The 576447-nt window shown below is 42.6% G+C and overlaps 2 protein-coding genes and 8 long non-coding RNA genes across 11 annotated transcripts; all 10 read left to right on the forward strand.

Annotated features, from left to right (window-relative positions):
- The first annotated feature begins 84478 nt into the window (after positions 1-84478).
- On the forward strand, positions 84479-475834 carry KCNB2 (potassium voltage-gated channel subfamily B member 2). The gene is made up of 3 exons (XM_040354409.1): positions 84479-85021; positions 119332-120025; positions 472333-475834. The coding sequence occupies exons 2-3, from the start codon at positions 119447-119449 to the stop codon at positions 474442-474444; spliced, it is 2691 nt and encodes an 896-aa protein (XP_040210343.1). The 5' UTR covers positions 84479-85021; positions 119332-119446; the 3' UTR covers positions 474445-475834.
- LOC120941136 lies at positions 200017-201080 on the forward strand. The gene is made up of 3 exons (XR_005749520.1): positions 200017-200180; positions 200264-200326; positions 200944-201080. It is a non-coding gene; the product is annotated as an uncharacterized LOC120941136 (long non-coding RNA).
- On the forward strand, positions 202356-203489 carry LOC120941129. Its single transcript, XR_005749513.1, has 3 exons — positions 202356-202588; positions 202672-202734; positions 203353-203489. It is a non-coding gene; the product is annotated as an uncharacterized LOC120941129 (long non-coding RNA).
- LOC120941130 lies at positions 204780-205916 on the forward strand. The gene is made up of 3 exons (XR_005749514.1): positions 204780-205012; positions 205096-205158; positions 205780-205916. It is a non-coding gene; the product is annotated as an uncharacterized LOC120941130 (long non-coding RNA).
- On the forward strand, positions 207192-208326 carry LOC120941131. The gene is made up of 3 exons (XR_005749515.1): positions 207192-207424; positions 207508-207570; positions 208190-208326. It is a non-coding gene; the product is annotated as an uncharacterized LOC120941131 (long non-coding RNA).
- LOC120941132 lies at positions 209603-210737 on the forward strand. Its single transcript, XR_005749516.1, has 3 exons — positions 209603-209835; positions 209919-209981; positions 210601-210737. It is a non-coding gene; the product is annotated as an uncharacterized LOC120941132 (long non-coding RNA).
- Positions 212022-213157, forward strand: LOC120941133. Its single transcript, XR_005749517.1, has 3 exons — positions 212022-212254; positions 212338-212400; positions 213021-213157. It is a non-coding gene; the product is annotated as an uncharacterized LOC120941133 (long non-coding RNA).
- Positions 214423-215556, forward strand: LOC120941134. The gene is made up of 3 exons (XR_005749518.1): positions 214423-214655; positions 214739-214801; positions 215420-215556. It is a non-coding gene; the product is annotated as an uncharacterized LOC120941134 (long non-coding RNA).
- Positions 216832-217965, forward strand: LOC120941135. The gene is made up of 3 exons (XR_005749519.1): positions 216832-217064; positions 217148-217210; positions 217829-217965. It is a non-coding gene; the product is annotated as an uncharacterized LOC120941135 (long non-coding RNA).
- Positions 475835-501147: 25313 nt separating the features above from the next.
- On the forward strand, positions 501148-573851 carry TERF1 (telomeric repeat binding factor 1). 2 transcript variants are annotated; one of them, XM_040354411.1, is made up of 11 exons: positions 501148-501446; positions 512332-512427; positions 516581-516711; positions 520905-520991; positions 524027-524176; positions 525826-525908; positions 530782-530859; positions 536216-536281; positions 536383-536477; positions 549297-549382; positions 572199-573851. In XM_040354411.1, the coding sequence occupies exons 1-11, from the start codon at positions 501269-501271 to the stop codon at positions 572364-572366; spliced, it is 1218 nt and encodes a 405-aa protein (XP_040210345.1). In that variant the 5' UTR covers positions 501148-501268; the 3' UTR covers positions 572367-573851. The 2 variants fall into 2 exon arrangements, with proteins under 2 accessions (XP_040210345.1, XP_040210346.1); XM_040354412.1 differs by lacking the exon at positions 572199-573851 and adding an exon at positions 556694-556971 and having other exon boundaries at positions 501149-501446.
- Positions 573852-576447: the final 2596 nt, after the last annotated feature.

Below are 576447 nucleotides of genomic sequence, written 5' to 3' on the forward strand. Positions count from 1 at the left end.
ACTTGTCATGCAATTTGGAACCATCAAATTGCACGATAACTCACACCAGTGATCGCCGGTGAGAACGATAGGCGAAATGTGGGTCCAGTCGTTTTTTGTTTTGTTTTTGCATTTCTACTCAAATTATTGTGGCATGCGTGGAAATGAGAGTAATATTTATAGAGCAAGATTTGGTGTAGGAGGTAAGCACGACTCGGAAAGTTTATCATATGTTCTCAAGGAACTGTACCATCTTGTCGCCTATCCAGAACATATGCAATCATTTGCATTTTAAGTCAGGCTGCAAAATTCACTTTGAGGCTCATTTGTCATTTCTGCTCTAACATAAATGAAAGATTGATTAGGATTTCATTTCATGCTCATTAAGCAATTAACTTATTCATTCATTAACAAACTGCTTATTTTCATGATGTAAAATATTAATTTTATGCAAAATATTTAGCGCTCTGGTATTACTGACAAAAACTATAACAAGAGAGTGTGATGACTAGAAAGAAGACTGAAGATGTTATCAGAAAACTTAACATGCATTGTTTTTTATATGAATAAAGAATGATGAGCGCAAACTGAAAATCTAAAAGTGAATATAAAGACAGTCCATAGGGGACTGATAACAATCAATAAAGATATGCAGTGAATTCAAAATTAGTGAAATAACCTTAATAAATTTGAAACTTTTATAGGCATACAAAAATATATCAGGAAAATGAACATTAAAAAATATTTTTTAGGTAATCCAATCAAATATGGATCTTCCACATTGACATCCACAAATCCCATTCAACATAGTACACTCCGCAATAATTCTGTGTTTAATCCACAGGTCAGCAATAATCCAAATATTGAAGTTTTCAAAAAATTAGTCCTTCAGGACCTTGATGGACTAAAACTGAAAAAAGCGAGTGATCCCATACATCTCAAAAAGGGAATGCAGTCCCTGAAAAAACGCAAAGACATTGTAATTAGACCTGCCGATAAGGGAGGAGGAGTTGTGGTTCTATCCAAAGAACAATACAATACAGAACTCCTGAGACAACTGGAAGATACTGAGACCTACACCAAATTATTAGGAAATCCCACCTCCAAATACAAGGAGCAATTGAAACAACTTATTCATTTGGGAGTGAAAGGTGATATCCTGAATAAAAAAGAATCCGTATTTTTATTACCGGAAGTTTGTAGAATACCGATAATATACATCATTCCGAAAATACATAAAGATAAGGTCAACCCACCAGGCAGACCCATCGTCAATGGTGTTGACTCACTCACAGCCAGGATGGGTCAATACCTTGACCAATTTTTGCAACCAGCTATTCAGCAAACCAAAGCATATCTAAGAGATACTAAACATGTTTTGCAGCTATTAGAAGAGGTACCTGTTGTGGAGGGACAAACCTGGATCGCCACGGCAGATGTATCCTCTTTATATACAATAGTAAAACATCACCAAGCTTGTAGTGCTACGAAGTGGCTTTTGAGAAATTATACTATGCTCATTTGCAAGCAACGGAAATTTCTCATTAAATGCTTGGAATTCTGTCTGAAATCTAATTATTTCTGGTACAATCAATCGTACTATAACCAAAGAACCGGCATCGCCATGGGCGCAAAATTTGCACCCTCGGTGGCTAATGCCTTCATGGCACAGTGGGAGGAGAGTGCCATTTATTCCAATACCCCCACTCAATTAGTATTCTACAAAAGATACATCGATGATGTGCTCATGGTGTGGAAAGGTACCAAGGAAACATTTGAGAATTTCTGTGCAGAATTAAATATTAATGATCAAAACATTAATTTGGTGTTCAATATTAGTGACAAATCAGTAAATTTTTTGGATCTAGATATTACTATATCAACCAACAAATTGATTACCAAAACACACTTTAAAAGTGTTGATTCTAATAGTTATTTGTCACTGAATAGCTGTCATCATAAATCATGGTTGCTAAATATTCCTAAGGGACAGCTGGTTCGTATTAAACGGAATTGCACAAACAATACGGATTTTTTGACTCAGGCAGAGTTCATAGGTGCAAGATTTAAAAACAAAGGATACTCAGATAACTTTATTGATGAACAAATTCAATCAGTTGCGGGTCTAGATCGAAATACGATGCTACAGGGAAATATTAAGAAACAGCGGGATATGATGGCCCCTGCCATTATTTTGGATTACAATATTCAGCATAAAGATGTGGAAAAATTGATCAAAAGACATTGGCATATTTTGAAAGAAGACAGGCATTTAAAATCCATATTGCCAGAAAAACCTAATATTGTGTATAAAAGAGCCCCAACCATAAAAGACATTTTGGTGAAAAATGTGGTTGACCCTCCACCTAAGAGTGGTTATACGTTCTTTAATATGAAGGGCTTTGTTCCCTGTAAATATTGTTATGCCTGTAAACATTCTAAAGGTCCTCAAAAGAAAAGGACTGAGTTCATCTCCACCCATACAAATGAATGTCATATCATTAATGACTTCATTAGTTGCCATACTGAAGGGGTGGTATATGTTCTCCAGTGCTCCTGCAACTTGCAATATGTAGGAAGAACGAAGAGAGCATTAATGGTTCGAATAAAGGAGCATGTTGTTAATATAGAAAATGGCTTCCCGAAGCACAACGTTAGTAGGCATTTTGCGGAGAAACATAATAAAGATCCTAAACAACTAATGTTTTGGGGGATAGATAAATTCAACAAGCCATGGAGAGGAGCCCATTTGGTTAGGACAATAAGTCAGAAAGAATCTCAGTGGATTCACTCTTTAAATACTTTAGTGCCTAATGGGTTAAATGTTGAGTTCGACGTCAACTGTTTTTTAAGCAATTTTTAGTTTTTTTAAATTTCTGGTTTAGAATGCAATGATGTGATCTATTCATTGGAGGGGGATTCACTTGTAAACGCAAGGGGTATCACTCACTCCAGTCTAGTCCAGTACCTCATTCACAATTCAAGATTTTATGTATTTTACATTTTAATATTTTAAATTTTATCTTGAAAGGTTATTAAAATTTACAGACTACCATCAATTAATAATTGGATAATGTTTAGGACCCCATTGGTTAATTGTTATGAAACGTTTATCTATTCAATATTGGTGTCCTTAGTCTGTTATCTTGTCATTTATATACATATTTTATTTTGACAAGTTTTAATGTGGGTTTTACATTTAATTGAATATAATTAATTTTTGGCATTTTGAGTTGTGCATATTCAATATGTCCGTTGTTTTTAGCGTGACATGGTCTGGTCCGTAATTCCGTTACGTCACCAGTTCAAATAAATAAATATTTTTTCCCTTATCTTTGCCCTTCTCTAAAATGGCCGCAGCCTAGCTCTGTTCAAATGCCATTTTGTAATCTAAAATGGCTGCTGGACCATTTCCTGTTTGTATCAATATAAGGCAGTATCCATTAGTCACTCAGTAACCTCCGATGAAGTCACGTGTCGTGACGTAATGCATAAGGTTAGATGTGACCGGAAGTGACGTGACACCCTGACCGTCCACCGGAAGTGCCGCTGTTTGGCGTTTTATTCGTTTTTTCAATGTAAGCACATTTTTACCTTTATTAAATTTTAAAGTGCTTGCATACTTCACCATGAGAGCTTTTTATTTCTACATTTGCTCCTGATACACCTTGTGGCTATCCTGTGGAGTCGACTTCGCTGCGCCTGGACCTATACTGGTATTGGATACAGAGAACGCCCCTCGATTCTATCTCAGCACTGGGAAGATTCCGTGCAACACGTGTTACCCACTGTTTGGATTCTGTTCCAGTTTTGGGAGGATTTCGTTGACACGCATGACCTAGTGTCTGGAGGTAAGCGCACTGCGAGCCCAGGCTAAGCAAAGAGTTATCAAGATTGTCCACATTGATGCCCGAAGTGCAGAAGTTTTGTTTATCACTGGCACACTAGATTGATTTATCCAAACTTTGATTTATATATTTGGACTTTTATTTTTGGATTTATTATCAGTTTTGGGTTATTTCACTAATTTTGAATTCACTGCATATCTTTATTGATTGTTATCAGTCCCCTATGGACTGTCTTTATATTCACTTTTAGATTTTCAGTTTGCGCTCATCATTCTTTATTCAGACCTTTATTTGTTGTTAGCACATTTTAGATTTGAGCAGCATTTTGTTTTTCACTGGTCACTTTTAATTTTCACTGTTGGCTAGCGCTTTAGTCACCCACTTGTCTATTGTTTTTTATATATCTACAATTAAAAAGAAATCAGTACATCTCTGCATGATATGCACACTTCCTTATGTTTTGTCAAGTACAGAATAACGCCCCGTACACAGATCGGAAATTTACATAGCAAAAGTCCGATGTGAGCTTTTGAACGGGAATTCCGACCGTGTGTATGCTCCATCAGACTTTTTCCGTCGCAATTTCCACCAATAAAAGATTGAGAGCTGGTTCTTAAATTTTCCGATAGAAAAAATTCCTATCCAATCGTCTGTAGCAATTCCGATGCGAAAAATTCTGACGCATGCTCGGAAACAATTCGACACATGCTTGGAAGCATTGAACTTCATTTTCTTGGCTCGACATAGTGTTGTACATGACTGCGTTCTTGACGTTGAAAGTTCAGAGAACTTTTGTGTGACCGTGTGTATGCAAGCCAAGCTCGAGTGGAATTCCGTCGGAAAAACCAACCAAGGTCTTTCCGGCGGAAAATCCGATCGTGTGTACGCGGCATTATTAGGCTTCATGCACACTGGCTTAAAAATCACTGCTTCTACTGGAGTTTTGTGTTCTGCCTGTAGAAGAAACTCAATGGTATCCTATGTGTCAATGCACATTAGGACAATTACAGGCATATTTTGAGATCAAGGTTTAGAGGCAGGAGAAAAAACCTTCTGGTATGCGTTTCTGATTTGAGCTTTCTGGCAGAAAAAGTGATAAACTCCTCTAAACTCATCTAAACTTTGTACAAAAAATGTTTTTTTTAAGCCCTATTAATTATTATACCTATTAATCTTAGGATTGCCGAAAAGCTTCTGACTCTGTTTGAGCTGATAACACAGTGCCTTTTTTTCCCATGTGTAGCAGTGTTGTCAGCCCTGATCAGTTCTTTATGCCCCATTCACACCTGAGCGTTTTCTAGCTTGAGCCTAGGTTCACACTGCTGCGAATTCAAAATCGCGGTAAAATGCGCGATTTGCCGCGATTTCGGCCGCAATTTAATGTAAATCGCGGCCCGAAATCGCAAAAAGTAGTACAGGAACTACTTTTTGAAATCGCAGATGCGGCGTCGCACTGATTAGGACAGTGCCATTGCCGACAATTGCCGCCGATTTGAAATGCGATTTGACATGTCAAATCGCATCTCAAATCGTTCCAAATCGTACCCAGTGTGAACCAGGGCTGAATGTCCAAAACGTCGGAGGGGGGAAATCAATAATTCATCTTTTTTGAAAAAAAAAAACATTATTATAATGTTTTCTTCTCCAACCCATACAGGGAGTGCAGAATTATTAGGCAAATGAGTATTTTGACCACATCATCCTCTTTATGCATGTTGTCTTACTCCAAGCTGTATAGGCTCGAAAGCCTACTACCAATTAAGCATATTAGGTGATGTGCATCTCTGTAATGAGAAGGGGTGTGGTCTAATGACATCAACACCCTATATCAGGTGTGCATAATTATTAGGCAACTTCCTTTCCTTTGGCAAAATGGGTCAAAAGAAGGACTTGACAGGCTCAGAAAAGTCAAAAATAGTGAGATATCTTGCAGAGGGATGCAGCACACTTAAAATGGCAAAGCTTCTGAAGCATGATCATCGAACAATCAAGCGTTTCATTCAAAATAGTCAACAGGGTCGCAAGAAGCGTGTGGAAAAACCAAGGCGCAAAATAACTGCCCATGAACTGAGAAAAGTCAAGCGTGCAGCTGCCCAGATGCCACTTGCCACCAGTTTGGCCATATTTCAGAGCTGCAACATCACTGGAGTGCCCAAAAGCACAAGGTGTGCAATACTCAAAGACATGGCCAAGGTAAGAAAGGCTGAAAGACGACCACCACTGAACAAGACACACAAGCTGAAACGTCAAGACTGGGCCAAGAAATATCTCAAGACTGATTTTTCTAAGGTTTTATGGACTGATGAAATGAGAGTGAGTCTTGATGGGCCAGATGGATGGGCCTGTGGCTGGATTGGTAAAGGGCAGAGAGCTCCAGTCCGACTCAGACGCCAGCAAGGTGGAGGTGGAGTACTGGTTTGGGCTGGTATCATCAAAGATGAGCTTGTGGGGCCTTTTCGGGTTGAGGATGGAGTCAAGCTCAACTCCCAGTCCTACTGCCAGTTTCTGGAAGACACCTTCTTCAAGCAGTGGTACACGAAGAAGTCTGCATCCTTCAAGAAAAACATGATTTTCATGCAGGACAATGCTCCATCACACACATCCAAGTACTCCACAGCGTGGCTGGCAAGAAAGGGTATAAAAAAAGAAAAACTAATGACATGGCCTCCTTGTTCACCTGATCTGAACCCCATTGAGAACCTGTGGTCCATCATCAAATGTGAGATTTACAAGGAGGGAAAACAGTACACCTCTCTGAACAGTGTCTGGGAGGCTGCGGTTGCTGCTGCACGCAATGTTGATGGTGAACAGATCAAAACACTGACAGAATCCATGGATGGCAGGCTTTTGAGTGTCCTTGCAAAGAAAGGTGGCTGTATTGGTCACTGATTTGTTTTTGTTTTGTTTTTGAATGTCAGAAATGTATATTTGTGAATGTTGAGATGTTATATTGGTTTCACTGGTAAAAATAAATAATTGAAATGGGTATATATTTGTTTTTTGTTAAGTTGCCTAATAATTATGCACAGTAATAGTCACCTGCACACACAGATATCCCACTAAAATAGCTAAAACTAAAAACAAACTAAAAACTACTTCCAAAAATATTCAGCTTTGATATTAATTAGTTTTTTGGGTTCATTGAGAACATGGTTGTTGTTCAATAATAAAATTAATCCTCAAAAATACAACTTGCCTAATAATTCTGCACTCCCTGTATATTCTAGGATGTGGCACTTATTTCTTAGAGGGTGTGTGATTACAAGCCTAAGGCAAATGTAATCACGTAAAATCGAAAATAAAATAGTAACAATATATAAAAAAATAAATGTAAAATAAATACACAATTAACTAAAAATCATCATAAATAAGAAAAATAAATTAATAATATGTAATAACACATTAAGAAATAATAGGTAAAAATATTAAATAAATTAATAATAATAATAATAATAATAATAATAATAATAATAATAATAATAATAATAATTATTATAATAATAATAATAACAACATAATAACAATAAACACACAAACTCAAACTAATAATAATATTTTTTTCTGTGTTAGGGTGTTTAGTTATTTATTATTATTTACTTTTTTTTAAGGGGTTAGAGTTAAAGTTAAGGGTTAATTATTTATTTATTGTTACATAGTATTAATTTATTGAATTTGTTTAATTTTTGTTTGTGATTTTTAATTATTTGTGTATTTATTTTACATGTATTTATTCATCTATTATAATTTTTATAATAATAAATAAAATTGAATAAAAAATAAATAAAATAATAATAATTAAAAAATTCCTAATCCTAACCCTAACCTAAACTGAACTCAAACTCCTTACCCTCCTAACGAAAAAACATTATAATAATTGAATAATAATAATAAAAGAAGAAATAAAAGCTAATGGAAAAGCAAAAAAATCTGAAATACCTAGTAACAAATGATGTAACAGATATTAGTTTTTTCTATTGGCTAATAAAAAAAATGGCAAAGCCCAAAAATGCTGCATACAAAAGTGCAAGTCACGCATTAAACTCCGAAATCACGCATAACAATGTGCGGAAAAACGCCAGAAAAAATGCTCAAGGACGCTACGCTCAGGTGTGAATGCAGCCTAAGGCCCCATACACACGATAGAATCCATCCGCTGAAAAATCCCAGCGAATGGGTTTCAGCGGATAGATCCTATGGTGTGTACACTCCAGCGGATCTGTTTCCGCGGATATTTATCCCCTGGGATGGATTTCCAGCGGATAAATATTTGATGACATGCTATCAAATCTATCCGCTGGAATCCATCCCAACGGATGGATCCGTTGGTCTGTACAGACTCACCGGATCCATCCGTCCGAAGGGATCCCCCGCATGCGTCGTAATGATTCGACGCATGCATGGAATTCCTTATATGACAGCGTCGCGCACGTCGCCGCGTCATAATCGCGGCGACGGCGCGACACGTCATCGCCAGAGGATTTCAGCGCGGATTTCGATTCGATGGTGAGTACACTCCATCGCATGGAAATCCGCGCAAATCCTCGAGAGGATTTATCCGCGGATACGGTCCGCTGGACCGTATCCGCGGATAAATCCTCTCGTGTGTATGGGGCCTTAGAGCTAGACTACAGGACATCGCTTTATACAGTTTTGTCCAAAATTATTCAACCCCCCAATGCTGTAAAGAGTTTTAGGGAATTTAGTGTACATTTGTAATTGTATTCAGAATGAAATCCTACAAGGACTTCTTAAAGAACCATATGCAACTAAAATGACATCAATTGGTTTTGTAATACAGTAGTAAATGTTTATTTTGTGAATTCTTCATTTACACAATTATTCAACCCCTTAAAGACTACCACTCTGAAGAACAGAGGTTAATTGAAGTGTTTTCAATCATGTATTGAAAACACCTGTGGATGTCAGGGAGCAGCAATAAAGCCTAATAAGCACCAATTAGACAGCTTTAAAATGACTGTGGTTACAAACATGGTGAAGTCAAAAGAACGGTCCAGGAAGACAAGAGAAGAGGTGATTACTATTCACAGGAAGGGCAATGGCTATAAGAAGATTGCAAAGATGTTAAACATACCAAGAGACACCATAGGAAGCATCATTTGCAAATTCAAGGCAAAGGGCACTGTTCACACCCCGTGAACAAGTCTGATTGGACGAAACGTTGGGAGGAGGCGTACTGACGTCACCGCTAGTGAGGAAATTTGTTCTGTTACCGGCCGGAACTTTTATGCTGTCTTTTATCTTATATGCTGTAAGTGCATTACCTTTTTACTTATTAAACATTTAAACGATGCTATAGGAGAGGTAACTGTCAGCGCAGATACAAAGTACATATATGGGTAGGAGTATGGTGATTAGTCCATTGGAAATAGTAGTAACAGGCAGTTCAATGGTTAAAAATGCAGGTGATGTGGCTGTTCAATGGCGGCTGCTGTCCTCAGAGAGCTGACTCTGTGGTACCCCTTTTTTATTTAAACGATGCTACACTATTGTGTGTTCTCTTCTACATGCTCGTTTATCGCCTGATTGCTTGTCTGAGGATCGCTCTGTGGAAAGCTTTCATCTGCTGCACACACTTCATATGCTGTTTGCGATTGTTATTTCCAGGGCTCTGGTAAGGACCAGTGTGTACTGTGGTGGTGGTCTTCATATGTCACACTGTTCGTTTGCCAGTCACTGGGGGATGATATATGCAAGTGCTCTATACAGTATCACACTATTTTAGTCCATTTGTTTTTTCCTGGATACTCGGCTGGAGGATTATTGGGAAGATCGTTTCAAGATTCAGATTCCCTGTGCAGCCCAGGTGTATGGCTACTCGCTTGGCTTGATCCATTTGGATCGTTCAATCTGGTAAGGGTCAGTAATACCAGGGAGTTGTGATCCAGGTCCGTGGTTTATCCTCTGATCCAGATTTCCTTTCACCTTTGGGATAGCTGTTTGCGAATTTGATTATTCACAGAACTGATCACATAATTTGATATACCACATTTTTTTAGATGAACTTTTTTCTTTATTGTTTTCATCATTGGACTTTTATATATTTATTCCTGTCCCTTATGATTGGATAAGACACATTTATCACACATTAGTTAGCGCAACTCCACCTTTTTCTATGTTAATTTTGTTTGTATAAACATTTTGAGTTTGCAGCTGTATATTGCACTAGATAAGCGCACTTTTTTCCTTTTTGATATTTACTGTTGAACCGCTACCTGGTCGTGGCAGAAAGAAGATGCTGACTTTGACTGCTGTGCGCTACCTGAAGCGTAGAGTGGAGAAAAGTCCTTGTGTGACTGCTGAGGAACTGAGAAAAGATTTGTCAGATATGGGTACTGAAGTTTCTGCTCAGACAATACGGCGCACACTGCGTAATGAAGGCCTCCATGCCAGAACTCCCAGGCGCACCCCCTTGCTGTCTCCAAAGAATAAGAAGAGTCGACTGCAGTATGCCAAAAGTCATGTGGACAAACCACAGAAGTTTTGGGATTGCGTTCTGTGGACTGATGAAACAAAATTAGAACTGTTTGGGCCCATGGATCAACGCTATGTTTGGAGGAGGAAGAACAAGGCCTATGATGAAAAGAACACCTTGCCTACTGTGAAGCATGGCGGGGGTCAATCATGCTTTGGGGCTGTTTTGCTTCTGCAGGTACAGGGAAGCTTCAGTGTGTGCAAGGTACCATGAATTCTCTTCAGTACCTTTCAACAGGACAATGATCCCAAGCATACCTCCAAGTCCACTAGAGCATGGTTGCAGATTAAAGGCTGGAACATTTTGGAGTGGCCATCGCAGTCACCCGACTTAAATCCGATTGAGAACCTCTGGTGGGAAAGCAGTCAAACTGGCCAAAACAATAAATTTCAGTGGGGGTTGAATAATTTTGAATACAACTGTATTATGAAGATGAGTAGAGTGAATGTTCTGTAGCCCAGCAAGGTAGAACTGGGCACTTGGTATTTCAGTGCAGAGGCAGCACTGGCAAAATCATTGTCAGATTCAAAAGATATTTTTCAGTAATTAGAAAACCCCCAAAGGAACTCTGCACTTGTGTAATGTAAATAATATCAACAAAATATATGTGCCATAAAAAAGTGACAGCAGCCCCCACAGAAATCCACAAACAGATCAATTAATATTATTATATTATATTATATCCAAAAACGTGTAGCACTATCCCTGTAATCACTTCCATACCGCTTAACAGCCATATGATGTTCTGGGCTTTCAGTGGTGATATCTGGATGATGGGTGCAGCTACAAACATCATTCAGATGTCTTTTTTCTGACAGCGATTCTCTGCATTGTAAAAACAATCATAACTCGAAAGACATGCTGGTAGGTTAATTGGCTTCTGTCTAAATTGGCCCTAGTATATGTATGTGTGTTGGGGACATTAGGTTGTAAGCTCCTTGAGGGTAGGGACTGATGTGAATGTATAATATATATGTAAAGCGCTGTGTAAATTGACGGCTCTATATAAGTACCTGAAATAATGATAATAGCGTCTGTTGATTGTTTTTACAGGCAGTGGAAGGGGAGAATCCCCCCTCCCACCACTCTCTGGTGCTTTTAATGGCTCGCCTGTGCGATCGGCGATCCGGAGAAGGAAACTGCCGGTGGCGGAAGTTTACCATAGAGCTGACAGAGGACCAGATGGTCCCCGGCCGCCCCTATAACTCTCGGAGGTCGGGTGCGACGTCATGATATCACTTCTGGCCCCCGGCAGTTGTAAACACTGCCATGTATTCGGCTGAAAAGCCTGAGATTTTTTATTTATTTTTTGATCTCAGGCTCCAGCTTGAAGGAGAGATATGGGGACTTATAGACTCCAGATCTCACTGTAAAGAGGACCTGTCATTCCCTATTCCTATTACAAGGGATGATTACATTCTTTGTAATAGGAATAAAAGTGATAACAGTTTTTTTAAAGGGAAAGTGTAAAAAAAAATGTAATAAAATAAACAATAAAAAAATAAACTAAAAATTAAAGTGCCCCGTCTCCTCGTGCTCGCACGCAGAAGCAAACGCATACGTAGGTCGCGTCCGCATATGTAAACGACATTCAAACCACACAAGTCACGTATCACCATGAATGTTAGAGCAAAAGCAAAAATTCTAGCATAAGACCTCCTCTGTAACTGTAAACAAACAACAACCTTTAAAAAAAATGTAAGCATAGCCTATGGAGATTTTTAAGTACAGAAGCTTGGTACTATTCCACGAGTGCATGCAATTTTAAAGCGTGACATGTTTGGTATCTATTTACTCATCGTAATGTCATCTTTTACATTATACAAAACAATTGGGCTAACTTTAATAAAAAAAAAAAAACATCCCCAAATACTTATCCTAGCTTTAGAAACCACTGCTTGTTGGTACCATGGCCATTCATTTGTGACAGCATAATGTTTGCCAAAGGGGAAAACAGGAAACTAGACTGGCTGTTCAGTTGTGGACCTAGTCCACTTTGATCTTTGGATCAGAAGGGTCATCTTCTATGGTGTCCACCCAATCCTCCTTTTAGACTCCAAGCCCCAAGGTGAATCTCATGCCCCGTACACACCATCACTTTATGTGATGAAAAAAAATGACGTTTTTAAAAACGTCACTTTAATTGACCGTGTGTGGGGGAAAACGTCGTTTTATGTCTTCTAAAAACGACCAAAAAAATTGAAGCATGCTTCAATTTTATGTGTCGTTTTTCAAAACGTCAACTTTTACTTCACAGAAATTGACCGTGTGTAGCAAAAACTTCGTTTAAAACAACGTTTTTTCACCCGCACATGCCCAGAAGCTACTTATGAAGCAAGCTTCAATGGAAAAAGTGGTGAGAACGTAACCTCGCTTTGCTAGAACATTGTGAAAAAACGATGGTGTGTAGGCAACTTCGTCTTTGAAAATTGAAGTTTCAAAAACGTCATTTTTTACTTCACAGAAAATGTCGTTTTTTTTTCATCACATAAAGTGATGGTGTGTATGCGGCATTAGGCCTCGTAAACACGAGTTTCTCGGCAAAAACCAGCAATAAACTTGCTGGGAGATATTTTTTTGCCGAGGAAACCGGCCGTGTGTACATTTTCGTCGAGGAAACTGCCGAGAAACTCGACGAGCCAAAAAGAGAGCAAGTTCTCTATTTCCTTGACGGGAATGGAGAAAATTGACTTGTCGAGTTTCTCGACGGCTTCACAAGGAACTCGACGAGCAAAACGATGTGTTTCGCCCGTCGAGTTTCTCGGTCGTGTGTATGAGGCCTTACACTTTAGAAAATACTGTTTAATACTACTAGTCATAAACTCCATATGACATTGGAAAACATCTGCTCTTGTTGATATTATAGTTGATTAACTTGAGGCTTTCTAATTAGATATTAGAGTTGATGAGGAAAACAGATGTGGTGGCAGCACTTCCCCCAATGAAGGGTCTCTAGTTGTCAATATTACCTTATGAACCATGGCATCTGCACTACCCAACCTACATCCTCTGCTTATCAATGTGTTGCAGAGGTCTTATTAATCCAGTTCACGTTCTAATCCTTCTTTTCCTTAATATGTAAATGCAATCTCTTGAAACATAATTAGCTTGATTTTAAGTAATGTTGTTCCTCAATCACATTGATCAAAGGCTTCTCAGTTGCAAACTTATTCTTGGCATCAGCCAGAACTCTGTGCCGTTTAACATTATGACCTTATGACTTTCCATTCTGCTCCCTTCACTTTGTGAGTGGCTTTTAATTGGTTTCATGCTGTGAAGAGCTGAACAACAAACCTGTGTCTGTGTTTTCTAAACAGAACAACGGTTTTGATTTCACAAGCTTCCCTGGGTTGTGTGAGAAATGAAATATGCCATTCTTGATAGTCGTGTGATTGCAGCATAATGCGCAAACATGACTCTTGTCGGAAATCAAAATAACACTTCGACAAATCAATACCACCAAGTACACATGATGAAATAAATATATGCCTACAAACAACCTTATTCTACAACGTGAGAGGCCAATGCCATCTAACAATGTTATTTACAATGTAAAGGAATTGCATTTCTTACTTTCTCACTTTTTAGTGCCAACTTACTTAACCACTTCCATACTGGGCACTTAAACACTCTCCTGACCAGACCAATTTTCAGCTTTCAGGGCTCTCACACTTTGAATGACAATTACTCAGTCATGCAACACTGTACCCAAATGATTTTTTTGTCCTTTTTTTCCCACAAATAGAGCTTTCTTTTGGTGGTATTTGATCACCTCTGGGTTTTTTATTTTTTGCGCTATTAATGAAAAAAGACCGAAAATTTTGAAAAAAAAATGTTTTTTTCTTAGTTTCTGTGATAAAATTTTGCAAAATATTAATTTTTCTTCATAAAGTTTGGCCCCAATTTATACTGCTACATGTCTTTGATAAAAATAACCCAAATTTTTTGGAAATTATTTGGTCTGTGTGAAAGTTTTAGAGTCTACAATCTATAGTGCAAATCATAATAAATTATCACATATGATCACACCTGATGTATTGAAGGCCTATCTCATTTCTTGAGACCCTAACAAGCCAGGAAAGTACAAATGCCCCCCAAATAACCCCTTTTTGGAAAGTAGACATCCCAAGGTATTTAGTAAGAGGCATGGTGAGTTATTTGAAGTTGTAATTTTTTCCCAAAACACTTTGCAAAATTAAGATTTTTATTTTTTATTTAAAAAATTTCTCAAAAGTGTCATTGTAATAGCTTATTTCTCTCACATGGCATGTGCATACCACAAATGACACCCCAAAATACATTCTGCTACTCCTCCTGAGTAAAACGATACCCCATGTGTGAGACTTTTCCACTGCCTGGCCACATACCGATGCCCAACCTGCAGGGAGCGCCATCAGGGGTTTTAGGAGCATAAATTGCACATCTAACTAGTTGACAACCTATTACAATTTAGAAGGCCCTGGAACACCAGGACAATGGAATTACCCACAAAATGACCCTATTTTGGAAAGCTAATACCCTAACGTATAATCTATGAGGCATAATGAGTCTTTTGAACGGTTCATTTTTTTCCAGAAGTTTTTGGAATATGTGGAAAAAAAATGAAATCGCATTTTTTTTTACACAAAGTTGTCCATTGATAAGATATTTCCAACACATAGCATGTACTTAGCAAAAATGACACCCCAAAATACATTCTGCTACTCCTCCTGAGTAAAACGATACCCCATGTGTGAGACTTTTTCACTGCCTGGCCACATACCGATGCCCAACATGCAGGGAGCGCCATCAGGGGTTTTAAGAGCATAAATTGCACATCTAACTAGTTGACAACCTATTACACTTTTGAAGGCCCTGGAAAACCAGGACAATGGAATTACCCACAAAATGACCCCATTTTGGAAAGCTAACACCCCAACGTATAATCTATGAGGCATAATGAGTCTTTTGAACGGTTCATTTTTTTTCCAGAATTTTTTGGAATATGTGGAAAAAAAATGAAATCGCATATTTTTTACACAAAGTTGTCCATTGATAAGATATTTCCAACACATAGCATGTACATAGCAAAAATGACACCCCAAAATACATTCTGCTACTCCTCCTGAGTAAAACGATACCCCATGTGTGAGACTTTTTCACTGCCTGGCCACATACAGATGCCCAACATGCAGGGAGCGCCATCAGGGGTTTTAGGAGCATAAATTGCACATCTAACTAGTTGACAACCTATTACACTTTTGAAGGCCCTGGAACACCAGGACAATGGAATTACCCACAAAATGACCCCATTTTGGAAAGCTAACACCCCAACGTATAATCTATGAGGCATAATGAGTCTTTTGAACGGTTCATTTTTTTCCAGAATTTTTTGGAATATGTGGAAAAAAAATGAAATCGCATATTTTTTACACAAAGTTGTCCATTGATAAGATATTTCCAACACATGGCATGTACATAGCAAAAATGACACCCCAAAATACATTCTGCTACTCCTCCTGAGTAAAACGATACCCCATGTGTGAGACTTTTTCACTGCCTGGCCACATACAGATGCCCAACATGCAGGGAGCGCCATCAGGGGTTTTAGGAGCATAAATTGCACATCTAACTAGTTGACAACCTATTACACTTTTGAAGGCCCTGGAACACCAGGACAATGGAATTACCCACAAAATGACCCCATTTTGGAAAGCTAACACCCCAACGTATAATCTATGAGGCATAATGAATCTTTTGAACGGTTCATTTTTTTCCAGAATTTTTTGGAATATGTGGAAAAAAAATGAAATCGCATATTTTTTACACAAAGTTGTCCATTGATAAGATATTTCCAACACATAGCATGTACATAGCAAAAATGACACCCCAAAATACATTCTGCTACTACTCCTGAGTAAAACGATACCCCATGTGTGAGACTTCTACACAGCCTGACCACATATAGAGATCCAACATGCAAGGAACACCGTCAGGTGTTCCAGAGACACATAGCATGCACATACCAAGAATTACACCCCAAAATACATTATGCTGAGCAAAGCGTAAACAAAAGATTACCTGTGGTAATAGTAGCGCAGTTCTACACAGCAGGATAGCACTGGTCCAGGCAGCAGGCAGGGACTTGGTCAGCAACGGCATACACAATTGTCCAGGCAGGGATACTGCAGGTGGTCAGTTCATGCAACAGGCAGAGGCATGATGGCATAGGTCCTACAGGCAGCAGGCAGAAGGAGGGCCTCGTTCAGGACAGAATGGGGACAGGGGTAGAGGCTTCTCCCATCCAAATCTCTTTGAAGCCTCCGGGCAACCCTATAGTAATCTATACTGTGAATTATCATTGAAGTGGAGGAACCTCATGATCGTGAAATATCGGTTTCTGGGCATTGATGCAGAAAAGATGGGCATATGATAAATGGGGCGTTTGGACCAAAATTAATGTTTTTAGTTTTTTGGGTTGAGTCCCATACAAAAGGTGAGGCCTAAAAAAATCCTGAACTCCTCCACTGTTAGATCTCTCTAATTGTAGGGACGGGCATAAGACGATGTGGGGTTGTTGGTGATAAACTGTTGGGCATATAGGTTGCACTGGGCCACAATGCTAGAAAGCAGTTCCTCAGTAAAAAATAAATTGAAAAAATGTATTGGTGAAAAATTGTCCGTGTCCACCTGGACTCCTGGCTGGGCAGTAAAAGGGGGAATGTTGGCTTCTCCGGAATTTGGAGGAAGCCACAAGGGGTACTGAAGGGCATAGGGAAGGCTTGCATGGGTCCTTGGCCTTTGCTGCCGAGGTACTGCAGTGCTGGTGGATGGCACTTCGGTGCTGGTGGATGGCACGACGGGGCTGGTGGATGGCGCGATGGGGCTGGTGGATGGCATGAAGGGGCTGGTGGATGGCATGACGGGGCTGGTGGATGGCATGACGAGGCTGGTGGATGGCATGACGGGGCTGGTGGATGGCATGACGGTGCTGGTGGATGGCACTGCCTCACCAGAGCGCCTTCTTTTGGCGGGCTGATTATCTTCCCCCTCTGAGCCTGTATCGGTTCCACTGCTGTAGACTGGCTCGTAGTCTACATCCGAATCGGAATCCAGCTGGGAATCGGAAGACGAGAGCTCCCCGTTGCTCTCGTCACTTGCGGCAATAATTGCAAATGCCTGCTCGGTGGAATAGAGACGCTTAGACATTGTTGCTGGCGACTTCACACAGATGTGTGGCACAGATGTGCACTGAGGCGGCACAGATGGGCAGAGATGGGTACTGAGGTGGCAGAGATGGGTACTGAGGTGGCAGAGATGGGGTGGAATAGATGTGCACTGATGATGCAGCACAGATGTGCACTGATTGATTGCACAGGTGTGCACTGATGAGGCGGCACAGATGTGCACTGATTGATTGCACAGATGTGCACTGATGAGGCGGCACAGATGGCACTGATGAGGCGGCACAGATGGCACTAATGTGGCGAAACAGGTGGGCACTGAGATGGGTACTGATGTGCACCGATGAGGCGGCACAGATGTGCACTGATTGATTGCACAGATGTGCACTGATGAGGCGGCACAGATGTGCACTGATTGATTGCACAGATGTGCACTGATGAGGCGGCACAGATGGCACTGATGAGGCGGCACAGATGGCACTAATGTGGCGAAACAGGTGGGCACTGAGATGGGTACTGATGTGCACCGATGAGGCGGCACAGATGTGCACTGATGAGGTGGCACAGGTAGGCACTGATGAGGTGGCACAGGTAGGCACTGATGAGGTGGCACAGGTAGGCACTGATGAGGTGGCACAGGTAGGCACTGATGAGGTGGCACAGGTGGGCACTGATGAGGTGGCACAGGTGGGCACTGAAAAGTACTGAGGTGGCAGGTGGGCACTTGGCACAGGTGGGCACTTGGCACAGGTGGGCACTGGGCACAGGTGGGCACTGGTGGCACAGGCTGACACTGGTGGCACAGATGGACACTGGTGGCACAGGTATCACTGGGCACTGATTGGGTACTGAGGTGGCAGGTGGGCACTTGGCACAGGTGGGCACTTGGCACAGGTGGGCACTGGGCACAGGTGGGAACTGGGCACTGGTGGCACAGGTGGACACTGGTGGCACAGATGGACACTGGTATCACTGGGCACTGATTGGGTACTGTTTTTTTTATACATTCGATACTTTTTTACTCACAGATTGCTCTCTCTCCTCACACGCGCTGTCTGTGTGAGGAGGGAGAGCCGGCAATGAGAGATGATCTCATATGTTTACATTTGAGATCATCTCTCATTGGCCACAGAATCGCGCTGTAAATAGCCGCTGTGATTGGCTATTTACCGCGATCTGTAATTGGCTGTGTCCAAGGGACACGGCCAGTACAGGAGTTCCCCGATGCGCGCTCGGGAGCGCGCGCGGGGAACGAGGAAAGGGGCGGCCGTATAAACACGGCCTCCCAGAGATTCAGAGCCACCCGGCGGCCGTACAAAGTCGTACAGCCGTCGGGAACTGGTTAAAGTGCATTTTTAACATTGACCTCTCGAGATTTATTTATTTATTTATAAAAATGCTTATTGAGAGCGCAGTCATTACCCAAGGGCCTCGATGTGCTCAATATTTAAGGGGCCAGTATTACAATGTACACTCCAGGCTCTCAAGGTCCACACCACCCTACTCAACTCAGGAGCAGGCACTACCTGCCAGGAGTTTTCATGTTCTCCTGTGCTTGTGAGACTTTCCTCCCACACTCCAAAGACATGCTGGTAGGTTATTCGGCTCCTGAGTTTATTGGCATGCTGAGCTTTGTCCCCATCCACATGTAAAGCGTATTTTACTACCTCTCCCGAAAACAGAACAGGCTCCGCCATGCACACAGTGCAGACTCTGTGTGTGCACTTATTTTAACGCTTGAGCTTCCGTACCTCTGTACAGGGTGGAACACAAAGGATTTCTAGAGCATGCCAACAGGAGAGATGGTCTCTCTACAACCACAATATATGTGTATACCCTACATTGCAAGTATAGACAAGAGGAACTAGTAATTGTATAATGATTGAATACATAAATACGGGTACTCTTGTCCTATAGACGGTCTTTTGGACAAGAGTACCCGTATTTATGTATTCAATCATTATACATTACTAGTTCCTCAGTCAATGTTTGCAATGTAGGGTACACACATATATTTTGGTTGTAGGGAGGTCATCCCTCCTTTTTTCCAGTCGACCTTATCTTTTGGGCCTAGTTTTTAATACTACTAGTTTAAATAAGCTTACATTTTATTGAAGCTTTTTTTTCTGAATGTGTCTCATGTTGTGCCCTTAATGTTCATCATATTATAGGGGTTCCTATATGGGATCACCCTTCTTCTTTGTTCTCTGTACAGAGTGGGAACCTTGTGGTGCAGATCCGTTGCTATTGGTGACAGACCACTGGTGGCAGGAGTGCTGACTACATCTGCCTCGCTGCTAGAGGCCATTCCACTCGTAACTACACACTACCTGCAGGCTTCTTGATAACCTTCCATTACCCTAGGTACACACCATATTATTCTTGCACTGGTGTCTTCATACCCCAGAGTACCTTAGTGACCTGAACCATGGGACCATGGCGCCAGTTACTTGCATTACACCCCTTTAGTAACATTAGACCAGGCGGAAACAAGGTTTCACAATTTTACTTGAAAAAGTGCAAAAGGCGTTACAAAGTCGAACACCTGGATATGCTATTCTTTCCTGCGCCCCTAACTCAGGGTATGTGGTGCCCCGGCATACCTGCAAAGTAGAGTCCATGTAAAATACAGAGTCTATCAGAGGCATTCTCCAGCAGCTGGTGTCTTTCAGGTAAATCCCAAATTCTCATGGCCTTTACATCATGGCAGTGGTAAGCGTCATTCTTCTGCTCCTCGTGGGTGCTGTTCTCTGTCTCTCTCCCTTACCGTCCCTGGACTTCTTCGCTCAGGAGCTCTTTGTATTGGACCGCTGCCCTTTTTTTACAACACAGGATCAGTGGGTTGGACCCAGATAAATAACCTATCAAAAACCAAAGAACTGGGAAAGTGTTGTTTCTTACAGCAACTAAACTGCCTATTTCCAACCCGCTTACAAGTTTACAAGCTTAGTCATAGGCTTGTGATCTATGGGGTAGCAAAGTGCACCTGATTATGCAAAATAACACACATTTTTAGTGAGGATCTTAGCAGAAAAATAAGTACTAAACATCTTTCCCTAAACTTTTTTAAGACAACATGTGCATGCAGTCATTGCATGAGATATTGATCAGCAAAGCATGCACCAAAAATTGGCTGTATTGCATAAGATACCTCTACAAGGACATATTCTGTATAAAATTTATTACACACCACTTAAATAAGAGCAAAGTAAATATAGTTTAGCTTGCAAAAATCAATCCTACATTTGGATTTCCCATCCAACATACAGTATATATCTCTGTGCCCATAAAAACAGCTTGACACAGACAATTAAATGTAAAATATTTAAATCACTCAGGATGATTCTTTCTTCATTGTGTCTTTTTATCTCTGTCCTCTCATTATTGTGTATCTATAAAACCACATTTACTTTCTGCAATTGTCCTGCAATTGTTTTAGTTTTAGTTGTATTTAGTTGACTAAATCTCCAGTACATTTTAGTCGACTAAAACTAATTTTAGTAGTTTAAAAATGAATGGGTGTAATTAAATTGTAATGCATTAGTTAACATTTCTCTACAATGTCCAAACTCATTATATACTGCTGGAGTGAAAAATCAAATATGCTATTATCTATGGTATTGAGGTATGAACATGCACTACAGACCAGTGTTAATTTTGAAGTCAAATTTCAATTTCGTTTTAGTCTTATTCTTTTGCCTAAAATAGCATTTTAGTTTTAGTCCCATTTTAGTCATTTGACTAAAATGCCATTTTAGTTTTAGTCGTATATTAGTCATCTCAATTGTTTTAGTTTTAGTCATATTTTAGTGAACTAAAATAGTTTTCATTTAGTCTACTAAAATGTTTTAGTAGTTTTAGTCAACTAAATTAACACTGGATGCATGCTTTCTATTTGTACTAATTACCGTTATCAATGAAAATCAAAGTAAAGAAAATCCCACATTTTGGGTTGTCTCCAGAAAAGTAATAGAGGGGAAATCTTCCCATGAGGACACTAGTTCTGGTGACCTGTGGATTACCTCCTGTTTAGCTGTGGGTTAGAAAGTGAAGGGAAAATCTCCAAAATGGGACACAGATGTTAAAAAAAAAAATGAGATAAAAAAAAGTTTTTCCCATAGTTCTACTTTGAACTCTTCTGTTGCTTCTCATTTTACCTTTTCTTGAAATTCCCTTCTTTTGCCCATTGTTTTTTTTTTATCGTCATCTCATGCTGTGGAACTAAAGTGCTTGTTTCTACTATCTCATCATTTTTTTATTTCAATATCGTATTAAAAATAGCTGAGAGATCATTCAATGGGTCTGTAGTGTAGTGTATGTTCAGGCAAGTCGTACAAGCAGAAGATCATCCAGCACATGTGTAAGCTTGCATTTTAACCACTTTTCAAATGCTCAGCTAGTAATAATAGGTTTACGGATAGCCTTTGTTCATCATGTAGCATGCGCTGTCAAGGGTATTAAATGCTATGTATTTTTGAACTTCTTTACACTATTCAAATATTGTTATGTTGTCCATATATAAGAGAAAGTGTCTTCATTTTTTATATTAACGTGCAGATAGAAACAACACAATTGTGGTTATTTACAAATCCACTTAGCACTACAACTGAAAGTGCACTTGGAAGTGCAGTCACTGTAGATCCGAGGGGGACACGCAAGGAAAATAAAAAACAGCATTTTAGCTTCCACATGATTGGATTATAAAATCAGCAGAGCTTCCCCTCATTTCAGATCTTCCCCTCAGATTTATGGCAACTGCACTTTCAGTTTCACTTTGCCCAGTCTCACTAGCTAATGGCTGGCATTTGGCATACTTACTGCCAACACAAGTACAATATATATATGAATATAAAGGGGGGAGAGAGACAGTGGACATGTGTGTTTATATACTGTAAGGCCCCATACACACGACCGAGTTTCTCGGCAGAATTCAGCCAGAAACTCGATCGGAGCCGTATTCTGCCGAGAAACCCGGTCGTGTGTACACTTTTGGCCGAGGAACCCGACGAGAAACTCGTCGAGCCAAATAGATAACATGTTCTCTATTTCCTCGTTAGTCAATGGGGAAACTTGGCTCGCCGAGACCCTCGGCGGCTTCACAAGGAACTCGACGAGCAAAACGATGTGTTTTGCTCATCGAGTTTCTCGGACGTGTGTACGGGGCCTGACACTTAGCACACAAGTAGTATAAGAAAAGATCATATCTCGCAAACCTTCACCCTCCGTGACACATATACCCATTTTCTGAACGTGCACCAAAACTGCTTGATCTAACAAAGGTCTTTAGGAAAGCACAGGTAACCTGAATTAAAACCGTGGGTACACTGCGCTGCAACCATGCTACAGGGCAGCTGCACCCAAGCAGTGCGAGAGGGACCTTATTTATATACTGTATATTTAAATGGTAGTAAGGCACCAGTAATCTGTTTTTTTTTTTATGTATACTAATTCAGTCTGACATAAAGGCCATCGCAGTGCTCAGAGAGATGAGGACCTGGGAGATAGATTCCATTAATATCACCTTATGTTTACTGGTGTACCAAATATTAGCATACTGAACGCATAAACAAAAAGAAAGAAATAGTAACAAAATAAGGAATTAATAGAGTGCCAAATGTAGTATTTAGCCTTAGGCTTAAATATAAAACAGCAAACCTTCATCATCATAATGTGTTTTTTTTTCCTAGAGGAAATCACCCATAATCAAGTAAATTACTTTACTGTTCAGTCAGCTTTCTTAGCTCAATACTTCCATGTTAACCTCTTTTACCAGCATATTGGACATACCAAATAGGTTATATTAAATAGGTTTATTTTATAGTTCAGTAGTACAAACAAAATATATTTCCCCTTTAGAGCAGCAAAGATTTAATGGAAATGATCAACATTTTGTACAATTTAACCTGAATGGGCATCAAATGGAGTTACATGTTAAGACTACAAATAACGTTGATTTTACATTTAATTGATTTTGCTTTCCAGTTTCAAAGTGTAATTGCAGTTCCACATCTCCATTCTCTACACTTTTCTAATCACATAGAGATATGGAGATCACTAGTTAGATGCATATACAATAACTGATGAGCCCTGGGCTGGACAGTGTTAGCATTCCTCTGCAGTGCTGTATCTCATATCTAGGACCATTTCCCCATGTATGTATGTATGCTAACCACAGAATTAGCTCTCGTCACCTCCTAAAAGGACCTGCAGCTGAGGGTCAGAGGGATCAAGGCACCTTCTATAGAATACCAGTATCTTCCCAATATTCCCTCTATAGCTGTACTTAGTCAAGCATGCTGCCAGATGGCATATATCTCCCAAGCTTTCACAAACTACTCACAAATGCTGTTTCACCTTACCTGGGATTTTAGCCCAGGAGAGATTACATCTTGGCAGCTGAAAGACATTTGACTCTTATGCCGCGTACACACCATCGCTTTCTGCGATGGAAAAAAACGTCATTTTCAAAAACGTCAATTTAATTGACTGTGTGTGGGCAAAAACATCGTTTTATGTCTTCTAAAAAACGACAGAAAAAAATTGAAGCATGCTTCAATTTTATGTGTCGTTTTTGGCCGACGTCGTTTTCTGTGTTCTAAACATTGACCGTGTGTACGTAAAAACGTCGATTTAAGCCCGCGCATGCTCAGAAGCAAGTTAGGAGACGGCAGCGCTCATTCATGTAAAACGACTGTTCAGAATGGAATCAGCACATTCGTTAAGGTGTTTTTCAGCTTATAGACAAGAAAAGAAAGCGCTTCTTTAACCCCTGCTTTTAACTGCTACCCAGAAATGGACGTTTGTTGCGGCTGATCTTGTTACATAGTTATGACAAGCTTTTAATTTGTTTCTTTCTTGTTTGATAATGTTTATGTTTGTGTTCTGTTATTTAGTTGTATCTTCCATCTTAAACATTTTAAATATATATATTGGTCCACCTTTGTTATTTTTTTTTATATTTTTGTCACCAATTTGATTTGTAATCTCTATTTTGTGTTTATTTAGGAGTGTGTGAAGTGTCTGCAACAACCTAATTTTTTAGTTAACTCACCCACAAGCATGTTTTTTTACCTTGTTAATGTTTGCAATATTTATTTTGTAATGGGTCTGCCCACTCAATAATGATCTCTCAAATCTACAATAAAGAAACATGGTGAAATTTGGCTGAAAAATTAACATTTATTTTAGTCTTCATAAAAATGTAAAAAAAAAAAGGTGGCAACCCAAAAACACAACATAATAAAAACAAAGATGCCAAGGTAGGCAGCACTTTAGAGCATGCTTGATTTTTTCTGAAAACAAGGGTCCCCAAAGCCACAAATACAGCCTGTGAGTCCACATTAAAATTCCATCAGGGGCACCGTATTATTTCTTGGGCTTTTTCTTCCCAGCAGCCTTCCCTGCAGTCTTCCCTGCAGCCTTCCCTGTAGCCCGAGTCCTTGGGGGCTGGGTTCCTGGAGGAGATGAGGTGGCAGGAGCCAGAGCAGCCTCATGAAGTGGAGGAGCAGGAGCAGGTGCAGGAGCAGGAGCAGGAGCAGGAGCAGGAGGAGCAGCAAGGACAGGAGGAGCAATCCGCACAATGTGGGTGTCGTCATCGAGCTGCCCCAGGGATGCCATGGTTATGGCTTGGAAGATGAGGAGTTCGCAGCGCACACGCTGGCTCTGCTCCAGATTGTAGAGCTTGGCTGCAATGAGCGCTGCGAACCCCTCAACTTCACTGGGTGGCTCTCGGATGGCTGCAGTAGCTTGGCGAAGCAGGCCCTGGGTCTCCTCCTCCATTTGTCGCATACTCCTGAGCCGTTTATTGGGATTGCGGAATGGAGGGATCCGGGAGATGGTATCCCGCCGGCGTGCCTCCTGGGTCCCACTGGGGCCTGCCACCTCCTGGCTCCCAGTGGGCTCTGCCACCTCCTGCCTTGCAGTTGGCCCTGGCTCCTCCTGGCTCCCTGTGGGCCCTGTCTCTTCCTGGCTCCCTGTGGGCCCTGGCTCTTCCTGGCTCCCTGTGGGCCCTGGCTCTTCCTGGCTTGGGTCTGCCTGTGTATCCAAAAAAGGAACATATGTTATTTGTGTTTGTCATTAATCACACACATTTTTACAATCATGAGTGATGCAAATTGAATGTCAATATATATTACACACAGGGTCGCCATCCCTAATTATGTGGCCCTTTAAACACCTTCAGACATGGTCCCCCTGGAATTATGTGGGTTGTTGCATGCCTAATTTAGCAAATAAGTGGCCTTTTCCCCAAAAAAATGTATATTCAATTTAGTGTCAACTAGATAGTACTCAACAAGGGTGTCTTCCATCTGGGACCCCTTGCAGGTGTATTGCGTTACTCCCCCCTACTGGCCTATCTGAAAATGCCACCCACTCCTTCATAAACATTATTAATTTGCCCATTTTGACCCCATCATGTTTTCCCACTACTGACTATTGATCCTATCCCTAAACTTACGAGATTCACATAGAATTTAGAACAATAGTAACATACATTTAACATTATTACTATACTTGTCATATACTAACTAAATTCATACAAAAAACACATACCATTCTCCATGGCTCACAATTGGGGTCCTCCAGGAACTCTTCCTCTTCCTCCGAGCTTGCCTGCTCTTGTCTGCAGGGAACACTGGAGGATTGGCTGCTGGGAAGCTGGGAGCTACCTCTTGGGGGAAGGGTAGACATGGATGCCCTGGTCTCAATGTGGTCATCCAGGAACTGCAGCTGACTATAGTACCACAGGGTTGGTTTGTATATGGAGTCAGCTGCAGCCCCAGACCTCATTGAGGCCAGGACTTGGACCCGTTGGGCCCTGTAGGTGCCCCTGATGGAATTTAGTTTGCTTTTCACTGTGTCTGTTGTGGCGTTGGGGACCCTTGTTTTCAGAAAAACAAGCATGCTCTGTCTAGCTTTTTCCCTGGCATCTTTGTTTTTATTTATTGTGCTTTTGGTTTGCCACAGAACAGGATGTTCCTTCCATTTTTGTATGAATTCTGTGAGGAAATCAGCATCCTTGAAGGGATCCATTCTTTCTGCACATGAAACAGAAGCCAAAACATAATGTAATTAAAGCCACTAGCTTACTTCCCCTAACTAGCCCACAAACTCATTCCCTATTCACTATAATAAAGTCGGAATAAAAAACTTACGTCTCGTCGTTAGGAAAGATCGTGATTTACGCCTTCTTCCACAGACTATGCACGCCGTTTACAAACACGTCCCATCCCTTTTACACTACGCACGCGTGACGCTCCGCACGACACCACGCCCCTGACGTTCGGTATCGTCCTTTCCACGCCCCTTCTCTGGCGTTTGGTGAGTGAGAAAAGATGGACAACATGGAGGTGTATTCTAGCTCAAGCCAGGAGGCAGGCCAGGCCCAACCACGCCGCAGATTCCGCTGCAGAGCCTCCAACATGAGTTTTAATGAAATGGTGGAGATGGTCACCATATTGAGGAGGGAGGACTATGATGCCAAGCATGGCCCCTACATGCATCCCAATAAAGTAAAAGCACAAATTATGGAGAAGGTCATCCGTAGGCTCCAGCGGAAGTTTGGGAAAACCAGGAGCAGAGAGCACCTGCGCAAAAGGTGGTCGGATTTAAAAAAAAGGGAACCCCACCAACTTTCCAAAATTAATAGGGTGATTCGAAGAAGAAGTAAGTTTTTTACATGTGTATTAATTATTTTGGTGTGTTCTTTGTGCCATCTTTTTTTTTTTTGCAGGTTGACCATAAAATGAATATTATGAATGTGGACGCATGATGCAGTCGTCGTAGTCGTCGTTCATTCGCTGACTTTCAATAATCCAATACCATATTAATGAGAAATGGCATCATGCCTAGTTTGCATGTGCAAAGAGGAGTTGAAGCACTGTATCTGAACTAAAATCGTAAATTTAGGAATTGTGGGCGAATGAACGACGACTCCTATGACCAATTAGTCGACACAAATATGAAAGTTGTGACATTTTTGGGGCTTAAAAAAAAGGTGTATTCAATTCTGGTATTGATGTAAATGTGTTTCAGCTTATTTTAGAAGAAACGTAAATACCTTGAGATTCCCAAAAAGGAGCGTTTGCTACTCCTTTTTTTATTGAACATGTGTACTCAGTAGCACAATTGTTTGTCACAATCACAACCTATGTTGGGTCACACACAGGGGTGAGCAGATCCAGGGGAGACTTGGTTAGCTTACATATATAAAAAACAAAATTTGGTCAACAGATTTGACATTACTTTGTGAATGGATTAAATACTGGTCTATTTTCTTGATAATTGTTTAAAAATCAACAATATTGCCCTTTTGTTTATAATTTAGGAATATTTTTGGGTCATTTCAGGCCGCTCGTAATGTTTGAACCTCATGTTTTCCCTTTCTTCAATCTTGTAGGGCACAATGAAGCAGAAAGGCAGGAGGCACAAGCCAATCAAGCCACACCCCCGAGGGATGTAGATGAAGAGGAACCTGCCTCAACATCCGGTAAAGTAACATCTACCACATTTTCAGTGAATATAGATATAGGCATACAATCTTTTAACACATGTTTTGGTTCCACATTTCAGGAGGAAATCGGGCTGGTCAGGGACTGGACACGTATAGTGCCCAGCTCCTCATCGGCGAGGTTCTCACCTGCAGGGCCCAAGTCGAGGACATACGTCTGGCCTGCCGTGATATACGCCACAAAGCGAAGACGCTGGAACGGCAGCTTAAAAATTTTATTAATGTTTTGGGGAGGGTTTAATTGTTTGTGTCATTTTTATTTCCCTTGAATTTTAAAAACACCAAAAAAAAAAAAAAAAAAAAATATAAAATGATTCTATTTTGTACTAATCAAAAAAAAGACAAAAAAAATATAAAATGATTCTATTTTGTACTAATCAAAAAAAGACAAAAAAAATAAAAAATGATTCTATTTTGTAATAATCAAAAAAAAGACAAAAAAAAGAAAAAATGATTCTATTTTGTCATAATCAAAAAAAAGACAAAAAAAAATAAAAAATTATTCTATTTTGTCATAATCAAAAAAAAGACAAAAAAAATAAAAAAAGATTTTGTACTAATCAAAAAAAAAAAAAAAAATTTAAAAAATGATTCTATTTTGTACTAATCAAAAATAAAAAAGTAAAAAATAAATAACATTTTGGACTCCAAACAATTTGTGTGTAGTTATTGGTATCAATGCAGACTCATTCAATTACTCAGGCATATTTGTAGAGTTATTAAGATTTAACACTCATGTGAATTTATGACATCCCAAACACATGGCTGGATGAGAACCTAGGAAAAAGAAACATTACCCCCCAAAACTTACAAATAAAGAAAATCCAAAAAATAAACACTGTTTAATCAAACAAAAAGTAAATTTTATTCTTTAGTCAAGATCAGGCATTTCAATGGCCCCCCTCCCCATAAAATAGTCCACATATGATTGACGCACTGCACGTGCGGTTTGGGGGGCCAAGCCTCTATGGCTAGCCTGATGTCCCGGCTCCGGAGCCACAACATCAGCCTCATCAGGCAATACCGTCAGATAAGTTTGTGAATTTCGCTTTAAAAAATTGTGTAAAATGCAACAACATAGGATGATGTAATTCCATTTGTATTCCGCAAGGTTTATTGCTGTTAAAAACAATCGGAATCGGCTGGCCATGATTCCAAAGGCATTCTCTACCACACGTCTTGCTCTGGCCAGCCGATAATTAAAAACCCTCCTCTCATGGGTGAGGGTGCGTACGGGAAATGGCCTCATGAGGTGGGGACCCAAACCAAAAGCCTCATCTGCAACAAGCACGAAGGGCAGACCCTCTTCGTTCTCCTCCGCAGGTGGCAATCCTAGGTCCTCCGACCGAAGCCGTTGGGCGAACTCCGTCTCCGCAAAGACACCGCCGTCCGACATCCGGCCATTTTTCCCAACATCCACGTACAAGAACTCGTAATTGGCAGAGACCACCGCCATCAAAACAACGCTGTGGAACCCCTTGTAATTGAAGAAATGGGATCCACTATGGGGTGGGGGCACAATGCGGATGTGCTTGCCATCAATGGCTCCTCCGCAGTTCGGAAAGTTCCAACGCTGGGAGAAGTCCGCTGCCACAGTCTGCCATTCCTGGGGAACTGGATAGAAAGAAAATAAAAAATACATTCAAACAAACATTTTGAACAGAATATAGCTAAAATTACAAGGGATCCCACCAACAATTCCACAAAAAAGGTTAGTATTAAAAAATAACATGTGAACACTAAGCATATTAATCACCCCCTCTGATGTTCAAAAAATATATTTAGGGGGAGTGGGGCCCAAGATGAGTTTCTCACATGAGAAACAACCCCACAAAAAAGAAAAAAAATAAGAAAAATAATTATTATTATGTAGTTCAAAAATCTAGGGGGGGGGGGTTTGGACAATGGAGGCCACAAATAAACGGGGATATAGGGACACACAAAATGCAGCACTACAATGGAGGCCACAAATAAACGGGGATATAGGGACACACAAAATGCAGCACTACAATGGAGGCCACAAATAAACGGGGATATAGGGACTATGCTAGGTGGGTTTGGCCACAACATAGAATGATGGACAGGTTGGCTAAATTAAATAAACATGTAGGGCTTTACAAATTGTGTAGAACAGCATACATAGAGACAAAGTGAGCATTCTGAGCATATTAGAAACATTTATTTTTTTATTTTTTTGGGACATAGTTTGACCATTGAAAGAACACCACTTACCTTAACATAGTCCTCCTGAAGAACCTGAATGATGGCCGAACAGGTCTCCGGGATTATGAGGCCCAGAGCCTGGGGGGAGATGCCCGTCGAGAACTTCAAGTCCTGCAGACTTCTCCCTGTTGCAAGGTAGTGCAACGTAGCAACTAGCCTCTGCTCAGCAGTGATGGCTTCCCGCATAACGGTGTCCTGCCTGGTGATATATGGCGACACCAAAGCCAAAAGCTGCTGAAATACGGGGTCAGACATCCTAAGAAAATTCCTGAAATCATCAGGGTTATTTTCTCGGATCTCCCGCAGCAGAGGCATATGAGAGAACTGGTCCCTGCGTAGCAACCAGTTCTTGGTCCACAACCTCCTCCTCACCCTGTTCATGGACCGTCGCTGGGATGCAGCACACATCCTAACAACAAGCACAGCACGATCTCGGCGACGAGTTCGTACCCGCAACATGGCTAGAAAACGGTCGTCAAATCAGATCAGACTAAAAATTACGCCCTGAAGTAAAGAATGGCCTTTGAAGAACGACCTGCTAAACAGCACCGTGCACACAAAACGTAATGCCAAAACAAATACGTCCTTAGTACAAGCACTGTATCACAGATCCGACAACAAATAGACAAACTGTACGACAGAAAACGAAATTTAAAGCACAGTCACTGAAAATCACGAATCATATCTCACCAAACTTTTACTAACACGCAGCAACACGATATCAGCAAAAGAGGCCGTCTTCCGCATGGAAACGACCCTTTATAGTGACGTCGTGCGTGATTGACGGAACTGCGCTGTGCTAGAGCGTTGTGAAAAAGCGATGGTGTGTATGCTACGTCGTTGTTCAAATTGAAGTTTGAAAAATGACGTTTTTTTAAAGCACATAAAGCGTCGCATTTTTCCATCGCAGAAAGCGATGGTGTGTACGCGGCATTAGGCCTCGTACACACGACAGAGTTTCTCAGCAAAAACCAGCAAGAAACTTGCTGGGAGATATTTTTTGCCGAGGAAAACGGTCGTGTGTACATTTTCGTCGAGGAAACTGTCGAGAAACTCGACGAGCCAAAAAGAAAGCAAGTTCTCTATTTCCTTGACGGGAATGGAGAAAATTGGCTTGTCGAGTTTCTCGACGGCTTCACAAGGAACTCGACGAGCAAAACGATGTGTTTCGCCCGTCGAGTTTCTTGGTCATGTGTACGAGGCCTGAAGCCCCATCTCCCTATAGACTCCTCCCTTACTGTTATTTATATAGGCACTAACTACACCCATGACATCACAAAGGAGGGACTTTTCTAGAAGGAGACCTAGCACCCTATTGCAACTTTCCTTTACCATACTATACAGGAAACAGAGCCATCTAGTGGCAGGCAAGCTAACTGCACATGCAACTGCTTATTTGTTCACAGGTGCAGTATCAATATTGCCCTAAATGACAATCATGTATATCCTGCCCTAGCATTTTAATTTTATACTGTACAATTGTTTTTTTTTTACTCTTTAACCTATTTGCTTCCTGCTTTTCAAGCATTACACACATTATATTGACAAAGATTACTTAACGCATTTTGTTGGTTTCCTTTAGCTTTTTAGAAAACACATTTTTTTCTGAACTCTCATTATACCCACTGGCATTCCAAGAGTAGTTTAAAAGTGTTCAAGAAGACTTTCATCTAAACAAATCTGAAACGTTGTCAACTCAGCTTAATAAAGCAGAAAAACATGTTATCACTGCATAAGTTAAAATGTATGTGCTCAAACAGCAAGGAACAATAAATCTTTTCATATATTCCTGATTCGCATCAGCACATTTCAGACCCCAAAAATTATCAGACGAGTCTTACCCGAAACAATACAATGCCTATAAATAGACATAGAACATTTAAAAAAAATCAGCTTAAAAAGTAAAAATATGGAGTAAAACTGAAAGTTTGGTTCAGTTTCCATTTACTATTCAATAATCCTATTTCCTTAGTAAATATATAATAAAAGTGAACTAAAACTGGAAACAGCCATATGTAAGTTATTTTCCGGTTCAGTACTGTATGTCACTATCTCGTTTTGTCTCCTCCCACACACATTCCACCCTAATACATGTCCAAACCACACCACTCCCCCCGCTACCTCACTCAAGCCGCCACAGCCCCCTGCACATACCCCCACTTAAAGCTATCCCCCCCCTCCAAGATTTTATGTGAGAGACCAACACAAAGTGGCACATAATTGTGAAGTGGAAGGAAAATGATAAATAGTTTTCAATTTTTTTTTTTTTACAAATAAATATCTGAAAAGTGTGGTGTGCATATGTATTCAATAATATTTATCCTCAATTATGTGCCACTTTGTTTTGGTCTATCACATAAAATTCCAATATAATAAATTTACGTTTTTGGTTGCAACATGGGTATGAATACTTTCTTGCTTGCCTTAAAACTCTTCAGAACTGCTCTTGTGCAACGACTGCCTACAATAATACATTCTGCATGCCTCTGCTGCAAATAATTCCTGTGGTCATATCCTTGACACTCATGTGCTGTACAAACTGCCCAATGTCATACTTTTTGAAAACCCCCTCTATACATACTGCCCAATTTCATGCTCTCTGCACCTGAACCTATTACCTGCTGTCATACTCTCTGCACATCAGTCATGCACATATACTACCATCACTCATACCTTTCCCAATCTTCTTCCTCACAAAATCACGCCACTGTTAAGCCTCGTACACACGACTGAGTTTCTTGGCAAAAAAAAGCAAGAAACTTGCTGGGAGATATTTTTTTGCCGAGGAAACCAGTCGTGTATACATTTTCGTTGAGGAAACTGTCGAGAAACTCGACGAACCAAAAAGAGAGCAAGTTCTCTATTTCCTCAACGGGAATGGAGAAACTTGCCTTGTCGAGTTCCTCGACAGCCTGACAAGGAACTCGACGAGGAAAACAATGTGTTTCGCCCGTCGAGTTCCTCGGTCGTGTGTACGAGGCTTCATACCCTCTGCATTTCTCTTCGGTATATGCTGCCTGTTATCGTGCACACACTTCTTTGCAACTATCACAAACCTGTTGAACCTGTTGAGGAGAGAGTTTTTTTACACCTCATGTCCAATACACCCTGAAGATGGTAACATGGCGTTGCAAGATGCAGAGTGGCAGGGGTGCCAGTGGTGGGTCCGGATGCAACAGATGATCTAAAAATAGTCTGAATACTGCTGATGTGCTGCAGAGGTTCTGATCAGATATATGCAAAATACTAATAAAGAAAACAGGACTTTAAAATTAAAAAGATGTGGATGCAAGCTGAGCTAAAGGCAATTTGCACAATACCTATACCCAGCCAATAAGCAAGGAAGAAAAGTGCAGCACAAACTAATAATGGATAAAAAAAGTCAATAAAAGATGTATAAAATACAAAGTTGTCACAAACATTGTTGATATGTCAGTAAGTACGTATAAATAATGGGTGGAGATAGAATGTTACATGAACAAGATCGATATGGCAAACGTGTTATGCCCTGTACACACGATCGGTCAATCCGATGAGAACGGTCTGATGGATTTTTCCATCAGTTATCCGATGAAGCTGACTGATGGTTCGTCGCGCCTACACACCATCAGTTAAAAAACTGATCGTGTCAGAACGCGGTGACGTAAAACACGACGACGTGCTGAAAAAAACAAAGTTCAATGCTTCCAAGCATGCGTCGACTTGATTCTAAGCATGCGTGGATTTTGCGTGGATTTTTAAAACAAGTTTCACATTTTTTAACCGATGGATAAATAACCGATGGGGCCCACACACGATCGGTTTGGTCTGATGAAAATGGTCCATCAGACTGTTCTCATCGGATTGACCGATCGTGTGCACGCGGCATTAGATCCCACCACCAAGGAACAAATCAGCCAGCTCATCTTATCAACATGACTCCTGAACCAACAGGAAAGTCATGACAGACATTCCCCTACTCCAGGCCATGAAAATGTCATCAATATATATATAAAAATATTTGTTGGTTGTTCTGTTACTTCTTCTGTACCAAAAAATATATACATATTTTATTCGAATTACCTACTTTAGCTGTCCATTTCATTGATTACAAAGCTAGTGGGTTACCTTGATGTCACAATAACTGCTGATGTTTATAAATTATTTATGGTTATCAACACTAATAACACCAATCAATATAGTGGTTTTGTTATGAGGACAATTCAAATGTATATACTGTGCATAACTACTAAACAAATCGTTGGTTATTTAAAGTTATTAATAATTACATTCCTTTTTTTAATGGAGAGGAAGCAATTTTCTTTAACTACCAAAAGTCCGCACAGAGCTTGAGGTCAAATAACAGGCAAACTGTCCCAGGTAATTTTAAATCCCCATTGCTCTTAGGTATAGATGTTGCTATGTTTCTAACAGATATAGAACTGATAGTGTAGTAATGATAAATCCAATCCTCCCTTCCCCATTGTATAGCTATTAAAAATATTTCAGCAAGTGTACTGGAAAAGTCCATCGCTATATTTACAGAACACAAATAGGCAAGGAAACACAACAAAATTTGCTAAAACAAAATCCTTGCAATGTGTATTGCTGAGCTGAAGAGCACTGATTTATTTCCCTTGCCAAGACTGGAAATTCACTTTAAAATGGCCTTCTTCCGCAAGTGGATGAAGAGGTAATTGTTTTTACGACTGATGCAAACAGGGTGACTGTCCTCAGTAGCAAAACTTGTATCTCCTATACCCATGGGCGTCCGCTCCATAGGGCAAGGGGGGTCGTTTGCCCCCCCCATGAAATTGCCAGGGAGAGCCAGGAGCAGGGCCGAACTGGCCCTGGGGATGATTTAAGTGGTGACTGCAGCATTCCCCTCTAATTAAGAGTGCCTGTTCCTCTTCTGGAATCAAATCCATTTGTCCCTCATTCCGAAAGGTTCCTTTTTTAGACCTGAAATAAATATACTGTCAATATAGTGTAGTGTTTCAGTCAAGGGAAAGAGGTGCTGTGTAATGTGAAGGGGTCCAGTGATGCCGGGTGCTGTGTAATGTGAAGGGGTCCAGTGATGCAGGGTGCTGTGTAATGTGAAGGGGTCCAGTGATGCAGGGTGCTGTGTAATGTAAAGGGGTCCAGTGATGCAGGGTGCTGTGTAATGTAAAGGGGCCAGAGCTGTGGGGTGCTGTGTAATGTAAAGGGGTCCAGAGCTGTGGGGTGCTGTGTAATGTAAAGAGGTCCAGAGCTGTGGGGTGCTGTGTAATGTAAAGGGGGCCAGAGCTGTGGGGTGCTGTGTAATGTAAAGGGGTCCAGAGGTGCAGTTGTGGAGGGGGTACACAGTAGTGACGAAGAGATATTGAAAGATGCAGGGGGCACAGTGGGGTGTTTTTACATTTTAACGTTGGGGGGGGGGGCGCTTTTAACCCCGGCTAGAGGTCGAAGAAAGGGTAAAATGCGACTGTGTATTGTCGCTGCTGAAGCGCCCCCCTCTGAAAAAATTTCAGCGGATGCCCATGCCTATACCCATAATGGTTATAAATCCTGGTAGAAGTATAATCTAGGGAATGGCTTAAATATTTGTACATTTTGAGAGGACAAATTTAATAGACTATATTATTGCTTGGCTTTTATGGAAAATGGAAAAAAAATAGATGTGACCATACAAGGACAATTTTCTTCAACTTGTATATTACGTGAATTTTTGCTGAAATCTATGTCTGTATTTGTCCGCATGCTATTAATACATTGATTTTCTTGGTTTGACTAATGTACACACATTGTTTCTCTATTTTAGGATCCTTAAAAGGTTTTTGTCTCTACCGCAAGAGTGTTTATCTTGCATAAAATGCTACTATACACATCTCCAGAAATGTTTATTGTCCAGATACAGCATTTTGCATGTCAACTGAATATTTTAAATATCAGAGGCCGCCCAAAAAAATTTCATTGGTGGAAAATATATCTGCTAGAAGTTAGATAATATTTAAAGATGTGTATCAACAGAAATTCAATCAAGCCATCTGTTATATTCAAGGACTTTGGATTATAAGTACATATAGCTCTTTTCTCTAGGCCCTCTGCCCAGACTGCAATTCTTGTCTTACTAGCTATCTCCCAGGGGCAATAGCCCCAAGAGAGCTGGAACCGTCCCTGGAGATGAAAGAACCCTCTGGAAAGACTTCCCAAATATTTACCACCTCCCTGCTAGGGATGAGCTTCATATTCGAGTCAAACCCATGTTCAACTCGAACATTGTATGTTCAATCGTTCGTCGAAATATAAACAAAACGGGTCGTTCGCGCCAAATTCGAGTTACGTTTCACAGACCATAATTCACTGCGGCATCGCTGGCTGATGATTGGCCAAGCATGCACTATGACCCGCATGCATGGCCAATCACAACTTGCAAAAAACGGAGAGCCATAATTGGCCAAAGCCAGGGTGACTTTGGGCAATTATGGCTCAGGGGGTTTAGTACACGCCCCACACTATAAAAGGCCGCCTGCAGGTCGGGCCTTGTGTAGTGTGTTGCGGTAGTTAAGAGAGAACAGAGAGAGACAGAGAGAGTGTCATTTTTTGCAGGTAGATAGAGCAGGCAGGCAGGCAGGCTAGTCAGTTAATGTTACAGTGTGTAGAGGATATATATACATTCCAGGTGTTGTACATATATTTATACACTGTATAGTTTAGCTAGATCAGTTCTTCCTAATCTACTGGCAGGCAGGTTATTGTGCTATTTAAAGATGTTTTCACAGGCATACTATAGACACCCAGCAGGTACAATATTCAAAGGAATTTTTATTTTTTTTATTTTTTATATAAGCATCATTAAGCAGGTACAATATTTAAAGAAATTTTACTTTTTTTTTTTATTTAAGCATCATTAACATCACTGCTCAGAAGCAGTGATTTTAATGATGCTTAAATAAAAAAAAAAAGTAAAATTTCTTTAAATATTGTACCTGCTGGGTGTCTATAGTATGCCTGTGAGAACGTCTTTGAAAAAAACGTCCTGAAAAAAACGACCGTTTTTTAAACTTTTTTCCCATTGATACATGTTCCCTGGGGCAAGACCCGGGTTCTTAAAGACGTTTTACGACAATAACTTGCATCTTAGGCTTTAAAATGAGCACTTTTGAATTCGAACGTTCGAGTCCCATAGACGTCAATGGGGTTCTAAATGTTCGCGCGAATGTTTCGGTCCGTTCGAAGGTTCTGGTGCGAACCGAACGGGGGGGCGTTCGGCTCATCCATACTCCCTGCTACATTCAATATGTCACCTCCAAGGGATTGGATGGGGCATGATAAATATTCATATAGGACATTTGACCCCCCCCCCTATTTTCTGGAAGCTTCTCCAAGAAGCAGGAGGGAGAAATTAAACACCCAGCTAGGAAATCCTAACTAGAGAAGGGTGCTACACTGATAACCAGTTCTCATTAACTTGCTCACTGGTTCTTGATAGCTCTTGCTAGTTTTGCACACTAGCTCTGGTTCATTTACTAGCTCTGTCTCATTCCCTAGCCCTGTTTTCACACTAGCTCTGGAACCCTTAATAGCACTCTCTTACTCACTTGTTTCACTTACTGGCTCTGTCTCACTCACTAGCATTGTCTAACATACTAGTTCTCTCTCACATGCTAGCCCTGTCTCGCACACTAGCTCTCACCATGTGTTTTAAACAGAAACCCGCACCAGTCACAGCTTCCGCTGTTACGAATCTGTAATGTCTGGAACACTCGCTGACATGTCCAGATAGGCATATAACAGAATTTTACACTATTTAAGTTCTTCTCAGAGGTATATTTCTATTTTAAGTGGTTGTAAAGGCAGAAGATTTTTTATCTTAATGCATTTTCTGCATTGAGGTAAAAAATCTTCTGTGTTCACTCCCCCACCCCAAGTCCCTCTAAATTGTTACCTGAGCCCAATCTTGATCCAGCAGCTCTCTCCACTCTCTCTATCATCACTGGACATGGCGGAAGCAGTGAGAGCCATTGGTTCCTGCTGCTGTCAATTACAGCCTGTGAGGAGGAAGTGGGAGGTGGGACCAAGCAGCACTGTGTGTGTTGATGCACAGACAGAGTGTAGCTTGGGATTGAACCCACACAAGTGCCCCCACAGCAATCGGCTTGCTCTGGGGGCACTCAGCAGGAGAGAGGAACCAGGTGGACCCCAGAAGAGGATGATCAGGGCTGCTCTGTTCAAACTATTGCATAGAGCAGGTTAGTATGACTTGTAAAAAATGTTTAAAATTACTTAAAAGCATTCACAGATTCAGCTTAATTTGGATTGTTTTAATAAAATGAACTGAAGTGACACAGGCAAATTACAAAGCATTCAAAATTACAGAACAAGTGAATGTGACTAACTACACCTAGATATACCATGTCCTGGATAAATGAAAACCTTTGCAGTCAATGAAAAGAAATGGAAAAGGCACAAGAAATATTTACAGAAAACATATTGTGAAATAAAGTGAATTAAACGTGAAAAAATACTGAAGAAAAGTTCACCTGGTCATTGGTTCTGTGAAGAGTAAGTCAAATCTGATGTTGGCAAGAATCACTGGCCCTCTGAAAGGGTGACTTAGTAGTTTGGCTTTCAAATAGGAGCTGCCACTGCCAAAAGCTTATTATTGTCCAAAGTGAGGGTGTTTCAGATCTAATTGCACTCAATTTAAAGGGACTCTAAGGGATGTATCGTGTACTGGAGTATATTATTATTGCATGTCCTTAATGTCTACTACATACATCTATAGTTCTACCTGACAAGGTTTCACAATCTTGACAATTAGCCATTTATTTATTGGAATAAAAACACTATTTATTGAATATCAAATTTAAAATGTTTGATAATGACTAGCAAATGTTATAGAATAACATGGTGTTTATTACTACTTCCCCATTATCTTCCTATAGTTTTGGGTTTGTCATATCTCACTATCATCACAGGCTGGCCATTGCATATTAGCACAGGTAGGATTTTGGTGACCAAAATCTTCAAACACTCATAACTATGTAGATTTATGAGTTATGAATCCAAAATCTGTAAAAGTAAAGGCCTTGACTACTGTTCTATGTTTTATGCTTGGTGTTACCAGTACCAACATAAAAAATATTAATAACTTGCCCATATTCTATAAAAGAGCTGGCATGTTTGGAGTTTAACACTTCTCTTTGCCCAACCAGGTGTTTGGTTTGTAATGGATAGCATAAGAATTATGAGGTATTCATTTTTTTCCAGAAATATCTCGCCATGTGTTTCAGTGGAAACCCACACCAGTTACAGCATCCACTGTTCCACTTCTGTAATGTCTGCAACACTTATTGCCACACCCAGACTGTGAGATTTGGATGCAGATGCATAGACTGGTATCCAGTAACATACAGGATCTAATTGACCCCACTTTGAAGCTATATGTATTTAACATTTGGCCCTCCTTTGATACTGTAGTATTAAAATGTCATCTATGCTCCAAATTAATTATGCCTTAACAGGACCATGACATATATGTTGTCAAATACCTGATAGGAGACAGAAGAAGACCCAAGTGCCTCTGAAAATGAGAAAGATGATGCTAAGGGACAGGAGAAGTCATGAGAATGGGACATTTTTGCTTGCAGAACCTAGGACTGGAGATGCCAACCAGGAAGATCCAGCAGCATGTGCAAACAGGAGTACCAGGAAGCAGGAATATGCATATACATCTGCAGCTGATTCTCAGAGTAGTTCAGGGCAGGCACTAGATGATATTGTAGAGCAGGAGCAGAGGCAGTAGTGGAGTCACAGAGCAGTCCAGGTCAATAATCAGCAGGCAGCATAATACCAAATCATAAGCCAGATCAAGGTTGAGGGTGAAGCCAAAGTCAGAAACTGGTTGAATACCAGTACAAAACAGGATCCAAAATCCGGTCAGGAGAAAACCATTAAGCAGAGCACAGGTCAGGAACCCAAGGAACAAGTTGAAAATTAGTCAGCACTGACAATGAGTCAGGCTATCCCACACTGTACAGTGCAGACATGAACATGTGCACTCCTGTGCACAGGTGTGTGCTAATTAGAGAAGGGTGAATGGTTTCGGCCCGAGCATCAGTTTGGGCCAAACATTGGCTGTTTGCCGGGTTTGCAGGATGTTCGGCGGGTGTCCGTTCGACAGAACGCCCTGCAATGCACTGTGCGCTGCACAGTGTATTTTGCGTCCTGATTGGGCAAAGCTTTGCCCAATTAGGGTGCAGCATAAGGTGGTTGTTAAGGAGCGGGGCCAGAAAGCTAGCCGCTTTTTTAACAACTGATGAGTCATCAGTTGTCAATGGGCTTCCCCGCTGACAGAAAAAAAAAATACCAGAAAAAAAAGTAAAAAACGGGTCTGGTATGGATTTTAAGGAAACCCCATGAGTGCCCCCCCAAATATGTACCAGACCCTTTTCTGGGCATTCAGCCTGACAGGTCAGGAAAGGGGGGCCTAAAACATACCAGGCCACATGCCCTCAACATGAGGGATGGGTGCTTTGGGACAGGGTGACTCTGCCTCCACCCGCCCCAAAGCACCTTATCCCCATGTTGGTAGGGACAAGGGCCTCATTCCCACCACTGTGGCCGGTGGTTACAGGGTCTGCGGGCAGGGGCAATCTGGAAGCCCCCCTTATGTGAATGAGTATGGAGTGTCAAAAAGTAATAAAAACACAGAGATCATTTTTGACAAATTCTTTTATAAAAAAAAAAAAACAGTCTCCCCATGTAAATTTATTGTCAATCACACTGCCCACTGCACCCGAAAAACAAAGAAAAATCCCCAACCTCTATAAAGGCGGGCCGCCAACTGTAGGCTAAGCCGGTTGAAAGTTCCTATATAGGTAAAGGGTGGGGCCACCTGGCTACTTCACCTGGTGGAGCTGCCCCCTTCTGATGTCACTGATTCAGTATGCACTTGTCCATGATTCAGAAGGGGGCGGTGCCACCAGATGACATAGCCAGGTGGCCCCGCCCCTTACCTTGGCATGGGTTCTAATCCATCATTGCTTTATCCAAGATTTAAAAAACACACACACATTTTAATTCAGCATTTCAGCTTTGTACTGCGCCCCAACTGGCCATTTCAATTGCAAACATCTGCCACAGCTATTGTGTCAGGGGGGTCTGTAATGATGGGTAGGGATGGGATCTGTACTGGAGGAGGAGTTTGTCCTGCTGGAGAGCGATGGAGGGCCAGACTGGTGGGAAGGGAGGTGGCCTGTACTAAGGGAGGCTTTTTTTGCTGATGAAGAGGGAGTGGGGTCTGCACTGGTGGGGAGGGAGAGTTTCTGTACTGAAGCAGGGGAGACTGTACTGGTGTGGGAAGGTAGGTTTCTGTACTAGAGGGGTGTATTTACTGGTGGGGAGGGAAGGGGTCTATACTGGAGGGAGGAGGACTATAGTGGAGGGGGATATGTACTGGGGAAAAAGGAGGAAGACTGTATTGGAGGGGAGAATAGCGATCTGTAATGGACATTGCAGTAAACATTAAGTTCCAGGTTATAAGTGATTATCCTTCAGAAACCATCTTCCATTGGTTACATTATTACATACAAGTCATCACTTTCCCCTGGCTTGTCATCTGCCACAATGCTTTTCTCTGTGATGCTTCTCAACACATCAGCTTATGGTTTTTCCATATGTCTAAAAACCAATACGAAATTCTATTCAGCAGTGACATTTTGTTCTCTCTTCAGCCAATTTGGTCGCTTCTCCTGTGCAGATCAGCAATAAGAAGGGAAGGCAACCAAGAATGACACCTGAAGTGAATGAACAGCATGCCTTTTTTAGGTGTTGAATATAATAGTATATTTTTATCCATTACTGATTAGCACTGTGATATATGCTGGATAATGCTACAGAACTACCGTACATAAGGAGGAACGTTTCTTGTGGCAGTTAATCTCGATCAAGTAACATTTCTGCTTGCATGCCAGCACAATAAAATAAAAAAATGTACTTTTTACCTGTCAATAATACATGTGAAAATGACACAAAATGACATAATAACTAAGAATAAAATAGTAAATATGAAACTAATAAATATGTTCGATAACAAGAAATGTTATAATGAAGGTGAATTTCCGTACTTTATGTGCGAGTTACATGCTTTCATTTTCTTTTGACATTCCATTTTTAGACATTTAAAAATGCCTCCTTCAAAACTAAGATGTCAGTTTATGTTGTACGCTGGAAGGTTGAGTTCCTGTTCAGTGCCATTTACTTCTCAGGGAATCCAGAGATTCATCTACTTTCTTACCTGCTACATCCATTATAAAGAATTTCACTCTCCCTGCTGGATTTTTTTTTCTTTTTTATGCAAGTACAGTAAAACCTTGGATTGCAAGCATAATTCGTTTCGGAAGCATGCTTGTAATCCAAAGCACTCGTATATCAATGCAAATTTTCCCATAAGAAATTATTGATTATTGATTAATTCCACAACCATTTATTCATAAGTCCTTCAGTTTATAGTCCATATAAAAAGATAAAGGAGCAGATCCACATAGCGCGGCGCATTCCTCCGTCCGGCGTAGCGTATCTCTAATACGCTACGCCGCCGTAACTTACAGGTTTTCTTTTGTATCCTGAAAGAAAGTTACGGCGGCGTAGCGTAACTTAGGTGGCGTAAGGGCGCGCAATTCAAATGGATGTGATGGTGGCGTGTTTTATGTAAATACGTCTTGACCTGACGTAAATGACCAATGCTTACGACGATGATGTCATTCTACGCAAAGCCCTATTCGCGAACGACTTACGCAAACGACGTAACATTTTCAAAATTCGACGCGGGAACGACGGCCATACTTAATATAGGATACGCCTCATATAGCAGGGGTAACTATACGCCGAAAAAAGCCTTACGGAAACAACGTAAAAAAATGCGCCGGCCGGACGTACGTTCGTGGATCGCGGTATCTAGCTAATTTGCATACTCAACGCGGAATTCGACGGAAACCCCACCTAGTGGCCAGCGTAAATATGCACCTACGATCCAGCGGCGTACCAAGATGTACGCCTGTCGGATCGAGCCAAGATTCAGTCGTATCTTGTTTTGTGGATAGAAAACACAGATACGACGGGGCATTTTAAAAATTACGCGGCGTATCCATAGATACGCCGGCGTAATTCGTTTGTGGATCTGGCTCTAAAGCAATAGGTTGTTTAACCATAAAATGTCCATCCACAAATGGAAGCCTCCACAATCCAGCATGAGCTACAGAGTATAAAAGAGAAAAGAGGCACCTCTAAGTGTAGCAATATGGTTACATTAAATGAAGGTACAACATTTAGCAACTCACATGGTTGATGATTAGAAGAGGCCCATCTAAGTTTGCAGGACTCCGGGGTAAAGCTGTCCACATAGACCATCCCCCACACCGCCAGCTCTCACCGCTGTCAGTCTGCAATTGTGACCGGGAAGACTACCCTGCAGTAGAGTGATCTGAAAGCAAGGCTTGATGGGCTCGTGTAGCGCAGCATGGACGGGATGACGTTGATGGCGGTGCGGAGAACAGTCTATGTGGACAGCTTTACCCTGGATGCCTGCATACTTAGATTTGCCTCTTTTAATCATCAACCATGTGAGTTTTTGAATGTTGTACCTTCATTAAATGTAACCATATTGCTACACTTGGAGGCACCTATCTTATTTTTTATCCTTAGTTGTGACTTGATGCTACTCTTATATCAAGACATCGCTTGTATATCAAGTCAAAATGTATTAACAATTTTTGCTTGTCTTGCAAAACGCTCTCAAACCGAGTTACTCTCAAACCAAGGTTTTACTGTCATTACAAATAAAGTGAATTTCTCTCTCTCAAAACAGTTTGAAAATGAGGAACCTGCTATAAATATAAAAAAAGAGATTTCCTATAAATAAATGGCCTTGGCACTTTTTTTCTGCAATGGCGTGGTGTGGATGTTGATTCTGAGGTTGCATTTCCCCTGCTTTACATTGTTTTATGTTTGGTTTCCATTGTAGGTTAAATGCATTCCTTTGCTGTCTTCTGCGTTTGTTCAGGACTAAATGCACCCAGTGGAGTTTGACAACAGCATGAGCTCTTAATAAGTGATGGCAGGGAAAATGTACTTAGAATTTTTTTTTTTTAAATAAGACTCTAGAATTGAAATGTCCTCGTCAAAATGGACTTAAGTAACATTTCTTGAATTTTCTCTAATAGTAGCATCAAATCCCACCATCCCCCTGACCTTCACCTCTACCGCACAATGACAAGTTCCCATTATTGTTGCAAACAGCACACTTGCCACACATTCTTCATTTTCACTATTATCCAACTCATTCTCTTATGATTTTATGCATAAGATGTGGAAACAAGTCTAAGCGACCCAACTATGCATCAAAACATAGGAACTGGGGTGCAGAAAATGGCAGCAGAAGCTCTGGACTGACGAGTCAAAATTTGAAATATTTTACTATAGCGGGAGGCAGTTTGTTGCTATTGCAGTTGCAGTTAATATGCCATACTGCTCTTATTGTCCTTCTGGAAATGTTAGTTGTTCAGCTATGATGCTAATAATTAGACATGTGCATACGTTATTGCCCGATGCATTTTCATACAAATTTTGTGGATTTTCGTGTTCATTTTAACAAAACGATAACGAATGCGCAGAATCCGAAATCCGAAAGATCCAAAATAAAAAATGCTTTATTTTCGTATACATTATATTTTCAAATTGTTGGGACAACAGTTCGATATAGATAGAAGATTTGACATGACGGTGACAATAGCGATTCGTGTCTAGCGAATAGCAAATCGAACCTGTGGTCGAATGTGCCTAACTTAACTCTATTAGTAAAATAGCTGTTAGTGATCACTGCTGGAATGGGTAGGGGAAGTAAAATGATGATCAAACAACATTAGAATTGTACTGTAGCTTGTGGGCAGAGCATTCGACCAGAAATGTAAGATCGTGGCGTCGTACAGTTTAGCTTCTTTGTCAAATCTTCTTAGAACATCCTACAGACAATAAGCCTTCTATTGACAGACTCAACCTTAATTATTTCGTATTTTCGTACGAATGCATTTTTTTAACGAAACAAAATAAATAAAAACTAATTTTAGGAGTAACTAAATACATTTATTTTTAAGACGAAACCGAAATTCCGAAACAAAATATTTTAGTGTGCACATGTCTACTAATCATACAACATTGCTACTTAATGAATCACTGACCCAAAATATATTGTACATGCACAGAGGAATGTCAGAAACCCTGACTTGCTTTATTGTTCGCGGCCAGTGGCTCACTAAGATATGAAGCTCTAGGATCAGCATAGCAGCTGGACAGCCTCCCTGCCTATTTTTGTCAGATTCCCTTTACCCCTTTCCTCATTCACACAACACATTGTACATTCCTTCATTCACACACTGCCTGAGGTTGAGTCACTTCCCATAGTAGGGTGCATAGAGGAGAGGAAGTTGTTCTGAGGTTTTTTTTTTTTTTTTTTAGGGATGCACTGATACCATTTTTTTACAACGAGTACCGATACCTTTTGTTTAGTACTAATCAATATCAATTACTGATACCTACCGCAGCTGTTTTATTTGCACTTCATCTGTCAGCAATGGCACAAAGTATTGAAATGTTATTTACAAATGAAATATATATTTTTTTACATTTTGTGCGTGAAACATGTAAATATATGTTAAAGGTCTAAAAGTATTTATGAAAAGAGCAAACAAAAGAAAAGTTGTAATTATTAATTGTTTATAGAATAGAATAAAAAAAAAATCAGCAGGAAAATAATTAAATGGAGGAGAATAACGAGTTCATTAAGGCTGATTAGAGTACATTAAGGGTTAATAAGGGTCTAAACAGAGGAACATTTATAAAAAAAACACGAAAACCATTGTTTTACTTGACAGGTTGCTTTAAACTGACTTCATCTGCAGATTGAAGTTCATCCCTTTGATCGGTAGATGAAGAAACAGAAAGATACAAAATAAAAAATGTTTCCTTTTATCGCGGTGTTTCAGCGGTTGAGCAATATTGTTGATAAGCGTTGCCTGGCTGCTTTACTGACAGCTGAATGAGTCATGAGTTGTTAAGGATGCGGTGGCCCGGCTCTTTAACAACTGATAATTATTGGATTTTTTTTTTTTTTTTACATCTCAGCTGTCCGTGGGAAAGTCCCATGGACAGCTAAAAGAACCAAGCCTGAAAGTATTGGTGAATTTGCATGAGTACCAATACTTGTGCAAATGCCTAGTATCGGTGCAACCCTAGTTCTTTCCATAGGAAGTGGCCACCCATTGAACAATTTAGTCACTGATGAGTGGAGAGTGATAGCGAGAGAGATAGAGAGAGATGCTAATAGCCATTCATGTGGGATATGGCAAAGTTACAGATATATGTACCACTGCCACAGCCGAAGAAGTCACAGTCTATGAAACTTTTGTAAAGTGCTACTGTTAATTGTAGGGAAGCCATGTTAACAACCACTTTACATCTGAAGTTTGCTGTACTGGTGATCTGTAAGAAGTCAACTAGTCAAACTAGACATTCAAGAATGTCTAGTTTGATAACTTTAGAGAAGACATTAGTGTATCTTCCTACAGTGAATATTAATGGGCAATGAAGTGTACCATTATGATGATAGTGAGGTAAGTGCAAGTGCAAGAGGTAAGTGCAAGAGAGAACATATATAAGGAAGAAAGAGCAGCCAGTTTGGGAGAGGGAACAGTGGTGGCTGATGTCAGAAGCCCCCATCAGAAAACTGGATTGATGGATGTTTGATCTTCCTTTCTCTGCAGCAGGAACCCTATCTTAGTGTAAGGTACCTGTGGTAGGTAGTGTCCGAAGTGGAGCTTGTGTGCTAAGGATTCAGGTGAAAACGTAGTCAGGCAGGTCAGGTCGACAACAGATCAGGCAAAGCAGTATACGATCAAAATTCAGAGAGTGGTCAGGCAGGCAGAAGTCATACTCGGGCTGGCGGTGAAGTACAAAATCAGCAGGCTAGAGAGTAGTCAGGCAGAAGTTCATACACAGTAATCAGCGTTACAAAGCTTTCACAACACCCAGGGAGCTAGTCCACACAAACGGGCACTGAGAGATAGGAAGTGCTGCTTTTTATAGGCTGCTTTGATTGAACATTGTCCACAGCTGGCAACAGGTGGGGCCAGTGAGTCCAAGGCAATGCATCAAACTGAGAGAACCTTGTCATAACTCTAGAGCTCCTCTGTGGCACAACTGGAAAAACTGCAGCTGTGGGACCAGGAACATCCCGGTTTGAGGACACCCAGGTACATGACACTTAGGGCCCACTAACTGACTTTGACAGCCTCAAGAGCCAAGAGCCCCGCTGCTGTGTCTCAGTAAATCAAGAGGAAGAGTCCCGGATGGCTGAGGGATTCGTGGACATTGTTGGACAGAGAGGGGGCTCAGGTAAGTATTAGGGAGTGCTGGGGAATCTGCTACACACAGAAGACTTGTTATCTTAATGCATAGAATGCATTAAGATAAAAAAATTCTGCCTTTACAACTCCTTTAAATCTTCACTGGTGATGTCCATCGGTAGACTTATAAAAAGCAAATTTGACAAATGAATTACCTAAGACTATATCTGCACATGTAAACAGACTTTGCTATGCCATATGAAATAATAACATTTATGAAAAGCACTACTGATGACTCTTTACTGGATTATGAATGCAGAATGTGTTAAAACGTTGGCTATTTGTGTCATTTAGAGCTAATTAAAGGAGTTCTCCAAGCTAAAACTTTTAACCCCCGCTGTGCCCGGGCTGTAAAACTATACAAAATAAACTTTCACTTACCTGCCTACGATCCCCCGTTGTTCCGATATCGCCGTCCCGTTCTCCGGTCCCGGTCTCTTCCACTTCCTGCGGGTCGGTGACTCACAGTGCGCTCAGCCTATCAGCGGCCGCGATAGGCTAAGTTGCTAAAGTATATTCCTATCCTAGCTACTACAATCCTGCTGGCATTAGCCAGAGTGGCCAGATGCCGCTTTTGGTCTACTGTCACCATAGAAGCCTACATGTGCCTCTGATTACAATGTAAAAAGGTCCTGGCACTCACCTAAAAGTGTACATGAATTGTACTCAATAAATATTGTTTTAAAACAACCCAAAGAAATCAATACTCCAGTTTAGGAGTTTAAAATTAATACCATTGACAGTTACTGTAATGCTGTTTTTTATGATTTATCATCACATTAAATGTATTTTGAATTTGTCGTAAGAAGACACAGTCATATGAAGACAAAAATAAATAAAAAAGATTTTTAGGATGTAAACAACTAAGAAATATGCTCTTCCCAAATGGAAGAGAGCAATAAAATCTGATATATTTACTGTATATGACACTATGCAAAGCAATAAAAAAAAAATAGATTAGTAAATGTACTCATGAAAATACAGTGAATAATCTAATTTTCAAGTGAGGTTTTGTTAATAATTCATAGAAGTTTAGAAAGTGTCCTAATAAATCACTATTTTTATAGCAGCATTCAATGGTTTAAGAAGCAACAATTTCTATCAAAAGTGAATGCAAATGTACTCACCCTTATAGGTAAAGATTAATATGTATCACTGTGTACCATGATGAATCTGGAATATTGGAGCACCAGTAGTGATAAATTAGAGTGTACACTAATAAATATGTTTGCTTGCACATTAGCCAATTATTCTAGCCAACTTTATGAATTGCAGTGCGATTTTATTCTATATTTATTTTTACTTCATAATAATTCTGTGGGCAATATTTTGCACATTATTGATACACTAATTTAGTAGTGCACACACTAATTTATCATTACTAGCACCCCCTATATTTTATACTCATCATTGTTATAAGTGTTGTTCACACTTTATGAGTGGCAGCACTTTCTTTTGATAAATTTTTTCTTGATTTTTCTATGGCACACAGGTTCAGTTAATAATCACAGTGTACCAAACAGTCATAAATTACCTTTTACTAAGGGCTTTAATAACCCTAAATAAAATTTGTTTATGTGGTTTAGTGCACTTTGTACAAGATTATTGCACCTTGTACAGGTTAGAACTGATCTCTGGCATAGTACCTATCCAAACACTTACTAGGTAATCCCTTAACCACTTCCATACCAGACACTTACGCACCTTCCCGCCCAAGCCAATTTTCAGCTTTCAGCACTGTCGCACTTTGAATGGCAATTGCGCGGTCATGCTACACTGTACCCAAACAAAATTTTGCGCAACAACTAAAAAAAGACTGAAAATTTTGAAAAAAAAATAAGTTTTTATTTTTTTCTGTTAATTGTTTTGTAAATAAGTTTTTCTCTTTCAATTACAGGCACTGATATGGCGGCACTGATGGACACCGATGAGATGGCACTGATGGACATAGATGAGGTAGTACTGACGGGCACAGATGAGGTGGCACTGATTGGCGGCGCTGGTATGCGGCACTGATGAGCACACATAGGCGGCACTGATGAGCACACATAGGCGGCACTGATGGGCACATAGGCGGCACTGATGGGCACACATAGGCGGCACTGATGGGCACTCATGGGTGGCACTGGGCACTCATAGGCGGCACAGATGGGCACTCATGGGCGGCACTTATGGGTGGCACTGATGGATACTTATGGGTGACACAGATGGGCACTGATAGGTGGGCACTGGGCATGGATGGACACTGTGGGGTGGCACTGATGGACACTGAGGTGGCACTGATGGACACTGTGGGGCAGCACTGATTTAACCAGGTTGCCAGTCAGTGCCCATTTGTGGGCACTGATTGGCATCTTTTTTTTTTTTTATGTTTTTTTTTCAGGCTTTTTTTGTTTGCCCTTCCCTGGTGGTCCAGGGTGGGCTTCCCTGGTGGTCCAGTGTGGCGATCCGAGGGGGGTCAGACGCGAGTGAGGAAGAGCCATCAACGGCTCTTCCTGTTTACATTGTGATCAGCCGTGATTGGACACGGCTGATCACGTGGTAAAGAGTCTCCGCCGGAGGCTCTTTACCGAGATCGGAGATGCAGGGTGTCAGACTGACACCCCGCATCACCGATCGCCGCTCTGCACGCCCCCACGGGCGCGCGCGGCATGAAATCCGGCAGGACGACCATGGACGTCCAGTCAGGATTTCAAAACCACTTCCCGGACGTAAATCGGCCATAGGCCGGGCGGGAAGTGGTTAAAGGGTAAGTTCACCAGCTCCCCTATGCACCCATATAGCATTCATGTACTTTTTTTGGGCAAAAATATCAAAGCTTTCCATAAAATCTACAGTCACAAATTTTTCTTGTCCTAATCCTCGTTTTCAGACGTTTCCATTAGTAATGTCTTCTTTCATGATCAGACATGACACAGGAAGGAGTTGACCAGTAGATCTCATTAGCACAAAACCTGCATCATCCACCCTCCCATTCCCAGGTGCACATTTTTTAAATGAAATGCATTTAATCAGTGATCACCCTTATCACTGTGTGAGGAGAGCGGATCACTGCAGGCATCTGGTGATCAGTGTGTATGAGCTGTTTTTTACAGCTTTTTACACACTGATCACCAGCCTAATAACACACAATGCAAAACATACATGTCCCCACAGAATGTCTCCAAAACACATGTCACCACACACATGTCCCCACATATATATCATATATAACAGTAAAATCATATGTTCCAATGATCATCTGCACACATATGTCCGTGATCACCTGCGCACATCTGTACATGACAATTTTTGTACATATGTCCGTGATCAAACAAACTAATTATTATACACTTAACAGGATTTTTTTTACCAAAGACATTTGGCTTAAATTTATGACAAAATTAGATTTATTGGATGTCTTTTAAAATAGAAAGAATAAAATATCTTTTTTTTTTCCAAATTTCCGCTATTTTTCCGCTTATATCGGAAAAAAAATTAACGGAGTAGTGAAAAAATACCACCAAAAAAAAGCTCTATTTGAGTCAACAAAATGATAAAAATGTCATTTGGGTACAGCATAGCATGACCGCGCAATTATCATTGGAAATGCGAGAGCACTGGAAGCTGAAAATTGGCCTGGGAAGGGGGTGAAAGTGTCTAGTATTGATGTAGTTAAAGTGGAGTTCCACCCATAAATATAACATTACATCAGTAGTTTTAAAAAAATGTCATTAGTCCTTTACGATTTTTTTTTTTTTTTTTTAGATGCCTTCAAAGTGTTGTTGCTAGGTAGAATAGTTAATCTTTCCACTTCCTGCACCTAGATGCTTAATGCTTCCTAACCTACACCGCACAGACTCCTGGGAATGTAGTGGGTGTAACTTTCCGGGAGTCTGTGCATTCCCCAGTCTCAAAGAATCATGTGACTTGGACAGCACAGGTGCTGAAACCTGATCTGACACTGCTTGTGCAGCACTGAGCATTTGCGAGATTTGCAAGGCTGATATCCAGGAACTCATACAGTCTGGCTTCATGATGCCCACACTTAAGATGGCCACAGTCAATTTCTATTTTATAAAGTGTCTAAATGCTGTAACAACCTAACAAAATGGACCTTAGTTTACAGACTAACTTTACTAGAATACATTAAGCTTGTGTATTACAGGGGTATTTATATTTAAAAAGTGAAATTGTGGCCGGAACTCCGCTTTAAGTTACACAAAAGCTGAACATTGTATATTGTTAAAAGTTTTATGATTTTATTTTAGAATAAATATTTTAAATGTTTCTAAAAAACAAGGATGATTTCATTTTAACTGATTTAGGATTTCCATCAGCAGATCCCTCCATATCTGTCCATCTCCATTTACATCACACATGTATCTAATATTTTAAAATGACATGTTTCATTTATGATATTTCAAGCTTTCCTCAATGAAGAGAGGATCACTTCTCAATGTATTTTGTGAACCAAGGTCCACGTCTTCAGGAGTATAAAGGAAAAATAACACATCTATACAGTAATTATACAGACATTAATATGTGCACTTTAAAGCCTGTACTTATATATATGTGACCTGGACAGTAGTTGATAACTTCTGTGGAAATTCTTTCTTTGTTGCTATATTATCCTTCTGCAGTGTGGACAGGGTTAAACTTAATATTCATGAATGCAGAAGTGCAGTGGCTATCTTTAAAGGAGACCAAATTGCAATGCTCGTCTATGGAGTGTCTCCAGTGCAGGAGCAGCCATCTTGGCTGGGTCAATATCAACTGGAGGATGGTGATTGGCTGATGCAACAAGCAAGAAGAAGTGTGTCTGCTGGCTGGTGAGGAAAGATGAAAAGATAGACTTGAAGCAAGCGGTTGTGTGGAAAAGAGACTGAGCTGCTTCTGCTGCCAAATGATTGGATCCCTGCCATAGCTGATCACAATTGAGTGAGAATCAAATAGACTAAGGACCTTCTCCCTTGAAGTGCATGATTTGGATGCCTGGTGAGATCAGACTGTACTAGAAAGCACTCCCACCGCTTGAATGCAACTAGGTTCCTAGACCCGGAGAAGATTAGAGGGGGGGTATCAATCCCTGTAATACGATGCAAAAAAAACACAATGGGGTATGAAAGGGAATACCCACCACTTGTAAGGCAGGAACAGAGGGATTGTCTCAGCAGGACTGAAAGAGAGACATCATATCATCTTCTTTTCCTGTCTGACGTGAACTTGACTTTTAATGTATAAGAGCATACAGGCAGAACAGTGGTGTAGTGGTTAGCACTGTCACCTAGCAGCAGAAAAAGGGGTTGCTGGTTCGAATCCGACTACGACACCATCTGCCTGGAGTTTTCATGTTCTCCCTGTGCCTGCGTGGGTTTCCTTCAGGTACTCTGGTTTCCTCCCACACTCCAAAGACATGCTGATAGGTTATCAGATTCTGTCTAAATTGGCCCTACTATATGTATGAATGTGCATTAGGGACCTCAGGTTGTAGGGACTGATGTGAATGTACAATGTATATGTAAAGCGCTGCGTAAATTGACAGCACTAGACCTGTGCATTTGTTTTTGAATTTTGGGTATTTTCGTTATCGTTTTAACAAACAAAAACGAATGCGCAGAATCCGAAATCCAAAAAAATCCGACATAAAAAATGCTTTATTTTCGTTTTTGTTGCTACAACAGTTTAATATAGATAGGAGATTTGACATGACGCTGACGATAGCAATCTTTGTCTATCAAACCTGTGGTCTAATGTGCCTAACCTTAACTCTATTAGTCCAAGATTATTCTACATAGAGAGGAAAGATTTGACATTATAGAGACAGTGTTGGGGTAGACCATTCGACATGAACGATGAAGATTTGACGAAAAACGTACAAACGTCGAATCTGTCATTGACGGCTTATGGTGTCTGTCGAAAGTTCTAAGAAGATTCGACAAGCAGCTAAACTGTACGACGCCGCAATCGTACATTTCCGGTCAAATGCTCAGCCCATAGACCATGGGTGCTCAACCTGTGGCTCTCCAGCTGTTGCGGAACTACAATTCCCATGAGGCATTGCAAGCCGCTGACAGGTACAAGCATGTCTCCCAAAGGCTGAGGCATTATGGGAATTGTAGTTTTGCAACAGCTGGAGAGCCACAGGTTGAGCACCCATGCCATAGACTATAGAAGAATTTGAATAATGGTTGACTAGTAATAATAATTTATAAATACAATTAATTCTAGTGTCATACAACATTAGAATTCTACTATAGCTTGTAGGCGGAACATTCGACCGGAAATGTACGATTCAACGTAGTTTAGCTGCTCCGTCAAATCTTCTTAGAACATTCGACAGACACCAAAAACCTTCAATGACAGATTTGACCTTAATTAATTCAGATTTTCGGACAAATGCATTTTTTAACGAAACAAAATAAATAAAAACGAATTTCGGGAGTAACTAAATAAAAAAAAAATTTGGACGAAAACAAAATTCCGAAACAAAATTTTTCAGTGTGCACATGTCCAATAAGTACCTTAAATAATAATATGTTCGGAGACCCAGAAGAGGGTGCCATGGATCTAGTTAAAGACTAATGTCATACAATTTATTGTTGTTTATTTGTTGTCTTTTGGGCACTGTTGTAATTTATTCAAGGGCCCTAACTTTGCCAGCCAATGTTTTCACTGGCTAGTTACTGTCTTTATTAAAGCGGGGGTTCACCCAAAAATAAACTTTCTGACATTAGCTACATCCCTCCAGCATACTGCTAACATCTGCAGTATGCTGTTTTTTTTTTGTACTTATCGTTATACGAGCCCTTGTTATCCAGCTCCGAGCGGGGGATTACTTCCGGGTATAGGCGTTCCTAAGCGAAGAGGAGTTGATTAACGGGCTGCTAAAGCGCGTCACGCCTTCCGAAAATACCCGAAGTGACACTCGGGTGTTTACGGCCCCTGCGCAGTCAGCTCTACACGGCAGGCGCAGGTGCTGTAAACGCCTGAGTGTCACTTGGGTATTTTCGGAAGGCGTGACGCGCCTTAGCAGCCGTCAATCAACTCCTCTTCGCTTAGAAACGCCCATTCCCCGCAGGATTCCCCGCTCAGAGCCGGATAACAAGAGCTCATATAACGATAAGTACAAAAAAAAAACAGCATACTGCAGATGTTAGCAGTATGGTGGAGCTAATGTCAAAAAGTGGATTTTTGGGTGAACCTCCGCTTTTACTGTTGTTAGGTAAATGCAGTCAATTTCTGACCATCTCTGTTAGTCAGAATACTGCAAGTGTTTGACCATATTTCTCAGGCCGCGTACACACGGTCGGTGTGTACGGCCCATCGGTCTGTTGTCTTTCGGACAAAAATTATAGAACTTGCTTTAAAATCGAACCGATGGACGGCTGACCATCGGTCAAAACCGATGGTTAGTACACAAAAGCATCGGTTCAAAACCTGCGCATGCTCAGAATCAAGTCGACGCATGCTTGGAAGTATTGAACTTTGTTTTTTTCAGCACGTCGTGTGTTTTACGTCACCGCGTTCTGACCCGATCGGGTTTTGAACTGATGGTGTGTACGCACATCAGACCATCGGTCTGCTTCAGCGGTGAAACGATGAAAACGATCCGTCGGACCATTCTCATCAGATGGACCGACCGTGTGTACGTGGCCTCAGAGTAACGTTATTGTCTTATTGATCGTTTGTATAAGTGCACTTGCTAATAATTTCTTCTTTTTAGGCTATGCTTGGCCTAATAAATTATTTCAAATACCTCTGGGGTGTCAGTAAGTTCTGGGTGAGCAAGGTGTGTCATTTTCAGGTATGCAGAGAAATCAAAAAACAATTTAGCGGCTCTTCTGGGGGTAGTACTAGATATAATTATCAGCAATTCATCTATACCAGCCAAGAATGAATAAATTGTACAGTATATCCTTTCATTTGAATTACCCAGTGTTTGGCCAGGGGATTGTGAGAGATCCAAGAGGAAGCCACTTTATATGAACTATAAAAGATTCCAAATGGAACTATCATTGTTGAATATTACCAACTGATCAGAGACATATCTCTACCACCTTATTATAGCCCTCCGTTAGGTCCGATCTTTCAGCAACACTATTTCACCCATGATTCTAAGTGAATGGAAAGAGTCCCCTTTGTATAAACACATTCCAATTAGTATAGCAGGAGTTTTCAGAAAGTAATTTTTTTACTTTGAATGGCTCATGTAATACATTAAGCCACTTAAAGGGGTTGTAAAGGCTTGTGTTTTTTCACCAAGGTGAAAAAACACCTTGCAGTCACCGGCCCCCCAGCCCCCCATTTTACTTACCTGAGCCCCTTCATCTCCTCAGCATGTCCCGCCATCCTTCTCGTCCCGGCTTTGATTGGATAGATTGATAGCAGCGCAGCCATTGGCCCCCGCTGCTGTCAAACACTTGGCATACACTTGGCATCTATGGACACCGAATGAATGAGTCAGGAGCGCGCCTGCAAGGTAACCCCCTCGGGAGAGCGCTTCTTCTATGGGGTTATCTAATGCAGGGAGGAGCCACGAGAGCTGCCAAGGGACCCCCGAAGAGAATGCCTTTCCGATGTGTTTCCACTTATTTGCAAAAATGTAACACGCAAGACTTTAAAAAATGCAGTGTGAAAACTTCCATAGGATTTTATTGTTACGTATATGTTTTGTAAGACAAAAACGGAAGAAGAACTGACCAGTGTGAAAAGGCTGTTAGTACAAATATCCTGGATACTCTTCTGGTCCCCGCTGCACATAGTCGCAGTCATGTCCTGTGCTGGTGAGATAATGGTCCATACACTACAATACTCAGCTCCAGGTGTCCCAAAAAAAAAGCTCTTCCCATCAATCAGAGCGGTCATGCGGTCATGCTGACCAATAAGTGCTTGCATTGCAAATATTATTATGGATGGTGAACCTTGCCCTTACCCTTGCTTTTAAGCAAATTAAAGGACACCTATTTTAACCACTTCCATACAGGGCATTTTCACCCCCTTCCTGCCCAGATCAATTTTTAGTTTTCAGCGCTATTGCACTTTAAATGACAATTGCGCGGTCATGCAACACTGTACCAAAATTAAATCTTTATGTTTTTCCCCCCACAAATAGAGCTTTCGTTTGTTGGTATTTGATCATCTCTGCGGTTTTTATTTTTTGCGCTTTAAACAAAAGAAGAGCAACTATTTTGAAAAAACACCATATTTTTTACTTTTTGATTTAATAAATATCAACATTTAAAAAAAAAAAATTTCCTTAGTTTAGACCGATACGTATTCTTCTACATATTTTTGGTAAAAAAAAAAAAACGCAATAAGCCTATATTGTTTGGTTTGCACAAAAGTTATAGCGTCTACAAAATAGGGGATAGATTTATGGCATTTTTATTTATTCTTTTTTTTTTACTAGTAATGGCAGTGATCTGCGATTTTTATTGTGACCGTGACATTGCGGCGGACATATCGGACACTTTTGACACGTTTTTGGGACCATTTACATTTATACAGAGATAAGTGCTATAAAACTGCACTGATTACTGTGTAAATGTGACTGGCAGGGAAGGGGTTAACACTAGGGGCTAAAAGGGGTTATTATGTTCCCTGGGAGTGAATTCTAACTGTAGGGGCATGGAGACTCACAAGGGGAGGAGACCGATCTGTGTTCCTCTGTTCTGGGAACACACATAGGTCTCCTCACCTCTGACAGGAGGTGGATCTGTGTGTTTACACACACAGATCCACACTCCTGCCGTGTTTGCCGGCAATCGCGGGTGCCCGGCTGACATCGTGACTGTCGGGCACGCGCACCGGGTCACAAGCTTTGCCGCCCCCTAGCGCCCGCGATGCACAGGACGTCATATGACGTCTACTCTGAAGGACGAACAGTTCCTGCCGGCGTCATATTATGGCTCGGCAGGGAACTGGTTAAGCAGATTATACAATATACTTTACAAGCCACCACTTTATTTTGTAATTTTCTTTGTTAATGATTCTTTCTTTCAACCAGGCATATCAGCTCACATTATTTCTTGCCACATCAATGTTGGTGACAGTCCTAGTGGATTTTGTCATCAGGAAAGGGGTGCTCATTCTTACAAATTCCACTTAATAGCTTTCTGGATTAGATCACTAACACTTTATACTGTGCCAGCATCCTTGAATGGTGAGACCATGGTCAATTCAGCTGGATTATCTACAACCCTCACCAAACCCCTCCCTCATAGTCTAACCTGTCATTGCTTCTGCCAGATCTTCATTGTAGGAGCCACACAGCTACCATTCCAATGTCTCCTAACTGGGCACCATCTTCTGTGCAAGTGTAAGCAGGTGTCTGCTTTGAGGTTATTGAGTTACAGTTCTAACTCATCTTTGCTAAATGTCATAATTCTGTTTTAAATATATAATGTAAGCTGTTGTAAGACTGCCCTTGGGTTAGGTAGGGGTTAAAGTGTTGTCGCCTTCCGGCTGTTCATGGCACTGTCCCAGTGGCCAGCTATAAATACAAGAGGAGGCAACCCAGTAAGGCGTTCCATCCATGGGAGTAGCACCTCCTTTCCCCTGGAGTGTGCCCAGTCAGGGTGCAGAAGATGAATACAAGTACTACAGACTCTTGCTCTAAAGGACTTTAAGCTATAGGGTATGATGTCTAGGGGCAACCTAATGCTATCTTGCATTAAGAAAGAGAGGAATACATGGAGATATCTGTATGGAAGATAATCTTTCTGCTGTGATCTATTTTTGAGAAACCTTCTAGTAAAGTTATTCAATTTGGATATTCTGCCAGTTCTGAAACTATTTAAAAGGGCGAATCACAAGAACTGGGCTTAATAGGGGACACAATGAAATGTAGAAGAGACAGTATAAATGTCCAGGGTTCAGTGAAACTAGTGAGAGGAGGCTATATTGCGGTTGCCATTGGCTACAGTAGTGTCAAGTGCACAAGTTGCCAGGCGGTCGGAAAGCGGTGACTTGTCATAGGTGGCGGAATGCCCTGGTAGTGAAGGTACCTGTGAGCTTGGGTTCCTTTGCTAGCTATCGGAACCCCAATACATGGTCTGACTCATGGCACGGTTCCTCCCGGTAATAGATAACCTTCTCTGGGAAGCTCTCTCCCGAGGGGGCTGCCTTGCGGGCGTGCTCCCGTGTCAAACACTCGGCGTCCATAGCCACCAAATGTATGACTCGGCCCGCCCCCTGGCGCCCTTGTCATTGTATTTGATTGACAGCAGTGGACGCCAATGGTTGCACTGCTATCAATCTATCCAATGAAGAACCGAGAAGCAGTGGGGAGAGCGACGCGGTATCGCGCCCCCAAAAATTCGGGGCTCGGGTAAGTAAAGCAAGAGGGCTGCGGGGCTGGACACAGCAAGGTGTTTTTTCACCATAATGCATAGGATGCATTAAGGTGAAAAAACACAATGCCACAATTGCCTTAGGTCACAGCCCCAGCCTGTCTTTGGGGCACTAACAAACATTATCTCTGGGTCCCCACTTTGGTGCAGTAAGCCCTGCCCTCCTTGTATGGTATGTAAAACCTAATTTTTATGGAGAGAACTTATATTGTGCATCCCATTGCCAATGTAAAGAAGTCCTAAGGCTCCAGTAATGGTGTTAAAAGCAAGTAAAAATAAATACTTCTGAGACTATACTGTATGACTAGCATGTATATTAATAAGCTAAAGGTGAAAATCCCAAGGAAACCATACAGATATGTAAACAAATCTAGACAAGGTTAAGGCTCTTCTGGGACATTTGCTTACTAATCAGCAAGAAATTGATGCCAAGGACACTTCCCCCCGAGAGATTATATACTGCTCACTAGCCTTGCAAGCCTCTTTATCTATTAGTTGACATTGGAAATGATTGTGTATTACAGGGGACTTTGAATGTTAACACATTGGGGTTCTTTGATAAAGAAGTCATTTTCACTTTAAATATCTATTCAGTCTTAGAGGAATTAAAAATAAAAGTCTGACAGGGTATTTGACATTTGAAAGAAAATTACTAATTTAATAAATCAACCCCATTATGTAAGGATTACCCTGAAAGATCATGTCATGGCCTGCATTTATTAATGCACAAAATTATTCAAAGTAATCCCTGCATTTGTTTTTTGTGCTATAAGCCCTCGGCACAGGGATTTTTTAGAAATGAAAGCAAGTGAAAAGTTAACATTGAGTAAAAATGTCTCTGACCTCTATTCCAACTCTTAGTTACCTTAAAGTAGCCCATACATGTATCGAAAATCCGCTGTTTCAGCAGGAACCAGCCCAATTTCAATCCATCTATGGGAACTGTGGTTGTAGAGAAGTTTATCTACCGATTGATTTCTGTACAACCGCCCTTTTGTCTCCCCGCCATCAGAATACAATAGCTCAGTGAGAGGATTCCCCCATCCACCTCGAATGTGTAGATGGGTAATCGGGTCAGTTTTTTTGTTTCATTCTACCCGCTGGTTGAACAAAAGAAAACTAAATCAGGTATGGGCTGCCTAACACATACAGTATTCCTGCCCCTCATCCTAATACATAAATGTAGCCATGTGCTGGGCTACAGCAATATGAAGAAGAAGACATTGCCTTTTATTCTTCTCTCTCTACTGAGATACTGATGTTATAATAAACCATTCTCCTCTGGCCAGCAGGGGGAGAGCTAAAGCCAAGCAAGCATATAGACTTCTATGCAGAACACTGAGAGTGGTAGTTTGAGATGGCGGCTTTTACTGGTTACACTATAATGGTTACACTACAGATCCCAATAGACACTGTGCAGTAGGAGGAGAGGAGAGATAATTTCTATAAAACTGCCCAAGAAAGCTCTTCCTCTTGGCACCGAGGGAATTAGAAAGAGAGCACCTCTGTCTGGATATTTGCCTGCCAGCAGGAGACCATACCAATGGAGATGCGACCCTGAGACTGGGAGTGAGGACACCTGGGGGGAAGCGCAGCACCACCCACATCCAAGCACCAGCAGGGAGACTGGAGCGCCCACTTGCCCCCTGCTTCCCACCACTGATTCCAGAGGCTTTCAGGGAGAGACCGAGTGCCCCCCCTCCCCCTCTACAGAGAGAGGTCACCAAAGCATGCCGGAGACTGGTAAGAGGGCAATTAGGCCATTGCTCATACTGCTAACAGGGATTGAGCCACTGAGAACAGTGCCTAGTTATCAAACATATTGGCTGACAATATATTAGGCTTGCCTTTACTATCTGGTTTGGTGCCTGTTTTCTTTAATACATCATTACTTTTAGGCACTAACTATTATGCCGCATACACACCATCACTTTATGTGATGAAAAAAAACGACACTTTCTGTGAAGTAAAAAATGACGTTTTTGAAACTTCAATTTTCAAAGACGAAGTTGCCTACACACCATCGTTTTTCTCACAATGATCTTGCAAAGTGAGGTTACGTTCCACCACGTTTTACCATTGAAGCTTGCTTAATAAGTAGCTTCTGGGCATGCGTGGATGAAAAAACGTCTTAGAAAACGACGTTTTTTGCTACACACGGTCAATTTCTGTGAAGTAAAAAGTGCACTTTTGAAAAACGACACATAAAATTGAAGCATGCTTCAATTTTTTTTGGTCGTTTTTTACAAGACATAAAACGACGTTTTCCCCCACACACAGTCAATTAAAGTGACGTTTTTAAAAACGTCATTTTTTTTCATCACATAAAGTGATGGTGTGTACGCGGCATTACTTTCAGTGATTTACTGTGATATAGTATATTTGTACACTCAACCTTGTGTGTGGGAAGGTTGAGGCAAAGAATAGAGGACCCATCTTTTCTAATTTTGTTGATTGTAGAGTATTTTTTTCTTTTTGCTCTGGCCGAGTGAGGTTGATTGTTTTTTTCTGCTGAATTATTTCACGAATGTTTGTGATTTTGTCAATAAATAAAGTCAGATAGTTCATTGCAGAATTCTTGTGTTTCGTTTGCTGGAGGCTCTAGGCAGTTGGGGTTCATAGACTAAGCGACTGGTTTGAAAAGTTTGTGGGGACGGTTTATGGCTTTTGAGATGGTGTTAGAGAAGTGTTCTTTTTTTTATTTGAAGATTGCTTTGCGGTATTTCTTGGTGAATAATTTGTAGTTTGTGTGGTTTTCCTTTGTTGAATTCCTTCTCCAGGCTCCTTCAGCTTTTCTGCGTTCTTGTTTCAGTAATGTAAGAGCGGCTTCCCTGACAGCTTCCCTGTCCCTGCTTAAGAAAGGCATCCCCACAACATGATGCTGCCACCACCATGTTTCACGGTGTGGATGGTGAGCTTAGTTTTCCGCCACAGAAGAAGTTAAATTTTTGTCTTATCTGGCACTTCTTCCACATGTTTGCTGTGTCCCCCACATGACTTCTCGCAAACTGCAAACAATACTTCTTATGGCTTTTATTCAACAATTCATTTCTTCTTGCCACTCTTCCATAAAGGCCATATTTGTGGGGAGCACAACTAATAGTTGTCCTGTGGATAGATCCTCCCACCTGAGCTGTGGATCTCTGCAGCTCTTCCAGAGTTACCATGGGCCTCTTGGCTGATTCTCTGATTAATGCTCTCCTTGCCCGGCCTGTCAGTTTAGGTGGACGGCCATGTCTTGGTAGATTTTCAGTTGTGACATTCTCTTTCCATTTTTGGATGATGGATTGAACAGTGCTCCCTGAGATGTTCAAATCTTGGGGTATTTTTTAGAACCTAACCCTGCTTTAAACTCCTCCACTTTATCCCTGATCTGTCTGGAGTGTTCCTTTGCCTTAATGATGCTGTTTGTTCACTAAGGTTCTCTAACAAACGTCTGAGGGTTTCACAGAACAGCTGTATCTATACTGAGAATAAAATATACACAGATGGGCTCTAATTACTAAATAGGTGACTTCTGAATACAATTGGTTCCACTAGATTTTAGTTAGGGGTATCAGAGTAAAGGGGGCTGAATACAAATGCACGCCACACTTTTCACATACAGTAAAACCTTGGACTGCGAGCATAATTCATTCTGGAAGCATGCTTGTAATCCAAAGCACTTGTATGTCAAAGCAAATTTCCCCATAAGAAATGGAAAATCAAATGATTCGTTCCACAACCATTTATTCATAGGTCCTTTATTTTGTAGTCCATATAAAAAGATTATAGCAATGTGATAGGTTGTGTAACCATAAAATGTCCATCCACAAATGGAAGCCTCCACAAGGAGATTAGAGGCAAAATCCAGCAGGAGCTACAGAGTATAAAAAAGAAGAGAGGCGCCTCTAAGTGTAGCAGTATGTTGCAAAATGTTGTACCTTCATTAAATGGAACCATATTGCTACACTTATGCCGCATACACACGATCGGAGTATCCGATGGATTTTTTCATCGGAATTCCATTCAAGCTGTCTTGCATATACACTGTCAGACAAAATTTCGACCGTCCAAAACGCAGTGATGTAAAACACTACGACGAGCCGAGAAAAAATGAAGTTCAATGCTTCCAAGCATGCGTAGACTTGATTCTGAGCATGCATGGATTTTTCTCTGACGAAATTCCACACAGATGATCGGAATTTCCCATCAGATTTTTTTCCATCAGAGGAATTTAAAACATGTTCTATTTTTTTACTCCGATGGGGCCCACACACGATCGGACTTTCCGATGAAACAAATCCATTGTGTGTAAGCGGCATTAGAGGCGCCTCTCTTCTCTTTTATACTCAGTTGTGACACAACATTACTTGTATATCAAGACATCGCTTGTATATCAAGTCAAATTGTATTAAAAAAAATAGCTTGTCTTGCAAAACGATCTCTAAAATCAAGTTACTCTCAAACCAAGGTTTGACTGTTGTTATTTGTAAAAAAAAATTAAAACCATTTATCATTTTGTGTTGGTCTAGCACATAAAATCCCAATAAAATACACTGTATACTCTGTATGATTCAACCTTAGTAATGACCTTGTATTATAGGATCGATCTATATTTTTTTACAGGGGAATCCCTGCTACAAACATACAGTACTTGGTTGCTTTATGAGAAAAAAAAACTGTGAAAATCATCCAAAAGTAAACTGTGATTAAAACAAGTTTAAAGCAAAAAATAGACTTCATTCTTCATTGTCGTGATCAAATCTCCAGTTTAAATCTTGGTATATGAACAAAGAACAAAAATCACTAATTGGAGGCATCAAACACAAGTTGAAGAGCACAATGAGGCCTGTAGTTCCACAAAGGCTGGCAAGCCGCAGGAAGCCTAGAAGCTGTCACCATCTTCACAGATCATAAAGGAATCAGAGAGATGACAGCCTGTCACATCCTTAACTATGCTGGAGGGAGACTGGAAGCAGAGATTGTCAGGAAGGAAGCTACCGCTATAAAATGATGGGTTGCAGAGGATCGAATTAGCCTTGAAGCCGACTACTCCAGACGCCCGCTGTGCCTTTAAGAAAGAATTGCAGGTAGACAAAATTGACTTCCAAGTCATTTTAACACTTTTATTTCATGCACCAAGTGAGACATATTTGTACACATGAAATGATTGCATTAAATATTTACATCTAAAAATGATTTCCTTTGCAGTGGGAATTATCACCCAGGATTTCCCCGGCATTGCTGCCACTATGACCAGCGCATCCATTAAGTATGCAGTCACCTACGGCGGAAAGCATTTAAGTGCAGCCGCCAGTAGAAGCTGAATATTTAAAATGACAGAGACAAAAAGTAAAGAATAGTAATGGAAGAATAACTAACTTTCTAAACAAAGTTTTGTGCACCGGAAGAAATAGGTTTCTGTTGTGAAGTCTAAAATCTATTAGGTAGATTCACGTAGGGGCGCCTAACTTTAGGGCGGCCTAGGCTAGTCTTTTTAGGCTACACCGCCGTAAATTAGTTAGGCTAGTAGTGATTCTCAAACCACTTACCTGCTAATTTTCGGCGGCGTAGCCTAAAACGAGCGGGCGTAAGCGCGCCTAATTCAAATGACTTGGAGGGGGGCGTGTTGTATGGAAATGAGGCTTGACCTCACGTTTTTTTACGTTTTTTGACACTGCGCATGCGCCGGGCAACTACATTTCCCAGTGCGCATTGCGGCAAAGTAGGCCGTACGGGCCTATTGATTTTGACGCGTACGTAAACGACGTAAATCCCGATTCGCGGACGACTTGCACAAACGACGTAAAAAATTCGAACCTCGCGGTGGGAACGGCGGCCATACTTAAAATTGTTATTCAACCTCATAGGTGGAATAACTTTAGGCGGCCTATCGCTTACGGAAACAACGTTAATCGACGGCGGGCTCGCGTTCGTTCGGGAATCGTCGTAAATGCTCATTTACATAATCTACGCCAGCTGCAATGGAAGCGCCACCTAGCGGTAAGCCAAAACATTGCAATCTAAGATAGGATGGCGCAAGCCGTCCTATCTTAGATATGTTTAAGTGTATCTCTGTTAGAGAAAACACTTAAACATAGGGCGGCGTAGATTCAGAGTTAGGTCGGCTTATCTGTAGATAAGCCGGGCCTAACTCTTTGTGAATCTACCTATATGTATATATGGAAATAAAGATAAATAAAGTTCTCGGGCCTGATTCTCAAAAGAGATACGCAGACTTAACTGCTGTTCAGCCTGCGTATCCCTGTGCCTAACTTTGGAAACGATTCTCAAAAGGCTTTTTCCAAAGTTAGGCAGAAAATCTGACATGTGTAAGACACTTACACGGTCAGATTTTAGGATGCAGTACCGCATCCGCCACTGGGGGCATTTCTCATTGAAATGCAGCTTTGCGTATGCAAATGAGGACTTAAGCAGATTTTCAAAGCATTTCAGCACTTTGATTTCTGCGTAAGTTCCGAATTTGCCTGCGCAAAACTAGGGCTGGTTTTATAATGTGGAAAGTTAGTCACACATTGTAAAGGCCCATTCCAGCGACGGCATTTGGTATGCATTCCTGAGGGAGAACTCCACGGCAATTTTTAAATTCAAAACCGCCATGGGTTCCCCCCCAGGAGCATACCAGGCCCTTAGGTCTGGTATGGGTTGTAAGGAGACCCCCCCTACGCCGAAAAATTGACGTAGGGGGTCCCCCTACAATCCATACCAGACCCGTATCCAAAGCACGCTACCCGGCCGGCCAGGAATGGGAGTGGGGATGAGCGAGCGTCCCCCCCCCTCCTGAGCCGTGCCAGGCCGCATGCCCTCAACATGGGGGGGTTGGGTGCTCTGGGGCAGGGGGGCGCACTGCTGGCCCCCCCACCCCAGAGCACCCTGTCCCCATGTTGATGAGGACAGGACCTCTTCCCGACAACCCTTGCCATTGGTTGTCGGGGTCTGCGGGCGGGGGCTTATCGGAATCTGGGAGTCCCCTCAAATAAGGGGGCCCCCAGATACCGGCCCCCCACCCTAAGTGAATGGATATGGGGTACATCGTACCCCTATCCATTCACCTGTAGGCAAAAAGTAAAAGTTATTAAACACACAACACAAGGGTTTTTAAAATAATTTATTATTCTGCTCCGGATGCCCCCCCTGTCTTCGTTATTAGCTCAATTACCAGGGGGGGCTTCTTCTTCCACTCTCCGGGGGTCTTCTTCCACTCTCCGGGGGTCTTCTCCGCTCTCCAGGGGGGGGGTTTCTTCTTCCGCTCTCCGGGGGGGGCTTCTCCGGACTCCGGGGGGCTTCTTCCATCTTCTCCCCTCTTCCGCTGTTGACTCGGCGAACCCCGGTTCTTCTGCAGCTCTCCGGTGCCTTCTTCTTCAGAGCTGACTGCCTGCTATGTTTGTGTGTTAGCTCAATTTCAAACAGGCAGCCGGCGCGGTCTTCTGTGACGTCAGGGTCTCCTCTTCTGTTCTTCCGATGTTGACTCGTCGCCTGTTGTCGCTGTAATGATGGAAGCGCGCCTTGCATCCCATTTATATAGGCATCACCGTCCCATCATGCTCCGGTAGGTACCCACGTGGTGGGTGCCTACCCACGTGCACCCACCACGTGGGTACCTACCGGAGCATGATGGGACGGTGATGCCTATATAAATGTGATGCAAGGCGCGCTTCCATCATTACAGCGACAACAGGCGACGAGTCAACATCGGAAGAACAGAAGAGGAGACCCTGACGTCACAGAAGACCGCGCCGGCTGCCTGTTTGAAATTGAGCTAACACACAAACATAGCAGGCAGCCAGCGCTGAAGAAGAAGGCACCGGAGAGCTGCAGAAGAACCGGGGTTCGCCGAGTCAACAGCGGAAGAGGGGAGAAGATAGAAGAAGACCCCCGGAGTCCGGAGAAGCCCCCCCCGGAGAGCGGAAGAAGAAACCCCCCCCCCGGAGAGCGGAGAAGACCCCCGGAGATTGGAAGAAGACCCCCGGAGAGTGGAAGAAGAAGCCCCCCCTGGTAATTGAGCTAATAACGAAGACAGGGGGGGCATCCGGAGCAGAATAATAAATTATTTTAAAAACCCTTGTGTTGTGTGTTTAATAACTTTTACTTTTTGCCTACAGGTGAATGGATAGGGGTACGATGTACCCCATATCCATTCACTTAGGGTGGGGGGCCGGTATCTGGGGGCCCCCTTATTTGAGGGGACTCCCAGATTCCGATAAGCCCCCGCCCGCAGACCCCGACAACCAATGGCAAGGGTTGTCGGGAAGAGGTCCTGTCCTCATCAACATGGGGACAGGGTGCTCTTTGAAAATTGGCATGGAGTTCTCCCTCTCAGGAATGCATGCTGAGCGACGCTGTCATTTTTTTTTATAATTATTTGTTTTCCCGGCGCGTCTTTTTTTTTCACCCGTCGCAACTTTAGTGTCCCGTCGAAATTCTCAAAGCCGCCCGGCGTTAATTACGTTCGCGCGCTGCACGTCGGGAAAATTACGTCACACGCATGCGCAGTACGGCCGGCGCGGGAGCGCGCCTCATTTAAATTTTAAACGCCCCCAGGAGAGGAGGACCGCCTTACGACGGCGGCACTTAAGTTACACGGCCTGAAATTTCTACCTAAGTGCTTTGACGATCGGGCACTTAGGTAGAAATTTTAAGTCAGTGTAACTTAACTGCTGAAATTTAAGTTACGCAGACTTTTTGAGAATTTGGCCCCTCTTTCTTAAAAAGAGAATTAAAAGTTTTATAACAATTAAAAAAGTGCGACATGTACAAAATCCTAACATATCTGTTGTTAACGTGTCAAAAAATAAATAAAAAAGAAGTTTCCTGCAAAAGAAGATGATTAATATTTACCAGTCCAGTGAGGGTTGGCTTCATTCTTTGCTCTCCTCAAGGGTTATGGTATGGCCATTTAGGAATCTTTAGCATCCAACACATTTCTAGGTATATAAAATGCCTGGTACCCAGCTGCATGATGTGCCTGCATCAGACATAAGGGCTTTAAAGAGACCCTGCCCCCAGCTATTTCATTAATAAAAAACATTGGTGTTGCTTCCCGTATAAATTCCTTGCTTTGTTGGACGGGTTACTCTGAAAAGCCTTCCTTCTCCTTTTTTTATACCTGCAAGAAAAAGGCATAATGAGCTAGTATGACTAGCATACTAGCTCATTATGCATTACTTACCTTAGGTCAAAGCCCCTAAAGCAATCCTCGTCTCCCCCTCCGGCCACAGACATCTCTCCGGAAGGGGCCCTGGGGACCCGTTTTTTTTTTGTTATTTTATTTATTTATTTATTGCATTACACCTGGTGGTCCCCAGGGCCAATTTGTGACGGCTGCCCTGTAGGTACATGAAAACTGCATAATGTCATAGAAATCCTGTGCTGTACTCCTCCAATAACATAAGGAGTAAATGGTGTGTGTTTGACCTTAGTGCTAATTAACCAGTTTGAATGGGAATTGTTGAAATGCAAATAAATTTGAGAAATAAATAAAATATGATTATACTGGATATTATGGGCCAGATTCACGTACAATTGCGCCGGGGAAACGTAAGCCATTTAAGTTACACCGCCGTAAGTTTTCAGGTTTAGTGCTCGATCCACAAAGCACTTACCTGGAAACTTGCGGCGGTGTATCGTAAATGCGTCCGGCACAAGGCGGGCCAAATAGAATGGGGCGAGTACCATTTAAATTAGGCGCGCTCCCGCACCGGACGTACTGCGCATGCTCCCGTCGCAAATTTCCCGACGTGCTTTGTGCGAAATTACGACGCGCCGACGTTTTGTGAATCGCGACGTGAAAAAAGATTTACGCCGGGAAAAATAAAAGATTTAAAAAAAATTCAAAAGCGACGCGGGAAAGACAGGCATACTTTAACATGGTGGAGTACTTTTACACCATGTTAAAGGTGCCCTATCTTTGCGACGGAAATCTAACCCTCGCGACGACGTAACGACGGGAAAAAGCTTTGTGGATCGCCGTAACTCTTAATTTGCATACCCGACACTGGTTAACGACGCAAACTCCCCCCAGCGGCGGCCGCGGTACTGCATCCTAAGATCTGACAGTGTAAAACTATTACACCTGTCGGATCTTAGGGATATCTATGTGTAACTGATTCTATGAATCAGTCGCATAGATAGAAACAGGGATACGACGGCGTATCAGGAGAAACGCCGTCGTATCCCTTTTGTGAATCTGGCCCCATGTTTTCAGTGTATAATAGCGTCACATATGTATTAACATATGTTTTTAAAGTATCCAATTACTATTCAACCCATTCTTGTGTGGTATGCTCAGCAATAAATTCCCAAGCTGAAATATTCTGGCTATTTCAGAACCATGGACAGAGAATGGTAAATCTATATACATTATTAGTAATAGTAATTGTCAGAAGACAATGTGGTGGATACCTTTGTGGCCTTGCAGCACTTGGGACCTAGGTTGCCTTCCTACCCATGTTTGGATGCTGACCATCTAAAAAAATTAAGAAGTTTAAATGGCTCCTGAGCAAATTGAATTAGCAACTTTAATTGAACTTACAGTAGGTGACAGCGATATTGTGTCAATCTCGTTCCCTTTCTTGGTGAGATTGACCACCTACGAGCCCCGTTGTGGGAGCCAGCGCCGAGCCGGCTCGCCGCGATGGGAAAAAGCCGTCATAGAAGCGACGGGGATCCGACTTGGTATGAATCATGAGGGGGAACTCCACGCCAAATTTTAAATTAAAAAAAAGCATGGGTTCCCCCCCAGGGGCATACCAGGACCTTAGGTCTTGTATGGATTGTAAGGAGAACCCCCTACGCCGAAAAAACAGCGTGGGGGTTCCCTCACAATCCATACCAGACCTGTATCCGTTTTTTCGGCGTAGGGAGTTCTCCTTACAATCCATACCAGACCTAAGGGCCTGGTATGCCCCTACCAGGCATTAAATTATTGAATAAAATTATATTATTGATTAGATTATAATTCATGAGTTTGTGTTTCAAATTTATCACATCTGGAATGTCTACTAGAGTCTTGTGTTGGTCAGGTTTAACTACTAGCCGACCAGCCACCGCCATTATACGGCGGCAGGTCGGCTCTCCTAGGCGAGAGCCCGTAGCTATACGTCCTCTCTTTTAGCCGCCACTAGGGGGCGCGCGCCCCCCGCTCGCCCCCGACTCCCGTGCGTGTGCCCGGCGGGCGCGATCGCCGCCGGGCACATGCGATCGCTCGGTACAGAGCAGGGAACGGGAGCTGTGTGTGTAAACACACAGCTCCCGGTCCTGTCAGCGGGGGAAATGCTGATCTTCCGTTCATACAATGTATGAACCGAGGATCAGTAATTTCCCCTAGTGAGGCCACCCCCCCCCCACAGTAAGAACACACAGAGGGAACATACTTAACCCCTTCCCCGCCCCCTAGTGTTAACCCTTTCCCTGCCAGTGGCATTTTTATAGTAATCCAATGCATTTTTATAGCACTGATCGCTATAAAAATGCCAATGGCCCCAAAAATGTGTCAAAAGTGTCCGAAGTGTCCGCCATAATGTCGCAGTACCGAAAAAAAATCGCTGATCGCCGCCATTACTAGTAAAAAAAATATATTAAGAAAAATTACATAAAAATACCCCCTATTTTGTAAACGCTATAACTTTTGCGCAAACCAATCAATAAACGCTTATTGCGATTTTTTTTTCGAAAAATAGGTAGAAGAATACGTATCGGCCTAAACTGAGGAAAAAAAAATGTTTTTATATATTTTTGGGGGATATTTATTACAGCAAAAAGTAAAAAATATTTTTTTTTTTCAAAATTGTCGCTCTATTTTTGTTTATAGCGCAAAAAATAAAAACCGCAGAGGTGATCAAATACCACCAAAAGAAAGCTCTATTTGTGGGAAAAAAAGGACGCCAATTTTGTTTGGGAGCCACGTCGCACGACCGCGCAATTGTCAGTTAAAGCGACGCAGTCCAGAATCACAAAAAGTACTCTGGTCTTTGGGCAGCAATATGGTCCGGGGGGTAAGTGGTTAAGTAAGCAATTACTAAGAATTGCAGGCCTATAATACATATCACCAAATTTCCATGCAAACAAAAAGTACCGCTTTTGGTACAAAATTCCAGACAGAATCATACCGCCAGGGAGGTTAAAGGATCACTAAAGGAAAAACATTTTTTTGCTGAAATGACTGTTTACAGGGTATAGAGACATAATAGTTAACTGATTCCTTTTAAAAACGATTAAAAATAGATTAAAATCAATCATATAATGTGCCTCTTAGATGCAAAAACGAAACTGAAACTAGTTTAGTCTTTGCATGTTATTTTATGCCTCTGTGCTGGACAGTGCCATAGAGAGTCATGGCTAGGAAAACGAAACTAAACTCTCCCATGACTTTTTTCATAAGGAGCCAGACAACCAGGAAGTGTCCAGAACAGAGTACAATTACAGCAACATCAGAGCAAAAACGAGCAATGAGGACATGAAACCAGGACTGCAGTAAGGTAAAGGAAGCTATTTAGCTAAAACAAAAAAAATCCTTTAGTGACCCTTTAAGCTTGTCATATCTGTTAACTATGGAGATTCAGTATAGATGCAGCAGCAACGGATGAGCATGTTCGAAGTCCAATAATCTAGAGCAGTGATGGTGAACCTTGGCACCCCAGATGTTTTGGAACTACATTTCCCATGATGCTCATGCACTCTGCAGTGTATTTGTGCATTATGGAAAATGTAGTTCCAAAACATATGGGGGTGCCAAGCTTTGCCATCACGACCTAGAGCAACTAATAAAATTTCACTTTACTGTACAGTGAAAGATGGTTTCTGATTGTTTGTTGGAATTATAATGAATTATATTCAGTTCCTTTTGAATTGCTCTATTCAATAAATCTGTATATCTTAAGAGTATTCAGTTCCCTTTGAAACACCCTTTTAAATAAGCCTGTATATCTAGAGAGTAATTTTGTGTCGGCTTGTGTTTTAGAATAATATCATTCCTCATAACACAGTTGTCCTTGACAGAACTCAGAGGGGCTCCGGGATTAGCATGGATTAGTATGAATGTAAATATTACATACTTAAAGTGACACTAAATTGTGGTTTAAAAAAAAAAATTCTACTGCTCTAAGCCTCCTACAAATCTCTAAATTTCCTTTTTTCCCCAACTTCTTGTTAGAGTGTTCTGCTCATTCTTCATAGCCTTACTACATGTAGGAACATTGCCACTCTCTCTTACTTCCAAAATGGACTAGGGACTATGGCAGAGCTCTCAAACTGGCGGCCCTCCAGCTGTTGCAAAACTACAAGTCCCATGAGGCATTGCAAGACTGACTCACACAGGCAGAGGCATGATGGGACTTGCAGTTTTTCAACAGCTGGAGGGCCGCCAGTTTGAGAACCCTGGACTATGGGATTGATAGTTTGCAGAGAGCAGTGACCATGACTGCAACAAAAATGCATTTCTCATTCCAAACAAATGGATATAGACGGAAAAGAGGGTCAGAAGTACAAGAGGACATTACTAGGAGGTAGAAAAATTGAGTAAGTAACACTTTCACGAAAAAAAATATTACAAAGCCATTAAAGAGGAAGTAAACTTCCAATTTTCCTCACTGCAAACCCTGCAAATTAAATACATAATGGGCTAGTATGCATCGCTGTCAAAGACTGAAGGGAAGGCTGGAGTTCATCTTGTCATATATGTTAACTATGGAGATGCAGTACAGATGCAGCAGCAATGGATGAGCATGTTCGAAGTCCAATAATCTAGAGCAGTGATGGTGAACCTTGGCACCCCAGGTAAGCTGTATTACTTTAAGTAGTGGGTATGTATAGATTATTTTTGTAGAATAAGAATTTTGTTAAGTGTCACTTTAGGCCCACATTCACAGTTGAGCATTTGTCAGCTCATTTCTCTAATCTTGACTATGCTCAACTTGTATAATCCTACTCTTTTGTAAATGTCCCTTTCAGGGGCGGACTGACCATTCGGGCACTCTGGCACTGCCGAGGGCCCCATGCCACTAGGGGGCGCCATCAGGGTTGCCAGCCTAAGTAAAACCAGGGACAGTGTGTAAAAATCTGTGCTTTTTGAAAAATCCCAAGATTTTAGCTGCCCTGCCTCTCCAGTACCCTTTCAGTGAGTGTATGTGTATACTGTGTGTGTATATTGTGTGTATGTGTGTGTATACTGTGTATGTATACTGTACGTGTGTGTGTGTGTATACAGTGTAGCCCCATAATCTATTGCCTGGGGGCTCCATAATCTCCTATTGCCCGGGGGCCAATAATCTCCTATTGCCCGGGGGCCCCATAATCTCCTATTGCCCGGGGGCCCCATGAGTTGTCAGTCCACCCCTCGTCCCTGTTCATACTTGTACACTTGTACTTGAAAATTTTAGGTGTTTGTTTCCTGGACTGGGCAACGAGAGAACAGCAGTTCTATAGGAGAAGAGGCGTTCTTCACGTGTAAAAAATGTACAAAACTACATATATTATGTGTTTTTAGGCACTCTCATTGAAGTCTATAGAGGACACAAATGTCTGTGTGTAAGCGGGGTGAGGGGTGCGGCGATTCACTGAGGGAGACACACGTAAAGTTCTTTGAACAAGGTAACGTTTATTACCGAGAGGCGGTAGTAGTAACAGTCTTTACAATCAAACGGCAAATGGTTCCTCTCCAGGCATGGAGGCACAGATATGCAGTACAGATACTGTTGTTCTAAGCGATGTGGATTTCTGAGTATCACAGGCACTTCCCACTTAATGGTACATTATATACCCCAGCACACAATGCGTATTGGAAGAGGCTGGAAACACGTTACCCGTAGCAGCTGGGAGTCTTTCATTCTACCAAGGTTACCACTGCAGGACTCCGTAGGACCCCTGAACTATCCCTCACAGGCCGGAACACTCTCCCTGACTTCTCCTCTCTGTCCCTCACAAGCAGGGTCTCTGTCCCTATCTACATCCACACGTGTTCTCCCTAAAAACTTGTCTGACCTTTACTATAAAAGGAAACTACCCAAAGATGGTCGCCCAAATCTCTCGAGATCTTGAGCGGCCTATCAGAACACAGGGCTCCTCCAAAATGGTGTTGGAGACACTCTAGAGGCAGAAGTGTTAAACATAAATACTTACAAAAACATAACAATTTGACTGCAGTATGAACACATATGATTACTTTACCACTTGCTCTTGCAGCACTAGACTGCCCTATCACTGACAGCTGCTTACATTTGTACAGTAAAAAAAAAAAAAAAAATGAGGTACTTTTTGAATGTAGGGTGACTGAGTGTACAAGTGTGAACAGTGGCAATTAGAAAGAATGGGATTCTGCATGTTGAAATTTGTTGGGCGTGGGGAAAAGCAGAAAAGCACTTGTTAGCATGGGGAACTACATGCTGTTTTTATTGTACTATTGATAAATTATACAAAATTATACATAACACATTAAAGAGAATAAGTGAATGGAACAGCCACCCAGTGATGATGTCCATGAACCACCACCCAGTGATGAAACGTGTAGGGAGGCGTTATAGCGGTGACATCATCAAGCCCGCCAGGACGCTCAATCCTGTGTATGTTATGATGTGATTCTTTTTTTCTTATGTTAGTAGATGCCTAGTTTTTAATAAACTTGATTTCAGGAGCGATTTCCTTCCTCTTGCATTACTTTTGGGAATATGCTGGTCTGATTTGGCCTTTGATGGTGGCCTAAGGATCAAGGAGTGGCTTCCCACACTTCAATCTATAATCTAGCTGGCTGATTGAGACCGGAGGTGATTGCTGATCCATCCATCCGGAGTGGGATTTCTCCCTAAAGTGCTGTTAGACATTCTGTGTACAGAGGCCTAAGCTTCTGATAAGAGACTTTGATATCCCTCTGGGTGGTGTGCACAGTGGTGAAGATTGGAGGCATGGGATCATTGAGACTGTATTTGATGTATGAGATAGCACTTTATTTTTACACAGAACTTTTTTAAGTTTTTTTTATGATCTTTTTTTACAAACATTTGTACTATTTATTACCTTATTAGGTTGCACCTTTATGACCTGTCTTTTTTATTTATTTAATTATTGGTGGCTGTTCCATTCATTTATGCCCTTTAACCACTTCCGGACTGCCCACCATCGTTATACGTCGGTATGTTGATGTTGAATAACATTGTTATGGCAGCAGATAGCTGTCATAACCCCCGCTATTTTTAAAAACGGCGTGCCGTCCGTTTTCAGATAAAAGTGGTCTCTAAGGCAGATTTGCCGCAAGAGAACACTTTTATCGGCGGCGGGAGAGGTGCCCACCCCCTCCCGCCAGGTTACGGTCACCTCTGTCGCTTACCGGATCAGGTCCTTTCCCCTGTGAGGCATGGAGTCGAGTGAGGGAATGAGGGCCCCCACTCGACGCCATATTATTGGATGACAGAAGGGCCATCAAACGTAACTTCCTCCCAATGGTCTTAACCACTTAAGACCCGGACGTTTATGCAGGTAAAGGACCTGGCCAGTTTTTGCGATTCGGCACTGCGTCGCTTTAACTGATAATTGCGCGGTCGTGCAACATGGCTCCCAAACAAAATTGGAGTCCTTTTTCTCCCACAAATAGAGCTTTCTTTTGGTGGTATTTGATCACCTCTGCGGTTTCTTACTTTTTGCGTTATAAACAAAAATAGAGCGACAATTTTGAAAAAAAAACAATATTTTTAACTTTTTGCTATAATACATATCCCCCAAAAATATATAAAAAAACGTTTTTCCCTCAGTTTAGGCCGATACGTATTCTTCTACATATTTTTGGTAACAAAAATCGCAGTAAGCGTTTATCGATAGGAGGAATACACTCTGCTCAAGTATGAATGCAGACTTTATATCAGTGGCGGTGCATCCATAAAGGGCGCACGGGCTCTGCCCCCTCTCTCCTGTCACCTCTCTCTCACTATAGATAGATTCATGCATTGCATGAATCTATCTATGGTCGTCGCTGGCACCCCCTAATCAGGTGTCTGGCCGATTGTCGGGCGCCAGGCACCTGAATTACAACAGCTGAATAGGCGTCCAAAACGGTGAACAGCGGGAGCCATGCTGAGCGGGAGCTGTTCACAGCGTTGCGTTAGGAAAGCGAATAAGCTAACACTGACCCGCCTCTCAGCCAATCAGGTGCTCGGATCTGTTACCTGTCACCTGATTGGCTGAAACAACAGGCGCTGTGATTGGATGCATGATAGAGAGAACGGGAGAAGACATCGAGAAGTGTGATCGTGGAGGACGCCACTGCGACCCGCTGCGAGACAGGTAAGTCCCGGGCGATGCACACTGGCAGCATTTGATGGGGCACAGTAGCGGCACTTGATGGGACACAGTAGCTGCAATTGATGGGGCACATTAGCGGCAGTTGATGGGCACAGTGGCAACAATTGATGGGCACAGTGGCAACAATTGATGGGCACAGTAGCTGCGTTTGATGGCACAGTGGTGGCAATTTATGGGTACAGTGGCTGCGTTTGATGGGCACAGTGGCTGCTTTTGATGGCACAGTGGCTGCATTTGATGGCACAGTGGCTGCGTTTGATGGGCACAGTGGCTACATTTGATGGCACAGTGTCTGCGTTTGATGGGCACAGTGTCTGTGTTTGATGGCGTAGTGGCTGCGTTTGATGGCGTAGTGGCTGCGTTTTGGCACAGTGGCTGCGTTTGATGGGCACAGTGGCTGCGTTTGATGGCACAGCGGCGCCAATTGATGGGCACGGTAGCTGCGTTTGATGGCACAGTGGCAACAATTGATGGGCATGGTGGCAGCGTTTGATGGCACAGTGACGGCAATTGATGGGCACGGTGGCTGCGTTTGATGGCACAGTGGTGGCAATTGATGGGCACGGTAGCTGCGTTTGATGGGCACAGTGGCTGCCATGGATTTTTTTTTTTTAGTTTGTTTGCGCCCCCCAAAAAATTTGAGCACCAGCCGCCACTGCTTCATATACAACTATAGGTCATCTCATATATAGGTGGCTACTGCATAATCCAGTGTTATCCATCTGTTTGTTTGTAGGTCCTCCTTAGGGCCCTTTCACATGGGGCGGATCAGTAATGATCCGCCTCCGTGTGTCCGTAAGCTCAGTGGGGATCGCTCTGTATATGCCCACTGATCCGTCGGATGACAGGGCGGTCTCCGCACACTGTGCAGGGACCGCCCTGTCTTTTCTCCGCTCTCCCCTATGGGGGATCGGATGAACACGGACCGTGTATTCGTGTTCATCCGATCCGCAGACGGAAGAAAAAATAGGGTTTTCTTCCGTCCGCAAAATCGGATCTTTGCGGAGGCGGGCGATTACGGGTGTCAGCGGATGTTTATCCGCTGACACCCGCAATCACATAGGAACCGATGTATGTCCCTTTTTCATCCGCAAACGGATGGATGAAAGAGCGGACATACGGTCCGCACGTGTGAAAGGGGCCTTATGGAACCTCTGAGCAATAATATGATAATTATGGAGGTTCTTCTATCTCTTCTGTTACTATTTACTATGGATCGACCAGATCCTGGTTTCATTAGCATGGGTTAATAAGTACAATATCTCAAGGCGCTGGCGTTTGCTACATAAAACATTTCATGCACCAATAATGTTCTTCTATAAACACAGTCATGCAATATTAATGTGCACAGCAGCTAAAATAACAAATTTGATATAAAGAGACCCCGAGCAGGGTTGATATATTGTGATGTGGGGAAGGCCATAATACATTGGCTGCAATTGAATTTCGAGCATGGTGAGATGCTAGTCCCTGATAAATGGCCGCTATATACACTCTCTCTCATCCAGTACAGTAAGATAAAGCCAATGGGGTTTTCCTAGCAACCATAACACAGGGATTCCTCCCTCCTCCTCCTCCTCCCTGGGCTCACACTGATTAGCAGCGAAGCGGCAGAGCCTCATCCACCGTCTCATCATTCATGACACACATGTTGTCCTTTTCCCCCTCTTCTTCTGCAAGTGAATCATTAACACCGAAAAGACCTTATGTGCAGGACACTCATGGAAATGGCCAAGGTATGTGACATTTAGACGACTAATAACCAGAGCTTTTTTCCTCAGAAAATAGGTGCAGGAACTCAACCACGACCCCGTTCAGATTTCACAAACAGTAGAAGGGTCTTAAAGGGGCATTATATACCAGGATTGCATTACACACAGAGTGCAGAGTTCAGGGGGGTTACACACAGAGTGCAGAGCTGTCACTTGTAAACACAGAAACCAGACTTCAGTGTTTACAAGTGATTGTGGTGAGCAGGCACCAACGGGTCTGAGCCAGAGGTGGTGGAACTGAGTACCCCCAAGTTCCCCCTGAAAAAAAGCCCTGCTAATAACTACACATAATATTCAGAAGAATATTAACATTTGCCATTGGTCTGTTAATCCAGCCTAATTCATGCGTAAAGAAATCAAACCTTCCCGTATATACTGTATATATATTATAAATATCTTCTAGCTTAAAAAAAAAATAACAATTTAAAGCGGATGTGCCATGGGAACAAAATATTAAAAGCCAGCAGCTACAAATACTGCAGCTGCTGACTTTTAATATTAGGACACTTACCTGTCCTGGAGTCCAGCGCCGATCGCAGCAGAGCACGAGCGATCGCTCGTCTCTCTGCTGCTCCCCCCGCCATCCACGCTGAGGGAACCAGGAAGTGAAGCGCTGCGGCTTCACTGCCCGGTTCCCTACGGCGCATGCGCGAGTCGCGCTGCGCCCGCCGATTGGCTTACACGCTGTGTGCTGGGAGCCGAGTGTTCCCAGCACACAACGGGCGACAGACGGGATGTGACGGAATGCCCGTCTTTTGCCCGTAGCGTGTGGCCGGAAGTGGGTGCAAATACCTGTCTTTAGACAGGTATCTGCACCCCCCTCCCCCCTGAAAGGTGTCAAATGTGACACCGGAGGGGGGGAGGGTTCCGATCAGCGGGACTCCACTTTAGGGTGGAGAACCGCTTTAATGAATGAGTCCCCCTTTACATCAGACTCCCTATTAGATCCTCCCTTACATCAATGTCCCCTTCAGAGTCCCCTTATTTTAGAGCCCCTCCTTACACCAGGGCCCGCATTAGAGTGTCCTCGTACTTTAAAGTCCTCGCGTACACCAGGGTCCCCATCATAGCCCTCCTTAGATATGGGGTCTCCATCAAAGTACCCCTTACATCAGGGTTGCCATCGGAGTCCCCCTTATTTTTAACCACTTCAGCCCCGGCGGATTTGGCTGCCAAATGACGGGGCCACTTTTTGCGATTCGGCACTGCGTCGTTTTAACTGACAATTGCACGGTCATGCGGCGTGGCTCCCAAACAAAATTGACATTCTTTTTTCCCCACAAATAGAGCTTTCTTTTGGTGGCATTTTATCAAAATGACAATTTTGAAAAAAAAGCAATATTTTTTACTTTTTGCTATAATAAATATCCCCAAAAAATATATATATATAAAAAAAAATGTTTTCCTCCGTTTAGGCCGATTCATATTCTTCTACATATTTTTAGTTAAAAAATCGTATTAAGCGTATATTGATTGGTTTGCACAAAAGTTATAGCGTCTACAAAATAGGGGATAGTTTTATGGCATCTTTATTAACCTCCCTGGCGGTATGATTCTGTCAGAAAAAACATGCTAAAAGCGGTACCATTATTTGCAAGGAAATTTGGCGTTTTATATTGTAGGTCTGTAATTTTTAGAAATAACTCACTTAAATCTGACCAAACAAGATTCTAATAGGCATCCCAGGTATGACATTTTTTTAAAAACAAAATTATAAATTATAATATAATAAATAATTATAAATAATTATAACAAATAATAATATAATTATAATAAAAATTATTCAATAATGTAATCAAATCAAAATCACTGAAATTTGCTCAGTTGCAGAATTGTTGCTGTCATTATTTTTTTTTTTTTATGACGAATTTCCCCACAAATCGCTATCGCACAATTCTGCAAGTGATTATAATTTATTATCGCTGTTTTTTAGCTGATCTAAAACTATTTTTGACATAAAGGGACACTTTTGGTTGCTATGGACAATCTACAGTTTGCAGGGAGAAAGAAACGTTTTTATTATATAAAATGACATGCATGACACAGGACAGACCACTAGGGACAGGGGGTGTGTGTTTTTTTTACATACAGTACTGTAATCTATAAGATTACAGTATACTGTATGTAAGGTGTTTGTTTACTTTTTTGAATTTGGCGCCGTTCTCCGTCCCCGTGCGTCGTAACGTCGCAGGGAACGGAGATCGGCGTCACACGGAGGCACTGTGTGAATCGAGCGAGGTCCCACTCGCTCACACAGCGCGGTGGCATCGCTGGATCCAGGGACAAGGTAAGTAACTTGTGCCTGTGGATCTAGCGAGGCGATCCCGAGTCTGACTCGGGGTGTCCGCTCGCAGCAGGAAAATCTAACCCCGAGTCAGACTCGTGAAGACCGCCAGGCAGGTTAATAATTAATTTTTTTACTAGTAATGGCGGCGATCTGTGATTTTTATTGTGACTGCGATATTGCGGCGGACACATCGGACACTTTTGATGCTATTTTGCAACCATTGTCATTTATACAGCGATCAGAGCTATAAAAATGCACTGATTACTGTATAAATGACACTGGCAGGGAAGGGGTTAACCACTAGGGGCGAGGAATGGGTTAAGTGTGTCCTAGGGAGTGATTCTAATGGTGTGGGGGCTGGGCTACGAGTGACATGACACTGATCACTGCTTCTGATGACAGGGAGCAGAACTCTAGGCAGAACAGGGAAATGCCTTGTTTACAATGGTATCCCCCCGTTCTGCCGCTCCGTGACACGATCGCGGGACACTTCCCACTTCCCCTGCTGAAATCCCCCCGGCAAAAATGCCCCCATCAAAAAATCTCCTCTTCTAGCACAAAACCTCTACTCTTCAGATCCCTCAAGCTTCAACCTCCCCCCCCCCACTCCACCCCCTCCCTCACAGCACAAACCCTCTGTTTCCCTACTAGCACAAATCCCCCCCCCCCATACTATATCATCTCTTCTAGCACAAATCCCCCCCCCCCCCATACTATATCATCTCTTCTAGAACAAATCCCCCCCCCCCCCACTACATCATCTCTTCTAGTACAAATTCCCCCACCTAGCACACATCCTCTTCCCCCACTCCCTACACTCAACTCAAATCCCCCCCAAATCACCACTCCTAGCACACACCCCCAAATGCCCCCCTCCTAGAACAATTCTTACCCCCTGATGCCCCCAAAATTCCCCTTCCCAACACATATCCCCTCCCCTAATCCCCTTCTGGTGCACCTCCATATCACATGATACCACAGTGCCCGGAGCCGCCCACCCTCCTGCCCACCCCTTGTCCAGGCCATGGGTGCATGCACTTTTTTTTTTGTGGAAACGCAGGCACGGCAGACTATTCATTTGAATGGGCTGCCGCGGCTGCGCAAACGTGGCACGCAAAAATCGTGTATATGTGAACCTAGGGTTTAATAGAGAACATTCTTTTTTTTTCAAAGGCAACACTTTAAAAAAGACACACCAACACATTATAAGGCTTTGCCTTAGATTGTAAGCTCCTTGAGGGCAGGGACTGATATGAATGTGCATGTGCGTAAATTTACTGCGCTATACAAGTACAGTAAAACCTTGGATTGCGAGCATAATTCGTTCCAGAAACATGCTTGTAATCCAAAGCATTTGTATATCAAAGCAAATTTCTTCATAAGAAATAATGGAAACTCAAATGATTTGTTCCACGTCCAATTTATTCATAAATCCTTCAGTTTATAGTCCATATAAAAAGATTATAGCAATGTGATAGTTGTGTAACCATAAAATATCCATCCACAAATGGAAGCCTCCACAAGGGGATTAGAAGCAAAATCCAGCAGGAGCTACAGAGTATAAACTAGAAGAGAGGAGCCTCTAAGTGTAGAAATATTTTGCTAAATGTTGTACCTTCAGTAAGAGGCGGTTCACACAGGGGCAACACCACTCTAGGCGCGACTTTGCTAGGCGACTTCAGCGCGACTTGGGGCAACTTACAAGGCGACTTTGCCAGTGGCCAATCAAACAGTAATCAGCTCTGTGGGAGGGAGGGGTTTGCCTGAGAAAACTAGTTTCTCTTCCTGTAAAGTTGCTCCAGTTAAGACAGGGGCTCCGACTTGGAGGCAACATCAATGGGTACAAGTCGCCTAGAAGTCGCCTTGAACTTGAAGTAGTACAGGAACCTTTTCTGAAGTCGGAGCGACTTCAGTAGTGTACAATAAGACGGCTCTCATTCACTTGCATGTAATTTGTCATGTTGTGCGACTTGGAGTGACACACATCGCTAGCCCAGGTCACGGTAGTGTGAACCGGCTCTTAAGCAGAGATCCACCTAAAACAATATTTTTAAAAGCCAGCAGCTACAAATACTGCAGCTCCTGACTTTTAATAAATGGACACTTACCTGCCCAAGGTGCCCGCGATGTCGGCAGCCGAAGCTGAGCAATCGATCGTCTCTCGGCTGCCCCCGCCGCCATCCTCAGTGAGGGAATCAGGAAGTGAAGAGTTGTGGCTTTACTGCCCAGTTCCCTACTGCGCATGCGCGTGTAGCGCGGCGCGTCCATACTGGTCCCTGCCGTGTTCTGGGACCTGTGTGTTTCCCAGAACACAGGGGGTGGGGGGGCGTGTATTTTACATTTATCTGCACCCCCTCCCCCCTGAATGGTGCCAAATGTGACACCGGAGGAGGGAGGGTCCCGAAAAGCAGAGGTTTACTTTTTGTGTGGACCTCTTTAAATGTAAACATATTGCTACACTTAGAAGCGCCTCTCTTCTCTTTTATACTCAGTTGTCACATGACGCTACTTATATGAAGATATCGCTTGTATACAAAGTCAAAATGTATTAAACATTTTTGCTTGTCTTGCAATACGCTCTTAAACCAAGTTACTCTCAAACCAAGGTTTTTCTGTACCTGTAATAAATAATAATAAATACATTTACAAAAAAAATGCAATGCAATCCAGGTGCATTAACGCATGTGTTGCAGTGTGAATATAACCTAAATGAGCCCTGACGGGGGATTGAACAATCCCATTGGAGACAATGGGGGTTATTTACTAAAGGCAAATCCACTTTGCACTACAAGTGCAAACTACAAGTGCAAAGTGTACTTGAAATTACACTGCAATTACACTTCCCTCGGGGAGCGATCCGGGACGACGGAGCGGCTATTCGTTTATAGCCGCTCCGTCGCGATCCCTCCCCGGAGCTGAAGAACGGGGAGAGCCGTATGTAAACACGGCTTCCCCGTGCTTCACTGTGGCGGCGCATCGATCGTGTCACCTCCTTTATAGGGGAGACACAATCGATGACGTCAGACCTACAGCCACACCCCCCTACTGTTGTAAACACACACTAGGTGAAGCCTAACACGTTTAGCGCCCCCTGTGGTTAACTCCCAAACTGCAACTGTCATTTTCACAATAAAGAATGCAATTTAAATGCAAATTGTCTGAAGTGTCCGCCATAATGTCGCAGTCACGAAAAAAATAGCTGATCGCCGCCATTAGTAGTAAAAAAAAAAAAAAAAATAATAAAAATGCAATAAAAATATCCCCTATTTTGTAAACGCTATAAATTTTGCGCAAACCAATCGATAAACGCTTATTGCGATTTTTTTTACCAAAAATAGGTAGAAGAATACGTATCGGCCTAAACTGAGGGAAAAATTTTTTTTATATATATATTTTTGGGGGATATTTATTACAGCAAAAAGTAAAAAATATTGAATTTTTTTCAAAATTGTCGCTCTATTTTTGTTTATAGCGCAAAAAATAAAAACCGCAGAGGTGATCAAATACCACCAAAAGAAAGCTCTATTTGTGGGGAAAAAAAGGACGTCAATTTTGTTTGGGAGCCACGTCGCACGACCACGCAATTGTCTGTTAAAGCGACACAGTGCCGAATCGCAAAACCTGGCCTGGGCATTTATCTGCCTGAAGGTCCGGGGCTTAACCGGTTAATCTATCTTCGGATGACAGATAAAGAGATCAAATTGTACTGCAAAGTGGATTTCTCTTTTGTAAATAACCCCTTGTGTGTTGGAAGGAGAGATCCGATCAGATTGTATGGTCGGTAATATTTGATATGGGAGGACTGTGTGCCAGAAGAGGATTCTATTACCGGAGTGTCTTATTTCTAGAAGAACTGATCACTCACAGGGATCGGACAAGGCAGGACCCCTCTAGAGCTCCGGAGCACTCCTCCTCCTCGTGACCATCCTCATCAGACAGGTGTGCCACCACCGGCCAGGGTTAACCCATCATTAGCCGTACACCTGGCTGGCTGGAGGGAGGGGAATGGCAGGCTTGAAGCGTGCTGTGGGATTGACAGCTGAGCCGGGGATGAGAGGGTTAAAGCTGTTCTGAGAATAGGATTCCCCCGGCCCCCTCTCCTCTCCTCTGCTCTCCTCTCGTCTCCTCTGCTCTCCTCTGCTCTCCTCTCCTCTCCTCTCCTCTGCTCTCCTCCCTCCTCTTCTTCTTCTCCTCCTCGGGATTTCTTGGCTTTGGTGAGGAGCACACTTGCCGATCTGTTGCTGCTGTCCTTGGTGATGCAGAGCTCAATCCAATTAGCTTTCACCTCTAGATCCTCTGAGCCAGATTGTGGAAGCTCCAGCCCCGGTGTGTGTGTCAGTGTTGTGTGTGTGTGTGTGTGTGTGTGTCAGTGTTGTGTGTGTGTGTGAATGTGTGATGACCATGTCTTCTCTGCAGTTCAGTCTCTCCAAGCTGGGCTGCTGAGCTGCTGTCTTGTGCTCTCTCTCCCCATCCCACCAGCCGCAGCACACAGCAAGCCCCCATCCTCATCCTCCCTCCTCCCATGGAGAAGAAGAAGAAGACCAAGTAAGAAGGTCCTCCATGGCACCCCTCTGCCCTCCTCCAGACTTGGGACAAGAAGATCTGCTCCAGCTGTGTGGGAAGTGTCTTCTGCACAACATCTAGCCACCTCTGGATTGGAGATGTACCTAGGGCTCCTGGGGGGTTCCCAGCTTCTCTTTCATCAAGGTAAGTAGATAAGGGGGTTCCCCCTGTACTGCTCAATGCTCTTAGATCTGGCCAAGCAAAAAAAAAAGGGGGGGCAAGTTAAAAGACTTAAAGGGCAGCCAAAGCTCATCATGTTCATGACGACCATGTTGTGTTCAAGTGTTTTTTCCGAAAGTGTGCTGAAAGGATGGAGAGCATTTGTCACTGTCATAAGTGCCAGCTATTGGAAATAAGCATGCCAGCACCCAATCTATTATCCATGAAGGGAGATGTGTTTATTTCTTTCTTTTTTTCTATTATTATGCATGCACTGTGACTTCTGTACACAAACAGCCCTCCATGAAATGTACAAATGTGTTTTGGTTTGCAAGTCAAGGACTATAGAATTAGATGTCTTTATCTGTCACCCCGAAGATAGATTAAAGCCGTCTCCAAGTAGGTGACACGCCAAAGTGTTTGTTTTACTTAATGACACCATGATGAAACAATGTTCCGTAGCATGGCATCATCTATAAATACTTGTATGAAGAAATCCACATACAGGCTTTGATGTACCTACTGTACTGCTGCTGTAATCCAGGCAAATCAAGTTATGTAACGTTTTAATCTTGAAGAATGTGTCTTTTTTTTTTTTTTTTTGAGGTTACACAATGAAAGGTTCTTTGGCTGCTTCCTTCTCTTTTATGAAGACTTAAGTGACTGGGTGGATTCTTAGCAGATAACCCATTTAATGAAAGTTCAATACTAAAATGTAAGACGAAAAAGGAAAGCTAAAGGAGAGATGATTTCCGATCGATAATAATCCTATCCTGTGCTGCTAAGGAGCTGGCAGAGCTCGGGCAAAAAAATAACTAAAAGACAGCACAAAATGTGTACCGGTCTACAAAAAGTTTAACAAGTGTGTGGCTTTGTCTAAGTTAGTGGTGGGCACCGCCATTTCTCACAGGGAACAATGGGCCTACCGTGCCTGGCAAACTTTTGAAGGCCTTTTAAGTCTTTTACCTGTGCCACATGAAGGTCTAGTGCAGTGATGGTGAACCTTGGCACCCCAGATGTTTTGGAACTACATTTCCCATGATGTTTAACTACACTACAGAGTGCATGAGTATCGTGGGAAATATAGGGCCAGATTCACAGAAGAGATACGACGGCGTATCTCCTGATACGCCGTCGTATCTCTGTGTTGCGGCCGTCCTAACTATGCGACTGATTCATAGAATCAGTTACGCATAGATAGCCAGAAGATCCGACAGGTGTAATTGAATTACACTGTCGGATCTTAAAGGAGTTCTCTGACCTAAAACTTTTAACCCCCGCTGTGCCCGGGCTGTAAAACTATACAAAATAAACTGTCACTTACCTGCCTACGATCCCCCGTTGTTCCGATATCGCCGTCCCGTTCTCCGGTCCCGGGCCCCTTCCGCTTCCTGTGTGTCGGTGACTCATAGTGCGCTCAGCCTATCAGCGGCCGCAGCAATGTCCCGTCGCGGCCGCTGATAGGCTGAGCGCACTATGAGTCACCGACACACAGGAAGCGGAAGAGACCGGGACCGGAGAACGGGACGGCGATATCGGAACAACGGGGGATCGTAGGCAGGTAAGTGACAGTTTATTTTGTATAGTTTTACAGCCCGGGCACAGCGGGGGTTAAAAGTTTTAGGTCAGAGAACTCCTTTAAGGATGCAATTCTAGGCCAGCCGCTAGGTGGCGAGGCCATTGCGGTCGGCGTAGAATATGCAAATGACTAGTTACGGCGATTCCCGAACGTCCGCGCTGCCCATCGATCTAACTTTACGTTGTTTCCGTCGAGTTACGCCGCGTAAAAATTAGGGCTGAACCCTAGTTGTTCTAAGCCATGTTAAGTATGGCCGTCGTTCCCGCGTCGAATTTTAAAAAACAACGTCATTTGCGTAAGTCGTCCGTGAATGGCGCTGGACGCCATTTACGGTAATGTCTAAACAAATGACGTCCGTGCGACGTCATTTAGCGCAATGCACATCGGGTAATTTACCCGACGGAGCATGCGCAGTACGTTCGGCGCGGGAACGCGCCTAATTTAAATGGTGCCCGCCCCATTTGAAATAGGCGGGCTTGCGCCGATCGGATTTACGTTACACCGCCGCAAGTTTACAGGTAAGATTTTTGAGAATCAGGCACTTACGCTGTAAACCTGCGGCAGTGTAACGTAAATGGGATACGTTACGCTGCCGTGGAGCAACGTAATTGTATCAGAATCTGGCCCCTAGTTCCAAAACATCTGGGTTGCCAAGGTTCGCCATCACTGGTCTAGTGAATGAGCTACTATGGTCATGGTTGGGATATGACCTTCAACGGGAGGTGCTCTTTACATATCGCTGATGATTGCATTTGAGCCACACCAAACATTTACTAGGAGCAGGGCCGTCTTTAAAGAGGAAGTAAAAAACAGGGAAAAAACAAATCCTGCAAGAGAAAAGCATAATGAGCTAGTATGCATAGCAAATTTGGTGCTATGCATAGCATACTAGCTCATTATGTGTCACTTACCTGAAATCGAAGCCCCCGAAGTGCTCCTCGTTCCCCGCTGCTGCCTTGTCCCCTCACAGATTCTTCCTGGTATCGCCGCTCCGGCGCTGTGTATGGCTGGAGCGATGATGACGTCCCTGCGCGGGAATCTGGCTTTAACCCACATAATGCCATTCAGAAAAACGGCACGCTCAGTGCGCCTGCGCCGTTGTCTACAGCGCGCATGCGCCGTAGACATCGGCACCTCTCATTATTGTAAATATCTCCTAAACCGTACAGGTTTAGGAGATATTTCTTGCACCTACAGGTAAGCCTTAATCTAGGCTTACCTGTAGGTACAAGTTGTGTGGTTGGGTTTACAACCACTTTAAGGCAGGGCAAAAAGGGGCAGCTGCTCCAGACTGAGTCATTGTTGTGGGGCCTGAAGCAGTTGCCCCTTGAGCCTACACTGCCTGAAAATAGTTGACAAGGGGAATTAGTAGGACCCAAGAAAATGATTGCCCAGGGTCCTATCACAATTAAAGACGACCCTGACCAGGAGAGCCATTTATTCTTCATAAACCATGCTACTAACAACACATTTACTGTTAGAGTAGAAATTCCTCACCCACCTTGGCACCAGTACAGTATACAAGATGTGAGCACTAACATGTCTAGTGGTGGATAGATTGAAACTGTTATAAAACAAACTGGAGAAAGGTGTGCAGACATTGCTTTTTTAATTGTGTGTGTGTACATATTATATATCTATCTATATATCTATAGATAGATATATACAGTGTATATATATATATATATATATATATATAATGTATATGTGTGCACACACAAACATTGATCTCATTAAGTTATGCAGTAAATTTTAGTGGGCCCTGTTGTGGCAATGTAAGAATAGCGGGTGAGATTTACTAAAACTGGTGTACTCACTACCTGGTACAGCTAGCTGTGCATGGCAGCCAATGAGCTTCTAACTTCAGCCTATTCAGTTAAGCTTTGGCAATAAAACCTGGAAGCTGATTGGTTTATATGAAGAGTTGCACCAAATGTTGCATTTTTCAGTTTTAGTAACCCCCCCCCCCCCCCCCCCACGGGGAGAATTACGATAACTTGTGCATTTTGAAACTGGTGCAGCCAATTAGCTTCTAACTTCAACTTGCTCAGTTAAAAAAAAAACTGGAAGCTAATTGGTTTCTATAAAGACTTGCACCAAATGTACCTCTCTCCAGTTTAAGTAAATAACTCCCAGTGGGGGAGATCTACTAAAACAGGTGCAGTCAGAATCTGGTGCAGTTGTGCATAGCAGCCAATCAGCTTCTAACTTTAACTTGCTCAATTAAACTTTGGCAAATAAAACCTGGAAGCTGATTGGTTTCTATGCACAACAGCACCAGATTTTGCACTCTCCAGTTTTAGTAAATCAATCCCATAGACATAGGTGTGCGCAGCCTACTGCATTAGGGTGTTCTCCCCAAAACGCAAACACACATGCATGTGTATATATATATATATATATATATATATATATATATATATATACACACACTCTAAATAAATGTAATAATTTTAAAATGTAGTAGGGCAGATGTCGGTGTCAGTAGGGCAGAGGTTGGCGTCAGTAGGGCAGAGATTGGTGTCAGTAGGACAGAGGTTGGTGTCAGTAGGACAGAGATTGGTGTCAGTAGAGCAGAGGTTGGTGTCAGTAGGACAGAGGCTGGTGTCAGTAGGACAGAGGTTGGCGTCAGTAGGGCAGAGATTGGTGTCAGTAGGACAGAGGTTGGTGTCAGTAGGACAGAGATTGGTGTCAGTAGAGCAGAGGTTGGTGTCAGTAGGACAGAGGTTGGTGTCAGTAGGACAGAGGTTGGTGTCAGTAGGGCAGAGGTTGGTGTCAGTAGGGCAGAGATTGGTGTCAGTAGGACAGAGGTTGGTGTCAGTAGGACAGAGATTGGTGTCAGTAGAGCAGAGGTTGGTGTCAGTAGGACAGAGGCTGGTGTCAGTAGGACAGAGGTTGGCGTCAGTAGGGCAGAGATTGGTGTCAGTAGGACAGAGGTTGGTGTCAGTAGGACAGAGATTGGTGTCAGTAGAGCAGAGGTTGGTGTCAGTAGGACAGAGGTTGGTGTCAGTAGGACAGAGGTTGGTGTCAGTAGGACAGAGGTTGGTGTCAGTAGGACAGAGGTTGGTGTCAGTAGGGCAGAGGTTGGTGTCAGTAGGACAGAGGTTGGTGTCAGTAGGGCAGAGGTTGGTGTCAGTAGGGCAGAGGTTGGTGTCAGTAGGGAAGAGGTCGGTGTCAGTAGGGCAGAGTTTGGTGTAAGTAGGGCAGTGGACAGTGTCAGTAGTTTTTTATTTATATTAATTCATTTTTGTATTATTTTTTACAACTTTATTTATATTTTTTATTTATTTTTTTACAATTTTTTAGAAGCTTTGGTGAAAGAACAGCAGGGGGGATCTGCACTGCACAGGGTCATTATGGTGTGCCCAAGCACACCCAGCACACCCCCTATGCATGCCTATGTCCATAGAGTTGCTTGCTTTTCAACTTTGCCATTCAGAGAACATTTTGCACTTTTTCACTGAATACAAGGTGTTCTCTGATTGGATAATGTGGAGAGTTTCTATGAAGAGTTGCACCAAAGTTTGCGCTCCCCAGTTTTAGTAAATAACCCCCCAGTATCTTTTTTAAAGGCGTCGGAAAGTTTTTGAAGTTCTCATTTTCAAGCAAGTTGCTTCAAGTGGTGTTGTAATGAAATGGAACCCAACCTCTATTATCTAAAGATATCTATTGATTCTTGTTTACGTTAGTAAATTTGCATTAAAATAAATAAATAGCGCCTATTTATAAAATAAATGTTGCTTTACATTGAGAACAGGCAAGCCTTTAGAAGCTGGAAAGCTTGCTCATGACTTGAGTGCTATGCAGAAAAGGTGCAATGACAGGGGCAATGGCGTGTCACCGCGGTGGCTGGTGCAATGACAGGTGCAATGGCGTGTCACCGCGGTGGCTGGTGCAATGACATTGAAGGGCAAAGTGGAAAATTGAATTTATAGAGCATATTAGGTTAGTTTTTAGAAATTAGGAAATATCATCACCCCTTGATCTAGGATTAATATTAGTTGCCAGTTTCCTATTAGGGAAAACAGTCTTCTGCTACTAGCTACTAGAATGCAGTGTTATTGGGTGACACTCATGCTCGGCTTTATTGTCACAAAACACTTGTATTTCACTCGTCCTTAGTCAGGTCTTCTGCCGGTCACCATGTGGTTGGTCGGGTCAGATATGGTGTCTAAATGCCTTTCTGTCATCTATGTTTACTGCGGGTAATGATTTTTTTTCTAGGTCATTTACAAGACCAGCAATAGAAAGCCTGTAGGGTGATGCATTGAGTCTTACAGGGAAAGGATGAAGAGCCTGAAGCCAATACATAATAGGAACTGTCATGTAATACGGGCTGGACTAGGTTAAGTTCCGTGATTTATCTTCTATTAGGCTCATTTAGCAGGATGGTAGGGTCAGGTGTATCGTATAGTTTTAATACATCGGAAATCTGTGCCTATGTTTATGAAAGTAGCTGCTTCTCTAAAAGGCCCGAGAAGCCAATACTTGTTCAGATGGACCTTTTTATATAACCATGGAATTTACACTATATTGCCAAAAGTATTGGGACACCTGCCTTTACACGCACATGAACTTTAATGGCATTCCAGTCTTATAGCTAGATTCACGTAGGTTTGGACCGGCGTAGCGTATCGTATTTACGCTACGCCGCCGTAAGTTAGAGAGGCAAGTGCTGTATTCACAAAGCACTTGCGTCCTGAGTTACGGCGGCGTAGCGTAAATGTGCCGGTCTAAGCGCGCCTAATTCAAATTGTGAAGAGGTGGGCGTGTTTTATGCAAATGAATCGTGATCGGCGGCCTCGTCGGGTCCGGCGTCCGTCTGCGGCTTCGGGTGTCCTCTTCGTCGGGTCCGGCGTCCTTCTGCGGCGTCCTCGCGTCCTCCCCGCTAGTTTCCCGCACCGAGTTTGAATACTGCGCCGACATATACCGAGCGCAGTACACTCGTGTATCGTCAGGCAGGCTCGGCAACTCTCGCGCTGACGTCCTGTGTATTGTCGGGCAGGCTCGGCAACTCTCGCGCTGAGAGGCGCCGAGACTGCCTGAAGATACACGAGTGTACTGCGCTCGGTATATGTCAGCGCAGTATTCAAACTCGTGGCGGGAAAGCGGGTATCGCGTATACCGCGCACCCACGATTTTGCCCTGATTTTCAGGGCAAAATAGTGCGCCGTATACGCCGATAAATACGGTAAATCTCTAATGGCCCCGACAAATAGCAGTAAAAACCTGACAGGAGTTGACATACTCTTCAACAATTATTTGTTGGAAACTTGAAATGTATCCCTTATGCCCTGTACACACGATAAGTTAGTCTGATGAAAACGGTCTGATGGATTTTTCCATCAGTTATTCGATGAAGCTGACTGATGATCAGTCGCGCCTATACACCATCAGTTAAAAAAACGATCGTGTCAGAACGCGGTGACGTAAAACACAACGACGTGCTGGAAAAAACGAAGTTCAATGCTTCCAAGCATGCGTCGACTTGATTCTGAGCATGCGTGAATTTTTAACCGATGGACGTACCCACAGACGATCGTTTTTTTCTATAGGTTTTTTTATCCATCAGATAATTTTAAAACAAGTTCCTATTTTTTTAACCTATGGATAAATAACCGATGGGGCCCACACACGATCGGTTTGGTCTGATTAAAACGGTCCGTCAGACCGTTTTTATCAGACTAACCTATCGTGTGTACGCAGCATTACAGTGGGGCTGTGCCTGCACTGCAAATGTTTACTGTCTGTGTTGTCTAGAGAAGAGGAGAAGCGCTTTTACTTACCCGAACCTCTGCTCCCCCAGCAGAGGGCACTCCCCTGTGCTCCAGCGGTGGACTGTCCCTTGGCATCATTATGTCCAAAGCAGAGCTATCGACTGTGCACTGATCTTGATAATGCCAGGACCTTAGACCACTGAAGCATGGGGGAGACATTGAAGAAATTGTGCGGACCTCTTTTTTGTGTCCCCCAGATCTTGGGATTTACCGTAATCAGAGGTTGGAAAGACATTAAACTCAATATCCACCGATTGTATTTATTGTCTGCAACCAATTCTGTATATAGAGTGCTCAGCTCATCATTTTGTTTGTCAAGTTTTAGTCATAGTGTTACTAAACCCAGGAGCCTGCATTCAGTATATCTGGTCTCCCACAGTACACAGAATATGGAAATGCAATTATTTTAGTCAGGGTTTTTTTTCTCATAGAATAGGTGCAGGAACTCCCCCCTTCTGAGTCACTTCTTGTCTCCACCCCTACCTACCTGAGCACCATTTCTTGGTTATATCCCCTACCTACCTCCCAGTAGCACAACAATAGACCGCCACACAAAAATAGATCACCTCCAGCAACAATAGATCCCAGAGCAGCCAGCATTAAAAGGCCCTCCAGCACCCCTTGCCATTACATACATTCAGCTCTGGAGGTTCAGGAACTGTGTTCCCCCGCATTCCAGCTAAAAAAAAAAACTAATTTTAGTAAATATAAACGGCTAAACAGAGGCGGCTCTCTAATTAGGTAAATTAGGCCTCGCCCCCACAGGGGCCTCGCGGCCACCTAATTTGCCTAAAGAATTGGTTAGAGAAAGTTCTATAAACGGTGAATTCATAGTTCATATAATTTAAAACTCTTAATACATGCAATTTATACAGTTAATTTTTATCGTTTGAATTATTTTTCTCATTATGGATGTGAGTGGGGCCTCATGTCTCAGATTTGCCTAAGGCCTCACAAAGCCTAGAGCCACCTCTGCGGCTAAATACCTTTTCTCGTCAGCAGTATATAGCAGTCTTGTGACTTCTATCAGTGTCTGGTTAAAACTTGTAGGAGGATTGTTTATTCTCCTCTTACTGTCCCATGAGGCTGCAGGACTCCTGACCCTCTGTCTGGACAATGATGATTGGCCCTGTGATGATCACATGCACTCTCCCAAGAAAAAAAAAAACTCTTTAGCAATACACACCAAACTGAGCATGTGCAGAGTGCCCCCGAGGCTTTGTTCTAGCAGGAGATGGTTGGGGGACTGTGGAAGAAGGGGAAGATCAGAGAAGACAGGATCAAACAGCCTTATTACACAATGCACAGGATTAACCCCTTAACCTCCCTGGCGGTATGATTATTTCAGAAAAAAGGTGCTGAAAGCGGTACCATTATTTGCAAGGAAATTTGGCGTTTTAAACTGTAAGCCTGTAATTCTTAGGAATAACTCACTTAAATCTGACCAAACAAGAGTCTAGTAGGAATCCCGGGTATGACATTCTTTTAAAAACAAAATTATAATATAATAAATAATTATAAATAATTATAACAAATAATAATATAATTATAATAAAAATTATTCAATGATGTAATCAACTCAAAATCACAGAAATTTGCAGTTTCAGAATTGTCGCTGTCATTACTTTTATTTTTTTATGACGAATTTCCCCACAAATCGCTATCGCACAATTCTGCAAGTGATTATAATTTATTATCGCTGTTTTCTAGCTGCTCTAAAACCATTTTTGACATAAAGGGACACTTTTGGTTGCTATGGACAATCTACAGTTTGCAGGGAGAAAGAAAGGTTTTTTATTATATAAAAGAACATGTAGGGCACTGGGCAGGCCACTAGGGACAAGGGGTTGTGTATTTTTTACATACAGTACTGTAATCTATAAGATTACAGTATACTGTATGTAATGTGTTTGTTTACTTTTTTTAATTTTGCGCCGATCTCCGCCCCCGTGCGTCGTAACGTCGCAGGGAACGGAGATCGACGGCACACGGGGACACTGTGTGAATCGAGCGAGGTCCCGCTCGCTCACACAGCGCGGTGACATCGCTGGATCCAGGAGAAGGTAAGCCAGCGCGCGCTGCAGGCTCTGCACAGCTACCCCGAGCGTGACTCGGGGATACCGATCGTAACATGAAAAATCAACCCCGAGTCACGCTCGGGAATACCGCCAGGAGGGTTAATCAGTGAGTATAACAAGTATGCTTTACTACATATACAGACTGATTTTACTGTTGTGAGTTTAGTAACACTTTAACACGTTTGTATTCAAGGCTTTTGTAACAGCAATAAATGTATGGCCTGCTTTCTGTGTCCAGCATTCCTTTTATTAGTGATTGCCAACAAGAGTTTTACATTACTCTTGGACCTCCTGGAACATTGGGCAAAGACTTCATAAACCTGGCTAGTATCCAGTAGTTTTAATAATGGAAGTAATCTTGCCAGGACTGTATCTGAAGATCATGCTATTCTAGGCAAACATGAAGGATGATGCTTTTTCATCTTTTGTCACTATTTATGTCACCGGTCAGATTACAGGATTAGTACTGAGCACATAGAAAGACTGAACGCACTTTTAGAAGCATCATGTTATTTATTCATTTTGTAGCCAGCATTGGACAGCACTATAGACTTATGAAGGGGCTTACAAGTCTTTGGGATTGATTTACTAAAGGCAATAGGCTGTTCACTTTGCAAGGGAATTTTCTTAGCTTAATGAATGCAGTGAACATTCACATTGCAAATAATACCCAATCATGTGCAAGGAAAGTAGTTCTTCTTGCACGTGATTGGATGATGGCAGTCATCAGAACTTTACCTTATTCACTAAACTAAGTAAAAATTATATTTCAAAGTGAAGATCAACTTGTCTTCAGTTAAGCCCCTTTCACACTCAGATGCTTTTCAGGCGCTTTCACGCTAAACAAAGCATCTAAAAAGCTCACAAAAAAAAACTTTTTTCCATTCAAATCAATGAATGCTTTTACACTGGGGCAGTGCGCTGGCAGGGAGGTGAAAGAACGCCCCTCTCCATTGAAATTAATGAAAAGCACTTCAAAAGCGCCTGAAAAGCTCTTTAAAAGAGCTCAGTGTTTAGAAGCACCTCAGTGTGAAAGGGGCCTGTGACCATTGACAGCAACCTTTGCATCCTTCTTTTTAGAACCCTTTCACACTGAGGCGCTTTTCATGCGCTTTCACGCTAAAAAAAGCGCCCAAAAAGCTCGCGAAAACCAATTTCAATTAAAATCAATGAATGCTTTCTCAATGGGGCAGGGTGGTGAAAAACCGACCCCCTCCATTGAAATTAATGGTAAGCTCTTCAAAAGCACCTGAAAAGCCTGAATTGACACTTCTGGGAGTGTCAATGTTCTGGTCCCTTGTTGGGTTTAATGGTTCCTCCTGCTAACCCCACATCACTACAAGATATACTAGTAATGTAGGGGTCAACAGGACGAACCATTGAGCATAGCAGGGTACCAACAATCTGACTGGTTTCTCGTGAGACTTTAGGTGACAATTTCCTTTATTTCCTTTCCTTCCTTCAGGTACAGCTTTTTTTCAGTATTTTATTTTTAGTAACAGAATAGGTTTAATTAAAGCTGAAAGTTCAATTTAAATCATTTAAATACATTCCACGTGCATCAAAACAAAAGGTGTGCAAAGTCGTATGCCCTGTACACACAATCGGTTTGTCTGATGAAAACGAACTGATGGATTTTTTCATCAGATATCCGATGAAGCTGATTTTCATCAGTTTTGCCTACACACCATCAGTTAAAAATCTGATCGTGTCCAATGCAGTGACGTAAAACACAACGACATGCAGAGAAAAATGAAGTTCAATGCTTCCGAGCATGCGTCGACTTGATTCTGAGCATGCTTGGATTTTTGACCGATGGATTTCCCCACAGACAATTGTTTTTTTCTATCGTTTTTTTAACCATACGGAAATTTTAAAACAGGTTCTATTTTTTTTCACCGATGGGAAAAAAACTGATGGGGCCCTCACACGATCGGTTCGTCCGATGAAAACGGTCCATCGGTCCGTTTTCATCAGACGAACCGATCGTGTGTACAGGGCATCAGGCTTTATGTACACTAGCCTACACTGGCAGCTCCTAAACTTGAGTTTAGGAGATTTGGGAATTTTTTTGCCAAAGCTCTTAAACTCACCCCATAAAAGCCTGTGTGTCCATGTACAGAAAGGCTATTAGCAGCATTTAGGAGCTGCCACATTTAGGTAAGCTTCAACCTCCCTCTCTTGAATGCAGAAGAATCGCGTACAGCATAGGACCGATTTGACTGCCGGCCACAGGAAAACACAAAACTGCAAAAACGCACTGAAATCGTGGCACGTTTTGCCCCATTTTGCCCCAGTAAATGTAGGCTAGTGAACATGAAGCCTTATGCCGCGTGCACACGATCGGAATTTCCATTGGAATAAACTCCGACAGATTTTTCTGATGGGATTCCGTTCAAGCAGTCTTGTATACACACTGTCACACCAAATTCCGACCGTCAAGAATACGGTGATGTACAACACTACGACGAGCCAAGAAAAATTAAGTTCAATGCTTCTGAGCACGCGTCGACTTGATCCTGTGCATGCGTGTTTTTTTCTCCGTCGGAGTTCCATACAGACGAACGGAATTTCCGATAGAATTTTTTTCCGTCTGAAAAAAAAGAGAACATGTTCTCTTTCTAAGTCCGTCGGAATGTCCGAAGGAAAAACTCAGATGGGGCACAAACACGGTCGGAATATCCGATGAAAAAATTTAGTCTTTTTTCATCGAAAATTCTGATCGTGTGTACAAGGCATAACAGTTTATTTTCTTTACAAAGCCAAACAGTAGAAAAGCCTGTCTCCTGCTAGCATGCTGCAGAAAAGGACCATCTGTGTGAAAATAGGTTATCCAAGCTGTGGCTTTTTTGTAATGGAGACAAAATGTAAGGCTTTGCAAACATTTTATTTTGATGCTCCCGGAATTCATTTAGCTGATTTAAAGTAAAAGTTAAATTGGACTATAATATTTGTTTCATAATATAGTACACAAAGGCATCATGTCCACTGGCGTTTTTCTCAGGCATGTAAAGCATTTGGGTGTGCATTCAATCCATTGGCCAGAATTTTAATTAAAGTGGATGTTAACCTGATTCATGAAATTTGACCTTAGCACATATATTTGCAGTGTTTTCTTATCTCTCACCAAAGCCCTAAGTCCCGTGTCTTTCTGCTGCTCCTGAAAAAAATATTGTTTCTTTATTTTTTTATCTGCACTTTTTTTTTTATTCAGCTGTCAGTGGGGAACCCTGTTGACAGCTGATGAATCATCGTTTGTTATGGACACCACGGCCAGCCTCCTGGCCCTGTTCCTTAACAACCAGTTTACACTGCGCCCTGATTGGGCAAAGCTTTGCCCAATTAGGGCACATAATGCACTGTGCAGTGCATTGCAGGGTGTTCCTTGGGACGATCACCCTGAAAACACCCCCAAACTCATGCTCAGGTCAAACCGTTTGCCCATCCCTAGTAGGCACTTTGGGCGTTTTTTCTGCTGAAAAACTTCTTTCCTGCCCAAGTGATGTTTTTTTTCCTACCTCTAATCACCTGTAAACACCTGCGCAGGGACATAAAGGCTAACATAGAGGCGCGTATAGAGGCAGAAAAAAAGTCAAATGTTCTTAAAAACTCCTAATCTACTCTATTTGCCTGTAAACCCCTATGGGTTCCTTCACACTGGGCGGATCCGTATGACGGACTTGGCTTGCTCAGCGGGGATCGATCCATTGATCCCCACTGAGCAGGCAGATGACAGGTCTGTGTCCGCTCACTATGCTGAGGCGGATCTGTCAGAGTCCCGTCTGTCCATTTTCATCCAATCCCGTCTGATCCGCCAGACGGATGGAAAATAGGACCACCATGTGTCTGGATTTGGCCGACAGGTTTAGATTGGATATTAGCAGACATGTCACCGCTGACATCCGCTGCCCCATAGGGGTGAATGGAGTGTCGGATTGGGTCTGACTGAAAAACTGGTGGACATGATCGAAAAGCACATGTGAAAGGTTCTATGTGCGCATAGACACATAGATAACATAGAGGGGCGTATAGAGGCAGAGAAAAATCAAACCCCTTACAAAGCACAGTTTTTTATGCCTAGTGTGCATGAGGTCTTATTGTTTTCATTTCCAGGTCACAGTGTTTTTCAATTTAATTACTCAGATGTATTAAAACTCTTCTACATTACCTTAATTTTTGCTTAGTTATTAAAATGTTATGAGTAAATTATGAAAGTGTATTTCCAACCCTTTTTATAGATGCCAGATTTTTTTTTTTTTTTTGCGTTGGCTGTTCTAATCATTCTAAAAACTTTCCTCTTTTTTACTTCTTCCAAGAAAGTGCAAACTTTTTGTCTCCAAAAACTGATCCGTATCTCTAGAAAAACTTTAGAAATGTCAAAGGTAGACCCTTGGCCTACATCCAGTTTCACCACACACCTTTTCGGTAATCTTTATATATTCGGAGCTATCACTTTGTGGATATTCAGTATTTAAAAAAATCTTTTCCATGACAGTGACTCATGGGATAAAGACAGCCCAACTGTGCCTTTACTCTCATGATTAATTAAGACAGAAATGAGGTTGGACTGAGCAGCAGTTCAGAGACAAATGAAAAGGTCAAAATTAATGAGGGGAGGGATCTTGTAAAAGAAATTACAGAAAAGAAAGTATTTAATCAGTTGCTTGGTGGAAGCAGGCTATACCAGTGTCTCAGTTGTTATTTTACTCTAAAGCCTCGTACACACACATGGTTTTCTCAACAAGAAAGCTGCTGGGAGAGCCTTTTGCCGAGATAACCGTGCGTGTGTATGCTTTCTCAGCGAGAAAACTGCCGGGAATCCCGACGAGAAAAATAGAGAACCTGCTCTCTATTTTCTTGTCGAAATCTCGGCAGTGTTTCCTGCCGAGAAAGCTGTTTGTGTGTATACTTACCTGTCCCCAGGTAAACTCGCGCATGCTCGAAGAGACTTTGACGCATGCGCGGCAGCATACAAGGGTAGGGTGTAGCAAGATGTCGGCGATGGCATCGAATATGACGAGTTTTGGCTCGTCGTAGTCGATGGCGTCACCGCGTTTTTGCCATTCAAAAGAATGGCTGTTCTTTTGAATGCCCGTGTGTACTCAGGGTTTGGCAAGGCAAACTTGCCGGGAATCCCGTCAGGGAAAAAAAACGTGTGTACAGGGCTTGAGGATTGTATTTCCTTTTTCTTCATGGTCTGCAACTGACTCATCATTAAACTCTGTGGGCTATCCAAACACCTTTTTCTGGTCATTGTCAGTGATATGTAAAAATTCTCTTCATAAAAGGATTATTAGGAAAGCAAATCTGAATTTGTATTTCTCTTTGGCTTTTGTTATTAAAGGTGCAAGATTACTTAAAATAAATATGCCCCACCCTGGTCCTCTCTAGCATTTTAGAATAAGGAATACTCACCTTCCAATGTAGAAGGTGCTGTTCCACCTGGCATACAGGAGTATGTAGAATGCAGTGGCGGTTCGGCCATAGAGGGCGCTGGAGCGCCGCCCCCTCTGGCTCTTGCCCGCCACTGAGTCTAATAACATACATTCATGCATTGCATGAATGTATGTTATTGTTGCCAGCTGCCGCTGGTCTATTCAGAGATGGCCGGAAATTGAGCGCCGGCCACCTGAATAACGGCAGCTGGTTGGCTGTGCGGAAGTGCCTATCAGAGCCACGGGACGTACAGGGGGTGCGTTCCTTGGATAAGACTCATGGCCGTCTCAGCCAATCATGTTCCCCGATTCTGGTTATCGGTAACCTGATTGGCTGAAGCGTCACCAAGGTGGGAGAAGACATCGAGGGACGTGGAAGGAGTAAGGTAAGTGCATTTTACAGGGCACAGCGGCAACAATGGGCACAAAGGCGACAAAGGGCACAGTGGCATCAATGGGCACAGTGGTGACAAAGGGCACAGTGGCATCAAAGGACACAGTGGCATCAATGGGCACAGTGGTGACAAAGGGCACAGTGGTGACAAAGGCCACAGTGGTGACAATGGGCACAGTGGCAGCAATTAAACGGCACTGTGACATGCACAGTGGCAACAATGAGCACAGTGGCTACAATTGGCACAGTGGCGACAATTGAGGGGCACAGTGGCTGCGTTTGATGGCATGGCACAGTGGTGAAAATTGATGGCACAGCACAGTGGCTGCGTTTGATGGAATGGCACAGTGTCTGCGTTTGATGGCATGGCACAGTGACTGCGTTTGATGGCATGGCACAGTGACTGCGTTTGATGGTATGGCACAGTGACTGCGTTTGATGGTATGGCACAGTGGTGCAAATTGATGGCATAGTGACTGCATTTAATGGCATGGCACAGTGGTGATAATTGATGGCACAGTGGCTGCGTTTAATGGCATGGCACAGTGGTGACAATTGATGGCACAGTGGCTGCATTTGATGGCATGGCACAGTGGTGACAATTGATGACACAGTGATTGCGTTTGATGGCATGGCACAGTGGCTGTGTTTGATGGCATGGCACAGTGAGGCTGCAATTTTTTTTTTTTCGTTTGCGCCCCCCAAAAAATTTGGAGCACCAGCCGCCACTGGTAGAATGCAGAATGCAGAATTCACATCCCCATGCAATGGGTTTACTTTGCACATGCACCTGCGCCCCTATAGGCTGTAATTGGGGGCTATAGAGTGAATGTGCAAAATTGTAAAGGATGTCTTGACACTTTTGTTGCTATGGAAACCTGATCGCTGATTTTCCATGTTGTGTATTACAGCTTCAGTGTTGTGAAATGAGTATTGATGCCTCTAAATTAATAGAGAGGGCCAGGATGGATTTTTTTTTAATTATGATTATAGGTACACTTCCACATATGCTTTAACCGCTTGCCGATCAGCCGCTGTCATTATACTGTGGCAGGTCAGCTCGATCCAGCGAATCGCCGTACCGGTACGCGGCCCGTATGCCGGTCCCTTTAACAGCTACAGCAGGCGCACACGGTGGGGAAACTGTCATATCAGGGATCTGTCAATGTAAACAAGCCGAACCCAAGTTCTTTCAGGGGAGTACTGAGTGATTAGGAACAGTGATCTCTCTGTACTCCCAGTCAGTCCCCTCCCCCACAGTTAGAAACACCTCCCAGGGAACACGTTAAACCCCTTGATCACCCCCTAATGTGAACCCCTTCCCTGCCAGTGTCATTTATACAGCATTTTTATTGCACTGATCGCTGTATAAATGTCACCGGTCCCAATAAAAGTGTCAACGTGTCTGATCTGCCTGCCGCAATGTTGCAGTCCCGCTAAAAATCTGATCACTGCCATTACTAGTAAAAAAAATAATAATAATAAAAATACAATGAATATATTCCCTATTTTGTAGACACTATGGGGTTTATTTACTAAAGGCAAATCTACTTTGCACTACAAGTTCACTGCAAGTGCAGTCGCTGTAGATCTGTGGGGGACATGCAAGGAAAATAAAAAACAGCATTTTTGTTTGTACACGATTGGATGATATAAATCAGCAGAGCTTCCCCTCATTTCAGATTTTCCCCTCATATCTACAGCGACTGCACTTCCAAGTGCACTTGTAGTGCAAAATAGATTTGTCTTTAGTAAATCAACCCCTATAACCTTTGCGCAAACCAATCAATATACGCTTAGTGCAATTTTTTTTTACCAAACATATGTAAAAGAATACATATTGGCCTAAACTGATGAAGAAATTATAAATTATATATTTTTTTTGGAGGGGGGGGGGGGATATTTATTATAGCAAAAAAAGTAAAAAATATATATATATATTTTTAAATTGTCGGTCTTTTCGTTTATAGTGCAAAAAATGTAAACTGCAGAGGTGATCAAATACCACCAAATGAAAGCTCTATTTGTGGGATAAAAAGAACATCAATTTTGTTTGGGTACAGTGTTGCACGTCCGTGCAATTATCAGTTAAAGCGACGCAGTGCCGTATCGCAAAAAATTGGATAATCATTAAGGGGGCAAATCTTCCGGGGGGCTGAAGTGGTTAATATTGCAAAAATAGAATTTCCCAATGTCCACCTGAATTATGATCTAAAAGACGATCAATAGAGGGATCCAGGAAGTGGGAGGGAGCGTGCCAAGCTCCACTTTTACAGGAAAAAATAGGTACAGTAGATGTACTTAATATTTCTGCTTGTAGTTTTTAAAATATATAAATACACAGTCGAAATACATATATGTTTATTTTATTTTTTACTTTTTGCCTGTGTTTGTATGTATGTATGTGTATATATATATATATATATATATATATATATATATATATAATGCAGATATTAAGGCCCCTTTCACATGTGTGGACCGTATGTCCGCATTTTCATCCATCCGTTTGCGGATGAAAACGGGACATACATTGGTCCCTATGTGATTACGGGTGTCAGCGGATGAACATCCGCTGACACCTTTAATCACCCGCCTCCGCAAAGATCCGATTTTGCGGACGGAAGAAAATCCTGTTTTTTCTTCCGTCTGCGGATCGGATGAACACGGACACAAGGTCCATGTTCATCCGTTCCCCCCATAGGGGAGAGCGGAGAAAAGACAGGGCGGTCCCTGCACAGTGTGTGGGGACCGCCCTGTCAGCCGACGGCTCAGCGGGGATTTTACGGAGCGATCCCCGCTGCGCTGACGGACACACGGAGGCGGATCATTACAGATCCCCCCGTGTGAAAGGGCCCTTATGCAAAGAACATGTAATAACCAGTTCTACAGTTTACACACATTTTCTATACGGCGATCGAAGTTGTTGAGAGATGTTGCACAGAATGTTTCCTCCCTCAGCAGTCATCGACGCGCCGCAGTACATTCAGCTACGGCCGCCTCCTCCAATAGTACGGCTGCTGTTCAGCTCCGCCCGCCTCCTCCAATAGTACGGCTGCTGTTCATCTCCGCCCGCCTCCTCCGATATGACAGCTGCCATTCAGCTCCGCCCGCCTCCTCCTATAGGCTGCCATTCAGCTACACCCGCCTCCTCCAGCAGTACTGCCCATTCAGCTCCGCCCGCCTCCTCCTACAGTACTGAGCAGGGGGGGGGGCTCGGATCCTCTCAGTGCGGGAAATTTAACCCTATTGCGGGACTGCGGGAATGTGCAGTCAGTGCGGGATAATCCCGCAGAATCCGTGCTTGTTGGGAGGTATGATAGCCAGTCATGTGACACCCAAAATCTAAAATCCCTTATTAAAGCGGAGTTCCGGCCACAATTTCACTTTTTAAATATAAATACCCCTGTAATACACAAGCTTAATGTATTCTAGTAAAGTTAGTCTGTAAACTAAGGTCCGTTTTGTTAGGTTGTTACAGCATTTAGACACTTTATAAAATAGAAATTGACTGGGGCCATCTTAAGTGTGGGCATCATGAAGCCAGACTGTATGACTTCCTAGATTTCAGCCTTGCAGATCTCGCACATGCTCAGTGCTGCACAAGCAGTGTAATAGTTTTCAGATCAGGTTTCAGCACCTGTACTGTCCAAGTCACATGATTCTTCGAGACTGGGGAGTGCACAGACTCCTGGAAAGTTACACCCACTACATTCCCAGGAGTCTGTGCGGTGAAGCTTAAGCACCTAGGTGCAGGAAGAGGGAAGATTAACTATTCTGCCTAGCAACAACACTTTGAAGGCATCTAAAACATTTTTTTTTTCTTAAAGGACTAAAGAATTTTTTTTAAAACTACTGATGTAATGTTATATTTATGGGTGGAACTCCACTTTAAGAAATTCACCTTCTTAGTTCAGCAGTGCAGCTTCCTGTGTCACCTCTGTCTCCAGCCTACTCATTGGGGTTCATTTACTAAAGGCAAATAGACTTTGCACTTTCCAAGTGCAGTTAAAGTTGCACTCATTTTCCTTAGTAAATGTAATGTGGTGAAGCTTCACGTTGTAAAGAATACCCAATCAATGCAAGGAAAAAAAAAAAAAATGTTTTGCTTGCACATGATAGGATGATGGAAACTTTACCGCATTTACTAAGCTCTGGAAAAAATGAGTGCAACTGCACTTGTCTATTTCCCTTTAGTAAACCACCCCAATGGATACTTAAAGGAAAAGTTTGTGGCTATTAACAAACAAACATTCAGGCCTCGTACACACGACCGAGTTTCTCGGCAAAAACCAGCAAGAAACTTGCTGGGAGATATTTTTTTGCCGAGGAAACCGGTCATGTGTACATTTTCGTCGAGGAAACTGTCGAGAAACTCGACGAGCCAAAAAGAAAGCATGTTCTCTATTTCCTCAACGGGAATGGAGAAACTTGCCTTGTCGAGTTCCTATACAGCCTAACAAGGAACTCGAGGAAAGGAAAACGATGTGTTTCACCCGTCGAGTTCCTCGGTCGTGTGTACGAGGCTTCATACTCACCTGCATGCTACAGCATAAGTCTGATGCTGCAGTTGTCCCCCGCTTGCGCTAAGCCTGATAACTGAGCAATCATATGACCACTGATCACTGTTTTCGGTCTGCTCTGAGAGGAGAGTAGTGACTATTAGTTACTGCTCTCAAATTCTGCTTGCCAATGATCACTGGTAAGGAGGTGGGCACAGCTTGCATCAGCACTCGGCCATGCACTGAGAGCCAGCTGTTAGTCAGACAGTTGGGTGGATCCCAACAATATGGTAGGGATTCTTCTAGAGCCTGGAGTGATTCTGTGACATCAGCTGATAGCAGGCAATAGCCCACAATTACCTGACTTTGGGTCAAAGGAGAGCAAAAATAAGTGCACTCCAGTGATCAACAAGAGAAGTATGGCCAAAAAGTAGGGTTGTCCCAATACCACTTTTTTAGGACCGAGTACAAGTACCGATACTTTTTTTCATGAACTCGCCGATACCGAATACCGATACTTTTTTTTAAATGCAGCCACGTGTCCCCAAATGCAGCCTTGTGTCCCCAAATGCAGCCTTGTCCCTAAATTCAGCCATGTCCCTAAATTCAGCCATGTCCCTTAATTCAGCCATGTCCCTAAATTCAGCCATGTCCCTAAATTCAACCATGTCCCTTAATTCAGCCATGTCCCTTAATTCAGCCATGTCCCTAAATTCAGCCATGTCCCTTAATTCAGCCATGTCCCTTAATCCAGCCATGTCCCTAAATTCAGCCATGTCCCTTAATTCAGCCATGTCCCTTAATTCAGCCATGTCCCTAAATTCAGCCATGTCCCTAATGCAGCCTTGTGTCCCCTAAGACAAAGCCAAGTCAACCCCCCCTCCCCCCACCGCTGCTGACATCTAGTTACTATGCGCTGGGGGAACACAACAGCTGTCATTTGCATTTGAATAGCTGTGTGTTCCCCCGCCGCACCGTCATGTATAGCCACTCCCCCTTGCCCAGAAACTTTGATAGACAGGTCACTCGTCGGATGGGTGACCTGACTATCAAAGTGCACGGGCAAGGGGGAGGGGCTATACCTGACGGCGCGGCGGGGGAACACCCAGCTATTCTAATGCAAATGACATCTGTTGTGTTCCCCCAGCGCATAGTAACTAGATGTCGGCAGCGGCGGGGGGGATTGACTTGGCTTTGTCTAAGGCGGCAGCGGCAGCAGCTCTCCTCTCCCCCATACGAGGACTGCTCTGCTCCGCTCTCCGCCCCCTCTCCACCCCCTCTCTACCCCCTCTCCACCCGCACTCCACCCCCTCTCCACCCGCACTCGGGGGAAAAAAAAGTATTCTACCAGGCATCTGGAGTATTTGCACGAGTACAAGTACTAGCGCAAATACTCGGTATCGGTCCCGATACCGATACTAGTATCGGTATCGGGACAACCCTACCAAAAAGCTTTTCTGTTTCAATAGCTTCCTAACTTCTTTCCAATGAGAAGAGGGTTGACCTCGGAAACAGTAAAGCTAAGCCCAGAAGTAGCAAGTGTCTACAGCAGTCTTTCTCAAATGTTTTACCCCAGAGGAACCTAAAAAAAAACAGTTAATCAGGGGTAATGGGAAAAATACCTCTTAGGAAGAATGCGACCCTTATGCCGCGTATACACAACCGTTATTCATGTCATGGAAAAAAAAAAAATTTCTCGACATGATTCCTCTCAAGCCTGCCTTGCATGCACACGATCGTGAAAAAAAATGCTCGAGCAAAGCACGGTGACTTACAACACATACGACGGCACTGTAAAGGGGAAGTTACATTCGAATGGCGCCGCCCTTTGTCTGCCGACGACGTGAAAAACGAGGTTCTACATTTTTAACGCCCATTTTTCTTGTCGAGAAAAATGCTCTGGAGCCTACACACGACCGTTTTTCACGACCAATTAAAAAAATTGCATTTTTCTCTGTACACAGCATTAGGCTCACCATACATGATTCCCTTTCTTTTGTTTAACCAGCGGGTTGAGCCAAAGGAAGCGGTTTCATTTGGGTACAGTGTGACTGAATAATTGGTATTGTAAGTGTGACAGTGCTGAAAGCTAAAAATTGGCCTGGGCAGGAAGGGTATCAAAGTGTCCGGTATTGAGGTGGTTAATGGCTAAGTTCAGCTTTAGTAACAAGTGTTACACCCGTGTTTATGAACCGGTCCTCTGGCAAACGTGATGTAAAAAGCATCAACCACACATGCCTAGATGTGAACTTAGCCTATGGGCTCATTCATATCAGCAGCGATGGGTAGCGCTGTCCAGCACAATCTCAACCCAAGAAAATAGCAATTTTCCATTTTAATCTAATAGCTTTAGTTCACACTAAGGGTGTTGAAAAGAAAATAGGACATGTGCATTTTACATTACACATTGATGTCAATCTAACTTGCTTTCAGACACTTAACATTGGAGAGGAACGTTTACTAATGGATTTCAGCTTTGTATTCAAGTGTTTGGCTGAAGCTTCACTTTAATTAACCATTTACCGACCAGCCGCCATCATTATACTGCGGCAGGTCGGCTCGTTCCTGCAAATCGCCATAGGTGTACATCGGCTCCTTTAAGAGCCACAACAGGCGTGTACGCCGGCTGCACAATGGGGGACCCGATGTGCATGGCCGGCGGCCGCGATGTCTTCCGGCCACCTGCGATCGTGGGGGAAAGAGAGCCAGAACGGAGATCTGTCAATGTAAACAGACAGACCCCCGTTCTGACAGGGAAGGAGAGAGATCTGCTGTTCCTAGTGATTAGGAAAAAGCGATCTCTCGCCTCCTCCAGTCAGTCCCATCCCCCCACAGTTAGAAACACCTCCCCGGGAACACATTTAACCCCTTGATTGCCCCCTAGTGTTAACCCCTTCCCTACCAGTGACATTTACACAGTAATCAGTGCATTTTTATAGCACTGAACACTGTCAATGGTCCCAAAAATGTGTCAAAAGTGTTCGATCTGTCCGCCACAAAAAATCGCAGATTGCTGCCATTACTAGTAAAAAAAATGATAATAATAAAAATGCCATAAATCTATCCCCTATTTTGTAGACTACATAACTCAATATAAGCTTATTGCAATTTTTTTTATTACCAAAAATTTAGAAGAAAACATATCAGCCTAAACTGAGGAAGAAGTATTATTATTTATTTGTTGGGGATATTTATTATAGCAAAAAGTAAAAAATATATATATTTTTTTTAAATTGCTGCACTTTTTTGTTTATAGTGTAAAAAATAAAAACCGCAGAGGTGATCAAATACCACCAAAAGAAAGCTATATTTGTGGGGAAAAAAGGACGTCAATTTTGTTTGAGTACAGATTCACATGATCGCGCAATTTTTCAGTTAAAGCGATGCAGTGCCATGTCGCAAGAAATGGCCTGTCATTAAGGGGGAAAATCTTCCGGTCTGTAAGTGGTTAAAGGGGATATAAAGCCAAAATGTTTTTTTTTTTTTTTTTTTTCATTTTGGATAAAGTAGGAAATGTTTAAGACCCCTGTCAGTTTTTTTTTTTTTTTCTGTCTAAATCTTATCTGGGAGATTTTCTTTCAGCTTTGTCAGTGTGCTGTCTCCTCCTGACAGCATGTTGCTTATTAGCACATGAGCACTGCAGCACAAATGACTGGCTCCTTGTGCTAATTCTTCAACCCCAGCCTGCTGTACAGGAACTTCAAGAGGCTGATGACAGGTTAAACTGAGGTACCTGCACAGCTTGCATTTAATGACTACATTTAATGATGTATTAATGAATAAAACGTTGCATTAAATTGTGTACTTTATATCTGCATGGAGCTCAGCTTTAAAAAGGACTAGCAAAATGGATATTCTGTGAAATCCTGTCCTAGCCTACCCTTTGCTGGGCTATATAGTATAGTGTTTTTTTCTACTTTCTCATGCAAGGTTCTTTCTCCATTGCTGATGTAGCACACCCCACATAGGAGCTGCTGAGTTAGGACTCCCCACTGCTATACAGCCAGACGCACAGCATTTCCTTCATGCATTCCAACACAGAAACTCTCCTTGCCTTGTTTTTGTTGCTTCATTAGAGGTGGATAACTTGGATGGGGTGGGGAATTTATGGGATGCCCACCTTAAAAATGTCCATGAACAACTCCCTCCTTATTTACACAAAGTCCTCTTTTCCCCTCCCCTGCAGGGGTTCCTCAAGGGCCACTGACAGCCACGCCATCTCCCACCATTCTCCCACCCAGCTCTCCTGCTGGCATGGCCCATGTCTATTTATGGATTTCTCTCAGTCCCCCTTCCAGCCCATTTTTGGGGATTGGCTGAGGTTCCATAAATATTAATGATAGCTCCTCCTTACCTCTGCCCATTAGTTCTAGAGCATTCTACAATATTCCAGATAACAGGGGAGGCACCAGAGAGCTGTCAGGATGAGTCACCCAGCCCTGGCCTTTAATATACCTGACCCAGATTCAGTGACCCAGGTTTTAATACTAGAGCCGGGCACATGCTTTTACCTACACTACTCTTTTAGTATCACACACTAGAGCAGTGGTTCTCGACCTTTCTAGTGCCCTGACCCCTTGATAAGATTTCCCAAGTTGTGGGGACCCCTAACAGTAAAATTATTTTTGTAGCGTGGGTTGTCAGCATCCAAGGCAAGGCAAGTCATTTTCACCCCTAACCCACGGACATTTAGCGCTCCTTGAGTCCCTTCCACTCGTACATTATTAAAACCCCTTGTACCACTCTTTCTCTTTGTTCTCCTTTCTTTATCTTTTATCTCTCTCTATCCTAATTTATTTTCCCCCCCATCTCTCTCTCTGGCTGTGTTTCTTGTTCTATCTCTCCCTTTTTCTTTGTTCCTCCCCCTCCTTTTCCTCTCCCTTCCACGTATTCTCTATTTTTATTCCTTCTTTTACTCCTTGGTGGGGAAAGGGATGAGTGGCAGTGCAGGGGGGAGTTCTGATCAGCCAACTTAGGTGCTTTTGATCAAGGTCATCTGCTGATCTGAGAACTGTAGTGGGGACTTTTAATCACAGGTAGTGTTACTCACTGTGTCTCCGGCTTCACTGTGTCTCCAGCTCTGTGGTGTCTCGTAGCAGTGACACCTATGCCGAAATAAGGAGATAGGGTCTCCTCCAGCCCCTCCCACTTCACATTCCTCTCAAGTCAGCTGACCTCTAGTCTCTGTCCCCCAGCCATGCCGTTGAACTGAATGGGCGGCTGAGAAGAGGCTGAGTGGGCGGCCGCGGGCTCCAGGAACAGCCCATTTGGGCAGCCGCGAAAAGGCTGGGAGAGAGGTGCGGGCTTCAGGAACAGCCTAGGATTCGGTGACCCCTGGCAACTCGTCATTTGACCCCCGAGGGGGTCCCGACCCCCAGGTTGAGAACCACTGCACTAGAGGGTGCTACACTGAATTTAGCTGAACAGATCTTGATCCACCAGTGAGATCTCAACCCCAGCACTCATATTAGTCTCTCCTGTGTCCAGCCCCCAGCACAATCACTCTGATCTCTCCCATCTAGCTTTCAAATGTGTCTTTACCAGCACACCCACATAGGTCTCTCCTCTCTCGTATCCCCCCTTTATCCTGTCCACAGCGACCATTGATCTCTCAACTGTATCCTGTCCCCAGCAAACAGTCCCCAGTACACACATCAATCTTGCACGTGTTTCCCACCTCCAGTACACACATTGTTTTTTCCCTGTTTCCTAACACCAGCACACACACCTCACATCCCAGTATCCAAGCAGTGAGTGCCTAGAGCTAAGTGGACAGTTTTTAGACCAGCTGTTAAGTTATTAGGCCCAAGAGTTGCATTAACCACTCAAGGACCAGTCTCATGTGTGACAGCTGAACTCTAGAAAAAAAAGAGTGACCAAAAAAAAAGTAATAGTAAAGGACTAGTCCTTAGTGTTGTTTGTGGTCTCCCTGCAGCTTTTCAACCGTGGGGCTGTTTGCACAAGAGTGCCTAGGTGCACTCACATACCATTACCACGAAGTGCTGTGTTGTTTTTCAGGAAGAAAGACAAAGGGTTCATATTTCAGGGTGTTGCTTGGGTACATCTCTACATGTTTCTATAACATATGAAATCGTCAACTTTTGAATTTTGGGTCCTCTTTAATCCCCCAGCACCCATGCTCCAGGGCATGTACCTTAACCCAGTGGTTCTCAACCTCAGTCCTCAAGTACCCCCAACAGGCAATGTTTGCAGGTTTTTCTTTATCTTGCACAGGTGCTTTAAATCAGAGTCAATGGCTTGGTATTTTGGACAGCTATTTTATCTAAGAGAAATTCCCAAAACATGGCCCGTTGGGGGTACTTGAGGACTGAGGTTGAGAACCACTGCCTTAACCCATAGGGCCCAGTCCACAGAATGTTTGCCTTAACCGCTCAGGGTCAATGCTCAAGTGTATATGCATTAACCTCTCAACCCATTCTCAAGCACGTGCATGTTAACACCTGAGCACCCAATTCCCTGCACATGTGCGTTGATTCCTCAATGCTTAGTTCCCAACACATACCAGGTGATGTAACATTCTTGGCACTTCTTCCCTGCCCATTTTACCAGCTCTAATTCCCTCTTCACTCCTCTCCTGTGCGTGCTGACCACCATTATGCCCTCAACCAACGCTGTATCCTGGCCTAGGCCAACAAGGCCCAGGCCTGGGCAGCACTTTGCAGGGGGGCCGCACAGAAAGAGTCTCTGCCAGCTTGCGCTACACTGTTAGTGTAGCGCCAGTCTTATGGGGCGGACTGGGCAGAGAGGCAAATTAGTCTAGTGCCCCCATAAAGCGGCCACTGCTTCCGGTATGCAGCTGGCCAGCATTCCGCAACTGTGGGTGGGGGGGGGGGGGGGTGCTTCTAATTTTGACTGTCCTATCATCCCGTCCAAAAACCTTCCTCACTGTGCGATGTATTTTCTGCTGCACCATTGGCATGGTTATATCTGCTTAGTCCTCTCAATAAAATTATCAGAAATTTGTGCCTAAAGTAGAACTATAGGCAACACTTAAACAGCAAGGGGTGTTGCCTTGACAGGAAGGGGTGGGTCATATTTAAATTAGGGGGCGCACAAGTTTAGTCAGGCCTAGGGTAGCACAAAACCTAAATACACTACTGCCCTCAACACTGAACATTCTGTCAGTCGTTATACCCTTATCTCTTGTACATGATGCCAGTCATCATACCCCTCCACGCTACTTTTCTGCACACATACCAACCTTCATACCTTTCACACTCCTCTCTTGCACATACTGTACTGCCTGCTGTTAAACCCTTCACACTCCACACTGTGTACTATCATATGCCCCATACTTCTCTCCTACGCATACTGCCTGCCGCCATACCTTTCACATTATTCTGCACACATTTCCTGCTGTCATAATCTTTACATTTTTCTCTTGTATACACTTTCCACTAAGACACTTCTTTAGCATTGTTTGTAACATTTCCAAACTTGCCTATTTTGGAATGGGCACACTTTTGCTTTTATTTAATAGAAAGTGAATCCAAGAGCCTCAAGTTACAGAGCCATCCAAAACAAGTGTAGCAAGGCAAGACAAGGGGGTTGCATCATTATTAGTCCCAGTTTAGCTCGAAATCTACTTGTGTACATTAATTTACTAAAAGTCATGCCTGCCAAGAATTGATCAACTGTCAGAAGAAATGCACGATGATACACTAACGAGTTTATAATCTGTTCAGCCTTCAGTCTCAAGGCCTTCTCTTGGCATTTCTAAAAAGACAATTTGAATTTATTTACATAATTTGAGCTTTTCAGTTTGTACTGAAACCATCTTGTATCTGCCCACAAATGTCTTTTGGATACTATGTAGATGTTAGCCACTTGTACTGGGAACACATGATGATTAAAAAGTATGCAATGAAAATTAACACTTGACTCTTGCCATCCAAGGATGCAATTGCTTTTAGCCAAAGGTTTAGTCATTAGCGGTAAGTGCGCCATTCTAGGATGCTGCAGTACAAATGCAATTCAGTCAGAAATATATACAAACAGATAATTAGCGCTGCTGATGTTCTTAAGTACAGAATGGTGAAGAGTATTAAATATTATGATGCAAATGCCTGTGAAATATAAAACTGCTCAAAGCAAAAAAAAGAAAAAAAATGGATGCCTGAGTAATTAAAATCCCTCTGTAAACATAACATGTTGAAGTTTGTTTTACTGTACTCCTAATGTGTTCATTGCTAGTACCATTCGTTTTCAGTGTGTTTGTATGTGTAATACAACTAAGATCTGCTTAATTCAGTTTGGGTTTCTCTAGCAGACATCTGGTACATGCTGCGATTACTCTGTTTATTTGCTATTGTATCATCAGTAAAGCTATATAGTTAAAATTGGAAGTACAAATGTGTCTATAACTACTGTATCTGAACTTGTTTTAATCAGTTTTAAAGCAAAGCATCAAAATAATCAACTTTTTAACCACTTGAGACCCGCACTATTGACAAAAGACGTCAACAGCGCGGTTCTCAGGTACCAAGTGGACGTCTTTGGACGTCATTTGAAATGCATTACCCGCGCGCGCCACTGGGGGGCGCGCGGCGGGTAACCACTGTGCCGCCACATCGCTGGGGACCCGATGCGTGTACCTGGCGGCCGCGATGTCCGCCTGGGAACACGCGATCGTCGGGAACACAGCCGGTAACAGCAGGGACGTGGAGCTCTGTGTGTAAACACAGAGCTCCACGTGCTGTTAGAGGAGAGGAGACCGATCTGTGTCTCTTGTACATAGAGACACAGCATCGGTCACCTCCCCCAGTCACCCCCCTCCCCCCACACAGTTAGAACACACCCAGGCTACACAGTTAACCCCTTCCTCACCCCCTAGTGTTAACCCCTTCACTGCCAGTCACATTTATACAGTAATTAGTGCATTTTTATAGCACTGATCGCTGTATAAATGTGAATGGTCCCAAATTTGTGTCGAAAGTGTCCGATACGTCCGTCGCAATATTGCAGTCCCAATAAAAATCGCAGATCGCCGCCATTACTAGTAAAAAAAAAAAAATGAAAAAAAATCATAATTCTGTTCCCCATTTTGTAGGCGCTATAACTTTTGCGCAAACCAGTCGCTTATTGCGATTTTTTTTTTTTTTTTTTACAAAAATACGTCGAAAAATACGTATCGGCCTTAACTGAGAAAAAAAATAGTTTTTTAAAAAAAAAAATTGGATATTTATTATAGCAACAAGTAAAAAAAAAAATATATATTTTTTAAATTGTCGCTCTTTTTTTGTTTATAGCGCAAAAAATAAAAACCGCAGAGGTGATCAAATACCACCAAAATGTTTGCTGAAATGACTGTTTACAGGGTATAGAGACATAAAAGTTAACTGATTCCTTTTAAAAATGATTACAAATAGATAAAAATCAATCATATAATGTGCCTGCAGTTTAGTTTCACTTTTAAACTGTTTTCATGTTCCTGTGAACTAGAGAGACACACAGAACAAAAACAAACAAATCAAGGGCAGTGTTTTGTTTTTAAAATGAATCTGATTGGTTCTGTTAAGTTTTAGACACACAGTAATGACAGCTTAGACCTACAGTGAAAAGCTCCCAGTACGATGGTTATAAGGAAAAAGACAACCAGGAAGTGTGGAGATCACAGCAGAATTACAGCCACTTCAAAGCAAAGATGAACAATAAGGACATGAAACCAGTACTGCAGTAAGGTAAAGGAAGCTATTTAGCTAAAAAAAAAAAATTCCTTTAGTGATCCTTTAAAGCTTCTCCATGTAAAAAAATGTGAAGCTTTATTAATTTGTGTCTTTTATATCTTTCTGAAGTTCGAAATATCAGTTGTAACTAGTAGGAAATGACAAAAACATTACTTGTTGCCATATGAGGACTAGACACAAGAAATTAGGTGCGTATTACAGGCATTCTTTAGTTAACGGATACATCATGGTTTTTAATAATATTGGCACTCTGTATATTTAATTTAAGACAGGTGTGCAAAATGAGCTCAAGATGGGCCTGGGCAGCAGGGTCGATGATAAGGGGGTACCACCGGTCCACCTTATGGGCTCCTGGCCAGCAGGGGGGCCCGGTCAGCATGGTGAATCAGATGTGGGCAGGGAGGGTGATCAGTGCGGCTAACAAGCAGTTACAGGAATCAATCCCTTTTATGGTTCTCTCTGCAGGAGCTGAAAGCCGGCTTCCCCTCCCCCTGACAGCTTTTAGGTGCTATAGAAAGAGCCATACAGGGTTTTGGTTCCTGTAATTGCTCTTCTGCCATACCAATCACTTTCCCTGACCATATCTGATTCCCCTTGCTGCCTGTGCCCCTACCGTGAGCCCCCCCCCCCCCCCCACACACACACACAATGCTGCCAGCTTCCTCTCTGCTCCTGCCAGCCGGCTGCTGTGGCACACAGGGGGATCTTTTTAGGATGGAGAGCAAGGGGTGGTGGTAAATATGTAATATTTACTGGCCAGTTCCTGTGCTGAATGAACACACCTAGTGATTGGTACCAATCACTCAATTTGTCGATTCATAACTGTAGTTTAGCAAACTGTGCTTTAGTTTGTGAATGAACAGGAGCCTCTCATTTAGTTCTCTGTCCCATACAGTGTGTCTGGAGCTGCCTCTTACTGTATGAGGACGCATCGGCTGTATGAACACAGCTGTAGGTCCTAATTTCACAGCTGTGCAGGGGAAAGTGAGTGGTCGAAATGCACACTGTCTGTGTTTGGTGCAATAGACCTGCATCCACATGCCTGTCAAATAAGGACATGCAGCTGTATTCGTATAGCTGCGGTGTCCCCATAGCATACTCTAAAAAAATATATATTTAAACTGTACAGGCCACAGCACCCATGTGAATGATCCCAAAGACCCCATTCACACACAGAGATATTGGCCCGGATTCACAAAGCACTTGCGCCGACGCATCTCCAGAAACGCAGCGTAAGTGCAAATATGCGCCGTCGTATCTGTGCGCCGTACCCACAAACTAAGATACGCCTAAAAGCAGGCTAATCCCGCCGACGTAACTTGCCTACGCCGGCGTAGGGTGGGCGCACATTTACGCTGGCCGCATGGTGGCGCTGCCATTGATTAGCCATTCAAATATGCAAATGAGGAAAATACGGCGATTCACGAACCTGCGCCCGCCCGACGCAGGCTACAGAGGTGCGCATAAGATGCCCCATAAAGGAGGTGTAACTCAGCAGCAGACATGTAAAGGTCTGCATCAGGGAACAGAAGCCGGCGGTTTTTACGTAGTTTACATTGGACGTGTGTCTGGATGGGCGTAAATTACGTTCATGGTGTAGGCAGTAATCCGGCATATCTTAGGTACTGTAGTTGTTCCGGCGTGGTTATGAGCATGTGCACGGGGATGCGTCCACGACACAACCCATCATTTGCATGGGGTCACGCTTCATTTGCATGGCTTTGCATGGGGCAAGCCCACTTCCACCTACGCCGGGCTGCGCCTTCGAAATCTACGCCACGCCGACGCAGCTTTGGGAGCACTGGCTTCCTGAATTCCATGCTTGCCTCTCTGCGCTGCGTCGGCATAGTGTACATTGAGATGCGCTACGGCGGCGTAATGTGCGCCCGTTCTCTCTGAATCCAGGCCATTTATTAACTCAATACAGTTTTATCTTTAAGATTTAGCAAGAATTTTGCAAAGTTATGTTGTGTTTTTGTCCACTAATAATGATTTTAGTGTATTTTTTGGGGATGTGGGGGGGCGTCAGGTATGCTGTACAGGGCCCCATGTTTTTTAAACAGCAGCCCTGCTGGACAGAAACGCTATTTATCCTCAGTGATACAGACCTGACTATCTGTTAGCATAGGCTCCCAACTCTAATTAGACCTGCAAAGCACCGGAGCTGGAGAACATTGAGCAAGGCAGGGCAGTGCAATAACGGTGTTCTTCAGAATATAGGTACTGTTCCCTATTTAGTTCTTGCTGTAGAGGCTGTGTGGGATAGGTCAATATTGATTTATTTTTTAACTAAACAAGCACTTATCCTTTAAGTATAGATAACTCTTGCCAGATGGAGATATAGCCCCATGGCAGATGTCAGATTTTGTTTAAATTTGGTATTGGACATAGGGATACTTCAAAAGTCTTAAGGGCTGAACTGAACTGTTGATTTTAATCTCATGCTGTTCAGTGTTTTAACCCCTGGTTGACAATTAGCTCAATTGTTAATTGGGGGGGGGGGGGTAACATGCTCTAAATGGGGCAGTTGCCAAGAGTGGTGAGTTCTCTCAGTAGCATACAATTAAAATTGTCTTTCGTTTAGACCTTGAAAACATGGTCACAAATGCTACAAATGTATATTAAGAGCCTTGTCTGATGATACCATTACAAATGCCATGTGGAGTTAAGCATGACCTGCGTAGTGTTTGGGTTGTTCATCATACTTCCATCTTTCTGTCCTGCTCTGATACATCCCAAGAAGTTTTGCCACCATTCTTTGGATGTGACACAAGCTGTTTGAGTTTTTCTTACATCAGGCAACTGTTTCCCAGTTTTGCAAGGTTGCCACCCAGACTTTTGGTCACACATTCATTTACGGGTGGGGGTTCAGGCTTCATCTTCGAGCCTAAGATCCTTCAGGCAACTTTTTGCTCTCTGTTTTTCAACCTGTTGTTTTTTGTGGGCTTGTTGGCATCGTCTTAGCTTTCTTGTCCACCTCTCAGTTGGACTGCTCTTGGCTGTCTCTGAATTTCTTCACTTTACAAACATTTACCGAAAATAGGAATTTCTACTTACCATAAAACCCCCCCTTTTTTTTAGTTCATTTAGCTGAACTTTAGGAATAATCTATTTTTAAAACCTTCATTGCCCCATCTTGGTTACATGTAAATATGGATATTTCAAATCCAGAGGGCTGCTGGGAATTCCCAAATTCAGCATAGTAGTCTTTGCTACATACAGTAAGCACAGTCCTGTTCCAGATGCTGCTGCTGCAGTGATTTTTTGTTAGGTACACTGAAGACATGGAGAGTCTCATTCGGCACCTCTGCCATTAATAAAATGTCTTGTATTTTTGTTCAATAAATGAGGGTAGAACATGATGTCATCAATCCATTTCTCTCTACCTTATCCAATCAGAGAAAATGTATTTATTAAGTAAAAAAAAAACATTCACTGAATTGCAGAGGTGCCAATAAGCATGTCTTCAGTCTACCAGATGCGAAGTAACTGCAACATACTAGTTATGCCGCGTAAACACGATCGGTCAAACCGGTGAGAACGGTCTGATGGACCGTTTTCATCGGACCAAACCGATCGTGTGTGGGCCCCATCAGTTATTTATCCATAGGTTAAAAAAAGCAATCTTGTTTTAAATTTTGTTCTGACACGATCGTTTTTTTAACCGATGGTGTGTAGGCACGACTGACCATCAGTCGGCTTCATCGGTTAACCAATGAAAACGGTCAATCAGACCGCTCTCATCGGTTTGACCGATCGAGTGTACGCGGCATAACTTTTTTTGTGTTGCCTCTCTTTGTCTAGCATGGCAGTTAAAACTAAATAATAGAATAACAAAATGTCTAAATTTTTGTACTGGTGGGGGTACATTTATGTACATCAAAATATTCAATAGAATATTGCTATTTTTCGCTGTAGTTCGGTTTGAAGAAGTTTATTGATTATCTAAATATACTTCCCTAAGGATCAATATAAAATGCTGAAATATTTATGCATTAGCAAATATGTTGCTTCTAAGCTGGTGATGAAAACATACATGAGCTACAAAATCTTATAAAATGTAGCTGATATACAGTCAACTTTATTTACCTTCTAGTAATTAAAATGACCGATAAACCCAAAAACCTTATCTAATCTTCCACGTATACAGTAGTATATTTCTTTTTTTGAAGTACATCTAGGCCCATGTATGTTGGACATAATCAGGAAAAGTCCCTCGAAATCAGGGACAGTTGGAAGCTATGCTAAAACGAACCCCTAAAATATTATATACATTTTACATATAGATGTAATTTCAAAAATACATTCAATCTTTTCAAATATTCTGATTTTATTAAGAAAAACCTGGTAATCATATCATGAGGGTCCTTGTTTAGGCCATCCATGTAAAGGGGGTGACAACAGTCTCCCAAATGTGCTCCCATGTTGTCACCACGCCTCTGGTTGAGACCACGAGTGGCTGTGCCAACACACATTAAGCAGGCATTGTCCTCCGTGTTATACTAGGAAATTTGGTCCAAACCAAGGCAACCAACACTGGAGAGAGTGCATGTATACAGAATTTGGCAGAAAAAAAAAGTCTGCAGGCGTTTGGCAGCCCTGAGATTCAATAAATAAGTAAAGTGAAAACAGTATTTATTTTTTATTTTTAAAAAAAAAAGTGTGTTTAAGAATATTGGTTTTGTTAAACTTGCAACACCTATAACTGTTTTTCTCATTTAAAAAAATATACAATATAAAATATACAATGCCCAATAGTTATTCATATTTGGTTTATTCACATGATGTATTATCAGATTAATCTGAATTTCTGTATATTACAGATTGAAGTGGGTCACGATCTTGCCGAAAACCTTCCTGTAGTTTATGAAAATTCATCAATATCTCCCATGATTATTTATTTCAAGAAGTTTGACTAAGTTCTGTGTTTTACACAACATGGCAGAAAAAGCTCCGCCTGGGCTGAACCGAAAGTCTTCAAGATCGACACTTTCTCTTCCACCAGAACCTGTGGAGATAATCAGAAGCAAAGCATGTTCCCGTAGAGTAAAAATCAACGTAGGAGGCCTAAATCATGAGGTGTTATGGAGGACTTTAGACCGTCTGCCAAGGACTAGACTAGGAAAACTAAGAGACTGCAACACTCATGAAGCTCTCTTAGAAGTCTGTGATGACTACAACCTCAATGAGAATGAATATTTTTTTGACCGCCATCCAGGAGCTTTTACTTCCATTTTAAATTTCTATAGGACGGGGAAATTGCACATGATGGAGGAGATGTGTGCATTGTCATTTGGCCAGGAGCTTGATTTCTGGGGGATTGATGAAATCTATTTGGAATCATGCTGTCAGGCCAGATATCACCAAAAGAAAGAGCAGATGAACGAGGAGCTAAGAAGAGAAGCTGAGACCCTTAGAGAGAGGGAAGGGGAAGAGTTTGATAATACATGCTGCCCAGACAAACGGAAAAAGCTCTGGGACTTACTGGAAAAGCCAAATTCATCAGTAGCTGCAAAGGTAATGTGCATTATTGAAATGAATAGTATTTTGTGGTGTTCCATCCTCAGGTCAAAACTCAAAAGCAACCCGTGTAGCCTGCAACATGGCTAAACCTGTGTTTGCATGGACTATAAATTCTTAAAGGTTAGCAACTTCCGGACATTCTACTAGACAGTATTTATTGACACATGTTGGCATTGCAGGCCTAAGCCAGCAAAGGTCTTTGGCGTACCAGAGCAAATAACTGAAAATTTACAGTATATGGCAATACTTTTCAGGACTGCTTTCAGAGTCACATTCAGGCTTCACACAGCTACTGAGGGAGGTAACTTAGTTCTAAGACCCTTTCACACTGGGGCGCTTTCCAGGCATTTTAAAAACAGCTGTAAAGTGCTGCTAAAACTAGCTACACTGTTCTGTTGAACTGACCGGTACCGGACTGTATTCAAATCCGTGTGTACCAGGCGTTAGTGGGGGTCAAAGTGACGTCCCTTTTAGACAGCAGTGATGAGAAAATTAGAAGGAGCAGAATGAAAAAGACTATTCTGAAATGATCGAATTTCTAACCGTGAATGTTTTTTTTGTTTGAGAACGTACATTCATTCAAAAATCAAAGGTTAAAAACAAAGTACTTTCAAATGACATTCGTCAAGTTATCAAATGTACTGATGAGAATTTCCATACAAATATTTCTACAAACATTGGTTCGAACATCTACTATTGTCAACTTTAGACCATTTTGTTTATAGGTTATAGTTGTATTAATCTGCTACCATAGCATTAGAAACAATAGAAAATATGTTTTCTTCTTTATAACACCCATCTTAATCCACCAATCCACGGGGCTAATCTAACCTTGTTATAGAAGAGTCTTAAAATGGGCAGTGCTACTATAATAATCCTTTGGACTGATGACTTTAAATCTCACTTGCTGTCTTTCTGATAATGGGAGCACTTTGAAGTGAATGGATCAGTCTTGATATCTGCACGTTGCTTTTTGGTGTGTATGATGTTGATATACCACTGCAAGGGGCATTCTTGTTTGGCTTGCAAGATTTGTGTGGAATATTGCACCAATGTATTTCAATTACATATACTGGATTTTCCCTCCCTTTGTCCCATCTACCCAGCTCTAGCTATATAAGAACAACAAGTTAGAAGGATAAGTGTACTTTTTATGTTAAAAATAGAACAAAATGTTTTGTTTCTATTTATATCTGGTTCATTCTGTCTTTAATGCCAGGAGCCATAAGACGATGATTTCCATGCAGCAAATGCCTTTAGTTCAGTCTAAGGAAATGTCCATAAACACAGCGAACAGCTGCAGAAAACAGGGATCTTTGCAGTACTTTGCTGATAACATCTCATATGAACGCTGCCAACCACACATTATCACGTTTTAGAAGCATGAACATGTAAAGGGATCACAAGATGCCCTAATTGATGTAACTCCTATCAAACAGAACATAGACCAGCCTCATATTCAGATGATGGAATAATATAAAAAGGAATTGCAATTCCTCTAGTGTTTGAGGTCAATTCTTAAAGAATAGGACTAATGCCTTGTACACACAATCGGTTTTCCCGATGGGTAAAAAGTCCACCAGGAAAATCGGTAACCTGCTTGGTAGCTTTTTCCCCCTACACACGGACGGTTTTCCCGACAGGAAAACTGCCATGAGAGCTTTGGTGAGGAAACCCGGCCGTGTGTATGCTCCAATGCAGTCTTTCCCATAGGGAAACTGCCTGGTTAAAAACCGCCGGGAATCCCGGCAGGAAAAAAGAGACATGTTCTCATTTTTCCCGCCAGGATTCCCGGCGGTTTTCCTGTTGGGAAAACTGTGATGGAGCATACACATGGCCGGTTTTCCCAGCCAAAAGCTGTCATGGCAGTTTTCCTGACAGGAAAACCGGTCGTGTGTACGAGGCAATAGAGGGCAAAAGATTTAAGTTCATATCTGCCTTGGTTTATTAGAATCAGTGACACAGTAATAGAGTCCTCTGACACTGCTGATCTTAAAACCTTTTCAGTTCAGTGAAGCCCTAGAAAATATTGAAAGCATCACAACCAGGCAACTTTAGTTGGAGTAAACCATTCCTATAAATGCTCCTAGAGGAACCCCTACAATTTCAGATATCAGGGAACCCTTAATAAAACCAATTTATTGGGGGTGAATGACAAACAAGCCCCTTAAAGAGGTGGTGAAAATGTCATAATTGGTGTCATGACATTACATCTGTGAAGGCATCATCAAATGGGAGGTCAATCATCCACAGCTCAAAGAACCCCTAGGAACCTCTGGAGGAGATCCATGGTACCCTGGTTGAGAATGGCTGCTATAGAGAGTACTGAAATACATACCTGTCTCCTCGAGATAGCAGAATAATTTTTGGCTTGAATGATAGTCATGTGACCAGTGCAGAGGTATTGATTATGTGATATTTATCTTATGTTCAGGAAGAATGTTGCAGGCAGTAGCTCTGCCTGAACACGTATCCTTTACTTTGATAGGGCCCATGTGAATAATGCATTAGTCACATGACTTGCACCAAAGGGAAGGTCACATTTTGGGGATTCAAGGAGAAACACAGGTATTTCAGTATGTTCTATAGTCAGAATTTAGAAATGAAGAAAGCATGCCCACTTTATTAAAGAGCAGCATGTGAAGTGCCCTAATGCATTGCAAGGGATTATCTTTCATTTTTATTACTGCGTTCTGCTGCTGTAAAATTAAATCTGATTGGGTACTCTGTTACTGCACATTTCAATATTCTTTGTTTTATTTTAGTAATGAAAAAAAAAACCAAAAAAAAAACATTGGAATCTCAACTGACCACATAACATCATAATACACTCTCAAAAACGCTACCTCTACAAACAAACCTACTCAATATATATATATATATATATATATATATATATATATATATATATATATATATATATATATATATATATATATACGGTATATATATAACGTGTTTAATAAAGGAGACCTGCAAGGCATTACAGAGATCTTTATAAATGGGTGATGCTATTTAAAGGAAAAATTCCCTGCTGTTTCCTGTTTTCCTAGTCAGCAAGAGCACTGAGCAAAAGCAATACCTGCTTGTCTAAATACCTTAGCTAATCATGTGGGGAACATTATAGGACCATGTACATTGTATGGTCCTGCATGCCCGGGTGAATATAGACTTAAGCAATGAATGTGACTTTCACCAAACATTCACTCAGCGGATTGAACAAACAAAACTGACTAATCAGGTCGGAGCCACTGTACTAACAATCTGATGTAGGTACAGTGATCCCCCCTGCTGTGCTATTGTGTTCTGACAGGGGGATGCCCCCCCCACCAGAAGACTCCGGTCAGTGCTCTCAGCAATTGATCTGGAGCCGGTCAGTAGATTTTTTTTGGTCATGACCCTTTAACGGCCCATGTGTACTAGATTTAAGTGACTACTCCTGCTAACACTAGCCATAATTGATAATTATTTTGGCATTCAGTAATGACTCGCATAGCGATTAATAAATACCAGTAGCTAAAGACTACAGTTTTTCAACAATTCCAACACTGTTGCACATATAAAGTTCAGGAACATAGAGCTTTCATATACCTGTAACAGCCTCTTAACACAGCTGAATCCCAGCTAGTTATGGATCCAAAATGTTATACCTGAAGCAATTTTTTAATGCCAAAAGATTTTTTACATTATTACTAATATTACTATTTTGTTTACAATATTGAGTTCTTGATGGGACAAGGTACTAGAAGTACTTTGTCCCATCTTTCTGTGGGGCCCTTTCACATGGATGTGCAGTCTGGGTCTGTCTGTTAGGTCTCTTTCACATGGGCTGGTTCAGATTTTTCTCAGCAGGGGATCTGTCCACTGATCCCCATCTGAGCTGAGCAAAGCAGCCAGATGACAGGTCCGTGTCCACTCTGCCCTATGAGCAATCACATGTAAATGGACTGGCTATCAGCCCTTCATTCCGATCCGGCCAGACAGGGGGGAACGGTTCCCCTTCCATTTGTTTTTGCCAGATCGGAGGTAGCCAGGTGTAAATGGACAAAAGTCCTTTTACATCCAACTTCCCGAAGAGGAGATGAAGGGTCCGATTGGGTCCGCCTGCAAAACGGACAGGTGGACTCCATCTGACATTTTGTGTGAAAGGAGCCTTAGTTTTTCAAATGGATACAGACTGAACTACAATGTATGCCTACAGGCGGCCTGGTGCAAATGGATCATCATCTGTTTACGTCCACCTACATCTGTGTCTGCTCAGGTCCGTTTTTTAAACAGACAAAGGCTGTATCCTTTTTTTTGTTTAGACGGATCAGAACAGATATAAACGGATGTCATCCATTTATGTTAGTTCCAACTACGTCCATTTTTAGGCAAGGAACATATTTTTTGATTATACTTTTGTCACCTATGATTGTTTTTTTCAACAACTTAATACAAAAAAATGGATGCAAAAACAGATGTAGACTGATGTAAACTGAAGTGCAAACTGATATAAACTGTACTGAAAACAGATGTGCAAACTGTTTTTTCTTAGTGACTGAACTGACGATGTCCATGTTAAAGGACCCTTATACACAGGCCTTGATTTTATACAGTCCAGAGAATCCCCCTTGGCGCACAGTTGCCTGACAGTGCAGCAGCTGCTTTGATAGCGGGCACCTGTCTCCAGCTCCTAGCAGTTTCCAGAGAAAACACAATTCACCTGCCTCCGCCTCCCTCTAGTCTGTGCTTGCCTCGGGCAAGTGCTGGGAGCCAGAGACAGGGGCTTGCTATCAAAGCACCCGTCTCCTTTCTAGCTGTGGTGTTGGGCGACTGTGCTCTAAGGCTGGGTGCCCTGTCCGACATCATGTTACAGGGCACCTAGGAAGATGGGACCAATTACATGTAGTACTAATCAGTGATAATGTTTATTTACCATAACGATAAACTGACAGTGGTATCAAACATAACACTGTTCATGGTATTGGTCGTTGAAGTTTCTATTTGCAGCCTCTCCATGGGAAGAGAAGTAATCCTGATAATCTAAATGATATATGTAGGGGAAAAAAACATTTTGAAAGGTTTATATCTATATTAAATGCCAATCCTAAATCCAGGCTCATCCTCTGGGCTCCCAGTTGCCTCCCCCACCATGCATTTTCTTTAGTAACCTATTTTCAGAGGTACAGTCATGTGATACTGTCAGTCTCCCACTCTGCATCAATGTATGTGAAGGCTAGGTGCTGATGTGACGCCCTCTCAGAAGGTAGGTCTATGACACCTTGTCCTCATGCTGAGAGTTATTCAATCAGGAGGACAGGGGCATCTTATAGCAGGAGTGGTGATGGACAGCAGAGAGGAAGCTGCTTTTTTATTCTTACAAAACCATAGATTTTTCTTGGAAGCTCTAAAATCTAGAGTGCTCTTATATGCAATTAGAGACTTCTGTTTCCGACACCTCCAGTTCCTCATAAGTGTTCCATTAATATGTCAGGTCAGGTGGCTTCATTGATCAATAGTGAGGTGCAAAGGTGGGAAAGAGTAGAGCCAAGTTCAGTTTCAGGATCTAATTTGCTATATGTATACTGGATCACCCCTTGGCTTCAGGGCTTCCAACTGCTCCAGAATATGAACACACATTCAGACATATTTATGTGCCTTGCATTCAAGTCCTCTGGCAGTTTCCTACCTTTCAAATTCACTTTATGGTCTGACTTTAAAATTAGGAAAGATGAATTGAGCTTAGTTCAAGTATTCACTGTACAACCAATACATAACTAACTGTAGTAATTTGCATGATTTTACTCTCTAAGCATAGCTTGTTAGTCATTTCACAAATATACGGCTTTGACGTACTAGTCTACTATGTTGTAAATAACCAGGTCCATACCGAGTCTGTCTTTTATCAGCTTGTTGGATCACTGATGGGTTTGTGTCAGCTGAGTGCCAAATAAAGCTTATTTTCTTGATGAATTTCCCTCCATATCTGATTTTCAGCACCTACTTTATTTGTCTAATGGGAATATTCTTTTGCAAGCTTTTCAGAAATGTACTTTGCCCAGAGCCATGTAAATAAATATTTATATTATTCTCAGCTGCGCTAAGAGAGTCTGGCTGTTCTGGAGACATTGAGCTCTTACTTGTAACGGAACAATCCGTAAGTTGTTTTTAGGAAAAGTACAACCTACGGGTGTATTCTTTATTTTTAAAATGGTTAGAAATCCATTAGAAGTGCATTTCAATAAACAATATCTGTAATAATATCTAAGAATTTTAGCTTAATGATGAAGTAAAGTGCATTTTCAGTAAGCACACATTTTAAATTATTATTGCAGTGTTTTTCTTATTTTTTTTATGTAGCATTCACATTTTGTACATGCTAGCTCTTCCATATTTTCCTTATTGTAGTAAATGTAGATATTTGAAGATTTGCCAATAGAGGGAGCTCTCAGTGTTATCAGTCTACTTCCTACTCAACAATGGTTGAGTAAAATATCAGCCAAAAAATAAATGCATTGCTTTCAGTGGCTCGACTGACTCATAGGGTTCTATTCATCAATGTTTTCACCTTGGATTCACACATTTTTCACATAAAATCTAATTAGAAAACAGTAAATCTTGTGTGAAAGTTGTGTGAATCTGGTGAGAAAATAGTACAACCACTGTGTAATATTATGAAGCCGAAAGTAGAGTCTATGGGCTAGATTCACGCAGATGGCGCATCTTTATACCAGCGTAGCGCATCTCATATGCGCTACGCCGACGTAACATAGAGAGGCAAGAACAGTATTCACAAAGCACTCGCTCCCAACATTGCGCCGGCGTAACGTAAATTGGGCGGCGTAAGCCTACCTAATTCAAAGTAGGAAGGAAGTGGGCGTGATACATTTAAATGAACCGTGACCCCATGCAAATGAAGGGCCGAAGGAACGGCGCATGCGCCATCCCGTGGACGCTTTCCAGTGCGCATGCTCAGAATCACGTCGGAACGAACGCCTAAGATACGTCGAATCACTGAACGTAACCTACGCCCAGCCGTATTCACCTAGTACTACGTAAACAACGTAAAATACGACGGCTGTTCCATCGTCCATACCTTTGCATTGGTTGCGCCTCCTATATGGTGGACTGACTTTACGCCGGACGTACGTCTTACGTAAATGGCGTATATTACTGCGATGGGCGCAATTACGTTCGTTAATCGCCGTATCTAGGTCATTTACATATTCGACGCGTAAATCAATGGAAGCACCCCTTGCGGCCAGCGTAAATATGCACCTGAGATACGACGGCGTAGGGAACTTACGTCGGTCGGATGAAGCCACATTTCAGGCGTATCTTAGAGTTAGGCGCATAGATACGACGGCGCATCTGTACACTTACGCGGCGTATCTCAAGATACGTCAGCATAAGTGTTTCATGAATCCAGCCCTATGTATGCAGTGAGCAAATATAGCTGGACGCTTGTCTTTTATAATTACAAACTATACACAGAAACAACTAATTCAAAACATTAACACACTATGATAATTCTACATCAAGCTGATTTTTTTGACATTAATACTTAATTAAAAAATAATGATTAAGAAATTTTAAGATTTTTTGTATAATTTTTTTTTATATAATTAGCACTAGTCAATAGTGTCAATAGTGTCCCTGTTTGTTTAATAGATATCTTGCATTCTTTGTGGAGAAGTGTATTCTAGGGCTGCTAATTTTTTTTCTTTCTGTCACAATCTTGTAAGATTCAAGCCTAGTACACACGGGCTTAATCACAGGTGGCATTGGCCGGTTCAATAGAAAATGGCTGGCATTCAGCCCATGTGTACTGGAGTTGGTCGGACAGAAGCAGACTAAGCTGTCAATTTGTTTGCATGCAATATTTATTGCGGCCAGGGCTTGGGAAGAGGGAAATGGCTGAAATCACAAATAACGTAACCATTAGACTAGTAACTCTGGGCACTGAAATGCTATACTTCGATCCAAAGCATAGGTACCTTTTTTTTACATATTCATTTCAACAAGTTAAAGTGATCATAAAGGATCACCTGGTAAAACAACCCATTCAGTTTAAAAAAAAAATGAAAGGCAAAACCTTTTTTTATAAAAAAATTATAAATACTTATTTTTCCTTTTTTACAGTATAAGTGATCATGTTTCCTCTGTTCTCAGCTGCATAAGAGCTGGGGGGAGGAGAAGCAGCAGCACACCAAGCATCCCAGTGAATGGCTGTGCAGCTGGGGCGAGTCAGGACAAGTCTGATCATTGGAGGAGAGTACACTGAGTTCCCAGCACAGTTAGAGAACTGACCACACTGTGCTCTCCTGCTTAGTGCGGTCAGTTTTAAATAGGAAAGCAAGGGGACTGGCATATGAACACCAGGGATTTCACATAAATGAAGCAATACAAAGAGATCAGAATACGTTCTTATACAATTCATTGTGCAGCAGGCACATATCAGGAATATGAAGTGTTGGAGTAACAAACGCTTTAACTAAGCTGGGAGAGCAATGTAGATGATACTGCCTGAATGTCATCATGTAAGAACGGCTGAATACTAGTTGCCATTTTCTTATTTACTTTCATTACTTTTAAAAAAGTCCCAACATAAGACAAATCAGTAAAATGTTAATTAAAGCAGATCTAACCCCTAATGATCCCTAATTTTCTATAGCACTGTGCACCATAAGCAATTTACATATTTCTCTTTTTTTCATAAAATATTCTTTTCACCTTTTTTTCATCTTTTCTTGTATCTCAGTGCTGCTGATTTCCTCCTGCATGTTTCAACACTTCTTGTCTGAGCTCGATTGAGGGTCAGCAGACAGCTCCAGAGACAGTTGTCACTACATAACAGGAAGTTCCTGAATAAAGACCTTCATGGCAGAATCACAAGGAATTCTCCTAAGCTGCATATTAAAACAACTGAAATAATTATTGAAATGATATTCACATAATAGGGCTTCTATACGATTTTAGTGTTCAGTTCAGATCTACTCTGAGTGTTAAAGTGTTGTTAATAGGTCATTATCACTTGGCAAGTGTGAGCATTATCACTTGGCCAAGGTGGGTTTTCTCACACATGGTGTCTACTGTGGTTAACGTGTTTTACTGGGTAATAGCGTAACATGCTAACTGGCACCGCCACACAGTAAGAGGTTGTTTTGTAACAAAATGGGTTTTTCCTTTTTCTGGTTATGTTATGGTATTGGTATACATATAATAGCTCTTGGCAGAGTTCTTATTTAACTGTTATGGGGAGGATGGTAAATGAAGTGTACTGCAAGTACACTATGAACTTTCAACTCACAGCATTATTTAGAACTTACTCCCAATAATAAGCTATAAACTACAGGTCAAAACTGGTTTTCCCAAGGCACTAAATGGCAATCATGGTCAAAAGCATTTTGTAGAGCTCCGTGGTAGAGATTAATATTTTGTTTATTGCACTACTGGATTGTTTTTCATTTTGTTGTTGTTTCTTAGCCTCTACTCAAAGCAAGTGGAAATTGTAAACTCCTCAGGGGAGGGTGCTTGTTGTAAGATGGGCGTGGCTTTACATGATAGGTGGTCAGTTGTGAGAAAGGGTTGTGTAGATCAGAGTAGAATAGAGTGTGTTTCTATTTAGTATGTTAAACTATAAGGAGGTGTGTATATAGTGGTTTCTAGGTGTTCAAGGAAAAATGTAACAGTTTATTTGTACTTTGAATTTCTGTTCTCTTGTTGCTTAAATAGCTGTCAAGAAACACAATGATTTAATTAAGCGAATGTAGACCTTTATGATGCCGGGCTGTTTACTAATTTAGAGCATTCCCACTCGAAGTATATTTTGTTAGGCCAAGTCTTTTATTTTTTGTACAAAGTTTAGACGAGTTTAAGAGAGTTTTCATTTTTTTCTGCCAGTGAGCTCCAATCAGAAACATGAATGAGAAAGTTTTTTTTTTTTCCTGCCACTAAATGTTGATCTCTTAATGTCTAATGTCTTATGCAGCGTACACACGATCGGTCCATCCGATGAGAACGGTCTGATTGACCGTTTTCATTGGTTAACCAATGAAAGTGACTGATGGTCAGTCGTGCCTACACACCATCGGTTAAAAAATTGATCGTGTCAGAACGCGGTGACGTAAAACACAACGACGTGCTGAAAAAAACAAAGTTCAATGCTTCTAAGCATGCGTCGACTTGATTCTGAGCATGCATGGATTTTTAACTGATGGTCGTGCCTACTAACGATCGTTTTTTTTTCTATCGGTTAGGTATCCATCGGTTAAATTTAAAACAAGATTGTTTTTTTTTTAACCTATGGTTAAATAACCGATGGGGCCCACACACGATCGGTTTGGTCCGATGAAAACGGTTCATCAGACCGTTCTCATCGGTTTGACCGTTCGTGTGTACGCGGCATTAATGTGGATAGACACCTAGGATAACATTGAGTTGCTTCTACAGGCAGAACCGAAAAGTCCTGTAGAAGCAACGTTTTTTACGCCAGTGTGCATGGAGCCTTACTGTGTTAAATTTGCTATACTGAATTATATTGAAACTGGAACAAAAATATAATAGATTTCAGCATAGCAGATCTTGGATGTGGTGGCTTTATTAGTTTATATTAGTTTCTAAGAAAGTCCAATCTGCTGCATTTTATCCTTTTATTTTCATTTAATTTAATTTTATATTAGTTTACATGTTGATCCTGTTTGAAATCCAATATCTCAACAGTGTTAAGAGTTTTCCAAGTCTTCTTCTATGAACTTTAAAAACCCTCCTCCCTATGTCATGGGACGAGGAGAGGGGAGGTGTTTGTAGTTCAAGGCCTAGGATTCAGTACAGCGAGTGTTGTCATCCTAGGACAGAAAGTGTGTTACTGGCAGAATCACAAGATGAAAATAAAAGAAAAAATACTTAAAATGGAAACTGATGCAGCTGCCACATCTAAGGACTGAAAAGCTATAATATATTAAATCAGAACTAAACACTCCTATTTTCTACAGCCAAGGAAGCTGCCATCTTAGCCTCAGATTGATCTGTTGTTGCCATGGCGCTACACATGTGAATAGTTATGACACCAACAGTTTGATAGTATGTTTGAGAGCACAAGCAACTGTAGCAGTTGTCATTCACAGTATGTCCTAAATGTTTTTGAAAACAGTTGAATCAATAAGTTTAGTTCCAATTCAAATTTTATTTTGGTGTTTAAGCTTTTTTTTTTTTTACAGTATGCATTACATCTGTGTACTTCTTTTGATGCTCCCAGTTTACACATTGTCATATAGTATTACGTAGAGCTGAAGAGGCACTAATAAGTAGATCCTCCATGGCGCAGCTGTACAGGTACATTTCTCATGCATCCCCTGAGATCCATGTCTGAACTGAGCACACTGCAGTGAAGCTTTCTTATGCCAAGTGCAGGGGATGCATATAGTGTGTCTCATTACGGCAATGAGCTCTGATCTGGAAAATTCTGCTTGGTCTGCTCTGCTTAGTGACATTTCAGATTGATAAACAAGGGCCAGAACAGACACCAAAGGTGGCATCATTGATTGAGACTTCCCAAAATTATTTTTGTGGCCTTCTACAAACCCTTCATATAGCATTTCCTATTACTTCTTCCATTATAAGGTAGCCAATCAGTAAAGTTATTGCCTTAAACCAGTTCTTATGGTGTGGGGCCTAGTCACAGTTGTGGCTGGTATTAGTTCAGTCCCTCCACCATTGACAATATGTACAGAAGCTAAATTAAAGCTGTCCTGAATAATTCAACCCATCCATAGGAGTGAATGAGACTATGGTGGAACGTTTTTGAGAAAAATTATTTGTGGTACTAGCAACGCTGTATCCTGGCTTAGGCCGACAAGGCCCAGGCCTAGGGCAGCATTTTGCAGGGGGGGAGCACGGAAAGAGTCCCCACCGGCTTGCGCTACACTGTTAGTGTAATGCAAGCTGCTTCTAATTTTGACTGTCGTATCATCCTGGACCACAAACCTTCCTCACTGTGCTATATGTTTTCTGCTGCACCATTGGCATGGTTATATCTTCTTAGTCCTCTCCATAAAATGATCAGAAATTTGTGCTTAAAGTAGAACTATAGGCAACATGTTTTTTTTTTCACTTTGGATTGCGTAAGTGAGGGTTATAGCCCCTGTCAGTATATTTTGAACCATCCCTGTCCCATTGCAGAGATTTCCCTTCACTTCCTGACCAATAGCCAAACAGGAAGTGAGAGGAAATCTATGCAAATTAAGGGAATCTAATGCCCACTCAACTTTAACAGAAAGGGGTGTGGCCTTGACAGGAAGGGGTGAGTCATATTTAAATTAGGGGGTGAACAAGTTTAGTCAGGTCTAGGGCAGCACAAACCCTAAATACACTACTGGGTACCAGGCAAGGCCACACAAGGAAGATACTTGGTACTTTTTCGTTTGGGATAGTATAGGAAAGGATTAAAATCTTTGGTATTATATTTTTATGCTCAAGGGATGTTCCCTTTTCTGTTAGGAAAGTGAAGCAGAATCCTTCTTTAGGCCTCATTCACACATTCAGTGGTTGTAAGCGCTGGGGATCTTGCATTGCGACACCATGCCGCAATCATGCTCCAAGCAGTTGGCACACAATTACAGCTTCATCCTGTTGACTTCAGTGGTTGTTTTTGACAAAAGGCACTTCCTGTCATGTCAGACGTGATATGTTGAGTTCAATTTGCTGCACCATGAAGCATCATGGCTGTGGCAATGTGGACCGAACTGAGTGATGTCATGTCGATTTGTAAGTGGGTAGGAAAAACCCAGAGGCCACCCACATGACCTTAGCTAGCACACCTTTCACCTTTGGTACCAATCATAAAGACTTGTAAAGCTCTGAAGGCTACCTTTTGCATTGTATGTTACGCGTTAAGCAAGGCACTGACTGAGAAATGCTTTGTTCGGTTAAAGGTCCAAGCCACTCTATCCAAAAATATGGCCTAAAAATGCTGGCAGTAGATATGTGCATTTGACAGGTGCACTTTTATGGTTAGCCCCTGTCTTGATTTTATGATTTCTCAAAAGCCGATGTTTTCTACAGAGCAGCACATTGTGTGCTTAATGTAATACACAAGAAAACACAATCCAGATTGCAGATGTTATCACCAGGAAGCAAGGGAGACACCACGAGCCTGATGACAGGAACAATTTATCAGAGCTGCTAAGTGGCTGCTGACTTTTTGAAGTAATGAATTTGTACTCATGCAAGAGCATTTTGGTATTATCGAGATTATGCACCATTAGGGGATAGGTTCATATAGGTTGCTCTGTCAGAACACTTTAATTGTAATGTCAGACTGTTCCTATTAATTTATCATAGTCATGTATCATCCTAGAAAAGCAGATGAGGCCACTGTCTGTTTCCTTCTGTTATCCCAGAAGCCTTTTTACAAATAGAAAAGAGAGCACCAGAGGCAAACGCAGGATTTTAGCAAGGGGATTCTAACGCTAATCTTTATTGCAATGTTCCTATACTTTCAGATGTATTAAACATTTAAAATCGAATACAGCAGTAATAAATTAGATGTAGTACTCAAATAGTCAGAAATATACTTAGTTATTACTCATGTTAAATCTTTGAACTTTACAAAGGTGGGAGATATGGATTGGACTGCAATAAATGGCGATATAAACGATTATATTAGTATAAAATCTAATTGTAGTTTAACGCTAAATAAAAGGACATACAGCAAAATGTCTATACACTACAGAAAGAGCAATTCAAGGCAACATATGAAACCAAGTCACAAGCTACTGGTGCTATTCAGCAAATCCTGCAGTTTACTCAGCTTTCCTTCATATTAGTTCTCTATGATCCACTGCATGCAAAATATAGGAAGCTTTTCACAGAGTCATTGGGAGTGTACTTCTGGAAGCTTGGTCAGTATAAGGCCTCGTACACACGACTGAGTTTCTCAGTAAAAACCAGCAAGAAACTTGCTGGGAGATATTTTTGTTGCCGAGGAAACCGGTCGTGTGTACATTTTCGTCGAGGAAACTGTCGAGAAACTCGGCAAGCCAAAAAGAGAGCATGTTCTCTATTTCCTCGACGGGAATGGAGAAACTTGCCTTGTCGAGTTCCTCGACAGCCTAACAAGGAACTCGACGAGGAAAACGATGTGTTTCGTTCGTCGAGTTCCTCGGTAGTGTGTACGAGGCTTAACTGTAATTCACTCTCTCAGTCCTTGATCATTTATCAATCATTCAAAAAGCTTGATCTCTGGTGATTAAAAGGAGTTGTAAAGGAATTTTTTTTTTTTTGCTGAAATGACTGTTTACAGGGTATAGAGACATAATAGTTAACTGATTCCTTTTAAAAATGATTAAAAATAGATAACAAATCAATCATATAATGTACCTACAGTTTTAGTTTCGTTTTTGCATGCTGTTTCCTGCTTCTCTGCTGTACAGAGCCACAGAGCCAATACAGGGCAGTGATGGTTTGTAAAACAAAACTGATTGGTGTTGAGGGGTTTTAGACACACAGTAATCACACCTCATTGATTAGTGACCACAGAGAGAAAGCTCCCAGTACTGTGGTTATCAGGAAACAGACAACCAGGAAGTGTGGAGATCAGAGAAGAATTACAGCAACTTGAGAGCAAAAACGAACAATGAGGACATGAAAACAGCACTGCATTAAGGTAAATGAAGCTATTAAGATAAAAAAAAAAATCCTTTACAAACCCTTTAAGAAATGTCTTGGTATTCACATTTTTTTTTTACATCAAGTTGAGAGACAGTAAGAAGCCTGTTGTGTTTGGAAATTTCCTCCCCCCCCCCACTTCAAATGCAGGTGTTCACAGATCGCCAGATTACTAACAAAGGAAATTAGGTGAATCGGTGCACTACAGCAATGTTTGGATGAAATGTTGAGGTGCTTGGCAGGTAGGTATTTTTAGATTTGCATGGAGTGTACCTTTAAATAAGTATGGCCAAAGCTCTTTTGACCCTACTTTTCCTGTGAGTCACAGGAGCGCACTTTGTTCTGTACTCCTGTGACCCCTTTTTAGCCAACAGTGAGCTAAAAATCCACTGTAGGCTGACATCATTCAGCCAGGCCAGGCTCTGGATTGATCCCGACTTCGGGATTTACTCACATGCCTGGACCAGCAGTAGGAGACTGAGCAATCTCCTGTCGCTCCTTTCACACCACAGCACTCTGAGCAGTGAAGGAGTAGAGCAGAGAGCTGGTGACTGTCAGTTCACTGTAGACCAAGTACTGAGCAATCAGCAGTTTTTGATTGCTCAGTTCTCAGCCTTAGGCCCCGTACACACGTCCGAGGAATTCGACGGGCAACGTTTTGCTCGTTGAGTTCTGTGTGAAGCTGCCGAGGATCTCGGCGAGCCAACTTTCCTCATTGAACAACGAGGAAATAGAGAACATGTTCTCTATTTGGCTCGACGAGGAACTCGTCGGCTTCCTCGGCCCGGAAGTGTACACACGCCTGGTTTCTCGGCAGAATTCAGCTCCGATCGAGTTTCTGGCTGAATTCTGCCAAGAAACTCAGTCGTGTGTACAGGGCCTCAGAGGTGGCACGGAACAGATGCAGCATTGGACTAATACTGCATTCACCTAGGTGAGGATGTGTGTCTTTCAATTCCCGAACTTCTCTTTTAAAGCTATATTCTTAGCTAAACAAATACTGTCTAAATGCAAGAGGCATGCGTATTCTTACTTAAATCTTGGTTTGCTTCTGTAATTCTTCCATATCCATGCCATAAAATGTTTCCTGTGTGCAAGAGTGTCCTGTAGTAAAGACCAGTCACTGTTACTCTTTCTCCTTGTCTAAGATGACTGATCTGTATTTGCCCCCCCCCCCCCACCTGTAGTTTTCTACAAGCAGTCCTTGGTTGGTGAACCTGCTGAGCCCCACCCACAGCTCTGCTCTCTTCAAACACTATGTACAATATAGTAATGGTGTCACTTCTATCTATACAATAAATCTCTGGGCATTAGGTGTACACTAACTGCATTTACATTCTTTCTGGACATCGAGGAATATATTTAAATGTATGTTTTTCTGTGCACCAGTCTCCATTTTAATAAGCCTATTCCAGATAGTAGAGTTTGGCAGCACTTACAACATACTGAATGCCCCCTCTTACTTCATAATGAAAATCACAGTTTACAGTGGGGGAGATGAGTTGGAGATAGACGCAAAACCTTTGGCGCGATGGGCTAAACACAACCAAGTGGCCCTTTTATGGTAGAGATTCACATCTGTTAGCATCTTCTTTCTTTGCAGCTCTTAGCATTTGGTCATATGACACCCAAGAGCTGTAAAAGAGGTCGATTCTAGAAGATGACCCTCTGCCAAGCACTGTGATGACAGGTCTGAATGGGAAGCAGGTAACTATATAATGTTCAGCACATGTCACTATTAATTGCAGGTCCCAGTCTGATCAAGGTTTGATCCATGAAGTATTTCCACTGATGCCCTTCAATCCAACATATCGTATTAGGAGTGGCACAGGGGGGCAAATGATCCCCTAACCCAGTGCTACCCTAGGTAAATTAAACATTTTCAAAGCAGAAGCCACTGAGAAGAGTGGAGCCAGTACAGTACTATCAGGTTTATAACTGAGCTACACCAAATTCTTCCTAAATGAAGGATGCGTTCTGTCTGCCAGATCCCAGCTCCATTCCTAGCTTGCTTCTCTGCAGTGGTCTTTGTGTGTATGAATGCATTTCCCCTCCACATTCTCGATTTCATGTCTGTCCTCAGGTTTAAATGTCTGTGAATTCTCTGATCACACAGATTGTGTATAAGCAGTGCTGCCCACAAACTTACAGTCACCATCCCAACCAGCTGCGTGAGAACCCTTCTATAGTGTAGATGTAGAATTAGACGATAAAGTGATGGAAGGTGAAAGAGAAAATGCTGCTGACCTCTTATTACAAGTTAATTGCATTGCTTAGTGAAAGAATTCTTCTGCAGCTGACTGGGGTAGGGACTGAAGTCTGTGGAGGTGGAGCTGTCATAGCACATGTAATTATATTGTTTCAGTGATATATTCCTTTCAACAATAAGCTAGAGAGGAGTAGGATGAAATAGGGCTGCATTTCAAGGGTAGGGAAGTTTTTGGCTATCAGTATTCCTCTACCCAAGGAAGGAAATTTCCATGTCTCACCCTACACTTCATGTTTTGACCCCTCTGTATAGGTCCCTTGTCAACAGAATGCTACTTTCTAGTTTGCTTATTTCCTCCTTGGGACCTGTAAAGTAAAGCTGTTGACTTTTAATTATTCAGACCCTCATCTGTCCCACAGTCCAGTGATGCGGGTGCAGGAAGCCTTGCTCCTCTCCCCTTCCTCTCTGAGGCACCTGTATTCTAACTGTGGTTTCACAGCCGGGCACTCACTGCACATGCGCGAGCCATGCTGCGCACTGTGAATGGCTGGGCAATCTTCTGGGACCTGTGACGAATCCCAGAAGATTGCAGGGAAGGAGGGGGAAGAGGTGATCTTCCTTCCGGCACCGTGGAGCCAGGGGAGGAAGTGGGAGCTAGGTGCCCATAAAAACAGGGTACCCGCTCCTTCCCCCAAAAAAATGTCATGCCAAATGTGGCATGTCAGGGGGCCATCTGCACTTAAAGCGGAAGTTCCATTTTTGGGTGGAATTCCTCTTTAAGATAAAAGTTATGGTAACTGTTGAAACCTAAGCTTTTTTCAAAACGGCAAAAGGCTTAAAATGTAGTTAATGTAATAATCAAAAAAATCCAGAGTGTGGCTATCAAGAATGAATTAGTACATTTAATTTGTAAAATATGTACCTTTAGAACATAATCCAAAATTTGATTCATCAGAGCACTCCCTCACATGTGGCAGTGCCTAGGTACACTCTCTTTTAGTAATCTCATAGGTGCCTATTGAGAATTTGATAAACCTATCATGCCAATTTCTGATTACGAATTTACATTGATGGTGTCATCAGGGGGTGGGGTTTAGGAATAGGAAGAACTGTTCTACAGTAAAAAAATACCAACTGCAAGTTCTTTATCATTCACCACTGACATGTCTGAAGGATAAGGCTGTCCTTATAAGACTGCCCTAAGTTTAGGTCAGCTCCAGTCTTCTGGATACTAGCATTGTTTTCCTCGTTATCTGGGTTACACACAAACTGTCTTTCCTCCCTCTTGAGGGCAAGAATAATGAGTATGTAGGGTATTGTACACATATGTAGGTGAGATGCCATAAGGATAGAGTTAGAAGTCATATCATAATGAAATATTTTTTATTGTTAGCAATAGCCATAATAAACAGAGCCGATACAAAAACAATTGTCCCCTTGCCATCCCCTTTTTGATCTAGGAATATCTACAGTTGAATTTTCAAGTCCAATTTCAACAGCGTTCTTATATACGCACAAAACATTACAGATACAAAACCCTTTTATTAATTAATTATTTTTGTCATAAGTAATTTGCTTTAAGTACATTTCATCTGATTTATCTTTTAAGTTTTTAACAAAAACATATACAGGTGCATTTCATAAAATTATAATATCATCAAAAAGTTCACTTATTTCAGTAATTCAATTCAAAAAATGAAACATGTGCATACTTCTCAGTAAGCCAACATTTCTGTATTAAAAAATCATTTTTTTTTATTATTCTTAAGTAATATAAAAAATTTCGGAGATACTGAATTTTGTGCTTTCACTAGCTGTAAGCCATAATCATAAAAAAAAAAAAGAAATGCTTAAAAATATTCACTCTGTGTGTAATGTACCTACGGTATATAAAATTAATGAGTTTCACTATTTGAATTGAATTACTGAAATAAATTAACTTTTTGATGATATTCTAATTTTATGAGATGCGCCTGTACATGCTGATATAATGGTTATAGTTTTGTTTCTTCAAATATGTCAACCATATGTTGTTGTTTTTTTACATTATATTCAAACTATATTTAAGACTTTGCAGCCCTAGAGAATGTGGTGCTTCTAACCTCCCCCCCCAAAAAAAAAAAAAACATGGCCTTGCTTAGTATTGTTTTTAACTAAACGTATTGCTTGAAGATATGCCTTCTTAGGCCGCGTACACACGGTCGAACCGAGGTTCAGTTTCAAAGGTCTAAACCGACCATGTGTATAGCCTATGGGTCTGTTGTCCTTTGGTCCAAAATTTTAAAACATGCTTCAAAATCGAACCGATGGCCCACTGCCCGATCGGTCCAAACCGATGGTTAGTACAGAAAGCATCGGTTCAAAGCCTGCGCATGCTCAGAATCAAGTCGACGCATGTTTGGAAGCATTGAACTTTGTTTTATTCAGCACGTCGTGTGTTTGACGTCACCGCGTTCTGACCCGATCGGTTTTTGGAACGATGGTGTGTACGCACTTCAGACCATCAGGCCACTTCAGCGGTGAACCGATGGAAATGGCCCGTCGGACCATTCTCATCGGTTTGGAACGACCGTGTGTACGCGGCCTTACACTATCCTTGATGGGTATGGCACATTATTGAATGGCTTTACTACATAGACTGTTCCTTCCACAAGTCTAGCAGCCTTAAAATACTTCAACAACCTACTAAAAAATTATTATTATTTATTACACAGGATTTATATAGTGCCAATTGTTTGTGCAGCGCTTTACATTATAAAAAAATACACAGTGAAACAACCTCAATAAGCTATCCTGTTATATATCCAGAACCACCTGAGGCACCCACTAATATGTTTATGAAGTGGCAATTCAATTTTCTGCATCAGTGGACATGTGTAAACCTCAAATGATTGCCTACAGCATTTCAAAGCCAATTGAAAAGTCCAGTTCGAAATGGCTGATGTCCAGTTCAAAAATGTTGTGAAATACCTAGATACGATATTATAAGGCCTTATAATTTATCTTTTTTTTTTAATTGGTTCTCTAAACTCAGAGCAAGTGTTTAGATAATGATCCCCTATCTATATACATAGGAGACTTATGGAATGCAACTAAAATGTAAGATTGAAGGATCTGTTGGATGATGTTATGACAACAGAGTGCAATCTATGGGATGGTCCCACAACTGGGATAACCTATTCTTTTTTATGGTTAGATTAGATGTGTAATATAATCCATTGGAATATAACTGTTGTCCATACCAGACAAAATAATAGCAGACAATGTTAAACTGACTGTAATTTTCTCCATAAATATATACATATTCATCAGCGCAGAAGTCATGCTCCTTTCTTCCAAACACTCCCAGATGTATGTTTTCCTGTGTTTTTCTTTCCGTGGAAAAATGATTTTGCCTATATTTGCATTGTAAATAATCCTGAAAAACGTTTTCTGGTAATGGAGAGACTGCAGTAGGTCATGTACACGCTACATTTGGTCGCTTCAGTAATTTTACAAGTCATAATGGATATATTTCTGATAAATCACAATACAGAGCAACAGTATAATTTTCCCAAAAATATCTACTTTTTATTCATAAGGGCTCGCTCACACTACCTGCATGCTAAAACACTCTGTTTTTAGAGAGTGGGCAACTGTCCGTTTTGCCCTGCAGTGTGCTGCAGAGAGTTTACTTTTTGTTAACTTTTATTTGAAGTGTCACATATTGGCATTTCATTTATGTCTACACACAACAGACTGGTGCAGTGTGGTGACATGCTGTGCTATTTAGTGTGTTGGGGTAAAATGCAGCATATGTTCATGGCACTGCACATTACATCAGCATTATCATGTGAATGCGGCACATAGAAAACAATATGTGCCCTTGCAGTTATCCAGTGTTAAAAATGACGGTCGCTACACATACCCTGGAATTCATAAAGACTGGCACAGACAGATTTTTGCAAACGTGTCTCTCATGCATTCTTAAAGTGGCGAAGAATGAGCCAAATTCATGTACCTGTCTAGAACCTGTACTTGAATTTTTAGAACTTTTAGAATGCATGAGAGACACTTTTGCAAAATCTATCTGAGCCACGTTTTCTCTCTTTATGCCAAGGAGAGTTGATCTTAATTATATTTGTAGCATTCAATGCGACACAGTGTAAAAGTGGCACATTTTAGAAACTATCTGAATTTGGTGCAGGAGTTGTTGTCAGAATCAAAGGTGTCGCAAATGCTTCATTAAAATGTGGTTGATGCAATGCAAGAGGGATTAAAGTGGTAATTAAAACAAAACCATCCAGAGGCATGCTGTCACCACTGACAGGGCTTCCATCTCTTCCTTACGTGTTGGCAGGCTCTGTCCATTTAAATGGCTGAGCCGCAATGATTTCACTCCCACACATGTGCACAGGAGCCATGGCCGTGGTACACATCTCTGAAAGGAGAGCATGCCATCCCTTCAGAGTGCAGTACGCATGCCACAGGCTGCAGAAGTAGTGAATATAGTGCACATTTAGGAGATATTCCTTGTACCTAAAGGTAAGCTATATTTTAGGCCACTTTCACACTAAACACCGCCCCACGCTAGCAGTTAAGCCCAGCTGGTTTTAGCAGTGCTTTACCGGCGTTGTGCGGGTGGTAGCAGGGCGCTATTAACCCAATTAAGGAGTTAACAAGGGGTTAAAAGCACCCGCAAAGCTTTTATTTCAATGGGCAGGGTGTTTTGGGAGAGGTGTGTACACCACTCCCGCACCACCCCAAAGATACTGCTTGCAGGCCTTTTTTTCCGTCCTGCAAGCACACCGCCCCAATGTAAAAGCACTCAGGCTTTCACACTGGGGTGGCTTGAGAGGCACTTTACAGACGTTATTTTTAGCGCTAAAACGCCTGAAAATCGCCTCAGTGTGAAAGTCGCCATACGCTTAGCTGTAGGTACAGGGGAGCAATCGGTGTTTACTACCAATTTAACACCAGAAAAGTGACACAGCAGCTTTATTGAATTCCCCCTATAGTGTAAACAAGCTCTAAAGATCAGTCTGTTGGCTCCAGTCAGGTAACTTGGCTTGGATGTCATCAATCTGTTACAGGGGGAAGCATTTCCCCTTTACCACAGTGATTGGACTGCATCATTGTAACTTTGTTGTTACTGTAGCTAGCAAGCTAGGGGAGAGGCTGCAGAAGCAGCTGATCTCTGTCAGACATTGCTGAACATGTCATCTTTGAGCCAGCATCTCAGTTCAGGAAAGAGATTCTGGCCTTGGATGAAGCCTTGACAAAGCTGGTGCTGTCCTTTTGAAGAGAAAAGAAGAGGAAGGCTATTTAAGAGGGAGTACTGAGATCTGTGTGAGATGCAATAAGTATAAGTACCTGTACACAGGGCCGCCATCAGGAATTATGGGGCCCCTTACACAGCTTCAGGCATGGGCCCCCTGGAGCAGAGTAGGGGGGTAGCCATCCGGGGCCCTGGGGACCTCTGGGTCTTTAATAAAAAGAAAAAAAGAAATAAAAAATATATATAAAAAAAATATATATATTTTTTTTTAAAGGGGGTTGCCATCTGGGGCCCTGGGGACCTCTGGGCCCTTTAATAATAATAATATATATATATATATATATATATATATATATATATATATATATATATATATATATATATATATATAAAATAAAAGTAATAAAAAAATATATAAAAAAAATATATTTTTTTTTATAAAAAAAGGGGGATTGTCATCCGGGGCCCTGGGGATCTCCGGGCCCCTGGGACCTCCGGACACCTAAAAAAAAAAATTGACCCTTTCAAAAAAAACTAAAACAAAAAAACAAAAAAAATATATATATTTTTTTTTTTAAAGGGGGTTGCCATCCAGGCCCCTTACAGGTGTACTGCCTGTACCCCCCTGATGGCGGACCTGTCTGTACATGTTACCGATACACATTATATAGAATGTATAGGTAGAACATGAAGTTACATACACTAAAAAGAGTTTAGCAAATGTCCTTGCAGTTCTACCTGCTGTCATTTGTATTAAAACTCTCATGCTGGTTCTGTCTCTTCCCACTTGCAACTGTTTCTTATTTCTGAGTAGGAGTGTCGTCTATAGTGTTATGACAAGCTCCAATATTGTAATAAGAGAAATGTTGCTGGAGTAAAGAGTAAACCAGAGTAAACCAATGGGAAAAAAAAAAAAAAAAAAAAATAGATAGCTACTGTAAATATTATATATGTGTGTGCGTGTTTTAGGTGTTACCCTATTAATAATATTGGTAAGGTTTCATTTCCATGGACGTTTTTACAGCCACTTTTTTTAGCCTTTTTACAGCTTAAAAACGCCTGTCCATGTTTTTTTTATTTTTTTATTATTTTATTTTTTTTGTTTTGTTTTTTGAGCTGGAGCTCAAAAATGCTGCGGTAGCGTTTTTTAGCGTTTTTTAACGTCTGGCGTTTTTACAGCTCTAACGCTGGAGCTTCAGAACGCACTGGTCCTGGGTTTTTTTTTTGCAGCTTAAAAATGGCTCAGCCATCTACAGCTCAAAAACGTCATGGTAGGCATGAGGCCATAGACTAACATGGAGAGCCGTTTTTAAGCTGCAAAAAACGCTCAGAAAAGTGGCTGTAAAAATGTCCATGGAAATGAAGCCTAATAGGGGAGCACAAAAAACACATTCACGCATACTTGATAAATCATTTGTCAATATCAATGAATAATAATGATGTCACTATTTGTGTTGGAAGATTAATTAGTTCACTCTTACTATGATTCATGCTCTTGGAGACAATGGGGGTTATTTACAAAAGGCAAATCCACTTTTCACTACAAGTGCAAACTACAAGTGCAAAGTGCACTTGAAATTGCGATGAAAGTACACTTGGAAGGGCAGTCATTGTAAATATGAGGGGTAGATCTGATATGAGGGGAAGCTCTGCTGATTTTATTATCCAATCATGTGCAAGCTAAAATGCTGTTTTTTATTTTCCTTGCATGTCCCCTTTGGATCTACAGCGACTGCACTTCCAAGTGCACTTTCAGTGCAATTTCAAGAGCACGTTGCACTTGTAGTTTTCACTTGTAAAGTGGATTTGCCTTTAGTAAATAACCCCCAATGTGTATTTTGGCATCTTCACTTTTGCACTATAAGCAGTGATGCACAAATGTATTTAAGCTAAAATATCAACTGTTAGCATGGCATTTACCGGTATATTTAATTCCAAGAGTCGGTGCCTTGTTTAATAAGGCAATTCAAACATGCAGTGATGCTTTGCAAAGAGCAATAAACCATGATGACTATTGGATTATAGTTTACTCTAGTCAGGCCTGTAAATGATGACGTTTAATTGGTTGCTATGGGTTAATGCACTTTGTGCACTTCTCTTTACTTAAAGAGTTTGGCACGGCTGCACTCATTTTCAAACTAGTGCTAAAGACATTCCAGAGGACTAATAAGGAAGTAAATTAAAAGAATAGACATTGCTTAAAGTAAACCTAAATCTTGTTGATGCTGTGTGAGATTAGTAAATACATGCAGGTTAAATTCTACCATGAAATAGCCTTTACGTAAATTATGCATTATGCAAATTTTGGAGGACATTAGAGTAGGTAAATAGCCATTACATTTAAAATAGAAAATGTAAGTGAATAAACTTTTTGCAAAAAAAAACAAGTAGTTAAAGTTAAATGGAACGCACCCAGAAATTATTTAGGAAACAATCAAAAGCATTAAAGTGGCTGTAAACACGATTCATGAAATTTGAGCTGGGCACATATATCTGCAGTATTATGTTATCTCTCTTCAATGAGCTAAGTCCCGTAGCCCTCTCCTGAACCATTCCTCCGTTATCAGTCTGATAACTCCTGACAAATTCTCAGACTTTTTAAACAAAAGCACCCTGAATCTTCTGTCAGGGGAAGTTGCTAAAATAGATTAGCAGAGAGCAGGTCCTGTTACAAAACAGCTCTGAGAGTCTCTGCCTATGATGAGAGGGGGTGTGTGCTTTTCCTCCAATCAGCAATGTTAGCCATCTTGGTTGTATGTCCAGACATCACACTCTGTGTTAACCAGGAAGAGAAAATTTCCTAACACGATCTCAACTTTCTAAACAGTATATACATGTGAAGACAGCAGATATACATGTAAAACCTATGTAGGGAGATTGGTTTCACCCCTGTGTATCATCTGAGGCTGTTCACTTCACTGGGTGTATGGAGGGTTTACATCCACTTTAACATTATTCAATTTATAATCAGTGTTTCCCAAAAATCCTCTCCCCTCTGCTTCTATCATTGGTTTCCAGCCTAGTGACTCCATCTTTTGTGGTAAACATGCATACCTGGAATAACAGTAGTACAATCAGGTCAGTTTACTGAATCGTAATGTATGTGACATTTGCCGTAAAAAAAATATATATATAAAGAAAAGTAGCTTGAACTGGCCAATATCTACATCCCCAGATCTATGGTACATGTCAAAAACTCATAACTCCAAATTGGGATTTTATTATTACTACATTAAAACATATTTGCACAACTATATAAAAAATATAAATACATTTTTTTTATAGCTTACTATTCCAGGAGCTAAAGTTTCAGCCCTGGTTCACACTGATGCTACTTTGAAATCGTGCTACTTTACTTGAAGTAGCGTGATTTCAAAGTAGGAAGGTCGGCGCGATTTCAGGTGCTACTTGATAGACATTTGTGTGGCTTCATACACAGATGTCTATAGAAATCGCACCTGAAATCGGCAAAAGTAGTGCAGGAACTACTTTTGCAAATCGGTGCGGCGCCGCAAAGTCGGTGTCGCACCGATTGGAACAGTGCCATTGCCGCCAATAGGCTGCGACTTGTCATGCGATTTGATCTCTCAAATCGCATGACAAATCGCTCCAATGTGAACCTAGGCTAAAGATCAGTAACTTGTAGCACTGGATATGGAACATTTAAGAGTTTTTTCATACATACATAAAAAGTTCATAAAAAATCTAAATGCACTGTAAAAATACATCATTGCATGCACTTTAACCACAAAGAATATTTCAGAAAAATCCAGAGCAAGAGAGGGAAGAGGGAAATGGTTAATGGGACATACAATTTCAGTAAATGTATTGGAGTGGCCTATCCAATGGAAAATAATGGCACCCCAATATTAATTCCACTGGGTGAATATACACTCCACCTGGTGTAATAGTAAAAAAAAGTGGTCCAAAAGATCAGAAAATAAAAATCTTATATCTAATAATCTCTTAGTTTATTCTAATAAATCTGCCAAAAACTGTACAGTATACACAGTTGGTCTAGAGGGGACTGCCCTTTCCTCTACAAAACTGGTTTCATGTTAAGTGCATTTAGCTTCGCTGCGCCTGTTCTCTCCACTAATAAAGCAGTAAGAGAATACATTTTTCAGGGGTGTTAATTTTACTGTTTACAGCCTTTTGTCATGACTGCAGTGCACAGTTATTCAGCTTGTGTCAATTTCTAGCTTGTGTGTTCTTGGTGTACTAAATTTACATTAGTCAATGAAAATCACAGCTATTATTTCTGTACTGACATTCTGGGAGCCCAGCCAAATTTAATTTGTTGATACCTTTTGTATTATATATATATTATTGGTGCATTATGCTAAAAATAGGATTCATGATGTATCATGACTCCAATCGATGGTGGTACATATATTACTCAGATGTATTTGTTTTGGGTAGACTTCAAGTTCATAAGATAAATTTAGATATTCAGCTTGTTTTACCATCCAGATTTCTTGTAACTTGGCATTTTGAGCATGTTCTATATTAAAGCACCATAGTGAAGGGAAAAAACGACTACTAGGATTAGATATACAAGTAAGCATGCATAACTTTAAGTAATGTACACATTCTTTGGTGGTGGAAAACAACAGCTGTGTCTAAGACAAGGGTGATTCACAAATGAGTACTTGTTCTTAATTATAACAGGAGATTGGAAGAGATATGTAGCTTTCATTTGCTCCTCCACTGCTCTATTCCAACCCAAATGTGGAATGGAAAAGCCAGTTCTAGTATGAAGGAGCATGTGAGTCAACCCCTGTGACAGCAGTGGGCCAAGCAGCACTGTCACATAGGTAGTCTATAGCCCTGAGGAAGATTAGACTTCAGTGGTTTTGTCATTTTCATAGGACTTTCCTTCATACCTAGCAGCTGAATAGGGTGGCAGGCAGTGAAAGAATGGTACATAAATGCTGCAGGGATATAATTAACTTGTTGCTTTGCAAAGTACTGGTCCACCTTAAGACTAAAGAGTCTATCACAAACTAAAAATAAAGATATGTTTATTGAGCAGAGGTTTAGAATTTCTTTAGGTATTTAGATCTGCTCTCATTCTAGTTAAGAGGTTGATAAGGAGGGGAAGGGGGAAAGAAGAGGGATCTTTATCAATTAATAGGGATGGAGATCTGTGTACTATATAGTCATGGCCTCATACAAAGTCCCAACCATTTTTTCTTTATGACTAGTTAAGAGGTTGCTCCCTAAGATTTGATGGATCCATAGAGCAGGTCCCTGGATGGTCAGTAAGCTGTGCAGAGTGAAGAAAGCACAAGATATATGGCCAAGCATCCAGTTCAAGTGAAAGCTCCTCAGTCCAGATTTCTTCCAACCCATCTACATAAGCCATGATAAATGGGGATCAGTTAACCCTCTAAAACATGTTGGCTACTGCTTTTATGCCCCGTACGGGTTTCCCGGTGGACTTTTTACTGCCGGGAAACCCGAGAACCGGCTTGGCAGCTATTCCCCCCTACACACGACCGTTTTCCTGGCAGGAAAACTGCCTTGAGAGCCTTGGCCGAAAAAACCTGACTATGTTTATGCTCCATCACAGTGTTTCCCATAGGAAAACTGCCGGGAAAAAGACCGCCAGGAATCTCGGCAGGAAAAAAGAGAACATGTTCACATTTTTCCCGCCGGGATTCACATCGGTTTTCCTGTCCGGAAAACTGCCATGGAGCATACACACGGCCAGTTTTCCCGGCCAAAAGCTGTCATGGCAGTTTTTCCGACTGGAAAACTGGTCGTGTGTACGATGATTCACTGTCATGAAAAATAAAACTTGAACTGGACTGTCAACCATGCATCTGGCATTCACTTCATTCTACACAATTTAAGCTGGCCGTAGATGGGTTGAAATTATGAAATCTGTCCGGCACAGCAGGTAATGGCCGGATTTCAAGCCATCTATGGCCATTCTCATTCTAGAGCATTTGATCTAAGGACCGACTTTATTTGAACAGAATTGTTGGAAAATGTAGCTTTGATCAGCACTGCAGTGTTATGATCTGATGTGGGGGAGTCCCCACTTTCAGAATACAATAAAACAGTGGGGAGGATTCCCTCACCCACTTCAAATGTGTATTGGATAGAAGAAGATCCTGGACTGCCGCACTCCAGCACCCTTTTGGTTTAGTGGGACGGAAGCAAAGCCAAGGGATCAGCAGTTTCTAGAGCGGTATCCTCTCTCACTTCACTGTGTAGATAGGGGAACCAGGTAATTATTATGAACCATCTATGACCAGCTTTACTTAAAAAAAATAAAAAAATAGACACATTGGGGTTAATTTAAAACTAAAGAGTGCCACATCTGGTGCAGCTCTGCATAGAAACCAATACACGTCCAGGTATTTTTGTCAAAGCTTAATTTAACAAGCTGAAGTAAGAAGCTGACTGGTTACCATGGACAGCTGCACCAGATTTGGCACTCTTCAGTTTTAGTAAATCAACCCCAATTCTGTATCATTAGTTAATGAGTACATGTCTTATTCTGTTGTCATAAAATGCCTTATGATTGAAAACCCCTTTTTACTTTAATAAAAGGCCTATGGTACCCTATCACAACAGTTATCTATGAATCAGGCTCTGATTCTATCACTTTATTTCGGATTGATTGTCATACAGTAAGACATTTTTTAGATTTTCTTTATATTGTACGTTTTTTTTTTTTTTTTTTCCCAGCAGGATCCTCCTCTTGTTAAATTATTTTAATCTTTGAGATGAAGAATTTTATTGCCATATTGATAGATAAGAGGGAAACTCCATCAATCCAAGTGTTTATTCTGCACAAGGACATCATTAACCCTGTACTTTAGTTGTATATTTAGAAGGCAAATGTCTCTTAAAGGTCATGCTGACAATAACAACAAAATGTCTTTTATCAGCATGATTTATATGAACCCCAACTATGACATCCAGTATCGTGTAACCATCGATTTGGTTATTTTAAAGATTTCGAAATATCCTGAAACAATATACTGCAACAATCGCTGATCTTTACGGCTTCTGGAATTCGTCCAGGCTTGCCTCTCTAATGGTGAATCATTGTTTGATCTTGTGCACATGACGAGAGGCACATAGATCACTGAGGAGCATCTGCAAGCCTCTAGACATACAATATCCTCTGCAGCAGAACGCTTCTGCATGTTCTTATGCTATTAACTTTGCATTTGCTTTACAATTAGTTCAGCAGTGCAAGCCAGGGATTCTCTATACTGTACTTATTTCTTTGACATGCATTCTCAATGCAGATGGTTATTTTGATGTACTTTAAAAAAAAATAAAAAAATCTTATGAAGGATTTTTATGGTTTAATAATATCACAGTTTGGCAGGTACCTCTATTTTATTTGTTAGTTTATTAACATTTCCATTGTTCCTAATATCAGCACAGTATTAAATATATTTAATTTGAAAGGATAACTGTAATTGTAAAAATAGTTAATTAAACATGTTGTGTATGTATAGCAAAAGGTTAATTCCTCATACAACATAAATGCCAGTATTGCAGCTGCAGAGTCAGCAACTGTGTGCTACTCACTGCCATCCATCCAAGGCATGTACTTAGTATATGGAAAGTGGGGTCTGTGACCTGCTATACATCCTCCATCATGAGCCATCATCCTACATAATCTTTATTCGAATATATAAAGTTTCCACCAGGGGTGTGGGTGACAGGAATAGAACCGCTGTCACATTGCTAAGGGTTTGGGCAGCCATCTAAACCAGTTCTACTTGAGATATATGTATATCATGACAATATATCATGACTATCATTATTCTACGTACGTGACATACGTAGCAATGCTAAATAGAGACTTTTTTTATCACTCCAGTTCATTTTAAAAGATTACAATTCTTTAATAACATATGTCTTTCAGTTATGGATAGGTGACAACTGGTTCAAACACTCAATGGCTTATTTCTAAGAGATTTCCCTAGCCCTTCTGCTCCCTACCACGGAGGAAGACGGTTATTTATCTGTAATGTAAATATGAGAAATATGCCACAATTAAAATTAAAAATGGCGTGGGGCTCCCCTGAAAAATCCATACCAGACCCTTATCTGAGCACGCAACCTGGCAGGCCGCAGGAAAAGAGGGGGGATGGGAGAGCGCCCCCCCTCCTGAACCGTACCAGGCCACATGCCCTCCACATGGGGAGGATGCCACATTCCCTCGACAAGGGCCCCATCCCCTTGCCCAGTGGTTGTGGGGGTCTGCGGGCGGGCGGCTTATCGGAATCTGTAAGCCCCCTTTAACAAAGGGGACCCCCAGATCCCGCCCCCCCCCTGTGTGAATTGGTAATGGGGTACATTGTACCCCTACCATTTCACAAAAAAAGTGTCAAAATGTTAAAAAACACAGAAGACAGTTTGGGACAAGTCCTTTATTAAAAAGAAAAAAGAAAAAAAAAGGTTCCAATGATGTAATTCACGCTCGAGCGATACGGAAGAAAAAAAACAGACACTACGAACGATACCGCCTCATAGGATGGGCGAATGGCGCTCTGCCGGGTTGACAGCTAATTTATAAATGAGATTGGGGCCACACGTCACGTGCACGGATGACCCTGCCCCCTCTCTGATGCAAGGAGAAAGCCTGAGGTTACCCAATGACGTGTATGGGTGATCCCACCCCCTCTGACACATTACAGGAAACCCGCATTGCGCAAGAGGGAGTGGGTCATCCGTACACGTCATTGGGTAACTCCGGGCTTTCTCCTTACTTCATACCATCACCCATCATTTTTACGAATGATAGAACTTCACATGCATGGATGTCAGTGTACAGTTTGGTAAAAAAAAATGCTAGAAGGTATGAAACAAGCTTTTATGGTATGACATACAGAGTCTCTTCTGCCATAAAAAAACTACCTGCTAGCAATCTTAAAGTGGTTGTATAGTTCCATAAAAAAAAAATTGTCACCTGTAAGGCAAAAGGCATAATGAGCTAGTATGCACCACATACTAGCTCATTATGAAATACTTACCTTAAAACGAGGCGTCGGTAACTTACCTGGTCCACGCCGAGGTAACTGACATGATGCCTTGGCGTGTCTTCTGGGTATCGCGGCTCCAGCGATGTGAGTGGCTGGAGCCGCGATGTCGTCACTCCTGTGCATGTGTGCAGCAGACTTCTTTCTGGCAAGGTCTGGCGTCTGCCGGGCCTTAAAGCGGGGGTTCATCCGTACATAACACTTTTTCCCCTTAGATGGATGCTCGTTTTGTCTAGGGGAATCGGCTAGTTGTTTTAAAATATGAGCTGTACTTACCGTTTACGAGATGCATCTTCTTCTCCGCTTCCGGGTATGGGCTGCGGGACTGGGCGTTCCTATTTTGATTGACAGTCTTCCGAGATGCGAACGTCGGTGCGCAGGCGCAGTATAGAGCCGCACCGACGTTCGGCTTCTTTCGGCTACTAGTGACGCGATGGATGCGACCGTCGGAAGCCTCTCGGAAGACTGTCAATCAAGAAGGAACGCCCGCTCCTGAAGACCCATACCCGGAAGCGACGGAGAAGATGCATCTCGAAAACGGTAAGTACAGCTCATATTTTAAAACAACTAGCCGATTCCCCTAGACAAAACGAGCATCCATCTAGCATCCATCTAAGGGGAAAAAAAATTTATGGGTGAACTCCCGCTTTAAGCCGATAATCCCCTGTGCGCATGCGCCGCTGCAGTCAGCGGCTCATTGCAAGGGGAAAATCATCTAAACCGTAAATGACTATACAACAGCTTTAATGTAACTTTAGTTCTACTTTAAATCACAGATGGCCCATTTAGAAGTTCTGCTAAGACTCTGTTGAGTACTGTCTGTGATACTTTTTTTTTAATTGCGCTAAAAATCAGATTTTCTTGAGCTCTTGGGGTTCTACTTCTAATGTCCAAGAAATACTGATACACAGACGTTAAACAAAATGTTGAGAAGCATTCTTAACCTTTTTGTGTATCAGTACTTCTTGGACTTTAGAATAAGGAGGTAGTTCCCTGAAAGCTTGTCGCGAAAATGTTACTGTTGGCGCAAATCAAAAAAGTATCATGGCCAGTACTCAACTGTGTTGTTTTAATAGTACTAATATGGCTACAATCATCTTGTTTAAGCTAGCCATACATGATTTTGTTTTTTGTTCAGCCATCAGGCAGAGCGTAAATAAACTGAACCTATTTCTCTACCCATACATTCAAGGTGGATGAAGGAATTCTTTTTCCCGTGTCATTGTTTTCTGAGAGTGGGATTACTTGGTCATCAGAATTTACTGAACAGCGATGCAGCTGATTGGCTGCATGCACTGATCAAAGCAAAAATTTCCAACAAGCCGATTCACAAGAGGTTAATGATAGATTGATTTCTCAAGAGCAGGAGCGTCCATGGATCTAAATTCAGCCGGTTCAGCTTATATGGCCAGCTTAAGGCCTCGTACACACGACCAGTTTCCTCGGCAGAATTCAGATTCCGACCGAGTTTCTGGCTGAATTCTGCCGAGGAAACTGGTCGTGTGTACACTTTCGGCCGAGGAAGCCGACGAGGAGCTCGGCGAGGAAATAGAGAACATGTTCTCTATTTCCTCGTTGTTCTATGGGAGCTCTCGTCCCGCCGAGCTCCTCGGCGGCTTCAGTGCTGAACTGGCCGAGGAACTCGATGTGTTTGGCACGTCGAGTTCCTCGGCCGTGTGTACGAGGCTTCAGACTCTGCTAATGCATTTGATTTCAATGTTGGAAGACGTGGAAGATGATAAAGGGAACATGTTCAAAATAAATTGTTAACACATTAAAAGTTCATGAAAGGTAAATAAAGGATGGATAGCCGCACTCCAAAAACCGTGCAGGTTGTCTTTTATTTAAATAAACAGCAAATACATCACCAAATCATAAAACAGGAACAGGGGAACAGCCGACGTTTCGCACAAGATTAGTGCTTATTCATGCTTGCCCAGTGCACTGCCAGCACCCTTGGAATCCTGTTTTAACGTTTGACCATATAGTAGACCCACCTGGAGCGGAGACTCTCTTTCTTGTATTCGTTTTACATTAAAAGTTCACTCTACCTATAACTGATATTTTAGTTACACTCCCTGACAATGGCCTATATATCCTTGGCCTCTCCTGGTGATATCTGTGAGATTGATGTTATATTATGGAGAACAGAGCAAGTGGAGGAATATGTGAAAGTTAGTGGGACAAAAACAGATTTGTACACTGCGTTTGGAAAATCTTGCCACACGTATCTATAACTTTGGGTAAACTGAACTTCAAACTCATGTCTACCTGTATATTTTATTGTGCAGGAATGTAACCCAACGTGTGCAAATCCACCCAGAAATTTTTAATTTTACTGCTTATGATTGAAAAAATGCCACTGCTATATTCAACCAATCCAAACTGGAGAAAAATTGGTAAATATATTGACACAGGAAGTGTAACAGAATATTAGAATGCTATAACTTCAGGCGCTATTATATTCCCGAATGTTAGTAGCGGGTTAGAGCTATTTTTAACCAAGTAAAACAAGAGCTCTATAACCTTTTCTCTGGATTCCATCCCTCTGGCAGCCAAAGGTTTAACTACTTTCTGTTAGTGATACAAGCATACCTCTGGGACATGGCGAAACAAGGGAAATCTATAGAACCTGCGCTGGTAAAATTACTTTACAGCAAGGTCATTTGAAACCAGCAAATGATAAAACACAGAAATATAAAATGTAGGGAGGAAAGCTGCTTTCAGTGGACAAGAATGATGATCTGCGTAGGCCATTGTGAACTTTTACTGTGTGGTTGTAATCTGTGTGCTTTATACAGCTACTCATCCTCACCTATAAACAAGTGATTTATTTTCAGAACATTATGTATTCCTTCACATCTTCCACATACATATTGATTACACAACGTCTATTGAGTTCTTATGTAATCATAAGTCATTGCTCTAAGAATAGATCTGGTAGAACACATAGCAGTGACAGCAGAGGAAGGATGCAAATATACTTGTGAATGTCACATGGTATTCATAAGATGTCCTCCAGCGTAAGGAAAGGACAAGTCTTATGCCGCGTACACACCATCGTTTTCTGCGATGGAAAAAAACGTCATTTTCAAAAACGTCAATTTAATTGACCGTGTGTGGGCAAAAACGTCGTTTTATGTCTTCTAAAAAACGACAGAAAAAAATTGAAGCATGCTTCAATTTTATGTGTCGTTTTTGGCCGACGTCGTTTTCTGTGTTCTAAACATTGACCGTGTGTACGTAAAAACGTCGATTTAAGCCCGCGCATGCTCAGAAGCAAGTTAGGAGACTGCAGCGCTCATTCATGTAAAACGACTGTTCAGAATGGAATCAGCACATTCGTTAAGGTGTTTTTCAGCTTATAGACAAGAAAACGAAATTTAAAGCACAGTCACTGAAAATCACGAATCGTATCTCACCAAACTTTTACTAACACGCAGCAACACGATATCAGCAAAAGAGGCCGTCTTCCGCATGGAAACGACCCTTTATAGTGACGTCGTGCGTGATTGACGGAACTGCGCTGTGCTAGAGCGTTGTGAAAAAGCGATGGTGTGTATGCTACGTCGTTGTTCAAATTGAAGTTTGAAAAATGACGTTTTTTTAAAGCACATAAAGCGTCGCATTTTTCCATCGCAGAAAACGATGGTGTGTACGCGGCATTACTCTCAAAGGATATTTACTGGCACTATTTAAATCTTGTATTATATTGTTATGGTTGTTCCTACAGACCGTGCTTATTACATAAATGGTAATAGATTGTCCAAAGACAGGTTTAGGATATTTATACAAAAATATATCAAAATAGCACACTGCTATATACGGTAGTGCAAATGTTACTTAAATATACCGTATTTGTCAGTTTGGTCTATTTATATGTATGACTGTATTTCATGGATATTTACTCTTTAGATGTTTAACTCGATACAATTCCATAAACAGGTAAAAAAAAAAAAAGTGAATAATATGTCATTGATATATTGAGCCAGACAGCTTCTCAAAATTAACATTTGATGAGTGTCTAGATCTAAATCAAGCATTGTAACCCCCCACATACAGTATAATAAAATTGCATTTACCTGGACTCTGCTTATGTAATTACACAAATGTTCCCCTGTACTGCAGTGGAATAATTTACCTAATGAGTGTTACCAATAGCAGACAGTCAGATATTCAGCCAACAGACTTGTGCAGAAATGATAATCGCACTTAGATTCATGCATAGATAATCTGGCATGCATGGTAATGTTTAAGCAGGTGAGGAAAGGACACCCATCGTGGCAGCCCTACGTCTGAGAAAATGATGATGACTGCTTTAAAAAAATTTAGCCTGACTGTTTAAATATTACTAGCCAAAAATCAGAGTGCCGATAGACAGCTGCCCTTTACCAGATTGGGCAATCTGGTAAAGGGCAGCTCATGTCTTTGAATACCTTTACTTGTTGATCAAGCTTCGAAAGGACCCTTGAGAAGCCTTCCTCCACAAACCTATTGACAAATTCCTCATCGTAGCAGCACACTGATAACACACATAGTCACATAGCGAAACCAAATATCGCCCATGCATTGCAATCTCCAGCTCTCAATTTCTAGAAGTCAAAAACTTCATACAGGGCCTTTTATTAATAAATATTGACCGGTTTCTCTCAATTTGGCAGCTGTAGCTCAATTATTCCTATAGCTCACAGCAGACCTCACACCTTCTCTGAAACCCCAACTCACCTCTCTACCTTGAACAAGTCTTCAATCTTTTCTGTCTTTAAACAGACCCCCCCCCCCACCTCCCATTCAATCCCCTTTCTCATTCCTCTATCATTCCTCCTTAGCTGTCTCTTCTTTTCTCCCTTTTTGGTCTTCCCCTCTACTTTCTCCATTTTCTCCAACCTCACACTTACAACTCCCACCATTTGGAGCCAGGTAGGTTGCGCTCTCTATCTCTGCTCCTCTTCAGTTGTAAATAAACCCTCAGGCAACTATTTGTGATTTGTATCGCTGAAATGAATGACAAGCTTATTAGTGGGCTTATGTCCCTACACCTATGATGGTGTCTAACCCCTTCTATCTCATGATTTTGTGTTTGATTATTACATATTTCTATGTATGGCTTTTCAATGCTTCAAAAAAATATTTTGGCAACGGTATAACAACTGAAAAAAAGTCTGTTTTTTGGCATATAGAAAACATATCCAAAAAAAAAACTACTACTTTTGAATTTAAACTCCCTGACTAGTCCTTGGTTTTTCTCCTTTCCGCAAGGAGTAAAAAAAGCAGTTCTGGTCTGCAAAGCGCAACAGGCTAATTTTGTGCCATATAACCTATTAACGAAGAGAGACATTTTTGCATTTTCTGCACACATCTTACAAGACATCTAAACAAAGGGGTTGATTTACTAAAGGCAAATCCACTTTGCACTGCAAGTGCACTTGGAAGTGCAGTCGCTGTAGATCTGAGGGGAAGATCTGAACTGGGGGGGAAGCTCTGTTGATTTTATCATCCAATCATGTGCAAGCTAAAAGGCTGTTTTTTTATTTTCCTGCATGTACAGCGAATGCACTTCCACGTGCACTTGTAGTACAAAGTGGATTTGCCTTTAGTAAATAAACCCTTAAAGTATCCTTCCTGTACAGTCTCAATCAATCTCTGACTAGTTGCAATGTGGTTGATTTACTAAAGGCAAATAGGTTGTTCATTTTGCAAAAGAAGTTTCACTTTGCTAGAGATTTTTTCCCATAGCATAGTAGTAAAATTTCACTTTGCATAAATAGCTCAAGAAAGGAAAATATAATTGGATGATGAAAGCAAGTAGATCTTCATCTCATTCACTTTAAGAACGCCCTGGAGGAGGGGTGAAACGCATCAGTGACAGCTGTTGGTGACTTCATTCCCGGCCGGTGAGACTCACGCCAATGTGCTACTTCCAGTTCAACATGATGCTTGCAATTGTTTTATGTACATGTGAGTGTAACTCATTTTAGCTGATTTTTCTTTAATAATAAATGGAATTACGATATGTAGAGTTCCTCTATTATCTCTTATATACATGCATTATGAGATAAGTCAACATTGGTATGGTACACTGTTGTGGGACTTATGGCATATGACTCTTAAGCCCCATACACACTATCAGTTTTCCTGCTGGTTTTCTCTTCAGGTTTACCAAAACCATGTAGTACAAGGACCTGCCTGATTGCATTCAAATTGAAACGCTTAAGGTTTGACCTCATATTAGATGGTTTTGGTAAACCTGAAGAGAAAACCATCAGGAAAACTGATAGTGTGTATGGGGCTTTATACTTTCTGGTGAGTAAGTGAGTGAGTAGGAGCACTGGAGGGGAGCACAGTATGGACTAATTTAAAGAATGCTATATTTATACATTTTATGTTTTTACTTTTCATTTGTTTTGTTTCTAATGTAATTTATTGATTTTCACTTTTCATATTTGCACATTGGTATTGATAGGTATAATAATCAAAGTGCAACTCTCCTGGCAAATTTGACCATGTATTAGCAATGTCACAGGGGGTACAGGGTCAGCGTCATTCTCTGCAATCTTTAATACTTCAGTGATATATATGAGCAAGTGAGCAATACCACATACAATGAAGCATTAGTCACAGTATTTTTCCAGTATGATAAAATATTCTGACAAGCTCATTAAATGATTTTTAGATGGAGAATAATTTGAAAAACATAAGGACCAAGGCCGAATTTATCATGAGCCACTTGTGAACAAGAGTTTAGGGCAGCATGGCAAGATAAAGCACTGCCAAAGTATCATTCTTTTTTTATTTTTCCTTGTTTGGGCACATGTGGGTACATCTGCAGAAAAACACTGAGGAGGCACAGGGTGCAGCTGCTGCAGAGTGGAGTTACAGACTGTTGATGCCTACTGTTCTGCAGGTTTTTTCATAGTCTCGTTTGAAAAACAAACAGCTGTATTCTGTGGATCATCAGAACTTAATTTTAGTAGATTAGTAATGGCAAATTAAGAAGGGCTTGTGTTAAAGGGGTTGTAAAGGTAAAAAAAAATCCCTAAATAGCTTCCTTTACCTTAGTGCAGTCCTCCTTCACTTACCTCATCCTTCCATTTTACTTTTATGTCCTTATTTCTTCTGAGAAATCACAGCTCCTTTCTCTATCTACAACGTAGAGAGCGTCCTAACTCTCCTGGTCACCCCCTCCCCCCCTCAAGGGAGGGGGCGAGCACGACACTCCACACCAGGGAGAAAGCCTTGTATTACTGTGTGGAGTTACAGATAGAAGAACAGGAAATAAGGATTTCTCGGAAGAAATAAAGACATTTAAAAGCAAAATGGAAGGATGAGGTAAGTGAAGGAGGACTGCACTAAGGTAAAGGAAGATATTTAGGGGAAATTTTTTTTACCTTTACAACCCCTTTAAGTAGTGACCTCACTGATACAAAAAACAAGGAAATTTACACTCTCAACTTACCGACAAGCCTGCAAGAAACTGAATCAACCTGTCTAAAGCCTCGTGGCCGGGTTTCCCGACGGGAAAACTGCAAGAAGAGCTTTTGCACAGGAATCCAGGCCATGTGTATGCTCCGCACAGTTTTTCCAATGGGAAAACTGCCCAAAAACCGCCGGACAAAAAAAAAAATGTTTTTGCCAGTTTTCCATACACACGGTTGGGATTCCCGACTAAAGCTCTCATCTGATTTTTCCTGACGGGAAAACCTCTTGTGTGTAGGGGGAAAAGTTACTGAGCAGGTTCTCGGTTTTCTCTTCCCGTCAGGAAACCCAGCCGTGTGTACGAGGCATAACAGTATATGTTAAAATGGGTTTAGTCTGCACACATTTGCAAATAAGCTACAGGCCTCTTCAAGGCACCCCCATTTTCTGTAATTCCTAACTCTTACTTCTAAGAGTCTCCACAGTGGAAACACATGCATTTTAATGCATAGGCAGAGGGCAGGTGAGCCGGAGGGATATAGTCCCAAATGGCATTTAAATACATTCTTGCTTAAACTGGACAGACTCAATTTATATTACTGTATATGACTGAAGACCTACTTATATTAATGGCCTAAATTTACAAAGACAGAAGAGCAGAAGACAATATGGCCCATGTGCTGTGCTGATTCAGTTAACTAAAAGAATCCTTCAGTTCTTTCATTTATATTTCTTAGTAATATTACAGTTTTGATCTAAGTGATGAAGTGTGCCCAATCATGGCTCACTTTTTTTAATGTGACTTGATAGGATAAGTCAGTGATTAGTGTCAGACTATGTTCATTATAATGCCATCATCATGCCACAAGAGTCATCTTGGCTGTCAAACTTGGCAGCAGAGCACAAGCACATGTCTCACAATTTTGGATTTTCTTTTATCAGGATATGTGTTAAAAATACTCATCAGTGCCAGAATATTCATCTGCTCAGGTCTGAGTGGGGTTTAGACACAACATAGTAGCTTCCTAATAGAAAGAATATAACTACATAACACAATAATATACTAACATAAGTAACATTTCAACAGAGGTGCTGTATGAATGAGCACAACATGTGTTAAACAAAGGATATTTCTCACATAGCTGCATAATTCACTTGCTTCCTAGCAAAGTTGTTTCCAGAACACATGCACCCCAAACTTCTTGTGCTTCTTATGGGGTATAGTAAACCAACTGTGTCCACTAGTATTTGGGATATGTGGAACTCAATGATACATAGTCAAAGTCTTTTCTTGCAACCCCTACAAGGAGGTATAGCAATGGTAGGCAACTTTATTGATGTAGAGGCCCAGAAGTGAGCCAAACAGTTTAAAGAATATCTAAAACCCAAAACAACGTTTTATTATATTGCTACTTATCAAGGTGGCATGGGTTTGTGTGCCTGGTTCATCTGTGCCAAAAAAAGACAACCAACCATGAGATTTGTAAACTTTAGATAAGAGAATTTCTAGGAAGCCAGATCAAACATAAGGGTTGGTGTACTAATACCGGAGAGTGCAAAATCTAGTGCAGCTCTGCATAGTGACCAATCAGCTTCCGGTTTTTTTTGTTAAAGCTTAATTGAATAAGCAGTTAGAAGCTGATTGGCTACCATGCACACCTGCACCAGGTTTCTCACTCTCCAGTTTTAGTTAATCAACCTCATAGAGTTGAAAAGGTACTTTTTTTTGCATATCTGCAGAGTCTAATTAATGTGTGTGCTTAAAGGAAGTGGTGGGCAAAGTTATTTAAGAGCACTTGCGCAAGAAAAGTTTTTAGGCCTCCAATTCAACTAGTGCTCAGGTAGTAACAGTATTCAATGTGTAGAGATAGATAGTTAGATAGATAGATAGATAGACACTATTGGTAATATATATATATATATATATATATATATATATATATATATATATATACATAATTAATGCAGAATATAACTGCATCTACTATACCCCTTTTTAAATTGAATAACCCTCAAAAAAAAAAAATGAGCTCTGCAAAGTACAGTCACTTCAGGAACTTTTGGAGCTGTTTCTATGGCCTGGTCTTGGGATTGAGAAATATCAGTGGAAGCTTATGTTGCTTGGGGTTGAGGAATGAGTGGGGTATAAATATTAATTTACCAGTGCTTATACACATATTTACAATGTCCAATGAACTCACTGATAATATGGTAAAGTTATTAACCACTTGCCGCCCGCCAAAATGACATATTGACGTCGGCAAAGTGGTTGTAGAATCCTGACTGGACGTCATATGACGTCCTCAGGATTCTGAGCCGCTGCACGCCCCCGGGGGCGCGCATCGCGGCGATAGTTGTTGCAGCGTGTCAGTCTGACACCCCGCAACACTGATCAAGGTAAAGAGTCTCTCACGGAGACTCTTTACCACGTGATCAGCCATGTCCAATCACGGCTGATCACGATGTAAATAGGAAAAGCCGGTAATCGGCTTTTCTTCACTCGCGTCTGTCAGACGCGAGTAAAGGAGAGCCATGCGGCTGCTCCTGTGACAGGGGGGTGTTTGGGCGTATCCGTGCCCATTCGTGCCACCCATCCGTGCCCATCCGTGCAGCCTATCCGTGCCCAGCTGTGCCACCTATCCGTGCCCAGCTGTGCCACCTATCTGTGCCCATCTGTGCCACCTATCCGTGCCCATCTGTGCCGCCTATCCAAGCCCATCCATGCCGCCTATCCGTGCAGCCCATCAGTGCCGCATATTAGTGCCCATCAATGCCACCACATCAGTGCCACCTCATCTGTGCCCATCAGTGCCGCCTTATCAGTGCCCGTCAGTGCAGTACCATCAGTGCCCATCAGTGAAGGAGAAAACATACTTATTTACAATGTTTTATAACAGAAACAAAAACAAACTTTTTTTTTCAAAATTTTCGGTTATTTTTTTATTTTTTTTTGCAGAAAATAAATATCCAAGAGGTGATCAAATACCACCAAAAGAAAGCTCTATTTGTGGATACAAAATGATAAAAATTTAGTTTGGGTACAGTGTAGCATGACCGCGCAATTGTCATTCAAATTGCAACAGCGCTGAAAGCTAAAAATTGGTCTGGGCGGGAAGGTGTATAAGTGCCCTGTATGGAAGTGGTTAAAATACTGTTCTATAAAAAAAATTTCATAGCTGGGAGAAAATCTTTTGTTATGAGTTTCTAGGACTTGGAGGGCTAGAATATAATAACAGGATATATGTGTGTTACGGTGGGGGGGCGTAGCGCCTATATTTTTTTCCCATGTGTCCTGCTGTAGAACTAGCATAAATTAGTAGATTTTTCAGTTGTGTAATTTATTTGGTGTTTTATGTATTTGCCTTGCTGTTCATACATGCCGTGAATGGGATTTCATTTACAATCAGAATGTGATTAATGCACTGCGAGAAGCTTTAGTTTGAAAAACAATTTGCATGTACTTTGCAATAAATTTTTCTTTATAAGTGCCGTATAAGAGAATTAAAGATATATTTTGAGCTAGAAAATGTGTATGTACTTTACAAGATAAGTGGATTGTCAACCCACTGCAATTCTGACAAGTTTTTTTTTCCAACAACTCCACCAAAATTTTGCATGAAATCCTTAGTAAAGTATGTGAACACTGTCAAATAACTAAGGGAATTGCCCCAGCAAAAATCATGTCTTTCTCTCTGAAACTAGAGATTTGTGAATGTTCAAAATGTGGTACCATATTCTGAACATTCACCTTTACCAAACCAAGTATGGGAACAATGGCTGAAGTAGTATATCGTGTAGTATTCTGCACTGTTGTATCCCCTACTTTGGATAATCCCCCACCATCCCCTTTAAATTGCCATCTTTTGGTAGTGTAGTTGTTAATTAATTTTTGGATATTAGGTTATTTGAAATTAAATAGATTCCAAATGGATCCCAGTTTGTTTAGAACATTTCCTTGACAGTGGAATTACAGTCAAAATTTAAATACATTTCCACTTGCTTCTAGTTAACTGCCAGTGTGACCCTAAGGAGCCTATAGCCAGCTGAACTAAATGTACTGTAATTGTAAAATGAAGCTAGTGTCAGTACCTGAATGTTACTAGGAATTGGGCTCTTGGGCAACATGACTCAAATTGGGTAAAGGGAGGGGTCAGTAGTCTGGGCCAATCAAAACTGATATTGTTCACATGTGATAACAATGAACATCCTGACAGGAGTAAAAGTAGAGTGGACAGAGGAATGAGCTCAGTGGCCCGCTGCTTCTTCTTCAAGGGAAATTTGGTTAGCTGGTGGTATTTAACTGCAGTAGAAAACATTTGGTTAACCTTCCTGGCTCTGCTTTCTGGTAGGTCTGGGTAAATACTGTAGATGGATTCTGCCAGTTAAATCATACCCTACATACATGATTGGGTTGTATATTTAGCTGCTTGGCTGGAGTTCAGCTCTAAGGCTCTCTACACACAACCATCCAAGAGAAATGTGCTCCTAGCTCCTTGAATGAGGCAGTATGAGTAAATTGAGCTATATGCTAAGACCACTTGCCCCCAGCCCCCCCCCCCCCTCTCACACACACACACACACACTTTTGGGTGGGCACAGGGCCAAAGGTTGATGCTCAGGCTTTAATTTGAATTGGCAAGCATGCTGAAGCTCCAATTACTAAAATAAATAATTAACCACTTGCAGACCGCCCACCGTACATTTACTGCGGCAGGGCACCTACCTAGTACGTGATCTGACACTTCCAGGTCTGGGATGCGCCACCGGCGACCCTCTCCCACTGTGATTTTACACAGAGGGAGCCCAGCAGCAGGTTCCATTGACTCGATCTCTGCTGGCACCCCCCGATTGCACACGGCACAGGTAGAATGACAATCTGCCCATGTAAACAAGGCAGAATGTCGTTCTATCAGAAGGGAAGGCACAGGAACACAGATCTTTGCCTTCTCCTAGTCAAAGCACCTCCCCCACAGTGAGTAAGCACAACCTAAGAACACAGTTAACCCAGTGTCATTAGTACAACGACCGTGCATATTTTTTAGCACTGATCACAGTTTTCGTGTCATTGCTCCCTAAAAAGTGTTAAAAGTGTCAGTTAGGTTTTCGATTTGTCTGCCGTAATATCGCAGTCCCGCTATAAGTCCCTGATCACCATCATTACTAGTAAAAAAAATATTCCATAGTTTGTAGATGCCATAACTTTTGCGCAAACTAATAAATATACACGTATTGCGATTTTTTTTACCAAAAAAAATGTAGCAGAATACATATTGGCCTAAATTGATGAAGAAATTCGATTTTTTTCATTTTTTTAGGGTAAGTTTTATAGCAGAAAAAATATGTTTTTTTTTTCAAAATTGTCTTGTCTTTTTGTTTTATAGCGCAATTTTTTTTTATCACAGCGGTGATCAGATACCACCAAAAGAAAGCTCTATTTGTGGGAAAAAAGGACAGAAATTTTATTTGGGTACAGTGTTGTACAATTACGCAATTGTCAGTTAATGTTAGGAAGATGGGTAAACCTGGGCAAAGCCATTCATGTTCTTGATTTTCTTCCCTCCAGAATTTTGAAGGTGCTATTTTAATTTTATTTCGTTTGGTCCTAAATTCATGAACACATTACTGAGTAAGCTAGTCTGATGATGAAACAGTTACGTTGTGTAATACTTATTCAGCTAACACTGATTCCCATGTAATAATTGCTTTACCCAGGATTAATTTGGTGTGCATCACCGTATTTCATTTCATACTATCATTTCTGGTTTATGAACTATGAAATTAAGAATAAAACTGTTATTACAAATGTTCCGCCGAAGATAGGCAGTGTGCTGGATCTGGAGTTCGGGATTTCCATTTTGCACCTCCCAGGAATGTAATCTCATCACATTTGCACACACTGTCATGCTGAGTGTTATTGGCTTCCGCTGTTTGAAGAGAGAGTGAATAGACAATGTGGTATTTAGATTTTAAAGCTTTTGAAAAGTTTAAATGCAGTAGCCAAACACTTATGCTGCACTACAGTTTTTTTATGCCTTCATATTTCTCATGTTTATGTAGGACTAACTGCTATTGCACAGTGGCTGCTAAGAGATCTATAGTCTGGGCTCCACAAGTAGATGTTTCAGTTTATTACTAAATGTACAATTCTAGCTGATATACATTTTATTTGGTGCATGTAGCAATTGCACACAGAAGAATACAGATATATTTCCCACAGCAGTCAGGACTATCTTTTCATGGAAACAATATAAATAAAAATACCCATGAGCTTCTACCCCCTGCATGCATATCTAATCCACAAACTTGGGTAACACCCCGTTATCCATCTATAAGGAAATAAGAAGCAGCAGAACACCTCAAGATATGCAGTTATGGAATCAGCAATAATTTAGATTACTGGAGCTCTCTTCTCTATTACACTTAACGTGACACTAAAGGTTACCGTATTTGTTTTTAAATAACAAACATGTCATACTTACCTCAACTGTGCAGTTAGTTTTGCACAGAGTGGCCCCCTGTTCTGGGGTCCCACGGTGGCTCTCGCGGCTCCTCCCCGCATTAGATAACCCCCTCTGGGAAGCTTTCTCCCAAGGGGGTTACCTTTCGGGTCAGCGCTCCTGTGTCATATACTCAGCGTCCATAGCCGCCAAGTGTATGACTCGGCCCTGCCCCCGGGGCCCGCGTCATTGGATTTGATTGACAACAGCGGGATCCAATGGCTGCGCTGCTATCAATCTATCCAATGAATAGCGGAGGAGCCGTGGAGAGAGCGACACAGGATCGTGCCCACTGAAATTCAGGGCTCAGGTAAGTAAAACAGGACTGGGGGGCCGGACACTGCAAGGTGTTTTTTCACTTTAATGCATTAAACCCTTTAAGGGTTTGATATTTTTTTCCTACATATTATGGTTACATACACTACAGTATATGGCTAAAGGTTAGTGGAAACCCAACCATCATACACATAAATGAGATTGGTGGACTTCCTATTCTGTAACCATAAGTATCAGTAAACCATCATGCCTTGTACACACGACCGGTTTTCATGACGAGAAAACTGCCATTTTTGAAAAACGGTCGTGTGTATGCTCCTAGCAGTTTTCTCAACGAAAAACGGTCATGTGTATGCTTTTCCGAGGGGAAAAAAAATGTGCATGCTCAGAATCAAGTATGTAGCCCAAAAGTAGCAAAAGGGTGGCGCCATTTGAAAGGAACTTCCCCTTTATAGTCCCGTCGTACGTGTTGTACGTCAACCCGTTTTGGTCGGACGTTTTTTTGCATGAACGTGTGTATGCAAGTCAGGCTGGAGAGGAATCACGTCGGGAAAAACTTTGTTTTTTTTTCTGCAGAGAAAAATTGCCGTGTGTACGAGGCATCAGTCTTCTTGGAAAGCTTTCAACATGATTTTGGAGTGTGTCTGATGGAATTTGTGCCAATTCAACCAAAAGAAAATGTATGAGGTCAGGTACTGATGTCGGACAAGAAGATCTGGCTCACAGTCAACATTCCAATTCATGCCAAAGGGCTTGATTACTGTTGAACTCATGGTTTTGTGCAGTAGAGTTTCTCCATGCTAAACATGGTTTTATGGACCTGGTTGGGTGCACAGGGGTGCAACCATACTGGAACAAAAAAGGGCCTTTCCTAAATTGATGCGACAAGGTTGGAAGTGTACAGTTGTCTAAAATGTTGTTGTATGCTGTTGCATTAACAGTACTGTTCATTGAAAACTTTTTGGACATACAGTGCACTCTCTCAAACTCACCTTAGTTTCTCACGTTAATAGGATGTTTACCCCTCATCCCTTGAATACAAGAGCCTTTGATTTAAATTATATTAAAATCATTTCCTGCTCTATTTAAACCTTTGATTTGTGCGTAAATATGTGCATGATGAAGGAGAATATAGTAATGAAAACTTTTAGCTAGATTCAAAGAGATTTAGGCGGGTGTAGCGTATCTCAGATACATTACGCCGCTGTAAGTTAGAGCAGCAGGTCCTGTATGCACAAAGAAGTTGCGCTCTAACTTACGGCGGCGTAGTGTAACTGGGCCGGCATAAGCCCGCCTAATTCAAATGTGGAAGATGTGGGCGTGTTGTATGTAAATTCATTGTGACCCCACGTAAATGACATTTATGGACGTATCCCAGTGCGCATGCTCCAAATTACGGCGCAAAGACTCATTGGTTTCGACGTGAACTTAACTTACGCCCAGCCCCATTCACGGACGACTTACGCAAACAACGTTAAAGGTGAAAAATTTTACGCGGTCCGGACATCCATACTTAACATTGGCTGCGCCATCTTTTTGGTGGTTTATCTTTACGCCTGAAAACGCCTTGCGTAAACGGCGTATCTTTACTGCGACGGATGGGCGTACGTTCGTGAATAGGCGTTGCATGATTTACATATTCTAGGTGTAAAATTAGCGTACACGCCCCTAGCGGCCAGCGTAAATGGGCAGCTAAGATACGACGGCGTAGGAGACTTACGCCGGTCGTATCTTAGCAATATTTAAGCGTATCTCAGTTTGAGAATACGCTTAAATATACGACGGCGGGGATTCGGACTTACGACGGCGTATCTACTGATACGCCCGTCGTAAGTCTACCTGAATCTAGCCCTTTGTATTTACTGTATATTGTCTATACTCAAAAACTGAAGGGAAGTATTACTGAGTTTGAATCACATATGGACATTTCTTGCTGTAGTCTGTTCAAATTTCTTCCAGTTGGAAAGCTTCAGAGTTGAATACCAAGCATCTGTAGGACCTGTTATCATTGACCTATAAAAAAAACACATAGCATACTGAAAGCATTCTGCTATGACGGGCATTGCTTCATATTAAATGATAGAATCATAGTTAAAGCGGGATTCCACCCGCAATTATTATTTTTTTTAAAGTCAGCAGCTACTAACAGTGTAGCTGCTGACATTTACTAAGGACACTTACCTTGTCCTACGTGCCCGCGCTGATGGCCCCCCCGATGCCGATCCCACGATCGATGCAGGTCCCGCGCCACCATTCACACTAGGGGAAACAGGCAGTGAAGCCTTACGGCTTCACTGCCCATTTCCTACTACGCCTGTGTGAGTCTCATGCCGGCTTGTGAATGGGCGGCTGCTCTCTGAGAACACACACAGTTCCCAGAAAGCAGCGCGCCCCATTCACTAGAAGAAGAAGAAGAAGAAAACATTCCGCGGTGCCGAAGAGGCAGATTACGGACTTCCGCATAGCAACAGGTATTTCGGGTGAGTATAAATTTTTTTTTTTTTTCACTTTTATTTTATTTTATTTTTTTAGTACTTTTGGCCAAATGTTGTTTTCCTGGGTGGAACTCCGCTTTAATGTATTTACAACTACAAAGTGGGTTGTTGTTGCTTTGCAATGAATATAACACTAGATCATGATTAAAGTATATTCACTTTGATTAATTCATTTAAAAATGCTCAAGAACATGCAAAGCAATCAAAGAAAAAACTAATGAAGAATATTAGAAGTTTGTGCTCTATATCTTTTATCATGATAGTTCTATATAAAGACATCATTATTTGTATGGAAAGAATTACATGCACTTATTATTCACATTGAGAGTAAAACTCCAGATCCCATTTTTCTCTGAACAGCAATTGCTTTTTCATTTCTACTGTTCTTCCCCTTGGTAAATCACAGTCCCATGGTTTAAATAGGTCCCACAGTCATATTGGAGGCTCCCACTGGTGGGTACAGTGTAAGACAACCCTCCAAAGAAGTCTAGACACATTACTACATCGTTTCTGGGCTGCAATTAGGGTGGCAGAGAGCAGGACCTCTCTTAGGCCGACCATAGACAGTGCAAATTTCTTTCCTGCATTCACAGGTATTGACAGGGGAATCCCTCCTGCCAAGCAATTCTCTTCTTCGGGCAGGGGGAAGCCTTCCGGGCCGGCAAAAGACAGTAATTATTGCTAGTGGCTATAGCAGCCACTTGCGATAATCGCAAGTGAATCCAGCAGGCTGGTTGTACCCAAGTTGATCGGTTGATCAACTTGATACATTCAGCCTGCCCATTATTGGTTTAAATCTCAGCTGAGATTTTTTTTTTTTTAAATCAGAAAGGTTTTTATTGATACATAAACAAATGCAAACAAACAGTACATCTCTCCATTGCACAGACACAGGTTGGTTCCTTAAAAGCGTGCATCATACATGAAAAATAGACATGTCCCCCTCTTCACCCACCAGCACCAGTCTTCCCCTTAAAACAAACATACATGCCCCCCCGTCCCGACACCAATAATACAATAGACATGCCCTCATGATCCCATGATAGCAGTTGTCTACAAGCACCTCAGAAGTCTGGTCATGACTAGCTCCCTGGGACTCAAACCCGGCGTATCCAGCCACATCCCCCATATTCTCTCAAATCTTCCATGACACACTCTATGCTGATAGATATGTTTTTCCATCACCAATGCCTTTCCCACATGGGAGATCCATGAGGAATGAGTTGGTGGGGAGGCAGACTTCCACCCCATTAGTATTAATTTTCTAGCCTGGAACAGTGTCCTAGATACAGCCACCCTGGTCGTTTCCTCGGGAACTACGAACCTGCCGAGATTTGAACCGCGTATGACCGGCCTTCGTGACTCCTGCCACCTTGCATCATCTTTACGCCTATTATAAGATTTTCATTGATATTTCAGTAGAAATCAAATCACACATAATTGAAAAGAACTCATATTCTTTTGTACCAACTCCTTTTAACAAGTGAAATCACCATTCAACAAATCAGGAATGCTAATTTCCAAATGTTTTATTACCATGAACATGTTAAAAGCAATCAGCAGTTTGTGGCTGGATTACTATCTGTGAAACATACATAATTATGAGGACATCCTGTAAAAGTCATTATTGGTTTTCTGAAGTAGTGTTACATTCAGCAAATCCATTTGAAACGTTGGGTTAAAGTGCTACGCTTTTGGGAGTGTACAAAGGAAGCATTTCCTGTAACAAAAAAAAACTCCTCCAACACGTTAATTAGGTGATCTTAGTTGAATGGAATGTCCAGTAAAAAATATATTTTTAATATAAAGGCCTCCTTGGAGACATTGACATTTAATCTCAAGGATGGTTCTTTGTTTTTAGAATTATCAAATGTTGCTGGAATAAACATAATTTAACCATTAAGTTAAAGGAGAACCTTTGGCTGTTAGAAAAATGGAAGACAAAATAATCAAAAAGTGGATGTTGCTGTATTTTTCTCTAATTTTGGTGGATGGTGTTTTGTTGAATTTGACTTCAGTCTGCCACATTTCATAAGAAGTACGTTTTAGCCTTGAATTTGCCAATGCGTGCCTTTGGATAATAATAGGACCTAATAATGACTAGTATAGTATTGTCATAACTTTGAAATGCAAAAAAATATGTGTGCTTATTTCCTGCTAGCTTTACTAACAAAGGTGGTTGGGTAGAAGCATCATTGGGGGTCACATATATGCAAAGAAATGTGATTTTGTAGTGAGGACATAACCTTTTATATTCAAATAGCATATTTTTTAAAGCGTCTGTTACCCTGTTCCTTTAAAGCATGTTATACAGCACAGTGCTTGTACTGTGTCATTTGGCCCCTCCTATCACCTGATATACCTGCCTGGTTCTGCCCTCCCCCTGTAAACTGACCAAGATTTATCATGGCATCTGAACACAGACACCGTGGTCAGTTTATGTGCCTTCATCATCCCCAGCTCTCCTCCTGTGCTCTTCTCCCCCTCCCTCCCTGCATGTCAGCTTATGACAGTGACAACCCCACTCCTGCTGAAATAACATTTAATGTTTCATATAATTCTGTGATTCGTTATGCTATGTGTCCCAGTCTCTGTGTTTTTAAAAACAAATGCCGCCTGTACCTGACTTCAGAGCACCTCTCGGCGCTCACGTGACCGACCGCCTCTCTCCTCCTCTTGTCCCAACTGACATCGGCAAGGTATTCTCAACCCCTCCTGCTCAGATCGAGAGGGAAGAGATGCGGCCAGTCACGTGAGTACAGAGCGGCGCTCTAAAATCAGGTAAAGACGCCATTTTTTTTATAAAACACAGAGACTGGGGCACATAGCATACCGAAAAACACACAGGATTAAAGAAAGATGTCACAGTGACTTAACAACTACTTGAAGTATTCGTTTCATTGGGACAGATCAGAAAATAGGAGGAACTGAACACATTGTGTTGTGCATTCCATCTGATGTTTCATTAGTTCTGCTCATGATGAATCTGATCATTGTATTATTGGCACCCCCATGTTCTGTTCCTTCAGGTTTTCAGTTATAGTATTTGCTGTATGTTTTTCTTTCACTATGACTGCATTGTCATAATCATATTAAATAGAAGGGATGAGCAAGAGTGGGAGTTTTTGTTTCCCCTGAAATCTCTGTGATAATTGGGAGATTTTGGAAGCCTGGAATATTCTCTCTCCAAGAGCCCAAAATTGCAGATTTTCTTTTAATTTCACTTTCAATGGTAAACAAGACATATGGAAAGGGTAAATCTCGCTTCTCAACTCTGTCCAAAACTAAAAAAAAGTTTTGTCTTTAGTAATTCAATGTACATTAAGATTGTTTTTAACAGTACAATGGACTTTAAATGGCTCCTGAAGGAAGATCATTTTAATTATCCCGAACCGGTTCAGACATTGGGAAAAAAGGACAATAAAACATTCAAAGTAACTGTTACATACACTTCATGAAATAAACTAAACTACCCAAAATACACTCCCAAAGAAAAATCTAGTAAATAAAGAACGGAAAGAAATAAAGAATTGTTTAAGGTGGATGTAAACCCTCACATCTACCCAGTGAAGTGAACAGCCTCAGATGATACACAAGGATGAAACAAATCCTCCTACATAAGTTTTTTACATACTGTATATATCTGCTGTCTTCAAGTTTATATACTGTTTAGAAAGCGCACATTGTGTTAGAATTTTCACTTCCTCATTCAACAGTAGCAGTGCAATGTTAGATTACACTGGGAGACAGCTGATTGGAGGAGAGGCACACATCCCCCTCCACATAGGCAGAGACTTCAGACTGCAGATATATGTGCCCAGCTCAAATTTAATGAATCAGGTTTACATCCACTTTAAGCAGGGCTGGCGCAAGGATTTTTGACACCCTAGGTATAACCTAATTATGCCACCCCCTTGGCTCCACCCCTGAACACACCCCCTTTCGCATGTATGACCCACCTTTTTAATGAAGCGCCCAGCAATTACCGCCTTACTGGTGCCCATCAATGCAGCCTCACCAGCGCCCATCAAATACAGCCTACCAGCTCCCATCAAATACAGCCTACCAGCGCCCATCAATCAATGCAGCCTACCAGTGCCCATCAATTAATGTTTGCTTGCTTCCATTCATTTGGGAGACATGACACAGTCCTCCGCTGCCGCTGTGCCTCTGACACTATGTGCGAACAGAGCAGTGGCTGCCTGCTGATGCTGAAACTTAGCTGCTTGCTGCAGAGAGACAAGAGTAGGAACACCAGTGGCTGGGCACCCTATGCAGCATTGCACCCTAGGCGGCCACCTAGTTTGCCTAGTGGTAGCACCAGCCCTGACTTTAAGCAAATGCCACCTAAGCAGCCCAATTGGGGAAATACAGTTTTTGCTTTGGCAAATTTTTACTAATGGTGAAATTAGTAATGTTCCCAATCATCTCTATTAGATAATAATATAGGAAGGCATTTAAACAATCTTATATTCTGGATCCAGAGAAATAATTTTTTTGGCCTTGGGACGCCCTATTGATTTGTTAGGTTGAGTCCTGAAATATTGGCTGGCTGTGAACCATTTGTGAAATATCCTGTATAATGCAGGTAAAAAACAGCCTTTCCGGAGAGAAGCTGCATTCGAGCAGACCTGTAAGACTAATTATGCTTTTTATATTTTTGGTTGTTAATCTCCAAAGACTATTATGCTTAGATTGCAGTAAAAAAATCATTACAAGTAAATTCTAAGGTCAAGAAGTTTACCTTAAAATGTGTTGTTTTAATTACCTACTGTTGCTTTGTCTCTTTGGATTCACAGCACTGTTTTACATTGTATTTGTCCTATGATGTTTGTAGTTTAACTTAGATGTAAACTTTAACTAAATGACATGTAGTTTGCTAACACAACTTGTATTATAAATCATTTAAATTTTTTTAAATAAACCATTTTTCACCTTTTTGTTGTTCTTTGTGCATCTAAGTGCTGATGACTTACTACGGCCTGTTTACAAGCACTTTCTTTCTACATACATGCAATCCAGCAATGACTACATGGAATTTCTCAGTAACAACTGTGAATCATGCCTATATAATGTATAAAAATGCCACTTGTAGTCTCCATCAGGATAATGTTAAGAGAAATTAGGCTTCATGCCATACGGTATGCAGAACCTGTGCAATCACTTTCCAGGGGCCTGTTGCAGTCACAGACAGCCTTTAATTGGGATGAATTAGAAGCTGCGGCTGTGTGCTGGTCGTTGAGTACGGCACCCACATGCTTCAAACCACCATTGTCTGCGTTCAGTGCTCAACCCACAGCACATAACCATATACAGTGACACCTTCTAATTAATCTCAATGGGTGGCACATACAGCCTGCAGTTCCTAAGAAAATGATTACTCAGGCTATGTAGGCTGTATGGTCCCTATATGTCTGTAGACGTCACGTGAAGCATTAGAGCAGAATTGTCCACCTATAACAGGATGTGACTAAAGCGCAACAGCTACTGTAACAGTATAGTCTTCTTTTCTTCGTCTTCTATCTGTATTTAAACTAAATGGGTAAAGTCACCATTCCGAAAAGGAAGAGGGAAGGTCATTTAATTGAGATCCCGGTGACTTTTTGTTCCAATTTTCTGTCCTAAAAGGGAAAGTTACAAATGTTACCTTCTTATAAAGTATGTTCATAGGTCCAAGGAAATATCAGCCAATGTGACAACTAATTATTACATTTGTGACCTGCAATGCAACCGAATAAATTCTAAAGAAGGGGTGGGGGCAGGACACAAACAATAAAGGATTTAATCACACTCATCTGAAACTAAATCACTGCATCATACCCCTCTATGTATTACTCAGCATGGCTTTTTTTCCTTGTACCAGGTTCTTGTAACTAATTGGCAGACCATTGGCCTTTTCTTGTTTTGCCGTGTTTTAGTAGACACGTGTAATAGTTTATTTCTTAGTAAAAAAGCTGCTAATTATAAAATTTCTGCAATGCAAACAGTGGCCAAAGTGGAGGGGAAGGGTGGGGCGGGGAGGAGATGGTTTACACACTAGGACCTGACAGCAGAGAGGGGAGAGGCTCTGAACACAGCAAGATGATGGGGGCACGTTAACTGACTATGGTATCATGGATCAGCAGCCATGATTACCAAGGTCAGTACACACAGGGGAACACATGGGCTAGCACAAAGGTATTTACAAAATAAAAACTCCACACTCAAATATAATCCAACATATTTATTAATGGAAAATATAAGGCCACGGTGTTACCCATAGGGGAAGGATTAAATTAATTTAATTAAATAAATAAATAGTCATATATCTTTCAAAGGGAATAACCTGTTGTCCATCCAGCAAAAGCTGGACGACTAATCCCCCTTTTCGGACAACATCGTGACAGGGAATAGGGAGGGAGGGTGGGCGACGCTGGCTGACAGGGCTGCTGAGGAGACCGCCGCGCTGGAGACTCTTTATAGCCTCCTACAGCGCGGGCTTCCTCCCGCTCGAACCGGCCAATCAGCTGCTCCGCCTGGTCCACCAATCACGGCCACCGCTGCCCAGCATCGCACGGTACCTGGAAGGAGAGAAAGACACCGCAGGAGAACTGTACAGTGTGTTTTCCCCTTTGGACTATCCCATGTTGGTCCCGCATATTGCTGGGACCTTTCATGGGCTAGCACAAAGGTATTTACAAAATAAAAACTCCACACTCAAATATAATCCAACATATTTATTAATGGAAAATATAAGGCCACGGTGTTACCCATAGGGGAAGGATTAAATTAATTTAATTAAATAAATAAATAGTCATATATCTTTCAAAGGGAATAACCTGTTGTCCATCCAGCAAAAGCTGGACGACTAATCCCCACCGGCCGATGGCGGCAGAGCAACTGCCGGCTGAGGCCCCCCCACCACCGTGGCTGCTTCGATCAAGTTTTGTAAACCCATGTTGAAAATGTCAATGCCAATGGGTGACAAGTGAACATTATCCTTACGGAAAAGACCAGGGATAAATCCTTCTAATTCCGAATGGCGGAACGACACTCCACCAGAGGAAACCAGAAAGCTATGAATGGTTCTGTTAAGCCTTCTGCAAATTCTGTCCAGGTAGAACAGACCGCTCTGTGGAGACCATAGCCTTCTTGGGACCATTTCGGAAAAGGCCAAAACAGAACCTGGAAACATGAGGCTTATAGTGTGTAAATCCCTCTTTATTTCACATATCAGTTCCCAAGTACCCAATTTACCTAAATCATTGGCACCTGCATGAAGCACTAAAATCTGAGGTGATGGCCACATGCCCGACAAATACACTAGATGTTCCTTCACATTACGCCATCTCAAACCCCTAACACCCGACCATAACAACGAAAATGAGGAGTCTAGACCTAGGTTTGTGGAGTAGGGCCTTGATTCAGCATGCTTGGCGGCCCAGAAAACATAAGAATGGCCAACTATCCACACCACCTTCTTGACTTGATCTGAAAAAGAAAATTATAACATTAATAGTTCAGGACGAACATATAACTTATACCTAGAACTATTCCAACGCCCTACATACTTTAACCTACTTTCCGAAAAACCCAGCGAATTTGCTGCGGTGGAAGGGTATGGAAGGCAATGACACCACCACTGAGCTATAAGCTCTATTGACCTGAGATCTGGAGGACAAGGCATTAATAGCAAACAGGACCCCCTTATTGTCCGTGTGGACCAGAATTCTCCTGTTTTCAAAGAACTCCTTCCATATTACCACTGAGACTACTACTGGGAATAATTCCAGGAGGACCAGGTTTTGCAAAATGTCCTCCTGCAACCACTCCCTGTGCCAGACGCCTGCGGACCAGTGACCGTTAAGGAAGGCACCAAAGCCCACCGATCCGGCCGCATCCGTAAAGAAATTCATCTGACTACTTACTATAAACTCTTGTTGCCATACTGCGGAACCGTTAAAGTTTGATAAAAAGGCATCCCAAACCTTAAGATCTTCTCTGATCCCTTTTGACAAACGGACATGAGCCCGCGGATTGGTAAGGCCTTTAATGGCCAAGGAAAAACCTCTAGAGAAAACCCTGGCCATAGGGATGACCCTGGCGGCAAAGGCAAACAGCCCCAGTAGTGACTGGGCTTCCTTCAATAGCACTTTCTTCCTAGACAAAAATGAGGAGATCAGAGATTTGAGCTTCTGTAATTTTTGTTCGGGTAATCTGAACTCCATTCGTATCGAATCGATGGTGATACCGAGGAATTCGATAGTCGTGGAGGGAAAAGAGGTCTTTTCGTGCGCCAGGGGCACTCCAAATTCCTCACAAATACCGAAGAAAACCTGCAATGTCTCTGCACATTCGAAGGATCCTTCTCTTCCAAAAATTAAAAAATCATCTAGGTAGTGAAGGGCGGCCCCGTGGGGGAACTTCTGTGTTAGCACCCAGTGCAAAAAGGTGGAAAAGGCTTCAAAGTAAAAGCATGATAACGAAAACCCCATGGGCATAGCCTTATCAAAGAAAAATTGACCCGAGAATTGGAAACCCAAGGAATTGAAACCCTGCGGGTGGACCGGTAATAACCGAAAAGCTGCCTTGATGTCGGCTTTCGCCAGCAGTGAACCTCTACCCATCCGCCTCAAGATGACCAAAGCTTCATCGAATGAGGAGTAACAAACTGGAGCCAAAATGTTAGCAACTTCATCATTCAGGGAGAATTTAGGAGGGTAGGAGAGATGATGTATCAGTCTATATGCCCCCGCCTCTTTTTTTGGGACTATACCCAGGGGAGATAAGCGAAAATTCTCGAAAGGGGGGGCCTGAAAAGGGCCCGCGATCCTACCCTCAGCCAGCTCCTTAAATATTTTTTCATGAACTACTTCCAAGTGGCAATCAACCGATTGTAAATTTCTTACCATCGTACAACCCGGACCTTTAAAGGTCGGAACTAAAAAACCCTCCTCGAATCCTTCAATTATTAGAGACGCCATCCTGCGATCTGGGTAGCGCTCTAACCATGGTCGCATTGCGACTAGCCTCACCGGCGTCGGCGCTTTTCCCATGATTATCTTTGGAGACCGGCTGAAAAGAGGATGCGGCGGATTTGCGAAAACATCTGTTGGCTGGATGAGAACCGCTGCAGTAGGAACAGTCGTGTCTATAACGGCAGTTTGTCAGGAACTTGCACTGGCCCTCATTGAAGGCAAAGCAAAAACCTTTGCGAAAACTACCCTGACTACCTGTCGGGGGCTTAGGGGTAAACTGCGGTTTAGGTGGCAACATTAGGTTTAACCACAAACCTACATCCTTTGTCCCCCAGTGTAGCGAAGGGTGGACTGCTAATTTCTGCCTAAAATTCTCATCGTATGAGAACCAAGCCGAGCCTCCGAAATGACGGAAAGCTTCGGCTATGATGTCCAAGTGCTGGAATAGCCCGGAGCACTTGCCGGGGAAACGTTCCCCCATCACTGCAGCATAAATGCAGAAAGCCTGCAGCCAATTCTGAAATGTTTTAGGCACGGCCCGCCTCCTGTCCTCCTCGGACCTATCGCCGGCCTGCTTGTCAGTCTTAACTAGAAATTCCTTGGATGAGGGCAATAGTGACAATAGGTCAACGAATTCTCCTCTCCAAATCTTCTCTTTAACTGTCCTGGGCAAATGAAAGCCCAGTGGGGACAGCACACATGGGAGGGGCTCTTTAAAGGAAAACTCCCCTACTGTCCCAGCAGACGGCCTGATAGGCAACGCAGGGTTAATAATGTTAACCGCACTCCTGACAGGAACCGGCTTCCTGCTATCCTGTAAAGCATGAGCACTTGCTTCCTGCCAAACAGAGTTCACATCATCCATATATGTCATGTCATATGTCACAAAATCATTGCTGACATCCTGAACATAATTGGCACCAGACGCCTGTGCTCTCTGGCATTCTGACTCATGAAAACTTTGCTCTGCACCAATAGCTTGTGCGCCTGTACTAACATGTACATTCCTCTCAGCATATGCACCAGAACCCTGTGCCCCTTGAACTCTATCAGCACCACTAACATGTGCCCCTTGGAACTGTTGTAACACATTAGACAAAGAATTAACCAGTACAGATAATTGAGACAACTCAGATAATGAATTCTCACCAACATGGGACACTGGCTGCTCGCTCTCCTCCACAGCTGTAAGGTGAGTAGCGCTGCACTCCTGCTGACGAGATGCTCCTCTTGTTACAGCTCCAACTTCTTCCTTCAGGACTGTTACCTGGGGAGAAGGAGCTGCACACTGACCCCCCTTCTTTTTCCTACCAGACTGCTGCTTTACCGCGCTTCCCCCTGCAGCTGAGCCTTTCTTTTTCTGCACAGGGGGAGGGGGGGTAGCCTGTACCGCAGCACTATCCTCCCCAAGGCAGCGGCGCAGCCACTCCTCACCCCCCTTGCTTTCAGCCCTCTCCAGCAGCTGGCACAGGAGGGTCTCCCTGCTATTAGCAGCGCGGCGCTTCATATTCTTTTTTTTTTTTTTTTTTTATGAGGCAGAGACGCGCCCGCACTGACCTGCTGCGACGCTGGCTGACAGGGCTGCTGAGGAGACCGCCGCGCTGGAGACTCTTTATAGCCTCCTACAGCGCGGGCATCCTCCCGCTCGAACCGGCCAATCAGCTGCTCCGCCTGGTCCACCAATCACGGCCACCGCTGCCCAGCATCGCACGGTACCTGGAAGGAGAGAAAGACACCGCAGGAGAACTGTACAGTGTGTTTTCCCCTTTGGACTATCCCATGTTGGTCCCGCATATTGCTGGGACCTTTCAGGAACAGGCAGGATCAACCAGGTATTTTACAGTATAGAGAGGGACATATAAGACTGGACAAGCACTATGCTGTTTAACATGCTTTAAAAGAACAGGATTACATTTTTTTTAGGGTTTCAACCGATTTAAGTGCTGCAACAATTTTTTTTAATGGGAAGTCCTAGTTTTACTTTGATTTTAATCATTACCATTATAAATAAAAAAAAGAAAACACACAAAAGACCACTATACATTGCCTTTAGTAGAATAATGTATAGACTATTTTTTAGCCGTATCCCATTGCTTTTCTCCTCTGTGATAAGCAACATTGGAAATGTCCTACCAATCCTTAAAGTGGATGTAAACCCGATTCATGACGTTTGAGCTGGGCACATACATCTGTAGTGTTTTGTTATCTCTCTTCAAAACACTAAGTCCCATAGCTTTGTCCTTCTCTGTTCCTCTGTCATCAGCCTCATTACTTTTGACAAGCTCTACATGATGGGAGATGGAAGTGTGTGTCAGGGGAGGTTGCTATAAATACATTAGTAGTCAACTTAACTATACACAGGCAACCTCTACATATGTGGACAGGGGAGGTGTGCCTTTCCTCCAATCAGCTGTCTCACAGTCTCTCACAGTGTCTAGCATTAACCCCCTCCTACAGGGGAACCAGGAAGAGAAAAATCTAATAGGATGTGAACTTTCTAAACAGTATATAAAGATGAAGACAGAAGATATACATGTAAAACTTATATAGGGAGATTTGTTTTATCTCGATGTATCATCTGAGGCTGTTCACTTCACTGAGTATATGTGAGGGTTTACATCCACTTTAAGCCCCATCTTCATAGAGAATGCTCAGCTAGACCAAGCATGCATGTTTACAAAGCACACAGCCAGAAACACCTGTAGTATAAAATGTTAAAATGGAAACACCCTTTTATGTTCAAGATAAGGCCAGCTGTGTTGTCATGTGTAAAACATGGCATGTGCTTTGTTCTGTTTGCTAACAAATTCTATTTCTGCTAAGGTAAGACACACAGGACTCATTTACATTAAGGTGCATCGTCACATTAACTATGATATGGATCTGTCTGCCAAACACATAAATCATAAAGGAACAGATGGCTTGTAAAATAAAGAGAGAGGGTGGATAGTAAAGTACTTACTTGTTTGTTGTCTTTTTCATTTTATTCATTTATTTTAATACGATGCTGTAAAATAAAAACATTTTATTCTTGCACAGAGAAATTATGGAAATCATCAGACATCCCTCTGAAGGGCATACGCTGGAGGGAAAGTACCTTTATTTGCATTTTGTCATTAAAACAGAGAGTGACTAAACAAGCAAACAGGTGGTAAACAGAGGACCTATATTTATTACAAGGGTTTTGTAACATTTAGCTGGCTGAAAGCATTGTATTAGCAGAGGTATAAACAGGGCCAGATATACAGAAAGGCAACATACGTCAGAGCCTAAAACGGCAAGATTTTAGGGAGATACCACCGTTAAATATTGTCTGGGATACAGTTTTTATTTGTACCAACAGTTAAATTACTTAAAACTGAACTTTTTGTATCTCTAAAATTGTATCCTTACCTCCCTGATGCACGGGTTAAAACATATGCATGATCAAAACTGTATTTTTAGTTTTGAATAATGTGAGGAAGAATTATAACTTCTGTCTGATTTTATTGCTGCCCTGGGCTCCATTAGAGCAATTTCCCTTCACTTCCTGTCCCAGGGACAACCTTTTCACTAGGCAGTAAGTGAATAAAACTCTTCAATAGCAATATAGACAGAAAAACACTTTTCTTACATTGGGTAGGGTAAGGGTAAAACCTTTTTTTCCTCAATTTTTTGTTAAGGGACCATGAATAGCAATAAAACCTGAGAGGGACTCTAACCCTCCCCCATTCTGTCCAAAACTAAGAAAAATGTTTTTGCTTTAGATACATTTTAAATTACCATTTCCTCTAGGTAGATAGGAATAAGAACAACACTTACCTTGCTACAACACTTACCTTTCTCTTCCAGCTGGTACTCTTCTTGGCATGCTCATTTACAATGCATGACCAGCGTACCTGATGAGGTTGGAGAGCTATGGCTGTTTGGATAGGGAAGAGAAGTGGCTTTGAGGGACTGGTGATATGTCAGGAAATAAGCTGAAGGAGTGAGAACGAGGTAAATATTTCTGGTAGGTGGAGTGCGGTTATGGGATTCAGCATTAACTCCCCACCAAAAAAAAATTCATGCGGTGAAGGGTTAAACGTCTGTTAAGTTTTTATTGGTGTTTTTTGCCCTCTGAGAAATTTCCCATACTTTTTTTTCTTGATGAGCACATTGGAAGTGGGGGGGATCATCTCCAACAGGAACATAGAAAGAAATCTGATAAAGGTTCTTAAAAAAGGAACACAAGGTGGTACCAGTTAAGTGCGTCAGCTAAACTACCTATAAGCGTATCTTCACATTTATCTAGGGAGATAGAGGCTAACTCTTGCGGGTGGTGCATTACCATTTGTATGCGCCACAATTCCAATTGTTGTTTGATAAAAGTTCTAAGCCTTTCTCATCCTAACCAAGATTAAAAAAATTAAATAAGGCAGCAGACTTGCCCAACGGCATGTGAAAACCACTGATGTGTAGCAAACACAGCAAAAAAGTAAATGGCACACAACATTATTTTATTATTACGTTATAATAGCTGGGACGGTATTTACCGTATGTATTTCAGTCAAGTATTCAAAAGTCATTATGAATACTTGACTTATTACCAACAGATACTAATGTAATTAATAAATATGACTTTTGTTATTCCTGCCTAAGACTCATCTTGTGTAACCAGCCTAAAGCTATCTATCCTTCTACATGCCTATTATTGCCCTTGTGTAGTCTATTCTGTTTCTTTATAGTATTTCTTACTCTTATTAGAACTACGTAATTAATGCCCGGTACACACAACAAGATTATCAGACGAATGATCATCTGTTTTTTTTCTTTTGCATGCTTTTTTTAGATCGAACCTGAAGAGTTCACGAAAATTATAATAATAATGATAATTTTATGAAGCAGGCTTAGTTAGTTATTTAGTTCAGAATTCAATTACTACTGCCTAAGCACGGATTTCAATTTACAGTCAAATGCGGATTGTGATTGGTTACATGGGTTACTACTAGGGTTGCCACTTCAGCCCTTTAAACCCGAACACATATTAATTACACAGGTTCCATGGCTAATTAACCACTTCCGGACCGCCTCCTGCACATATACGTCGGCAGAATGGCACGGCTGGGCACAAGCACGTTTATATACGTCCTGTACTTGTACCCAGCCGTGGGTCACGGGCGCGCGCCCGCGGCGCGCTCCCGCGACCAGGTCCGAAGCTCCGGGACCAGGACTGCGGGTCCCGCGGACCCGATCGCTGCTCGAGTGCGGCGATCGGCCCCCGGAGCTTCCCCGTGCTTCACTGTGGCGGCGTATCGATCGCGTCATCCCCTTTATAGGGGATAAACGATTATTGCGATTTTTTTTACCAAAAATAGGTAGAAGAATACGTATCGGCCTAAACTGAGGAAAAAAAATTATATATGTTTTTGGGGGATATTTATTATAGCAAAAAGTAAAAAATATTGAATTTTTTTCAAAATTGTCGCTCTATTTTTGTTTATAGCGCAAAAACTAAAAACCGCAGATGTGATCAAATACCACCAAAAGAAAGCTCTATTTGTGGGGAAAAAAGGACGCCAATTTTGTTTGGGAGCCACGTCGCACGACCGCGCAATTGTCTGTTAAAGCGACGGAGTCCCGAACTGTAAAAACACCTTGGGTCTTTAGCCAGCATATTGGTCCGGGGCTTAAGTGGTTAAGGTGATAATTAAACCCACTTGGTGACTTATCTGCATTAAATTATCCTCAGAACCTACGTAATTCATGTGTTTTCGGATTTGAAGGAATGAGGTGGCAACCCTAGTTACTACACTTTGGACATTTCCCCTAGCTTATTAAAAAAGTTTGTAAAATTAGTTCACTAGTTATGGTATGTTTTGTAATGTTATGAAGTGTACCCCAATATTTCGCCTGTATGTGAACTGCAAAAGTGCACGCTCAGCCCTGCTTTAGATGAATGGCGGGGCGCACCATTTTCTATCTCTACTAGGTTGAAGCAAAAATTATTTTATTTTTATTTGGTTGCTCACATCCATATGTCTGACCTGGTAACCTTGCACATTGCTTGCCCTACACCTTCTCGGTAGTACCTGTCTAGCAATGACATATTAGCCTCTGTTACAGCTAAATGACAAGCAGTGCTACCTTTGGAGCCTGAGCTTTATAGCCATTGTGGGAAATAAAGCTTATCAATTAAAAGTTAGTGGGCATCAATCACTCCCTAGTGAGGAGACTTTAGCAATATCTACGCTAGTACAGTCCACCCAACAGCACACAAATCAGCTTTTCATACAGGAGTTAGACACTTAGTGCTACCAGTGTATTTAATTACTGTGAAGGACAGATGCTCACTCAAAGGCTCCAGATTCAAATAATCCTCCAGCTGCAATAGCATTTAAGTCTACAAGCATCCCACCTGCTGTAATCATGTCGTTACTTGAGATCAAGCTATTGCATAGAAGGGTCTTTTGCTTCAGGCTGACCAAAATGGGGGGAAGTAACTCATAAGAACATATTAGTTGAGCCGGAAAAACAAGAGTGTTAAAAAAGGGTGTATCACAACCCCTTAAGGACCAAAGAATAAAAGGAAAGCGGGCGTTACGTATCCTATTTATGTTGCGCCTCCGCAACTTTGACAGGCAAGTGCCGTATTCTCAAACCAAAGTTGCGGCAGCGTAGCGTAAATAGTCTGGCATAAGCCCACCTAATTCAAATGTGGAAGATGTTGGCGTGTGTTATGTAAATTTAATGTGACCCCACGTAAATGACGCTTTTTACGAACGGCGCATGCGCCGTCCGTGAAAGTATCCCAGTGCGCATGCTCCAAATTAACTCGCAAGAAGCCAATGTTTTCGACGTGAACGTAAATGACGCCCAGCCCTATTCGCAAAACGACTTACGCAAACGACGTAAAACGTGAAAAATTCGACACTGGCCCGACGTCCATACTTAACATTGGTACGCCTCATCTACACCTCATATAGCAGGGGTAACTTTACGCCGGGAAAAGCCTAACGTAAACAGCGTATCTGTAATGCGACGGCCGGGCGTACGTTCGTGAATTGGCGTATCTAGCTGATTTACATATTTCTAGGCGTAAATCAGCGTACACGCCCCTAGCGGCCAGCGTAAATATGCAGTTAAGATACGACGGCGTAGGAGACTTACGCTGGTCGTATCTTATACAAATTCTGGCGTATCTGATTCTTTGAATCAGGCGCCAAGATACGACAGGTCAGACTCAGAGTTATGACGGCGTCAGTTTACCATACTTGCACTTCTATTGTATGTAAACCAGGCAGCTGTAAAATAAAGGTTATAGTATGACTAAAATGTAATTCTAATACCATGAACAGAACCGCTGTTTTTTAGTGTACTTGAGTAGATCAGTCACTTAGGCACGAAAGGAGACAGCTGAAGCATAAGACAAACAGAGGATAGACTGTTTGCTTATGTAAGGAAAGAGCATTAGCTCAGGTTTTATAACTTCTACCCCACACCAGGCACCTTGGGACTCAAGCACACAAACCTATAATACTGCACTGTACACTGTGTTCAGGTCCATAGTGCATATACTTTTATACAAATCTGAATGCGGTATTATAATATGCTATGGGTCCTGTTACACAGTTGCATTTTGGTCCTTGGTGTTGAGTTGCCTAAACTGCTTTTTGGCCTTACTTTGACTGTATTTAATATAGTATGCATGTAAATATTTGTGTGAACATTTACATTTGTAATGAGTAAATGAACATGGCCATATGTGCCACTGCCACTGTCTAGTAATTTATGCTCAGTGGAGAGATGTCAATTTATGAAATGTGTAGGCTGAATGACTGAATGACTGAATGACTGAATGACTGAATGTCAAAGTTATTCTGGGCCTGCACCACCACTGCTTTTTACACATAGCTGATGTTTACATCTCACCCCTGACCTTGATTGAGCCATTCACTAGGCAGTGGTGCAGGTGCTCAATGACCTTGGCCTTCAGTCGTTTAGAATGAAGGAAGGACAAGGTCATTCTGTGCTTGCCCCACCAACAATGTGTAGGTGACACAGGCACAGAATTACCTTGGCAATCAGTAATCCAGAATGAATGGCTCACCTTATACAGAGGTATATGCATGGGTTTGATAAAGCGTGTGTATGCGAAACATGTCAGTCACGGCTATCATCCATCTCTATTGTTTGCCACTGTAGTTTGAACCTTGTCCGTGCCCTGCACCAGTCCCAACTTCGCCTTATCCACAGGGTCACATTAGCGTTGCTACCAATGCCACGCCTGTGCCTTCCATTGGTCCAATCGTAGTCTCGGTTGACGTCATCGGAGCGCGCCCCGCTCCCCATTGGACGGCTTCCCAGCGACGCTGCACGTGCATCACGGAGTGCTGCTTCATTCATCAAGAATTGATGCAGGTTTTGCCCACTAGTACCTGCATCTGTACGTGTGTGGGCTTTCATCATCTTCGGGATCACCCCGCCATCTTCGGGTCCCTCAGGCTACGCCCCCCTAACATCTTGCCGCAGTAGGAAGGTTTCCCATCCCAACATGTACTTTTGAGCTGTTACACAACACTTGCTTCTCCATTTTGGTTCTTGATGGTTACTGTGATGCAAGTGTGACAGGACAACTCAGGTGACTCAGGATTGATGTTAACCCTTCCATCACAGACTCCTCAGTGGCATCCTATTGGATTATTAATTGCATTTTATTACAATTTCAATATTGACTTTTTACCATTATATTATATATATTATTGTGTGCCCAACATTATTGTGTGCCTAATTTTATGTAATATTCATGTCAATCGATTAGACTATAAAGTTTTATGCCATCTTTCCATTGAGCGCTGCTTTTTTGTTGTGTATATGCATGGGTGTCCATATGAGTTGAGATGCACTTTCTCTTCGTGTACATGAGTGTAGAACTTTACACAGGATCTTGCTGCCAGCATTTTACACTTGTGTACATGACTGAGGCCTTACTAGGATACTTTCTATGCGTTCAAATGTATTTAGGTGCCCTCAGGAACAGCAGTGGTTATACACGGTAGTCAAATAGATTTTGATTTTCACACCTCCAGTGCCAGGTGGGAAAGAAAAATAAAATGATTATATTTTTGGTTTCTAGAAGCAATGCCCCTGCTTTTTCTGATTTTCAATATAGAGCAAAAGAACTTTTCCACTTGGAATACTTCTATGTAAAGTTTTTGAAAATCTGGATGTTCAGGAGTGTTCAGGTGTTACCCCAAACAAAAAGAAATATGGATTTATTTATCAATGCTTTCACATAAAGTAACTTACACAGTTTTCACATAAGATTCAATTAGAAAAATGTGAGTCGTGTTTGAAAGTGAATTCTAATTGTTCCATACAATATTCACAACTAAACAAAGTGTTTGGCCAGAAATACGCTTAAACTGGAACTAAACCCTTGTATTGTTTTCAGCCAAGGAAACTGCTATCCTTGCCTCTGTTCTATCTTCAATTGCCATGGTGCTGCACATGTGATCAGTTACGACAGCCATTTATTGTTTGACAGTTTGGTTGAGAGCACAAGCAATGTGACAGTTACATTCCCGGCACATGCTGGGAATGTAACTTGTTTGAACTGTTAAATCCATGGGTTTAGTTTCGCTTTAAGAATAAGCAGTTTAAAAAAAAATATTTTTATTTATACATTATTTATATATAGTAGTATCCAGATACAAAAATAATAGGATGATGGTACCCCTTTCTCAAATTATTTGATTATCTCCATTTGAGGGCTCACTATATATATATATATGGATAATTCTCCATTTTGGGATGGCAGGCGGAGCCATGAAAATCATATTTTTTATTTTTTTTGCCCCTGGGCGAACTGTGCATCCAGGAATACACTGTTATACAAGCTGTACACTCACTACTTTACATTGTAGCAAAGTGTAATTTCTTCAGTGTTGTCACATGAAAAGATATAATAAAATATTTACAAAAATGTGAGGGGTGTACTCACTTTTGTGAGATACTGTGTGTGTGTATATATATATATATATATATATATATATATATATATATATATATTTGTTGTGAGTTTGTGATGAAAACAAGACAAATACGGTATGTTCCGTTTTAAGAACGTTCCTCTGTGCTTTGGTTTAGAGAGGAGAGCTTTTTTGGTTGGTTAGCCCACCATGTCCTGTCTGTTTGGACTTTTAAAAATACATTTAGGCCTCATGCACACTGGACGTTAAAATAACGGTATAAAAAACGCCAGTAGCTTTGCAGTGAGTTTTTCAGCTTTTTTCAATGGTTTTGCAATATTGTTTTTAGCGTTTATTAGCGTTTTTAGCATTTTTTCACATTAGCGTTTTTTCAATGGATCAAAACCATTAAACACTGGTGAGCGACGTTTTTGAGCGTTTATCAACGTTTATCAGCGTTTATCAACGTTAGAGCGTTTTTACAGCTGAAAAACGTCTCTAAGAACCTACTAGTTTTTGTTTTTTATTTCTGCTCAAAAACGCCACTGCCCAAAACTGCTGATTACAGCCTATGTGTGCATGGACACATAGGATAATATGATGGAGAGTTTAATGAGAGCTTATGTGAAGATGTTTGTAAATATATTACAGATACAGTATTAAAATCTATTTATTAAAACAGAGGTAGGCAGGTCTCCGATCAGCCAATATTCGCAATGTGCTGCTGAAGAGCTGCCCACTCACAACCATGTACAGAAACACAAAGATGTGGCTGGGTCTCCATTAGGGTCATATCAGGAAAAACTCATTCTTTGACATGGCACATTTTTGTATCAAAAGGGCAACAGAAAATTACATAAATCTGTACATGAAATAGAAAATTCCTTTATTGGTAAATTGTTCAGTTTCCCGTATGTGTACGTTAACATAAAACATATGGAGTCAATATAAGATACATATGTGGCATGATTTTTTGATACACAGCAGAAGGAATTTTATTGGATTTTACAAGTAACTAATTTTCTGGGCATTGCCCTGCATTAGTTTAATCTGGAACATGTTCGTTCCCTATGGAAAATGCTACTGAACACCCTGCCGATGCTTCACATTTAATTTAAATATTGGCATTAAGCATAGCAGTAAACTGAAGCTGCAATTACCATCTGGGCTTTGCTACTTCAAAATGTCCTTTGAGGTCAAGTGCAGAAATTGTGATTAGAAAAATAAAATGTACAAGCAGTAACGGAAGCATCAGTGATCCAAATAAAATGTACAATCACTTTTAAAATACGAAAGCCCTAATTTCTTCTCAACTCAGTTAGATGTAAATGTAATAAACGTTATCAGTAAATGCTGCTATAAATATGAATAATGTTTTTAGATTTGCTAAAACCTAGCTTTGTAATAAGTGTCATTTTATGTACTGCTCCTAAATTACTTGAAATTCCTATTTAATAAGTAAATGTGCTCAGACCATAAAACACTTGCCTTAGCTTGTAAAAAGCATAATGCAGTATTAGTTTTTGCATTAGTTAGGATAAGAATGTAATAGGAACAAAAGATTTTGAGATACACAGAGGTTGTACATTATATTGTAGACTCAATAAAATGAAGGGGATCATTGGAATAAACATTGGGGGATTGTAGTTACTAGTAGCTGACATGTCCGTTGTTCTTGGGTTGAAAAGTATTATCACAAGCCATTTCTCAGGTTTTCAAATCAGTAGGATTGAATCTTTTCTTAATTTGGCTGCAGTTACTTTATTTAGGTTTTTATTGTTTCTTAGTAAATAGTCAAAAACTAATATAAAAGGATCAAGTTACAGTAAAAAAGCAGCTTATTTAAATTTGCATCAGCAAATTAACATTGCCGTTTCCAAATACTAACATTATCATGGGCAGATCATGTGTTTTTTGTTACCATGATACATTGGTTTCCTTAAATCTAATCATTAACCACTTGCCTACTTGCCACTTTCACCCCTTTCCTGCATGCCCAGTCCAATTTTCAGTGCTGTCGCATTTTGAATGACTATCGTGCAGTCATGCTGTAATTGTTTTGAGACAGATAGAGCTTCCAATTGGTGGTATTTAATCACCACTGGGTTTTTTATTTTTTGCTAAACAAACAAAAAAAAAGAAAAGCCCAAACATTTTGGGGAAAACATTTTTTTTTCTTTGTTTCTGTTATAACATTTTGTAAATAAGTAATTTTCCTGCTTCATTGATGTGCACTGAGTGAGTGAGTGAGTGAGTGAGTGAGAAACTTATATAGCGCAACACATGCAAACTGAATCGCCTCTGGGCGCTTGGTATTTATTCCCTGGGCCCTCAGAAGAGATGGGTCTTGATCTTTCTCCTGAAGGCCAGGTGGTTTACCTCCAATCGGATGCTGGTTGGTAGAGCGTTCCATAGTCTGGGTCCTTGGACCGCAAATCTTCGTTCTCCTTTGGACTTGTATCTGGCTTTGGGTATCTGGAGTAGATTTTGGTTGGTGGATCGCAGAATGCGATTGGTGTTGTGAGCTTTGAGGCTGCACCGATAGGCTGCAAGGATGGGCACTGATAGACTGCACTGATGGGCACTGATGAGGCAACATTGATGGGCACTGATAAGAGGTAATGATAAGTGGCACTGATAGGCATCATTGATAGGCGGCACTGATAGGCGGTACTGATGGGCACTGATTGGCATCACTGGTGGGCACTCTGTAGAGAACCAAGCAATCAAACTGCGCTGATCATTCAGTTCTCCCCCTCTGCTCTGAGTAGAGAGCTGTAACTGTCAGTCAGCGTCTCCCTGCATTCCCCCCCAGCTCTCACTGGAGCACTGGACTGTGGAGGGGGCGGAAGGGGCTGGCTCATCCTCTCAGTGGATCGATGAGAGGCTGAGCCAGGTGGCAGTCCAGGCTTCTGGGCAGATAATGACCATATGGTTGGGATCTTTACCGAGCCTGGACCAGCTGAGTGCTGTCAGAGTGCAGAACGAACTGCACTCTTATCATATACAGTATAGACGAAGTATGGTGATATAAAAAAATCTTCTGCGCTAGCCCCATAAATTAAAGGAAACTACAATAAGGGAAGAAGTGGTATAAAAAGAGTGTGAAATTGCTGCTCAAATCTAAAAGTGAACAAATCACTAAATTTTGAAATAATATGAAAAAATTCTGAGCGCAGTCTCAAAACCACCTACTGCGCATAAGTGAGATACGCTAAACAAGCAATATATAGAGGATCCTCTGATGAAGTCACGTGACGTGACGACACGCGTTAGAAAGTACACACGAAAGTACACACGTGTTTGGCGTTTTTATGCAGTGTAAGAATATATATATTTTTTAAATTACTCAGCACTTGCTTACTTCACCATGAGAGCTTTTTTCTTTCTTGTCATATCTGCTTAATGAATATCTGTCCCCACTGTGAGCCTCCATCTTCCTGAAGACCTCCTAATCATCTGACAGTATCTGGAGACACGGATGTCACTGTCTGCTCAGGAAGCTGCTGTGTCATCTTTTAAAGCTACAATACTTATGTATTGAGGTAAGCGCTCTGTGAGCCCATATAGCAGGAATATCTACAGTTGAAGCATTGATATTCATGGATAGAAGCATTTGAAGAGTTTTATTGATTGTATTCACCAGATTGGACTTAGAGCCGGTTCACACAGGGGCGACTCGTCATGGGACTCAGCCGCCTGACAAGTCGCGTCCTGTTCTGTACAATGGAACCGTTCTAATAGGAGCGACTCAAGTCGCTCCGACTTGGAAAAAGGTTCCTGTACTACTTTGGGGGCGACTTCAGGGCGACTTACATTGACTTCAATACAGAAGTCATTTTGCAAGTTGCCTCTGAAGTCTGAAGATCGTCTTGCCGAGTCGTGCGGCAAGTCGTGCCGCCCCTGTGTGAACACCGGCACTTACCACTGTTTTGTTTTGGCTATTTTTCACTGTTTACACATAGCAATACCTGTTGTTTCTAGCAGTTTTGTTTGGCAGCAGTTTTGTTTGGCACTATCTTTGCATTTGCACTTTATTATTGTGGATAACACATCACTAGGTACATATATTGTTTGTTTAGCGTATCACTTATGTGAAGTAGGTGGTTTTGAGACTGCGCTCATCATTTTTTTATATTATAGAAGAAGTATGGCTAAAAAAGCTTTGGCTATACTTCTTTAAGCTTTCTGAGATTTGCCAGCTTAAAATATATCTAGCGCTAAAAGGATAGAGTGGTGAGGGAAAATCCAAAAATTTGAGTTGTCACCAAAACAGCAATAGAGGTGAAATGTTCCCATAAGGACATTTTTTCATTGACGGCTGTTAAAATGGACTGTCCTTCACTGTGGAGAGATTTTCTATCACTCCTTGGTTTGCTTATTCTGTCAGATATGAAGAACGTTTTGGATTTAGTTTTTGGATTTAGATATACTTTAAGGTTAGGTTCACACTTCTGCAATCTGACTTTGATTACATTTTCAGTGTGATTATGTAGTGCAACTTTTAAGACATGTTGACAAGGTCTTCATATTCTATGGGGCCCAAATCACACTGGAATGACACCAAAGTAGTACAGGAATATTTTCCAAAATCGCAGATTGCTGAGACGCATTGATGTGAATGGGCACTATTGTGTGTGTGATTTCCAGTGTCATATGATGGAAACAATCATCTGAAATCTCACTAGTGTGAACAGAGCCTATCATCAGGCTCAGGCTGGAAATCTGAATGTACTGGAGATTTTCGGAAAGGCTGATGTGCATCCTGTGGACAGTTATATTTCAATAAAAACATAACATAACAGTTTTCTTTCATTTAAATATGGCAATCAGATCCAGGCATTTGGTGAGCTCCGAAAACAGTGCTGATAGAAAATGCTGTGTAGAGAATGAGTTAAACCAAAGAGGCAGCTTGCTGTGTGATTTCTTACATATATGCCTTTGCAACACATTTTATTGCTGTTTTTTTTGTGACTAAATTACTGTTCTTTTTTGCATCGATAGCAATCATTTTCCACTAGGTAAAATTGTGACAAGCAATTACTTTACTAAAAATCTTTTCTATTTGTTTTAATAATTATATGCCTGTGAGGCTGTTTTTGTTTATCAAGCTCATGTGTATGGAGGCAGGAAACAGAGAAAAGAGTTTATTAAGAAAAAATCCACATTAAAAATTATTTAGTTTTAAAATATTGTGTCCTAAAATATGAATGATGCAGAATACAGTAAACCCACCTGTTTTAGGAAGAGGAACTTGTGCGTTGATTCGTAGAGCACTGGCTAACCACATAGGTTTGCCACCTGTCCAGGATTACCCCCGGACACTCCGGGTGTTGAATCAGGTGGACTGTGGCTATGGCTGTGGCTCCTTTAAGTAACCAAGATAGTCACACACAAATCTGTTGCTGTCCAGGAGCTGTGGGGGGCTGCCTGGGGACAGGTTTGCATTACTGCTGTGGGGGGGGGGGGGGGGGGGGGGCAGGGTGCTGTTGTGAGCAAGAGCAATTTGGCCAAACCCACTGTTTGCTGCGGCACATTATGCGCACCACATTACCACTCTCCTTGGGGCACCCAAAGGTGTCTCAGGCTGCTAAAGTTTTTGGGTTTGGCTTTAAGAAAAGGTGCAACCCTTTATCCATACCCCCTGATAAAAATTAACAGTATAAAGTTGCAGATGTTTATTATTATTGAAGTGATACCCCGGCAGGAGCCGTTTGATATTTGTGCCCAGGTCTCCCACTGATTAATCCGCAGCTAGTCACAGTGTTTTTTTTGTACACAACCACAGGTATTTTAACACTGTTCCGCTTGTTTTCTGCAATAACCAGTCTAGGGGGTGTGTTTTTTTTGTTTTATTTGGATAGGAGAAGGGATTTAAAAGGATAACCCAAACAAACTATTCACATGGGAAGACAGCTCTCTCGTAGAACTATTTAGCAGGCTGTACAGAATAAAGAAAAGTCCATTTGTAACAGAAGGAATTTAGTAGACCTTGCTTCTTCAAGACACTAGCATTAAAAGGGGGATTCAGCAACACCAGTTTCTAGAATCACTTTAGGGGGTATGTACTCACAAGGCCCTGGTTGCAGGTCACCTTCCTCTGTGATACCAGACAGGATCCATGGACATCCTCCCTAAATCAGCTTTTAGGAGAATCATGGGTTTCAGCTTCAATGTTTAAGGCCCTCTGGTTGCCTACCTGAGGCTGCATGTCTGTGCTGAGGAGGGGCAGCAGGTCCCCTCCCCACCTGGACCTCTCTCCGTAGAGTAAGAACCAGAGCCCATGTGCTCATCAAATATAAATACAGGCACCCAGCATGCCTAGGGGCACCTCCCTTTTCAATTGGCTAGGGCTGGAAGGATATTCATGCTCTCATATGCATGGTTTCCACCCACTGTCTAGCACCTCCCCTAGCTGTGTGAAACTTCAGCATAAGTAGCACAAGAGAAGACTCTGCTAAATAATCACAGCCTCTGTTAAGCAAACAGTACATACATTTACTTACTGTCCAACCCCCCCCCCCCAAAAAAAAAAACAACAACAGTACATTCATTCTAGCACCTACCTAGGAGGGTGCTACAGCATATTGTTTTTTTGCAATAGCATGGAACAGGTGGAGTTTAAGTTGGCTGACAACAGCTTTCACTTTTTTCACACTGTAAAAGTATCTGGAGGAGGTTCTGCCAATCACAGGATGTGCCATGCCCCTCCAGCCTGTGTCTATGGTGTGTATGTGTTAGAACTAACATGGGAGAATCATCCTTATATCCAGGGGAGTGCTGGCAGGGTGGAAATCTCCCCCCGGGCTGGTGACACTATGCACAGCCACCGGTCGCCACTACCAAATACTGTTTTTGCAGAGCAGGAATATGCCTGCTGGAGCTCTGTTAAAACAGGTCACGGCCGCTGCTCACCTCCCACTGTGCAGGCATGCATGTGTCAGAGACCCTCTTTACACAATAGTCCACAGCATGCACCCTTAAATCAAGTTTCCCAGAACACCCCTTACATCAGATCTGATGTATATGGGGTCTGTGAGGACTCTGATGTATATGGTGTCTGTGCGGACTCTGATGTATATGGGGTCTGTGCGGACTCTGATGTATATGGTGTCTGTGCAGACTCTGATGTAAGGGGAGGCTCTGTGCGTACTCTGATGTAAGGGGGGCCTCCGTGTGGACTCTGATGTAAGGGGAGGCTCTGTGCGGACTCTGATGTAAGGAGAGGCTCTGTGCGTACTCTGATGTAAGGGGGGCCTCTGTGTGGACTCTGATGTAAGGGGAGGCTCTGTGCGGACTCTGATGTGAGTGAGTGAGAAACTTATATAGCGCAACACATGCAAACTGAATCGCCTCTGGGCGCTTTGGTATTTATTCCCTGGGCCCTCAGAAGAGATGGGTCTTGATCTTTCTCCTGAAGGCCAGGTGGTTTACCTCCAATCGGATGGCGGTTGGAAGGGCGTTCCATAGTCGAGGTCCTTGGACCGCAAATCTTCGTTTTCCTTTGGACTTGTATCTGGCTTTGGGTATCTGGAGTAGATTTTGGTTGGTGGATCGCAGAATGTGATTGGTGTTGTGTGCTTTTAATTTCTCGCATAGATATTGGGGGGCAGTTCCCAGAATACACTTATGCGTTAGACAGAGTGCTTTGAAAGTGATTATGTCTTTTATTGGGAGCCAAAGGGGGGCCTCTGTGCGGACTCTGATGTAAGGGGAGGCTCTGTGTGGGCTCTGATGTAAAGGGAGGCTCTGTGCGGACTCTGATGTAAAGGGAGGCTCTGTGCGAACTCTTATGTAAAGGGAGGCTCTGTGCAGACTCTGATGTAAGGGGGGCCTCTGTGCGGACTCTGATGTAAGGGGGGCCTCTGTGCGGACTCTGATGTAAGGGGGGCCTCTGTGTGGACTCTGATGTAAGGGGGGCCTCTGTGCGGACTTTAATGTAAGGGGGGCCTTTGTGCGGACTCTGATGTAAGGGGGGGCCTCTGTGCGGACTTTCATGTAAGGGGGGTCTCATTGCAGACTCTGATGTAAGGGGGGCCTCTGTGCGGACTCTGATGTAAGGGGGGCCTCTGTGCGGACTTTGATGTAAGGGGAGGCTCTGTGCGGACTCTAATGTAAGGGGAGGCTCTGTGTGTACTCTGATGTAAGGGGGGCTCTGTGCGGACTCTTGTGATCATGAAAAATCTTCGACCGTTTTCCTCGATCTATCACTTTTCCACGCTCTATGGGCCACTTGACTGGACTTGCCCCCCCAGGCCTAAGGCTGCCAGCCCACCCCTGCTTATATCCCACCCCCATAGTGTTTAGCAATAGGAGGACATGGAGGATGAAGGAGAGAGGGAAGTGTCATTTAACACTGTTCATCATCACGGACTGTGGAAAATTTAGCATTCATTTGGAAATCAAGGTCCCAGAGTCTGGAGGACGAGTGGAGAGGCATGAGGTCCAGTGTGAAGTTTCCACAGTCAGTAATGGTTTGGGGAGCCATGTCATCTGCTGATGTTGGTCCACTGTGTTTTATCAAGTCCAAAGTCAGTACAGCCGTCTACCAGGAAATTCTAGAGCACTCCATGCTTCCCTCTGCTGACTAGCTTTATGGAGATGCTGATTTCATTTTCCAGCAGGACTTGGCACCTGCCCACACTGCCAAAAATACCAATACCTGGTTTAATGATCACACATCGTGAGACCCGATCTGCAATGCGCCACTTCTGGCGCCTAGAGAGAGACTGCCACAAAGACGCAAAGGGTGTCCAAACTTTTGCAGACACCATTTTTTTGTTTTCTGTAATTTTGAAAGTGTTAATGATGGAAATAAAACCTAACTTTTTTTTGACATATTATAAGAATGTCTAATCTGTAATTTGATGCCTTTTGGAGATTTTTCGTTATGCACATTAATACAAATTTTTACCTGGGGTGCCCAAACTTCCGATCCCCACTGTATAATGTTTGTAGGTTCTAAGTAATTTTCTAGCAAAAAATACAGATTTTAACTTGTAAGTAACAAATGTCAGAAATAGGCTTAGTCATGAAAGGAATATTAGCCATGTGTTGGTTTTAACCCTCCTAGCGGTATTCCCGAGTCTGACTCGGGGTGAGATTTTTATACCAAAAGCGGTAACCCTGAGCCAGACTCGGGCTTGCCTCGCTGCAGCCACAGACAAAGTTACTTACCTTGTCCCTGGATCCAGCGATGCCACCGCGCTGTGTGAGCGAGCGGGACCTCGCTCGATTCACACAGTGTCCTCCTGTGCCGCCGATCTCCGTTCCCTGCGACGTTACGACGCACGGGGGTGGAGAACGGCGCCAAATTCAAAAATGTAAACAAACACCTTACATACAATATACTGTAATCTTATAGATTACAGTACTGTATGTAAAAAATACACACCCCCCTTGTCCCTAGTGGTCTGCCCAGTGTCCTACATGTTGTTTTATATAATAAAAACTGTTCTTTCTGCCTGCAAACTGTAGATTGTCCATAGCAACCAAAAGTGTCCCTTTATGTCAAAAATGGTTTTAGAGCAGCTAGAAAACAGCGATAATAAATTATAATCACTTGCAGAATTGTGCGATAGCGATTTGTGGGGAAATTCGTCATAAAAAAATAAAAGTAATGACAGCGACAATTCTGCAACTGAGCAAATTTCAGTGATTTTGAGTTGATTACTTTATTGAATAATTTTTATTATAATTATATTATTACTGGTTATAATTATTTATTATATTATAATTTATAATTTTGTTTTTAAAAAAAATTCATACCCGGGATGCCTACTAGACTCTTGTTTGGTCAGATTTAAGTGAGTTATTCCTAAGAATTACAGGCCTACAGTATAAAACGCCAAATTTCCTTGCAAATAATGGTACCGCTTTCAGCACCATTTTTCTGAAATAATCATACCGCTAGGGAGGTTAAAGCCCACCCTTTTGTCGCTGCACATACCGTATGTGTTATGTGAGTGTCAATCTATTACATTTTGCATTATGCATGCGTTGTGAAATCAGTGAAAGACAATAATTCCTAATAGTGGTGCCTGATGTCACTCAAGACAGAAAGTGAGGAGTAATGTCCCCAATAAAGCCCATATTGGAGGAATGGGAATTGGTTGTTGCCTCTGTCAATTTGTATTGCTTTATGTGTCACTGTAGGGAGAATTACTAGTGACTGATGTTAAGCATCTGTTATCTGGTAGATGTGCTTGGCTTACGAGACTGGATAGACAGAATTACTAATCCTTTGTCAAGAAAAACCATTCTGTGTACGTATTTCAAATGTGTATTTTGCAGCTTGACTGGAGTTCAGCTCTAATGTGATGCAGTGGTGCAGGATTTTCTTTTTCTCTTGTGTAACAAACTCATTCCCCTGTCTCTGCCTTTGGAAGAAACAGAATTTAAGTGAAAAGACCTTTTGGTAAGGTATTCAGAACCTGCATAAGTAATAGGATTTAAGCTGCTATATTAAAGTGCTAAATCAAAACACGCAGTTCCCTATTTCAGCAAAAGGCTGAGTCATATGCCATTATTAATGACGTGGTCAAAGCGTTAGTGGCAAATTAGAACTGCTCCCTGAACAGGTGGCAAAGGATTACTACCGGAAGCCTAAACTGTTCAGGCTTATTTAATAAAATATACAGTCACAGCCGAACAATTCTCCTTATATATCAAATGCTGTAAGAAACTTCTACCTTTGCAGTAATAAGGCCTTTTTTTATTGTGAGCCACGCTAATAAATCTTCTCTTGAGTAGTGTCCTGGCAGGATGTGGCAAGTTTAAAGCCTGCCATAGATGGTTTGAATCTTGGCAGGGACCAATCGAGATTCAAACCATCTATGGGCAGGCTGAATGAACACAAGTTGATCCATTGATCGACTTGGGTACAACCAGCATGTCGGATTTTCACCATGAGAGTGCCTGCAGCTATAGCTGCTAAGAAACGGTCACTGTGTTCTCCCTGCAGAGACGGCTCCCTGCGTCCGCCCCCCCACAGCGGGAAGAACACAATAGCTCTGCAGAAGGGACTTCCTCATCAACACTGACTTTGTTGATGGGGAAATCGAACGATTATCCTTCAAGAAAGAAATCACACCATCTGTGGCCTGCCGTAGACTTTTGCCTTACTGGAGACGGGGTGACAGAGGTGATTTTAAAGGCACTGCACATTTTCAAATGTTTTTTTTTTTCTAGCTAGGTATTAGTGTAGTTATAATTCCTGTGTTGTTTGCTTTATTTTATAATGATGGGTGCACATGTTGTGGCAGCAGTTTGTAGTGTCATGGCTGATTAATTCCCCTATGGAGTAATCCACATACCTTGTCTCGACTCACCAGAGGAACAAGCAAGTCCTTGTTCTGGGCAGTGGCAGCTAGTGTTTTTATTGGGGGGCGGCAATGGGCGGTGGGCAGTGGCCGGGTTGCGAGCTCCTACGGGCGGGTTGCCAGCTCCTGTTGGCAGCAGGCAGCGGGCGGGTTGCGTTCTCCTACGGGCGGCGGACAGCGGCTCCTGTGTCCTCTCCTCCTTTTTTGCAACACGATGGCTTCCGCCGTCTGGCTCCTCCCTCCTCCTCCTCCTAGGCGTGCAATAGAATCACCTGTCCTTTCAGCCATTCTTCTAGAAGCACATTTGTGAGGTCAAGCACTGATGTGGAGGAGAAGGCCTAGCTCCCAGTCTTCGCTCTTATTTATCCCAAAGGTGTTCTGTCGGGTTAAGGTCAGGACTCTGTGCAAGTCAGTCAAGTTTCTCCACCCCAAACTCGCTCATCCATGTCTTTATGGACCTTGTTTGTGCACTGGTGTGCATTCATGTTGGAACAGGAAGGGGCCATCCCCAAACTGTTCTCACAAAGTTGGGAGCATGAAATTGTCCAAAATGTCTCGGTATGCTGACGCCTTAAGAGTTCCCTTCACTGTAACTAAGGGGCCAAGCCCAACCCCTGAAAAACAACACCACACCATAATCCCCCCTCCACCAAATGATTTGGACCAGTGCACAAAGCAAGGTCCATAAAGACCATCCTGACTTCAACTTGATAGAACATCTTTGGGATGAATTAGAGACTGCAAGCCAGGCCTTCTCGTCTACATCAGTGCCTGACCTCACAAATGTGCTTCTGAAAGAATGGTCAAACATTCCCATAGACACACTACTAAACCTTGTGAACATCCTTCCGGGAAGAGTTGAAGCTGTTATAGCTGCAAAGGGTGGGCCAACTGAACATTAAACCCTACGGACTAAAGCCCCATACACACTATCAGTTTCCCTGCAGGTTTTTCTCTTCAGGTTTACCAAAACCATGTAGTGCAAGGGCCTGCCTGATTGCATACAAATTGAAACTCTTAAGGTTTGACCTCATATTAGATGGTTTTGGTAAACCTGAAGAGAAAAACCTGCAGGAAAACTGATAGTGTGTGTATGGGGCTTAAGACTTGGATGTCTTTAAAGTTCATATGCGTGTAAAGGCAAGCATCCCAATACTTTTGGTTATATAGTATATGTAAATCAACTTTGTATTAAGCTTTCTACCCAGAATTCCACTTTAAAGCCCAATGCCACATTGGGTACCTCCCTGTTTGTTAATGAAGGACGGACACAAAGGGGGTAGGGAAAGTGCTGCTCACCCCTGTAAAGGTAATGAAAAAAAGGAAGGGTTCCCCAGTGGGGTTTTTAGGCAGCAAAAATTATATAAACAATTATAAAGACGTACCAATTTGTTGTAAAAAGTAAAAAAATGTATTTAATAAGTACAAAGTCGTAAAATAATGAACTCTGGTACAGTTTATGCTGAGGACACATACATATGAGAATATAGCACCAAAATTACATGACACTGATCAACATGAATGGCTGATCTTCAGGTCAAGTTGTTCCTGACGCGTTTCGACCCCCACATATGGGTCTTCTTCGGAGGAAAGGGTATATGATGCAAACTATAACAGAGAGTAAATATATGGTAATAAAATACATAGATACATAATACAATTTAAGTAAAAAATTAATTTAAAGTATATAGTTATCAACTCACAGATTGTGTTTCTCAGTTCTATTTGGACCAGAGTAAGGTTATAATCCTGAGGATCCCTAGTTACTTTTCTCCATACGGGTGGTTAGCATGCGCATTGCGCGCGCTTGTGACGCTGCTGCGGCACTCGCGACCGCAGCAGAGAGCTGGGGTTTTTTTTTTTTTTTTTTTTTTTTTTCCCCTCACTGACGCTGAGGAACCCACAGCTGGGAGGGTCATCTGACCTTAATTCTTTGCTCCAGCTGGGATAGGGGGGGGCGGACTTCTAGATGTGGGAGGGGATGTCCCAAGCAAAGCATTCATTTGCCAATTAGTGATTGCCAAATCCTTGACACCTGACATGCACATATTTAAATAGACTGGGTGTATATCTGACACCTGCCTGTGATCCTATCTTCATACTATGCTGGACACACCACACATAGGGTAAGGCTGCACTTTCAAATCCTGCACAAAGTTATCCTTCCTATGCCTACTAAATCTAATCAATAATAATATTTCCCCTCCAGATACGCTTTTTCTTGCTCTCTCTGGAGATCGCTTCCATACTCATATTCTAAACATTTAATAAGGTATTTTTTACTATCCTTTACATTGTCTTTTTCTAACATTATTCACCCCATTGGCACTAATCCCAATATCCTTACTATTTTATCACATTATATACAATTATTCTCACATGAATTTAATTATTTTAGCACATGCTTACTCACACCCATCCATTACACACCATTATTATTATTAATTTTTTTTTTTTTTTCTTTTTCTTTTTATTCAACGAATTAACTATTTATATTCACTATATTATACTAATTATATATATCTTTCACTATTCAATTATAATTATCATATATTTTTTGGCACCTCAACCCACTATTAGTCCTATATTGTAATCTTTATCGCCCTGTTACACATATAATTCTCTTTGAATTCACCATTCTATATAATTTTGATATTGTTATTAATCTTAATTCATGATTTCATATAACATTTAAAATATCCTGTGCATATTTATATTAATTTAAAATTCCTATGACATATCACAGTCCCATTTTATATATGCATCATTATAATGAGCATAATGTGCATGTCTAGCGCCATCTACTTGTACAACAAGTCAATCAATCTTTATACTTTAAACATATAGTTTTTGGTATTAAAACTACTTTATATTTGAATTTCTTAATAGGCATCACTCTGGCAATTGCTTTGCTGGGCTCCCCCTCCACCTGTCCGGCCCGCACTCTCTGACTGGACTTTTGGATTTTTTCCCAGTTATACTGTGGGTCCCTGCAGGCCACTCTTGTGGGGCATCGTTGAGGCCTTTTTGGGGGTGCTAACCACCCGTATGGAGAAAAGTAACTAGGGATCCTCAGGATTATAACCTTACTCTGGTCCAAATAGAACTGAGAAACACAATCTGTGAGTTGATAACTATATACTTTAAATTAATTTTTTACTTAAATTGTATTATGTATCTATGTATTTTATTACCATATATTTACTCTCTGTTATAGTTTGCATCATATACCCTTTCCTCCGAAGAAGACCCATATGTGGGGGTCGAAACGCGTCAGGAACAACTTGACCTGAAGATCAGCCATTCATGTTGATCAGTGTCATGTAATTTTGGTGCTATATTCTCATATGTATGTGTCCTCAGCATAAACTGTACCAGAGTTCATTATTTTACGACTTTGTACTTATTAAATACATTTTTTTACTTTTTACAACAAATTGGTACGTCTTTATAATTGTTTATATAATTTTTGCTGCCTAAAAACCCCACTGGGGAACCCTTCCTTTTTTTCATTACCTTTACAGGGGTGAGCAGCACTTTCCCTACCCCCTTTGTGTCCGTCCTTCATTTACATAATTTTCCGGTGGTTAAACACCTATTCTATCCCCCCTATGGACATAGGAAAGTATAATATATGAGCATTGGCACTGTGCGGCTGTACTTAGCATTTGCTTGTTTTTGTTCATGCGGGTTTGACAAATGCCCGTAACAAAATATTTAAGCATATTGCGTATCTACCCACTGCTGCACTGCCAAATACTCATGAAATCTCTATAACCATATATCCAACATGGGTTCCATATATACCTTTTGGTATTTATTGTTATCAATTGTTTGCTTGGTTATAAACAATTATATATACACTTTTTGCTTTAATGGGCACATATATGTCCATTTCTAGCATTACTTATATTCCACCTTTATATATATACCAATTTTTATTATTTATCCTTTGTTTAATCCTTTTATCCTGTAGGACCTTGTTACAGCTCCGCTGGGTGGCGCTTCCCCGCTAGGTACCTCTTTATCATGCTCCCTCTATGGCCTCTCAGTGGGGAGGGGGAGACTCAGGGCTCTGTGTTCTCTTTACTCTCCACAAGATGGCGACACTCTCGCCACTGTGGAGATGTTTCCTCCCCACTGACGGCGTCAGTGACGTTCCCTGGTGCCGTGGGCGTCCCGCGCGTGCATGCGCATTGCGCGCGCTTGTGACGCTGCTGCGGCACTCGCGACCGCAGCAGAGAGCTGGGGTTTTTTTTTTTTTTTTTTTTTTTTTTTTTTTTTTTTCCCCTCACTGACGCTGAGGAACCCACAGCTGGGAGGGTCATCTGACCTTAATTCTTTGCTCCAGCTGGGATAGGGGGGGCGGACTTCTAGATGTGGGAGGGGATGTCCCAAGCAAAGCATTCATTTGCCAATTAGTGATTGCCAAATCCTTGACACCTGACATGCACATATTTAAATAGACTGGGTGTATATCTGACACCTGCCTGTGATCCTATCTTCATACTATGCTGGACACACCACACATAGGGTAAGGCTGCACTTTCAAATCCTGCACAAAGTTATCCTTCCTATGCCTACTAAATCTAATCAATAATAATATTTCCCCTCCAGATACGCTTTTTCTTGCTCTCTCTGGAGATCGCTTCCATACTCATATTCTAAACATTTAATAAGGTATTTTTTACTATCCTTTACATTGTCTTTTTCTAACATTATTCACCCCATTGGCACTAATCCCAATATCCTTACTATTTTATCACATTATATACAATTATTCTCACATGAATTTAATTATTTTAGCACATGCTTACTCACACCCATCCATTACACACCATTATTATTATTAATTTTTTTTTTTTTTTTCTTTTTCTTTTTATTCAACGAATTAACTATTTATATTCACTATATTATACTAATTATATATATCTTTCACTATTCAATTATAATTATCATATATTTTTTGGCACCTCAACCCACTATTAGTCCTATATTGTAATCTTTATCGCCCTGTTACACATATAATTCTCTTTGAATTCACCATTCTATATAATTTTGATATTGTTATTAATCTTAATTCATGATTTCATATAACATTTAAAATATCCTGTGCATATTTATATTAATTTAAAATTCCTATGACATATCACAGTCCCATTTTATATATGCATCATTATAATGAGCATAATGTGCATGTCTAGCGCCATCTACTTGTACAACAAGTCAATCAATCTTTATACTTTAAACATATAGTTTTTGGTATTAAAACTACTTTATATTTGAATTTCTTAATAGGCATCACTCTGGCAATTGCTTTGCTGGGCTCCCCCTCCACCTGTCCGGCCCGCACTCTCTGACTGGACTTTTGGATTTTTTCCCAGTTATACTGTGGGTCCCTGCAGGCCACTCTTGTGGGGCATCGTTGAGGCCTTTTTGGGGGTGCTAACCACCCGTATGGAGAAAAGTAACTAGGGATCCTCAGGATTATAACCTTACTCTGGTCCAAATAGAACTGAGAAACACAATCTGTGAGTTGATAACTATATACTTTAAATTAATTTTTTACTTAAATTGTATTATGTATCTATGTATTTTATTACCATATATTTACTCTCTGTTATAGTTTGCATCATATACCCTTTCCTCCGAAGAAGACCCATATGTGGGGGTCGAAACGCGTCAGGAACAACTTGACCTGAAGATCAGCCATTCATGTTGATCAGTGTCATGTAATTTTGGTGCTATATTCTCATATGTATGTGTCCTCAGCATAAACTGTACCAGAGTTCATTATTTTACGACTTTGTACTTATTAAATACATTTTTTTACTTTTTACAACAAATTGGTACGTCTTTATAATTGTTTATATAATTTTTGCTGCCTAAAAACCCCACTGGGGAACCCTTCCTTTTTTTCATTACCTTTACAGGGGTGAGCAGCACTTTCCCTACCCCCTTTGTGTCCGTCCTTCATTTACATAATTTTCCGGTGGTTAAACACCTATTCTATCCCCCCTATGGACATAGGAAAGTATAATATATGAGCATTGGCACTGTGCGGCTGTACTTAGCATTTGCTTGTTTTTGTTCATGCGGGTTTGACAAATGCCCGTAACAAAATATTTAAGCATATTGCGTATCTACCCACTGCTGCACTGCCAAATACTCATGAAATCTCTATAACCATATATCCAACATGGGTTCCATATATACCTTTTGGTATTTATTGTTATCAATTGTTTGCTTGGTTATAAACAATTATATATACACTTTTTGCTTTAATGGGCACATATATGTCCATTTCTAGCATTACTTATATTCCACCTTTATATATATACCAATTTTTATTATTTATCCTTTGTTTAATCCTTTTATCCTGTAGGACCTTGTTACAGCTCCGCTGGGTGGCGCTTCCCCGCTAGGTACCTCTTTATCATGCTCCCTCTATGGCCTCTCAGTGGGGAGGGGGAGACTCAGGGCTCTGTGTTCTCTTTACTCTCCACAAGATGGCGACACTCTCGCCACTGTGGAGATGTTTCCTCCCCACTGACGGCGTCAGTGACGTTCCCTGGTGCCGTGGGCGTCCCGCGCGTGCATGCGCATTGCGCGCGCTTGTGACGCTGCTGCGGCACTCGCGACCGCAGCAGAGAGCTGGGGTTTTTTTTTTTTTTTTTTTTTTTTTTTTTTTTTTTTTTTTTTTTTTTTTTTCCCCTCACTGACGCTGAGGAACCCACAGCTGGGAGGGTCATCTGACCTTAATTCTTTGCTCCAGCTGGGATAGGGGGGGCGGACTTCTAGATGTGGGAGGGGATGTCCCAAGCAAAGCATTCATTTGCCAATTAGTGATTGCCAAATCCTTGACACCTGACATGCACATATTTAAATAGACTGGGTGTATATCTGACACCTGCCTGTGATCCTATCTTCATACTATGCTGGACACACCACACATAGGGTAAGGCTGCACTTTCAAATCCTGCACAAAGTTATCCTTCCTATGCCTACTAAATCTAATCAATAATAATATTTCCCCTCCAGATACGCTTTTTCTTGCTCTCTCTGGAGATCGCTTCCATACTCATATTCTAAACATTTAATAAGGTATTTTTTACTATCCTTTACATTGTCTTTTTCTAACATTATTCACCCCATTGGCACTAATCCCAATATCCTTACTATTTTATCACATTATATACAATTATTCTCACATGAATTTAATTATTTTAGCACATGCTTACTCACACCCATCCATTACACACCATTATTATTATTAATTTTTTTTTTTTTTTTTTTCTTTTTCTTTTTATTCAACGAATTAACTATTTATATTCACTATATTATACTAATTATATATATCTTTCACTATTCAATTATAATTATCATATATTTTTTGGCACCTCAACCCACTATTAGTCCTATATTGTAATCTTTATCGCCCTGTTACACATATAATTCTCTTTGAATTCACCATTCTATATAATTTTGATATTGTTATTAATCTTAATTCATGATTTCATATAACATTTAAAATATCCTGTGCATATTTATATTAATTTAAAATTCCTATGACATATCACAGTCCCATTTTATATATGCATCATTATAATGAGCATAATGTGCATGTCTAGCGCCATCTACTTGTACAACAAGTCAATCAATCTTTATACTTTAAACATATAGTTTTTGGTATTAAAACTACTTTATATTTGAATTTCTTAATAGGCATCACTCTGGCAATTGCTTTGCTGGGCTCCCCCTCCACCTGTCCGGCCCGCACTCTCTGACTGGACTTTTGGATTTTTTCCCAGTTATACTGTGGGTCCCTGCAGGCCACTCTTGTGGGGCATCGTTGAGGCCTTTTTGGGGGTGCTAACCACCCGTATGGAGAAAAGTAACTAGGGATCCTCAGGATTATAACCTTACTCTGGTCCAAATAGAACTGAGAAACACAATCTGTGAGTTGATAACTATATACTTTAAATTAATTTTTTACTTAAATTGTATTATGTATCTATGTATTTTATTACCATATATTTACTCTCTGTTATAGTTTGCATCATATACCCTTTCCTCCGAAGAAGACCCATATGTGGGGGTCGAAACGCGTCAGGAACAACTTGACCTGAAGATCAGCCATTCATGTTGATCAGTGTCATGTAATTTTGGTGCTATATTCTCATATGTATGTGTCCTCAGCATAAACTGTACCAGAGTTCATTATTTTACGACTTTGTACTTATTAAATACATTTTTTTACTTTTTACAACAAATTGGTACGTCTTTATAATTGTTTATATAATTTTTGCTGCCTAAAAACCCCACTGGGGAACCCTTCCTTTTTTTCATTACCTTTACAGGGGTGAGCAGCACTTTCCCTACCCCCTTTGTGTCCGTCCTTCATTTACATAATTTTCCGGTGGTTAAACACCTATTCTATCCCCCCTATGGACATAGGAAAGTATAATATATGAGCATTGGCACTGTGCGGCTGTACTTAGCATTTGCTTGTTTTTGTTCATGCGGGTTTGACAAATGCCCGTAACAAAATATTTAAGCATATTGCGTATCTACCCACTGCTGCACTGCCAAATACTCATGAAATCTCTATAACCATATATCCAACATGGGTTCCATATATACCTTTTGGTATTTATTGTTATCAATTGTTTGCTTGGTTATAAACAATTATATATACACTTTTTGCTTTAATGGGCACATATATGTCCATTTCTAGCATTACTTATATTCCACCTTTATATATATACCAATTTTTATTATTTATCCTTTGTTTAATCCTTTTATCCTGTAGGACCTTGTTACAGCTCCGCTGGGTGGCGCTTCCCCGCTAGGTACCTCTTTATCATGCTCCCTCTATGGCCTCTCAGTGGGGAGGGGGAGACTCAGGGCTCTGTGTTCTCTTTACTCTCCACAAGATGGCGACACTCTCGCCACTGTGGAGATGTTTCCTCCCCACTGACGGCGTCAGTGACGTTCCCTGGTGCCGTGGGCGTCCCGCGCGTGCATGCGCATTGCGCGCGCTTGTGACGCTGCTGCGGCACTCGCGACCGCAGCAGAGAGCTGGGGTTTTTTTTTTTTTTTTTTTTTTTTTTTTTTTTTTTTCCCCTCACTGACGCTGAGGAACCCACAGCTGGGAGGGTCATCTGACCTTAATTCTTTGCTCCAGCTGGGATAGGGGGGGCGGACTTCTAGATGTGGGAGGGGATGTCCCAAGCAAAGCATTCATTTGCCAATTAGTGATTGCCAAATCCTTGACACCTGACATGCACATATTTAAATAGACTGGGTGTATATCTGACACCTGCCTGTGATCCTATCTTCATACTATGCTGGACACACCACACATAGGGTAAGGCTGCACTTTCAAATCCTGCACAAAGTTATCCTTCCTATGCCTACTAAATCTAATCAATAATAATATTTCCCCTCCAGATACGCTTTTTCTTGCTCTCTCTGGAGATCGCTTCCATACTCATATTCTAAACATTTAATAAGGTATTTTTTACTATCCTTTACATTGTCTTTTTCTAACATTATTCACCCCATTGGCACTAATCCCAATATCCTTACTATTTTATCACATTATATACAATTATTCTCACATGAATTTAATTATTTTAGCACATGCTTACTCACACCCATCCATTACACACCATTATTATTATTAATTTTTTTTTTTTTTTTTTTTTTTTTTTTTATTTAACGAATTAACTATTTATATTCACTATATTATACTAATTATATATATCTTTCACTATTCAATTATAATTATCATATATTTTTTGGCACCTCAACCCACTATTAGTCCTATATTGTAATCTTTATCGCCCTGTTACACATATAATTCTCTTTGAATTCACCATTCTATATAATTTTGATATTGTTATTAATCTTAATTCATGATTTCATATAACATTTAAAATATCCTGTGCATATTTATATTAATTTAAAATTCCTATGACATATCACAGTCCCATTTTATATATGCATCATTATAATGAGCATAATGTGCATGTCTAGCGCCATCTACTTGTACAACAAGTCAATCAATCTTTATACTTTAAACATATAGTTTTTGGTATTAAAACTACTTTATATTTGAATTTCTTAATAGGCATCACTCTGGCAATTGCTTTGCTGGGCTCCCCCTCCACCTGTCCGGCCCGCACTCTCTGACTGGACTTTTGGATTTTTTCCCAGTTATACTGTGGGTCCCTGCAGGCCACTCTTGTGGGGCATCGTTGAGGCCTTTTTGGGGGTGCTAACCACCCGTATGGAGAAAAGTAACTAGGGATCCTCAGGATTATAACCTTACTCTGGTCCAAATAGAACTGAGAAACACAATCTGTGAGTTGATAACTATATACTTTAAATTAATTTTTTACTTAAATTGTATTATGTATCTATGTATTTTATTACCATATATTTACTCTCTGTTATAGTTTGCATCATATACCCTTTCCTCCGAAGAAGACCCATATGTGGGGGTCGAAACGCGTCAGGAACAACTTGACCTGAAGATCAGCCATTCATGTTGATCAGTGTCATGTAATTTTGGTGCTATATTCTCATATGTATGTGTCCTCAGCATAAACTGTACCAGAGTTCATTATTTTACGACTTTGTACTTATTAAATACATTTTTTTACTTTTTACAACAAATTGGTACGTCTTTATAATTGTTTATATAATTTTTGCTGCCTAAAAACCCCACTGGGGAACCCTTCCTTTTTTTCATTACCTTTACAGGGGTGAGCAGCACTTTCCCTACCCCCTTTGTGTCCGTCCTTCATTTACATAATTTTCCGGTGGTTAAACACCTATTCTATCCCCCCTATGGACATAGGAAAGTATAATATATGAGCATTGGCACTGTGCGGCTGTACTTAGCATTTGCTTGTTTTTGTTCATGCGGGTTTGACAAATGCCCGTAACAAAATATTTAAGCATATTGCGTATCTACCCACTGCTGCACTGCCAAATACTCATGAAATCTCTATAACCATATATCCAACATGGGTTCCATATATACCTTTTGGTATTTATTGTTATCAATTGTTTGCTTGGTTATAAACAATTATATATACACTTTTTGCTTTAATGGGCACATATATGTCCATTTCTAGCATTACTTATATTCCACCTTTATATATATACCAATTTTTATTATTTATCCTTTGTTTAATCCTTTTATCCTGTAGGACCTTGTTACAGCTCCGCTGGGTGGCGCTTCCCCGCTAGGTACCTCTTTATCATGCTCCCTCTATGGCCTCTCAGTGGGGAGGGGGAGACTCAGGGCTCTGTGTTCTCTTTACTCTCCACAAGATGGCGACACTCTCGCCACTGTGGAGATGTTTCCTCCCCACTGACGGCGTCAGTGACGTTCCCTGGTGCCGTGGGCGTCCCGCGCGTGCATGCGCATTGCGCGCGCTTGTGACGCTGCTGCGGCACTCGCGACCGCAGCAGAGAGCTGGGGTTTTTTTTTTTTTTTTTTTTTTTTTTTTTTTTTTTTTCCCCTCACTGACGCTGAGGAACCCACAGCTGGGAGGGTCATCTGACCTTAATTCTTTGCTCCAGCTGGGATAGGGGGGGCGGACTTCTAGATGTGGGAGGGGATGTCCCAAGCAAAGCATTCATTTGCCAATTAGTGATTGCCAAATCCTTGACACCTGACATGCACATATTTAAATAGACTGGGTGTATATCTGACACCTGCCTGTGATCCTATCTTCATACTATGCTGGACACACCACACATAGGGTAAGGCTGCACTTTCAAATCCTGCACAAAGTTATCCTTCCTATGCCTACTAAATCTAATCAATAATAATATTTCCCCTCCAGATACGCTTTTTCTTGCTCTCTCTGGAGATCGCTTCCATACTCATATTCTAAACATTTAATAAGGTATTTTTTACTATCCTTTACATTGTCTTTTTCTAACATTATTCACCCCATTGGCACTAATCCCAATATCCTTACTATTTTATCACATTATATACAATTATTCTCACATGAATTTAATTATTTTAGCACATGCTTACTCACACCCATCCATTACACACCATTATTATTATTAATTTTTTTTTTTTTTTTTCTTTTTCTTTTTATTCAACGAATTAACTATTTATATTCACTATATTATACTAATTATATATATCTTTCACTATTCAATTATAATTATCATATATTTTTTGGCACCTCAACCCACTATTAGTCCTATATTGTAATCTTTATCGCCCTGTTACACATATAATTCTCTTTGAATTCACCATTCTATATAATTTTGATATTGTTATTAATCTTAATTCATGATTTCATATAACATTTAAAATATCCTGTGCATATTTATATTAATTTAAAATTCCTATGACATATCACAGTCCCATTTTATATATGCATCATTATAATGAGCATAATGTGCATGTCTAGCGCCATCTACTTGTACAACAAGTCAATCAATCTTTATACTTTAAACATATAGTTTTTGGTATTAAAACTACTTTATATTTGAATTTCTTAATAGGCATCACTCTGGCAATTGCTTTGCTGGGCTCCCCCTCCACCTGTCCGGCCCGCACTCTCTGACTGGACTTTTGGATTTTTTCCCAGTTATACTGTGGGTCCCTGCAGGCCACTCTTGTGGGGCATCGTTGAGGCCTTTTTGGGGGTGCTAACCACCCGTATGGAGAAAAGTAACTAGGGATCCTCAGGATTATAACCTTACTCTGGTCCAAATAGAACTGAGAAACACAATCTGTGAGTTGATAACTATATACTTTAAATTAATTTTTTACTTAAATTGTATTATGTATCTATGTATTTTATTACCATATATTTACTCTCTGTTATAGTTTGCATCATATACCCTTTCCTCCGAAGAAGACCCATATGTGGGGGTCGAAACGCGTCAGGAACAACTTGACCTGAAGATCAGCCATTCATGTTGATCAGTGTCATGTAATTTTGGTGCTATATTCTCATATGTATGTGTCCTCAGCATAAACTGTACCAGAGTTCATTATTTTACGACTTTGTACTTATTAAATACATTTTTTTACTTTTTACAACAAATTGGTACGTCTTTATAATTGTTTATATAATTTTTGCTGCCTAAAAACCCCACTGGGGAACCCTTCCTTTTTTTCATTACCTTTACAGGGGTGAGCAGCACTTTCCCTACCCCCTTTGTGTCCGTCCTTCATTTACATAATTTTCCGGTGGTTAAACACCTATTCTATCCCCCCTATGGACATAGGAAAGTATAATATATGAGCATTGGCACTGTGCGGCTGTACTTAGCATTTGCTTGTTTTTGTTCATGCGGGTTTGACAAATGCCCGTAACAAAATATTTAAGCATATTGCGTATCTACCCACTGCTGCACTGCCAAATACTCATGAAATCTCTATAACCATATATCCAACATGGGTTCCATATATACCTTTTGGTATTTATTGTTATCAATTGTTTGCTTGGTTATAAACAATTATATATACACTTTTTGCTTTAATGGGCACATATATGTCCATTTCTAGCATTACTTATATTCCACCTTTATATATATACCAATTTTTATTATTTATCCTTTGTTTAATCCTTTTATCCTGTAGGACCTTGTTACAGCTCCGCTGGGTGGCGCTTCCCCGCTAGGTACCTCTTTATCATGCTCCCTCTATGGCCTCTCAGTGGGGAGGGGGAGACTCAGGGCTCTGTGTTCTCTTTACTCTCCACAAGATGGCGACACTCTCGCCACTGTGGAGATGTTTCCTCCCCACTGACGGCGTCAGTGACGTTCCCTGGTGCCGTGGGCGTCCCGCGCGTGCATGCGCATTGCGCGCGCTTGTGACGCTGCTGCGGCACTCGCGACCGCAGCAGAGGGCTGGGGTTTTTTTTTTTTTTTTTTTTTTTTTTTTTTTTTTTTTTTTTTTTTCCCCTCACTGACGCTGAGGAACCCACAGCTGGGAGGGTCATCTGACCTTAATTCTTTGCTCCAGCTGGGATAGGGGGGGCGGACTTCTAGATGTGGGAGGGGATGTCCCAAGCAAAGCATTCATTTGCCAATTAGTGATTGCCAAATCCTTGACACCTGACATGCACATATTTAAATAGACTGGGTGTATATCTGACACCTGCCTGTGATCCTATCTTCATACTATGCTGGACACACCACACATAGGGTAAGGCTGCACTTTCAAATCCTGCACAAAGTTATCCTTCCTATGCCTACTAAATCTAATCAATAATAATATTTCCCCTCCAGATACGCTTTTTCTTGCTCTCTCTGGAGATCGCTTCCATACTCATATTCTAAACATTTAATAAGGTATTTTTTACTATCCTTTACATTGTCTTTTTCTAACATTATTCACCCCATTGGCACTAATCCCAATATCCTTACTATTTTATCACATTATATACAATTATTCTCACATGAATTTAATTATTTTAGCACATGCTTACTCACACCCATCCATTACACACCATTATTATTATTAATTTTTTTTTTTTTTTTTTCTTTTTCTTTTTATTCAACGAATTAACTATTTATATTCACTATATTATACTAATTATATATATCTTTCACTATTCAATTATAATTATCATATATTTTTTGGCACCTCAACCCACTATTAGTCCTATATTGTAATCTTTATCGCCCTGTTACACATATAATTCTCTTTGAATTCACCATTCTATATAATTTTGATATTGTTATTAATCTTAATTCATGATTTCATATAACATTTAAAATATCCTGTGCATATTTATATTAATTTAAAATTCCTATGACATATCACAGTCCCATTTTATATATGCATCATTATAATGAGCATAATGTGCATGTCTAGCGCCATCTACTTGTACAACAAGTCAATCAATCTTTATACTTTAAACATATAGTTTTTGGTATTAAAACTACTTTATATTTGAATTTCTTAATAGGCATCACTCTGGCAATTGCTTTGCTGGGCTCCCCCTCCACCTGTCCGGCCCGCACTCTCTGACTGGACTTTTGGATTTTTTCCCAGTTATACTGTGGGTCCCTGCAGGCCACTCTTGTGGGGCATCGTTGAGGCCTTTTTGGGGGTGCTAACCACCCGTATGGAGAAAAGTAACTAGGGATCCTCAGGATTATAACCTTACTCTGGTCCAAATAGAACTGAGAAACACAATCTGTGAGTTGATAACTATATACTTTAAATTAATTTTTTACTTAAATTGTATTATGTATCTATGTATTTTATTACCATATATTTACTCTCTGTTATAGTTTGCATCATATACCCTTTCCTCCGAAGAAGACCCATATGTGGGGGTCGAAACGCGTCAGGAACAACTTGACCTGAAGATCAGCCATTCATGTTGATCAGTGTCATGTAATTTTGGTGCTATATTCTCATATGTATGTGTCCTCAGCATAAACTGTACCAGAGTTCATTATTTTACGACTTTGTACTTATTAAATACATTTTTTTACTTTTTACAACAAATTGGTACGTCTTTATAATTGTTTATATAATTTTTGCTGCCTAAAAACCCCACTGGGGAACCCTTCCTTTTTTTCATTACCTTTACAGGGGTGAGCAGCACTTTCCCTACCCCCTTTGTGTCCGTCCTTCATTTACATAATTTTCCGGTGGTTAAACACCTATTCTATCCCCCCTATGGACATAGGAAAGTATAATATATGAGCATTGGCACTGTGCGGCTGTACTTAGCATTTGCTTGTTTTTGTTCATGCGGGTTTGACAAATGCCCGTAACAAAATATTTAAGCATATTGCGTATCTACCCACTGCTGCACTGCCAAATACTCATGAAATCTCTATAACCATATATCCAACATGGGTTCCATATATACCTTTTGGTATTTATTGTTATCAATTGTTTGCTTGGTTATAAACAATTATATATACACTTTTTGCTTTAATGGGCACATATATGTCCATTTCTAGCATTACTTATATTCCACCTTTATATATATACCAATTTTTATTATTTATCCTTTGTTTAATCCTTTTATCCTGTAGGACCTTGTTACAGCTCCGCTGGGTGGCGCTTCCCCGCTAGGTACCTCTTTATCATGCTCCCTCTATGGCCTCTCAGTGGGGAGGGGGAGACTCAGGGCTCTGTGTTCTCTTTACTCTCCACAAGATGGCGACACTCTCGCCACTGTGGAGATGTTTCCTCCCCACTGACGGCGTCAGTGACATTCCCTGGTGCCGTGGGCGTCCCGCGCGTGCATGCGCATTGCGCGCGCTTGTGACGCTGCTGCGGCACTCGCGACCGCAGCAGAGAGCTGGGGTTTTTTTTTTTTTTTTTTTTTTTTTTCCCCTCACTGACGCTGAGGAACCCACAGCTGGGAGGGTCATCTGACCTTAATTCTTTGCTCCAGCTGGGATAGGGGGGGCGGACTTCTAGATGTGGGAGGGGATGTCCCAAGCAAAGCATTCATTTGCCAATTAGTGATTGCCAAATCCTTGACACCTGACATGCACATATTTAAATAGACTGGGTGTATATCTGACACCTGCCTGTGATCCTATCTTCATACTATGCTGGACACACCACACATAGGGTAAGGCTGCACTTTCAAATCCTGCACAAAGTTATCCTTCCTATGCCTACTAAATCTAATCAATAATAATATTTCCCCTCCAGATACGCTTTTTCTTGCTCTCTCTGGAGATCGCTTCCATACTCATATTCTAAACATTTAATAAGGTATTTTTTACTATCCTTTACATTGTCTTTTTCTAACATTATTCACCCCATTGGCACTAATCCCAATATCCTTACTATTTTATCACATTATATACAATTATTCTCACATGAATTTAATTATTTTAGCACATGCTTACTCACACCCATCCATTACACACCATTATTATTATTAATTTTTTTTTTTTTTTTCTTTTTCTTTTTATTCAACGAATTAACTATTTATATTCACTATATTATACTAATTATATATATCTTTCACTATTCAATTATAATTATCATATATTTTTTGGCACCTCAACCCACTATTAGTCCTATATTGTAATCTTTATCGCCCTGTTACACATATAATTCTCTTTGAATTCACCATTCTATATAATTTTGATATTGTTATTAATCTTAATTCATGATTTCATATAACATTTAAAATATCCTGTGCATATTTATATTAATTTAAAATTCCTATGACATATCACAGTCCCATTTTATATATGCATCATTATAATGAGCATAATGTGCATGTCTAGCGCCATCTACTTGTACAACAAGTCAATCAATCTTTATACTTTAAACATATAGTTTTTGGTATTAAAACTACTTTATATTTGAATTTCTTAATAGGCATCACTCTGGCAATTGCTTTGCTGGGCTCCCCCTCCACCTGTCCGGCCCGCACTCTCTGACTGGACTTTTGGATTTTTTCCCAGTTATACTGTGGGTCCCTGCAGGCCACTCTTGTGGGGCATCGTTGAGGCCTTTTTGGGGGTGCTAACCACCCGTATGGAGAAAAGTAACTAGGGATCCTCAGGATTATAACCTTACTCTGGTCCAAATAGAACTGAGAAACACAATCTGTGAGTTGATAACTATATACTTTAAATTAATTTTTTACTTAAATTGTATTATGTATCTATGTATTTTATTACCATATATTTACTCTCTGTTATAGTTTGCATCATATACCCTTTCCTCCGAAGAAGACCCATATGTGGGGGTCGAAACGCGTCAGGAACAACTTGACCTGAAGATCAGCCATTCATGTTGATCAGTGTCATGTAATTTTGGTGCTATATTCTCATATGTATGTGTCCTCAGCATAAACTGTACCAGAGTTCATTATTTTACGACTTTGTACTTATTAAATACATTTTTTTACTTTTTACAACAAATTGGTACGTCTTTATAATTGTTTATATAATTTTTGCTGCCTAAAAACCCCACTGGGGAACCCTTCCTTTTTTTCATTACCTTTACAGGGGTGAGCAGCACTTTCCCTACCCCCTTTGTGTCCGTCCTTCATTTACATAATTTTCCGGTGGTTAAACACCTATTCTATCCCCCCTATGGACATAGGAAAGTATAATATATGAGCATTGGCACTGTGCGGCTGTACTTAGCATTTGCTTGTTTTTGTTCATGCGGGTTTGACAAATGCCCGTAACAAAATATTTAAGCATATTGCGTATCTACCCACTGCTGCACTGCCAAATACTCATGAAATCTCTATAACCATATATCCAACATGGGTTCCATATATACCTTTTGGTATTTATTGTTATCAATTGTTTGCTTGGTTATAAACAATTATATATACACTTTTTGCTTTAATGGGCACATATATGTCCATTTCTAGCATTACTTATATTCCACCTTTATATATATACCAATTTTTATTATTTATCCTTTGTTTAATCCTTTTATCCTGTAGGACCTTGTTACAGCTCCGCTGGGTGGCGCTTCCCCGCTAGGTACCTCTTTATCATGCTCCCTCTATGGCCTCTCAGTGGGGAGGGGGAGACTCAGGGCTCTGTGTTCTCTTTACTCTCCACAAGATGGCGACACTCTCGCCACTGTGGAGATGTTTCCTCCCCACTGACGGCGTCAGTGACGTTCCCTGGTGCCGTGGGCGTCCCGCGCGTGCATGCGCATTGCGCGCGCTTGTGACGCTGCTGCGGCACTCGCGACCGCAGCAGAGAGCTGGGGTTTTTTTTTTTTTTTTTTTTTTTTTTTTTTTTTTTTCCCCTCACTGACGCTGAGGAACCCACAGCTGGGAGGGTCATCTGACCTTAATTCTTTGCTCCAGCTGGGATAGGGGGGGCGGACTTCTAGATGTGGGAGGGGATGTCCCAAGCAAAGCATTCATTTGCCAATTAGTGATTGCCAAATCCTTGACACCTGACATGCACATATTTAAATAGACTGGGTGTATATCTGACACCTGCCTGTGATCCTATCTTCATACTATGCTGGACACACCACACATAGGGTAAGGCTGCACTTTCAAATCCTGCACAAAGTTATCCTTCCTATGCCTACTAAATCTAATCAATAATAATATTTCCCCTCCAGATACGCTTTTTCTTGCTCTCTCTGGAGATCGCTTCCATACTCATATTCTAAACATTTAATAAGGTATTTTTTACTATCCTTTACATTGTCTTTTTCTAACATTATTCACCCCATTGGCACTAATCCCAATATCCTTACTATTTTATCACATTATATACAATTATTCTCACATGAATTTAATTATTTTAGCACATGCTTACTCACACCCATCCATTACACACCATTATTATTATTAATTTTTTTTTTTTTTTTCTTTTTCTTTTTATTCAACGAATTAACTATTTATATTCACTATATTATACTAATTATATATATCTTTCACTATTCAATTATAATTATCATATATTTTTTGGCACCTCAACCCACTATTAGTCCTATATTGTAATCTTTATCGCCCTGTTACACATATAATTCTCTTTGAATTCACCATTCTATATAATTTTGATATTGTTATTAATCTTAATTCATGATTTCATATAACATTTAAAATATCCTGTGCATATTTATATTAATTTAAAATTCCTATGACATATCACAGTCCCATTTTATATATGCATCATTATAATGAGCATAATGTGCATGTCTAGCGCCATCTACTTGTACAACAAGTCAATCAATCTTTATACTTTAAACATATAGTTTTTGGTATTAAAACTACTTTATATTTGAATTTCTTAATAGGCATCACTCTGGCAATTGCTTTGCTGGGCTCCCCCTCCACCTGTCCGGCCCGCACTCTCTGACTGGACTTTTGGATTTTTTCCCAGTTATACTGTGGGTCCCTGCAGGCCACTCTTGTGGGGCATCGTTGAGGCCTTTTTGGGGGTGCTAACCACCCGTATGGAGAAAAGTAACTAGGGATCCTCAGGATTATAACCTTACTCTGGTCCAAATAGAACTGAGAAACACAATCTGTGAGTTGATAACTATATACTTTAAATTAATTTTTTACTTAAATTGTATTATGTATCTATGTATTTTATTACCATATATTTACTCTCTGTTATAGTTTGCATCATATACCCTTTCCTCCGAAGAAGACCCATATGTGGGGGTCGAAACGCGTCAGGAACAACTTGACCTGAAGATCAGCCATTCATGTTGATCAGTGTCATGTAATTTTGGTGCTATATTCTCATATGTATGTGTCCTCAGCATAAACTGTACCAGAGTTCATTATTTTACGACTTTGTACTTATTAAATACATTTTTTTACTTTTTACAACAAATTGGTACGTCTTTATAATTGTTTATATAATTTTTGCTGCCTAAAAACCCCACTGGGGAACCCTTCCTTTTTTTCATTACCTCCCTGTTTGTTTACCCCTTCCACCTTTGTGTTTGCCTACCTTTTTCCTGAGGTCTTCTGTCTGGTCATGGGTCCTTTTCTTCTTCTTGCTCTAGAGAGAAAACCTGAATGCTACAGAGAACAGCACTACATAATGATGTCAGTGCCATTCCCTGCAGCATTCTGCTTTGAGCCCAGGCTGGCCTAAAGTCATTTCGCCAGGGGGTGTGTCCATGACGTCCTGGGCTAACAGGAAGTTATAATGGTCCTGGAAGAGGACCAGTGCTGGATTGCAGAGCAGTGAGACTGTGGAGGATGCAGGAGATAAGGTAAATATTGGATTATTATTGTTTTTTAACTTCAATTTTGCAGGGCATTGGATTTATTATTTTTAAAAATGTTTAATTAAGCCAGAGTTGGGCTTTACTTATTGTATTGTGATTTTTATTTATCTATAACTAAAATCTGACAATTCTTTCTTGAATTGTTGGGAAATAACAGGCTTACCATTAGCTGTATTATAATCCTGGTACTCTCAAGAGTTTTAAAATTGTTCTTTGCTTGTGTTTACCACCTCTGTTAAGAGACGGCTTTATGATTCCTGACACATCCCATCTCCAAGACATAAGCTTGAGTCAGCACTATTCCATCCTAATGTACTAAAGTGAAGCTAATCCAGTTGTATGCCAGATATTGTAAATGTCTTGCAAATGAGCTAAAGAGGTGCCAGGTTATATTAATACTAATTTCCCATGTGTACATCAACGGTGTACAGAGGGAAGTGCCAACGTGTCTGTCAAAATTTTGCAAGATTAGTATTTATTTCTTCATTAAAGTAGGAGTAAATAGATATAAATGTTAAATATCTGTCATATACACCCAGGGTAGACAGCCGTTGTGTAGGCTTAATCAGTAATCCTAAAACAGCAGCCAGTTACATAAACAGGAAACCGCACAACAAAAGAAAGGGGTTACTAATAGTCAATGTGGAATTGTGGATAAGCTTTAATGCTAACCGTCTTTACATAAAAAAAAAACATTGGGGCAGATCCACAAAGGAAGTACGCCGGCCTATCTACTGATACGCCGACGTACTTTCAAATTTCCTGCGTCATATCTTTGGTTTGAATCCTCAAACCAAGATACGACGGCATCTGGGTTAGATCCGACAGGCGTACGGCTTTGTACGCCTTCGGATCTTAGATGCAATACTTCGGCGTTCGGTGGGTGGCGTTCACGTCATTTTCCGCGTCAGGTATGCAAATTAGCTATTTCCGACGATCCACGAACGTACGTGCGGCCGTCGCATTCTCTTACGTCGTCTCTAGTCGGCTTTTTCCGGCGTATAGTTAAAGCTGGTATTCCATCGCGTATAGTTAGACTTGCCATGTTAAGTATGGTCGTCGTTCCCGCGTTTATTTTGATTTTTTTTTTTTTTTCGTAAGTCGTCCGTGAATCGGGATGGACGTAATTCACGTCTATGTTAAAAAAAATGACGTCCTTGCGACGTCATTTAGCCCAATGCACGGCGGGAAATTTAGGGACGGCGCATGCGCAGTTCATTCGGCGCGGGGACGCGCTTCATTTAAATGAAACACGCCCCCTAATCGCCGATTTGAATTACGCGCCGTTACGCCGCCAGAGATAGACTGCGCCGCCGTGACTTACGGCGCAAATTCTTTGAGGATTCGAACCGAGGACAAGTAAGTCACGGCGGCGTAGCGTATCTCAGATACGCTGCGCCGGGGCAGATCTTTGTGGATCTGCCCCCCCAATTTATAGCATACATTTTTTATATATATATATATATATATATATATATATATATATATATATATGTATATATATTTTGCATGGAAGATCATCTAGTTAAAGGGAGAACTTTATGGGAGGTAAAGCCGCAGACTGTATCACTCGTTATTGGATGTGATTGACAGCAGTGCGAGCCAATGGCTGCGCTGCTATCAATCCATCCAATCTAGCCAATCAACGGCCAGACTGAGTGGAGAAGAGGATTTCGGGGGTAAGGGCAGCAGGTGAACGGGCTCAAGTAGGGAAAACGGGGGGGGGGGGGGCTGGGGGGGCCATTATTGACAGTTTTTTTTCCACCTTAATGCATAGGATGCATTAAGGTGAAAAAAACGAACCTTTACAACCCCTTTAATTTTTTTGCTCAATATTAACCAAAAGGCCTCATTCATGTGAGCGTATACATGTGTGCCCTGTGCAGGGCCGTGTTTTGCTGGCATGGGGATGCACAAGTGTTTCAAGCATCCCCGAGCTGGTAGTCCCATAGACTATGGTCCCAATAGACTATTTTTTTTACCTTACCTTACTATACTGCAACAACAATGAAAATGTTTCCTCTAATTCAATGACAGTTTTACAGAATGCAGCGACGACATAAAAAATGCACATAAAGATTTTTTTATTTTATGTGGTTGAGAGCAGACGTGGGTCAAGGTGCTGATTATGACTCCAGCAACACACCAACATTTTACTATCTGTGTTCTGAAAAACCAGCGCTAAGGCTTGATTCACACCTATGCCGTTTTAGTGCTTTTTGCATTTTGCCGATTTGCACTACAGAACACGTTCCATAGAAAACAATGGTAAATGGACTGTAGTGCAAATCTGCAAAATGCAAACAGCACAAAAACTTCATAGGTGTGAATCCAGCCTTATGCCGCGTACACATGATCGGGCATTCCGACAACAAAACCGTGGATTTTTTTCCAACGGAATGTTGGCTCAAACTTATGTTGCATATACACGGTCACACAAATGTTGCCGGAAATTCCGAACGTCATGAACTCGGTCACGTACAACACTACGACGAGCCGAGAAAAATGATGTTCGATGATTTCGAGCATGCGTCAAATTAGTTCCAAGCATGCGTAGGATTTTTGTGCTTCGGAATCGCATACAGACGATCAGAATTTCCGACAAGAACTTTTGCTGTCGGAAAAATTGAGAATCAGCTCTCAAACATTTGTTGTCGAAAATTCTGACAGCAAATGTCCGATAGAGGATACACACGGTCGGAATATCCGACCAAAAGCTCACACCGAACATTTGTTGTCGGAAATTCCGTGTGTACGCGGCATAAGAGACTATTTGGCCTGTCAAATGTATGGGTACTCATTCATTTCATTGGCCAGAATATAATTTTTTTCTGCCCATTGAAATAAATGAATTCTCAAGTGCTGATCACGACTAGCGTTTAGGTGTGGTTATATGTGCTTACGTCAGGCATTTTTTTCTGCCCAAACGCTTCTCTTCAGAACTCGATTTTGGCACCTTCAGGTTTCTGCCCCTAAACATTCCTGCCTCTAAATATGTGTGCATTGACACTTAGGCCAAAATAGAGGGACGTTCATTGAAAAAAAGTTAAATGCCAGTAAAAACGGTGTACATGAGGTCTTTTTCAGATTGAAAAGTATATGATGGCCAGGGGTGGACTGACAACTCATGGGGCCCCCGGGCAATAGAAGATTATGGGGCCCCTGGGCTTACAGATGGCCACCACGCCAGGAGGCAGTGCAGAGGCGGGGCAGCTAAAATCTCTGGATTTTCACATCAAAAGCATGTCGGTTTCGGACATATCAGCGACAGATGTAAAAAAAACACAGATTTTTGGTTTTACTGAGCCTGGCAACCCTGATGGGGCCCCCTAGTGGCATGGGGCCCTCGGGCAGTGCCCGAGTGACTCAATGGTCAGTCCGCCCCTAGTGATGGCTTTTCTTGCCGTTGTTTAGTGGATTGCCTGAGTTTTTTTATGCTTTCCTGGAAATGCACAACTAATTTGTGCATAAATGAGTTACCGGTAATTAAGAAATAAATGTTAAAGAATAACTCCATGCAAAAAAATGAAATCAGTAGATAAGTAGTAAGCCTCAATGCTGTCCAGGAACTGTTGTAGCTGTAATTAAAACAGGTCATCACACTGGGAGGAAATTTCCAATTAAACTCTGTGCTTTATTTGTGCTGTAATGTAACATAACAGAAGGACAGAACAACCTCTAAGGATTTCTACTGATGTCTAACAGCTATGCCTGGATGGGAAACAGAATGCCTAGCCAGGTAGACATTGTTCTTTGTATTTATTCCAATCCCGTTTCTTTTTCTGGATTGTACGTTTAACATGAATAAATAATAGCTATATAAACAAAAAAGACATAAGCGTCATTTCATAGCTGTGAGTTCCAATAAAATCGATGTTGCTAATATTTTTCTCAGTGGTGACATGTCCTCTAATGGAGTAGAGCGATGGCAGGTGTTTATCATTATAGGTAAAATTAGGTTTCAGCTGTTCTATTTGTTGCCGTATATTGTAAAGAATAATGGCCGTTCTTCTAGCAGAGGTAAACACATTACAGAGAGAGATGTGGACTTCCTCAGGCTGTCTTTTCAGTTGGGATTCAGTACATAAACTATACTCAATCAGATTTTTCTGCAAGATTTTTCTAGATGTGATCACTAATATAAATAGTTATCTTGATTATATATATATATATATATATATATATATATATATATATATATATATATATATAATGTATATGTTTATAGAGTATATGTGCATATATATATATAAATATACAGTAGATTTATAATTTTTAGCATTACAGAAAGGAGCTACAGATCATACCTTGAACTCCATCTGTTTTTGCTCCCTTTATTGAGTAACACAGGTGTTCCCCTCCAGCAGTACTCCTAAAGTACAAAAATTCCTAGCTTGTTCCTCTTTTGCAAAATTAAGTTCAACCATTTTGGCCAAATTCACAGGGGCGCTGAGGCGCATACAATGAATGATGTATTTGTTTAGATGTTTGAAGCTGCCTGCAGGACACCAACGTTACTGAGTGGGGACATGGTCAGCTGGAATGTACCTGTACTATATACACCTCTGGCACTGGTCATGGGTGCTTAGGTGGGCTAAAGCCTCCCTAAAAATTATCCTAGCACCCCCAACACACTTCCAATCAGCAGCTGCGATACAGAGTCTGAAATTTAGTTTTTTTTTACACATTACTGATATTTATTGTGTCACCATTAGCCGAGGGCAGTGGATCTACTTAATTGTTCTCTGACTGTGGAGTAATACTACAGCCACATTTCCCAACACCAAGATCAGTCAGTCCCCGGTGTAGTGACTGCACCCTCCACCTCCCTTCTAACTGCGTGGGAGAAAGCGAAACTACTCCAGACTGACTGCTGACTGGTTGGCTGTACTCTCTGCCTGGGTTCTGCCTGGCTGAATCCGGCTGTGGTCATGTATTAACCCATTATGTACTACCCCAACCAGCACTGACTGATTGTGTCTGTATTATATTAGGAGAGGTCCTTGTTGCTGCTGTGCTGGAGGGTCTATACTTGCTGCTGAGGGTCTACTGTTGCTTGGGCCTGAGGCTGTTATGTTTTTATTACTGCTTGTGGTCTATTATTGTTGCATTCAAGCTGCTGTACTAAGGAGCTCAGTGTCCTCAATGCAGCATGGCGCACCTGACTGTCACATTTTGTTTGAACTGGTTGTTCAGAAATTGAGAGGTTGTTTGGGCAGTGTTTAAAAACTATTCAGCTGGCCATACACTATACAAACTGATTGTACACTCTCCTTTAGGTCCACCATCAACTTTATCAGGGGTCTCCAAACTGCGGCCTGGGAGCCAGATGCAGCCTTTTGCTTGCTCTTATTCGGCCCTTGGGGCATTATTCCCCCCCCCCCCGTCAGCAACAGTGCGGCATAGTTCCTGTCACTGACATTGGGGCACGTCCTCTCACTGACACCAACTATGGCACACTATTCCTCCCATTGATACCAATAATGGGTCACTATTCCTCTCACTGATACCTACGATGGGCACTATTTCTCTCACTGATATCTAGGATGGGCACTATTCCTCTGACTGATACCTATGACGGCACTATTCCTCTCACTGATACCTACGATGGGCACTATTCCTCTCACTGATACCTATGACGGGCACTATTCCTCTCACTGATACCTACGATGGGCACTATTCCTCTCACTGATACCTATGATGGGCACTATTCCTTTCACTGATACCTACGATGGACACTATTCCTCTTACTGATACCTACGATGGACACTATTCCTCTTACTGATACCTACGATGGGCACTATTTATCTTACTGATACCTACGATGGAGCACTATTCCTTTCACTGATACCTATGATTGGCACTATTTCTTTCACTAATACCTACGATGGGCACAATTTTTCTTACTGATACCTACGATAGGCATTATTCCTTTTACTGATACCTATGATGGGCACTATTCCTTTCATTGATACCTACGATGGACACTATTCCTCTCACCGATACCTACAATGGGCACTGTTCCTTACACTGATACCTACGATGGAGCACTATTCCTCCCTCCCACTGCCACCAAAAATGGGCCACTATTCCTCCCATCGATACCACCAATAGGGCAGTATTACTCCCCCTAATACCAATCATGGGGCACTATTCCTCCCACTGGCACACTATTCTGACCATTGATACCAATGATGGAGCAGTATTACTCCCCCTAATACCAATCATGGGGCATTGTTTAATCCCACTGACGCCAGGCCATTTTCCTCTTCCACTGGCCACACATTGACCCCTAAAGTTTGAAGGACAGTAAACTGGCCATTTGTCTAGAAGGTTTGGAGACCCCTGAATTATATAATGTAAGCGCCTGCCCAACTGGATAAAATTGAATTGATTGTGTAGCTTCATCCTCATATAAAATTGTTTTGGTAAAGGAGATTTTACAGGGATTGTAGTGTGTATGGCCACCAATAGATCCCTAAAGGTACAGTGTTCCTGGCTGATGTAAAGTCTTAATTTTAAAGGCTCATGCACACAGGCCAGCTGAAGCCTGTTCAGCGTAATTCTCAATGTATTTCCTCTGCCCAGGCAGCTCAGGTGCAGTGTACTGCCTGTCACTGACATGAATGGCTTTGTGGTGCTATACTCATATATATACAATAGTGCTATTGTAAACACAAGTACAGAGTATGGTTGTATGCAAAGAATAGAACATTTACAAATATTTGCATATGCCTTAACTTCGGTCCGAAAGATGCTTGAGAGATTTTCTCTAACCTCCTGATGTGCTTACAAGGCAAGAATGGCGAGGGAATCCCTCATGTGCGACAATGGCAGTAAAAAAAAAAAAAAAATAGCAGGGATCTTAACCCTTCTGTGTCATATACTCACAGCTTAAAGAAGATCTATCATAATTTTTTTTTACAGTTCTGTCACCTTTGGGACAAAGTACATGTGGGGGGGGGGGCATTGTAGCATTCCTTTTGCCATTGCTTGTCACCTTCAAAGATGTTGTCATATTGACCGTGGAAGGAGAGGTGGGGGGTAGGTCAGTACTCATAACTAGGGTTCAATAGCACACAGTATTACATAAACTTTGTCCCCTGGGGACAGAACTGTAAAATAAAAATTAGAATATTCTTTAACTCAGCAACACCCTCTAGATTATTGGTTTATTTAACCACTTGCCAACCGCAATATGTATATATACTTTGTAGTTTGCAGGTGGTTTAGCAGGGTTATGGCTGAAGCTATCAGCCATAATACCCCAGTACTTTTCTTTCAGCTGGTGGCTGGCTTACTCATGAAAGCGTTAGAGTGGCTCATTCATTAGCCACTGGATCACTTGCTGAAGCGGCGGGAGGGGACGTCTCCCCCCCTCCCGATGCTCGCCAGTATTTCTCTGGCTTACCATTTCCACCGGCGTGCTAAAGAAATGATTAGACACTGCGGCGTGCAGGTCACAGAGTCAGTGAGGGACTACATCATCTCTAAATTCCTCAATGGCCTTGGAGGACCGGAGCAATGTCATGACGTCACTTCCGGTCTAGGGAGAAAGTAAACATTATGTTTTTTTTTCAAGGTAAAGAAGAGATTTGGGGTTTTTGTGACCCCAGATTTTAACATAAAGAAGACATGTCATCCTTATTTCTATCATAGGGGTGTTTACATGCTTGTAATAGGAATAGAAGTGTTGGAAAAAAATATTTAAGGAACAGTGTAAAAATAAAATAAAAAAAAAGGAAAAAACGTTTAAGTGCCCCATCCCTCCGTGCCCACGCGCAGAAGCGAACATATATGTAAGTTGCGCACGCATATGTATAGGGTGATCGCACCACACATGTGAGGTATCACTGTGAATGAGCAAGAGCAATACTGCTAGCATTATACCTCCTCTGTAGCTCTAAACGTGTAACCTGTAAAGGCTTTAAATTGTCGCCAAGAGAGATTTTTAAGTACCGTCGCTTGTCACCATTCTACGACTGTGTGCAATTTTAAAGCGTGGCATGTTTAGTATCTATTTACTCAGTGTAAAATCATGTTTCATATTCTACAAAAAATTGGTGTATATATTGCGTTTTTTTTTTATTATTATTTATTAAACTGTATTTTTTCCAAAACTGCGTTTGAAAAACCGTTGCACAAATACTGTGTGATTTTGTAACAATGGCCATTATATTCTCTTGGATCTCTGCTAAAAAAAATATATATATATATATATATATATATATATATATATATATATATATATATATATATATATATATATATATATATATAAAAAAAAATGTTTGAGGGTTATAAGTAATTTTCGAGCAAAAAAAGTGCCAGAAAAGGCCTGATCTTCTAACGGTAAACGGTAAACTGTAAATGACTTTTGTATAAGGACGTGTTCTTGGAAACCTTTTTTTATTCTATCAGTGTGATCAAAAATGAGTTAATCGCTTTGGCTGGGAAATCATAAAACATGATTAATCAGCTGTTTCTATGAACTAAAGACCATTTGATATCAATAAATTCTGTAACATTAGCAGTCCTGTATCATGTCAAGCTGAGCATAATTAGGAGGGAGTACACCAGAAGAGAAAGATCAAAGACAACAAAAATGTTCCTTAAAACACAACTTCATTAATACGTGGTCAAGGGATCTTTCCATGAAATATTCTTTTTTATGTAGCACATGTTTAGCATAATCAAATACAGATGAGCCTCAGTAAATAGTATGATGTAGGTGGCCTTGAATTTATAGAAAGGTTTAGGAGATCTGCAAATGAGCAAACCCATCCAAATGAAGCTCAGTTCACCCTAGATACCAGCGATTATTATAGTCATAGACCAACCATGAATCATTCTTTATTTGGAAAGTTTGGAATTAAAGTAAAACCAAAGGCAAAACTTTTATTTTTTATTTAAGTTTTGGATAGAACCCCTTTGAGGTTTGAATTGCTGTCTATGTCCCAGTTAGGGATAATTATCCTCTCTATTTGTCCTGTTTACCATTACCGCCAAAAGTGAAAGAAAAATAAAATCCCAAAGTTTGGGTTGACACTGCAAAACTAATAGAGGGGAAATTGTCTAATGAGAACGCTAGTTCCTGTGACATTGGTGACACCTAGAAATTCCCTCACTTTGGAGGAATTTCTCAATTCCTGTTTTGACTATGGAACAAGACGTGAAAGAAAATCTTCCCATTGGGACATAAATGGTAAAAAAATAAAAATAAATTAATGGTAGGAATTATAACCCTCCCTTATTCTTTTCAAATTGAAAAAAAATGTAAGTTTTGCATTAAGTTCGACTTTAAAGTGACACTGGGGTAGATTTATTAAAACTGGTGCACTCTGAACCTGGTGCAGCTATGCATGGTAGCCTTTTTAGCTTCTAACTTCAACTTGTTCAATTAGGCCTCGTACACACGTCCGAGGAACTCGACGGGCAAAAAACACATCGTTTTGCTCGTCGAGGATCTCGGCGAGCCGAAATTTCCCATTGAACAACGAGGAAATAGAGAACATGTTCTCTATTTCCTCGCTGAGATCCTCGTCGGCTTCCTTGGCCAAAAGTGTACACCCGCCCGGGTTTCTCGGCAGAATACATCTCCGATCGAGTTTCTGGCTGAATTCTGCTGAGAAACTCGGTCGTGTGTACAGGGCCTTACACTTTGGCAATAAAACCTCTATGCAGAGTTGCATCGGATTTTGCACTCTCCAGTTTTAGTAAATAACCTCCACTGTTTATTGACTAATTCAGAAGATGGATAATGCATGTTTATGAAACGCGTCAGTTTTCCATTTGGCATAATATTATACTTGGGGAAGAAACTGCAAAAGCTTGCATTTTTTAGTCTATTAAATTAGTCAATAAATTGTATTTTATTGCTCTAATCAATGGCTACTTTAATAACAATACTCTACTGCCATGTTTTTCTGAAAAAGAATGGAAAATTAATAAAACCACTTAGTCAAAGTATATAGTCTTAAGCAATAAATGATAGTATATTATTCTAACAGTATTGTTCTTTTATGTGTTCATTTAACATTTATTTATTGTATACTCATATTTTTTGCCAAAAACCATTTACCATGATTACTGTATAAGTTTTTACTTCAACTAAGAAATAAACTAGACTAAAAATGTTACAAACTAATTACAAACTATACTGCATTTGAATAGGATCAAAACTTTGAGGATGATATGTTGCACTGCAAAAAATGTAAAAAACAAGATTGTTCCCAAAGGTACATGTAGCTACCATATTTAACTCCTTGCCGACCAGCGCACGACTATATACGACCCCGACCGCGGGTGCCGCGGACTCGATCGCCGCATTTGTCTCACGGTAAGGAAGAACGGGGAGATGCTGATGTAAACAAGCTCTGCTTAGTGAAAATGACAGTGATCACAGCTTACTGTAATCACATGTAGCCAATCCCCCCTACAGTAAGAATCACTCACTAGGGCACACTTAACCCCTACAGCGCCACCTAGTGGTTAACCCCTTCACTGCCAGTGTAATTTTCACAGTAAAAGTTACAAACATGTCATACTTGCCTCCACTGTGCAGTTCGTTTTGCTCAGAGTGGCCCCGATCGTCCTCTTCTTGGGTGCCACAGCGGCTCTCTTGGCTCCTCCCCGCAAAGCTAACCCCCATAGGATGCATTAAGGTGAAAAAACACAAAGGTTTACAACCCCTTTAAGAACTGGTAATATGCAATATATTACATTATTATTTTTGGGTTTTGTACCACTTTAAATGTCCTAGTATAATATTTATGGTTGTAATTTGTCACTTATAATTCTGAGCCCAGCAGCTGCTACACTTGGGGGCCTTAGAATCAGTATTGCTTCCACCACGCTTTTCCTGCCAATTTACATATGCTTTTTTGGGAAATTTAGTTCTCTGATTACTTAACACGCGAAAGCATCAATATATTGACGTGTCATTCATTTTTTATTTGCTGAAATCTCTCCAATATTTCACTTAGAAAGCTACATTTACATTAACTGAATACAAAGTCAACGTAAGGTTAATTGATACCAATGATGTCCCTTCATGCAAACACCTGACTTTGCCACCTTTTGATGATAATGCGCCGAATATAACAAACATTTTTCTCTAATAATTAAAATTGAGTAAGTACCTAGAGAGGACTCTCTGCAAAGTGATGACAATGCTGTAGCCTGAAGTTAATGTACTGTAGTGCACTGAACAGCTTGCATTTTTTTGCTTTAAATTTTAATGAGAATTTTGATAAGTTGTTTGAAAGTAGCCTCAGGCTTATTTTGAAAGTCTATTAATTTGCTTCCTTTAAATGAAAGAAAAGGCAGAAAAAAAAGAGATTTTAATATTTTTTTTAAATTTGACAAGCAAGAAGCATGTTAGTACATTGGATCCGTGAAATGCTGATAATTTCTTTTAAGGACCAGGAAACCAACTTATAATTTGGTTTAGAGCTGTTAAAAAAGATTACATGATTTGATAATTAGCCTTCTTTATCTCTTGGAGACTCTAGTGATATGACCCAGACTTTGGTGTTCCCAGTTCCACCTTACTGCTGCAACCATTGGCCTAGATCAGGGGTGTCAAACTAAATGTTATCATGGGTCGCATCAGCGAAGGGTCTGTTGTAATTGTAAGACTAGATGTTCAGAGCACCCCACCCCCCTTAAATCAGGTGTCAAGAGCCCCCATACCATCGGACGTCAAGAGACCCTTGTCTTCCTTTACATCACAGTGCAAACCCCACCACACACCTTGTTGTGCTGCTGTTGGGAAGAAGCTGTGGCCGGAACTGGGAAGAAGCTGTGGCCGGAACTGGGAAGGAGAAAGTGCTGGAGGATGGAGAAGGGCCAGAGAAGGGCTGTTTACTCAAGGGCCACATGAAATGGCCTGGTGGGCTGGATTTGGCCCATGGGCCTTGTGTTTGACACGTGTGGCCTAGATCATGCTGCAGGAAGGGTGTAAGAGATAAGTCAATTTCCAAAGTGGAGACCTCACCATTGGTGACTCAAATTACAGAGGAATAAAAAAAGCCTTACCTTCTGGAGTGGATCTAAAAGGCAGGAAGACCGTAACAAAACACAGTGCACAAATTTGATTAGACTGTAAGGTCCATCAGATAGATTCCTGGAGGGGAGGAGTAAAGAAGGTTTTAAAACTACATACAATCTTGCAACTTTTTCTTTAGAAAAATACTATTCTATTCTGTGTTTGGTGGCTGCCACTGGTATCTAGTAGTGGTCAAAAAGAATGCCCACACAGCTGCTCTATTAATTGTCTCTTTACCCAATGTAAAATACAAGCAAACAGGTGGCTTTGAAAATAAAGAAATAATTTCTGTGCATCAGTCCACCCACCCAAGGTAGATTCGTTTGGGCAATCCACCATGGAGATTCAAAGACAAGCATCAGTGCATGTAACAGGCAGCAGTGGGAGTTAGGCCACGTAGGAACCTGCGTCTGTGTGGATTGGATGTTCAATACAGATGCTTGTCATTCCTCCAGCGATAGCCACTTGAGAAGGTGGCGAAATTAGTCGAGGTGGAGCCTGGCGGTGGATTCCCTATCACTGAGTGAGACTGTCATGTCTTTTTATATACTTTTTAATATTTATTAAATGTGAGTTTAATGCTAGCTGGGGTGGAGTGGTTCATTTATAATCCCTCAGATGCTGCACTATAGGAGGCACTTTCTTTTAATTTTTACATGTATTGCTGCTATACCGGTAATCACTGTGGATCTAAAGTTTGGAGCTGTATTGTGGAAGGAGTACTTATTTGTAGTTGTGGTTCTTCTGGCAATACCCTGGGGGGAACATACGCACTGAGTGCAAGGCGTATTTGACCCCTTGCAGGGTCACCTGAAGGAGGTGAGCGAGCAATCTATGTGGTGGTGGGATCACTTTTCCTTGAAGTTTGTTTGAAGATTCATCGCCCAAGCAATTTTTTTATGTACGACGTGGACTATGTTTGTTTCATATTCTTTATCATCTAATATTGTTATTTGGCGCTGTATTATTTTCATATTTCACTATTGTTCAGTTTTACAGCGCTGCTACACTTATATCAGTTAATACAGAAACTTTGCCATGTAGACTTTCGAGTTGTTACTGTCAGCCTTAGTAAAGGACTTGGCATCAACGTGTGTGGTCATTATTATGATCATTGTTTATTAGGGTTCATATTAGTTGTATGGTAATGGTAAATAGTATTAGGTGTGGGGTATAGGTCTCTGGTCACCAATTCAAAATGGCAGGAGTTTCAGATTAGCAATAAAGAAAAAGCTCTAAGTGAGTAAGTGAGTGAGTAACTTGTATAGTGCTGCAAATGCGAACTAAATCGCCTCAAGGCGCTTTTTCCAGCCAGTCTCAGCCTTGTGTCTTCAGAAGAGGTGGGTCTTAAGCTTCTTCCTGAAGGTCAAATGGTTTTCTTTCATGCATATGTCTGTGGGTAGAGCGTTTCATAGCCGTGGTCCTTGGACTGCGAATCTTTGCTCTCCTTTTGATTTGTAGTGGGTCTTGGGGATGTGGAGGAAGTTTTGGTTAGTTGATTGGAGGGGGCGGCTCGGGGTGTAGTGCTTTATTTTCTCGCATAGGTATTGCAGAGCGTTTCCTTGTGTGCATTTGTGAGTGAGGCACATTAGATCAGCCTTTTTCAACTGGGGTGCCCAGGCACCCTGGTGTGCCTTGAGGTTTCTTCAGGGGTGCCTTGGCAAAATGTATACAAGCCAGCAGGTGGATCAAGCCTGCCTTTTAGTAACACAAAGCCACAGGTTTTTATTGTGCACCATTTCAACCTTCTAGCCACTGGCATCCTAACAACCAGTGATGTCATCAGTGTTGAATGCCTACTCAGTGTTCGATCACTCGGTTCTCAGTGCAGAGGCGGCAGAGGTGCTGCATCCACCTAGGTAAGTATGAAAATGCAAAAAAAAAAAAAACATACTTCTCTTTTAAATCTTGTAACACACAAAAAAAAAAAAAAAACAATCAAAGGAAGCAGAGGTAATGTAAAAATGTAAACAATGTAACGCTGTAAGTAGAAAGTATAATTTTTTTGCCTAAAAAAACAAGAGCAGGAGCCGGATAACTAGATGAACGAATGAAAAAGCAGAGCAGTGCAAAGCACCATAGAGCGTAAAGCTTTTATTAAGGAGATTAAAACTAAAGAGTATGCACTTACAATTAGAGGTTAGAGACAGTGATGAAGCATGCATCTGAACAGTCCAAATAGTTTTTTTAACTGCTTAGGTGCTTGCTGTATCTACCACTAACCTATCTTCTTCTTTTTAGTTTTCATTTTGGTATAAAAAACTTTATACACAATGGTGCTGTGCGACATAATGATTTTTTCCTTGTTCAGCTAAATAAGATCCTCAGCCCTCCTGCTCACCCTGCTTAAACCAGTAGATGTGGATAAAAGTCCTTTAATACCTAACATGTATTGCAGGAAATACTGCTCAGGATAATCACTGCAGCCTGTTCCATAGACATATAAGTAGGTGTAGGTCATGCGATCTAACCTGAAGTCAGAGTTCAGGCAGAGTCACTACTAAGCTGGCTCTATCTTAATATTGGTCTACCAAAACTCTTCAGTTAAGATAACTTGGGGTATGCCTAGGCATTTGATCATGTGGCCAGCACTATGGGAGATGGGACCATTATTTTCTATAAATCAGGCAAATATTTCAAGGTTTATTTTATTATGTAAAGTAAATCCTTGGTTTGAGAGTGTTTTGCAAGACAAGCTAATTTTTTAAATACATTTTGACTTGCTATACAAGCGATGTCTTGATATACGAGTAGTGTCATGTCACAACTGAGTATAAAAGAGAAGAGATTTGCCTCTAAGTGTAGCAATGTTGTTACATTTAATGAAGGTACAACATTTAGCAATTCACATTGTTGATGATTAAAAGAGGCACATCTAAGTATGTAGGCATCCGGGGTAAAGCTGTCCACATAGACCATCCTCCTCACCGCCATCAATGTCGTCCCTTCCACGCTGCGCTCCACGAGTGCTTCAAGCCTCACTTTCAGATCGCTCTACTGCAGGGAAGTCTTCCCGGTGAAGTCTTCCCGGTGCAGACTGACAGAGGTGAGAGCTGGCAGTGCGGGGGATGGTCTATGTGGACAGTTTTTTCCCCGGATTCCTGCATACTTAGATGGACCTCCTTAAATCATCAACCATGTGAGTTGCTAAATGTTGTACCTTCATTAAATGTAACCATATTGCTACACTTAAGCCCTGTACACACAACCAGGAATCCCATCTGTTTGAAAACCATCAGTTTTCCCGACGGGATTCCTGCCAAGCTTGCCTTGAAAAGCCATGTATACACACTGCCACACAAAAGACCAGCCATTCTGTTGAATGGCGAGAACATAGTTAGCCAGATTCAGAGAGACGGGCGCATCTTTAGTTCGGCGTAGCGCATCCCATTTGCATTACGCCAACGTAACATAGTGAGGCAAGGCCAGTATTCACAAAGCACTTGCTCCCTAAGTTACATCGGCGTAGCGCAAATGGGCCGGCGTAAGCCTGCCTAATTCAAAGTAGGCATGTAGTGGGTGGGCTATATGTAAAGTAACCGTTACCCCATGTAAATGAGGGCCGTTGGTATGGCGCATGCGCGCACATGCTCAGAAACACGTCGCAAATACTCAATGCTTTCGACGTGATCGTAACCTACGCCCAGCCCCATTCACGTACGCTTACGCAAACGACGTAAAATACGACGGCTGTTCCGTCATCCATACCTTGCATGGGCTGCGCCATCTTTTTGGTGGTTTATCTTTACGCCGGCGTATGTCTTACGTAAACGGCGTAGCTTACTGCGACGGGGTTACTTACGTTCGTAAAACGGCGTATCTTGCTCATTTACATATTCGACACGCAAATCCATGTACACGCCCCTAGCGGTCAGCGTAAATATGCACATAAGATACGATGGCGTAGGAGACTTACGTTGGTCATATCTTAGCAACAGTGAGGCGTATCTCATTTTAAGAATGCGCGCAAAGATATGACGGTGCTCATTCGGACTTACGACGGCGTATCTACTGATACGCCGTCGTAAGTCTCTCTGAATCTGGCTAAGTGACGTTAAAGACTACGACGAGCCAGCTAAATTACGCTCTATGCTACCGCACATGCGTCAAATTGTTATTGAGCATGCACAGTTTATTTCCTCTTCAGGTAAGCATACAGACGACCGGTATTCTCGGCAGGAAACACTCTGCCGGAAATCCCGAGCAGGTTCTCTATTTTTTTCCGGCAGTTTTCCTGTCTTGAAAACTGCTAGGGAGCATACACACGGCCCGGATTCCCGGCCGAAAGCTCTCCTGGCAGTTTTCCTGCCAGGAAAACCGGTCATGTGTACAAGGCTTTAGAGGTGCCTCTCTTCTCTTTTATACTCTCTAACTTCTGCTGGATTTTGCTTCTAATCCCCTTGTGGAGGCTTCCATTTGTGGATGGACATTTTATGGTCACACAACCTGGTCACATTGCTATAATCTTTTTATATGGACTATAAACTGAAGGACTTATGAAGAAATGGTTGTGGAACAAATCATCTGAGTTTCCATTATTTCTTATGAGGAAATTTGCTTTAAAATACAAGTGCTTTGGATTACAAGCATGTCAATTCTTTAACTTAATAATTATTAGCTTTAACTTAATAATAAATATAGTGCATAGAAATATGTTGTTTAATCAGTGGATGCCTGTTCTGAATACAGTATCTGTATTTTTATTTGAGTTTTTTTTTTCATATTTGCTGATATAAAATTACAATAATGGGAGAGCATAAGGAGTGATGTAAAGCAAAACACCAAAATCTTTCCAATCTTTGGATATAGAGGGAAGGAGTACAAATTACCTCTCACTTCCTCCATCATTGACACACAGATGTATTGTAAGCTGACCTTCATGTTTCCTCTCTCTGGAATAGATACTGTAGTTTTTTTCTAACATGGAAAGAGTTTTCATCAGCTAGTGGCCACTATTGCAGTATGATTCTTCCAAGATCCTTTTGGTCCTTCAGACGTTTGTGAGGGGGGCTGAAAGTTGCTGCTTTTGCACAACATAGTAGCTTTTTTCAGTGATGAGTCACCTTAACCTCCCTGGCGGTATGATTCTGTCTGGAATTACGTACCAAAAGCGGTACAATTATTTGCAAGGAAATTTGGCGTTTTATACTGTAGGCCTGTAATTCTTAGAAATAACTCACTTAAATCTGACCAAACAAGAATCTAATAGGCATCCCGGGTATGACATTTTTTAAAAACAAAATGATAAATTATAATATAATAAATAATTATAAATAATTATAACAAATAATAATATAATTCTAATAAAAAATATTCAATAATGTAATCAACTCAAAATCACTGAAATTTTCTCAGTTGCAGAATTGTCGCTGTCATTATTTTTTTTTTTATGACGCATTTCCCCACAAATCGCTATCGCACAATTCTGCAAGTGATTATAATTTATTATCGCTGTTTTCTAGCTGATCTAAAACCATTTTTGACATAAAGGGACACTTTTGGTTGCTATGGACAATCTACAGTTTGCAGGGAGAAAGAACAGTTTTTATTATATAAAATGACATGCAGGACACTGGGCAGACCACTAGGGACAAGGGGGGTGTGTTTTTTTTTTACATACAGTACTGTAATCTATAAGATTACAGTATACTGTATGTAAGGTGTTTGTTTACTTTTTTGAATTTGGCGCCGATCTCCGCTCCCGTGCGTCGTAACGTCGCAGGGAACGGAGATCGGCGGCACAGGAGGACGCTGTGTGAATCGAGCGAGGTCCCGCTCGCTCACACAGCGCGGTGGCATCGCTGGATCCAGGACAAGGTAAGCCAGCGCGCGCTGCAGGCTCTGAATAGCTTACCCCGAGCGTGACTCGGGGATACCGATTATAGCAGAAAAAATCCACCCCGAGTCACGCTCGGGGTTACCGCCAGGAGGGTTAATATATATCCAAAAATACCTTCTAATTCCATTTATTTATGTGATGTAGTGAAAATTAGTCATACAACAATAGCCAGTATTTTGGTATGCAGAGTGATCCTTCTCATTTTGATATTGCTGGTGGTGTGTGTATAATAAATATATATATATATATATATATATCTATATATATATATCTATATATATATATATATATATATATATATATATACAGTATTCGGTATATATACATATATATTTAACCACTTCCCACCCGGTCAAAAGTAAATTGACGTCCTGGAAGTGGTTCTGTTATCGTGACTGGACGCCTATTGGCATCCAGCAGGATAATATGCCGGCGCGCAGCTCATCGATCGCGAGTGTGGCGTGTCAGTGCCCATTAGTGCCATATATCAGTGCCCATCAGTGCTGCCTATCAGTGCCCATCAGTGCTGCATATCAGTGCCGCCTATTGGTGCCCATCAGTAATGCATAGCAGTGCTGCCTATCAGTGCCCTGCATAGCAGTGCTGCCTATCAGTACCCATCAATTCTGCATATCGGAGCCTCCTCATCAGTGCCCATCAGTGCCACTTTATCAGTGCCCATCAGTGCCACATCTGTGTTGCCTCATCAGTGAAGGGGAAAATACAATTTTATGACAGAAACTAAAAAAAAAAACATTTATTTTCAAAAATATTGGTCTTTTTTAGTGAAGGGGAAAATACAATTTTATGACAGAAACTAAAAAAAAACATTTATTTTCAAAAATATTGGTCTTTTTTAGTTTGTTTAGCAAAAAATAAACAGAAAGCTCTATTTGTGGGAAGAAAATTATAAAAATTTTGTTTGGGTACAGTGTTGCATGACCACGCAATTGTCATTCAAATTGTGACAGCACTGAAAGCTGAATATTGTCCTGGGCAGGAAGGGGCGTAAGTGCCTGGTATTGAAGTGGTTAAATAACTATATATATATATATATATATATATATATATATATACACACACACACACACACATGCAGCTTGATGAAGAACATGGTTCGAGTCTGTTCATCCATGTCTTTATGGGCCTTGCTTTGTACACTGGTGCGCAGTCATGTTGGAACAGGACGGGGCCATCCCCAAACTGTTCCCACAAAAGTTGGAAGCATGAAATTGTCCAAAATGTCTTGGTATGCTGACGCCTTAAGAGTTCCCTTCATTCGAACTAAGGGGTCGAAAAACAACCCCACACCATAATCCCCCCTCCACCAAATGATTTGGACCAGTGCACAAAGCAAGGTCCATAAAGACATGGATGAGCGAGTTTGGGGTGGAGGAACTTGACTGGCCTGCATAGAGTCCTGACCTCAACCCAATAGAACACCTTTGGGATGAATTAGAGCGGAGACTGCGAGCCAGGCCCCCTCATTCAACATCAGTGCCTGACCTTACAATTGCACTTCTGGAAGAATGGTCAAACATTACCATAGACACACTTCTAAACCTTGTGGACAGCCTTCCCAGAAGATATGAAGCTGTTATAGCTGAAAAGGGTGGGCCAACTCAATACTGAACCCTATGGACTAAGACTGGGATTCTATTAAAGTTCATGTGCATGTAAAGGCAGGTGTCCCAATACTTTTGAAAATATAGCATTCCAGCCATAATCAGTAAATTACAGGTACCATGCAGACCATTCTGTCAGCCCCAGGTCCATATGAAGGTACAGACCTTTGGTTATGGAGCTAGAAGAAGTTATCAATGAACTTAATGGAGTGGCATCACCACACTTGTGCTCCACTGAAAACTATGGGTTCCTCTGCTGTGATGGAAGATGGGACTTGTAGTTTTTCTATTCACAAATCTGTGAATAGTTAATGAATTAAAAATATACAGAATGCTGCAAGGAGGAGACCCCTGTAGTTTGGGTAAATGGTGCAGCGTTTTGAGGGTGTGGGGCTGTGGCATGGCACCATATTGCATGTTACACCCTAAATATGAATATAACATGTACAGTAACGTTGTATGAAAGGGGGAATGAGCCTTTAAGTAAAGAAAACAGCATTGATTGTTGATCTGAGGCCTCGTACACACGACCGAGTAACTCGACGGGCGAAACACATCGTTTTGCTCGTCGAGTTCCTTGTGAATCTGTCGAGGAACTCGACAAGCCAAGTTTCTCCATTCCCGTCAAGGAAATAGAGAACATGCTCTCTTTTTGGCTCGTTGAGTTTCTCGACAGTTTCCTCGACGAAAATGTACACACGACCGGTTTCCTCGGCAAAAAAATATCTCCCAGCAAGTTTCTTGCTGTTTTTTGCAGAGAAACTCGGTCGTGTGTACGAGGCCTAAGTGTTTGTTAAGCAGCCCGTAGATTATGCGATTTTCTTTTCTTCCGCCATAGGTTAAAGGAAAGAAAATCGCTCAATTCCCCCATCAACACAGTCAGTGTTAATGAAGGAATCGCTCCCGCAGCATTATTGTGTGCTACCGGTGGGGAGCCTTCCCAGTCAACAGAACACAATGATTGCCGCTAGCAGCTATAGCCACTGGCTATACTTGTGTACAACCAGCCTTTCAGGGCTTGTTTACAAGGCTAAATGGTAAATGGTCATTTTTGACACTTTGCAACAGAGCTACAAATGTGCTGTAAATGCCATATGCGCATTTACAGTGAATATATGGCACACTTGTGGCGTGTTTGAATAGAAGCCAATGGAGGTGGTTTCAAAGCATCATCTCCATCTGATCCCTTTTTTTAAGTGGTTGTAAACCCTTAGGCCTCGTACACACGACCGAGAAACTCGACAGGCGAAACACATCGAGTTCCTTGTTAGGCTTGTCAAGGAACTCGATAAGCTTGCTTTGCGTACACACAGTCAAGCCAAAATCTCCTCGTTCTCAAACGCGTGACATACAACACATACAACGGCAGGGGAAGTTGGATTCCACTGGCTAAACTCTTGGGGCTGCTTTTGTTAATTTCATGTGTTTGCGTTAAATAAAGGTTTGGTAAGAGACGATTTGCACTTTTCAGTCTGTTACAACTTTAAAAATGTGTTATCTCCATTACAAATGCTACTTTTACTCCCGTCTCATACTTTAATCTGAGCAAGCGCGGGTTTCTTAGCATACAGACGTCCGAGTTTCTCGTTGAAAACCAGCCCGACCAGAAACTCGACGAGCCAAATCAGACTCCTGTCGAGAAAATAGAGAACTTTCTCTCTTTTTGGCTCGTTGAGTTTCTCGACAGTTTCCTCGACGAAAATGTACACACGACCGGTTTCCTCGGCAAAAAAATATCTCCCAGCAAGTTTCTTGCCCTCGTTCACACCGGTGCTGCCTTAAGGAGTCAGGTGCTCATCCATATACAGTATGTGGCTGCACGTCAAAGAAATGTTCCAACGATTTTTTTCCAAAATCAGGTTTGAAGAAGCACTGAGGTCAATGTGAAATGCGTCACCTCCTATGTTCGGGCACTCTGTCTTGTGGCTGTCTATTGCTATTTTGGCAAAACATCTTTGGAACGTTCCTTTGGTGTGCAGCCGTTCTTTTCTTCTCATTGATCATCGGTGACGAGCCCTGGCTTGCACCCAGTGTGTCCGGACTGCAGTGATTGCTCACCTGGAGCGACATTTTTCCTTTTTTGAATATGCACTATGTGGCCAGAGGCCTGGGGGAGCTGTGGCTCCCAGTGCTTCCTGGAGAACTCAGAGACACTCAGGAACTGACGTCACTTCTGGGTGCTCCAAACGCACATTATGTCCGCCCCACCTGGCTGGGAGTGTCTCAGAGTTCTCCAGTAAGCGCTGGGAGCCACCAGCTCTCCCAGACCTCTGGCCACAAACTGTGTACACAAGCAGCTTTACACGGATGAGCATCCGGACACCTAACGTGGGATATTGGTTGTAACAGGATGACCCGTGACACCCAGAGACTTTGTGAGGATGGGGGATACTCCTGTGTCAGCGTCACTGATAACTCTTGGGTCTGAGTCCACCCTGTGCCCTTTGGGCATGGGGTGGCAAGTGAATCATAATTCATGTATTACATGAGATGGGACATTAATAATAGTTCATATTGCAGGATTTTGAGATACTGCAAGATGTTGGTTAATTGTGACCCAACCAGTCAATAGTGACTCTATGATTAGCCCTGACTAGTGACATGCTAATTGAGTCAGGGCCTGGAAGACATTTCATTGTCCTTGTGTAAAGGTGTTAATCCAGGTCTTCTCCCAGACCTCTAATTATGTATGCTAAATACTGTTTATGTGTGGAATGTACTTGTCGGAGACAGAACGTCTGCCTAGGGAACTCAGTGTGTGATGGTGTTTTGTTTGTTATGCTGTTAATGAAGGAATGTGCAGTGATGAGATCATGATAATTATAGGCCGGCGCGGACACGTCTAGAATGTTTAGTAATTAGCCTTAGTGTGTGATTAGGGGGGTGGAGATCTCATTGTCCCTTTGAATACTGTCACATGATTGTAACTGCATAAAAAGCTGAGAAGAAACCATTAAAGTTGTATTACATTTGGAACAAGTACAGAGCTGCGTGTCTCGTCTTGATTCTGGGGAAATGGGATGTCTGATGTCTGTTGGACGGTTGGAGTGTCGATAAGCTGTCTTGGATGGAATGGAATATCGTGAACGGATTTAACCCCTGTCCCATTTGGGGTGACCGTTACATTGGTTTTATCATTGTGAGTGTCATTCCACCTTTTTTTCATTAAAACTGTTATCCTCGTACTGCTTGTATATCAAGTTTGAGCTTGTATATCAAGTTAAAATGTAAAAATAAAAAAGTTGCTTGTCTTGCAAAATGCTTGTATACCATATTACTCGTAAACCAAGGTTTTACTGTACACACTATAGCGGGATATGCTATGTTTATTTTTCATGTCTGAGGTTTACAACCACTTCAACCATTTTCAATGACATTGATAGGCAGTTGACAAGCAGTAAAAACGCTACCTACCGCCTATTTTCAATACCTGTGAAAGAGCCCTATAAATCAGTAACCTGACGGCATAAACTATTATAGTATGACCGTATAAAACCTGGCCTGCAAATTTCTACAGTTGCATAGACCAGCTGGAGGCATGAAGATAAATCTTTGGCACACAATCAGGGCTATTTAAATATACAGTACAAAGAGCCATTCTAATGTCTAAAGTGCAGGAAGCCACAGGAAACAGTTTGGAGTATTGAGAACAATGAGATAAGATTGCTGGCTGGTTGACACAGCTTTCTGTACTCGGCAAATTGGCTTTTTATTGTAGTCAGTGTCCCTGTTGTAGAGTTTACCTCATATTCTGTCTGTGAAAAATGATTGTTACCATGACAGTAAGCAAGGCGAAATCTCTTTTGATTGAGCCCTGGGTAGCAGTAAAAACCATGCTAGGATTCTAATCCTCCCCCACTCTATCCAAACAAAAAAAAGTTGGACATACACTTTAAAGCTGAACTGTCAGACTTTTTAGGCTTACCCAACTGCACCGGCTCCTCTCTTCTACTGAAATCACTTACTCACATTTTCCCGTAGCTTCTGTGTGCATTAACCACTTGCTGATCAGCCACCGTCATTATACTGCGGGAAGGTGGCATGATCCCACAAATCGCAGTAGCTGTACTTCGGCTCGGGAACTCGCTTCTGTGGGCATTCCCATTGGCCAGTGGGGGAGCTAATCAGCCAGACTCGATGTCCGCCGGCCACCCATGATCCTTCCCCGCAGTAACAGAACAGGGATCTACCTGTGTAAACAAGGCAGATTTGCATTCTGACAGGGGAGATCACAGAAACAAGGTCCCCCATACAGTTATTAAACACACCCAGGGAACACATTTAACCCCTTGAGCGCCCCTGATGTTAACCCCTTCCGTGTCAGTGTCATTAGTACAATAACAATGGATATTTTTTAGCACTGATTACTGTAATAATGTCGCTGGTTCCCCAAAAAAGTGTCTAAAAAAAAGGTCAGTTAGGTGTTCGATCCGTCCACCGCAATGTCGCAGTCCCACTAAAAATCACTGATCGCCACCATTACTAGTAAAAAAAATAATAATACTAAAAATGCCTTAAATTTTCCCCTATTTTGTAGACGTGATAACTTTTGCGCAAACCAATCAATACACACTTATTGCTATATTTTTACCAAAAATATGTAGCAGAATACATATCGGTCTAAACTGATGAATAAATTATTTTTTTGTACATTTTTTGGAAATGTTTTATAGCAGAAAGTAAAAAAATTTGTTTTGTTTTTTCAAAATTGTCACTCTTTTTTTGTTTATAGCGCAGAAAATAAAAACCGCAGAGGTGATCAAATACTATTTGTGGGTAAAAAAAGGATGTCAATTGAATTTAGGTACAACATTGCACTACCGCAAAATTGTCTGTTAAAGTGACGCAGTTCCGTATTGGAAAAAATGGTCTGGTCAGAAAGTGGGTAAATCTTTCTGGGGCTAAAGGGGTTAAAGCAGAAGTAACGTTTAGGAAAAAGCACATTATGAAAGACTTAGCTTGAAACAAAGCCCTCCAGCGGTGTGCTGTCATCACTGACAGGGCTTCCATCTTCACCCGGTCTTCCTGCCAGGTTCATGGGCTTGAATGGCTGAACCGCGATGACATCACTGCTGGCATGCACGCAGAAGTCAGGACTGCGGCATTAAGCCGCTCCTTTAAAGCGCATGCGCCAGTGACATCACTGGCTGCTAAACTAGCAAACATCTCCTACTGTTGAGGGAGGGGTCTATTGTTTCTGGCTGCTGGAGAGTCTATTGATGCTGGCTGCTGGGAGATCTGTTCTTGCTGCCGGGGGTCTATTGTTGTTGGGTTGATATTTTGTTGCAGGGGTCCTCTGTTTATGGGCGGTCTATTGTTGCTGGGTGAATCTGTTGTTTCTAGGGGGGTATATTGCTGCAGGGGATTTATTTTACTGCTTTTCTTGTTATCATTACCAACTTCCATACAAATTACTTAGCATGACATTATGATACTTGACTCTGTTTTCTCTAAATGAGGCGGTGCTGGGGGGTGGGTAGGGGGAGGAAGCAAGGGACGGTGCTCGGAGGTTGGTAGGGGGCAGGGACAAGAAGTGAACCAGAAGGAGGGAGTTCCAGCACCTATTATCAGGGGAAAAAAGTAAAGCGTAAAAGAATTTGTACAAGCTCTATTTGAACAATAAATTATTATTAAAAGGAATACAGCCGTAAGTTCTGTTTAATAATCATTTATTGTGGTTCAAATAAAACTTGTACAAATTCTTTTACATTTGACTTTTCCATTGTTTTGTGTACATTATGGCAGATAAAGTCCTTTGGGGGTTTATATTGCAAATTTTTACTATATATATAAAGTAAGATTTTTTATTGAAAACAGAAAGGTTTTATTTAAAAATGTCAATAGAACATAGATGAGGGGAAAGGTTGGAAGGAACTAGGGAAGGCAAAATATAAGCAGATTACACTCCAGTTTCAAGGATGGTTTGCAGGTAAAATCCCAGTAAAACGTAATGCCATCATACGTTTTGAAAAGTTATCACCATTTTTACGTGTAAAAAAGTTTGTTCTTCTGAGTAGAGTATTGTTAAGCTGAGGCTGCAGAGATGTCATAGCTGAGACTAAGACTCGGAACTTGAGGTGAACAGTGACAGTATGTGCTGCAGCAATCCAGTGGTTGTTTAAAGGGGCTACCATCATGGTAAGTCAGACCACATCAGTCATAGAGGCAAAAAAAAATCTAACAGCTCTGTACACGTTTACGTAGGTCAGGAAGAGTTGGCCTCAGCTGTTTCCCAAGGGGTGCTTCCTTTATATTCGCTTTCCATTCATACTTTCAACCTATTCATTAAGGTAGGTGACCCTGAAGAACTCTGATCTCTCTTACCCCCCCTGTCCAACACTAATAGGCAAGGAGGTGTACTTTACCATTGAGCTTTTTTTTCCTGGATTCTATCCTGATTTGCAACTAAAATTAGCACTGATACAGCTTTTAACGTGCATGTGTCATCTTTTCCAGAGTAAATTTCCAAATCCCAAAGAATCTGTCAGCAGGAAGTAGGTAGTCATGCCCTGATTGCCTGAGGTTGTCATGGTTTAGCTGGCGTAGTCACCATTGGCCTTGACTGTAACCTGTCATCTGTTAGACAGCACCATACTACGTTTGTCTTCAACTTATTACATTTACTGGTTTCAACACCTTTTAAAATGTATTTATTTATTTATTTTTAATCAATTTTACTTCCTGTCTTTATTTGAGTCATCCCATTGATATTTGGCCCATGGGCCTGTAAGTGGGGTACAGCAGGGTGCGGCAGTAATAAATCACATAGTCAGGTGCAATGGAAATCTTATTCTCAAATAGTACAGCAACAGTTCACAACAAACCCAGTAGGAAGGCTGCCCAACTAGATGCTGACCCAGAAAGCCATAGAGGAACTGTGTTCCTCTTGTCTCTGTGCTGTTTGGTGTATTGTAAGTGGGATACTTTGTGGCGTTTGCGTAATAATGGCTTTCTTCTGGCGACTCGACCATGCAGTCCACCTTTTTTCAAGTGCCTCCTTATTGTGCATCTTGAAACAATCACACCACATGTTTTCAGAGTCTTGTATTTCACCTGAAGTTATTTGTGGGTTTTTCTTTGCATCCCGAACAATTTTACTGGCAGTTGTGGCTGAAATTTTAGTTGGTCTACCTGACCGTGGTTTGGTTTCAACAGAACCTCTCATTTTCCACTTCTTGATTGGAGTTTGAACACTGTTGATTGGCAATCTATTATTGTAAAATTGTTCGGGATGCAAAGAAAAACCCACAAATAACTTCAGGTGAAATACAAGACTCTGAAAACATGTGGTGTGATTGTTTCAAGATGCACAATAAGGAGGCACTTGAAAAAAGGTGGACTGCATGGTCGAGTCACCAGAAGCAAGCCATTATTATGCCAACGCCACAAAGTATCCCACTTACAATACACCAAACAGCACAGAGACAAGAGGAACACAGTTCCTCTATGGCTTTCTGGGTCAGCATCCAGTTGGGCAGCCTTCCCACTGGGTTTGTTGTGAACTGTTGCTGTACTATTTCAGAATAAGATTTCCATTGCACCTGACTATGTGTATTATTACTGCCGCACCCTGCTGTACCCCACTTACAGGCCTATGGGGCAAATATCAATGGGACGACTAATATAAAGACAGGGAGTAAAATTGATTAAAAATAAATAAATACATTTTAAAAGGTGTTGAAACCAGTAAATGTAATGAGTTGAAGACAAACGTAGTATGGTTACAGTCAAGGCCAATGGTGACTACACCAGCTAAACCATGACAACCTCAGACAATCAGGACATGACTACCTACTCCCTGCTGACAGATTCTTTGGGATATGGAAATTTTCTCTGGAAAAGATGACACATGCACGTTAAGAGCTGTATCAGTGCTAATTTTAGTTGCAAATCAGGATAAAATCCAGGAAAAAAGCTCAATAGTAAAGTACACCTCCTTGCCCATTAGTGTTGGACAAGGGGGTAAGAGAGATCAGAGTTCTTCAGGGTCACCTACCTTAATGAATAGGTTGAAATTATGAATAAAGAGATTAAAGACAGTTGATTGAGAATAAATGGCTTCAGCCAAACACTAACCATGAGTGAAAGGAATGTTTTTGTGTTATCTTTCATATTCTCTGAAAAATGGTCAAGAAATCATAAATTATGCCAGGGAATGTAAACTTATGAGCACGACTGTTAAAATATATACATACATACATATATATATATATATATATATATATATATATATATATAGTTATATATAGTATATAGCTTGTGGACTCTATGACTTTCCTACAGCTAAATAATATACAGGCATACCCCACTTTTAGGTACTTTATTTACTAAAGCTGGAAAGCTCAAAATCAGGCTCACTTCTGCACAGAAACCAATGAGCTTCCAGGTTTTATTACCAAAGGTTAATTGAACAAGCTGGGGTTAGAAGCTCATTGGTTTCTATGCAGAAGTGAGCCTGATTTAGCATTTTCCAGCGATAGTAAATCAACCCCCTTGTGTATTTAAAAGTGGTGTATGCCTGTACACCGATTTGGGTTATTTTCACCATAGAAATGTAGCAGTATACATTTTGTTCTGAATTTATTAAAGAGATTTTTTATTTGCAAAATGTTATTAGAGAAACAAAGAAAAATTCGTTTTTTTTTTTTTTTTTTCAAAATGTTCCGTCTCTTTACATTTATTTATCAAAAAATAAAATACACAGAGGTGATTAAATACCACCAAAAGAAAGCTCTATTAGGGTAAAAAAAATGATAAATATTTCATATGGGTACAGTGTTGCATGACCGCGCAATTGTCATTCAAAGTTTGAAAGCTGAAAATTGGCCTATGCAGGAAGGGGGTGAAAGTGTCCGGTATTGAAGGGGTTAAATTACATTGGCCTCTTGAAGGTTTGTTTGGCACTCTCATTGAACTGTATGTATGTCTCTACAGCATGGCAGAGGTGTGTTTATTACAAGACTGGCGAAACAGAATTTAAAATGTGTTCTCGGCCAAACAGATATTTTATTCAACTGTGGTTTGCCTGGAGTTCCACTTTAGGATGAACAGATCTATTTGTTTTATTACTAAAGTCACACTTTTCCCCATTTTATGCTTTTGAAAAATCTTAAATCTATAAAAAAAAAAAAAGTATAAAATGTCCAATTAAATGAAGTGATGAGAAGAGGAGATGCAGCCTGAAAGATTTCTTTATCTCTACCTATCTCTAGTCAGTAACTTGCTGGATGTCAGATAATTTTTTTTTTTTCTTATTAGCTTTTATCTTCCACCTCTTCAGATGAAACGCAAATATTATTTTGCAGGCACAACTAATAATTTTTCTGACAAGACAACTGTGCTTCACATTTGTTATCAAGTATGTGAAGAAGTTTTATTTGAACTTACATTCCGTCTCGGCTGAAATGGAAAAGAGAATTTTCCAGGACACATTATGCTATGTATTCAGGTGTAATTGGTCTTATGTTGTTAGCTCAGAACTCCGTTTCCCATAATTCTCTGTTCAGCAGAGCCACATAAGAAATATGATGAAAGACAGAAGTTACAGAGCTTAGCTGATAACCTCTGAGCTTGTGGGAAGTGGGGAAGCCTGGGTCGTTGGGAGGTTTAGATTATTTCAGGTCACTATGCTCATTGTTGGACCTCCACCACCCATTCATATACTGAACTGAGAACGCACAAAGCTATCCATTCTGTGAAATTATATGTACGTTATTTCTGTGCAAATGCCAGCAAAATAAAATGTTACTAGGCTATTTTCTCTCCAGGGCAGATGTTATTCATTCACAAGAATAGCATAAATCAGGAAAATAACGTATTTTCCGGCATATAAGACGACTTTTTGCATGTAAAATCATGCCCCAAAAGTCAGGGGTCGTCTTATACGCCGGGTACCTGTGTCAGACGGCGGCCATCCATTATTAAAAAAGCGCGCCTCCTCCTCAGGCTGTTCCGTGATAGGCGGAACAGTAATTTTCCCAGCAGAGCCTCTGTTTAGTGTTCAGCCTATCACGGATGCCTTCTCATCCTCAGCCTCGGCCTCAGACGAGAGGATATCCGTGATAGGCGGAACACTGAACAGAGGCTCTGCTGGGAAAATTACTGTTCCGCCTATCACGGAACAGCCTGAGGAGGAGGCGCGGCTTTTGAATAATGGATGGCCGCCGTCTGACATCTCTGCAAACAGGAGAAGGTAGGGAGATCATCGAGGCAGGGAATGGAATGGCACAGTGAGGCATGTTACAGATGGCACAGTGAGGCATGTTACAGATGGCACAGTGAGGCATGTTACAGATGGCACAGTGAGGCATGTATAGATGGCACAGTGAGGCATGTATAGATGGCACAGTGAGGCATGTATGATGGCACAGTGAGGGGTCGTCTTCTACAGTGAGTATATCCCAAAACCAAAATTTTAGATGGAAAATTAGGGGGTCGTCTTATATGCCCAGTTGTCTTATATGCCGGCAAATACAGTACTGCAATATGGCCACTAGATGGAGCTGCCAATCATAGTAAAAAAAAAAAAAAAAATCACATGATCATCATCGCCATCTAATGGCCATATAATGGTATTTCCTGATTGACAGTTGTCAGTATTTTTACTGGAAGCCAGTAAAAAATTGGCACTTTTCTCCTACCGGTAAATGCCAGTGAAAGGAAAAGGTTGGCAGTAAAAAGTATGTCTGTGAAGTCCGGAGCTGGCCAAGACCATCCGAGTGCCTGCTACAGTGTGTTCGGGTGCTGCCGCCGGGGGCGAGTCTGGCGGAGGCGGTGCCTGAGTGCGTCGTCTGATGTCATGGTGCAAGGCAGCCGAGCAGAGCGGCTGGAGACTTGTGTGGAGGTCTGTAGAAAGGGAGAAGGGCAAGCAGGAAGTGGGACTGTCAGTGCTGTTTGGACTGGAGTGGACTGAAGGGACTACCTGGCATGGAAAGAGTCGTGTCGTGATCTGTACTGCTGCACACTGCTGTCAGTGTCACTGTGAGAGTCAGCTTCATGTGTATGTGCCTGTCCCTGATCTACTTACTTACTTTATTCAAAATAAAATAAGAAATATGTTTTTTTTGCCTTAATATCTACCTTAAATCACATTGGTATTTGCATACTGTAGTTGTTTGACATTTGCAATATAAAACTTGGCTGTGCCAGTAAATGTTGGGTGTCGTGTCAGTAAATTCAATCTGGTAGGTTGGCAACACTGATAGTAGGCATATCTCATATGTGGGGGACTGCTTAGGATGCTGACAATCACTGTAGTAGTCAGTGCTGCTTCAATAAATGTAAGGCTCTCTAATTGGAAGAGGTGGGAAAGGTGAGATGGTGACCATTATAAGGTCCAAGTTGGACCAATGTAAGTTTGCAATGAAGATCATACCTAGAGTTTAGCTTTATAGGTTTTAAGAAAGCTTCTCAAAGCTTGGTAAAGGCTTTGAAAAGCTTACTGCATCTGATGTTTTTCAGATGTCTTTGTACAATTAAATAATACTAATACTATTGGCACGGAGTCTTGGCCATGACGTCATAAAGCACGACCGTAGTCCGGAGCTGTGCATGAGTCAAAAGCCTTGTGCACACAATCTATGCACCTCTATTGTGAGTTTGACTGCTGTGCTGTGGTAAGTGGCTTATATACAGGATATCATAAAACCTTGAGAGTGAGAATTAAAGTGATTGTAAAGTCTTGTTTTTTTTTTATAAAAATAACAAACATGTTATACTTACCTGTTCTGTTGCAGTGGTTTTGCACAGAGCAGCCCAGATCCTCCTTTTCTTGGGTCCCTCTTCTGTGCTTCTGGCCCCTTCCTCCTGGGGACACTTGTTGAGTGTCCCCACAGCAAGCAGCTTGCTCTGGGGGCACCTGAGCCGAGTTGCCGCTCCCTGTGTACATTTAGATATGTAGCCACAGCCTGACCCTGCCCCCTCTCTCTCCTGATTGGCTAGCTGACTTTGATTGACAGCCGTGGAAGCCAGTGGCGCCGCTGCTGTGTCTCAGCCAATCAGGGGGGAGAGTTTCGGACAGTCGAGACACTCGTGGACATTGCTACATTGAAGTATTTACTGATATGAGGTGCTAATCATATCAGGGGGACCGCACACCTAATTGGTTAAAGATTTTGTGGATTTATTTCATTATGCTGGGCCTGTGTTCCTCCAATATTTTTTCAATGATGCATTTTTTTTTAAAGCTGAACTAAACTGAGGATTATTCACCTCTAATCCAATTTTTCTGAAGATTGCAACCAGGCAAGTTAATTGTTTTTCTCTTTTGCAATAAAGAGCCTGTGAGGTTGTAAAAAAAAATTCTGACTTCAGTTGCACTTTATTAACCTCTTGTCGGCCACATAATGCATATGCATGCTGGTTTAAACCACTTAAATACTGGGCACTTCCTGCCCAGGCCCAGGCCAATTTTCAGCTTTCTGCACTGTTTAAATGACAATTATGCGGTCATGCAACACTATACCCATATGAAATTTGTATTATTTTTTCACACAAATAACTCTTTCTTTTGGTGGTATTGAGTTTTTTATTTTTTGCTAAATAAACGTAAAAAGACCAAACACTTTGAAAAAAAATGTGTTTTCTTTGATTTGCAAATTTTTATATCGGAAACAATCTTTCTTCATAAATTTAGGCCAATTCTTTAACCTGAAAACACCAGGGCAGTACAAATATGCCCCAAATTACCCCTTTTTGGAAAGTAGAAAGTTCACTGTATTTAGTAAGAGGCATGGCTTGTTTTTTACCTTTTTTTACTCACTGTGACCAGAGCAATACAGCGTTACCATAGTAACACTGTACTACCCTAGGGAAGTGGTTAGGCTGTTCTTCTATTTATTTTTTTTTTTTTACACATTGTGATTGCTTATACTAGTGAATTTCACTGGTATAAGCAACCATTTTTACTGAATGAAACTGATCCATTCTGTGTGTTTTGTTGTGATTAGCTGTGATTGGCCACATCTAATCACTTGTTAAAAAAGGGCTGTGATTGGTCATGTCTATACCATGTGATCACTGTGACCAATTGCAGCTAGCAACACAATGTATACAATGGATGGCATGAAGGGAAGCCATCCATTGTTTACAATTGTTTACAATTGTCATGTGATCTGCTGTGATTGGTCACAGTGATCACATGGTACCGGCAGTGGGCCAGTACACTGATCAGCATGGCCCCATCTGGGAGGACATCATATGATCTCCACCTGGATTGACGAAAGTTCCGCCTGGCTATATGCTGAGCTGGAACTGGTTAACACCCACACCCACACATATGTGTTCATGGAGCGGCAGAGGTATCAGTACTGAAAACATGCTCCTATTGCTGCATTCAACCTGTCAAGATCATGGTCTCTAGTAATGATCAGGAGGTTGCAGGAATGACTCGCAATCATGTGACCAATGTGCCTCCCAGTCACAGTGGTCACGTTACATTTAAAGTCAACACTGAGTTCTTCCATGGAATTTGTGTTGTCAAAGCTCAGTTAGAAGGACTTTTCAGAGAATGAACAAGCTTTCCAGCAGTGACCGCTGGTCTATATGGGGTGCAGGGGCGTCTCCCCCTAATTCCCTAATCTACATGCAGGGCACCAGATGCATGTATTCCAACATTTTTTTAAGCATGTGATTAGAGCCTGAGGCTTTAATTGGCTTAAAAAAGGGGTGGGTTTGGGGCGCAGAGCACTGAGCCCTAAGCCAACCCGGTTGCGTGTCCTAAGACTCCTCGGCCAATCGGGTTTTAGGACCCACTTCCTGTTCGGCCGGGAGGAGATACAATGACCCCGTAGCGAGAAGCGAGATATTTGTCACCTGCCTCCTAAGGTAAGGAGGCCTCAGATCACCACTATCCCGTCCATCTCCCGTGGGGGGGTTATTGGCGCTATCCCATCCGTCCCACACGTGGGGAGGGAGATCGCCTCCTTTCCATTCATCTCCCACAGGGGGCGGTGTCATTGGTTTGTCGCCGCCCCCAAAATATTGAGCACCAGCCACCACTGCTTTCCAGTCCCTGAAACCAGAGTTTTTCTTTAAGCTGAATGTAACTGTTTATACTGTGGTTAATGTGTAATAACAGGGTTATTAAATATAGATCCCTCAATTTGTTTGATGATAAGGAAGGATGAGTTGCAAGGTCAAAACTTGAAATCTTGGCAGGTTTTCAGGTCAGGAAACTCAGCAAAATTAAAACAACATCAGAGGGAATTTTCAAAACCAACTTAAAAAGGATCATAGCGCAAAGAGAAACCTTTCTTCTTCCCTTCAGAAGATGCATGACATTTTACTTTCTGGAGACAGGGGAAGATATATTTTTTCTTAACAATGTTCAAAGTGCATATCTGTCTAGAAAACATTGGGTGTGTTTTGAAGTTACTGCAATGTTATGGTAGAATCCTTTTACCGTTAAAATATCATCTTAAAATCGTATGATGTGCTAACACTTGTGTATGGAGAAGCAAACGTTTGTTTTATTTTTGCATAGAGTATTGAAAGGTTGGACCCATTGTCATGTTTTTATTGCTGTCTGTATCTTCACTGTAGGGATTCACCTCTACAGTATGTCTGTCCTGGTGACCATTGCCCCAAGACAAAAAGTGAAGGGATATCTAAGAATTTTTGAGTTGCCAACAGAGCAAGAGTTGAGGGAAAATCCTCAGGGATTTCAGGGATATTTGTTCCTGTGAAAAATTCTAATGCCTAGTACACACGTACGGGATTACCGAGGGGAAAACCGAGAATCTGCTGGGTACGTTTTTCCCCCTACACACAAATTTTTCCCGAGAGGAAAACTGCGATGAAGCTTTGGTCGTGAAATCCGGCCATGTGTATCGCGGTTTTTCACACAGGAAAACTGCCAGGAAAAAGAGAGTTGATTCTCTTTTTTTCCCGGCAGTTTTCCTGTCGGGAAAACTGCGATGGAGCATGCACCCGGCCGGTTTTCCCTGCCAAAAGCTCTCATGGCAGTCGTGTGTACGAGGCATCAGATAGAAATTCTATTCAATTTCGAGAGATTTCCTCTTATTTCTGTTGTGTCTCCATGAAAGATAGTGAAGGGAAATCTCCCCAGTGCAATACATGCAGCAAAAATGGTTTTAACACCTAGGCTTTCTAAAAAAAACAAAGGCTTTACGTATTCTGTAATGCTTTACTGTACTTATCCAAACTGGATTACATGAGATTGGAATTTTGAAGTACTGTAGTCCTCACCTCACAACCTAGTTTCACCTTTCTTGGAGGAAGATATTGGGTTGTTGAAAATGGGTCAGCTGATAAACTTATGGGGAGAAAAAGTCAAACCGCCGCACACCAGCACAACCTGACTGCAGAGTCAGTAAACACAACTTCAGCCCAGCTTCATCCAGACCAACGGCCCAATCGCGTTTCGTCCTGCCCACAGGGCTTAGTCATGGAGCTTCATATTCCTTAGCCATGACCTCTATGACTAAGCCATGTGGGCGGGGATGAAGCACATTGGGGTGTGCCCTGGATGGAGCTGAAATGTACTTTCTCTGCAGTCAGGCTGTGGTGGTGTGTGGCAGTTTAACTTTTTCTTCCCAGGAGTATCTGCATAGTGTTGGGACAAGCTTTTTCTTTCCATCTGCACCTGACAGTGAGAGTCACTGGACTTTTTGGATGTTTACCTGGAGGGGTGCCCATAGCTATGCATGGTCCTAGCTGATAAATGTATTAATATTTGAGATTTAATGTAGAGAAAGAAGTCAATGGAATAAAAAGACTCTCCCCTGACAATCATGAAGACTGTCATTGCTGAACTTTCAGTTTTAGAATGCTATTTCTCTGGTAACCATGCTGATGCTTTTGCTTTAAGGCTTTTTGAGTTGCTGCTCCTCAAATATAGGAATCTTTGGGGTCCATGATGTATAGGGGCTATTTCTTAAAGGAGTTGTAAAGGAATTTTTTTTTTTTTGCCTGAAATTAATGTCTGCAAGGTAGAATAGTGTAATGATTCTGTTAAAAAATGAGTAAATACCTATTAAATTCATTTATATATATCACCTCAGGCATTCTAGTTTCTGTTCTCTCATTCGCTTCCTGGTTTGTGGCGCTCGTTCATGTGAGAACTACATTTCCCAGTATGAATTGCGGCACGCCCAGTAATTCACACCTCCTTGAGGTCTCTAACACGTAGAGAGCGTCCTGCCGCACAGGTGTAGTTCCCAGGAGGGGGTGAGCACGTTACTGACCACCGCAGTAAAGCCTCCCTTCACAGTGGTCAGTAAAATCAGACAAGCAGGAAGTGAACAGAACAGAGAAGAAATAGAGCAACTTCTGAGCAAAAACGAACAATGAGGAAGTGAAAAGAGGAATGTCTGTAGGTAAAGGATGCTTATTATGAAAAAAAAAATTTCCTTTACAACCCCTTTAAGAAATATGAACTTGGGCAAAGACCTTGCCAGACCTTTTATTAAACAGCTACACTTTCAGTGTTGTACTTTTTTTTTTTTTTTACCATTTTTTAAAGTGTAAAGCCAAAAATATATTTTCTTAATTTTGGGTCAGTTTTTTTTTGGCAGGATGTGCCCTGTTGGGGAGGTTTCACTTTACTTTCTAATCCTGCTATATAACAGAAAGTGAGATTAGACCTCTGCAAAGTGAAGGAAAATGTCAGGCTAGGAACAGATAACAGTTCAGATGTGCTAACTTTGCAAAGAGTTCAAGAACAAGCACATACCATGAGCAGGTCTGATGAGCAGGTCAGCTGGGATTTGTAGTTCACCACTGCAGATGAAGGTGGATGAGCAGATCAGCTGGGACTTGTAGTTCACCGCTGCAGACAAAGGTGGAATGAGCAGGTCAGCTGGTACTTGTAGTTCACCGCTGTAGATGAATGTTGCTACAGGAGAGTCAGGTAAAGCGTACTCTAGGCAAGCTGGGTCATACACAGGTAGATCAGAGTTCAAACGGTACCGAATCAGAAGCGAACAAACAGGATCAAACGGGCCAGGTCATATACGAATATACAGAGCAGAAAGTCAGGCTGGATCACACAGTGGCAAACAAGGTAACTCTATCACGAGCACTAATTGGATGATGACACAGGTGATTTAAAGGTGAGCTGGCCAATCACTGTTGTTTCCCAGGCAAAGGCTGTGTCAGGTGAGTTGTGCTGGGTCCTAAAGGGATCCTAGTACTGACAGAAATCCCCTAGCAAGTGTTCCTATTGGAAGATTTCGCCATTTTACCATTCTAGTGACACCTTTGATATTGGATGTTCCCTGATATTTAGTCCCCGAACAATTACAGGGCGTGAATATCCCCAGTGACAGGCGTTCTAACCCCTCAACATTTTTCCCAGAAAATTGACTTTGCGCAGTACAGATTTGGTAGGGTATATCCATAATAATAATAATAATAATAATAATAATAAAAAAAAAACTTGTATGAGTGCAGAGCGAAAAGGTTATTGTTAAGGACCAAGCAGTGAACAATCTGTCTGAACCTCCATAACCAGACAGTCATATAAAAATCCAACCAAGAATGAGCTTTTGTCCCATTCATGCCACAATGTTACTGTCAATTCTGTGAATGCTCCAGATCATTTTGGAAGCCTAAAAAGCTCAGAGGAGAGGAAGCATTGTCCTGTAATGGATGCCATATATTTCAGAACTGCTCAGCACACACAATTGATTCTCTAGCTGAAGATTGTTATTACCACGGCTTTTGGAAAACCTGCTAAAAAATTATGACAGAGTTCCATGCTTTAGTATATATCTTAAACGATGGCAGTGTGCATATATGTATAGAACAAACGCATCAATTCTCATGTAGAACCAGTCAGATATTTGAGTTATACATGTAAAAACAATAAACTATATTTTTCAACAAAGTAATTAAGTGGTCAAGACACCGCAACAATCAGATGTTTTTGATCACGCCACAGCGCAATTTAGTTGTGGTGCATTGTGTAGGTGTGTTGAGATACCTTTTATTTCTGCGCGTTGCAGTAACGCAAAGTAAAAATGCACATTTTACAAAATAATTTAATGCAATGTTACTAACAAACCCTAAAGGAGCTGTTCGAAGATCCATTAGTGTTTGCAACAAGGCTTTTATGCAAATTAAAATGGTTTGCTTTTGCATTCTTTGGAGTTGGATTACTAAAAAAGCAGAGAAAGTTAAAAAGTTAATGTTCACCTAAAAGAACATTTTGTTTGCTAATGGAGCATTCTTAAAACCTTTAGTAAATTCCTCTTGGACTATGTAAGATTGGGATTTATTTGTAGTTCATGCAAGAAAATTGATCTTTATTCCAGAGAAAAGAGGGAAGGAAACATAAAACATGTAAGCCTGTATTATGAACTTTACAGAGGTAAAAAAAAAAAAAAAAAAATCAGGTTTAGACATAATTATTCTAATAAAAAAATAAAAAATTTAAAGTGTTACTAAACCCAGGACCCTGCATTTACTATATCTGGTCTCCCACAGTACACAGAACATGCAATTATTTTAGTAAATATAAACTGCTAAACACCTTTTCTTATCAGCAATTAGAGCAATCTTGTGAATTCTATCAGTGTCCAGCCAAGAACTGGTTAAAGCTTGTAGGAGGTGATTTCTGACTGTTCTATGAGACTGCAAGACCCCTGACCCACTGTCTGGACAACGCTGATTGGCCCTGTGCCAATCACGTGCATTCTCCCAAGAAATAGAAAACCTTCTAGCAACACACCAAACTGAGCATGTGCAGCCTGACTCCATAGACTCAATCAGGAAATTATCAGGGGACAGTGGAAGGATGGAAAGGTTTACAGAAGCCAGGACCAAACAGCCTTTTTACACAATGCAGAGGATTAACCCCTTAGGTTCTACAGTGAGTATAACAAGCATGCTTTACTGCATATACAGACTGATTTTACTGTTATGGGTTAAGTAACACTTTAAGAGATAGCAAGACAGTTAACAGAAATGCAGCTAAGAAAGGAAAAAGTTTGCAGCCGTCTGGGAGAGTCAATGCATAATTCACTGTAGCATAGTTTGGAGTATTCAATATGCACCTCATCAAATAATACAACACACATTCTTGATTTGATAGGAATCTTTATAGACAAGTCTGGGCTTCGCTGACATTTCATATAAAAGAGTTATAGATTATAAATTAGATTTCAGTAGTAAAAGTCATGTCCTATCTTTATTGCATCCTTCAATGCCCGTTATTATTTTATGAGCTTCTTTGGAAGTTCGGTTAGTTTGAATCCTGATTGTGTCTCGGCAAAGAATGACATATATAGAAGTTTGAGTTAATGTGGCGATTACAAGGGTGTTCAGGGATTCCTTGTGTTATTGATGAATTGTTAAAAAAGAAAATAGAAAACAATGTAAGTTGTGTGAAGTAAGATTTAATTAATAAATACAACATTCAAATACACATTAAAGGCTTAATACAAACTCTAGTGGCCAGATTATCAAAAGAGATACGCCGGCGTATCGCCTGATACGCCCTCGTATCTCTGAGTTCGCCCGTCGCATCTATGCGCCTGATTCATAGAATCAGTCACGCATAGATAACCATTAGATCCGACAGCGTAAGAGCCTTAACCACTTGACCACTGGGCACGAAAACCCCCTTAATCACCAGACCAATTTTCAGCTTTCAGTGCTCTCACAATTTGAATGACAATTACTCAGTCATACAACATTGTACCCATCTGAAATTTTTGTCCTTTTTTTCACACAAATAGAGCTTTCTTTTGGTGGTATTTGATCACCTCTGCGGTTTTTATTTTTTGCGCTATTAAAAGAAAAAAGACTGAAAATTCTGTAAAAAAAAAAAAAAAAATCGAGTTTCTGTCATATTAGCAGGTTATTTCTCACACACAGCATATGCATACTACAAATTACACCCCAAAACACATTCTGCTATTCCTCCCGAGTATAGCGATACCACATGTGTGCGACTTTTACACAGCGTGGCCACATAGAGAGGCCCAACATGCAGGGAGCACCATCAGGCGTTCTGGAGCACCCAGGCCAATTTTGACATTTCTCTCCTACATGTAAAAATCATCATTTATTTGCTAAAAAATTACATAGAAACCCAAAACATTATATATGCTTTTTTTTCAAAGACCCTAGAGAATACAATGGCGGTTGTTGCAACTTTTTATCTTGCACGGTATTTTCGCAGCAATTTTTTGAACGCGTGTTTTAAAAAAAAAACTGTTTTGTGCTTAAAAAAAAACAAAACAGTAAAGTTAGCCCAATGTTTTTGCATAATATGAAGTTACGCCGAGTAAATAGATACCCAACATGTCACCCTTCAAAATTGCACACGCTCGTGAAATTGCGCCAAACGTTGCTACTTAAAAATCCCCATAGGCGACGTATTGCAAGGTATTGGAGTATTGAGGGTATTGCAGAGTATTGGGGGGGTATTGCAGAGTATGGGGGGGTATTGCAGAGTATGGCGGGGGGGTATTGCAGAGTATGGCGGGGGGGTATTGCAGAGTATGGGGGGGGGGTATTGCAGAGTATGGGGGGGTATTGCAGAGTATGGGGGGGTATTGCAGAGTATGGGGGGGTGGGTATTGCAGAGTATGGGGGGGTGGGTATTGCAGAGTATGGGGTGGGGTATTGCAGAGTATGGGGTGGGGTATTGCAGAGTATGAGGTGGGGTATTGCAGAGTATTGCACTCATACTTTAGCGCTTATTATTTTTATATTGCAGAGTATTGCGCAGGGATGGCTGGATCTGTGACTGCAATTGTCACAGATCCAGCCCACAGTGCGGCAGCTGCTGCTGCCGCCCGCTCCCCCCCCCCTCCCTCTCCTCTCACACTGTACCGAACGGTACAGAGAGGAGAGGGAGGAACCGGCGTCATTACATGACGCCGGTTTGTTTACAAGTGATCGTGCCGTCATTGGACGGCGCGATCACGTGGTAAGGAGCCGCTTCCATTGGCTCCTTACCGCGATCCGTGTAGCTGCGGGTCCCGTGGACCCGCCGAGCGCCGGTGATCGCGTGTGCGCGCCCGCTCGGGCGCGCAATTCTGACTCTCTGGGAGGACGTATATTGACGCCCTCCTAGAGTTAGGGAACCGCCTTGTAGCCATATTTCGGCTATAGGGCGGTTACCAAGTGGTTAAATGCATTTTTTTTCCCGCCGCTAGGTGTCGCAATGTCGTTTTCCCGATCGAGTATGCAAATTAGCATAATACGTGAATTCCCGAACGTACGCCCGACCGACGCAGTGAAGGTACGACGTTTACATAAGATTTGCGACGCGTAAAGTTGCCCCTGGGTATATGAGGCACAGTCAATGTTAAGTATGGCACTGCGCTGACAAGCCATTCACCTCTGCAGCTAGGGGTTCGGATCCCGGTTTTGGCTACATGTGAATTGAGTTTGGTGGTCTCAGCCGGCCTCCCGGTGGGTGTGCTATGCGAGGTAAGCCTGCGCTTAGTACGCCCACCCCCCTCCCACAAAAACCACCACACTTACACACACACTCGAAATTGGGTTAACATGCACGCACTTTAACCACGTGGTCTCTAAAAATAGAGGCGAAGGACTAACGGGGCTGGTTGAGCGGGCTAGATCCTCTCACTCCCTTATAGGGAGTCCCTCTGCCCTGTTGGGCTTCAAAGCGGAGCAGGTAGGGCGGGCTGTGTGGGAGGACCCCCTCACACACCTGCCATTGCCACCCGGGGCATGGAGAAAGGTGGCAGATTGCCTCTGGGGGAGGCCTGCCTACTCCCAACTCCTGCAGTCCGGCTCCTCTCTCGAGTACACGCACAAAATACACTTTAAAAAAAAAATGCAAAAAAAAAAAAAAGTATGGCCGTCGTTCCCGCGTCAAAATTTGAAAATTTACGTAGTTTGCGTAAGTCGTCCGTGAATGGCGCTGGACGCCATTTATGTTAACGTCGAAACCAATGACGTCCTTGCGATGTCATTTAGCGCAATGCACATCGGGAGATTTTATGGACCGCGCATGCGCAGTACGTTCGGCGCGGGAACGCGCCTAATTTTAATGATCCACGCCCCGTAGCCGGATCATTTGAATTAGGCGGGCTTGCGCCGGAGGATTTACGTTACGTCGCCGCAACTTTACAGGCAAGTGCTTTGTGAATCAAGCACTTGCCCGTAAAACTTGCGGCAGCGTAACGTAAATGAGATACGTTACGCCGCCGCAAAGATGCGGCAATCTACCAGAATCTGGCCCTATGTCTATAGCAGTGGTGATCAATTTTCTTGATATAAGAGGCCTCAAGTGAGGCTCCTTCCATCGCCGAAGGGCCAAAGATAATTTTCACCAAATATAATGCTGCAGAATGTGGCATGCAGCAGGGGATGGACATACATAGCAAATATGTTATAGGAGTTATTAGAGACTGTAGACATGCTTCAGGAGACATTCATAGACTGGAGGCTATTAGAGATTCCTGATATTATGCTATTACAGTCTCTTTGAAAGTTAATGCTTCCACATTTGTGCTCAATACAGAATACAGAATACAGAAAATAGTTGTCCACTTTTAATGCTTCTTTTATTAAGGTCCATTACAATAGATCTGAAGAAAAAAATACATAAAAAAAGATAAGGGATTAACAATACAGGAGAAAGTAAGACAGAGTGAAGGCAAGTTTATAGGCTTGAGTATGCATCAAGGCAAGGAAAAAAGACTACTGTCTGCAAGGGTTCAGAGGGCCACACAATAAGTGCTGAAAGGCTGCAGGTGGCACCAAAGGTTGGGCCCTGTGGTTTATAGCCCACATTATTTGAATATAAAATCAGCCTCTTTGTTTTGTAAGGAAACTATAATGGTTTTTAGTCAATTTTAAAAATGTTTTATAGTTTCTAGACTGGCAAACGTCTTGCCATATTATTCTGGCTGGGTCATCATTGTTTCTGGTCCAGCATAGTTTGTGTATTTTCATTGGTGGCACAGTGTATTGGGCACTTACAGTTCACCTGATTGATACACCTAGAACTAAATTGCTAGCAGAGTAGAACAAAAGTTGTCCCTATTATTCAAGTCATTAATATGAAGTGCACTGTTGCAAAGAGAGAAAAACAATGTTTAGACTCTCCACCCCCAGCTTCTGAATGCCTTGTGCGGCTGAGGCCCCGTACACACGTCCGAGAAACTCGACGGGCAAAACACATCGTTTTGCTCGTCGAGTTCCTTGTGAAGCCGCCGAGGATCTCGGCGAGCCAAGTTTCCCCGTTGACTAACGAGGAAATAGAGAACATATTCTCTATTTGGCCCGACGAGACCCTCGGTTTCCTCGGCCGAAAGGGTACACACGGCCGGGTTTCTCGGCAGAATACGGCTCCGATCGAGTTTCTGGCTGAATTCTGCCGAGAAACTTGGTCGTGTGTACGGGCCTAACTTATCTCATATTGTTAATGGGACACTTAAAGGGGTTGTAAACCCTCATGTTTTTTCACCTTAATGCTTCCTATGCATTAAGGTGAAAAAACACCTGGCAGTCGCCGTCCCCCCCAGCCCCCCATTATACTTACCTGAGCCCCGAATTTCGCTTGGCGAGGATGCGCTATCCGGCACTTGATTGGATAGATTGATAGCAGCGCAGCCATTGGCTCTCGCGGCTGTCAATCAAATCCAATGACACGGGCGCCGGGGCCGAGTTATACATGCTGCGGCTTTGGACGCCGAATGCTAAACTCAGGAGCGTGCCCGCAAGGTAGCCCCCCCGGAGAGCGATTGTCCCAGGGGGTTATCTGATGCGGGGAGGTGCCGCGAGAGCTGCTGAGGGACCCCAGAAGTCAGTGTTCGGGGCCACTCTGTGCAAAACAAACTGCACAGTGGAGGTAAGTATGACAAGTTTGTTATCTAAACAAAAAAAGATTGAAGCTTTACAATCACTTTAAGCTAGAAGGAAAGTGATGCAAGACCGGGAGGGGGGGACAGAGTATTCAGCCAGGCTTGTATCATTGTAGCTCATAACATAGTTGTCTCTTTTGAGAAAAAATGCTAAAAAATGGAAACTGTTACTCTCAAGTGTTGCTTTATCAGCAAACTGAGCTATCAGAAAACTAAATAGGGCTTAATCAGCTTATAGCTCTGAAGCTGAAAAGGTGGCAAGCAGAGCTGAATCATAGGGTGGAATCAGGGCAGTAGTCCTGAGTTATAAAGCTGGTTTGTATAATTTAGGACATATATTTTCTTATTAAAGCTACATTACATCTTCTTGAAAGAGGGGGACTTGTTGTAGGGGTCCGCTGTCCTTTTATATAATGAAAGCTGAATGAACATTACTTCTAAGGTTATCCATTAAATCAAAGTCATAGCTTACAATTTACAACATAGGCTTCTAGATGCAAGAACACTAATCGAGAAGGTTATAGGTCTGTATCAGGAAATTAAGCCTTGTCAAGTAATAAATGGCTGTTTAGGTTCCAGATCCTAGAAGCTGTTATATTACGTTGAAGTTGATCGAAATGTGCAAATTTTTACTTTTTGAGTTCTGCATTCTGTTAACAGGTTAACAGAATGCAGAACTCAAAAAGTAAAAATGTGCTGTGTTGTAGGGGACACGAGAATATGTTAACTGTGCCTAAGCAGTACCCTGAAATATTTAACCTTTTGTATTGAAATACTCATAAAAAAAAGTAGCAGCACAACTGTGTCTAGACAGTCTTGTGTTTCAGCTGCCTACACACAGGGGCACAGTGCAAAAAAAGGCATAGAAGGTTAGTATTAATATGGAAGATCAATTGCAATGAGCCTACAGACAATATTGGTGACTAGTCCTTCTCTTTGATTACCATTTTTGGGTATTACGCAGTTTGGTCTGTCTGAACCAAAAAATGTCCCTCCGCTAATTTCCCTCCTGCTTGACAGCCCCCCCCCCCCCCCCCCATAGCCACAAATAATCCAAATATACATGTTTATGGAAAGATCTTTTACAACAAAGTTTGCTTTCGTATATTATTACCACATCTTACCACCCTCTTGTGTCCATAGATTGTTTTACTGGGACTCAGGAAATATACATATATTACACCCAGTGCATGGACAAGCTCACCTAGAGCCCAGGGAAAACGTGCAAGATGTAATAGCATTATGTGTCAGCAAAATCCCCCCCCCAAAAAAAAACCACTAATCCCTATGCTTACCCCCTAAGCATAAATCCCCCCTCCTCCCAGTACAATCCACCCCCTGCTGAAATCCCCCTCTCAGCACAAATCTTTGCCCCCCTCCCCTGAAAACAAAAAACAATCCTCCACCCCTATCATTTCCCCTCCTAGTACACTTCTCCCCCCCACTCCAACCCCCCCCCCCAGTACAAATTTCCGTCAAATCCCCTCTCCTAGCACAAGATTCTTCCCCCGTCCCCCCTCCCCCTAAATCCCCACTCCACTTAGCATTCCCCATCCTATACAATACTTACCCCCTGCTGCCCACAAAACCCTTTACAGCAAAAATCCCCCCCCCCATCTCCTTGTGGCACCCTCCCACCTCACATGATACCACAATGCCCAGGGCAGCTGCCCACCCCTTGTCCAAGCCCTGATTACACCTTCCAACATTAACTAAGAGGGACAATAAAGAGGAAGTAAACCCTGATGGGTTTTACTTTCTCTTTTTCCCCTGCAATGTCAAAGCACAATGGGCTAGTATGCATCGCATACAAATTTGGAGAACATATTATCATTATCATTTTCCTTCCACTTGACAATTACGTGCCACTTTGAGTTGGTCTATCACAAATCTCAATAATATATTTGCGTTTTTGATTGTAACATGACAAAATGTGGAAAATTTCAAGGGGTATGAATACTTTTTCAAGGCACTGTATATGTATATAAAAATATATAGTAATCTAGGATACTTTTCCATCGTTGTGTGCTACATTGTGCTTCTTCGGGTATTAAAAGCCTGTGGCCATCAGAAACCTATACTGTAATACATATAACTCAGCAAGAATCTGTTACTGATATGACTGTAAACAAGAACATAATTATTTTATGCATAAAGAACATGGCTGTTTTTGAACCTAATTGAACTTTGGACACAGCCCATTTGCTATCTTATGATAATAGAAAATGGATTACTTTCTTCAGGTAGTTGTGCTTAAAACTTTGATTGTTGCCAAATGAAAATTGTTGTGTGTTCAAATCAATGGGGAGTGGGTTTATTCTTGATCACTTACCAAAGAACTCTCACATTCTTTAACTCATTCAAGTCTAGAAGTAGACTTTTCCTACACCCAGACCCATCTGAAGTAGGGCCAGTAAGAACATTTGACCCATGCTTTACAATAAAGTTGGACCTTAGTTGAGGGAAGACTGGCATTTATTTTATGTGTTGGTGTTTCTTGACTTGAGTTGGACTGGAAACTTTTATCAATACAGGTTCACTTATGTCACATAATTCATGTAATGTGCAACTGTGTTTTTTTAGTTTTCATTGTTGAATTTTATGTGGCATTTTTACACATTCACTGTAATTTAGCAGCTAAAGTGTTATTAAAACCCCAATGTGAAATGTAAAATATAGCGGCATACTACAGGACTTTCCATTGTTTGCTTTCTGTCTGCATTTTGCTTTAGACATTTCTCTCTAATCTTTTGACATTTTGAGGATGGCTCCAATGCCTTGTGTGGTCCCATGGAGCCACCTTTACATGCAGTCATGTGACCATAATGTGATAACTAAGTGTGCATGCCCCAACCTAGGATGGGGGTATGTATTTGATGTTTTAACACTGGTGACGAGGGATCATCTGTACAGCTGAGATGTGCAGGCCCGGGACAAATATCCTGTTGTCAGTGGAAAAAAAAAATCATCTGAACACCTATGTATTTGTTCCCCTGGACAACAGGGCATTTCTCTTCCCACTGGTTTTCACTGAAAGTGGATGAGGGGAGAACTGTGGGGTGCACTGAAAGAGAATGGGGGAGCAATGAAAGTCTTTCAGTGTTCCCCGCTAGTGCTTTTCTTATCCACTTTCAGTACTCCCTCAGAGAGAACCTGGCCTTGTTATTCTGATGCTTGGTGTCAAAGATGGTTGATTAGGTCCTTCTGCTTTCAGAGGTTATGATCCACTCACATAGTACCTTAACTCACCGACACACCTGGGGTTTAAATTCATTTTATTAAACAAACATGCCCTGCAAAAAGTTAAAAATAAGCAACAGACAGACAGTAAGTGCCGGTTAACACAGGGGCAACCCGACTTACAGCGCGACTTTGCAAGGCGGCTTCAGCGCGACTTGGAGCAACTTACAACGCGACTTAAAGTTGCCTCCAGGACAGGCGACTTTGGCTATGGCCAATCACAGAATAATTAGCTTTGTGGGTGGGAGGGGTTTGCCTGAGTAAACCATTTTCTTTTCCTGTAAAGTTGCTTCAGTTGAGACAGTGATCTGACTTTGGAGGCAACTTCCATTGAAATCAATAGGTACAAGTTGCCTACAAGTTGACTACAAGTCGGAGCGACTTCAGTAGTGTACATTAAGACGGCTCTCATTCACTTCCAAGTCGCTGTAGTGTGAACCGGCGCTAATTCACTGCAATATTTTAGAATTATGTTAAACACAGTGCAATGAACACAACTCACAGATCTGACCTTACTGTAAAAAAGTACAACTGATAAGAGAGGTAGCACTGTAGAGCAGTGGTAGGCAACCTGGGGCCCTCCAGCTGTTGTGGAACTATATTTCCCATGAGGCATTGCAAGGCTGGCAGTTACAATTACTCCCAGAGGCATGATGTGACTTGTAGTTCTGCAACAGCTGGAGGGCCCCAGGTTGCATACCCCTGCTGTAGAGGGACCTAACTAATACCAAAGAGTCCCTCTCCAAAGCACTGACCAGTGGATTCTGAACACATTTAGCCGGTGTTAAGCACTATAACTTTGGTTGGAATGCTCACTCCCAACTGGGAGAATTTGTAATGACAAGGAATAGCATTGTAAAATAGGAACAAATGGCTGGAGGTCTTTCACCACTCCAGATGATACAGCAGCAACCTTGGCAACAGTCCTTCCATTACAGATTCTCCCATGCAGTTGCATACCACTGTACTTACTGTAACTCCCTGGCCGGCAAAGCACAAAACTTCACTCAGTTACTATATTGATCCAAACCAGTGCAAACCGTATCTGCTTTAACAGCCACACTGAATCCATGCACAGTCACAGAACGGTGTAGCATTTTAACTCTTGTACTCACAGATACCGACTGTGCAGCCTTACAGCAGCCCCTACTGGAACAGCAAGTCTTCAGGGCAACAGATCTCTGGAATAGCAGATCTCTGGAGCAACAGCAGGTCTCTGGAACAGCAGATCTCTGGAACTGCAAAATGCAGTCCTTGAAGCCAACAATGTACAACTGCACCTTTCACTGTCTGAAACAGCCCTGTGCACACTGTTCATCTGCACAAATTAGGCAGCTTCAACCATCCACTTGCTCTCCCCTCAGCATGGGTTTTCTTTCCCCTTCATTCGGAAGGTTGGCTCAAGTTACAGGCTTTCAGCAAATGAGACTTGAATGAAAGTCGCATTGGCTACCGCTCACCCGAAACTAGGGACACTTTCCAGTTCAGCACTGTCCACATTGCAGAAAGGGAGCAATAAACTGCAACAAGAGGGCAAATATTCTGCAGGTAAAGTAAAGGTGAGAGGTCTAGCATTTTTCTTTTCGTAAAGCAGCAATCATCTTGCTCAGCTTATAAAATAATTCTCATTTATAATTCACCTCTTACAATTCTCCTTTTGTGTGGTATGTATCTAAAAAGTTGTGTTACAAAAAACATGTTCTTAAAGACAACACCCACCATTCAGCATGGCCACCAAGGATTGTGGCATCATGGCACACTTTGTGTAGTGCACTTTTAGATCACAGAAAACTGTCCCTACCATGAAAGGGTAGTGCTCGACCTACAGGCTTTCAGTTCTCCCTGCAAATGTATTTTTAAACTGGACTTTAACAAAGTTGCTTCTGTTTTTGCATAACCTTTAACAGATCGTTTTACTCTTACGAAAAAATAAGACAATCAATGATGACACGAAAAAGAATTCCCACTGTAAGTAATTAACAACTATAGGGGCAAACCACTAACGTGTTACTCATTTACATAAATTATTGCATGTACCGTATTTGCCGGCGTATAAGACGACCCCCTAATTTTCCAGCTAAAATGTTGGTTTTGGGATATACTCGCTGTATAAGACAACCCCTTCTTACTAGTCATGCCTCACTGTGCCATTACATGCCTCACTGTGCCACCATTACATGCCTTACTGTTCTACCATTACATGCCTCACTGTGCCACCATTACATGCTTCACTGTGCCACCATTACATGCATCACTGTGCCACCATTACATGCCAGACTGTGCCACCATTACATGCCTCACTGTGCCACCATTACATGCCTCACTATGCCACCATTACATGCCTCGCTATGCCACCATTACATGCCTCGTTATGCCACCATTACATGCCTCGACGATCCCTTACCTTATCCCTAACATGCAGAATCTCAGTCAGTCCGCGGGCATCCATTTTTCAAAAGCCACGCCTCCTCCTCGTGCTGTTCTGTGATTGGCGGAACACTTGGCTTCCCAGCAGACACTGTGTTCAGTGTTCCGCCTATAACGGATGCCCTCTCGTCCAAGACCGAAGACGAGAGGGCATCCATGATAGGCAGAACACTGAACAGAGGCTCTGCTGGGAAGCTGAGTGTTCCGCCTATCACGGAACAGCATGAGGCTTTTGAAAAATGGACAGCCACGGTCTGCCTGCAAGTCTGCATGTTAGGTACCGGCTTATAAGACGACCCCCGACTTTTAAGAAGAATTTCTTGTGTTACAAAGTCATCTTATACGCCGGAAAATACGGTAGTAAAGTCCAATTCACTTAAAAAAAAAGATTACCAAAAAAAATGTCCCGATTAATATCTCAATAAAAGCTCTTAAGTCCAATTCACAAACGGACCAGAGAGTAAAATAGCATGCAATAATTACCTGCAGGGTTTTGCTGGCGGTATCACATGCGGTATTTGTCAAGAAACAGCTTGAGGGTCAGGGAGATGGTTGGCTGTTTGAAGTGAACATAGTTCAAGTGGGCTCTTTTAAACATATTAGTTAATTATTCGCAAAGAATTCAGTATGTAACATGTACAGTAGTGTAAAGCATAGAAACAGAGGATCTTTTTTTAACGGATGTTCTAAACCAGTGGTCTCGAAACTGCGGCCCCGGGGCCAGATGCGGCCTTTTGCTTGCCTTTAATCCGGCGCTGGAGACATAATTCCAGCCACTGACACCAACAATAGGGCACTAGTCCTTCAACGGACACCAATGATGGGGTTTAATTCCTTTCACGGACAACAAAAATGGGGCACTATTCCTCCCACTGACACCACATATTTTTCCCCCTAATACCAAAGATCGGGCATTGTTTACTCCCACTGGACACAGTCCAGCCTCTCTAAAATATGAAGGAAAGTAAACTTGCCCTTTCTTTAGAAACTTTGGAGACCCCTGTTCTAAACCAACAAAATGTAAAACCTTATTGGTTTTCAAGTGTTATTGTACTTTGCTCATCATCCGTACTCTTTGCACTGCTTTATTAAACAAGACTTTCTGTGGAAGGATTGCAATAATCTCAGTCAATCATACTGTTTTGTTTTATGGTCCCATCACCATTGTTACTTTCAATGAGGTTTAAATTAATAGGCAGGCAAGATCAAAGGCCAGGTGCATCATATGGATGCTGCATGCTGATGGGATTAATGTTCATCTGCAGCCTTCTTTTCCAGTGGAGCTTTTGATAATTCTTCATTTTGTGACAGAAACTCCAATTTTAAATTATTAGATATATTATATTGAATATAATGAGGGTTAATCCACTCATTAGGTTATCCTTTGTATTTGGTACAGATATTAGCAAAATATGATAAACCTACATTCGGTATGTCTCACTTCTACAAATAGTTTTGTGTAATAATTTAATAATCCGCCTATTATTTATCCTAATGTCATGGCCATTGATGGATTGTTGGCAGAAATTTGGAGCACTCCGAATGTTTAGGGGTACCTTTACATATCAGCAGAGAAACCAGCAGACAGATCTATTGGATTAGTTGGACATGCCCTGTTAATGGAATAATGGGGATAAGGATGTATGCTACACTCAAACACTTTGTATTTACAATTACTATATATATATATATATATATATATATATATATATATATATATATATATATATATATACACACATATATATACACACATATATATACACACATATATATACATATATATTCAGAGCATTGGAGGAGGGAACAAGGCAGCTAGAGAGCAGGAGGTCCTGGGATGAGCGAAGTAGACGATTTGGGCGATATCTGCAGATGAGGTTGGTGATGTAGATTGGGGCAATGTTGTGAATGGCCTTGTACGTTGTGGTTAGCATTTAAAAGTATATACGATGGGGTAGGGGAAGCCAGTGAAGAGATTGACATATATATATATATATAGGCATACCCCACTTTTAAGTACACAATGGGGTTTATTTACTAAATCTGGAAAGCGCAAAATACGGCTCACTTCTGCACAGAAACCAATGAGCTTCCAGGTTTTATTACCAGGCTTAATTGAACAAGCTGAAGTTAGAAGCTCATTGGTTTCTATGCAGAAGTGAGCCTGATATTGCGATTTCCAGCATTAGTAAATAAACCCCAATGTGTATTTAAAAGCGGGGTATGCCTGTATATATATATATATATATATATATGTCCACAGGAGAGTGTAAGCCTGTGGTGGAAGCACAGTACTAAAAGGGCACAGCTGGATGGATGGATGATGAGCTGTTGCACAAAGTATGGATCTCTGTGCCAATGGCTCTGACAGCCCAGTAAGCATGTGTAGCGCCACGTCTTCCTCGTTGTCAATGGCTAATGGATGGTAATGTCCACCTGGAATCCAAGGTTCCTCTGTATCTAATGCTATTGTACCTATTAAAAGAAAATTACATTTTTGAAATGTCAGTGAAATATCTTGATTTTGACAGCAAGTTTGATGTAGAGAAAACTTTTAGTTTCATTGATCCCTAATAAACATAATAACCCTAAGCCCAATGTACACGAAACCTGAAGCAACTAACCACATACAGTACTTATCTATGTACTGTTCTCCCCTGTGGACAGGAACAATATTTAACACAACTTCTCTGTGTGATAGAGGTTTTATCTGATCCAAGTAATGGCACTGTTGGGAGAAAAGTGTGGGCTTTAGCAGGGGGACAATCATTACATCAAAGGGACTCTAGCACATGAATGAGATGCATCATGCCATGATTTGTAATGGGAGGACCACTTAGGCCCCGTACACATGGTCGGTTTGGTCCGATGAGAATGAACCGAAGTTCATTTTCATCGGACCAAACCGACCGTGTGTATAGGCTATCGGTCTGTTTTCCTTCGGTCCAAAATTTTAAAACATGCTTCAAAACCGAACCGATGGACCGCTGCCCGATCGGACCAAACAGATGGTTAGTACAGAAAAGCATCGGTTCAAAACCCGCGCATGCTCAGAATCAAGTCGACGCATGCTTGGAAGCATTGAACTTAGTTTTATTCAGCACGTCGTGTGTTTTACGCCACCGCGTTCTGACCCCATCGGATTTTGAACTGATGGTGTGTACACACATCAGGCCGTACGGCCACTTCAGAGGTGAACTGATGAAAACGGTCCGTCGGACCATTCTCATCGGTTTTGTCCGACCGTGTGTACGGGGCCTAAGGCAGCCAAATTCTTCCATGCAGGTCTTTACAGTGGCGTTGCTTACACAAATAAAGCATCAAAGGGCACTCTGACACGTCTTGTGTGGGTGGCAGATTCTATTCAACCCAGTCTAGTGCTACAGACAGGTGCTGCAATTTCTAGACTGTCTGGTGCAAAACAAGGTGGGTGGCTGGCAACCTTCATTATAAGACAGTTTTTATCAAACTGTATGAAAATCAGCATTGAAATGTATACAAACAATATTGACCAAAAATAATATTAACCCATTAATTTATTTTAAAGGCAAGTTATAGGAATTGTGTCGTTAAAACATGTTATATGTAAAATGCATTGTAAACAAATATAAAGAACTGTGTCTTTCAAGGCAAATTAAAAATCATCTCTAAAAAGGGGGAAACCAGCAGAGTGACTCATATGTGGATTCTTATTCGCCACCCCTCCTGGCATCGCAGACATGTAATGTGCCATTTTCTGTGCAGCCTCACAAAGGAAAGCCTTTCTTGTTACACTTACACCATTCATTACGACAGGTTGTCATGGTATTTGCTTTGTTCTTTTCTCTCACCCCCTTCAATTGTGCTGCCTGCTTCCATAGTCCATTCTCATTTTGTGGGTTACACTGTTTGACATTCAGCACAACTCACCCTAGAAAAAAAAAAGAATTTGGAAATGTCATGCTGTCTATTTTTAGCGGTTGAGTGAGTACAGTATAATGATGTACAATTTCTGGCCACATTTAAATGAAACACATCTTTGTTAATCTCCGGTTGTTTGCTGTCTAGGTTGTGTTTCCATCAATCAAAAAAAATAGATGTGGCATACTATAGTTGCTGTATATTTGCAGGATGGCTGGCACATCGATAATAGCAGGTGCACAGAGAGGAAGGCACATACAGAGTGAAGATGGCTTTATCAACAGGAAAATAGTCTGTTTATGGTCTTCAGAATACGGCTTTAGATAACAGTAGGTACATTAGTCTATAGATTGGGAGATATTCAACAGATGCCGTGGAAAGTTAGAGAGCTGCTCATTATGTAGAAGTTGAAAGGATGGACAGCCGCACCTCCAAAAAAAACCTTAGGTTGTCTTTATTTAAAAAATAGGTGGAAAATGCACTACAAATAACAGCAAATGGTGGAATATAGCCTACGCATTTCGCACTGCATCAACAAATAACTGACTAAGCACTGATCGCAGTGCGAAACGCGTAGGCTGTATTCCACCCTTTGCTGTTATTTGTAGTGCATTTTCCACCTATTTCCTAAATAAAGACAACCTAAGCCATAGTTCTGATCGTTTTCACAATATGACCATTTGTTTGCAACTCACGCAATATCTAAACTGCAACTGTACCTTCAATTTTAATATTTCAGAGACGTACTTTCAGAGACGCTCTGAGGGGAATTGTAGCTCCTCCCACACAGCTCTGAGGGGAATTGTAGCTCCTCCCACACAGCTCTGAGGGGAATTGTACCTTCTCCCACACAGCGCTGAGGGGAATTGGCTCAGTTATTTGGCTCTGCGTAACTTCTGCATACTTTCAGCTATTAAAACCATTCAACTTTTAAAATGTTCAGCTCTTTCAGCTAATGATGGGACTTCTTCAACTTTTTTTTCTACTATTTATAACTTTTAAAATATTAAGCTTTTTAACACTTTTTTAACATTGAATTCAATGAGAGCATGCTTTAAATCCTTAAAATCTTCTTCTGCTCCCAAAGTTTCAGCTCCTTCATACTTTCACCTACAGATGCCAAACAAACTTTAAAATGTTCACAACATTTTCAGCTATATCTTTTCAGTTTGATATCTTTTACCAGTTTATTAAGAAAAAAAACATTTTTTAAAAAGAAAATAACTTTTGAAAAATAAAAAAAAGGAAAAAAAATATTATCGAAAAACTAAAAATAAAATCATTTATTTTTTGAAAAAAATAAAATCATTTTTGATTTTTTTTTTTAAATAAAATCATTTTTTAAAAAAAAAAAAAAACATTAAAACCATACCTACTTTTCCAACTATTCTCGCTTCTTCAGCTTTTTCTTATGGATTTACACAGGGCGTTATTTACTAAAGGAAAATCCACTTTGCACTACAAGTGCACTGCAAGTGCACTTCAGTGCACTTGGAAGTGCAGGCGCTGTAGTTCTAAGGGGGACATGCAAGGAAAATAAAAAACAGCATTTTAGCTTCCACATGATTGGATGATACAATCAGCAGAGCTTCCCCTCATTTCAGTGCGACTGCACTTTCAAGTGCACTTATAGTGCAAAGTGGATTTGCCTTTCGTAAATAACCCCCATAGTTTCCACAGTTACTCTAGCCACTCCAACCACACAGTTGTAGACTACTGGTGGAGGCAAGAACACTTCACAATTTGTAGCTTTTCTAGTATTATATATATAGTATATATATAGTATTATATATACTGTTCTTTCTGCCTGGAAACTTGGGATTGTCCATAGCAACCAAAAAGGGTCCCTTGTCAAAAGTGGTTTTATACAACTAGAAAACAGCAAAAGTAAATTAGAATCACTTGCAGAATTGAGCGATAGTGAATCGTGGGGAAATGTATTTTATTATTTTTATATTATTATTTTTTTTAATTATTTATAGTTATTTATTATATTATAATTTATGATTTCGTGATTCAAACTTTATCATAACCAGGATATCTACTAGACTCTTGTTTAGACAGATTTAAGTGTGTTATTATTAAGAATTACAGGTCTACAATATAAAACGCCAAATTTGTATGCAAAACAATTGTATCACTTTGAGGCGCAAAAATCTGACATAATCATACCGCCAGGGTGGCTAAAAATGTTGGTACTGAGATCCATGACTTCCATCATACTTGAGTATGGGTTCCCTAAACATTATTTCAGAAGCCTATATGATATTTAGATATAAACATCTCAATACTTGTTATTAGGATCCAATAATGTATTACATTGGGATTGATTTACTAAAGGCAACTAGTTGCTCTAGCGCTTAGTAAATTAGGTAAAGCCTCACTTTGCAAAGAATACATAATCGCATGCAAGGAAAAAATGCTTTTTGCTTGCACATGATTGGATGATGGAATTCAGCAGAGCTTCTCCTGATTTACTAAGCTCTGGAGCAACTGCTCTTGCAGAGTGCAACTGCACTTTGCAAAGTGCACAGTCAACTCAAAAGTTGTTTTTATATATCACAGTACAGATTTGGTTTACTGCTTTATATTTGGGGTGTCATATTGGCATCATAGGGTTTAGGGGTTAGATTTATGTTAATGTAGAACTAAATACATGCTCAGCATTAAGCTAAAACATGCCCCAATACATTTATAGGCCCCAGTGTCCCCAAACACATACTGTCACTGTTCACCATCACCGACTCCAGGTCTCACGGCACTACTTCCAATTAACTTCCAGGTAGGGAAGTGCATGCCCAGGCTCCAAATAAATGGAGGAGAGAATAGGGGGGAGCAGGGGACTAGCCGGCATATGTCTTAGTATGGAAGCAAGGAGAATCCACTATATTGACAGCTAGGCTCATGCATGCAGAGGTGGCTCCATGGGGACAAAGCCAGCCAAGGACAGGAATCAGGAAAGGGGGATATTATTCTGTATGCCAAACAAAGTGTACTTGAGGCCGAAAAATTACAGTGAGTGGTAAGACATTTAAAGTTTGTAATTCTGAAAAAAAGTCACGGTTTAAAGAAGTTTGTATTAAGCGTATAGATTTATTTTGCATTGGAACAGTAGCATTTTTTCAATAATATGCAAATAAAATAATATATATCTCTTAATATTCACCACTTGTTGGCTAGTATGGTAAAATGGGGTGAGAGGGCTTAGAATATACACAAAAAACCCAAACTAAGATTTTATACCTTGACAAAGGTCAGTTGATGCTGAAAAGCACTGGTTAGCTACCGGAGAATTAAAAGAGAAGGGTGACTTTAAAAAAAATTAAACAATTATACTCACCTAGATGGGTGCAGCACTGATCCTATCTGCAGCTGTCCTCCGCTACCTCCACACTAAGAACTGATCGCTCGGTTCTTGGTCTTCAGCGTGCAGAGAGTCAGGCCTCATACACACGACCGAGGAACTCGGCGGGCGAAACACATCGTTTTCCTCGTCGAGTTCTTGTTAGGCTTGTCGAGGAACTCGACGAACCAATTTTCTCCATTGCCATCGAGGAAAAAGAGAACATGCTCTCTTTTTGGCTCGTCGAGTTCCTCAACATTTTCCTCGCTGAAAAATGTACACACGACCGGTTTCCTCGGCAAAAAAAATCTCCCACCAAGTTTCTTGATGGATTCTGCCAAGGAAACTAGTTGTGTGTACGAGGCCTCAGTGACTGTCAGTCAGTTGGTTCTCTGCTTTGCCTCTCCAGCGTTCACTGGAGTGCTGGGCTGTGGAGGGGGTGGGAGTAGCTGGTTCTCAGCGGCGCGTTGAAAGCCTGAGCCAGCTGCCGGTCTAGTCATCTGGATGGACCCCGACTGTAAAGGCGGCGTCTTTCCTGAGCCTGAACCGTCTGAGTGACGTCAGCAGACTGCAGCCTATAGCCCGCTGTCAGCTAAAAACAACTCACAGTAGTGCAGAATGAACTGCACTCCTGTGATCCATAGGCGCAGCATGGCCAAAAAAGCTTTGACTATACTTCTCCATTAAGGTTAAACATACATTTTCTGCACTGCTGCTCTTCCCCTAGCAATTTTTCTCCACAGCACTGATCCCTAGTAGTGTACTGACTGTTAACATCTCTCCTGCTGCCTGTCCTTGATTTAGACATACTTTTTCTTAGGATCAATTACAATATAGTCACAATTGACATTACCAGGTCAAAAAAAAGTCACTGGGAGGCCTCATACAAATTTTGCTATGGGCCCCTTTGAATTGTAGTGAGAGGTCCTGAATAAAATGGTTTGTCATAGAATTGGTTCATTGGTGCAGTTATACCGTGTTTCCCCGAAAATAAGACACTGTCTTATATTTATTTTTCCTCCAGAAATCACACTATGGCTTATTTTCGGGGGATGTCTTATTTTTTTTACCGGCAAGTATGGTACAACAGTATGGTACAACAATCTACATTTATTCAACTATCCCCTGGTGTTTGTGTGGGGTGAGAGACTGTTGCTGGTCAGTGCTGGGGAGAAGCTTTACTTCTTCCCCTGAGTACAGAGCGTCCTTCTCCTCACTTCACTGAGGAGACTTTTTACTTTCACTTTCACCTGACAGGGGGAGCCGACCTTACCGTATTTATGGGGCTGCCGACACCTCTCCGGTCACTTAGAGATACCGTGGAGCAGTTAAGAAGGGCTGCACAACTTCTTTACAGCTCCTGAGCTCCGCACCAGTACAGTACGCCTATCACGTCTTGTTTTCCCGCCCGCGCCGCTACACATACGACACGCCATCACTACGTCTTATTTTCGGGGATTCGACACGCCATCGCTACGTCTTATTTTCAGGGGGATGTCTTATATTTCGATCTTGCGTCGAAATCCCGCTACGGCTTATTTTCGGAGTACGTCTTATTTTCGGGGAAACAGGGTAGAAAATGGTGCTAGCAATGACAATGGTGCCATTGCAGGTCCATCTGTATTGAACAGACTAACAAATTGAAAGTTGTAGCCAAGCACAGAAGCAAAATGGACAAAAACAAACACCCTATGATGTAAGAAGGTCAAAGAAGAGACAGAGTTTCTGTAAATTTAACAGTTTTCCAGGAATAGCTTCTGATTTCTATCACAAAATTCAAATTAATTATTATTGACTGGTTATACAGTAGTTAGCATAACAAAAACATTCTGCATCATCTACATGTTAACAATAATTGCCAACAATTGCATCTAAATGTGACCTAATCAGGAAATAAAGCAATATGACAAAGCAGTATCACAAGCTGTTGTCTTTTTTAAATGAATGGAAAATACAGAGTTCATTGAAATATTGATTTCTCTATAATTTGTTACTTTTTCAGCATAGCAATTACATTTCTTGACCTTTGTAAATTGGCTTATTGTTTACGATAGACAAAAGCAGCTCCTCTTATTTTAATTAATCACAACATGTTTTTTAAGAATGTGAATCATCTTACTATGCAGAGAAATCTGGTTGAGGGAATTTAAATGTGATTCCCAGGGACTATTGCACTGGCACAGTAATGTTTGATCCAGGCATAAAGCTTTATATACCAATAAACCTGTAGAGCTTAGATTGTAAGTAGTGTTGCTCACGAATATTCGCATTGCGAATATTCGACTCGAATATAGCATATTCGAGAAATCGCGCTATATTTCGAAATTCGCGGTGAATATTCGCAATTCCGAATATTCGATTTTTTACAATTTTTTTTTTGAACCAGATCACATCCTAGATATCTCCATCGACGTCTAAAAGCATTGCTGGTATCATTAGAGACCCTGGGCCGAGTAGCTGAAGCGTTCATTGAATTTTCCAGAAAGATCGCAATGCGATTATTCGGCAAACGCAATATCGCGCGATTACTTTCCTCGCCCCGATCTTCCGCATCAGAGCGATTTTTACAGTTTCATTTTTAAAACAGATCACATCCTAGTGATCTCCATAGACGTCTGAAAGCATTGCTGGTATGATTAGAGCCATTGGGCCGAGTAGCTGAAGCGATCATTTTATATTGCCGAATATTCGCAATGCGAATATTCGGCAATAGGAATATTGCGCGATTATTTGCTCCGCCCTTTTGCATCAGAGCCAATCAGAGTTCTCCTTCCACACTCGTCACAGGTTAGCAACCAATAGGAACCTGCCTGCATGGACATTATATAAGCTCACTCCCAGCACCATTTCATTGCAGATTCAGAAGCTGGCTATAGAGTGTGGAGGCTGTTTCTGTGTTCCTGGTTTCCTGTGTCTTTGTTCTTGATTGATTTAGATCATCACCAGCATTGCTATTTAGTGATTCCAGTGGATCTTTTCCAGTATATCAACTGCTTTTTTCAAAGCAATAGACCCAAGAGCTTTTTTCAAAGCTACGTTTTGTGCTGTTTTGTGCTGTTTTTTTCATTTGTGTTACTGTTTGATCCTGCAATCCTCGCTGTTCAGTGATATTTTCAAGAGATTTCAGAACACATTTTGCTGAGCTTTATAAAAGAGCTTTTCTAAAAGCTAAGTTTTGTTCATCTTGTGTTACTGTTAGATCTTGCAGGTTCGCTGTTCAGTGATATTTGATAGGCATCTCAGTTCACATTTTGTTTAGTTTTTCCTAAAGAGCTTTTATAAAAGCTAAGTTTTGTGTTCAGTTTAGTTAAATTTTGTGTAGTAAGTGTACACACTGTTAGTGTACATTTATTTCATCTAGCTTAGCTTAGTGTGTGTTTAGTGTCTGTGTTTTGTGTTTAAAAAAAAAAAAAAAAAACAGTTAGTGTTTGTTTAGTGCTTTTTTTTTTTCTTTAATTTTGTAGTCCTTGTCTGGTGTACTACTTTTCTTATAGTTTAGTAGCTGTCTGTGTACGTCTTTGTCTGCGTGCCTGTCTTGTAAAAAATACACAAAAACACATTTTGTTCACATTTTCCCCCCCCAATAAAGTTTACCCCCCCACACACATATCAGCAATAATGAGCGGCATCCGTGGCCGTGGCAGCAGGGGTAGGGGAGTTACTCCCAGTGCTGGATCGCTGCCAGCACGGGGTACCTCTCGTGCCCCTACTAGTGGTAGAGGATCGGGTGCAAGGGGAGTACGCCTGATCCGGGAGTTCTTCCCATCGGGCAGCCGCCCGATATTGCCATCTCAGGCTCAAGTAGTGGTGGACTACATGGGGCACAGCAGTGCCACTGAGTCGTCGGTCCCGACTCACAGTAGTACCACCATTACACCGGTGCCTGTACTACCCCCCCCCAGCCCCCAAGAGTCCAGCATCTTACTGTTCGACAGCGACAGTGAGAGGGATCTCTTGGGGGAGGCCATGCATCAGGCAGACCTCCAGCTCTGTCCTGATGGTCAGGACCTTTTTGAAGGGATGGATGAGGAGGATGGGATACCTGCTGGCAGTATCCCAGAGACATCCCTTCAAACTGGTGCTGCTGTTTTGGTGCAGGAAACAGCAGCACCTAGTCAGACCCAGGCGTGGGTGAGGGGACAGCGGAGCCAGGCTAGAGGCTCCATGTCAGGTGGTTCCCTCAGACCAACACATTTCAGCCCTTGGTCTGACATCTCTGGGGGCGAAGAGGGTGACCCATCATGGTTGCCATCTGACGCGTCGGCTCACTACGTCAGTGACGACGGGGAAGGTAGGCACCCTGGTGAAACGGTGCGCCAGGTCACCACCAGGGAGACCATCGTCAGGGTCTCCACTGGTGATGGCAGCAGGAGGTGTCAGGAGGAGGAGCAGCAGCAGCAGCAGCAGCAGCAGGCAGCTCCACCTGTGCGCACCGAGTCCCAGCAGGTGCAAGTAAGCGTCACCCCATCTGACAGGAGGGCGGTGCTGAAGTCACCTGTCTGGAATTACTTTACCCTGGTGGCAGACAACCCTACCGTGGCCATCTGCCAGATTTGTAAAGTGAGGGTGAAGAGAGGGAAGTGTTTGGCTCGGGTGGGTACCACAGCCCTGAACCAGCACCTGAGGATAAACCACTGGGCGTTGTATGACGAGATGAAGCGTGGTGGTGGTAGCAGCGCCACCACCACAAGTGAGCAGGGTACAGCAGCCCCTGCCACATCTTCATCTCTTTCCAGCAGGTCATGCCCCCCCGCTCCCTCTAGTAGAGGTACTGGTACCGGCAGCCAGACCTCTACTTCCACAGCACCCTCCACGTCTGTGTCCCGCACTGCCGTCCGGCGCCAGGCGTCGATTTCAGACGCCTTTGACCGCACCACTCCCTTCCCCCCTGGAGACCGACGTGTGCGTTCCCTCAATGGGCTCCTGGCAAGGGTTATTGCCCAACATCTGCTGCCCTTCAACATAGTTGACAGCAACCCCTTCAGGCAGATGTTGGAGCAGGCCCAACCCCAATGGCGTGTCCCCAGCCGCCATTTCTTTGCCAGGACTGGTGTCCCTGCCCTACACCAGCACATTGTGCAGAATGTAACCCTGTCGCTGGATCACGCTGTCAGCGACAGGGTTCATCTGACAATGGATGGCTGGACCAGCAGGCATGGGCAGGGACGCTACATCAGCTTCACGGCCCATTGGGTTTCCCTCCGAGGCGTCGGTGAGGGATCGGCGGCAACCGATCTTGTGGTGCCGCCCCGGGGTGTCCAGGGGAGAACTGCTGGTCTCCCTCAAGCCACTGTCTCCGCAGCTGCTGAGCCTCCCAGCAAGCGCCCCCGTAGCTACTCAAGTGTGGGGCACGTGCGCTGTCAGGCCGTGCTCCAGCTTGTTAGTTTAGGGGACCGGAGACACACTGGAGAAGAAGTGCTGAAAGCACTTCAGGCTCAGGTCCAGAAGTGGCTGACACCCCGAAGGCTCCAGGCAGGTATGGTTGTCTGCGATAACGGCAGCAACCTACTCGCCGCCCTTAGTGCTGGCAGTCTGACCCACGTGCCCTGTCTGGCACATGTCCTCAACCTGGTGGTGCAGAAGTTCCTGCGCACTTATCCAGGGTTGAGTGACATTGTGGCAAAGGCGCGTAGGATTGCCAGCCACTTCAGGCGCTCCCCAACTGCTACCGCGTCCCTGTCCAAATTGCAGCGGAAGTACAATCTGCCCCTTCACAGGCTGATTGTGGACAGTGTGACGCGGTGGAACTCCACCCTCCACATGCTGAAGAGGTTGTGGGAGCAGCAAAGGGCGGTGAGGGAGTACCTGATGGAACTAGGCACTGAGAGGGCTTCACCACAACTCCCTTTCATCGCCTGTGCGCAGTGGGGGCAGATAAACCAGGTCTGCCAAGTGTTGTCCTCCTTCGAGCAGGCGACCAAGATGGTCAGCAGTGAGCAAATTGGCCTCAATAGCGTGCTGCCAATACTGTTCATGCTGGAGAGGACACTAGATCGCCTGCTCGAGGCTGGGGAGAGTGCCTTGGTGGAGCAGGAGGAGTCAGCAATGCTCCACCGAGACCAGGGCCAGGACGAGGAGGAGGAGGAGGAGGATGATGATGAAGAGGAGGAGGAGGTGGTTGCTGGTGTCGTCCCGGAGTCAGGGCCTGGTCAGGAGGGAGAGCCGGTGTTGGGGGCACCGATAGTCCGGGGGTTGGGCATGTCTGAGTTTGACCAGCAGCGCCTCAGGGATGAAGAGTCGCACCTCATTCACCTGGCCAGCATTGAGGAGTCACAGCGGGCTGTGCTCTTCCCCATGGCTGCCCACATGCTGAGATGCCTCAGGAGGGACCCCCGGGTTAAGACCATCAAGACGAGGGATGATTTCTGGATGGCCACCCTTTTGGATCCCAGGTGCAAGGGGAAACTGGAGCAGTTCATCCCAGCCAGCCGGAGGCAGCACCGGATGGAGGAACTGCAGGCAGCCATTGTCAGACGGTTGGAGCAGGCAACTCCCCGGCCTCCAGTTGTCCCCCCTCATCTCACCCAGCAGGTGGCTGCACCCAGCTGCAGCCGAGCAGGGGACCTAATGGAAGAGATGAGGATGTTCTTCCAAACCGAGCGACCCAGTACCACCACCAGCAGCAGCAGCAGCAGTCACCACCAGCGGCTGGCCCACATGGTGGCAGACTACATGGCGTCCGTCGGTGCTTCTGACAGTATGAGCACCGACGACCCCATGGAGTACTGGGTTGCCAGATTGGACACCTGCCGCGAGCTCGCTCAGTATGCGCTGGAGTTATTGTCTTGCCCCCCCTCCAGCGTACTATCTGAGCGGACATTCAGCGCGGCAGGTGGGGTGGTCACGGACAAGAGGACCCGTCTGTCCACAGACTCCGTGGACAGACTCACATTCATAAAGATGAATGAGTCCTGGATCGGCGGTGACTTTCTGGCACCCGTCGTCGGTTCAGGGCGCTGAAGGGTCCCTTGCCATGCATTCCCTGATGAAGCCCCGGACCTGATGTATTTACAGTGCTGAATATAACTATTTCAACATCAGAGAAAATCAATGTTAATATTTGGTACAGTAGGCTTTCTTTGCAATTACAGCGGTCAAACATTTCTTGTAGTTTTACACCAGCTTTGCACACACTGGAGGAGGGATTTTGGCCCACTCCTCCACACAGATCTTCTCTACATCAGTCATGTTTCTGGGCTATCGCTGAGAAACACGGAGTTTGAGCTCCCTCCAAAGATTCTCTATTGGGTTTAGGTCTGGAGACTGGCTAGGCCACGCCAGAACCTTGATATGCTCCTTACAGAGCCAATCCTTGGTTATCCTGGCTGTGTGCTTTGGGTCATTCTCATGTTGGAAGACCCAGCCTCGACCCATCTTCAAAGCTCTAACTCAGGGAAGGAGGTTGTTGCCCAAAATCTTGCAATACATGGCCCCGGTCATCCTCTCCTTAATACAGTGCAGTCACCCTGTCCCATGTGCAGAAAAACACCACCAAAGCATGATGCTACCACCCCCATGCTTCACATTAGGGATGGCGTTCTTGGCATGGTACTCATCATTATTCTTCCTCCGAACACGGTTAGTGAAATTATGATCAAAAAATTATATTATAGTCTCATCTGACCACATGATTTTCTCCCATGACTCCTCTGGATCAGTCAAGACAATTATGTCAGCAGTTATTTCACACCCTATATACTCTTATTAATAATGCTGTTCATCATGGCACCTCCTGCCCATGTGATATGACTCTGTATCAACCACTACTGTTAATACTACTACTGCTGCTTCTGCTGCTGCTGCTGCCGCCCAGTCAATACACCTATGTCAGCAGTTATTTGACACTCTATATACTCCTATTCCTACTGCTGTTCATCATGGCACCTCCTGCCCATGTGATATGACTCTGTATCAACTACTACTGTTAATACTACTACTGCTGCTTCTGCTGCTGCTGCCGCCCAGTCAATACACCTATGTCAGCAGTTGTTTAACACTCTATATACTCTTATTCCTACTGCTGTTCATCATGGCACCTCCTGCCCATGTGATATGACTCTGTATCAACTACTACTGTTAATACTACTACTGCTGCTTCTGCTGCTGCTGCCGCCCAGTCAATACACCTATGTCAGCAGTTGTTTAACACTCTATATACTCTTATTAAGACTGCTGTACATCATGGCAACTCCTGCCCATGTGATATGACTCTGTATCAACTACTACTGTTAATACTACTACTGCTGCTTCTGCTGCTGCTGCCGCCCAGTCAATACACCTATGTCAGCAGTTATTTCACACTCTATATACTCTTATTAAGACTGCTGTACATCATGGCAACTCCTGCCCATGTGATATGACTCTGTATCAAGTACTACTGTTAATACTACTACTGCTGCTTCAGCTGCTGCTGCCGCCCAGTCAATACACCTATGTCAGCAGTTGTTTCACACTCTATATACTCTTATTCCTACTGCTGTTCATCATCATCATGGCACCTCCTGCCCATGTGATATGACTCTGTATCAACTACTACTGTTAATACTACTACTACTGCTTCTGCTGCTGCTGCCGCCCAGTCAATACACCTATGTCAGCAGTTATTTCACACTCTATATACTCTTATTAAGACTGCTGTACATCATGGCAACTCCTGCCCATGTGATATGACTCTGTATCAACTACTACTGTTAATACTACTACTGCTGCTTCTGCTGCTGCTGCCGCCCAGTCAATACACCTATGTCAGCAGTTATTTCACACTCTATATACTCTTATTAAGACTGCTGTACATCATGGCAACTCCTGCCCATGTGATATGACTCTGTATCAAGTACTACTGTTAATACTACTACTGCTGCTTCAGCTGCTGCTGCCGCCCAGTCAATACACCTATGTCAGCAGTTATTTCACACTCTATATACTCTTATTAAGACTGCTGTACATCATGGCAACTCCTGCCCATGTGATATGACTCTGTATCAACTACTACTGTTAATACTACTACTGCTGCTTCTGCTGCTGCTGCCGCCCAGTCAATACACCTATGTCAGCAGTTATTTCACACTCTATATACTCTTATTAAGACTGCTGTACATCATGGCAACTCCTGCCCATGTGATATGACTCTGTATCAAGTACTACTGTTAATACTACTACTGCTGCTTCAGCTGCTGCTGCCGCCCAGTCAATACACCTATGTCAGCAGTTATTTCACACTCTATATACTCTTATTAAGACTGCTGTACATCATGGCAACTCCTGCCCATGTGATATGACTCTGTATCAAGTACTACTGTTAATACTACTACTGCTGCTTCAGCTGCTGCTGCCGCCCAGTCAATACACCTATGTCAGCAGTTATTTCACACTCTATATACTCCTATTACCACTGCTGTTCATCATGGCACCTCCTGCCCAAGTGATATGACTCTGTATCTACTACTACTACTACTACTGCTGCTGCTGCTCAGTCAAGACACCTATGTAAAAAGTTAATTCCCACTCTATATATACTCCTATTACCACTGCTGTTCACTGATACCACTGATAGTTAATTTATCCCTTAACTACCCCCATTTGTGAGGGTCGGGGTTTTCCTTTAAAGTCCCATGCAAATCAATGGAAAATGTATGTTCCCACATAACTTCTGTACGCCTGGAGATATTTCAATAATACCCGCTATACATATTACTTATATGCCAAATAAAAATATATAACAGTTAAATTAACCCTTACCAACACCCTTATATAAAAGATGGGTATATTTATATTACTATGATTTTCCTCCCCAAAAGGTTAAGATAGGAAGACCGGGCAACGCCGGGTATTCAGCTAGTAATAGTATAAAATGTTTTCGGTTATTATTAAGCTAGATGTGTTGATGTTGATGTTGATGTTGATGTGTTAGATGTGAAGTTAGATGTGTTTAAAAAACTAACAATTTCAATAAGAAATGAAACCTTTGCAAAATATAACATTTTTTATTAAAAAAAAAAAAAAAAAATTAGGACATTAACTTCTGAAGCTCTGTCACCTCATCCATGTTTTTCGCCAGTTGTTGCACCAGTTGTTGATTTTGGCGCATCAAAAACAGTATCTGCTGCTCATTTGCCATTACTCTCTTCGTCAGGTTTTTCATGGCAGCTTGTTTCACCTCTAGCTTTTTTAGAACTGTTAGGATATAAGAAAAAAACATTTGGATTTCAAAGACCGTTACGAAAGATTATTTTCAGCCATAAAAATAATAAAGTCTGACTTAAGAGACTCTATGAAAGAGGATCTGGCAGAGGCAATTTTCTTCTTTAGAACTCTACATTGCATTTATTTGCATTTGCTAAGCCTAGAACTACATTTCAAGATTAATATAAACCATTTCTAGGTTTTTCATATTTTTTTTTTTTGGTTCATTATAGATAAGCTTTGTTTTGGTTCTAAAACAGCCAAATAATGTGGTCTGTATTTTTGAACTGTTAAAGATCATGTTCCTGATGTTTAAGCCTGCTGCTACTATCCAGTCACTTGATTGTTTTCATTGTGTTTGTCTTTTGCTTAAACTGTGCAATACAGTAGACTGTTGGCTTCCCAGCCAGTAGTCCTGTGGTAGTTTGCGTTTCTTTCCCTCAAGGAATCTATAAAATACATTCGCATATTAATACAGAGGAGTCGGAGTCGGGGAGTCGGGGAGTCGGAGTCTGAAGTACATAAAACTGAGGAGTCGGAGTCGAAAAATTTATCTACCGACTCCACAGCCCTGCTTTAAATGCTGTCCATTTTTAGAGCTACATTTTATTGTTGAAATTTTATTAATATATGTGCACATATTTACCCTCCTGATTGACGGTATAATTAACCGTCTCATCCTGCTCCTCTTCCTCGTCACCCACTACTCCACCAGAAGTTTCGGGGGGGGGGTGCAGCTCCTCCTCTTGCTCCTCCACAGGAACTGGGGGTGGTGATGTGGATGGCCCTGGCTGCTCCTCCTCATCCCTCTCCTCCTCTTCCACATCCTCCTCCTGCTCCTCCTCTGCGGCCTGTCGCCTTGTGCGCTTGGGGCGCACAGTTGGTAGCGGAGCTCCTATAATAACACAATGTTCATATATTATAAAAATGTTTTCTAATGACGTATGCAAATTCTGTGTACTCTACTGTATTGTATATGAATACAAATTAATTTATATAGACAGTTAACCAATGGGACAATGTTATATTAAAGGGTCTTGTGGGCACTACAGGGGACTGAGCGTGAGCTGGGCTGCCACCATGGTAAAATGAGCTGTTTTTGTCTCCTTTGTTTTGTTCAGACGATCTCATGTTAAAAAAAAGTACTTGATGGAGTACACAGGATTACTATAACAACCCCACGCCTAACACAGGAATTTAGTGGGAATCTATATATATAAAACTCAACGTGTGTGTGCATGTATGTATGTATGTTCCACCATCACGTCCAAACGGCTAAAGATATTTACATGAAACTTGGCACACAGGTTACTTATATGTCAGCCACAAATATAGGATTGGTGGTTTAACCCATACCCACCCCCATTTGCCTTGGTCAGGGTTTTTCTTTAAAGTCCCATTCAACTCTATGGGAAATACATGTTATTTCATAACAGCTGTAGATATTTCGATAACACTTGGTCACATGTTATCTATACGTCCACTTAAAGTATAGGATCGTTAATTTATCCCTTAACTAACCCCATTGGTGAGGGTCGGGCTTTTTGTTTAAAGTCCCATGCAAAGCAATGGGAAAAGTATGTTCCCACATAACTTCTGTGTTCCTGTCTGCTGTCCCATGTTTTTTTCCAACAGTACTATGAATACCTTGGCTGGTGGTGATATATGTTACAACAACATGGCGTCTTGGTTAACAACATCTGACCTTACATTAATTACATATGACCTTACATAACTGTCCCCAAGGGACCCGGGCTGGCTCAACGCGATTGCCACTGCGCTGACAAGCCATTCACCTCTGCAGCTAGGGGTTCGGATCCCGCTCTCGGCTACATGTGAATTGAGTTTGGTGGTCTCAGCTCGGCCCCCGGTGGGTGTGCTATGCGAGGTAAGCCTGCGCTTAGTATGCCCACCTCCCTCCCACAAAAACCACCACACTTACACACGCACTCGCAATTGGGTTAACATGCACGCACTCTGACCATGCGGTCTCTAAAAAGAGAGGCGAAGGACTAACGGGGCTGGTTGAGCGGGCAAATCCTCTCACTCCCTTATAGGGAGTCCCTCTGCCCCGTTGGGCTTCGAAGCGGAGCAGGTAGGACGGTCTGTGTGGGAGGACCCCCTCACACCCGCCATTGCCACCCGGGGCATGGAGAAAGGTGGCAGATTACCTCTGGGGGAGGCCTGCCTACTCCCAACTCCTGCAGTCCGGCTCCTCTCTCAAGTACACGCACAAAATACACTTTAGGGGAAAAAAAACATAACTGTGACCAATAACTTACCAGGATGATATTTATTCCGGATACGCCTGACCCGGTTCATCTGGCGCCTCTTCAGGTCGGACCACTTTTTGAGGATCGCCATGCGAGTGTGTTCTTCGCCTAGTTCCTCAATCAGGGAGCTTATAACTCCCTGTTTTTCTTGCTGCCTCCGCAGCTCATCGTATCCTGTTTCCAGGAACTTCTGCAAGATGAAGAACAAAGTATATTGTAATACTTTTGTTGACAGCCTTATGGATATATGACATAAATGTATGCTATTCAACAATTGGAAGCATTCTCGCCTTATTAATCAATGACAGGGGTAACATGACAGATTTTATATACTGCCATTTCGGTCGCCACCTTTTTTACATAAATATAGCAGCCATTATCATTTGCATAATTATGAATATATACTAACTTTTAAACTAGACTAAAATGCAGTTGAAGATAATGAAATAACAGTGGTCAAAATACTTACACAAATCAGCAACTTTTCCTCAGATACAGTGAAATTACTTCCAACCATCTTGCTCTGCGATTGCGTTGCGATCATAAAGTTGGAAACTGGCAAGGGTCCAGGAAATGGTCGCGTGTTGTTCGCGTGTTGATTGCGCTGCTTGGACCGAGATGGGTCCATATGGCTTCGGCTGTATGGACCACAGTAACTCTTTTCCCTGTCAGGAGCCTAACGCCCCGGGGGGTCAGAGACGGGACCTTTTCGGAGGACCACTGACGTATGCAACCGTCGCAGTTTTTTGTGATGTCACTCTTTAGGTGTGTGCAAATTTTTCCTTGCACCGGGTGGAGTTTTTGGGTTGTGTTTTGCACGCCACAGGCTTTTCAACAGAAAATAACCAGCTGGAGGCAGAATGGTTGCAAAACACTACGGGTTTGTTACCTAACTCTGGGTTTCAAGACCAGTCCACCTCCAGCTGTTGCAAAACTACTACTCCCATCAGCCACGGTCTGTCAGTGCATGCTAAGAATTTTACTTTTGCTGCATCTAGGGTGCCACAGTTTAGAGACCCGTGCATAAAGGCCTGAAAAATGTGGGCCTGCAGAACTTACAATACTAGAAGTGCCAGCATTCCCAGGCATGCTGGAAGTTGTAGTTCTGCAACATCTAAAGGGCAATATGTATTCGAACGTCCTTGGGCCTTGAGGACACTGAAGTCAGGACGTTCGCATACGTCCTATGTCCAAAAAAATGTTAAATTCATTATGCTAAATAACAAGGAAAAGTGCCTAAATACACATTTGCCAACCAGGGTGTCTGCAGCTGTCCAGGCATGCTGGGACTTGTAGTTTTGTAAAAGCAGGAGACACATTTTTTGTGAAATACTAATATCTGAACATATATACTAACTTTTAAACTAGAATAAAATGCAGTTGAAGATGATGAAATAACAGTGGTCAAAATACTTACACAAATCAGCAACTTTTCCTCAGACTTAGTGAAATTGCTTCCAACCATGTTGCTGTAATATTGCGCTGGGAACATAAGTTGGAAACTGGCAAGGCTCCAGGAAATGGTCGCGTGTTGTTCGCGCTATTGCGCATGCGCGATCGAAAAATCGCAATCGCAATATGTTTTTGGGTTAAAATATCATACATATTCGATTTCAGAGTGCTGCTACAGCAGTTTTCGAAATATCTGCAATCAATTTCGCATTCGCATTTTGTGAAATTGCGTTAAAATATCTCGAATATTCGATTTCAGAGTGAGCCAATCAGAGCGCTCCTCCAGCATATCTCGAAATTGCGCAATAAATATCGCATTCGCATGTTGCGATATTTCGATAAAATATCACGAATTTTCTGAGCCAATCAGAGCGCTCCTCCAGCATATCTCGAAATTGCGCAATAAATATCGCATTCGCATGTTGCGATATTTCGATAAAATATCACGAATATTCTGAGCCAATCAGAGCGCTCCTCCAGCATATCTCGAAATTGCGCAATAAATATCGCATTCGCATGTTGCGATATTTCGATAAAATATCACGAATATTCTGAGCCAATCAGAGCGCTCCTCCAGCATATCTCGAAATTGCGCAATAAATATCGCATTCGCATGTTGCGATATTTCGATAAAATATCACGAATATTCTAAGCCAATCAGAGCGCTCATACCGCAGTTATTAAAAAATCGCAATTATTTTCGCATTCGCAATAGCGAAAAATCGCAATCAATTAATTTCGATAAAATATCACGAATATTCGAATTTAGCGAATATATCTCGAATATTCGAATATATATTCGAGATATATCGCGAAATCGAATATGGCATATTCTGCTCAACACTAATTGTAAGCTCTTCTGAGCAGGGCCCTCTTAACCATTTTGTATTTTACTGTATTGTAACTGTATTGTCTCCCTTTTATATTGCGCTGCGTAAACTGTTGGCGCTATATAAATCTTGTATAATAATAATATCAAACCACAAGCCTAGTTGTGCACTATAGGTATTCCCATATACAAACAAATATATTAAATATCATACTGAACTTTTTTGATAGGTAAAAGATAAGGGGCCTAATTCTAGCAGAAATATTTTTTTAAAATCATACGCTAGTCACTGTTTGGGGTGGATTTATTAAAAGCTAATAGACTGTGCACTTTGCAGGTGCAGTTCCACTAATTTCCCCCAGAACTTAGTAAATGTGGTGAAGCTCTGCTACCGTATTTGCCGGCGTATAAGACGACTGGGTGTATAAGACAACCCCCTAATTTTCCAGCTAAAATGTTGGTTTTGGTATATACTCACCGTATAAGATGACCCCTCACTGTGCCATTATTACATGCCTCGCTGTGCCATTATTACATGCCTTGCTGTGCCATTATTACATGCCTTGCTGTGCCATTATAATATGCCTTGCTGTGCCATTATTACATGCCGTGCTGTGCCATTATAACATGCCTTGCTGTGCCATTATAACATGCCTCGCTGTGCCATTATAACATGTCTTGCTGTTCCATTATAACATGCCTTGCTGTGCCATTATAACATGCCTTGCTGTGCCATTATAACATGCCTTGCTGTGCCATTATTACATGCCTCGCTGTGCCATTATTACATGCCTTGCTGTGCCATTATAACATGCCTCGCTGTGCCATTATAACATGCCTCGCTGTGCAGTTATTACATGCCTCACTGTGCTATTCCATTCCCAACCTTCTTCTGTTTGCAGCATACAGACGGCGGCCATCCATTATTCAAAAGCCGCGCCTCCTTCACAGGCTGTTCCGTGATAGGCGGAACACTAATTTCCCCAGCAGAGCCTCTGTTCAGTGTTCCGCCTATCACGGATGTCCTCTCGCCCGAGGCCGAGGATGAGAGGACATCTGTGATAGGCGGAACACTAAACAGAGGCTCTGCTGGGAAAATTAGTGTTCCGCCTATCACGGAACAGTCTGAGGAGGAGGCGCGGCTTTTGAATAATGGATGGCCGCCGTCTGACACCCTCTGACACAGGTACCCGGCGTATAAGACGACCCCTAACTTTTGGGGCATTATTTTAGATGCAAAAGGTCGTCTTATACGCTGGAAAATACAGTCATTTCCATCATTCAATTTTTTATTCTCCTTGCACCTGATTGGGTATTCTTTACGAAGTGAAGCTTCAACACATTTTACATTTTTACATTTACTAAGGAAAAGGAGTGCAACTGCACTTGCAAAGTGCACAGTCTGTTTGGCTTTTAGTAAATCAACCCCTTTGTTTTATTTGTAAAATCAGTCCTTCGCTCAAACCACTTGGTGAATTCTCAAATTGTAAAAATGTTTAAATTGCAAAAATGTACCATTTAAAAAAAAAGGTAATTTTGAAATTGATGACAGCAACACGTCTCCAAAAAGTTTGGACAGGGCCATGTTTACCACGGGGTAACATCCCCTCTTCTTGTAACAACACTCTGTAAACGTCTGGGAACTGAGAAGACCAGTTGATAGAGTTTTGGGAGAGGAATCTTATGCCTGGTATCTAACTGTGCAACAGTCTTAGGTTTTCTTTGTGGAATTTTTAATTTCAAGATGTGATAAATATTTCCAATTGGTGAAAGGTCTGGACTGTAGGCAGGGCATTTAGACATCCAGACTCTTCTACTATTAAGCCATGTTGTTGTCATAGATGTAGTATGCAGTTTAGCATTGCCCTGCTGAAATATTCAAGGCCTTCCCTGGAAAAGACAATGGGGTAGATTTACTAAAGGCAAATAGAATGTGCACTGCAAGTGCAGTTTCTGTAGATCTGAGGGGAACTTGCAAGGAAAACTGCATTTTTGCTTGCACATGATTGGATGATAGATATCATCAGAGCTTCACCACATTTCAGAGCTTCCCTTTGATCTAGAGCAGCTGCACTTGCAGTGCACGGTATATTTGCCTTTAGTAAATCAACTTCTCATTCTGGATGGGAGCATAGTCTGCCCTAAACCTGGATATATCTTTCAGCCATGATGGTGTTCTTGCAGCTGCCCATTTCATACACCTTAATGCAGCCCCATACCATCAGAGATGCAGGTTTTTGGCGTGACGACTGATAACAAGATAAAAGGTCCCGCTCCTCTTTAGTGCGGAGGAAGCGACGCCAATGGATGTCAAAAAGAATGTCAAATTCAGACTCATCTGACCACAGAACAGTTTTCCACTTTTCAACAGTCCATTTTGGAGATCTTCTGGATCATGTTCAGATATGGCTTCTTTTTATAATAGAGCTTTAACTTGCATTTTGGATGGCACAGAGGACTGTAGGGTTTATTTACTGAAGGCAAATATACTGTGTAAAAAAAACAGCATTTTTGCTTGTACATGATTGAATGATAGAGATCAGCAGAGCTTCCCCTCATATCTAGAGGAAATGCACTTAAAGTGCACTTGCAGTGTGCAGTATATTTACCTTTAGCAAATCAACCTCTCAGTTTACAGACAGTGGGCCGGATTCAGAAAGAAGATACGACGGCATATCTCCTGATACGCCGTCGTATCTCCGAGTCCGGCCGTCGTATCTATGCGCCTGATTCATAGAATCAGGTTACGCATCGACATGCCTAAGATCCGACAGGTGTAAGTGACTTACACCATCGTATCTTAGGCTGCAATTCCAGGCCGGTCGCTAGGTGGCGCTTCCATATCTTTTACGTGTCGGATATGCAAATGAGCATTTACGCCGATTCAGAAACGAACGACCGCCCGGCACTTTTTTTTTACGTTGTTTGCGTTCAGCTTTTTCCGGCAGAAAGTTACCCCTGCTATAGCAGCGGTAAGTGCGGCGTATCCTATGTTAAGTATGGCCGTCGTTCCCACGCCGAGTTTTGAATTTTTTTACGTTGTTTGCGTAAGTCGTTCGCGAATACGGCCGGACGTAATTTACATTAACGTCGAAACCAATGACGTCCTTGCGACGTCATTTGGAGCAATGCACGCTGGGTAAATTTGCGAACGGCGCATGCGCTGTTCGATCGGCGCGGGGACGTGCCTGATTTAAATAGTACACGCCCCCTAGCCGCGGAATTTGAATTCCGCCGGGGGATTTACGATACGCCGCCGCAATTTTAGAGGCAAGTGCTTTCTGAATAAAGCACTTGCTTCAAAAAATAGCGGCACCATAACGTAAATCAGATAGGTTAGCGGATCTAAAGATCCGCTAACCTATCTAAATCTAGCCCAGTGATTTTTGGAAGTATTCCTGAGCCCATGTAGTGATGTCCATCACAAAATCATGCCTGATGTTAATGCAGTGCCATCTGAGGGCCTGAATATCACGGGCATCCAATATTACATTTCGCCTTGTCCCTTGCGCACAGAGATTTCTCAGATTCTCTGAATCTTTTGATATGATGTACTGTAGATGATGATATATTTAAAATCTTCCCAATTTTATATTGAGGAACATTATTCTAAAATGTTCTGACAATTTTTAGACAAAGCTTTTCACAGTTTGGTGACTCTCTTTCCATCTTTACTTCTAAGAAACTCTGACTCTCTAAGATGCACATTTTATACCCAATCATATTACTGGCCTGTTGCCAATTAACCTAATTAGTTGTAAAATATTCTCCCAGCTCTTCTGTGTTAGTTCCACTTACTTTACCGGCTTTTTGCTGCCCTGTCCCAACTTTTTTGAGACATGTTGCTGCCATCAATTTCAAAATTACCTTGTTTTTTTGATACATGGAAAATTGTATATTTTCTCAGTTTAAACATTTGATATTTTATATTTCTTTTTTCTATTATACATCAAATTTGGGTTTATGAGATTTTCAAATCTTTGCATTCTGTTAAGTGGATTTTACATGAAAAAATTGGGGATGTACTCCAGAAAATGAAACAAAAATATAAATACCGTTTTACAATACAGTAAAACCTTGGTTTGAGAGAGTTTTGCAAGACAAGAAAACATTTTTAATACATTTTGTCTTGATATACAAGTGATGTCTTGATAGAGAGTAGCTTCATGTCACAACTGAGTATAAAAAAAGAAGAGAGGAGGCTCTAAGTGTAGCAATATGGTTTCATGTAATGAAGGTACAACATTTAGCAACTCACATGGTTGATGAATAAAATAGGCAGATCTAAGTATGCAGGCATCTGGGGTAAAGCTGTCCACATAGACCGTCCTTCTTACCACCATCGACGTCATCCCTTCCACACTGCGCTCCACAAGCGGTTCAAGTCTCACTTTCAGATCACTCTACTGCGGGGTAGTCTTCCCAGTCACAATTGCAGACTGACAGCGGTAAGAGCCGGCGGTGCAGGGGATTGTCTATGTGGGCATCTTTACCCTGGATGCCTGCATACTTAGATTAGATGTAACCATATTGCTACACTTAGGGGCGCCTCTCTTGTCTTTTATACCCTGTAGCTCCTGCTGTATTTTGCTTCTTATCCCCTTGTGGAGGCTTCCATTTGTGGATGGACATTTTATGGTTACACAACTATCACATTGCTATAATCTTTTTATATGGACTATAAACTGAAGGATTTATGAATAAATGGTTGTGGAATGAATCATCTGAGTTTCCATTATTTCTTATGGGAAAATTTGCTTTGATATACAAGTGCTTTGGATTACAAGTATGCTTTCGGAACGAATTATGCTCGCAATCCAAGGTTTTACTGTACATAAATGTGTAAGTATGAAAACAAACACAGAAATATATTTATAATCTTCATGAATCAAAAAGGTGAAATAAACAGTGCCACAAAATGTCTAAGGCCGCGTACACACAGTCGATCCATCCGATGAGAATGGTCCGACGAACCGTTTTCATCGGTTCACGGCTGAAGCAGACTGATGGTCTGATGTGCGTACACACCATCGTTTTCAAAAACCGATCGGGTCAGAACGCGGTGACGTAAAACAGACGACGTGCTGAAAAAAAACGAAGTTCAATGCTTCCAAGCATGCGTGGACATGATTCTGAGCATGCGCGGGTTTTGAACCGATGCTTTTGTGTACTAACCATCGGTTTGGCCTATCGGTCAGCGGTCTATCGGTTCGATTTTAAAGCAAGTTCTCTAACTTTTGTCCGAAGGACGAAAGACCGATGGGGCGTACACACGGATGGTTTGGACCGATGAAACTGAACTTCGGTCCGTTTTCATCGGTTTGGACCGATGGTGTGTACGTGGCCTTAATGGTGTAAAATCAAAAGTCTGTGCAATAATATAAAAACTACAAAACATCCAAAACTCAATGGCAATGGCGCACTCCAGGTGAATAGCCACCATCATTCCCTTAAGGGTAAACATCTCAACTTATGGCCCTGTACACACGGGCATGAATCTCGTCAGGAAAAAACAGTAGTTTTCCCTGACGAGATTCTTGACAAGAATCTCTTGCCGCCCGAGTGTACACACTGACTTTTCAAAAGAACCGCGGTTCTCTTGAAAGGCAAGAGACGTTATCGCGTATGACGAGCATGCGCTCGTCACAATCGATGCCATCGCCGCCATCTTGCTTCACACTACCTATCTAGTGGAAGCTACCGCGCATGCGTCAAAGTGATTTCGAGCATTCATGGGTTTCCACGGCGACAGGTAAGTATACACACTCTCGGGTTTCTCATTAGGGAACAGGCCAACAAGAATCTCGACGAGAAAAAAGAGAGCAGGTTCTCTTTTTTTCTCGTCGAGATTCTGGCCAGATTTCCTGACGAGAAACTTGAAAGCCTCGTACACACGAACGGTTTTCTCGGCAAGAAGTAGTTTTCTTGCTGTTTTTTGCAGAGAAAACAGGTTGTGTGTACGAGGCTTCAGATTTGACCCTCATTGCAAAAGTTAAAATGCACATCTTTATTATAGCAGGATCCAGCAAGGTGCTTAGTAATAATGGACACAGAAATGGCAACCCTACAGTCTGCTTCAGCCAACATATACAGTATTACCAGAGTGCCTCATACACACGATCGGCTTATCCGACGGGAATTGTATGATGACAGGCTGTTGTCGGAAAATCCGACCGTTTGTATGCTCCATCAGACAATTGTTGGATTTTCCAAATTTTTACAATTTCTTTTACATAGAGAAGCGATGGGCTACACAGGAGGTGTATGAGGAGAGTAATCAATCTCTTCATTTGCAGGTACACTAGGCATTATTTTACTGACAAGGTTGCTTTAAAAGGTGTTTTTTTTTTCTATATCTGCTTAGAACTCAATTCCTGCTGACATTGCTGGGTCTACTGAAGCGGCAGTCACTGTTACCGCATAATAAGAAGAAGCAGATCTTTCTGTCTGTTCTCATTGCCTATAACTAGGCAGTATTCTCAGAGCGAAGTTCAACATATCAATTGGTATGCAGAGACGTGAGTTAAGATGTCATGTGTCAAGGTCAGATCATCCAGCTTTCAGGTTGAGATGTTAGCGCAGGAGAAACCAATTATGTCCTTCAAAAATTGAATTGTTAAATACGGTACCTATTTAGACTTTCAGAGATGCCTTTTGCACCACTAATTGAATAGAAACTCTTGAAAAAAATCAGTGAGCAACACACAGAAACCCATAGCAATGGATCGTAATTAATCTTTCCCTGACTTGTCCATAAAAACACTTGGCTTTAAAAATGGATATTAATGTTACCAGGGCGCAAGTCCTGCGGGAACGCGTGGGAACGGAGTTCCTGCACTTTTTTCACAGCAGGAACGCAGTTCCCTTTGCAGGATTAAAGCAGCCGAGAGCAGCCGAGCCGCCCGAGCCAATCCTTCACTAAGCGGCGATGCCCAGCTCGAGTCACTGTCAGGGGCAGGCAAACCTTAGTCATCCTTTATGTTACTGGCCGCTTCGTGTATATGGATTCATCGGGTAGTGTGCGGGTATTCCGTCACTTCCTCGATGCCGCAATGTCTCCTGGGAGCTTTTGTCATTGTTCCCAGGAGACATTGCGGAGGTCTGCCGTGAGTTATCGCGGGATTTAGAAAGAACTTGCTTTAGAAAAAAACATGCGGTTTAGTAATTATGCATATGAGCGTATCATTTTTTTTATTTTGGTGGGGGAGTGGATGGGGGAGTTCCCACACTTTTTTCCCCAGGACTTGACCCCTGAATGTTACTAATCCGATATATTAAAACCTTATTCACATCATTTTGATGTTTACATGCAATAGCACCATGAATAATGGTCACTGAAGTATACATCTTTATTTTACATCTCTAGAATTTCAGATTTACATTTTCTTCTTGCGATATGAGTAGAGACTTTTAAAAAACCTGTTACTCAAAACACCCAATGGTGTGTCCAAACACTACAAGGCATACCTTAGGCTGGATCCACACCATGTTACGGTAACTTGCACAATGCACATTAATAAGAGCAGGTGAAACAGCATTAAAAACCTCCCTAATATCCATGGTACCAAGTACTGGGTGCTTAGGCAAAAAAGCTTCTGATAGCCTCCAATACTATGTATTCCACAGGGAAAAGCCGGCATTCCGATATTATTATACAGAATTTATATAGCGCCAATCGTTTGTGTAGTGATTTACAATGTAGAGGGGGGACACTACAATTACAATACAGTTCAATACAAAAGGAATAGGAATAGGAGGGCCTTGCTTGTTGAGCTTACAATCTAAAGGGAGAGAGAGGTGATACAAAAGGTAATAGCTGCAGGAATGATCTGATGGAGGTGGCTTGGGTGGAGGTGGGGTAGGCTTCCCTGAATAAGTGAGTTTTCAGGGATCGCCTAAAGGCCGACAAGGTAGGGGCTGACTGGAAAAGAAAAAAGGTAACAGCGCTCACTGCATGGACAACCCAGTCCATACACCAGGTCCACTCACAGGTGCCAAAGCTTGATGTGTCCCATCACACTCGCATGCAACAGTAGTAAGAAGAGTCGGCAAAACTGTAATCCTTGAAGTGTCATTTATTGGTACATCAGAGTGACAATAAAACAATAATACTGACGCGTTCCGGCAATAGCCTTAGTCGTAGCTAGTTTGAAACAGATATGGCAAAATATATATATACTCACATACATGTATACAAGCTCCACCTCTACATAATTAGCCAATCAGGTTAGGGTCAAAAATGTTTTACATATTCAATTGATACCACCAATTATTCAAGTGGTTGGTGACTACACCTGTTTTTAGCCAGTAAAAGAAGGGGGAGAGGAAAGGAAGGCTGACTGGACATACGGGGACAGGGAGTTCCAGAGGATGGGAGAAGGAAGCTCTGGAGAAGTCCTGGAGGTGAGCACGAGCGGAGGCAACAAGGGAGCTAGAGAGTAGGAGGTCCTGGGAGGAGCGGAGAGGACGATTTGGGCGATATCTGTAGATGAGGTTGGTGATATAGCTGGGGGCGATGTTCTTGTATGATATATCAGCACATTTTCATATCTTTTATTGAAAAATAGGGAGTACAGCAGATAAAAAGCCACCATGTTTCCTCCGGTATACATGATTAATCCAGCCAATGAAATTAATTAACGTCCAAGTGCTTGATGCACCTAAACGCTTTTAGATGCGTTTACAAGCGCCAAGTGCTTTTTCTGCAAAAGCGCTGCTTTCAGGAGGAAATGTGTCTAGGAGAGATAAGCAAATGTCCTGTGTGCATGAGGCCTAATGCTGACCCACTGATTGCAGTACCTTCTGGGTCATTGGCTTGGAACAAGTATGCAGGTTCAGATAAGGAGTCTTTTTATGCTACTTGTTTCAGGTCCAGACTCAAAGTATCAAATTAAAAAGGTATAACAGCCAAGCAGAGAAGGCGAAGCAACAACAACCTCAATGTTTCTTGCATGGCAGGTTTCTTTGAACATTGCACTTAAAACACTGCAGAATCAAAATAAAACAATGCACCCTGGCAAGCTTGTCTGTGTGATCCATAACTGTCAGCATGCTCACAGCAAAAGCACACGCTACTTGTTAGAAGGCAGACACAAGCGCTTGTCTTCACACTGCATTTAGTGCCTCACTTTGTGCCTGGGGCTGTCTGAAAGATGTTTTTTAAAGTATCAGGTGCAGTTCGTAAAACAGAGAAAATTCTTTATAGGAGAAATGGTTTGTCAATAGTTATTGACAGTTTGATCAGTGTGGAATACACCCAGTGTCTGCATTTGTGGAGTATTTTGTAGTAACCAGTTTGTAAGTGAACGCTGACAACCATGTCCATTGCATAGCTCAATGATTTCTATGGATTATTTTATACCTTGGTAAATGCATGTGTGTAAAGGTTTATAACTACAAGTTGATGAAAAAACAATTCAAAAGAAACATCCCCAAGCAGGGGACCCAAGAAGAGGAGGATCAGGGCTGCTCTGTGCAAAACTATTGTATTGACCAGGTAAGTATAACATGTTTGGTATTTAAAAAAAAAAATCTTTAGTTCTGGAGACCCATGACATTCCAGATCAGAGCTCTTCCACTATCTCCAACTTCAGCACTGGCTCACCTTGCTGCTCAGGACTTCTACGTACCCATTCCAGAAAACTGTATTTAAATACACCCGCCTGCACTCTCGGGATTCCCAGGCCTCATCACGGCTTTCCGCGCTTCTCCGAATAACCATTCATCCTACTTCTCTCACTTATGTAGCTCAGTGGGAACAAGACTTGGCGACTGAAATAGATTTGGCAGATTGGAGCGGGACCTGGTCTTCTGGGGCTCATTCAATACAGCCACCCTGGAGGCGGCATATAAGGTGCTCCTACATTGGTATTGGGTCCCTGCTTGCATTGCCCATGCCAATCCATCATACAGTGACCGCTGCTTTCGGGATTGTGGCCATCAGGGTGATGTGGTACATATATGGTGGAAGTGTCCTACACTATTTGGCTTCTGGTCTCGCATATTTGGCCACCTAATCACTATGCTTAATGAACAGATGTCAATCATCCGCAACGACTCTCATGCCAAGTTCCTTAAAGTGGTTACAAAGTCAGAAGTTTTTTTATCTTAATACATTCTATGCATTAAGATAAAAAGCATTCTGTGTGCAGCAGCCCCCCTCAGCCCCCCTAATACTTACCAGAGGTCCCTCTAGATCCAGGGATGTAGGAATGTCTCGTCCATCTGGGACTCCACTCCTCATTGGCTCAAACAGCAGCACAGCACCATTGGCTCCCACTGCTGTTAATCAAAGTCAGTCAATGAGAAAAGAAAGGGGTGGGGCCAGGCCACAGCTCCGTGTCTGAATGGACACAGAGAGCCGTGACTCGGCTCGGGTGCCCACATAGCAAGCCGATTGCTGTGGGGGCACTAAACAGAAGGGAGGGGCTAGGAGCCTCAAAGAGGGACCTGAGAAGAAGAGGACCTGGGCTGCTCTGGGCAAATCCACTGTAACAGAAGAGGTGAGTATAACATATTTGTTATTATTATTTAAAAAAAACTGGACTTTACAATCACTTTAAAATCTAGGATCCATGGCTGTCATATGCCTTTCCCACCCTCCCCCAGCCAGCTTGGGCGGCCTGTGGTGGTCCTAATGCTCCTGAGCTCTTACCTTCTCCCCATCTTTTGGCTTCTAACAGTGGTGGCTAGTTTTTTTGTTTTTTGGAGGCGTAGCAAACTTACGCTATCTAGGTTGCGGGCACCCGGGCTCCTGCGGGCAGTGGCCGGGTTGCAAGCTCCTACATGCAGCGGGCAGGTTTCAGGCTTCTACGGGCAGTGGGCAGAGGGCTCCTATGGGAGGCAGGCAGCAGGCTCCTGTGTCCTCTTCCCATCTTCTGCATCACGGCAGCTTCCGCCGTGCGGCTCCTCTCTACACCTCCTAGGTGTCCAAGACCCGCTTCCTGATTGGCCAGGAGGAGGATCAGTGTGGCGATATTCATTCGCTATTGTTACACAACTGGGTGGGATTAGGGTGCAGAGCCTCTGGCTCTAATCACGTGCTTCAAAAAAACACACCCCTGCCATTGGAAGATTAGGAGATCAGAACCATGGATAGGGGCAGGCTGTCGCTGGCTTCTAACCTTCTAGCCTCTCGTTCTTGACCAGATTTCTCTATCCCTTCTTTAGCTCCTTACTTGATAGGTGGGATAACTCATTTTCCCTAGCTTCATCTTTCCGCCTAACTTTCCTCTGGTCTCTGCTCCTTTTTAATTTTTATTTTGGATATTGGTGGATCTAATGGATGTCCTGTAGTTGTAAGGAATCTCTCTGGGATCCCTTAGTCCTTATGGTTTCATAAATGCTTCTATTTACTGTTGTGTTAGCTTGCATTTCTTTTTTTTTTCTTCTCTATGTATCGTTTATAGTTGCCTTCCTTGTGAGGTTACTTCTGTTACAACCTCAATGCTATCTCCTGCGTGGGTGAATCTTTTGCCTGGTAACCAATTGTTAAAACTGAATAAAAACGATTGAAGCTGAAAAAAATACAAATCTTAAGTGGCACTTTAAAGTGATACTAAACTATGGTTCTTCTCCAGACTGATCTAATCTATTAGGGGACAGCTGCGTGGGTTTTTTCACCCCCCCTTTCTCTCTTCACACACAGTCTCAGAACTGCTTGTTTGTAAACTCTCTATTGGAGGTTGTCTGTAAACTCCATATTGGAAGAGCCTGAGCCAATCATCAGACAGCAGCAAAGGACTGTGAGAGAAGAAATAAAAAGCCAGAAGAACTAGGCCAAGGCCTCTTTTTGCCTGCACCCGATCAGGAGAGCATCTCCTGCACTCTATGTGTGTGTGGAATCGGGGCCTACCAAGGGGCACACAGCCTGCAACTCCAGCCCAGAGGAACAGATTGTTCATGCAGCTCCAGCCCAGAGGAAAACACTGTCCATGCTAAAGAAGGACACCCTGCAACAGCTCAAGGACTGAATGCCTCTGCAACACACCTGCATCTAAGATCGATCGAGCTCTCAGGGGAGGACCGCTGACTGTGTACTGGATTTGGTGAGGGGGTTTTGCCCAGGAACCTTTAATGCTTTTCATAGAATACCACATCCAAATATTGTCCACAGAGCTCCTACATTGCCGGTAAAGATAATAAAACGCAAAGCTTTGCCTCCAGGGCATTTCCGCGATTGCTCTTAAAGGGGATAAACCACGGGTATTGAGATAATTTCACTGGGTGTGTACTAGAGGTATCGTAGGCCGGTCTGGGGTTACCCTTTAGCCACAGCACCCCACACACACCAAAAGTTATTGGGGAGTCTATTTAATCTGTACATATTGTTACCTATTGCTTTCGTTGTTTGCATAGTGTTCCTGACTGTTTTCTTTAAACTGTTTCAACCAAGTCCTGGGTATTTACACAGGTCCTGGCTGACTAATGTTAACCTGAATTTTACCTTTCTTTAAGTAAACTACAAGAAGAACTGTGTTGTATATTCCTGCTGAGTTATTCCATTAATCACATTGCTAGGTGTGCCAGAGGGGCTTGGGCAGTTCATTGGGGTAGAGTAAAGGACTGAACAAATAAAAGAAGCTCCCTTGGGGGTTTGCTACACTTTTATTACTCTCCAAATCCCCAAATTCCTTTTTTATTATTATTTATTTATAATAGGAAGCCAGTCCACATATATCACAGATACAGAGCAGGAGTGACAACATTGGTACAAAACAATGACACAGCACATTAAAAGGCATATGTATCCATTACTGACAACTCATGAGTATTCCTCTCTAGTCTTATCCCCTTCGGGATGCCAAAAGCAGAACATCTTAGCCCAATGTGTCCGGTCCCCTTATTCTTTAAAAAAAAAAAAGAAGAACATCTAAAATAGCACGGAAAGTTAGTATAAGTCAAGGAATAGAGTATCGTCCCCAGAGATAGGGGGCGAGGTAGGAAGGATAGGAGACGCAAGAGAGGTAAAGAAGGAAGATGAGAGGAAAAGAGAGGGGAGGGGGAGGGTGGGTAAGGGGGGGTGACCCGCAGACACGGGTTCCAGCACCGACCCCAACTCGGGGGGGGTGTGTCAAGGTCCCTGAGCCCGTACGGGCTCAGGGCAGCCCCGAAGGAGGGTGTCCCAACGTTTCATGTCGCCGGGCTCTCTCCCCTGAGCGCCTGACCTTCCTCCGAGTACCTGAAGGCGTTCCTTATTCGCCATGTATTAGAGTATGCCTCTTGCCTATTCTGGTCCATCATAATTAGGTCCTCCATCTTATTGATTTTGTCTACCTTTTTGAACCATTGGAGAACAGTCGGCGAATGTGGAGATTTCCAGTGCAATGGAATGCAGGCCTTGGCTGCATCTGCAAATGTCTCACTACCGATTTCTTATAAATACGAGCTGGGGTATCATTGGCGTGCAATAGAAAATATGCTGGGTCCTCCGGCACCACCCGGTCCGTGAATTTCTGAACTAGTCGGCGAATCTCCCCCCAGTATTCCCCAAGGCGTGGGCAAGACCAGAAGATGTGGAGCAATGTGCCCCTTTCCTCCTGGCAGCGCCAGCACAAATCCGCTGTTGTAGGAAAGAATTTATGTAACAGAGCCGGGGTCCTATACCAGCACGTAAGCAGCTTGTAATTGGATCTTTGTGCATAGGGAGGATTTGTGTGTAAATGTGAGTATGTGTTGCTTCTTATGTGCTGTAAAAACACAGTTCAGTTCCCTCTCCCATCCAGTAAGGCCTGGGAGCTCCCAGTCACCTGATGGAGTGATAAGTATGTTGTACGACAGGGAGAGTGTGTGTGGTAGTGCCTCCGTTCCCGTGCAAAGCTCCTCCAAGGGCGTAAGAGTCTGATTGGTAGTTGTGGAGGGCGAGAGGCTAGATAAGTAGTGGTTCATCTGTAGGGCCCTCATAAAGTCCAGTCAAAACTGACCAGTGGGGTCTGAGAGTTCCACGACCGTCTTCCACTGATCCCCCGTTCTAAAGTGGGATACCCGAAACAGTCCAGCCTCTCGTAAACCCCGAAACACCCTATCCTTCATGCCCGGTTCAAACTGAGGGTTCCCCAGGATGGGGTGTAGAGCCGAATTCCGGGTAAAAAGGGGCAACTGGGAGATCAGCTGTGCGCTGATTTTGACCGTAACGCCAATCAGCGGATGCCGCTCAACATTAGGTGGCAGAGCATCATAGCACCAGGGGGCTCCCTGGAGGGGGATGTCAGTTTGTGCTTGTTCTAGCTGTGCCCAGAGCTTAGTGTCTCTGTGACGGCACCAATCCAAGAGTCGGCTCAAATGCACCGCAGAGTGGTATGCGTGGACGTCCAGCATTGCCGGTCCACCGTGTGTCTTTGGACGCACGAGTATCTTCCTGTGTAGTCAGGTTTTTTTCCCGCCCACACAAACCTCTGGAACATCGACTGAACCTGTTTAAAGTAGTCTAGGGGAATGTGTATTGGCAAGGCCTGCATAGGGTACAAGAACTTTGGTAAGATTGACATCTTAAGAATGTTACATCTGCCAAACCAAGAGTGTAGGCCGCTGATCTAGGAGTTTCTTGACCGCCTGGAGGAGAGGTGGGAAATTCAGTTTGAATAGTTGGGCAAAATTTGGTGGGATACGTATACCCAGATAAGTCAAGGCCGCGTCCGTCCATTGCAGATGAAAGCTGGAGCGAAGATGTAATAGCTGCGTCTGAGACATGCCCACTCCCATCGCCACTGATTTTCCAAAGTTTATTTTGAGGTTGGAGTGTCTACCGTATATATCAAATTCGTTCATTGAATTGGGGAGAGAGGTTCCCGGATTCGTAAGTCATCCGCGTAAGCCAAGACCGTATGTCGTGACTTATTCACCTCTATCCCGGATATGTCGGGGTTTAGTCTAACATGACACAGGAAAGGCTCCAGGGATAGCGCAAACAATATGGGCAAAAATTATTTTTTTTTACCCCTGCTGTGACCTGACTTCCTGTTAGAGGGTGGCTAAATTAGCTCAACATGGTCCCCCTGCATGTAGCCACCCTCTCTTGATCACTCCTAATTCTGACAGTGAAAACAAAGATCATGTGACTGATCATTGGTTTAGTGTGAGATGGATGTCATTCTAACAGATTCAGAGAAAAATCAATAAATATGGCAATTAAGGGAGTTATAACTATAGTGATGAAAAAATCCATCAAGCTGACTGCACCAGTATTGTGTACATCACTTAGGCCATCGAAGATGCTGCTGCTACTGAAGAGTTGCCAGGAGCTGTCCATTTCGTGCATTTCACATTACTTAATGGGAGAGTGATGCAGGGTTGTATAAAGAATGAACTCAGTAGTTCTGTTGTCTCTGGAGAATCTGTCCATGCACTGCTATGCCAGACCCAATTACAATACAGACAAAGTAGATATCTGTGCCGGTGTCACAGGAAATACAAGATCTTGTGCATTATGATAAGAAATGACAATTAGAATTATCTGTTTTTGTATGCAGTGAAAATAGAATTACCACATCACATTCCTATCAGCTTTTATGCATTGTAAAATAATACAGTATTTTGAATTGTTAATTTTTTGCTTTATATAAAAAACTGTTTAAAGCAGAGGAATTATCATTGTGTAGCGCTAACCCCCAGGAGCCGCTTAAATATTGTTGGTTCCTCACTCTGCATCCTTAACCCAAGAACAGCCTCACCCCACTGGCACACTTGGCAGCAGCAATGTTAGGGTTATACCACAGTAAATGGACACAGGTTATAGTGAACACAGAATTTATCTTTACTGTGAACTTGCTTATAGTAGAGTAAAAAAATTAGAAAAGGGAATAGTATCATATAAAAGGTCAATATATACAGATAAGACAAAGAATAAAGGTGATTGGAGAAACCCTTAAGGATCAAATCTGACTGTTGTTTGGGGGGGCCCTTTAAGTGAGTAACCCAGAGAGCACAGATGAACACACAAGAACAACAAATTATAGTCTAAATCAGGGATATGCAATTAGTGGACATCCAGCTGTTGCAGAACTACAAGTCCCATCATGCCTCTGCCTCTGGGTGTCATGCTTTTGGCTGTCAGAGTCTTGCTATGCCTCATGGGACTTGTAGTTCTGAAACAGCTGGAGGTCCGCTAATTGCATATCCCTGGTCTAAATGATTCTTCGGTGAATTAACTGCCAACTTTACTTATATTGGGTCATATGAATCCAGGCAGAAGGAGGGCAGAGGAATGACCTTGTTCTCTATGTCCGTACTCTCCCTTCTCCACCCCTGCACCACAGTCCCAACAGGCCTGTTCAAGTGTACTGAATTAACCCACTAAATCCTTAACCTGCTAATATAATGACTAGAGTCCTGAGTATACATTGGGGATCGAAAGTTTGGGCACCCCAGGTACAAATTTGTATTAATGTGCATAACGAAGCCAAGGAAAGATGGAAAAATCTCCAAAAGGCATCAAATTACAGATTAGACATTCTTATAATATGTCAAAAAAAGTTATATTTTATTTACATCATTTACACTTTCAAATTTACAGAAAACAAAAAAATGGCATCTGCCAAAGTTTGGGCACCCTGCAGAGTTAATATCTTGTACTGTCCCCTTTGGCAAGTATCACAGCTTGTAAACGCTTTTTGTAGCAATGGAACCGTTCTAATAGGAGCGACGCAAGTCGCTCCGACTTAGAAAAAGGTTCTTGCACGACTTCGGGGGCGGCTCAGGGCGACCTGCATTGACTTCTATACAGAAGTCGTTTTGCAGGTCGCCTCTGAAGTCGTCTTCAGGACGACTTGCTGAGTCGCCCCCCGAAGTCGTGCCGTGGAAGTGTGAACCGGCTCTTACCGATAACTCATCTTCTCTGCTGAAAATGGATCACAGGAGTGCAAAACAAATTGCACTCCTGTGACCCAGAGGAGAAATCCAGCCAAATGAGCTCAGGCTGGACTTCTCCTTTAATTCTGACTTTGGAGGTTACAAGATAGATGCAGGGTGGGGTCACACTGATCAATCAAGGCCCATGCAACATTTGGACCCTGGTCATGAAGTGTGTGGCATAAGGAGAACCATGTATTCTATTCTAGATCTTCCTCCATCAAGCCACCATTCACTCCTGACCTGGGATATAGTGCTGCTGGCTACCCAGCATGCACCTCCCAATCTCGCATATGTGCATTACACACAGGGTATAGGGTATGTCTTGAGTTGCCATCAAAACGGGCGGCGTCAGAGGAAATTCCTGCCCCTTCCTGTGAAATAACTAAATGAAATCTGCAGTGATGCCCACTGACTCCTCCGAACAATGACAGAATCTCCCAGGAGCAGAAGCTCCGTAGGAAAATACATACAACGCCGCGGCCCAGAAGGAGGCAGAATACACAAGACACCCTAGCAACAAGCGGCACAGAGTAAGTAAAAAAAATAAAAAATCCCAAATATTGTTCAACTTGCAGGAATGTACCTATTGAGCTAAAGTTTAAAATATGGGTAGAACTCTGCTTTAAGATAAAAAAAACTTCTGTATTACACCATATATCTGCACCATGGGACTAAAAAGGCATTTAAAAAAGAATTAGGGGCAAATCTTTTTTTCCCATACTTCTCTTCCAAGTCACAAGAGCGCCAGCCACTCCTGCCTCCTCCACAGCCCGGTACTCCAGTGAGTGCTGGAGAAGCGGAGCAGAGAGCGGTGACCGACAGTCACTGGTCTCTGCTCTGGGAAGACCTGTCATGTAATCGCTCATTTCTTGGGCTTAGAACCCACATCCACACTTCTCCTTTAACCCTTGCAGTGAGGGGGGACCCCACTGCAGCGGTGTATTTTATCTACTTCTCGGCGTTTAGCTTTAAATATAGAAACACTCAGTGCTTTAACTGGGCCGGAATGCGGCGGTACTCAGTACCGCCACTTCCAAAAATGGCCCTGGAGAGTACCAGCACCTCTCCGTGTGCCCAGTACGTGGGTTTCCCGTACCGGAACGCACTGGCGTATCGCACCGGGCGCAACATTGGGGGGGGGGGGGCACAAAATACCGGCGTCCGTGTCACTTTTTTTAAATCAGTAAAATGTTAATACTGTGTCACTGTTCCGAGCACGGCCACCATTTTGCGGCAGCTGGCACCCTGTGATTGGGCGTATGTGGTATGTGGTCATGTGCCGGCCAACTCAGTCTTGACACGACAGGTGAGCCTGACGATACATATGGGAGTAGGACTCGGCAGTCAGCACCAGCACCTAGTTGGGGAGACTCAGGCCCCGTACACACGGCCGAGGAACTCGACGTGCTTGGCACGTCGAGTTCCTCGTCGAGTTCTGGGATGAAGCCGCCGAGGAGCTCGGCGGGCCGCCTTCTCCCATAGAACAACGAGAAAATAGAGAACATGTTCTCTATTTTCTCGTCGAGCTCCTCGGCGGCTCCATCGAGCCAAAACTGTACAGACGACAGAGTTTCTCGGCAGAATCCGGGTTTTGACCGAGTTTCTCGGTGAATTCTGCCGAGAAACTCTGTCGTGTGTACGGGGCCTGAGACTCACGCCACCGCCATGCCACGTGTTAATGCATTGCCCGACCAGGCCAGCCACTCACTCTCCAGCAAGTACACACGCAGCATGCCTGCCCTGAGGGCCTAAGCACAGTACTCACTTACAGTAACAACATGCCTGTCTGCCTGATGCCATTGCCAAAAGCCCCCTCCTGCTGCGGCCTGCAATAATTTGATCAATAACAGAGCTTCATGATCTATACCCTCAGGGCTTTCAGCATGTAAGGGGTTAAATGATTAATCCAGTGTAATGCATCCTTCAGGGCTTTCAGCATGTAAGGGGTTAAATGATTAATCCAGTGTAATGCATCCTTCAGGGCTTTCAGCATGTAAGGGGTTAAATGATTGCAAGATTAATCATTTAATCCCTTACAGTAAGGGGTTAAATGATTAATCCTGCAATAATTTAACCCCTTACATGCTGAAAGCCCTGAAGGATGCATTACACTGGATTAATCATTTAACCCCTTACATGCTGAAAGCCCTGAGAGGGATACATTACATAGGATTAAGGATGAGCTCCAGAGTGTTCGCACAGTGCACGTGCAGAGCCCATTTTGTTCAATACCCTTTTGCACATTTTATTTATGTTCAGTAGCTCTTTCTACAGTAGCTCTTTTTCAGGGTACTTTCTAAGGGTATTTTCATGTTCAGTATTGGGGGGGGGGGGGGAGCACCGGCGCCTAATAGAGTACCGGCACCTCTTTTGGCCCACTTAAAGCACTGGAAACACTACTCTGTATCACTTTTTCAGTATAGAACAGACCACCAAGTGACTGCATATAAGTGTGCCTACTATAATGGCAGATATTCACCCTGACTACGGTCGCCAGTCATACAAAAGCAAAGAGAAAAATAACATAACTATTATAAATGATGCTACAGCACACTATTCGCACATTACCAAATTATGTTTAAAAACAAACAGCAATTAACAATCATTCTTGATTGAGATCTGCAGTCAAGAGAAACAACTGTTTTATGTAACTTTGTCAGTCATCTAAGCATGTCTAACATAATAATAATAATTTAATTTGAAACAAAATAATCACTATGAGTTTTGTATAAGATTAATACTAGACAGCACAGCACTTGAACCGGCTCAGTAAAAACACAACTTGGCAGCTTCCAAAACCTGGTTATGACATGAGGAGGTACAATGTATTCTAGAAGATGTGTTGATTTAGAATTGTTCTGTATCTATACAGAATCCTCGGGTCTGCATGCTGAGCTTAGGGGGCCGCTGCCGTTAAATGACGGGGTACACTTATTCTGCAGTTTGCAGATTTCTTGGTGCTGATAACTTGCTGACAGTCATTAAAGCGGGGTTCCAGGCATAATTTTTTTTTCTTTTTTGCAAGCTAAAATTAATCACATTAGATAGTCCCTAAAACATATTAACAGCTCCCCAATCGTCCCAGAAATCATTGCAAACACTTGCCTTATATCCTCCAGCTCATGTTGTGGCCGTATCCATCATATGTGTGGGCATGTGAAGCCCAGTTCATTTTTCTTCCTGCTTTCAGGGAGAGGTGCATTCTGGGTTATTTTTAGGCACAGTAATGCCCAGAGACTCCTGGGAAATGAGTGTCATCATTTCCCAGGAGGCAATGGGGTCTTGGGACAGGAAGTTGAACCACCTAGGACCAGGAACTAGGCAGATTACAAAATATGCCTAGTAACAGTCAGATAGAAGTGAGTACATTTTTTTTTTTTAAAGGCAAGCTGTTAATAGAAATTTTGGGCTGGATTCACGTAGATCCGCTCATTTTTACGGCAGCGTACCGTATTTACGCTATGCCGCCTTAAGTCAGAGAGGCAAGTGCTATATTCACAAAGCACTTGCCTCCTAACTTACGGCGGCGTAGCGTAAATGGGGCCGGCGTAAGCGCGCCTAATTCAAATGAGGATGAGGGGCGTGTTTTATGCAAATGTTTGGTGACCCGACGTGATTGACGTTTTTTTACGAACGGCGCATGCGCCGTCCGTGTACATATCCCAGTGTGCATTGCTCCAAAGTACGCCGCAAGGACGTATTGGTTTCGACGTGAACATAAATTACGTCCAGCCCCATTCACGGACGACTTACGCAAACGACGTAAAATTTTCAAATTTAGACGCGGGAACGACGGCGATACTTAACATTGGATACGCCACCTAGGGGGCAGCTTTATCTTTACGCGGCGTACCTCTTACCGAAACAGCGTATGTTTACTGCGACGGGCAAGCGTACGTTCGTGAATAGGCGTATCTAGTCATTTACATATTCTACGCCGAAATCAACGGAAGCGCCACCTAGCGGTCAGCGGAAAAATTGCACCCTAAGATACGACGGCGCAGGCCGTCGTATCTTAGCTAGGTTTAAGTGTATCTCAGTTTGAGCATACACTTAAACTTGCTGCGGGCTTAGATTCTGAGTTACGTCGGCGTATCTACTGATAAGCCGGCGTAACTCTTTGTGAATCCAGCCCTTTGTTTTTAGGGTGGAACTCCGCTTTAAGGACATAAGACATTTTCAACTATATAGAGAATTATTGGTGCCAGCTTAGCTGTGTTAGCTTGACATTATGCTTGGAAGTTAATTGAGATTAAAGTAAATCTTTAACATGGTAATGTCATTTTTAATACTTTTAAATCTGCAGCGTGTATCAATTGTATGTAATACCTGGTAAATCTGCAACAAAAGGCCTTGTTCAGGCACTTCCTGTTACAGGATGACAGCAAAATGTCCCTATCGCCCAACCGTTCTTCTGTGTTGTCAGCCTGTCATATAGGCTTCCAATGGAGGCTACAATTGGAAATGCCAACTCATATTATGGAGGTATTGTCTAATGTAGTCACCATTAAGCCTTGTACACACGATCAGTCCATCCGATGAGAACGGTCTGAAGGACCGTTGTCATTGGTTAACCGATCAAGCTGAATGATGGTCCGTCACGCCTACACACCATAGGTTAAAAACACGATCGTGTCAGAACGCAGTGATGTAAAACACAACGAAGTGCTGAAAAAAAACGAAGTTCGATGTTTCCAAGCATGCGTCGACTTGATTCTGAGCATGCGTGGATTTTTAACCGATGGTTGTGCCTACTAACGCTCAGTTTTGACCTATCGGTTAGGAATCCATCTGTTAAATTTAAAGCAAGTTGGCTTTTTTTTAACCAATGGTTAAACAACCTATGGGGCCCACACACGATCGGTTTTGACAGATGAAAACGGTCCATCAGACCATTGTCCTCTGGTTAACCTATCGTGTGTATGAGGCCTTAGGAAACCCTCATGCCATGCATCTATCACCTGAAAGCAGGCATTGAGACATGAATTAGCCACAAAGAGGCTGCAATAGATCAGAAGGACAAAATCTAACACAAGATCCAACACAGGATGAAAAAGGTGAATACAAGTATTAAAAAAAAAATGGAAATTGTTTGTAGTATATAGTGCTTTAGCAAACTAGATATCATTAATTTAGGGCTATATCTATTTTAAAGCTGTTGTAAACCTCAGACATAAAGTATGAACAAAGCATGCCCCATTAGAGTGTGTTCTTGTCTTAATTAAGAGCACTAAGGTTCACACCTATGCATTTTCAGTGCTTTTTGCATTTCGCAGATTTGCACTACAGTCCATTTAAAATGGTTTCCTATGAAACACGTTCTTTAGTGCAATCTGCAAAATGCAAAAAGCACTGAAAATGCACAGATGTGAATCCAGCCTAAGGCCCCGTACACACGACCGAGTTTCTCGGCAGAATTCAGCCAGAAACTCGGTCGGAGCTGGATTCTGGCGAGAAACTCGGTCGTGTGTACACTTTTCAGCGAGGAACTTGTCGGGCCGAAAAGAGAACATGTTCTCTATTTCCTCGTTGTTCAATGAGGAAAGTCGGCCCGCCGAGCTCCTCGGCGGCTTCCACACTGAACTCGCCGAGGAACTCGATGTGTTTGGCACGTCGAGTTCCTCGGTCGTGTGTACGGGGCCTCAGTGTCATTTCTGTCTGCTGCTTTGTTCCACTACTATCAGCATGAATCAATTCCGACAAGTTTTCCTGACACCAAGAAAAAACGGTTTTGTTGTCGGAATGTCCGATCGTGTGTACACAGCATTAGTCAAGAAAAGGTATTCCACGTGACGTCCGTGTTGAATGGAAAAACAATGATGAAACCACCACCGATTGTGTAAAGGCTTACCGGAGTGGAGGGACTCAAATGGGTATATGCTCAATGAGTCAACAAGGCTTGCAAAATTAATTTGTATAAGCACTTTGTAAACTACATCAGCCATTTCCACCCACTGGGGAGCCGTCTGGGTTCATCGATGCCTAAAAATTGCCCAAATAGCTGATAAATCAGCCACAGGTTTTCATTGTGCAGAACTACAAACTTGCGCACCATGCAGGCCAGCCACCAGAGTCCTAACAACCGATGACATCAACAGTTGATAGGGAGCATGCTGGGTGTCTGCCCACGGTCGTTGGTTGTCCGTGTAGCAAACCCCAGAGGGAGCTGCTTTTGTTTGTTCAGTCCGTTACTCTGCCTTTCAACCCCAATGAACTGTCCCAGCACCTATGGCACACCTAGCAATGTGATTAATGGAATAACTCAGCAGTAATACACAACACAGTTCTTCTTATAGTTTACTTGAAGAAAAGTAAAATTCAGGTTAACATTAGTCAGCCAGGACTTGGTTGAAACATTTTAAAGAAAACAGTCAGGAACACTATGCAAACAACGAAAGCAATTGGTAACAATATGTACAGATTAAATAGACTCCCCAACAACTTTTGGTGTGTGTGGGATGCTGTGGCTAAAGGGGAACCCCAGGCCGGCCTACGATACCTCTAGTACACACCCAGTGAAATTATATCAATACCCGTGGTGTGTCCCTTTTAAGAGCAGTAATGTCCTGGAGGCAAAGCTTTGTTTTTTATTATCTTCACTGGAAATGTAGGACCTCTGTGGACAATATTTAGATGTGGCATTCTATGAAAAGCATTAAAGGTTCCTGGGCAAAGCCCCCTCACCAAATCCTGTACAAAGTCAGTGGTCCTCCCCTGAGCGATCGATCGATCTTAGATGCAGGTGTGTCGCAGTGACATTCAGTCCTTAAGCTGTTGCAGGGTGACCTTCTTTAGCATGGACAGTCTTTTCCTCTGGGCTGGAGCTGCATGAACAATCTGTTCCTTTGGGCTGGAGGTGCAGTCTGTGTGTCCCTTGGTAGGCTGTGATTCTGCACACACACAGAGTGCAGATGCTCTCCTGATGAGGTGCAAGAAAAAAAAGAGGCTCTGGCCTAGTTCCTCTGGCTTTTTATCTCCTCTCCCACAGTCTTTTGCTGCTGTCTCAAGATTGGCTTAGGCTCTTCCAATATGGAGTTTACAGACAACCTCCAATAGGGAGTTTTCCAAACAAGAAGTTCTGAGTGTCTGGAGTGTCTGGATACTAGTTAGTACCAATGCCAAAGATATATTTGCTTTGTAAAATAAATTACCTCTAATGTTGAGTGTCTTACTTGTGTGGTTGCTCCTGCACTATATAAAACTATTCAGTTAGTTTTTACATTTTAGACTAGGGTGACTCGGGATTGCGCTTAAAGTGATATTAAAGTCTTGTTTTTGTTTTGTTTTTTTGTTTAAAAAATACCAACGTGTTATACTTACCTGCTCTGTGAAATGATTTTGCACAGGGCAGCCCAGATCCTCCTCTTCTCAGGTCCCATGTCAGTGCCCCTGGCCCCTCCCTCCTGCCGAGTGCCTCCAGAGCAAGCTGCTTGCTATGGGGGCACCGGAGCCGAGTCACAGCTCCCTGTGTCCATTCAGACACGGAGCCGTGGCTCGGCCCTGCCCCCTCTCTCTCCTCATTGGCTCACTGACTTTGATTTGTGCCTCAGCCAATCAGGAGGGAGAGTCCCAGACATCCATGGCTTTCATGCAACATCGCTGGATCGAGATGGGGCTCAGGTAAGTATTAGGGAGGCTGCTGCACACAGAAGGATTTTTATCTTAATGCATGGAATGCATTAAGATAAAAAAAACTTCTCCCCTTAGAACCACTTTAATTTTAAAGGGTTCTTTGACTGAAAAAAAGGTTGAGAAATACTGCCATAGGGGACCAGAACGTCAAAATATATATGATATATATAACTTCAAAAAGCAAGCCAGACTAGATCTGCTTCTCAATTCAGTTTGTTGCCTGCTTTTAAACGTTTCTTCATTTCCTTTTTTCCATTCTTTCTTGTTTCCTTTTCTTTTTTTCCTTCAAGCTACGGTAAAATACATATGTTCAGGAGTAGGAAATCCTGGATTGCATTTACTGGACTGGAAGCTGCAGACTCCATGGAGCCTGTGCAGTAGCGCTAAGTGCTTAGTCTAGCAGAAGTGTGTGTATATGAAGTGTAAGATTTAGCTGGCAGTGGTAGAGAAGAGTAAAGATCAGCATGATGTAATTTCTGTAATACTAAAGTCAATACATATTTTGGAAAGTCAAACTACATTTTATCTTTTCTTCAGATTTCAGCACTTTGGTCAATTACATAGATTATTGGAACCATAAGGTCAAAGATTTGAATCTTCTGCTTTGGTCACCTCCTCCTTTTCTGCACCATGACCATTTTGTTGATAATTACCGTATTTATCTTGCTATAACGCGCCCGGCGTATAGTGCGCACCCCCGAACTTGAAAAAAAATTCCTGGAAAAAAAAAATACTTACAGTTTGGATGCCCCTCATTGGTGTCTTGCCCGTCGTCCATCGCGTCCATCGGCGGCCTCGTCCGGTCCGGCGTCCTTTTGCGGCCATCATGGTGTCCTCCCCGCTTGATCCCCGCTTCCCGCGCTGTGTTTGAACCACTCCGACGACATATACCGAGTGCAGTACACTCGGGTATAGTCGGGCAGGCTCGGCTCCTCTCGCGTAAAGGATGTACAGGACGCACAGGACGTGAACGCGAAAGGAGCCAAGCCTGCCCAACTATACCCGAGTGTACTGCGCTCGGTATATGTTGGCGCAGTGGTTCAAACACAGCGCGGGAAGCGGGTATCGGCGTATATCGCGCACCCACGATTCTGCCCTGATTTTCAGGGCAAAGAAGTGCGCGGTATACGCCAATAAATACGGTAGTTAGTTTCATATAGAAGAAGTACCATGTAAGGCTGGGTTCACACTACGGTTTTCCCGTCCGTCAGCCGCATACGATTTATATGTAAAACCGTATGCGGCTGAAACGGACGGGAACGTATGGAACCGCACATATGTACGTTTTCCATTGACATTAATGTTAAAGGAAAACGTATGCGGTTGCCATACTGTTTTAAAAACGACCGCAAAACCGTGGTTGAACACGGTTTTGCGTACGTTTAAAAAACGTTTTGCCAGCAAATCGTACGCACCCGGATGCATCTGAGTGCATACGATTTGCAATGCATTCTCTATCTATACGTTTTCCCGTCCGGGCCCGTACGTTTTCAATACTGAAATCGTATGCGGCTGACGGACGGGAAAACCGTAGTGTGAACCCAGCCTAAGGCTGGATTCACACCTATGCAGTTTTAGTGCTTTTTCCATTTTGCAGATTTGCACTACAGAACGTGTTTCATAGGAAACCATGTTTAGTGGACTGTAGTACAAATCTGCAAAATGCATAGGTGTGAATCCAGCCTAATGGAGAACTCAATTTGCCATGGTTTTACCATGATTTTGCCACGATTTGCCTTTTTTTTACCACTTCAGGACCAAGACTATTTCTGACATTTGTTGTTTACAAGTATAAATCAGTATTTTTTGCTAGAAAAATACTTAGAACCCCCAAACATTATATTTCATTTTTTAGCAAAGACCATAGAGAATAAAATGGCGATTGTTGCAATATTTTATGTCACGCTGTATTTGCGCAGCAGTCTTTCAAACGCAATATATTGGGAAAAAATACACTTCACCGAATTGAAAAAAAAAAACAGCAAAGTTAGCCCAATTTTTTGGTAGAATGTGAAAGATGATGTAATGCTGAGTAAATAGATACCTACATATTAAGTTTTAAAATTGCATGCACTCGTGGGATGGCGACAAACTATGGTACTTAAAGCGGTGGTTCACCCACACTAACAACATTTTAGCATTAAATTAGGCATAGTAGCGCGAGATACAGTATGCCTGTATTGATTTTTTTAGCCCCGTACTCACTGTGCAATCCTATATAGAAGATTCCGACTCCCCGTGGGGAATGGGCGTTCCTATGATTGACGGCCGGCTATGGCACGTCACGCTCCCCGAAGATAGCCGGAACAGGTCTCGGCTCTTCACGGCGCTATACGGCGCCTGCGCACAGACTATGCACAGGCGCCGTGAAGCGCCAAGTCCTATTTCGGCTATTTCCGGAGAAGCGTGACGTGCCATGGCCGGCCGTCAATCATCCTCCCTCTTGATAGGAACGCCCATTCCCTGCGGGGAGTCGGAATCTTCTATATAGGATTGCACAGTGAGTACGGGGCTAAAAAAATCAATACAGGCATACTGTATCTCGCGCTACTATGCCTAATTTAATGCTATAAAAAAATAAATGTTTTATTAGGGTGAACCACCGCTTTAAAAATCTCCATAGGCGAAGCTTTAAAAATGTATAACGGTTACCAGTTTAGAGTTACAGAGGAGGTCTTTTGCTAGAATTATTGCTCTTGCTCTAATGATCGCAGCGATACCTCACATGTGTGATTTGAACACTGTTTACATTTGTGGGCCCGACTTACTGTATGTATGTGTTTTCTTTGGTGTGCGAGCACGCAGGGGCACTTTGAAAAAAAAAATATCGTATTTATTTATTTTTATAATTTTTACACTGTTCCTTTAAAAAAAAAAATTATGATCACCTTTTTGCTGCCACAAGGATTGTAAACATCTCTTGTGATAGTAATAGGCAGTGACAGGTTCTCTTTATGGAGGGATCTGGGGTCTAAAAAAAAACAAACCCCTCCACTGCACTCAAAAGTATTCAAAATGTGTTTTTGAATACTGTAATTTTATGTATTTTTTTAATCGGCACTGTTGGCTGCTGAGTAAACTGGAAGTGATGCTATGACGTCACTTCTGGGTTTTTACACCGGAGACCCGATCAAAGCCGAATCTGGCATTGTTCAGGACTCCCGGCAGCCGGCTGGTCGCTCAGGTCTCACGGTGGGACAGGAGACAGGAGTGGTGGGAGGAGGGGATGTCCCCTCCCGCTGCGTGTGTTAAAAGCCGAGTGGCCGCATCGGTTGTTATCACATGAAAGCCAACCGTCAGCTCTAAAAAAACGGTACCGGGGTGATGCCTCTGGCTTCAGTAGAACCACTTCAACAAAATGAAATACAGGTATGTGATTTTGCATGAAGTGGTTAATCTGCCCAACAACAAAATTGGCCAAGAAGAAAAAAAAAGCATAAACAAATACAAAACAAAAAATCGTGGAACAATCATGTGTGCATAAAATGCAAAACGCACAGTAAAAAGCAGCAGAAAAGGATCAAAGCAAACTGCATAGGTGTGAGCTAAGCCTTAGCGGTGTCAAAGCAGACAGAGCTTACTATGTAGCTACTGTATATAACCAAGCAGAGGTAGGTGGATCACAAACATACAATGGCGGTTATTTACGAAAGGCCAATCCAGTTGCACTATAAGTGCAAACTACGGGGCAGATTCACGTACATCTGCGCATATTCCCGCCGGGCGCAGCATATCTAAGATACACTACGCCGCCGTAACTTACTTTTTTTTTTCGGATCCTCAAAGAATTTGTGCCGTAAGTTACGGCGGCGTAGTGTATCTTTGGCGGCGTAAGGGCGCGGAATTCAAATGGATGTGATGGGGGCGTGTTTTATGTAAATACGTCGTGACCCACGCAAACAATGTTTTTTTTGAACGCCGCATGCGCCGTCCTTGGGGGTATCCCAGTGCGCATGCTCGAAATTAAACCGGAACAAGCCAATGTTTACGACGGTGACGTCATTCTACGCAAATCCCTATTCGCGAATGACTTACGCAAACGACGTAAAAAATTCAAAAGGCGATGCGGGAACAACGGCCATACTTAACATTGAGTACGCCTCATAATCGCAGGGGTAACTATACGCCGGAAAAAGCCGAACGCAAACGATGTAAAAACATGCGCCGGCCGGACGTACGTTCATGGATCGCCAGAACAAGCTAATTTGCATACTCGACGCGGAATTCGACGGAAACGCCACCTAGCGGCCGCTGAAAAAATGCACCTAAGATCCGACGGCGTACTAAGACGTACGCCTGTCGGATCGATCCCAGATGCAGTCGTATCTTTGTTTTGTAGATACAAAACAAAGATACGACGCGGAAAATTTAAAATTACGTGGCGTATCAAGAGATACGCCGGCGTAATTCTTTTGTGGATCTGCCCCTACAAGTGCAAAGTGCATTTGGAAGTGCAGTCGCTGTAAATCTGAGGGGAAGATCTGAAATGAGGGAAGCTCTGCTGATTTTATCATCCAATCATGTGCAAGCTAAAATGCTGTTTTTTATTTTTCTTGCATGTCCCCCTCGGATTTACAGCGACTGCACTTCCAAGTGTACCTTCAGTGCAATTTCAAGTGCACTTTGCACTTGTAGGGCCAGATTCACGTAGCTCAGCGGATCTATAGATCCGATGGATCTACGTGAATTAAGATCCGCTCCCGCAAGTTTAGGAGGCAAGTGGCTAATTCACAAACCACTTACCTCCAAACTTGCGACGGCGGATCCTAAATCCCCCGGCGGAATTCAAATTCCGCGGCTAGGGGAGTGTACTATTTAAATCAGGCACGTTCCCGCGCCGATTTAAATGCGCATGCGCCGTCCGGGGAATTTCCCGGTGTGCATTGCTCCCACTGACGTCGCTAGGACGTCAGTGGTTTCGACGCTTACGTAAACGACGTCCATCCGTATTCTAGAACGACTTACGCAAACGACGTTAAAAAATTTAAATTCGACGCGGGAACGACGGCTATACTTAACATTGGCTGCGCCTGATGAAAGCAGGGGTAAGTATACGACGGGTACGCCGCTACGGAAACGTCGTAAGAAGACTGCGTCGGGTCCGCGTACGTTCGTGAATTTGCGTATCTCGCTGATTTACATATTATTTATCGTAAATCAGCGGGAACGCCCCCGGCGCCATTTTTAAATCGAAAAAAAGATCCGACAGTGTAACACATTGTAACACTGTCGGATCTAGCCCTATCTATGCGTATCTGATTCTGATCAGGCGCATAGATAGGACCAGTGTAAGTCAGAGATACGATGGTGTATCAGGAGATACACCGTCGTATCTCTTTGTGAATCTGGCCCGTAGTTTGCACTTGTAGTGCAAAGTGGATTTGCCTTTCGTAAATAACCCCCAGTATGTGTATTTAGCTGTCTGCATGCAATTCCCCGTTAGGTGGTTTTTACCATCATGGGGGAATATGAAAACACTACATATGACATATAAAGCTAGTTCAGGGCTACGTGCCATGCCTATATTTATTTGTTCACAATCATCACATTATAGAGGAATATGAGTATGAGAATATGAGTATTGTCATTTGGAATTATTTGTGATACGTGATTTTAGAGGATCTTATGTTAATCAGCAGCCCTTGTCTATTCTTTAGGAGATCAAACACTTGTTAGATTCGGCACGGATCCTGTGTCCCTTCAGTTTAGTGACTTGTAGCAGCAAATACTGTATTTTTAGAAGCACTGAGATATGGTTGCTATGCCGGTATCCATGGATACGTTAGTTACTCCATCCTATACCATTAGCTTGGATTGGTTGGTATCTTAGGTAGCAATTAGTACAGAGAATATGATTTCTGAGTAAACATAGTTACATGGGATGTGTTTCATAGTAAGCACTGGATTTTTTGAAGTTACAGAAATACTGTATGCTTGTTGCTTCTTAGAAATGAACCTAGCCTTTTGCAGAATATTAGAAATCTAATAATTTCATTATAATCGATTCTGCTTGTTACTATATGACATGTAACCTTGTATCACTTTGTAGTATTACAGAAAAAGTGTACTTTTCCAAAAAGTAACCCATCCTGAGGGGCAGCACAGTGGCTCAGTGGTTAGCACTTCTGCCTTGCAGTCCTGAGGGATCACAGATTCAACCAGGACATGTGCATGGAGTGTTCATGTTCTCCCTGTGTTTGCATGGGTTTCCTTCTGCACCCCATAGTCATTCTTGTAAGCAGAGCCTTTGCCAAGGTACCCAGGAGGGGAGGAACACACACACACCATCTGTAGTGCACAGAATTATCTTGTATTAACCACTTGACCTCTGGAAGATTTACCCCCCTTCATGACCAGACCATTTTTTGCGATACGGCACTGAGTTACTTTAACCAGTTTCCAACCAGCCACAGCAGTTTATCTACGGCAGGTTGGCACGGCTGCATGAATTGCGGTCATTGTACGTTGGCTCCTTTTAAGTGCTTATAGCAGGCACACGTGCCCGCTGTGTGCAGCAGGAGCGCGCCCGCGGGTCCGTCGGACTCGATGTCCACCGGCGACCCGCGATCACAGTGTACACAGGCAGAGCGGGATTTGCCTTTGTAATCAAGGCAGATCCCCATTCTGACAGGGGACATGTGAGGCCGCGTACACACGGTCGATCCATCTGATGAGAATTGTCGGACGGACCGTTTTCATCGGTTCACCGCTGAAGCAGACTGATGGCCTGATGTGCGTACACACCATTGTTTCAAAAACCGATCGGGTCAGAACGCTGTGACGTAAAACACACGACGTGCTGAAAAAAACGAAGTTCAATGCTTCCAAGCATGCGTCGACTTGATTCTGCGCATGCGCGGGTTTTGAACCGATGCTTTTGTGTACTAACCATCGGTTTGGACCTATCGGTCAGCGGTCCATCGGTTCGATTTTAAAGCAAGTTCTATAACTTTTGTCCGAAGGACAAAAGACCGATGGGGCGTACACACGGACGGTTTGGACCGATGAAACTGAACTTCGGTCCGCTTTAATCGGTTTGGACCGATGGTGTGTACAAGGCCTCAGAGATCTTCTGTTCCCAGTGATTGGGAACAGTGATCTCTGTCATGTCCCTGGCAGCCTATTTCCCCTACCATAAGAAAACGCTGAGGGGTTAATCCCTTGATCGCACCCTAGTGTTAACCATTTCCCTGCCAGTGTTGATTATAAATCAGTCCATTTTTATAGCACTGATCAATGTAATAAAGTCACTGGTCCCCAAAAACTGATCAATGTAATAAAGTCACTGGTCCCCAAAAAGTGTAATTTGATGTCAGATTTGTCCGCCACAATGTCGCAGTCCTGCAAAAAATTGCTGCCATTACCTGTAAAAACAATAAAAAATAAATAAAAGTCCCTAAGTTTATCCCATAGTTTGTAGACGCGATAACTTTTGTACAAACCAATCATTAAACGCCTATTGCGTTTTTTTTTTTTTTTTTTGCCAAGAATAGGTTGGAGAATATATATCAACCTAAACTGATGAATACATTTGTTTTATTTATTTATATATATATATATATATATATATATATATATATATATATATATATATATATATATATATATATATATATATATATATATATATATATATATATATATATATATATATATATATATATATATTATAGCAGAAAGTAAAATAAATGTATTCATTTTTTTCAAAATCGTCGCTCTTTTTTTGTTAATAGCGCAAAAAATAAAAACCACAGAGGTGATCAAATACCACCAAAAGAAAACTCTATTTGTGGGGAAAAAGGGACGTCAATTTTGTTTGGGTACAGCATCGCATGACCGCGCAGTTCTCAGTTAAAGCAACGCAGGGCCTTAGTGCAATACTGTACCGAAAAAAAATTGTTTGTCCTTTTTTTCTCACAAATAGAGCTTTCTTTTGGTGGTATATTTCCACCACTGAATTTTTATATTTTTGCGCTATAAACAAAAAAATTATTAGTATTAGTGTATTAGTGTCATTGGTCCCCAAAAGCAGTAAAACTGCTATAGGGCGAACCTTAAGTGGTTAATCTGTACAAGTTGCAGTTATCAAGCATAAACAGTTCTGTGGGCACTGGTAAAAAGCAATCCAGAAATTGTAATATCACTGTATTAACTTACATTACCATAGGACAGCTTCCACTAGAGGGGTGGCAGTATAAATAGTACTGGGGTGGCACTGTTCCCACTATATGAGGAGACCTCTCACACATATTCCAAACACAGGGCAGTACCCCACACTGAAGTAGTATTCTTTAAGCTCTCACTACTTGTCAGGAACCTTTCCCTTTGCTGTTCTCTTTCTCTAACCAGCGGGTACCTGTCCATGACCCACCGCTTGCTCCAGGCACATCCAAATGATGTGGGTAACCCTATTTATAAGATCCATCGCCAAGCTGGCTTGCCTGAGATCTTGAGGGATTTCAGTGTCCAAGCAGACAACTGTCTTCCCTGGGAAGACCGTTGAAGTCCATAAGGGGACAATTTATCTAAGGCCTTGTACACACGACCGAACATGTCCGCTGAAACTGGTCCATCAGACCAGTTTCCGCGGACATGTTCGGTCGTGTGTAGGGCCGACCGGACAATTTTCCGGGTTAGCGGACAGGTTTCCAGCGAACAAAAGTTTCTTAGCATGCTAAGAAACTTGTCCGCTGGAAGCCTGTCCATCCTACATGTCCGCTGGTTAGTACACCTAACCAGCGGACCGAAATCTCCCGCATGCGCCGAAATGGATTCGACGCATGCGTGGAAGCATTTTACTTCCTGGTTTGCGGACGTGGCGGCGTCTCAATGTCACCGCCACGTCACCGCGCTGTCTGTCCGCGGGGATTTCGGTTTGATGGTGTGTACAGCCATCAGACCAAAATCTCCCAGCGGACATGTCCGATGAAAACGGTCCGCGGAATGGTCTTTATTTGGAAGTCTGTTTTATTTCACTGAAAAGAGGATTGTTCAGCGCTGTATTAACTCTGTGTGGCAAGACTGGGCACAGATGATAGGAAATATTATTCTCTACATAGTGACATAAAAAAAAAATTTGGGGGGTTTACATCCACTTTAAAACCTATGGGGCCAGATGTTGCTTATGCCTGAATTATAAAGCAGTAGCATAAATCTGCCTTTTTAACCACTTCCCGACCGCCGCATGTATATGTACGTCCACAGAATGGCACGTACAGGCAAATGGGCGTACATGTATGTCCCCGCCTTTCCGCGGGTCGGGGGTCCGATCGGGACCCCCCCCGCTACATGCGGCGGTCGGGTTCCCTCGGGGAGCGATCTGGGACGACGGCGCGGCTATTTGTTTATAGCCGCTCCTTCGCGATCGCTCCTCGGAGCTGAAGAACGGGGAGAGCCGTGTGTAAACACGGCTTCCCCGTGCTTCACTGTGGCGGCGTATCGATCGAGTGATCCCTTATATAAGGGAGACTCGATCGATGACGTCAGTCCTACAGCCACACCCCCCTACAGTTGTTAACACACACTAGGTGAACCCTAACTCATACAGCGCCCCCTGTGGTTAACTCCCAAACTGCAACTGTCATTTTCACAATAAACAATGCAATTTAAATGCATTTTTTGCTGTGAAAATGACAATGGTCCCAAAAATGTGTCAAAATTGTCCGAAGTGTCCGCCATAATGTCGCAGTCATGAAAAAAATCGCTGATCGCCGCCATTAGTAGTAAAAAAAAAAAAAAATTATAAAAATGCAATAAAACTATCCCCTATTTTGTAAACGCTATAAATTTTGCGCAAACCAATCGATAAACGCTTATTTCGATTTTTTTTACTAAAAATAGGTCGAAGAATACGTATCGGCCTAAACTGAGGGAAATTTTTTTTTATTTATGTCTTTGGGGGATATTTATTATAACAAAAAGTAAAAAATATTGCATTTTTTTCAAAATTGTTGCTTTATTTTTGTTTATAGCGCAAAAAATAAAAACCGCAGAGGTGATCAAATACCACCAAAAGAAAGCTCTATTTGTGGGGGGAAAAAGGACGCCAATTTTGTTTGGGAGCCACGTCGCACGACCGCGCAATTGTCTGTTAAAGCGACGCAGTGCCGAATCGCAAAACTTGGCCTGGGCATTTAGCTGCCTAAAGGTCCGGGGCTTAAGTGGTTAAAGCAGCCTAAATAACATTTCAGCTTAGAAAAAGAGTTTATTTTCTATAATGATCAGCAAACATACTATATTCATCCTTGTCTTTTAGATGATTGAATAGCAGGGCTTCCCTTGTCCAATAAATAATGCATCCAGTGATATGTAGGCACAGTAAATGGATCTTTATTACTGCTTACCTTCTTCATGTAGCACTTTTATGGCATCTCTACATTTGGTAGTCAATACTAAATCATGAGACATATGCAGTAGGTATATGTAGAGGAAAGCTTAGATAATGAGCATATTCAATAGGTGAGATCAGTGAATAGACTTTCAAACATCAAAATTTGACCCATGGGATCCATAACTATAGGCTGATCTATTCCTTGGTATTTTTTTAGCACTGCTTTTTTTCTTTTAAATGTTTAAAACAACGCAAACCTAAAAATGCAACTACCCATCAGATAGCCTGCACATCATGCATCATAGCAAGTTACCCTGATAATTGAAGGGCTGTGAGTATATAGCTGTCTGTCTTTGTTATGCCAGTTTATGTACTGTACCTTGGGGGACCATTATTCCAACACTGTCGAGAGTTTCGTATTCTACAGGATCCTCAGTCGGCGGTTTCCCCTTACTACTGCAGAGATCAGCGGAATGGGCAGCGATGGAGGTGAGTATTCCATATCTACTTTGCAGGAAGCCAGTCTTTGTACAGTACAGAGTCTCATTAAATTTATGTCATCCTTGTTCCTAATGGCACACCGCTATAAAGCTTTATTGTGAACCAACAGACGAAAACAAGCTAAAGACAATTTTATACAACTGTCTACATTTCTGCTTTCCCAGAGAATAGATCTATGTGCATTAATGTATCTCTATCTACTGGAAACATGAGGCAGAAAAATGCATTTGGGAGACATGTCATTGAAAAGCACAGCACATTTTCTGCTGGTTTTTGCATTCATTTTAGATCAGCCCTATGTGCAATAGAGATTTATTTTTTCAATATTATAGTGAGAGAAAAAAAGGACTGCATTTGCATTTATAAGGAAAAACCCTAAAGCAACAATATAAAGCAAAACATTTTTTGGACACTTAAAGGGGTTATAAAGTTAAATGTTTTTGCACCTTAATGCATCCTATGCATTAAGGTGAAAAAACATCCAACGGTACCGCCCCCCCCCCCCGAACCCCCGTTTTACTTACCTCACCCCTCGAAAGTCCCGCGCGCGTCCTCGTGATCCTCTTTGGTTCCCAGCCTGGCCGTTGATTGGCTAGGCTGGACAGATTGATAGCAGCGCCCGCAAAAGCTTTCCACCATGCAAGCTCGCTCGTATGAAGGTGGAAAGCTTTTGCGAGGAGGAGCCAAGACAGCTGCCGAGGGACCCCAGAAGACAGGGTTAGGGGACACTCTGTGCAAAACGAGCTGCACAGTGGAGGTAAGTATAACATCAGGGCTCAAAATTTCAAGTCCTGAGCCAGGCCTCAAGAGTTTCTCGCCACCAGTTGCCCCACCTAATTCATACACTGCCATGTGCCTAATTGCACCCGTAAACACGCCCTCGTAGATTATCTCATGGAATGACAATGTTTTATGCAGAATCAAGTTACAAAATTCAATATTACCTACAACAACTTTAACAAAATGGGACAGGGCACTGGGGGCAGACCAGAAGGACAGGGCACTGGGGGCAGACCAGAAGGACATGGCACTGGGGGCAGACCAGAAGGACAGGGCACTGGGGGCAGACCAGAAGGACAGGGCACTGGGGGCAGACCAGAGGGACAGGGCACTGGGGGCAGACCAGAGGGACAGGGCACTGGGGGAAGACCAGAGGGACAGGGCACTGGGGGCACACCAGAGGTACATGGCACTAGAACTGGGTCTCTTCCCCATTCTCTTGCTGTCTCCTCTGCAACTCCCATCCATCCTCTCTCTCTCCCATTCATATCATCATCAGGAGCCTGTGTGTGCGGCTTCACGCTTGCATGTCCCCACTTCCCCCTTTTATTCAGGCTGGCAGAGAGGAGAGGAGCTGCAGCACAGCGGGAGGGAGTACAATCCAGCGCTGAGATCCACACAACTGCACAGCCATTGACACCATAGCACAGCGTACACTGACAGCGCACAGCACACATTGAGACCAGTCTGTTCACAGTGCTCAGGCTAAACTGTTGGACACTTACATAGAGCACAAGGAGAAGAAAACTGCACAAACTGGAAAGCTGCCGCTCTCATGTCAGGGCAACTTTCAGTGAGCGCTGCACCGGAGTGGTAATTTTTGCAATCCTCCACCTCACTCATTACTTTCTGCTCTCCAGCTACATTGGTCGTGGCCCGGGGGAGGGGGGCAGGCTCAGAGAGGTCATACTGTTAGGTCCCATGGCTTAATGAGAATTGTAAGGAGAGCACCTGCGTACTGCTCTGCCTGTGCGTGGCTCAACAGACTACTTTTTCTGAGCATACACCTTTCCGCCAATCGCATCGGGGGTCTAAGTGTAGGCACAGATTGGAGGAAGATTGGTCATGCAGCCCTGTCATCACTCGCCCCCAGCTTAAATCCACTCGCCAAATGCTAGTAGGCGAGTGGAAATTTTGAGGGCTGATAACATGTTTGTTATTTAAAAAAAAAAAATTGCCTTTAGTGTTCCTTTAATATCACATGTCTCATTCCAAAAGCCATGGGCACTTGTATGAACTTCTATAGAAAAGAAACAGAATGTACAATGATTCGCTTGCAGAGGTTAAGAAAGTACAGAAAGTGAACCATTGCATACCTGTATGAATAGTATTGTGATAATTAAATGTCAAAAGATTTTTACTAAGCAGTTTTGGATGGAGTGGGCTGTGATTAGAGCTACCTTCCTGTTTTTACTGTTGTGCGGGACTCTATTGGAAAGTTTTACCCTCACTTCCTGTCTTGTTAACAACGGTTTCATCAGGCAGGAAGTCAAGATATATATGCTATAGGGACAGCAGTACAAATCTGACAGGGGTTCTAACCTCTACCATCCCCCTGTGGTCAGTGTGCAGCACACGACCCAGAAAAGTGCAGCAATCACTGTAGTAGGGCTAACTATTACAGTAATTGATACCTTCCACAGTGGACCCCCAGGTATGAAAAAAAGCAGACTAACATTGGTCAATAAAGATCATACCTAGACTTCAGCTTTAAATGAGAGGGCCAAAAAAATACTTATCAACTTTCTAGAAATAAGTGATATCACTGCAGCAGGCACCATGTTTTTTTTTTTTTTTTTTTTTTTTTAATTGCCAAACGGCAATTATACATTGTAAAAATAAAGTGCAGCGCCTTTAACCTAAAAATATGAAGCACTCTCCATATGCTGGGAATGCTATTAACCGTGAAGACAAGTGATGTCAAATCACTAAAATACACAACATGTGTGACTGTAAAAAATTGTGATGATGTGTAATCCACAATGATAACTAGTGCAAGAGATCATATAATAAAGTTCAATATATAAAAGAATAATGTCCATCCAAATACAGTGAAAGCGTCAGAATCTATACAGGAGATAGAGCCTGTTTCTTTCCAACATCACCGCGTCTAAAATCCCATTCAGAGGTGCAACCAACATCCGAATCAAGGAAAAAAGTTGAAATACCCTTACCAGCCGTGATGGACCCAAAACACCATGCGGTGGTGGGTCAAATGCGCATAGTCAACCCAATCTCCTGGGGTACAGATCCTCACGATGACTCTGGGATACGATTCTCCGCGGTAATAAGATCCAATTTGACTCAAATCCTTATCGGGATACGATGGATCGCTATTTCATCTGCATCATATGGTGGACTCCCCACGTGGAAAAGAAATAAGCAAAAAAAGAGGGCACCTCCTCATAGTGTAAAAAATGCTAGAAAATGTATTCCAAAAAATTTCATCCATCAAACATAAAAAAACTCCATAAAATATCCACATCCAGATAAAACTTGAAATAATATCTATGTATAAGAGAGAGATAGCACAGTGTAGGAATGGCCCCAGTCTTGACGGTTAATAGCATTCCCAGCATATGGAGAGTGCTTCATATTTTTAGGTTAAAGGCGCTGCACTTTATTTTCACACTTTATACAATTTTTCCTTTGTTGTGCTGGCAGCCACTATAGATGCTACACATTGGAGGAGCGCAGTATATCTATAACTTTTTTGGCAATTATACATTGCTGGAGCGACCTGCCTGTTAAAATCTGCATCCTGAGTTGAAACTGCCACAGCCATGAATCAAAGCACAGAGGATGCAGCATATGTACAGAACTGTTAGGCTGTAATGTTAGAATTCTGGTGTCAGCAATAATGCTGCTCAGCCGCCTGCTTTGACCACCACCCCCTCTTCCCCTGGCCACCGGTGTGAAAGCACCCTTTGAGACTACATGCACAATGCAGTAAACATTTCTATTAATTTAAGTTGGTATAGTCAGCAGTGGCGGCTGGTGCTCCATTGGTAGGGGGACGGCAGACAGACCTGACCACAGACCCCCCCCCCATTGTTGCTTCAGTCCGCCACCCCACACTAAGCCCCCCCATCGCTCAAGCCCACCACCACACACCATTGACAACACCGGTCACCGGCTTGCCCTCTCGCCCGCCAGGCCCCCATCAGCCCTGCACTTACCCCATGCAGGTTACGGCTGCAGCAGCAGCTTCCCCCCTCCGTCTCCTCCATGTCCCAGCCATCTCTTCTCCTCCGGCCAATCGGTCTTCGGACTTCCAGCCGATGGGGTCTTAGGACCCACTTTCTGATTGTCCGGGAGGAGAAACAGGAAGACATTAACAAATATAAATTTGCTAATGTTACACAACAGGATTGGCTCTGCGCCCTAAGCCCACCCCTTTTGAAGCCAGTTAGAGCCTCAGGACGTCAGTGCGCCCCTAATGAGCGGCCGCCACTATTTATCGGTACCTACTTATTAGTGTATAAAAAGTGGTTAGGTCCTATGATACAGAGTAGTTCATTGTGCTCTACTCCGTACTATGCTGTCAGACATCAGGACTTAGTGGAGGTTAAGGTAAAGAACATGTGATTATTATTTGTTTTAAATGTTCTTTTTTTATACATATATTGTAAGAAAATTAAAAACCCAGTGGTTATTAGATATGGCCAAATGATTTTCCTTTTAAAATAATAACACCAACAAAAAAAACTCTGTCTCTAAAAAATATATACATTCATTTGGGTAGAGTGTTGCATAGAGTAACTGTCAGCCAAAGTATCACAGCACTGAACACAGAAAAATGGCTTGGTAATGAAGTGGTAATACAGGCTGGTACTCAATGATTCATGTGTAGGTATAGAGATAGTGCATGTAGGTAGCACATACTAGCACTACATGCAAATTGAAGATTTCAAGAGATTGCAGTCCATGGGTTAACAAGGAAAACAATGGCCAGAAAGATACCCAATAAGCCTGAACGCTAGACACACAATCCTTTTGTTTTACCTCTTCTACATAGAAGGAATGGGCCCCTTTGCAGGAAGACTTTCCAACAAGTGGAAAAATCTCCCTGTAAAATAAAGAGCCCCCCCCCCCCCAATAAAGTCTTTCATTGTGCACCAATTGGAGGTCAGATTGGCCTTATTGCAAACATTGGTCAAAATTTGTAGCATTGCTTGCTGTTTTCATCTATTTATGGCCACTCTAAAACCAAAACAATTTAACTACTTGCCGACCTGCCGCCGTCATTCTACAGCGGCAGGTTGGCTCTCCTGCGCGAGAGCCTGTAGCTTCACGTCGGCTCTCTCGCAGGCAACTAGGCGCGCGCCCCCCGCTCGCCCCCGACTCCCGTGCGCGTGCCTGGCGGGCGCAATCGCCGCCGGGCACACGCAATCGCTCGTTACAGAGTGGGGACCGGGAGCTGTGTGTGTAAACACACAGCTCCCGGTCCTGCCAGGGGGGGAAATGCTAATCCTCTGTTCATACAATGTATGAACAGAAGATCAGTGATTTCCCCTAGTGAGGCCACCCCCCCTACAGTAAGAACACACCCAGGGACATACTTAACCCCTTCCCCGCCCCCTTGTGTTAACCCCTTCACTGCCAGTGGCATTTTTATAGTAATCCAATGCATTTTTATAGCACTGATCGCTATAAAAATGACAATGGTCCCAAAAATGTGTCAAAAGTGTCCGAAGTGTCCGCCATAATGTCGCAGTATCGGAAAAAATCGCTGATAGCCGCCATTACTAGTAAAAAAAAAATATTAATAAAAATGCCATAAAAATACCCCCTATTTTGTAAATGCTATAACTTTTGCGCAAACCAATTAATAAACGCTTATTGCGATTTTTTTTAATGAAAAATATGTAGACGAATACGTATCGGCCTAAACTGAGGAAAAAAATTGTTTTTTTATATTTTTGGGGGATATTTATTACAGCAAAAAGTAAAAAAATATTATTTTTTTTCAAAATTGTCCCACTATTTTTGTTTATAGCGCAAAAACTAAAAACCACAGAGGTGATCAAATACCACCAAAATAAAGCTCTATTTGTGGGAAAAAAAGGATGCCAATTTTGTTTGGGAGCCACGTCGCACGACCGCGCAATTGTCAGTTAAAGCGACGCAGTGCCGAATCGCAAAAAGTACTCTGGTCTTTGACCAGCAATATGGTCCGGGGGTTAAGTGGTTAAAGCGGGGGTTCACCCTTAGAGGGCACTTTTCCCCCTTCGCTTCCTGCTCGTTATTACTAGGGGAATCGGCAATTTATTTTAAAATATGTGCAGTACTTACCCGTTTACGAGACGCATCCTCTCCGTCGCTTCCGGGTATGGGCTTCGGGAATGGGCGGTCCTTCTTGATTGACAGGTTTCCGAGAGGCTTCCGACGGTCGCATCCATCGCGTCACGATTTTCCGAAAGAAGCCGAACGTCGGTGCGCAGGCGCAGTATAGAGCCGCACCGACGTTCGGCTTCTTTCGGCTACGAGTGACGCGATGGATGCGACCGTCGGAAGCCTCTCGGAAGAATGTCAATCAAGAAGGAACGCCCGCTCCCGAAGACCCATACCCGGAAGCGACGGAAGAAGATACAGCTCGAAAACGGGTAAGTACTGCACCTATTTTAATATAAATAGCCGATTCCCCTAGACCGAACGAGCAGGAAGCTAAGGGGAGATTTTTTTTTTTTTTTAAATGGGTGAACTCCCGCTTTAAATAAAATCAGATCTTGCATAAAATAAAATAAATGGTTCTTTTACAAAATGTCTTCATTACAATAGTAAGCATTGAAAACAGACTTGTCAATATAAGGCAGGTAAAACAAACATCACAGAGTACTTTCATTAAACAAGCCACAGGTAAAAGAACTGAAACGGTAGGCGTTTAACCATCCTGTGCTGTGATATTTAAACAGCAACTCCTAAGCTGTTTACAGGAGAAGAATGCAAAGCACTGGGTTAATCTTCTTAAATCTCCCATAGCCAGATGTTCCAAGGACTGTGGTAGACCAGAGGTCATAGTTAACCTGAAGGCTTCTCAGCAACAGGGCCTTATTCCTTGTGATGAATCAATCTCGATAGGAGATTAGGCTCCATCCAACAGTATTTAATTTCTTCAGGGTTGTACAGCCAGAAGATTGCATCATTAAGGATGTCTTCCTTTCAAAGACTTATAAAATCACATCCTTTGTAGTGGCCATACAAAGTGGCCAACAGGTAATAGCTTTGGAATAGGCAATACTATACATACATGAAAGTATTCCTTTAGCCATTTTAACTGACTCTATGCTCCCTCTCATTGTTAAAGCCAATTAATGACAAAAGTTGCCTGGATGCAGAAGATCAGACAGCTGAAGACTTATTGATTGCGGATGACACAATGAGCATGATAGGGGGTGATGAGGAGTACGGGGGTCAGAAGAATACAATCTTCCTTCACAGCTCATGGTGGACTTTTTTATGCTGATAATCTACTAGTGAATGATGCTTTAAAGCATATGTTAAGCCAAAATTGGTTTTCTTTGTTTTAATTGAATGGGACCTTCATGCAATTCTGGCCTAGAACGGGGAAACCTAGCAATGTGAGCCAAAAAGACTGACAGAGTAAATAGGGTAGTGACACCAATAGTACAGTGATGATCCTACATTGTCTAATAAGACAGAGTAGGGGAAGGTTTGAACCCCTATCATGTTTTTACTGATATTTTGGGGCCCCATTAGAAAGATTGAAACAGGGAAAAACGCATATGTGGAGTCCGTGTGCCGCGCACCCCGAAAATGCAGAAGCAAAAATAGAAAGGTCCCCCAGTGGGGGTTTTTAGCGGCATGATGTTCTTGGTAAATAAAAGTAGTTAAATAATATTGAGGTTAAAATCTTTACTTGGTTTCAACATTATTTTACAATAAAATGTACAACATGGTTGGAGCATTTGTAAAAAAGTGTAGATAATATACATATAGTACACTCTGATTATACATGAATAAAGAAATAACAGTGGCAAAAATCAACAACAATACAATACATGTTACATCATAGTTCAATTGGTTTCCGTATGAGTACCCCAACGCGTTTCGACCTAAACTGTCACGGTCTTCTTCAGGGAAATTGTACTCTGATGGATATAAAAGAAAAATTATTAAAATTACATCCCTCTAACAAAAATGTGTAATATCTGCTGAGAGGATATTGTTGAAATTATATTTACCACTCAAGGATTAATGAAATATAATGTAATCATTAGAAAGATTTACCCTCAGTTCCTGTCCTGCTGACAATGTTTATCCAACAGCAGCACAAGCAAAAACAAAAATGCTGTTCTTTAGTAGAATGTGGAAAGGCTAGAGCCCCAGTCAGCCAGTTATTCCTGTCTGTGTACCTATTGCAGATTTTTCATTACTTACTGTCTGGTGTTTTGTGCAAAAACCAAGTGAGGGCCAATCTCATCAAGAGAGCCCCGAATAGCCATTGTCTTATTATTGGACAATGAAGGAGCATCACTGTACTGCTGGTGTCACCACTCTATTTACTCTGTCAATCCTATTGGCTCACATTGCTAGCCTTCCCTGAATTGCATGAAGATAATATAAGGACAGATTCAGACAATCATTCTAGTACAATTTAGAAATATTTTGAGTGATTTTTTTTTTTTACAAATATGTAATTAAGTTATAAAATCTTGAATATCTGCCTGTAGTTCACCTTTAAAGTATACCGGACATTTAGTAGACATTGTGCTGGAAGGTAGAGGGCAGGGGGTGTTGACGTAACACCAAGTTGTCCCTTTTACAGTACAAAGTCTTTTTCTATTTATCCTTATTTAAAGCTCAGCACCTAATTTGAACAAAAATCTGCTTTATAACAGGTGTAATCAAAATCTCCTAAATGGGGACAAAGACAAGCACTAAAACAATTGTCATATAGATTGGGACAGGTTAGGATCAACTTTTATGATTTTATTGCTGTATGTGTCCTCATTGAGGACCTTTCCTTTTACATCCTGTCCAAGTGACAGGTGCCAAACAGAACAGGAATTGGGAGGAAAGCTCCTCAATGGGGACATTATCAGCATTTAAAATCTGACATATAGCTAGATTCAGAGAGAGTTACGCCGGCGTATCAGTAGATACGCCGTCGTAACTCTGAATCTACGCCGTCGTAAATTTAAGCGTATTCTGGAAACCAGATACGCTTAAATTAGGCTAAGATACGAGCGGCGTAAGTCTCCTATGCCGTCGTATCTTAGGGTGCATATTTACGCTGGCCGCTAGGTGGCGCTTCCGTTGTTTGAATTAGGCGCGCTTACGCTGGCACATTTACGCTACGCCGCTGTAACTTTGGGAGCAAGTGCTTTGTGAATACAGCACTTGCCTCTCTAACTTGTGGCGGCGTAGCGTAAATACCATACGCTACGCCCGCACAAAGTTACGCTGCCCTACCTGAATCTGGCCAATAGGGTTCTTTCTTTCCCCACTCTCTGCATAACTAAAGGGCATTTTTACCTGTAGCTGGACTTTAGGGTTTCTTATGTAGCCCTTAATACAAGTCTTCCCCATGTGAAATTGAAGTGTTGGTTCCAATTAACACAGAGATTTTCCAGTAAGTTTTAAAATCTTAGTGAACAAGAATGACCACTTATGATGAAAGCACTCATCTCTCCAGGGAACCACTTTGTTCAATCATCATAAGTGAAGCTTAAATTGCTTACACAGACATTCTGTGTAGGGCCACCCTAATACTTAAAGCTGAAATAAACTTGCTTTCATAAAAAGTGTTGATAGGCAGGCTTTCTATGACGGGAGAGATTGTACATGCATGGGAGTTATGTCATTGAGGCTCGGCAAATGAAAATGCCAAAGACTTTAAACCTGGAAGAAGACTAGGGAAAGAGAGACACCTGCTGATATTGTAGTGCTTGAGAGGAGTGCTTTACTATTTAAGCATGTCATAAAGTGTAAAAATACTGTTAATATTTGCACATTATGGCCAAAAGTTTTGGACACCTGAAGATCAAACCTATATGAGTGTGCTGGATTTTCCAAAACAATGGCCATTGCTATGGAGTAGCCAATGTGTGAATTTGTGCACTTGCAGCCAATAGAACATAATATAGTAATATATTAATATATATATATATAAATATAATTATAATATCATAATATAACACTATAACTTGGTCAGGTACTGATGCTAGACAAGAACAATTGGCCCACAGTTGACATTCCAATTCATCCCAAAGGTGTTCAATATGATTGAGGTCTGAGTTCTGTCCAGGCCACTTGAGTTCCTCCATACCAAACTCGCCAAAGCTGTCTGTAACTTATTAATTACTTAAGGACCCCTTCACACCGATATATGTTGGCAGAATGGCACGGCTGGGCACAGGCACGTACCTGTACGTCCTCTTTAAGAGCCCAGCCGTGGGGTCGTGAGCGCGCCGCCGGCGGCGCGCTCGTGACCTGGTCCGAAGCTCCGTGACCGCCGCCGCGGGACCCGCGGACCTGATCGCCGCTGGTGTCCTACGATCGGTCTCAGGAGCTGAAGAATGGGGAGAGGTAAACACACCTTTCCCGTTCTTCATTGTGGCAATGTCAGTGATCGTCTGTTCCCTAAAATAGGGAAAGACGATCACTGACGTCACACGTCCAGCCCCACCCCCTACAGTCAGAAACACATATGAGGTCACACTTAACCACTTCAGCGGCCCCTAATAGTTAACTCCTAAACTGCAATTGTCAATTGCAGATAATGTCTCAGTCACAAAAAAAAATCGCTGATCGCTGCCATTAGTAGTAAACAAAAATTATTAATAAAAATGACATAAAACTATGCCCTATTTTGTAAACGCTATAAATTTTGCGCAAACCAATCGATAAACGCTTATTGCGATTTTTTTACCAAAAATAGGTAGAAGAATACGTATCGGCCTAAACTGAGGAAAAAAACGTTTTTTTTATATCTTTTTTGGGGATATTTATTATAGCAAAAAGTAAAAAATATTGAATTTTTTTCAAAATTGTCGCTCTATTTTTGTTTATAGCGCAAAAAATAAAAACCGCAGAGGTGATCAAATACCACCAAAAGAAATCTCTTTTTGTGGGAAAAAAAGGACACCAATTTTGTTTGGGAGCCACGTTGCATGACCACGCAATTGTCAGTTAAATTAACGCAGTGCCAAATCGCAAATACTGGCCAGGTCCTTTACCTGCATATTGGTCCAGGTCTTAAGTGGTTAACTGGGCTTCGTGCAATGAGGCACGGACACGCTTTAACAAAAAAAGGGTCTTACTCAAACTGTTACTGAAAGGTTTGTAGAACAAAATTATCTTAAATGTGTTTGTATGCTGGAGGACTAGCTGTACTCTTCATTCAAAAAAATTGAGCTTAATAATTTGGAGGGGTATCCACATACATTTAACCAAAAAGTTGGTGTGATGGTAAGTTGTTCACAAACCATTAGACATGTGCATTCGTTTTCATCCGAATGCATTTTCGTCCGAATTTCGGGTATTTTCGTTATCATTTTAACAAACGAAAACGAACACACAGAATCCGAAATCCGAAAGATCCAACAAAAAAAAATGTTTTATTTTAGTTTTCGTTGCTACAACAGTTCGATATAGATAGGAGATTCGACATGACACTGACAATAGCAATCTGTGTCTATTGAATCTGCAATCGAATGTGCCTAACCTTAACTCATTAGTCCAGGATTATTCTACATAGAGAGGAAAGATTCAACATTATAGAGACAGTGTTGGGGTAGACCATTCGACATGAACAACGAAGATTCGACAAAGCAGCTAAAAACATACAAACGTTGAATCTGTCATTGAAGGCTTATGGTGTCTGCCGAAAGTTCTAAGAAGATACGACAAGCAGCTAAACTGTACGACGCTGCAATCGTACATTTCTGGTCAAATGCTTGGCCCATAGGCATAGAAGAATTTGAATGTTGGTTGACTAGTAATAATAATTTATAAGTATAATTATTACTAGTGTCATACAACATTCTGCTATAGCTTGTAGGCGGAACATTCGACCGGAAATGTACGATTGCGGTGTTGTACAGTTTAGCTGCTCCGTCGAATCTTCTTAGAACACCATAAGCCTTCAATGACAGATTTGACCTTAATTAATTCTGATTTTTGGATGAATGCCTTTTTTTGACGAAACAAAATAAATAAAAACAAATTTCGGCAGTAACTAAATAAATGTATTTTTCGGACGAAAACGAAATTTCCGAAACAAAATAATTCAGTGCGCACATGTCTACAAACCATATAGTGGTCAAAAGTGGACCGTGTAGTAGGCAAAAGTGGCACATTTAGGTTTCAGTTATGTAATGATACTGCAAGACTGGTCATCCAAGGCTTTTGGTATTTTTCAGCAAGCCTTCTGTTCTATAAACATTTCCACTTCTCCTGCAAAAAAGGGTGTTTCACACTTTAAGCAGATGGGAATATGCCATTACATCATGCAACTGGCAATACTACTACTGTAAAATGTTAGATAATTACTCTGTATTTTAATCTACTTGAATTTAACCGTGTCTACAAAATACTATTTTCGGTCTTCCATTAGGAATGCAATGACAAAATACATTACTCTGATCTCCTGCTTTTTTAAATCAACTTTAATAAAGATGTGAAAGCCTTATCCTACGGCACCAAGCAACACACAATTAAAAATGTGTTAATAATTCATAAAGCAGTTACAGGCCCATTAGGCAGGCAAACCCTCCAGCATAGCTATAGACAGTGAAGAAGTTAAACAGAAAATGGCTTTTCAGAACAGATGGCATTTATGTCCTATGTAGTGAATTATGATTGCTGATATTACTGTGTTAAAGCCTGTAAAAAAACTAGGTCAAGATGCTTTAGAACTCTATCCATCATGCGAAGAAAAACATTTCAAACAAATGGATTATCTGTTATTGGCTGAAGTACCGGTCGGACCTCTAATTGGACTACATGTTGTCAACTATGACTACAATAAATACTCCTATATCTGCCAGTGCATTGGTTTTCAGACCTTGGCAGTTAGAATTAATAGCTTTAACGTGTAGTTTTCCTTTAGAGTGGACTTTCCCTAGCATCAGGGCTAGTAAAACCCAACAAAAACAAATCACAAAACCATTTGTAATAGCCTTGTCATTACATAAACTGTATGTCTTTTGTTACAGCTTTTAATTCTATGTTAGGTTAAATATGGCTTACCAGGACAACTGGTATTATTCTTGTCTGAGATTAGAAGTCAGTTGTGTATCAGAAATAAATCTTCACATAAGCTCTTGAAACGTTTACCTGTTTATGTATGAATTGTAAACTACACTACTGTATAATGCATCTTAGGCCTCGTACACACGACCGTTTTCCTCGACAGAATCCATCAAGAAACTTGGTGGCAGAGCATTTTTGCCGAGGAAAACGGTCGTGTGTATGCTTTTCATCGAGAAAACTGTCGAGGAACTCGACGAGGAAAAAAGAGAACAAGTGTAGCAAGCAACTCCCTGTCTCAAGAAAAAGGCTGCAGGTGACCGCTTTATAAACCATATCTTGTAAACAAGGAACTGTTTTTTTCTGCTGTACAAGAAAAGTTAATTTTTGTAATTCTGCTTGGTTTTTCAATAAACGTCTTTTCTGATTAAAAAAAAAAAACAAGGCACTATATAGGCTGTAAAACGAATTTTGCAGCAGAGAAGGTAAAACCGCATAACTACATTTATTTGAAAGCTGTAACATCTATAAAAGTACTTTTAACCTTTAAAGTTGTAAAAGAAATATTAGGAAAGTGAAGACTTTGTGATATTCTGTGTTTAATGAGGAATCATTGGGCTTCCAAAGCTGTATTATACTTGTCAACCTTGATTAAAAATTTGAGAGTTCTTGGAAAGTGTTATAAAACATTTTAATTATATCTGTGACACAAGTCACACCACTATACTCTTAATTTAATGAGGGGTATGAATTAAGTTACCAACAGAATAAGGAGCCTGTCTAGCTCAAATCAGGTTTCTTCTCAGTTAGATACAGTATAGATGGCCATACTTGGTAAGATTTCTCTCATTCAGCCTGTATCTCCCTATCCACACTTAACAGTGTGGATGGACGAATTTGCAATACCGTCTATTGCAAGGGGTTGTTTTTTATTTTCTAAATAGGTTTCTTTAAGCTAGTGCATTGTTGGTTCACTTACCTTTTCCTTCGATTTCCCTTCTAAATGATTTTTTTTTCTTTGTCTGAATTTCTCACTTCCTGTAAGATTGCCCCCACAACCCCCTGGGGGTTAGTCAGCCAGAACAGCTTACTGAGGAGGAACAGGAAGTGAGAAATTCAGACAAAGAAACAAAACATTTAGAAGGGAAATCAAAAGAAAAGGTAAGTGAACCAACAATGCAATAGCTTAAAGAAACCTATTTAGAAAATAAAAAAAGAACCTTTACAACCCCATTAATTGAATAAACTGAAGTTAGAAGAAGATTGAATACCATGCACAGCTCCACCAGATTTTTCACTCTTCAGTCATAGTAAATCAACCTCATTGGCTAGTCCAGCCAGGTGGTACCGACTGAGCCAACCATGTAATGAATGTTGGCTGATTCAGCTGGAATTGTCTGGAATTGATCCATGTTTGGCCAACTTAAGTTTTGCAACACGTGGCGCTTTGGTGAGTCTTTCTTTCATAACCGTTGGGGTGACTTATGTCCCTCTCTGGAGAGGCCTTTAACATATCAATTCTGACTCTTTTTTTGAAGGTGGGCCAACTCAATAATGAACCCTTCGGACTTAAACTGGGATGCCATTAAAATTCATATCGTGTAAAGGCAGGTGTCCCAACACTTTTGTGTACAGCTTGTATAACAGTGTAAATTCAGTGTAACTCAACACACAGCCATTAAGGTCTAAACTGCTGGCAACAAAAGTGAGTACACCCCTAAGTTAAAATGTCCAAATTGGGCTCAAAGTGCCAATATTTTGTGTGGCCGCTATTATTTTCCAGCACTGCCTTAACCCTCTTGGGCATGGAGTTCACCAGAGCTTCACAGGTTGCCACTGGCAGTGGTCATCTTGGATGTGTGTTTGGGTTGCTTATCATGTTGGAATACTGCCCTGCGGCCCAGTCTCAGAAGGGAGGGGATCATGTTCTGCTTCAGTATGTCACAGTTCATGTTGGCATTCATGGTTCCCTCAATAAACTGTAGCTCCCCAGTGCCAGCAGCACTCATGCAGCCCCAGACCATGACACTCCCACCACCATGCTTGACTGTAGGCAAAACACATTTGTCTTTGTACTCCTCATCTGGTTGCCGCCACACACGCTTGACACCATCTGAACCAAATACGTTTTATCTTAGTGTCATCAGACCACAAGACATGGTTCCAGTAAGCCATGTCCTTAGTCTGCTTGTCTTCAGTGAATTGTTTGCGGGCTTTCTTGTGCATCATCTTTAGAGGAGGCTTCCTTCTGGGAGACAGCCATGCAGACCAATTTGATGCAGTGTGCGGCATATGGTCTGAGCAGTGACAGGCTGACCCCCCACCCCTTCAACCTCTACAGCAATGTTGGCAGCATTCATACGTCTATTTCCCAAAGACAACCTCTGGAAATGACAACTTGTTTGGTGGACCATGGTGAGGCCTGTTCTGAGTGGAACCTGTCCTGTTAAACAGCTGTATGGTCTTGGCCACCGTGCTGCAGCTCAGTTTCAGGGTCTTGACAATCTTCTTATAGCCTAGACCATCTTTATGTAGAGCAACTATTATTTTTTTCAGATCCTCAGAGAGTTCTTTGCCATGAGGTGGCATGTTGAACTTCCAGTGACAGGTATGAAAGAGTGAGAGCGATAACACCAAATTTAACACACTTGCTCCCCATTCACACTCGAGACCTTGTAACACTAATGAGTCACATGACTCCGGGGAGGGAAAATGGCTAATTGGGCCCAATTTGGACGTTTTCACTTAGGGGGGGTTTACTCAATTTTGTTGCCAGAGGTTTAGACATTAATGGCCGTGATTTGAGTTATTTTGAGGGGACAGCAACTTTACACTGTTATGCAAGCTACTTTACATTGTAGCAAAGTGCAATTCCTTCAGTGTTGTCACATGAAAAGATATAATAAGATATTTAAAAAAAAATGTGAGGGGTGTACTCACTTTCGTGAGATTCTGCGTGTGTGTATATATATATATATATATATATATATATATATATATATATATATTGTTTTTATTAGGTATGAAGATATTTTTGTTTGCATACACTGTGTCATTGTAACAATTAATGTTTGCACTGGAAGGAAAGTCCTGAGCATTATTTATTTTTGTTATTGTATTACAGGGATGCCAGTGCAGCGACAATAATTGACTGAGCTCCAATGCCTTGCTTTAGCTTATTTATTACAATGGTACAATTTAGATTAGCGAAACAGGTGTTCCTAGATATAACAAAAAGTGCTAGTTTGTTTTAAAAGCACTTTTATCCTTTACATTTCACACTTGAAGTATAGGTAAACCTTAACAATTAACTCCCCTTTTTGCTCCCTTGCTTACCTGTTGATCTTGCCAGAAATCTTGTGAACTGATAACATCCTATGCCCACTGCTGGCACTGAACTTTCTTTTATCAGTAAGGCCTAGTCAGGGGCGTAACTAGAAATCACAGGGCCCCATAGCAAAATGTTGTATGGGGCCCCCCAGAGCCGCCCTAGTGTCAATGCAGCGTGACCTGTGCCCCATACAGCGTGACCGGTTCCCTATACAGGGTGACCTGTGCCCAATGCAGCATGACCTGTGCCCCATACAGCGTGACCTGTGCACCATACAGCGTGACCTGTGTCCCATACAGCGTGACCTGTGCCCTATACAGCTTGACCTGTGCCCCATGCAGCGTGACCTGTGCCCAATGCAGCGTGACCTGTGCCCCATACAGCGTTGCCCGTGCCCAACACAGCCTGGCCTGCCTGTGCCCAATACAGCCTGGCCTGCCTGTGCCCAATACAGCCTGGCCTGCCTGTGCCCCATACAGCGTGACCTGTGCCCAATACAGCATTGCCTGTGCGCAATGCGGCATTACCCGTGCCCAATACAGTGTTGCCTGTGCCCAATACAGCCTCACCTGTGCAGAGGAAGAGGCAAGCCGGCCAGATCAGCAGAGAGCGGTATTGCCCGCTGTGATAGCTTTCATTTGAATTTCCCGTCTTCCCGGGGCTCATCGTCACATATCCCCACCTCTTGGCCCAGCGCCTTTGATGACGTCACATGTCCGACACTGGACCGGCGTTCTGTCAATCAAAGGTGCCGGACCAAGAGGTGGAGCTATGTGACATGAGCCCCGGGAACACTGGAAGTTCTAATGAAAGCTATTACAGTGGGCAATTCCGCTCTCTGCTGATACGGACAGCTCGCCTCTTCCTCTCCTCTCTCTTCCCCTGGCTGGGAGACCATGCCGGCGATGCTCTTATCCTCACCGGGCCCCCCTGATCCTCACTCAGCTGCGGCCCCCATAGGGCTTGTGTGGGTAGATATGGCGGTAGTTCCGCCACTGGGCCTAGTTCACACAGACATACTACAGTGTACACCTGTGCGAAGACTGTTTGCCACACAGGAATGCAGGGGTGTCCTATGGAGGCTTTGGAGATGCCATTAATGTGTGTTGAAGCCGAAGCAAGTGTAAATGAGTCCTAAGAGTTATCATGGGAAAAAGGTGTCTCTACTGAAGCTTTATCACCAATCCTTGTTTCCCTGACAACTCCAAATTGTAAAATCCAACTGTCACAGGGATAGAAAGTGAGGTAAAATCTTCTGAGCAGAGTCACAGACAGCAAACCAAATGTTACAGGGGTATTAACCCCTTCCTATGCTATCCCAAAAATGATTATTTTTTTGGCTGGAGTGACACTTAAAAAACCTGTTCCAGCTTAAGAACAAACCTACAGAACCTTGTTTGTATCCCGGGAACTGCCTGTATTGTAAAGATGAGAAGAAAAGATATTCTGTAGTCTTAACCTGCTTTCTGTCTTAGGGCCCTTTCACACGGGCGGACAAACGGTCCGTTTTTTACAAGTCTGTTTTTTCAGACGGAAGAAAACCCTATTTTTCTTCCGTCTGGCGGAACAGATCGGATGAATACAGACACACAGTCCGTATTCATCCGATTCCCCATAGGGGAGAGCGGAGGAAAGACAGGGCGGTCTCTGCACAGTGTGCGGGGACGGCCCTGTCCGCCGACATATCATCGGGGATTTACGGATGATCCCCGCTGAGCAGACGGACACACACGGGGCGGATCAATACGGATCCGCTCCGTGTGAAAGAGCCCTTAAGGTGACAATGCTATTCCTCCATAGATACAGTACAGTGAGTGAGCGTTGTCACTCTGGAACAGTGAGTGTCCCTGGTAGGATCACCAGCAGTGGTGACCTGTACACCCCACCCCCTCTCTCCACACCACCTCCTATACACAATGGATAGATTCATGCATAGCATGAGTCTATCCACGGGCAGTTGTGTTTGTGCTGCTTCACAGGCGGCCGGGGGGGGGGTTAGGGGCAGTTGTGCTAGTGCTGCTTCACTGGCGGCCCCGGGGGGGGGGGGGGTAGGGGCAGTTGTGCTAGTGCTGCTTCGCTGGCGGCCCGGGGGGGGGGGTAGGGGCAGTTGTGCTAGTGCTGCTTCATGGGCGGCCTGGAGAGGGGGGGTAGGGGCAGTCGTGCTAGTGCTGCTTCACTGGTGGCCCGGGGGAGGGGCAGTTGTGCTAGTTCTGCTTTACTGGCGGCCCAGGGGGTGGGATAGGGGCAGTTGTGCTAGTGCTGCTTCAACGGCTGCCTGGGGAGTAGGGGTAGTTGTGCTAGTTCTGCTTTACTGGCGGCCCGGGGGGGGATAGGGGCAGTTGTGCTAGTGCTGCTTCACTGGCGGCCCGGGGGGGGTAGGGGCAGTTGTGCTAGTGCTTCACCGGCAGCCAAGTACTTTATAAAGATACAAATAAAAAAGATGACTGCAGACACCATACCTAGGAGCTGGAAAGCTTCAATATGTTTACATTTTTGGGGGATTTAGATATACTTCATGGTCAAGAGTATGTTCTATATTGGCACAGGTATACTTTTTTTCAGCAGTGATTTTACAGTAAATCTTCATTATAAAATGTATCATTACTCCTGTTTTGCGCTGCCCTGCTGTGCAGCAAAGTGGATACATTTCTACCACTGTCTACAAAAACACTGCAGTGATAAACTGCCAACCTGTACTTCTTATTCAGGATAGTCATTCCCACATCCTAATTTTAAGACTTTCAAAATAATCAATTATGTTGAGAGAAACAGCCATTAGCAATGCGAATTGTGGTTTGAAATAACCTTAGTTTTTGTGCGCAAAGTCAATTAGGAATCTAATTGTCAGAGACTAACCTCAAACTCCTTGTATCTGAAATACCTTTCCTGCTTGCTGTACAGTAACATGGCAGCTCAACAAACAGTATTTCTGCATTTAAGTTACATTTATTCAGATGCTTTCATATGTGTGTGTTAAGGAACAGGACAGTCCATTGCCAAGCCTAACTAGGGCAAAGAGTTATTGAAGTCACAAGGCTTATGAGGCTGGGAAAAGGCTGTCAGGTTAGTAGGGGTTGGGTTCTGATCCAGAGAAGAACTATTAGGGCCTGATCCACAAAAGGGATACGCCGGCGTATCTACTGATACGCCGTCGTATCCCTGTTTCTATCTATGGAACTGATCCACAGAATCAGTTTCTCAAAGATAGGCAGAAGATCCGACAAGTGTAAGGGACTTACACTGTCGGATCTTAGGATGCAGTACCGCAGTCGCCGCTGGGGGCATTTCTCGCCGAAATCCAGCGTCGGGTATGCAAATTAGCACTTACGGAGATCCACGAAGCTTTTACGCTTCGTTTTTTCTCCGTAAGTATTAGTTTGCCGTCGCAAAATTAGGGCTGCTTTTACAAAGTGTAAACTGTTTACACCTTGTAAAAGTAGACCCTTCTTTCCCGCAAAACTGTCAAATTTTTTATTTATTTTTTTTTTTTTTTTTCGCCGCATCTCTTTTTTTTCCCGACGCAACTTTTTTTACCCGGCGCAATTCACAAAACTCTGCGTAACATAACTTTGCGCAAAGCACGTCGGGAAAATTGCGTCGGGAGCATGTGCAGTACATCCGGTGCGGGAGCGCGCCTAATTTAAATGGGACTCTCCCCATTAGATTGGGCACGCCTTGCGCCGGACAGATTTAAGTTACACAGCCGAAAATTTCTAGGTAAGTGCTTTGTGGATCGGGCACTTAGGTAGAGATTTTGCGGCGGTGTAATTTAAATCCCAAAAATTAAGTTGCGCCCGCTGTACGTGGATCTGGCCCTTAGTTCTTTTGATTACAAGTTCATCCGTAAATGACAGTCAACAATCCTGCCACTGCCATTTGCCTGCTGCACTGCTGATCTTCACTATTGCAATTGGCCAGTGTGATTGTAGCAATGGTTATCTACTGCGAAAGGTGATTTAGTATTGATATCTGCTTTTGGCATTGTTCAGAGGTAATTAAGATATTTAGCTGGAAATTTGACTTGTCACTTTAATGAAATGCATTATGGAAGGACCTCAGATTGCTGTTTCTCAATAACTAAAGTATCGTAGAAAAGTTACAATTTAACTACTTCAATACCTAGCACTTTTACCCCCTCCCTGCCCAGACCAATTTCCAGATTTTTGAGCTGTAGCATTTTGAATGACAATTGCGCGGTCATGCAACACTGTACCAAAACTGAATTTTTTCAATTTCGTTCACACAAATAGAGTTTTCTTTTGGTGGTATTTAATCACCACTGGGTTTTTTTTTTTGCTAAGTAAAGGAAAAAAGACCAAGGAGGAGTTAAAAAACAAAAGACGTTTTTCTTTGTTTCTGTTATAAAATGTTGCAAATAAATAATCTTTCTTCGTGAAGTTAAGCCAAAATGTATTCTGCTACATTTCTTTGGTGAAAATAACCCAAACCAGTGTAAAGTATTTAGTCTGTAGAGTCTACAAACGATGGTATATATCTGAAAATTTATCAATCCTGATGTACTGACGGCCTATAGACATGTTCCGAATTCATTTTTCGACTAAATTCAACAAATTCGTTAATTTGGTAATATTCGAAAACCCGTTTAACCATTTTCCCTGTTGGATGTTTACCCACTACATTACCCATTACATCTTGTGAGTGTGGTGCACTTTCAGAAAGTGCATCAAACCTGCAGGATATAATAGAAGTCTGTGGCTCAGTGCAGCTAACCTGCAATAAAGCCACAGGTTCACTGTGTTGCAATCAGTGTTAAAGCAGCCTAATAGTTGTTAACCCTTTTATGGGTGCTTATATGCCCATTGCAAAAGCTCTTATACCCAGTGTATGTGTTGTTTAATACGCAGACCTAATTTTTCTCTTGCAGCTGCTTCTGGCATCACTCTCGAGGCTACTAGAAAGGAGGGCACTTGGTATCACTCAGCTGGGACAGGAGCCATCGATAGAGAGGAAGCATCGGCTTATGCAGGTCCTTCTCCCTCTGCAGCTGGCTCTGTCTCACTGCACTCTAATGCTCTGGTATGATGGGTCAACAAGCCCAGATTAACGGGTAGCTAACCCCAGGCATGCTCTTCCCTTGTTTGAGGTTGCCGTCCACATCAGAGGGCTCAACGGGACACCTAAACCCATGAGGCCATGGGTTTAGCACCCCTAGACGCTAGTTGGTTGCAGGTAAACTAGTCCATGACATCTAGTTTAACCTTGGTATACACTATGGCCCAGATTCACGTAGCACTTACGCTGGCGTATCTCGAGATACGCTGCGTAAGTGTCAATGTGCGCCGTCTTATCTGTGCGCAGTGCCCACAGAACTAGATACGCCTGAAAATAGGCTTCCTACGACCGACGTAAGTCTCTCCTACACCGTCGTATCGTGGGCGCATATTTACGCTGGCCGCAAGGGGCGCTCCCATTGATTTACGATTCGAATATGCAAATGAGTGAGATACGCCGATTCACGAACGTACTTGCGCCCGGCGCATCAATATACGTGGTTTACGTAAGTCGTACGTCCGGCGTGAAGTTAAGCCTCATAAAGCAGGTGTAAGTCATGTTATGGTATGGACCAGGGAACAGCCGTCGTATTTTAGGTCGTTTACGTAGTAGTACGTGAATAGGGCTGGGCGTAGGTTACGTTCACGTCGTAGGCAGTGATTCGACGTATCTTAGGGAGTATTTCCGACGTGATGGGGATGCGTCCACGGGACGGTGCATGCGCCGTTCGTTCGGCCCATCATTTGCATGGGGTCACGGTTCATTTAAATGGATCACGCCCACTTCCACCTACTTTGAATTAGGCCGGCTTACGCCTACGAATTTACGTTACGCCGGCGCAACGTTGGGAGCATTTCCTTTGTGAACACTGTGCTCGCCGCTCTGCGCAGTGTCGGCGTAGCGTATTTTCGATACGCTACGCCCGCATAAAGATGTGCCGAGGTATGTGAATCTGGGCCTATGGCTTCAACAGTCAAAGAGCTCCTTTATCTATGTCACTAGAACTGGGGACTAGACAAATATTTGTATAAAGGTAGCCCCTGCTAGAAAAGCAGTGCCGAGTTTCATTATTTGGCATGTAGTATCGTGAATATCAATTAGTGATTGTTAGATTAAACAAATGTAATTTTTGATGTTTATTTAGCATATTACCAATATTTCGTTCTGTAAAATTTTCTACACAGGCTTCTGAGTTGCATACATGACTGTTAAATCCAGTAGTGTACAACAAATGATTTTATAACGAGGTGTATCATTTGCAGCAAATCTTATATTTTGATGGAAAACCTGTTGCTATGACAGCGTAGTTCAGCCTCTAGCTAAGAACATAAACCTCATGCTACGAATGGATCTGTGTCTCCATTTTGTGCTGTCTGTGGCCGCATGGTGAGCAACTGGTATAATGCCAGGGATGAGAAAACCACTTCAGCTCAATTAAAGGGCCACCATATAAAATTTCTGAAATATTCTGGAATGTAACCACTTCAGTAAGAGAGCAAAATCCATTCAGAAGGATTTCACGTATAATACATTTGTTCATAGTCTTCCTATTCCAGCATCACAGTGTAGCAATTTATGTCTCTCTTCTTTATATGAAAACCAAGCACAGAGAGAGGCGGATTATAAACACAAACACTGTTCATGTTAATAGAGATGATTATGGGCAAATAACAGCATTAGAGATCTCTGTTTACCAGCAGCACTTGACTGGACTGCCTGGCATGAACAGCATGGATAGGCGAAATAGAAAATTCTGTATACTCTCCAACTGATGGTTCAATTATCTATGGATAGACAGATAAACGCTTTACAACATATCATTGCATTTTGCAGCTCTGTCTCTGGACAGAACCCTCAACCTTTCACTGACACCTTTCCAGAGCAGGTAAATACCATAACTGGTTTAGCCCATCGCAGGATCTTAAGACAGGGATGCAATTTCTGATGTAGGCATGTCATCATGGGCGCCCGCAGAACTTTTTTCAGGGGGGGCTTCATTTTAAGGTCACCCATGCTCAGAGACTCCGGACATAGTGCAGATATGTCCCGATACAATACACCCCCATACACCCAGATACATTACACCCTTATACACCCAGATACAATACACCCCCATACACCCAGATACATTACACCCCTATACACCCAGATACATTACACCCCCCATACACACAAATACATTACACCCCCCATATACACAGATACATTACACCCCCCCCCCATACACACAGTCAGGGGCGGACTGACCATTGAGTCAATCAGGTACCGCCCGAGGGCCCCATGTCACTAGGGGGCCCCATCAGGGTTGCCAGGCTCAGTAAAACCAGGGACAGTATGTAAAAATCTATGTTTTTTTACATCTGTCCCTGATATGTCTGAAACCAACATGCTTCTGCTGTGAAAATACCGAGATTTTAGCTGCCCCGCCTCTGCACTGCCTCCTGGCGTGGTGGCCATCTGTAAGCCCAGGGGCCCCATAGTCTTCTATTGCCCGGAGGCCCCATGAGTTGTCAGTCGGCCCCTGCACACAGTTTACACCTGGATACATTACGCCCCCATACATTACACACACAATCATAAGTATGGAGAACTCCCCTCCAATCAATTTGTATTCTTCAGATGACATTAGAGAGAATTAAATGGATTACTAACCCCAGAAAAGGCAGATGGAAGGCTCCAACAACCGCTGCACATAACAAGCAGCTCAGATGAGGCTGGGGCTCCAATGCGGTGGGTGTTCTTGGGGGCTTCTATCTAGAAGGGAGCACTGGGCCTTTAACACATGTCCAGGCAGAGCACACACAGCTGGCAGTCCAAGCCAAGGAGGAGGAGAGGAGATATTTTGGCTCTATACACCACCACAATGGATTTGAAATGAAATGAACAAGATGTTCTTTAACTGCAGACTTTCAGCTTTAATTTGAGGGTATTTACATCCAAATCAGGTGAACGGTGTAGGAATTACAAAAGTTTGTATATGTGCCTCCCACTTTTTAAGGGACCAAAAGTAATAGGACAGATTAACAATCATAAATCAAACTTTCACGTTTTAATACTTGGTTGCAAATCCTTTGCAGTCAATTACAGCCTGAAGTCGGGAACGCATAGACATCACCAGACGCTGGGTTTCATCCCTGGTGATGCTCTGCCAGGCCTCTACTGCAACTGTCTTCAGTTCCTGCTTGTTCTTGGGGCATTTTCCCTTCAGTTTTGTCTTCAGAAAGTGAAATGCATGCCCAATCAGATTCAGGTCAGGTGATTGACTTGGCCATTGCATAACATTCCACTTCTTTCCCTTAAAAAACTCTTTGGTTGCTTTCGCAGTATGCTTCGGGTCATTTCCATCTGCACTGTAAAGCGCCGTCCAATGAGTTCTGAAGCATTTGGCTGAATATGAGCAGATAATAATATTGCCCGAAACACTTCAGAATTCATCCTGCTGCTTTTGTCAGCAGTCACATCATCAATAAATACAAGAGAACCAGTTCCATTGGCAGCCATACATGCCCACGCCTTGACACTGCCACCACCATGCTTCACTGATGAGGTGGTATGCTTTGGATCATGAGCAGTTTCCTTCTCCATACCCTTCTATTCCCATGACTCTGGTACAAGTTGATCTTGGTCTCATCTGTCCATAGGATGTTGTTCCAGAACTGTGAAGGCTTTTTTAGATGTTGTTTGGCAAACTCTAATCTCACCAATGGTTTACATCTTGTGGTGAACCCTCTGTATTCACTCTGGTGAAGTCTTCTCTTGATTGTTGACTTTGACACACATACACCTACCTCCTGGAGAGTGTTCTTGATCTGGTCAACTGTTGTGTTTTCTTCACCAGGGAAAGAATTCTTCGGTCATTCACCACAGTTCTTTTCCGTGGTCTTCCGAGTCTTTTGGTCTTGCTGAGATCACCAGTGCGTTCTTTCTTTTTAAGGATGTTCCAAAAAGTTGATTTAGCCACACCTAATGTTTTGTTTTTTTCAGCCTAATGATGGCTTGCTTCACTGATTGTGACAGCTCTTTGGATCTCATATTAAGAGTTGACAGCAACAGATTCCAAATGCAAATAGCACACTTGAAAATGAACTCTGGACCTTTTATCTGCTCCTTGTAATGGGATAATGAGGGAACAACACACACCTGGCCATTGAACAGCTGAGCAGCCAATTGTCCCATTACTTTTGGTCCCTTAAAAAGTGGGAGGCACATATACAAACTGTTGTAATTCCTACACCGTTCACCTGATTTGGATGTAAATACCCTCAAATTAAAGCTGAAAGTCTGCAGTTGAAGCATATTGTGTTTGTTTCATTTCAAATCCATTGTGGTGGTGTATAGAGCCAAAAAGATTAGAATTGTGTCGATGTCCCAATATTTATGGACCTGACTGTACCTCATACATAGAGTGTGGTGGCTACCCTTGGAATTGTTTAGGAACCCCCATAAGACATCAGTTTAAGAAGTAACGCATAGGGACGTTGCTAGGACACTGTGACATCATCACGCATACCAGACAGAACTTTTTACACGCTGAAAAGATGTATGCTGATTTCATATGTCTATATGAGCGCTTTTGTTTTTAAACATTTGTTAGCAGAATTACATACAGGCAGTCTCTGAGTTACGAACGACTCCTACTTACGAACGGAGGTGGTGTGACGTCACTGAAGACCACTTGCACTCCACACTGGTCCCAGATAGCGCCAAGCATCCATCTTGCACCTCCCACAGTAATGTACTGCATGGCCACAAGAACCCTAAAATAACATAACTGCACACATAGAAGAACCCGGAACATCCCATGTCACTGCACAGGTTGGAGTTACACTTAAAAATGTACAGTTCCGACTTACAAACAAATTTGATTTAAGAACATATCTACAGCCCCTAACTTGTTTGTAACCCGGGGACCACCTGTAATTGAGGGCCTTTCTTCCTTTGGTCACGTTTTAAATGATTGTGAGATCGGTCTGAGATCGGGCTATTAACTTTTGGAGACCTGGGTAGGATCGAGGTAGAGGATTTATAACATATTCTTACCATGACCAATCTGTTTATGGGGGGTCATGGTTTTCTGGTAAGCGCATTCTCCTTTTGTGCACTGGAACCTTGTTGCATCAGTGTTCATTTCCAACCTTTATTGTACACAAAACATTTAGTTGTTTTGCACTTTTGATGGTGGACTGGACTGTTTTCACATGCGTTGTGTGAAAACCTGATTGATATATGCACATGATATTTTATTTAAGATCCTACATTGATTTTCATGATTTTTTATGTTATGCAGAAGCGTGATGCATATATGCACATGATATTTCATCACATGTATATCTGATTTTCATATTTTTGGTGTTTAAGCCATTAAGCGGTGCTTATATTCTTTACTATAGTTTTTATGGTATATCACTATATATTAGCTGGCAGCTTAATGGTCCCAATAAGGAATTGTAAGTGCAGATAAGGATGTATGGGAGTCACTAGAGTGATATTTAATATTAACCAAAAAAGTAAGTAAAAGATGGGACAGAAAGCTATAGAGCAGGGGTCTGCAAGCTGTGGCCTGGGGGCCAGATGCAGCCTTTTGCTTGCCTTTATCTGGCCCTTGGGGCACTATTCATCCCACTAAAATGAGACGCTATTCTGTCAACTGACATCAAAATTGGGGCATTATATCTCCCACTGGCACCGACAATGGGGCACTATTCCTCCCTTAAAGCGGAGTTCCGTCGAAAAAAAATTATTAAAAGTCAGCAGCTACAAATACTGCAGCTGCTGACCTTTAATATTAGGACACTTACCTGTCCTGGGCGCCTGCGATGTCCTCACCTGAAGTCGATCTGTCCCTTGTCTCTCGGGTGGAGGAACCGCCATCTTCGTTAAGGGAATCAGAAAGTGAAGACTTGTGGCTTAACTTCCTGGTTCCCTAATGCGCATGCCCACGTCAAACTGCGCGATCCCACTGGTCCCTTCTGTCTTCTGGGACCTGCGTGTCTCCCAGAAGACAGCGGAGGGGACGAAGTAGGTGCCGGACATAGCATAGATCACCGGTTTACACAGGTATCTGCTCCCTCCTCCCCCCTGAAAGGTGCCAAATGTGACACCGGAAGGGGAGGATTACGAAACGCAGAAGTTCCGCTTTAACACCAAAGATAGGGCATTGTTTACTTCCATTGATGCCAGAAAAAAAATGATATTCCTGCTGGCCACAGTCTGCCCCCTGCTAAAGTTTGAAGGATAGTTAACTAGTCCTTTGTTTAGAAAGTTTGGAGACCTCTTCTATAGAGTGACCACCCAATAATCCTTTCAAATATTGTTTGTCAGGTAAAAAACAGTTCTAATGTAAGGTTTTATGTTTTTCCACTGTCCCTTATCTCCCCTGTTATTGTATATGACATATATGAAAATGTAGGCAAATGTTTATGGGTGTGTGTGTGTTCGTGTGGTCCCCATCGTTTTTTTTCCCATCGGTGTAAAAAAATAGAACCTGTTTTAAAATTTTCTGATGGTTAAAAAAACGATAGAAAAAAAACGACAGTCTGTGTTTTACGTCACCGCGTTGGACACGATTGGATTTTTAACTGATGGTGTGTAGGCAAGACTGATGAAAGTCAGCTTCATCGGATATCTGATGAAAAAATCCATCGGTCCGTTTTCATCAGATGAACCGATCGTGTGTACGTGGCATTACAGTTCACCAGATATTGTATATGAATCAAGATAATATAGTTGCAGTAGGGAAGGATTTACTTTGAGTCTGCACTATAAAAGTACTATTTTATAGTACTGGCACAGAACATGCCTAAACAGTTTTTCAAATCTGACATTTCTCCTGAGTTATTTTGATACATGTCCCCTTTTACTCATTATTTAACTAAAATAATGACTGCCGGGTTGTGTTCTAATGGATGACGGTGCAGTGTTATTAATTTTACATTGTGCCTTTGGGTTTTCTATTTCTTGGCTTTCTATTACAGCTGAACTCTGTGATAACATTGTGCCAAGTTATTTGTGCCATGTTGTTATATAACAGCTACTGAAATAAATCACTGGCATACATGTCTGGAGATGTCAATGCTTTAAGGAATAAAAAAGGTGAAAGGTGGAATGGAATGCAGGATAGTCTCAGGTGTCAGGAGCACATCGGTAAGAGTACAATGGCAAATCTTTTTATCACTATGGCATTCAAATCTTTACACACATTCCACTCAACTTTGCAATAAAAATCAAATGGCATTGACATGAAGGCAAAAGAAAGATAATAAGCCAGTTAGTTGTAGTATTCCACAGCAGGAAAGCAAATCAAAGGCTGAATCTGATTGGTGGCTAAAGCATCTTATTCTTTTTGCCAAAGATTATGGAAATCGTGTCAAAATATAAATAATTCAATTTATAAACTCATCAGTACAAAGTCCGTAAACCCAAAACTTTGTTCCCGTGTGTGCAGCACATTCTGATTGTGAACCCAGCACTTTTCTCTGAGGGCTCATGTACACTGCAGTTAAAAAAAAAAGCTGCTTTTACAGGCATTTGAGCTTTTATTTCTCTGCCTAAAAGCTTGAAGAAGCTTGTGCTTTTCTGTGCTCTTTGTGCATGGTTTTATTGAGCTTTGTTGAGCATAAGCGTTTTTTTTTTTTCCCAAACTCTCTGCTCGGCTAATTTTTACTTATTTTTTGTGTGCTTTTTCATGCTTCTTCGTGCATTTTTTGGCACTTTTCTGCTCAAAAGCTCCTCTCAAAATCAAGAGTTTGGTGGGGGGTTTTTCTGCCTGTAAGAGCGTATGCTTGTAAACTCCTGAAAAAGCCATAGTGTGCATGGACACTAACTCGAAGGGGAGTTTCTAGGCAGAAAAATTTAGGAAAATTGAGAGCACCAAACAGCTCAAATACCTGTAGGAGCAGCTTCTTTGAGATGCCCATTGCAGCAAAAAAAAAAAAGAAGCTTCTTTTACAGGCATTTGAGCTTTTATTTCTTTGCCTAAAAGCTTGAAGGAGCTTGTGAGTTTTGTGCTCTTTTACACATTTTATTGAGCTTTAATTTTTTTTTTTTTTTTTTTATTACAAACCATCCCCTCATTTTTATTTTCTTTTTTTGGTGTGTTTTCACGCTATTTTCGTTTTTTCACGTGGTTGTAGGCATCTTTTCTGCTCGAAAGCTCCTCTCGGAAATTAGTTTTGCGGGGGGGTTTTTCTGCCTGTAAGAGCATATGCCTGGAAGCTCCTGAAAAAGCCATAGTGTGCATGGACACATTTGAGCGGAGTTTCCAGGTCTCAAATAATGAGAGCTTCAAAGAGCTCAAAAGCCTGTTGGAGCAGCTTCTTTGAGCTTTAGAGGTCAGCTCTAAAGTTTTGCCTGGAAATTGGCTTTAACAAACAGCAAATTGGAGCTAGGCCTTAAAAAAATGAGGATATCGGGCCATCTCATGTATTTCCTAAAGAATCTGTTTGTAGAAAATGATTCAACAGTTAGGCCGCGTACACACGGTTGGACAAAACCGATGAGAATGGACCGAGGTTCAGTTTCATCGGTCCAAACCGATCGTGTGTATAGCCCATCGGTCTGTTGTCCTTCGGTCCAAAATTTAAAAACATGCTTTAAAATCGAACCGATGGTCCGCTGCCCAATCGGTCCAAACCGATGGTTAGTATAGAAAGCATCGGTTCAAAACCCGCGCATGCTCAGAATCAAGTCGACGCATGCTTGGAAGCATTGAACTTCGTTTTATTCAGCACGTCATGTGTTTGACGCCACCACGTTCTGACCCGATCGTTTTTTGGAACGATGGTGTGTACGCACATCAGACCATCAGGCCACTTCAGCGGTGAACCAATGGAAATGGCCCGTCGGACCATTCTCAACGGTTTGGAACGACCGTGTGTACGCGGCCTTAGAACCAACATTTGCTCGATACGTGTTCAGTTTGTATGCAGAATATTACACATTAAAAACAGTCACGGGAACTGATAGCAGTAGTAATTAAATACGAAATTATATCATATTTGCTTATTTTAAACTTTTTTTTTTTTTACATTTCTTCAGTGACTTTCTGGTTTCTTGCCTGAGCAAAAGATATCATACATCCCAGGAGTCTTCAGGAGGGTGGAGGGGTTTTCTCAGCTAACCACACTCGCCTGCATGCATGCTTGAGCTAAGATCCGATGGATTCCATTTGCCTCATGAATAATTTGCCCTTACTCATGATAACGACGGCCAGAAATGCTAGGGGGCGGTTTTTCGAAGTGATTTTTCAACAAAGCATAGAGACATGGATGGATGGGGGAGTTTGCTTTGAATGTTAAAAATGAACTAAATAGTGTTTTTGGTTTGTGGTGCTTAGATGCAGTGAAGATCCGCTTTAAACTCAAAGGGCCAGATCCACAGAAGAATTACGCCGGCGTATTGCGTCGTATCTTTGTTTTGTATCTACAAAACAAGATACGACTGCATCTGGGCTCGATCCGACAGGCGTACACCGTCGGATCTTAGGTGCATTTTTTCCGCTGACCGCTAGGTGGCGTTTCCGTCGAATTCCGCGTCGAGTATGCAAATTAGCTAGATACGGCGATCTACGAACGTACGGCCGGCCGGCGCATTTTTTTACGTCGTTTGCGTTCGGCTTTTTCCGGTGTATAGTTACCCCTGCTATATGAGGCGTATCCTATGTTAAGTATGGCCATCGTTCCAGCGTCAAATTTTTTATTTCTTACGTCGTTTGCGTAAGTCGTTTGCGAATAGGGATTTGCGTCACCGTCGGAAGCATTGGCTTGTTCTGGTTTTATTTCGAGCATGCGCACTGGGATACCCTTATAGACGAGCAGAGATGTCACATTGCCGTAAAAGTTTTATAGTTTCAAAGTTATGGTGTTTACACTAACATCATATAATAGCAAGAACTGAGACGCTAGAAAGGTTGAGTGAAAAAAAGTATTCCAAGCTCATTGGATTAAAAAAAGAAAACTCCACTGTAAGGACTTTACCTGAAACTACAGCGGAAATATATGGAATGATAAGAAAATAAACTACCAGTATAACAGGTTTTTAAAGTGTATTTAAAAGTATTATTTATGTGTTTTACATAAAATTGGGAAGGTGTAGAACCCCTGATAATCTTTTTTTTTAATTAATTGTAATTATTATATAAATCATTTGAGAGCATTTACATGGAGGAACCCTTGAAATAACAAGCAGGTCTCAGGGAAACTCTACAAATAATTAAAAAATCTACAGCTCAATGGTGGTCAGTGACAAAAGGTTTCTTAAATTGTTGGTGAGTGGAAAAAATACTCCTAACATTAGTGGTCATTGGGAAGAATTCCCCTCCCCCACTTCTCCCTTAGATACAGATCGAAAATTACCATTGGTGTCCGTCAGAAACTGCTCTTTATTTAAGGAACCCCTAACAATCTTTGGGGTAACCCTAGCCTTCTATGGAACCCTGGTTGAGAATGGCTGGTCTATAGGATAGGATTGAAGGAAAAATGCAACAAGCCTTTTTAAGTCTTTCCTATTGAATCCAAGCCAAAAAAATATTTTTTGCATAAGATATGCTTCAACTTGAACTGGCAATTTATTTATTCAATTATGTTTTTTATTTTTACATTTTTTTATGGTGCCAGTTTCTGAAATGTTTTTGAGGTCTCCAAGCAGATCTTTAGATCAAATCTACATACAGCCCCAATTTAAAAAAAAATTGGGACGGTCTGTAAAATCTATACAAAAATACAACGATTTTCAAATCTAATAACCCCATATTTTATTCACAATAAAAAATAGAAAACATATCAAATGTTTAACTGAGAAAATGTCCCATTTTAAGAAAAAAATAAGGTAATTTTGAGATTGACGACCGCAACACATTCAAAAAAAATTTGGGACAGAGCGACAAAAAGGTGACAAAGTTAGTGGTACGAAGAACATTTTTAAAACTGATTAGGTTAATTGGCAACAAGCCAGTATCATTACTGGGTATAAAAAGGGCATTTTAGACACTCAGAGTGCCTCAGAAGTAAAGATGGACAGAGGTTCACCAATCTGTCAAAGGCTGCATCTAAAAATTGTTGAACAATTTCAGAATAATGTTCCTCAATGTAAAATTCCAAAGACTTTAAATATATCATCGTCTACAGTACATAATATCACCAAAAGATTCCAAAAATCTGGAGGAATCTCTTTGCGCAAAGGACAAGGCCTGTAATCTTCTGCTGATCATCTTCTCCTGCATTAGAAACATGTATAGTTATTTGCTAGACATCACTACATAGGCTTTAGGGATACTTCCAAAAATTACTTGCTCAAATCTCTATCATGCAAAGAAGAACCATCTTCTCTGGACCAAAGCTCATTTAAAATGCTTATTTAAAGTGGAAAACTGTTCTGTGGTCAGACCACTAAATTTGACATTCTTTTTGGCAAGTGCCATCTCCTCCAGACTGAAGAAGAGAGGGATGTCATCAGCACTAAGTGCAAAACCCTGCATATCTGATGGTATGGGGGTGCATTAGTGCTTATGGAATGAGCATCTTGTACATCTGGAAGGATATCATTAATTCTGAAAGATATATAGAGACTTTAGAGTTGCCTATGCAAGGGCAAGACTAGGACACAATTTCTCTCCCAAAACTCCAGCATCTGGGCACCTTAGTTCCCACACATTTACAGAGTGTTGTTAAAAGAAGAGGGAATGCTAAACCATGGTAAACATGGCCCTGTCCCAACTTTTTTGTAATTGGGATTGTATTTTGCCAGCTTTTTGCTGCCCTGTCCCAACTTTTTTGAGACATGTTTTGCCATCAATTTCAAAATGACCTAATTTTTTTCTTAAAATTTTAAATTTTCTCAGTTTAAACATTTGATATGTTTTCTGTTTTGTATGGTAAATAAAATATGGGTTTATGAACTTTGCAAATCATTGCATTCCACTGATGACATACATATTTTAGGACACGGGGGCACTTATCTTAAAGTTTATTGGGCAAAGCAAGAAACCTAGAATACAATACTCGTTATTAAGTAAGAATAAAGCTGAAAGGGGTCTGACAGTATCAGATTTTAAAACATACTATCAAGAAGTGGTTTTGACATGGATATTAGATTGGATATATCATTCACAAGGGAGATGCTAGGAAAGGGTAGAGGAAATACATAGCAACATACCATTGAAAAAAGTGATTTGGATTCTGCAAAAATTTGGTGTGCTTTCTAAAAATGCAAGTCCATTAACAGTTAATGTATTTAAGATATTGGATACAATTCAAAGACAATTTAAATGGGATTGCAAATCATCTTTATTATTTCTTATTAGCACAAATTATTTTCCACCAGGGAATGAGGATTCTTTTTTCAGCATGGATAAAAGATAAAAATGTGCAATTATAGGACATTTTGAAGTGATGGAGTGTATGCATTATACAGGAATTAAGGCACAAATGCGGCACTGCTATGTTGTTGGATAATTGGAGGCTCTGCCACTTTGTATAATCACTACCCCAACCGATTCAGGCAATTGAAAATGTACTCCCTTTTGAGACGTTGATTAGTTCATAGTGGGCCACTATGCATTATATTACAATGGCAAAGCCAAGAATACCGCCATATATAGAGAAATTAAAAAGCGAAATCGGGGTAATTCTGAGTGAGCAACAGAAAGGGAAAGTGTCACATGGCTCCTTAAATAGATATAATACTGTAGAGATGAACTTTAAATATTTGGCTAGGTGGTATATTACACCCATACGAGCACACAAATATCAACCAGGAAAATCACTGCTAGGTTGGCGGGGATGTAAGCACAGTGGAAAATCGTTTCACATTATGTGGGAGTGTGCAAAAATAAATTATTTTGGAGGGGAGTTGCATGGCTAATACACGATGTAAGTGGCATTGATCTGCCTAAGGATCTGTAGATATATTTGTTTCCTAACATTGTGAATTCAATAGCACAATATAAGAAATCACTTATTCGTCATTTACTAAATGCAGCCAAGGAACTTATTCCAAAGTTCTGACATTCGCACAAGATCCCATCAATGAGAGACTGGCATAGGAGGGTGAAGTATACTGGTTCCATGGAAGAACTGTTTTGAAAAACATGGGGTAGATGGTTAAGGTTTAAAATAAAATAAACATTTGCAGAGTCAATGGGTGTATAAAAGAATGAGAAAATAAAGGGAAAATAAAGTAAGGTGTTAGTAAGGTTATTAAGTTTTTATTTTTATTGGAGATGTTGTGGATTTTGTATATGTGTACCATGTGTACCATGGGTTTAGGGAATACTATTATCATTTTTGGGGGGGGAAAGGAGAGGTACTTGGTGAGATTGGTATTTTATGATGGTATATGCTGACCTGGTATATATTTATTGTATGTAAAAAAAAAATAGAAAAATACAATAATTAAAAAAATATATATATTGCATTCAGTTTTATGCAGATTTTACACTTTTCCCCATCTTTTTTGGAACTGGGGTTGTCAAATATTGACATTTGATATAATTACCAATCTGTACGTTTTCCATTTGCTGTGAGAAATTTAAATTTTTGTTAGTTTTCTAACTATTCCTTTGTAAGTCTTAGTAGTTTCATCAAAGGTTCAGTCAAGAAACAGTATAAGCAGTTCTATGGATCATCAGTAGCAGCTGCAAAGTTGCCTATCCTGGTGCTAGGTGATCATAATCATATCCACTTATATTGCCAGCAGAGCTTTCTGACACTAATTATTGCCTAGTAAGAAACTGCCGAGTAGACAAATGAAAGGCTGCCACATAGTAATCACTGAAGCATGACATCATTTAAACCACTGGCAGAAATAGATTATGCACCTTGTACTTAACAGGAAAATACAGGGTAAAAATATAGATTGGAAAAAAAAGATCATCCTTATTCTTGTTTTTTGACTGCACCTGCAAGGAAAATCCTCTATGAAAGGGTAATTAGTATGCCGCGCTTTTATCAGGAACGGCCCTACTCTCTTGCTCTATCTCCTCATCTTATTGAGGTGCTAAAAATAAGAAGCCCGGGTTTCATTGAATGAGTGTACGACAGACAAGGTGTTTGAGACCTGTTAGAAAGCTCTGTTCATCATTAAAATATATTTTTTATGTTCCTAACCAGACTGGGAAATTAGAACTAAAAGGCCTGCCACTCAGCAGCCGCATTTCAGATAAAAGCAATCTACATGAGAAAGCGAGGCTTTTAAAACATTTCTGAACTACGACTATTGTAGACCAGAAAAGAACGTCAGAACAGAAATGAAAAGATTGAAGCAACGAATGCTGCTCTGGCAAATGTAATATTTATTTAGAAATGTATAACAGCAACATCTACCACTGAAAGATTGTATATTAGACATACCATATACTGTACAGTGCTGCGTACATTTTACTTACCTTTTTTATTTAAATATATCCTAATATCTGACAATAACAGTTTTTAGAATCCATCTGGCCACAGTCTATAAGCAGATGAAGCTGGCTAAAACAAGGCATATTTGGATGTGTGTGGATCACATTACTTAAACATGTAATTTATTTGCTTTACTTACATACAAAAGTGCTGTAGTACAGGTGATTTGTAAAACCTCTAAGTACCCGTCTTCAGGGGGATACCCTCATTTCCCATGCCCAGGTTGTGCACAAGCTCTTCACTTCTCAACAAGTCAAATCAAGATTAAGCTCTACTCCTTCCTGATATTACGTCCTACCTCCTTCCATTAATTGTCTAATGGCAGAGAATCAGTGAGTAGTAGTAAAAAGCCTAAATCCACCTATTTTTTTCTGTTTTGGATACACTGGGGGAACAGTTAAGGGTTCTGTCTGGATTTACTCCTATTTGTGACTCAATGGACACATTTTTCCACACGTATGACATCTCTACATGAAATGGGGGGGGGGGGGTTGTAGGTGTCACCAGGACAGGAAAGCATGGACATAAATAAAGATTATCAAACGTTACAGCCCTTCTTTACTAAAATTGTGTTTTTGTCAATTGCACAGCTGCAGAGGTTTCCTGTCCTGGGCTAAACCTCCCCAATATGGACACATACAATACAAACCTGATAGAAGCTCTAACTCTTCTTCTATCTATCCAAAACGAAAAAAAATATTTTTGATACAGATGGGCTTAAAATGCTATTAACCACTATAAAATATAAACGTGGAAAAACTTATGACCAGCATTTAGTTATACCAGAACCCCATTCATTCATATCCTTGGAATCCACATATTTGTTGGACTCGAACACGAAGCTCATCCCTAGTTCCAATTAAGGCAAACTAAATAAACCGCATGGCTTGACACAGCTATTATATTTCCTGCATAGCATAACATACTGTGTTTTGCCCAGAAATGTTATTTAGTGCAAGACAAGCACAGATTAATAATTTGGAATGTAGGGTTTTGAGAGATCTGCTAATTTGTATATCAGTAGGCCTGGACTGACCTTCAGGACACTGAAAGATTAAAATGGCTCTGTCACAAAGAAATTCTATAAAATAATTGTTTAAAACAGGGCTCTCTTTTATATGCTTCCAGGGGTCAAAAATAGGAATGTTCCTTCAAAATTGGGACTTTGGAAGGTTTGGAAAAAGAACACATATGGCCTGGGAAAAATGGAAAAAGAATACGATGGGATTTAAGGCAACCCAGATCAGTTGGGCGTTCCACTCACTAATTTATCACACTTCCAGACTAATTAATATCTATCATCAACATACAGTATATTACGTTATGTATGAATAATTCTCCTAACTTGGTAACAAAGTGTTAGCTTTCTAAATATAATAGATTTCCAAGGAATTGTTGAGAAACAATCTGGCATACTGTGTCTGTACACATTTTAATCCGTCATTCACCTTTTTCAGTCACATTTGAATTGGCATAAGTTCCCCTATTTAATGATCTGAGTCAAATCTCAAACACATAATTAGCTTCTGACATGCTGTGTAACACTTATCCAAAGGGAGAAAAAAGTCATTATAATCTATTTTGGTGCCTGGCAAATAAAAATTAAGTAATTAAGTAATTAACCCTAAATCATGATCCCAGGTGACATTGGAGATTTTATCTAGGGTCAATAGTATACTTACGGACTTCTCAGTCAGACATAGAATTATGAAAAAGTCATGTGGGTTTTAAAAAACACAAAAGCTGCACTATTATCATTACCTTTTATTGTACAAGACCTTCTTTTTGGTAGACTAAAATTCAATATTTTATAATATCCTTGTATTTGAGTTTTTGCAAATAGTACATGCCCAACATCATGAACAATCAACATTATATTTAGCATCAATGTTTGTATTTGTGTTGACAGATGATACTTTTATATGAATGGAATATGATAGAGATTTTTGTAACTTCGAACAGTTCTGATGTCTTACTATACAGCCGTGGTCACAAGTTTTTAGAATGACACAAATATAAATTTTCACAAAATCTGCTGCTTCAGTGTTTTTAGATCTTTTTGTCAGATGTTACTATGGTATACTGAAGTAGAATTACAAGCATTTCATAAATGTCAAAGGCTTTTATTGACAATTACATGAAGTTTATGCAAATAGTCAATATTTGCCGTGTTGACCCTTCTTTTTCAAGACCTCTGTAATTCGCCCTGGCATACTGTCAATCAACTTCTCTGCCACATCTTGACTGATGGCAGCCCATTCTTGCATAATCAATGCTTGGGAGTTTGGCAGAGTTTGTGGGGGTTTTTTTGTTCACCCACCTCTTGAGGATTGACCACAAGTTCTCAATGGAATAAAGGTCTGGGGAGTTTCATGGCCATGAACCCAAAATCTTGATGTTCCTCAAGCCACTTATCACTTTTGCCTTATGGGAAGGTGCTCCATCATACTGGAAAAGGCATTGTTCCTCACCAAACTGTTCTTGGATGGTTGGGAGAAGTTGCTCTCGAGGATGTTTTTGGACCAATCTTTATTTATGGCTGTATTCTTAGGCAAAATTGTGAGTAAGCCCACTCCCTTGGCAAAGAAGCAACCCCACACATGAATGGTCCCAGGATGCTTTACTGTTGGCATGACACAGGACTGATGGTAGGGCTCACCTTTTCTACTCCGGTCAAGGTTTTTTCCAGATGCCCCCAACAATCGTAAAGGGGATTCATCAGAGAGAATGACTTTATTCCAGTCCTGAGCAGTCCAATCCCTGTACCTTTTGCATAATATTTTCAGTCTGTATCTGATGTTTTTCCTGGAGAGAAGTAGCTTATTTTCTACCCTTTTTTATACCAAGCCATCCTCCAAAAGTCTTCACCTCACTGTGCGTGCAGATACACTCACACCTGTCTGCTGCAATTCCTGAGCAAGCACTGCACTGGTGGTGCCCTAATCCCACAGCTGAAGCAACTGTAGGAAACGGTCCTGGCGCTTACTGGACTTTCTTGGGTGTCCTGAAGCCTTCTTCACAAATGCAGTGGAAATGTTTTTATGGGATTAAGTTATTTTTCATGGCAAAGAGGGACTTTGCAAGTAATTGCAATTCATCTGATTGCTCTTCATAACATTCTGGAGTATATGCAAAATGCCATCATAAAAACTGTCTGTTTAGAAGAAACGCGTTGAGTGGAGCTTGGTCTGTGACATCATCACAAATGCCTGCATAACTTATTTGTTGTTTGTACACTGTGAATTGCTTATCTCTCTTTAATCTATGTGAGTGGCTTTTAATAATAAATTATTTTTTAACTACTGCACTATGAGATGTGGTCATTTGCCTCTTCTATGCCATATGCATTGTTAACATAGAGTACTGCTGAGTTACCCCAACACTATATAATCCTGATATGTGCCTGCTGAACCATGTACTTGTATGATAAAGCATCCTGTTATCTTTGTATTGCTTCCTTTATGTGAAATCCTTGGTGTTCCTGCCAGTCCTTAGGCTTTCCTATTACAAAATTACCACACTAAGCAGGAGAGCACACCGTGGTCAGTTCTCTAGCTATGCAGGGAATCAATTGCACTCTTCTCTACTGGTCAAACTTGTCCTGACACTCCCCCCCCCCCCCCCGCTGCACAGCCATTTACTGAGAAGCTTGGTGTGCTGATGCTTCTCCTCCCCCCATATCCTATGCAGCTGAGAACAGAGGGAATGTGATCATTTATTTAAAAAAAAAAAGGGATTTTTTTTTTTTGTTTATATCTATACAAAATGTTTTTGCCTTTTCATTTCTATTTTAAACTGAATGGGTTGTTTTACAAGGTGATTACAATCACATTAAGGCAATGGGAAGATTTTAGAGATGTATGACGGCCAGGCGCATTTGATCTTGGCGTTTAAAATTCAAAAATATCTGGTAAGGAGCTTTGGAGCATTGGTGGCACATGAGTGGAGCACAATTTGTTTTGTGAGAATTCACCGCTTCCTTTTCACAGGTTTGGGATGCAAGGCTATTCATTCAATTTTCTTTGGAGTTTTCTTTGGATTTTGACATGTGGATTATTTTTGAACCATTGTTTGCATATAAGCTCTGAATGTATGATTTTACACAATATTCACTTTATTGAGATATGTTTCACAATTTTCTTGGTTATTCTGACATTTATGTTGAATTATGCCACCTATGATAGTGCACCTATTTTTGGTTACATGCTTTTTGGTCCAGTATTCAGATGTTCAGTGTGCTGCTGTCTTATTTCTGGATTTGAACATTGCTCTTGCTTAACCAAGGATGATAATCTCTTTATTTTTTTAGATGTTAAGTGCTTACTGGTTTACTTTACTAGTTTATGTGATTGGTAGGTGTTCAGGAATACCTTCACAGTCACACAAGATTCTTGCAGCCTGTTGGCCCGAGGAGGTCCTGGAGTAGAGCCTGGTCAACAGGTTTGGTACAGAGTCACTAGAACATAGGAGTGAGTGTCAGGAAGTAAAACTAGGCAGCTGTCTGTGTGTTGGACGTGCTCCACATAGGAGTAGAAATCAAGGCACAGAGGGAAACAAGCATGGTGAAGCATCTCACAATACATAATCATCACAAACTGGGTACTATGTAAACCAGGGGTGCCCAACCTTTTGAAGGCAGAGGGCCACTTAAGCGACTTAATAACCAGTCGTGGGCCACAATGCACAAAGTGGGCAAATGACAGGTCTGTGTCCAATCTGCATATGTAAAGCATACACAGCCCAATCTACTCTATGGGCCCTCTGATCCAATCAGATGGAAGGAGACGGATCCACTTCTGTATAATTTAGCAGATCGAATTGGAGGTAGGCAGGTGTAAACTGGCAAAAGTCTATTTACATCTGCCACTCCATAGAGGTGAATGGTGGGTCCGATTGGGTCAGACCGATCGTGTGAAAGGGGCCTAAGGCTGCTTTTACACTGATGGTCTGTGGTCTACCCACACTGTGGGTGCAGCGCAGTGTACCTGTGGTTTTCCCGTCGGTTAGCTGCACTTTGCCATAGACGTCTATTATATCCTGCAGGTGTGGTGCACTTTCTGAAAAGCAGCTTGCTTCCTCTACCACCGGCTTCATTCACAACACTGATGCTCTGGGATGGCAGGTCACCAACTGGCATTATGGGCTTCCCAACCAGCAAATCCAGAGCAGGTGGTCGCGGGCTACATAAGAGGGCTCCGCGGGCCACATGTGCAATATTGCACATTTTTTCTACATGAAACTAAAAGACTGTACACAGTTTCTCCACATGGGAGACCATTCACTGGAGAGACTGGGCAAACACGGTCCATTTATAAAGTTCTCATTTTTTCAGACTAATTATTATTTAAATAAGTTACTAGAATCCCATATAAGTTATCTGGTACAAGTTCTGGGCCTAATGCCCCGTACACACCATCACTTTATGTGATGAAAAAAAACGACATTTTCTGTGAAGTAAAAAATTACGTTTTTGAAACTTCAATTTTCAAAGACAAAGTTGCCTACACACCATCGTTTTTCTCACAATGTTCTAGCAAAGCGAGTGTGATACATGTGCCTATATGTCTCAGTTTACTGCTCCCTGCTAGCCAGGTTATTGATGTGCTAATGTCCCCTCACTATTTCTAAAGGTTAATTGATCTATTGTGTTGTGTGAAGGAGAGCTGGGTTTAAGTGGCTTGTGTTAATTATTCTGATTGCTTCATTGTGGTAATTATCTCTCTATATGCGGGGTCGAGCGGTCTGGTTGATGTATTCAGTACAGCTAGTGCTCAGCGTCATTGATGTCATTGTCTAAAGAAAATGTGTTTCAGCATCGGCCCTGTCGTGTCTACCTACTCTCTATCTGTATGGAAGCCCCAGTGTGAGGGGGGCGGAGATTTGTCATTGTAACAGTTTTGGAAATGACATATAAGCTGTGTGTTATAACATTAAAGTCTGTGTTGTTCAAGCAGTAAGCTGGTCTCATGTGTGGCTTTCTGGGCGATTCCAGGGATATCCCTCCTTGTGGAATATTGGGGTGATTTTCATTATGGGAAGAAGGGAACGTTGACGGGGATATCATACCGTCACAATTGGTTGGTAGCAGTGGGATTTTTCCCTTCTATTCCCCTTCACACCCGGATTCCAAGCAGACACTGGAAGAACTACTGGAAGTTCGTGGAAGGATTGCTAGCAACAAAACCAAGCGGGTCATCATAGCAGAATCAATGGAGCTAGACCAGGAGGACGGGATTGCAGCAACGCCAGCAGTACAAGAGATGGAGACACCAGTGATTCAGGAGGAGGAATCGCCAGCCAACAAGCTAATGAGAGAGAAGCTAGCGTGGTTCGGCCCGAACCCAACGCCAGATGTGGTACTGAAAGTGATGGACCTGTTAGTAAACGCAGAGCTACAGAAGGATAAACAAATAAGAGACGCAGAGCTACAGGAGGATAAAGAAATAAGAGACGCAGAACTACAGAAGGATAAACAAATAAGGGACGCAGAACTACAGAAGGATAAACAAATAAGGGACGCAGAACTACAGTTAAAACTGGCAGCAGTCCAACAAGCAGCCGCACATTCTCCAAACAGTGAGTACAGCACAGCAGACGCAAGGAAGATTCCGTTTAGCGCTTTTAAAGCTTTTGATGAAAAGGACTGTGAGATTGATAACTTCCTGGCGGATTTTGAGCGACAATGTAACCTGCACCGAATAGCTAGAGGAGAGTGGGTTGCAATATTGTCAGGCAAACTGTCAGGCAAAGCTTCTGATGCTTTCCGGACCGTGCCAGATCAGGATATCCATAGCTACGCCCGGGTTAAAGAAGTGCTCCTGGCTCGTTATGCAGTAACCCCAGAGTCCCACCGACAGAAGTTCAGGGACTCACGCAAAACCACGAAAGACTCTTATGCGGAATGGGCATGCCAATTGTCCCGGTCGGCCTCTAACTGGGCTAACAGCAGCCAGGCCACCACCGCAGAGGACATTTTGCAACTAATGCTCCTGGAGCAATTTTACAATCACATCCAGACGGACGTCAAAGATTGGGTGAGAGATCGCAGGCCCATGACTCTACCAGAGGCCGCGAAGTTGGCGGATGAATATGCTTATACTCGCAAGACGAACCAGGTCACACCACAGGAACAACCTCCACCACAAACGGTGCCCTCACACCCACCAACCGCTAGATACCAACCTCCTAACAGACCGGTGACATCTAGCCCTCGCTATCATCGCCAGGAGGGCAACGAACAACGCTGCTTCCGGTGCAAACAGCTGGGTCACTTCAAGCAGAATTGCCCCATGAATGACAACACCAGGTCAAATTGGTCTCAACCTGGGTACCGCCCACCAGCAGCAGCCTATTGTGTAGACTCGGCTTGGGATCCAAAGGAGCTGGGTCAGGAAGAACCATTGGGCACCCCTTACGAAGCCCTCATGGTACAATCTGTTATTACGGACAACAGGGAACACCATTGTCAGCTGGTCATGGGCGACAGCCCTGAGCCGGAGGGGCCCTGGAGGGAGCTGGGCAGAAAGAGGCACCGCCGGCCACCCTTCAAGAAGAAGAGGTCCTGGAAGCCGTATAACAAGCTGACCTGGGAGGAGAAGAAGCGACTGGAGGAGAGGGAGTCGCAGCGGGCGTCCCAGATGCGTGCCGAGATGTTCGCCAAGGGCCCACCGGTGGCCCCTTACACCACCACCCAGTTCCTGATGATGAAGGACCACGTGGAGAGCCTGCAGGACATGAGCAAGCAGGAGCTGATCCGTGAGTACATAGAGCTGGAGGAGTGCATAAGCCGCATGGAGGAGGAGAACAACCACCTGAGGTCACAGCAGCATGAACTGGAGATGGAGCTGGAGAAGCTCCAAGAGGAGAACCGGCGGCTGCGGAGGGAGCAGGGGGTGGCTGACCTTATGGGGCTCTGATTCCCCTTCCCCCCCCCCCCCCGGACTCTGAGCACCAGTGCTACAGCATTTCAACAAATATAACTTTTTCTTTTTATGAATCTCCTGGGATTGTCACTTCAGAGCCATAACCTGCCCCCTCCCATAGCGGGACACCTAGACGGCGGCGCACAGGCCCATTCGCTGTCTTCACACTGACTTCTGGTGACTTTGCAGATCGCACAAAGACTTGGGGACTGACCGGCGTGTGATCTGACGACCCGGTGACATACCTGAGTCTGAAGCAGTTGCCAAGGGAGGTCAGTCATGCCAAACGGAGTTAACCTCTGACTAATAGCTCTGAACCCGTCAACCCTACTGGACCAGGGAAGGTCCAACCGGGTTTGCCGGAGCAGGGAGCAAAAGGGGGGCCATTGTGATACATGTGCCTATATGTCTCAGTTTACTGCTCCCTGCTAGCCAGGTTATTGATGTGCTAATGTCCCCTCACTATTTCTAAAGGTTAATTGATCTATTGTGTTGTGTGAAGGAGAGCTGGGTTTAAGTGGCTTGTGTTAATTATTCTGATTGCTTCATTGTGGTAATTATCTCTCTATATGCGGGGTCGAGCGGTCTGGTTGATGTATTCAGTACAGCTAGTGCTCAGCGTCATTGATGTCATTGTCTAAAGAAAATGTGTTTCAGCATCGGCCCCGTCGTGTCTACCTACTCTCTATCTGTATGGAAGCCCCAGTGTGAGGGGGGCGGAGATTTGTCATTGTAACAGTTTTGGAAATGACATATAAGCTGTGTGTTATAACATTAAAGTCTGTGTTGTTCAAGCAGTAAGCTGGTCTCATGTGTGGCTTTCTGGGCGATTCCAGGGATATCCCTCCTCGTGGAATATTGGGGTGATTTTCGTTATGGGAAGAAGGGAACGTTGACGGGGATATCATACCGTCACAGCGAGGTTACGTTCTCACCACTTTTTCCATTGAAGCTTGCTTCATAACTAGCTTCTGGGCATGAGCGGGTGAAAAAACATAGTTTTAAATGACTTTTTTTACTACACACGGTCAATTTCTGTGAAGTAAAAAATGACGTTTTGAAAAACGACACATAAAATTAAAGCATGCTTCAATTTTTTTGGGTCGTTTTTTACAAGACATAAAATGACGTTTTCCCCCACACACGGTCAATTAAAGTGACGTTTTTAAAAACGTATTTTTTTTTCATCACATAAAGTGATGGTGTGTACGGGGCATGACTGTTGTGTCTAGCATTGCTTGAGTAGCAGCTCAGTCCCCTTTCGTTACATACATAGATTTACATCTGGTTATAGAAAATCCGTCTGATCTCTTCTATCCTGTGTAGTACACAGAACCAGGTTCTCCTCATATGACATCTGAGGAATTGTAGCTTGGCTGGGGCAGTGGCTAATTGCTTTGCATCCTTTGTGCAACACTGCAGATCATGCTAGTATTCAATAAACAAAAAATACCAGTTTGCTAAAACAATATTAGATTTTTTTGTCGTTTATCCTTCTGATCCCCATTCATTTCACAGTACAATATAATGTACCACTAACAGAGAAACACAGCCCGCTGACACACAGCAAATGCAAATCCCCTAAAAGCAATTTAAGGCTATAAGGACTAGTGACAGAAGCCAGAACTAAAAAGCTAAAGCATGCTCTCTGCACCAAACTGTGATCAGAGTCTGGATAATCTCTGTGATATCCTGAAAGTACCTTTGGTACATATATTAATAAAGAGTTATTACTTTACTCAAATTTATCCCTAGGTAATAAGTTATATGGAAACTATATATATATAACATTACTTTAAAAATTAAATGTGTAGCAATAAATGAGCATTCAGTCATTTCAAACACTAATATCTGTAATGTGTGCTTAATAATACAAGTTCCATTTAATTGCTATGGACATGTAAATCCAGTCCTGGAAATATAGGAAAATATAATGCTTAAGCCTGCCAGATGGATTATAAAGCATCGGGGCAGCAGCACATAATACAACCACATGGAGGATGTAACTGCTATTGCACAAAATTAATCCAGAAGTAAATGAGGTTTGCTAAGCTCTACAAAGGAATATGTGGTGTCTGTGATTGTCTGGGATAGAAAAAAATCAGAGAAAGTGTGATTGACATGGGCAGCATTAGATGAAAAAGAAGAAAGCTAACAATGTTTTTTTGAACTCTATTGTACAGCCATGGCTACAATGAATATGCTCGACAAGAGGTGACCATTTTTTGTGATGTACAGACAGAGTTTTGTTCAGAACTGTGAAGATCAGTGCCTGCTAATACCTCCTGCACTCAATTAATAGAGATTAATGAATTTGGGGAAAGTCAACTTTGACGTCATGACCCAATCTGCCTTGTTAATCGCAATTTACCAAACTTAATAAGCTAGAATCAGGAACAGGTTGATGATGTTTTGCCTTTACTGACAAACTGCATAACACATCAATGTATACAGGTAAAATAATGTAACACAAGTAATATGGTATCTGAATTTTACTTTTGTATTAGATTTTTGTAACCCCTTGCACGGTAGCACACACACCGGGAGAGAAAAGGGCACTAATGCAAAAGAGCTGAAAATGAAACAATCTTCTGATATCTACATGAGACCGGAAAACTCCTGAAGAAGTGGAGTTTCCCCCAAAATGCATGGACTTCAGTAGTTCTCAATGCGTATATTCATGTACTTTTGAACTTCTGACCATGTATTTTAATAGTTGCCATTGGCAGTTTTGTATCTAATGTCTGTAATAAAATTGTGCCAAAATGTAAAATATTAATTTGTCGTTATGTGTTATACCTGGAGGCATATTTAAAGTCCCAGAACAAAATGTAAAATATGAATATGTCGTTATGTGTTATAATACCTGGAGGTATATTTAAAGTCCCAGAACAAAATATAAAATATTAATTTGTCGTTATGTGTTATACCTGGAGGCATATTTAAAGTCCCAGAACAAAATGTAAAATATGAATATGTCGTTATGTGTTATAATACCTGGAGGTATATTTAAAGTCCCAGACCAAAATGTAAAATATAAATTTGTCGTTATGTGTTATACCTAAAGGCATATTTAAAGTCCCATAATTTATTTGATATGTTAATGTAGGTGATGTAGGCACCCCCCAAAAAAACAAACTTTCCCAAGAACTACAGTATGTATAGGCAAGCTCTTGGGAGTCAAGACAGCAGAATTGTTTTGCTGGGAAAGAAAGTGTATGCTTATGGAATGGGACAAAGGGCAGGGATAGGTGGAGTTCTGTAGTCTAGCAGGCAGAGCTGACCATGCTGTTTGGATTTCAGTACAGAAAAGGCACTGTGTTGTCAGAAAGTTAGGAGCACACAATTTTGGCAGATCAACTGGTATTTTTCTAGACTTTCAGCATTTTTAAGGGGTAGAAAATATGGAGATATGTGCAAGTATTGGATAGATGTAGTGCATATGTAATTTATATTTTGCCTTTATACACTTATCAGGAAAACAATATAGGCTTTACACCTGAGACAGGTCTTTAAAGGTGCAGGATGCATAAGAAGCATGTGACTATTACTAACACCTGCCTGCAATGACAGCTTCCATTTACCTTTTCTACAGATCATTTTAAAGATTCAGTCATGTGATGATGGAGAAACGAGTTGCCTTTTATTAGCCACGATTGGGGAGGTGATAAAGAGAATAATAAAAGGGGGAAAAACTTCAAACGACACGCTGGATGGATCTCACATTTTGAGGTCCTCTGACTCTTCCTGATCCAAGTCAATTCTGAGCATTAGCACATCACTCCAAAATGAACCCAGAAGTATTGAGTAGTTTAGGCTCCACAAAGAAGAATATAGGGCCAGATTCTCAGAGCAAGTACGCCGGAGTATCTACTGATACTCCGGCGTACTTTTAAATTTGCTGCGTCGTATCTTTAGTTTGAATCCTCAAACCAAGATACGACGGCTTCTGGCTTCGATCCGACAGGTGTACGGCTTCGTATGCCTTCGGATCGTAGGTGCAATACTTCGGCGCCCGCTGGGTAGAGTATGCGTTGTTTTCCGCGTCAGGTATGCTAATTAGCTTTTTGCGGCGATCCACGAAGGTATGCGCGGCCGTCGCATTCTCTTACGTCGTCGCTAGTCGGCTTTTCCCGGCGTAAAGTTAAAGCTGCTATTCTGTGGGGTATAGATAGACTTGCCATGTTAAAGTATGGCCGTCGTTCCCGCGTCGAATTTAAATATATTTTTTTTTTGCGTAAGTCGTCCGTGAATAGGAATGGACGTAACTCACGTCTTCGTTCAAAAAATGACGTCGGTGCGACGTCATTTCGCGCAAAGCACGGCAGGAAATTTCAAAACGGAGCATGCGCAGTTCAAGTGGCGCGGGGAGGCGCTTCATTTAAATGAATCACGCCCCCTACCCGCCCAATTTCAAATACGCCGCCATAAAAACACTACGCCGCCGTATCTTACAGCGCGAAAGTCAGAAGAAACATAATTAAAGGGAAGATAAGCAATTTCTAGGGTAACAAAGCTCTGTAATATCTCTTGTATAACCTTGATTTCAAAGAATGAGCCCAGTGGTAGGTGACTATTCTTTGTGAGGCCCCAAAAGGAGTAAGGAGTTGTTTTGTTCAAGTCTGTGAAGTTCAACGCATTGCACCTTGTATACCTCCTTATAAAAAGGTCATGGGCAGGGGATATGTCACAATAGACCAAGCTACAAAGAAAGAAATTGTTGGTGCTGGTGCCAATCAACAGGACAGTGAGACTACTGTTGAAAAGACCTTTAGAAGCAAATCTAAAATGAAATGGCAAGGCAAGGAAAGAATGCACTTTCTATCATCGCTGACTTTAACAAATGTCAACCACCTTTATTGTCTGTCCCTAAAAAGAGACATCTGACAGTGTTACCTTTTATGTTCCATATATATATATATATATATATATATATATATATATATATATATATATATGCGCAGCAATTACAGAAGGCCCATAGCCCCACCAGAGTGATAGAAAGTTCCGTGCAGCATCTTGGTGACTAAATGACCCTGGATGACATCCTGGCTTCCTTATATGTTGCTATATGTGTAACTTAGAAGCACATGAGTGGGTGAATTTAGCCTCTTAAAAACAGCAGAGCTTCACCGTATCAATAATTAGATCAAGTATACATTATTTGATACTTTTTATTACTGATAAAAAGCTGAGTGCTGTGCTGAAAAATACAAAATAGCAAAAAAAAAACATAAAAAGTAAAAACCTCAATCGAAGCTGATGACATCTAGCCCCTGCCTGCAGTGATTGGAGATTCTTTTGTCTGGTTATGGTTTCTACGGTAACAGTCTAGGCCATGGTTACTATAGTGACAGTCTGGGAACCCTGCCAGGTTAAATGCTGTTACCGGTTGTGTTACATGAGCGGTGCCAACTTTGCCAAGGTCTTCAGACGGTGACATAGGAGAAATATTTTCACCTATGCAGATGCAACAAGGAGATAAAGTTGGCAAGATTTTCGAGTGCTGCCAGTTTGATATCATAATTTGGTGGACATTTGGTATACCTTATGCCCCCAAGCGTATTATGACACCAAATCATCCTTATTACCAAAACTGTTTAATTAAATCAGCTCTGCACACTTATCTTTTTCTGTGTAGAGTGGAAAAGGGTTAAACCTCTATTTTTTCTGCTATGTCCCCGTTAAGGAGATTATCACTCCTTCCCTGTCCTGGTGACATTTACAAATGAGTTATGATATAAGAATTGGGCCATTACTCATGCTACAGCTTGTATAGTATAGAAAAGATCACCAATTCATGTAAGAAAAAATCAATAAAAAACGATATAAAATATTAGCTAATTTATCTGAAGGCTGATGGGTAATAACCAGGCGGGGTCTTGGTGCAGGCTACCAAATGCACAGAAATTACTTGAATGACTGAGATCTCTACTAATTTAGTCACTCATTTCAGTGGGTTAACAGGATTTTTTTTCCTGCTATGGCATTTACATTTAACAAACATATGACAAGCACAATTTTACAAGCTATAAATTCTTGTGGGCAATAAACTGTATATAAGACATTCTTTTTAGACTTTCATGTCATCCAGATGAACTACATACTGTACATTTTCTCTCTTGTAGCTGATATTCTTTGCTGCACTGCATCCAAAAAGTTTTGGATATATTCAGCTGCTTGCTGTCCAACTTTTTTAGACCATTGCACGTGATAGTGATGGGGCCCCACCAATCTAAATGTGAGATTTCATTCTCTGAACTAAGCAAACTCCCATTTTATCTGCCAAACAATGCTGCCACTAAGCACTAGGCATAGAGATTTTTTTTTTTTTTTTGACTTGCCATAACCAGGAACTCATAAACTGGCAATCAATTAATAACAATAATTGATAAACAATGGGGTTGATTTACTAAAGGAAAATAGATTGTGCACTTTGCAAAGTGCAGTTGCTCCAGGGCTTAGTAAATAAGATAAAGTTTCACTTTACAAAGAACACCCAATCAGTGGCGGAATTATCGGGGTCGCCACAGTCGCACTTGCAACTGGGCCCTGCAGATCCACCACTTCAGGGGGGCACACCCGTGTGCCAGTGCGAGGGGCCGTCAATATGGCTTTGCTGACTACTGGGAGGCCCGCCGCAGCCGCGCCGCCTGCCCGTCTGTTCCGCCGCGGGGAGGGGGGCTTTCGCCCGCTGAGCGGAGAGAACACTGGCTGAGAGAGACTCTGCACCGTCCCGCCCGCCTATCCAGAGAGAGAGACTGTAGGGAGGTGGGGCGGACACTGAAAAATGAAGTCAGCTGACACCAATCGAGTGGAGGGGAGGTGCTCTCCCCATGAGGAAAGGCACGGTGACGGAAGTAAGTGATGGATTGCAGTGCAATCGATCCATCCAAACCTCCACCACCTCTGCTTCTTACTGATCCCATCCCTACCCCTATTACTTCGACTACAACAGAGGTGATGGGGGGGGGATAGGGATGAGATCCGTGGGGCGGGGGATAGGGATGAGATCAGTGGGGGGGATGGAATCAGTAAGAGGTAAAGGTGGTGGTGGGAGAGGATGGCACCACCGTTGTTACCCCCCCACGTACCACCGCTGCCACCCCCCCAAGTACCACTGCTGCCACCCCCCCAAGTACCACTGCTGCCACCCCCCCCAAGTACCACTGCTGCCACCCCCCCACGTACCACCGATGCCACCCCCCCACGTTCCACCGCTGCCACCCCCCACGTACCACCGCTGCCACCCTCCAAGTACCACCGCTGCCACCCCCCAAGTACCACGATGTCACCCCCCAAGTACCACCACTGCCACCCCCTCAACATCACTGTTGACACCCCCTCAAGTACCACCGCTACAGCCCCCCCCAATTATCACCACTGCCACCCCCTCAACATTACCACTGCCACCCCCCCTCAACTAACGCCGTTCCTGCCTCCCTAAAAAAATATATATCAAAATCATGATTTTTTTTTGGGGGGGGGGGGGACCTTCGTGATTTCTTGCACCGGGGCCCTGAAGTTTCTAGTTACGCCTCTGCACCCAATCATATGCAAGGGAAAAAAACAGCATTTTTACTTGCACGTGATTGGATGATAAAAGTCAGCAGAGCTTTTGTTCATTTACTAAGCCCTGGAGCAGCTGCTCTTGCAGAATGCAGTGGTACTTTGCAAAGTACACAGTCTATTTGTGACAGCCTCTCCAGGGACAGAGGCTTTTGGAGGGGACTGAATGCTAGCCTCTTGCCTGCTGACTATGGGCCCTGGCTTTTAAGGGAACACTAATCTTTGTGAGCCATATGTCTGGGAACCCTTGGAGTGATGTTACTTTGGATTCAAGTCCATGTCTCCCCAAGATGCACAGACTCTGGGATCCATGTTAAGGGCCTATATGCCACATTTCCAGCAAGGTCTGCTTCACACAGTGGGACTCAGCAGATGCTGATGTTATCAGCAAACCACCTGTCTGGGGTTGTCTGCTATAATATGTTTATTGCAAGTAAGCCTAGTATGCCTCCTAAGGATCTTTCACCCATTGTTATTTGTGCTAATTAACTCAGCTATTGTCTGAAGGTGTTCTGTGTTTATACTTATGATAATGTGTAGTGTACCTTCTGAGCTTGGAGACGGCAAGTCTGACCTGCAATGAGACATCTGAGTCATATAGGTGGTTAATTAAGGATCCTCTGTTTTGGAATTAGCCATGAGTCAGCTGTACCTCATTAGCTAAACCATTGTGTGATGTTTTGGGTAAATATTTGGGTCATTGTTAATGTTGTGAGTGACCTCCTTCTCAAGTGTATAAAAGCCTGTATTCTTGCTCAAATAAACAGTTCTTATTCTGGTTTACTCCAAAACTAGTGTTGCCTAGTTCTTGGGGTAACTATAGCCAGATTCACTGATCTCATGTTCCGCAGCATTGGGAAGCAGCTTCTTGGTGGAGATACCCAGTCAGGGTGTCCGGAGTACGTCACATTTGGTTAGCAGTGATGGGATGCTTTCTGCAGTCTGGGACATCCAAACCTCCACCTGGATCCAATGTCCAGATAGCAGGAGAGGTACAGATACCAGCTGCCATGGAAGAGGAATTCGGAAGGAGGCTACAAGAGATGCAGATACAGCACAGAGGACCAGTGTCAGAGCAGGTCCTGGTAGGATGGTAGGATTCTGTGCGCTGGGAAATCTGGAAGGAAGCACTAGCCCATGAGCAGTGACACCAGGGAAAAATTCTCTCCTTTCAGGAAAGGAACTGGTCCCAGTACGAAGTGTGAATGGTGCTTTTAGGGTAACAACCACACAAGTAATGGAAAGCTGATGTAACCAGGCTGGTCCAGGCAGAAATGCGGTTGGACGAGAGCTACAGAGCCCTCCGCTGGTGTGTAACCCACATGTGTCTATGGACAGCGGACGACACACCAACAGAATGCTTTGGCTACGGCGGCCTGGGGCTGTTATTAGAGAGGCTGTCCAAGGACCCTGAATTTGGGAGCGATTTGGAGTGGCGTTTGGAAGAAATCTTGGAATACAGAGAATGGATACTGAATGTCTCAGATGTTCCCCAGGCACTGGAAGATTTGGAGTTTCTAGCCAATCAGGAATGGGAGCTGGAGATCGCCTACAGATGGCTTCTAGATTCTGCTCAGCAGCAGGTCTTGGCTCCCTTTGCCTAGGACTATAAAGGAATGAACCAGCCGACAGTCCTGAAATCCTGGCTGAAGAGTCTGCAATGTGGCAGAGTAACAGCTTGTTTTACCCATCTCTGCCCACAGCTATAGACACAGAGGTCTTATGGCAGATGCAGCATGTGCTGACTGACCTTGACAATCCTGTTTCTGCACAGGATGAGCTTGGATGGAGGAATGTGTCTGTCCAGCAGTCGGGTAAAGGTATGGGAGATGAAGCAGCCGTCTCATCTTCCCATTTGCAGTTCTAGAGCTCGGGAGAAGAGGAAGTCATCCTCATTCCCCAGCCACAGATCACTAAATTTATGGATGTTATGGATTATGAATCACCTGCCAAAGTGTTTGCACTGGGCCCAAGTGCCGCCAACCTGTGTCCTGGATTTTCAGCAGTTCCAGAGACAGAGAGTGATTTAATCGACTTTTCTGCTGAGGAAGAACAACCGAGTGGGCCTCCAGCAGAAGAGCTTGCGTCAGGGTAGAAATCACAGAGCTTTGCCTTGCACCAACAGCATCTTCAGGCTTCCCGAGAGAAGAGGCAGGCCGCGTACACACGATCAGTCAAAACCGATCAAAACGGACTGAAGGACCGTTTCATCGGTCCAAACCGATCGTGTGTGGGCAGGGCCGCTGTTAGAAATTATGGGGCCCCGTACAGCCTACCTGACGGGGCCCCCTTCGACCACACCTTTGACCCTAACCCCGTTATAAAACAAAAGGCAGGTTTGTTGCTGTTTACACGTGCGTGCGGGGGCCAACATGTGCGTTCACAATTGCGTGTAAGCATTTTGTTAATAAAATTACATTTTTTTTTTGCTTTCACAAGAAATTAATAACATCCCTCGTGATAGCAGAGACATGACAGGTCCTCTTTTTTACTTTCTGCCGAATCACTGGGGCTGAAAAATTATATCCGATCATTGCTGCAGTGATGGGGGTAAAATGCAGCTCCACTGCACATTTACTGCTCCCCCAACTGAAGTAGCATTACAATCATCATCACAGGCAGCACAGTAAGCAGGGGCTCTGTCATGGCTTTATGTGACATGGCTGTTTGCTGACTTTGTTAACTTATGGCTGTACTGTATATTAGGGTTGTCCCGATACCACTTTTTTAGGACTGAGTACAAGTACCGATACTTTTTTTTATGTACTCGCCGATACCGAATACCGATACTTTTTTTTAAATGTGTCCCCAAATGCAGCCATGTCCCCCGTATAACAGCCATGTCCCCCGTATAGCAGCCATGTCCCCCGTATAGCAGCCATGTCCCCCGTATAGCAGCCATGTCCCTCGTATAGCAGCCATGTCCCCCGTATAGCAGCCATGTCCCCCGAATAGCAGCCATGTCCCCCGTATAGCAGCCATGTCCCCCGTATAACAGCCATGTCCCCCGTATAGCAGCCATGTCCCCCGTATAGCAGCCATGTCCCCCGTATAGCAGCCATGTCCCTCGTATAGCAGCCATGTCCCCCGTATAGCAGCCATGTCCCCCGAATAGCAGCCATGTCCCCCGTATAGCAGCCATGTCCCCCGTATAGCAGCCATGTCCCCAGTATAGCAGCCATGTCCCCAGTACAGCAGCCATGTCCCCAGTACAGCAGCCATGTCCCCAGTACAGCAGCCATGTCCCCAGTATAGCAGCCATGTCCCCCGTACAGCAGCCATGTCCCCAGTACAGCAGCCATGTCCCCAGTATAGCAGCCATGTCCCCAGTACAGCAGCCATGTCCCCAGTACATCAGCCATGTCCCCCGTACAGCAGCCATTGTCCCCCTTACAGCAGCCATTGTCCCCCGTACAGCAGCCATTGTCCCCCGTACAGCAGCCATTGTCCCCCGTACCTACTGTTATCACCGCGGCAGGGAACATTACAGACAGCGTTCGTTTGCACAGCTGTTTTCCCCGCTGCGCATAGACACTCCCCCTTGGACGGATCTGTCCAATCGCGAGCAAGGGGGAGTGTCTATGTGACTCCCCCTTGCTCGCGATTGGACAGATCCGTCCAAGGGGGAGTGTCTATGCGCGGCGAGGAAAACAGCTGTTCAAACGAACGCTGTCTGTAATGTTCCCCGCCGCGGTGATTAACGTGGCAGCGGCTTCGGCGGCGGCGGGGGGGGAAGTATTCTATTTTAGTATCGGGGGTATTAGCGGGAGTACGAGTACTCCCGCTAATACTCGGTATCGGTCCCGATACCGATACTGGTATCGGTATCGGGACAACCCTACTGTATATAACAGACTGTAGCACAGCCATAACAAAGTCAGCAGCCATGATACAGAGCCAGGATAGAGCCCCTACTTGCATAACTGTGCTGCCTGTGAAGACTATTGTAATGCTAATGATAACCTGCTGAGTTCTATTCTAAGGACACAGTGAGGACTCTATGCTTTATTCTTTACTCACTGTGTCCACTGCAGCCAGGCTCTCCTTCATGTCAGCCTCCTTGCATCTCAGCACCTGAGAACGGAATCTAATATCACTCCGCCGGCCGGAACTAATTGAGTGAGTAGTGAGGGGGCTGCATATACATCCGCTCCCGAAATTGAAGAAATAGTCCCTTCTCTGCGCGCACCTGGGCCCCTCTGTTGAGCTGATGGGGCCCAGGAAAATGGTATAACCCCGCTCCATAAAACAAGTAGGAGTGGGGGAGAAGTTTAACAAGCTTGATTTATTTTTTATTTTTAATGCAGCAATGAGCTGTAATGCTGGCCGGGCCCCTCTATGCAGCTGATAGGGCCAGGCCCCGTACACCAGGGCTGGCTGTACTGCCCTATCAGCGGCCCTGTGTGTGGGCCCCATCGGTCAGTTATCCTTCGGTCAAAAAAAAGAGAACTTGCTTTAAAATTTGACCGATGGACGCTTAACCGATGGGTCAAAACCGATCGTTAGTATGCAAAAGCATCAGTCAAAAGGCCACGCATGCTCACAATCAAGTCGACGCATGCTTGGAAGCATTGAACTTCGTTTTTTTAGCACGTTGTGTGTTTTACGTCACCGCGTTCTGACACAATCGTTTTTTTAACCGATGGTGTGTAGGCACATCAGACCATCAGTCAGCTTCATCGGTTAACCGATGAAACGGTCCTTCAGTCCGTTTTCATCGGTTTTGACTGATCGTGTGTACGCGGCCATAGCCGCCCTTTCTCCCACAACAGTGACAGGGACATGGGCTTTCCTGCCAGCATCATCTGTGGAGTTACAAGAAACTTCTTCAGTTGAAGCACTGACAACTGGACAGAGCGTCCAAGACCTCTGCCCCACGCCCACAGCAGTTCCAGAGGCCCAGGGTGAGGAGATGGTGGTCACTCCCGAGTAGCAGATCAGGATTCAGGTGGAAAAGGGAGAGGAGGTTGTCGTCCTCCCTCCCCAACAGTCAAACAGAGTGGAGAAAACTGTCTTCCCTCCCCAAAAGTTAGCCGGAGCGAGTTATGTAAGAGCTGAATCACTAACAGGGAAAAATTCTACTGGCCTCTGCACACAACAATCAATTCTGCAGGAGCTCCAGGGTGAAAAGGCATTCATCACCTCACAACTGCAGCTTGAGCTGGTGTCGTGGATGGGCCTGCAGTCTCCACTAACAGCAACCTAGCAGAAGGGCTGGCAACAGGGAAAGTGCTGCTGGCCTCTGCAGCACCTACAGTGCCTCCACAGCTTCAGGAAGCTGGGGCGATCGGCCCCTCTCCCCGTGGCAGACCAAGCCCTGGAATGTTACAAACCACCCAACTGAAGTGCTGCCAGCCAGTCAGAGAGTCAATGACCTCTGCCCCACACTTACTGTCGACAATTTTTTTTGTACTATTCCTTGCAGCCAAGAATGGAGATCATCCAAACTGACTATGTGAGTTCACTCTGCCCGTCTAACGCATGTCCAGACCAGGTCGAGGTCTGGGACCTTGTTAGTCGACTTTTTATGGGGAAGAAATGTGACAGACTGACCAAGGACAGAGGCTTTTGGAGGGGACTGAATGCTAGCCTCTTGCCTGTTGACTATGGGCCCTGGCTTTTAAGGGAACACTACTCTTTGTAAGGCGTATGCCTGGGGACCCTTGGAGGGATGTTACTTTGGATTTTAGTCCATGTCTCCCCAAGACTCACAGACTCTGGGATCCATGTTAAGGGCCTATATGCCATATTTCCAGCAAGGTCTGCTTTACAATGTGGGACTCATAGCAGATGCTGATGTCATCAGCAAGCCACCTGTCTGGGGTTGTCTGCTATAATGTGTGTATTGCAAGTAGGTCTAGTGTGCCTCCTAAGGGTCTTTCACCCATTGTTATTTGTGCCCTATTAACTCAGCTATTGTCTGAAGTTGTTCTGTGTTTATACTTATGATAATGTGTATTGTACCTTCTGAGCTTGGAGACGGCAAGTCTGACCTGCAATGAGACATCTGATTCATCCAGGTGGTTAATTAAAGGGGTTGTAAAGGTAAAAAAAAATCCCTAAATAGCTTCCTTTACCTTAGTGCAGTCCTCCTTCACTTACCTCATCTTTCAATTTTGCTTTTAAATGTCCTTATTTCTTCTGAGAAATCATCACTTCCTGTTCTTCTGTCTGTAACTACACACAGTAATGCAAGGCTTTCTCCCTGGTGTGTATAAAGCCTCTTGAGGGGGGAGGGGGCGAGCAGGCAAGTCAGAACACTCTCTACTTTGCAGATAGAGAAAGGAGCTGTGTGTTAGTGGGCGTCCTGACCCTCCTGCTCGCCCCCTCCCCCCTCAAGAGGCTTTCTCCACACCAGGGAGAAAGCCTCGCATTACTTTGTGGAGTTACAGACAGAAGAACAGGAATTGAGGATTTCTCAGAAGAAATAAGGACATTTAAAAGCAAAATCTAAGGATGAGGTAAGTGAAGGAGGACTGCACTAAGGTAAAGGAAGCTATTTAGGGAAAACATGTTTTACCTTTACAACCCCTTTAAGGATCCTCTGTGATGGGATTAGCCATGAGTCAGTTATACCTCATCATTGTGTGATGTTTTGGGTAAATATTTGGGTCATTGTTAATGTTGTGAGTGACCTCCTTCTCAATTGTATAAAAGCCTGTATTCTTGTTCAAATAAACAGTTCCTATTCTGGTTTACTCCAAAACTGGTGTTGCTATAGCCACTGATCTCACGTTCCAGAGCATTGGGAAGCAGCTTCTTGGCAGAGGTACCCAGTCAGGGTGTCCAGAGATCATCACACTATTTGCCTTTAGTAAATTAACCCCAATTAGAATGTAATGCTGCTCACCAGTATTTGCCTGCAAAAATCTTTTCCATTTGACCCTGTGGCCAACTAGCAAATATGCAATCTGCTCAAATCACTGAAAAAAATTCATCAGTGGCAGGTGTTTAGAAACAGGCATTGGAGCTAGTAAAATATTAGAACATGTTGACTGTTTTAGACTGTTTTAACAAGCTTAGTGAATAAAGTGAAGCTAAAGAAAGTTGGCTTTGCACAGTAAACCCAATCTTGTGCAAGGAAATTAAACAAAAAAAAACAGGATTTTGGCTTAGACAGGATTGAACGAATGAGGTTAGTAAACAATGTAGACAATGTTCCATGTGAAAATAAATCACCAAACTTGGTTCCCAAAAAAATAATACGTAAGGACAAAGAAATCCACATGAAACCCACCTGGCATTTACACTCTGACCAAAAAAGAAAAATGTAGTGCCACAAATCAGCCAGGACACAAATTGCACTCATGCTAGGTCCACCCACCCGGCCCATAGGAGGGCGCACAGGACCAAAAAAGGAGGGAAGGGAATAATAGACCAAGGAATTTTTTTCTGAAAATGAGGGGAAAGAAAAGAATATGTAACACAGTAAATAGAAGGTATTACTCCAAAGATATACATTCAGTGCCGGTTCACACATCGTCTGACTCTGAAGCCGCCCTGCACAGCGTGACTGTCTTTAATAGAAGTCAAGGCAAGCTGATCCAAACTCGTTCCAAAGTACTGTAGTACAGGAACCCTTTTCTAAGTCTTTTATAATGGTTCCCTTGTACTGAACGGAACTCAACTTGTCAGGGTGACAAGTCACCTAACAGGTCGCCCCTGTGTGAACCGGCACAGAAGGGCAACGTCAATAGGCAAATATGTTACTTTCATGATACCATCCACACCAGAGTATACCAACATCAAATTGCCAGCACCTCAACTACCATGTGCAGAAAGTCCCCAAATTGGACTTGTACCTTAAGACTGTGGTTGGGGGTTCCCAAAAACTATACAAGGGCTGCCAAAACACTCCATTAATAACCCCCACTTATGGAAAAATCCTCCACAAAAAGGAGGAAAGCAAAACTTACTTTCCTTTTTTCATAGTTTGTTTATGCTAATGTTTGTTAATTTATTTTCAGATGGAACATTGTCTTTTTTATGCATTTGGCATGAAAATAGTTTCACCAAAATGTCCAGATGAAGCGGAATATCATCGAAACGCGTAGATAGACACTTTTTTTATTTTGAAAACAAAAATAAACTTAAAATTATTATTGGTAAATTGTCCAGTCCTGATTAGAATGGAGAATGGCTAGAACCTTTCTAGAATTTTATTACTGTCAATCTCCAAGTTTGGGAGATTTTCATTCACTTCATTCTGACACAACAGGATGCTTTCTCAATAGGGACAAAGACCACAGCAGAATTTCTTCTTGTTCCAGGTCACTGTATTGAGGCCAGAGAGAAATAGGCGACTGACATTCTTAGAAAGATAATTCTTTCAGTATATGTTCTCTTTAATTTATCTGGCATTAATAAACTTACATGTGATTGCTGGCTGCTGTGGAATACTGCACTTTCCACATCACTCTTTGCCTTGTTCTATTAAATAGGCCTGTGACTACAGCAAAACTAAGTTATGCTGGCCATACACTATACAAAAATTCGGCTGAAATTTGTCGTTCAGAAAGATCTTTCGTTTTTCGAACAGTTAATGGGCACAAGATCGAAAATCATTGGGACATTTTTGAGCCGAAAAAAACGAAGGACAAGTTTGGAAATTTTCTGCCGAATGAGCGATAAATCAGAAGGTTAATGTGTTTCCCGTCCCAACTTTCTGCACTCGGTATATGTAAAAAAAAAAACAATTTTTTTTAATTTATGTTCACTGAACGATGGCACTATCGTTTGCGCTCACAACCGAAAGTTCTTTCAGACGATTTTTTGTGGAGTGTATGGCCAGCATAAGCCTTCAGTTGCTCTTTATTAGAGCCTTTTCCACCTGTGTGGCCAGCCAACCATCAATCACCCTTTTCAGTTGCTGATTATGAAGCAAAGTCAACACAAATGATAACTCAATGTTCCATTTGACCATTGTGTCCTAAAGATACATTTGTACAATTTATACAGTCGAGATGTGAAAGGAAACTCTTCTACAATGCAATTTATATTTCTTACAATTCCAAGCCTATTATGCTGTGTGAATATTGTGTCCCTTTACAGAGCAAAAATGGAAAGAATTTTTAATGCAGTTCCTTAATATGCTGTAGGCAATTTTCTGCATTACCGTCCAAATTTCCCTCAAATGCTAATGCATGAGTGTGTTTCACTAAGCGGGTAATCGGCTTCTGTTCAGTCTTTGCATATGCCGCACACTCCACTCGTAATTATATTAATATGCATCACTTTGACCTATGATGTTATATGTTTTAAATGCTGCAAAGAAAAACTATTTTGTTACATAATATTAATGCAATCCATTTTTCTGCTTATTAATGTTCTTTGCTAATAGGCTATTGCTTTGTCAGGGTGTCACTTGTTATATTAAAGCTACATTCAAAAACAACATTTTATATATTGCAGCGTACTAGTCCTCAGATGTAGTGGCTTCATTACTAATCTATTCAGGGTTTTTTTTCCTCCTTAATTTGCATGTGGTGATTCTACAGCAATACACTTCCTGTCCTAGGATGACCACACTCACTCTCCCTGCTGTATTAGGACAACAGAAATACCACAGAACTCCTGAACTCCTCTCCTTCTTCATAACATAAAGACTTCAGAGATCATTGGTAATAACGTACGGTAACTCATAAGAATGGTGTACTGGTAAAGTGCACAGAAAGTTATTAGCTGACAAGATTTCTGGCAGGATCATCAGGTATGTTTTGCACCCAGCCAAATGACCAAAAAAGGTTGGTTGCAAAGGCACAAGGTTTTTTACCTTTGGGCATTCTATGCATGAAGGTTGAAAATCTTCTGTGTGCAGCAGTCCCCCCCCCCCAAATACTTACCTGAACCCCCTCTCGATCCAACAATGTCCATGAGAACCTTGGCTCTCTGGAGACTCGCACTCCTGATTGGCTTTTGGGAGCAGCGCAAGCCATTGGCTCCCACTGCTGTCAATCACAGCCAGTGAGCCATTAAAGAGAAGGAGGGGCAGCTTGGGATTGTGACTGCTTGGGTGCCCCTGGCAGTAGGGAGGAACCAGGATGGGACCCGAGTAGAGGAGGATTTGAGTTGCTCTGTGCAAAACCACTGCACAGAGCAGGTAAGTATAACATGTTTGTTATTTTATTATAAAAAAAACCAAGGGTTTACATGCCCTTTAAAGGTTGACCCAGGATCTGCTGATACATAGTATAAAATTGTATGTACCCCTAAGGGCTTGTTTGCATCTGTGGTTGGCATGTAGTAAAAACAGCCATGTTTGTACCACCACACACCCCTTAAGTCACTAAGGCAGCTGGACAGGTCTGCACACAGGCTTTATGGTCATGTCAAAAATATGTCTTCCAGATTCGCTAGAATATTCCCTACCCAGTCGCCCTGTTGCTGGTGGTGCACTGCACCCACCACTGAATGTATAGAGGAGGTTACTGCTGTCCATATACAGCCAACTATAGAGGTGTGTCTCTTAGGACTAGTTGATGCCTTAGCTCCGAGAAGAGTGACACGTACTTTGTTGACACTTCTACTCTACTACGCCTGGAAGCTAATAGTGCTTTCATGGAAAAAGTCTGCCACTACGTCTCTTTCAGCATAGAAGGCTCTTGTTAACAAGGCCATCCCTTTATACAAGGATACTTACACTAGTAGAGGTATACCACATAAGTTTGATAAGGTGTGGGGTAGTTGGATGAATAGTACATCCACAGTGTCTGATTAAGTGGCTATTCTTGAAATAAATATGTGACGTAACCTATAATATGTGTGGATTCTGGGCATGTGGGTCATCTGTCTGTTCTTACCATTGGAGTGACAGTGGGCTCATGCATTAATATAAATGTGTAGCGCCCTATACTTAGGTAGGTGCTAGACTCAGGATTTTTGTGAGAGCAGGTAAATCACTCCACTGTCACCTCCCTGTTTCTTCTGGAGGATTCTAGAAGAAGAGGAGGGGAAGAGAGGTGGAAATGTCTGGGGTGTCTTAGGCAACCCTAACCGATCCCCACCTAGGATTGGCAGGGGGCAAGCTTGGAAAAAACTAATGATGGAGTACTAGGCTGTCAGGGCCTTTGAGGAAGCTCCCTAGTCTGCGGGGGGGGGGGGGGCCTTGGGACCGGGGTCGGGTGTAGGACAGAACCCTCCAGGAAATCATGGAGGCTCTAAACAGGAAGCGCAGGAGGAGCAAGAGAGGAAAGCAGGAGCTAGTACTGCCAGGCAAGTCTTCAGGAGGGAACCACCGGTTGCAGCCAGGAGGGCTGGTGAGTGATATGTGCAGTCAGGAGGACTGGAGAGGCATGCCAGGGAGGACTGAGAGGAAACAGTCAGAGATGAATGTGGGGCCAGTAGGGAGGATTGCAATGTTATGGACAGTGAAGTCGGGCAGCTGCAGCCAGGAGGGCTGGCAGGGCCTAAAGAGGGCTCACTGGGAGCAGTACTCCACCTCGGGCAGCTAGCACTAAAAACTTTCTATTACTATTTTTGCTACATTAAAGTAAGTAAGGTAGTAACAGTCTGCAAGCTAGAGATGTGCCGGAGGAGGCTGGAGTAACTTAGTGTATATAACAGTCCCGAAATAATTGCTATACAATCAGCCAATTGTTTGTTCCACTGGGCATCCCATACATTCCTTGACCCATCCAACTTCTGTTCCCTCAATAAAATTACAGAACAAGCACATGGACTGTTGTCTCAAAAGTGACTGGGAAGTAAATTCTGGGCTGGGCAGAGTGACAGGTGGGCCACATCACTCAGCAGCTCTTAGGGGGGGTACCGCTACACTTGTCAATGTTGATATATTGAAGAAAGGGGGTGTATATTGGTTGGGACAAGGAATTATTTACTCTTTCATTAAGAGTTATATATTGTACATGGGGGCCTTTGCTATTGTTCCTTTATTCCTGGGTATTAGTCTTGGGGTTATACAATGAGCCAAATGCTGAAGAAGTGTATGTTGTGTTATTGTGTGTGGCCCGTTTGGGCTTTTGTTTTACTGTTTTATTTGTAATTGTTATTGCAAAACTTGATAAATAAAAAAAAAAAACATATCTTCTATGGTGTTTGGCAGGCAATATTGTCACTGATCTTGACCCATTCAAGCAAATGGGGCACGTCACAACTGCCCAGCAACTGTGTGTAAATACACATGCTTGTGGCACAGTGGTTTATGGAATTGGTTTATGGAATTGGTAAATGTCGGTGTTCATAAGCGAACACTATTTTTTGTAGCGATGTACAAATTTTGGGCCAAATCCACAAAAGGGATACGACGGCGTAACTGCTGTTACGCCGTCGTATCCCTGTTCCTAACTATGGAACTGATCCACAGAATCAGTTTTCCATAGTTAGGCAGAAGATCCTGCATGTGTAAGGGACTTTTACACTGCCAGATCTTAGGATGCAGTACCGCATCCGCCACTGGGGGCATTACGTGTCGAAATGCCGCCTCGGGTATGCAAATTAGCACTTACGGAGATCCACGAAGCTTTTCAGCTTCGTTTTTTCTCCGTAAGTTTTAGTTTGCAAACACAAAATTAGGGCTGCTTTTAAAAGGTGTAAAGTTAGTACACCATGTAAAAGCAGACCCTTCTGTCCAGCGACGCGATTTTTTTTTTGTTTTGAATTTATTTTTTTTTCGCCGTATCTTTTTTTTTTTCCCGACGCAACTTTATTGACCCGACGCGATCCACAAAGCTCGGCGTAACGTAATTTCGCGCTTGCACGTCGGGAAAATGACGTCACGAGCATGCGCCCCCATTTGAAGAGGAACGCCTTGCGCCAGCGGAATTTAAGTTACACAGCCGAAAATTTCTAGGTAAGTGCTTTGTGGATCGGGCACTTAGGTAGAAATTTTAAGGCAGTGTAACTTAAATGGAAAAATTTACGTTACGCCGGCTCTTTGTGGATTTGGCCCTAACTAATTAAAGAAATTAGACAATTAAATTCTCATTTGCGCTGCTGCCTATGATTACATTGTGGAAACGTTTGTGAATTAAACGTAACAGATTACTGGTACCTCGCGATTTTCTGCGATACTTACTAGCAAATAAATTTTTTCGTTGTTTATCTCAAAATATTTTTTTTGTTTTTTTAAAGATAAATTGGACTTTTTACTGCATATGATAATTTATGCAAATGAGTAACATGATAGCCTTACCGCATGTGGTAAAGCTTAGTGAATTCACCCCTAGATCTGTTATTGTATGTAGTCTTAAAATTAATTACACTCCTTTTGATTTTCTTCTATGCTGTAAAAACATAATCTAATATTATCCCTTTACATTTGTTACATTTAGATAATAAAATGCAAAAAAGGACATACTGTATATGATACAGTTTGGCATTAGTATTAACACAGCAGTTTTTTTAACCTTGTGATTCTGCCAGTAAGTACTTTATTTTTTGACTTCAGCTTCAACTTTTTTCAACTTCCTTTAACAGACCAAGCTGTCCAGTAAAGGTGGCAGTTATTGGGTTGAAATTAACCAGATAACGGGGTGCTTACAATGATCAGCTTTTATTCATTTTTGGAAAACCAATTATTCCAAAAGGCAAAAAATTAATTATAATGCTGTAACTGCCTAAAAAGCGTTATTTTACTAGTCCATCTAATACCACCATCTCCACTGATTGACAGTGCTTTTGTCTATGTTGCTCCTCCATAGAAACAGTGGAGGAGTGGCTGTAGCCACCCTGAGACAGAAAATGTGTTACTGGCTGATCACCAGATGAAAAAAAGGAATGAAAGATTGAAAAAAGAAAACGAATATAGCCACCACGTACAATGATTGGTAAGCTACAATACATTCAGTTTTTGGTGTTGTGTTTAGTGATGCTTCAGCCCTGGTTCACATTTGGCATGCCAAATCAGCGGCAATTACCGGAAATGGCAGCGTCCCAATCGGTGCGGCGCCGCACCGATACCCAAAAGTAGTTTCTGTACTACTTTTCCGATCTCAGGTGCGATTTCTATTGACATCTGTGGAGAATGAACTCCCATGATTTTATTCCCGCAGTCAGTGTGAACCTAGGCTTAGAGCACATATGTCAAGCGCTAGGCCTGTGGCCAAATCCGGCCTGCCAGGCCATGTCATGTGGCCCTTGCACCCAGTTTTGCAACCGGAATGTGGCAGAACTCTATTCTGCCACCTCCGACTCTCATCCTCCGTTCCATCTCCTTCCTATCACTTCTAAACACAGAAGTCTGTGTTTATAAAAGACAGTTTTGCTCTCAGCCGCTCCTAAATCAAACAGATCCCTGTATGTACTCACGGCAGGGCACGGTAGGGATAGATCTCCAGAATCTGAGAGAGAGAATGATCTCCCTGAATGGCGAGGCAGAGCTGCCTACACAGGGAGGTACTAAAGCCAGGCCATGTAGGAGAGAGAGATGCCAGGAAGCTTTAAGGAGGGGATTGTGCAATGTACTTAGTGCACCCCTAAACCCTGCACTCTGTATACAGCACACCCCTGAACTCAGCAGTTTGTACATAGTGTACTCCTGAGCCCTGCACTCTGTACATAGCACACCCCTAAACCCGTCATTCTGTATACAACACACCCCTGAACTCTGCAGTCTGTATATAGTGTACTCCTGAGCCCTTCATCTGTACGTAGTGCACCCCTAAACCCTTGACTCTGAACCTAGTGAACCCCTGAACTCTGCACTCTGTACCTAGTGAACCCCTGAACTCTGCACCCTGTACCTAGTGAACCCCTGAAATCTGCACCCTGTGCCTAGGGTGCCCCTGGAACTGCACTCTGTACATAGCACACACCTGAACCTTGTACTTTATACATAGCGCACTCCTGAACGCTGCAATCTGTACATAGCGTAATCTTTAACTCTGCACTCTGTACATAGCATAATCCTGAAACCTGCACTTTGTATGTAACGCACTCCAGATTAAACTACCCCTTTGAGAGCAACGATACTGCTGATGCAGACCTGCTTTATAGGATATAAGAAATGTTCTTTTAGTAGTACTCTGTCTTTGCTTTGTAAGTGTTTGGAAATAGACTTGCTTAATTGTTTCATTATCCCTGTACAGCCTTAATATCACTCTATTTCTTTGCCGTCAATCTTCTTGAGATGGTGTAGCCTTTCAGCAGCATATTGAAATGTGTCCTACGAGTTCTGAGTGAACAATCAATCTTTAGATTTAGAATTTAGATTTGTATGCAGTAGCCATATGCACATCACAGCTAAACAAGCTTTATCAAACTTTGTGCAGACATGTAGGCTTGTAACGTACGGACATGCATGTCTACGTAATGCCTATTGCAAAAACTTTCCTAAGGCAGGCCATTGATTATGCATTTTTTTTTCCCCTGAGGCCTCGTACACACGACCCGTTTCCTCGACAGAATCCATCAAGAAACTTGGTGGCAGAGCTTTTTTGCCGAGGAAAACAGTCGTGTGTATGTTTTTCATTGAGAAAACTGTCGAATGGAACTCGACGAGGAAAAAAGAGAACACGTTCTCTTTTTCCTGGACAGGAGTCTCAATTTCCTCATCATGTTCCTCGTCGGGCTGGTTTTCGACGAGAAACACGTTCGTGTGTATGCTTAGAAACCCGCGCATGCTCAGAATATAGTATGAGACGGGAGCGCACCTTCGGTAAAAGTAGTGTTTGTAATGGAGATAGCACATTTGTCACGCTGTAACAGACTGAAAAGTGCAAATCGTCTCCTACCAAACTTTTACTTAACACGCAGTAACATGAGATTAGCAAAAGAAGCCCCAATATTGTGCCAGTGGAATCAAACTTCCCCTGTCGTCGAATGTGTTGTATGTCACCGCGTTTGAGAACGAGGAGATTTGGTCTTGACCGTGTGTACTCAAAGAAAGCCTGTCGAGAAAAGCATGAGCAATTATAATATACCTTTAGGACCCTTTCCACTATGAGCGCTGACCTGAGTTTTTCTGCACTGTATAAATGCAGGTCACTGCTGGGGCACATAGAAAACAATTGTCGGCATTTTTGCATAGGGCACTGGGTACTATACAGTGGCATCATTAAGGTTGTTGTCGGTGCCGTTAAAAATGGTGTCAGCCCCACCCCCCTATTTTCAGGTCAGCCCAGCATTGGAGTTCATTGTCATGCGTTTCGGCAGTCAATAAGGCCTGCCGTCAGTATTAGGATTAGATGATAGCAGGTTAGGCACTTCCTAATGGCTCAGTCCCTAGCAACAGTAATGGATAATGGCCCACAAGCCTCTTACCAGACCCAGCTAAACTGCAGCAGTGATCCCTCTGGCTGGACATTCACTCTCTCTCTGGTGGTGCAGGTACAGACTCATGGCTCTCTCTCTGGTGGTGCTGGGCAGCAGCGTGGCTCTCTCTGGTGGTGCGGTTACAGCGTGGCTTTCTCTCTGGTGGTGCAGGTACAGCATGGCTTTCTCTCTGGTGGTGCAGGTACAGCATGGCTCTCTCTCTCTCTGGTGGTGCAAGTACAGCGTGGCTCTCTCTCTCTGGTGCAGGTACAGCATGGCTCTCTCTCTGGTGGTGCAAATACAGCGTGGCTCTGTCTGGTGGTGCAGGTACAGCATGGCTCACTCTGGTGGTACGGGTACAGCATGGCTCTCTCTCTGGTGGTGCAAATACAGCGTGGCTCTGTCTGGTGGTGCAGGTACAGCATGGCTCACTCTGGTGGTACGGGTACAGCATGGCTCTCTCTCTGGTGGTGTGGGTCTCTGTCTAGTGGTGCGGTTACAGCATGGCTCTCTCTGGAGATGTGGATCTCTCTCTCGTGGTGCGGGTACAGCGTGGCTCTCTCTGGTGGTGCGGGTACAGCGTGACTCTCTCTCTGGCTTCTTCGAGCACAGTCCTCTCTTTTTCTTGTTTCCTGTAGCACTCACGCCTTCAGCTTTTTCCCAGGTTCCAAGCTCTCTCTCTCTTCCCCCAGCAGAGTGCATGCTGGGGGCTGTAGCCTGCTCCTGCTGTGGACAACACTGGGGCCTGCCAATCTTCCAGGACTACATGTCCCATGATCCACTAGACCCTGGTCTCCTCTGATTGGCTTCGCTTTGGCCAATGGGGAGGGAAACAGACCGACAGCAAGCTATGAGAAATATATGTATTATATAGCTGTGTCCAGCTGCACCCCCTTCCAGTAGTGGGAGAGGAGGAGGAAAATTTAAACCTTGCGACGCGGGAACGACGGGTATCCTTAGCATTGGCTGCCCCTGCTTTTAGCATGTGCAGCCTTACGCGAAACCCGACGTACGCAAACGACGTAAACTGCGTACGCAGGGCTCGCATAACGTTGTGAATCGGCGTTAGTATGCAATTTGCATACTATACGCTGACCACAACGGGAACGCCACCTAGCGGCCAACGTAAGAATGCAGCCTAAGATATGAGGGCATAAGAGCCTTATGCCACGCATATCTTAGGCTGCAGTCGGCGTAACGAGCTCTCTGAATCAGGAGAAGTCGTTACGCCAGGGCAAGTTAGAAATTGCGCTGCGTAACTATGGTTACGCAGGCGCAATTGCTCTTTAAATCTGGGCCACTGATAGCTGCCCCCAGGACAAATTGCTGGGTTTTACCATGCAGGCTAGTGGGAACCTAGCCTTGTATGTAGTTCTGTTCCTTTCAGCATTTTAGTATCTTTGGCTGAGTTCTAAGTACTCAACATCTGTTTCTTTGTAATAACACTGAAGTCCTGTAAACAGGATCTTAGTGATAAGAGCTATCAGACTATTTTAATAACAGTTTGCAAGTAATGCTAGCTAGAAAGATTTGTACCCACATGAGATAAAAGAAAACAGAATTTGATAGAAGATAAGAGCCAATAGTTCTTTCCCCCAAATGACCTGTTTGTCTTCTTTTCTTCCCACCTAAAATCTTCAGTGATCTGATTATAAAAAAATAAAGCAGATAAGTGTGAAGTGTAAATTACAACACAACAAATCAGCACAAGGGACATGAATTACTATTAATGCACTGAGGGAGATTCACTAAAACTGGAGCACACAGAATGATGCATAGTAACCAATTAATTTCTGGGTTATTGTCAAAGTTAAAGTGGAACTTCCAATTATCTGATTCGTCCACACCTCATGTGGCACCTTTCGGGGGGGGAGCAGGTACCTGTTTTTGGCAGGTACCTGTCCCCACTTCTGTCGGACCTCGCTGCGGCGGGGTACGTCAGAAGTTCGGACCCCCTCCTCCTTCCCCTGCAACCGGGAAAATAAGAGAGCACAGTGCGCTTCACACAAATGCGCAGTATGAATGAATGAATGAGAAACTTATATAGCGCGACACATGCGAACTTAATCGCCTCTGGGCGAACCAGCTGTGGCTTCACTTGTCTTAACGGCAATGGCGACAGCAGCAACCGACAGCCGATGGAACCATCGACTGGGGTGTCGACATCGCTGGATTCCAGGACAGGTAAGTGTCCTAATATTGTCAGCAGCTACAGTATTTGTAGCTTCTGACTTTCAATTTTTGGAGGGGGGCAGAACTCTGCTTTAATTAAACAAGCTGAAGTTAGAAGCTGATTGGTTACTATGCACAGCTGCACCAGATCTTGTGTGCACTCGTTTTAGTAAATCATAACCACTGTACCCTAATGCTGTTTTCTTGAAATCTTCCTCAATCAAACCTCCCCCATCCCTGCTGCTGTAATCTTCGTATGCAGTGGGGGTTAGTAGAACCACCCTTTGCGCCCAGCTCCTCCATTCATAGAAGCCATACTACAGCTTCTATAAATGAAGCGTGATCTATAAATGAAAGACCAATGGATGATTGAAAGGCCCACCCCCATCATCCAAAAATAAGGCTTTGGCTGTATATATACCTTGATTGCCATTGAATTAGGGCCTCTGACTTGCTAAACATATACAGACATTTTTACACTACAGTTGTGGCAAAACCTTTGCAGGTATTGGGCCGGATTCAGAAAAGAGATACGACGGCGTATCAGGAGATCTCTGAGTGCGGGCCGCCGTATGTATGCGTCTGATTCAGAGAATCAATTACGCATAGATATGCCTAAGATCCGACTGGTGTAAGTGTCTTACACCGTCGTATCTTAGGCTGCACATTCTCGCTGGCCGCTAGGTGGCGCTTCCGTATAGTTACGCAAGGAATATGCAAATTAGTATTTACGCCGATTCAGAAACGAACGACCGCCCGGCAGTTTTTTTTACGTCGTTTGCGTTCGGCTTTTCCGGCGTAAAGTTACCCCTGCTATATGAGGGGTAAGTGCGGCGTATCCTATGTTAAGTATGGCCGTCGTTCCCGCGTCGAATTTTGAAAATTTTACATCTTTTGCGTAAGTCGTTCGCGAATAGGGCTTTGCGTAAGTTACGTTCACGTTGGTACCAATGAGGCTTTGCGGCGTATTTTCGAGCATGCGCACTGGGATTGTTTCACGAACGGCGCATGCGCCGTTCAAAAAAAATGTAAAATACGCGGGGTCAAGGCAAATATAAATAGAACACGCCCCCAACATCCCCATTTTAATTAGGCGGGCTTACGCCGGCCCACATACGTTACGCCACCATAACTTAGGGCGCAAGTTCTTTCTGAATACGGAACTTGCGCCCAAAGTTACAGCGGCGTAACGTATCTAAGATACGTTACGCCGGGCGGACAGATACACCATTGTATCTGAATCCCGCCCATTGTCTGTACCTTAATTCTCGATAGCAGAGGTCTGCATGGTTCTAATTAGCATGGCATGAGCCTGATTCATCCAAATGTAAAACAATTTCCTAAAAAATAGCCAAATCTTTCCACCACAAAGCTTCTCCATATTATTAGTATTCCACACCTTCCAGCAACGATCACAAAACATTATTGATTATGTTGCTGCTTTTTCGTCTTATTCACTGTTTATTTAAGCAAAGGCTGGGATCATTTCCAGCACAGGAGCAGTGGATTTTGGCCTTAGTAATTCCAATAAAAGTACATACCATTTAACAAAGCGCTAATCTGGCCAGACTTAGTAGATGACATTGAGATGTTAAGAAATAACCTAACTGTTGAAAGATCAGTTCTCTTCCTGATGTTCACTAGCACATGGACATATCTATCATCTGATATTCTGTGTAATGTAATCTGAGCAACTGTGCCCATCGAAATAGAAAACAATTCTTTGGCTTTAGTGAGGTTTCCAATATTGTACCCTTATACCAGATTGTCATCCAATCCCTCCAAAGTACTGCTGTTATAGTACCCTACATCCAAAACATAATTAATCGCTTTAGGGAATTTAAAATCATCATAACTCCTAGGCAGGCACAATGCCCGGGGGGCCCATAATCTCCTATTGCCCGGGGGCCCTATGAGTTGTCCGTCTGCCCTTTAGCTCTGCTGATTTCCATAATTCAATCATGTGCCAAGCAAAAATGCTGTTTTTTTTATTTCCTATACCGATTGGCTGAACAAAATTCACCTAAGGACAACTGGTTAACCCCCCTGGCGGTATTCCCGAGTCTGACTCGGGGTTACATTTCTGTGCTGCGATCGGTAACCCCGAGTCAGACTCGGGATCGCCTCGCTGAATCCACAGGCATGGTTTACTTACCTTGTCCCTGGATCCAGCGATGCCACCGCGCTGTGTGAGCGAGCGAGTGCTCGCTCGATTCACACAGTGCCTCTGTGTGCCGCCGATCTCCGTTCCCTGCGACGTTACGACACACGGGGGCGGAGAACGGCGCCAAATTCAAAAAGGTAAACAAGCACCTTACATACAGTATACTGTAATCTTATAGATTACAGTACTGTATGTAAAAAATACACACCCCCCCTTGTCGCTAGTGGTCTGCCCAGTACCATACATGTTCTTTTATATAATAAAAACTGTTCTTTCTGCCTGTAAACTGTAGATTGTCCATAGCAACCAAAAGTGTCCCTTTATGTCAAAAATGGTTTTAGAGCAGCTAGAAAACAGCGATAATAAATTATAATCACTTGCAGAATTGAGCGATAGCGATTTGTGGGGAAATTCGTCATTAAAAAAAAAGTAATGACAGCGACAATTCTGCAACTGAGCAAATTTCAGTGATTTTGAATTGATTACATTATTGAATAATTTGTATTATAATTATATTATTATTTGTTATAATTATTTATTATATTATAATTTATCATTTATTTATTTTTTTTAATTCATACCCGGGATGCCTACTAGACTCTTGTTTGGTCAGATTTAAGTGAGTTATTCCTAAAAATTACAGGCCTACAGTATAAAACGCCAAATTTCCTTGCAAATAATGGTACCTCTTTCAGCACCTAAAATCTGAAATAATCCTACCGCCAGAGAGGTTAAAGGTGTTTGTTATCAGACAGGTATTCAATATCACTTGTTCAGCTAAAAAGGGATGGCATAGACAATGATAACCTTAAAGCTGTAAATAGCGTTCCGTCCTTTCCACTCCTCCTTTCCTGCTCTATTTACCCTTTTTTCCATGTATACTGTCCAGCCCCAGCCCTGCATGCATGTCATTTGCCTAGGAAAAGGATTTGCACAATGCTCGCTGTGCCTCCTGGGATATGCATCTCACATATCTTTGGGGGCATAGTCCTTCATTTACAAAGGAGAAGGGGGGCTGGCCCAGCAACTTATCATTGAAAGGCCTGCCGGCTGAACCCAGAAGAGACGCCAGGCCTCTAGTTGACGTCACAGGAAATATGGCAACACAGGACAAGCAGTGGCAGAAGACAAGAGGATCCTAGTGGGACAACGCTGGATCCACTGGGTAGGTGAGTATCTGAACTTTGCAGAACACACCACCTGGTAAACAGGGGTAAAAAAAATGGGGGGGGGTGAAGATCCGCTTAAAGCAGAGATCCTCAAACTACGTCCCTCCAGCTGTTGTAGAACTACACATCCCATGAGGCATTGTAAAACTCTGACTTTCACAGACATGTCTAGGCATGACGGGAATTGCAGTTCCTGAACAACTGGAGGGCCGTAGTTAAGACCCCTGGCTTAAATCAACACTGTCAGTTACCCCAAACTATCCTAATGGCAGTTTTCTGCAATAGAAGAGGTAATATACCTCTTGGCTGTTCATGTCCTCAACCTTCCCTCCAAACCAATACAATTGGTGGGGGACACAGGCATCCAACACTACTGGAGGTGTTAAATGCTAATGTGTCAGATGGAAGTTGCAATGCTGAAATAGAGAGAAGATAGGGGACATGGGCCACCAGAGAGGTGACTATAATTCCTCTTCTATTGCAGGAAACCGCCATTAGAATTTTTCAAGTGATTGACAGTGTTGCTTTAAGTCTATGAGAGACTGAATAGTTTTTGTGAACACAATTGCTTTTGCAGCTGAGCTTGGTCTCATTTGTTTTACCTTCTATCTGGCAGAAATACTTGAAAGGCAGTTATGTAATGATAAAGAATGATTAACACACAAAAACCGTATGAAGTTGAATCTCCTCCACAGTCCAGTTATTTATTTGTTCTAGAATTTCTATTATCTGAGGTTATCGTAACAACGTGCATTATCCCAGTCTTTAGATTTTTCAAGAACAGAGTGAATTGATTTATCCTGAGCTGCAATTACAGCCCAGAATACGTGGCATATTACATCCAGAGTCACAAATTTTCCAAGGAACTTTATTTATTTATTACATTGGCTTCCGTTTCGACCAATTCTAAGACTAATGAATCTTTAATGTTTTTAGATTTTTTTTCCACCACTGGCACTAGAGTTTCTGAAATGTTCTCTTTTACAGTTAAGCTCGTTGTTGGATGTCCTTGTACAGAAAAACACAGATTTATTTTCTGTCTCCTAACTAGCATTTTAGAGCTCAGGCCATGTGACAAGGGGAGGTTTTTTGTCCTGTAGGTATTGAAAGAATTTTTTCCCATAGGAACCTACCTGATTCCTTCAGTTCCATCCTTGACCGGCCTACTGCTGAATCACTACAACATATCGACTGCAAATTGCGTTGATGCCCAAGAGAACACGGGCTGGCGATTATTGTAGAGGAAGAGGGTGCCATATGCCAGTCTCTTTGTTTTTTCATTATTTATTATGTTCATTGCACATTTTTTCACCTTTTCAACGTCCGCCTATCACAGTCCGGTCTCAGTAACAGGCCGTCCTCCTCCACCTATTCGACTTACCCGCCTCCTGCCTCTCTTGCTCTGCTTTCCGCCCCCCGCCCCTCTCTCCGCCTGCTCTCCGCTGGGTCATCGCCTTGCTCTTCCCCCAGCTCTCATGAAAAGTATCGGGTCTGGCATCGGGAGCATTTGCGCGAGTACAAGTACTCGCGCAAATGCTCGGTATCGGTCCCGATACCGATACTAGTATCGGTATCGGGACAACCCTAAGAGTCGGTTCACACTAGGGCGACACGACTTCCAGCACGACTTTCAGAAGCAACTCCAACACGACTTGAGCATGAACCACAGGGCGATCTGGGGAGATTTACAACACGACTTGAAGTCGTCTCCAGGACAGGAGACTTTCCAGTGGCCAATAAAACAACAATCAGCTCTAGGGGAGGGAGGGGGAGGGAGGGGTTTGCCTGAGAAATGTATGTTCTTCCTGGAAAGTAGCTTCAGATAAGACAGTGATCCGACTTCTGAGACGACTTCCATTGAAATCAATGGGTACAAATCGCCTACAAGTCGGATTGAAGTAGTACAGGAACCTTTTCTGAAGTCGGATCGCCTTGAGTCGTGTGTATTAACACTGCTCCCATTCACTTCCATTGTTTTTCTCTACAGCACGACTTGGGACGACTTGAGGCGACATGAAGTCGGATGGCAAGTCGCCCCAGTGTGAACCGGCTCTAACAGTAACGTTAGCCCAATTGTTTTGTATAATGTGAAAGATGATGTTTTGCCAAGAATCGTTATCTTTATTCTAAGCAAAAAAAATTGTGATTCTCCCTTTATCAAGAATCGCGCAGCAAATATACAGAACCCTATACCCACCAAAATGTACGAATTATTGAATGCACTGATTATGGATTGGCCTGCTATATGGTTCCCAGCATTCGCAAACCATTAGCAGCACTTAAGGCAACAATAATACAGGAACATTAAATGTGAATCCTCCATATAAAGTACCATATTCCTGTTCAACATTTTAATTCTTATTAATATTATTATACAGGATTTATATAGTGCCAACAGTTACACAGTGCTTTTTAATATAAAGGGGTATGGTAAAATGATTAACTCATGGAGGTTACAATCTAAAGGATTTTAATAAAAGTTTCTGCGATATTAAGTACTGCATCTAAAAGTGCTGACCTTATCTGGCTGTGACTTTCCTTTATTTTTAGTATTAATTGGCACGATGTCCTTCTCTGAATGACATTGATACTTCAGATCTCCATTTAATAAAGCTCCTAACCGCTTCTGCAAACACAATTACAAGTCAAGGTATTATCCAATTATAATCTCAGTGTGTAATTTTGCAATTTACTTAGTAGAAGAAGAAAGGTCCCATTATACAGGACCAATTACTTCTCTCTCTTGCCCCTGGTGGCAAATTGTATTTGAAGTGAGGCTATCAGTGAAAACATAAAACAGAGCATCACAATAACTGTTACTGGAAGACCTTACTTGACTAGGAGACAAGGGCAGTTCAAATGTAAATGTCATTTTAGAAAAATTAGATTTAGCAGTTTAGTAAAATATTGCTGTTGGAAAAGTGACTATAGGCATGAGAGGATCCTTACTGGATTCAACCAATCTGGATTGGGTGGCAACTTCATGTATAAAGCCACTTTGAAACCCCCAGCCAAGTAATCTTAAATAGAAAGAGCATATTGTTAAGCCTTGTCCAAATGCTGTTTTTTTTTTTATCCCAAAAAAACTATGCCTGGAGGTGCCTGTCTAAACCTCGACCTAAAACTGTCCATATGCTCAGGGCTTGAGGCAAGGAAAAAAGGGCAGCTGCCCTGGGCCCTGTCATTGTTGTGGGGCCCAAAGCAGCTGCCTCATCCTTGCCAACTATCCCTTGTACCTTGAAGTTTTAGTCCTGTGCTGTGTCCCGATAGCTTAGTGTAAAGTGCTGCTACTAATGCTGCCCAGCTTTGCCCTATTGTTTTGTACAGATGACTCACCTGCAAGACCCTGGGCCAGATTCAGATAGATTAGCGGATCTTTAGATCCGCGTAATCTATCTGTTTTTCGATCCACCGGTCCAATTTTGCGAGGCTAGTGCATGATTCACCAAGCACTTACCTTGAAAATTGCACCGTCGGATCGTAACTCCCCCCGGCAGAATTCAAATTCCACGGCTAGGTGGAGTGTACAATTTAAATCAGGCGCGTTCCCACGCCGATTTAACTGCGCATGCGTTACCGGCGAAATTTGCCAGTGTGCATGCTCCAAATGACGTCGCTAGGACGTCAATGTTTTCGGCGGCTACGTCAATTGCGGCCATCCGTATTCCCGATCGACTTATGCAAACGACGTAAAAATTTGAATCTCGGCGCGGGAACGACGGCCATACTTAACATTAGCTACCCCTCATATAGCAGGGGTAACTATCCGCCGGAAAAAGCCGAACACAAACGACGTAAAAAAAAAGCGACGGGCGGGCGTTCGGTCTTGAATCGGCGGGTTCTCCTCATTTGCATATCCGACGCGTAAAAAACTGCGACGACACCTAGCGGCCGGCGGTAGATTGCAGCCTAAGATCTGACTGGTGTAAGGCACTTACACCAGTCGGATCTAAGGGAGATCTATGCGGAACTGATTCTTATGAATCAGTCGCATAGATCCGACCGTGGGATCTCAGAGATACGACGGCGGATCAGGAGATCCGCCGTCGTATCCCCTTGATGAATCTGCCCCACTGTGTTTACATGTAAATAACCTGCATTGATATGTAAATAGCAGGGGCATTCAATTACATTATATACATTCTATGTAAATAGCAATGGCCGGAGGAATTGATATGTAAATAAAGGTGCCATTCATATGTATATCATGTCCCCTCAGGTCATATGCATCATCACCTATACTGAATGCTGCCCACTGGGGAGATAAAGTCTTGCCTGCAACTGTGGTCATTAAGCCTAACATTAAAGTGGGGTTCCGGGCATAATTTATTTTTTTTGCAAGCTAAAATTAATCACATTAAATAGTCCCTAAAACATATTAATAGCTCCCCAATCATTCCAGAAATCATTTCAAACACTTGCCTTATATCCTCCAGCTCATGTTGTGGCCGTATCCATCATATGTGTGGGCATGTGAAACCCAGTTCCTGTTTCTTCCTGGTTTTCAGGGAGAGGTGCATGCTGGGCGATTTTTAGGCACAGAAATGCCCAGAGATGAAATGATGACACTCATTTCCCAGGAGGCAATGGGGTCTTAGGACAGGAAGTTGAACCACCTAGGACCAGGAACTAGGCAGATTACGAAATGTGCCTAGTAACAGCCAGATAGAAGTGAGTAAAACTAATCAACAAGCAGAAATGATGTGCTGTAACCTCTAGCAACTAATCAGTGAGCCGTAATGGGTGCTGTAACCTCTAGCAACCGGTCAGTAAGTGGTAATGATATGCTGTAACCTCTGGCAACCAATTGCAATCGTTGTCTGATCTGATTCAGTAAACTGATTTTGAGTCTAGCTGCTAATTATTATATGTCTCAGAGCAAGTGGCGAGCGAATTTGTATCGGGGGGGGAGGCCGAGCCCAAGAAAATGTTTTCCCAGGGTCCAATCAATATTAACCACTTCCATACAGGGCACTTATACACCCTCCCGCCCAGACCAATTTTCAGCTTTCAGCATTGTTGCACTTTGAATGACAATTGCGCGGTCATGCTACACTGTACCCAAGCTACATTTTTATCATTTTGTTCCCACAAAGAGAGCTTTCTTTTGGTGGTATTTGATCACCTCTGGGATTTTTATTTTCTGCAAAAAAAATAATAAAAATTAACGAAAATTTAGAAAAAAATATTTTTTTTGTTTCTGTTATAAAACATTGTAAATAAGTACGTTTTCTCCTTTACTGAGGGGCACTGATGGTACTGCACTGACGGGCACTGATAAAGCGGCACTGATGGGCACTGATGAGGTGGCACTGATGTGGTGGCATTGATGAGCACTGATGATGGGCACTAATATGCGGCACTGATAGGCGGCAGGGATGGGCACGGATAGGCGGCATGGATAGGCTTGTAGACTTATTCACACCTGAGCGTTTTGTCGCATGAAGCGACAAAACGCTAGAGGGGTAAAAATACATTATTCTCAATGGAGATGGTTCACATCTCCACTCCAAAACGCCTGAAGCTCAAACAAGTTCTGGACCCTTTTTTGTCGCTCGAATTGAGCGTATTTGGGCGTTTTTCTGTTTTTAACATTGGTGACCCTAGACCTGTCCAAAATCGCGGTAAAAAACACAGCGACAAATAGCGGCAAATAGCGGTAAAAATGCAAATATCGCAACAAAACACGGTAAAAAACGCCGCAAAATCGCGGCAAGACGCTACGCTCAGGTGTGAATGCAGCCTAGAGTCTAAATATGCACTGTCTTGCTCATAGCTACCAAACTCCAGCTATGCAAGTCTGAAAATGGAACAAATGATTTAACTGGTTGCTAAAGCTATAATATGCATTTTTCCTTTCAGACACTTTAATTAACCAGTTCCCGACCCCCGCATGTACATATACGTCCACAATATGGCACGTACAGGCACATGGGCGTACACGTACGTCCTCGCCTATTAGCGGGTGGGGGGTCCGATCGGGACCCCCCCCGCTACATGCGGAGGTCGGGTCCGCTCGGGGAGCGATCCGGGACCACGGCGCGGCTATTTGTTTATAGCCGCTCCGTCGCGATCGCTCCCCGGAGCTGAAGAACGGGGAGAGCCGTATGTAAACACGGCTTCCCCGTCCTTCACTATGGCGGCGCATCGATCGCGTCATTCCCTTTATAGGGAAGACACGATCGATGACGTCATTCCTACAGCCACACCCCCCTACAGTTGTAAACACATACTAGGTGCACCCTAACTCCTACAGCGCCCCCTGTGGTTAACTCCCAAACTGCAACTGTCATTTTCACAATAAAGAATGCAATTTAAATGCATTTTTTGCCGTGAAAATGACAATGGTCCCAAAAATGTGTCAAAATTGTCCGAAGTGTCCGCCATAATGTCGCAGTCACGAAAAAAATTGCTGATCGCCGCCATTAGTAGTAAAAAAAAATTTTTTTATAAAAATGCAATAAAACTATCCCCTATTTTGTAAACACTATAAATTTTGCGCAAACCAATCGATAAACGCTTATTGCGATTTTTTTTACTAAAAATAGGTAGAAGAATACGTATCGGCCTAAACTGAGGAAAAAAAATGTTTTTATATATGTGTTTGGGGGATATTTATTACAGCAAAAAGTAAAAAATATTGCATTTTTTTCAAAATTGTCGCTCTATTTTTGTTTATAGCGCAAAAACTAAAAACCGCAGATGTGATCAAATACCACCAAAAGAAAGCTCTATTTGTGTGGAAAAAAGGACGCCAATTTTGTTTGGGAGCCACGTCGCACGACCGCGCAATTGTCTGTTAAAGCGACGCAGTCCCGAACTGTAAAAACACCTTGGGTCTTTAGGCTGCATATTGGTCCGGGGCTTAAGTGGTTAAAGTGTTATTAAACCCCCCTGTGTTAAAAGTGATATTCAAAAGCATACCTTTATACTTCATTTTTTTTTTTTTTTATATATATGCCCTCTGTTTCCCCCATACTTCTTTATAAGTGCCTTTAAATATAACTCTCCCCAGTGCCCTCAGTTTCCATTTGCAGGGTGTTCTTTCTATGCTTAATGTGCTTATACCCTATCCTAAAGTTTGGGGAAGCAATGCTAAATAAGATAAAGCAAGTGGCTCTTAAAAAAAAAGCATTGTGAGTTATTAAAAATGTATTTAAAAAAAAAAAAGGCATTACTGTGCAGGGTTACATAATAGCTATGAATACTTAAAGTGATTGTAAAGGTAATTTTTTTTTTAAATAATAAACATGTCATACTTACCACCCCTGTGCAAGTGTTTTGCACAGAGCGGCCCTGATCCTCCTCTTCTGGGGTCCCTCAGTGGTGCTCCTGGCTCCTCCTCTTCCATGGGAGCACTCGTGTGGGGCGTGTTTCTGAAGCTTGATGCTGCGTCAATTGACATAGACATCAGGACTTGGCCCCGCCCCCTGGTTCTCGCGTCACAGGATTTGATGGGCAGCAGTGGAAGCCAATAGCTCCTGCTGCTATCAATCTATCCAATGAGGACCCGAGACAGCAGCTGGAGCTTTTGTGCTCATCCCCATCACTGGAATAATCGGGTTCAGGTAAATGAAAGGGGGGCTCTGGGGGGTTGCTGCACTACAGAAGGTTTTTCACCTTAATATATAGAACGCATTAGGGTGAAAAACCTCAAGGGTTTACAACTCCTTTAACTTAAAGCGATAGTAAACCGCCAGCATTTTTTTTAACCGTTACAACAAAGGTTTAATGTGCTAGTATGCATCACATACTAGCACATTATGTGAAACTTACCTTAGAATGAAGTCCTTCCAGCGGCGAGCTGTCACCGCTGCCATCATCCTTCTGGAATTGCGTACTCCGGCTGTGTGTGTGGCCAGAGCTGTGATGACCACTCCCGTGAAAGCGCGTGGGAGCCGCCACTTACGGCACAAGACTCTGAAGGAACGGCCTAGGTGGCCACACCTTCAAAGCGCGTGCGCCGGTGATGTCACCAGCTGAATGTACAGTAAACATCTCCTAAACTGTACATGTTTAGTAGAAATTTACATTACCTATATGTAATGCTTATTATATTCTTACCTATATTTAAATTTCATCAACCCAAATGTTGGGTTGTCCCCAGTAATAGAGGGGAAATCACCCAATAAGTACACTGGTTTTGGACACAGGTGGCAAAAAAAAAAAGATGACACTAGTTATAAAGTTCCCTTACTCTATCCAAAATGAAAAAAAAAAGGTTTCCTTTAGTTCTACATTAAGTCCATTCGCTGTGGTATATACAAAGGGGTAGATTCAGAGAGAATTTACGCCGGCGTATCTATAGATACGCCGGCGTAAATTCAAATCTGCGCCGGCGTATCTTCTTTCTGTATTCAGAAAGCAAGATACGCCGACATTAGCCTAAGATACGACTGGCATAAGTCTCTTACGCCGTCGTATCTTAGAGTGCATTCTCACGCTGGCCGCTAGGTGGCGCTCCCGTCGTTTTCGGCGTAGATTATGCAAATTACATAGTTAAGCCGATTCACAAACATACGTGCGCCAGGCAGTAGTTTTTTACGTCGTTTGCGTAAGTCGTTTTCAGCGTAACGTTGCTCCTGCTATTAGGAGGCGCAGCCAATGTTAAGTATGGACGTCGTTCCCGCTTCGAAATTTTGATTTTTTACGTCGTTTGCGTAAGTCGTTCGCGAATAGGGCTGGACGTAATTTACGTTCACGTCGAAACCAATACGTCGTTGCGGCGTACTTGAGAGCAATGCACACTGGGATATGTACACGGACGGCACATGCGCCTTTCCTAAAACACGTCAATTACGTCAGGTCATAACAAATTAGCATAAAACACGCCCCCCCTTCCACATTTGAATTACGCGGGCTTACGCCGGCCCCATTTACGCTATGCCGCCGCAACTTACGGAGCAAGTGCTTTGTGAATACTACACTTGCTCCTGTAAGTTGCGTCGGCGTATCGTAAATACAATACGCTGCGACGCCGTAATTAGGCGCGCAGGTACCTGAATCTGCCCCAATGTATGTAAAAGGAAGAATGCCTAACTTGCTTACAGCAACCAGACACATTTTGTCCTTTTTTCTGACACAGGTCTACTTTATTTTATTACAGATTACCACTGAAGTACTGCATATTGTATGGGAGACACTATGTAAATAAGGATTAGCGTATTAGACATACACTTACCATTAATGTCAAATTCATTTTTTTTTTAGCCTAGGTTCACACTGCTGCGAATTCAAAATCGCGGAAAAATGCGCGATTTTACCGCGATTGCGCGGCCACGATTTTGCCGCGATTTTGCCGCGATTTCGGCCGCAATTTAATGTAAATCGCGGCCCGAAATCGCAAAAAGTAGTACAGGAACTACTTTTTGAAATCGCAGATGCGGCGTCGCACTGATTAGGACAGTGCCATTGCCGACAATTGCCGCCGATTTGAGATGCGATTTGACATGTCAAATCGCATCTCAAATCGTTCCAAATCGTACCCAGTGTGAACCAGGGCTCAAACATACTAAGAGGGTGATCATAATATATAAAAATATAGTAGACAAAGACTGGGAAGACCGCTACCCATTCCGCATCCATAATAACTAGTACAAATGCAATTTGCAGGAACCAGTCCTGTTGATACTGGACTTTACTGGCACCCACAAGAGACAGAATCCAATTTATAAAAAACGATATAAATCTATATTAGGCCTTTTTTAAATAATAACGCACAGCACTACTAAATGGATGAAACCAAATACATAATAATTAGGGCTGTGGAAATTAACTATTAATTCCTCGATTAATCTTTAATTTTTTTGATCGATCAAAATTCTTTTGATCGGTACTCACCTCTCCGCCGGCTTCCGGGTATTCAGGGAGTTTCGTCGGAGATCCGGTGACCTTACGGACACCGGCAGGGCGTGCCGTGTCCATCTGTAGGGCTTCTTTGCTGTGCCTTCATATCTGCATGCCGGCGGGACCTTACTATCTGCCACACGCAAGGGCTGTTACACTTCCCTCTATCACTTCTCTCTATCAACCTGGGATTCTACAACCATCCACTGGGAGTTGTGATAGTTCCCTTCATGGGACATCTACATGCCGATGGACTGATGTTAACCCCTCCTTATCTGGATTCAGCAGTGGTATCGTTGTACACATTTTTATACCAGTATCATACTTAGCTACATGTTTTTATGACTGCTTTTGCTACCGTTTGGTATTACTCGCACCATTTTTACAGTTTATGTAGCTACATCGATTTTATCTCCAGTGCAATATTTATTTTGTTACCTATTTGAAGACTATAAAAGTTTTGATGCTATTCCCATCGAGCGCTGCCTTTGTGTGTTTTTTGTATCCTATCCATTTTTTACAGTAGTTGGTAGCTGCACTGGGAATCAGCCTGCAAGGATATCAGCTAAAAGTAGTTGGTTCTGTATGTGCGTTATAATTAATCGAAATTAGTTGATTAATCGATTTAAAAAAAAACGATTAATGGACCACAAAATTTGTAATTAGTAACAGCCCTAATAATAATGACATAGGTCCCCCCACTATACAAATACCTCCTTCCTATTGATATATTCATATTCCACATAAAAAATGTGGAGGTGCGTGTATTTCATCCGCTGGTCAACGCATTTTACTGATTGCGAGGCTTCCTCAGGACCAACTTACAAAGTATCATATTCAGCTAAATACAATGAAAATTCACATGAATTTATTATGCACACAACAAAAGTTTTTTGTCAGAGATATTTTTCATAGTATAATATACAATAGCCACTCACAAATAATATGGCGGAGAGTTATGTGTGTCATTGAACGTCTGGGGGCGGACATATGGGCCAAACCTCCTTGTGTATTGGGGTTGTGAGAAAATGAATGCAGGCCTAGTAGTCCCTTAGCCCCCATTCACATCTAGGCGTTTTGTCGCCTGTAGTACGACGCCGCTGCCGCCAGAGGGATGAAAAGACATTGCCCTCTATGGAGATGGTTCACATCTCCACGCCGAACGCCTGCCGCCTGCCGCCTGAAAAAAGGTCCCGGACCTTTTTTTCACTCGGCGTTCGGGAACCATCTCCATAGAGGGGCACATCTAGGGGCACATCTAGGCGGACAATCGCTGCGTTTTGTCGCCGCAAATCGCGGTACAAAACGCCGCTATTTGTCGCCGCAATTTGTCTGCCTAGATGTGAATGGAGCCTAACAATAGATAAAAACGATATAACAATGCCATTAAAAGTCAGATAATGCCATCACATAGGGCAAGCATCATTAGATGTAAATCAAATATACCTACATAGGGTTATACATTCAATATCTTTTGAAGCTATCTGATATTTGAAGGAAACCAACATTTTTTTGGTAATTGGCTGTGAAGCACATATTATCATGGCTATTAGCACCTTTGCTTTAATAAGCTCCATGGCAAAAAAACAATGGGGCAGATCCACAAAAGAATTATGCCAGAGTATCTCTTGATACGCTGCGTAATTTCAAATTTTGCGCGTCGTATCTTTGTTTTGTATCTTCAAAACAAGATACGACGGCATCTCGGCTCGATCCGACAGGCGTACGTCTTAGTACGCCGTCGGATCTAAGATGCAATTTTTCGGCGGCCGCTAGGTGGCGTTTCCGTCGAATTCCGCGTTGAGTATGCTAATTAGCTAGTTACGGCGATCCACGAACGTACGCATTTTTTTACGTTGTTTGCGTTCGGCTTTTTCCGGCGTATAGTTAAAGCTGCTATATGGTGGCGTACTCAATGTTAAGTATGGCCGTCGTTCCCACGTCCAATTTTGAATTTTTTACGTTATTTGCGTAAGTCGTTCGCGAATAGGGATTTGCATAGAATGACGTCACCATCTTAACCATTGGCTTGTTCCGGTTTTATTTCGAGCATGCGTACTGGGATACCCCCACGGATGGCGCATGCACAGTTAAAAAAAAAACGTTGTTTACGTCGGGTCATGACGTATTTACATAAAACACGCCCCCATCACAGAGATTTGAATGCCGCGCCATTACGCCGCCAAAGATACACTACGCCGCCGTAACTTACGGCGCGGATTCTTTGTGGATTTGAAAAAAAGAAATATGTTACAGCGGCGTAGTGTATCTTAGATACTCTGCGCCCGGCGCCGAGGTACGTGGATCTGGCCCAATGGCTTTTTTTTTCCAGGATATTTGTAGATTAGGGTTTCATAAATGCATGTGTGTAACATTCCCTATATGCAGTCATAAATGTTGAAATACTATGGGAATAAAGTTACACACGCAGAACATGTTCGTAAAGTGTATCTTAGTACGGATGCTCTTAGCTAGGATATTCCTGCTCAGAAGAGCTTATTTTTTTAAGGAGATCAGGGCATTAACTGGAAACGCCACGGAAATGGGCTGGAAAGTTTGTAAGAAGCTCAAGACATTTTCCTTCTCGCTATGTTAGACTTTCTACTGAATTTAAGTAATATGTTGGATTTGTGTCAATTAATGATCGAAGACTATGCTGCATAGCTTCTGAAAGGGCCTATGTGATTATTGGAGGTGATTGGGTCATATCTCTCTCCCGTGACGTCGGCTTGGCTACCCGTGACAGAAAAGTTAATTCAGCTCCAGAAATAGCTGCTTAAGTCACATGTGTTCAAGTCTCAGCTGTAAATTAAACATCAACAGATTTCTATTGAGAGCCAGAGAGAGATTTATCTCAAGGTGTACAGAATGCTCATCATATATTCATACAAACATGTCATTGTTCTGTCAGCATCTTCAATACCTCATGCTGTTTACATAATCATTTTTCTTTTGAAATGTTATATCTTAATTGAGAAGATATATCTAAAGATTATGTAACTGTTATAAAAAATGTTTTGTTGTGTCCTTAAAACTGAGCTTCTTTGCATTCTTTAAAGTGGAGTTCCAACCACAATTAGCATTTTTTAAATGTATGTCCTTTCATCCTGCGTTTGTATAATATAAATCCGGTCACTTACTATTTTACAATCCGCCGCCGCTCCGCATAGTTATTCAAAAAAGACTGGGGCAGATCCACAAAGGAAGTACGCCGGCGTATCTACTTATACGCCGGCGTACTTTCAAATTTCCCGCGTCGTATCTTTGTTTTGAATCCTCAAAACAAGATACGACGGCATCTGGGTTAGATCCGACAGGCGTCTTCGTACGCCTTCGGATCTAAGATGCAATTCTTCGGCGTCCGTTGGGTGGCGTTCCCGTCGTTTTCTTTGTCGAGTATGCAAATTAGCTATTTCCGACGATCCAGGAACGTACGAGCGGCCGACGCATTCTTTTACGTTGTCTCTAGTCGGCTTTTTTCGGCGTATAGTTAAAGCTGCTATTTGGTGGCGTACGCAATGTTAAGTATGGCCGTCGTTCCCGCGTATAATTAGAATTTTTTTTTTTCGTTTGCGTAAGTCGTCCGTGAATCGGGATGGACGTAATTTACGTCCACGTCAAAACAATGACAACCTTGCGATGTCATTTAGCGCAATGCACGGCGGAAAATTTAGGGACGGCGCATGCGCAGTTCGTACGGCGCGGGGACGCGCTTCATTTAAATGAAACACGCCCCCTTCCCGCCCAATTTGAATTCCGCACCCTTACGACGCGAGAGATACACTACGCCGCCGTAACGTACAGTGCAAATTCTTTCAGGATTCAAACCAACAAAAGTAAGTTACGGCGGCGTAGCGTATCTCAGATACGCTGCGCCGGGGCAGATCTTTGTGGATCTGCCCCACAGTTTATAAAACTATGTCCACACCGTTGTCATTTTGCTTGTGGGCATTGTGAAGCCCACAAGCACCTACTTCCTGGAAGTCTTGGATGGGGAGTTATAATGGGGAAGCGCACTGCATCCTGGGAAATTATGACACACATTTCCCAGGAGCATTACCGTGCTGAGGAACTGAGGGAGATGATGTCAGAATCCTAGGTGATTCCGAAGGCAGATTTTGTGGGACCAGTTATAAATATTGCTAATATGAAGAAGGAATGTAAAAGCAGATGATATACTTGACTTTTCCCATTTACTAAAAGTTTTTGTGAGTTTTGGACATGTCATATTATAGGCATACCCTATTCCTGCATACCTCCATTAAGTTGGCCATACATATGGAAATCAGGTCAATTGATCCCAATTTTAATTGGATTTCCAATTAAAATGAAAAAACTAAAAAATGAATAGTCCACTATTTTCTATTTTTGACCACTGGGCAATCAAGTTGAAGGAACCCCAACTGCACATGGTTGAAAATAGCTTTCTATCAGATTTTCAGTTGTATTAGTGATTAAAGGCTGGTTGAAAGCATTAGATATTACCATAAAGCTGTAATAAAGCAATAACGTATCACTTGGTCCCCCGCCCCCCCCCCCCCGGCGTCCCGCGTCATTGGATGTGATTGACAGCAGCGCCAGCCAATGGGTGCACTGCTATCAATCCGTCCAACCTAGCCAATCAACAGGCAGGCTGGGAACCGAACAGGATGACGGGGACGCGTACGGGACTTTCGAGGGGTGAGGTAAGCAAAACGGGGGCTCGGGGGGTGGGGGGGGTTGGTGCTGTCGGTTTTTTCACCTTAATGCATAGGATGCATTAAGGTGAAAAAAACATTTACCTTTTACAACCCCCCTTTAAGTCTGTTATTTTTGATACTCTCACTGGAGTCCTCCCTCTGATCTTTACCTATTAGAGAATACAGTCGTGATGTGGGGGTCAGAGGGTGGAACCAGTGAAAGCTCCAGGGGATTCAGGAGATTGACACTTTTAGAAATACCGGCCCGGATTCAGATACATTGGTGTATCTATTGGCGGGCGTAACGTATCTCACGTACGGAACTTGCGCCCTAATTTACGGCGGCGTAACGTATGTGGTCCGGCGTAAGCCCGCCTAACTCAAATGTGGATGATGTGGGCGTGTTTTATTCAAATTTAGTGTGACCCCACGTATTTTAAGTTTTTTACGAACGGCGCATGCGCAGTGCGCATGCTCGAAATTACACCGCAAATCGTCATTGCTTTAGACGTGAACGTAACTTACGTACAGCCCTATTCGCGAATGACTTACGCAAACAACGTAAAAATTTCAAAATTGGACGCGGGAACGACGTCCATACTTAACATAGGATACCCCTCATATAGCAGTGGTAACTTTACGCCGGAAAAAGCCGAACGTAAACGACGTAAAAAAATGCGGCGGGCGGACGTACGTTTCTGAATCGGCGTATCTACCTAATTAGCACATTCCTCGCGTAAATCTATGGAAGCGCCACCTAGCGGCCAGCGTAAATACGCAGCCTAAGATACGGCGGTGTAAGACACTTACGCCAGTCGGATCTTAGGGAAATCTATGCCGAACTGATTCTATGAATCAGTCGCATAGATACGACCCCGCATTAGTTCTGACGGCGTATGCGGAGATACGCCGTCGTAAATGCTCTCTGAATCCGGGCCACCATTTTTAATTCACCAGATGATTTCTAAAGCCTTAAGCCCTGTACACACGACGGGAAAACCGAGAACCTGCTCTGTAAGTTTCCTCGTGTACACACGGCCGGGTTTCCTTTCGGGAAAAATGCAGGGAGAGCTTTGGCCGGGAATCCCGGCCGTGTGTATGCTCCCCATAGGAAAACTGCCGGGTTTAAAACCGCAGAGAATCCCGGCAGGAAAATAGAGAGCAGGTTTTCCCAACCAAAAGCTCTCCCCGCAGTTTTCCTGGCAGGAAAACCGGTCGTGTGTACAGGGCTTTAGTGTGGGGTTCAACAGTATAGGCAGCAGGAAAGTAGGCATTTCCAGAACTCCTTTAGGCTGCATTCACATCTGAGCGACAGCCGCGTTCGCGTGTAGCGGCGTATTTTGCCGCGAGTACAAAACTTTCACTTTTTTTATTTTTTTTTTCAAAGTCTTCCCATTGCTGTCAATGGGAAAACGCCTATGTCGCCTGAAAAAAAGGGTCCGGGACTTTTTTTCAGGCGACAGGCGTTCGGCGTCTATGAGATGTGAACCATCTCCATAGACAGCAATGGGAATTCTCCCCTCGAGCGACAGAAGCGTCCGGCGTCGGGCGTTTTGTCGCTCAGGTGTGAATGGGGTCTAACAAGTATGCCTTGGCTTAAAATACTTACTATAGCTACAAAATTGCTTTAAATGCAACATCAATCAATTGCTTACAACAGTAAATGTTATACTAGGTTGCTTCAATTGTATAAATCTATGTTACTGTGTAACAAAGGGATGTATTCATGAAACAGGTGCATTTTACGCTATGACGCACGCTTTGCATATTTATAAATTTCTAAATGCTGCAAAATGTGTAATGTTCTGGAAATTAATAATAATAGGGTGCAAAGGGCAAAAATGTACAGATAGCAACAGAAGCCAAGCAGGACTTGCTGACATGGACGTCCGCAGAATTTTTTTCAGGGGGGGAAGGGGGGCCTCGGCAGCAGCAGCGATACACAGTCACATTTAAAGGGGTTGTAAAGGTTTGTTTTTTATTTTCTAAATAGGTTCCTTTAAGCTAGTGCTTTGTTGGTTCACTTACCTTTTCTTTCGATTTTCCTTCAAATTTTTTTTTTCTTTGTCTTCTTCCTGTTTCTCCTCAGTAAACTTGCCACCATCATCCATGGGGGTTAGTCAGCCAGAACACCTTACTGAGGAGGAACAGGAAGTGAGAAATTCAGACAAAGAAAACAAAGAAAAAAACATTTAAAAGGGAAACCGAAGGAAAAGGTAAGTGAACCAACAATGCACTAGCTTAAAGGGGTTATAAAGGAAAACATTTTTTCCCCTAAATAGCTTCCTTTACCTTAGTGCAGTCCTCATTCACCTACCTCATCCTTAGATTTTGCTTTTAAATGTCCTTATTTCTTCTGAGAAATCCTCACTTCCTGTTCTTCTGTCTGTAACTACACGCAGTAATGCAAGGCTTTCCCCCTGGTGTGGAGAAAGCCTCCTGAGGGTGGAGGGGGTGATCAGGAGTGTCAGGATGCCCACTAACACACAGCTCCTTTCTCTATCTGCAAAGTAGAGAGTGTCCTGACCCTCCCCCCTCAAGAGGCTTTCTCCACACCAGGGAGAAAGCCTCGCATTACTGCGTGGAGTTACAAACAGAAGAACAGGAAGTGAGGATTTCTCAGAAGAAATAAGGACATTTAAAAGCAAAATCGAAGGATGAGGTAAGTGAAGGAGGACTGCACTAAGGTAAAGGAAGCTATTTAGGGGAAAACAAATTTACCTTTACAACCCCTTTAACCACTTAAGGACCGCCTCCTGCACATGTACTTTGGCAGAATGGCACAGCTGGGCACAAGCACGTACCTGTACGTCCTCTTTAAGTGCCCAGCCGTGGGTCGCAGCTCGTGACTACGGCCGCGGGACCCGATCGCCACCGGAGTCCCGCGATCGGTCCCCGGAGCTGAAGAACGGGGAGAGCTGTGTGTAAACACAGCTTCCCCGTTCTTCACTGTGGCGCTGTCATTGATCGTCTGTTCCCTGATATAGAGAAAGGCGATCAATGACGTCACACGTCCAGCCCCGCCCCCCTACAGTTAGAAACACATATGAGGTCAACCCCTTCAGCGCCCCCTAGTGGTTAACTCCCAAACTGCAATTGTCATTTTCACAGTAAACAATGCATTTTTATACCATTTTTTGCTGTGAAAATGACAATGCTCCCAAAAATGTGTCAAAATTGTCTGATGTGTCCGCCATAATGTTGCAGTCATGAAAAAAATCGCTGATCGCCGCCATTAGTAGTAAAAAAATAATAATAATAAAAATGCAATAAAACTATCCCCTATTTTGTAAACGCTTATTGCGATTTTTTTTACCAAAAATAGGTAGAAGAATACGTATCGGCCTAAACTGAAGGAAAAAAAAACGTTTTTTTATATATTTTTGGGGATATTTTTTATAGCAAAAAGTAAAAAATATTGAATTTGAATATTGAATTTTTTTCAAAATTGTCGCTCTATTTTTGTTTATAGCACAAAAAATAAAAAACGCAGAGGTGATAAAATACCACCAAAAGAAAGCTCTATTTGTGGGGAAAAAAAGACGCCAATTTTGTTTGGGAGCAACGTCGCATGACTGCGCAATTGTCAGTTAAAGTGACGCAGTGCTGAATCGCAAAAACTCCTTTACCTGCATAAAGATCCGGGTCTTAAGTGGTTAAAGGAACCTATTTAGAAAATAAAAAACAAACTTTTACAACCCCTTTAATCCTTTCTTCGACCGCTAGTGGGGGGTTAAAAGCGCCCTGCTAGCGGCCGAATAGCACCGCTAAAATGATGGTAAAGCGCAGCTAAAACCAGCGTCGCTTTACCGATAATGCGGTCAGCTGGCAGTGTGAAATAGCTTTTGAGATAATTCAGCTTCACTCCATGCCCATATAAATATAGCCTAGAAAATGTGGCTAAGTAAGGAAAGAAGGAATTGTTTTCAATTTAGATCATATCGCTGTTACATTGCTTTAGAACATGAATTCATACAGGGGCTCTAACTACAGCAAAAAAAAAGTAGCATACAAGGCATACCATACTTTTAAGTACACAATGGGGTTTATTTACTATCGCTGGAAAGTGCAAAATCAGGCTTACTTCTGCATAGAAACCAATGAGCTTCCAGGTTTTATTACCAGGCTTAACCACTTCAATATCGGGCTTTTATACACACCTCAATACCGGGCCTATTCTGGCACTCTGGCTCTCCTGTACAAATCATCATTCTTTTGCTAGAAAATTACGCAGAACCTCCAAACATTATATATGTTTTTTTAGCAGACACCCTAGGGAATAAAATGGCGGTCATTGCAACATTTTATCTTGCACGATATTTACGCAATAATTTTTCAAACGCCTTCCTTTTTTCTAAAATTGTTTCATGATTAAAAAAATAACAAAACAGCAAAGTTAGCCCAATTTGTTGGTAAAATATGAAAGATTAAATTACACCGAGTAAATAGATACCTAACATGTCACGCTTTAAAATTGCGCACACTCACGGAATGGCGCCAAACTTCGGAACTTAAAAATCTCCATAGGCAACGCTTTGAAAATTTTCACAGGTTACCAGTTTAGATTTACAGAGAAGATCTAGTGCCAGAATTGTTGCTGGCACTATAACGCACGCGGCGATACATCGCATATGTGGTTTAAACGGCGTTTACATATGTCGGCGGGACTTACGTGTGCGTTCGCTTCTGCGCGCAAGCTACCGGGGACAGGGGCGTTTTAATTTTTTTTTTATTGTTTTATTTTTTTTTTTTACTTATTTTTTTTTTTTTTACACTTTTTAAAAAAAATATATATATTTTGTATCACTTTTATTCCTTTTACAAGGAATGTAAACATCCCTTGTAATAGGAAATGTGTATGACAGGTCCTCTTTTTGGAGAGATGCGGGGTCAATAAGACCCCACATGTCTCCTTCAGGTTGGAAAGCATGAGATCGGTGAAAAATATTTCACCGATCTCATGATCCGTGTTGCATACTAGCTGCAATCGCTTACGGGTACCCGGGCGTGACGTCATCACATCGCGCCCGGGCCTCTGACGGTCATAGAGATGACTGGTGACCATCTGGTCACCAGTCATCTCTATGCTTCCTGCCTGCGCCGGATGATTCCTTCTCCGGGCCCCCGATGGCACGGGAGAGCCCGTAGAAACACCAGATGGCAGCGGGAGAAGGGGATGTCCCCTCTCGCCGCCTACAAGAACGACCAAGTGACGGAACCGCTGATATGATCATTCTTACGGTGTGCAGGATCGCCGGCTGAAGACATGGATATCTGAATGATCTGAATGATGGCTCTAGCTGCAGGCATCATTCAGATATCCCCCCGCAAAACCCAGGACGTCATATGACGTCCACCTAGGATGGGAGATCCCATCTGTGGACGTCATATGACGATGGGCCGGTATTGAAGTGGTTAATTGAACAAGCTGAGGGTAGAAGCTCATTGGTTACTATGCAGAAGTGAGCCTGATTTTTCCCTTTCCAGCGATAGTAAATAAACCCCATTGTGTACTTAAAAGTGGGGTATGCCTTTACCTAAGTGTAAAAAAAAAAAAAATTCTCACAATAGCATACAAAAAAAAAGGGAAGAGATGCAGAGAAATGACCAGTTCATTTGACAACTGTATTCATTTCAATGATCCCCGATCATGCATCAGCATAGGTTGCGTCTTGGCAAGGTCCTTTTCATGTCCTATAGTCTAAAAACAAGATAGTACAGCGCTAAAAAAATGTATATTGACCACCAAAAACAACTGAAAAATAAATTAGTGAAGTGAACCGTGACATAAATGAAATGAAAAGTAAAACTGAGGCCCCGTACACACGACCAGTTTCCTCGGCAGAATTCAGCTTCCGACCGAGTTTCTGGCTGAATTCTGCCGAGGAAACTGGTCGTGTGTACACTTTCGGCCGAGGAGCTCGATGAGGAAATAGAGAACATGTTCTCTATTTCCTCGTTGTTCTATGGGAGCTCTCGTCCCGCCGAGCTCCTCGGCGGCTTCAGGGCTGAACTGGCCGAGGAACTCCATGTGTTTGGCACGTCGAGTTCCTCGGCCGTGTGTACGAGGCCTAAGAATAGTCCAAAAATGTAATCCACATCCAAACGAATAGATGAAAAAAAGTTCATGAATAATATTCATATATAGATAAATTGAAATAAAGATCCTCCACCAAAAGGGACACCCAATAGATGAAAATGTAGTCTCCTTACCAGATGGAAATACCGATTTTGCAGCGGTCTCATAGGGCTCAGGGATGTTTTAAAGTCTTCCCAATAAGACTACTTCTAAAGCTGGGAAATGTAGGAACAATTCCGAACTGTATGCGTTCCACCAAGTAAGTATCGATTCAAACTCCCATGTAATGAAAAATGATAGGAAACCACATAGTGTAATACCGCTTTGAATGAGGGTTTTAATATGGAAAAAGTTGCACTTACAATTAGGTGGGTAATTCAGCGCAATAATGGGTGAAGTGGAATGGCGTCTCCTCTGATCTTCCTCCGTCTGCTCAGTTCCGTCCCCGCGTATCTCCGTATAGTGCGTGATGATGTCACCCAGCTAGGCCACACCTACGCGTTTCATTACAAACAGGACGTCGCCGGGGATAGGCTGCTATTCTTAGTTTTACTTTTCATTTCATTTATGTCACGGTTCACTTCACTAATTTATTTTTCAGTTGTTTTTGGTGATCAATATAAAAAATGTTAGCGCTGTACTATCTTGTTTTTAGATTGTTTATTTTTACTTTGGTACTTTGAGTAATTAGTACTGGCAGCTATTCTACATTCACATGTATTTACTTCATATACTTTATTTATCTACATTTGTTAGCGCAGTGTTTTTTCTGCCCTTGTGGTAGAAATCTTTTTTTCACTCATGTCTTAGGCCCCGTACACACGTCCGAGGAACTCGACGGGCAAAACAGATAGTTTTGCTCGTCGAGTTCCTTGTGAAGCCGCTGAGGATCTCGGCGAGCCAAGTTACCCCATTGACTAACGAGGAAATAGAGAACATGTTCTCTATTTGGCTCAACGAGTTCCTTGTCGGCTTCCTCGGCCAAAAGTGTACACACGACCGGGTTTCTCGGCAGAATACGGCTCCGATCGAGTTTCTGGCTGAATTCTGCCGAGAAACTTGGTCGTGTGTATGGGGCCTTATAGTGCCTGATCTTTGTTAAGTTCACCTCAAAAAACCTACATTAGCTGGGTTATTTACCATAACAGTAATTATTTTCAGCTGTTGTAACTGTTATTTTCAGCTCCCATTGTCTTTGATTGCTAAAATAGTTGTTATGGCAAATAATGATCGTTGAAGCTTAGTGAATTGAGCCTATTGAATGCTGTTCAGCAGCCAAGGGACTCACTCCAGCTCAAACACAAGATGCCCATGTGGATTATACCGGACATTAGCTGACCATGAATCCCAATCTTCAGCTTCAAAACTCAAATCAAAGCACTTCTTTAACCCTAGCACACGCGTCTCCAGACTCTCACAGTTCTTTGCTACTATTATTCTTGAAAATGACCGTTCCTTTGTGAGACACAAAAATAAAAAAAGAAATAAAGAAAAACAATTTGCTGAATTGCTTTCAAACAGGCAAATTAAGTCGGGAGTTGTGTGGGTTTCGGAATGGCTATTGTACTGTCTGTAGCATTACACATTTGTGATATATATTTATGTAGCACAGTACTTAGCTGTATTTATAAAAATCAATGACACAAGCCGAGTAATCTCTTTTCAGAATGAATAGTAGACGGCGAGGTGCATTTTTATGTCAAGTGAAATGCTCGGCTTATGCACTGCTTCCTTTAGCTCTTTTGCTGACATGTCTGCGATGGTGGCTCATTATTGTAGTTTCAGACTAAGTAGGCCAGCAGCATATAAAAGCAAAGTTTGCTTCAAGTGCCACAGTAGAGCTATTCCAGCCTACAGCTTTTTTAAGGTTTTTAAGAATAAATATAGTGCCGCGCAGAGCTGAAATGTCTTGGAGGGGCTATAATTAGACAGATAACTACAAGGCATTCCACTAAGCTATACTAATGTTTTTCTTACAGAACGAATTGCATTAAAATTTACAGATAACCCAGCCTTGATGTGCTTCATGTGTGCCTCACTCGAGACATTTGTACTTCTTTTCCTATGTAGCTTCCTAAGAATAGCTTTGATGTAGGCAATCAAGAAGGAAAATGCCTCAGTGCTTTAAAGCGCGGCGTGCAGTATTCTCAAATATTCATTTCTGACAGTTGTCAGAACTAAATATAGCTGTGAGATTTGTAATTTATGAAGCTGCAAATGCCTATTAAAAATGAAGTTTAACCGCTTGCCGACTGCCTCACGCACTTATACATTGGCAGAATGGCACGGGCAGGCAAAGCAATGTATATATATGCTGCGTTGAATCTGCCGCCTAGCGGGCGCCCGCACACGCCCACCGCGGTCTCCTTGACTGTGCCCGCGGGAACCGCGGACTCAATGTTCGCCGGTGCCCCACGATCGTGTCACGAAATAGCAGAACGGGGGGATGCCTTTGTAAACAAGGTATCTCCCTGTTCTGCCTAGTGACAGGACACTGATCGTCTGTTCCCTCTCTTCAGGAGCAGTGATCAGTGTCGTGTCACAGTCCCCACCCAGTTAGAATCACTCCCTAGGACACACCTAATCCCTTCCCCGCCCCCTACTGGTTAACCTCTTCACTGCCAGTGTCATTTACACAGTAATCGGTGAATTTTTATAGCACTAATCGCTGTATAAATTACAATGGTCCCAAAAACAGCGTCAAAAGGGTTCAGTGTGTCCGCCAGAGCTTTTTTTCTCAGAAAATAGGTGCAGGAACTCAACCATGACCCCGTTCAGATTTCACAAACAGTAGAAGGGTCTTAAAGGGGCATTAAATACCAGGATTGCATTACATACAGAGTGCAGAGTTCAGGTGGTTACACACAGAGTGCAGAGCTGTCACTTGTAAACACAGAAGCCAGACTTCTGTCTTTACAAGTGATTGTGGTGAGCAGGCACCAACGGGTCTGAGCCAGAGGTGGTGGAACTGAGTTCCCCCAAGTTCCCCCTGAAAAAAAGCCCTGGTGTCCGCCATAATGAAACAAAAAGATTGCCGATCCAGCCCTTCAAGCCTATTTCGAAACACCCGCCCTAATAGGACTCACAAGTGCTGGCTCTTCACAAGTTTGAAGGAAGAAAGAAATCCTGGACGGCCGCACATCATACAAGGCATCTTTATTGTTAAATAGTAGAATAAAATCCAATTGCAGTCACTTCATATAAAAGGAAAAACAGGCAGGACAGCTAACACATTTCATGCCAAAATGTGGCGCTTAGTCATAGCTCATGCGTTTCTGACATAACATTGCAGTCACGATAATAATCGCAGATCGTCGCCATAACGAGTAAAAAAAAATAATAATAATAAAAATGCCATAAACTACCCCTTATTTTGAAGACGCTATAACCTTTGCGCAAACCAATCAATATACACTTATTGCGATTTTTTAACCAAAAATATGTAGAAGAATACATATCGTTCTAAACTGAGGAAAACATTTTTTTTATATATATATATTTTTTGGGGATATTTATTATAGCAAAAAGTAAAAAATTATGCTTTTTTTTTTTAATTGACGCTCTATTTTTGTTTATAGTGCAAAAAATAAAAACCGCAGAAGTGATCAAATACCACCAAAAGAAAGCTGTATTTGTGGGGAAAAAAACGACGTCAATTTTGTTTGGGAGTCATTTCACACAGACGCAGTGCCGAATCGCAAAAAATGGCCCGGTCATTTGGCAGCCAAATCCTTCAGGGCTGAAGTGGTTAAATGGTTCCTCTGTGCTGCTGTGTGTTTCTCTTTACTGCTAGTTGTCTTTGGAATCGGGTATAAGTTGTCTTTTGCTAACGTTTTTCATAGAGCCCTAATTTGCCATTTTTCTAGAAGTAGGGAAGGGTTAAAACGTCTGTCAGGGTTTTTCTTTTTTTTTCTGTCTGTGTCTTATTGGGGAAATTTTCCTTTACTTCCTTTTCCAGGGATGCAACATAAAGTAACAGGAAATCTCTAAAAAGGGAGGAGCAATTTCTTCCTAGACAGTCATCCCTGAAGGTTTGAAATTTAAGCCCCATGCCACTGCCAAATGTCCAGATACAACTTTATTTCAATAAAGGTCAGGGGCACAGATCAAGAAATAGCCAACGTGTTTCTGGGGTCTAGTGTATCCTTCATCAGGGCTTGTAAGGCAACCAAGTGAACAAACCAGTAGTGAATTGGACCTTCAGCCCACATTCACATCCGGCGGATTTGCCATGGGATTTGATGGATCATAGAGAACTCAGTAAATTAAGTAAATAGAATGAACTTTCTGACTTTAGCACTGCAGCAGTGTTTGTTAAATATGATTGGCAGCTCACTGACACTGGTTATTTTAAATTTGTTGCCTGGAATAGCTAAAGGTGAACGTTAGTATCCAACATAAGTTTTTATACAATGATTTAATTACTTGCATACTTGATATTTTTTCACCAATAGAAAAACTGTGCTTCATTCTGCATATTATCTTTGCTATTCCCTCAATAGCCCTGCCGTCTTATTTCCGGTATCTGAGACACCACATTAAGGAGCTGAATGCTGAACTGATTTACTTTTTCTGCCATTATACAGCCTCCCACAGAAATTCCCCGACTAGACATCTGAAATAATTTGGTTTCTTTGTATTGTTATCATGTGTGGCACTACCCTGAATGTATTATGAGTGGGTGAGACTAGCTTTTGAGGGAGATGGCACTGAGAGAGGAGAAAATAATGACAGCAATGTGTCAGGGAAATAGTGCACCCAGCACTTTACATGTTGAACTTGCTGTTTTCATGGGAATTTTATATTTTTAAAGGTACAGTTCTGGTTAAGGTACCTATAGACATTATTATTATATTAGGCAGCTATGTGGCAAATGTGGTTTAATGTTGATAAATGTAAATGCATGCATCATACATACTAGGGGGAGTACATCTGGGGAAATCCATAGTGAAGAAGGATCTGGGGGTTTTGGTGGACCATAAGCTTAATAATAACATGTAATGCCAAGTTTTCAAAGCAAGAAAAATATTGTCTTGCATTAAGAGAGGTATAGATGCCAAAGAGAAAGATATAATTTTGCCCCTGTACAAATCATTAGTAAGACCTCATCTGGAATATGCAGTTCAGTTTTGGGCACCAGTTCTCAAAAAAGATATCGGGGAACTGGAGAAAGTATAGAGAAGGGCAACCAAACTGATAAGAGGCATGGAGGAGCTCAGCTATGAGGAAAGTTTAGAGGAACTGAATTCATTCTCTCTTCAGAAGAGGAGATTAAAGCAGAGTTTTGGGCCTCGTACACACGACCGAGTTTCTCGGCAAAAACCAGCAAGAAACTTGCTGGGAGATATTTTTTTGCCGAGGAAACCGGTCGTGTGTACATTTTCGTCGAGGAAACTGTCGAGAAACTCGACGAGCCAAAAAGAGAGCATGTTCTCTATTTCCTTGACGGGAATGGAGAAAATTGGCTTGTCGAGTTTCTGGACGGCTTCACAAGGAATTTGACGAGCAAAACGATGTGTTTCGCCCGTCGAGTTCCTCGGTCGTGTGTACAAGGCTCCACCCAGAAATGGAACTTCCATGGATCTGATTCCTCCTCCCCTCCAGTGCCACATTTGGCACCTTTCAAGGGGGATCAGTATACCTGTCAAATCCGGTTAACTGCTCCCACTTCTGGGGAATGATTGATCGCCGAACTACGTAATGTCCAGCCCCCCCTGCTGCTTTCTGGGAGGCACACGGGTCCCAGAAGACAGCAAGGACCATTCAGAAAGAGCAGCATGACTCGCGCATGTGCAGTAGGAAACAGGCTGTGAAGCCCCAAGGCTTCACTTCCTGTCTCCCTTAGTAAGGATGCTGGCGCCTACACATGGAGACGAGGAACGGGTCACTTCGGGTGCCCACATTTCGGGCTCCCTGGACAGGTAAATGTCCTTATATTAAAAAATCAGCAGCTACAGTATTGTTGCTGCTGACTTTTATACAAATTTTTTCCAGGCAGAACTCTGCTTTAACCACTTAAGACCCGGACCATTATGCAGCTAAAGGACTTTGCCCCTTTTTGCGATTCGGCACTGCGTCGCTTTAACTGACAATTGCGATGTGGCTCCCAAACAAAATTGGTGTCCTTTTTTTCCCACAAATAGAGCTTTCTTTTGGTGGTATTTGATCACCTCTGCGGTTTTTATTTTTTGCGCTATAAACAAAAATAGAGCGACATTTTTGGAAAAAATTTAAAAAATTTACTTTTTGCTATAATAAATATTCCCAAAAAAGATATAAAAAAACTTTTTTCTCCTCAGTTTAGGCCGATACGTATTCTTCTAACTATTTCTGGTAAAAAAATATCGCAATAAGCGTTTAACTATTGGTTTGCGCAAAATTAATAGCGTTTACAAAATAGAGGATAGTTTTATGCCATTTTTATTAATAATTTTTTTTTACTACTAATGGTGGCGATCAGCGATTTTTTTCATGACTGCGACATTATGGTGGACACATCGGACAATTTTGACACATTTTTGGGACCATTGTCATTTTCACAGCAAAAAGTGCTATAAAAATGCATTGATTACTGTGAAAATGACAATTGCAGTTTAAGAGTTAACCACTAGGGGGCACTGTAGGGGTTAAGTGTGACCTCATATGTGTTTATAACTGTAGGGGGGGCGGGGCTGAACTTGTGACGTCATTGATCGTCATTGATGAACAGACGATCAGTGACACTGCCACTGTGAAGAACGGGGAAGGTGTGTTTACACACACCTCTCCCCGTTCTTCAGCTCCTGTGACCGATCGCGGGACACCGGCGGCAATCAGGTCCGTAGACAGCTCAGTAGATTGCTTTAAAAAGGCCTGGGTTATTTCCTAGGTCTACATAATATAACTGGGTACTAACATATAGATAAAGTTGATCCAGGGAACATTGCATTCCCTCTTGGGGGATCAGCAAAGAAGTTTTTTTCCCTACTATAGCAAATTGGAGCATGCTTTTCTGGTGTTGCCTTCCTCTGGATCAACTGTGGGTATAGGATTGTATGAGTTTTTTTTTTTTTTTTTTTCAGTTGAACTATATAGACTTGTGTCTTTTTTCAACCTAACTATGTAACTATCATCTAACTGTGCCAGTTGTTGCTGGACCAGATAACTATTGTATGTCCAATAGAGCTCTGCTACTTCTGACTGACCAATCCCAAGGAGGGGGAGAAATAATTAACCATATTGAACTATTTTGGTCAACTTAATGCTTTGCCTCCTCCATAGGCATAAGCATGTGTTCTCTGGTGATCCAAGTATGTTTGTATAATTTGGTTGGTGGGGAGCTCGATATGTGGACTCAATTTTCTGCCGACATCCCAAGTTGTATTAGAAACAAAATTGCACCTATGTGCAGGCCCGGATTTACTCCCTTTGCCGCCCCAAGGCCGGGTCCTTCAATGCCGTACTCAAAGTACTTGTGATTTGCATATTGTGTTATTGAAGACATACCTAGTGTATTTGTGCACTGTTTTTAGACAATAATAACTGTAAATTCATGCATTATGCAGCATACCCAGCAAGGAATTAAATACCTTTGAGTAAAATATTCTGCTTGGCACTGTAATCTCGTCCTGGAGGGGGCCCAGAGGCAGAGCAGTGGTGGTGGGAGAATCATAGCTGCCTGGAAGATGTGGAGACAGATGAACACTGGACTAAAAGCACGGCCAAGTTATCAGCTCTGCACATCCTCCTCCTTCCCCTACAGTCCCATCTCCTCCATGTCATGTCATGTCCTCCTCCTCCCTCCAGTCCCATCTCCTCCATGTCATGTCCATGTTCTCCTCCCTCCAGTCCCATCTCCTCCATGTCACGTCCTCCTCCCTCCAGTCCCATCTCCTCCATGTCATGTCCTCCTCCTTTCAGTCCCATCTCCTCCATGTCACGTCCTCCTCCCTCCAGTCCCATCTCCTCCATGTCATGTCCTCCTCCCCCTTCTCCAGTCCCATCTCCTCCATGTCACGTCCTCCTCCCTCCAGTCCCATCTCCTCCATGTCATGTCCTCCTCCTTTCAGTCCCATCTCCTCCATGTCACGTCCTCCTCCCTCCAGTCCCATCTCCTCCATGTCATGTCCTCCTCCCCCTTCTCCAGTCCCATCTCCTCCATGTCATGTCCTCCTCCCCCTCCTCCAGTCCCATCTCCTCCTCCTCTCCTCCATGTCATGTCCTCCTCCTCCAGCACTATCTCCTCCATACACTGTCCTTCCCATCCCGCCCGCCAATGAAAACGTACTGATGCCTCAAAAGGGGGCGGGTCAGGAATGCACATTGCATGAATACGAATGGCTCGATTGCAGATATGTCACACCCTTTACAGGCTGATTGGTTTTCAGATTGATGATTTCACTGCCCATACAAATGTGTTTTTTACTATGTGATTGGATAGACGGTCGTAAGGGTAAAACTCTGCCCATAAGAAGTATGCGTTTGGTTCCTTAGACAATAATAGGCCAGGATGACTGAATTTTTTTACCCCTGTTGCCGCGGCGCCGCCCCTTCACCCACTGCCGCCCCAACCACTGCCGCCCCAAGGCGTGGCCTTGTCTGAAATCCGGCCCTGCCTATGTGCAAGCATGCACCCCTTAGGGACCATATAGGCAAACTATAAACCAAGTAATGTAAAAAGGCACAAAGAAATGTATTAAAAATGTAAGATAAAAGCAAGAGGCATCAACAAAGGGATGCTACATATAACAATTATTATGTATAAAAGACATATATAGTTTGCACTTGTGTGTATAAAAAATCCCAAAACATCACAATACACTCCACCAAAGAAGCTGCTAGTAATATGCAAAATCAGCTGTGGAGGTCTAGATGAATCCCAGCATGTTTTGGAATATTTCCTTTTTCCAGGGAATCAAAAAAAAAACAGCAAAGCATGAACAAATTTGCTACAGCAAGGGAAAAATTCCTTCTTGAATCCCAGAGAGGCAATCGGATATTCCCTGGATCAACTTAAAGTGGAGGTTCCACCTGAAAAAAAAATTTCCACCAGAAATAAAAAAAAATGGAAAAAAATTGTTTTTACTTACCCTAAATAGCTGTTGCTATGCGGAGGTGGCGAAGCCGTATGGCTTCACTGCCTGTTTACCTTACTGTGGATGGCGGCACTTGGAGCTGCCAGGATCGAGGATCGGCCTTGGCGGGGGCCAACATCGCTGGCGGCTAGGACAGGTAAGTGTCCTTATTAAAAGTCAGCAGCTCCAGTGTTAGTAGATGCTGACTTTAAATTTTTTTTTTTGTTAAATGGAACCTCCCCTTTAACCTATAAATGTTAGCATCTAGTTATAATATGTACGTTTATAAAATAATCCAGGCCTTTCTTAAAGCAATCTCCTGGGGTGGGAAGAACCACCTCTGCAGGGAGTCTATTCCACATTTTCACAGCTATTACTGTTAAGAAACCTTTCTGTAGATCTCTTTTCCTCTAGACGTAAAGAGTGAATAACTCAACACCAAGTTCACTATATGAACCACTTATGTATTTGTACATGTTGATCATATTCCCCCTTAATCTCCTCTTCTCCAGGGAGAATACATTTAGTTCCTCTAATCTCTCCTCATAGCTGAGCTCCTCCATTCCTCTTATCAGTTTGGTTGCCCTTCTCTGCACTTTCTCCAGTTCCCTGATATCCTTTATGTGAACTGGGGCCCAAAACTGAACTTCATGTTCCAGATGAGGTCTTACTAATGATTTGTACAGGGGCAAAATTATATATCTCTCTCTGGAGTCCATACCTCTCTTAAAACAAAAAAAAAATTTGCTCGCTTTGGAAAACGTCAGCCTGGCATTGCATGCCATTATTAAGCTTATGATCTACCAAAACACCCAAATCCTTCGACCTCATGGTAAACCATGAGGCATTTAGATTTTAGAATGATCTTAAAAACAGGTAATTTATTCATAAACATGTTTTTAAAACCTTTGCTTCTCAAGGGATCCACCCAAAATTAATTTAACAGTATATAAAAGATCAGTACACAATAGCGTCCCTGAATATGGACAGAATACCTGCAAAGTTCGATACTCAAATTCTCACAGTGCATATAGCAGTGTGTAGCAGGGTTTCCTTCCCATATTCCATGTCAATGCTTTTCGTGGCAACACCGCTGTTTAATAAAATAAGCTTGGAGCAGCAATAGTGTTTATCTAGTCTTTTGGGATCTTGCACATTCAAGCATCATCTGATGTGTCTGGCTTGCTTGTTACTTCACTGGTTGATACTGTGATTATTTATTTTGACCTGCTATGGCATTGCGATTAAGTTTTCTCTAGTGTGGATCTATTTTTGGGTGGGGATCTCCTTTTGCTGGGTAGGTCTATTGCTGGTGCGGAGTCTTATATTCAGGGCTTTTTTTTTTCAGCAGGAACGCAGGGGGAACGTAGGGCCAGATTCATGTAGAAGTGCGGCGGCGTAACGTATCGTAGATACGTTACACCGCCGCAAGTTTTCATCGCAAGTGCCTGATTCACAAAGCACTTGCAATGAAAACCTACGCCGGCGGCCTCCGGCGTAAGCCCGCGTAATTCAAAGGGGCGTGTGCCATTTAAATTAGGCGCACTCTCGCGCCGGACCTACTGCGCATGCTCCGTTCTGAAATTCCCGCCGCGCCTTGCGCGAACTGACGTCATTTTTTCGAACGGCGACGTGCGTAGCGTACTTCTGTATTCCCGGACGTCTTCCGCAAACGACGTGAATTTTTAAATTTCGACGTGGGAACGACGGCCATACTTTATACAGCACATATGTGTGCTGTGTAAAGTTAGGGCACCCAAAACGACGACTAACTTTGCGACGGGAAACTAGACTAGCAGCGACGTAGCGAACGCGTAAAACCGTTGTGGATCGCCGTAACTCCTAATTTGCATACCCGACGCTGGTTACGACGCAAACTCCCCCCAGCGGCGGCCGCGGTACTGCATCCTAAGATCCGACAGTGTAAAACAATTACACCTGTCGGATCTTAGGGCTATCTATGCGTAACTGATTCTATGAATCAGTCGCATAGATACTCTGAGAGATACGACGGAGTATCTGAGATACGACGGAGTATCTGAGATACGACGGAGTATCTGAGATACGACGGAGTATCTGAGATACGACGGAGTATCTGAGATACTCCGTCGTATCTCCTTTGTGAATCTGGGCCTGCACCTCCAGCACTAGGGGTCTATTGTTGCTGAAGAGGTCTACTGTTTCCGGTGGGGGATCTATTGTTACTTGGGGTGGATCTTATATTGCTGGGGGTCAGTTGTTGCTGGGAGAGATCTACTGTTGAGGGAGGGGTCTATTGATGCTGGCTGTGAGAGATCTGTTGTTGATGACAGGAGTCTCCTGGGGCTTTATTGTTACTGGCTTCAGGGGATCTATTTTAGTGCTTTTCTTGTTATCATTACCAAATTACATACAAATTACAAAATAATACTTGGTTCTGTATTCTCTAAAAAAAAGGCAGTACTGGGAGGTGGGTAGGGGGTGAAACCAAGGAATGGTGTTCATAGGTGGGTAGAGGCGGAGAAAAGAGGTGATTTAGAAAGGGGGAGTTCCTGCACATATTCTCTAAGAAAAAAAGCCCTGCTTATATTGCTGGGGGGTCAGTTGTTGCTGGGAGGAATCAACTGTTGAGGGTGGGGTCTATTGATGCTGGCTGCTGGGAGATCTGTTGTTGCTACTGGGGTTCTATTGCTGCTGGGGCAGTATTTTGTTGAGGGGGTCCATTGTTGCTGGGGGGGAAATCGATTGTTGTGTGGGGATTTATTGTTGCTGGGGTGATCTACTGTTGCTGGGGTGTAGTCTATTTTTGCTCACTGCAGGGGTTCTAATTTACTATTTTTTTTGTTATTATTAACACATTCCATACAAATTACTTAGTAGCAGAAAAAATGTATTGGTTCTGTATTTTCCAGAAGGGGTAGTACTGGGAGGTGGGTAGTGGGTGGAACCAAGGATTGGTGCTCAGAGGTGGGTAGAAGGGTGACTCATAAGGGCGGAGTTCCTGCATCTATTTACTGAGAAAAAAGCCCTGTGTGGTGGTGTGTACAAACATGGCTGCTGCCCATGTTAACATGCAGCTTGGTGGTCTGGAAGGGGTGGGGACAATAAACCTGTGGCACAACCGCATGTTTTTACTGCACCACCGCCTGCCCATGTTAAAGAGGCATAACAATCCTGATTTGATTTGTATGTAGCGCTCACCCCTGAAGCAGCCGCTGATTAGTTTGGGATCGGCTTACTGAGTTACCTTCTTGACTTGGTCTAGGGGTGATTTCTGTGAGTGTGAATAAAGAGCAAGTGTCCAGACATCAATTCAGTTTTCAATGCTTTATTCCAAGGCCCAACACGGCCAACATCAACATGGCACACGACAGAGAAAGGTTGATGAGCGTAGAGAAAACTTTAGTATCAGGCCTTGGATATGAAGAGAGAGCAAGCCTGCTCTCAGCAATGATATAGCTCAATAAGTCGCCACCCCAATCAGGGTGGGTAAAGTGCCCCCGGACAGGCGGTTATCTCAGGCCTGGCAGCCGGAGCGTCACTTGCGGATCACTGGGAGGAAATAGACCTCTGCCACAGGCCTGACTTAGGGCCTCTGCCACAGGCCGGACAACTTGGGATTTGTGAGATCAATTTGAGCAAATCCTCCCAGTTAGTTCAATCAGTGTCACTCAATGACAGCTTGAGCATACCTGTCATATGGTGAGGTGACCGGATCCCCGATGGTTTGTCTAGGCCTCCTGGACAACCTCTAGTTCTAGGTTCCCTCGAGCCGATCACCCATCGCACAGCCTCCAGCTTAGGATCCTCTCAACAGAAGGTTGGGACCCAGCAAGTCGCTGGGGCCCCTCTTAATGCCCCTCTCAATCTTCATGGTGCACAACCTCAGCGAAGCAGGCCACGGTGGCGGGGCCCATGGATGCGCGCACCCTGAAGGTGGGTACCGCACCTGGAACTCGGGCCCCGCATAGAACACCCGCCAAAAGCGGCTGCCCCAGATATATCCCCCTCCCAGCATGCCCAACGAGGGAAGAACTCCTCTGATTGGCTGCTGGGAGAAGGTGGGTCCGTCAGAACTCCTCTAGCGCCAACTGCCGCCCAGGGGTGACAACATACCCCTGGAGCGCAGACTGACCTACAGGACCGATTCTGAAATGGGCAGCAGCCTGAGTTTCCATAATCAGGAATGGGAGTAAAACTAACCCTTCCATTCCCCACTAACTTTAGTGTAGCGCCCGCACTGAAAGTAAGGGGGGCGCTACATGTATTTTGCTTTTCAAGAAACATGTACTGGGAGAAATAAGTAGGCTGACATTGTCAGTTATGTGGCTTGTCAGTTATGTGGCTTGTCAGTTATGTGGCTTGTCGGTTACGTGGCTTGTCAGTTACGTGGCTTGTCATGCTTTTGCCCTGTCTTCTGCGCTTTATAACTCACCGATCCCAGAATAAGTATGCAGATCAGGAATTCCGACTTCACTGTATGCCTGTTCCAGGTCAAGGATTCCAAAAGAATTAACACCAGAGACAGCTAGGCAACCATCTTCAAAAGAAGGTCAACAGCTTACATGTTTCTCTCATTACAGGATTCCTTTAAGTGTGTTAAATGAGGGGTAGCTGTTTTGGAGACTACATTTTTAACAGTTGAACCTCATGAAAAAGATATACTAAGAGAAGGAACATTACAGGATTGCACTCTATTCTGCATCTCTTAATGATGATACTGCACTTAATCTGGGTGGCCTGAGTACTCAAAGGTCCTGGAATTCTATTCTTAGACATTATCTTTTAATAACACTTAGATATTAAATCACGGGCGAAGTGCAGCAGGGTGCCCTGCTTGCGAAGGCCTGACACTAGATTAAGTTTATAAAAACAGATGATAACAATGGAAAGTCTAAAAATAGATGCAGACAATGTAATCCCTGCTTTTGACTGCCAAGTAACTATCAAGATAATTTATTACTAAACTACTGTATAACCTGCTCCAGATTTCTTACAGGCTTGTCATCTATTACATTGTCGCTTGCATTGCTATGAACAAAATGATTAAAATCTCCAGAGATTTATGTACAGCACAGGAAATCCCTACATTGGTCATTAATAGTGCATTAAACTATTTCTAGTGACAGCCTGTGCTGTCCAGATAGATGAGCAGCTCCGGCACTCGTTTTTATTTCATATACAATAAAGTAGGATGTAGGTTTATGAAAAATGGGTAATAAGCCAAACCCCCTTACCGACTTACCACCCCCCCCCCCCCCCAAAATAAAAATTATAAGTCAGCAGCTACAAATACTGCAGCTGCTGACTTTTAATACATGGACACTTACCTGTCCAGGGCGCCCGTGATGTTGGCACCTGAAGCCGATCTGTCCCTCAGCTCTCGGGTGGAGGTGCTGCCATCTTCGGTAAGGGAATCAGAAAGTGAAACCTTGCGGGTTCACTTCCTGGTTCCCTACTGCGCATGTGCAAGTCGCGCTGCGCAATCTCACTGGTCCCTGCTGTCTTCTGGGACCTGCGTGTCACCCAGATAACAGCGGGGGGGGGGCGGAGGAGAGGCCGGACATGACGTAGATCGCCGCAGATACTGCAGCAATCTATGCCCGTAAGTGGGAGCAAATACCTGGATTACACAGGTATCTGCTCCCTCCTCCCCCCTGAAAGGTGCCAAATGTGACGCCGAAGGGAGGGAGGAATCCAAAAAGGGTAAGTTCCATTTTTGGGTGGAACTCCGCTTTAACTTTGCATTGACACCTGCAGCAGTTTGCAGAGAGCAGTGTGAACTGCCTACGAGGGAGATGCGATGTGGGAAGCTGCACAGGAATCGCGCTGGTTCCTGCATTCTGTCCGGCGTGAACTGGAACAGAAGGACTATGGCCCATATTCACAAAGCACTTACGCCAACGTATATCAAGTTACGACGACGTAAGTGCAAATGTGCGCCGTCGTATCTGTGTCCAAGACCCACAAACAGAGATGCGCCTAAAAATAGGCTTCACCCTGCCGACGTAACTTGCTTACGCCGGCGTAGAGTGGGCGCACATTTAGGCTGGGCGCATAGTGCTGCTCCCATTGATTAGCTATTCAAACATGCAAATGAGGGAAATACGGCGATTCACGAACCTGTGTGCGCCCGACGCAGGCTACGAGAGGTGCGCGTAAGTTGTACGTCCGGCGTAAAGTTATGCCCCATAAAGGAGACATGCAAAGGTCTGCACCAAGGAACACAAGCCGGCGCATTTTACGTTGGACGTGTGTCTGGCTGGGCGTAGGTTACGTTCACGGCGTACGCAGGGATCTGGCGTATCTTAGGCAGTTGTTCCGACGTGGTTGTGAGCAGGCACAGGGGGATGTGTCCACGTTACGGCGCATGCGCAGTTCGTTATAAGTACTTGTCTGGCGCTCGGCCCATCATTTACATGGGGTCACGCCTCATTTGCCTGGGTCACGCCCACTTCCACCTACGCCGGCCTGCGCCTTTGATACCCACGCCACGCTGGCGCAGCGTTGGGGGTACTGGCTTTCTGAATTCCATGCTTGCCTCTCTGCACTGCGTCGGCGTAGCGTATATGGGTTATTCTACGGCGGCGTAATGTGCGCCGTGCTCTCTGTGAATCTGGGCCTATGTGTTTACTTGGCAGGGCATAATTTTCTCTACATCAACTCGTAAAGCTGGCTATACACTAGTTGAATTTTGTTAGGAAATGTTTGGTTGCAGAATATTCATTCGTTTTTCAAATACTGCGGTCATTTTTGAAAAAAATTCAAAGAAACAGGATGGAAAATCCTGAACGAACACATTTCTAAATGTGAATGTGGTTTTTGTTCTGTTTACTATTTGTTAAAGCAAACAAATTTGAAGTACTTTCGAATGACATTTGTTAAAGTGATTGTAAAGTCTCGTTTTTTTTTTTCAATAAAGCTAACAAACATGTTATTCTTACCTCCTCTATGCAGTTGGTTTTGCACAGATCAGCCCCAATCCTCCTTTTCTCGGGTCCCTCTTTGCTGCTCCTGGCCCCTCCCTCCTGTCAAGTGCCCCCACAGCAAGCAAATTGCTTGCAACCGGATAGCGGCCTTCTATGGGGGCACTCAGAATAGAGGGGAGCCTAGAGTGGTGGGGGACCCCAGAAGAGGAGGTTTGGGGGCCGCTCTGTGCAGTACCATGCTGCTCTGTTTATCGGCTTTTCCTCTATTCACGCTGACAAGGCATGGGTAGAGGAAGGCGATCATCAGCTCTCCTGATCGGGGGGGTCTGCGCTGATAATCAGTCCATCGATTATCAGTGTAGACCCATCAAGGATGCCCACCAGGGATGCCAATCAGTGCCCATCAATAATTCCTGTCAGTGTCTCCTCATCAGTGCTGCCTATCAGTACCCATCAGTGCCGCCCATCATTTCCCATCAGTGCCACCCATCAGTGCTGCCTATCAGTGCCCTTTAGGTGTCACCTATCAGTGCCCATCAGTGCCGCTTATCAGTGCTACCTATCAGTGCTGCATATTTGTGCCTCATCATCAATGCCACCTTATCAGTTTCCCATCAGTGCTGCATATCAGTGCGCTCATCATCAGTGCCACCTCGTCAGTTTCGGCTCACCAGTGCTTATTAGTGCCACCTCATCAGTGCCCATCAGTGAAGGAGAAAACGTACTTATTTACAAAAATTATAAAAGTTTCATATGGGTACAGTGATGCATGACCATGCAATTGTCATTCAATATGTGACAGCGCTAAAAGGAGCCTTTGCAGATGGCAGCAGTTATCACATTGTGGGTGCTGGCAGAGATGATTAGATGTCAAGTATAAAATGGCTAAATAAAATGCAGTTATTTCCTATGTACTGTATGACCAGCATACGACTCTTACTATTTCGATGTCTTAGTGAGACTATAAGAACATAGGGCCAGATTCACATAGAAGAGCGGCGACGTAACGTATACGTTACACCGCCGCAATTTTTCATCGCAAGTGCCTGATTCACCAAGCACTTGCGATGAAAACCTACGCCGGCGGCCTCCGGCGCAAGGCGGGCCAATTCAAATGGGCGTGTGCCATTTAAATTAGGCGCGCTCCCGCGCCGGACCTACCGCGCATGCTCCGTTTCCGAACTCCTGTCGTGCTTTGCGTGCCGTGACGTCATTTTTTCGAACGCTTACCGGAGCCGTCAGCATCGGTGGAGGCAATTCGGTCCTGTCCCTGCCTGTGTATGAAGATAAGTGAGGGGAAAATGGCCCCCAACCGTCTCCATATCACTGCAGGGTGGAAGCGACGTCAAAACGTCGCTTCCACCCATAGCTCTTAAAGGGACATTTTTTGTCTTTTTAGAATGACAAAAAAAAAAATCTTATTGCATTATAGTCTAAATATGAGATTTGAGGTCTTTTTGACCCCAGATCTCATATTTAAGAGGACCTATGATGCTTTTTTTCTATTACAAGGGATGTTTACATTCCTTGTAATAGGAATAAAAGTGACCCAAAATTTTTTTTTTAAAAAAACAGTGTCAAAATAATGAAAATAAAGTAAAATAAATAAGAAAAAAAATAGAAAAGTTTTCCCGTCGAGCTCACGTGCAGAAGCGAACCCATACATGAGCAGCGCCCGCATATGAAAACAGTGTTCAAACCACACATGTGAGGTATCACTGTGATCGTTAGAGTGAGAGCAATAATTCTAGCACTAGACCTCCTCTGTAACTCAAAACATGCAACCTGTAGAATTTTTTAAACATCACCTATGGAGAATGTTAAGGGTAAAATTTGTCGCCATTCCACGAGTGGTCGCAACTTTGAAGTATGACATGTTGGGTATCAATTCACTTGGCGTAACATTATCTTTCACAGTATAAAAACAATTGGGCTAACTTTACTGTTGTCTTATTTGTTAATTAAAAAAAAGGAAAATTTATATGAAATACTTACCGTAATTTTCCTTTCCTGATGGACTCCATGGCAGCCTACGTGTGGTTAACCCCGCCTCTCATACCTCATAGGACCCTACTCCCATAAAGCTTTGCTTCCTGGCCATGGACAGTGTTCCGTAATATAGCCTACTCCAGCAAAGGGAGGGAACTCCGGCTGCCATGGAGTCCATCAGGAAAGGAAAATTACGGTAAGTATTTCATATAAATTTTCCTTTTTCCTGACAGACTCCATGGCAGCCTACGTGTGGGAAATGACTAGCCAAACACACCCGGGTGGGCAATTGCTGGTTAAAGAAACAAAATTTTAATTGACATTGTCAACAGATAATATATTCAAACCAAAATTAACCGACGACAAGGAGGCCGGTTCTACGCAATAGTGCGTCATAAATGTATTTAAGGACGACCAAGAGGCCGCTTTGCAAATAACTTCAGGGGAAACATGTCGGGCAGCCGCCCATGATGTAGAGACGCTCCGCGTGGAATGAGCGGTTACCGCTTCAGGAGGAGCCAACCCTTTAGCCTTGTAAGCCCTTTGGATAGCTTGGACGATCCATGCGGCGATGGTTCTGGAGGAAGCACGCATGCCTTTGTTTTTTCCATGGAATGACACAAACAAATGATCAGATTTACGGAAGGACGCTGTGGCTTCCAGATATTGTTTAAGGATTTTGCCGACATCCAGAGGATGAACCATAGAACCCTCAGAAGAATGAAACGTGGGAAGTACAATTTCCTGGTTTTCATGAAAGATTGACGTGACTTTAGGCTTGGAACCCAGCATTGGAATTAACACTACACGGTCCGGGAAAAAAGTGAGGAACGGTTCTTTGGAGCCTAGAGAGCCAATTTCGGAGACCCTTTTGGCAGATGTTATAGCCACAAGGAAGACAATCTTGAGGGAAAGATCTTTGATAGATTGATTAGTTGAATCTTGATCTCCTGAAAAAAAGTCCAAGACTAATGGGAGATCCCACTTGGAAAATCTTGGTTTTCTTAGAGGTCTTAACCTCATGGCTCCTTTGAAGAATTGACGGACAAGGGAATGTCTGGCCCACGAAATACCTGTGAAGGCAGAGATTGCTGATACTTGGACCCTCAAGGAGCTGACTGATAAGGGTAGGTCAAGCCCAGTTTGGAGGAAGCCCAAAATGTCTTGCACTCTGGGGACTTTGGCTGAACTGTTCATGGAGGAGGTGTAATCCGAGAACTTAGACCATATCCTCTGATAGACTTTGTTGGTGCTCACTTTCCTGGCATTTAGTAATGTAGAGATTGCTTGGCTTGGGCAACCTAGCGCTTCCAATCTTTCCCTCTCAAAAACCAGGCCATCAGGTGCAGATGTGATGGACAAGGGTGAGGGGTCGACCCCTGGAGCAAGAGATCTGGTCTGGATGGGAGCTGAACTGGATCCCGGAAGCTCAACTGAAACAACAGTGGAAACCATGGTCTGTTGGGCCAGTAAGGAATTATTGCGACCACTTCGACTTCCTCCCATCTGAGTCTCGACAGGAACCGGAGAATAACTGGAGTTGGGGGAAAAGCATAGGCTTTGTGGAACATCCATTGATCTGTTAGAGCATCCACCCCGAACGCTTGGGGACAGCGATTTCTTGTGTAAAATTTCTCCAGTTTGTAGTTGCACGGGGATGCAAATAGGTCCACTTCCGGTGTGAATCCTAGTGACAGGATCCAGACGAAAACCTCGCTGTGGAGAGACCACTCGTTGTTGTCGAGTGTCGTCCTCGATAGGAAATCTGCTTGAATATTCTGAGTTCCGGGGAGATAAACTGCTGTTAGATCTGTCAGATGTGTCTGAGCCCATGACATAATCGGCTCCACCTCCCTCAGAAGGGACAGACTGCGAGTGCCTCCTTGTCTCTTTATGTAAGACACGGCTGTCGTATTGTCCATCCTCAGAAGGACTGACGACCCCTTTACCAGATGGGTGAAGGCTTGAAGGGCACAGAAGGCTGCACGGAGTTCCAGGATATTGGATACTACCTTTCGAGATGGGAAATCCCACTTCCCTTGGGCTACTTCTTTCAGGCAAAGGGCACCCCAGCCGTTGCTGCTGGCGTCGGATGTAACTGTGATCCAGGAGACAGGGGCTATTGAGAGACAATTGAGGAGATTTTTCCGCAGAAGCCACCAGAGGAGGCTGTCCCTCATTGACTGAGTTATCCGGATTAATTGGTCCTGGGGCCTCGGATCCCATTGTTGGAGAAAACCCCTCTGGAAAGGACGCATTCGCCATTGTGCCCATCTGACCATGGGAGTCGTGGACACCATGGTGCCTATAATTTTGAGACATAGTGAAGCTTTGAGAAAAGGGGACTCCAATGCAAGACGAACTCTTTCCCGGATGACTGGGATTTTTTCTAAGGGTAGAGAAATTGTACTCTGGATCGTATCGAACTGGGCACCGAGGAAGACTAGAGACTGTGTGGGTTCTAGATGACTCTCTTCCCTGTTCAAAAGCCAGCCGAACTCGGTCAAAGTGAGAATAACTTGAGCCCGATGTATCAATAGCTGTTCCCTGTTCTGTGAAAGTAACAGCAGGTCGTCTAGATAGTGGTGTAGACGGATGCCTTTCATTCTGATTAAGGCCACGACAGCCAGTAAGAGCTTTGAAAACACTCGCGGCGATGTTGTAAGCCCGAATGGGAGACACGTGAACTGTAGGTGAACACTGCCCACTGCAAACCGAAGGTATTTCTGAAATTCTGCCGCTATGGGCACGTGGAAGTAGGCATCTTTCAAGTCGATTGACACAAGCCAGTCGCCTGGCAGAATGGTCTGACGAATTGTGAGAAGTGACTCCATCTTGAATTTTTCCTTTTTTATAAAGGTGTTCAGATGCGTCAGGTCTATCACTGGCCTCCAAGAGCCGGACTTCTTCAAAACCATGAACAGAGGTGAGTACATTCCCTGAAATCTTTCTGCCGCTGGCACTTGTATAGCGGCGCCCTGGGACAAGAGAGTGTCTGTGTATGTTAGAAGGATATTTCTCTTTTCTTCTGAGTGAGGCAGAGTTGTGGGGACAAACTGAAGTATAGGAGGGTTGACAAAGGACCATTTGTGACCTAGGGATACTGTCTTGACCGTCCAAAAGTCTTTTATTGAGGCTGCCCAAACGTGCCGGAATTGCAGAAGCCGAGCTCCAACCCGCTGCGTCTGAGCGATCCCAATATCAAAAGGACTTAGGGGTGTCACGGTTACCCGAAGTTGCCCCTTTTGTGGGTTTTTGACCCGAAGGTTGGTTTCTTCTCCAATTTTTCCTGAACTCTCTTCCCGGCTTGTATCGACGAGCCTCTCTAGCACGATCTTGGTCTTGCCTAGGAAAAAATTTCCTTTGGTTGAAGGGACGACGGTCCTGGGGAAGGAACCCCGATTTACCCCCTGTGGCACGGGAGATAGCGCTGTCAAGTTTGTTCCCGAACAGGGAAGACCCTTGAAAGGGAATACGGCACCATGCCTGTTTAGAGGCTGGGTCGGCTACCCAAGGACGGAGCCATAGGGCGCGTTTAGCTGTAACAGATGAGAGCATGACCCGCGCCACTAGGCGGATAATGTCAAGGGAGGCCTCACTCAGGAAGGCAGCAGCCATTCTTAGTTCGTGAACTGGTAGGTCTCTGACCAGAAGACCAGGCATGTTTGACAGAGTAGAATCTACTTCATCCGTCCAAGTCTCCATTGCCTTGGAGAGGGCCGCAAGGGCCAGTGCTGGTTTACACGCCATACCTGCTGTGATATATATGCGTTTTAAATCTGTATCAATTTTCCTATCCAGAGCATCCTTAAAAGAGACTGTGTCTTCCAAAGGAAGGGTAACATGTTTAACCAGTCTCATTAGAGCGGCGTCTACCAAGGGAGCAGACTCCAGGTGTTTCACTTCTTCTCGTTTAAACGGGTACATCTTTGATACTTTGGAGATTAAAGAATTTTTCCTTTCAGTGGTGGTCCACTCATCAGTAATCATTTCACTGAGTTCACCCAAAAGGGGAAAGCTAGGACGCTCCTTCTTGAGGTGTTTAAAATATTTTCTCTGTTTGTTAGGAGATTCCACCGGGTCTTCCCATTTTAAAGCGACTTTGACTGCCCTTACCAGATTTGGGACTAGAGAAAAGTCAAATCCTGTGGAATTGACAACACTCTCCACCTCACTAAAGGAGGACATACTTGAGGAACGATTGCGCTGAGATGGGCCCGGAACCTCAGAGTCATTCTGTAGAAGAACTGGAGCTGGAACTACAGGTGAGAGAATGTCACCAGTGGGATCAGGTTTATTCAGGGACTCCTGGACCACCTTCCTGACCAGAGCTTCAACTTGTTGGTCACTATCCACCCTTTCTCTTGCAGCACGAGAATAGCAGGGATCACAAAGAGATTTCCCTTCCGGGACCTGGGCCTTGCACCCCCAGCAAGATCTTCTTCCGGAATTGCTGGAATGACGGTGGGAATGGCGGTCAGAAGTGGATCTATATTTTTCCCCATGATGTTTGGAGGGTGACCTGCTCTTTGGTCGCTTAGAGCTTGACCTGGAATGATGGCGATGTGATCTAGTGATATCAATGTCTTCGTGGACTGAGGGCTGATGATCAGACCTAGAAGGGCTGATGGTGAAAAAAAAAGAAATCAGGAAAAAAACATGATATAAAAAAACCCAAACAGACAGGCAGAGGAAAGAAAATTTCCATCCTACCTGCGGCGTAAGGGTTGGCCACCGGGGGGCGGTGATACATCCATAGTGGTGAGGAATACACTGCAATAACCATTAAGATAACCATAAGAGTAAGGCATAGGCAATACAACAGCAGAGGAAACTGACAGTACACAGGACAGAGTGCCACAGGGCACCTTACCTTGTCCAGTCAAGACCTGTGCCTGGAAATCCAAGGTGCATCTAGGAGTTTCCCCAAAATCAGCTGTCACTGACAGCTTTTTAAAATTGCCGCCCTCGATGATGTCACCGCGCCCCACGCACACGCCACGCGCCTGCGCTGTGTGCGGCGTGACCCTGAATGCCATGCGCGCATGCGCGAACCGGCAAGTAGGCGCTACTGCGCATGCGCGAGCCGGAGACTCGCGTGCGCACGCACACAACCACAAGGAAGCTGAAGGAGGAAGGAGTGGAACGCAGCATGCGTTCCAGAAGCCATTAACCAAAACGGTAAGGCTAAACGGCGCAGACACACAAACACACATAAACAGCTGCCATGTGTAGTAAAAGAAAGACAATACATTACCAATCCATCCGGTCCAGCCTGGGATAGGGAGCAAAGATACATCACCTGGGCATCGTTTGTAGGGGAAAAGGGCCTCCTGCTAATAGCCAGGATGAATGACCAAAGTTGCTTGCCAGCCAATGGCTGGATAATAAGCTCCACCAGGAATCAATTTGTACCGCACACTCCACCCTGCTAATAGCTGGGACTTGTTGGACTTCAGTACACATACTCTCCCATAAATATCACCAGGACTGAACTTTAACATATAAATATATAGGTCCTAGGAGGAGGACAAAAAAGGAACACTGTCCATGGCCAGGAAGCAAAGCTTTATGGGAGTAGGGTCCTATGAGGTATGAGAGGCGGGGTTAACCACACGTAGGCTGCCATGGAGTCTGTCAGGAAAAGTATTTTTTTGATCAAAAAAGTGCGCTTGTAAAACCGCTGCGCAAATATGGTGTGACAAAAAATATTTCAATGACTGCCATTTTATTCTCTCGGGTGTTAGAAACAAATATATATAATGTTTGGGGGCCCTAATAATGTTTTTAACTTGTAAACACCAAATCTCAGAAAGAGGCCTCAGTCCATAACCACTTCATTACTGGGCACTTAAACCCCCTTCGTGCCCAGACCAATTTTCAGCTTTCAGCGCTGACGCATTTTGAATGACAATTGCGCGGTCATACAACACGGTACCCAAATTATATTTTTATAATTTTTTCCCCACAAATAGAGCTTTCTTTTGGTGGTATTTGATCATCTCTTCGATTTATTTTTTTGCACTATAAACATAAAAAGACAGAAATTTAAAAAAAAAACACAATATTTTTTACTTTTTGTTATAATAATATCCCGATTTTTTTAAAAAAAAATAAAAATTTCCCTCGGTTTAGGCCGATACGTATTCTTCTATATTTTTGTTAAAAAAAATCGGAATAAGCGTTTATCGATTGGTTTGCGCAAAAGTTATAGCGCCTACAAAATAGGGGATAGATTTATGATTTTTTTTATTTTTTTACTAGTAATGGCGGCAATCTGCGATTTTTTTGTGAGACCTGCGATATTGTGGCGGACATATCGGACACTTTTGACACAATTTTGGGACCATTCACATTTATACAGCGATCAGTGCTATAAAAATGCACTAATTACTGTATAAATGTGACTGGCAGTGAAGGGGTTAACACTAGGGGGTGGGGAAGGGGTTAAATGTGTATCCTGGGTGTGTTCTAACTGTGTGGGGGGAGGGGGGTGACTGGGGGAGGTGACCGATGCTGTGTCTCTATGTACAAGGGACACAGATCGGTCTCCTCTCTCCCTGACAGCACGTGGAGCTCTGTGTTTACACACAGAGCTCCACGTCCCTGCTGTGTCACCGACGATCGCGGGTACCTGGCGGACATCGCGACCGCCAGGCACACGCATTGGCTTCCGAGCGACGCGCCGGGCACGTTGTTTCTCCGCTGCGCGCCCCCCAGCGGCGCGCACGGGGAATGACAACAACAGGACGTCCAAAGACGTCCACTCGGCACTTGAGAGCTGCGCTGTGGACGTCTTTCGTCCATAGCGCGGATCCCAAGTGGTTAAGTGGTTAATGGACACTCGGGAGCGAGCCCACACGGGTGCCCTCAGAAAAAGCGTGAGGGCACCTGATGAAGAGGAGGGGCTAGGAGTGCTAGCAGGGCATTCCAGAAGAGGAGGATTTGGGCTGCTCTGTGCAAAACAATTGCACAGAGCAGGTAAGTATAGGCATGTTTGATATATTTATAAAAAAGAAAAAAAGGAAGGTTTACAACCCTTTTAATTAATATGACAAGTGGAACAAATTTTCACAAATGTATCTTCTTTGGGGAGATTTCCCCCTTAATTCCTGATCTGGTGGTGACTTCCAGGACAATATTGTGAGCTGAACTACTTGAATCCTCTCTCTGGGGTACATTATCCAATAATTGCTTGGATAATTCACTATAGAAATAGTGACATATTCACCAGTACAGGGACACAATGCATCTAAAACTAAAAAAGTTTTGCCTGGAGATATAGCATAAATCAGAATTTACCAGAAGCTTTAAAGCATAGGCATGCGCAGGTTGTGTGTCAGATGTGCCTGGGCACACCCTAATCACTCTATGCGGTGCCGATTCCCCCTACTGCCAATGCTTCCCCCGGCATTACGCCCCCCATCACAGTGCTGCTGACCTCCCCCTGCCCCCCCTCCCCCCCCTCCGGCTGCTGGGGATGTTTCAGGATTGAGAGTGGGGGAAGGGGCCAATCAATATGTCAATTGCCAGCACATTCCTTTTCTAAGGCTCCATTCACATTGTAACGCCGCGTAAACGCCGTATTTTGCCGCGATTAGTTTACTTTTTATTTTTTTATTTTTTCACAAAGAATTTACATTGATGTCTATGGCCGAACGCCAATGCCGCCTGAAAAAAAGGGTCCGGGACTTGTTTTCAGGCGGTAGGCGTACAGCGTTTATGAGATGTGAACCATCTCATAGACATCAATGGAAATTCTCCCCTCCAGCGACACGGGCGTCGCGCTTCAGGCGTTTTGTTGCCTAGGTGTGAATGGGCTGTAAATGAACACAGTGAACACACTCACTCACTCTGTTCAATCATAACTGAAGCATACTGTAGTTCTATACTAGTGCTGTGTTTACTATGCTTCCGTTTGTGAATCAACAGGAAGCCGCTCAGCACAGAGCACTTCCCATTCATTCACTGTCCAGTGCAGCTGAAGCTGCAGAGAAAGGCATGTGTGTTTGACCAATATATACAGTGTGTGCGTGTGTGGGCTACTGACCACCAATACAGGGGGAGGGGTCAATTACACTGCCCCTGACCACCAATGTGTGTGGGGGGTTAACAGCAATGCCCCTTACTGGGGAGAAAGGGGTTATGTAACACTGCCACTGATCACTAATGTAAAGAAGGGGTAAATAACACTGTGACTGACCTTTACTGGTGGAGTGCTTTAATAATGCCATTGACCATCAATGCAAGTCGGGGGGTTAAGAGAAGGGGGATGGGTGTTAACAGCATTTCCACTAAATGTCAATGAAGGGAATTTTAAATAGCAAAACACTGACCACCAAACTCGGTGTTAAGATTGCGATGACTGACACCAGGGCTGGAGGGTATTATTGTGGTCACTGACACCAGTTCTGGGGGTTAATATTGTAGCCAGTGAAATCAATTATGGGATTTATTATTATTGCCACTGACACCAATTATGGGAGTTATTATTATTGCCACTGACACCAATTATGGGACTTATTTTACTCTCACTTTTTCTTCAGTGGTGACATTTTCAGGTATTGAAGCGCATTACGGCCTAACTTGCTGCAGTGTACTGGCTCCAGGCCCCCGACGAGACGGTCCCACTCCCGAGTCACTCCCGACGAGACTGTCCCACTGCCGAGTCAGTCCCGACGAGACTGTCCCACTCCCGAGTCACTCCAGATGAGACTGTCCCACTCCCGAGTCACGAGACAACCGCCAGCCTGGCACCCACATCCAGAGCAGAGAGCAGAGCAGACTGTGAGTGTTTAGTACATTATAATTACAGTGCAGCAGGCCCAGGGCCCCCCCCTCAGACCACCATCCATCCAGAGCACTCTCTTTTCTTGTGCTCATGCGCATTCCTTTTTTGATTACCGTATATACTCGAGTATAAGCTAAGTTTTTCAGACCTTTTTTTAGGGCTGAAAATACCCCCCTCGGCTTATACTCGAGTCAGTGTACATGAAGCACCGCGAGCGTTCATTGTTTAAAAGTCGCGGCTTCCCCCTGGTCCCTTCCGTGATAGGCGTTTCCCAGCAGACACTGTGTTCAGTGTTCCGCCTATCATGGATGTCCTCTCATCCTCGGACTTGGTTTCCCAGCAGACACTGTGTTCAGTATTCCGCCAATCACGGACATCTTTTCATCCTCGGACAAGAGAAGGTCCGTAATAGGCGGAATACTGAACACAGTGTCTGCTGGGAAACCGAGTCCGAGGATGAGAAGACGTCTGTGATAGGCTGCTGGGAAAAGCCTATCACGGAACGGGACCAGAAGGAGACTGCGACTTTTAAACAATGAATGGATGCCCGCAGCCTGTAAAAATTTCAGGTACACTGACTCGGGCACAGGGAGGTGGCAATGGGCACAGTAGCAATGGGCAAAGTGAGGTGGCAATGGGCACAGTGGCAATGGGCACAGGGCGGTGGCAATGGGCACAGTGAGGTTGCCATGGGCACAGTGAGGTTGCCATGGGCACAGTGAGGTTGGGCACATTGAGGTTGGGCACAGTGAGGCTGCAATGGGCACAGTGAGGCTGCAATGGGCATAGTGAGGCGTGCAAATGGGCATTGTTGACCCTCTTTTCCACTTACAGTGGCTGCTGCATTCTCACTCTAGGCTTATACTCAAGTCAATAAGTTTTCCCAGTTTTTTGGGGTAAAATTAGGTACCTCGGCTTATACTCGGGTCGGTTTATACTCGAGTATATACGGTATATTTCTCACATGATTCTCTCATCATTGATGAGAAAATCATTACTTTAAAAAAAAAAATCCAACATGTCCAACATGTCCAATTCGATGACTGCACGAAAATCGGTCATTGCTACAGTCCACTAATGGCGTGAAATTTGTACAAAAATTCGAAAGAATTGTTTCGGCCTTAGTTATTTTAAAGTGAATAAAATACATGAGCAACAACCAGCTCCCATTCCAATGTGTATGCGACTCTTTAGACTCAATTTTAGGCTTGGTTTTCATAGTTGTCCTTTACATTTGAATCATCATTAAAACCCTATATGAACATTTCCATCATTTGGAGCCAGTCATAAATAGTTTTAGGTGTCAATGCTCCTTTTTAGCAATGAAATAAAAAATGTGTTTTCGGTAAATCGCAGTTGAAGGTGGTGATCAATCAAGTCATCGGGGCTTTGAGTGACTGTTTGGGATGTATTGACATGATTGAATGCCACACCTAGTAGAAACCATTTGTCCTCCCATTCCAGCTCCTTGAAAATGTCTTTCATTATAAATCATATTGATTAAATAAACGTTTGCGGTTACATTCCTGTTCACTGTTACGTGGGATTAAAAATAGCACAACAGATTCACATCCCTACAAACAGATCATCATATGTATTACTGCAAAATGTAGATGACTGGCTCATAATATTCTAAAAGTAGACCAGTTACCATGGCAACCTTTTTTCTCTGTGAAGTGTAATTAATAAGGAACTAGAAAAGTACATTACACGTACATATCCTGTTGTCGTTGTTTAAAAAAAAAAAAAAAATTGTATTTATCTGTGAAATCTTATTTTCGTGGCAGATTGGGGCACACAACTTGCATATGTTTCTTAATCAGAATGTTATTTTTATCAGGTCTTATATAGCTTATGGTGTTGTTTAAATATAATGAGAGGTTTTCTGTATACTGTAAATTGATAGGTCTACCAAAGACTGCAGCAGGAAAAAGTATTGTCTTAATGAATAAAACCTGGGCTGTCCAGGATGCCCATAATCGTCATGTCTCAGCTTAACCTCTTGCCGTCCACGCTATAGCTCAATGACGGCTACAGCGCGGACCTGATTTTCCGGGAAGCGGTCAATAGACATCCTGCCTTTTTTTCGCTCGCCACACGCTCCCTGCAGGACACGCACGGCACATGATGTGATCACTGAGTCAGGGGCCAATCCTGGCCCCTTACCACGTGATCAGTTGTCAGCCAATGACAGCTGATCACGCGATGTAAACAAAAGCTCGGTAATCAGTTTTGTTTTTTTCTCCTCACGCTGTCAGCGATCACCAGCTTATGTGCAAGGGACATCGGTCCCGAAGAGGAAGAGGCAATTTTGCCTCATCTGTGCCCACAATTACCGCCTTCCAGTGCCACCCATCAATGCCCACGAGTGCCACCTATCAATGCCCATGAGTGCCACCTATCAATGCCCACCAGTGGTGCCAATCAGTGCCTCATCAGTGCCACCTAGCAGTGCTGCCTATCAGTGTAACCTATCAGTGCCCATCATTGCCACCCATTAGTGCCCATCACTGCCATCCATCAGTGCCCATCACTGCCACCTATCAGTGCCCATCACTGCCAGCTATCAGTGCCACCTATCAGTGCCACCTATTAGTGCCAATTCTCAGTGCCCACCAGTGCCACCTATCAATGCCCTTCAGTGCCACCCATCAGTGCCACCTCTTAGTGCCCACCAGTGCCACCTATCAGTGCCCACCAGTGCAGCCTATCAGTGCCCACTCTTGCCACCTTATCCGTGCCCACCAATGCAGCCCATCGGTGCCCATCAGTGCAGCCCATCAGTGCAGGCTATTAGTGCCCCTCAGTGCAGCCTCATCAGCGTACATCAATGAAGGAGAAAAATTACCTATTTGTAAAAAATTTATAACAAAATATAAAAAAATATAAATACATATATACAAAAAATAAAAACAACAGAGATGATCAAATACCACCAAATGAAAGCTCTGTTTGTGGGGGAAAAAATTATAATTTTTTTTTTATAAAAATGTCATTTGGGTACAGTGTTGTATGACCGCGCAATTGTCATTCAAAGTGAATCAGCGCTGAAAGCTGAAAATTGGTCTGGGCAGGATTGAGGTTTAAGTGCCCAGTAAGCAAGTGGTTAAAGTGATCACCTTGTAAAACAACCCATTCAGTTTACAAAAGCAATGAAAGGCAAAACATTTTTCTATAGATATAGATACATTATAAATACCTTTTTTTTCTTTTTTCTTAAGTGATCACATTCCCTGTGTTTTCAGCTGCATAAGAGCTGGGGGGAGGAGAAGCAGCAGCACACTGAGCTTCCCTGTGAATGGCTGTGTAGGTGGGTGCGTGTCAGGACAAGTCTGATCTTTGGAGAAAAGCATAATGAGTTCACAGTATTGCTAGAGAACTGACCACAGTGTGCTCTCCTGCTTAGTGTGGTCAGTTTTTAATAGGAAAGCAGAGGGACTGGTAGGAATACCAGGGATTTCACATAAAGGAAGCAATACAAATAGAACAGGATACTTTGTAATACAAGTACATAGTACAGCAGTCACATATCAGGAATATGAAGTGTTGGGTCAACAAATGCTTTAAGGCGAACTTCACTGGGGGTTACCAAAAAGGGTTCATTCACGCTTTGAAAAATTATTGATTTATTTTTTGATCAATCTCTCCCAATATGAATAATGAATCCATTTGATTTATATACAACACACAGGAAAGTGCATTTAGCCCTGGTTCACACTGGGCTGCGAGAGTGAAGCCGTGCGAGTTCAGCTGAATTTGCACGGCTTCACTCCCGCCGGCAGTCCCGATTTCGGCCGCGATTTAAGAGACATCTGTGCAGGTTTCTGCACAGATGTCAATGTAAATCGCGGCCCGAAATCGCAAAAAGTAGTACAGGAACTACTTTTTGAAATCGGTGCAGCGCCGCAGATGCGGCGTCGCACCGATTAGGACGGTGTCATTGCCGACAATTGCCGGCAAATGCGGCCGATTTGAGATGCGATTTCACATGTGAAATCGCATCTCAAATCGAAGCAAATCGTACCCAGTGTGAACCTGGGCTTAGACTGATAGTTGAGTAAAAAAAATGGTATACAGGGTGGAATTTTTGGGCACCTATACCTATAAAGGTATATAGCAGTATGAGGGTGAGCGTACCCTTTAACCCCTTCCCAACCAGACATCGCAGTTGTACTGCGGCAGGTTAGCTCCCCTGGGCCAAACAGCGCTACCTTACGTTGGTTCGTCTTTTGCCCGCGACTCTTCGCCGGAGCTGATGCGAGTGCCCCGGCGGGCGTGATGACCGACAGGCACCTGCGATCGCTCGTCACAGAGCAAGAACCGGGATCTGTGTGTGTAAACACACAGATCCCGGTACTCTCAGAGGAGAGGAGACAGATTGTGTGTTCCTACTAAGTATGAACACGATCTCTCCTCCTAGTCAGTCCCATCCCCCCCCCCATAGTTAGAACTTAGGGAACACAGTTAACCCCTTGATCACCCCCTAGTCTTAACCCCTTCCCTGCCAGTGACATTTATGGAGAAATCAGTGCATTTTTATAGCACTGATCACTGTATTGTCACTGGTCCCAAAAAAATTGTCAAAAGTGTCTTATCTGTCCGTCGCAATATCGCAGTCCCAATAAAAATCGCTGATCACCACCATTACTAGTAAAATAATAATAATAATAAAAATGCCATACATTTATCCCCTATTTTGTAGACGCTATAACTTTTGCGCACACCAATCAATAATATATATATATATTTATATATATATATATATATATATATATATATATATATATATATATATACACACACACACACATATATATATATATATATATATATATATATATATAAGAATACATATCGGCCTAAACTGAGGAAAAAATTAGCTTTTTAAAAAAAAAAAATGGGATATTTATTATAGCAAAAAGTAAAATATATTGGGCCAGATCCACGAAGCAGTTACGCAGTTGCTCCGGCGTATCTTTGTTTTGTATCCACAAAACAAGATACGCCTGAAGCTGGGCTAGATCCGACTGGCGTACGTCTTAGTACGCCGTCGGATCTAAGGTGCATATTTACGCTGGCCGCTAGGTGGCGTTTCCGTCGATTTCCGCGTCGAGTATGCAAATTAGCTAGATACGCGAATCCACAAACGTACGTCCGGCCGGTGAATTTTTTTACGTAGTTTCCGTAAGGCTTTTTTCGGCGTAGCATTACCCCTGCTATATGAGGCGCAGCCAATGTTAAGTATGGACGGGCCAGCGCCAAATTTTCCGTCATGTACGTCGTTTGCGTAAAACGTTCGCGAATAGGGCTTTGCGTAGAATGACGTTCACGTCGAAAGCATTGGCTTGTTGTGGGTTAATTTGGAGCATGCGCACTGGGATACCCCCACGGACGGCGCATGCGCCGTTCAGAAAAAACGTAATTTACGTCGGGTCAAGACGTATTAACATAAAACACGCCCACATCTTATCTATTTGAATTGCGCACCCTTACGCCGACACAGTTACACTACGCCGCCGTAACTTACAACGCAAATTCTTTCAGGATACGGAAAATACGCTGAAAGTTACGGCGGCGTAGTGTATCTGAGATACGCTACGCCGGACGGAAAAATGCGCGGAGGTACGTGGATCTGGCCCATTGTGTTTTTTCAAAATTGTCAATTTTGTTCAGGTACAGCGTCGCACGACCGCACAATTGTCAGTTAACCGCTTAGGGACCAGCACACAAAGATATACGTTGGCACAATGGCACGGCTGGGCAGATGGATGAACCTGTACCTCCCCTTTAAGATGCGGGCAAGCGCGCCCCCCCTAGGGTTCCGTGAGTCCGACAGCGGGTCCCCGTAGACTCGATGTCCGCGGGGATACCCGCGATCGTCTCACAGAGAAGAAGAATGGGGAAATGCTGATGTAAACAAGAATTTCCCCATTCTTCCTAGTGAAAGGACACTGATCACAACTCCCTGTAATCGGGAGCGGTGATCAGTGTTGTGGCACACATAGCCCATCCCCCTACAGTTAGAAGCACTTCCTAGGTCACACTTAACACCTTCAGTGCCCCCTACTGGTTAACCCCTTCACTGTCAGTGTCATTTTTACAGTAATAAGTGCATTTTTATAGCACTGATCGCTGTATCAAAGACAATGGTCCCAAAATGGCATCAAAAGTGTCTGATGTGTCCGCCATAATGTCGCAGTCACGATAAAATTCGATGATTTCCACCATTACTAGTAAAAAAAAAGATTATTAATAAAAATGCCATAAAACTATCCCCTATTTTGTAGACGCTATAACTTTTGCGCAAACCTATCAATAAACGCTTATTGCGATTTTTTTACCAAAAATATGTAGAAGAATACGTATCCGCCTAAACTGAGGGAAAAATCTAAAATTAGGATATTTATTATAGCAAAAATTTAAAGATATTGGGGGTTATTTACTAAAGGCAAATCCACTTTGCACTACAAGTGCAAACTACAAGTACAAAGTGTACTTGGAAGTGCAGTCGCTGTAGATCCGAGGGGGACATGTAAGGAAAACCAAAAACAGCATTTTAGCTTGCACATGATTGGATAATAAAATCAGCAGAGCTTCCCCTCATTTCAGATCTACCCCTTGGATCTACAGCGACTGCACTTCCAAGTGCACTTTCAGTGCAATTTCAAGTGCACTTTTCACTTGTAGTTTGCACTTGTAGTGCAAAGTGGATTTGCCTTTCGTAAATAACCCCCATTGTGTTTTTTTCAAAATATTTTGTTTATAGCGCAAAAGGTAAAAACTGCAGAGGTGATCAAATACCACCAAAAGAAAGCTCTATTGTGGGGAAAAAAGGACGTCAATTTTGTTTAGGTACAGCGTCGCACGACCGCGCAATGGTTCGTTAAAGCGACGCAGTGCCGTATCGCAAGAAATGGCCCGGTCATTGGGCAGCCAAATCTGAAGTGGTTAAGCATCAGTGCAGTGAAAGCATTTTTCTTTTTTTAGCATGCTTTTCCTGTTTTCATTTATAACAATGATTTTCAAACACATATAAATGCCCGGAGGTGTGTACCTACCTGATTACGGAGTACACAAATAGAACCAGACAACTGACAAAATGCATCTGGTATTCCATTGAAACACATAAGATTTCCTTGTGAGCATCTGGATTTGAGTTATAGAATACTTCTCAGATTTTCTTGAAAATACAGATGATTCTGCCAAGACTAATTTATATTTTATCATTAAATCTGCAGATACTAACCCAGATTCCTGTGAGATGTGCAGATACAAGGCAGCAGCATATTTAAATATCTCAGACCTAAAAGATTATTCATCGTTACCGTAATTGTTACATTCTGGAACTTGTTTCTGTTAATGTAACATTTTACTTATCCCAATATATTTTTCCAGTAACTGTATTTATGTTTCTGTATTCGAAATTAGGTCACAGAAGGGATAACACCTAGCCAGCACTTCCCGCTTCTGTATAAATCAGATACCTGTTACATATTTATGTATAGATCGGAAAGTAAACCTGCGCCTTCTTCTATGAAGGTACAGTGGTAATGCTCAGTAGTAGTACAGAAGAAACCTTCCACATCATTGGGGTAGATTCACGTACCTTTTACGGCGGCGTATCTCCAGATACGCCGCCGTAATTTGAAATCTGCGCCCGCGTATCGTTACGCCGATTCTCAAAGGCAGATACGCTTAAAAAATAGGCTTCCTCCACCGACGTAACTTGATTGCGGCGGCGTAGAATTGTGTGCAATATAACGTTGGCCGCTAGGGGCACTTCCGTTGTTGTCGGCGTAGAATATGCTAATTACCTAGATACGCCGATTCACAAACGTACGTACGCCCGGCGCAATTTATGTACGTCGTTTACGCTAGGCTTTTTCGGCGTAAGGTTGTTCCTGCTATTAGGAGGCGCAGCTAATGTTAAGTATGGACGTCGTTCCTGCTTCGAAATTTGAATTTTTTACGTCGTTTGCGTAAGTCGTTCGCAAATAGGGCTGGACGTAATTTACGTTCACGTCGAAACCAATACGTCGTTGCGCCGTACTTGGGAGCAATGCACACTGGGATGTACACGGACGCCGCATGCGCCGTCCGTACAAAACGTCAATCACGTCAGGTCATCATATATTTACATAAAACACGCCCCCTCTTCCACATTTGAATTACGCGGGCTTACGCTGGCCCCATTTACGCTACGCCGCGGCAACTTACGGAGCAAGTGCTTTGTGAATACATCACTTGCTCCTGTAAGTTACGGCGGCGTAGCGTGAATACGATACGCTGCGCCGCCGTATCATTGCGTGCCCCTACCTGAATCTACCCCACTGTGTGCAAAATGTAGCTGCAATACAGTATGTTAATACTATAGTTGCCTGTTCAGATTTCTTTTTTCTTTTTTTTTAAGTTTGTATTTATCATTTTCAGAACAGAAAAAACATTGAAAGAAAACATTAGCCGCAAAGGTCAAAAAAGGTTACATACAATGAACTATATACACGTCTTCAGCATTTGACTCATGTACAACTCCGTACTCCCCACCTAGTACTAAAGCAATAACATTTTCAGGCCTCCAATCACATGCAATAACAGACGAATGAGAGAGAGCATATTTCTTACGTTCCCACATCATATCTCCCAATACTGTTTTATACCCATACCAGCATATATCAGAGCCCAGCCTCCTAACTACTCATATGGAGCACTAGCCCCTCTAGATCAAGCAACGCAATATCCATACATTCAGTAATTAAAAATATTGTCCAACCCTAGTCAATCCTTCAGTCCGACACAGTAGTATCGCTATTCATCCGATCACCCCACACTTTATTTGGTACACCTCTACTGTTATAAGTAGCCTTGTATAAGGGGATGGCTTTATTAACCAAGGCTTTACATACTGGGATAGATGGGGGAGTAGACTTTTTCCATGATAGTACTATCGCTTTCCGAGCATAATATATGAGAATCGTCAGCAAAGTACGTGTCACTCTTTTAGGAGCCAGATTGTCCACCAACCCCAAGAGACATACCTCTACCGTTGGCTATATTTGAATAGTGGTAACCTCCTCAATACTCTCCGTAACCCCCTGCCAGAACGCCTGAATGGCCGTGCATTCCCAGAATACATGTATGAAATCTGCAGTGGGAGAAGTGCGACTGGGTAGGCAACATTTTAGCCACATGAGCTGGAGTTAATATACTAGATAAGCTGATCTCTGACGGACACCAGTCTAGTGAAATTAATGTCCCAGATATCGTCCCAGTCTTCCCCATCCATCTGAGGGAACACTGCCTCCCACGCTCCTCTACACCAGGGGTCAAGTCCTGGGGAAAAAAGTGTGGGAACTCCCATCCAAGATCCACTCCCCCACCAAAAAAAAAAATGATACGCTCATATGCATAATTACTACAGCGCATGTTTTTTTTTCCGATCCACTGTATCTTCGTAATCCTTTATGTTACTGGCCGCTTCCTGTATATGGATTCATCGGGTAGTGTGCGAGTATTCCGTCACTTCCTTGATGCCGCAATGTCTCCTGGGAGCGTTTGTCATTGTTCCCCTGGAGACATTGCGGAGGCGAGTTATCGCGGGATTTAGAAAGAAGCAAGTTCATAAAGCGGCCAGTAACATAAAGGATTACTAAGGTTCGCCTGCCCCTGACAGTGACTCGAGCTGGGTATCGCCGCTTAGTGAAGGATTGGCTCGGGCGGCTCGGCTGCTCTAGTCCTGCAAAGGGAAGTGAGTTCCTGCTGTGAAAAAAGTGCAGGAACTCCGTTCCCACGCGTTCCCGCAGGACTTGAGCCCTGCTCTACACCGAGATAGGAGCTCGCCAGCCACTGCAAACAATTGCTTGTATATGGTAGACAGAGCCTTGTCTAGATTGTCTTCCCTGAGTAGAGATTCTAACTCACTGATTTGCATGTTGATAGCAGTGTCCCCGAACTGAGTGGTGTATGCATGTCTAAGTTGCGCGTATTTAGATTTTTAAAGTGATTCCCCCAAGTCCCCCATCCTCATTAAGCTTATGCACAGTCATGGCTGCCCTCCTTATGAAAATACAGTTTCCTTGGCTGTCATGGTCATCCTTCAACACCAATGGTTTTTGAGTAACTGACCTAAAGATGCATGCAATAAAATGTCAGGCCAGGATTGTAGCTTATAGTCCCCAACTGCACATGAATCTGTCATCTCTACCCACTGCAGGTTTACATTGTAAATAATGTGCACTGTAAAGAATCTAGATGGACAAATATGTCTACATGCAACTGTCTTTATTAAAGCTCAATCCCAGACAAAAAAAAGGTAATTATTTCATTAGTAAAGATCAGTAAATCAGTAAATCAGTATTAAACCCAAAACCCAAAATGTATTATATTGCAGCTTAAAGGGGTGGTTCACCCTAAAAACTACTTTTTTTTATTACAATGGCCCCCCACATTACCAAACGATTAAGGCTATTATTATTTTTTTGAAGCTGTACATACCTTTGTACAGCATATTCACCCGTTGCGAGTCCCGCGGGAGTGGGCGTTCCTCACATGTCTGTGATTGACATTTTGACCAAAAACGAGCTCCCCCCCGTCGCGTAAGCCGCGTCACGGTTGGCGAAAGGAGCCGAACGGCGGGTCGGCGCTATACTGCGCATGCGCATCGGCTCCTTTCGCCAATCGTGACGCGGCTTACGCGACGGGGGGAGATCGTTTTTGGTCAAAATGTCAATCACAGACATGTGAGGAACGCCCACTCCCGCGGGACTTGCAACGGGTGAATATGCTGTACAAAGGTATGTACAGCTTCAAAAAAATAATAATAGCCTTAATCGTTTGGTAATGTGGGGGGCCATTGTAATAAAAAAAAGTAGTTTTTAGGGTGAACCACCCCTTTAACAATCAGTAGATATGGTTGCGTCAGTTTGCTTTTCTTTGTTTTTTCCCCTCTGTTTTCACCTGGTGATCTGACCAGTAATATACAGTGCCTTGAAAAAGTATTCATCCCGCTTGAAGTTTTCAACATTTTGTGATGTTACAACCAAAAACATAAATGTATTTTATTGGGATTTTATGTGATAGATCAACACAAAGTGACACATAATTGTGAAGTGGAAGGAAAATGATAAATGGGTTTTCAATTTTTTTACAAATATGTGAAAAGTGTGGCGTGTATTTGTATTCAGCCCCCCCCCCCCCCGAGTCAATACTTTGTAGAACCACCTTTTGCTGCAATTACAGCTGCAAGTCTTTTTGAGGATGTCTCTACCAGCTTTGCACATCTAGAGAGAGTGACATTTTTGCCCATTCTTCTTTGCAAAATAGCTCACGCTCTGTCAGATTGGATGGAGAGCGTCTGTGAACAGCAATTTTCAAGTCTCGCCACAGATTCTCAATTGGATTTAGGTCCAGACTTTGACTGGGCCATTCTAACACATGAATATGCTTTGATCTAACCCATTCCATTGTAGCTCTGACTGTATGTATAGGGTCATTGTCCTGCTAGAAAGTAAACCTCTGCTCCAGTCTTTTGCAGACTCTTAACAGGTTTTCTTCTAAGATTGCCCTGTATTTGGCTTCATCCATATTCCTATCAACTCTGACCAGCTTCCCTGTCCCTGCTGAAGAAAAGTATCCCCACAACATGATGCTGCCACTGCCGTGTTTCACGTTGGGGATTGTGTGTTCAGGGTGATGTGCAGTGTTAGTTTTCCGATACACATAGTGTTTTGCTTTAAGGACAAAAAGTAAAATTTTGGTCTCATCTGACCAGAGCACCTTCTTCCACATGCTTGCTGTGTCCCTCACATGGCATTTGGCAAACTGCAAACGGGACTTATTATGACTTTCTTTCAACAATGGCTTTCTTCTTGCCAGATTTGTGGAGGGCACAACTAATGCCCTGTGGACAGATTCTCCCACCTGAACTGTGGATCTCTGCAGCTCCTCCAGAGTTACCATGGTCTTGGCAGCTTGCCTGCTTTTCTGATTAATGCTCTCCTATTTGTGGATGATGGATTCAACAGAGCTCCGTGAGTTGTCCAAAGAATGGGATATTTTTTTATAACCTAACCCTGATTTAAACTTCTCCACAACTTTATCCCTGACCAATCTGGTGTGTTCCTTGTTTCTCGCTGTTTGTTCACTAAGGTTCTTTAACAAACTTCTGAGGACACAACATAGGCTTTAAAATCTTAAAATTTCTGTTGCATCAGAAACTTGGCAGCCCGCCAGCCCTGTATTGTGAACAACCAGAAGGTTTCTAAGCTGTCAGAAATTGACTGAAACTCAGATTTGTAGTTTTTGTTGTGATCTTTGAAAAGGAATAACTCCACATTAAAGTTAAATTCAGAGCAGAAATTTTTAGTCATTTATTTTCAAAAAGTCTTCTAAAAAGTCTAAAGAAAAATGTGAAAAACTGCGCTATAATGCAACATGTAAATAAACAGTGGAAAGTATCTGAAAATATAAACAACACAAATACCACATTTGATGCATAAATGTGAATATAACCCATGTGATTATATATTGAATAATGTGAAAGTCCAATCACCAGCAAATAAATGGCAGCAAAAAGGGAAAAAAAAGTCTTAATAAATGTCAAAAAAGAATGATTCCACAATGACAAAAACATGAAGAAGGATCTAAGTTGACACCAATATCACACATGTCCCTTCACCAGAAGTACAAGCATGCTTACCAGAACACAGGCTAGATAGGCCTGTAAACCACATTTGAATCCGGAATAGGTCGTACACCAGGAAGATGGTCACAAGAAATCCGAGCGGATCCAGATCAATCTCGTCAATGGCGACGGCTGGAGGGTTGGTGGAAATGATCCGACGAGTGGAAACGATCACCTCACTCACATCAGATATCCCGGACAGTACCGAGGGAAGAAATACTCGCATAGCATAATATTGTATGCACAACGTTTAATATGTAAAAAATCAGATATACTCACAAAAGTATCTGAATAAAATCGCATTTAAAAACAAACAGCCGGCCGGCAAGCAGACACCCGTCCTATGGGCGAAGACGTCAGCGCTTCAACTTCCCGGCGATCGTTTCGTCTCACAAAGACGTCGTCACAGGAGACTTCTAAAAAGTCTGTTCCTGCCTTAAACAAATTCTATTTTTGTCAGCAACCACTGATCAATTCTTTTTGAAATGCATCCTTTCCATAGATCATTGCAGCAGGGGTGCTGTGTTCCTTCCCTGAGCCGCTGGTCTTGTAACTTCCCCATGGTCGCTTGGTGCTAACAATGGCAGCATTATTACGTCACCGCTCATTGTATTGGGAAGACACAGATCTCTCAGACTCCTGGTCTGTCTCACCCATTCCCACTGCATGATCTCACTGCCAGGCAAGGTTGGAATCAGCCAAAAAAAGCAATGGTCAATGGACATAAATGTGGATGGGACTTTGGGTGGTCCAATCACCTTTATGTCTGATGTCAACTACAGGCTAGGATTGGTCAAAAAACAACACCCACATTTATACTTTTTGACTACAATCCTCATTGCATTGTTGTTGTGGTGTCACACAGTGTGCAGAATTGAGGGCATCGCTTTCTTGATACCTTCTCCCGATGCTGGGCTAAGTGATGATGTATTGGACTACACAAAGGTACATTTAAAAAAAAAATGCTGTAATTAAAAAAATTATCAAGTTGAAAATGTACATAGAACATGGACAGGAAGTTGTTTTTTACAATTAACACCTATGCCAGATTTTAGTTTTAGAAACAGCTATGGGTTGTTTTAAAGCTAAAAATATGCAAATAGTCTATCATTTAATATCTGTAGTCCTGGGCATAGGTGCACTTTACAGGATTGCAAAGGCCAGATCATTAGAATTGTCATCGCTCTGAAGCAGACATGGATCTGTGACTCTTGGGTGCTCTATCTTGGGTGTCAGAGCCTGCATCCACCCTTCACATAACTAATAAAGTTCTAGATTTCTTCTAGGGGACCAATCACCCTCAGGAAATTCATGGCTGGGAATGTTGTGCTCTCCTCGCTGGCTGCTGGTCTGTAGCCCTGCCCTATCAGCACTGGCCAATGGTTTTCTAGCTACCCAAGCCAACCAGGTGTTGTTAGAAAAGTCAAACCGTTCTTCCCATAGGCTTCCTGCAGTATTCCGTTAGGAACTGGGACTGGCATGAGCTATTTGGCTATCCCTTGACGGTAGTTAATAAGCAGTAGAGGAAAAAGTAAAATCACCTTTTGGTGAGAATACATTTGCTGCAACAGTGGAGGAACCCCTTTGGACCTCTTGTGGAACCCTAGTGTTCTACAGAACCCTGCTTGAAAGACCCTAACAATGAGCAACAGTCCACTCTTGCCAAGTAAATTCTGCTTTAAAAATAATCAGTCAGGAATTGCCTTGGTATTACCCAAACACAATAAATATTATAAGTTATTTCTAAAATCATTAATGCCAATGTTACCACAAAAAAAACGTGAACAATTCTCCTTTGATATGCAGTTGGACAATGAAAATGAAACAATGGAAAGTCTGAGGCTTGGCAGTCATCGCTGCAGTTTTCTTGATGTTATTTTTTCATTCAGTTTAAAAGCAAGAAAATCTTGTATTATATATACAATTCATGCAGAATGCGGTAAGAACCTTGCTTTTTGTATCAGTAATAATAATCTCCTACTCTTGGTAATAAAACGAGTGCTGCTCCGTTCGAATAGAATCTGGTTAAAATTCACACAAAACATTTCAAAGAACAGCTTCAAACATCTTGTTTGCATAGAGAATATATTTAAAAGGATGTTGAAATAGGAAAAAAAAAAGCTTCACAGCAATACAAAATGACTAAGCCCAAGTGGCAACAGGCTTTGAATTTACCGTTATAAAGAATACACTTATCACAGAGGAAACATATTAATCAGAATTCACTTAGAGCTTGTATGAATATAAATCAGTTTGTCTGGAAATCGGCAACATTTAAACCTATGTACTTTTTTCTCTCTTGAACCACTTTACATTGTAATGATTCACTACAGGGGTAGAACTGCAGCACAATGGCTTATAGCATACCGCGTGAAACAATAGCTTTTCTATTGTGCTATTGAATTCACAAATAGAACTGGCATTATTACACCATGTGATGTACCTATAGCTAGTTGCCATTCAATTTAAATAAAGTCAATCATCAAAATATTGTATAATCCTGCTGGTACAAATGGGAGCTGTAGGCTTAAAGGACAACATTAGACAGATCACAAATTTCAGTCATAACACTACAGCCATTTAATGGTGTCTAGTCTTTGCTTTGAATGCTCTGGCCTGCTTAGAGGAAAAATGATAACTACTATGTAAGCTCTTGGTCCTTTAATAGTCAGAAGCATGCCTACAACACTATATTGCCCCTGTGTGATGTGGAGACAACTATCAGTGGCACACAATATAATTCAATCTAGTTTTAAGTGTAAAAGCCCTTTACACACGGGCAAGAATCCCGTCGAATAAAAACCGTTGGTTTTCTTGACGGGATTCCTGGCAAGATTTTCTTGCCAAGCCCTGTGTACAGACGCACATTCAAAAGAACCGTTGTTCTTTTGAATGGCAAGAACGTGGTGACGTCATCGACTACAACGAGCATGCGCTCATCACATTCGATGCCGTTGCCACCATCTTGCTTCACCCTACCTATGCCTTGGAAGCTACCGCGCATGCGTCAAAGTCTCATCGAGCATGCGCAGGTTTCCATGGAGGCAGGTAAATATACACACGCTCCGGTTTCTCTGCAGAAAAACACTGCCCAGAATTAGTGTTGCTCACGAATATTCGTATTGCGAATATTCGGCTCGAATATGGCATATTCGAGTATTCGCGATATATTTCGAATTTCGCAGTGAATATTCGCAATTCCGAATATTCACATTTTTTCAATTTTATTTTTAAAACAGATCACATCCTATCGACGTCTAAAAGCATTGCTGGTATGATTAGAGACCCTGGGCCGAGTAGCTAAGCTGAGGCGATCCTTTTATGTTGCCGAATTGAAAAAAAAAAAATTGCGAATTTTCGCTAATGCGAATGCGAAAATGATTGCGAATTTTCGATAACTGTGGTAGGAGAACTCTGATTGTCTCTGATGCAAAAGGGGGGGGGCTTTGTGTATGTTTCTGTTATGAATATTTGTATGTTTGATATTATTATTTTTTGTAAGAAGGAAAAAATTGCGCATATCTTAAAAAAAGGGGAGAATACAGCAGCAACTCAAAAATGTTATACAACATAAATTAATACAAGACAGAAAATGGATTCGCTCTACAAGAATAAAAAATATGTCTAGTGACAAGACATGTGGGCAAATTATAAAATAAGCAAGCGCAAATAACTTGTGAAATACACAGTGAAACAAATATATAAAGAAATATAGTCCCAATAATAGAAAAATAATCTTTCATAAAAATGTCTTTGATATGTGAAGTGAAAAAAAGTCCAAAGCATGCAGCATGAACGTGTTCAATCTTCAAGGTGTGTCAGATGGATAGAGTAAAGAATCACCACCAATGCAAAACACTTTTTATTTTCTATTGTAAAATATCAAGAATATTCTGAGCCAATCAGAGTGCTCCTTCCGCATTTGCCGAATATTCGCAATTATTTTCTATTGTAAAATATCAAGAATATTCTGAGCCAATCAGAGTGCTCCTTCCGCATTTGCCGAATTTTCGCAATTATTTTGTATTGTAAAATATCAAGAATATTCTGAGCCAATCAGAGTGCTCCTTCCGCATTTGCCGAATATTCGCAATTATTTTGTATTGTAAAATATCAAGAATATTCTGAGCCAATCAGAGTGCTCCTTCCGCATTTGCCGAATATTCGCAATTATTTTGTATTGTAAAATATCACGAATATTCTGAGCCAATCAGAGTGCTCCTACAGCATTTGTCGAAATTGCGCAGTAAATATCGCATTCGCATTTTGCGAAATTTCGAAAAAATATCAAGAATATTCTGAGCCAATCAGAGTGCTCCTACCGCAGTTATCGAAATTTCGCAATTATTTTCGCATTCGCAATAGCGAAAATTCGCAATCATTTCATTTCGATAAAATATCACGAATATTCGAATTTAGCGAATATAATTCGAATATTCGACTATATATTCGAGATATATCGCGAAATCGAATATGGCGTATTCTGCTCAACACTACCCAGAATCCCGACGAGAAAATAGAGAGCAGGTTCTCTATTTTTCTCGTCAAGATTCCTGGCAGTTTTCTCGACGAAAAACCATGCACACAAACGGTTTTCTCGGGAAAAAGCTCTGCCAGCAGTTTTCTTGCCTGTTTCTTGCCGAGAAATCTGGTTGTGTGTACGAGGCTTAAAGCCCCGTATGCACGATCAGAATGTCGTACAAAAAAATACCGTTTTCAAAGCGATTGTATGATAATCTGATCGTTAATACACAGCTCTCGTCCAAAATTTTCAAAAGGGACAAACATGAAAAATGTTCTCGTACAATAAAAGATTGTACGATTTTGGTTTAACCAGCTGCCATCACTATACTGCGGCAGGTCGGCACGTTCCCGCGAGCCCTTTGTAGCTGTATTGACCGCCCTTTAAGCAGGGATAGCAGGCGTGCGCGCGCCCGCTGCACTGCAGGGGAACCGATGGGACGTGTTTGTGTGTGTAAACACACAAATCCCTGTTCTGTGAGGAGAGGAGAGACAGATCGTGTGTTACTACTAGCTAGCTATGACTAAGCACTTTTGAGAGTGTGAAACGCGTCAGTTTTTTAACCTGTACCCTGCTGTGGTTTGTACTTTTGTCATTTTGGACAATAAAGGCGTTTTTATTGGCGTGCGGCTGTCCAGACCTTCCCTCTTTTAATTACTATATGCTTAGCCTGCACCTGCTGCTTCCACCTTGAGGAGAGTACCACTTCCATACATACACCTGGAGCGGTGACCCCTTCCCCTTATATTCCTCAGTCACCTATGTGGGTACCGAACTCATTAGTAGAAATAAAAAAATCTGAAGTGAGATTTATTGTGTAAATATTGTTTCATTTTATATATATATATATATATATATATATATATATATATAATAACAAACCATGGGAACCGCACTCAGATATGCAATGATATATTTTATATATATATATATATATATATATATATATACATACATATATATATATATATATATATATATATATATATATATATACATACATATATATATATATATATATATATATATATATACACATATATATATATATATATATATATATATACACACACACATATATATGATATACAAGTGTATGCCCGCCCAAGCGTATGACTTTCTTTACTTCGCTGCTATGGCCTCTAGCCCCAGATCTTTTGTAGGCTTAACTACACCCCTGTGTAAATGCATGTACAGAAATTTGCATGTGTTTGTATGCGAATGCCAGTCTGCATGATCTCTTATGGTGGTCATACACACTTCTAATTTTATTATGCAATTGATTTGTGATTTGATCAAAATTGTCAAATTAGAAACCTATCTAATAGCCATATCTTTTTTCAACTGATCGATTTAGATGCAGTTTAGATCATAGTTGATCAAATTGAGTCGATCAGTCAGGGCAGACAATTATCAATCATTTTGTATCAATCATTCTGATACTAATGCTGAGTCATAGATTCTATTGAATTTTAATCAATCGGATTATGAGGTTGCATGGTAGAAGCAGCAAAATGAATGATAACTTATGATCATATCACTTTGCTATGTGTGTCATATGTGTTGCTTGTTTTGTTGACTACTGATCGATTATTCCTATTGGGAGAGATGGCTTGGAAAATAAATCAATCATTTATCAAAGCGTGTATGGCCACTATTAGAGTCATTCAATAAGAAAGCAGAAAGCAGTGATGTGAAAAATACAACATCTCGTAGCTTCAAGATTTCATATTTCACTTTTTTACTATATTAAATTGTATCGATTGATTGTACATCATCTCTGCTCTTTGCACTGATTTTTTAAAAGAGCAAGTTTATTTATTCTGATTCAGAAGAGAATCCTATCCTTTGCAGGCATCAGAAGCAATTGATTATTTTATTTTTATTTTTTTAAGTATTAGTAGGCAAACAGATGATTTCACTGGGAAATTGATGAGGAGGTAAAAATGGATATGTAAAGTTAGTTTGCACAAGCAAACACAACAAAGCATATGCCGAGCAGCCAGGTGAGGCTGTTCCTTTTGGTGTGCAGCACAGGAGAATACTTTCATCACATCCACAGAAGAACAAAGCCCTGGGGTTTTCTGTTTGCCGGTTACTAAGCTGCTACTTTTATAAATATTCAGAATACAGTCCAGAGGGCTTGCTTTATCTATTGATTGTTTTATTAAACTGCTTGTGCAAACCTATAATAGAAAGTAAAACAAATGCATGCTGATACATATATATTAAGGTTTGCAGGTTGTTGTTTTATCCTTTTGTTATTAGTACATTCGCGAGATGCTATTGACTTTTAAAACAACATCAACCTTTTTGTCTTTTGTAAGTAAAATAGTGCCATCTACTGGTCAGGGCAGGAACAATTGCAATCTAAAAATGGTATGGGCCAATTTCTAAAGAGAGAAGTCTACAAAGGCCTATTTTTAGTTTTGGAAGGAGTAGAGAAAGTCGATATTTATTAACCCTAACCGAATGACATTTAGTTTGCTGAAGCATTGTGTATTATCAAAAATTTACTTTTTAAAAATAAAATATTTATTTTGACCATTGTTATCCTTTGTTGCATCTCAGTGCTGCTGCCACTCCCTGTCTTTTGCACAGAGTGGCCCCGATCCTCGTCTTCTGGGGTTTCTCGGCGGCTGTCTCGGCTCCTCCCCGCAAGAGCAAACCCCCTTCTGGGAAGCGCTATCCCAAGGGGGTTAGTTTGCGGGAGTGCTCCCGTGTGATACAGTAGCGGCCATAACCGCCAAGTGTATCACTCGGCCCCGCCCCTGGTGCATCATTGATTTGATTGACAGCACTGGGAGCCAATGGCTGCGCTGCTATCAATCTCCAATGAAGAGCCGCCTCAAGCTGGGGGAAAGCATCTTGGGATCGTGCTCATGGAGTTTCGTGGCTCAGGTAAGTAAAGCGGGGGGGGCTGGGGGGCCCGAGAGTTCAAGGTGTTTTTTCACCTTAATGCATAGGATGCATTACGGTAAAAAACACAAAGCTTTACAACCCCTTTAACCACTTCCATACAGGGCATTTTCACCCCCTTCCTCCCCAGACCAATTTTTAGTTTTCTGCACTGTTGCACTTTAAATGACAATTGCGCGGTCATGCAACACTGTACCCAAATGAAATCTTTATGTTTTTCCCCCCACAAATAGAGCTTTCGTTTGGTGGTATTTGATCATCTCGATCATACACATTTTATTTTTTGCGCTATAAACAAAAGAAGAGCAACAATTTTGAAAAAACACCATATTTTTTACTTTTTGATTTAATAAATAAAAAAAATAAAAAAATAATAATAATGTCCTCAGTTTAGACCGATACATATTCTTCTACATATTTTTGGTAAAAAAAAAAATCACAATAATCGTATATTGATTGGTTTGCGCAAAAGTTATAGCGTCTACAAAACAGGGGATAGATTTATGGCATTTTTATTTATTTATTTTTTTTACTAGTAATGGCGGCGATCTGCGATGTTTATTGTGACTGTGACATTGCGGCGGACATATCGGACACTTTTGACACGTTTACACACACAGATCCACACTTGCCGGCAATCGCGGGTGCCCAGCGGAGATCACTGCCGCCGCGCACGTGCACTGGGTCGCGAGCGATGCTGCAGGCGCGTGCCCCCTAGCGGCCGCGATGCAAAGGACGTCATATGACGTCCACTCTGAGGGAGAAACGGGTCCTGCCGACGTCATATTACTATGGCTCGGTAGGGAACTGGTTAATGATGGTGACAACTGTGGGCCATGCCTGTGTGATGTGTGTCGAAATGACTTATATCCCCATCAAAAGCCTTTGTGAGAGGGGGATTACAATGAAGCACAATTTTAAGAAAGGGACAAACCTTGGTCACACTGTAACAGGAAGTGCCTGAACAAGGACCTTCATGGTAGGATCGCTAGATATTATTTTAACGAAAGCTGCACATTTAATAATGTTAAAAAATGACTTTTGGAATTATAATAATATTTTAAAGCTTGTACAGTGGAACCTTGGATTACGAGCATAATCTGTTCCAGGAGAATGGTTGTAATCCAAAGCACTCACATACCAAAGCGAGTTTCTCCATAGAAGTCAATGGAAATTAAGATAATTTGTTCCACATTGACTTCCATTGCATGCAATACCGAATGTGGCCATAGGTTGGGGGGCGCCAGAGAGCATCAGAAATACTGGGGGACAGCTCAGCTGAACTCGGAAACCCTCGGAAAGGCTGGAAAATACTCGGGAACTTATTTCTGAGCGGCCCTGAACTGTTTCAAGTGTCACCGGCATCCCCCACACCTCTGACTAAATGTACTGCTCACACCCCATTAGCTTGAATTCTGTTTGTTTTGCAAGACAACACTCGCAAACCGAGTCAGGATTTTTAAAAAAGTTTCTCGTCTTTCAAAATGCTCATTCACCACTTTACTCATTAACCAAGGTTTCACTGTATAAGACTGTAGTGATTGGGTTTACATATACTTTGAAAGGTAGCTATAAGGGATATAAGTTCACTTCCTTTCCCAGGTGGCACCAACATCCAGGAGAGGACATAAGAGAAAGTCTGCACAGAGTCAAAAACGGGGGGGAAAAAAGAATTCAAAACCAAAAAAGTTTTTTATGTATGCTTCTTTTAGAGAGTTAAAATTCTGCAACCCACTCAAGACAGTTACTTAAGAATGAAGAATGAAGAATGACAAATTTTGAGAAATTGTGCGGTCGGCAGTTTATTAATATATTCTGCCTTCTTTGTAATAGAAATTTAAACATTCAAACATTTTTTATCCCCTTAAGAGTCACCTTTACCTGTCAAACCAGCCGCTAGATACTGGTAGAGGTTGACCTGAAAGGAGGAGGGAGTGCAAAGTGCATCTTTGAAAATCGTTAAAATATTAAGTATTTGAAACAACTCTAAGCAAATTATAAATCCTGATTTAGTCTATATGTATGAAAAAATGTGTTCAACATGTTAACTGTTACATAGAATTTTCTGTTATCCTGGTTTGTACAGTGGAACCTCGGATTACGAGTATAATCCGTTTCAGGAGAATGCTCGTAACCCAAAGCACTCGCATATAAAAGCGAGTTTCCCCATAGAAGTCAATGGAAATTAAAATAATTTGTTCTACATTGACTTCAATGACATGTAATACTGCATGTGGCCAGGTGTGAAGGGTGGCGCCGGAGAGACTCGGAAATACTCAGAAAGGCTCAGGGACAGCTCGGCTGCACTCGGAAAACCTTGGAAAGACTCTGGAACTGAGTATTTTTTTGAGTTTTTACGAACGGCTCCGCCCGGCGCCCATGCACCTCAGGTCAAATGTGGTACTGCACAACGCTGTGGCTTTAATCCTGCCTGTGTAGCAAGACAACATTTGCAAACCGAGTCAGGATTTTCCAAAAAAAAGTGCTTGTATTCCGAAACGCTTGTTAACCGTGTTACTGGCAATCCGAGATTTCACTGTATTATATTGTACTCATTGTCTGCAGTGAAGCTGAGTACCTATAATAACAGAGGACACTGACATGCATTCAGATTCATACACCTGCACCCTGACCCCGATTGTGTTTGTGCAGCCGCTGCCAATCTCTGCCAATCTCTGGCATCTGCCAGCAGCTCTGAACAGAGACCTGGACTAATCGCCTGTCTGAATGAGCCCTAATACATGAGAGACACAAAAGATTTGTTGCATAGGATATTTTATAAGTAAGAAGTCACTATGCTAGAGCTCTTCTTTAGCTTCTCTTCAGCTATTTTACATTTGCAGTAGTATTTTGTATTTCTTCCTAACATCGTGTACCTAACTCCAGAAACCCGCTGCATTTAATTATATTATTACAATGCTTAGTCATATTTCTGTATGTGCTGCTGTTATTAAACTTTACAAATCCGGTAGACGCTATTGATCTGCCATTTATATTTTAGCATTCTGCTACTGTGGAGTTTTAAGCTTCCCCAGCAGGCACAAGGCTGCAATAATACATGTAAATAATGCAATTAATCTCTGTGCATGTAAGCTGTGTTTCTACAGACTCCCTACTTTTGCTGGATCTCTACAGGTTTAAACTAGTTGGTTTTAATTTGTATATGCTGTAGTAAAAGAAAGAGTCTATTGGTAATGAATTAAAATAAAAAATGGGAGCGTATTTGACTTTGGCTATGCTAAATGTGCTGTTCAAAAAGTGACATTACTGTTTTTTTTTATTATAAAAATAAGACCACAGTGAATCTGCATTTATCGTTTCCTTGTAACTATCATAATGTTCTTTCTTTCTATCCCATAGTATGTGGATATGAACATTATGGTTATTATGTTGTTGTTTTTTTAAAAAAAGCTTTTTGTTAGATATAGTGATTAAAGAAGATCTCCAGCCATTTTTCTTTTAGTTTTGGATAGTGCAGAGGTAATTCAAAATTATCTTACATTGCTTTTCTGGTCTGTGTCCCTAAAACCCCTTTCACACTGGAGCATTTTGCAGGCGCTATAGCTTTGAAAATAGCACCTGCAAAGCGCCATAAAACAGCTGCGCCATTCACTCCAGTGTGAAAGCCCTAAGTCCTGCCAGCAGCTTCTTTGGAGTGCATTAGGAGCGGTGAACTCACTGCTCCTAACACACTCCTGCCCATTGAAATCAATGGGCAGCGCCGCCGTACCGCCAGCAAAACTGTGCTGTAGCGGTGCTTTGTGGGCGGTTTTAACCCTTTTTCGCCCGCTAGCAGGGGGTAAAACTGCCCCGCTAGCGGCTGAAAAGCGCTGCAAATCCGACGGTAAAGCGCTGCTAAAAATAGTGGCGTTTTACTGCCGACGACATGGGCAGCAATCAAAACATTGTCCAAGGTTCTACCCCTTCCTCCCTGTACTGTCTGCACCCCATTGAGACACTTCCTACAACTTTATGTCCTGACATGAAGGGAATGGAAATCTCGCCATTAGGAACACAAATGGCAGTAAAAATCTGTCAGGGGCTCTAATGCCGCGTACACACGATCAGTCCATCCGATGAAAACGGTCTGATGGATTTTTCTATCGGTTAACCGATGAAGCTGACTGATGGTCAGTTGTGCCTACACACCATCAGTTAAAAAAACGATCGTGTCAGAACGTGGTGACGTAAAACACAACGATGTCTTGAAAAAAAATTAAAAAAAAGTTAAATGCTTCCAAGCATGTGTCGACTTGATTCTGAGCATGCGTGGATTTTTAACCGATGGACGTGCTTACAAACGATCGTTTTTTTCTATCGGTTAGGTATCCATCAGTTAATTTAACCGATGGATAAATAACCGATGGGGCCTACACACGATCGGTTTGGTCTGATGAAAACGGTCCATCAGACCATTCTCATCGGTTTGACCGATCGTGTGTACGCAGCATTACTGTTTCCTGCTCTTTACAAAATAAAATAATACGTTTTAGCTAAAGTTTAGCCCAAAAAAATACCCTGTCGACTTTAAAATAAATCCAGATTAAAGGTCCATGCAATAGAAAGGCATTTATATTCACTTCTCTGGAATTCTGTGGCTAGTAATATCTGCTTTCCGTTTCAGCGCTGGAAGTTCTATTAGCTGCTTTGGTGTTCTACACTTCTGGAAGTGTCAGGTCCCGCTACATGCTGTGGTTTCATAGACCCCTACATCACTACTGAGTTCTACAGTAATAAGTTTGTGGGGGGGGGGTGGAACCAAAGTACATGGTGGGGGACAAATGTATCCTATGCTCCTGAAAGTATCAGATGTGATAGAGGCTAATGGAGGCTATAGCCTCCATAGAAGCTGTGAAGCCTCGTACACACGACCGAGAAACTCGACTGGCGAAACACATCGTCAAGTTCCTTGCTAGGCTGTCGAGGATCTCAGCGAGCCAAATTTCTCCATTCCCGTCGAGGAAAAAGAAGACATGCTCTCTTTTTGGCTCGAGGGGATCCTCGACAGTTTCCTCATCGAAAAGTGTACACACGACCGGTTTCCTCTGCAAAAAAAAAAAAAAAACAGCAAGTTTCTTGCTGTTTTTTGCCGAGAAACTTGGTCGTGTGTACGAGGCCTGACAGAATGGAAGGTATGAGACGTGGGCCACTGGACGGGTGAGTATAAGTGCTCTTCCATTGCAGGGACCTTTATTCTGAATTTATTTTAAACCTGCCACAATTGCTTCAAGAATATTCACCCTCAGTCTGCAGCAAATGTTATGCCGCTTACACACGATCATTTTTCGGCACAAAAAAAACATTGTTTTTAAAAAATGGCATTTAAAATGATCGTGTGTGGGCTTCACATAATTTTTCAGGTTCTGAAAAATGACAAAAAAAAATTCAAACATGCTGCACTTTTTAACGTCGTTTTAAACTATGTCGTTTTTCGGGTTGTAAAAAATTATCTTGTGTGGGCTAAAACGGCGTTAAAAACCTGCACATGGTCAGAAGCAAGTTATGAGACGGGAGCGCTCGATCTGGTAAAACGACCGTTCATAATGGAGTAAGCACATTCATCACGCTGTAATAGACAAAAAAGTGTGAATCGTCTTTTACTAACACGGAATCAGCTAAAGCAGCCCAAAGGCGAATGGAACTTCCCCTTTATAGTGCCGTTGTACGTGTTGTACGTCACCGCGCTTTGCTAGATCATTTTTTTAAAACGATGGTGTGTGGGCAATGTCGTTTTAATGATGAAGTTGGAAAAACTTCGTTTTTTTCTATATGCTGAAAAACTATTTTTTTTTCATGCTGAAAAATGATCGTGTGTACGCGGCATGAGATCTAGAAAATGTTTACGTTTTCAACAAAATCTTTACAGATTTACAGGACTGACTGGAGACCTTTTTTAATTAATGGAAGAGGAGCGTATATGTGATTTTATTATGTCACCCAAAAACCTCAAATATGCCAATTATTCGTTAAAAAAAAATAACTTTTGTATGCATACTCTGGTATATACAATGTAAAATTATAAAAACTGTGGGGTCAAAAATAATTAGTAAAAAAAATATGTGATATAAAGGTGTATCATCACTTTTAACCATAGAATACTAAAATATTTTATTAATCTCCCCTCACTCCTGGACATCTGAAAACCAGGGAGCCAGGGCCTGTAAATATACCTCATAGAGAGTATAGTCTACACCAGTGTGGACTCCCTTGGCTTCAGCTGTCTCAAATTAGCTGGGAGGTCAATTTATTTTACAGCCAGCTTTAAATGATATTGTAAATAAAGGTATAATGGCCCTTTCATTTACCTTAGAAAGAACCATAAAATTAACAAAATCTTTACAGATTTACAGAACTGACCAGAGACCTTTTCAATTGGAGGTAAAGGAGTATATATGTGATTTTATCATATCACCCAAAAACCTCAAATGTGCCTATTTTTCATTAAAAGATAATCAAACTTGTTTATGCATACTCTGGTGTACATAGTAAAATTATAAAGCCTTGGAGGAGTCAGAAATATTTTGTAAAAATGATGTGACCTAAGGGTACATTGTCCTTCTCACTTTTATCTATAGAATCTTCGAAAATTAAGGTTTTTCTCTCCTTGCTCCTGAACTTCTGAAGGCCAGGGAGCTGGTGCCTGCACATAGACCTCATAAAGGGTATAGCCTACACAAACGTGGACTCCCTTGGTTTCAGTTGTCTCAAATTAGCTGGTGGGGCAATTTATTTTACAGTCAGCTTTAAATGATATTGTAAATTAAAAGGTAAAATGTCCCTTCAGTCTACCTTGAAAAGTACCATTAAATGCATGAAAAATACAGATGACAAACAGCTAACATATTTTCCTTTTTGTTCTGTTTCTAGATCTTGGCAATTATATCAATCCTGTTCATCGTGCTTTCAACCATTGCATTATCATTGAACACTCTGCCTGACTTGCAGGAACCGGATGAGTTTGGACAACTAAATGACAATCCACAGCTTGCACATGTTGAAGCTGTATGCATAGCTTGGTTCACCATGGAATATCTCCTGCGCTTTCTTTCATCCCCAAACAAATGGAAGTTCTTTAAGGGGCCACTAAACATTATAGATTTGTTGGCTATTTTGCCATATTATGTTACAATTTTCCTAACAGAATCCAACAAAAGTGTGCTTCAGTTTCAGAATGTCCGACGTGTGGTTCAGATATTCAGAATCATGAGGATATTACGTATTCTCAAACTCGCCAGACATTCAACAGGTCTTCAGTCCCTGGGATTCACGCTCAGGAGAAGTTATAATGAATTGGGATTACTGATATTATTTTTAGCCATGGGGATAATGATATTCTCTAGCTTGGTATTTTTTGCTGAGAAGGATGAAGATGCTACAAAATTTACAAGTATACCAGCATCGTTTTGGTGGGCAACCATAACAATGACCACCGTGGGCTATGGAGACATCTATCCCAAGACACTACTTGGCAAAATAGTTGGGGGTCTCTGCTGCATTGCTGGAGTTTTAGTGATTGCACTGCCTATTCCAATCATAGTAAACAATTTTTCTGAGTTTTACAAAGAGCAGAAGAGGCAAGAAAAGGCAATTAAGAGGAGAGAAGCTCTTGAAAGAGCGAAAAGGAATGGAAGTATTGTTTCCATGAATCTCAAGGATGCATTTGCTCGCAGCATGGAATTGATCGATATTGTTGTAGATAAGTCTGCAGACGGAACTAATAAAATAGAGAAAGGTAATGATAATCATTTGTCCCCAAGCCGATGGAAATGGGCACGGAGGACAATGTCAGAGACAAGTTCAAATAAATCATTTGACAATAAATATCAGGAGGTCAGTCAACATGACTCTCAGGAACTATTAAACAATTCTTCATCCAGCCCACAGCATCTCAGTGCCCAGAAGCTAGAGGAGCTGTACAATGAGATCACAAAAGCACAGTCACATCCTAGTGTTAATTCTTCATATAATGAGCAGTCTGTCATCCCTCCTGCATATGAGGAGGAAATAGAAATGGAGGACGTGTCGGCAAAGAGGAACCAGCTATCGGTTGCTCCAAAAGAAATCATTACAGATATGAGAAGTGTGTCTAGCATTGACAGTTTTGCCAGTTGTGCAACAGATTTCACAGAAGCTGAACGATCCCCACTTACACCATTTCCTGGCAGTAACCTTGAAATTAGGTTCCCTTCGTACACCGTGGCTGAGGAAGGCAGCCATGAAGTCAAAGTGTCTCAATTTTTGCCACGTTCAAAATACACAGGTTTTGCTCCAAAAGATGTCACATTTGAGTATAAGTTGTCAGAATCTTCTGGAACCCCCAAAATACTTCTACAAGATCAGATCAATAATGAGGTAGAAAGTGATCAAGGTTCCATGAAGGGGAATAATCCCCTAAGATCAAGATCTCTGAGAATAAATTCAAAGCAATCAAAAAGCAGTACTCTCCAAAGTCCAGCAGGTATTACAAGTACCTTACCAACAAACACAATAGAACACCCACTGTACACTCATCTTCAACTAAGCACACTTTTTTTGCAAGACTATTCTTCCTCAGAGGAACCGACCCAGGCAAAAGCTGAATCACCCGGTGGACTTGCAAGACCTCCCATATCACCTTCTCGAAATCCAAAACTTTTTTCACTTTCTTCAAAGAAGAGAAGCAGTTTTACAGAAATAGACACAGAAGATGATGACTTCATGCAGGTATGTGGCTCAAAGCATGATACTCAGGAGGACATCAAAACTAACTGCATTGAGGAGCAGAATGAAGGAACCAGTGTACCCACGGAATCTGATACAGTCTCCCTGCAGAAAAATATCAATCAAAACTGTACTCAGGACATTTACCTGGCAGGAGAGGACACTAAACAGGACAATAATCAGGAGGAAAGCAAAGTAGAAAATCATCTATTTGTCCCAGAAATTCACTCAGAGACTGGAGAAACAGGTTATTGTCAAACACGTGAGACCAGCATGTGACTAGTTGCAAAAGCAATAAAGACTTTTTTTTCTTAAAAGTACTAAGGTTGGTAATGCCTGTGAACGCAAAAGGAAAAGCCTCAAAGACAACCATAAACTATTCATTTTGCATGGCATGAAGAACTGCTTAGTTAAATAGTTCAGGAACTACCTTTTGTAACAAAATATATAATGACTCAGCAGCAGTGTGTAATAATGAAAGCACTTCTTAAGAGCCAGTGTATTGCAAAGCCTGACATTCTTGATCCTTTAATCCACGACTGTAGATGTGTTTTGGAGCGTTTAAAGGCAATGTAGCGTTTGCAAAGGAAAGGATTAAGTGTCAATGCATGCATTAAGAAAAAAGGCAGGTGGAAATGAGGTGCTGTAAGCTTTAAGGAAGCCTATATGTGTATATATATGTTAGCTAGAAGACGGAATATAGATAAACAAGGTATATACATGGAACCCATCAATTGGGACACAGGTACTTCCTTCACAGTATATTGCTTTGAGGACTTGTACAGACTTACATTATGTTGCAGACCTGCAACCTTACTTTTAGCTGGTCCGGAGGTGCAAAGGTTGGCATTACAACACATTGGATAATTACGTGTGTTGCAAGGCTCGCCAACACTGGAATTGTTATGCAACTGAAGTAAAATGTTTTCTGTTGAGAGGTCTTTGTTGGTTTCAATTAAGAGAATATTTTTTATTTTTTTGTGCTATAATTCACTGCAGATTTTTGCTGTGCATACAAGATTGTTTTTTGCATTTCTTATTAAAAAATAATAAAGTAAAAAAAAAAAAAAAAAACAGGCAAGGTTTAACAACCACAAATACTAGTGTGAAGACTGATGTTTAATGTGTTAACTTGCCAAAAACGTTGTCAATGATAATGTCCCACTGTTGATTGCCCAAAAGTACACTAATTGATCGCCACGTAAATAGTGCCAATTGCCATGAGTTTTCAATCTACATGATTAATGTCCTACTGTGTATTTTTTTCCAGTCAATATTTCTTCTTTACGATCATGGATAAGTGACTAATCAGGTTCAACATTTCCACACAGATTTCATTACCGATAAAGACCACTTATGTCTGGCACATTCCAACAACCTATTGCATCTTAACATTGCATTGCATCAAAGACAGAAGTTCAATATGGTATAGCTAGTAATCAAAAAATAGTTTGCTCTAAGCATTCAGATTTTTTTTACTTTAGGTTTATTTGATTAGGAGACCTAAGCAGTGTTGAATTACTTAATGACATAATTGGAATGCAAAGGGACCACTCGGAATATCATCTTATATTATAAATTAATTAATATTATCATTGTAAAGGGAACTTTAAGCACAAAATATTTTAATATACCTTAGGCTATACAAGAACTCCAGTCTGATTAAAAAGCAGAATGTAGTTTTAAAATGTGGAATTGCTAAACTCACCAAATACAATGAAAAATGTTTGTCTACTTTTTGCCGTTTCATACCTTAGCATAAATTCATTAAAATTCATGATTTCTTTTTAATGTTTTGGGGCATATTTCTAAAGCAGTTGATGTGGCATTCACCAAATATTCACTGCAGGTGAATCTTCCCAGTACACATGTTTTCAATTACAGGGAATGATTAACCACCTGTGAAAGTCTGACAAAATGTCAAATGTACGGATTTAGAAATATGCCCCTTTAGTTTTACATGCATTCATGATTTGAAATTATAGTTTAAATATCAATCAGTGGTGGAAATGGAATTTTGCAATTTGTAACTCCTCATAGTCTCAATTGAACATCAATTGTTATTTTATGGCCATTTCAAATACCTTTTTTTTCTGCCTTTCTCAGTAAACATCTCATAGAAGTTCACAGCACTAGGTTTTGGAATGAAAAAATTCTAAAACTCAAGAATTTAAGATTTTTAACATTAGCAAATAAGCAGGGCGTACAGTGTGCTTGTGTGAATGAAGTGTCTTAAGCTGGCCATAGATGAATGAACAGATTTCCCCCATCAACACATTCAAGGTTGATAGCAGAATCCTCCCCATAGTGCTATTTTATTCTGACAACAGGGGTTCCTCCACTCTCACAGTACATTGATCAGCGCTGCAGCTGCAACACTGATCGAACACAAATTTTCCAACATTCCCATTCAAAAGGAGTTCATCACTGAGGCCCCGTACACACGACAAGAATTCAGCCAGAAACTCGATCGGAGCCGTATTCTGCCGAGAAACCCGGTCGTGTGTACACTTTTGGCCGAAGAAGCCGACGAGGATCTCGTCGGGCCAAATAGAGAACATGTTCTCTATTTCCTCGTTGTTCAATGGGAAATTTTGGCCCGCCGAGATCCTCGGCGGCTTCACAAGGAACTTGACGAGAAAAATGATGTGTTTTGCCCGTCGAGTTTCTCGGACGTGTGTACGGGGCCTAAGTCAGCTCTTCTCGAATGGGAATTGCCATAGATGGATCCAAATTTGTCTGGTCCCTGCTGAATTGGTCGAATTTTGTCCATCTATGGCCAGCTTTGTGAGACTTCATTCAGGTGTCAGCATGTGCACTATCAAGAGCAGTGAAGGTCCAGGCTAAAAGGTAAATCACTCAGTCTTCAAATCTATAATGGAAGTTTAAAAATTCTTCTGTTGTTGGTCCTTAGAGTTGAAGACGTAGAACATTGTAAAACTACATTTCTTTCACAGAATGTGTTGCTGTTGTTCTAATTTGATAATGTGGTCATTTTAGATACAGAAACTGCTAAGTGGAGCATTTAATGCAAAGTCTCCTCTGCATTAACACATTTTACAGTGGATGGTCACAATAAAAACAGATCAAATTATTGTGTACAAAATGTATAAAGCAGAAAAAAAGCAGGGCTGCCCTGGATCCATTATCAGACCTATTTCAGATTTAGTAATTTTATTACTATTACATTTATGTTAATGATTATTTCTAGACCTTTTTTATAGATTTTAACACAAAATATGACATATTACACATAAATATTTCTAATTAATTCTTATAATAAGCAAGTTACAAGTTCAAATTAAATGCTGAGACCTATAAAGTCTGTGACTGCACAGAAATAATTAGTGTACTCTAATCTCCACTACTCTTCATCAAGCAGCATCATCTAACTCCCTTTAGTTTAGAAACAATTCCTTATTTTAAAATTCTTGTCTAAAATATCAATCTTATCAGTAACCAGGTAAACGCCATTAACCTTAACAATCTCCTTCTACTTGACAGAAACTTAAGGCCCGTACACACGGTCGGTTTTCAATTTTGTCCGATCGTGTTTACGCTCCATCGGACCAACTTTTTCGGGTTTCATCTGACAAAAAGTTTGGTCTGCAAACGGACAAACTTTACGACAACAAAAGTCTGATGGTGCCTAGTCCTACCGTGTGTACAGCAAGCCATCGGACTTTTGTCCGAAGTACAAACACGTATGCCCAAAACCAATGTTAAAATCAACCAACAATAGCAGAAGTTAACCAAAGGGTGGCGATAAAGAGCAGAAAAGAGCAGAAAAACCATGTGATGTTGGGAAAGTATTAAAAAAGTTTTCAGAAAAGTCCAAGCGTGTTAATGCTATGGGTGTGACCGGACAAATCACTTCGGACAAATATTCAAGGGAAAGTTTGTCGGATGTCCGACCGTGTGTACGAGGCTTTAGTTACAGATTTTGGGTTAACGGTAAAGCCGGGATCACACTGCCCCAACATAAAAGTCCCAAGACTTTGTCCTGCAACATCGGTCAGACATCGGGAAGACATCGGTCAGACTTTAATAAATAGGATCCGACTTGAGACAAGTGCAACTTGGGTCAGGTATGGATTTTTTTTCAATACATTTTGCAGTGCTAACATTGCCACTGAGCACAAGTGGCATGTTACAAGTCAGATCAGTGAAGATGCTGATCCGACTTAGATTTGACTTCAATGATATTCAGTTGGTCTGAAATCAGACCAAAGTCGAACCAGAGCAGAAACCTGTTCCAAGTCGGAACGACACAAGACGGACCAGTTAAAATGTCTCTCTTAAGCCGCGTACACACGATCAGTCCATCCGATGAGAACGGACCGATGGACCGTTTTCATCAGTTAACCGATGAAGCTGACTGATGGTCCGTCGCGCCTACACACCATCAGTTAAAAAAACGATCGTGTCAGAACGCGGTGACGTAAAACACAACAACGTGCTGAAAAAAACGAAGTTCAATGCTTCCAAGCATGCGTCGACTTGATTCTGAGCTTGCATGGATTTTTAACCGATGGTTGTGCCTACTAACGATCGGTTAGGAATCCATCGGTAAAATTTAAAGCAAGTTTTTTTTTTTTTAACCGATGGTTAAATAACCTATGGGGCCCACGCACAATCGGTTTTGACCAATGAAAACGGTCCATCAGACCGTTGTCCTCTGTTTAACCTATCGTGTGTACGAGGCCTTAGAGAATCCTTGATTTATACATGTCATGCGACATGTGCTCTTAAAGTAGGAACGTATTCCGCACCAGTGTGAACCGGGCCTAAAAGGCAATCAAGGGGGATCAATTTATATGCAAATTGATCCTAAAGTAAATTTAGTCTCATAGCACTGGATATTTATGAACATATTTATATATAATTAAACATGGATACAAAAGATTAATGTGTAACTCTGTAAAACTGTAGGACCTGTGCACACCTTTATTGTATGTTGTGGTAACACACATTGGTGCATTGTGGTGCCTTTCATTCTCATTCTGAACAGCAACCCAACACACCTTGCCAACAGACGTGCATTGCAGTTCAGCTCAACAGCAATCTGCAATGTGATGTGCTGTCAAAATTGCTACATAAACCTTACTTGGTGTTTTTGGCAGCCTATTTGAGTGAATGGGCTGAAAACGCAACATACTATAATTTACTTACACTGGCCTAGAGCAATAGTGTAAATAGGACCTGGAAAAAAAAACATTCAAAACTTCAAAGTTTCCCTTCAAGCAAAGGAATTTTAATGTTAATATTAATCTAGACATAAAAGCACATATAGGGGTCGATGAAGAAAACATTCTGATTGAATGGTTGACCTACAACTTGTACTTTGCCCATGCTAGGCACAATAACAGATTTACTGATTGACAGGCACTACAAGATGCCTCCCCCCCCCCTCCTGTCATTCCCCTGGCACCAGAACAGCATAATATTCTTGTTTATGTTTTAACTTTCTGACAGCCAGAGCCTGGATAAGGTTTAGCAAACCCATGTGACAATGTTACTCCTGGTGATTGGCAGAGGAGTGTCATAGGGTTCTCCATATCTGGAAAGACTGAACATATCTTTGGGATATAATGGTAGAACATGTGATGCTGGAGTATAGGGATAGTGAGTATAGACAGTTTCATATTCTGCCTATTAAGCTGTTTGCTTTGCCTAGTTTGAGCAAAAGTAGAGGTTTACTTTAAGACATCGGCAACTATGCTAATACTGTGCTGAAAGTGTGCCTTCCCTACCAAGTCCCAAGGCAGTGACTTTAGTAACAGGGAAGCTGAATAGACATTTTGCGGGCACAGGACAAGCAAGCAGCCTGGAGTCAGATAATAACAGCTTCATCTAAGTCAGGTATGAATTCTCCTGGCAGTGTCCCTTCCTTTTAAAAAAAAAACCTTAGTCAGGCTAAAATTGCAGTGTTAACATCTGCTATCTCCTCCATCCTTAACCTCCCTGGTGGTATGATTCTTTCAGAAAAAAGGTGCTGAAAGCGGTACCATTATTTGCAAGGAAATTTGGCGTTTTATACAATAGGCCTGTAATTCTTAGGAATAACTCACTAAAATCTGACCAAACAAGAGTCTTGTAGGCATCCCAGGTATGAATAAAAAAAAAATTATAAATTATAATATAATAAATAATTATAAATAATTATAAAAAATAATAATATAATTATAATAAAAATTATTCAATAATGTAATCAAATCAAAATCACTGAAATTTGCTCAGTTGCAGAATTGTCGCTGTCATTACTTTTATTTTTTTATGATGAATTTCCCCACAAATCGCTATCGCACAATTCTGCAAGTGATTATAATTTATTATCGCTGTTTCCTAGCTGCTCTAAAACCATTTTTGACATAAAAAGACACTTTTGGTTGCTATGGACAATATACAGTTTGCAGGCAGAAAGAACAGTTTTTATTATATAAAAGTACATGTAGGACACTGGGCAGACCACTAGGGACAAGGGGGGGGTGTATTTTTTACATACAGTACTGTAATCTATAAGATACAGTACTGTATGTAATGTGTTTGTTTACGTTTTTGAATTTGGCGCCGTTCTCCGCTCCCGTGCGTCGTAACGTCGCATGGAACGGAGATCCGCGACACAGGAGGACGGTGTGATTTGAGCGAGGTCCCGATCGCTCACACAGCGCGGTGGCATCGCTGGATCCAGGGACAAGGTAAGTAAACCAAGCCTGTGGATTCAGCGAGGCGAGCCCGAGTCTGACTCGGGGTTACTGATCCTAGCACAAAAATCTAACCCTAAGTCAGACTCGGGAATATCGCCAGGGGGGTTAAATCCTAATATAAAATCTAGCCAAAAATCATACAACATGTAGCTTCAGGTAATTTATTTATTTTTTGTTGAAAAATAAAAAGAATGATGAAAAGATCCTTTGTAAAATGTTTATTAATAAATAGGAAAGTGAGGGAAAATCCCCAACGGGGACACTAACAAAAATAAAGGCTGATTGAGTTTGCATTCTTCCCAACCCATCAAAAAAGTGAATGCATTACTGTTTTGCCCCGGTTAAAGAAATTCTTCCTGTTTTGCCTAGACAAAATTGTCACTGAGACAGGAATTGGGGGAAAATATCCCCAATGGTGCCACAGAGGACCTTTTTCTGAAGGTATGCAAAACAAAAACAAAAAAATGTTTTTTCTTTAAAATGCATCTGTGCCCAGACTATGGACAAGAAATTATTTAACACGTGCTAATAAAATTAGTAAATTAACTTTGAAACTAGCAATCTCTCTAGCTGCTTGTTCTTTAAAGTAATTAATTCTCAAAATCATCAAAGATCATAACAAAGACTCAGGTTTCAGTCCGTTTCTAACAGCTCAGGAAAGCCTGCTGTGTGTTGACATTAGAACACTGGCAGGCTGCTAAGAATCCGCTCTCTGCAGAAAGGAGCTCAGATTTAAATTCCTCTGCTTTTAAGATGAATTTCTCCACAATGCCTTTAGCTAGAAGTAAACAAGGGCTTGTTCTAAAGTGCTTTTACTGCTTAGGGTTTATTTCATTTTTATAGAATTTTTAAAAACACGATCAGCGGTTCCCACATTTTAGAAGCCATTTGCTCCACAGAAAACTTCCATGAGTAATATCTTGTGATTATCATTTTTAATATACCTAGGCATAGTAGGCATGTTCTTATTAATGCCAATCTAATTATTTAAAATAATATTTCTCCTTTTTCTTGTTCTTCTTCTTGTTATTACTAATATTATTAGGAAGTGAAAGCCATAACAATTAAAAAATATACAAACTAATAAACTGTAGTTTCAGGTACTGCAGTAGGTTAAATCGTATTTTCAATCATTTATCATCTTATTAATAATGCTGAAGTAAGGCCATAGACAAAGGTACAAAAAAGAAACAAAGAAACTGACTATGTTGCCAATGCCTTGCTATGTATATTAAAATTATTTTGTTGCTTTAGTTCCCTTATAGAATATGCACATGTAATTTTTATCCTTTCTTGTATCTTTAACTTTCAATTCTACATATTGTGACAAATACGGGTATGCAATGTTGTTTTGGCAGATCGCTCTGAAAACAAATGTAGCACAGGCTAAAGTCATGAAGTCAAATTGTATAATTAAATATGCAATAAGTTCCCTGTTGCTAAGCTTACATTTTATAATTATCATCCTTTTGTCTGACTGGAACTTACATTAGTCAATGGGCTTTGTTTTAGAAAACAGGTAAAAGAGGACCTGAGGACACTTCAAACAATATTTAAAATATACTATTTGTACAACAGCCTATGTAAAACAGAAGCTATTTATTTTTTTGGTTCACATCACACATACTTTTCGTAAAACAAACATTACCTATAACATCCTCCCTTTATAAAAAATACCATAACAAGAGCTAATACCCTAAACTGCAAGTGAGTACTGAAAGTTATAGTGTTCTGGAAAGACTTTCTGTAATCACGTAACTTCACAGCATACACTAAATACAAGGCTGCCCTATCATATTGCAGTAGTGCAACTTGACCTACAACACACCATAAAGTGGTCAGAGTTTTGAAGATGACATCCATTTTGAGAGATACAAGCAACAATAATTAAAGCATGAGTGCAGTCCATATAAATAAAAGACAATAAACAGCCATGGGGACAATATAAAAAGTCAGCAGGATGTGTCCCTTGTGTTGATGTCTCTCCTGTTAGCTAAAGTCTTCCTTCATCAACCACCCCCAACCCCTGCCGTTCTAATATTACAGTGCAGTAGGGGTTTTTAGAACTGTAGGAGCAGTGACAGGCTCTCATCAAGAGTGCCAACTATTCCCACACTTTCCTCCCAGCTACTAAATTAATTAAAAATGTCTATGAATGAAACACTGGGCCAGATTCACAGAGAGATACGATGGTGTACCTCCTGATACGCCGTCGTATCTCTGACTTAGGCTGGTCGTAGCTATGCGCCTGATTCATAGAATCAGTTACGCATAGATATGCCTAAGATCCGACAGGTGTAACTGTGTTACACCGTCGGATCTTAAATGCAATTTAAAAATGGCCGCGGGGGGCGTTCTCGCTGATTTACATTGAGAAATATGTAAATCAGCGAGATACGCCAATTCACGAACGTACGCGGGCCCGACGCAGTGTTGTTACGATGTTTCCGTAGTGGTTTTCCCGGCGTATACTTACCCCTGCTTCTATGAGGCGCAGCCAATGTTAAGTATAGCCGTCGTTCCCACGTCGATTTTTGTTTTTTTTACGTCGTTTGCATAAGTCGTTCTCGAATACGGATGGACGTCATTTACGTAAGCGTCGAAACCACTGACGTCCTAGCGACGTCATTGGGAGCAATGCACGCCAGGAAAATTCGCGGACGGCGCATGCGCATTTAAATCGGCGCGGGAACGCGCCTAATTTAAATAGTATACTCCCCCTAGCCGCGGAATTTGAATTCCGCCGGGGGATTTACGATCCGCCGCCGCAAGTTTGGAGGTAAGTGTTTAGTGAATTAGCCACTTGCCTCTCAAACTTGCGCCAGCAGATCTTAAATCACATAGATCACGCGGATCTAAAGATCCGCTGATCTATGTGAATCTAGCCCATAGTCTTTAAATGGAGGAGCTTGGCAGGAAAGGTGGCATAGTTGGGCACTCTTGATGAGTGCCTGTCACTGCTCCAAAAGTCCTAACAACGCCCGCTGCAATCATCAGCTAAGATGTTAGCTAACAGAAGATATACCAGCATTCTACTGACTGTAAGTGTTGTCCTTTGTGCTTTTTTATGTTTTTTTGAGGGTTCTTAGGCATTAAACAATTCATTGTATCTACAGTAGGCTGTTTTATTAATTGTACAATGCAGATACTGCAGTTGCCAGCTCTGAATGTTAGGTGGACAAAAAGTCATTTTCAGCATCAAGAGTACCTCAGTGCAAAGTGGCTACCAAAGCTGGTCACAGGTACAGTATATAAAATGGTGTGTTTGAATATGCACGTTTTCTTTGCCCAAGTGTTCATATCTTTTCAATGAGCAGGCTCCTTAAATCATGGAAGGGAAAATCCATTTAAATGAGTAGTGTTATCCTGCCCATTGTGGACAAACTTACAGTGTCTTTGCAAAGGGGTCACCCCAACCCACTATTACTAACCTTGCCAGTGCTCCCCCATCCTTAAGTTGAGGACGGCAATAAAATCCACACTGTTGGCTGGTGTACAAACAATACATGGGTCATTGTTACATAAAGAGAGGTCACATGCTGCCTCAGGCCCCGTACACACGGCCGAGGAACTCGACGTGCCAAACACATCGAGTTCCTCGGCCAGTTCAGCCCTGAAGCCGCCGAGGAGCTTGGCGGGCCGAGAGCTCCCATAGAACAACGAGGAAATAGAGAACATGTTCTCTATTTCCTCGTCGAGCTCCTCGTCGAGCTCCTCGTCGGCTTCCTCGGCCGAAAGTGTACACACGGCCGGGTTTCTCGGCAGAATTCAGCCAGAAACTCGGTCGGAAGCTGAATTCTGCCGAGGAAACTGGTCGTGTGTACGGGGCCTCATACCTCAAAGATTTTGCTAGTGTAGTCGACTGCGATGGAGGAAGGGGTAGCATTGGCGCATTGACAAAGTGATTATCAGTGGGTTGGGGAACCCCTTTGCAAAGACATTGTTACATTGGCCTGAATGAAGTAAGGTGATTGTGTCTATATAGGGCAGTCACACTTGTGCACAGCAGTGAATCGTAGCATATCCTTGCCTAGTTTCTTACTGGTCAATGTTAATTATCTATAATATTGAAAACAACTGCTTGATTCTACACATTTCAGTGTCACACACCTAAAACTATTTTTAGAAGAGGAGTAAACCATAATGACCTTTCATAAAATGTTCATTCAGCATGAAAACTTGAAACTAATTTTGGCTCATTTTTAAACCAAGACAGGGAGTTGGACACTTTGCCTACTGCCACCAGTTAAGCCCTGTACACACGATCAGATATCTGATGGAATCGAATCCAATGGATTTTTTCATCGGATATACGATGAAGCTGACTTTCATCAGTATTGCCTACACACCATCTGTTAAAAATCTGATCGTGTCCAACGCGGTGACGTAAAACACTACAACGTGCTGAGAAAAATGAAGTTCAATGCTTCCGAGTATGCGTCGACTTGATTCTGAGCATGCGTGTATTTTTGACCGATGGATTTCCCCACAGACGATCGTTTTTTTCTATCGGTTTTTTAACCATAAGAAACATTTAAAATAGGTTCTATTTTTTTTCACCGATGGATAAAAAACCGATGAAAACGGTCCATCGGTTCGTTTTCATCAGACGAACCAATCGTGTGTACAGGGCTTTAGAATATAATGAACTGGTAGCTGTGGGCAACAAATATACTTTTTTCCTCAGTTGGAATAAACCAATGCTACTCATCTTTTCTTTTTGGATAATGAATTATTAATATATATATATATAAATATCATGTATTGTCATCAATAAGAACATATCCTCTTCCTCCTTTTGATTGGGCTATTAGTGCATAGCATAGGTTTTAGGTAACGGGCAGTTTGGCGACATGGAAAGTTTAACATTATGTATTTTTATAAAGGATATGTCTCCTTTTGTAAGTCAGTTTGATAGACTAAGGAATTCATCTTTTTTTTTTACTTTATATAAGAGAAAAAACTGAATGTCAAGTTGGTTGCACAAAATATTTTAAACGTGAAAATATAAACATGAAAATATGAACATGCTTGTACCAAGCTGAAATAAAATGAAACAGCATAAACCAACAGTTGATTTAATTGTAAATGGGGTTGAATTTAGTTTGGATTGTATAGTATGATCTTAAATAAAGACAGGGATCAATGGAGCTTATACTGAGTTTACAGGTGAATAATCAGTTAATTAAATGTTAATTTCCTTAAAAGAAACATTTCATATTTAATCATTCACACATTGTAAAATTGAAAATACCTGTACAAATATATAACCTAATATAAACTACCATGGGCTGAGAACCTGCATGTTCCTGTGTTTTGTATTAAACAGCTATTATTTTTGAACAAAGCTTTAAACAAGACCAGATATCGAAACTATAATAAAATGAGATATATATTTATAGAAAAATGACTGAAACAATCTAATGCAGGTGGATGAGAATATGGCATAAATAAAATTCTAATATTTAAATTTTAAATTCCAATTTTTACACAAAACAAAAAATTATTTTATTAACATGACCAAGGGTGAATAAAAACCAATACAAATATAATAGCTAGAGTTATAATAAATAGAAGACAAGAAAAATACTTCACAAAATACATTATGTTTTTACTAAATCGAAAAATTATGATGACGTGTCATAAAAAGCATTGACAGTTGTGGTTCAGTATGAATGGTTATAATCATCTATTTCTCTTTCGATAAAGTAATTATAAACATATATTTTTTTTTATTTCATCATTTGTTGAGTCATCATTTCTTGAACCATTACAATTCTAATATTCATGGCATTTTCTCAGAATAATCCTAAAAACGTTGGCAGCTCTCAATTACATTTTTTACATGCCTCTGACCCACATAGCTTAGTTCTTGGAGTGGCAAGTCTTACACGCACAACCAATTATGTTTCTTCATAGTGACATATCTGGCGACTAAAGGAAAAAGTGAAGTGCCATTTTGTCTAGATAAATTGTCAATTCTTTGCAGATGAATAAAATAGACAAAAACATTAATGATGATTGGAATGTTAACCTGTTAAGAATGATTTATAGCACATTCATTCATACAAGCATGTGCATGCTGCATCCAAACATTATATCCAATTAACATATGAATGCTGTTTTTAATGGTTGCCAATGTTGAAGCTGTTCATTTAGTTAAAAGGAGACATCACTCATACAAACTCCCAACATTGTTAGCACAATTTTAGCACAGATTGTCATACAGACATTAGCTTCCAACATGTTGACCCATTAAGTGGTTGTAGTTTGAGAAGCTTATCATTATCAAGAACCACTCCTAATCTGATATATTGCAGTTTTTTTGTCTTCCTAGGCCTCACTGGTCCCATGCTCTGTAATTATTATTAGAATTATATATAAGTGTGTGTGTATGTGATATATCACATCTGCTCAGCCACTGCTAGCAGAAACACAGATACACATAAATGAAAGCATACGTGCACAAGCTAAAAGCCCTGCCAAGAATTTCCTGAGTAGGAACACTTCCTATGTACATAGCCTTAAAGAAAACACTGGTACACCTTAATAAAAATGATTAAAACAGTGCATAGAAAATATTTAGCCTAAGGCCCCTTTCACACCAGGCGGATCCGTCGCAGCGGAGTCCGCCAGCTTAGGGGGAGATCTCTCCGAGAGAGCCGGCGGATGACTGGTCCACCTCTGCTCACTGAGCGGGGAGGGGCTTGTGCAGCGCCTCTGTCTTCTATGGAGAGATCTGATGAAAACGGACAGCATGCCCATTTTCATCAGATCTCACCCGATCCGATCCGCCATGGACAAATGACGACGTATTGCCATCCGTCTGATTTTAGCAGATTGGGTCGGATGTCAGCGGACATGTCACCGCTGACATCCAACGCTCCATAGAGAAGAATGGTGCGGTCATTCAGGTCTGCCGAAAAAACTGACAGGCGGACCTGAACTGCCCAACCATGTGAAAGGGGCCTAAGACTCCCTGACCAACAAATCTGAGTTCATTACAAACAGCCAATCAATTTACGTTTAGAAGAGTACAATTAAAATCTGATTTAAATTGTTATGAATAGATTACTGTTGCAGTAAACTAGTAAGTGATCATAGTTTACCAGTCCATTTAGCTGGTAAAGCATTCCACCTATAGTAATGAAGCCCCCCCTGCTGTCATGATGCAGAGTAGACCCACTACCCTCTTTATGAAAGCAGCAGCCTCTCTGAAAAAGTCCAATACACACCCTGTGATTTGCTGCTTAATGTTACTGCAGAAAAAAATACAAATCAGCAGCTACAATACTGTAGCTGCTGAATTTTAATATCTGGACACTTACCTGTCTACAAATCCAAATGTCCTGACCCGAGCTGATTTTTCATTGGGCTCACAGGTGTAGCTGCCGCCATCTCGGCTAAGGGAAACTGGCAGCGAAGCCTTGCGGTTTCACAGCCGTTCCCTACATGCACGATAAGCGCTGTCCTTTGTGAATGGCCCATTGATGGAGGAAAAAGGGGGAGCGAACTGTCAACCGGGTACCCGCTCCCCCCGAAAGGTGCCAAATATGGCAGCAGAGGGGGTAGGAGGCAAACAAGCGGAGCTTCCCTTTTTGGGTGGAGCTCTGCTTGAAGGAGTTGAACAAATGGTAACACTGTGATTTACTAAAGGCAAATAGACTGTGCACTTCGCAAAGTGCAGTTGTTCTCTGAAAGTGCAATTGCTCCAGAGCTTAGTAAATGAGGTAAAGATTCACTTTGCAAACAAAACCCAATCACGTGCAAGGAAAATAAAAAACTGCATTTTTGCTTGCATGTGATTGGATGGTGGAAGTCAGCAGAGCTTCTGTTGATTTACTAAAATCTGGAGCAACTTTTGTCTTTAGTAAATCAACCCCTGCGATCTCTTACCATTTTATTGCACCTGGACTCTATTGAATTGGGCTTTAACATGGCTTACTGTTTTAGTAAATAAAGTTAGCTGTGCTATTCTGGGGAGGTTTTTGATAAAAGAGCTCAAGGCTTACAGATCTGTGGGGTGATATCTTATGCCACAGCCTGTTTTTGACAATTGTTACACTGACTTAAGATGAGAGCTCTGCTGATAATATTGATGCTGTAGTTCTGCCCTCTTAGATGTTCATCTAGGTATAATGCTATGTATTGTTTATTAGAATACTAAAGCATCACAGAGCAAGATGTAACTTACAGGGACAAAATCTCCCAATATTCTTCAGTCACTCAGAATTTATATTGGTCAGTTGGATAGACTTCAAAAGGACTAATAAGAATCATTTAAAATAAAGTGCTGCACTGACAATATACAGGTACAAGCAATATTATATTATATAAAATAACAGCACACAGGGGTAGATTTAATAAAACTAGAGTCCAAAATCTGGTGCAGCTCTGTATAGAAATGAATTAGCTTCCAGTTGTTTTTTTTGTCAAAGAATAATTGACGTTAGAAGCTGATTGGTTTCTCTGCAGAGCTGCATCGGATTTTGCACTATCTATACACATACAAACAGTTCATTGCACACTTTATTAAAAAAAAAAAAATGATACAAAACATAAGAGCCATATATACTACAATCTTTCACGACTACCTGTAAAAACATCCATATATCTTTTTTATATATATATTTATATATATATATGGTTTAGCGAGGGATTTCAAGAAAAGAAAACATACAAGGCAATGGGGTTGATTTACTAAAAGTTGAGAGTGCAAAATCTGGTGCAGCTGTGCATTGTAGCCAATCAGATTCTAACTTTTTTTTTCAATTAAGGTTTGGCAGGAAAAAAAAGGAAGTTGATTGGTTTCTATGGATTTTTTTTGCACTCTTTTGCACTTTCAACTTTTAATAAATCAACCCCAATGTCATTAAGCGCAATGTGCAAAAATACATAGCTAAAATGTATTGTACCATGGCACAAGGTACAGGTAACTTATCATCCTAAGCTACATACAGGCCTGTCGCTACAAGGCAGGCAAACCAAGCAATTACTTGGGGCCCCCAAGCTGGCCTGGGGCCCCAAAAAGGGCCCCTGCCGCGCTCCCAATATGCTGCAGCCGCCTGAGCACTCTATAGAGAGCCTGCAGCACTGCTGCCTTGAGTTGTCACTCCCCCTTCTCTGTAGCGTGGCCAAACTCCTCTTCCTTCCTCCTGTCAGTCTGGACTCTGGCTGGAATTCAGTTTCCTGTTCCTGGCCGGACTGACAGGAAGTTCACACTGAGTGCTAACTTCCTTTCAGTTCGGCCGGGAACAGGAAACTGAATCTCCTGCCACACGGTATGGACCCGGTAGGGGGCGTAAAAAGAACATAGGGAGGGAGGGGGGAGTAAAAAGAACATAGGGAGGCTTTGCGTGCGTGCATGTGGGGGGGTTGGTGGGGCCTCCATGTCCATTTTGCTTGGGGCCCCCAAATTCCTTCAAACGGCCCTGGCTACATAGGTTTTATATTTTCATGCACTACTATATGAATTACCTTCTTGCTGCCTATCACATGAAAATCAATGTGCTGCAAATTATGGTGATTGGCAACAAGTGGTTAAATCCCTGAGTAGCACCAGATTAAAGCACCTGAATAGGTTAGCCCCAAATGTGTATCAGTTCTCTATTTCAAAGTGTAGCGAAGGTGGTTGGACTACAATGAACCATACACAAAACTTAAGCAGTCATGATGTTTAAAGTGTTTGTTCACGTTTACTGACTTTTACCAAAAACGTCCACAAGCATCATAGCGTCCTCAGTGACCCATTTTTTTAAATAATGCTTACTGTATCAGCTGCCCATTTCATTGCCCTCTTCTCTCTGTCCTGATGGCAGGACATACGGAGCACTGGATGCACAGTCTTGGAAACTCAAGCACTAACACTCGGATTAGTTCCATACCCATGCATGTGATGTCCACTCTCTCTTGTAGCCTTAGCATTCTGCAACAGTGATAGAGTCGCATTGAAATGAGCAGCATTATTAAAAAAAAAATAGTAATGTACTGAGAATGCCGTAATGCTGGGGGATGTTATTGGCAAAGTCAGTAACAGTGAACTGACCTTTTAAAAAACATCAGTAGCACCAAGTTTTTGAGCAATTGTATTTTTTTTCTGTATATTATTTATGTTGTCAAATAGTATGTTTATTTTTTTGCTCTGTAAATATATATATGTATATACATATAAATTTATATTTGTACAATATTTGTTTCGGTACCTATCCTCAATGCTGCAAATGACAACAAAAAAAAGCACAAAAGCTAACCTTTCCATCCTCACGCTTAGTAAGCAGTTCAGCTTAATCACAGATATCTGATCTTCCCTGTTATTGGAATGATGCAGATGATTTTGCACACTGAAACTTCTAATTTATTAAGAGTAAAACCATATCTGTGTAAGTCAAAGGAAACTTAAGAGGGTAAGTCCACCTAAAATTTCCAGTGCTTTGAATCACTTGCTGGCTCTTTACATCTCTGAAAGTGGGGCCCTGTTCACATATCGCATAGCTTATTCAAGCATTCCCATTCATGATTTTTGTGGTGCATTTTTTTTATACGATTCTGTGTCTCACGCATAGGACAGTCCATTCACTTTAATGGGCTGACCTATGTGTGTTTGTTGCCCAAAAGCAGTTCCTGCTCTTTTTTGGGTGACAAGCTCAGCACAATTGTTAAATGCTTGTTTTGCCACAATTGTGACAGAATCGCACTGCGTTTGGGATGCCGTTAAGAATAAGGGTACCAAAATGCATGTTGCGTGTTTTGCCGTGATCTGGAATTACAGAATGTGAACAGGGTCTAAAAGCGTATCCATCTTTTGCATCCATAAAGATCTTTCTTGGCATTTGGCCCAGTAGTTGTGTAATACTTAGGGTCCTTTAATACATTCATATCCGTTTTGATGGACTCTGCTTGCTCATCAGGGATCGTTCTGTTGATCCCCGCTGAGACAGCGGATGACAGGACCAACTCCGCTAACTGTGCAGGAACGGACCTGTCAGATCCCACTCTGCTCTATGGGGGATCGGATGAAAATGCATCCGCCTGTCCATTTTCATCCGATCCACCAGATGGATGGAAAATAGGGTTTCCATCCATCTGGATTTAGCGGAGGGGATGTCAGAGGACATGTCACTGCTGAAATCCGTCGCTCCATAGAGGTACATGGTGCATCTGTTCAGGTCCGTCTGAAAAACTGACAGGCAGACCTAAATGGTCCAGCATGTGTGAAAGAGCCCTTATGCTTAAAGCAGAACCCTCCTACCCATTACAGCTAAGAAAGCTGCCATCTTAGCCTCTGTGTGATCAACTGCCATGATGCTGCACGTGTGATCAGTTATGACACCAGCCATATGATGGCTTCACAGTTTGGTTAAAATACCAATCAAAAATGGTGGTTATTGTTGGCATGCCTTGAATGTAACTGTTTTGAGATGAGTTCTGCTATATTTTCTTTACTAATGCCTGGTACACACGATCCGATCATCGGATGAATGATTGTCCGTTTTTTTTGGTTTTTTTTCATGCTAATCTCATGTTGAATCTGACGAGTTTACTAAAGTCACAAAAATTCTCGTACGACAGAATAAAAATTCGGAAGTGATGTCATGTGTTGTAATGCATTTGTATTGCATTTTCGAACGACAGCTGTACTGATTAAACGAAAATCGTACGATCTGGCATTGTACGAAAACAATTTCCGTGCATGTCCGATAGAATAATATCGGATGAACTGTCCTGATCGGCTCTCGAAAAGCTCTGTACTAACGATCCGATTATCGTACGCATCTATTGCAAAGTGGAATTTTTCGTACAATTTTCGGGTTGTGTGTACGGGGCTTAAGGGAACTTGTGTGACACTTGGATGAAAGATGAGTAAGAGCTTGACAGTCTCAGCAGAGATGGATGAGTCTTATATTACAGCAGGGTGATTTTAGCACCAATGTCCTGATAATTATCAAAAACTGGCAAGTGATATCAAGCGCCATTACTATCTAAAAGTGACATACCAGTTTCAGGTGGAATTATCCTTTAAGATTATATGTTTTAAACCGGCACCTTCAACCAATATTTCTATTCATATAAGTATACAAGATTAAAATGTGTTTTTCTTTCCCCATTTTTCCAACTGGGTTGTTGATATGAGTACAGGTCTACAGGCCTGGCATATATCTACTTTTGGTAAACCCAAATGAGTTTGGTTTAGTTTCAAGGTTGAATAAGTCCTTCATGTAAGATGTTTACAAACCTGGTTGCAAAAGAGCACAAATGTCAGGAAAATCCAAATTGTTTCATCCGTACAGGGTGCTCAGGTCAATGTCTCTAATTATTGATACCAATGGCATCATCGTTTCACATGTATTACTGGTTTTCATTATTTATGCCACCATTTTTTCTACTTGTCACCCTTTCAGCTGAACAAACTTGCAAACTTCTTTCCGCTTTTCCTCATCTACATCAATAATGTCTTCTCAATCCTATCTTATGACGCTTTTATCAGTGTTTCCATTCTGGCTGCCTTTGACGTACAGAAAGAGGAAATGTGACATTGTAATGACTAGAATGTTTATTACCTCCATATCAATCGTCCTATTAATTCTGTATGCATGCATGTAACTGTTAAACATTTATGTCAACTGTCTGTACAATGACTGCATTTCTTTCTTCATTTCAGTCTGAATGCATATGCAGGATAGAAATAAATGTATAAATGAATCATTCTGACTCATTTCAGTTCTCTGTCATTTACATGAGCATTACATTAATTCCATCATAGCCATGGGGGCTGTAGTGCATTTCAAAGGGACAAAATTCACATAATCGTAGCAAATTGCCATTTAAAGGAGGGAGTATTTACATAGCACTAAATGTTATACTTTGTGTTGTATATGTTTGCCCAGATTGTGCTTCAGTTATAAATTAAGGGGTAAATACAACTCACTGCTGCATGTTCTGCAGTCATGGTGCATATGCTGGGCCTACAAAATAATAGGCATCTCAATCCTAGGTATGGCCCGGGGCCTGGGAAAGTCATTGTTCTCTGTGGTTGGGCCTGGAGCATGAGAATCCTTTAAGGGTTCAGCAAAAAGTCACAGGATGCAAGCACCCCTCAACCTGTATAGATCAGTGCATTGGGAAAATATTATGAGGAGTGTATAAAGAGAATGCATAAAGTCTATTTACTATTTGCAATGCTGAGAGTGCTACTTTTTGAAAATTTTAGCAAATTTGAAGCCCTGACCCATAAAATGGTTAAAGCCCATCTCTGGGAAACTTGATAATGATCTAATGATCCCATGAAGTAAGGCTGCAGCCACACTGTAAGAGCCGGTTCACACAGGTGCGACTCATCAAGCGACCGCCTGACAAGTCACGATCCGTTCTGTACAATGGAACCGTTTTAATAGGAGCGACTCAAGTCGCTCCGACTTAGAAAAAGGTTCCTGTACTACTTTGGGACGACTTCAGGGCGACTTGCATTGACTTCAATACAGAAGTCATTTTGCAAGTCACCTCTGAAGTCGTGGGCAGATCGCTTTGCCGAGTCGCTCGGAAAGTCGTGCTGCCCCTGTGTGAACCGGCTCTTAGGGTTAACTGTTTGTTTAGGTCTAAGGGACCTGTTAAAAGATATTTACTTACCAGATCCTCCACTCTGCTAGACCGGTTCCCTCAGTGTCTTCCTCCCCACACTCCAGCAGTCTAAGGTCCTGACATCATGAAGATAAATGCAGGGTCCATTGGTGATGCTGAGGGACAGTTGACCACCAGAGTGTGAGGGAGCGCCATCTGCCGGCGACATTCAGCCCGTGGGTACGGCAGCCGGTTTGCTGTCGAAGGGGAATGACCAAAAAAAGTCGGCATCCGATCAGCGCTCTCAGCCAATGGCTGTCACTTTTCTTTTAGTAGTTCATCTATGAATAAGTGAACTATACATCCCAGCTGCCACTGCAGCAGATGGCCTTGTGGTTCTGGGGACAACTATTTTTTCACTTTTTTTTATGATAATTCTCACCAGTACAGAGTGGTGAATCTCCCCAATCTTTAGCAAACCAAAACCAATATATCATATACCGCATTTCAGTTATTTGTTATATAAATACATTTACTATTATAGTGAACTTTTAATTTGTCTATATATGGCAGAACTACAGGCTTATTTTAATGCAGGTTCCATACATGAATGTATAGAAGCTCTCCAAGTTACGAGGACTCTAGTTGCAAGGACTCTTGAGGACTCAAGGAATCTTTTCCTGCCATGTGGCAGAACTGTGTGCCTGAGCAACCAATGGCTGGGGAAGGGAAAGAAAGGTAAGGAGAAACTGCAGAGCTGTGAACCTGCTGGGCATTGCACAGATTACAGTTATCAGAATACAATGGCCCAGAAGGAGGGATTTGTCCATCCACACTGTTAGCAGTGAATAAGGAATGTGTTATTATTTGTTAAGCTTACCTGAATGTAAAATATGTGGCAGGGCAGTGACCTCACAATCTTCACCTCGTCCAATCAAAACATTTTGTACATTTTAGAGATGGACCTAATTGGAAGGTCCAGTCATCTCTATGGACAGGTGGGTGTAAACGGACTTGTGTCCATTTACATTCCCCTACCTCAGGGTCTGATCTTGTCCATTTAGGAGGAGTGTATCTAAAGGTAGTCGGGGTGTAAATGGACAGCGGAGTACATGTACTCCTGGCTTCCCATAGAGCAGAGAAAGCTCTGTCATTCAACCACTCTGCTCCAATCAACAGGGGATCTTTGAGCTGATCCCCTGCTGACTGGAAAAAAATCTAGCCCATGTGAAATACAGTGATTCTTTGCTTTGCCAGCTGCCCCAATGGTATGGCATATGAAAACCAACATTGGTTTTAGCTGGACCAGCTGTAACTAAATAGCTTTAATAACACTTTAAATAGCTGGATCCAGTAACCCAATTACCTGGATCCAGTATCCCAACTGTGGTCTGCCTGATGACTTTTACTTGCCTCTTTATGTTTGCTTTCTACCTTTGTCGAGCCCCTCAGCCTAGAGGGAGGACAGTTTAAACACAGACTTGGATCCTGCACTATTTGAATGGCATGTTGCCTTGCAGAGAGGGGTGTCCAGGAATGTTCTGCTGGAATCTATTCACCCCTTCTGAAGCAATGTAAATGACATGGAAGTCCACCTAAAGCAGTGGTGTCCAAACTGCGGCCTGGGGGCCAGATCCGGCCCTTTGCTTGCCTTTATCTGGCCCTTAGGGCACTATTCCTCCTACTGGCACAAGACACTATTCCTCCCACTAACACAAACTTTGGGGCACCATTCTGGGGTACAAAGATAGGGTACTATTCTTCCCAATGACACCAATGTTGGGGCACTATTCCTCCCACTGACACCAATGATGGGGCACTATTCCTCCCACTGATACCAATGATGTGGCACTATTTCTCCCACTACCATTGATTGGGCACTATTCCTCCTACTGACACCAATGATGGGGTATTATTCCTCCAACTGACACCAACATCTGGCCCCCCTACAGTCTAAAGGACAGTAAACTGGCCCTTTGTTTAAAAAGTTTGGAGACCCCTGACCTAAAGGTTTGGTGTCCTCAGCCCTCATGATCAACATTCCCATTTACTAATAGTACGGGCGAACCTTAGACTTAGCTTAGAACCTAGGAAACATAATATACAGAGTGGAGACAAATCTCCCTACACTATCCTTAAAGCTAAAGTTCAGTGATTTTTTTTTTTTAAATCAGCTCCAGGAACAGTACTAATAAAGAGCTCTATGAGAGGAGGATGGGTGAATGAATGAAAGGTGAGCCTCCCCCATTCATATAGCTATTTTCATTAAGGGAACCAATAGTATGCATTCTTTGAATGGAACACATGGGCAGAATGGGCAGGCATAGTCAATACTTTTTATGAGTGCCTGTGACAGGTGAAGCCGCTCATATAAAGCGGCTTCACTGCTCCCGATGACAGGGAGCAGTAGCTACCTGTCATGTCACTAGGCAGAACAGGGAAATTCCTTGTTTACATAGGCATCTCCCCATTCTGCCTCTCCTCACCGCAATCGCAGGCACTCTGATCTATATAGTTGTATATAAAATGCACTTTTTATCTTCCAAAAAGTGTTTCCCAGTGCTAAACCTTTCATCCAATTTCTAAATTGCTGCATTTGTAAATGTCAAGACCCAGTATAAAGGTAGTAGTAGTGGTAAAAATAAAATAAAAAAAGGCTTGTGTGTTTAACGAAACATTTTTTGCATAATTCCCCTTAAGGAGGCGTGGCAAGGGGTGTGTCCTATACCCACATACTTTTTCTGATAGGTGTGCCTCGTTCCCATCTCAAAAAGTTGGGAGGTATGCAGTGGGTGTTCTTGGGCCCCTATCTTGAAGGGAGCTATAGGCCTCTCATACATGTCTAGGCAGAGCACACACCGCCAGCAGTCCGAGCTGAGGAGGAGAAGAGGAGATAAATCATTAGTGATCTGGTCAGGCTGAGCATTAGAAGACACTGTCTGTGGCATGAGAAAGTTAACAGGTAGCTGCGGGAGAGCTTTGTATTTCCAGCTACTGGCCACGCTGCCTCCCCTCAGCTCAGGGGCCGCAAACACCATCACTCCCTAACACACACTCCATTTTGTGTATGTGACGGCCCTGGGACATGCAGCGCGACGCACTAGATTGATATGCCCACTTGCCTATAGGTAGCACCAGCCCTGCCGGGGGGGGGGGGGGCATTGGACCCCTCTTGCCCCTACCTCCGGATGCCCATGGGAATAAGGTCTTTATCTGCAAACAGAATGGGTATATACTTCTTTATTATATTTATAACCTGCTTATACTCACTAGAGAAAGTAGTTACAAAAGTAGCCAGGCCATTAGACTCCCGTGTTGGTTTATGTATTTTTATAAGTAAGACTCTTTTTAGTACAAACAATGCGTTTACCCATAGCCCCCTGTAAATTATACACAATAACAATAACAAAATAACTGTGTTCCAAAAGAAAAAGAGCAGCTGCCACAATAAATTCTTTATCGATTCTATCTTAAAAGTGATACTTCTGCACACAGACATACAGTTACAGTGCCTTGAAAAAGTATTCATACCCCTTGAAATTTTCCACATTTTGTCATGTTACAACCAAAAACTTAATTGTATTTTATTGGGATTTTATGTGAGAGACCAACACAAAGTGGAACATAATTGTGAAGTGGAAGGAAAATGATAAATGGTTTTCAACGTTTTTGTGGCCTGCATTTGTATTCAGCCCCCTTCAGACCCGGTTCACACTGGGGCGACTCGTCAGGCGACACAGCCGCCTGACAAGTCGCGTCCCATTGTAGTCAATAGAACTGTTCTAATAGGAGCGACGCAAGTCGCTCCGACTTAGAAAAAGGTTCTTGTACGACTTCGGGGGCGATTTGCATTGACTTCTATACAGAAGTAATTTTGCAAGTCGCCTTAGGCCTCGTACACACGACCAAACATGTCTGCTGAAACTGGTCCGCAGACCAGTTTCAGCGGACATGTTCGGTCGTCTGTACGTCCGACCGGACAATTTTCCGGCGGATCAGACAGGTTTCCAGCGGACAAATGTTTCTTAGCATGCTAAGAAACATGTCCGCTGGAAGCCTGTCCGTCGGACATGTTCGGTCGTCTGTACGACTTACCGGACATCGGTACTGCGACATTATGGCGGACACTGCGGACACTTTTGACACATTTTTGGGACCATTGGCATTTTTATAGCGATCAGTGCTATAAAAATGCATTGGATTACTATAAAAATGCCACTGGCAGTGAAGGGGTTAACACTAGGGGGCGGGGAAGGGGTTAAGTATGTTCCCTGGGTGTGTTCTTACTGTGGGGGGGGGGTGGCCTCACTAGGGGAAACACTGATCCTCTGTTCATACATTGTATGAACAGAAGATCAGCATTTCCCCCCCTGACAGGACCGAGAGCTGGGTGTTTACACACACAGCTCCCGGTCCCCGCTCTGTAACGAGCGATCGCGGGTGCCCGGCGGCGATCGAGCCCGCCGGGCACATGCACAGGAGTCGGGGGCGAGAGGCCGAGTGGCCGCTCGAAAAGCGGACGTATAGCTACGGGCTCTCGCCCAGGAGAGCCGACCTGCCGCCGTATAATGACGGTGGCTGGTCAGCTAGTAGTTAATAATGTGTCCGGGTTTCAGTCCACCTGAAACCCAGACACATGATTCAGTGGCAGAATTATCAGGGTCGCAACAGTCGCACTTGCGACTGGGCCCTGTAGTTCTCCGCCACTTCAGGGGGGCCTGCCAACCGCCCGTTCGTCAGTGTGACTGTGAGGGGCCCACCTGACCACAGTGTGTGTGTGACAGTGTTCATTCGTCATCATGTGCTCTCCCCTCTTCGTGGAGTACCTGCTGTCCCGTCTACGATCCATCTACCCATGAGGCAAGGCATTCCTGGAGGAGGCACGGTGAAGGATCATTTCTGAGGGGGGGGGATCGATTGATTGGCGGAAAGTCATGACATTTTGCACTCGATCCGAACCTCCACCACCTCTGCCTCTTACTGATCCCCACCACTGATCTTATGGCTATCCCCCCGCCCCATCCATCACCACTACAACAGAGGTGGTGATGGGGGGAATAGGGATGAGATCAGTGGTGGGGATCAGTAAGAGGCAGAGCTGGTGGTGGGAAGAGGATGGCTACCACCCTCCCCCCAGTACCACCGCCAGCACCCCCCCTCCAGTACCACCACTACCACCCCCCCTCCAGTGCCACCGCTACAGCCCCCCCTTAACTAGTTAAGACCCGGACCATTATGCAGGTTAAAGACCTGGCCCCTTTTTGCGATTCGGCACTGCGTCACTTTAACTGACAATTGCGCGGTCGTGCGACGTGTCTCCCAAACAAAAGCGGCGTCCTTTTTTTTCTCACAAATAGAGCTTTCCTTTGGTGGTATTTGATCACCTCTGCGTTTTTTATTTTTTGCGCTATAAACAAAACTAGAGCGACAATTTAAAAAATATATATATTTTTTAGTTTTTGCTATAATAAATATCCCCAAAATATATATATATAAAAAAAAAAAAATTCCTCAGTTTAGGCCGATACGTATTCTTCTACATATTTTTGGTAAAAAAATCGCAATAAGCGTTTTATTGATTGGTTTGCGCAAAAGTTTCTAGCGTTTACAAAATAGGGGATATTTTTATGGCTTTTTTTTTTTACTAGTAATGGCGGCGATCAGCGATTTTTTTCGTGACTGCGATATTATAGCGGACACATTTTTGGGACCATTGTCATTTTCACAGCGAAAAGTGCTATAAAAATGCACTGCTTACTGTAAAAATGACAAGGGCAGTGATGGGGTTAACCACTAGGGGGCGCTAAGGGGTTAAGTGTGACCTCATGTGTGTTTCTTACTGTAGGGGGGGCGTGGCTGTAGGTGTGACGTCACTGATCATCGTTCCCTATAACAGGGAACAGACGATCAGTGACACTGCCACAGAGAAGAACGGGGAAGGTTTGTTTACACTCACCTCTCCCCGTTCTTCAGCTCCTGTAACACCGGCGGCGATCGGGCTCCTGACCCACGGCTGGGCTTCTTAAAGCGGGGGTTCACCCTAAAAAAAAATTCTAACATTACAATGAGCTGACCTGTGACACGGACATTATGCTGGTCTTTTTCTGTACATACCGTTTTATCTGTATTTTCTCCCCGGATTTCCTGCGGGAGTGGGCATTCCTATTCACAGGGTAAGTGATTAACATTCTTCCGACCGGTGCTTACAGCGCGTCACGAGTTGCCGAAAGAAACCGAACGTCGGGTCGGCTCTATACGGCGCCTGCGCACCGACGTTCGGCTTCTTTCGGCAACTCGTGACGCACTGTATGCGCCGGTCGGAAGAACGTCAATCACTTACCTTGTGAATAGGAACGCCCACTCCCGCGGGGAATCCGGGGAGAAAATACAGATAAAACGGTATGTACGGAAAAAAAAAAAGACCAGCATAATGTCCGTGTCACAGGTCAGCTCATTGTAATGTTAGAAAAAAATTTTTAGGGTGAACCCCCGCTCTAAAGGGGATGTACATGTACGCCTTCATGACTTCTTGCACCGGGCCCTGAAGTTTCTGGTTACGCCTCTGACATGAGTCAAAACCCAGAGTTTTGGTGTAATAAAAGACCACTCTGCTACCTAAGTGCAATGTAATAGAAAGGAGGGACCGAGGGACGTGGCTGTATTATACCCGGTGTGCTGTAGGTGTCGCTGACACACATTGTGATCTCCTCGCCGGGATTTGAATGCTTCTGGCGCGAAAGTGTTCGGGCTCCGCGCATGCGTGCTAGCATCTTCTCTCAATTTTCTTATCAGCCCGGCACAAGAGAGCGCCTTTGCCGCCGTTTTTTACTTCGCTTACAGATATGGAGCTGAATGGCCGCATGGAGGGGGAGGAGGACGGTGTTGGGGAGCCTCCGTTTCTTGAGGTGGCTGAAGTAGCTACGGGCTGGGTGTTCGATTACATGTTCTCCTGCCTGTGTCATTACTTCATGGCGGGGAACCGGGAGGAGGAGTTCCAGAGGACCTGTAAGGCGATGGAAGGTACAGTGTAAGCGTCAATGCTTGGAGACAAAGTGTTTATTCTTCATCTTCCGGTCTGTGGAGATCGGTGTAGCACGGACACGCCCCCTGTCCAGCTGAGCTTGTCATTTCCAACAACAAACATGTTCCTCCGCGCATGCCCTGTAGTGAGACTGTGCGTGGTGTATGATTGGCTGCTCTGCCTGCATGGAGTGTATGTCTTGGATCACGTCATAAGGGATCTATTCACACCACGTCTATTCATGTGTACAGATCGGGGGGATTTACTAAAACTTGACAGTTTAAATTCTGGTGCAGCTGTGCATTGTGGCCAATCAGCTCCCAGGTTTTATTATCACCGTTTCGCTGAACAAGCTGAAGTTAGAAGCTGATTGGTTCGTATGCACAGTGCTCCCAGTTTTAGAAAACCTCTCCCCATAGACAACCCTTTTTTTTTTTTGTCGACGCCATAACGCTGCTTAGGCAGGTTTCACATTGAGGCGTGCAGCCGCGGTGACGGTATAGCCGCGCTATTTGTAGCACGGCTATACCGTCGTATTTACCGTGATATTTGGATGCTAGCGGTGAGGTTTTAACCCCCGGTAGCAGCCGAAAAAGGGTTAATACTGCCCGCGTCGCGGGCGGTATTACCGCACTCTCCCATTGATTTCAATGGGAAGGCGCGGTATAGGAGCGGTGAACACACCGCTCCTATACCGCGGTAAAGATGCGGCTAGCAGGACTTTTGGAGCTCTCCTGCTAGCGCACCGCTTCAGTGTGAAAGCCTTCGGGCTTTCACATTGAACACTACAGGGCAGGTTTTTTCATGTGGTATAGCAGCGCTATTTTTAGCGCTGTACCGCATGAAAAACGCCTCAATGTGAAAGGGGCCTTAAAGCGGTTATTTTTTTTTTCTTCTTTTTTATGTACTTACCATAAGTGGCTGTTACTAGGCGGATCTCATAATCTGCCACTTCCTTGTCTGTGGTGGTCTCCTTTCTTCTCCTCCTCGCGCTGCCTCCTGGGAAATGGGGAGCAGTGTTTTCTGGGACCGTGTGTGTGTGTGTGTGTGTGTGTGTGTGTAGTAGGGAACCGGGCAGTGAAGCCGCAACGCTTCACTGATTCCCTCACCGAGGATGGCGGCGGGGCAGCCGAGACCCTTATTAAAAGTCAGCAGTAAGGATGAGCTCCGGCGTGTTCGCATTGAACACGCGTGGAGCCCACCAGGAAGTCGGCACCCGCGCTGCGCTAATCACAGCCAGGCAGACATTTCCCGATCTCTTCACCCGAGCATCGGGAAATGTATGCCTGGCTGTGATTAGCGTAGCGCGGGTGCCGACTTCCTGGCGGGCGAACACGCCGGAGCTCATCCTTAGTCAGCAGCTACAGTGTTTGTAGCTGCTGACTTTTAATTTTTTTTTTTTTTTTTTTAAGCCAGACCTCCACTTTAAGGGTGGGAAAAACCCTGCAAGACAAAGGCATAATGTGCTAGTGAGCATCTCATACTAGCACATTATGAAAGCCCTCTCAGCAGCCCTCGGTCACCGCTGAGAGGACCGACATCGCCTGTCCATTCTTCAGGGATCATGGGCTCCAGCACTGTGAGTGGCCAGAGCTGCGATGACTGCATACCCTCAGTTCTGGCAAGAAGGTCTTCAGTTCCGGCATGTTAAGCCGAACCTTCGGAGCGCATGTGCCACTCACGTCAGCGGCAGCATAAAAGGTGTAAATCTCACAAACCGTGCAGGTTCATTTTAGCTCCAGGTAAGCCTTATAGGTAAAAAATCACAAAGCAGGCTTTACTACCGCTTTAAAGCGGGAGTTCACCCGAACAATCAATTCGATTTAGGCTAATTAAGGGGAGCAGAAACGGGCATTTTTTTTAAAATCAATGCCGTACTTACCGTTTTTTAGAGATAGATGTTCTCCCGCCACTTCCGGGTATGGGCTGCGAGACTGGGGGTTCCTATTTGATTGACAGCCTTCCGACCGTCGCATACAGCGCGTCACAAGTTTCCGAAAGTAGACGAACGTCGGTGCGCAGGCGCCGTATAGAGCCGCACTGACGTTCGGCTTCTTTCGGCAACTGGTGACGCGCTGTATGCGACCGTCGGAAGCCTGTCAATCAAATAGGAACGCCCAGTCCCGAAGATCATACCCGGAAGTGGCGGGAGAACATCTATCTCTAAAACGGTAAGTACAGCATTGATTTAAAAAAAATACCCGTTTCTGCTCCCCTTAATTAGCCTAAATCTAATGTTAAAACATTTTTTTTCGGGTGAACTCCCGCTTTAAGGTCTCATTCAGATGTGTGATTAGTCCACTGGCAGAGCTGCATGCAGGCAACCCACAGAAGTGGATGCAGTAGCTGTACGGCCACAATCGCACATCAAGATCTGACAGGAGAGCAGGTGCATGGATCTGAATGTACAGTGTGTACTTTTGGATCCATGCACCCCCCCTTCTGACAACATGTCAGATATTGATGTGTGCCTGCATGCAGCTCCAAGGTAGATGCACACCCATTGGCCAGGGGCTCTGCACAGAGAATGGGACTAATCGTTCATCTGAATGAGTCCTTAAAGAGCCTACAGATCTGAAATGAGGGGAAGCTGTGCTGATTTTATTATCCAATCATGTGCAAGCTAAAATGCTGTTTATTTTCCTTGCATGTCCCCCTCGGATCTACAGCGACTGCGCTTCTAAGTCCACTTTCAGTGCAATTTCAAGTGCACTTGTAAAGATTGGGGGTAGTGGCGCTGCCTGTACCTCACCCCCTAGACCAAATAAGGTGAAAGAGGGCCCCACCTGGGGATCCAGTAAGAGTGAGCTACTAATAGGTGAAAATATATAAGTATATCAATGTATGCAGTGTGTAAACCTCCACATCAAAAGCCAACGGTGAAATAAAATAAATGTGTAAACCTCCACATCAATTGCCAATGCTAGACAAAATAATTATCTATAATGTGATAACATTAATGTGAGCCTGTAGTGACCCTTTAGCAGGTGTGTGCAAACCTGCCAGCACACTCCCACCCACAGTGACAATCTTATTTAAACAATAACAACCTATTGTCAATAAGCTGTGTATAAGTGAAAAACAATTGGAATATAAAGTGATAAGTAATCCAGTAGCAGCCTCAAATCCAAGGCTATATAATATCTAAGCAGGAAATCGCATGGGGAGGAAAAGTAGTCTCTAGTAAAAGAAGTTCTATTAGTTCCAATCAGGACTTTTGAGGATGCAGAGTCTTGCAGTGAGGGAAGGTGTTTCTATACCACAGATGATATGTTCGCGGTGGTCCCGGTGCTCCCCCACAAGGGTCCCCACTCACCAGATCCAACTCCCCGCCAGGGGAATACAGCATGTAGTATAGGTTTCCACTGCTCTAGATCTCTCCTCAGCAAATCAGATCCGTCCACGTTATGGTCTGTCCAGCACCAATTTGTGTGGCAGTCCCTCAGAATGAGAAAGATTCGGCTCCCATAGTGCTCCCATAGTGTATTACTTAAATAGGATGTTTATTATGGCCACAAAGTGCCAGAAGCTTGCCTGGACGCTAAAAAAACACCAGTAGCTATGCAGAGAGCCTTAAAATGTTTTTTTTTATGTTTTTGCAATAGCGTTTTTTTTTTTTTTTTTTTTTTTTATCAATGGATCAAAAGACGCTAAAAGAGCGTTTATTAGTGGTTTTCTGCGTTTTGTGATTTTTTTTTAGCGTTTTTGACACCAAAAAAACACTCTTTAACCACTTGACCACTGGGCACGAAAACCCCCTTAATCACCAGACCAATTTTCAGCTTTCGGTGCTCTCACAATTTGAATGACAATTACTCAGTCATACAACATTGTACCCATCTGAAATTTTTGTCCTTTTTTTCCCACAAATAGAGCTTTCTTTTGGTGGTATTTGATCACCTCTGCGGTTTTTATTTTTTGCGCTATAAAAGAAAAAAGACTGAAAATTCTGTAAAAAAAAAAAAAAAAAAATCTAGTTTCTGTCATATTAGCAGGTTATTTCTCACACACAGCATATGCATACTACAAATTACACCCCAAAACACATTCTGCTATTCCTCGCGAGTATAGCGATACCACATGTGTGCGACTTTTACACAGCGTGGCCACATAGAGAGGCCCAACATGCAGGGAGCACCATCAGGCGTTCTGGAGCACCCAGGCCAATTCTGACATTTCTCTCCTACATGTAAAAATCATCATTTATTTGCTAAAAAAATTACATAGAAACCCAAAACATTATATATGCTTTTTTTTCAAAGACCCTAGAGAATACAATGGCGGTTGTTGCAACTTTTTATCTTGCACGGTATTTTCGCAGCAATTTTTTGAACGCGTGTTTTTAAAAAAAAAACAGTTTTGTGCTTAAAAAAAAAAAAAAACAGTAAAGTTAGCCCAATGTTTTTGCATAATATGAAAGATGAAGTTACGCCGAGTAAATAGATACCCAACATGTCACCCTTCAAAATTGCACACGCTCGTGAAATTGCGCCAAACGTTGCTACTTAAAAATCCCCATAGGCGACGTATTGCAAGGTATTGGAGTATTGAGGGTATTGCGGAGTATGGGGGGGGGTATTGCGGAGTATGGGGGGGGGTATTGCAGAGTATGGGGGGGGGGTATTGCAGAGTATGGGGGGGGGGTATTGCAGAGTATGGGGGGGTGGGTATTGCAGAGTATGGGGGGGTGGGTATTGCAGAGTATGGGGGGGTGGGTATTGCAGAGTATGGGGGGGTGGGTATTGCAGAGTATGGGGGGGTGGGTATTGCAGAGTATGGGGGGGTGGGTATTGCAGAGTAAAATAAAAAAAATGATGAGTGCAATACTCTGCAATACCCCACCCCATACTCTGCAATACCCCACCCCATACTCTGCAATACCCACCCCCCCAGGGTGGGGTATTGCAGAGTATGGGGTGGGGTATTGCAGAGTATGGGGTGGGGTATTGCAGAGTATGGGGTGGGGTATTGCAGAGTATTGCACTCATCATTATTTTTATTTTGCAGAGTATTGCGCAGGGATGGCTGGATCTGTGACTGCAATTGTCACAGATCCAGCCCACAGTGCGGCGGCTGCTGCTGCCGCCCGATCCCCCCCCCCTCCCTCTCCTCTCACACTGTACCGAACGGTACAGAGAGGAGAGGGAGGAACCGGCGTCATTACATGACGCCGGTTTGTTTACAAGTGATCGCGCCGTCATTGGACGGCGCGATCACGTGGTAAGGAGCCGCTTCCATTGGCTCCTTACCGCGAGTGCTGTTGCTGCGGGTCCCGTAGACCCGGCGAGCACCGGCGATCGCGTGTGCGCGCCCGCTCGGGCGCGCACAACGCAGTCTCTGGGAGGACGTACATTGACGCCCTCCTAGAGTACAGGAACCGCTCTGTAGCCGTATTTTGGCTATAGGGCGGTTACCAACTGGTTAAACGTGAAAAGAGCCCACTGCTAATTTAGGCTCCATGCACACAGAAGCTAAAAAAAGCTATAAAAAATACGCCAGTAGCTTTGCAGGGAGCCTTTCAATGTTTTTTAGCGTTTTGCAAAAGCTTTTATTAGCGTTTTTCAGTGTAGCGTTTTTTTCCCCCAATGGATAAAAAGCCCTGGCGCCAGCTTTTTTTTTTTTTTTCTGCCGAAAAACGGCACTTTGAACGCAAATTTCGGGCGCTCAGAAAAAAGCCAATAAACTCCAAAGGTGAAAAAACATCTGCTGCTGCCGCCCCCCCCCCCCCCCCCCGTGCCCCCGTTATACTTGCCTGACCCCTCGAAAGCCCCGCACGGTCCCGATATCCTCTTTGCCGCTCAGCCTGGCCGCTGATTGGCTAGAGCGGATGGATTGAGAGCAGTGCAGCCATTGGCTGGCGCTGCTGTCAATCACATCCAGTGATGCGGCGCGCCGAGGGGCGCAGCCAAGTGATACAGAGCGGGGCCGCTTGCTGTATCACGGGAGCGTGCCCGCAATTAGTGACCACCATGCGAGCTCTCGCATTACTCAGAAGACATGGATCGGGGACACTCTGTGCAAAACGAACTGCACAGTGGAGGTAAGTATAACATGTTTGTTATTTAAAAAAAAAAAATGTTTTCCTTTAGTAACCCTTTAAATACAATATATGTAAATCTGACGGACTGTTTACATGTTAAATTTTAAAAGCGCAGCAAACCTGCTGACCTTACATGCTTGCTAATGTGAAATAACACCTCTGATTTTCACATTTAACTAAATGTGAAAATCAGAGGTGTTCTGTCACATTAGAAAGCATGTAAGGTCAGCAGGTTTGCTGCTGCTTTTAAAATTTAACATGTTAACAGTCTGTCAGATTTAATTATACTGTATTTAACCACATAAGCTCAGTTTTGCGTTGGATGTAACAAGATGTCCTCTTGCCCCCTTCTCACTATCATTACTGTGCAGGAGTGTGGGGTGGAGCAAGATGGCGGTGACGAAGCGTCCCTTCCTACGAGACAGCCACGGCCGGGTGTACCAAGATGGCCGCCGCTCCGGAGCTAGACCGAAGCCGGGGACTTTCCTATGGCCGCACCCGAAAAACGCGGGTCATCCGTCCTGGAGATCGCGGTGGGGAGTGAATCGAGATCGCGATTTTCTTCTGATTAATCGTGCAGCTCTACCATAGAGTGGAGTTTATGGGCTTTGAAAAAAAACACCCAAACTCCAATAAACTGCAGTTTATCAGCTCCAGTGTGCATGGAGCCTTACAATTAATGACACCACAGTGCACCAACACTTATAATTTCACAAATGTTTCCCAGGACCACACACATTACATTGGAGTCAGGCTGCACATGCTCAGTTTAGTGTGTATTGCTAGAGAGTTTTTTTTGTTTTGTTTTTGGGAGAGTGCATGTGATCAACACAGGGCCAATCAGCACTGTCATGACAGAGGGTCAGGGGTCCTGGTTCCTGATAGGACAGCTCAGTATGAAAATTCTTCCTACAAGCTTTACTAGGAACTGATAGAAATCATAAGACTGCTGTATACAACTGATGAGAAAAGGAATTTAGCAGTTTATAATAACTAAACTAATTGCATTTCTGTGTACTGTGGGTGACCAGATCTAGTAATTGCATGGTTTAGTAACACTTTAAGGTTTGACATGTTGGGTATCTACTCGGCGCAACCTTGCTTCTTTTTTTTGTATTTTTTTTTTTACTCAAAAAATGGGTAATTTATTGCTTTTGTGTACCCTAAAATTAAAGTGGTTGTAAACCTTCTCTGACATGTTTTACCTACAGGTAAGCCTGGATTAAAGGAGTTGTAAAGAAAAAACATCAGATGATGCCAGCCCCCCGTTTTACTTGCCTTACCCTTCGAAAGTCCATTGGCTGGCGCTGCTGTCAATCACATCAAATGACGCGGCGTGCCAGGGCCGAGTGATACCGTGGCATCTATGGCCGCCGCTGTATCACAGGAGCGCGCCCGCAACAGCTACACACCATGCAAGCTTGCATGTCTGTGTGTAGTTGCTGCGGGGAGGAGCAGCGACAGCCGCTGAGGGACCCCAGAAGACAAGGATCGGGGCCACTGTGTGCAAAACGAACTGCACAGTGGAGGTAAGTCTAACATGTTTGTTTTAAAAAAAAAAAAAAAAAATTTACAACTCCTTTAAGGCTTACCTGTAGGTGTTTGCAATATCTCCTAAACCTACACGGTTTAGGAGATATTTGCCACAAAGAATGCACCGTTGTCTACGGCGCATGTACGCCATAGACAGCGGCGCAGGCGCACTAACAATGCCGGTTTTATCAATGGATTGTGCCGCCTTTGACAGCTCCCGCGCGCATTGCGCAGAGTGAAGTTATTGCCGCTCCGGCCAATCAAAGCGCTGGAGCGGCGATACCCAGAAGAAACCTTCCGGAGAGATGTCTGCGGCCGGAGGGGTAGAAGAGGACGGCTTTGGGGGCTTCCATCTAAGGTAAGTAATGTATAATGAGCTAGTATGCTAGTCACACTAGCTCATTATGGCTTTGTCTTGCAGGTTTTTATTTTATTTTTTTTAATCTATTTTTGGGTTTACAAACGCTTTAACTAGTGTATTTATAGGCCATTGCGGTAATATCATGTGACTTACAAAATTGGAACTACCACAATTTTATTCTCTAGGGTGTCTGCTTTCAAAAAATATAAACTGTTTGGGGGGGGTTATGTAATTCTCAGACTTAAAATTATTTATTAAACCTGTGTGAAAAATAAAATAAAAATGCCTTCGTCAGCGAAAAGGTTACAAGTAGGTCCAAAGCTCTTTTGCCCATACTTCTCCTGTGGGTCAGGAGTACGCTTGGTTCTGCACCTCTGTAACCCACATTCATCTGACAGCAGGTCACAGAGCTGGACCAGGCTCTGCAGTAATGTCCGGACCTGCCTAGACTTGAGAGCCTGACCCAGCCCCTCCCACCCCCTACTACATCAATGGAAACCTTTGCATTGCAAGCATGAGCTATTTTACCATTGCACAGCGACCCATTTTTACCTTAAATTGTAACCGCCTGCACTGAACGATGGGTGTATGAGGTTGGACGTGTGGAAGAAAGCTTAGCACATTTCTGAGCAGGGGTGGCCACAGCTTTGCTAAGCAGCTCTGTTAAAGCTGAACTCCAGCCTTCCCTTTGGCTTTGTACAGTTGTAGAGGCTCCTCTCCTGTACTGTACCATCTATCTGGGGGGGATTCTACTGCAAACAGCCATTGCCTCCCTATGCAGCTCCAGCCCACTACAACACATGAATGCAGCTGATCCAGTTGCAAGGATCCACCCAGGCTTTTACCTTTCAGTGACACTCACTCTACAATTGCTGACACTTCTGGTTTTAGGGGGATTTATATTGGATTGGCCCTTCCTTTTGACTATCTGCATTACTTTCCAAGAGTGATCCAATTGTTACACAGTGACTGTGTGCAGTTCATGTCCCAGATCTAATCCGGATTGGAGATTCCATCCTCCCTTCTCCTCCCTGTGTTTTAGTGGTGTGCATGAAGCATGCGTATGACTGGTGTGCTTCTTTCCATACCTGAATCTGACAACGTTGTCTTTTAATTGTTTGCACTGACGGTAGTGTTTTTTATTTTTGCAACATTATTTTAATAAAGCCTTATTTAGGTCCCGTTTTAGGTCTGCCTGTCAGTTTTTTAGGTGGACCTGAACGGATGCACCATAGAGGTCTATGGAGTGACCGATGTCAGCGGTGACATGTACGCTGACATGCGACCTGCTCCGATCTACTAAAGTCAGACAGATGGAAACTCTATTTTCCATCCGTCTGGCGGATCGGATGAAAATGGACTCTATGGTCTGTCTTCGTCTGATTTCTCCCCCCCATAGGGGAGAGTTTTTCTTAGTTTCTGTTATGAAATTTAGTAAATAAGTACCGTATATACTAAAGTATAAGAAGAGTTTTTTTTCAGCCCATTTTTTTTTTTGTGTGTGTGCTGAAAATGCTCCCCTCGGCTTATACTCGAGTCACCTTTTTGTGCCTGACCTCCCGGACTTTAGTGGTCCGGCCGTAGGTCTCCTGGATACATGTAGCCCCACTCTTTCTCTACAAGTGGGCAAAGTTTGTTCGGGGGACCTACGGCCGGGGAGCACTGATTTTTTTTAAAGTCGTGCACCCCTTCCATAGACTCCCATGTTAAACAGTAATTTCTCTGGTGTATTTGGGGACCCGGTACCGGCCGGTCGTAGGTCCCCTGGACCCGAAACTTGGCACACATGTAGCCCCATTTCTCCTCTAAAAGTGTGCAAAGATTGTTGTCTGGGGAACCTACGGCTGGGGAGCACCGATTTATTTTTTTATTTTTTTATTTTTTTTTCCCCAAAGCCGGGCACCCCTTCCATAGACTCCCATGTTAAATCGTCAGTCTAGGCATGGGCACAGTGAGGCATGCAGATGGACACCCTAGGCTTATACTCGAGTCAATAAGTTTTCCCAGTTTTTGTGGTAAAATAAGGTGCCTCGGCTTATACTCGAGTATATACGGGTACGTTTTCTCCTTCACTGATGGGCAAAGATGAGGTGGCACTGGCAGGTATGGCTGGTGGGCACTGATTGGCATCTGTGGGCACACATTGCCACCCATGGCCACCATCAGTGGTGGCCATCCCTGGTGGTCCTGGGTGGGCATCCACAGGGTCAGTCGATTGGCTCTCCTCTACTCACATCTATTAGTGGTTAGAGACCACACCTGACGTGATCAGGAGGTATAGGAATTTATGGGCTGGGGATAATTCCAAGCAATTGGTGACCCAACATTATTACATATGGGTATAGCAATGGTGAGTTTTATCCTTTTTTTTTTATTTAAATGTCCTCTCCTGTACTGAGACTTCTTACTCAGCACTCTGTCAGCTTCTCATGGCGAGCATTAGAAGCTTCAGCAAGTTAGATGGCGCCTGCCCATTTCCTAGTTGGGGGACATCCAGAATCATCTAATGCTTTTCTCCCAAGCCTTACTTGTCCCGGGTCTGTTTCTTTCATTGATTTGTATTTTAGTTATTTCAATGGAGGCTCAGCATTGTGAGCTTTTCCATGGCTTTCTATTTTCAGGAAGCTATGTACACTATCCTCCTGGTCAAACCATCCTGCACCCCCATCAGCCATGATCTGCTCATATTTAATGAAGACCAGTCATTGGGTCTAAAATAAGAAATGTAAGCAAAACACAAAGGTTTTAGGTGATGGCAGTTGGTTTGCCCCAATAACATTTACCTGTATGGTCGATCCAACTTTGTGTAGTAAAGCTCATGGTCTGTGACTGTACCCTTAGGCCCATGGCAGACATGAGAAATTCTAAGTCATGCAGGTATACATGTAGAATAGTAAAATATTTGGGTTTACAATTTGCTGTTCTCATTCTGATGTCTCTTCTTTTGCAGTGCTTCTGGAAGCCATGCCTACACTGGATTCAGAGAAAATGAAAGCTGTATCAATTGCACAGTTCCTCACTCGTGTTCAGCAAGGAAAACAGCTGGGTAGTTTGTTTTTTATATATATTTTTTTTTTTTTGTTGGTGACCTTTTTTTTTTTAAAGAGGAAGTAACCCCTGATGGGTTTTACTTCCTCTTTATTTCCCTGCAAAGGTAAAGCATAATGGGCTAGTATGCATCTGTGAGAGGAAAGGGTAACCCAGTGCAATGATAGCAAGTCTTGTTTTAAAAAAAATATAAATAAACATGTTATACATACCTGCTGCAGTTGGTTTTTCACAGAGCAGCTCAGATCCTCCTCTTCTCGGGTCCCTCTTTGCTGCTCCTGGCCCCTCCCCCTGTTGAGTGCACAGCAAGCAGCTTGCTATGGGGGCAGCCGAGCTGCAGATCTGTGTCCCCCCCCCCCCCCCCAAAGACTGGTCATGTGATGACTGGAGGGGAGATATTGAAGTAGCAGCAGATGTGGAAAAGCATAGAGATTCTTGTATTGTATTCCTTATGCTTTCAGAAGAACCAAGGCTTTATTTCGCAGAGTATATGTGCAAGTAGTCTCCTCTTCTGAGCCACCCCTTGGCTCTGTCCCCTACCCGTCTCTGAGCACTGTACCTTGGTTCTACCCCCTAGATTCCCAGTGCCACCCCTTTTGGAAAATACAGAACCAAGTATCATTTTGTGATGCTAAGTAAGTTTGTATGGAGTTTGTTATTGATGGCAAGAAAAGCAGTAAAATAGATCCCCTGCAGCCAGGAACAATAGATCCACACCAGCAACAATAGATCTCCTAACAACCATCATCAAAAGGACCTTCAGTAGCGAGCAACATAAGATCCCATTCCAGCAACAATAGGCCTCCTACCAGAAACCATGGACCCTCCCACAAAAATAAGCCCTCCCCTAGTCGCAATAGATCCCCAAACAGCCAGCATCAATAGACTCCCCAGCACACCCCAGTATACCTCTCAATTGCATATATTCAGTGCTGGAATTGTTTCTGCTGAAAATAAGCCCGTAGGAGCACAGTAATGGTGTCTCACTTCAAATGCTCTGAGGCTAACAATCAACTATTTCTAGACAGTATAGAAGTATAGTATAAAAAAAAAAAAAAAAAAGCTGGATGCGTTCCTAAATGCAAAAAATATAACTGGTTATTTACATTTATACACCAGGGATTTTTTTTTTTTTTTTTAGGGGAAGCGGTACCAAACCCCTGGTGCATGGACTCCCAGGGGTATATGCTACGTTCAGGTGTAATAAAAAACATGCAGCAGCAGTTGTGTACCTGTGCCCATCTGTCATTGGTCACTAAGCAACACTTGGCAGTGCAGACCCTGGTACCCTCTTCCTGCTTAGTTTCCAGCCACTAGTTGCAGTCGCAGCACAGTTCTACACCACGGACCCTGTAGGTTCTACCTCCCGCTATGTGAGTTGGCATTTAATACCATACCTGACTTCCATGCCAGATTATATTATAATACAATACATATCAGATTTATATGTAGATGTATTTGTTTAAAATACAATACATTTTTTGGCAAGTTTTTAGCTTAATGAGTTACTAGCAGTGTAAATACAATAAAGATTTCACTTTTATAACTACTTTCATATGTTTGTATTTGATAAATCATAGCATCATCATCAGTCTTGTACTGAAAAAAATGTGCAAAAAGTGGTTATATTTGTGTAATCTGTATACACCTACCCTAGGTTGAAAGCTGCGGTTCTAACTGGTGCCCATCCATCTAACAGGCGCCTTCATGCCACCTGTACCCACCCTCCTTTCCTTTCTTTGTTTCTCTTTCTATTTTCACGAAGTAATTTTTGCTGAGTCAGTACCCTCTGTCCCCTGGGTGCCAGCTGGAAATGCCATGCAATTAGCCAACCCCTTCAAAGAGCATTTGGAGGGAGGCAATTTGCATGTTGTAGAACAGGGGTGGCTTGCTGAGCCCTCTGATGTGCCTAGGGTTGATACCTCATCCCTTTAAAACCGAACACATATGAATTACACAGGTTCTGAGGCTAATTAAGGTGGTAATTATACTCATTTGGTGCCTTACCTGCATTAAATTAGCCTCAGAACCTGTGTAATTCATATGTGTTCGGTTTTAAAGGGATGAGGTGGCAACCCTAGATGTGCCCCACAACTTCCTGCTCTGGGATAGAATGGAATAGAATACTGTTGTTATTAAAGGTCAGTTTATTACTAAAATCTCAGTGTATATACTGTATGGGCATAGTTGTTCTGCAGTGGTTACAGAGCTGCTTTCAAACTGATCTGCAGATGCAGAGCAGTACACCTGCCGGTTTCCTGCACTGAGCCATAGACTTCTGTTATTACCTGCGCACTTGGCAAGTTTTCTGAAAGTGCGACAAACCTACAGAATATAATAGAAGTCTATTGCAAAGTGCAGGAAAGCCAAAGGTACACTGCGATGCACCCGCGGTGTGGATAAACCGCAGCGCATTGGTGTGAAAGCAGCCTTGGTCCCCTTTCACACGGTCAGTCCGACCCAATTGGACCCTCCATTCACCTCCTAAGGAGTGGCAGATGTAAACCGACTTGTGTCCTATGTCCAATCCGATCCGCTTTGGCACCCCTGTTGTAGAATCTGCACCCCATGTATTACTTACTCCTGACCCTGTAATCTTTGCTTTGCACACTCATGATCCAGAGCAGAGTATGCTCAGGTTAACCATAACCCTTTAAAGGCATAGTTCACCTTTTACCAAAAATCTCCCTGTAGATTAAAACGAGCTGGGTGGCTCTGACTAAAATTGAATAATGTCTTTAGTATAAAGGTGTAGGCCATTTACATACCTCATGAAGCCCGACTGGAAAACTTGTATGATGTTGCCAAGAGAAGTCTAGCAGTAACTATTCACCTCAATCATCACAGGAGTGAGCTCTGTCTCTGATTCAAACCCCCTCACATACTCTTTCTTGATACAGTAGCTCTGAGCTCAGTGTTTGAGAGCTCACTCCTGTGATGGTGGAGGTGATCAGTAACAGCTATGCATCTCTTAATGATGTCCTAGAAGTTTTCCAATCGGCTTTAGGTAAAGGGCCTACACATATAGCAAAGACATTATTCAACTTTGGTTAAAGATACACGGCTTGTTTTTGATCTTCTGATGCCCCTTATCTGTAAAGTTTATTGGTAAGCCTCCCCAACTGCGCAATATGGCAACAACCACCATCAATATGCACCATTATGAGTCCTACCCTTACTCTGCCCTCTTCCACACCCACTGATGGGTACTATTTATGTTGATGTGTTGGCAAAGGATCACAAAGTGAAAAAATGTTGGCATGGAGGGATTTTTTTACTCTGTTGAAGCAAATTGGACCATACTTTGTAAGAGGTTTCCTTCTCCTTGGTTAATTGTGGGTATAGGATTCTGTATATGGAGTATAAGCCAAGTTTTTCAGCACATTTTTTGTGTGCTGAAAATGCCCCCCTCGACTTATACTCGAGTCACCTTTTTGCACCTGATCTCCCAGGCTTTGGGGACCTGGTACTGGCCAGTCGTAGGTCCCCTGGACCCCAAACTTGGCACACACTCTTCCTCTACAAGTGTACAAAGTTTGTTGTCTGGGGGACCTACGGCTGGGGAGCACTGATTTTTCACCCCTTTCATAGACTCCCATGTTAAACGTCACTCTAGTCATGGGCACAGTGAGGCATGCAGATGGACACCCTAGGCTTATACTCGAGTCAATACGTTTTCCCATTTTTTTTTGTGGTAAAATTGGGTGCCTCGGCTTATAAATCGGGTCGGCTTATATACGGTATGTATATTAATTTTTCTATTGCTTGAACGTGTTATACTTGTGTCCTCCTTCTTTCTTCTTCTCTTGTCTTTCTTTTTTTTTCTTTTTGTCTTTCTCTTTTTTTTTTTTCTAGATTATGTGAATACAGGAGTGAGTTAGATGTACAGATGTTAGGCTTTAAAACAAGTCAAATGTTAGGAGGGGGGTGCTATTTCTCAGGGGGTCTTCAAGGCAAAATGTGTGTGTGTGTGTTGTGTTTTTTTTTTTTTTTTTCTTTCTTCTTATTGTTTTGTTAGGAAAAACCTCTATAAATATCCCCTAAAATGATTCCAAATCTCCACATTTTAAGTATAGGTCCATTTAAATGAACAACATTGTCATTAAGTTTCAACATTCTCATAAGCTTCAAAACTACCTGTTCCAATCTAGACTGCCAGTTTGAAGAAGAGGAGAAGCTTACACCTCTGGAGACCGCTGCAATTGTGTTCTATCAGTTTGAAGAAGAAGAGGAAACTCTCAAGAATCTTCAAGAAGAAATAAAAACTTTACTGAAAGTTCAGGTGACCGTTGTGATTAGACTCTTCTATACAGTGTGCTAAACATTCAATAGTTAGATTATTCTGCAGATGCATTGCCTAATTATTTAAAGAGACGCTGTCGCTTTATTTTTTTTTATTTCATGAACCAGATTAGTAGATTTTATCCTTTTCCACCTTGTTGCATTATACTTCTATCGCAGCCCCCATTGCTTAGCGAATGCTGAGATAAAAGGATGGCAAAATTTAAATATGCCTCTTCCCATATACAGTTCTAATTCCCATCTACTGTATATGTAGCAACCTCCTAGTTGCTATTTGTTGGGTAAAATTAGCTGGCTCCCCTGTAGGCAATGGAGCAGGGGTTAATTGTGTTAGGAGGCTGGGCAGTGCTTTACAGGCTGTGGCTCTGTTGCCTCCCTCTGTCTTCTGGAAAATATTGAATGTTTCCAGAACATGGTGGGGGAGACGGCGGCTGCAGCCTAAATATCCATGGAACTTCCACCAATCCCTGGGGAGGTGGACCCATAAATATTCTGAAGAATGGCAGTCTGGGGTTCCAGTCATCTGGAGAGATCACTCTCCTGGGGGTTCTGCCCCTTGAGCAGAGTCGAGAAGGAAAAGAGAGGAGAGCAACGGGAAATCTCCAGGAATTCACCCAGCTTAGATCCTGGCTAAGCCTAGCTGCAGACTCGCAGTCTGTCCAGCGGAGACCAAGGCGGCAGCTATCCTGGAAGTAGAAAAAGCAGCACCTTCTGAGTGTAGCATTTCAGTTGTTTGTCAATTTGTTGCCTTTGAATAAATTACAGGATCCAACAGGGTTAAAAACGCTCAGAATTCGAAAGCTGACACTGCTGTAGCTGGTCAGTCAGGGCGCACTGGATCCCGCAGTGGTATGGAGCAGTTGGCGGTGCTGGTGGCTTTTCAGTCTTCTTGGACACAGAGACTTTATCCACACTCTCCCTACTCCATTAACACTGTGGACTATATTTTTTTCCTTTATGTCCTCCAGATTACCCCTTTCCTATTTTTGATGTTATTCCAAATACTGGGAGATTGCTAATGGACTGAGTGAGTAACAAACCAGCCATCAACATTAAAAAAGAAGTAAACCTTGATGGGTTTTACTTCCTCTTTTGCTCACTTCAAACCCTGCAAATTAAAGGCATAATGGACTAGAATGCATTGTATACTAGCCCATTATGTGACACTTATCTGCAAACGATTCCAGCGCTGTCCACTGTGCAGGCTGCGTCCATCTTCTCATCCCTCTTCCTTCCGGCTCTGATTGGACAGAGCTGCGTGCCGTTGCATACGCGCAGAGCCGTCGGTAATGGCACAGTCTAACTCGAGCAACAGCACAACGCGCTGTTGCTTCAATGCGCATGTGCCGATGACTTTGGCACATGCAGATACAGAGGGATATCCAGGGTAGCTACAAGTAAGCCCTATTATAGGCTTGCCTGTAGCAAAAAGTGGTCTGTAAGGGTTTACAACCACTTCAAGGGAGGGAGAGGACAGTAGAGTGCAAAAATAAAAAGTGCAGTGCAAGACAGCCAAGAGCATGCTAATTCTCCAACCTTGGATCTAAAGCGGCCAGGTGCCATGCAATACAGCCAGGGGCTGTCTTAAAGCGGTTGTAAACCCGCATCAAATTTAATTTTTTTTCTCCTGCAAGGCAAAAGTCATAATGAGCTAATATGCACCGCATATTAGCTCATTATGAAATACTTACCTCGGAACGAGGTGTATAGAACTTACCTAGTCCACGCCGAGCGAGATGTCCTCTTGCCTGGCGTGTCTTCCGGGTATCGCCGCCCCAGCGCTGTGATTGGCTGGAGCTGCGATGACGTCACTCCCACGCGGGAGATTTAAATTCGGCAAGGTCCGGCGGCTGCCGGTCCTTTCGCCGTAGATCCCCCCCTGCGCATGCTCCGCGGCGCATTGCGAGGGGAATATATTCTCCTTACCTACAGGTAAGCCTTATTATAGGCTTACCTGTAGGTAAAAGTAAAAAAAATGGGTTTACAACCACTTTAAATACAACTTTTTTGGAACTGTGTTTTTTTTTTTTTTTTTTCTGCACTACTACTCCCACAGCTATGCAATACAGCTTTCATCCGGAATTAGCGCAGTCAGGGACTTGGCAGGTCCTCAACTGTACATAGTTCTACAGTGTTTCTTCAGCTTGGGGTATCCCATGTGCTCCTCATTCACCATCCAAGTTCTTGGTTCCTAAAATAAACGCCAGAAAACAAAACCCCTAGACTGTTTATTGACCCTTCTGAAAGTGTGTGAATTACCATTTGGCTGGCTGTGGGTGCTGTAAGGAGGGGGGGGGGTTAAATCTAGAGGCTCCTTCAAGGGTAGAACTACATTAATGCTCAATGATTATGCTAATTTTCAATCCAAAAATGTTGCTTTTTAGGGCTTATCTACTTGGAATGTTACAACAACTGAGCATTTTCTGAGTTTTGAGAAGAGCAGGAAGACCTCCCAAACAATACGGGGGTCACTAAATCCCAGAAGCCATATGAATGTATTGTAGACTGTGCAAATGGTGCAAAAAAAGGACGGAATCCACTGCTAGAATCTGATTGATGTGAAATTCAGCACAATACTTCACTTTTATAATTCTTTGAAGCCACTGATTTAAAGAGATTACCCTGCAGTATTCCTATCTATTAACTGTTCATTATCGGAGGATAAAGCAATGAAAAGAGTGATAAATCTACACAAAGATCATTTGCTTTATTGGCTGTTAAAGTGTTACAAATTTATAGATTGTTGCCATTACAAATCTAGATCTAGCTTCAGTGCCGGTTCACACTACAGCGACTTGGGATCCGACTTGTCAGGCCCCAAGTTGCTTGACCTCAGTAATCCCATGTTGGTCAATGAGAGCCGTCTTGATGTACACTACTGAAGTCGCTCCGACTTCAGAAAAGGTTCCTGTACTACATCAAGGCGACTTCTAGGCAACTTTTACCCATAGATTTCAATGGAAGTCACCTCCAAAGTTGAATCTCCATCTTAACTGAAGCAACTTTACAGGAAAAGAAAATAGTTTACTCAGGCAAACCCTCCCTTCCACAGAGCTGATTATTCTGTGATTGGCCACAGCCAAAGTCGTCTGTCCTGGAGGCAACTTTAAAGGGGTTGTAAAGGTTCGTCTTTTATTTTCTAAATTGGTTCCTTTAAGCTAGTGCATTGTTGGTTCACTTACCGTTTCCTTCAATTTCCCATCTAAATGTTTTTTTTCTTTGTTTAAATTTCTCACTTCCTATTTTTCCTAAGTAAGCTTTCCATCATCATCTGAGCGGTGGAAAGTCATTTAGAACAGCTTACTGAACAGCTTACTGAGGAGGAACAGGAAGTGAGAAATTCAGACAAAGAAAAAAAAAACATTTAGAAGGGAAGTCGAAGGAAAAGGCAAGTGAACCAACAATGCACTATCTTAAAGTAACCTATTTAGAAAATAAAAAACAAACCTTTACAACCCCTTTAAGTCACGTAAGTTGCTCCAAGTGGCGCTGAAGTCGCCTTGCAAAGTCGCGCTGTAAGTCGGGTTGCCCCTGTGTGAACCAACACTTAAAGCGGGGGTTCACCCTAAAAAAAATGTGTTCTACCATCCCATACAGCATACTAGCGTCGGCTATAGTATGTTTTTTTTTTTTTTTTTTTTGCCGCTGTATTTACCGTTTAATCGTCCAGTTTCGTTTCAGACTCCGGCGGGGAAATAGGCGTTCCTATGAAGAGCGGAACATGATTGACGTCCGGCTATGGCGCGTCACGCGTTCTGAAAATAGCCAAAATAGGACTCGGATATATACGGCGCCTGCGCAGTCAGCTCCTAGTCTGTGCGCAGGCGCCGTATAGCGATGCGAAGAGCCGAGTCCTACTCCGGCTATTTTCGGAACGCGTGACGTGCCATTGCCGGACGTCAATCATGTTCCCCCTCTTCATAGGAACGCCTACTCCCCGCGGGAGTCTGAAACGAAACTGAAGCATTAAACGGTAAATACAGCAAAAAAAAAAAAAACATACTATAGCTGACGCTAGTATGCTGAGGGTATGGGATGGTTCATAGATGTTTTTTAGGGTGAACCTCCGCTTTAACATGCGTAGATGACTGAATATTTGAAATTGCTTATGATATTGTGTTTTCAATACTTAATTTTTAGCTTAAATGTACACCTTCAATACTGTGTTTGCAGGCTGTAGCAGTTTGCATGGAGAAAGGAAAGTTTAAGATGGCCTCAGAAGTTCTTGATCGACAATTGGACGAATCAGAGGGCAGTAAGGTAACCTTATATGGGAAACCTGTGTTTTATGAAAACTCTCTTTAATGGAAGGGATGACTAATGTTTGCCTCACATCAAAGGATGCAGCTTTTTAATCTCTTCAATAGCACATCACATATTTATAAATTACAGCAATGTGGATGCTTTCAGTAAAGCTAAGCAAAACGTTTGGTTCCAGGTGTAAGTGAGCCATCTAGTGGCAGAGGAGCTAAATGCAGTTATTTCTTTGTGGTTCCCATTAGCATCCAGTTGTGTGTCAAATGGATTCTAATAAGTCTGTATGTATGTATGTATGTGTGTGTGTGTATATATATATATATATATATATATATATATGTGTGTGTGTGTGTGTGTGTGTGTGTGTGTGTGTGTGTGTGTGTGTATATTACACACACATATATACACATACATACATACATACATACATACATACATACCATGTTATTGGTCATTAGAAGGTCGTAATGTTGCACAGTGAAAACCTGTGGCTTTGTGTAACTAAAAGGCAGGCTTCATCCACCTTGTATACAATTTTTGGGCCAATTTTTTGCCAATGCACACTTTAAGCGACCTCAAGGCACACTACCGTGTTTCCCCTGAAGAATTTCGGGGTAGGTCTTACCATGTAATGTGCGTTCTTCTCTCCCTCCCTGACCGGAATCGCCACTGTGAACCGAGTTAAAATGCGTGTAAAATTCTATAATCCACTCTATTACAGTAGTATATAATGTACAGTGTGTGTGTGTGTTTTTCTGTAATATAATTGTGCCAAATACCTTCGTTATAGTGCCGATCTGCCCTTTTGTGACCCGCCGGTAAAACTAATATATGAAATACTCATTACATGCGAAGCAAGATTGCTCAAGTCGTGATTTGTCATAATTGTGATGATTATGGCTTACTGATCATGAAAACCCCAAATTCACAATCTCATAAAATTTAAATATTTCATGCAATCAATAAAACAAGGATTGCACATAGAACGATATCGGACCTCTGAAAAGTATAAGCATGCATATGTTACTCAGTACTTAGTTTGGGCCCCTTTTGCAGCAATTATTGCCTCAATGTGACATGGCATGGAAGCTATCAGCCTGTGGCACTGCTGAGGTGTTATGGAAGACCAGGATGCTTCAATAACAGCTTAGCTCTTTTGCATTGTTCTGTCTCATGTCTCTCATCTTTCTCTTGGCAATGCCCCATAGATTCTCTATGGGGTTCAGGTCAGGCGAGTTTTTTGGCCAATCAAGCACAGTAATCCCACAGTCACTGAACCAGCTTTTGGCAGTGTGGGCAGGTGCCAAGTCCTGCTGGAAAATGAAGTCGGCATCCCCATAGAGCTCGTCTGCAGAAGGAAGCATGAAGTGCTCCAAAATCTCCTGGTAGATGGCTGCGGTGACCCCAGACTTAATGAAGCACACTGGACCAACACCAGCAGATGACATGGCTCCCCAAATCAACACAGACTGTGGAAACTTCACACTGGACTTCAAGCATTTTGCAGTGTGTGCCTCTCCATTCTTCCTCCATACTCTGGGTCCTTGGTTTCTAAATGAGATGAAAAATTTGCTCTCGTCTGAAAAGAGGACTTTGGACTACTGAGCAACAGACCAGGTCTGGTTTTCTTTAGCCCAGGTAAGACGCTTCTGACGTTTCTTTTCAGGAGTGACTGGACAAGAGGAATATGACATTTGAAGCCCATGTCCAGGATCTGTCTGTGTGTGGTGGCTCTTGACTCCAGCCTCGGTTCACTCCTTGTAAAAGTCCCTAACACTTTTGAATGGTCTTTTCCTGACAATCCTCTCCCTGCTGCTTGTGCACCTTTCCCTTCCACATAACTTTCTATTAATGTGCTTTGATACAGAACTTTGGGAACATCCAACTTCTTTTGCAATTGCCTTTTTGAGGCTTTCCTTCCTTATGGAGGGTGTCAGTGATGGGTTTTCTGCACAACTGTCATGTCAGCAGTCTTTCCCATGATTGTGACTCCTACTGAACCAGACAGAGACCGTTTAAAGGCTCAGGAACCCTTTGCAGGTGTTGGGCTTTAATTAGCTGATTAGAGTGGGACACTTTGAGCCTAGAATATTGCACCTTTTCACAATATTTACATTTTCTGAGATTGTGGATTTGGGGTTTTCATGAGCTGTAAGCCATAATCATCACAATTATGACAAATCATGGCTTGAACTATCTCATATATTAGTTTCAACTTTTATGTTGCGTTGGTGAAATAAATGAACTTTTGCACAATGTTCAAATTTTTCGAGTTTCACCTGTGTATATGCTACTGTAATAGAGTGGATTATAGGGTTTTACAAGCATTTTAAACTAGGGCTTATTTCCGGAGTAGGGCATATATTGCAGCCCTCCTGGAAAATAACACTTGGTCATAAAATTTACTCGCAAAGTGAGACTCACAAAGCACAACACCTGTAAGAGCAAAGCAGTCATTCTCTGACGCAGGCCCTAAATACTTGTTCTGGAGCACTGAAACTGAACCATTTTAGGACTTAAATCATGCAGTGAGGAGGCATCACCACTTGCATATGTCCACTGAAAAGTAATCTACTACAGGTTGCTACCATATGTGTAAACAAGTCCTAAAATGGTTCAGTTTCAGTGCCCCAGAACAAGTATTTAGGGCCTGTGTCAGAGAATGACTGCTTTCCTCTTGCTGGTGTGCTTCGTGAGTAAGAGCCGGTTCACACAGGGGCGACCTGTCAGGCGACTCATCCACCTGACAAGTCGCGGTCCACAGTAGTCAATGGAACCGTTCTAATGGGAGTGACACAAGTCGCTCCGACTTAGAAAAAGGTTCCTGTACGACTTTGGGGGCGACTTGCATTGACTTCAATACAGAAGTCATTTTGCAAGTTGCCTCTCAAGTCGCCTTGAGATCGCCTTGCCGAGTCGTGCCGCCTGTGTGTGAACCGACTCTAAATTGCTTGGTATTGTCAAGTTGGAAACATTGTGATTTATTGTTTTCTATTTTGAATACACTTTTTCACTTTAATCATCTTTTTATGCTTCAGTATTTAAGAATGAAGTTGGATATGGTCATTGGGAAGAAAGATCCATACCATGAATTCCTTGAGAACTTTACATACAGCAAAATGATGATGAAGATCAAATCCTACATCAGACTTTTGTTGGCCAGGAGGCCCCCAGTTTTCCTAATACAGGTACATGTACAAGATGTCAGTAATGCTGTATTAAAGTCGATTAAACCCAAACTAGATGACATTTTAGCTTGCTAAAGCACTGTGTACTATTGACAATTGCCCGGTTTTATTTTTTTATAAAATACTATTCATCTTTGTTTACATCCCAGCAATGCTGATCTCCTCCAGCTTCTTTCAGCCACTTCCTGTCTGTATTTATCCTCTCCAGTGTCATCTGCATATAATTGCTGTAGACTAGTGATGAGCTTAGTCATGTTAGGACAAGGATCCAAAACCATGTGTGCAAGCCAATCGGGAAGCTGTTAACTGTAGGGGCCTATCATTGGCAGCTGGAGCATTCCCCATCCAGCAGTTGTATACAAGGGACATGCACATGCCATTGGTAGTAACAATAGTGAATGCATGCGCAATGTGTTTTACACAGGCGTTCAGTCTTTCTGGGTCCTGGCACTGTGGTATAATCCAAAATGTAATAATGCATGTTAGGCGTGTTACTTTTCACTATAACCTAAACCTTTTAAGTAGCATGATTTTGCACATTTTATTACACAAACCATTTTTTTGTTTATAGCTTAGATTTTTTTTTTTTATGCCAATACACAAGCTGCAACCTAGTTGACAGAAAATCGTTATGACTGTTAATTTGTATCAATTTTTTGGCCAAATGTTGTATTCTACCCCATTTTCATTCTCGTTTTGAAATAAAAATGAAAAAAATTAATTAATATTTTCAAACCTGGCTTTTGGACTGGGGGGAAAAAAACAAAATCGCTAAGCCCTCCATTCACACTGAATCCGACTTTGAAATCCCTCGATTTTCAAAGCTGCAGGTCAGTGTGACTTCTGTGCGACTTCATGCACATATGTCTATACAAGTCGCACCTAAAATCGCAACAAATAGTACAGGAAACTTTTTTCCAATCGGTGCAGCACCGCAAAGGCAGCGTCGCACTGATTTGAACCGTGTCAATACTGACAATAGAGTGTGCGACTTGTCATACGATTTTAGACCTGTCAAAACGCGCAACAAGTTGCACCAATGTGAATGGGGGTTAAAAGTAGCTGAAAATCTAAACTTTATACACTGCTCACTGCCGTAATCATTCAGCTGCAAAGTTTTAGTTGCTGGTCTGTCTTGTACCGTAAGATAGCAGAGGTGAAGATTGGATGACTGCATGGTCTATGCTAACTGAAAAGCTAGGTACTGTGGGATCTGACTTATTTGTGTGAAATGTGTTGAAAGTCTAAAAGTCAAGTCAAGAAGAGACACAGTGGGGTTTACCAAAACTGGAGAGTGTAAAATCTGGTGCAGCTCTGCATAGAAATCTGCTTCCATTTTTTTTTTTTTTTTTTTTTTTTTTTTGTCAAAGCGTAATTGAACAAACTGAATTTAGTAGCCGATTGGTTTCTATGCAAACCTCAACCAGATTTTGCACTCTCCATTTTTGGAAAATCAACCCCTTTAATTCTAACATGTTTTACTGGTCATGTATTTTTATTTATTTTCTTCCTTGATTTTTTTTCTACTTTCTGGTGTTTACCAAGTGTTCTATAACCTCTATTATAATCAGACAGGGACTTTGTTATAAGACCAAAATTAATAGTTCTCATGTTTTCAAGTATTCCTTTTTTATATTTTCCTTTTTAAGGCAGCCACAAAAGTGGTAGAAGCCAAAGCAAAAAGCAAGTATATAAGGACTGATGAAAATCAGGAGCCTAACATTTCTGAAAGGTATTAGTTCATATTTTTTATTTATACACTTGCATATTATCATACTTGCTAAATAAGTAATCAAAGTGTGATAACTCATGGCAACCAGGGCGGCATTTCATTGCTTACCTGAGCTTATCTTGGCTTCTTCTATTCTAATGAATATTGGAAACATTTGTAGCCACACAGATCACTCGATAACCTGAATCCGATCACCTTGGAATGTACCAGGACAGATATTGATTTCCAAGGACATGACAGGAGGTTTGAAAGTTTGTAAAATCACTGTGTTTTAATCGCATTACCCATTCCCATGGTCAATACTTTAAAGCGGATGTGCCACGGGAAAATAATATTAAAAGCCAGCAGCTACAAATACTGCAGCTGCTGACTTTTAATATTAGGACACTTACCTGTCCTGGAGTCCAGCGACGATCGCAGCAGAGCACGAGCGATCGCTCGTCTCTCTGCTGCTCCCCCCGCCATCCACGCTCAGGGAACCAGGAAGTGAAGCGCTGCGGCTTCACTGCCCGGTTCCCTATGGCGCATGCGCGAGTCGCGCCGCGCCAGCCGATTGGCTCCCGCTGTGTGCTGGGAGCTGAGTGTTCCCAGCACACAACGAGCGACAGACGGGATGTGACGGAATGCCCGTCTTTTGCCCGTAGCGTCTGGCCGGAAGTGGGTGCAAATACCTGTCTTTAGACAGGTATCTGCACCCCCCTCCCCCTGAAAGGTGTCAAATGTGACACCGGAGGGGGGGAGGGTTCCGATCAGCGGGACTCCACTTTAGGGTGGAGAACCGCTTTAAAGTGAATCACTCATGTGCCACATCCATAAAGTTCATTACAAAAGAAAAACCATATGGGGACAGGTGTTAGAGCCTATATCAACTGGCTATGGGCTTGTTTCAATGACATAGTTTGAGATGCTTCTGACATCATTCATAATTTTTTGACAGGTGCATTTAAAGGTTTTGTAAACCCTCCAAGGTTTTTCCCCTTAATGTATTAAGAGGGGAAAAAAACACCTGTGATGCAGCAGCCCCCATTTTACTTACCTGAATCCTGTTTTACCAGAGAGGTGGACGAGCACACCAGCCGGTGTCTTGGGTTCTGATTGGGTAGGTTGCTAGCAGCACAGCCATTGGCTCCTGGTGATATCCGCCCCCTTATGTCATCACCACCCGGAGCATGATGGGACTGTGACATCATAAGAGGCCTATATAAATTGGTGTGCGCCGTATACCCAGCATTAGAGCGGAGGAAGCGACGTGTCAACATCAGAGAAGAGCGAAGAAGACGACAGAAGACCGGGCCCCCGCTAGTAAAGGAGTTGTAAGAAGATAGTGGAGAAGCCCGGCAGAAGGACACCGGAGAACAGGGAAGAATACAAGGCAGAATAAACCCCCCCGCTGGTAAAAGAGCCACAAGAAGACAGCAGAGAAGCCTGAGAGCAGAAGAGACCCCCGAAGTTGGAAGAAGACCCCCCCCCCCCCCCCCAGAGCTGCCTAATGACTTTTAAAACCTGTGTAGTGTTTTTTTTTCCCCCATACTCATTCACCTAGGGTGGGGGGGCCTGGATCTGGGGGCTCCCAGATTCCGATAAGCTCCCCGCCCGCAGACACCGACAACCAACGGCCAGGGTTGTCGGGAAGAGGCCCTTGTCCCCATCAGCAGTGTGTGAAGGGTGTAAATAATGGTAACAAAGATAATTCCGCCCTATCTGTGTTCCCACCACTGCGCTTATTAACAAATAGTGATCATCAAATTGGCAAAAGAGTGAAGCAGCTACTTTAAAAAAAATCTAACTGTGAAAAAAATATTCTAAAACCCTAAAATGAGTGTAATAAAATATAAGCAGCGCTGTAAACAATGTAAGATGAAATATCAGTTTTCACAGGTATTCAAAAATAATGCTAATGTCCATAAACATCACCATGTGACAAAAGTGAATATGTGCACAAATTCCAAAAAATATATATAAATTTGTTTAAATATTAACCACTTAAGACCCGGACCTTTAGGCAGCTAAAGGACCCGGCCAGGTTTTGCAATTTGGCACTGCGTCGCTTTGACAATTGCGCGGTCGTGCAACGTGGCTCCCAAACAAAATTGGCGTCCTTTTTTTCCCACAAATAGAGCTTTCTTTTGGTGGTATTTGATCACCTCTGCGGTTTTTTATTTTTTGCGCTATAAACAAAAATATAGCGACAATTTTGAAAAAAATTCAATATTTTTTACTTTTTGCTATATTAAATATCCCCCCCCCCAAAAAAAAAGCAATAAGCGTTTATCGGTTGGTTTGCGCAAAATTTATAGCGTTTACAAAATAGGGGATAGTTTTATTGCATTTTTATTAATTCTTTTTTTTTTTTTTACTACTAATGGCGTGACTGCGACATTATGGCGGACACGTCGGACAATTTTGACACATTTTTGGGACCATTATAATTTTCACATCAAAAAATGCATTTAAAATGCATTGTTTACTGTGAAAATGACCCTTGCAGTTTGGGAGTTGTGTGTGACCTCATCTGTGTTTCTAACTGTAGGGGGGTGTGGCTGTAGGTGTGACGTCATCGATTGTGTATCCCTATAAAAGGGATCACACGATCGATGACGCCGCCACAGTGAAGAACAGGGAAGCCGTGTTTACACACCGCTCTCCCCGTTCTTCAGCTCCGGGGACCGACTGCGGGACTCCAGCGGCGATCGGGTCCCGGAGCTTCGGACCGGGTCGCCCACGACCCACGGCTGGGCACTAGCACAGGACGTACCTGCATGTGCCCAGCTGTGCCATTCTGCTGACGTAAATGTGCAGGAGGCGGTCCTTAAGTGGTTAATTAAATATAAGTCCATAAAACACATCAAGTAGTTTTGTGAAAAAATGATAATGGCTTCCAATCTTCCACCACACCCGGTGTCAGTGAATCCTCTCCCGTCAGATGCAAAACTCACCAACTCAAATTGCCTTGCACTCTCGTGTTCGGCGTGTAAACGTGTACAAAAATACCTCACTGGTAGGTATAGCAGATAATTCCAGTTCCAACCAATTCACTGCCAGAAAGCTCCGCATGTAAATAAAAGGTGCTCAAAATAGCGTGATACCGTAAAATCAGTTTAATAACACACTTGAATCTTCAAATATAGCACTCGCATGAATCTCAAAAAAATAGAGCAATACACTGCACAGCAAACACTCGTTCAGAGATGAACCGAAAACCGAGTATATTGGTCACAGCAGACCCAAGGTGTCAACTGATCGCTCACCACCTCCCCGCTGTTCCTTCCTGGATCTCTGCTTCCTTGATCGGCCTTGATACGTCACGCGTCGACATGTTTCGTTATAAAAGACTTAGTCATGGGATTGACGTATCAAGGACGTCTTTTTCCTCGTCGGCAGTCTCAATTTCCTCATCGGGCTGGTTTACGACAAACACGTTCGTGTGTATGCTTAGAAACCCGCGCATGCTCAGAATAAAGTATGAGACGGGAGCGCACCTTCGGTAAAAGTAGCGTTCGTAAGGAAGATGGCACATTCGTCACGCTGTAACAGACTGAAAAGCGCGAATCGTCTCTCACCAAATTTTTACTTTAACACGCAGTAACATGAGATTAGCAAAAGCAGCCCCAAGGGTTGTGCCAGTGCAATCGAACTTCCCCTTTTTTATAGTGCCTCTGTACGTGTTGAACATCACCGCATTTGAGAACGACGAGATTTTGTCTTGACAGTGTGTACGCAAAGAAAGCTTGTCCAGATTCTCGACAAGCCTAACAAGGAACTCGTCGAGGAAAACGTGTCGTGTGTACGAGGCCTTAGAATTCAAACCTCTATATGACCTATTGAGCTGGGCTAATTTGTTCTGTGGTTGCAGAGCATCTTTGTGCATTACTGCAGAGGCTCCATACACGATGTAGACCAGGGGTAGGCAACCTCGGCCCTCCAGCTGTGGTGAAACTACAAATCCCATCGTGCCTCTGCCTCTAGGAGTCATGCCTGTCATTGTCAGGGTCTTGCAATGTCTCATGGAACTAGTTTCAAAACAGCTGGAGCGCTGAGGTTGCCTACCCTTGATGTAGACCTTCCCAACCCTAGGAAGACAGGGCAAAAAGGAGTGGTAGAAGTCTATATGTGGGGTCTATTTTGTGTGTGTGTGTGTGTGTGTGTGTGTGTGTGTGTGTTATATAATATATTAGAAAGGGGTTGTAAAGGTTCGTGTTTTTTCACCTTAATGCATCCCATGCATTAAGGTGAAAAAACACCTGGCAATCACGAGCCCCCAGCCCCCCGTTTTACTTACCGGAGCCCGTTCACCTGCTCTGCGCGTCCCCGGCGTCCTTATGCACAGAGTCTCTGCGTTGATTGGATAGATTGATAGCAGCGCAGCCATTGGCTCACACTGCTGTCAATCAAATCCAATGACGCGTCCGCCGGGGGGAAGGGGGGGGGTTTGGGGGGCCCGAGTCATACACGCTGCTATGGACGCCGATTTGTATGACACGGGAGTGTGCCTGCAAGGTAACCCCCTCAGGAGAGAGCTTCCCAGAAGGGGTTAGCTATTGCAGGGAGGACCCGCGAGAGCGGCCATGGGACCCCAGAACAAGTGGATCGGGGCCACTCTGTGCAAAACAAACTGCACAGTGGAGGCAAATATGGCATGTTTGTTTAAAAAAAAAAAAAACTTTTCAACCTGCTAAGGAAAGTTGGAAGGTATACTATTTTTATTCTGAAAGTGTGGTTACTTCTTAAAGAAGGCAACATTTGCCATATTACTTTGCCTCCAGGAAAATAAGTCGGGGTAATAACTCCTCTAGAATTCAACCATATCCTACGTGTTTCATGTATGCTTCTAATTTTCAGCTATAAATGTTTAACTATAATTATAATTTTATAGTGTGGAGGTGGGAGACGGCAATTCTTCTAGTGAAGGTGAATGCCTGCATCAACAGAAGAACAGTGTTGATTTACAAGAGTAAGTTTGTTTTTATGTCTATTTAATATGTAGAGCGAGAAACACAAGGGCCCAGATTCAGGAAGCTATTGCGCCCGCGCAACCATAGGTTGCGCGGCGCAATAGCTGTTTTGCTCCCGCGTAGCGAATGCCCCTGATTCAGGAACATCGCTACGCGGACTGCAGCCTAGGATATGACAGACATAAGCCTCCTTATGCCTTCATATCTCAGGCTGCATTCTTGCGTTGGCCGCTAGGGGGCGCGGCCATTGTGATCGGCGTATAGTATGCAAATTGCATACTACCACCGATTCACAAAAGTTGCGCGGGCCCTGCGCACGCAAGGTACGGAGTTTCCGTACGGCGACTTTAGCGCAAGGTTGCTCCTGCTATAGCAGGGGCAACCAATGCTAAAGTATAGCCGCCCTTCCCGCTCGTGAAATTTAAATTTCACGTAGTTTACGTAAGTGATTCGTGAATGGCGCTGGACGCCATTCACGTTCACTTAGAAGCAAATGACGTCCTTGCGACGTCATTTGCCGCAATGCACGTCGGGAAAGTTTCCCGACGGAGCATGCGCTGTTCGCTCGGCGCGGGAGCGCGCCTAATTTAAATGATTCCCGCCCCCGGCGGGATCATTTACATTAGGCAGCCTTACGCCCGGCTATTTAGCATATCGCCCGCGCAATTTACGGAGCTACTGCTCCGTGAATCGCGGGCATATCAAAATATTTGCGTGGGCGCAGAGCAAAAATCGTTGCCCTTTGCCCACGCAAATATTGCACGGATCTACCTGAATCTGGGCCAAGGTATCTTGGGTACCTTAGGAGTTCCTTTAAAAGCACATCTGTCACTTTTTATTAAAGGGTCTTTCTTTAAAATTTTTACTTTTCTCCTAGAATTTTTATAATGATGGCCTTTTTTATGTTTTTTTTTTTGTTTTTGTTTTTATACAGGATTTGTATAGCACCAACAGTTTGCACACCACTTAGCAAAATGAAGGCAGACATTAGTTACATTACAATTTTTTACAAGGGAAGTCAGAAGGCCCTGCTCGTAGAGCTTACAATCTAGGGAGGGTCAATTCATACAAAAAGTAATATCTGTTTGGTATGAATTGATTGAGAACATTAAAACAGTGTATTAGTTGGAAGCAGGATAAGCTTCTTTAAAGAGGAGGTTTTCTGGGGATCGTCTAAAGATGGATAGATTACGGGACAGTCGGGCAGATTGGGGTAGGGAGTTCCAAAGGATAGGAGAAGCTCTGGAGACCTCCTGTAGGTGAGCATAGGAGGAGGTGACAAGGGAGCTAGAGAGCAGGAGGTCTTGGGAGGACCGAAGAGAGCGTCTTGGTTGGTATTTGGAGATTAGGTTGGTGATGTAGCTGGGGGCAGAGTTGTGGATGGCATTGTAAATTTTTGGTAGTACTTTGAATTTTATTTGTTCGGTGAGTGGAAGCCAGTGCAGGGATTGGCAGAGAGGAGTGGAGGACACTGAATGGTTGGTAAGGTGGATGAGTCTTGCAGCAGCATTCATTATGGACTGAAGGGGGCATAGTGGATGTAAAGGTAATCCAATGAGGAGTGAGTTACAGAAGTCGAGGCGAGAGATAACCAGGGAGTGAATTAGAAGCTTGGTGGTGTCATTGGGTAAAATGGGGTGTATGCTAGAGATGTTGCAGAGGCTAAGGCAGCATGATTTGGACAGGGATTGGATGTGGGCCTGAAAGGGCAGTTCAGAGTCTAGGGCAGGGGTGGGCAATTATTTTTTCGATGGGGCCACATGAGAAACTAAAAATATTTTGGAGGGCCGGGCCAAAAGGCTAAACTCAATACTGCATAAAATCAATTTTATTTCTTTATAAAAAGCAGTAAATATCATTGTTGGAAAACTCGTACGAGTACTTGTTATAGACATGACACAGGAGGGGGACAGAGGCTGGGGACATGACACAGGAGGGGGACAGAGGCTGGGGACATGACACAGGAGGGGGACAGAGGCTGGGGACATGACACAGGAGGGGGACAGACGCTGGGGACATGACACAGGAGGGGGACAGACGCTGGGGACATGACACAGGAGGGGGACAGAGGCTGGGGACATGGCACAGGAGGGGGACAGAGGCTGGGGACATGACACAGGAGGGGGACAGAGGCTGGGGACATGGCACAGGAGGGGGACAGAGGCTGGGGACATGGCACAGGAGGGGGACAGAGGCTGGGGACATGGCACAGGAGGGGGACAGAGGCTGGGGACATGACACAGGAGGGGGACAGAGGCTGGGGACATGACACAGGAGGGGGACAGACGCTGGGGACATGACACAGGAGGGGGACAGACGTGGGGACATGGCACGGGAGGGGGACAGAGGCTGGGGACATGGCACAGGAGGGGGACAGAGGCTGGGGACATGGCACAGGAGGGGGACAGAGGCTGGGGACATGGCACAGGAGGGGGACAGAGGCTGGGGACATGGCACAGGAGGGGGACAGAGGCTGGGGACATGGCACAGGAGGGGGACAGAGGCTGGGGACATGGCTCAGGAGGGGGACAGAGGCTGGGGACATGGCACAGGAGGGGGACAGAGGCTGGGGACATGGCACAGGAGGGGGACAGAGGCTGGGGACATGGCACAGGAGGGGGACAGAGGCTGGGGACATGGCACAGGAGGGGGACAGAGGCTGGGGACATGGCACAGGAGGGGGACAGAGGCTGGGGACATGACACAGGAGGGGGACAGAGGCTGGGGACATGACACAGGAGGGGGACAGAGGCTGGGGACATGACACAGGAGGGGGGACAGAGGCTGGGGACATGACACAAGAGGGGGACAGAGGCTGGGGACATGACACAAGAGGGGGACAGAGGCGGGGGACAGAGGCTGGGGACATGACACAGGAGGGGGACAGAGGCTGGGGACATGACACAGGAGGGGGACAGACGCTGGGGACATGACACAGGAGGGGGACAGACGCTGGGGACATGACACAGGAGGGGGACAGACGCTGGGGACATGACACAGGAGGGGGACAGAGGCTGGGGACAGGCAGCCACTGTTTAATCAATAACAATTGATTAAACAGTGGCTGCATGTGATGGCACAGTGGCTGCATGTGATGGCACAGTGGCTGCATGTGATGGCACAGTGGCTGCATGTGATGGCACAGTGGCTGCGTGTGATGGCACAGTGGTTGCGTTTGATGGGCACAGTGGCGACAATTGATGGCACAGTGACTGCGTGTGTTGGCACAGTGGCTGCGTTTGATGGGCACAGTGGCTGCGTTTGATGGGCACAGTGGCTGCGTGTGATTGGCACAGTGGCTGCGTTTGATGGGCACAGTGGCTGCGTGTGATGGGCACAGTGGCTGCTTGTGATGGGCACAGTGGCTGCGTGTGATTGGCACAGTGGCTGCGTGTGATTGGCACAGTGGCTGCGTGTGATTGGCACAGTGGCTGCGTGTGATTGGCACAGTGGCTGCGTGTGATTGGCACAGTGGCTGCGTGTGATTGGCACAGTGGCTGCGTGTGATTGGCACAGTGGCTGCGTGTGATTGGCACAGTGGCTGCGTGTGATTGGCACAGTGGCTGCGTGTGATTGGCACAGTGGCTGCGTGTGATTGGCACAGTGGCTGCGTGTGATTGGCACAGTGGCTGCGTGTGATTGGCACAGTGGCTGCGTGTGATGGGCACAGTGGCTGCGTGTGATGGGCACAGTGGCTGCGTGTGATTGGCACAGTGGCTGCGTGTGATTGGCACAGTGGCTGTGTTTGGGAACAGTGGCTGCGTGTGATTGGCACAGTGGCTGGGTTTGGGAACAGTGGCTGCGTGTGATTGGCACAGTGGCGACAATTTATGGTGGCACAGTGGCTGCGTGTGTTGGCACAAGTGGCTGCGTGTGATTGGCACAGTGGCTGCGTGTGATTGGCACAGTGGCTGCGTGTGATTGGCACAGTGGCTGCGTGTGATGGGCACAGTGGCTGCGTGTGATGGGCACAGTGGCTGCGTGTGATGGGCACAGTGGCTGCGTGTGATGGGCACAGTGGCTGCGTGTGATTGGCACAGTGGCTGCGTGTGATTGGCACAGTGGCTGTGTTTGGGAACAGTGGCTGCGTGTGATTGGCACAGTGGCTGGGTTTGGGAACAGTGGCTGCGTGTGATTGGCACAGTGGCGACAATTTATGGTGGCACAGTGGCTGCGTGTGTTGGCACAAGTGGCTGCATGTGTTGGCACAAGTGGCTGCGTGTGACCCCTCCCGGCCCTGCCTACTGTTATCACCGCGGCGGGGAACATTAGACAGCGTTCGTTTGAACAGCTGTTTTCCCCGCTGCGCATAGACACTCCCCCTTGGACGGATCTGTCCAATCGCGAGCAAGGGGGAGTGTCTATGTGACTCCCCCTTGCTCGCGATTGGACAGATTTCGGCGGCGGGGTGGGCCGGATTAAAAGGTCCGCCGGGCCGTATACGGCCCGCGGGCCGTAGTTTGCCCAGGTCTGGTCTAGGGTTACCCCTGGCATGTGGGGACGAACTGATAGTTGTGCCATTGATATTGACAGAGAAGTCAGGGGAAGGGGCACGTGGGGGAGGAAATATTATAAACTCCGTTTTAGATTAACATTGAGAAGTGGTGTGACATCCAGGCTGATATGTCTGTTAGTAAATGTTTGATGTGGGAGGAGACTGATGGGGTGAGCTGAGGGGTAGAGAGATGGATTTGGGTGTCATCTGCGTATAAATGGTAGTGGAAGCCATGGGAGGCTATTGGCTGACCCAGGGAGTATGTGTCGATCGAGAATAGTAGAGGTCCAAGGACAGAACTTTGGGGGACCCCAACGGTAAGAGGTGTTGGAGAGGAGGAAGTGGAGTTGTAAGTGACACTGAAGGTGCGGTGAGATGGGTAAGATTCAAACCAACGAAGAGCAGAGCTTATGGATACCAAGCAAATTGAGTTTTTTGAAGAGGGGGTAATCAAATGTATCAAAAGCAGCAGAGAGGTCCAAGAGTAAGGCCCCTTTTACACTGGGGTGGGAGGTGCGCCAGCGGTAAAGCGCTGCTATTTTTAGCAGGGCTTTACCGCCAAGTTTGCAAAGTTATTCGGCCCCTAGCAGGGTGGTTTTGCCCCCTGCCACCAGGGTCACCAAAACTAAAGTCTTCATTGGAAGATTTCTGCTCCTGTTTACCACTTAAAATTTGTGATGTTTATTTTTTACTTTCGCTGATAACGCTCACCAGGACAAATAGAGGGTCAATCTCCCTAACAGACGGCAGTTAAAGCCTGGCAGGTGTTCTAATCCCTCTCCATTCTATCCAAACCTAAAAAACGTTTTGTCTTTATGTACTAACATTTTGTAAATACGTTTACTTTTCTTATTGACTAGTTATGAAGTAGAGGCTGATAAACCAGTGGAAGAAGAATTGCAGATGGTTGATAAAACAACGGAGAGGTAAGAAACACATAAACTTTGTGTGTTTGTTTATTTTTTAAAGCACTGCTGCCAAGGTATTCCAGTACATCTGTAACTTTTAGCTGTGGCTCTTGTTACAGACCTCAGAGACGATTATTTTCCTTAGGACTGGGCACACCATGGCATCCAGATAAACCACTCCTTACCAGCAGGATGTTGCAAAAGCCCAACCTAAGTAAGTAAAGATCATCATACAGCCTTAAAAGTGAAAGAACAAACCACAGAAGGTGTCTGTTTAATTTTTAGGGTTCCTGCACACAGACCTTAAAGCGGGGATTCATCCTAGAATAAAAAAAAAAAAAAAAAAAAAAATTCTATCATAAAATTCGGCATCGTAGCGCAAGCTACAGTATGCCGGTCTTACATTTTTTATCCCCGTACTCACTGTTTAATCCGACCTAGACGATTCCGTCTGCCCACGGGGAATGGGCGTTCCAATCCAGACGGAAAGTGATTGACGGCCGGCTCTGGCGCGTCACGCTTCTCCGGAAATAGCCGAAATAGGCTTGGCTCTTCACGGCGCCTGCGCATAGCCTGTGCGCAGGCGCCGTGAAGAGCCGAGACCTACTCCGGCTGTCTTCGGGGAGAGTGACGTGCCAGGGCCGGCCGTCAATCATCCTCCCTCTCCATAGGCACGCCCATTCCCCGCGGGAGCCGAAATCTTTAATGTACGAGTGCACAGTGAGTACGGGGGTAAAAAAATCGGGACAGGCATACTGTAGCTCGCGCTACAATGCCTGTCTCGATGGAAAAATGATGTAAGTGAGGGTGAACTACCGCTTTAAGCCCAGGTTCATAATATCCACCCAATCATATGCTGTTTCTCCAAATAAGTAGGAAACTGTTTCTTTTAGTTGAGGCTGTGTAGGCCAATCTAAAATTAGATCATTCCACCATTCCTATCGCCTCTGCGGTGTCTGGGCTTCGTTATTATAAACCAAAATGTTCCAACAAAGTCCTTATTCAATGATTTTATCTACAAAGATTAGGAATGTCCAGGTAAGCTATTCCTTCCTCCTAAGGCCCCATTCACACTTGTGTGACTTGTCATGCGACTTTGGACCCCAAACTGCCAGGAGAACAGTTTGGGGGGTGGCTCCTTCCCATGACTGCGCATCAATGCACAAAGCGAGGTTCATAAATTGGATAAATGAGTTTGGGGTGGATGAACTTGACTGGCCTGCACAGAGTCTTGACCTCAACCCGATCGATCATCTTTGGGATGAACTAGAGCGGAGACTGCGAGCCAGGCTGTCTTGTCCAACATCAGTGCATGACCTCATAAATGAGCTTCTGGAAGAATGGTTAGACACACTCCTAAACCTTGTGGCCATCCTTCCCAGAAGAGTTGAAGCTGTTACAGCTGCAAAGGGTGGGCTCGATGTTGAACCCTACAGACTAGGACTGGGATGCCATTAAAGTTAATGGATGTGTAAAGGCAGCCGTCCCAATACTTTTGGCAATTTAGTGCATGTCTGCATTGGGGAACACTGGATGTGGATCTACTAGCTTCTTTATTAGACAAACTGGACAGATCCGGTTTGATATCAAATACTTTTATTCATTTTTTTTCACAGAACAATACAATCAATACAACATAAAATCAATATACAGACTAACATCTAAGGTCTCGATATGTACCCCTTCGATTAAAAAAAAAAAAGAAGAAAAGACAAATATAAACACTGTGTCTTCTTCTACCACTACTACATTCTACTACTGGATTTCTCCATCACGTTCTGCCCCAGGGCCGATCCTTCCCTTTCCATGTCAATGGGAAATGCCAATACCCACAGTGAGTGGGGGGGGGGGAGGGGCATAGGGAAAGAGAGAGAGAAAGAGGGGACAGCGGGAGAGGGGAGAGACATAACGAGAGGAAGAGGGAGGAGAAAAGAAAAAGAGAAAAAAAAAAAAAAAGAAAAAAAAGGGGGGGGGACACTTTCCCCTGTGAAGACCAAATGAGAGACATTAAGTCCCTCTAAAATATAGTGAGATATGTAGGGGTTAATTCCCCTAATTGTGTATTTACTTAAATATATAATAACAAGAGTGAATTATGAAGAGCAAAAAGAGAAGAAAAGGGAAAAATAGTTAAACTATAGGGGTTAATTCCCCTTATTGTGTATTTACTTAGGTGTACACACAAAAAAAAAAAAAAAAAAAAAAAAAAAAAAACAAGGGGGAACACTTTCCCCTGTGAAGACCAAATGAAAAACATTAAGTCCTACTAAAATATAATGAGATATGTAGGGGTTAATTCCCCTAATTGTGTATTTACTTAAATATATAATAACAAAAGTGAATTATGAAGAACAAGAAGAGGAGAGAAAGGAAAAATGGTTAAACTATAGGGGTTAATTTATTGTGTATTTACTTAGGTGTACATAAACAAAAAAAGAAAAGAGGAAAAAAAAAAAAAAAAAAATTTAAATATATACTACCCCATGAGAAAGAAAATAAACTAAAAGCAGTTTCTTCTAAAAAAATAAAAAACACGAAAACTTACTGAAATATAGTGAGGAGTAGGGGTTAATTCCCCTTCATGTGTATTTACTTAAGTGCGCCAAAACACGATGGGATTGTGAAGAAAAGGGAGTTCATCTAAAATACTAGTGAAAAGTAGAGGGGTTAATTCCCCTTATTGTGTATTTACTTAAATATAAAAAAATAAGAGGGGAAAAAGGAAAAGAGAAAAAAAAAAAAAGAAAAGGGGAAAAACAAATAAGAGGGGGGGGACAGGAGGTTTCCCACCCACAGTCTCCCCTATTCCCCTCCAGACCCTCCTCCCCCCCCCTTCCCCCCCCCTCCCCCCAGCCCTGAAATCCCTCCATCTCCTCCAGATCATTTCATATCTTAGCCCAGACTCTACCTTAAAGGACCACAGCTCCTCCATCACTTTCATTTTATCAATTTCTTGAAGCCATTCCCCTATCGTTGGTGCTTTTTTTTCCCTCCAGTTCCTAGGTATTAGTGCCTTGGCTCCGTTCAAAAGAAACGGGACCAAGGAACCTCTATACTTTTTCCTGGACATACTTGTAGTGTGAAACAAACATTCCCATGGGTCATATCTTATCGCATATCCGCTGATTTTTTTTATCAGTCCTAATATCTCCCGCCAATATACCTGTATGAGGGGGCATTGCCACCATATGTGGGCATGTGTTCCCTCCATCCCACACTCTCTCCAGCATAAGGGGGAGGCCTCACTATTCATTCTATGCAGTTTAATCGGTACATAGTACCATTTAGTGAGTAACTTATAATTAGTTTCTTTTACTTTTGCATCCATCGTAGTAGCCTGGACATATTCTAATACCTGTCTCTTCTTCTTATTGGATATGGTTTGATTAAGTTCTTTTTCCCAGCTTTCTATTATTTTCAGTTTCCCTAAATCTATCTTGGTTGTCAACATCTTGTAGATACTTGATATTCCCCCTTTCCCAGATTCTCCTTGGGTCATAAGTTTTTCCCATTGATTTAATTCATTCATAGCTCGCAAGGGCTTCGACAGAGTGCTAACAAAATGTTGGACTTGTCTATGTCTCCACCTATCTCCTGGGTACTGTCCATATTTCTCTTGGAGTTCTCCCACCGAACAAACTTCATTTCCTTTTAATAAATCCTTCAATCTTGGGGTATCTGAGGTTGACCACCTCCGGTACCATCCCCCCTCCTTACCCGGTGGGAAGTAGTCCGTACCTGTTAATGGCAGCAGCGGGCTATTATAGGGCAATTTATTTTTCTTACAGACCTTATCCCATATTCTAAAAGTTTCTTTTGTTATTACTGGCGTATCCAGGGGTAAACCCCTATATTGCCTCGGTACCCATATTATATTCCCTAGCTCTTTTTTACTTAGACTTTCTTCAACTTCTACCCATTTTTTTTTTGCTTCCACCCTCACCCTGCACCCAGTCTGTAATCCTCCTCATTACCGCTGCCTCATAGTACCTTCTAAAATCCGGCATCTGTATTCCTCCTTCCTCTTTGGGTCTAATCAGAGTCTCAACTGCTATACGCGGCTTTTTACCCCTCCATATGAAACCTCCTATTATCTTTTCCAAGATTTTAAAATATGTTTCTGGGATTTTTATAGGGAGTGTTTGAAAGATATAAAGAACTTTCGGCAAAATCATCATTTTTATAGTACTCACCCTTCCCCACCATGATACTCTGTCTATACTATATCCCTTTAAATCTGATCTTACTTTATTCAATAATAGTATATAATTGTCCTCATAGAAATATCTTTCCATGCTGGACAAGTATACACCTAAATATTTCATCCTCCTTTGCTTCCATTTAAATGGATATAGCCCCTCAAGTTCCCTACGATCCTGTGGGCTTAATGATATACTTAATATCTCCGTTTTATCTTTATTAATTTTAAGATTAGAGATCTCTCCATACAGTTCATATTCCATCATTATTTTAGGCAGTGTCTCCCTGGGGTTCGATACGAATAGCATCATGTCATCCGCAAATGCGGATATCTTATGCTCCCTTCTCTCTAGTTTTATCCCTTCTATATCCTGATTCATCCGGATTGTTTCCAGTAAAGGCTCCAATGAAAGGACGAATAGGAGAGGTGAAAGCGGACACCCCTGCCGGGTCCCATTACCCAGTGAAAAGCTATCCGATAGGGTGCCATTCACCCTCACCTGAGCAGAGGGTTCCGAATAAAGGGCCCCTATCCACCTGAGCATACTTGAACCAAATCCTATATGGGATAGGTTTGCTAACATAAATTCCCATTCTAACCTGTCAAACGCCTTTTCGGCATCTAATGACAGGAATACTACTGGTTCTTTGTTCTTTTTGGCTTTCTGTAACAAAAATATAACTCTTAAAATGTTTTCTCTCGTTTCTCTCCCGGGTACAAACCCTGCTTGATCATTATCTATAAGGCCTATTAAGAGCGGTCTTATCATCTCAGCAAGAATTTTTGAATACATTTTTATATCCACATTTATTAAAGAAATCGGCCTATAGCTGGCACACAAGGAGGGGTCCTTATCTTCCTTCCCTATCAGAGTTATGTGAGCATTCAGAGCCTCCTTACGCATTGCCATACCCCCCCCTATTGAGTTCATGTACTTCTGGAAAAATGGTACTAGTATCCCCCCAAACCTTTTATAATATAATGATGTAAACCCGTCAGGGCCGGGGCTCTTCCCCATTTTGATACTCTTAATCACTTGATTTATTTCCTCTTTTGTTATTTCTTTTTCTAAGTCATTTATTACTTCCTCTGCTAGACCAGGGGTCTTAATCTTTTCTAGATATTGTTTAATTTTCCCCCTTCTATTCTGAACTTCTATATCCCCTTGCCCCTTGTTGACATTATATAGGTTTTGGTAATAATCATAGAATATTTTAGTTATCTCGCTAGTAGAATGTCTCATTTCTCCATTTCTATCTTTTATTTTCAGGATAGAGTTCTGTATGTTTCTTGGTTTTATGGTCCTTGCCAACAGTCTCCCCGGTTTGTTACCAAGGGCATAAAATTTGTTGTTCACATTGTTAAAAATCCATTTCGTTTCCTGCTCAAGGAGGTCACGGAGCTCTTCTCTCTTGCTAGTTAGGACCCTTAGGACCTGTTCTTCCTGTACTACTTTATGCTCCCGTTCAAGGGCCTGGATTTCTTCTAATAGTATTTGTTTCCGTGCCTGCCTAATCTTCCTCCTCTTAACCTTTTCTGCAATCAACCTTCCTCTTATAAATGCCTTGTGCGTTTCCCAAAGCGTGGCTGGTGCGATGTTTTCAATATCGTTTTCTTTAAAGAATGTACCTATGTCCTTTTCTAGACCATCGGCTGTCTTGATATTATTTATCAGGGATTCATCCAATCTCCACACTGGATGTCCAGCCGGGATCTCACCTGAATCTAAGGACATTACCACTGGAGCGTGGTCAGACAGTGTTATAGATTTTATTTCCATCCTAATCAGTCCTTCAAGCAGCCGATGATCTAGTAGGACATGGTCAATCCTTGAGTATGACCCATGGACCACTGAGAAATATGTGTAGTCTTTATCTTTTGGGTGGATGATTCTCCAGGCTTCCACCATTTGCATTTGATGTAATTTATGTTTAACCATTCTAAGATATTTCCCTTCCGATCTCAATGAGATGGGTTGAGTGTCTATTAGTGGGTCAAATACAAAGTTTAGATCGCCTGCCAGGATCACCATCCCTTCTCTAAAACCCTCTAGTTTATTCAGAATTTTTCTCAGGTATACAGCCGGCCTTACATTGGGACAATACACATTCACCAATGTGTATCTTATATTCAAAATAGTACCCTTGACAAACAAGTATCTTCCATCGGGGTCTATTTCTGTAGCTTCTAGGGAGAACCGTGTGTTTCTATCAAACCCTATTGCTACTCCCTTTGCTCTTTTATTAGGGGAATAGCTATGAATCCATGTAGGGAATTCCTTTGAATTTAATCTAGTTTTTGATGTTATTTTTAGGTGAGTTTCCTGGAGAAACACAATGTTGGCCGAGAATCTCTTCATCTCCTGTAGCACCTGATACCGCTTACTGGGGTTATTTAACCCTCGTACATTGTACGTAACCATTTTTACAGCACCCATTTATTATACTTCACTTTTTTACCCCTTAATGAGGTTCGGAAATCATATCCCCACAGGACATGAGAGACTCCGGGCCTTTTCTCTCCCTGTAGAACAACCAAACCACCTTCCGGGTTCAACTTCAAACTCATATTTGTTAACCAAAAACATCTTAGTCAGGGTACCTCGAGACCACATAAAAAACATATACCCCCCCCCCTCTCCCACCCCCCCCCCCCCCCCCCCAACGCATTGAACCTCAATGCTAAGACTCACTCGGTCAGTGCCCATCCAGGCCGCTTGCCGAGAGAGCCTTTCCTCGGGACGTCTACTATGACCCCCCAGTTTCCAGGCCACGTCCACAAAATCGGAGTGGCTCCTGGTCCCGGGACAGAACAGCAGCTCCTATTTACCCCCTCCCCAGGCGACATCTCCTATTCTCCCTCTAGGTGTTGGCCTTACTACCCATTAATGTTACAAAGGGAGAGGACAAAGCGGAAGATCAGACAGTAGGGGGGCAGTCCTCCCAGATACCTGGTAACCAGCCATCCCTGTCCCCTACCCTCCCACTCCCCCCCCCCCGCCTCCCCCTATCCCAATACTCTAGAGATATCTCTCTTTGGCCCCCCTAGGCCTAAGTAGTCTATGCCCTATTCCATTCCTGTTCCCTCCATCTTCTCCAAGCTGGAGGCCTCTTTTCCCAATTGTCTATTTGCATTGGCTGAATATTCAGCTTTTTGCAAAATTCTTTTACATCTTCAGGGAAACGGATAACTGCTGAAATCCCCATGTTCTTAACCGACAGGCAGGCTGGGAACCCCCATCTATACGGTATGTCCTTTGATTGTAGATGACTGGTTAGTGGCTTCAGCGCCCTCTTTCGTGCTAGTGTCTCTGCCGAGAGATCTGAAAACAAGAGTAGCTTGATCCCTTTGTATTCCATAATAGCCGAGTTTCTAGTAGTTTGAGATACCAGTTCTTTTTGATTATATTCTAGGAATCTGACTATAATGTCCCTTGGTAGGTCTCTTTGTGTGTTATAAAATTTTTGTATTCTGTGGACCCGTTCGAAATGCATAGGGGCTGTCGCCTCCCTTTTTAGAGCTGTGTTGAATATCCCTCTGAGCACCTCCCCCAGTTCTGTGTCTTTAACTTCTTCTGGGAGGCCTTTTATGCGTAGGTTTTTTCGTCTGCTGCGATTCTCTTGGTCCTCCAATTTATAGCGAGCATTTCTTATTTCTATCCAGTCCATGTCAGCTCTATCCCTTAATTCCGTTATTGCATTTCTATGTTCCTCTAATTGTTCCTCTATCCCTTCAACTCTTTGTAGCACACTCTGGATGTCTCTTCTCGTTGCACCCATTTCCCCCTTGATGGTTCTTTCTAGGCGTAATATCATTTCTGACATGTCCATCATATCCTGCCTAGTTGGTGGAGCTTGGGCATCTCCAAGGGAGGTATCAGGGAACATGCTAGATTGTATTTGTTGACTTTCTGGGGTTTTTAATACTTTACTTTGACCTTTTACTGCAGGGGATTGATCCTTATTTTTCTCCTTCTCTTTCCCTGGGGTCTCCCCCTCGATATGCCCTTTGTTTTTAACAGGTGTCCCGGATATGCTAATGTCACCATCTCCTTTGGGGCTAACTGGTGCCCGATCTAGTCCTTCAGACACAAGATATGACCTCATTGTGCTGCGGCCGGAGCCCCCTCCCTGCGTGTTTTTTGGGGCCTTCCGCACCATCTTTGCCCTTTTGTGCAAGGCCTGTTTATGGAGATTTTACTGACGTAGGATGATAGGCTAGCTGCCCCTCACCTGCTGATGTACTGCCCAAGTGTCTGCCAGGAATTAATGTATTATATGACCGAGGGCTGGTAGAGCATGTATCTCCGCTCCCCCTCCTTGGCCCTCCCTCACCCAGCTCCAGATTCTTAGACCTGTGTTTTGGGGCAAAAGAAAGTGGGGTGGAGATAAGAGATGAAAAAACAAAATTTCAACACCTGTTCGACATCCGTATCCGAATCCTACTGTCCCTTTCATCCACCGTTCCTTATCCACTGGGACTGAGACTGAGACCTCAGAGAACTTAAATCAATATCTCCTAAGGGAATTTTAGGTAGAGCCAATACCAGCGGAACTGCTAATTCTCTCACATTGTCTCTCATAAATTGGAGGCCTTATTTCAATATTGATTATAACAGTCCTATGGCCCCCTTCAACTCAGGTGGACAAGATCTCCAACCCTCAGTTTTTTTTTCAACACTTTGTATATATCCGGACACTCTTAAAAGTTCATTCATGTAATATTATAGCCAGACTATATCAATAGGCCCCTTTTAGCAGGATATCAGAGCATCGGCCCATATACCCTTTCAAGACAGTTCAAATCATTTCAGGTACACTTGAGGATGCAAAAAAAAAAAAAAAAACAGTCTTGTGCAATTTATCACCTCTGCCTTCTCAGCTTCACAGCTTCGGGGCTTCTTACTCACCTCCCCTCTTGCTCCTAGATAGTCCACAGGCAGGCAGTGGGGGGGGGAGAGAACCTCACCCGTTTTGATGGAGGTATCCGGGAGCAGACCTGGAGCGGAGACCGACCACTTAACTGGTCTATACGACCGTCTATCCAGCTCCTATAACCTCCGCTTCCCTTCCGGCTCACTCACTGCAGGGCAAGGATCAGCAAGTATCCACATCCACGCTGGCGTCTGGAGGCGTCTGGAGCGGCACCCAGCGGCACCCAGTGAGTCCTAGTACAGTGCACACGCTTCGTCCGCTGTCGCCTCCTCCATCTCCTACGTCACTCCGCCTGATGTCCAATCGCATGTGGTTCGCAGGAGGCTCCGTACACCACAGCAAGCTTCCGATACTCCGCACGGAGAGCGCCCGGGATCCCCCGAGATCTCCCTCGGCCGGTCCTCGCCACACACAGGCACCTACGCCACCCGCCTGACCAGGTAATCCCGATAGGGTAGCTTAGATGGGAATTAGCAGTAGTCCAGGGCAGTTTTGGCTTCAGAGTCCTCCTTATCAAAGTCGCCTGGAGAAAGGCATGGAGCTGCTGCTGCTAGCGCCCTGAGTCCTTACGGCGCCATGATGTTACTCCGCCCCCCGACAGATCCGGTTTGAATCCAACGGCAGTTTTCCTGATAGCGTTGTGGGATCAGTATACCCTGATTCATGCCTTTTCTCCTCTGCAACTTCTACACCCTACTTTGAAGGATCGAAACTGAGGACATTCTTTAGCTTTGGGTTGAACCCTGAGAGCGTAGTATCACAAGGATCACCCATCCACTCTGCTTCTTGGTTGCTGGCTTTTAGACGGGCATTTCAGAATTTATTATTCTCACTATGCTTTGAGCTCACAATCCTACTTTCTAAATATTTTTCATCGAACAAGAACTTTTTTTTCTTATTCTTACAGTTTAGGACACAGGAGACTTCATTGGGTCATAGGCAGCTGCCTTTTTCAGGTGATTAGACACTGGCAAAAAGTCAGGGGCAATTCTTCTATATCCTCTCCTTCACACAGCTAGCCTCTGTGTTTTTTTTTTTTTTTTTTTTTTTTTTTTGTCAGGTGGTGGATTTTCTCTATCCTTAGAGGAACTGCCTTCATTTTTTTTTTTGCTGGAATGTTTCTGTAAGGTTCTTCTATCGAGTTTTAGCTTCTACTCTGGCTTCCCCTTCAGCTTTTTAGTTGACTCCTTGGCTGAGACTTGGAAGACTGTACCCAAACCAGGCCGGCCGGCTGTTTTTATGCTCATTTTACTTCGGATTGATGTAAGTGCACAATCTATTTTATTGAATAAACCATCATACAGTGTTATGCTATGGGCTCTCGATTTCTTTTCATACTCTGGAGCTCCGCATCGGGCTGCTAAGTGGGAGAGATACTCATTGCTGTGGTGCTTACTATTGGATGGATGCTTGAACCTGTTCCCGCTGTGGAGAGTGAAGGCTTATTCTATCTCGCTGTTTTAAATTATATCTTTGGTAAGAGTCAGTGTTACTTCGTTATCAATCACTACGTTGTGGATTTGTCCAGCACACTTGGGACTCACTGCTTTTTCATCACTATATATTGGACTGTGCTCATTTTTTCCATTCCTGTATTTTTGTCAATTTTCACTGTGGACTGATTTGATGCACTGAACTTGTATTTTTAAGGATACAGTCTATGTCACACAGGTGTACCTATCATCTGTTATATTTAACCTCTATTTATGTTAAGGGTTATAATTCATGCCACATAGGTGTTCACATATCCCTTTGTTGGAGTGTGGTTCACGCCACACAGGTGTTCACATATATTTTTTTATAGTATCTAGCGCGACTCCCTTTTTTTCCTATGTACCCAAACCCTGCCTGGAAGATCATGCAGGGCCAGCTTGTCTCTTTACTTGGTGGAGCCCAGTCTGAGGACCCCCTTGGGACCATGCACATCCAGGAAGGTGAACTCAGGATGGGGCTTTTTCCTTTCTTCATGCACCATTTGAATTATGAGATTTTTGCCTAGCACCCTTTAACCTGCTTGGATTCCCAACATAGATTAGTTTTTTTTTTTTTTTTTTTTTTTTAACTGGGCTCTGTTTGTCGTGGCTCTGTCTAACAGAGGCTGCCACTGCACTTGCATGGTTATCCTGGCATGCTTGCATATCTGGGCGTGCTTCTCCTGGTTGGCAACACAGCTTCTGACTCCTGAAGGTGCAGCACAGCAATACTTTTGGATGCCATCTGAGCCTCCTGCAGCCTAGCACAGCACATGGCAGATTACACAGGAGATCTTTATATGATGGGTTAAAGGGCCCGGCAGGCTCAGTCAGCTAATTAACTGGATAGGGTGTGGGTGTTTCCCCCTGTTTTGACTCCCTGACCATCATTTCATCCTCTGAGGCAGCCTTAGAAGAGATATTATCAAAGTAAAAAATTATAAGTTGTGGCGCCAACAAAATATCTATTTTGGACCTAAAAAAATCTACAGTATATGATATAAACTTAAACAAGTGCAGTTGCAGATGAACACACTTTCAATATATTACATTGTAAATTAAAAAGTTAGGTGCTACTAATATATAATCATCGGTACATAAATAAAAAAAAAAACACAATTTTATAAATGTCCCATTTATGTTAACATGATCTTCAAAGACTCCATTTACAGTGATAAAAGATGTTCTGCTTATAAAACTCTTCATATAGTGCTCCACCAAAATGGGTGTGTAAAATGCACACTCCCCAACCATCAATACAAAGCATGCCTTTAAATATATTTAACTTCTAATTTACCAACCGTCAGGAGATCCTGTCATGGTATCAAGGGTTCACCAACCCAAGCTCTCGAGATATCGCTCTCTGACAAAGTTAAAAAACGGACCCAAAATAAGTGATCGCAGTGTAGTAATTTTAATAAAAGTATTCCTCCAATATTTAAAAAGACAACTACACACTTGCATTTATTGGTGCTAGTGTTGGCACCAACATACCCGTATATACTCGAGTATAGGCCGACCCGAGTATAAGCCGATGCACCTAATTTTACCACAAAAAAGTAACTCGAGTATAAGCCTAGGGTGGGAAATGCAGCAGCTACTGGTACGGTAAATTTCAAAAATAAAAAATAGTTGCCAATAAAATTACATCAATTGAGGCATCGGTAGATTAAATGATTGTTAAAAGACTGACAGGGACGCTCTGATAAGAGTGTCCCCATCAGTCTTTTATCAGTGTGTCCCCATCAGTGTACAATCAGAGTGTCCACATTACTGTACTGTTTCTTGCCTCACTTCCGCTCTGTTTTATGACCCGACGCCCGCTGCAGAAGTATCTAAGAAACATGCGGGCGGGTAGCCGAGAGGAGCCACAATGATCACTGGCTGCTGGGACATTGCAGTCCCAGCAGCCAATTCTAGTGCACAGCAGCGTCACGTCATGGCAGGAGTTGCCGCAGCTTTCTCACGTCAGTGGGAGAAAGGCACGGCGAGCGGGAGATATTCACACTCACAGTGGAACACAGCGGGGGAGTGTGTGCCGCGATACGGAGACACACTGGAGACAAGTAACGACATGACATTAAAACATGACTCCAGTATAAGCCGAGTGGGTTATTTTCACCCCCAAAAAAGGGGCAGAAAAACTTGGCTTATACTCGAGTATATACGGTATACAGCCACACTATGTGTGCCTCCCGTGTACTCCAAAGACGGTGTCCATTCCAGCAGTGATGCCCGAGGTTCAACCGGTAGTGACGTCAACGATGGAAGACGTGCAGCCTCAAAACATTTCACTATACCCGCGTCATCAGGAAGCTTCCTGATGAAACAAACGCCACATATGAGGACTGGTAGGCTGCAATAGATTACATTTTTATTCTTGGGTTTAGATACACTTTAATATTCAAATATGTTTGTGTACACAGAAAAGGAAAGTACTGAAAATCAAGAAAACATATTGCCCACAAGTCATGAAAAACCTTCAGGTTCTGGAACAAACAGGAAAAAACAGGTAGTCTTTACAAGTGTGTGTATTTTTTTATTATATTATAATATAGTGTGTGTGTGTGTGTGTGTGTGTGTGTGTGTGTGTGTGTGTGTATTTGATCCCCTGCTGATTCTGTACATTTGCCCACTGGACGAAAATGATCAGTCTATTTTAATGGGGGGTTTTAACAGTGAGAGACAGAATAATAAAAAATCCAGAAAAACTAATTTCAAAAAAGTTATAAATTGATTTGCATTTTAATGAGTGAAATAAGTATTTGACCCCTGACTTAGTACTTGATGGCATAATCCTTGTTGGCAATCTGAGGTCAGACGTTTCTTATAGTTGGTCACCAGGTTTGCACACATGTCTAAGGATTTTTTCCCCCCACTCCTTTGCAGAGCCTCACCAAGTCATTAAGGTTTTGAGGCTGATGTTTGGTAACTCAAACTTTCAGCTCCCCCCCCCCACATATTTTTCATGGGATTAAGGTCTGGAGACTGGCTAGGCCACTCCAGGACCTTAATGTGCTTCTTCTTGAGCCACTCCTTTGTTGCCTTGGTCATGTGTTTTGGGTCATTGTCATGCTGGAATCCCCATCCATGACCCATTTTCAATGTCCTGGCTGAGGGAAGGAGGCTCATCCAAGATTTGCTGGTACATGACCCCGTCCGCAATCCCTTTGATGCGGTCCAGTTGTCCTGTCCCCTTAGCAGAAAAACACCCCAAAGCATAATGTTTCCACCTCCATGTTTGATGGTGTTCTTGGTCATAGGCAGCATTCCTCCTCCAAACATGGCAAGGTGAGTTGATGCCAAAGAACTTGATTTTGGTCTCATCTGACCACAACCCAGTTCTCCTCTGAATCATTTCGATGTTTATTAGCAAACATCACACATGCCTGTACATGTGCTCTTCTATCTTCTTCTTTTTTTTTTTTTTTGAGCAGGGGGACCTTGCGGGCTCTGCAGGATTTCAGTCCTTCACGACATAGGGTGTTACCAATTGTTTTCTTGGTGACTATGGTCCCAACTGCCTTGAGATCATTGACCAGATTCTCCAGTGTAGTTCTGAGATGATTCCCCACTGTTCTCATGATCATTGAAACTCCATGAGGTGAGATCTTGCATGGAGCTCCAAACTGAGGTAGATTGACAGTTATTTCTCTTTCGTTCATGGATGGACACAGCCTTAATCTTGACATAGTGGTAGATGGCCTATCTTCTTTAGGAGTGACTAGGCAGAAAGTGTTAACAACTTCAAAGCTGAACCACCCCGCCCAGGGTGCGGTCGCACTGACTATTTTCTCACAGCCTGCACCAAACAGTTCAGTTTTTTTTTTTTCTGCCTAGTCTAAAGGCTTGGATGCTTTTAGTTGGTATTTATTTTTTGGATTTTTTATTTATTTAAGTTTTTCCTGCGAATCTCTCTCTCTCTCTCTCTCTCTCTCTCTCTCTCTCTCTCTCTCTCTCTCTCTCTCTCTCTCTCTCTCTCTCTCTCTCTCTCTCTCTCTCTCTCTCTCTCTCTCTCTCTCTCTCTCTCTCTCTCTCTCTCTCTCTCTCTCTCTCTCTCTCTCTCTCTCTCTCTCTCTCTCTCCCTCTCTCTCCCCCTCTCTCTCCCCCTCTCTCTCTCTCTCTCTCTCTCTCCCCCTCTCTCTCCCCCTCTCTCTCCCCCTCTCTCTCCCCCTCTCTCTCCCCCTCTCTCTCCCCCTCTCTCCCTCCCCCTGGAGTGATTAGACTGTGACTACGTTGCAGGTCTTTTTTTTGGTGGGCAAGGGCCCTTCTTAAGCGGTTCTTTCGTCCGCCCAGTACGGCGGGTAAAAGACCACAGGCTGATAAAGCGCCTGCTCAGGGACCGGGACATCCCTGGTTTCCCTAACCCAACAAACCTGCAGACAAAGCTACGTCCGCATGAAGGTTTGCCCCCACCCATCTCTCGGGTGGGGGGACGTCTTCGTGAATTTGCGACCCGCTGGACATCTCAGGTCCCCGCCCCGGTAGGTCTGCAAAGTACTGTCTTCAGGGTACAAGATAGAACTTCTATCTTGCCCACCAAACATATTTTTTTCCCTCCAGCTACAGCCGACTCGTTGGGAAGCCATATTGGGGCAGTTCAAGACCTGCTGAAACGCAGCGTGGTTATTCCTGTCCCAGTACAGGATCGGTTTCAGGGGTTTTACTTCAATCTGTTCATAGTACCAAAGAAGGAGGGCGTTCGCCCAATTCTGGACCTCAGGGCCCTCAATTGCTTCGTGAAGGTACAAGATTTCGGATGGAATCGGTTCGCTCTGTGGTCACTGCCCTCCAGCCTGGGGACTTTCTGGCATCCTTGGACATCAGGGATGCCTATTTACAGGTCCCCATATGCCAAAACATCAGAGACTTCTTTGCTTTGCTGTCGGGGAAGACCACTATCAATTGTGGCTCCCCCCTTTGACTGGGCATCGGCACCAAGGGTGTTCACCTAGGTGCTTGCCCCAATTTTCGCCATACTAAGACAAAGTGGCATCACTATCGTGGGCTACTTGGACGACCTGCTTCGGAGGACCGCCTCGGCCTCAGAAATAGACGTGAGCATGTATAACATGTCAGACCCTCAGACACTTTGGGTGGCTACTGAACATTCAGAAGTCAGTAATGGTACCGACTCAACGCCTAGTATATCTGGGATTGATTCTGAACTCCTCAGAGGCAAAGGTTTTCTTCCCTGTGGAAAAGTTGCAGACCCTTTGGGCTGCGGTGCGGTACTTGACATCCCAGAAGGGTCGTCACTCCGCTTTTGCATGCGAGTCCCGGGCCTCATGGTGGCCTCCTTCGAGGCGGTACCATAGGCACAATCTCACACGCAAGTGTTACAGAAGGAAAGTCTGTCCAGATTGGACAAGCGCCCATCATTCCTGGATTATCAAATCAGGGTGAGCCACTTGGTCAGGGTCTCCCTTGTGTGGTGGCTGACCTCAATGGCACTTCTGTCTGGGAGGTCGTTCCTTCCCTTTCACTGGATAGTCATCACGACGGACGCCAGCCCTACCGGTTGGGGGGGATGGGAGTCTGGGGGGTTCAGTCGACCCAGCATGGCTGGTCTCCAGAGGATTCCCATTTGCCGATCAATGTCCTGGCACTTCGGGCGATCAGGCTGTGCCTCTCCACATGGTCTGAGGCTACGAGGGCATCCAGTCGGACAACGCCACAGTGGTGGCATATGTCAACCATCAGGCAGTTGATTAGCTCGGCTGCAGCGTCAGAAGTCGCTCATATCCTAAGGTGGGCAGAAAAAAGCATACCAGCACTGTCGGCCATATACATTCCAGGTGTGGAAGACTGGCAGGCAGACTACCTGTTGTCACCAGATGCTGGACCAAGGAGAATGGTCTCTGCACCCGAAGGTGTTTCAGCTCCTTTGCCCAAGATGGGGCACGCCAGACGTAAATCTCCTGGCGTCTCGACTCAATCGGAAGGTATTGAGGTTTGTGGCCAGGTCAAGAGACCCATGGGAGGACGCGACAGATGCATTTGTGGCGCCGTGGAGTCAGTACCGGTTAATCTATGCCTTCCCTCCTCTAAAGCTCCTGCCTCTTCTGCTTCGCAGAGTGGAGGCAGAGGGTATTCCTATGATCCTAAATTGATCCGGATTGGCCTCGGTGCCCTTGTACAAGGGCGCCGATCTAGTGTGGCTAGTAGCAGATGTCCCTTGGCGTCTACCGTAGATGTCCCACACTGCATCCTGCTTTACAGTCGCTGGCTTTAACGGCATGGCTATTGAAAGCCAGGTACTAAGAGACCGGGGCCTATCGAATTCTGTAATTCTACCATGAGAAAGGCTAGGAAGTTATCCTCTAGGAGGATTTATTATCGCACTTGGAGAGCTTACTTAGCCCTTTGCGAGGAAAGGAAGTGGAATCCACCGACTTATTTTGTGTCCAGAGTCCAGCTGTTTTTACAGCGCGGGGTGGACCAAAAGCTTGCTTTAAGCACGATTAAGGGGCAGATATCTGCCCTGGCTGTTTTCTTTCAGCAACCCCTGGTGACTCACTCTCTAGTGAGAGCATTTCTACAGGGGGTTCGGCATGTGGCCCCTCTGGTCTGTCCTCCACTACCTCCGTGGGGATTTGAATAGCAGACGTGCCTTGGCGTCTACCGCTATGGGAAGACCTCCTGTCGCAAGGTCCCATAGGTTCATCCTGCTTTACAGTCAATGGCTTTAACGGCATGACCTCCTAGGTGCCTCAGAAACCACTGTTTGAGAACATTAGGGAAGTTCCCTTGTTGATACTTTTCTAGAAAGTGGTCCTTTTGGTGGCTGTTAGGTCAGTTAAGATGAGTTCTGAGCTAGCAGCCTTGTCATGAAAGGCTCCCTATCTTGATCTTCCACAAGGATAAGGTGGTGCTGCATCCGCAGCCTTTTTTTTTTTTTTTTTTCCGAAGGTCATTTCGACCTTCCATCTCAAGGGAGACATTGTAATGCCATCCTTGTGTCCTCAGTCGAATCCTAAGGAGATGACGTGGCATCCCTTGGATGTTGTCCCAGCTCCGAGAATATACTTGTCTGTTACTGCTCCGTTCCGGAGTTCAGACTCGCTCTTTGTTTCGATGGCTGGTCCCAAGAAGGGCCCAGCGGTCTCATCGGCCACCATTTCAAGGTGGTCCCGACCGATCCTGATTATGCTTACGCCATAAAGGGTCGGGTGCCTCCCTATCACGATGCATTGGGCTTTCTGACATCAAGTGTCTGTTTCCCAGGTGTGTAAGGCGGCGACCTGGTCACCCGATCACACTTTCACTAAACTTTACAAGTTGATGTGAGTGCATCTCCGGATGCTTCTTCGGCCGCAAAGTTTTGCAGGCGGATGTTTAGAGTTACAACTCAGTTGAGGAGCTCTGTTTTGGGGTGAAGTTTATTTTTGTTCCCACCCCTCATTTTGACACTGCTTTGGGACGTCCCACTATATCAAGATTAAGGCTGTGTCCATCCATGAACGAAAGAGAAAATAGGGTTTTATGCTCACCGTAAAATCTCTTTCTCGGAGTTCATGGATTGACACAGCACCCACCCCTCTTTTTTTTTTTTTTTTTTTTTTGGTTCAGGCTGAGAGGATATAGTCAGTGGGGCGGGGTGGTTCAGCTTTAAAGTTGACACTTTCTACCTAGTCACTCCTAAAGAAGATAGGCTATCCTATTATGTCAAGATTAAGGCTGTGTCCATCCATGAACTCAGAAAGAGGTTTTACAGGGAGCATAAAATCATTTTTCTTCCATTTGCAAATAATCGCACCAACTGTTGTCACCCTCTCACCAAGCTGCTTGGCGATGGTCTTGTAGCCCATTCCAGCCTTGTGTAGGTCTACAATCTTGTCCCTGACATCCTTGGACAGCTCTTTGGTCTTGGCCATGGTGGAGAGATTGGAATCTGATTGATTGCTTCTGTGGACAAGTGTTGTGTTTTTACCAGTTTAAAAAATAAATAGGTGCACTCCCTTTTTTTTAAGAGAGTGCTCATTACCTGTATAGAAGACACCTGGGAGCCAGAAATATTGCTGATAGGGGATCAAATACTTATTTCACTCATTAAAATGCAAATCAATTTCAAACTTTTTTGTAATGCGTTATATTTTTGTTATTCTGTCTCTCACTGTTAAAATAAACCTACCATTAAAATTCTAGACTGATCATGTCTTTGTCAGTGGGCAAACGTACAAAATCAGCAGGGGATCAAATACATTTTTTTTTGTGTGTGTGTGTAGTATTTCTGGTAAGAAATTTGATTGCATGAATTGAATTATGATTAGTTTCTTTCAAAATGTTAAAAACCTTCTAAATTGTAGTATGAATTACCTTGGGAAATCATCTTTGCTTTCTGCTTGTTCCATTGTGCTGTATCCTGGCAACTGTACTTTTTTTTTTAAATTGAATTTGTTCATTTGTGAACTCCCCTGTTCTGAAGTTCTACAAGTGAAAGAGACTCATGACTGCAGTAGCAGCAGTTAATGGGCTAGAAGTCAATTAAGGCTTTCTCATAAGGATTATGAGTACCATTGAGCACGGCATCATAAATACCTGCCTATTCACAGCTTTTAAGTGCTCAGCTTGATTTAAAGCAATACTCGATCATGTGACTTCTTGGTGTGATTTGATCAAGCTGTACATCTTGTCCATCACATTGGCTGTGCACTAGGTGGCGTTATTTCATTCTTTATGCTTTTTGTTATATTCCTGTTTTGTGCTCCTATTGTTATAAGACATGCATACCTTGTAATTATAATATTTTTTTTTTTTTTTTTTTTTTTAAGTGGAGGTTCACCCTAAAAACTAATTTTGAACATTAGACTAAGCATAGTAAGGGCATTTACTTTCGGCCGGTCTTTTTTTTTTTTTTTTTTTTCCTCCGTACATATCTTTTATATTCCGATTTGGTCCAGGGCTTCCGCGTTCTGATGACTCCGGGACTGGGCGTTCCTATCCCTGCCTCAGGGTTCCGATTACTGCGGGACTGGGCGTTCCTATCCTTCGGTTCGATGATTGACGGCTTGTGAAACAGGTCCCCTGTCACACAACGCGCGTCACCAGATTTCCGGAAATAGCCGAGCTGCGAGTCGGCACTATATGACGCCTGCGCAGTCAGCTCTACACGCCCAGTCCCGCAGTCATCGGAACCCGGAAGCCCTGGACAAAATCGGAATATAAAGGTATGTACGGAGAGAAAAAAAAAAAGACCTGCCGAAAGTAAATGCCCTTACTATGCTTAGTATGCTAAATGTAATGTTAAAAATTTTTTTTTTGGGTGAACCCCCTCTTTAAACACAACAGCTACTTTCGCACTCATTTTAGCGCTAGAAATAGCACCTGAGTGAGTAACTTGTATAGCGCTACAAATGCAAACCAAATCGCCTCAAGGCGAGCATGCAAGAGGCATCTTTGGGGTGGCATGGGAGCGCTGTATACAGCACTCCTATATCACCCCTGCAATTTGAAATGAATGAGCAGCGCAGCTGAAGCGCCGCAACACGGGCGCTCTGGACCCTTCGGCCGCTAGCAGGGGTTAAGAGCACCCCGCTAGCGGCCAAAAAGCGACGCTAAAACTAGCTAATGCCAGGAGCTTTCTGTGTGAAATTAGCCCTACACTGCACGTTCTTACAATCGTATGAAAACCTTCACTCGCAATACATGTCTCATGAAAACAATAACTTGCAATGTACAGTATATTTTCTTTGTAAGCACATCATATCCTTGCATTACTGGCAATGATTAAGATCCTAGAACTGTGGAATTCACTGTAATTGTGGCTAAATCCTTTTGGCTGTCTGTGTTTTTTTTTTTTTTTCTTTTTTTTTATCAACAGGTTTAAATCTGACCCTGTGAAAGGGCAGGCCAGAGTGTTCCATTGAACCAACGTCCCTCCTCCTTAACAGGACTTTTCTTTCCCTGGTTCCAACAGCCAAACTGAGCAGTGCAGTAGCAAGAAAGGGGCGTATTCAGTACACGCTTCTATGAATGTGGGAGTAGTTTAACAAACCTTTTGCTATGCATGGACAAAAGAAAGGGTCACTTTAAGCACAGTTGTAATGTACCCTGGAACATATTGGCGATTCACTAATAAATTTCACTTGTTTCCTTGAATTTCATGTTCAACCCTCTTTTATATAGTGCCCTTTTTATATTTGGCCTTTCCTTTGCGGCCGCTTTCTCCCATGACTGCTGTTCTTAAAGGAGTAGTATTGAAAAATACACATTATTTCTCCTATCACCTTCCAGGACGGCACACCTGAGAGATGGGGGCTCCTCCCTACAGGAAACGCAATCGATTGATGGCTTGTTATAAGTCCCCACCCTTCCCCTTGATCCCCAGTATTGATTGTGTTTCTCCCGAACACAGCGACATGTTTGTTTGTTTGTTTCTTTTTAAAGACCTAAAACATCAGGGAGGGTCTAATGGTACCCCTGTTGAGACAGGTTTTAGGGAGGCCTGAACTAACCTGTAGGCTTTGGCCTTCTCACAGGTCGCCGCAAGCATGCACCAGCACTCTGGCCGCAGGGAGTGTGTGCGTGCCATCGCTGCATTTCAAAAACTCTGCCATTAAGCCACTCTCTGCACTTCCAGGTTTTCCTATGGAGGAAGCACTGAGCTCCAAGCCTCGTTCTGAACACAGCCGCATCACAGGAAGTGGGCGGCGCCGCAGACACGGTGCAACCCAGAAGTGCTATAAAATGCCGGGAGACGGCGTGGAGAGTGGTCGGCTTGCTGTACCAGCCCCTCTAGCGGTACCAGCAGCCCAGGACCCAGCCAACCTCCTCATGGAACAAGAGGAAGGGAAGGCAACTCCGACTGCAGGCAGATCCAGGTTGGGGACCGGTGAGTACAAACCCCCCTTGGAAAGGGAGTGAGAGGTCCTGGCTTACCCAGGGGTCTGAGATCCCAGGGGCCAGCCAGAACAGGAACTGGACTTCACCTCTCACCTTACCCTTTTCCCTCCCCAGTACAAACCTGCAGTTCTAGGGGAAGACAGAGTAATGTTATGCATATGTGTTATATCTCTTGTCTTGCAGAATCCCCCAGCGGAACCCAGGAGGCCTCAGTACAATATCCTGCCGCAACAGGGCATAGTTCCTCAAACAAATGTGGGAACTGTAAGGATAAACTCTCAAAGTCCAGCTCAAAGCCCTTTTGCTATAAATGTATAAATTGGCAGGGAAGGAGGCTGCTGTAATGATGAAAAAATTCCCATCATCTATGCAGACGGTTATGCTGGCAACTGTCCGTGAAGCCACCTGGCAGTCAGCAACCCAGGGTCCTGACACAGAGGAACTTGCCCCCAGAGGAGATCCTAGATCGGACCGAAGGAAAAGTTCTCTCCATTCACTGCCATCCACATAAAGGGGACAAGCAATACCGAAGCAGACTTCATCAGTCGTCAGTTGATAAGACGGGGGAAATGGGAACTAAACCCTGGGGTATTTCAAACCCTGGTACAGTACTTTGGAAATCCAGAAATAGACCTGTTTGCCAACCGGCAAAACAGAAAAGTAAAGGGATTTTTCGATTTCCTAAGAGGAGTCAGAAGGGTTAGATGCACTGACTCAGACCTGGCATTACAGGCTGGCATATGCCTTCCCGCCCTTGATTCCGTGGGTCCTTCAGAAGCTCAGCAGATCTCCAGGCCAGATCCTTCTGATAACACTCTGGTGGCCAAGGAGAGCTTGGTTTGCAAGTCTGAGATCCATGGCAGTAGCGGAACCATTGAAGCTCCCAAACAGGACAGATCTTCTCAGGCAGGGGCCAGTTCTACACCCAAGGCCGGAATTTTTCCAGCTGACGGCCTGGTTAGTAAACGCCAGAGCCTGAAGCGTAAAGGCTGCTCAGAGAAGGTAATAAATGCCCTCCTGAGTAGAAAACCAGTGACTAAAAAGATTTATTCAAAAGTTTGGAAGACTTTCTGCTCCTGGGGTAAGGAAAGACAGATGACCTCCACTACTGTGCCGGTTGTGTGCCGGAGTAGACATAGGCTTAACAGTCAGTACCCTTCGGGTTCAAGTAGCGGCCCTCTGTCTATCTTGATAGTAGACTGGCAGGACTTCATTAAATATTTTCTGTTGGCAAGATTAATTAATTAATTATAATAATTATATCCACCTTGGGACTTGACTAGGGTGTTAGAGGCGTTATCTAAACACCCGTTCGAACCTATAGAAGAGGTTCCCAAAGGTAGCATCCTTATTTCATAGGACGCAAGACATAATATTGCTGTCCTTTTGTGATAAACCAAAAAAACGAGAAAGAAAAGAAATTTCATTGTCTGGATGTAAGAAGGTGTCTCCTTACCTATCTAGAGAGAACAAAGGGTTTTAGGAGATCCAATCATCTACTAATTGTGTATGTTGGGCCCAGGAAGGGACTTCAGGCCTCCTAAAGCCTCAGTCTCCAGGTGTATAAGAGAAGCCATCTCCAGGGCTTATGTATGCTCTGGGATCCCAGCTCCAGCTAAAATCAAAGCTTATTCAACCAGATCACTAGCAACTTCCTGGGCTGAAAAAGCAGGCGCCTCCTGGGAGCAAATCTGCAGTGCGGCCACCTGGTCCAGTCAACATACTTTCCTGAACCACTATCGTGTGGAAGTGTTGTCACAGCAAGACTTGACTTTCGGTCGGAAGGCCCTACAAGCTGTGGTCCCACCCTGAAGGTAGGTCTGTGTTTAATTGATTATCCTCTCAGGTGTGCTGTCCTGGAAGGTGATAGGAGAAAACCTCTGTTGGACTTACCACTAACGGTATTTCTACGAACCTTCCAGGATGGCAGGCCTACTTCCCGCCCTATGTGGAGGGAAAAGATAAGCTAAACGCTAGGTGGTAAGTACCTATATGGAACAATGTCCCTTGTGAACCAGTTTGGGATTACTTTATTAAATACTGGGGATCAAGGGGAAGGGTGGGGACTTATAACAAGCTGTTAATTGATTTGTGTTTCCTGTAGGGAGGAGCCCTCATCTCTAAGGTGTGCCGTCCTGGAAGGTTCATAGAAATACCGTTACCGGTAATCCTAACATAGGTTTTTAGTTCCTTTACAATTGGGTAAAACTGTTAAAAAAAAAAAAAAAAAAAACATATACAAAACATTTACTACCATTACTACCTTTTCCTATTTGTAAGATGCCTTCACACTTCTTCCTTCAGAATCTGACCAAAACTGAGGATCTGGGGTTTGCACTGCAGATATGACAATGTGTATGTAGATTGGCACCTCTATGGAGACCCTGGCTGGTGCCAAAAATACATACCATATACGTAGTTACATACATCAAGTAGATACAATAACACTTCTGTACGAAGACCTTTTAAGGAAACTCTTTAGATTGCAAGCATCCCCAGCACATAACCAAGGTCACAGTCTTCTAAAATCTGTGACCTTGGGAATTTTTTTCCCCCCAAATCATACTTACCTCAGTGGATGCAGCATCGGACTGATTCTGCATCTGTCCCTGGCATCTTTGCACTGAGAACCGAGCACTGCCGATGGCTCGGTTCTCACTCCTCCCGAGCAGAGCAATGCTGACTGTTAGTCAGCATTGCTTCTGCTCTACTTCTCAGCGCTCATTTGCGCGTTGAGATGTGGAGGGGCGGGGAGCGGCCGTCTCAGCAGCTTGATGAGTCTGCCATCATTTAAGACATCTGGCGTATCCCAGCTTGGAAGTCGTGATGATGCGCTGCCCCAACTCATGGTGGTGACGTCAGCAGAGAGCGGACTTCAGACCGTTCCCCGCTGAAAATGGGTCACAGGAGTGCAAAACGAATTGCACTCCTGTGACCCAGAGGAGAAGCCTAGCTTAAAAAGCTTTTTCGTGCACTATGCACAAAAAAAACAAAAGGGGTGGGGGTGCACACTTTAACCACTTACCCCCCGGACCATATTGCTGCCCAAAGACCAGAGTACTTTTTGCGATTCGGGACTGCGTCGCTTTAACAGACAATTGCGCGGTCGTGCGACGTGGCTCCCAAACAAAATTTGCGTCCTTTTTTTCCCACAAATAGAGCTTTCTTTTGGTGGTATTTGATCACCTCTGCGGTTTTTAGTTTTTGCGCTATAAACAAAAATAGAGCGACAATTTTGAAAAAAATGAATATTTTTTACATTTTGCTATAATAAATATCCCCCAAAAATATATAAAAAAAACATTTTTTTTCCTCAGTTTAGGCCGATACGTTTTCTTCTACATATTTTTCGTAAAAAAAATCGCAATAAGCGTTTATTGATTGGTTTGCGCAAAAGTTATAGCGTTTACAAAATAGGGGGTATTTTTATGTCATTTTTATTATATATTTTTTTACTAGTAATGGCAGCGATCAGCGATTTTTTTATTTTTTTTTCGGTATTGCGACATTATGGCGGACACTTCGGACACTTTTGACACATTTTTGGGACCATTGGCATTTTTATAGCGATCAGTGCTATAAAAATGCATTGGATTACTATAAAAATGCCACTGGCAGTGAAGGGGTTAACACTAGGGGGCGGGGAAGGGGTTAAGTATGCCTGGGTGTGTTCTTACTGTGGGGGGGGGTGTGGCCTCACTAGGGGAAACACTGATCCTCGGTTCATACATTGTATGAACCGAAGATCAGCATTTCCCCTGCTGACAGGACCGGGAGCTGTGTGTTTACACACACAGCTCCCGGTCCCCGCTCTGTACCGAGCGATTGCGTGTGCCCGGAGGCGATCGAGCCCGCCAGGCACACGCACGGGAGTCGGGGGCGCGCGCGCGCCCCCTAGTGGTTGCTGGGAGAGAGGACGTCATATTACGTGCTCTCGCCCAGCAGAGCCACCTTGTGGACGTATAACTGCGGTGCGCAGTCGGCAAGTGGTTAAGACTAAAGTAATGTACTCAAATTACAGCAGTGTTTTTTTTTTAACACGTCGCCACTGTGCCCATCAAACGCAGCCACTGTGACCATCATGTAATGCATACAATTATTGCAAACATTTTTAAATAGGGGGAAAACAAAAGTAATTTTCGGTTTCAGACTGAATTTTTTTGTTTCGGTTCTGAAATTTCCATTTCGGTGCATCCCGTGTGTGTGTGTGTGTGTGTGTGTGTGTATGTGTGTGTGTGTGTGTGTGTGTGTGTGTATGTGTGTATATATATATATATATATATATATATATATATATATATATATATATATATATATATATATATATATATATATATATATATATATATATATATATATATATATATATATATATATATATTCTATTGCCTGTAATGTCATTGGACATATTACCAACATAAAAATAAAATTTTAACAAAAGCCTTTTTCTTAACCACTTCCATACCGTGCATTTTTCAGCTTTCAGCGCTGTCACACTTTGAATGAGAATTGTGTGGTCATGCGACATTGTGCTCAAATTAATTTTGATCATTTTTTCTCACCTCGTCCTTTAGGACAGCACTTGGAGAAGAGCGCAGCTACACCCACTTCCCAGAAAACACTGCAGTCGTTGCTTTGAATTCTGCCCACTTCCACCATGACCTCGGTTGTTGTGTTTTCTCCAGCCATGGTGGAAGCGCTGCAGGGAACCAGGGGGGGGGGGGGGTGTGCTGTACTCTCTCCAGGTGGAGGTGGCTTAGGCATAACTGACGGTCGGTTGTTTTTTGGAGGCAGACCCAGCATCCTCCCTGACGGGTGGGGGATGCGCCGGTGCTTTTCCCCTTCTCGAGTCCGGCGAGGGCAGAGGCTGCTGGAGGATTTTGCTCCCGTAGGCCGGGCAGCGTGAACTAATGGAGGTGGTCGGGTGCTTCTTCCGGGTTCACGATGGTCCGGTCCGAGTGTCGGGTGACGTCACTTCCGGGGGGCGGAACTTACGGTTGCGGCTTCCGGGTTCCAGCCGCTGGAGCGCAGAAGGGGAGGCGGCCTTGGTGGTGCATTTCCGGTCCTCGCGGCGGCGAGTTTGACCGGGAAAATTTAAATAGAACGACCGGGGATGGCTGCTACACCCTGGGAGAGATGGAGCCAGAAGAAGCAGCGGAGGTGGCAGGAGCAGGAGCCACAAGCACCAGCCCGGCCCAGGTAGGAGACAGTGGTTTCCATGTTACCTGGGATTTGTATGTCTGTCCCTCCTGTTGCGTCCTTAGGGGGAGGGGAGCCTGCAGCACTCTCTCTAGTTATGTCTCTGGGAGAGTGCTTTATTATTTGTTTGACACAGCGGTGATGGGGATTGGTCTGTTTTGTTCACTGACTGTTGGTGGCAGTTTGCTGGCATCTGATACACAAAAGTTAAGCATGGTGGTGTTGTCTCTTGTGTCTTTCAGAAATGTAAAGAAAAACTTAACGTTGCCTTGCCTCCACCTAAGAAAGTGTGCTATTTGCAAGACATCCCTTAAGGGGTCATGGCATAAACCGTTATGCAAAACCTGGAGGAAGAGGAGGCCTCCACTAGTGCACCCTCTGAACAACCTAAGGAGATGCTTTCCTCCTTCCGGAAGGAACTGGAGGATACTTTTCAATCATTCCGTTCCTACCTAGACAAACGTCCGGTTTCACAGTCAACCTCTAGGGCTTCCACTAGTACCCACGGGGGGCAGTTAGTGAGTCTGAGGAAGAGGAACCTAGAAGAGTGGTTTCAGGGTCTGAGGCAGAGGAAGATGATGATAAAGATACATCTTCATCATGCTACAAGCTGTCTTTGGAGGAGGTAGATGACCTCCTGAAAACCATACATGCTACCCTTAATATTAAGGAGGCTAAGGCCCAGTTGTCGTTACACGACAAGATTTTCCAGGGGCACAAAACCTTTCCAGTACACAAAGTGTTGTCGGATGCTGTCAAAAGGGAATGGAAGGACCCAGAGAGGGCCCCCTTCTTCAAGTCTCTTAAAAGGAGATTTCCTTTTGATGATGATGTGCAGGTTTGGAACAAGAAACCTAAGCTTGATGCAGCTTTTTCTAAAGTGTCACGTAACACAGACTTGGCCTTTGAGGCAATGGGTGCCTTGGAAGGATACCATGGACAAAAGAGCTGATGCTCTTTTGAAGAAGGCTTGGGATTCCACACTAGCCAACCTCAAGCCTGCTATGGCATCTACGGTAGTAGCCAGGAACCTGGAGCATTGGCTGGATAAGTTATATTGAGGCAGGTACCCCTCGCAGAGACCTACTAGAGTCCCTTTCAGTTCTGTTGAACGCTGTAGGATACATGGCGGATGCCTCAGTCGAGTCAGTAAGGATGTTGGCTAGGTCCTCGGCCTTAATTAACTCGGCCAGGAGAGCCTTATGGGTTAAAACTTGGTCAGGTGACGCAGCTTCAAAGGTTAAGCTGTGTGGTCTACCTTTTGAAGGGGATCTGGTGTTTGGTTCCGGTCTAGAGGCGGTTCTAGATAGAACGGCGGACAGGAAGAAGGCTTTTCCTTTTAAAGAAAGTAGTGCCACAGACCAAGAAGAATTTTCGTTCTTTTTTCCAGTCCCAAAATTCAAAAGAGGCACAAAGAGGCCAGGGTGGAAAGTCCTGAGGGGCCGAGGGAAGCCTGTGGTGTTTCGTTCCTCCAGCCAACCCGCAAAACCTCAATGACTGTCTCCCGGCTGTGGGAGGGCGTCTTCAGTCGTTTCTTCCACAGTGGGAAGAAGCGACTTCCAGTGCGTTCGTTCTCAAGGTGATCTTGGAGGGCTACGCACTGGAATTTTCAGAAAGTCCACAGTCTTGTTTTTATGTGACTTGGTTGCCCCGAGACCAGGAGAAATCTCTGGCAATGATGTCACTGATAGAGGAGTTTCTTCAACAAAGGGTGTGTTTTTTTATATTTTTTTATTTTTTTTTTATTTTGTTTGTTTATTTTTTGTGGTTGAACTGGATGGACTTGTGTCTTTTTTCAACCTGACTAACTATGTAACTATGTAAAGGGTGATCACTCCTGTACCCCAGCAAGAGGAGGGTCTAGGGTGTTATTCCCACGTATTTTTAGTGAAGAAGTCATCAAATTCAGATTGATTCTGAACTTAAAAATCCTAAACAGGTCCATTTGATACAAGAGATTTCGGATGGACACCATCTATTCAGTAAGAAAGCTTCTCCCAGCAGGATGTTTTCTGGCCTCTATAGACCTGAGAGATGCATACCTGCATGTCCCAATAAGAGCCTCATCACAACGCTACCTATGCCTAGCAATCGGGACAGGGAAGGGGGTGAAGCACTTTCAGCTCAGAGCCCTCCCTTTCGGTCTCTCCTCCTCCCCCCAGGGTCTTTACGAAGGTTGTGGCGGAGGCATTAGCACCACTCAGACTGGAGGGGAGTGTCTGTGATCCCATACCTGGACGACCTCCTGCTGTTTGCCAAATCAGAGGATCGGTTGTTCAGAGACCTGAGGAGGACTCAGACTCATTTGGAGGATTTAGGTTGGATTTTAAACATGGAAAAATCGAACCTAGTTCCCTCTCAAGTGATAGTTTTTCTGGGTTACTCCATAGATTCGGTTCAGGAAAAGATTTTCCTACCGGAGGAAAAGATAGTCAAAGTACAAGCAGCGGTAAAAGCAGTACAGACAAATCTACCAGTAACTGTCTGGACAGCCATATCCACTATGGGTCTCCTCACAGCCTCTATCCCAGCAGTTCAGTGGGCCCGCCTCCATGCAAGAGATCTCCAACAGGCGATCCTACGAAACTGGGCTATCGGGGAATCGCTGGAAAAACAGTTCATGATCCCATCTCCGGTAAAGAGGAAGCTGTGGTGGTGGAGGACTCAGGCAAACCTGAGTCTGGGTCCATTATGGACCTTCCCCACGACAAAGATCCTAACAACGGATGCAAGTTCCTGGGGGTGGGGAGCCCATCTCGAGGGCCAGATGGCCCAGGGATCCTGGTCAAGGGAAGATTCCAGGAAATCTTCCAATTGGAGGGAGCTAAGAGCCATTTTTCTGGGGCTAGGGGCCTTCAGTCGGATAATCCGAGATCAACATGTCCAAGTTCTGTCGGACAATGCCACAGCAGTGACATATGCAGATGGTACAACAATAATTGAACAACTAAAGGGTCTCTTAATGAAGGTGAAAGAGAAGTACACAAAAGCGGGCCTGAAATTGAACATTAAGAAAGCTAAGTTCATGGCAACCGGTCCATCACTCCTGATAGATTTTATCTTCCTAGGTTCAAAGATCACGATGGTGACTGTAGCCATGAAATTAAAAGACTCTTGCTTTTCAGGAGGAAAGCAATGGCAAACCTAGACAACATTATAAAAAGCAGAGACGGCACCCTACTGACAAGGTGCTGGATAGTAAAAGCTATAGTAACCTATGGCTGTGAAAGTTGGAACATAAGGAAGGTTGAACGCCAATGAAATTATGCTTTTGAACTATGGTGTAGGAGAAGACTTAAAAGTCCTTTTTGGACTGCAAGAAGATCAAACCAGTCAATTTTGAAGGAAATGAACCCTGAATATTCACTGGAAGGACAGATCCTGAAGCTGAGACACATACTTTGACCACCTAATGCAAAGAGCAGACTCATTGGAAAAGACCCTGATGCTGGGATACGTGGAAGAAAAAATTAGAAGAGAATGCTTGAAAAGATGGATTGATGGCATCATCGAAATCGTGAACATGAAGTTACGCAAGCTTCGGGAGCCCCAGTGGAGGACAGAAAAGCCTGGCCTGCTATGGTCCATGAGGTCACAGAGTCTGACAGAACAACAACAAAGTATCAAAGTCTTTGAATGCTTTATCACCACATGCACTTGTACGATCAAATTAAAAACGTCATGTTCAAAATGTTCAATAGCGTAGGAGACACAAGCGCTTTCCACACTGAATCTTTGAAGGCTGTGATTGCGGTCATACCCAAGGAAGGGAAAGACCCCTCCCAATGTGGGAGCTACAGACCGATAGCCTTATTGAATACGGATCTGAAGCTTTTTTCTAAGATCTTGGCAATGCGTATACAACAACACATACTCGACCTGGTCCATAAAAACCAGGTGGGATTTGTGCAGATGCGTGAAGCCCGAGACAACACGATTAAAACTTTACATTTAATTCATGTGGCGGACTCATCCCGAACCCCATGTGTCTTTTTTTAGGGACAGATGCTGAAAAAGCCTTTGATCGTATAAATTGGCAATTCATGTTCCTGGTACTTGGACACATGGGGTTCGGCAACAAGATGATACAATGGATCTCGAGTAATTATACCCTTCCTACTGCCCAGGTTAGAGTGAATGGTGTATTATCTCCACTTTTTAAGTTATCGAACGGGACAAGACAGGGATGTCCGTTATCCCCTCTTTTATTTGCCCTATCTGTTGAACCTTTATTGAACAGGATTCCGTTGAATCCAGATATTAAGGGGGTGAATGTGGGCGGAGTTGAACATAAGATCTCAGCATATGTGGACGATATGATGTATATCTTGACAAATCCGATGGTATCACTCCCTATCTTACTTCAAGAACTGGAGCTATATGGGAAACTAGCAAATTTTAAGATCAACTATGCCAAATCTGAGGCGATGGGCGTGTCGATTGCTGAGGAAGAACTGAAGACTTTGAAATCGAACTATAAATTTAAATGGACAAGTTCAGCCCTGACATATTTGGGAACCTCCATCCCGGCGGATCTTAAACAAGTATACAAGCTCAATTTTGTACCGCTGTTAGCTAGAGTTTGGATCCTCCTGGATGGATGGCAGAAGGGACTCCATTTGTGGTTTGGGAGGTGTAATATTATTAAAATGAACATTTTGCCGAAATTCCTGTACCTTTTTCAGACACTCCCTATTGCTATACCCAAGCAGTATTGCAAACAAATACAAGCCACGTTCAGTAGATTTATATGGGCAAATAAATGCCCAAGAATTAACCACTTAAGGACAGAAGGTGTTTTTCAGATTCGGCGTTTACAAGACTAAAACAGTTTTTTTTTTTGCTAGAAAATTACTTAAAACCCCCAAACATTATATATATTTTTTTCTAACACCCTAGAGAAGAAAATGGCGGTCATTGCAATACTTTTTGTCACACCGTATTTGCCCAGCGGTCTTACAAGCGCTTTTTTTGGGGGGAAAAAATCACTTTTTTGAATTTAAATAAGACAACAATAAATTTAGCCCAATTTTTTTATATATTGTGAAAGATAATGTTACGCCGAGTAAAATTATACCCAACATGTCACGCTTAAAAATTGCGCCCGCTCATGGCATGGCGTCAAACTTTTACCCTTAAAAATCTCGATAGGCGACATTTAAATTCTATACGTTGCATTTTTTTGAGCTACAGAGTAGTTCTAGGGCTAGAATTATTGCTCTCGCTCTAACGATCGCGGCGATACCTCACTTGTGTGATTTGAACACCGTTTTTTTTTTTTCTTATTTATTTTTATTGATTTTATAATTTTTTACACTGAAATAAAAAAAAAACACTTTTATTCCTATTACAAGGAATGTAAACATCCCTTGTAATAGAAAAAAGCATGACGGGTCCTCTTAAATATGAGATCTGGGGTCAAAAAGACCTCAGATCTCATATTTAGACTTCAATGCAAAAAAAAAATGGAAATTTTGTCATTTAAAAAAATTGTCTCTTTAAGATGCTGGGCGGGACTGACGTTTTGACATCACTTCCGCCCAGCAAAGCTATGAGGACGGGTGGGGGCCATCTTGCCCTCACTCGAGTCCTTACTGATCAGGCAGCAGCACCTGATCGCCTCAGCTGCTACCGACGGCTCCGGTAAGCGGCGGAGGGCGCGGGAGAGCGGCGGGCCCCTCTCCCGCCACCGATAACAGCGATCTTGCGGCGAATCTGCTGCGGAGACCGCCGTTATGGTTTACACGCCCGCCCACTAAAGAGATGGATATCTCGGTTGTGGCAGCAGCTGCCAGGACGTATATATACAGTGGGCGGGCGTTAACCGGTTAAGGGATCTATACTGTCACTATCTAAACGAGAGGGGAGTGTGGCGGCCCCAGACATATACAGATATTATCAGGCGGCACTATTGAGTCGTCTGACTGGAGTAGACATGGTGAACAGAAAATATGGCCGGGGCTAGAGCAAGCTCAGTATAGTGGCTTACTCCAAAGAGCGGCATGGTGCTACAGGGAGCTCCCGAAGGAAGTGAAAAAAAAACCTCCTTTGATAGGCCCCACACTTCGGATAGGATATGGGCTATTCGAGAAAAGGAAAATGTCAACATTAGACTCGCCTCTCTTCCCCATTCTGGGAACCCACAGTTTGGACCTGGATTGACGAAGGGGCCTTTTTGGTAAACTGATGGAGCAGGGACTGTTTCAAGCCTCTCACTTTGTGAAGAAGGGGGAGTATGGCCTACGATCCAGGAGATGGCAGGGACCTACCAACTGGATTTTTGGAGGGCAATGCAAGTGCAACATTTTATGGATACTCTGGATTTACCAAGTAGATATGAGCCGAAGTTAACAAAATTTGAGGGATATTGTAATGGGAGTGGAACGCTCCAACGTACTCTTTCTAGAATTACTCAATACACCTGCAGAGGACTTTAGACTACCTTTCTTTAGCAGATGGGAGGTGGAGTTAGGTAGATCTTTTACAGAAGAGCAAAAGAATAAACTATTACGTAATATATTTGAATCCTCAGTCAGTGTAAGGATGCAAGAGATGAACTTTAAGATCTTATCACATTGGTATCGCACCCCTGCGGTTCTAAGTAGATGCTATACAGAGTTGCCAGATAAATGTTGGCGGTGTGGGAGAAAAGGAGGGACGTTAATACACATCTTCTGGAAGTGTCCCAGAATACAGAATTTCTGGAAGGAGGTGCGGGAAATAACGCAAAGGTTTAGTGAAGGGGAGTTACCGGGGGATTGAACGTTCTATCTGTTACAGGAATCGGACATTTCGGTTAGACGGTATAGGAAGTTGGTAATCTGTCACCTTTTAAACGCAGCAAGAGCCTGTATTCCAGTAATGTGGAAGCAGACTCAGCCCCCGTCAGTAGGGATGTGGCTTAAAAGAGTAGAAGACCTGAATAAGATGGGGGATTTGGTCTGGATGCCTCGACAGAAACGGGGGATCTACCTGGAGATGTGGGCAGAATTAAATCAATTTAAATACTCGGAGGGGAAAACTTTAATAGACGTAAATTTGTAACTAATGAGACCTGGGGCTGGTGGGACCGGGGAGAGAGAGGTTGTCTGGGGGGGGGGGGGTTATTTTTAATGTTTTGTTGTTTATTTTGGGGTGGGTGGAATAGGATAAACAGAGGTTAAAAACAAGCTATAAGGACAGATGGGAGAGAAAGCCCCCCTACCGTGGAGGGGACAAGAGGATGCCCTCACGAGGGGACGGGGACTAGAAGCCCCAACATGTATAATGGGGTATTTGAAGGACTATGAAGTATAATAGTATGAGTAGGAGGGGGCTATTGATTATTAATAGGTAGATTTTGTTGTCAGGAAAGGTATATTACATATAAAGGTAGAGGAGGTTACATGATGTAGGAATTGTATAGAATGAATACTGGTATATACCTGTAATGAAATGTTTGTTTCCTCTGCTGTCATTTGTTTGTTTTAAAAATCAAATAAAGGATTAAATGTGAAAAGGGAAGGGGAAAGGAGGGAAAAAAATAAATAAATAATATAAAATAAAAACGTCATCAATTTATTTTATTCGAAAACATAACGATTTACCAATGTGAAGCAAATCTGAGCCCCTCCATATGTTTTCAGAATCTATGTGGCATAACTTGTATATGTAGCTGCGTAGATTTGACCACAAGAAAAATTTAATTTGCACCAATACTGCCAGCCAAAAGATCAGCTTTGTGCATGCCACCCATGTAGATATTACAAAGACACTTTGTAGTCTCTAGTGGCTGTAGAACTGATGTCATCCACATTCTAATAAAATTCCTACAATGACATCCTCCTGAAAAAGTAATTGTTGATTGTTTTACAGAACCATTTGGAAATGTTGTTGTACATATCATTCTGCCTAACTGTGCTTTATACAAAATATGAATTGTAAATTGTTGTCTAATGAGCCTGTTGGCATGATGGAAATATTTACATGTATTATTTTCTTTTGTTGATGTGTTTTGAGCTTGACCCTTTCTCTGTGCAAATGATCTGAATTTCCTCATTTCAGTATAATAAAGCTGTTCGCGTATAGGATTGATGTTTCGAACCTTCATGATATTCTGTATAGGTCATCACTGTGCCAAGAATTTTGGAATGTATCGGTAAAAACAAAAAAGGCCACTTCCATCTTTGACTAGTTTTCTAATAGCATTATAAATTTAGTTGCGGTTTTATTTTCTGTTATATAAAACGTAAGTGTCAATATTTTCACTTCCATTAGAGTCTGCATTGTTTACTAAAGGCCAAAGGTACCAATAGCCTGAAGAATGTACAGATTCAACCCCCCCCCCCCCCCCCCCCAACCCTCTTCTACTCACAACTCTACTATCTGAGTTTCCACAGGACTGATTTTGTAGTCCTCCGTATGACCATGTTTGATAATAACAATTGGGATTATCTTTTAGGCTGGGTTCACACTATTGCGAATTGGATGGGGGTTCTCACCATCCAATTCACAATAGCAGGAGATTTTGACTGGCTCTCTATGGAGCCGGTTCACATATCTCTTCTCGGCTCCAGTGCAAATTTGCAAAGGAGCCCAGTGCGTCTTTTTGTCCGTTTTCAGGTCTGAATTCAGCCAAATTTTCGGGATGAAATCAGACCTGAAATGGTGAACGGGCCCCTTCTGTGAGCTGCTTGCGAAGATTGTGTGAACCCAGCCTTAATCTTGCAAACTCTATGCAGACAGTTTAACCACATCTGTAAATGACTTCTAACTAAACTGTACAATAAAAAAAGAATTGAAAGATTTAGGCTGGGTTTACACTAGAGCAAGGAGTGACCTACCGCATGGGTCTGGTGTTTTCCCATTCACCGTTTTCAAGTCTCTTTTCAGTCTGAATTTTTGGCTGAATTCGGACCTGAAATGGACCAAAAGATGCACAGAACACGGAGCCACTCTGGAGATGTGTGAACCGGCTCCATAGAAAGACAGTCACAACTTCCTGACATGTGAATTGGATGTGGTGAAACCCGCATCCAAGTCGCAGTAGTGTGAACCCAGCCTTAGTTTTTTTTTTTTAAGCTGTCCTTTTACTTTCACAGAAAATCTCAGTGTGGTACAATGCTGCATATTTTCCCTCGAGACTTGTCAATTCTCTGAAAAAAAATGATCAAGCGTTTATAAAAATTGTTTAATATAATAGATTTCTAAAAAATACAATTGATGCTTGCAGATAAATTGTAATCTGGCACTTAATGTGTTTCTTTTTCTCTCCTTTTTTTTTTTTTTTTTTAAACTCTCTGTAGCCCTGGACATGGAAGGAAGATGAGATCTTAAAAAAGGGGGTGAAAAAGTATGGTGTGGGTAACTGGCATAAAATACTTGCCAGGTATGAATTCAACAACCGCACAGGAGTTATGCTAAAAGATCGATGGCGTACAATGAAGAAGCTGAACATGGTCGATGAAGTATGATACTGGTCGACGACTGAAAATTATTCCAGTGACATGCAGGGCGTGCACAACATTTGGGGCAGATGTATAAACTGTTGTCATACTGGCAGGAGGCAGGAACAACATAATCTTGCTTCATATGTTTGCTTTGGCAGAGAAAAGCTTTTGCATCAATCCAATCATTCCTAATGAGGATGGTGTTAACTTGTGATGCAGTGGCTAAGAAGAGAAGCACAAATGTATAGTGGGTAATATAACATGACATGCATATATGGAAGATGGGGAGTCTGCATTAGAAGTGTGCTCTATAAGGCTGGATTCACACCTATGCAGTTTTAGTGCTTTTTGCAGATTTGCACTACAGTCCATTTACCATGGTTTCCTATGTAACACGCTCTGTAGTGCAAAAAGCACTAAAAATGCATAGGTGTGAATCCAGCCATAGGGGCAACATTGGTCCTTTTCAAATGCTAAATTACTGCCCAGGTTAGCTCTGCATCACAATATAATGACCAGTGAAAAGATGTAGCTTAGCAATTTTTTAACTATTTTTAAATTAGGGTGTATGGGCAGGCAAATTTTATGTGAGAACTTTGAGCACATAACTGCATGCTGTTGTATGTCAGTTGTGTTCTGGGCCACTGCAAAGTGAGAGACCAAATGTGCTAAACAAGTGTTTTGCAGCTAACCTGGGAGAAAATAAATGAATGCCTTCTGAGCAGGATCACTCTGTTCCCAGAGCACAGAATACCCCCAGAGTTTCTTTACTCTTTTTTTTTTTTTTTTTTTTATTGCAAAGTTTAAATAGAATATCCCTTTTTAATGCCTAGTTTTTTTAATGTACTTGTAAATAAGTTTTTAAATGTATATAATCTGATTAATATGTTAACAATAGCTTGTATATGTTTATGGAAGAAGCAATATTGGCTCATTACGTATGTAAGCTCTGCTTCCTTCTTAGCAGTCCTGTACAGTATTTACAGAAGGCACATAATATACATTTTTTCCCTCCAGAAATTGGTCAGTAGAGTCCGCGTTGTTTCTATAAACCACCAATAAATTTAGAAAAGATAGTCATTATTAGCCAACAATTATGTCATATTTATCTCTGACAAAATGATCGGATATTCTCAAAATGCATTTAGTATATGAAAAATTATATATATTTTGCGCTCCCCCTAAACAAAACCAATTGTGTGTATAATTGAAGGTACTGCTGCTTATAAAGTCAAAATACACGACTTGCTAAATATACACCGTGCTTCAGAGTACTCTTTTTCCCACATGTAATATGCACTTCTCACCAGAAGGGCTGGATCTCAAATCTCAAAATAGAGATCAAACTTGCTCGCACAGATCAACCACCAGGTATATTCCACTCTTAGACTCCTTTCACACTGAGACGCTTGAAAACTGCCTATAAAATGGCAAGCACTTTTCTGATGATTTTGAGGAGTTAGTGGTGTGCTTTTTTTGAAGGTCACCTGACTCAAAAAACTACAGTAAGAACCATTTTGAGGTGCTTTTGAAGCATTTTTCAGGTGCTTCGCATTCATTTCAATGGAGAGGGGTGCTTTTGAGGAGCGCTTTAGCTCTCCAGAGATGCTGCTTGAAGGAGTTTTTTCACTTTCCCGCCAGCGCATTGCCCCAGTGTGAAAGCATCTATTGATTTTAATGAGAAGCAGTTTTTCGTGAGCTTTTCAGGTGCTTTTTGTTTTGTTTTTAATGCAAAAGTGCTTGAAAAACTCCACTGGGGCATCATCGATAAAGAGCTGCTACTTTTATACACCCCTCTTACAGCTGTGCAAAGATGTGGCTAGCAGGGCTTTTTTTTACCATCCTGCCAGCACACCACTCCAGTGTAAAAGCCCTTGAGCTTTCACATTGGAGTGAGAGGAGAGGCGAGGCACTTTCAAGGCGCTATTTTTAGCATTATAGTGCCTGCAAAGAGCCTCAGTGTGAAAGAAGCCTTAGTGTGAAAGGGGTCTAATAAGAGCGCTCTCCTCGTAAGAAGAATGCTTCACTCTGTAATAGTATATCTTGCATGTCCCCAATGTCTGTATGGAACATCCACTATTGTTTCTCCCAGGCATGAAGGATTGGAAAGCTTCATGGTGCAATACTTGAGATCAACATTTATTAAAAGTAACTATTGCACTTGCATGTAACAGAAACGATAAGAAGCAAACAAGCAGTCAGCCGCTGTCCTTGCCTACAGGCTGATGAGCAGTGAGGTCACAGATTTTGGCTCCAGCCGACGCGTTTCCTCGTAAGAAGCACTGATTGGGAACGGAGTCTCTTAAATGCGTTTGCAACAGTGCTATAGGTAATTCAAAAAATTGGGTTATTGCATCATTCAGTGTCCTCTTAACATAGTAAAGTAGACATGTGGAAAGATGTTTTATGGGATGGGAATAGGCTGGAAAAATCCAAACCCACAAATCAGTTTAATTGGGACCATTATCTAACCCTTAAAGTGGTTGTTAAGCTACTAACTGATCATTATATCATCCCCTCTGTCACTTAAAAAAAACCTGTATCCTAGTGTCTGTGCTTTATTAAAAAAGCAGATTTCTGCCCGTTTTAACAGTGTCTTCCAGGGATCACATAACTCCAGGCTCTCAGCTCTTCCTGTCTGATATCTCCAGTAGCCGGGACCGATATTCCCCTGCTGATGTCAGCCGGGGAGGAGAGGAGCAGAGAGACTGGAGTCATGTGATCGTTGGAAACGGGTAGATTTTTTTTATAAAGCACAGCCACTAAGACACAACTTTTTATGTGACCAAGGGGATGATCTAATTATCAGTTCATTTTGAAGCAGTGGGGAGATGAGCAGAGCGGCGCCAATGAGAGCTGATAGGCGGGGAGGAGGACAGAGGGAGACATAGAGTTGCAGATAGCAGCGCAAGATGGAGGCGCATACACTGACTGTCAGGGGTCAGCAGCCATGATATATCGTGGTCAGCGTTCAGAGGGGAGGGTCGAAACTGGCAGAATCAGCCAGGCAAATTACACAGAACAAGCACTGTGCTGTTATTCATGCTTTAAGGCAGGGGTCTCCAAACTGCGGCCCGAGGGCCCTTTGCTAGCCTTTATCCGGCCCTCAGGGCTTTATTCCTCCCACTGATATGAGGCACTATTCTTCCCACTGACTCCAACAAGCGGGCACTTTTTCTTCCACTGATACCAATAATGGGATACAATTACTCTTACTAATAGGGGCACTACTCCTTATCCTACTGATCGCAAACTATGAGGCCATATTTATTCTCACCAATGCTGGGTACGGGGGTTTTTCTGCCCCCTGCTGGCCACAATCCGGCCCTCCTAAAGGCTAAAGAACAATAAAATGGCCTTTTGTTTGAAAAGTTTGAAGACCCCTGCTTTAAGGGAACAGGATCCATTGTTTTTGGAGGGGGGGGGTGTTAACAAACGCTTTAACTAATTGACTAAAACTCTTCAGACAACTTTCCTCATATTTGTAGGAACTGATCCTTAAGCTAGCCACAGATGGTGCAACATGGGTTGCAGGGAAAGAAAATCACTTCAATCCCTCCAGTGGAGCTATTGTGTTCTCCCAGCATGGGGGCGCAGGGAGACATCCCTGCCAGGAGAACAGCGCCTTTAGCTGATGGCAAAATTTCACATGAAAAATCTGACATGCTGGTTGTACCCAAGTCAATAGATGTATCAACTTGGGTGCAATCATCCTGTCCATACATTGTGTGTTTGAATCTCAACTGGTCCCTGCTGAACCATCTAAGGCTGATTTTAGTCTCACAATGCAAGTATGCCCTGCTACTGTGGCTGAATAAGTGCACACACTTTGTGTAGGATGGAGGTCATTTCAAAAGCTGTTGATCAGGGAGTGATGGGAGTAACATACAGATAGCCACCAGAACAAATATCTGCAAATGCATTACTTAAAGCCATGATGCTGTGAACATGTAAGTATGTTAAACATTACCTCAACTTTTGTGCTTTCTGAAAATGCATGTGTGACGGTATCGGTATGATATCCCCGTCAACGTTCCCTTCTTCCCATAACGAAAATCACCCCAATATTCCACGAGGAGGGATATCCCTGGAATCGCCCAGAAAG

This window comes from Rana temporaria, chromosome 5 (genome assembly GCF_905171775.1).
Source record: "Rana temporaria chromosome 5, aRanTem1.1, whole genome shotgun sequence".
Classification (NCBI taxonomy): domain Eukaryota; kingdom Metazoa; phylum Chordata; class Amphibia; order Anura; family Ranidae; genus Rana; species Rana temporaria.

Excerpts from the sequence above, each read along its gene's own strand:
- KCNB2 (XM_040354409.1), top strand. The coding sequence starts at position 119,447 with ATGGCAGAAAAAGCTCCGCCTGGGCTGAACCGAAAGTCTTCAAGATCG. Across the intron at positions 120,026-472,332 it reads ATTCATCAGTAGCTGCAAAG|ATCTTGGCAATTATATCAAT; the intron begins GTAATGTGCATT and ends TTCTGTTTCTAG.
- TERF1 (XM_040354411.1), top strand. The coding sequence starts at position 501,269 with ATGGAGCTGAATGGCCGCATGGAGGGGGAGGAGGACGGTGTTGGGGAG. Across the intron at positions 520,992-524,026 it reads ACGAATCAGAGGGCAGTAAG|TATTTAAGAATGAAGTTGGA; the intron begins GTAACCTTATAT and ends TTTATGCTTCAG. Across the intron at positions 525,909-530,781 it reads GAGCCTAACATTTCTGAAAG|TGTGGAGGTGGGAGACGGCA; the intron begins GTATTAGTTCAT and ends ATAATTTTATAG.